This window comes from Hippoglossus hippoglossus, chromosome 8, assembly GCF_009819705.1.
Source record: "Hippoglossus hippoglossus isolate fHipHip1 chromosome 8, fHipHip1.pri, whole genome shotgun sequence".
Taxonomy (NCBI): Eukaryota; Metazoa; Chordata; class Actinopteri; order Pleuronectiformes; family Pleuronectidae; genus Hippoglossus; species Hippoglossus hippoglossus.
This window is the reverse complement of record NC_047158.1, coordinates 1496011-2072726: the sequence shown is the minus strand read 5'-3', so window position 1 is coordinate 2072726 and position 576716 is coordinate 1496011. Positions and strand designations below refer to the sequence as shown.

The window sequence follows — 576716 nt, the reverse complement described above, 5'->3', positions numbered from 1 at the left end:
ATGCCATGGACTGATATGATTCAGAAAAATGGTGTTCCATCCTTCCAGCATAGTTCAGACCTGCATGTGTTAAACATGCAGGTCGTTTAACCCCCTACCAACTGGTGGGGTGTTGGAGCTCCTTGAGTCAAGGTGTGTATAGCACCTTGCTATGGTGTGAGTCATTAGGGTTACACGCAATGTCAAGATATGCAAAGGGCCAGAGAGTTGAAATACCTGTAGCCTCCCACTACTAAGTTAGAACTTAAAGAGGATCTGGAAAGAGAAGTGACAGGTTTTCAAGAAACCAAAGCAAGCCTATGCACACCTGTGTGCAGAGGTTTGACACCGAGAAGTTTCATCTTGAGGTAGAAGACAATGGATGTCACTCACAAGGAGCAATTAAGGGTTCAATAGTGGAGAATGTGGGCATCGATCCCACTACCTCTCACATGCAAAGCGAGCGTTCTACCATTTGAGCTAATCCCCCTGTGTAAAAGTGGCTTCTGTGGCAAATCATCGCAACCTGTTCAGCATGGATGTGTTCTGTCCTAAAATGGATCACATTGCCGAGACAAATGAATGAAGTCTCTCATCACAGGCCCTTAGGGGAGACTGGCCAACAAAGTGATTTACAGAGATTTCTGTAGATAGGGAATTAGCTCAAATGGTAGAGCGCTTGTTTAGCATGTGAGAGGTAGTGGGATCGATGCCCACATTCTCCAGAACATTCTTAGTATCTTGATTTTACTCTGGTAGAGAATGTTTTGAAATTCAGTTTGACAAAGTCCCCTTCTAAAATAAGATGGATTCCTTGTTTTTATGCCATGGACTGATATGATTCAGAAAAATGGTGTTCCATCCTTCCAGCATAGTTCAGACCTGCATGTGTTAAACATGCAGGTCGTTTAACCCCCTACCAACTGGTGGGGTGTTGGAGCTCCTTGAGTCAAGGTGTGTATAGCACCTTGCTATGGTGTGAGTCATTAGGGTTACACGCAATGTCAAGATATGCAAAGGGCCAGAGAGTTGAAATACCTGTAGCCTCCCACTACTAAGTTAGAACTTAAAGAGGATCTGGAAAGAGAAGTGACAGGTTTTCAAGAAACCAAAGCAAGCCTATGCACACCTGTGTGCAGAGGTTTGACACCGAGAAGTTTCATCTTGAGGTAGAAGACAATGGATGTCACTCACAAGGAGCAATTAAGGGTTCAATAGTGGAGAATGTGGGCATCGATCCCACTACCTCTCACATGCAAAGCGAGCGTTCTACCATTTGAGCTAATCCCCCTGTGTAAAAGTGGCTTCTGTGGCAAATCATCGCAACCTGTTCAGCATGGATGTGTTCTGTCCTAAAATGGATCACATTGCCGAGACAAATGAATGAAGTCTCTCATCACAGGCCCTCAGGGGAGACTGGCCAACAAAGTGATTTACAGAGATTTCTGTAGATAGGGAATTAGCTCAAATGGTAGAGCGCTTGCTTAGCATGCGAGAGGTAGTGGCATCGATGCCCACATTCTCCAGAACATTCTTAGTATCTTGATTTTACTCTGGTAGAGAATGTTTTGAAATTCAGTTTGACAAAGTCCCCTTCTAAAATAAGATGGATTCCTTGTTTTTATGCCATGGACTGATATGATTCAGAAAAATGGTGTTCCATCCTTCCAGCATAGTTCAGACCTGCGTGTTTAACACATGCAGGTCGTTTAACCCCCTACCAACTGGTGGGGTGTTGGAGCTCCTTGAGTCAAGGTGTGTATAGCACCTTGCTATGGTGTGAGTCATTAGGGTTACACGCAATGTCAAGATATGCAAAGGGCCAGAGAGTTGAAATACCTGTAGCCTCCCACTACTAAGTTAGAACTTAAAGAGGATCTGGAAAGAGAAGTGACAGGTTTTCAAGAAACCAAAGCAAGCCTATGCACACCTGTGTGCAGAGGTTTGACACCGAGAAGTTTCATCTTGAGGTAGAAGACAATGGATGTCACTCACAAGGAGCAATTAAGGGTTCAATAGTGGAGAATGTGGGCATCGATCCCACTACCTCTCACATGCAAAGCGAGCGTTCTACCATTTGAGCTAATCCCCCTGTGTAAAAGTGGCTTCTGTGGCAAATCATCGCAACCTGTTCAGCATGGATGTGTTCTGTCCTAAAATGGATCACATTGCCGAGACAAATGAATGAAGTCTCTCATCACAGGCCCTCAGGGGAGACTGGCCAACAAAGTGATTTACAGAGATTTCTGTAGATAGGGAATTAGCTCAAATGGTAGAGCGCTTGCTTAGCATGCGAGAGGTAGTGGCATCGATGCCCACATTCTCCAGAACATTCTTAGTATCTTGATTTTACTCTGGTAGAGAATGTTTTGAAATTCAGTTTGACAAAGTCCCCTTCTAAAATAAGATGGATTCCTTGTTTTTATGCCATGGACTGATATGATTCAGAAAAATGGTGTTCCATCCTTCCAGCATAGTTCAGACCTGCATGTGTTAAACATGCAGGTCGTTTAACCCCCTACCAACTGGTGGGGTGTTGGAGCTCCTTGAGTCAAGGTGTGTATAGCACCTTGCTATGGTGTGAGTCATTAGGGTTACACGCAATGTCAAGATATGCAAAGGGCCAGAGAGTTGAAATACCTGTAGCCTCCCACTACTAAGTTAGAACTTAAAGAGGATCTGGAAAGAGAAGTGACAGGTTTTCAAGAAACCAAAGCAAGCCTATGCACACCTGTGTGCAGAGGTTTGACACCGAGAAGTTTCATCTTGAGGTAGAAGACAATGGATGTCACTCACAAGGATCAATTAAGGGTTCAATAGTGGAGAATGTGGGCATCGATCCCACTACCTCTCACATGCAAAGCGAGCGTTCTACCATTTGAGCTAATCCCCCTGTGTAAAAGTGGCTTCTGTGGCAAATCATCGCAACCTGTTCAGCATGGATGTGTTCTGTCCTAAAATGGATCACATTGCCGAGACAAATGAATGAAGTCTCTCATCACAGGCCCTCAGGGGAGACTGGCCAACAAAGTGATTTACAGAGATTTCTGTAGATAGGGAATTAGCTCAAATGGTAGAGCGCTTGCTTAGCATGCGAGAGGTAGTGGCATCGATGCCCACATTCTCCAGAACATTCTTAGTATCTTGATTTTACTCTGGTAGAGAATGTTTTGAAATTCAGTTTGACAAAGTCCCCTTCTAAAATAAGATGGATTCCTTGTTTTTATGCCATGGACTGATATGATTCAGAAAAATGGTGTTCCATCCTTCCAGCATAGTTCAGACCTGCATGTGTTAAACATGCAGGTCGTTTAACCCCCTACCAACTGGTGGGGTGTTGGAGCTCCTTGAGTCAAGGTGTGTATAGCACCTTGCTATGGTGTGAGTCATTAGGGTTACACGCAATGTCAAGATATGCAAAGGGCCAGAGAGTTGAAATACCTGTAGCCTCCCACTACTAAGTTAGAACTTAAAGAGGATCTGGAAAGAGAAGTGACAGGTTTTCAAGAAACCAAAGCAAGCCTATGCACACCTGTGTGCAGAGGTTTGACACCGAGAAGTTTCATCTTGAGGTAGAAGACAATGGATGTCACTCACAAGGAGCAATTAAGGGTTCAATAGTGGAGAATGTGGGCATCGATCCCACTACCTCTCACATGCAAAGCAAGCGTTCTACCATTTGAGCTAATCCCCCTGTGTAAAAGTGGCTTCTGTGGCAAATCATCGCAACCTGTTCAGCATGGATGTGTTCTGTCCTAAAATGGATCACATTGCCGAGACAAATGAATGAAGTCTCTCATCACAGGCCCTCAGGGGAGACTGGCCAACAAAGTGATTTACAGAGATTTCTGTAGATAGGGAATTAGCTCAAATGGTAGAGCGCTTGCTTAGCATGCGAGAGGTAGTGGGATCGATGCCCACATTCTCCAGAACATTCTTAGTATCTTGATTTTACTCTGGTAGAGAATGTTTTGAAATTCAGTTTGACAAAGTCCCCTTCTAAAATAAGATGGATTCCTTGTTTTTATGCCATGGACTGATATGATTCAGAAAAACGGTCTTCCATCCTTCCAGCATAGTTCAGAGAAATATTGAGCATTTTTCCTGACGGCACATGGTGGCCTATAACCTATAACCTTACTAAATGCTCATATTTTCTCCAATAATATGTTTCTTATCAGTCATTCAGAACAGGTTACTATGTTAAGCCACCTGGTTGATTGTCCTAGTAAGCGTTTTTGTCAGTACACGTGACAAGGATACTGCATTTGAGATAAAGATCTTAAGCAGTAGAGTAAGCTGATTCAGTCAATTGGAGTAGAAATTGGTATATTGTAAACTTCACTACGACGAGGATGGGATTTGAACCCACGCGTGCAGAGCACAATGGATTAGCAGTCCATCGCCTTAACCACTCGACCACCTCGTCCTATTCTGAGTTAATTTTATCTCCTGAAACTCAAACTGTTCCTGTTCTTAAGAGAGTTGTTACAATGGTGACAAGTGGCTGTGGACACAAGAAGAAGAAAAAAAACTATTGCTGAAAAAACAGGATTCTAACCCATGCGTGCAGACCACAGTGGGTTATCATTTCTTTACTGGGGAACAATTTAGGGGATTACCGGACTCTAACTAATGTTTTCTGGTATTGTACCTGCGTACATAGGTAACTGGACTTCCTTATGTTTCTTGAAGATGTGGTCGTCCAAGAGGCTTCTTTAGTTCTAAAAGACTTGTGGGAGGTTTCAGGTATTTAATCTCTCTCGGATCTTCACCTATCCTCAGAGTTGTTGTGTTAAACATGCAGGTCGTTTAACCCCCTACCAACTGGTGGGGTGTTGGAGCTCCTTGAGTCAAGGTGTGTATAGCACCTTGCTATGGTGTGAGTCATTAGGGTTACACGCAATGTCAAGATATGCAAAGGGCCAGAGAGTTGAAATACCTGTAGCCTCCCACTACTAAGTTAGAACTTAAAGAGGATCTGGAAAGATAAGTGACAGGTTTTCAAGAAACCAAAGCTAGCCTATGCACACCTGTGTGCAGAGGTTTGATACCGAGAAGTTTCATCTTGAGGTAGAAGACAATGGATGTCACTCACAAGGAGCAATTAAGGGTTCAATAGTGGAGAATGTGGGCATCGATCCCACTACCTCTCACATGCAAAGCGAGCGTTCTACCATTTGAGCTAATCCCCCTGTGTAAAAGTGGCTTCTGTGGCAAATCATCGCAACCTGTTCAGCATGGATGTGTTCTGTCCTAAAATGGATCACATTGCCGAGACAAATGAATGAAGTCTCTCATCACAGGCCCTCAGGGGAGACTGGCCAACAAAGTGATTTACAGAGATCTCTGTAGATGGGGAATTAGCTCAAATGGTAGAGCGCTTGCTTAGCATGCGAGAGGTAGTGGGATCGATGCCCACATTCTCCAGAACATTCTTAGTATCTTGATTTTACTCTGGTAGAGAATGTTTTGAAATTCAGTTTGACAAAGTCCCCTTCTAAAATAAGATGGATTCCTTGTTTTTATGCCATGGACTGATATGATTCAGAAAAATGGTCTTCCATCCTTCCAGCATAGTTCAGAGAATTATTGAGCATTTTTCCTGACGGCACATGGTGGCCTATAACCATTAACCTTACTAAATGCTCATATTTTCTCCAATAATATGTTTCTTATCAGTCATTCAGAACAGGTTACTATGTTAAGCCACCTGGTTGATTGTCCTAGTAAGCGTTTTTGTCAGTACACGTGACAAGGATACTGCATTTGAGATAAAGATCTTAAGCAGTAGAGTAAGCTGATTCAGTCAATTGGAGTAGAAATTGGTATATTGTAAACTTCACTACGACAAGGATGGGATTTGAACCCACGCGTGCAGAGCACAATGGATTAGCAGTCCATCGCCTTAACCACTCGACCACCTCATCCTATTCTGAGTTAATTTTATCTCCTGAAACTCAAACTGTTCCTGTTCTTAAGAGAGTTGTTACAATGGTGACAAGTGGCTGTGGACACAAGAAGAAGAAAAAAAACTATTGCTGAAAAAACAGGATTCTAACCCATGCGTGCAGACCACAGTGGGTTATCATTTCTTTACTGGGGAACAATTTAGGGGATTACCGGACTCTAACTAATGTTTTCTGGTATTGTACCTGCGTACATAGGTAACTGGACTTCCTTATGTTTCTTGAAGATGTGGTCGTCCAAGAGGCTTCTTTAGTTCTAAAAGACTTGTGGGAGGTTTCAGGTATTTAATCTCTCTCGGATCTTCACCTATCCTCAGAGTTGTTGTGTTAAACATGCAGGTCGTTTAACCCCCTACCAACTGGTGGGGTGTTGGAGCTCCTTGAGTCAAGGTGTGTATAGCACCTTGCTATGGTGTGAGTCATTAGGGTTACACGCAATGTCAAGATATGCAAAGGGCCAGAGAGTTGAAATACCTGTAGCCTCCCACTACTAAGTTAGAACTTAAAGAGGATCTGGAAAGAGAAGTGACAGGTTTTCAAGAAACCAAAGCAAGCCTATGCACACCTGTGTGCAGAGGTTTGACACCGAGAAGTTTCATCTTGAGGTAGAAGACAATGGATGTCACTCACAAGGAGCAATTAAGGGTTCAATAGTGGAGAATGTGGGCATCGATCCCACTACCTCTCACATGCAAAGCGAGCGCTCTACCATTTGAGCTAATCCCCCTGTGTAAAAGTGGCTTCTGTGGCAAATCATCGCAACCTGTTCAGCATGGATGTGTTCTGTCCTAAAATGGATCACATTGCCGAGACAAATGAATGAAGTCTCTCATCACAGGCCCTCAGGGGAGACTGGCCAACAAAGTGATTTACAGAGATCTCTGTAGATGGGGAATTAGCTCAAATGGTAGAGCGCTTGCTTAGCATGCGAGAGGTAGTGGGATCGATGCCCACATTCTCCAGAACATTCTTAGTATCTTGATTTTACTCTGGTAGAGAATGTTTTGAAATTCAGTTTGACAAAGTCCCCTTCTAAAATAAGATGGATTCCTTGTTTTTATGCCATGGACTGATATGATTCAGAAAAACGGTCTTCCATCCTACCAGCATAGTTCAGAGAATTATTGAGCATTTTTCCTGACGACACATGGTGGCCTATAACCTATAACCTTACTAAATGCTCATATTTTCTCCAATAATATGTTTCTTATCAGTCATTCAGAATAGGTTACTATGTTAAGCCACCTGGTTGATAGTCCTAGTAAGCGTTTTTGTCAGTACACGTGACAAGGATACTGCATTTGAGATAAAGATCTTAAGCAGTAGAGTAAGCTGATTCAGTCAATTGGAGTAGAAATTGGTATATTGTAAACTTCACTACGACGAGGATGGGATTCGAACCCACGCGTGCAGAGCACAATCGATTAGCAGTCCATCGCCTTAACCACTCGGCCACCTCGTCCTATTCTGAGTTAATTTTATCTCCTGAAACTCAAACTGTTCCTGTTCTTAAGAGAGTTGTTACAATGGTGACAAGTGGCTGTGGACACAAGAAGAAGAAAAAAAACTATTGCTGAAAAAACAGGATTCTAACCCATGCGTGCAGACCACAGTGGGTTATCATTTCTTTACTGGAGAACAATTTAGGGGATTACCGGACTCTAACTAATGTTTTCTGGTATTGTACCTACGTACATAGGTAACTGGACTTCCTTATGTTTCTTGAAGATGTGGTCGTCCAAGAGGCTTCTTTAGTTCTAAAAGACTTGTGGGAGGTTTCAGGTATTTAATCTCTCTCAGATCTTCACCTATCCTCAGAGTTGTTGTGTTAAACATGCAGGTCGTTTAACCCCCTACCAACTGGTGGGGTGTTGGAGCTCCTTGAGTCAAGGTGTGTATAGCACCTTGCTATGGTGTGAGTCATTAGGGTTACACGCAATGTCAAGATATGCAAAGGGCCAGAGAGTTGAAATACCTGTAGCCTCCCACTACTAAGTTAGAACTTAAAGAGGATCTGGAAAGAGAAGTGACAGGTTTTCAAGAAACCAAAGCAAGCCTATGCACACCTGTGTGCAGAGGTTTGATACCGAGAAGTTTCATCTTGAGGTAGAAGACAATGGATGTCACTCACAAGGAGCAATTAAGGGTTCAATAGTGGAGAATGTGGGCATCGATCCCACTAAATCTCACATGCAAAGCAAGCGCTCTACCATTTGAGCTAATCCCCCTGTGTAAAAGTGGCTTCTGTGGCAAATCATCGCAACCTGTTCAGCATGGATGTGTTCTGTCCTAAAATGGATCACATTGCCGAGACAAATGAATGAAGTCTCTCATCACAGGCCCTCAGGGGAGACTGGCCAACAAAGTGATTTACAGAGATTTCTGTAGATAGGGAATTAGCTCAAATGGTAGAGCGCTTGCTTAGCATGTGAGAGGTAGTGGGATTGATGCCCACATTCTCCAGAACATTCTTAGTATCTTGATTTTACTCTGGTAGAGAATGTTTTGAAATTCAGTTTGACAAAGTCCCCTTCTAAAATAAGATGGATTCCTTGTTTTTATGCCATGGACTGATATGATTCAGAAAAATGGTGTTCCATCCTTCCAGCATAGTTCAGACCTGCATGTGTTAAACATGCAGGTCGTTTAACCCCCTACCAACTGGTGGGGTGTTGGAGCTCCTTGAGTCAAGGTGTGTATAGCACCTTGCTATGGTGTGAGTCATTAGGGTTACACGCAATGTCAAGATATGCAAAGGGCCAAAGAGTTGAAATACCTGTAGCCTCGCACTACTAAGTTAGAACTTAAAGAGGATCTGGAAAGAGAAGTGACGGGTTTTCAAGAAACCAAAGCAAGCCTATGCACACCTGTGTGCAGAGGTTTGATACCGAGAAGTTTCATCTTGAGGTAGAAGACAATGGATTTCACTCACAAGGAGCAATAAAGGGTTCAATAGTGGAGAACGTGGGCATCGATCCCACTACCTCTCACATGCAAAGCGAGCGCTCTACTATTTTAGCTAATCCCCCTGTGTAAAAGTACTCAATTCTCATATTTTCTCCAATAATATGTTTCTTATCAGTCATTCAGAAGAGGTTACTATGTTAAGCCACCTGGTTGATAGTCCTAGTAAACGTTTTTGTCAGTACACGTGACAAGAATACTGCATTCGAGATAATGATCTTAAGCAGTAGAGTAAGCTGATTCAGTCAATTGGAGTAGAAATTGGTATATTGTAAACTTCACTACGACGAGGATGGGATTCGAACCCACGCGTGCAGAGCACAATGGATTAGCAGTCCATCGCCTTAACCACTCGGCCAAAAATGGGGCCAAAGTGACTGCCACGGTGGGGCGAAAGAAAGGAAAAGGAGGGCAAAAGGGGGGAAAGAAAAGGAGAGAGAGAAATGGACTCATGTCACACTTCTAATGCAGATAAAACTGATATAATCCAACATGTTTACACTAAATTATTCAGTGTTCATTGATATAATGCATAGAAATAATAAACTGACAGGTAAACTTCTTCTCAGAAGTCTTTAATTGTTAACTATAAACAAGGCATATAAAAAAGGCACGTAAAAAAGGCACATAACGGCATGTCAAAAAGGTACAGGGGTGGGTGGATGTACAAAAGGTGAATATATTCAAAAGGCACAGTGGTGGGTGTACAAAAGGTGGATGTACAAAAGGTGAATATATACAAAATGTACAGGGGTGGATGTACAAAAGGTGAATATATATACAAAAGGTACAGTGGTGGATGTACAAAAGGTACAGGGGGGATATACAATTTTTTAAATGTTTTTCAAGAGCATCTCCCCATTCTGAGATTGTCTGTCCAGATGCTGGACAATACCACTTTCCTCTTATCTGGGTGTGGCCAGTGCTTTTGTTTTTGGCCTGACCACACGTTTTGCACACGTAATGATAGTCCTCTTTGCAGTGCCTCTTTTTTTGTTGGTGCCCCCTTGCCACACGTTCCTGATCTTCAATAGCTGCCTTTTGTTGTCTCCACTTTCGGTGACGATTTAAATCTTCTGAAGATTGAGCTGAGGATGATGATGATGATGCTGCGGTTACTGTTGCTGTTTGTGTCGCTACTGGATATGGGGGTACAGCGTAGTGATGATACAGGGCTGAAGGGTAGTTTTGCTGAGGGGGGAGTGCTGGGTTTTGGAAGGTCCAGCCAGGGTATGGAGCTGATGATATATTACCTTGCTGGTATGAGGAAGGCCCTGCTGACTGGGGTGGCGGTACTTGGCCCTGCCCATATGTGGACCAGGTAGGTGACGGGGATGGCGGTGCTTGGTGCTGCCCATATGTTGACCAGGTAGGTGACGGGGATGGCGGTGCTTGGTGCTGCCCATATGTTGACCAGGTAGGTGACGGGGATGGCGGTGCTTGGTGCTGCCCATATGTGGACCAGGAAGGTGAGGGATGAGGTGGCAGTTGACCCTGCTGATATGAGGGTGGAGCAGAAGGACCAGGCCATGCATAGGATTCAGGAGGACAGAGCGGTGCTGAGCCAGCTCTGACACTATGGCGCCGGCGTATCACTGCCTCGCCCTCACGATTATCTGGCTCCTGAAACTCCATAGGTATATGTCCATGTTCCACATGTGCAGTGAGGAGCTCTCTTGCCTTGGGCAAGGAGTCCTGCGCCATAGAGACTGTCTGGGGAAGATGCACCCCTTGCAGTAAAGAGTCTCGATCAGTTCTTTTCTGCCTTTCATGCAACCTGGAAAAGATACACGTCAAAATGTTTACTATTTTACACAAGCGATTTTGCAAAAGCTGTAGCTACATCAAATCCTTCTAGCTTAAAATGTAATTTGTATTTGTAAAGTGCATGTCATAAATTGAATAAGAATAAGATTCCTTTATTAGCAATGCGGAAATTTACATAGAGAAGGTCAAAAAATGTATCTCACCAAGCAGATACTGTGGTGTTGTTGACAGTAACCAGCACCAAGGTGGTTTGGTCCTGAATCACCCGGCTGTCCTCTAGCAGTTGTTTGATGTGCTGGTATGTGTGAACAATTGACTGGGGAACTGGTAAGGTTTTACCCTTGCAGTCTTTTGGCCTATTTCGGGCACACTGATATTCTTTCAACAGCCTGAGGGAAACACACTCAGAGATTCTGTTGCTGTCAGGTCTCTGGGCAGCCTGGCCATGGGTCATGAACAGTCTAGGAAGGAAAAGACGACATGATCAATATTGCACAGCAGACAGTATATTCATTTAAAGAAAAGAAAAGGTGATGTATGAATCATTATATTAAGTATAACCCCACTTCACAGTTAAAACTAGTCTGTTACTGAACAGTCTAAAATGCTGTGAGGATATACAGAACAACATTAATTTTCTTGTGTGATACTGCTTTAATGTAACATGTCATTAAAAATAATTATCAGACTTGTGATTATGTGTGCATCCACTATAGTGCAGTTCACCTTTCAGCCGCTTGCTGACCAGGTGCAGAGCCACTGCGTTTCCTGGATGCTCTCCACGGCCCAGCTAAGGTCTTCCGCTTACATTTAAGGGTGTATTTTGTGACTGACTTGTCCATGGTGTGAAGACTTGTGTACAGCCGCACAATCTCTTCTGTCTCTGAGGCTGACAAAGCTGTTATTGTGCGGTTGAGGTTGACAAGATAGTCTGCCAATTTGTCAACCGCCTCCCATCCAGGAAAACCCCTTGCATCACATCGGCTTTCCTGAGAAATGAAGAACATTGAGAAATGATAAGGCAGTGTGTCCCATACATTGACTTATAGGACCAGTTTTTTAATACACCCCTCCCTCTCTGTATAAGTTGTCTTAATCAGAAGATGCTTGAGCACAGGAAGTAGGATTGTGTTGCTTTTTCCCGGCAAAGACGTCTGGTTGAATTCCTGAACAGAATCAATCCAGACTTCAATCTCTCACTCTGACAAGTAATTATATCTATATATGTCACACAAATTGACAAAATGCAACTGTAAAAATTGTTCAGTTATTTATTTGTCATAAAGTAAATGGCAAATATTTGCAGTGGAGCACCTTATATACAGTATAGCTACCACTAGGGGTCAGGGTTATATACAAATATAATCCAATTGTGTTGGACACACTAAGCGTTTAGTTAAATTACCTGAGATGAAGTGCTTGGTCCACTCGAGGAGTTGTCCTCACTAAGTACACTTCTGGCTGGACTGTCAGGACTTTGAGAGACACTGTGTAGATCAGAACTTGTTTCCTAGAAATTTGTAAGGGGGACAAAGTTCCGAAAACAAATCCTTGCATTTTAAAATTGCCTGTTTACAAAATTCCTTGGTATACAAGCACGCAACAGAAAGACAAATAGCGACAAATAATAAAATATCAAATTCATAGCATATGTAAATTACCTGAGGGGATGTGTAAGATGATGTGTTGGATAAATCACTATGGAGAAATGGTGGACTGTGAGGGGGGTGAAACGTCCAACTCTTCTGCACACTGGGGGGCTTCAGGTGGGCTCTGAGTTAGAATGTCCGCTGCGTCGCTTACTGTGACATCAAGACACTCCTCCTCCTGAACTTCGTCCAGCAAGTCAGGCAGAACGTTGCCAAGTTCACATTGCCGTTCTGAACCCAGCAAGTCTCCTCTGTCAGACTGCTCCAACAAATACTCCACAGCAATGCGCTCACCTAAAGAATCATAAAAAGAAAAAAAAAACATTTTGAATTCAGAGTAATAGACATATTTCCATTAGAATGGGGGGAAAGCAATAGGATAATTTGTTGAATGTGTAGTAGTAAAGTTGTGGTTGCAAGGAGAATGAGGTCTCTTGGAGTATCTTACCAGTGGGTCTCCCAGGGGGAATGAATTCTGGCAAGAGTGCATTACCGAGGACTTTGTTGCTGAGGTCATTTATGTTGGACATCAGGCGGATGTTATAAAGCTTGGTTTGTGATGCACCACTCATACCCACAGCTTCATGGGCTCGGTTCATGTTCCATCTGGAACTACCCTCAAGCATGTACATCTGAGTGTGCATTGCATTAGACCTCCAGCCTTAAAAGATACAAAATGTTTGAGATTATAGAAAATAAAATTATAATATAAGACATGTAAGGAGTATGAGTCATGCCAAAGATATACAACTTCTATTTACCCGGGATAAACGTGCACTGGTGGCGATGAAAACTTTCCACAGAAGATGACCCCCTGCCACATCTGAAGACATCCAGGACCTTGTCTCCCTTTTGTGACCCAGAGCGGACTTTGGTATAGAGTTCAACTCCAGGAGGATCTTGGATGCATGGCAAGTGCTTCTGTTGCATCTCCCACACATGTGTCATGCTCTCAGGGTTGATAAGTCGTAAACCTGTGGTGTCGGTCAGTTCCCACATGGACTTCAGCAAACCCTGGATCAGCCCCCGTGTTTCCTCAACCCCCCGAGTTCTCCTCTTACAATGTCTGGCCAGTTCACTGGAGCTGATGTTGGCCAGAACTTGAGCCTCTGTAGGAGCATGACCAGCATGCTTTTTCTGCAGCTCGGACTTCTTTGCCTCTTTGAGGCGACAAATGTCATCCTGGTCCCACTCAAAAATGCAGTGGGACAACTTTGAGCAGAAAGTGCCATAGATAGGGTGGTGTTCTGTTGTGAGTCCAGGAGTAAATCTCCTCATAAAGTGGAAAATATCTAATCTCACGAAGGTTTTCCACGGTCGAAGCCATGAAAGAACCGGGGATGTACCTGTACAAATGAAAAGTCAAGGGCAGAATTTATGCATAATGTTATAATTACAATTATCACTATATGACTCTCTCCAAAGTATGATATGACAAATATGACCTAATACAAGTAGCACTTGGGGGGTAACCTGTCATGTATGCTAAATTATTGCTCAAGTTTTTAAGGTTGTGCCTGCAACAAATAAAAAACAACTATATAAACATTTTGACGGTCACACACCTGTCCCACTGCAGCAATCTCTGTCAACATAAATGGCTTGTGGCTCTGGCTCTCCAGCATCCTTGTAGCGCTTCACGATCCCTTGGCACAACTCATCCAGTCCAGCTCCCTCACCAGTGGTGAGCACACAGTTGAGCACCTGCCCACATTCGTTGGTGACATTTGTCATCCACGTAGCTGAGTCTGCAATGTCACCTGCAAGCTTCTTTGTGATCTATTAAATACAGAAATAAAATTAGGATTAAGAGGAAAAACAAAGTTGCATGACAACATAATCAAGTGTAATCATGACCATCATTTGTCAGAGGTTTGCCTGCACCTTTTTCGTGGAGTCGAGCTTTAGGATCCTGCCGTATGTTGATGTGATGACACCCTTCATCTCATCCAGATGACCCAGGATTTCATTTGCATGGACCCTCTCAAACCACTGTGCAAGGGGTAGGGAGCGATAGGTTGGTGGCTGCCCATAGACTGCTGTCTCATACTGGGTTATTGCACTCCTCCTTTTGTGAAGCTCACAGTCCGACAGGTACTCAACTGTGCGCCTTGCCCACTCCTCACTGTGAATTTCCTCCAGTGCTTGCTGCAGGTAACTGGAGCTGTTCCCTACTGTTCTTGGTTTGAGGAAGGTAACACACTTCCTGTCCAGGGCAAGCTGTATGGTGAGAACAGCAGGGAACTTGTTTCTGTGGGCAGGATCCAACTGATCTAACACATCAGTGCTCCAAGGGCAGACAGGGATTTTGCACTTACTGCACCGAGGATAGTCTCCGCCGACCAAGTAATACCTGGAGTCAAGGTCAATTACTTCCCGTGCTTTTGTGTAAATCCCAGAGTGGTGCATCTTGGTTTTGCACTGCACACATTTAATTGGAATACCCCACATCCGCATCGGTGCCCACAGAAACATCCGCTGCCTGAAGTAGGTCATGGGGTCAGGGTGTACATTTGTCGGCTTTGGTGGATTAGGTGGATGGAACCAGTTTTGAGGAAACTGTTGCCGCAGCTGTCCTGTGGGGTCGTAAAGACACTGGGCAATCCACTCCTGATCGGCTGGGTTGATGACCCGCATGAACTGTTTGGGGAGAAAACTCACCCAATTCACCACCGGCGGCCTCAGGTGGACAACGTAAAGAGATGTGGCAGGAAAAGAAGGTGGTGGTGGAGGAGGAGGATGTTGTTGTTGGGATAGAGGAGGTTGTTGTTGTTGTTGTTGTTGTTGTGGTGGAGGGGGAGGGGGAGGTAGTTGTTGTGGTGGAGGAGGAAGTTGCAGCTGTGGTGGAGGAGGTCGCTGTTGTTGTAGTTGTGGTGGAGGAGGTCGCTGTTGTTGTAGTTGTGGTGGAGGAGGAAGTTGCAGCTGTGGTGGAGGAGGTCGCTGTTGTTGTAGTTGTGGTGGAGGAGGAAGTTGCAGCTTTGGTGGAGGAGGTCGTCGCTGCTGTGGAGGAGTAGGTTGTGGTTGATGTGAAGGGTTCCCACTTTCTCTGCTGACGACTGAATGACCTTCTTCAATATGTTGAAGCAGCCCAAATGCACCAATTAAATTTTTTCCACACTGCTCACAAGTTTGCACTGCGTGAAAGTCAGATAAATGTTCAGAAAAAAGCTCAGCATGTATGTCCTTGCTACAGAGAGCGCAGTGTATCTGCTCTTGCATCTGACAGCTTGAGATGCTCTGAGCTGGCTGACTAGCTTCACTTGGGATGCTCTGGGTGGTGCGGTCTGTCAGCTGACTAGCTTCACTTGGGATGCTCTGGGTGGTGCGGTCTGTCAGCTGACTAGCTTCACTTGGGATGCTCTGGGTGGTGCGGTCTGTCAGCTGACTAGCTTCACTTGGGATGCTCTGGGTGGTGTGGTCTTTCAGCTGACTAGCTTCACTTGGGATGCTCTGGGTGGTGCGGTCTGTCAGCTAACTAGCTTCACTTGGGATGCTCTGGGTGGTGCGGTCTGTCAGCTAACTAGCTTCACTTGGGATGCTCTGGGTGGTGCGGTCTGTCAGCTGACTAGTGTGGTGGCAGTTTCTGTAGAATAATGATACTCTATTGTATAATAATACACACATAACATTGTCTCTAGGAAAGTTCAACTAAAACACCTGCAGGTGGGCTCACCCCACACAGCCACCTAGTGTGACGTGTATAGAATGAGCACAGAGCACAGGAGAATCACTTCACTTATACAATCAGAAGCCCCTCCCCGCGAGGAGCCAAAAGGTATTCTTCAGCCTCTTGATGTCTGACCAGGTTGGGCAGAGTTCCTGTCTCAGATCTCCGTCTCAGACCCCTGGTGTGCCTTTCTGGTGTGAGACAATCTGTCTCCGAGATCCCCTATCTAGATTTACAACATCAAAAGACTCAAGTCCTGTATACAATGCAGAGTTCCCCTCACCCATCTCTATCAGACACACTAAGTAACCCCCCTGCAGTGAAGCATTTGCTAAGACACACATGTGGGGGCCATAAACACTTATAGTCCCCTTTGCAACTTTTGTAAGTCACAGAAACACATTTGTTATCTACTTCTTCTAAATACATATCTGTTCTTCTATTAAACATTACACAAATACAAAATCTGCCATTACAATTCCCCCTTTGAGCCTAAAAGGCTCAATATCCTTTATACATCTTGATACCATCTCATCATCCTGGAAGGGAAGCATCCAGGATAGATGAGTTTCAGGAAGTTGAACATATTGTCCAATCATAGACTTGATTAAGGAAATAATCATAGTCTTAAACTCAAAAGACAATACAACAGTTCAACAACACTAGTACACACATGAAAATCCAAATAGGTTTCAACAAACTTCAATAACATATTTTGCAATCATTCAAAAGTAGGCGTGACCATCAATTCCGCCCTTCAGGAATCTAAGTGTCCTTGTTCTTTCTCTGGACAATAGGTCATTTAAAATTTGAAACGATATGCATCATATTGTCAAAAATGTTCACTGTGTATGTGCCACAATTCGTCCTGATTATGTGACAAACACCTTCTTGGCTAGCATCTTTTCTCAAAGCCTTTCTGTGATGCAGAGTCATTCCTGACCCTAGACAGTGGGAGAAAGAGTTGAAAACCCAGCCCCCCTCTAAAGATGTTAATCTTCCATCTCCAGAGCAAACTCATCTGTTTGTGTGTGTTCTTCACAGTGCTCCCCCCCCGGGGGAAGTCCTCCAAAACCTTTCATCTGGAGACACTCACACTGTGGAACTCTTATCTCTTGATTACACACAATGAGTTGAATCTGTAAATGAGCTTGGGTCTCTGATATTTTCATGGTCTCAAACCATGCATTCTCCAGGCTTTGTCAGTTCATCAGGGAAGTCGAACATGAGTTCTCCTTTTGTTCTGACTTTGATGCTTAGGTTATATTTCGTGTTTTTCTTTCTGCCAAGGTTTCACATGCCATATTATTGGTGGCAGGACGACGATGACGGTGTTCATGAACAGGGAAACCATCTTTTCCCTCGAACTGCATCCCAGTCGTCCCATCAGGTGTCGTTGTTTTCCCCCTTCGGCGCTATTGTATCAGCAGTGCCCCTCGCCAACCCCCTCTTCAAAGTGTTGCCTCTTCTTGAGATCAGAGACGTGTGGCCCTAATCATTTCCACACCTCTCCTTGCTTGCAAACACGAAACAATTGAAGGCTGAAGGCTCGCACACTGACACAACGCACGCTCCGTCCTGTAGAATCCACTCGTGGCTCCGGAAATCCTCCTTCAATGGCTTGCATGTCTCCAGGTTGACCTTCACTTCCGTCTGTGTGGTGAGAGGCACTTGGTTTGCACTCGTTCCATCGACGTGCTCTCCTGGTTTCCTCATCACGTCCTTCACCACAATCCAGTCTCCTGGTCTCAGATCATGCAGTTCCCTTTCTATGGATTCCGGTAGGGAGTCCATCACCTGCCTGTGGATTTTAAAGAGTACAGGGGACAGGTTTACACAATATCTACCAGTTCGTTTTTTCAATGTGTTGTTGTCTCCTTCCACTGTTTGTTTCTTTCCACTGCCCGCCACTGGCGGGATGATAGGCACGATGTTGCCTCGTGTCGATACCCATACTCACCAGCATCCTTAAAGCTGTGCTTACAAATGGGGTACCATTATCAGTGGACATCTTTTCGGAATTTCCCAACGTGGAATGAATTCTCCGAGCAGTGTCTGCGCCACTGCTGAAGAATCCTGTCTAGATGTGGGGAAAGCTTCTACTGCATAGTATACATGTCAACAAGAACAAGACAGTATTTATTTATTTATCTAACTTACTTAATTCAATTTAATCTTTCTCAAATTCCTCTATAAATGATCAAACTGTTTGTTTGGTGGTGGATTGTTTACTTTGTGGAATCTGGATTTCTTTACCTATTTTAATTGTAATTCAATTACGCGACTCAGATAAAAAAGTTTTATTGAGTTTTGTTTAGAGTGTTGTTTTTGTACACCCAATACATCTATATTCCTCCCTTTTGACACACTGACTACAGTCATGTGTCAATTCAAACCAATGAAGAAACATACATAAGTTAAACAATATCATCCATGTGACCCACATCAAGTCTGTCAGCCACCAAACAAATTGTTATCCACCAACCAGTTTATTCCTTAAACTTAATAAATTAAATCTGTATTCTTACAAAAAAATTATTTAATTGCGATTGACCCTTGTTTATAGCTCCTATAACCTACATTAAGTTAATTATTTAAAATCTTTAAACGCACTCCTCATTTGCAGACTGCATACAGTTTGCATAATAACACAGCATCTATCAGCACACAGATGAAAGTGTGAAGTGAAATAGGTTCATGAATCTCCTATTCAATCAACTCAGCCAAACTCACATGCCACCCCCATGCAAACCTGCTATTAGTGTTGATCTTAACACTCTTGTCACTAGCGTATTTGCATTCTTCAGTCAATGCACAATAGTGTGATGGGAGTGGTTTAGCCTCTATTGTATCACACAGTCGTAAACCCACTTGGTTATCTCAGTTGCTGCATCCTTTGATGCTGAACTTATCACCAAACAACTATCACTTCTGCAAAATTAGCTGTTTATCTTTTAAATCTAAATCTAAACTAGGAGAAAAAAACTTTTTTCTCTTTAGTTAAGAAAAACTGCTACACAATCATTTGGCTATCCCTACTGATGTAGGGATAAGAGTCGCATAGTTAAAAACATTGCATCTCTAAATAGTGATGTCTATCATCTAAGGCAATACTGTCCCATATCTGAGCCACCTAGTTGTTAAAAGGTGGGAGGTATTTTGCTCAAGCAAAATCATCCTATCAGCATATTGGCACCAGTAAAGTCATATTTCACAGCGTCACATATCACACATCAAATATCACAGCTCTCTCAGCAGTTGTCGAAACTCTAAAACATTGTTTGAAGCTCTGCTTCCTTTGTTTTTCCTTACAGGAAAAAAGTAGTGTGTTAACAGACAATCTTTACATATTCCATACGAGGATTCAGATATTCTTTTCTATTTGGGTCTTATCCCTTGATCGGACCCAAAAGTGGTTTCTACCACTCACTGTGATTTGTGTGTTCGGGCATTAGTTTATACACATCATGTGAAAATATTTAGCATAAGGCACAATAGGCCTCTCTCTACTGATCTTCTGATCAAGCTCACAATGGTCAATAGCAATCTTAATCATCTGTTCTATGTCTAACATTAATTCACATGGTGTGTGTGTAACCGTGTTCTTACTTTAGTGACGTGCTTGAAACTCTCTCTCTCCATCTCAGTGTCCTCACCAGATGAATTCCTTCACTGTCCCCAGCTCACCGCTAATCAATCGCACTGTGTGCGCTGCTTTCCAGGGCATTCTCTTGCCCACCTCTTGGTGGAGCTGAGTCCAGATCAGAATCTAGTCGGAAACACTGAGACTGGAGATTATTTCAGTTCCTGCATATTCACTTCAGTTAAACAACATCCATACACTCTTCAATCCAGCACAAATATCCCTTTCATTTTTCCTTTTCCTTTGTCCTCTCTACTTCGTTCTTATTCTTTTTATTTCTCTCTTTTCACACGCAGTTTAGTTTTGAATTACCAAAGATAATTCAAACTCAAACTTCCCATGCTCGGAAAAGACACAGGCATCCTCTCTATTTTTAAACCTATTTTCTCAAATAGGTTGTCTCGGCAATTGTGAACCCGACTCTTATTTTATAAATTTAAACTCTGGTTTGTTCAGCAGAATACGAAATTTGGAAAATAAAGTTCTGCTTATATGGGAAAAGAACTTAAAAGTCTCTTAATTTAATTTTTTAACCAAATCGTTTCTATCTCTTAAAAAAATTTATTTTAAGATTTGTTAGAGGTTTTTTTTATTTTTCCTTTTACTATTAGCTTTTAAAACGCAATTATACCCCAAATATATTTAAACATATACTCACCTTTTTCTCCAGTTTCGAGGATTCTCAGATTCCTCTCTTTTTCTTTTCTCCTCTGCTTTCTCAGCTGAAATCCTCAGCTTAAATACTCAGTTTAGTTTCATCAAATTCTACATGTTTCTTCTTTCACAGTCACACATATCATCAACAAAATTTGTTAAGTTTTACTTTATTAGTGTTTTAGTGTTAGTAACCTTAAACCTTCAACCAACACCAAAATGCTTTAAACCTTCAACCAACCTTCAAAAAATGCTTTTGTAAGGAACAATAAAAACCATTTCCAATATAATGTTGTCAATTGTAATTACCTCTTGTAATTCCTGATCACTTGGCAAATTTCTCAATTATTGTTCCTACGTTTTTGATTCCTTAATACATTTTAAATACTCTGCCTGATATAATGCCTTAGAGAAATCTCATATTCACACTTCTCTTTAGCACCTCGCATGCAGGTATAAAATGTACTGGAATTACCAGATTTTCAACAGATTGCTGTACTGAGACGATCCGGACCTGGCCTTGGTCCTTCCGTCCCAGCTACACCTCTATTGCAAAATAATAATAATATTACTATATATTAATAATAACTACTAGTCATGAGCCCGACATCAGAGCCCAATCTTATTTATAATATTTTTGACCTTTTCCTAAAGATCGAAACGAAGCTTCATGGATCCTACACCGATTTCCAAAACCTAGCCATGCAGACACGTCTGTCCCTCAATACAATGAATGAGTGAATCTCTTTTTCCTGGACCTTTTCCTAAAGGTCATAACAAATGTGGATCTCTTCCTAATAGATCACAACATTGGACCTTTTCCTAAAGATCATAATGTTTTAATTTTACTTACCCGAGAGACAATGCTTGTTTTCCAAACCAGGTCCGTTGGATCACCTCAGTGAGTGCACTCCTGGCTCTCAAGCATTCGGCCCTCATTTTGTTGAGGTATGAGTCCCAGACTTTCCTCAGCATTGAGATCCAGAGTGTCTGCTCACACGAGTGATCCTGCCAACAACGCCAAAATTGTGGTGGCAGTTTCTGTAGAATAATGATACTCTATTGTATAATAATACACACATAACATTGTCTCTAGGAAAGTTCAACTAAAACACCTGCAGGTGGGCTCACCCCACACAGCCACCTAGTGTGACGTGTATAGAATGAGCACAGAGCACAGGAGAATCACTTCACTTATACAATCAGAAGCCCCTCCCCGCGAGGAGCCAAAAGGTATTCTTCAGCCTCTTGATGTCTGACCAGGTTGGGCAGAGTTCCTGTCTCAGATCTCCGTCTCAGACCCCTGGTGTGCCTTTCTGGTGTGAGACAATCTGTCTCCGAGATCCCCTATCTAGATTTACAACATCAAAAGACTCAAGTCCTGTATGCAATGCAGAGTTCCCCTCACCCATCTCTATCAGACACACTAAGTAACCCCCCTGCAGTGAAGCATTTGCTAAGACACACATGTGGGGGCCATAAACACTTATAGTCCCCTTTGCAACTTTTGTAAGTCACAGAAACACATTTGTTATCTACTTCTTCTAAATACATATCTGTTCTTCTATTAAACATTACACAAATACAAAATCTGCCATTACACTAGCTTCACTTGGGATGTTGTGAGCTGACTCCATCAGCAGCCTCCCTGACCTTGAGCCACTCTCAAGAGTTCAGTTTTTCCCTTTGTCTGAAGATAAGTTTATCTCATTACTAACAATTGTGAATCAATACAAGCAGAGCTAAGATGATAATACATTATCCAGTTTACATGCTATAAATATATCAATATAGCTACACATTGGTTTATGGTGAATACATCTTTAGAAAATATATCATTATTGCTTACCTTATGATATCTACATTTGCAGGGAATTTTGTTCCCGAAGATGTCATACTCGCGGATTGGTAGGTTGTATATAGGAGTCAATGGACAGGAGTTGATGAGCTGCATGACAGCCTTCCATTTCTTAGTCCCCGGCTTCTTACCTGTGGTAAACCGGTACTTTCCCTGGGCATACTGGTACATGATACCTTCCCAGTCTTAGTCATATCTGCAAATATGAAACATCTGCGTTAATATCAGATGAAACCGCAGGTTTAGTAAATGCATTAGGGTGACTTAGATTTGTTTGGCTCACTGTTAATATCCTCACACTGCATATATGTTCTTCCTGTCTTTACACGTGTACGTCTAGTTTAATTACATTCATACTGTACGTTCTTCCTGTCTTTACAGATGTACGTGTAGTTTAATTACATTCATACTGTACGTTCTTCCTGTCTTTACAGATGTACGTGTAGTTTAATTACATTCATACTGTATGTTCTTCCTGTCTTTACAGATGTACTGTACGTCTACTTTAATTGCATTCATACTGTACGTTCTTCCTGTCTTTACACTTGTACGTCTGCTTTAATTACATTCATACTGTATCCTTACACCTAAGTATTGCATGTTACTTATAACTTGCTAATGTCTTTTTTTTACTGTTGCCGCGGTAATACAGTAAATTTCCCCATTGTCGGACTAATAAAGTATTGTACATCTTATCGTAACGTTAGTAAACTGATTACACCGCTGATATTAACGGTAGAAAAAGTTCAGCGTCTGACGCAATTATTACACGACAGCAACAGCGACGTAAAGTTGTGTAATGGCCGCCCATAGTATAATGTTACTTACTGTTTTTTTTCCTCTCTATTTACTCTTGCGCCCGAAGAATCACTGCCATTGATTCTTCTGCAGAGACCGGTAGAGAAGGGGCGGGACTATTGATGATGCTCTCGTCACATGACCGTAACCTGACACGGGCGACCCAAGCCTCAGGTCCGACCCGCAGTCCGAACAGCGGTTAGGACTGCGGGTCGGACTTTCGTTTGATGTGTTAGGACTTCAGTTCGGACTTGGTCGATAAATTGTTAGGACTTGTTAGGACTTGTTAGGAATTGTTTCGGACTTAAGGTAGCGGCCTGTCGCTGGAGGGTACGGCCACCTCGTCCTATTCTGAGTGAAATTTATCTCCTGAAACTCAAACTGTTCCTGTTCTTAAGAGAGTTGTTACAATGGTGACAAGTGGCTGTGGACACAAGAAGAAGAAAAAAAACTATTGCTGAAAAAACAGGATTCTAACCCAAATGCGTGCAGACCACAGTGGGTTATCATTTCTTTACTGGGGAACAATTTAGGGGATTACAGGACTCTAACTAATGTTTTCTGGTATTGTACCTGCGTACATAGGTAACTGGACTTCCTTATGTTTCTTGAAGATGTGGTCGTCCAAGAGGCTGCTTTAGTTCTAAAAGACTTGTGGGAGGTTTCAGGTATTTAATCTCTCTAGGATCTTCACCTATACTCAGAGTTGTTGTGTTAAACATGCAGGTCGTTTAACCCCCCACCAACTGGTGGGGTGTTGGAGCTCCTTGAGTCAAGGTGTGTATAGCACCTTGCTATGGTGTGAGTCATTAGGGTTACACGCAATGTCAAGATATGCAAAGGGCCAGAGAGTTGAAATACCTGTAGCCTCCCACTACTAAGTTAGAACTTAAAGAGGATCTGGAAAGAGAAGTGACGGGTTTTCAAGAAACCAAAGCAAGCCTATGCACACCTGTGTACAGAGGTTTGATACTGAGAAGTTTCATCTTGAGGTAGAAGACAATGGATGTCACTCACAAGGAGCAATTAAGGGTTCTATAGTGGAGAATGTGGGCATCGATCCCACTACCTGTCACATGCAAAGCGAGCGCTCTACCATTTGAGCTATTCCCCCTGTGTAAAAGTGGCTTCTGTGGCAATACATCACAACCTGTTCAGCATGGATGTGTTCTGTCCTAAAATGGATCACATTGCCGAGACAAATGAATGAAGTCTCTCATCACAGGCCCTCAGGGGAGACTGGCCAACAAAGTGATTTACAGAGGTAGAGCGCTTGCTTAGCATGCGAGAGGTAGTGGGATTGATACCCACATTCTCCAGAACATTCTTAGTATCTTGATTTTACTCTGGTAGAGAAAGTTTTGAAATTCAGTTTGACAAAGTCCCCTTCTAAAATAAGATGGATTCCTTGTTTTTATACCATGGACTGATATAATTCAGAAAAATGGTGTTCCATCCTTCCAGCATGGTTCAGAGAATTATTGAGCTACCGCCAGGTAGGAAGGACATTTTTCCTGACAACACATGGTGGCCTATAACCTTACTTAGACACTCACTAAATGCTCATATTTTCTCCAATAATCTGTTTCTTATCAGTCATTTCAAGCTGGTAAGACATTCAGAACAGGTTACTATGTTAATCCACCTGGTTGATCGTCCTGGTAAGCGTTTTTGTCAGTACACGTGACAAGAATACTGCATTTGAGATAATGATCTTAAGCAGCAGAGTAAGCTGATTCAGTCAATTGGAGTAGAAATTGGTATATTGTAAACTTCACTACGACGAGGATGGGATTCAAACCCACGCGTGCAGAGCACAATGGATTAGCAGTCCATGGCCTTAACCACTCGGCCACCTCGTCCTATTCTGAGTAAAATTCGTCTCCTGAAACTCAAACTGTTCCTGTTCTTAAGAGAGTTGTTACAATGGTGACAAGTGGCTGTGGACACAAGAAGAAGAAAAAAAACTATTGCTGAAAAAACAGGATTCTAACCCAATGCGTGCAGACGACAGTGGTTTATCATTTCTTTACTGGGGAACAATTTGGGGGATTACAGGACTCTAACTAATGTTTTCTGGTATTGTACCTGCGTACATAGGCATAGATAACGAGAAGTTTCATCTTGAGGTAGAAGACAATGGATGTCACTCACAAGGAGCAATTAAGGGTTCAATAGTGGAGAATGTGGGCATCGATCCCACTACCTCTCACATGCAAAGCGAGCGCTCTACCATTTGAGCTAATCCCCCTGTGTAAAGGTGGCTTCTGTGGCAAATCATCGCAACCTGTTCAGCATGGATGTGTTCTGTCCTAAAATGGATCACATTGCCGAGACAAATGAATGAAGTCTCTCATCACAGGCCCTCAGCGGAGAGTGGCCAACAAAGTAATTTACAGAGATCTCTGTAAATGGGGAATTAGCTCAAATGGTAGAGCGCTTGCTTAGCATGCGAGAGGTAGTGGGATCGATGCCCAAATTCTCCAGAACATACTTAGTATCTTGATTTTAGTCTGGTAGAGAAAGTTTTGAAGTTCAGTTTGACAAAGTCCCCTTCTAAAATAAGATTGATCCCTGAGCCACCGCCAGGTAGGAAGGACATTTTCCCTGACAACACATGGTGGCCTATAACACTCACTAAATGCTCATATTTTCTCCAATAATATGTTTCTTATCAGTCATTCAGAAGAGGTCACTATGTTAAGCCACCTGGTTGATAGTCCTGGTAAGCGTTTTTGTCAGTACACGTGACAAGAATACTGCATTTGAGATAATGATCTTAAGCAGCAGAGTAAGCTGATTCAGTCAATTGGAGTACAAATTGGTATATTGTAAACTTCACTACGACAAGGATGGGATTCGAACCCACGCGTGCAGAGCACAATGGATTAGCACTCGGCCACCTTGTCCTATTCTGAGTGAACTTTATCTCCTGAAACTCAAACTGTTCCTGTTCTTAAGAGAGTTGTTACAATGGTGACAAGTGGCTGTGGACACAAGAAGAAGAAAAAAAACTATTGCTGAAAAAACAGGATTCTAACCCATGCGTGCAGACCACAGTGGGTTATCATTTCTTTACTGGGGAACAATTTAGGGGATTACAGGACTCTAACTAATGTTTTCTGGTATTGTACCTTCGTACATAGGCAACTGGACTTCCTTATGTTTCTTGAAGATGTGGTCGTCCAAGAGGCTTCTTTAGTTCTAAAAGACTTGTGGGAGGTTTCAGGTATTTAATCTCTCTCGGATCTTTAGTTTAGTTCAGGAGTTTGTTTTTGTAAAATGAGTAATTATTCTTGTAGGTTTTATTTTCATCCTTCAGATTTATAACTCTTAATTTTTCATTCAAGCATGACTTAAAACATACTTAAAGGGAAATTAGGAATGTTAAGAATGTAATCTAACAATACAATGAAACATTTTCAGGAAAAAAAAGAGAGAAACATGGGTTTTTATAAATGTATATGAATATAGACATATATATTTGGTGTAGATTAGAAAATGGTTATTTAAAGGGAAAACTCCCTCATCACCCCTATGCTGATGGAAGGATGGGTGAAGTGTTTGAGTCCACAAAACACTTCTTGGGTCTCATTTATAACCGGTGCATACGCACAAAACAGGGCCTGAAACGTACGTACACCACTTCTCACGCAAACGTTGGGATTTATAAAAACAAACTTGACGGGAAAATTTGCGCATTTCCACACAAACTCTGACCCATGCGTACGAATGTTTTGGAGACGGGAAAGTGGAGATGCAGAAGTGAGGTGGTGAACTGAAGCCAGATTATTGACCCACTTCATCATTTACATTAAAACCAACAGCTTTAGTTGTGCTCGCGCGACATATCTGTTCCACACAAACCTTTTAATGAAAAATATATAAAACAGATTCCATTAGAGAGCGGAGTTACAGAGCCAAGTCATTAACATTTGTTAGTAATATCTTCTAACACTGTGCATGTATCATCAAATCACTGCAGTGAACGTGACTGTGCCATCAGGCGCACAGAGCGCACAGAGCACTGGAGATCACTTGCAAGAAATGAAGAAAAACTATTCACTTTCCAAATAATACCCCAGAGTGGAGGTTAGGATCCACTGATGTGAGGTAATCGGTCCGATTGCTCTAAATAAATAAATACTGCCGTGACACTGGTGCATGATTCTGCGTGATGGATGCACGCGAATGGAAGCATGAGGAGGAAGCGAGGGTTCAGCGATGTCTGATCAGCTAATATAGATTCTATTGATCTGTGATCTTTTTGCTGAGCTGAGTCCAGTATCACACAGATTGACCGGCGGAAGCAAACCATCCCAGTACAAACACGAGCATATAATAATAATTCTGTTAAATTCTATAGATTGAGGACATCACAGCTGTCTCTGAATTTAATAATCCTGCAGTTTTGGATGATTAAAATACGAACATGAGATACAAAAAGTTCCCTCAAATTCTGAGTGTGTTTTTTTGCCTCCACCTTTGAATTGGATCTTTTTTTAACTTCAGGCTCCGTTCTTTCTATCGTCCTCACTCTCACTCAGTGTATTATCCACAGCAGCAGCAGAGTATCAGTGTATTTTCTTTATTATTGACATCACTGCTGTCCCATAAAATCGCTTTTCACCTCCACCTCACTAACAAACACCTCGATGTCAGTGTCAGAAAGTTTCGCTTCCTCTTCTCATCGCTTGATGCCGTGACTCTGTCATGACTCGCCGTGGGTGTGGGCCTCCACTCTTCCCTGAATGTGTACACAAACTGCACCAGGGTCAGCAGAGGGGCTGATGGCGCCACCCACAGGATAATGTGCTTAAGTGCAACGCTTGTGTTGCTGCAGTTTTGACTGTCCTTTCTGGCCCCGTCGACTGTTGGGACCTAGTATTTGTGAACAATAGTTGGGCCTACATGTGTAGCAAAAGCCAGCAACCACATGTCTTCTTTGTTTTGGACACAAAGGGGAGCCTCCAGAACTCAGTCTCCCAGGGTGCTTCAACTTCACACCTAGGTGTAAAAAATGCCCCTGGACACAACTTTCAACAACTATTGGTCACTATGTGCCCCATTACCCATTAGATCAGCAGGCAAATAAAAGCCCAGTTCCCCCTCTTTCCTTTGTCTTTTCTACTCAGTTTCCTGGCTGGAGGAGAGTCAGGTATCACTTTCTTATCCCCTCTCCCAGAGGAGTAGGTACCTCTCCTGCTCACCCTGCCAGGGAGACTTTCCATAACCAGGCTCTTCTAACCTCCAAGCAGGAGGAGCACACACACACACACGCACGCACGCACGCACGCACGCACGCACACACACACACACACACACACACACACACAGGCATACTCATATACATATCTGTATTATAGTAAGTACACCTTTAATTCGTTTATGTGTTCATACATTTAATATTTTCATAATAAATGTTTTTCTTTAACACACGTCCTCATTAATGTTGCATAAGTGTGAATTTTGCCAACCTCTACTCTGTCAAGAACTCCATATCCTTCAACTTTACTAGCTATTGATGTGATAATTTTGGTTAAAGTTATTAATTTAATTATTGATCAAAGTTCCAAATTTTTAGTTAGTACTTTCATGGGACTTAGTCAATAAATTGGCTATCTTTTCCCTTCCTTTGAAGGATGGTGCCCTGAGGTAGCTTCAATGTAAATTAAAGTTATTATTTAATATTCATATTTTTAATATTAATATCAAATATTTTTCTGACAGCCAAATTTATTGAATGCCCAAAGGCACACCATTTAATGGTGCCACACTTAAGGTATAATAATCACAACACTACAGTGCAATTCTCTTCTATCTATCGTCATTCTGTGTAAGTGCCTCTGTGCCTCTAACCCTAACCTCAAGCCTGTCTGACAGCTTTGAGAGGAACAGACTGTGAGCAATGCCCTTAATGTAAACATCATATGCCAGCAACAGTAGAGAGCTCAGTCGTTTCAGATTAAACGTCCTGAAAACACAGAGGAAAACCAGAGTCATCATGCCATATAGGATCCTGAAAGGGAATACATTACTTGATATATAATAGTTGATATATAAGAGGACTCCTGACAGTGTTGGTGTTGAAAAATGATCCACACACTTTAGTCAGACTGAGCTCATCAGGTGGGATCATCATTTGGCTTCTGGTCCAATCAAGAATGCACTATTCCTACTGCTCACCTTTAAAGCCCTTCATAACCTGGCTCCCCCATACCTGTTGAACTTTCTCCATCCATACACTCCTTCCCGTGCTCTACACTCTTCCTTGGCTGCTCCTCTCTCTGTCCCCACATTAAAACTCAGCACTATATGGGTGCAACAGCCATCAGATGCTCTGTGCCACGACTCTGGAACTCTCTGCCACGTCACATCTGCCAATTGGCCTCGATTTAACTGTTCAAATCACATCTGCTTAGATCAGTCTACCCTTACATCTTACCCATCCCTCACCAATCAGACTTTAACCTTTGGTTTTACTTTTAATCACTCTTGTGTTCACATATGATGCACTGTTAGGTGTCTATGCCTGATTTAACCTTGGTTTTACTTTAATTATTCATGTATTTTGATTTATCATATCTTGTAAGGTATCCTTGAGTGTTTTCGAAATGTGCAGTGTAATAAAAACAATTATTATTATTATCAGACTTAAACTGCTTTTCTCATCAGTTGTTTATGATTTTCAGTGACATTGAACCTGATCCAATATTTTAATGACAGTGACATGTGAAATACGCAAGGATACAAGACTGTTCAATGTCAGATGATGGATGCAGATGGCTTTAAGCCAAAAGCTACAATTGCATTATATGTATGAATTTTATTCATATTTATTAGAACCTTTTTGGGGTGTTGCTTGGTAAGAATCGAGATTTAATAATAGTAATGATTTGTATTATTATTATCATTATTTTAACTACTATTAGTATTATAATTGTTGATGCTCCGCCGTCCTCGGGTGGTCCTTCTCTTCCGCATCACTCACTGACCCTTTTTGCGCAGTGACGTAGTAGCGGAAGTGGCGTTCGCTGTTCCGGACACGTGGTGCACGGTGGGCGTGCCCAGGGCGCTGATGTAAACACAAAATACGCCTCATCCCCCCGGTCGGATAAATCACAGTGGACTGGATCGGCGAGATTAACCCAAATAGCCGTCGTTGGTCCGCGACAACGCTCCTTGTCTGTCGCGTGTAATATGCGTTAAATCGCAGACAGGCGACGCCATGGACTTCTACATCAACCTGAAGGTGAATTTCAGGGGAAATTCCAAGAATTTCCTCCTGTCGGGATCTGAGACCAAGAGCTGGGAGTCGATGGAGGCCATGGTAAGAGTCAGAGTCTGCCCGCTCACATACACTCTTTCCACGGTCGCTGCTCACTGTGGTTGTGCCTCAGCGGTGGCTGCTTCATAGCTGCTGTCACTGATGCACACAGATGCCGCTGAATCAGCCCTAGCGTTACCCAGCATGCAGCTCGTGCCCAGTGAGCTGCAAACATGGAAGCTGTGAAAATCCTCCCAGCACAGCGGAGACACCAGAGTCACAGAGGACAGGGAGGATACAGGTCCTTCCGGTGTTATTATAGCGACCTGTCGTCATGGACACACTGTGGTCAGTCTGAATCACACATCCACCATCTGAGGTGTGTGCTTGGCCTGTGAGCCTATCAGTCAACATAAAGCTGTTAATTACATAGCAGCAGCTACAGTCAGGAATATTTGGTTTTGACATGAATGAATAGGTGTAGGCCTAATACCACAATACATCCCTGCCATCCCTGTTTCATTTTTGGCAACTGGTATGAAATTGAACTAAGAACTTTACAACAAAGCGTAAACCGATAATATCACAATCCATCTTGTTATTCATGTATATGGATATTGTAACCTGAATTAAGTTTTAGTCTTAGAGGAATGAGCAGGTTTCTCGCCATAATACCTGTTCAAAGTCAGGGCCAATATACACGAGTGTTTCTGTTCAGCCTGACCGCATTTATTTCACCCACAACTGCAAACGAGCATCGACTGCCACTTTGGACAATGATGCAAAAATGTTTTAACACCCATCATAATAATAGTTAACAGATCTACTGTATAAATGGACATTTTGTGCCCTTTCTTCACAGTAGAGCTGTGTGCAGTCAGTGTTGTTTGCCCCGCTGTCACTCTCTCTCCCTCCCCAACTCTCACAAACACATTGGGCCTCATGCAAGAACTGCTTGTACTAACAGATTTGTGCTTAAGTTATGTATACAAGGGATTTTGGAGAATATGACAGATTCATACATTTTCTTCATTTTGATGTATGAACAGAACTGTGGTCCAGTGGTCCAAACCTGTCGTAGGGGTCACAGCAAATTAGGCGACTGTTATTCAAAGTTTTTCACTACTTAATTGTACATTTCATTAGTTTGAAACAATACATAATAAATAATAGTGAATTAAAATATTAATTCATCATTATTATCATCATTATCATTATCATTAACTTAAATTCTGAAGTCTGATTTATAACATTATCCTAAATATATTCATGTGCCTGCCAAATACTGCAATGTCCAGAGGAGCGCACAACTCCTTTGTGCTGCAAAATAATGCAGTAGGTATATGTCTTGCACAAGGTGCGCTTTGAGATGGCTTGCCTTTTAGTAAGTAACTTGACAATCGTTGATTATCACCATGTAAGCTATTTTCAAATCGTTTACCTACAATTTCTCCAGGTGAATTATGTTATGCTTAAAACTCCCTGGCTCATGAGTCAACCTGCAAACAAGATAGGAGACTAGTGTCATATATGCACTGCTATTATTTTAACATGCTGCACATTGTTTAGTAATGCAATGAACGAAGCTGATCCAGCACCAGCACAATACATACCAGTGTAACATAATTTTTTCAGCCATATCAGTGACAGAGGTAGAGTCTCTGACCTCCTCCTGTTGCAGTCATCAATCACTTTGCTGTGTAGAGATTTTTTCAAGCTATTTTAATTTCTGTTTTATTTCAGTGACAGTGTGACCCACAGGCGACACAGCAATAACAGCACTGCTTTAGTATGTCTCTTAATTTTCAGTTCTGACATTGCTAAAATGTCTAGACTTTCCTGTCTGAATATATGAAATCAGGACTCTAATCTCCAAACTCACAAACTGAGTTCTTCTACTTCGTTTTACTCTTTTTATCACATTTTTATGAACACTTCTGACATGGGGCAGGAAGTATAGCATTAAGTGGTACTATGGCTTGCTCAAATATGCACAGGTGGCATTTGTCATGTTTACGCACGTCATATACAAACACTTCTTAAGATAGAAGGGTTTGTTGAATCTGAGGTTCATGTTCTTACCAATAAATATAGGAGAAATTTAGGGTAAGGCAGGCAAAACTTAAATACATATACATTAGAGGAGCGGAAATTTATCGATTCTTAGATGCATTGAATGCAGACATGCAAGACTCTGCATCGATCAGAGCATAATCGATTCAGGTTTTCCGCTATGTTCATTGTTTTAGCGATGTCCTGCTGCTGAATAATTATAACACCGCTGCTTCAGGACAGACACTCATTAAAGGTCCGGTCGTCCTGTGTCAGAGTCTCTGTCGGAGTCTCTGTCGTAGTCTGCTTTCTCCTCACTCCTCCTCTGACCTCCGCTCACTTTACACTTTAACCATAAACATCATCACTGATCACAAGTTATTAGGACACAAACAGGACTGACGTTTACTTTGTCTTTGTTTTATTCTGTAGAGGTTATGAGACACATGTTTTAACTTTTGACACAACACGAGACGTAACGTGACGCACACAGTCAGTATATCAGGGTTAAAGTGACCGGAACAATCCGGAGTCATGATCCGACATCATCGATTAATAACTAAATACTGTACATGTGGTTATCAGTTCATGTGTGAAGAGCAACAGAGACTAGTCTGGTAACGGTCTGTTTACTGTGAGACCTGCAGTGGAGGATACCCACTCGTAGTGATGTGCCAGGAATGCAGAGATAGAGCCTTGCTATACTGGCCAGCCTTGGCAACTGTATCTTATTTAAAAAATATATTTTGGACGGATCGTATTAACAGGTCAAAATACTAATTGTCAGTTAAAAGCATTATATATATTTGCATCCATCCATCATGCAACATTAGGCATGAGTGTCACCGCAGTATTTATATATTTAGAGCAATCGGACCGATTACTTCACACATCAGTGGGAGAGTGAATACTTTTTCTTTATTTTTAGTGAGTGATCTCCAGTGCACTCTGTGCACCTGATGGCACGCTCACATTCACTGCAGAGATTTAACACACACTTGTCCTTGATGATACACACACAGTGTTAGAAGATATTATTAAAAACTATCAATGACTCAGCTCTGCAACTCTGCTGTTTAATGGTATCTGAACATAATTTGCTGTAAGTTGTTATATATCTTTTTAAAGCTTCTTATGGAACAGTTATGTCAAGCAAGCACAAATAACGCTGTTGGTTTTAATGGTAATGATGAAGTGCATCAATAATCTGGCTTCAAATCACCACCTCACGTCTGCATCGTCATTTTCCCATCTCCAAAATGTTCGTACGTATGGGTCAGAGTTAGCGCACAAGTGTGCACTTTCTCCCGTCAACTTTGTTTTTATAAATCCCAAAGTTTGTGTGAGAAGTGGCATCTTTCAGGCCCCATTTTGTTTGCGTAGGCAACGGTAATAAATGAGGCCCCAGGTCTTTCCTCTCCACTGAAAACCTAGAAAAGGTCCTCCATGTCTTTATTTCTTCCAGGCTTGACTACCGCAATGCACTTTATTCAGGCATAATTAAGAGAAACATTCAAAGACTGCAATTAATACAGAATGCTGCTCTCAGGCTTTTAACACGTACTAAGATAAGTGACCACAACAGAATATGTGAGTTTTAGGATTGATTTTACTGCTTGTTTTTAAAGCTTTGAATGGTCAGGCTCCAGCATATTTATGTGATTTATTTTATTGTGACCTGTGTATAACATTTTAAATAATGAAATGAACAGTTAATGTCTTTACTTCAATAATGTGACATTATTTGCGAGTATGTGGACAGGTTTTAGTTAGCCTACAAGAAGAATTCAAATGAAATCCAACAGATATAATGTGTTGCATGGCTTAGCAACAACAGTCTGATACATGAGATGGAGCCAGACTGTTCAACTCCAAACACACCTCCCTCTTTTGTGTTGTTAGGTCACGAGGAGAAGGATCAGAGTTAAGGGAATAAAACTGACCTCAACCACCTTCTTCTTTAAGTGTATACAAAGTTTTTGCCAGATTAATTCCAAACATACTCCTCCCTCTCTCGTCACTCGCTGTTGTCATCTCATGCCTAGACTACTGCAACTCCCTCCTGGCTGGTCTGCCTGTTAATGCCATCCGACCTCTGCAGTTCATCCAGAATGCAGCAGCTCGACTGGTCTTTAACCTACCTAAATTCACTCACACTACTCCGCTCCTCCGCTCCCTTCACTGGTTACCGGTGGCTGCCCGCATCCGTTTCAAAACATTAGTACTTGCATACCGTGCTGCGAACGGATCGGGTCCAGTCTACATCCAGGACATGGTCAAACGTTACACCCCAGCCCGTTCACTCCGCTCTGCTTCGGCCAATCGGCTTGTTGCTCCCTCACTGCGAGCTAAACACTCATTAAAATCGCGACTGTTTGCTGTCCTGGCTCCTAACTGGTGGAATGAGCTCCCCATTGACATCCGGACATCAGAAAGTTTACATATCTTCCGCCGCAAACTAAAAACACACCTCTTCCGACCATACCTTGAATAACATTTTTAAACTAACAATTTAGTAGCACTTAAATGGCACTTACTTATAGCACTTTGTAGTTTTGCTTTTTTGAAGAAATTGTACTTTCTCTATTCTTGTTGTTCTGGGTTTGTACCCTCATGGTTGAATGCACTTATTGTAAGTCGCTTTGGATACAAGCGTCAGCTAAATGAAATGTAATGTAATGTAAAATAGCAGGAAAACAAGTCATTGAGTTATTTCTCACAGTAAAATGTTTACACAGTATTTTCTTAGACAACAGCTTCTTGGTTCACATGATCACACTGTGTGTACAGTAAGAAAAGTGCCTGGTGATGAGGGATGAAGCCAGACAAAGTGTGTACGTGGACAACAGAACCAAACTGTCTGTCTCTGTGGCCGACATTCAAAATCATGTGGTCCCTGAGTTACCATAGATACAGGTCACTTTTTATGCAGCTGGACTGGTTAGAGCTGTAACAGAACCACTTAGGGGGCATAGGTCACAAAACAATTAAATGTGGAGATCAGAGGGATCGATGAACTGAATGAAACGTTTAATATCTATTTGTTGTCAAGGTTTGATGTAGCACTGTCACAGCTAGAAAGAGAGACTGTCATGCTTTTCTTTGTACATTCATTATGTCCACAATTATTGGAAGTCCCACATCACAATTTTACTACATGCAGTTTCAGCTTATCTCCTTCTAAACAGAAATCTATATTCTATGCCACAAGCACACCCATGTTCTGCCTGTCTCAGGCTATGTTCTCAGATGTCTTTGCTTAGCGTGTTGTTCCCACATGAAGTTACTTTGGATGAAAACTTATACTGGCTGCCTTTGTGTTTTGGAATCAATTTTAAACTATCACTCTTTTTATTGCTCAGCACAGCATGGTTTGGCACCAAGTTGCATTGCACAATCAGTCCTCACCAGCCTGTAGCTTGAGATTTTCAGATGAGGTCCTGTTAGCTATTCCTGAGTCTAGGCTGAAGACCAAGGGCAGGGCCTCTGCTGTCAGAGTCCCGACCCTCTGGAATAGTTTATGTGAGGAACTCACCCTAGAAACTGTAATGTCTGCTTTTAAGTCAGATCGCAAAACTTGCAACAGAATGGTTTTTACATAATTTTTACCCTGTGCGCTGGCGTAGGTAAAGTTAAACAAAAATATGGTTAAAAAACACAATTTCTTAGATTTCTTTGCAAATAATAGAGACAATCAAAATCTTATATTGATCAGAAAATGATTCCCCATTATATGTGACATATGATAATGCATTATTACAAAATCAAAGTGAGCAATGCTGAGTTTGAATTTCACTTTCTTTCATTATTACTTTGAGCTGCTTTTTGTCCTTTTAATTGATGTCTTAAATATTAATACTTTTTTTGCCTTTGTGAAGCACTATAGACTGATTTGATTGGTGCTATTTTTAATATTATTACATGCTTAACATGCAAAACTAAGCATATTGTTGACCAATGCATGCTCTTTCCCACATTTTTCCAACATATTTTCCACCATATGACCCCTATTGGGTATTCTACTAAACAATTGTTATCACTCCAGAGCAGTGGCCAAATGTAGTTCCAGGAACTCATCAGCAGGACCTGTGACCAGTGGCTACGGTTATGTGTGGTCAGGTTCCTGCAGTGGGAAAAGGCTAATGGTGAAGCAATGAGCTTAAATCAGCATGGAATTACTGAGAACCGTTATCTACCCTAATTCCACAAACGTCTTTCTGTCTCTCTGTCTCTCTGTCTCTCTGTCTGTCTGTATTACATGCTGTAAAACAACATCAAAGCAGAAAATGGCTCTCAACAAGAGAATACAATGAAGTGATAGTGGTTTTGGTTGGTTAGGAAGGACCCAGGATAATGCTTATCTCGTGAACAATTCATCTAATCGATTTCACACTTTCTATTATAAATTGCTTGAAGAAGTGGTGGAGGGGGCAGGTCAGTGTGCCGTCAGTCTGTCGACCGAGCTAAACATGTCTTCTACGCCCTTGAATAAACTACAGCAGCCGTTGACATCTGGAAGCATGTGGCCAATAACATCTGTCCTGCTGGGTCATTTACATAATTTGATTATTTTTATTTTCCCGATTCGGACTGACACCGACATTCAAGGGACTTTCTGGTGCTGATCTACAGAATCTCTTACTATTAAGAATTTTTCAAGGTAAAAGCACAACATTCGTTTTTTGTTGTAATGCTTTATATTGAGTTGAATTACTGAGCTTGGGTCTTAAGATTGTGTTGATTGCTTAACAGACCTGAAATACCTGACATTCAAATGTATGGAAAAACGAACAGTAAGAAAGCACAATCAGTTTCATTTTGTGAAAAGCATTGACTGAAAAATCCTCACTGCAGATGAACCAGGTAGAATGAACATAAAGTTGTCTAATTTCACTCTGCACCACAGACTTTATGATGAAGCTCTGCACGCAACAGCCAGAACACAATCAATAAAAAAGTGACAGTATATTGTAGGGCTGGGGCAACGCGTCAATGTAATCGACGTCATCGATTATGTAAATACGTCGACTCGCGAACGTGCCTCGTAAGGAAGGTGGCTGCGCACAGTCAAGGTATGGACTCACCTGAAGCTGAAGCGAAAAAAAACGCCCAAGATCATCTAGCATAGGTCGGACGCCGGTCTGGACCTGACCCAGAAGCCGTTCTATATGGACCTGTTATTAGATTATGACAGAGCGTTTCTATTTACACGGTAGAGTTTACTTCACTGAACCAGAGAAAGTGGGAACAAAGAGGAAAGTTAAAGGTGTTTAGTTGTTAATGTCTGTTGAGATTGTTTATAAGTAAAATGTAGTTATACATTAGAAAAAGAAGAAATGGGGAAAGTCAAACTACATCTTTTCTAAAATTAAGCACTTTATCTTAAGATGCCTTTTTCAAAAGCCCTTTTTTTAATGCTAACCTTATTTTACTTGAAATGAGAAAAGAACATTTATTTAATTAATAACACTCTTGAAATACTAGTTAATTATACTTTATTTTATTTTACAGTCAGTTTTTGACTTCATACAGACATTGATACAACTGGTAGGCTACTTCAAGATTAATATTTTGATAGACTGCTAAACTTGAATTTACACAGTGTTTATATTCCTCCAGAAGGTTACTTGAATTTTACTTTGGTTTTCATTTATTTTGTTGTTGGACAGCTTAATGTAGATTGATATATTCCTTTTACTTTAATGGAACAAACTCTTCCATTATTTTTGGAAAGATATGGGACTGTAAAAGCCAGATTAGCAGTTCAGACTGGGCTATTTGTTGTTGTGGAAAAATATGCCTTGCAGTGCATAGTTTGTTTTTGTCAGATTTGTTTGTATTAAGGAGAAGATTATTAAATAAATTTAAATGACACATGTTTTTATTTTTTTATTTTTTATAAATTCATTATTATATTCATCGATTAATAAAAATAATTGTTAGATGTAGCCCTAGTATATTGTAGAACTGTTTGAGTAGGACACTGAGTGCAATAATGAAAATAATAATTCTGAAGTAGGTTCTGGAGCATTAACACAGGACAAGCATCAGCACTCTGCTAGTTTAATAATTGACATTGTAAATGCCATTTGCCCTGGGATTTATGGTCCATCTCTCTGAGCCACAGCTGCCTGGAAGAGTTCATTTGTCTGAGTGCTGCTGAGTCACAGACGTCACACTTCACTTTGAGTTGTTGTTTTTTTTCATTTAAAGACGTGAGTGGGTTTGCTGCACAAGGATTAGCAGCATCTGTTTTTCATTTGTCATGATTTGGTGGATTATACACACTATAAGAGTCAGTAGCTGTCAGTCGCTCATGTTAAAGTCACACAGGGAGCCACAGTGGGAAGTGTGTTACCTGGATACAGTGTCCAGCTTTCAGCACGAGTGTAAGGGGAAGCCACTGAACACTGCCTCATCTGGCAGAGCAGGGATGAACACAGGCTACACACAGAAGACACACACACCTCAGGAAAATGAATCATGTCCAATTTTATATGAAAATATGTGTTTGCCAGTCATCCATGAACAGCTGACCCATAGTCCGCTGTCCTCGTCTCATCTGTCCGTGTGTTTGCTTTGTGTGCAGGTGAAGCGTTCCTTTGGCCTGTGCAGCCTTCAGCTGACCTATTTTGACGAGGAGAACGAGGAGGTGAGAGGCTTTTAACAGTTTGCTTCCCTGTCATTTAGTTTTTACACCCCTAAACTGTGGAACACACTGCCCCTGGATATTGGCTCTCCTCGTGTTTTCAAAAGGATATCTTTATTTAACCTATGTAACCTGTCTCCTTTCTTAATGTTAAATTGTAGTAATTTTAGTTTTATTTTGTAACGATTTATCAATTGTTTTCAATTTTTTTTTACCTAAATTCATTATTTTATTGGTTTGGGTGTTAAGCTGCCGTGAGCAGCACTACAATGGAATGAGATTTTATCAGTGTTGATGTTGTGGCCACAAACAAACCAACATATAGGTACGGAGAGGCATAGAAAGAGATTTGAATTATTTTGACACAGTAGTGGCTCAGTGATGTGAGCTGCATGGGCGGTCTGTCATATGTGGCTCAACATGAATTTTGTGTTCACACAGTGGAAAGAATCTGAATATGGTCTGAGCGATTAGATTTCAGAATGCATTGAGGACACATTTCGTGAACATTCAGACCTAAACTTAAGCTGCTTTCAGACATGCACTGAACTACAGATTTTCTGCAGACTTTCTCCACCTGGCCCCCTAGTATAAAGTCTGCAGAAAGTCGGGAGGAGCCCATGTGAGAACACAGCAGGAGATCCTCTGCAGGATTGACCGCGAGCACGGCTTTAGAGCTGACCAGTTTTGAGACGTTCACTCAGGATGGATGTTTAATACCAGGTCTGAATGGGGTCTATGTTTGTATGAATGGTGCAACATGGATAACGTTGAGATGAGTTATTTTCAAAGGGCTCTACAGCAGTTTAAAATTACACCATTAAATTCTTAAAACTGTATCACCAAATCAATAACCGACCTATTTACATGAGAATGATTCTCCTCTCTGCCTTCAGGTGTCCATCAACAGTCAGGGTAAGTAAACAGATATAGTCACATATAGTAGTATAATTTGCAAAACCAAACAATCTATTTAGCATTGCATGAATATTAATGTCATGTGAAAAATCTGTTTCTGCTTTTATTCCAGTGGAGTATGAGGAGGCATTGAAGGTAAGTTGATGACATGTTCAATTGCTATGCACGTTTATATACTTAAGGGAAACAATTAGGTAGTCTACACCATATTTTAGCTCAGCTCACATTGCCTGTTTGAAGCTTGACAGAGGTAACTGCATACTACTACTTGACAAAGCAGATTTTGAGACCTTAACATATGCAATACCAACAATTTTGGAAAGGTGAATTTTCATTCATTCATTTCCTGCTACTTACAGAGGTACACTGGAGGAGGTGATGACACAGTAAAAAAACTAGTTTAAGAGAATATGACCAATAAGACTTGAGGAATAAAGACTGGGTGGCTAGTCACATAGAATATAAGATGATCTGGCACAAGCAAAAGGGAGCAAAGAGGCGAAACGCACCAGGAGATGGGAGACAATGAGAAACAGGTTAAACACAGTAGGGCTGGGCAGACTATGACAGCAGCAAGAAACACCCGAGGGCAGGAAGCTGGAACTGAAAGGTGAGGGAACGTTAGTGACATCAACATTAAAAATGAAAAACTGCAAACAATGGAAATGAATGACGACCTGACAGATCAGCTTCAATTTTTTCGTGTCAAACATATATTCAAATGTAATTAGGGCTGTGTGATATAACATTATATGTCGTGTGACGATAGAATAATATCTGTTGTTTCTTGCTCTATTGTTAATATTGTTGTGCTGTAAATTTGGACAACACTGAACATGGCACCAAGTCATGACACAAGCAAAACTATGAGGACCATATACCTAAAGGAGCTGCCAGTGTACTTCTCTCCCATAGACGTAAAGTCTGGCACAATGCAGTAAACTGTACTTTGCAAATTACACTGCAGACTGGTGCACACAGCAGATTCAAAACACCACTAACCTCTCTTACCACCTACACAAAACTCATATCAAACAGAACTCAGAATGTTCAAAACAAACCCCAGGGTCAGACGCTGAACAAGGCTTTTACCTGAGACATACCTTATGACATGAAGATGGAGGGAGATAACAGCTGATGTTAAACACATGCACCCAATTTACATGGTGGAGAATATTGTAATGATATGTATCATTATCTGGATATAAAGTTGCCTCTAGTGGAATATGAAATAGAGATGAGTATATATCACAAAGTCTGCTAATTTAAGAAGACCTATTGGAAGTTTCTTTCTGCCTGGTTGAATAGTCCACACGTCCAGTGTGTTGCAAGCAGAGTAACCAATGTGTTGAAGTAACTTGGTAATATTATGGTCAGTCTTAAAACGTTGAAAAGTTGTTAATGATTTCAATAAGTCAAATCTTTCATCATGTGTGTTCTTTTGAGACCAAAACTATAAAAACTGACAAAGTTATATAATTGTATGTGATCCATTACCTAATTGTAATAGTAATAGTAATTCATTGTGGAACTACAGAGATAAAACAATGATTAAAAATGATAATCCTGTTGCCCCAGTGCCTGCAGGCGAGTTATCCTGTTATTGAGCTCCATGATAAAGATGATATAGTTCCATGACACCTGCATTAAGCCTCAACTATACTCCCTTGTGAACGCACACACGTACAACTGCAGACACAACAATTGTTCCTATTGTACAACTTTTCTACTCCAATTGGTGCACACCATGCACCCTCTGAATATGAAATACATGTCACTTATACCCTCACAGAGGTCAAAAGTATAACACTAGGCTTAGCTGGTTTATCTGCCATTTAGCACCTGTACAGCTGAACCTGCGCTTGTTTTCACACAGCACAAGTGTCTAGTTTAGCATGCGGCTGGACCTGTTCTTACCCACAGCTCAACGATAGACCATATCTCCCCCCCAAAAAATGCTGACTAACCCTGGTGTAACAAACAGCCAATGCAAAGACAATTGCTTAACCCAACAGGAGAAAACAGTGCAAAAGAAAATGGCAGCTCACACTTATAAGTATAAAGATTGTTACTCTATTTAAAAAATGTACACAGATACTTAGATACAGCAATGCCTCAGGGGACACCAGTCTCCTTCATGATATCTCCTCTGTTTGTTGTTATCTGTACAGAGACGCAGCTTAGTTGAGAAATTCATCCAAAAATTGCAGCAGTTGTGACTGACCCATTCACTTGTTTCCCAGAGTGCAGCGAGGCAGGGAAACCGACTGCACATGAACGTGTATGAGACTCGAGGTCAGTCCACGAGGGTCCCCGCCACCAAGGCCAGTGGAGCAGAGCCCAAGCGGGGCTTCAGACCCCCACAGCACTGCCCCACCCTGGCCCAGGTAGTCAGCCGCAAGGTCCAGGCTGCAGTGCCAGAACAGGGCATGGTAAGACCCCCTACAAACAGAAGCACATGTAGGGCACATGTTAGTGCGTGTCTTCTTCATTCATCAGGGATGATAACTCAGCTACCCCTGATAAGAGTTGGACAACCTGTATTGTTGCTGGTTCATATTTGTTTCATTGTATATGTTGCTAGCTGTAGCCTGGTAATCACATTGAATTTAGTCCACTTTATTCACTGAGGTTGACATCGTGTTCATCAGGGTGAAAGAAAATCTTCGTCTGAAATCACTACTCACCTTTCAAACAGTCAAGTGTTCAAGTCAGGCTGGCAATTTTCTTATAATTTTTATGCCCTCGTGCCAGCAACTGGAGGCATCTGGCACAAACAATCACTTGGATTCCGGAATGGCCTGATGAGAATTAAGAGTTCAAAGGTCATTGTGACCTCATGAAAGTCTTTTTACCTCATGAACGCGTTGTCTTAACACCGCCTTGAGGAATCCTCTTAAATTTGTTACAAATGTTCAATTGGACTCAAGCATGAACTGATTTTTCATTTCAGAGGTCAAAGGTCACAGTGACAAAATCCACCAGTTGACGGAGGCACACAACCGCAGTGCAGTAATTCTAGTTTTACTTTAAAACAACTGACAACCACTTTAACAACAGCGGCATCAGTTTCATCCCATTTTTTCTCAATTTTTCTATTAATTTTTTTCATTAATCTAGCAATGAAGCTAGCCAGGAAAATGATGCCCCATTTTATTCACTGCATATACCAAAAAGATAATTTCTCCAGGCACTGGAACCAGCTGCCAGTGAAGACAATGTCACACCTATTTGAATCACCTATTTGAATCAGACCATCTAATTTGTCAATGTCATGTTATCATCATGCTGTGGAGATAGAAAAAGATTAGTAGTTTGAGTTAAAGGTTAAAAAGATCTTTAAAAAGTATGTGGCTCATGATGTGAGCTATTCAAAGGGCTTTGACAGTTGTGGGCATGAGAGTAATTTCTACAGTTTTTCCTTGATGCTGTTAATCACCTTAGAAACCCATTGATCAACTGAGGCATTTCATATTCATTAGTTGCTTTGCACTGACTATTTATGGTTAATTGTGGGGAGTAGAGGGCAGATCACCATATGCACATTTCAAGATGAACTGTGATTTATAAATGGAATGTTGCGTTCAGGTGCCATTTCTGGCTTTTGTGTGCACATAATCTTTTAGTATAAAACCCACACACTGTTTTATAACTGAGGCCCCTGGAGACAAGTGGAGTGACACAGTTTCTTCTTACAACTAGAAACAACTAAGCTTTTTTGGCTAAAATATGCACAGACCTCTCTTTAAATTGGCAAGACATGATGATAATAACATCATGCCCAGTAAAATCTATTTTGATTTAGTATTTAGCTTTGAAAGTAATAGGAGAGTAGTGATGACTAATGCTTGAAGAAATGGGAGTTGGTTCTTTTCATAAATTGTCTTCCAGATAAATCAAGGCTGTGTCTGAAATCACCCACTCATTCACTAACCCCTACTTTACTATATAGGGTCTATGTAGAGGACTATATAGTGAGCTCATCGGCAAAAGAAATAATGCTTGTGGACACTATATGTAATTTAATAATAATGTAATTTTCTCAGGATTAAGATGTACAGGATTAAGACGTACAACAACGTCGGCCGGTGGAGAATCCGACAGTAAATTATAAATGTAAATTTTACAATTAGTATTAACACGTTACGGTAGAAAACATGTTCAATGACCATCTTTAAATGTAGAAATAAACTTGTTTGTGCTGTGATGCTCTGCTCTTACTTACATTTGTACGACAGGTCTGGCTGTTCCTGCTGCCCTCTCTCCTCTCTTCCCTCCGCCGCTAGCGCAATGCATGATGGTGTATATTGATCGGTTACTGACATGATCGGTTACAGATCGGTTCATGATGCATTGTGGGAAACAATGAGTGCACTTTATAGGGTAGAAAAATGTCACTAAACATTCGGACAGCACTACAAAATGGCGAACTCAATATATAGTATAGACTGATTCGTACACAGCTAGATTCAGTAATAATGATAAAACATGTGTGCCTTCTGTCTTCATCCTCACCATTATTCTAAGATTTGCGGTGTATGATCAGAATTAAAAAGCAGTGATCTTGTGTTTTCTGTTGAAATATATTCTGTGGAGTGAAAAGGCAGCCGCATGATGAAGGCCTGTTGGTTCTGAGATCACCTACTGGTTGCTCTACGCTTATAATACAAATTTTCCTTGTGAGTGGCAATACTTTATATTTACAATGATTACCAGTATGCACAGAGCTCTGAGGCCTATACTAGATTAAATGATCAGTATGTAATCAAACTTAAAGGTAGGTTGCACAGGTTGGCAATCAAGAAAACAGTGGTATCTAAAACTCTCAAGCTGAAGACACACACACAAGAAACAAAATAGAAAACAAACACTATAAACTCTACAATGACAACGCTGAGAAACTAAGAACAGACAATCTGACAAAGACAAAGGGAAACGCAGTGTCTATACACCAGGTTAACAAGACACATGTGAAACTAGTAAAGGCGAGGTAGATAATAGAGGGAAACCAGACAAAGACAATAAGTTAAGTGCACTGCAATGATAAACAGGGGTAGTAATAAAGTAATAAAATAAAACAGGAAGTGCAATTCAGAAAAAACATAACTCAAGCAGAGAAATGAATGCAAGGAAATAAACAAGGCTTAAGTCCATAAACTCAAAAAGTCCACAAAAAGATCCAAAAAGAAATAAGTCAAAGTCCTTTAAAAATTCAACAAAACCCCTGCTCCAGACAAGGGTAGAATCATAACAATCCTGATTACCGAAGCTGCTTATCAACTGTCTCAGTTAACTCTGGGTTTTCTATTCCAGTTATGATTGCATTTATGTGGAAAAAGTAGTCATTAATTAGATCATAAAGCAACATTTTTAGAACCGTGAACGTGAATAAGGTTCTGAATATAATATGAAAAGAAACACTGATACCGGCAGGTTGACTCGGTCACAGCGACGTTCAAAAGTTACATTTAACTAATTGATATGTAAATAACACAATCAAATAACTAGAATAGAAAAAAAACTACTAGAAACAATTTTGATATTTAAAGGATATACAGTAAATAAACAATACTGTCTAATGTGTAGCAAACTTTTGTTAATGGAGGCCTGGGTAATGCCAGGCTGTTGCTGGTGCCAAAGCAGAGAGAAGAGGAGAGGAGTCTCAAATGTTCATTCATAACAATAAGAATCATTCAACAGTGTGTGGATCATTCTTCTGATAGAAGACATCAAAGGGTTTAGTTTTTGATTCTTCTTATGATATTCTGAGCTTCTGAGAGTCATAGAATTAGAATGAACGCATCAATAGGAAATCGGCCTACGGCCCCTTACACACCTGGTATTAATATGTGTTTTTTTTGTGATCAATCACAAGCGGACAGGTCTAAATACAGGTGTGAACGCACTCAGATCGGATAGCGATCCGATCACACCAGAGCAGCCTCGAATTTGTTTGTAATCACCGCCACGATATCAACTTTGATCACCACATAATGATCGATAATTTCCTAACATTGGCAAAATCTTTCTGCACAGCGCAGCTGCGCGAGTTTCATTCAGCGACTGTCTCACCACACTCTCTCTCGCTCGCTCGCTCGCTCTCTCGCTCGCTCGCTCTCTCGCTCGCTCGCTTGTACAGACACACACACACACACACAAAGAGTGACATCGGACACACTTGTGTTCTCAGACTGGGTAAAAACAACATGGGTTGGTCTTCATTTACAAAAATAATGTACGTGTTTATTTGCCTATAGTGAGATCCGATCTGAGATCTGATCACGAGACTCATTTGGTTCCACATGTTATCACCAGGTGTGAATGCACATACTCAGAGCTGTCCACATGTGATCGGGTCACAAAAACCACATGTTAATACCAGGTGTGTATGTGGCCTACGACCCACTAGCCAGTGGGTCGGCATTTTGATCCTGGTCTCCCCCAGTCCAAGTGCCGAAGTTTCCTTGGGCAAGATACTGAACCCCAACTTACCCCTTACGACTGTGCCGGCAGTGTGTAAGTGATGAGTGGTAGAAAAAGTGCTGCATATAGATGCACTGTATGAATGTGTGTGTAAATGTGTGAATGGCAAAACTGTACTGTGAAGAGCTTTGATTGGTCATCAAGACTAGAAAAGTGCTACATAAATACAGACTATAAACCATTATATTTATAAGCCTATTATTGAATGTTTATTAGAAACTCTCTTTTAAAACCAGATTGGACACATGAAAAATCTGGAGCAGAGGAATTATTCCATTTATCTATCGGTCAAATGTTCAAACTTAACCTGCTCTCGAGCAGGTTAGCAGTTCATCGCAAGTTACCATGGTGTTTTGACATTGTAAGAAGTGAACCAACTTCATGGGACAGAAAACCCTGAATAACCTCAATAACCACAAATCTCTTGCTCCATATTTTCCTCAAAAGGTAGTCCGATATATAGGTTACTGTACATTTTTAGAGGGATGTTGATTAGACAGAAGATAAAGTTAAAGACAGCTATAGGAATACTTTAGTATGTACATTCAGTGGTGTGGATGATAAAATAGTTGGTGGCTGATGGTGAAAGTATAAAATCTGCCATTTTGGATCCGCCCCTGTGTCCAAATCTGTGCCAAAATGAATGGCTGTTTATTTGTCCATGTCCCATCCTTCCTCCAAGTTATATGGAAATCCGTTCACTAGTTTTTGCTTAATCCTGCTGGAAAACAAATAAAGCAAACAACACTAGCAGAGGTAATAGGCTGATAAAGATGTAAACATGCAGTTTTTACTGACTGAATATTCTCTTCTCCTGTTAATCAGGTTATCCTGAAAGAAGTGAAAGGCACCAAAGAAGAAGACAAGACTCCTCCAGCGTGGTTCACCTCCTACATGGAGAAGGTAAGAAGGTCACACCGTCGCTGGACACCGGAGAAGCCAAGACATGTATTCTTACACTCTTCTGATTTCATCCCTGCAGTTTAAGGACCAGGTGGTTCGGGAGGCGGTGGAGAAGATCTGCAGGGAGTTCTCTGGACAGTGCTGCATCCACAAGCCCCTGGGAGTGGGAGGGGCAGCAAGTGGAGCAGGGGGAAGTAGAGGGGAAGCAGTAGCTGGGGCAGAGGCACAGCAGGTTCCTGAGGTGTCGTCCACCCTGCCTGGAGCGCCATCCTCCTCCACTCCTCCCTGCTCCTCCTGCAGGGGACAGACCACTGGAGGAGGCTACCAGTGCAGGTATATGTTTTTAGCATCTTATTGGCCAGTCACAAGTCACTTTGAATGTGTGCATCACCTAAATGAGTGAAAAGTCACAAACAAAGTCCTGCTGTCATTGTCATAGTTAGTCATTATAAAGCTACTGTCAATGAAACATTTTCTGCAGTTTTATGGGCATATTCATTCGAGAGAGAGAGCGAGATGCAAGTAGCAGTGTCTGGACATCATTGTGGTTTTAGGAGTCTTTTCACAGCTATTAACTGAACAATAATACACTGATCAGGCCTTAATGAAGGCCACAGTGCCTGCATAGAAAATGTCTGTCCCGTGGCAAATGATCGCTGATTCAAAGGATTGCTTTTTACATTTTGATCTAGCATAGCTTACATATTAGTAATTATGTGTATGGTGTTTTATATGTTGACGTGAGGTCTTTTTAAAGTTCATCTTGTATAGCTTTTGTGAAAGCCAAATCTGTATTTTAAGAGAATAAAAGGGCAGGGAGCAGAGGAGCCTGCAGACAGTGTTCGACCTGCTATGTGGGATTCTGTTATGACTACCTTTAATAAAAGTAGGCGTATATACTCAACTAAATATCAGGACACTACGGTATGAAGCCATATATCTTCAGATCTTACAATAACAATAAAAACCAAGGCTAGAGTGCTTTTACTTTGAAACAGGTACAAGTTTTTCAACATTTATGTCGTGACATATTCAACAGATACACAGTGAAACTGTGGTCAAAGATTATTTTCAATGTCTATTTTGCTGTGAACCGGACATGATATGCATAGAAACTAGGCGGTACCCGACTCTCCCACGATTGGGACGTTGCTGAGACATGCGTCTCACACAGGCAGTGAATGAATTGCAAGACGTTCTGTGACGCACACGCACCACTCACGCATCCAGTGTGGCCCGGGCATCAATTCTTTCCCTGATATCTCAGACATTAGGATGGGACTGTTAACCTGAACAGTCTTACTCCAGCCACTCTGCTTTTTAACAATTGTATAGTAACAAACAGTCCTCTGTCATTGGATTCCAAGGTATAATTTGTCAATGTAGGTAGTGAAACTGTGTACTCATAGTCACAATGTCAGCTCTTTAGAATTACCCTTTCACTCCTCTGCTTTGCCCTCCCTTTTCTAACTGTCTCTCTACACTCTCTGTACCTCTCTCCTTGGCCTGCCCTTCTTCCCTCCATCTCTGTCTCTTATCAGTGTGTGTACGTCCTGTACTCTGTGCGAACCCTGCAGTTTCTCTCATGATCCCAGTCACAACCTGGTGAGAGCGAGGACTCCTCTGTCCATCCCGGAACACGGATCACCTGCCCCTGACCACAGCAAGTACGACACCTTTTTGTCTTGTCTTCAGTTCTTTAAATAATTTGTATTTTGACGTAAAGGGGAAGAAGCCTCTAGAACAGAGGTCTTCAACAGGGGGTCCGCGACCCCTAGGGGGTCCGCGGAGGTACTGCAAGGGGGTCGCGAAATTTGTGGTTGATTAGACAATTTATTATATTTTTTTAATTAGTAATTTTTTTTTATAACCAATTTTTTTCCCACAAATTTAAATGTCTTTAAATACACATTAACATGGTCAAGACTGCAGCCTGAGGCTGATATGACCCTCTGCCTGACAACCTCCATCCGTCCAAGGTTAGATAAGTTGTGTGCTACTCATCAGGGTCAGACATATCACTAATGTGGGAGTATGTGTACCATCCACAGATGGCTTGAGGATTCACTGTCCCTTCTACATGTATATTTAAAATAAAAACATGAATCTGTGAATTATTTTAATAGCTCAGTGTTGTATGCAAGATGTATGTTTATAAATGGCAGTGGCACCTTGCACATGTTTAAAATAAAAACATGAATATATGAACCTGTGTATTATTTGAATAGCTTAGTATTGAATGCACAATAACAGGGTAGCTATGTTTATACATGGCACCAGGCCCAGTTTAATATAAAACACAATTTTATACAATATATATAGTAGGGGGTCCCTGCTCCATCTCTCAATCAGTTTGGGGGTCCTTGGCCTGAAAAACGTTGAAGACCCCTGATCTAGAAGATATAAACAAATCATCACATTATTCAATGCAGACCCTTCCTCGCTCCATATGCAAATAAACATGTACATCATTTCTGCTCACAAAATGAAGTGAGAATTTACTCAGCAGAAAAAAGCAGTTGACTGAATAGGCAGGGCGAAGATGAGTGTATAAACATCAATAGTCTAATATTGCAGTTGTGTTACAACATGAACAGAGGCAGTCTCCTGTTATACAACATTTCTACCCAATAATTTTGCCTGGTTAAAGAAATACGATTCAAATGTTTTATATATCACTGTACACAATTTTATGGGAACGTTTTTTAAGGAAATGTCACTTTACACATATTACCTGGCTTAGGGGTCCTCTGCCAATTTGAGCGTGTGGGCCCCAGTTCATCCTCATTTTATGTTTTCCCTCTTCAGGTTCTACAGGCGAGGTGACCGCAGTTTCCGCAAGGCGGAGAAGCAGCGGCTCAAAGCAGAGAAACGCCTGCTTAAAGCTGAGGTCAAAGAGATCCGCAAACAGCTGAGGATGGAGAGGCGGGGCATACAGTGGAGCTCTTCCCACAGAGATGGAAGCTCCTCCCCCGTCCTTCTGCAGCCTCGAGCCACCCAGCACAACAGCCCAGAGTATGTCACCAAAAAAACAAGAGAAAAACATGTAAAATGATTCACATATAGATTTGTTTACATTTGCTGGGAGGTGCCACATATGATGAACACGGATGCTTTAACACTGATGGAAATAAAAAATCTTTAAACGAAAAACTTCAGGTAAATGCTGAATAAATAGATTTTATTTCTTGCCCAGGCGTCCAAAGCGTCCCTGTCCGCTGGTGGTTCCAACCATGACTGCTGCATTTCTGGACGAGAACCTTCCTGATGGAACCCGACTGCGTCCTGGGACTAAGTTTATTAAGTACTGGAAGATGAGGAACACTGGGACTATCAGCTGGAGTGCTGATACTAAGGTACAGTCCTCTACAGTACCCCTCTGCACTTTTCTCATTAGAGCTTATCCTTCTGGCATTATCGGTTTGGTTGGATTGGTTGGTCAATACGCTCTCATCTGACCCAATTGTCATTGGAGGGACAAGGTTATATTTCTTTTAGAAGGAAAAAAGAGCACTCTCCAATAATCAATTATTTTCAATAGCATTAACTTTGTGTTTAAAGCTGAAGGAGGCAAATGTGGCTCTAGTGGTAGAGCAGATTATCCACTAATCGGAAGGTCAGAGGTAAGAGCTCTGCCCTTACCCCATGCCTAGATAATGCACTTACTACCATAAAAACTTTTAACAGGGAAAAAAATTGGCAGAAACCTCAGAGAGTGACACAAGTGAGGGATCCCTGTCCCAGGATGGACAGAAATGCAATAGATGTTGCGTGTAAGAAAGCACATCAACCAAATAACATTTACAACATTGATGAGAAAAGACAGTGTTTAATAAAAATGAGAGGTGTATCAATGTGTAAAGTATTCATAAATAAGAAAAGTTCTGACAGATGAAGGGAGCAGTAATGATAGAGGTATTGCCTATTATATCATAGTATATGTGAGTAGGCATATTGTATATTTAAACAATCTAGTTGTAATTATAAATTCAAACGATAAAGCAGAGGGACTATGGGGAAGAATTCAAGTCAGTAACATGTATTGATGAGACATTAATGTTATGAAGGGGAAGAAGAGGAAAGAGAAGCTCCATGTGTCCCCTCCCATAATCTAGGCCTATAACAGCATAACTAAGAGCAGGTCCAAGACAGACCTGAACCAGCTCTAATATAAGCTTTATCGTAAGGAAGGTTTTAAGCCTACTCTTAAACGTAGAGAGGGTGTCTGCCTCCCAAACTGAATGCTGGGAGCGCAGTGCTCTAGTGGGGTGATATGGAACTATGAGCTCTTTAAGGTATGATGGTGACATTATCCAGGACATGGTTGCACCTTACACCCAAGCCCGTCCACTCTGTTCTGCATCTGCCAATCGGCTTGCTGCTCCCTCACTGCGAGGGACAACTAGCTACCCAACAAAAACACTTTGCTGTCCTGGCTCCTAAATGGTGGAACGAGCTCTCCATTGACATCTGGACAGCATAATGTCTACACATCTTCCCCCGCAGACTAAAGACACATCTCTTCTGACTATACCTTGAATAAAATAAATAAAATAAATAAAATAAATAAAATAAATAAAATAAATAAAATAAATAAAATAAAATAAACTTCAGTTTAGTTTCACTTATATGGCACTTACATGTAGCACTTGTAAGTGCCATATAAGCCTGATTTGGAGGTAACAAAGACATGGGCTCTTTTTTCTGCATCTTTTTGAGACAGAATGTACCTAATGTTTGCAATATTATGAAAAGGCAGTGTGTGAAATTTATTGCAAATGTAAATCAAAGGATAAATCTGGAAAACCCCTGGTTCCTGGTGGTTTCCCTGGAGGGAAGGGCGATTGCCATCTATAGTAGCTATATCATTAGATAATGCATCTCTGAGGGACCAAATATTACAACTTCTGTTTTGTGTGAGTTTGATATAAGAAAAGTGTTGCCTTTTAACACAATAGTATTGACTTGAAGTTGAATTTGTGTCCACCTGGTAATTGGATGTCTAGAATTCTATCTTAGCACTTTTTTTCATCTCCACCAGCTCCTGAGTGAGATATTTGGCTTTCTCTCCACTGTCCTCACCATTTGCTCTCTGACTGTGTCTGTCTGCTGTTTGGTAATGAGCAGGGAGTGGACAGTAGGTCTATCAGAGATCTTTCACTCAAATCAGCTGCCTGCTGCTGCTGATGAGGGTGGTGAGACTCAAACACTAAAGCTATTAAGACAAAATGGATACACTGAGTGGACAGCAGAATCTTTGATAATTCTGTGTGACACCATTACATACGGTTAGTGTTTAGTTTAGCATCACTGTTTGTTTCTTGCAGTTGAAGTTCATGTGGGGGAACCTAGCGGTGGGATCTGGGGACCGTTGGAGAGAAGTGTCTGTTCCCTTCCTTCAGCCAGGACAGGTGAGATATCAAGAGGGAAGTTTTCATTTTCAATTATCTTTAGAAAAGCATGCTATATTTTTCACCTAGATCATATTGGCTGCTTTCTCTATGTGGCACTGAATTAAATGGATCTCGTCAGCACATTACTGCCCCCTGACTCTTGCTTTGTATTTTATATCCTTGCTTTCCTGTTATGTCGCTGACCCACTTCATTTGTTCTGCATATTCAGGTCGGGATAGTGAGCGTGGCTCTGTGTGCTCCTTCTGTGGAGGGCTCCTACACCTCCCACTGGCGCCTGGCCCACGCTGGGGAGCAGTTTGGACCGAGGGTGTGGTGCAGTATTGTGGTCGACCCTCTGGCCCCTGCACCCATGATGGCTGATGGGATACTGGTGTCACCCTGTGTCACACCACAGGTAGAAGAAATAGGTGGATGAATGTTGAAGAAATTCATTGAAATTCAGCGATATAAATAAGAAATATACTAGATATAAACACTTTATATGTATTGGGGGTGTCCTCAATGTACTGGTATTGACGACAACCGTGATAAATGAAAAAAAATATATTGATATTATATCAATATATAATAAGACTATTATTAAATTTGGTATCATGATATTATTATGTGTTTTTTGCTACTCTCTCCAAATATGTATGTGGATAGTGTTTGATGAAATACACCCAGTGAGACATACAGTAAAATTCTATTGGAAAAAGTGAACTAATCTAACTGAAATGGTTGTCATTTCTTCATGCAGGGTAAAAACCCAGTGGCCAAGGATGGAAAAGCCTGTGCAGCTTCTAGAGAGCAGCCTCTAATGTCAGTGGACCAGGAAGAGTACTTCATCCCCTCTGTAGACCTGCTCACTGCGCAGGTAATAACAATCACAACACTGCTGTACACTTTGCATTAGGGCTCCAAGTCATTTACTTATACTTTTTTATAATTTATTTTCTACTCTTTCCACAAGCTGAACAGGGTAACTTAACCAATGCCAAGTACCAATCTGATATCAGCCCTCTGAAATAATCCTTAAATCAAGTCAAGTCAAGAAATCTTTATTATCCCAGAGGGGCAATTTCTAGTACAGCTAGCAATCAGTGCATGACAAAAACAGACAATCAATAAATAAAATGTGAATAAATACAATCTAAAAATCACATAGACTCCTTAAAAAGGCAGATGACAGCAGGGACAAATGAGCTTTTAAAAGGACCAGAGGGAAGCAACACAAACTCTTTAAAAAGTGGATGACTCGGAATACATGATTTGGACAAGACTGACTGAGCCCTCCTCTAAGACCTCATCTTATAAAGATGAGGATGGTGATTTTGCTGCACAATTTAACAATGCACTGTATTAGATTTTTTTTTTTAGAGACAATAACCCAAACCAACAGATAAAGGTAAACATGAGGACAGACTCGATAAAGCAAGAATAAAACATTTTCGTAAAGTTAAAATCAACATTACAACCACTGAGCTGCCAGAAAAAGCACATATGCACAAGCACAAGTGCTGTGCCTGTTCTAAACATTTCTGTTTCCTTGGCCTGTGTAAATGCTCTATAGCTATTTTTGAAAGATTTTCTTGTCATTAGTGAGACTCTAACAGTTCTACAAAATACTGTGACTTTTTTATTGTTTGTGTGCTAGATGTTGTATGCAGAGCTTTTTATAAACAGTGTATGGTGCAGAGTGAAGTTAGAAAACGTTTATGTTTATCCTACCTGGTTTATCTACAATTAATATTTTATTGTCAATGTTTTTCACATTCACTTCCTATATTTCCCTTAAGGCCGCTTCTTTAATTAGCTGTCTGATGTTGTTTATCTGTCAGGATCTTCTCTCCTTTGAGCTGCTAGACATCAACATCGTTCAAGAGTTGGAGAGTGTCCCAAACAACACCCCTGCTGGTAAGAATAGTTTTAGTGGTTCAAAGTGATTGGGTCCAGAGAGTGAGTGTGTTGTACTCCGAGTATGATGCTAATCCCACTGTTGATCGTATTAAGGACAGAGCTGTCATAATATCACATTTTCACTACACAATTATTGTGAACAAAAAAATTCACAATGACATTGTTATCAGGATATTTATAGAAAATATGATGTCAGTAATAATATATATCAGTATACAAAATATATAAATATCAGTCAAATTTATCTTAGACTCTGATTATAGTGTGTTTTGCCTCTTTTTGGCAAAATAATATATCACAAAATACCAGTAGTGGAGAGTTATATATATATATATATATAACCTTAAATCAATTTTACAGTGGCTTTTGACCTAAACACGTTGGCAATCCAGCGCATTGTAAACTATCACATTCGAGTCAATAATCTAGCTATGGACAGAGCAACTTCTGGGTCTGCACTAAAGTGCAGCCCGGGCCACAATTATCTGTCTGAACCTGATTAAGCCAGAGAGAATCAGCGGAGCCCTCCCTGATTTTGACAGGAATTCATTTTTTTGTGTCTGAACCCGACGGTAGCTACCCCCGATTTCAGGCACGTGCAGCATAAAAAAATCAAGTATATAGCCCAGCCAACGGGATCAAACACGAATATCATATAAAACATTAAGTCCAAAGCCAGGGCTCGGTCTGCATGCCGAAGTGTCCTTGTGCAAGACACTGAACCCTAAACTGCCCCTGGGGGCTGTGCCAGCAGTGTGTAAGTGAAGTGTGTCATAGAAAAGCGCAGCATAGAGAGGCTCCATATGAATGGGTAAATGTTTCTGTTGTGTAAAGCTCTTTGATGATCATTAAGACGGGAATAGCTCTATGTAATGTAACTTGGTCCATTCAAAACCATTTTAAGGGCTTGTCCAAGTTTCTGAAACAATGTCTACATCCACAAACACAAAAAGTGATAATTCAAAAACCTGATCATACCTGACTGTCTGTGCAAACACTAATTGTGTAAGTGTTCAAAAGCTGGTCCTGCTAAACCAGTATCAATGATGTTGTGCAATAATGCATTAAACGTGATACCATAAAATGGTGTGCATTCCGGCATTCAATAAATTTGGTTATCAAAATAAAATATAAAATAATATTTTATTATTAATATTAAATAATAACTTTAATTGATTAAAGTTACCTCGGGGCACCACCCTTCAAAGGAAGGGAAAAGATAGCCAATTTATTGATTAAGTCTCATAAAAGTACTAACTACAAATTTGGAACTCTGATTAACAATTAAATTAATAGCTATAACCAAAATTACCATATAGATAGTTAGCTAAGTTGAAGGATATGGAGTTCTTGACAGTGTAGAGGTTGGCGAAATTCACTTATGCAACATTAATGAAAAAACATTTGTGAAAGAAAAACATTTATTATGAATATAATAAAGTATAAAAACACAAATTACTAACGGTGTACTTACTAAACAAAGATAGGTATGACTATGCATGTGTGTGTGTCTGTGTGAGTCAGCGTGCTTTCAAAATGGCGGCTGGCCAAAGTGATAACACCCTTCCCCCCCCCCTACTGGAATGTTTACGACCTGTAGAGATAATTAGGTGAAGAGTTATGCGTGTGTCTGTGTGTGTGCCAAATTAGAGAAAGTTACTAGATGCATGCAAGGAAGGACTGAAGAGCATAACTAACATTAACTTTCAAAATAACTTGTAAGCACAATATCACAGCAACATAAATCTAACTTATAAACATCAAACAGAATCGAATAAACAGTCTTTGCTTAGCCTAGTATAATTATTAAGCCCAGTTGTGTTACCCGTCAGTGGAAAGGGGAAAAAGAGTTGCTGTGCAGTTCGCAGTTTTGTGAAGTCGTCTTGCTGGTTTGTGGCTCCTGACTTTGTGGGTCTGTTGAGCTGTGTAGCTCAGTTGCTGGTTGAAGTTTTCCTGCAGGATATCGCGTCACTGCTAGGAGGTTGGTAGAGCTTGGGTTGCGAGGAGGTTTCCTTGGTGAGATGAGCTGGAAGCTGCACCTTTGTGCTCCTCTCGAAGAGTTGGATGGAAAGAGAAGATGTGAGCTGGAGAAGCCAGGCTTCTTCCCTCGGCGATGCAGGGAAAGAGGCTGGACAGCCTTGTCCCTTGGAGGGATTGTAGAAAAGAGACAAAAGAGGGGAAGACCTGGCCTTATATTGGCCCGGTGACCTCACAGGTCATCGGGTCCAGAGTGACCAATGGGAGTTGAAACCTGTGTCCCTGGGGGGGGGTTTCACACCTCTGTGTGACGTTGCCGCACCCTGGGAGGCCTTGCTCTGGTTTTCTCCAGGACAAAGAACATGTGCTCAAGGCTTTTGACTACCCATGTAGGCCGAAGGGTATCCACAAATTCCATGTCCCAACAATGATGTAGTCCTACTGCAATTACAAATAAGGTAGCCTGTGCCAGACTGGAGTTGATGTAAATATTCCTCTCTCTCTGCTAATTTCCTCCATTCAGACATGACTCCCTGCATATCCCCTCTGCCTCAAGATGGCCACCTGCACGACAAGAGCAGTCCATCTTTGGGTCTGATCCAGGAAGAGGCAGAGGTCATCAACAGCATCATGGGTAATGGAGTTTTCTTCATCATACTTTTTTAACTCCTTGATGGAATTTTGTTGAGGTAAAGATAAGCTGCTCGTATACATGCACAGAACTCCGGAGATCCTCCACAGTTTCTCCGGAGGAGGTGTATGTGCTCTGACTGGTCCACTAGTATAAAATTTGTCGAAAGTCCAGTGGAGTTGATGTCAGAACACAGCAGGAGATCCTCTGCTGGATTCATCACGAGTGAGTAGGGGGTGTTGAAGCTTCTAACATGGGACAGATGCAAAAATGAAAAAAACTACAACTAAATAAATATCTCTGTGTGAAAAAGTGAAGTCACACGTAGAAATAACTGATTAAGATGTCAAGAGGATCTTTGGTAATAAGAGCAGACACCAATGTCGATGTGCTGTAAACAAAATGAAGTGATCTACAGTACGCAGCAGAGTTAATATGTGACATCCTGCCTCTGCCTGCTGCACCACCCCTCACCTGAATCCTGCTGAAAATTTGATTATGTTGTGAGCACGTCTGAGCGGAGAATCTCCTGCTGCGTTGCGCATGTGTGAAAGGCAAACTGCAGAGAACGTCTGAAGCCAATTCTCTGGGCATCCTCTGCTGGACATGTCTTAAAACTGCTATACTGTAGTGTCCTAGCAGGAATGCTTCTCAGCATACAGCAGGGCAACAGACTTGTGTACTGCTCTTTTGTATTTTGCATGTTCTTCTACAACATTTTCACTATTTACACTCTTAATTTGTGTCATACAATTAGTAATCAGGAGCGAGTTATGCCAGGAGGGACGTGTGAGCACACTTAGTCAAGCTTGGTTAAAATTATAGTGTTTCACTCTATAATGTGCCCATTTATTTGAATCTGCTCCAAAATTTAATTGGGTCTTCCTTGGGCCATGTCCCAACCCTTGACAAAATGTCATGGAATTTAACCAAAGTAAATAATAGAACATTTTTTGTTGAAGTTTCAGTATGACAGTCTCTATCTCTTTGAAATTAATTAGAACTAATGCAGTTGATTATTAATGGCAACTTCTCTGTATCAGTTTTGCAGAGATATGTGATGAAATAAGAGAATTAATGGCAAAATATTTTCAGAAATTAGTCCCCCCTTTTTACTAATGAAAACAGAAATGAAATCGTCAGAGACACTTTACTGTCTCATAATTACACTCACATGTTTTTCATGTTGTCATTTAGGAAAAGGTCTACATGTGTTTGGTTTGATGTTTGTCACTGATCAGCTAAGGACAAGCTGAAGATGACATTGTTGAATGCGACTGTGTGGGTAGAGTAGGACACACAGGGCTGGTCAATGAGTTCTCTCGTCTGTGCCTCAGAACACTTGTCCTCTTGTTACTGGTCCTCAGATGTCCCCCATGGGGCAGGATCTGGAGCTGAGGGGGGCGGAGTCCCGGCTCAGGAGGAGGGGGAGGATGATATCAGTGGCTCTCAGTTTGTTTGTGAAACTGTGATTCGCTCGATGACCCTGGAGGAGGCCCCCGACCACGCCCCTCTGAGAGGGTCCCGACCAGGGACAGGTAAAAGAAGCAGTTACTGGACAGAAGACAGGTCACTGGTCTGTAGCCGTCCATGGAAATTGTTTACTAGCCTGCAGGTTTTTAGATTGTCCTCCAATTTGAGTCTGTTGTTTTTGTTTCCCAGCCTACATACAGAGTAAGTTAAAAATAAGATGAATTAAAGATAAGAGTTGGTAAAAGAGTCATTATTTAAAAAATGGATCATTTTGGAACATTCAACAAAAACCAGGAACCCAGTCATACTACATATCAATAAGGCTACAGATTTCAGTCCCCCAGTGTGTCATGACATTTGTTTTGGGGAAGAATGTTGAAAATATTAATTCACTGGTTAGTCAGCGTCTTCCAATACAGGAACTTAACTACCTACAAGTTAATGTTCTCTCTTTTTCCGGCTTTTGATTTTGTCTCTGGACACTTTGTGGAAAAGTCCTGGAGCTAAACTTCAGCCAGGCCAAATTTCTCCCGCTCTCCTCCACTGCAAACTTTTCACTAAAGTTGATTCACGAAAAAGCTCCACCTTCCTATGTTGAAGCAGCTAAGCCCTCCGCTGGACAAAACCATAACACTTTTAACCCGTAAAAATTCTGCCCTCTTACAGGTGTAATGATATTTGATTGTATTGACAAGCTTGTCTGTAAAACTATAGAAGCACCACCAATCACAGAGCTCTCTGACATGTATTGTAGATTCTAGTCAAAGAAAGACCCACAGGGCTTTAGGCCTTAAAAAATCTTAAATCTGTTAAAATTGTACGTACTAGGTGTCAAATAAGTATGTCGTAATTATATCTACATGCAGCATGCGTAGTTTTTAAGGTAGGAATTGATCTCAGTAAACTCTGTTTGGCTATGCATATCTACTGTCTCTGTAGTTTAAGACATAACATGGTGCTTCGAGGGTTATTCTCTACTAGGCTACTTCACCTTGTCTTCAATTATGGGGAAGTGTAAGTAATTCTAGAACTCTGACTCTTTCATATCTGTCATACTTGACAAAAATCATAAATTTAATTTATTATGGTGTTTAAATCTTAAATTGAACTTAGTGAAACCTACAGAAATCCTGCTAATAGGACACAGGGATATTTGTTTTCTCTTTTTGTGCTTGACTTTTTTGAAATCTGACAAAGTGGTGTTGAGAGGGTTCTTTACTTTGACACATTTGTATTTTATGAAAATGGATTTGAGCATTATTCTGCAGCTTTACTGTTTTTGACTCCCTCAGCTCTCATCATTCTGTTCCTTTGGCAGACGTTAGTTGTTTTCAGTGAAACAGCTCTGATAAAGCCACTGTGCTCTGCCCACTCAGCTCCATGCTGTCATCTACATTAGCAGCTAGCTGATGAAATTGCTTTTTGTGGTATTCTCACGTCAAAATGACTGAGCCCTGTCTTAGATCCTGTTCTCACGTCAGCTATCTTACATTAGATTCCTCAAAACAACACTCACCCATATGGGTAGTTCAGCAGGTGTGCCAGGTTGGAATAGAGGAATATTTCTCTTGGTTATCTCTCTTTCTTTAAAGGTTCAGTGTGGTACTCAGAGTGGTGAATTGTCAGGTCAAATTAAAGAACCTCAGTGGTTCTTACTGAAATATATGAGTTTATTATACACAGATCTGTTGACAGATAAGATTCTTGGTACAGCTCATGTGCAGACAGCCACACTGTAAATCTTATAACACAAGCACTTTAGTATTAAACCTTATTGGAAGGGAAGAGGTGAGAGGATGAGGGTGAAGTGGAGTTGAGTGGAGTTGAGTTGAGTTAAGACTTAATTTCCAGAATGCTCTTCTGAAGTTTGTCTTGTGTCCAAAGACAAACATAGTTTCACTCAAAGCAAGTACATACACACACTGAATGCATCACACAATATGAATGTATTATACAAATGAAGAGAGCAACCAACAATGAAGATAATATTCTTAAAAGTTATATAGTATCCAACGGTAAAATCATTAAATTTTTTACACTTTTGTTTAAACTGTCTTTTGGGTACTTTTATCAAGAAATGGATCCCTGTCCGACAACAACAAACATAAATTTATTATATTATGTTCTATATATATATATATTTTTTTCTTTTCTTTAGAATATAGGACAAGATGTTGAATATGCCTGCATACAGCAGCCTTTTCTTCTCATTCGCTTCATCAACATTATACTGCCAGGGTACTGTCAGTTCTACGAAATAAATGACTCGCAGGGTGTTGGACCAGAGTATCAGGTCAGGTCTTAGGGTGGTCGTGATAATATGTGATGGGACTGTAAGCCACTGGCCCACATCCACCAACATCTCCCAGTCTCGGGCCTGCTCCAACTGACGACTCCTGGTCAGTGGAGGAGGCCCTGTCTGTCTCTGTTCCCCCTCACGGACAAATGTTGTCCTTTGAACTGCTTCTGATGTTTTGGATGGTAAGGCCTTGGTTCTCTTTGTATCTATTGTTTCTGCAAGGCGTTTGAGTACCTGGCTGTGTTTGCATGTGTACTTACCTTCGGAGAGACTTATTAAACAAAAAGTGAGGATGTGCCTGAGGGTAGCTGGAGTTGAGCATAGTGGGCAGGATGGATCTTCATTCAGCCATGGCTGTAGGTTTTGGGTGAGGGAAGGATGTCATAGGTTGCTAGAAGCAGGAAGCTAATCCTGCTTGCTTCCATTCCCCACAGGTCCTTCCAGCTGATCTTTATTTTTCTCTATGCTCTCCCATTTCATCCACTGTCTGGATTGAGTGACAGTCTTTGCACATCTTGCTGCCTACTCCTGACGCCGGATATCCAGAACTACCAGATCGGTGCTCTAAAGGAGTTGCCTTGTTCCACAAGGGTCTACTCAGACCTAGGCCCAAACCTCCTCTTCGTGTTGAACCTGGCCCACAATGTCAGCGTGCTGGAAAGCTGCTTTTGACTTGAGATAGGCAGCTCAAGGATGCCGTGTCCATACAGGCCGATGTTGCTCAGACATCTTGGGACTCCTAATGACTTTCTCACATAGGAGTTGATCATTCTCTTCATGTTCTCAACTCTTGTGATAAGAACTTCAACTACTGTAAGTTGCCACACCAGTCGGGGTAACAGGCCAAACTGTAAGCACCTTAGCTTGCCAGGAAGCATAGACTGGTTGATGTTCTTAAGGCCACTGTTGACATCCTGCTTCAGTTGCTGGACCTGCTCGCAGTCTTTGAGGCTTGCATCATAGCATCGTCCAAGGCTTTTTATAGGTTTCTCAGACACTGTTGGAATGGGTTCTCCATTAATGTAGAACCTATGGTCTCTTACCTATGCTTCTCGATTTTGATGGATTGATCCTCATTCAGGCCCATGTGATGTTTTCTTCAAGTTTCCCTAGCAACCGTCTGGTGCATGGTGCTGTTGTGGTCACGGTTGTCATGTCGTCCACGTGGGCCCTGATTAGTGTTAATCGGACCGCTGACTTTTTTCGCTCCCCACCTACTACCCATTTTGAAGCTCTAATAATCACCTCCATTGCCATGGTGAATGCTAGTGGGGAGATAGTGCAGCCAGCCATGATGCCTATTTCGAGATGCTGCCATATGGTGTAAAATCTGGTGTCGTGAAGCAGAATTGAAATTGAATAAGATCTTTGAAGTAGGCTTTAACCAAATGTATGAATGGCTCTGGTACTTTGAAGAAGTCGAAAGCAGCCCAGAGGACACTATGTGGTTCTGACCCAAATGGGTTAGGGTTAGGGTTAGATCAAGGAAGATCAATGAATCAATCAAATTTTATTTGTATAGCCCATATTCACAAATCACAATTTGTCTCATAGGGCTTTAACCAGGTGTGACATCCTTTGCCCCTAACCCTCAACAAGAGAAAGGAAAAACTACCAAAAAAAACAGGGGAAATAGAACATAGAAACCTCAGAGAGAGCCACATGTGAGGGATCCCTCTCCCAGGACATACAGAAGTGCAATAGATGCCACGTGTAATGGAGAACATCAGAAAGACAAGGGTAGTTACAGCATTGATTAGAATAAACAGTTTGTAGCATAATGGAAGGTAAATTAATTGATGGATTATTGTCAGTAATGGTCGAGTATGTGAGTAGACATATTGTATATCAAGCAGTCTTGTTGTAATCATATTCCACGGTCACCAGCCACCACGATCAGGATCCACCATCACGATCGGATGTCACCATAGTCCACAGTCAGGATCCACCATCAGCTGCCAACTCGATCGTGGTCCACCACTAATATCAGATGCCAACATGATATGATGACATGTAGATCTCTCTTCTCACTCTTGGCTGATTGGATTTGGTGCCAGATCATGCTAGTGTGTTCTAAACATCCAGAAAATTCCAGCTTTTTGGACCATTGTATTCACCAGCTTGTTTTTTACCAGATAGCTTGTCAGCCTTTGGGCTATGACGCCAAAGAAGATCTTGCTTTCTACATTGAGGAGTCTGATGGTCCGAAATTGGCTGATGTTTGAGGATTCCTCCTCTTTTGGTATCAGTACTCCTCCAGCTCTTAGCCAATCTTTTGGTATCATTTGTTTCACCCATGCTACTCTCATTAATTTCTACAAGAAGCTTAGAACATCAGGAGCGTTCTTGTATACCCTGTATAGGACACCGTTCGGGCTCATAGCGATCACTGTATGCATCCAGCTACAATCATTTAGAATATAGGACAAGATGTTGAATATCCCTTGTACGTTTGAAAGTCTTCTGCAAAATTTAAGTTACCAACCGCCAGTAGATGTTAGCAGGTGTTAGTAGCCACCAGCGGATGTTAGGGACATAACTTCAGTAGTGTCATCATGTGTTTTGGCCATCATTGATACAGGCCAATCTTGAGGGTACGCTGAGGCTAAAGGTAAATCTGACTGGGGACTGGCTTGTATGGCAGCACTATGAAAGCCATGTGGCCCGCTCAGTAGATCAGACATCATTACCTCTTTGCCTTTTTAAACTAAATACTTAATATTTTTTTTATATTATAATAAATCCTGTCTCATTGTTTACGTTGAGTTTGCGTTGTCTTTTATGGAAGATAACTTGCAATTAATCTTTAAAAAAAATGTCTTCCTTTTGACCATCTGGTGTTTCGGTATGTTTAACATTCTTCCCACAATCAGTAATAAATACCCAAAATGCCCTGGACTGAAATGTCACAAATCACTAATCAGTCTCAAGTACTTTTGCTGGTAAAAAAGTGATTGGTCAGTTGTCTGTAAACACAAAGCTTGAAAGTTGTGTTGACACAATGAGTGTGAAGTCTACTTTGGCATATTTTTTTGAAATTTTTTTGACTGAAAGAGAAAAGTGTCACAGTGTCTAACAGTTATCCTCCTGTTTACTCTCAGTGGCACGTCCAGCTGCTCAGGGTGGCTCTTCCTCCTCCTCCTCTTCCTCCTCCTGCATGAACAGCAAATCACTGAAAACAGAGGAGACTCCAGACAGTAACCCCAGCAGTTCCAACAACACCCTGAAACCACCTGCTACGCTGAAGGCTTCCCTCCCTTCCCCGCTGAAAGCATCCCTACCTGCTCCCACGTCTGTGGCTCTGACCCCGGGGCCAGGTCCCAACTCGGCACCAACCCTGCTTCCTGCTTCAGCCAGGGCCTCCACAGCCACAGGTGAGAGCAGGAGACACAGTGGTTGAGTTGTTTGGTCATGACATGCGAATCATGCATTTTCACTGGGTTTTTTGATCAAACTGCTTTTTATTCACAGTTCAATGGGAAATTTTTTATTATTTTTCACTCACTTTTTTCTTCACTCGAATTGATAAGAGGTTAAATGTATTGGTTTGTGGAAAATGACATTTTCTTGTAGTTGCCCAGCATATATTGTGCTCTTAGCTGATCAAACCTATTGATTCTGACGCAGACATAATTTCTAATTATACTTTGGTGAAAGCAGCTTTCATTTGTAAATGCCTTTAAAGATAACCCTTTGTTTTCTCTGCAAACCTGAGCAGCATGATGTTTATATGGCATGTCATGCTTCTGTCCATCAGTCCCATTCTGATGAAAACATTATGAGGGAATTTCTCCCTGTTTGGCGCTCTTTGAACCTTTAAGGATGAAATCAGAATTAGAGTTTGGTGGTCAAAGGTCAAAGTCACTGTGATCTAAAGTTGGTCCCATTATTGTGAACATGATATATCAGGAATGCATAGGAAAAAATTCATAACATCTGGCACAAACATTTACTTAGACTCAAGGAATAACTAGTAAGAATTGTTTTGGTCAAAGGTCAAGGTCACTTTAAACTGTCACAAAATGTTTTGGGCCATAACTCAAGAATTTATAAGCTTATTATGATGAAATACAATCTATACTTTTCATTAAATCCCTTCACAGTCTTCACTACATATTTCAAATGTTTGAATGTGCAGATGCCAGAACACAGCAGGCGATCCTCTGCAGGATTCACCGTGAGCGTGTGGGTGCGTTGATGATGTTTTTAACACGTGACAGACGTATATTTAAAAAATAAATAAAAAGAATACAAATATCTCAGGATGGAAATGCGGTGCCATATGTAACAGAGTTAGAAATGCACTTTATTTATTCTTATTTATAATTTGTATTTGTGAATTTTATTTGTTATTTTTATTAATTGTAATTTACTTTATTAACGTTTCCTGCGGAAATGACCTTGCTGTGCATCACCTTTTGTGTTCCTCCGAAAGTTCATACTTCCTGTCGACCCCTCCCCCCTCAGTGTTGTTTTGCATTGCTGAGGAACGGAGGTGCAGCAAGAGGAGAGAAATTAATCACAGCAAGACAATGTGTGTTGTTGTCTGCAGGAGCAAATAAAAAGCTGGAAAACAACCCCCTGAGTCGTTCGTACCTATGCCCAATCCACATCTGTTACACATACACGTAGAAGACACAGACAAAGATGTCAAGAGAGCTTTTAGTGATAAGGGCCCATGCCGGTGTCAATGTGCTGTAAACAAAAACATATGATCTTGGCAGCAGAATGTTTACATTATGTCCTGCCTCTGTCTGCTGCACCAGCCCTCGCCTGAACGCTCCGTAGATTTCTGTGTTGTGTTGAATACATTTGAGCAGAGATCTCCTGCTGCATTGTTCATGTGTGGAAGGCAATCTCCAGAGAAAGCCTGACAGAATTGTGCGGACATCCTCCCGAGTTCATGTCTCAAAACAGCTTTATTGCCTCACTCTCCTTCCAGTTTTGTGTGTTTTCCTCGAAACATCGAACCTTTTTTTCCCGATTCTAATGCAGATGAGGTTGAAGAGTCCCACATGGAGAGCATCTGTGTCAAGCCCAGGGTGAAGGAGAGGGAGAAGGAGCCAGGGGAGGAGAAGGTGAATGAAGGAGGGGAGAAGGGAGAAGAGAGAAGAAGTCGCTCCTCCTCCACCTCTTCAGAGGATTACATCATCATCCTCCCTGATTGCTTCGACACCAGCCGACCACTGGGGGAGTCCATGTACAGGTATGTGCCATGTCAGCACATGAGTAACAGAGCTGGTCACCATGTGTTGTCGTGGGAATATGTGGGTGAAGTGACTCCAACATGGCGGCTGGATGTTGTCTGCTGTGTATGTTGTTGCTGTCCCTTTAATCCCCAATTCCTTGTCCTGTTGCAGCTCTGCTCTGTCCCAGCCTGGTGACATCTCAGCCCAAACCCCCACAGACCTTGATACTCCGACTTCTGACCTTACTGACCACCCAGGCAGTACTGCTGAGGACGGGGGAGTAGCTGAGGCAAATGAAGCTTCAGGGACAGAGTTGTCGGGCACCAGCAGTGCCAACGACATGCTTTGTACATCTCAAACGCTGGATGATGAGCCACTGACACCTGAAGTGGTGGCCCCACCTAAAGCCATCGTCACACCAAGGTCAGTATTAATGACGAGATATAAGAAAGGCCATTATCTCCAATCCCTGTGTCATTTATTAGTTGAATTCAGTTTATTAGATAAACAGGGTCCATATACAACACAATCGTTAAGTATAGCTAACTTGCATCTGTGGTTCTTGAGCAGGAAAATATAAAAGAATCCATCCATCCATCCATTATCTCCACTGCTTATCCTTTGAGGGTTGCAGATGATTAGCTGGAGCCTATCCCAGAGCGAGAGCGAGGATATACAGTACACTGGACAAGTCACCAGTGTATTGCAGGGCTGACATACAGAGACAAACAACACGTTCACACTCACATCTGCATGTCTTTGGACTGCGGGAGCTGGAGTAAACAGAGAAAAACCCACACAGACACATACAGAACATACAAACTCCAGAAAGAAAGGCCCATATAAAAGACAATACCGTAAATCAGGCACATATCAGCTAAATTAACAAGTGGTGCTGAATACATCAAACTTTAAAATGATAGTACACTGATGGTGGCTCCAAAGATTGTTTGTAGAGAGTATATAATGGTTTAACGTAGTCACCCCTGAGACCAGCTTGTAGCACAATAAGGTAAATGCGAGAAAATCATTGAGTACATTAACAGTTTAGTAGCATTAACGGGGTGTATTTGTCTAATATGTCTAAAACTCTTTAACATAGATTGTATATATAGATGGACCATGCGTTTCTGGCCCCGCTTTTTCACCCTGAGATATCTGTTTTCTTTTAGTTGTTTTCATTTTTGCGTCTGTCGCGTGTTAGAAGCCCCTCCACTTGCTCACTGTGAATCCAGTGCAGGATCTCCTGCTCTGTTCTCACATTGTCTCACGACTTTCTGCAGACTTTGTAGTAGGGGGCCAGGTGGAGAAAGTCCGCAGAAACTCTGGAGGCCTTCACTCTGACATTTTCATTCACACATACACGTCCTCCAGAGAAACAGCAGAGGATCTCCAGAGTTAAGTGCATGTCTGAAAGCATTTTGACCTCTCTGTTGTGCTCTGTTTTTAATAGGCATACTGTTTTCATTCACTAATCAATTACAATATACATTTTTTTCTTTAAAAACAAAGCCCTCCGCAGACTCATAGTCTCTAACAATCTGAATTTTCACATGAATGGTTGAGCTTGTTTGATTATTGCTTGACTGAGATGCACAGAAGAAATGCAGAGTAGAAAATGTAAACAGTATTTATGTAATAAAAAGAGAGGAGCAGACTGGTTGGTTAGACATGATGTCAGTTTTGAAAAGAGTTGCTGACAGTATACCTGGTCTCAAACAGAAATGTAAACTTCAGTGCATGTCTTCTCAGAAAAACAACATCCCCAGTACTGATTAGGTATGGCTTCGTTACACATTCCACATTATGTTGATTTGTAGGCTATAGTTACCCTGCTGAGTTTCTTAGTGGGAGAAGCGACATTTTTGGTTCTGAACAAGAGCAGTGGCTTTTATTTTGTAAGATGTCAATGCAATTTCGAAGGCATTGGTGAAGAGTGCTGTCACTCAGGGAGCAACGAGAGCTGCTTTTTTTTTAGTTTATATGTGAAAATCTTGATTCACATGTGTATGTTGATCCAAACATACTGAGCACTGTGGTTGCTACAGCCCAAAACATAGCAGGCCCGTTTGTGCGAAGCTCCTGTGCCATGGTAATGGGTGATTAGCTATCAACAAGTTTGAGTATGAATTTCCCCTCATCGATGGAAGGGAGCACTTCCTTTGCTCTGGCGGATAAGTCCCCTTCTGTTGCAACATTGAACGGGTCTCTGGCAAAACCCATTACCTCTGTGGGCAGAGCAAGTCCATCCAATCGACCAGCAAAGTTCTCTTTCAACCTCGCAATGAAATCTGTCATCACATCCGTGATTTGTGCCGGGGATGAGATGCATTTGTGGAGCGTTTGAAAATGCAATGCAGTGCGTTGCATTCATGGTCTGTACTATTGTAGGAATTTTATTCTCCGCATTTCTTGCGGGACCACGGGCTGGGCCACTCAGTGGTTGCTTCTGGGCCGCATGTGGCCCGCATTCCACCATTTGAATAGGCCTGCATTAGAGAGTTCCTTCTCCAGTAGAATACATCCTTTGACCCTCCCAGTGCAATCTAGATTTAAAACTTGTTTTTGTTCTAAGGTTTTGGGCATGCCCGAAAGTTTTTTCCACTGATATGAATGCTGGAAAAATATCTTACCCTTGACTCTGCACAGTCCAGAGAGCAGTGGAGAAACAGATGCTGACACTGCTGCTGCTACTGCTGCTGCTGGGGAAGGAGCCGAGGGTTCTGAATTGTACCAAACTGAGGATGGTAAGCATATTTCCACCAGTTTGAGTCTGCAAACACTATATCACTCTCTGTCAGGTTGTACATAGGCTGTAGAGTTTAGTCTTTAGTATCTTGTCATCCATGCGGATACTGACAAATAGGTATGATTACTGACAGAGTTTTTGAAACTGGATCAATCTGTGATGGAGTCCAGAATGATGATGATACTGTGATATTTTGTTGTCCTGCAGCCTCTGGTTCTGAACAGACTCAGACAGATGACACTGGAGATACTGAGGGCACAGAAGACAACCCTGAGGACCCCAGGTCTCTCTCACACACGCACACACACACACACACACACACACACACACACACACACACACACACACACACACACACACACACACACACACACACACACACACACACACACACACACACACACACACACACACACACACACACACACTCACACACACAGAGAGAGATGAGTATTACAGGCTCCTACAATATTCTTAAGTCTTATCATTACTTGTGCAGAAACATGTCTGGGTCTATTTAAATACCGAGGCTTTTACATAATAGATGTCACACTTTTGATCTAACCCCTTATTGTCCCTCCTTAGGCACCCAGGCATCACCAGCGGCCTGGTGAAGGGAGCTCTGTCAGTAGCTGCTTCTGCTTACAAAGCTCTGTTCACTGGACAAGGCCCCACACAGGTCAGCAAGTAACTTACATTATATATATGTTATTTTATTTTGTACAATATATTTGATGACTGTGTCTTAAACACTTTGATATTTAAGGAAACCCTAAAGTACTAAAACCAGAGATACTACTATCAAGTTTTCTGGCCTTTATCCCAAGCTAATCCATCTAATGTTAGATATCTGCCAACACAAAGGCCGATCTGATACTTTACCCATTCAGTATAGTGCCGTGAAATAGTATTTGCCCCCGTCCTGATTTCTTCTATAATTGAACATTTGTCACGCTTAAATGTTTCATATCATCAAATTCATTTTAATATTAGACAAAGATAACCCAACTAAACACAAAATGCAGTTTTAAATTATTTCAATGTTCAAAGAACCTGTCTGGCATTGTGAAGAAGGCCAAAAGGCCTCAACAAATGATGCCGTTAACAAAGTAATTGAAATCTATCAAAAGCCATTGCTAAAGATCTGGGACTCCAGCAAACCACAGTTAGAGCCATTATCTACCAAAACAATTTGACAACTCATCCAGGAGGTCACAAAAAAAACCCAGATGAACATACATAGGTCCCATTATATCTGATGTTAAGCTATCACATATTACATTAATAAGAACATCGTACCATAAAGATTTTTTTTCACAAGATGCTTTCAGACATGCACTGAACTCTGTATAATCTCCTGACATTATCCGAAGGATCTGTATGTGAGAACACAAATGTCCAAGTAAGAGGCTCAGGAGTTACTCTTGAGTTTTAGTTTTTCTTGAGGATTCACAGCAAACAAGCAGGCATGTTGATAATGTTTCTAACATGCAACAGACCCAAAATAAAAAAATAAAGACTATAAATATCTCTGATTGAAAAAGCGGTGCCATACATGCAGAAGACACAGATGAAGATGAAAAGAGCGCTTGTGGTGATATGGGCCGATGCCGGTGTGGATGTGCTGTAAACCGAAACACATGATCTCCGCAGCAGAATTATATGATATTCTGCCACTAAATGCTAAATGCTATGCTCTGAATGCGTCTGACCGGAGAATCTTCTGCTGTGTCTCCATATGTGAAAGTGTGGTCATCCTCCGGAGTTCATGTCTGAAAATGGCTTTAGTAACATTTCATTGTCAGAGAAATACAAAGGGTGTCAAACCTGACGTGCCCATTCAGCTCCCGTTATCGTTTTGTTTGGGGTCGGGAATTAGCAAACAGTCCGTTTGTTAACTTCACCGTTGTTTTCAAATTATTTGTAGCAGGTTGCATGGACTGATCAGATCTTGTTTCCATGCAGCCTCCAGTGGACGCGTCCACCCAGGACACCATGATGGCCGTGCTGGTGGAGATGGGCTTTGGGGACCGGTCACTGAACCAGCGGCTGCTGAAGAAACACAACTACAACCTGCTGGACGTGGTTAACGAGCTTGTTCAGATGACCGACAATGACTGGTACTCCACACGCTACTGACAAAAGAGACGAAGATGTGCAGGAAGAAGGAGATGGAGATGAAACATAAGTAATGATGAATGAAGAAAGAGGAAGAAAGATGAGAAGAAAGAAAATCCATATCTGCTCATCTAACTTTTTACCTTCAGCTTTCAGCCTATCTCTCTTCTAACTGGTCCAGTTAAATGGAGAGCAATCTTGTCTTTATAACAACATATGGGGAAACATTCCAGCAAGCATCTCTGCAATCCTGCATTAGATCATCAATTACCCACTGTCCGTGGTATTATTGTCAGTGTAGGCCTTTATAGTGGAAGGGTGGTTCCTCTGCTGACCAATCTAATTGAGCTATGTGTAGCATAATCTTTTGATTGAAGCAAGTAAAGAAGTGGGTTTTAACTTCACAAAGCTAGCAAACATGACGTTGTGTTAGGTTCCAAAACTAACCAGGTCCAACAATCACATTTAATGTGACATTGAGGTAAATTCACCAACATCAATATAAAAACGATGGTAATTATTTGTTAGTATTGAAAAGTCACACACACCACCTTTCTACTGTCCTCTTTTGCCCAGGACTGTGATAAAGTACATATATCAAGTATTGCATCCGCACTAAGAACAATAGTCACTTTTGTCAGAGAATGTGTACACATGCTAGTCAGTCATAGAATGAAAATCCACATTAAGTTTATTGTTTACTGTATATCAAACTGCATAAAGTCTTAATATAATTGCTTTTATCAAGGCATCCTGGGTGCTTGATGGTTCCACTTGAGCGTCTGTCGTTTGTCCCTGATCAGCTGCCCTAACCTGATGGGCGTCGACATAGTTACACAAAAATCCAGTCCCACCAGAGTGTGGCTCACTTTTCTGCACATCCTTGTAAAAAATGGGTTAGTCACTGTTCAAAGGGATTTTTAATAAACTACTGTAGCTGGTAAACTAATGGCTAATGCTTTCACAACAACCCTCCTAGTTAATGGGAATAACAAATATATTTCAAAACTCAAATATGTGGACTCACGTTAAAGCTACACAAAATTTTATTTGACACAAACAATCTGACTATAAGCAAATCCAACGATTACATTTGCTCCATAAAAAATTATTGATTTCACTGCGGAAATCAGAAGTTTTGAATGCTGGTGTGATTGGGTGGGAAGGTTTTAGGCTTGGATCTGGTTCAGGTTTGGTCATTGTCAAATGTAATTTATTAGAAACTGTCTGTCTCACTGTGACGTCATTTGCATCCGTGCATCGTGTGTTACATGTTTTAGGCAGATACAGAATGCCCATAGAGGTGGAGTATGGTCACTGCCTTGCATAAGCCAGGCAAACCAATGGTTAGTAATAGTTCAAATAAGCAAAAATTTAGCTATTGTGCTTGGCTAGATTCACTAGGTTTCAGAGACGTGGACATGCAGATGATTTCTGTCTCTTATTTCTCACACACTGGAAGATGATGTAAATTTGTCATTAGTCAGCAGAGACTACTATACTGTTTATACATAAGCATAGATTCATTTTAATATATCTGGTTTTATTTGGCTGTTTATCAATGTTGCAAGTTAAGAAAGCAGGACTGCTTGGTTATAACCTTATCGCATATGAACAATGCCAAGAAGCAATTGCTGTATGTCATGAGCCCCGGAGCTTGGTACAAGGTGATTATCTGTTCTCATGTAGGTTCAAGTTATCTTAGATTGTGGCTGCTTTTTTATTTATATTATTTTTGTTTTGTACATTTTGTCAACATCACTAAAGAGTATATAGGGATGTAACGCACCTATTACTGGACTATATGCATAACCTGCTGTATGAGTAGATGACCACTGAAAGCAGAAGAACATTCCCCCAATGTGACTTTAGAGTATTTGCACTTAAAACTTAAAGGACACAGGGACCATTCATTATACGTACAACTAACTTTTTCCTCCAACTGACTTTCCCTTCTATCACACATTGTTGTCTTGACAGTCAAGCCTCTTCCCTGAGTTAGTTTGTTATTCTGAACATGTTGGCTGTTTCTCACAGTAAGGATTTTCTCCTCTGCTCAGAGCGAAGGTCTCAGAATGCTTCAAATGAACTGGTTCATTCAAGTCATCTGATGCAAGCGTTTCTACCTGCTCGGAGAGGCCACACTCAATGGTGGGGTATTAGTGTCTTACACTTTTGGACAGTCACCCCTTTGAATCATTCCTGGTGTTCAGCCCAATTGTTTATACAAAAAGGTTGTGTAAAGAATGAAAAAAACTAATTGTGCAAATTAACCTCTATATCTTGCTCTTGCCATAATTCTCACACTATTTTGTTAAGTCACAAAATTTGTCACATTCACAATTTTGCCATAGGAAAGGGCGTTATAGACAGTTTGTTTGGTTTGCTTATAGGCAGGTGTGAGAGACATTAACAAGCTCTGGCACAGACTTAACACATCATTGTGATTTCATAATAGATAAGGGTTCTCAGCATGAAGCAAATAGTTTGATTTCCATGGCAACACAGATGCATGTCAGGATGGGTGTTTGTGTATCAGATCAAAAAATGAAAAGAAATCAGACAGAAATGTGTTGAGTTCATGCCCCCATCAATGTACTTTTAAGTAGGCGACATGTAGCGACTGTAACATTGTGGTAAAAGGTGCCTCTTTTAGTGTACATCCTATTTCTAGCTGTTCATCGCCATTTAGATGGATCCCGCGGTGATGATGCAAGATCACCAACACTGTCCAATGAAAAAGTTACTTGTCGGTCTTTGTGATGTAATTTTTACAGCTTTTACTTTGCTTGTAACTACAGTACAGTACACAGAAATACAGGTGTGAAAGAGGTAGATGACTCAACAGTTCTTTGTTTGAAATATAGATGGGACTGAAGATAAAAATGAACACATCTCACTTTCGCTTTTTCTTCTTTTAACATCGGAGACGACTTAGAGAGGCTGCTCAAAGTAACTGTTTAGCTGAGTTAGAATGATTACATTTAATGACTTCAAACGGCTATGTTGAGTTGAATCCCCTATACAGTGTTCATATATGTTCATATTATTTTACACTCGTGTTTTGTGTGGTGTGCTAAGGTTCGGGGTTGATACTGCTCATCCTTTGTCAGAGCACTTTAAGAGTATGTACAGGATAGTCTTTCCAAACTTTAACTGGAATCAAACAGTGTGTAACAATGTGAAATGTTTTTTTTTTTTTTTTTTCACAAATGTATGAATATACAGAACCTAGTTGGAAGCATTGACTATCAGTTATCACTAGTTTAAGTTAAGAATTGAAATTTGTTTTTTCTTTGAATGCTTGAAGGCTGTTTGGAAATATAAAAAATCTGAGCTGTGGATGTTGTATTACCAGGCTTTTGTGTGGTGCTTGAATTTGCTCTGCTGGATGTGTGTGTTAGTGTTATACTTTGTAAGAAAAGTTACCAGATTGTTTTAAGGATTGTCTTTTAGTTTGCACGTGAGAGGACTTGAAGAATTTGTGGTTGGAGTTGGAACAAATCCTTTAATAAAACAGCACTTGTTGTAGGATTATGATCAAATGTGTGCTGGTACCAGTGTCAGTGCTAAAAAAGAAAAGCTGTAATTTCTCACATACTCAAAGGAATAGTTCAAAATTTTGAGAAGTATTCTAGTTTAGCTTCATCTAAAGTCACAATATACACCTACCAGCACCTCTAAAGCTTAGTAGAAAGCAGAAGTAACTTTGTGGAGCTGAGAAGTTGCCCAGAACATAATAATAATATTGATGATGTTGAGATCAGAGAAAATAGAAATATAAAAATAGATATTGGCCTAATCACAGTAGGTTTGATATCTGCTAATTGGAAAACTTTATTTTAGAGAACATATGCCAGAAAAGATGCGAGAGGTGATTTAACAATGGTGAAAATACATCAATAGATTAAATTAACACAAAGAGAAAATATGCTTTGTACCAAATTTAGCTACTAGTTTATTTCCACTTGTAGTCTCCTGCCCATGGACAGGTTAACAAACATCAAATCCTGGTGACAAATCCCTTCATCTCCACTACAAATGGACCAAAGGAAGACTACAAGATGATATATTTAATCGAGTACAGGTCAGGCTCTACTCCTAAGATTGCAGGACATGTAATGTAGCCATGATGCTCCTGCTAACATTGTTAATGGCTCTTTGTGTAGAATTTAGTGACATCTAGTGGTAAAGTTGCAAGTTGTAGCTGAATACCCCCTCACCTCACCCTCCCCTTCCAAACATGAAAGAGAACCTGTAGTAGCCTTCAGTTTTCATAAAAACTCAAAAGGTGTTTAGTTTGTCCAGTTTGGACTACTGTGAAAAACATGGAGGCCTTGAGAACCTGCTCGGGATGTAAATATAAAGTATTTAAATATAAACGGCCCATTCTAGGGCAGAGAGCCACAATTTGTACAATTTAGATAATTACACATTGTGAAAACATCACTAGAATTATTATATATTCAATATCTGCCAATAGATCCCTTTCACTTAAATCTTACACACTGAACCTTTAAAAACGGGTATATTAGTTCCCTAACTCTCAGCAGGAGTGGAGAGCGGATTCCTCTTAATTTTGAGCTTCACATTGGCTGTGAAACAGTGATGTAATGTCTTAGCAGCTCAGCCACAGACTTTCTATCTAAACTCCTGACTAACTTGACTTAGACAGACTAGTATGGATATGTGGTGAAGATTTTAATGGGACATTTTCCACTCAGCATGGCTCATTTTACGATACCCGAGTATAACTGCCATTGAGAATACATGAGTACAGTCTTACACAAAGGTTGAGTTCAATGTTGAGTTCACTCGGCCAATCTTTCCTGCATGATGTTAAGGGACTGTGAATGTGGTGTTACCAACAAAATGATGTAAAATAATCACAAAACATTGATGTAAACATGTTCTGGTGACAAGAATTTAAAAAGGAAACAGGGAATTTATGATATTTTGTCCTTATTTGGGGGTGTCCAATTGAGTTAATCTCCCCACTCATTATAAATTCCTGCAGTAAACTGTGTTAGTAGCTTCACATCATGAATACTGCAGTTTGTTCTACGTTTTGCATCACATTTGCTCAACTGAATCTCACCACAGCCCCCTTAAAAGACAGTATTCCTAAAGAAAGCCTGGTGCACATATCCAAACCAAACCCCTGTGTAGTGAAATGGAGTATGTGCACCTGATGTGGAGGGTTTTAGGCTTTAATTTAAGACAGGGCTGGTGAAATATTTTCATACTGGGTTAAAGAAACAAGTATTTAAGGAAGAAGATAAATGCTGGATTGTTCGAGCTTATTTTCTATATTGTACTGTATGAACATGGTGTACATATCTGTGTCCAATTAAAGTCAATGCACTTGAGGTTTCTTCATTTCCTTTTTACTAACATGGCTTCACAGCTGCACTTGGTGCTGTCCTCTTGTGATCACTCAGGATGAATGTTAGTATGAACAGGGTCATGAAGTCCATGTCTGCTCCAGGACAGAAAGCTTTTACAAAGGGAGAGGACCTTTAAAGTTTCAGTGTATAAGATTTAGGTGAAAGGGATATAGTGGCCAAAATTGAATATAAAATAATCCTAGTGATGTTTACACAAGTGTGTTTCATATAAATTGTATGAATTGTGGTTTTCTTTAGCCTAGAATGGGCCGTTTATATTTAAATACTTTATATTTACAACAGGAGCGGATCCTCTCTATGGAGGCCGCCATGTTTTTTACAGTGGTCCAAACTGGACAAACTAAACATCTTTTGAGTTTTTATGACGACTGAAGGCAGCCACAGGTTCTTTTTCATGTTTGGAAGGGGAGGGTGAGGTGAGGGGTGTGCAGCTGCAACATGCAACTCCACCACTAGATGTCATTAAATTATACACATTGAACCTTTAAATAAAGGTAGTTTCACTGATTTGAAGCACACTTACATTTTAATAGAATACACAAAGGTTCAGTGTGTAGAATTTAGGGACATCAAGAGGTGCATGTTGCAGCTGCTTACCCCTCACTTCACCCTCCCCTTCCAAACATGAAAGAGAACCTGTGGTGGCCTTCTGTTGTCATAAAAACTCTAAAGGTGTTTAGTATTTAAATATAAAGGGCCCATTCAAGGTTAAAGAAAACAATTCATACAATTTAGATGAAACACACTAGTGAAAACATTACTAGTATTACTTTATATTCGATTTCTGCCAATAGATCCCTTTCACCTAAATCTTACACACTGAACCTTTAATAACGTCAATGAGTCAAGGATTTTATTTTATAATAATAATTCAACCCTGAGACGTGTATTTTTGTTTTGGGGCTAAACTTCCACCAAAATATTTTCTTTATAGTAATGCAATAAAAATAAGAAACCAGAACTGTGTTGTAGCACAGGGTGTCCTAGTTGTAGAAGTATGAACTGTATGGGGGCAAGAGGAGGATTATCTTTATGGTTCATCTTGGAGGCACAACTTTAACTGGTAATACAAACAGGTTATCACGCTTCAAGTCTGTGAAGCTTTGCTCAGGCTGAAGTCCAATGAAAAGAGCTGACTAATAATGTTTTTTTTTTTTGTTTTTTTTTCAACTCTGTCAGAAATGGGATAAATCCTCAATAGATGAATTGAAACTTGGTATTTTCTTTATACATACTGGTCCAAAGCGGACAAAATGGCTGCAAGGTAATAAATAGGCTTTCATGTTCAAGCAAGTTAAATCTGGATGAATATTTTTTATTTTAGAGAAAAGAAAAAAATAAATCACCATCAGCTTGCATCTACTCTAAACTGATTTAAATAAGAGAGACAGTTTTACTGGGATATAAAATATGTACCCTGGCCATTTGCTACAGTGTTGTCCATAATAATAACTGCTCGTATGAAAACATGAATACTATACTGCCTGCTGGAGCGGACAGACTAAGAAGTGATATCAATGAAAGCTTTACTTTGAAAGCCGTCGCAGGAAGTGGTTGTGTGTGTTGTTCCGTGGGGCGTGACGGGGTCAGAACTGAGCTGTGTACCACTGCCCAAACACACACGCACAACACAAAACAAGACAACACAACAAGAATACAACACAAACCAACGCATGAAGATGGAGACGCTGTGAACAGTTTGAAGCTCATCTCTCAGGTAGGTGACGACATCGAGAGCAGCGGCTCTAAAGGGGAAAGGAGAATCCGACGTGCTTAAAAGACTTGTAGCAGAAACTGGACTTGAGTAAAGTGTTGTGCTCAGTGAAGGGTACGTGACGTGTTTCCTCCTGAAAACACTCTGTGAAGCTGAGTTTGTTTTTGTTGGCAGCTTCAATGACCCAGATAAAATAAAGTGCGTAGCTCAGGTGTCATATCGTATCTGCACTGCAGGTTATGTGTGCTCTATCGCCAGGTACAATTGTATTCAGTGACACAGTTTGTTGACGAGGAAATAAACATTTACACAGTTTAAGAATAAGTAAGGGCTGTTCTTAAACTCAAATCCAGGTTTTGGTTCCTACTGTCGTGTTCTTTTATCCTTAGGTATGAGAAGGGTCGGTCTTAGTTCAAAAAGTATTTATTTAGAAGCAATGAAAAGGTACAGCATAGCTATGGGCACTCAATGCACAGCCTCGGCTTTTAGTCCGTAGCTCGGGGTAGTCAAGAGTCGCCCCGAACGGACGGCGGGTGCAATATTTATAATAGTAGGTAGAAGGCGTGGTCCCAGCATCTTGGAACTGGAATCCACCAATGATGAGGAGCTGCTCCCAGGTTCGTCACTCCTTTGATAGTAGCTCAAATCTTCACATTCTGACAGTGTTAAGTTTTGTGTATTAAGAAAAAGCCTTTATCCGGCTGAAGCTTTGTGAGTCTTCAGTAGTTTTGCAGACACAGTGTTTTTGTTCATTGGAGTGTGAAACATTGTGTTTCTGCTTTATTGGCTGCATGTTCTGTGTGTGTAAGCATGCGTATTTATCAGACAAGACAACGCCTTTCCTATCTGGCCTTCAGAAGCTGAGGCAGCTTCTTGATTTCTTTCTAAGGCATAGGTCACAGTGTCTTAATGAGCACAGTGCATTCATGTATGTGTGATGTTGAATAAAGCTAAAGGAATACTGTAATATATATAAAGGTTTATGTATGAGAACAAGTTTAAGTACAGTGTATTGTATGCCATGGATTACAGTCCTAACACATAACAAAACATAAATTCTTTCTGTTAAGGTACAAACATGGTGCGTGTAAAATCGATCCTTTTCGGGGCTATAGTGTCTAATTATATTATTAAAATCCTAACACTACTTCAATTTTTACATCACCTTTCAAGGGCCACACTAAATCACTGATCACTTATAGCACTGTATTGATGATGCTTAGACCAAATATCTTCAAACAAAACTATTTTATAATAAACGCATTTATTCAAGCAACTGCTGCTCATAGCGTAGTTCTTTTATTCAGCCTTCGTCAACATCATCATCAGACAATGGTGCAGAAGATATTTCTTCATTGACTCTGGACCCAATTCTCCAGACGTTATCTGCAGGTCATGTCTGAAAACGGCTTTTGAGTGTTTCACACCTAAAAGTCCAAAAAGGTCTGAACCATGGTTGACATCTTTGTTACATTTGATCTGGTTAGTTCTGGTTTCACATAAAAATGAAGGGACTCATACTAATAACCGCTTGCTCACAAGGCGCTGGCTGCTTCCTAGGCCCCCCACGATACAGAAGTGGATAGATATAGTAAATTACATTTATGTTATGGAAAGGATTACTTTTTCCCTTCGTCTTCGGAAAACTGTGTTCATTCAATTATGGAACAAATGGGTGAGATACGTAAAACCCTTAAGGCCAGATTTTGTGGAGGTATTGAATGAATGACCCTGTAATGTTGCCTTAATTTAGCAAGCCTCATCGACCTCTATCCCATTCTCTCTCAAGTCACCCCCTAGCATGTTGTTGTTGTTTTTGTTTTTTTGGGTTGTTTTTATTCATTTATTTGTTTTTTCTCTTTTGATCTGTGCTTATTGTCTACCTGTACACACTATACCTCTCCCAAAATGTACAAAGTTACCCAATTTTGAAAAAGGTTGACAGCAGAAGAAAGAAAATTGCCCTTGGGCTGATGTATGTTTTTGAAAAACAACTGTCAAAAAATAAAGAATATAAAAAAATAAAACAAATGAAGGGACTGCACTAAAGACTTTTGTTTGACATACGACCCCTCATCATCACTGTTGTGCCATAATGCATTAAACTTGATACCATAAAATGGTGTGCCTTTCGGCATTCAATAAATTTGGTTATCAAAATAAAATATTAAATGTTAATATTTTATTATTAATATTAAATAATAACTTTAATTGATTAAAGTTACCTCGGCGCACCACCCTTCAAAGGAAGGGAAAAGATAGCCAATTTATTGATTAAGTCTCATAAAGGTTCTAACTACAAATTTGGAACTCTGATTAACAATTAAATTAATAACTATAACCAAAATTACCATATAGATAGTTAGCTAAGTTGAAGGATATGGAGTTCTTGACAGTGTAGAGGTTGGCAAAATTCACTTATGCAACATTAATGAAAAAACATTTGTGAAGGGAAATTGTGCTGAAACATTTATTATGAATATAATAAAGTATAAAAGCACAAAATTACTAACGGTGTACTTACTAAACAAAGATAGGTATGTGAGTATACATGTGTGTGTGTCTGTGTGAGTCAGCGTGCTTCCAAAATGGCTGCTGGCCACTTTGAAGATAACACCCTCCCCCCACTATTGTCTTTACGACATGTAGCAGGAGTCAGAGCTAATTAGGTGAAGGAATATGCATGTGTCTGTGTGTGTGCCAAATTAGACAAAATTACTAGATTGGATGCAACGAAAGACTGTGAAGAGCATAACAGACTAACATTACTTTCTCAATAACTTGTACCCAAAATATCACAACACCACAAATCAAACTTATAAACATCACACAGAATCGAATAAACAGTCTTGCTTAGCCTAGTATAATTATTAAGCCCAGTTGTGTTACTCGTCCGTGGAAAGGGGAAAAAGAGTTGCTGTGCAGTTCGCAGTTCTGTGAAGTCGTCTGGCTGGCCGTGTGGCTCCTGCCTTGGTGATTCTGTTGAGTTCTGCAGCTCAGTTGCTGGCTGAAGTTTTCCAGCAGGACATCGATTCGCTGCTTGAAGGGTTGGTAGAGCTTGGAGTACGAGGAGGTTTCCTTGGTGAGATGAGCTGGAAGCTGCACCTTTGTGCTCCTCTCGAAGAGTTGGATGGGAAGAGAAGATGTGAGCTGGAGAAGAGGCTCGACAGCCTTCCCTCCTGTGGAAGGATCGTAGAAAAAGGGCAGAAGAGACAGAAGAGGGGGAGACCTGGCCTTATATTGGCCCGGTGACCTCACAGGTCATGGGGTCCAGAGTTTGGGGAAAACAATGTATTATCATGATGACGTTGACTGGAGGCATTAAGGAGAGCCATAGTTAAGCCTTATATTTTGGGTTGTGAGCTCCACTAACTTCAGCCGGGAACACCAACAGCCAAAAATCATAGTGTCTTAGCTTTATTTTGTTCTCCACCAACTCCTGAGAAAAACAGCTGGCCCCTTAGCTGCTAAATAATCCACTGTGTTTGGCCAGTAGTTTGTAACTCTGTCTGTCTGCTGAACTGTAGGTTTATTTTCGTAGAAAAACACTTTTACTGGAAACCTGAACCAAAAGTAGTGGGCCATGAAACCAAAACAATAAGCTAAAAGAAGTTACTTTCTCACTATCTTCACCATGGTGGACAAATACTCTTAAGGTGTTTTATTATCAAACAATCAATCTATCAAATTTTATTTGTACAGTCCATATTCATAAATAACAATTTGTCTGATCGGGCTTAACAAGGTGCAACATCTTCTGCCCTAAACTGTCAAGAATAGTAAGGAAAAACTACAAAAATATAACGGGAAAAAAACGTAAACACCTCAGAGAGCCACATGTGAGGGATTCCTCTCCCAGGACGGACAGAAGTGCAGCACGTAGTTGAACACATCAACAAAATTACAATATTTACAACATTGATTATTATAAGTATTCAGTTCAGCATGACATACACAACATACATTATCTTAAGGCACTTTACATAGTTAGGTTGACACCTACAATATTCAAGGGGGGTCAAGTGGTTGTGGGGTCAAGTGGACTACAAATTATAGTACTGTAATTTTTAATTTTTAATATTTATATTTTTAATGTTTAGAGCCTCAATTTTATGAGAAACTTACCTTAAATCACAACTCTTCAAAAACAGCGTATGAGAATAAGATTACAATGCAATTCAATATTTATCTATAGTATATTTTGAGAACTAAATGTTGTATGTCATGAAATAACAAATTTACTTCCATATTTTTCCCTTGAAATACAGCTAATACAGCTTAATTTTAAAAATCCAACATTTCTTTCTGCCATGAGTTCACCCAGGTTTTGCCCTAGTACCTGAAACGTTCCTCTTTATTCAGGTATGGGGGCTGCTCCCAGCACGTCTAATGCAGGAACTGGAGGGAGCTGCCAAGACCATGACCAGCAACCAATAATTGAGAATGATGACATTAAGAGGCGGAACTCCAGCAGGAGATGCAGCTCAGGAGAGACGGTTCCCTGTCCGACCTGCCAGGGCACTGGACGTATACGCAGAGGTATTGAACAGTAGTGTGGACTGCATTGATATATAAAGTAATATTATTGAAATGGCTTGTGTCTTTTGACCACTGCTTTATACTAGGGTTAGTATAGACGTCCGCTCTTTCATCTTTGAGGTGGCATGAAACTTCTGCCCGGCTTTGCAGTTTTGTAGCTGTGGTTTATTCTTGAAATGCCTCAGAATGATGATACTGTCACATCACATCGAGAGGATAGATAATGTGTATGTAATGTGATGAATGAGACGATATAAACTGCTTCATAAAAATCAAGTTATTTAATTCGTTATTTTAAAACAACAAGTTATGTGCTCACATTGTCCCACACAGCATATGTACCTACCTACCTAACTACCCACCTACTTAGTTATACTTACTTACTTACTTACTTACTTACTAACTAACTTAATAACTAACTCCAGAAATCTGTATATGGAACGTATATCTTTAGAACCTATTATCGTATTAGCTTCACTCTTGGCATGTGCATGAAGCACAGTGTCGAATTTGGTTCTATATGAATAAACTTTGAATAATCAGGTGCCCCAGAAGCGACGACTGGGACTGGGGAAAAAAACCTCACTCTCCAATTCCTGGTCCTGGGTACTTTGAGCTTCACTGAACTTTGAACAAGCAGGAGAACAGCTCTTTGTGCAGCAGCAGGTCTTAACTTCAGGGTTCTGTGGACTGAGACCTGCAGCAGGTCTTTTCTTGCCGTGGCTCGATTACTGCAGGTCGCTTTTACAGTTTCAGAAAGAAAGCTGCAGCCAGCATTAGGGTTAGTCAACAGTCAGAGTAAACAGCCAATTCAAAACAGGAAGGTTTAGAAATAAGAAAGTGTGAGAGAGTGAGTATGTGAGAGTTTGAGTGTCAGCACATAGCCATAGCCATCAGGGATGCCACAGTGTGGAAATCTTCCCACCAGGTAATAAACATGTGACAATGCCGTTGTTAGCGATTACACAGGATACTTTACAAGACAAGACAGTATCTGTAAAGATCCCAATTTTAATCCTCAATCTTATGTTGCACATGACGGTGTGTGCAGTGTTCACCATATGTTACCTAGACTGTGGCGGCCTGGCATAGAGCTGCATGCAGAGACAAAGACAGATCTATTCCCCTTTTTTTAGTTGAATCTTGTGAAACCTTGATGCACGTTACAGGTCAGGAGAGCAAGCTGGTGGCTGTCATCCCCTGTAATGACCAGAGGCTGAAGCCTAGACACACGTAAGAAAGCAAATGCTTCACACAGCTGATTAACCTGAAAACATAAAACTTAATTGGACTTTATGAACTTGATATAGCTGATATTTCCTTCTATCCCAGGAAGTTATATGTTGCTGTGTCTGTTGGTGTGTGCCTGCTGGTCAGTGCCCTGGTGCTGTTCTTCTTCTTTCCTCGTGCTGTCCTGCTGTCTCCAGTAGCTGTCAAGTCATCCTTTGTTTACTTCACCAAGAACAACATCCTTATTAACATCACGGTAGGTAGAGATGTTAATAATTGCCCTGTTTCAATAAAAAGTACCTGGAACTTTTTTCAAGTTTCCTGCATTTCCAGTTCAGCCTAAAGACAAGTGGAGATTAGGCATGAGTATAATCGGCAGCTACGACAGGCTATTCCACTCCAGTCCACCAGGTTGTGGTAATGCAGAGGACCATATAAAACGCTATATAAATGGAGGAACACTTAAATGACAATAAACATGATCAACAATAACAATAACAATGTCAGTTGCTTTGATTCATCATAGTGTCTATCAGTCACAACTTTTTTCCCCCTTACAGCATGTGTTGAACATCACCAACAACAACTTTGCGACGGTGCAGACCTATAATCTGTCAGTGCAGGCCCTCACCTTTGACACGGTGGTGGGATCAGTGTCTATTAAGAACGTCACCTCTGTCAAACCTCTGTCCACCACAACGGTGAGATATCCCCACCTCACAGAAACAGCTAGCATCATGTAGCTGAAAAAGAATTATTGAGAATAGTGATCAAGAGTCATTAACATCCTTATCACAAACACTCTCATCATATTCTGCAAATCCACGTACTGCAGCATGCTGGTTAAATTGTGCTGGAAAGTTTGATGATAGTCTTGTTGCCAATAGAATTGAAATAGTGTGATGACCTCTGGTTCTTTCTCACCTCGCAGTACTCGTTCGTGATCCCCATCCAGCTCTCGGACCCTGGTTTGAAGTGAGTTGTCTGTGTTACAGTAAAATTCTCTCAAGCACATAAGGTTGTCAATCAGAGCCTTTTTCTCGATAAAGACTGGTTTGGTGTGAATATCGAGAAATCACTCCTGAGGTTTCCAATCTGCAAGTGTAATAGATTTCTCTTTGTGTTGACTTCCTGTACCCTGCCAATAAACCAATGTCTAAGACTCATGATCACGGGCTTTCTCCCATTCCCTTTTAAAAGCATTCCCCTCCCAAAAAAATGTTTTAAATGGTGGCAGCCTGACAGCATACATGTATGTAACAATGTTCATTATACAATTTCCTGCCACTGTCTTGATTATGACCCCAAAAATAACAGTGAAATACTCAAAAACTGACCTCAGGACAGATGTTTTGGGTGTAATGCTCTTCCCACTGCCACAAATTATCAATGCACCAATAATGGCATCATTTGAAATGTATTAATAATTATTTATTTATTAACAATACATTTATTATTGTTTATTAAATATAATACAAAGACAATTTGCAGTTGATTTGATGCAGTCATATTTTGATCTTTATCAAAATATTGAATATGCCTGAAGAAGTGGCTACAGTGTCCTTTGTGTGTACATGGAGGATTAAAACAACAAAATAAATTTAGCTGTCATGTCAAGCTCAACGCTTCTTATTTTGACAGAAATACTATTAATTATACTTTTATTGATTGACAATAATATGATAATAAACTTTATTTATATAGCCCCTTTCAAAACATAGTTTCATAGTGTTTACAAGTTAAACATGAAGAATTGAAGGCAAACCACTGGAAAAAAAATGAACGCTGTTTGAAGATCACACAAAATTAGACAAATAAGGGCAGTAATAAGAATAAAAGGGTTACAGAATAATTTACTCTGTTATCATTACTGGTGTATAAACACTGTTCTTGGCACTACTCTAACGTTACTCTGTTCTTCTCCGCAGTAACTACTGTAAGAAAGCTTCCCTGCCTGTCCACATCCTGTATCTGCATATGCAGTAAGTGCCAGTAACCAGCAAAAGTTGATTATAATTTGGTGGTCAAAGGTCTCTATAACTTCACAAAACATGGTTTTGAATATAACTCAATAATTAATGTGCTAATTATGATAGTTTCACCCAAATGTCTAATTGGATAAAATTGTCTAAAAACGACTGGACCAATGTTATATATTTTGTTGACTTGTGCTCTAACAAGCTATAACTTCAAGTAGTGATGCTAACGTGCACCCTGCGCATACCCTTGGGCGAGAGCTTGTGTGCGGTGTGTGCGAACGTGAACGCGGCTCCAGAGGACGATATCAGACATAAAAGCACGTTGTAAATGATGCCGTTTCAAGTCAAACTTGAATTTTCACATTTGAAGGACTTCAGGAAGTTACTTCAATTGGATTTGGCTGCAACACCGTTTACCCCTGAAACTCCTAAAGTGTGTTAGGGACTCAAACACTTCACCCACCCCTCCATCGGCATAGTGGTGAGCAGATAATGAGTGAATTTAGCTTTTTTGGTCTACTATCCCTTTAAGACAGAGCAGTGTTACACTGTACATGTGAAGCTACACTCTTGTGAAGTCATGTTTTCAACTTTTTGTCAGTATACGTTTATAATTCTTTTATGTAATGTGTTCGTTGTAGGATGTCGATGATAGTTTACTACCTGGCCCACTATGAGCAGCTCTCCCTGGAGACGTACGAGTACATCGACTGTGGAGCAAACAGTACCATACCACATCAGGTGCAGCGCCCTCCACCCTGATGGATGGAACACACGAACAAACACTGAGGACATCCTGTTTTTTTCCATGAACTCTGATGCTAAAATGTGTATTGTACCAGGATGTTGTTAGTGTTCATCCTGGATTGAAGAAGCCTGGAATCTGAGCAATGTTTTCAGGTCTAACCCTCTTTAGGTTGATTATACTTACAATGAAGTCTGGTGCCCAATTAGACCCTGGTGCGGATCAAACAACCACACTGAGACGGCGTGAAATGAGGATCAGAGTCTGGTGTTGGTCGTCTGTGGACTGAATGCAAATTGACCAATCTCAGTATGTTATGGTTTTAGCATGAATTTAAAAACTATACTGTTAATGAATCCATTTGCTGTTTATAAACTGTTGGGGAAGCAAACTCTGCTTACACAGATAAAATATGTTTATGTGAATAATTTGGTAATAACACATATGTGTGTAAACCATAGACTTCATATAAATATGGGTTACGTTAGCTCCCAAAAGTGAAGTCAAAATATCTGTATTGTCCCCTGGTGGCTGGCTCCAGCATACTGTAGGTCAAAACCCTGCCTGTTCAAGTGTTCATGTTTCTGATGAGTTTGGTTATTTGATGCTTTATGAATGGGATGAAATGTCACAATTGACAGCTGAGTCTGACTTGTTATCAGTCCAGTTTGTGTGTTGGCGATTTATAGCAGCGCTCCACGCCACAATCACAACTGCACGAACTCTGACTCCAAATGATGTCACCACTACAAGATGGAAGCACCATTATTGTTACAAGTTATTTTTTGATGAGCTGCGTGACACCAGCGTGACACCAGAAAGCAAACAGAAAGCCTTTCATTTTCCCATGTAAGTTCTGATGGTATAACTTCATATTTACTACTCTTTAAAAAGAGTCAGTGTAAACACAAACCAGACCGAAACTCTAATAAAACAATGTGCAGAAAATCAGCTGTGTGACAAACAAGTTAATGACGCTTTCATGTTTTGCCTTGTGAATATTACGTCACAGGAACATCTCAAGGGAGTTGCGGTTTTTCTAGTTTTTAATGAGGCTCTGCCTCTGAGCTTGTCCCTGGTTGTATTTAATGTGATAACCTCACCCTGTCAAAAAGTAGCATCATTGTGCTTTGTGTTCATTTACTCACCTATTAATCTGGTGGATAACTGAAAAAAAAACAGCCAGAGGATAGGAGTGTTCAGTGTTTTTCGTCCTTCGCCATACACACTTACTGTCCATGCATTACGTTTTTTCTAATGAGAGCATTTCTTCATACTATGTTTTTTACTTGTTCCTCTCAGTTAAAAGCTACTTGTGTGTTGTTTAGTCCAAACAGTGATCACTGTCTCCACTCAGAAGCCCCACAGCTTCACATAAAATGACAGAAAGACACATTAGTTTGTGTGGAGATGACACAGGTTTATTTATTATAGTGTCACGACATTAAACAAAACCTTATACTGAGCTGCTTTTCAGTCCGGTAATCAAGTGAGGTTATCAGACAACAGCAGCATTCCTCCTCTTCCTCACCACTGCTGGGCATACTGCAACGACTGGAAGACAAATGTGTTGATCCACTGAAAATACTCAAACATGTGTTTTGTTTCTACAGACCAGTTCTGTTAAATAGTCATCCTGTTAAATAGATATGAACACGTATGAACCTCTTCATCAGAGAGGTGCTGATACCTACTGAGTATCTGTTGGGGACCTTGGCACTGTGATGGACAGACGTCTTCAGGTCACCGTTACAGTGGGGACAGCGGCTTTCAGCTAAAAAAACACACGAATAGCAAGTTACATGCTAGGGTTGCTTTCTTTTGATTTTACTTATCAAATGTTCTTCATAATGTTGTATAGCCCATATTCACAAATCAAAGCATAACTTCTTAGTAGTAAATTACAAGGATATATATACATTTCAGAGCCTGTACTTTTATACTTTTACTTGAGTTAAGTTGTTGAAACAGTACCTGTACGATAGCCAAAGTACACACAAGATAGATAGATAGAGAGATATATTCCTAAAAATGTCTCTTAACTTCTACATAAGGCTCTATTTTTCTTAAGAACTCAAATATAACAAGGCTGGTACTTAAAACTGTAACACTGTCTATTTCCCTTATAATTGATACCAAGGTTCTTAAGCCTTTCTTGGAATTTTCCTGGTACTTACCAGCTTTTTTTTAAAGGGAAAATCTGCTGGAAAATACAGGACCCACAACAAATTCCCATTTTACCTAAAGATTACAATTTTACCTGATTTCCTTACTTAAACTTTGTCTCTGACAAATCAAAGCAAGTGACATTTAACGTGGCATGGATTTCTCTTGCTGAAATACAGTGATTGTGTAAAAAGTGTGAGTCATAGAGACCAACTCATTCCTCTACCATTTCTCTACTGAGCTACTTAGCCTCTTAAACTCATAATTTTCATTGGCCCCATAAATACCGCCCTACCAGAATAGTTTTTGCTGATGAAGCTGGTTTCCAGCAGGCAGCTGTTTTTACTGAAAAAAAGCCTTTGTCACTACTTGCTCAGCGGCAAACAGCAGACAGAAGCAGTTAAATGCAGCTTTGAATTCCAACAGAAAAAGCATAAAGGTAACTACGGTCAGGCAGAGCTCATAAAACCTTGTGGTAAGGGAGCAGATTGTCCACACAGGATGCATTTCAGCCACATTTTAAGGCCATCTTACCAACATCTGACAGTACAGATTATTTATTATTTTTCAAAATAATAGCTGCCAGTTACTTAGACTAGATGTTCTTAGCTGAGCTCTACCTAAAGATAAGGAAATCCACCAAACAGCACCAATAAAACTTGGCAGTGACGACATTTAATCTTGTGTCCTAATGATGCCATGTGGGTTTTATTGGGAGGTTGTGTGCTGGACTATTTCTTAATGAGAAGTGACTACCTGGTATCATGGTGGTACCATGAGGTTGTCAGTACTCACCAGCTCTGTGGCTGAGTTCATTCAGCGTTGAAGCTGGTGCTGCACTGTGTCCAAAATCACTCATTACTAACTATATAGTTATCTCACCATTTTGTAGTGCTGCCCGTATGTTTAGTGAGATTATTAAACCAGTATATTATGATGCACTGTGAAAAGTAATATCCAATGATCACCAACTGCACTATACCATCATGCATTGTGATCAAAATTGGCCAGCAGAGGAGAAGAGAATAAGAAAAGACTGAGAAAAAAAGTAAAGGATGAAAGTACAGTGCAAGATATTAAAAACCCTCATATATGACTTAATAAAAGAACATGAATATTTTGAGTTAATTCAGTTGGGAAAATATATTCAATAAAATATGTATTGATATGCTATGCATGTATTAATATATAGTTGTCTTCATACTAGACAGTGAGAAGGGAGGAGTGAATGAGAGAGTGACCCAGAACAGCTCAGTTCTCATAACTCTGGTCTTTATTGAATTCATAGCTAATTACTGCCACCTGCTGACATAATAAGGATATTACATGAGATGAGATTAACAACCTGATCATAAATCACAATATATGGATGGATTTCATGCTGGGAATCTGGCTGAGTTTTGTCCAATATATTTAATGGCCTGTCTGGAATCTCACTTATGGAAATCCATCATAGTGACAGAGAACGTTAAACCCCTTTATATCTTCCACAACAATAGCAATGTTAAGTAAATCCCTTGACATACTGGAAGCCAAACCCAGAGCAGAAAAACAAGAATCTTAACCACTGTAGTCCTCTGCACAGAGTGAGGCATGAACATGTAGCTGGGTTTATCCTGACACTTTGCTGTCATCAATCCATTCCAGGTTGTACCCAGTGCCAGGAAAGCAGTAAATCTGTGGTCAGTGATATGTGAGACAATGTTGAGCAGCCTGTGTGGCCCATCATGAATCATTCAGCAGCCCTCCTTCTAATGAGAACACTGTGGACCATGACGGCCTAGCTGCTGGTCATTCGTGTGTGTTTGTGTGTGTGTGGATTCTGGGTGATTAGTGTTTTTTTGTGGGACGGCTTTTAAACATCAAACCTGGCAAAATGCAAAACATTTTTAAACTTTATTTTACACTTAGTGCTTTAGGTAAAAAACACATTGATCTTTAAATGTAGAAATAAACTTGTTTGTCTCAGTTGGTGATGTGATGCTCTGCCTTGTATTAACATTTGTACGTGAGTGAATGGATGAATGGCAAAACTGTACTGTAACGCACTTTGAGTGGTCTTAATGACTAGAAAAGCGCTATATAAATACAGACCATTTACCATTTAGAACCAGGTCTGAACAGGGACCTTGTTGTTAATATGTTAACCATAGTTATACCTGTTTGCTCTTGTGTTGCGTTTGATTCGGTCGCATTGCCGATGGTGTCGGAGCCCCCGTGCAGCAGCTGTGAAGAGAGAGGTCAACTGAAATTAACATTGCTAATAGAAACAGACACAGTCATAGAAAAGAGCCCAGTTCAAAGGACATACTAAGTGGGAAGTCTCAGTTAGACACTAACAGTGTGTCTCAATTCACAGACTTCACAGAAATTACAGTTTGAGGAACAGAGCTATATGTAGGTGTGATATCAATGTTTTCCTGTGCGTATCTTTGAGGTCTAAAGGAGCATTGAGTGGATAATACATTTGAAGAGTCAACTTTTAAATATTTCATATCCTACATTGTTTATACTGCATCTATGCCAAGCCTTAGTTGGTGTATTGCTACATTTGTTTGTGTATGTTTTACTGCCACCAATCGATGATCGGCTGGGTACTGTGACTCCAGCAGCAGGACTATGCACCTCCTGCATTCTTGCATACATGTGCTATATAAATAAAATATGAAGTCATTCATAAAAATATTACATTACATAGTCTTACTAGTGCTCAAAAGTTGCATTACACAAGATAACGTCCATTCTGAAGATCCCATCTATCCCTCTAACCCTCACACCTCACAATTAGGGTAACTGAACGTCAGCTCCTTGTGTTCCAGTAACCCAGTCACACCAGCATCCTATTGCACCGCTTGTTAACTGTGAAGAGCCTAATTAATGACATTTTGCTCACAAGATGCCTCGAACAGGTTTGACCCCAGGGGTGTCGCATGTCCCTGCTCATTTTTTTCATTTTCAGCCCTGCTGTGGTTTAACAATAAAGCCGACCAGACAAAGTGTAACAGAAGTATCTATGGGAATCAAGCTTGGGAAGAAATGTCAAAAGAATTTTCTATTTAGCTTAACCTCGCTAGTAAACCACTGATCCCCAACACACAGTAACACAAAGTAAATGACATATAGTCTGTTTTATGTTCTTAAATGTCTGCTTACTTAAAAATCAATAACTATTTTATACAGCCTTAAACCAAATCATCATAGATAAGTAACTATTAAAAGCAATGCAACATGATTTCATTTTATAATCATCACACACCGTGGTTAAAATGAAGCTGGATGGACCTTTGGGTGATTCTACAGCAGCAGTGACTATGGAACAACTCTGACTGTAAATTAAACTAGATCTGTAAAAATCATTGGACAATGAGGACGAGTTTTAATAATAGGTTAATAACATTATGGTACTATACTCGAATACGATGACTGAGGATAATGTGTAACCTTTTTATAAACTGTTAGTTTAGGATTTGTTGACATAGTTTGATATATAATAATGCACCATTTTTTATCAGCTGATAATAAGTTTTTTATAGAAAATATTAACTTAAACTCCACCAGTCACACCCTGGAAACTGCATTATTAATTGTTCATAATTGATTAATAATGCATTAGTAAATTGTTTATTAAACATAAAAATCCATCAGTCAAATGATATAACCCCTTAATGAAGGGTTCCTTATCAGAAAGGGGTAGAAACCATCTTTTTACCCGCTGCTTGTCTCGGGCCATCCTGTGGTCCAGAGCACTCTGACGCCGTCTGGCCTCCCAGTGCATAGCAGACATCCTGGTGTACAGCAGCTAGAAGAGATATTAACAAGTCATTGCTCACTATGAAAGTCTCTGACAATGTTCAAATACTTTGTGGTGTGCTCGCACATTAAGTCAGGTTAAGAATAATAACATAAATATTAAAATATAATGAAAAACTATTAAAGATTGACTGCGAAAGAGGGTGGAGGTGTGGAGTTGGAAAGTATGGGCATTGAAGATCCTGTTACATAAAACAGCCCAGCTTGGATTCCAAACTGTTTCCAGTGTAAATGAAACAACGGTCATATGACAGATGCTGATTGATTTATGGTGCATAAAACTGCAGGATATAGTGTTAATGCTTCATGTCATAACAAATGGTTCCTCCAGTCCTTGGGCATGATGTCGAATCCCAAACTGCCCCTCATAGCTGTGCCATCAGTATGTATGGGTCAATGAGTCAGGTAGAAGTGCTCTCAAATACTAAACAGTCTGTGCTGTTTACGATGCTTTTGCACTCAGTAAACAAAACAACATGTATTTCTTATGTCTAGTTGACAAAAGAACATTTGTTCTGCTTTGTGTGCTGGATCAAAATCAAGTGGAAGTCGCAGCCACCAGTACACCACACCAGAGCCAGAGAAGGTGTGTTATTAAATTGCTGTTTCATATTCACAACTCAAAAGTTAGCGGGCAGCTTAATTAAAGGCAGCATGGGGCAAAACATTTAGATGGACACTTGTTCTCTGCTCTCTGTTGTATTTGTATTGTATTGTATTTGATCTGAAAGTAAAATTACGAAAACCAAAAATTCTATTGCACATGAACTGTATCCCTTTAAATTACGTAGATGAGAAGCATTACAGAAGGATAAAACATAATGTAACAGAGTTTTTGTGTTGTAGTATAGCAGAGAGATTTCTGAGAAATAGTAACCAAGCAGATAAGACTCACCTGACTTATGCCCTAGAGAGCGGGCGGCTGCAGCCTCAGTGGAGGACTGGTGACAGCTGTGGTTCCCTCGCTCGTGCCTCTGACCTTGTTAGGTGGAGTTTCCAGGCAACATAATGCTCTCCTGGGCTGAGAGAAACAGAGAGGTACAGTCGGGTGGATGAATCATTGCTGCACAACCTCCTGTGGCTCACTAACAATTGGTCCCAGCCCAGTGTGCATATAAGTTTCCCTGTGCGATTGTGTGTTTGTCGTCTTATCTTTTCACTCATTTGACTTCCCCATACAGTAACTCAAAAGCCTTCACCAGAATCACCAGGAGCTCAGGTTTTGTTTTAGGATAGAACATATTGTCAGGATGACTATGTGTTTATTCACAAGGAAAGAGTTTGCACATAGACCTTCATCAGACATCTAAGTCATGGTATTAAACATCTTTGTACTTGAGCTACAAGCTACATCAACCAATCAAAAACAGTGTCTATACACAGGAACCAAAAACAAATGCACACTCAGTGCAAATCAATGCCCCCTTAGCCTTCTTGCAACAGTATGGCTCCTGCACCAACTCCACTGGCATCCACCTGAATCTTAAAAGGTTTTTCATAGCAACAAAAGCAGTTTGAAACTGGGGAGGCCACAGGAATACAGCCTTTTTACTTAGAAGGTCAGTGGGGCTACCACAGAGGAAATATTTCGACAAAACCCCCGGTAATACCCCATCATACCCCCAAATCTACACAATCTTCAATATGTGGTATCGGGTAACAATCCAGCTTAGTGACAGCATTGACTCTCCTCATATCAGAAGCATCAGATTTGGGGACCAACAAACATGGTGAAGCCCAATTGAATGACGCTGGTTCTACGATACCATGTTCAATCCTATACTCAACCTTCATTTCAATGCATTTCCGGTTCTCCAGAGGGACACGATAGAAGCGCTGCTTAATTGGTTTTGCATCCCCAACATCAATGTTATGCTGTTACACCCTTTCTTCTGTCAGGTGTATGGACAATAAAGTCACTAAATTTAACTAAATTTAAAGTTAACTGAATATGGCCCGCTAAACTTTGCCTGGAAAGGAGAACCTAAAGTAGGCAACAAAGCCAACACTTGATCACCTGATTCAAACTGGTGATCAAAAAGACCCTTCATCTTTCCCTGGGCCGCTCCAAGCTTCCTTCGGGCAGTTCCACAGGTTGTATACAAACGGCAACTAAATTAATTCACATAACTCAAAACATTGTCAGGTGGATCAACACTTTTCCAGTGGTCACTTATAGGAGCCAAGGGACCACGGACAGTGTGACTAAAAACCAAATCATTAGGAGCAAATCCTGTACTTTTCTGACAAACCTCCCGCACAGCAAGCAACGGCCAGGGAAGACCTTCTTCCCAATCATGGGAAAGCTCAGTACAATAGGACCTTAACATTGAGCTCCTTGCAACTCTGGATAATCACTTGAGATGTTATGTTTCACCTAAAGCTGCTTTAGCACATGTGCAAAAGTACGAGAGATGAAGTTACTCCCCTGATCTGTTTGTATCACCTCTGGAAGGCCAAAAGTGGATATAGAAGTAGTTAGGGCTTTCAGGATAGGCTAGACTTTAATATAGCATAAAGGAAACGCTGCAGGGTACCTAGTACTCTTACACATTACAGTTAACAAGTAACTATAACCCTTTTTACTCTTTGGCAAAGTACCAACACAATCAACAAGCAAGTTCTAAAATGGGTTCTCCACTGCTGTAATTGGGCACAAAGGAGCTGGCTTGACCTTCTGATTGGGTTTTCCAGTCAGCTGACATATATGACACAACTTACAATATACTTAGACATCCCGCTTCAAGCGAGGCCAGAAGAAATAATGAAGCACCTGATCCAATGTTTTCTTCAACCCTAAGTGACAGAGTTTGGACAGGACCACTACCTGAGTTACCTGATCTATTGGCACATTGACAACCACACGCATCCACTTCCTAAGCAGCTCACCTTCCCAAAGGTAATAACTATTTTCTAACTCTTGTACCTTTGTCACTGGACAAACCATGTCTAACAACGGTTGGAGTTTCTCCTGCCTGTGCTGCATTCAGCTCCTTCTTACTGATAGATGGCAAAGGGCAAGGAGCCTGATCCTGAAAATGACGACTCCTGAAGTTTCTGATGTTCAGCGGCAAACGGCCGGTTGTAGCTGTATTTGGGAGCTGAGTTGGGGAGTGTGATGGAAATTCATCTTGAGATTTGAAATAATGAAATTCTCAGACCGGAGTTGCCTTTTAGTCTTTTTAATAGTTAGCTCTGCAGAGGTTACACAACAAGCACGGGTGCTCAAAGTGGAACTGGCCACAAGTTCACAAAAGCCAGAACTTATACAAAGAGGCGTTTCATAAAACATAATATGAAAAAAAGACATGAAATCATCATCTGTGTCTATCTGCTGTAGCAGTTGGAAGAAAACCTCACTGAATAAGGGTATACACCCTGTTTGTCAAGGTCACAGCATTGAGACACCGCCAAATAAGGGTTCCATCCTGTCAGGTAGACAGTATCACAGCAGTGAGACACCTGGTCAGTGGAATTTTCCACCACACTTCCCCCCTTGATCATCAATAAAAATATGATCACTAACGAAAAATTATCAAGAAACACCATAACAAACATCAATAACAAACATCAAATCATAGAAGAATATCAACGAGTCTTCAACCCACGCACTTTGCGTACGTACAGGGTCACATCCACCATGGAGAGGTTCTAGAACGTACGATGCATGGCGATGAGGTCACAATAGGTAGCCGCTGTTTTTGTGGAAAGAAAAAAAGTTATTTTCCTGTAATTGAGCAAGCATTTAAAATGAAAATGGAAGGAAATCAGGTCAAACAACATCATCATCTCATTAACCATTATCAAAATTTAACACACTGTATTGATTGGAAAAAGTAACTCATATTAAAATGTAATAAAACGTTAAATGTCAACAAATAGTATATCTAAGTTTGAAAATATCCAGTAAAAACCTTTTTAATTCTTGCTAGGAAGTCAAATTGATTAAGTATGTACAAACTTCATAAAGTAACTCACATCAACCTTAAAAATTCACAGAGATTTAAATTAAGGCATCATAAAATATGAAGTTGAAAGGATAATTGCAGTAGCTGTTTTTGTCTAGTGAAATCACTCAGAAACACATAAGCAATCTGGGGGGAGAAAATAATATAAAAAACCTAAAATTTAGTATCGTCATCAGAACCATCTGTGCTGTCAGTGTCCAGGTAGCGAGGGATGGGGAATAAGTTACGGATCAAGGGGACCTGAATCACTTCTCTTGTGTCTAGTCAAATTTGCATGTGCTGGATGGGTCTGAGAGGACACTGGAGGAAAAGAGGAGTTCGTTAGATCATCAGAGACTTTTATAGGAGTGCGTCTAGACAAAATAATGTGCAAAACAATAATCAAGGAGATCATGAGTAACACGCATAGCGAGCCTCTGAGGCCACACAACCCTGGATGTCGAAATGGATGCCATAGCCGTGGCCTGTCCATGGTCTCAGTTGTCAGGCAGATTTGTTCTGTGTTGTGGCAGAACGCTCGTGTGGTTAATCATACAACACTCTCGGTGCTTCTCAACCTGTGGAAGTATCAGTGTGTGTGCTTTCAGTTGAAGGCGTCAGCTGGTCAGATGGAGCTGGTACTCATTTGCAGTGGCTGGCGTGAGCGCCAGCTCGTTCTCCGGAAGTCTTTGATCACCACGAAGTCGCCTGGCTGGAGGTTGTGAAGCGGTTCAGTAGCTGGATGAGGAAGGGAGGATGCCACCTGTTTCCTGATGTCAGTAGCCAATTTGCATGCTTCCGTGAGTGCGATGAGCTCTGCTGCCTGTGCTGAGAGGTGATGAGGAAGAGAACTCGAGAGGAGAACTTCGTTGTCTGAACAAACAGAAAAACCAACACAGTTAGTACCAGAGACAGGGTCACGTGAGGTGGACCCATCGGCAAACAGAATCAAGTCAGAGTTAGAAAGAGGTTCGTCAGAGAGGTCAGGTCGTGGGGAACACTGGACTTGAAGTTCAGCCACACAGTTGTGTTCTTCCCTGTCATCCGGAATTGGAAGAAGTGTGGCTGGGTTCAAAGTTGAACAGCGTTTCACTGTGATGCTGGGCATGTCAAGAAGAACAGTGTGATACCTCAACCAGCGAGCAGCAGAGAGATGTGAGGTCTTCTGTTCTGTAAGAATGAGAGACACAGCATGAGGAACAAGGAGTGTCAAGTCAGAGTAACCTACTATGTCTCGTGAGGCAAGGACGGCTTTTTTCACAGGCGGCCACTGCACGCAAACAACGTGGAAGGCCAGCTGCCACCGGCTCAAGTTTGGCGGAGAAGTAGGCGACAGGGCGATATTTGTCACCATGAGACTGAAGGAGGACAGAAGTCATGCAGCAGTCTCTCTCATCCACAGCCTGAACAAAAGGTTTGTCAGGGTTAGGGAGAGCAAGAGTGGGAGATTGCTGCAGCGTCTTCCTCAGTGTGACAAATGCCTTGTCTGCCTCTGGAGTCCAAACGACATGTTCGTGAGGAGTGAGTGATTTGCCATGGTACAGAGCACCTAAAGGGGCTTCAAGAAGAGCAAAGTCAGGAATGAACATTCTACAGAAAGTGCATGTGCCGATGAATGACATGAGTCGTTTCTTCGTCAAGGGTTTAGGCATTTTAAGGATAGCTTCTACTCTCTTATCAGACAGGGATTTGCCATCTTTGGTGACGACATGACCCAGAAACCTGACAGTTTGTTGAACAAACTGTAGTTTGCTGAGGCTGACTTTATGGCCCTCACGAGCCAGATGTCTCAGCAAAGCGATCGTATCTGTTTCACATTGCTCCTGTGTGGGACTGGCAACTAGTAGATCATCAACATACTGCAAGAGAGCTGAACCCGGAGTGAGGATGAGGGGTTCAAGACTGTTCCTGAGAGCCTGATTGTATAATGATGGAGACTCACAGTAGCCTTGACACAGGCGTGTGAACGTGTAGGCCTTGTTTTCAAAATTAAAAGCAAACCAGTACTGGCTGTCCCTGTGGACAGGAACACTAAGAAAAGCATTGGATAAGTCTACAACCGAAAACCAAGCTGCATTAGGCGGAATTTGGGAAAGCAGCGTGTATGGGTCGGGAACAATATGCGATCGAGGAATTACAGCATCATTCACAGCCTTCAGATCTTGCACAAACCGCCACTCAGTAGGTTGACCTTTGTCTCTGATCTTCTTAACTGGAAACAGTGGAGTGCGGACCGGTGAATCAGGGCAGGGGACAATTACACCAGCCTGCAAAAAGGATTCAAAAACAGGACGTATCCCCTCCACTGCTTCCTGTCTGAGTAGATATTGTTGTTTACATGGCCTATAATCAGATTTTGGAGTGATTTTGACTGGATCACAGTTTCTGATGAGGCCCACATCCTATTTGTCCTTTGCCCACAGTGTTTCAGGCAGATCTGAAAGTAAAGGAGAAACATCAGAGGGGTTGGACAACATTGCATAAAAATAAAGGTGATTTTCAGTCACAACAAATGAGCGTGTGGCTGGAGAACAGAAGGTTGGAGACATTTTTAGATCAAATGCACTCAGACTGGGTGAATACATTACGCCAGGCGTGGTTGTGGGTTGCCAATCAACGGCAGCCTGGCATGATCTGACAAATGGGCCTAAGTCTTGCCACTGGTCATCATGGGACTTGGAAAGCGAGATGTGAGGGCTGGAATGCGAGACGCGAAACAGTGCCATCTGCTGGTCAGTGAGTGAGACGGCAGCTGCACGTCTGGAACCAGACCAAAAAATATTGGACACTGTGGAGGTGAGGGGGCTGGGAGAGCACCCTCACCTGCTATAGAGGTTCAATCAGCGCAGGTGAGAGCTGTTAGCTGATTGGTCCTCATGCTTAAAAGGCAGCGTCGGCGCTACCTCAGGACGAACTCAGGAAGGAACTCAGAGAGACTGAGGCTCCAGAGACTCCCAGACACTGAGGGGAGGACTGAGCTGCAAAGCCAGTCTACTTTATGTTTGTAGGTAGAGATTTATGTGTATTTGTTAATAAAGATGTTTAAGAGCAACGCGTGTGTCTCTGGCTGTGTGTGGGAGAGCCCCGTGGCAAGGACGATTGCCACAGACACTTTCAGAGAATCATCAGGAAAAGGCAAAAAACAGAGATTCATAAACGTGATCTGGTGTGTCTGTCACATGTGAGGTGCAGTGCAATGAATCAGTGTGCATAAAATCAGAAAAAGCGGTGACAAGAGAGTGTGACATGGAGAGCAGATCGGTGGAGGCATTTATAGGAAGATGCCACTGATATACAAACAGCTACTCATGTTTGGTTTGTGACATGATGAAGAAGAATTGTGCGTAACTGTCACTTCATCAGGGGAGGATACTAAATTGAGGCCTAACACAATCATCAAATCTCTTCCTAATAGATTAATTGGGCAACAGGGAGACAACAGAAAATCATGTTCAAACCTTATGGGATGTTTGTCAAACTGAGCGTCGCATTTGAGAGGTTTTGTGAAATTTTCTTTTACAGTGGCACCGCTGGCACCTTGAGAGAATATAAAGCGACCACTCATCTCAGGAGATGTGGGCAAATCTGACATCCTAACCACAGAATAACCTGCACCAGAGTCGACCATGAAATTAAGTTTGTGACCGTTAACACACAGTTCGAGTTGAGGCATTTTCTTAAAAGCATCACTATTGTACTTAACATAAGAACCACAAAGTTGTGTGTGTGTGCGGTTAGTAACGCAAGCTGTACCATTGCAGTGGCATGTATGTGTGTGTGTTTCACTTCCCTTTCTCTGATCCTCTGCGGGTAGGCTGGACGTCTCCTCCCCGTCTGCCCCCTCCTCACTTTCTGTATTTCAGTCGGCAGTGAAAGTTCTTGTCTCCCCGTCCTCTCGCTGCTGGGGGCAGTCCCTTGCCCAGTGTACAGAGAAGCCTCGCCCACGGCCACGTCCGCGCCCCTCTCTTCCTGGTACAGTGAAGTTGGCTCCGCTATCAGCGATATCTTGTCTGCATGGCCTTGACAGGGCTGACACAACCTGCATCATGGTTAGCTGTGCTTTTCTGAGTTTTGTCTTTGGTTTCTTTGTGTTGATGTTCAGCATGTTCAGAATGATATCTGACCTCTGTCAAGCGAGCATCCTCAAGCCCGATGCAGGTGTGGCCTACGTCTACCCGTAGTGGGGGGAGCAGACCATTCAGGAAGGCATATGTCAGGTATGGGGATGCCTCTGTGTTGATTAAACAGGATGGTCAGACGTGTGAGGAAATCTCCTACGGTTTCGCCTGGTTGTTATTTTGGACATGTCAATTTTATTGGGTAAGGCGGTCCTCAGGGCGTTGAGGAGTGTGTTGAGAGCGTTGACATATGCTGCATTAACCGCATCATCCCAGTCTGGTGAAGTCAGACGGAGGTCTCCCCCACAGTGCTGACGTATTTTTGCAAAGTCAGTGGGCCCTAATTTCTTCATTAGAAGTCGTCTGATTTCAGACACCGTTGGCATGAATTCACGGCAAAGTACTTCAAACTGGACGGCAAATGCTGTGCCAGAGTTCCATTTGCAATGGGCGAGAAGGAAGCGGAGCCTAAAGATGAGGAAGAGGTGACGTCATCATTCAGTCCTCCCGCTGCCCCGTCTCCATAGACTTGGAGAGTGCTGGGTGGAGTCTGAGATGGGCCTGATCGTTGATTGGTGGAGTCTGGTCTCTGCACATCATATGGAGGAGGGTTTTGTCGTTGGGGAGGAGGAAGGCAGGCGTCGAGGAGAGGACTGCCACACCCTGTAAGGGAGAACACAGAGATCTATATGATTTATTTTCAACTTTCTCAGTTTCCTTCTTATCAACCTTAGCCATCTGTTTAAATGTTTGTTTTCTGTCCCTACACTCTGCCTCTTTTTCCCACATTTCAAGACACTTCTTATTATCTTCTGTCTTCCCACATTGTGACCTTGATTTTGATTTTGATTTTGATTTTTTTCTCTCTCTCTTTTTTTTGTTGCTTTTTAATTCTTCCTCTTTCTCGAGGAGTTTATTTTTTATTTTTTGACACTGAATGACCCGTTATGAGGAAAAGCAAAGTCTCTGGACCATATTGGAAGAAATGTCCCACTTTCCAGTCCTCACTCTTGCAACCCTAAAGCCCACCATTTGGACTTTCTGGGTTCTGAAGTCCCTGACTTCCCTTGTTACCCATCCTTATCAATTAAGTGTATGAAATCGTGCACATCTACAATTTCCCTTGAACACTCAATTTAAGACGCGGACGTCTCCACGAATCCTTGTTTCTTTCTCCGGCAAAACAGGAAAAATGCATTTGATTTTGTATTTGAGAAATAACCTAAACGGTCTTTGGATCCCTGTGAAGAAGGTCCAGAACCCCAGTTATTTCGGCCCTTTCTTCTCTTCACTGTTGGAGGTAGAGGCACAAGATTTTCTCTCCCGGGTGATCAGCCACCGAAAATGTCTCAGGTCCAGACGATCTTTCAAGGGATCCTGTTCGTGACGCCAAGTTTGTGATGGAAATTCATCTTGAGATTTGAAATAATGAAATTCTCAGACTGGAGTTGCCTTTGAGTCTTTTTAATAGTTAGCTCTGCAGAGGTTACACAACAAGCACGGGTGCTCAAAGTGGAACTGGCCACAAGTTCACAAAAGCCAGAACTTATACAAAGAGGCGTTTCATAAAACATAATATGAAAAAAAGACATGAAATCATCATCTGTGTCTATCTGCTGTAGCAGTTGGAAGAAAACATCACCGAATAAGGGCATACACCCTGTTTGTCAAGGTCACAGCAGTGAGACACCGCCAAATAAGGGTTCCATCCTGTCAGGTAGACAGTATCACAGCAGTGAGACACCTGGTCAGTGGAATTTTCCACCACAGGATGTAAGTTGGATATGAGGTGGCCTTGTTAGTGTGTGTTTTTTTTGTTTTAAAACACCAACAAAGTCCCTCGCTCGTACATATGTAATTTTGCACAATTTAGCTGCACTTTCCTCCCGACTCCCATGCTTTTCTCCTTGTCAATGCGCCCTCTCAGCTCTACTTCTATGTCTCCTATACTGGCAATTTCCAGCTGCAGTGGCAGCTTTCCCCCTCCATTTAGCATTCTAACCTATGATTCTAACACTGGTCTGACAGTCAAGATTCTGGGCTTGGCTGTATTGGAGTAGTCAGAGAGTAATAAGAAGGTTCGCGTTCATTCTAGATAAGACGTTTGTCATGGTTGTTTAAAAAAAATGGTAAAAAAGGAAAAACAACTGTGACTTAGATATGTACATGCATTAAGGATTGGGTAATTGTGATTTACATGTGAATGTTTGACTAAAAACATTAATAAAAAATAAATAAATACAAAAAATGAAGTTAGCCTGTTTAACAAATGAGACTTGTTTAAACACTGGACTCAAAAACATGTACTGCATCTACAGTATATTGAAAAGGCTAATTTGCAGAAGTAAGCCTTGTTTAACTTGTCATAATTCTTTATCAAATGGTAGATGTGTAGATCTCAAAGTGCTTTACAGGCGATTAACACACCTTTTATGTTCACTTTACAGTTAGGCTGGTCTGGGGTGTGATCATGCATCATGGCTGCTGTTGCCTCCAGCTGACAACAGAGTGTGCTGTTACCCTGGGCATTGAGACTGTAGGCCTTAATGGCTGCACTGTTTGGTTTCGGCTTGCACTTCATCACTTCTGGATTACGACAGGAAGGAAGAGGGAGTTTAAATTGAGTCAAACAGGAGCATCAGATTCAGTCTCACTTGAAAATGTATTCTGTCTGTGACTTTCCAAACTTAACAAATACTGCTGGTGAGACACAAATGGGCGGAAGGCTTCAGTCTTGATGAACAGTGTCTTGGTAGTTTTTTTTTTAGATTAGAGCCTTGTTCTGAAATAGTTTGAAGCTACTGGTCCATTCGATTGACCATTTGGGTGCCCTAGGTGTTGCCCCCCCCATAAACTTCAGTCACCCATATACGAGACTAGATATAGACTATGTGAATAGAACAATTGAAATTGAATCATACATTCCTATAAATATGTCATTTTATTATTATTGTTGTTCTTAATTTGTACTGGTGTGGGAGAAACAATGATGGAATGTAACTAAGTACTTTTACTCAATTACAATCAAATCTGAGGGACTACATTTCTTGAGTGTTGCAATTTTATGTTACTTTATACATCTACTCCATAAGATCTCATAGGTTAAATACTTTTTACTCCACTATTATTTTCTATCTATAGTAGCTAGTTACTTTACAAAGTAAGATTTCTGCATAAAAAACACATTAGGAGTATAAACATAGTGCCCGGGACCTAAATATATGTAACATGATAACTACAAGGACATTTGACTCAAGTGTTGCAGCCTGTCTCACAAACGAACACACATATTAGACATGTATCAGAAGATTTTTTGATGCTGATATAGTTAGTTTCACACTGAATCTGCAGATCATGTCTGCTGTGTCATCCTATTATCAGGACCTTTACAGCCACCACTGGTCTTAATTTCAACAACAGGATAAAACATGCCACAAGGTGCTGCGAGGAATATTGTTGTATGTCGTCCATTTTTTTTTTGTCTAACTCACTGTTATAAATATTTTCTGTCCTCTCAAAACCCTTCTGTTAATATCACATGTAACCATTCTTCTCAACAAGCAGCCTGGCTCCAGTCAGTCCGTCAATAGGACATCACACACCCATCCTCCACTAGGCACCCACATTTGCATGCACCCACATCATTATCATAATGAGTACCGGGTAGCAAGGTAGGAACTGGCTAAACCGTTACCATGTAAATCAATACAGAGGAACCATTATGTCATAGATAGCTCATACTGACCAATGATGATCTCACAGCACTTAGAGGCCTTCTCATTCATTTGAATGGGGAAATGTTTTGGTATGCAGCGGGAGGGTCTCCAGTTTCTCCTCAGGGACTGTACGAAAGTGACAGACAGCCGATTTCAAGACATCACACCCGGACAAGCATCTGGTTCATTCAACTTCCGCAAATCAATACAGCCTCTCATTTAACAAGTCTGTCAATGGTCTCTGACACAATAAGTAAAAATTTAATTCATGATGTTAACAAAATTACTTCACAATTACTTTATGAGCATCCATAAAACTATATCTCTCATGAAAATGTACCAGAGCACCACTGCAAGCACTCATGATCTCCGCTATCGAAAAACGCATTTGTCTCTTCTGTTGAGCCGAGACACTTGGGCCAAAAAGCCCTAAAGCTTATTGGAAAAGGTTTATATATCATTTCAGCTAAAATATTGGATAGACGTTACAATGTTTTCAACAATATTATTGCATTTATTGAGTCATAAGCTACCTATTTATATGCTCACTAGTATCCCGATGATGTTTTGCACATGTAATCAGAAACAATATATGGATATATGGATATGGATAAAATGTCTTTTAGCATTTTTCAATGTTAATGGAAGTTGTGATTATTCAGATACTGAGACATAGATCTGTGTACTGTTAAACTTTATTTGTGCTGTTTGAGAAAGCAGTCAAAAGTTAAAAGGATGGTACACATCGGTTATTAACAATGTAGAAAGGGGCGATAAAACAGAGATCATTATTGGCATTTCATCTGACTAATAATTCTAGAAATCTCTGTCTGTCATGTGTAGAAAGGGTACATAAGAGGGGTGTCCTTATTACTTCACTTTCTTTTAACAATTGTATTTGTTTTTATTTATTTATATATTTTTTATATGACCCACATTTATAAGTATTGCACGTAATATTACTACTGTCTATTTTTGAATGACCTCTTGCTGCTGTAATGTAGCAAATGTCCGCACTGTGAACGAATAAATCTTATCTTATCTTATCCCTTGGGTACCAGACCCCCCGAAATGTCTGTGCACGGCCCTGATGTAGACATCAGTGTGGAAGAGAGGGGGCGCAGCAGCGCTGCCTGCCTGCAGGGACTGATCCTCCTCCTCCAGCAGCAGCCTCGGACTCTCCCTCCCTCCCTCCCTCCCTCCCGGCTACGTCAGTAGCGGGGGTTGGTCGTGTCTTCCTCCGCGCTGCCTCTCTGTCTCTCGCAGTCTTCAGTGGGACACCCGGCGGAGCTGACGCTGCTTCCCTCCGCGCTGCGGCTCTGAACACACGTCGGGATTATTTCGACGCTAATTATTGTTTTTTGGGGGATATAGTCTTGGTGGCGCGTAAACAATGTTGACCGGTGTAAGAAGCTCTGAAGCGGCGACAGGTGAGACACGTTTAAAACAGGTTTAAACACAAATGCAAAACCAGCTCTGTTTGTTGACTTTGTTGTAGCGACACCAGAACTCTTCCGCCGCGACGAGCGCAGAGAGGGACTATACTTTAACTCCCTGACTGAACTAGGTCTGTTTGTAACATAAACAAACAATTCAACATGTCTGAAAGCCTTCGTTGTGCTTTTTATTGAACATCGTGTTTTTTTCCCCCTTACCGGGCTGATTTTAAACGTGAACTGGTTCCTGACCAGTCAACGCTACCAAAGCCAGAGCAGCCATGGCAGCGTTTCTCCTGTTTTCTTTTCCGTCTTCTCTGCAGCTACAGACAACACAGCTGCTGCCAGTGGCTTCACTGTGCAGTCAGGACAGAAGCTCACCAGAAGTTTACAACACTTCTTCTTTTTAATGTTTAACCTGCTCTCCTTATGCAGAATTACAATTACGCCACATACAGGCGAGGATGTGAACTCATAATTTCTTCCTTTAACTAACTGTTTCACTGAAAGAATAAAGTGTATTCTCGGTTTACATAAATTTAGGTTGTTAAGTAAAACTTGGGTTTATTAGTGTCCTTTCATCGTGAGGCTGTACTCAAAAGTTAGCTGGTTTACTGACAGCCCAGTGCTTTGTTTAAAAAAAAAAGAAAAAGCTGACGCATGCTTTCCTCCCCCTCTCTTTTTAATCTCCAGGTCCTCAGTGACTGCAGCCGACTGACTGTCCCCTGCAAACCCCCCCCCCACCACACCAGTATCAGTCTTTGAAGTGAGACCTGGAGTGTGAACCGCTCCCCAGCCAAGAAGACTCCACCCTGTCCCTCCTGCCACCTTCAAAACCTCTGACACTCAACTTCTCTGAGGGACAAGGACACACAGTCACAGAGAGGAGGACTGAGGAAGACCAAGTGATTTTAAGGGACTAACCATCAACACATCTTTGGACGGATTATTGTACTTCACAGCAACTAAACATGGGGAACCAGTTAACAGAAATCGCCCCCAACACCACATTCCTCCCCAGCTTCCAGTCGCTGCATGTGGTGGTGATTGGTTTGGACTCTGCAGGGAAAACCTCCCTCCTCTACAGGCTCAAGCTGCAGGAGTTTGTTGAGACGATCCCCACCAAGGGCTTCAACATGGAGCGGATTAAGGTACCCATGGGAAGTGCCAAAAGCAACAGCACCACCTTCCAGGTGTGGGACGTTGGCGGACAAGAGAAACTGAGGCCCCTCTGGAAGTCGTACACCAGGAGGACTGAGGGGCTGGTATTCGTGGTGGATGCGGTCGAGGCTGAGCGCATGGAGGAGGCCAAAGTGGAGCTCCACAGGATTGCTCGTTCAGCGGAGAACCAGGGGGTGCCCGTACTGGTTCTGGCAAACAAACAGGATCTAGATGGAGCCATGTCAGCTTCAGAGGTGATTAATGTGACATTAGTACTTTGATATTGTTGTGTACAGTGGGTTCCAGCTTCTTTAATCTGAGGCTTCGGGTTAAGGGCTGTTGGTCCGACAAAACAAGCAATCTGTTCTTGTAGATGAAAGATCATTTTGAAATTGAACAATTCATTCCATGGGAGATAACAATTTTTATAATAAGACTGAAACCGTGATACAACACCCATAATCTTGTTTGGCGATACAATAGAACCATGATACCACAGCTGTACAAAACAAATTTTTCATCAACACGACAAAACATGTCATCAAATCACTAAATTCTATTCAGACCTAGGACAAGCTGTATTTTTTGTAAACACTACACATTAAATCTATTTTATAGTCACTGCATGTGTGACATGAACGTTTTGGTCCAATTATGATTGAGTGACCACGCCAGCAGTTTCATTAATTTAACTACTACTTATTTAATTACCTCAGGATAATCCCCCTGAAATTTCAGAACCAAGGGCACTTTCTAATCAGCAACAGGAACATTTTGGCCTCCAAACCATAGGCTTGACTTAAGTCATATATATATATATATATATATATAAATAAACCTCCTAAACATATCCAGTTCACTTTCGTGGAAGACTAAAAAGCTGAAAATATTGGGAATTCTGTCAGTCGACTACGTTTAAATTAATAGATGTAAAATATTTTATTTTAGTCATTGGCAATCCAGAAAAAACACATCGAATTATGTTTTAATATATTTTGTTGGAAAACTACAAAACCGGATATTTTTTACGTAGCTGAGAGTCAGCAGCCAGTCCTTCAAACACACAGCTTATTTCTTCAATGGTACAGGGTTGTGAGGGTGAATGAAAGTTAGGTGGTAACAGTCTCCTGTGTCTTGTGTTTCAGGTAGAGAAGGTGCTGGCCCTCCATGAGCTGAGCTCGTCCACACTGCACCACACGCAGGGCTGCTCGGCGCTGGATGGTCAGGGTCTGCAGCCTGGCCTCGAGAAACTCTATGAAATGATCCTGAAGAGGAAGAAGATGCTGCGGCACAGCAAGAAGAAGAGATGAGGGAGGGCGTGTGGAGTCCAGTGATATAGAGGTTACTTCCTGAGCCTCTGCTTGTCTGAGAAAATGCAGCTTCTGGGGGTGAAACCAAGGGAAGGCTGGCAGTCCTTCAGGAGAGTTGCATTGTTTCCAACCAATTTCACACTCTGAAGTCTGCACCCATTGTCAACACCTTCCTTCATCTGCTTGGACAGACCTGCTTCCTTTGGGATTGTTTGATGCTCTCAGGCACTTTTCCCCCTCCTCACCTCTCATCCGGAAATGAGCATGGTGGAGGCACACACAGCTCCAGAGGGAACAAAGGAGAGCAATCCAGTGCAATATATGATGAACACTAAGCCCACCATTGAAGGATATTTTTACCACTGTTTGTATAAACTTGTAGTTCCAACAGAAACCTGCAGGTGGTCTGAGCCTAGCTCCTGTTACTCCCACCACGTTTCAATGTTACTGTAAATCTTTATGTTGCATGATGTTCACCTGAATAACTTGCTCGGGAATAGTAAGCAACACTTTTGTAGATCAAAAGAGGGCTTGTAATTATTTTGGGTTGGCAACTGCCCACTGTTCATTTAGACGTGCCGCCAGAGATATTTACAGACACACACTGCGGCTGCTGAATCCAGCCACACGACTTTTCCCACTTGCTTGTCACAGTTTCAGTGTGTTTCAGGGTTGAATGGATGAATGGTTGATTGGTTAAGTTCAAACAAGAAATAGTTTTTACATTATGTACATATTGTTTTGTAAAATGTTAACAAACAAATAAATTATTGAGCAACTTTGGCATTATTTTGTGGAAACGTGTATCTTTGTATTAGGTGTCATATTCAGACCTAAGAGGCCAAAGAACAAGGTTTTACAATTAAATTGGGGCCAGCAGCTTGAAAAGCTAAACGGGTAAAAATGACTTGTTTCTTAATACATCCGTATCTTTTTCTCCAAACTATCAGTGTAGGTGTAACCCTTGTCCACTGAAGATATGGGCGGCACACAAATGTCTCACAGGTGCAATGATTCATTCAGGGTTGATAGAACATATCTTTCAAAAAGAATATCATAGTTGTATACAGTAGATTTACCATTAAAAACTACACACATGAGACATTTTGACAACCTAAGTGTCAGTCCACACAACAATGATGGTCCATTGACAGCTGTGCTGTATTCAGAGCTTAACAAGATAAATGCTGATGACATACGGTTACATTACCTGTAATAAACACCACGGCTATGGCTCTGACACTCCACAGAGCTCTGCTGGACCGTAGCTTCTAATGGCTGTTCACTCAAGCTGTCAGCTCTACATCTCAGTGGTCAGTCAGGGTTCACTGACACCCACCATGTCACATAATAATAAATTATTTATATAGCACCTTTAAAAGTGCTTTGACTGGAAAACTATGTCACATACAAACGATCACATGAAAGCAGTAGAGGGAAAACAAAAATAAGTCTATAAAAAATGGTGTCAAGAAGTTATTTAGAAGAAGTCACTGAGCCTTATCTCCTCAGTTTGGTCGTTCCAAAGAAAGGGGAGGGGCCCTGATGGTGAAAGCATGGTCGCCTTTTGTTTTCAGCCTCGACAACCAGCAGTGCTCCACCTGAGGATCTGTAAATAGGCACATAAGGGGTCAACATTTCTGGCCCTGGCATGCCTTGAAGGTGATCAGTAAAATCTTAAAGACAATTCTGAAACGGACATGGATTAATGAGACAAGCATGGATAGGGGTGATGTGATGTCTGTAAAACCCTGTAAGAAGCCTAGCTGCTGTGTGCTGATCTAGTTGGAGTGGGAGAATGACTTATGGCTTGTGCCTGAGAGGAGGACGTTTAAAGAAAACAAGTATGCAGATTACTTTTTCCAAGTCTGGTTGGGAAAGTGTAGGTTTGATTTTGGAGATGGTTCTGATTTGCAGGAAGCAGGACTGGACTACCTCTTTAATTTGTGCTTCAAAGTTAAGTGTTGTGTTAAACAGTACTCAAGGTTTCTGGCAACAGGCTTCACATTGATCGACCAGGGACCAATGGCCAATAAAAAAGACCCCTTTAATACCATGAACATGGCCAATGTAGTTTCTAGCAAATCAATCCTTCACAATAATACACTGTTCAACATCACTATAGCAAACATGCAATGATCCGCTGGTGAAAATAGGCCAAAACAAATACACAATGTCCTCCTGTATGAGGAACTGTTTGAGGACCATCGACCGGTGCTGATCCAACATTCACAGTATCCCTTCCTGTTTGGAAATTTGTCTCCAAAGTAAAAGCACAATGTTCTTTTTGTTGCTGCAATCCTTTTCATTGAGCGAAACTACATGGCTTTAATTCTAAAAGTTGTGAACATGGGTCTGAAGATTGTGTCACTTGCTCGCCTTACGGAAATAGCCGGCATGCCATCTATGAAAGAATAACACTAGTTAAGTAAATCAATCAAACTTATATACACTGCTCAAAACAATTAAGGGAACACTTAATCATCACAGTATAACACAAAGTCATTTAAACTTCAGGGATATCGATCTGTCCATTTAGGAAGCACAAGCTATTGTGAATCAATTTCACCTGCTGTGGTGCAAATAAAAGTGACTACAGGTGTAATGGAGAAGCAAAATCAAGACAACCCCCAAAAGGGAACAGTTTTGCATGTGCTGGCCACAGCTTTTACTTGGATTTTCTGGTGTGGATTTGAATCCAGCCCTCAATGGGTTGATGATTTTGGTTTCTGTCATTTTGTTCTCCACAAATTATACAATGTAAAGATTTTCATTTTCAATAATTCGTCCATCAAGATCTGATGTGGGATTTAAGTGTTCCCTTCATTTCTTTGAGCAGTGTATAAACCACACACATGAAAAGTAATAAAGCAAAGTCAGACTATTCAAAACAGGCACTGTTCTCATGAGAAAAATGACAAGAGGAAGATCATTTGCATTTTGAGAATAAAGTCTTAAAGAAAATGGTACTTTATTGATTCTTGTTGTTCTGGGTTTGTACCCTCATGGTTGAATGCACTTATTGTAAGTCGCTTTGGATAAAAGCTTCAGCTAAATGAAATGTAATGTAAAAGTCAAAATGTCAAGAAAAAGTAAGTACTTGAAGATATATCAAACTAACATGAGTGCATATGACTGCCTCTACACAATCGGGTTTAGTAACAAGGAGATTGAGTTTCAGGAGAAACTACTCAGACTTGGACGAGGTGCACCACAAACTAAAATACCTGCTAATGGACGAATGCAAAGGATATATATAAATTTGACTTTATTCTCAAAATGTTGTCGAATCTTACTCATTTTTATGCCTGACCCAAATTAAGCATTAAGAAATGCTAAATTTTTTGTCAATATCTCACTATGGAAAAAAAAAGATTTATTGTATTAACGTAGGACATCCATTAATTATTGAGGTGTTGCCCTCATTTAGTGGACCTCGTGAATTTAATTCTTAAAGATACATATCAGTGTAGTGAGTGAAACTCTGAAGCTTGTGCAGACGTGTTGACCTTGTGTTGCTGTATTCGTTGTCCTATGTGGATCAAACAGGTGTCATGTCAGTGTCCTCAGGCCAGATTTTCTTCATAAGATCTCCCACACACCTCTCTACTATTATTACTCATCTAACCTTCTGTGCCTCACCTTCTTTACTCTGCCATATAACAATATCAAGTGTTCAGACTCATATTACTGAACTGTTTCAGGTGGTTTTGCCCTGCAGAGTTCATTCAGCAGGAGATACAGATCAGCTTCCATGACGTCAGGAGCACTTCTCCTTTGTGTTGCTGATAGCAGGGATATATAAATCTGTTTAATCCAGATTTATTCCTATTTAAGGTGTTTATTTTCTCTGCTTTGATGCTGAAGTTAAGTGAACAACTCACAATATCTTAATTAATGTGCAATTTTACATCAAGACAATTGAAAGAGCTTTAAAAAATATAAATAATATATCAATTCCTGACTTGTTCTATTAACCTGTTCTATATAATGTCAATCAGCTAATATTCCTTCCTATAATGTGTTTTTCATCTTCACCTTGGAACTTACAGTGACACTGCCTGACTTGGGACCTCCAACACTTTGGTTAAAACTTGATACTAGAAAACCAAATGTGTGTTTTTATTTATATATTTTTGCTTGTTCCAAGAAGTGCACTATTTCTTGCTGTTTGACTAACATTTGCTTAAGAATTGTTTTTTTGGGGGAATTTACTGAACCCTTTTAAAGAATGAAGCTATAAATCTTTTGGATGTGAATTTAATGAAATAAAGATAACAGGAAACTAGAGGTGAGACTGATGTTCATCAAAGGTTTTCTTTGTTATTTCCTTTTTTCTGTTGGTTTCTTCTCTAAATCAGGCCTGTACTGTACATATTGCTGCACAGGGAATGAAGTTACCATTGTAAAATAAATACATTTGGTATGCATAACTGGGGTTGTCTCAGTGTTTGTGCCATAGCCGCTTAGGCCAACCTTACAGTTAGCTATCTGCTCACTCCCTAACAGAATTGTGAAAGTTGCTTGTTGGGTACCCAGACAGAAGCAGCGTTAACTTTTTCAAAAAGCAATTTTCCATGCAATTCATCCAGTTGTTTCAAACTGTAATAAGGCTGAGATTGGCCTTTTATATCACCGTCCTCAAGATTGGCTATTATGCACTACACTGCAGTTGTGAATATATGGTTCTGTGAATTTATTGTCTGTCTTGGCTTACAGCGGGCCCTTTGTTTTGAAGATGTTTTGACCCTCCCCACCTCTATTGGTCTATAAGTCACTGTTCAAACCCTCCCGTGCCCAGTTACTGCTCAGTCAATCCAATTATCCTGATTGGAGCCGCCCTCCTACTGTGATTCAGCTGTTGGAGCAATATGTAAGAAGCAGGATTAGTGAGTCAGCAGTATGGGGAGGAAACCCCACCACAAGGAGAGTCTTAAGACCAAGAGAGCCTTCTCATCCTGTTCTGCCATTAAATCTTTCTCTTTCTTTCTGTTGTGGTGTGTTCATCAGTCTGTTGGACATTTTTCTTTCCTCTTGGTCCTCTCTCTTTCATCTTGGCACTCGGCACCTAACTGTCTCTTTCCTCCACGCTGCTGTCAATGAAGCAGTTGTTCTCACCTCTGGCCTTTCATCTGTCAACCTTTAACTTTTTATTTCAAACTGAGGAGCCTTGCTCTGTCTGCCTCTGTGGTCATCTGCTTGTCTCAGGTTTATTTACCAGGCTGTCTCTCACCTCTGTTTTATCCACACTAATTAGTTTCTCTTTCAAACCAGTGCTTTAAAACTAAAACAATCTTCTTCCAGACTTATACACTGGCCATGTGTGTGCCGGTGTATAAGTCTGGAAGAAGATTGGAATTTCGCTTCATTTTTATTTGTACTAAAAGAACAACTTCTATCCTAGACTCCAACACACAAGTCAGAGCTTGTGCCACTAGGGCGGCTGTGGAACAGGAGGTAAAGCGGAGGAACATCACAGGATTTTGTTTACAGTACCCCGACATCATAATAAGCGATTATCACCGTCTAAAAAACTAGTTTTGTTTATCTCACAGCCACAACTTGAACACAATCTCATTTTATACAGTGAATGATTTGATTAACCTCTACCACATGGTCTGTCGTCTCCTCCATGGTCAATATTAAAATGAATTTTATCGTTATGCCCTTTTCACTTCTACTACTGCTTGATCCTCCTCAGCAAAAATACTCAGAAGTGCCTGAACTTTGTTGTCGGCACATCTGTCATAGGCTTTCTTCTGTGACTCCATAATGTTGATACAAGAGAACAGTATATATTCAGAGTACTCAAACAACCACTTTGTAAAGTACTACCCCCCACCCCTCCTCGTCCAGGGACTGTTTTTGGGGTAGAACTTTATTTAGACCCTGGTCCCTGCAGTGGAAATGCAAGGAGTTCCTGAAAGGGTCTTAGTTCAGAGGGAAGGTTTGGGGGATTGAAACGTGGCTTAATTGTGATTATTGTATCCCCCTCTCTTATTAACACAGAGATAAGTTGACTTGCTGCTTTCAGTTTCCTCTGCTCTCTGTCTGTCTACCTGAAGGCTATGTGTCCCTCCTCAGACCTGCACACAAATTGTAGGAATCTTTGTGGTTTTTGATGGGTATCTACATGTCTGCCAGTCAGGCCTCCATGGCTGAGGGGAGATGAGACATGCCTTCTACAATAGAACTGAGTTTACCTGGTGTTTTGTTTACGTTATTTTTTATAGGGTTACGTAACTAAAAGAACGCCAGAAACCTGCTAACCCTCCATGTAAGCACTGAAAACATATGTAATGCTATATGTAATTGTTATTTTGATTCTGATTGATTAGAAATTAGGTAGTGAAAGTTGAAAACATTTGAGTGTTTTATAGATACCTAGATCAGGAAACCGAGTGTTGCTCCCTCTGTAACTCATCACAATCACAGTCTGCTGAGTTACAGAGGGAGCAACACTCTCAGGGTTAGAACTGCTGTGAATTAGATGCATTTTGTAGGAGAATTGTTAACAACAAGGGTTCCTGATGTAATATGTCAAAATGTGCTTTCTCATTTCATCATTAACTGCAGGTTATTTTACTGTCTGCCGTCACGTTGTATGGAAACTGTTCCTCGAAAACACGGACAGAATTTATCCCTCTCTGTTTGATATCCTCTACACTGATTTGGGAGGATTATGGGGATTTGTTGGTTTGTATCTCTGTTTGACCAGATGACTAATCATCAAAGAAATTATTAACAAACATAAATCTTCACATTGTCCTTTTCTAATAAGGCACCACTTATAAAGGCTTTATAAGCAATGATGAATGGAGATTCTTTGCTTATGCGTTGTATTTAGACGCCATTTGTAAAGCTACTTTCAGACATGAAATCCAGGAGAAGATGTTGAGTGAACACAGCAGGGGATCCCCCGCTGGATTCACCATGAGCGAGTGTTGATGATGCTTCTAACACGTGACAGACACAAAAATGAAAAAAAAACAAAAAGAAAACAAATATGTCCCGGTGAAAAAGTGTTGTCAAACACGTAGAAAGATGTCAGGAGAGTTTGTGGTGATAACAGCTGACGACAGTGTTGTGGTCCCGTGATCTAAGCAGAAGAGTTAATATGTCACTTCCTGCCTTTGCCGGCTGCTCCTCCTCTCACTTGAATAATGCAGAGGATCTGTTGTGAACGCGTCTGTGCAGAGAACCTCCTGCTGCATGTGTGAAAGGCAAACTGCGGGTAAACTCTGTATCCAATTCTTCCGGATGTTACCCGCAGGTCATGTCTGAACTAGGCTTAAGCACACTTTTGGGTTGCCAGGTTGTGGAAAATCCTCCCTCATCACAACACTTGTTGTCACTTCTTGACAAATTAGACAAGGATGTAATAAATGTACGGACAGTAACACCAAACTCTGAGATGTAACAAAATTTAGTTATTCTTATTTCAGCACCGATTTTAGGTTGTATCTGTATGTAGAAGAACAACATGAAGACATCCCTTAGACATGTTGTGCATGTTTGGAAGAGTATTGTTATTTAAGTGTATTAATAGGTCTATGTGTGAGCAGTGGAATGTGTACGTACAATACACACCCCTGCCCAACATCAATAAAATGACTAAACTGTGCCATCCTTCAACAATAAAAGCATATCAACAATAATACAATGACTATTATTTGAAGTGGGAGTGTAGTGTAAGGTCGACTTGTTTTAACCGGTGACAAATTATTATTTCAGGGAAGGGTCTAATTGTTATGTGCTGGTATGTCAAGGACTTCAGCTATGTGCTGCTCTGACACACTTACAGATACTAATCAAACCACATTCCAGCTGTGAGGCATCTTGCTTATCTTACAAGGCCATTCATATACTGTTTGGTCTTAGCTTTATTTTCTCAGTGCCACATGGTTTAAACACATGGACACATGGCAAAGCCCCCTCTGCTGCTCTTTCTATTATTGCTGTAATGTTAAACATAAACCATTCTCTTGGCTCTAGTTTATTCTAAAGGGTTGGATTATGTGACTGCTTCCTTCTCACTCTCCCTAAAACAGAAGCATTTCAGTCTCATTTAAGGTTTTCTCAAGATATTTATTATTGCACTTTCAAAAAATCTAAGAGAAATGCAGCAGGAGAGGTGGAGACATGTTGATTTCTAGTGCCTAGTGTGAGTCGATCTTTAAAAACACAGGATCCTACATCTCCCACAATGCAGCCATTACAACCTTTTCTTTTCATTTCGATTTTTGTATGATTAAATAAATAAGACTCAACATTTTAATCAATGAGCTTTAGAAGTGTTGGTATGTGGATCCTGTTACATTGTAACAACGCCAGGTAGCTGGTTCCCCCTTGATTCAAGTCTTTGTCCTAAGCTAAGCTAACTGTAGCCTTATAATAATCTGTGATAGGCCTATAAGGTTGGGTAGCCTATTGTTTGGACGCTACATCTATACTTTTGAAATGGTACTGGTGCCTAAACAGTGCCAGAACCGATACTTTTATTTTTTCTAAATGACGGTAGACACCTCACGAAGTCCACACAGCTGTTGCTCTCGGGAACCTGTCGGAAGCCTTTCATACTAAATGCAGCCACGATTTCCTCTTTCACTTTTCTCCAGAGGCCTCACACACATTTCTGACTCTTGATTATTACACACAGGAAACTGGAGGATAGAGTGATCCAGTATTAGAAAAATGTTGCCTGTACTTTGACAAAACTATTTGTCAGTAAACACCCCTCTTTGTTACATTCCAATGGGCCTGAGTCGGAGCATACATACCTGAAAATCCAGCTGTATCAGGTTGGTCAGGTAACAGTAAGCTGGTATGACAACTCTGCTCTCTGTAGTTCATTTCATTCTCTATTGTCTTTTACTCCACTGAGCTTCAAACAGTTGATACGTCACAGAAGGCAGAGGAGCTGGACTGACGTCAAAGGGTTGCTCCAGTGTCCCACCCACCTATCAGCTGAATGCAGGTGATAGAAACAGGGTCTTGTAGGTATACAGTGGCATCCCTCCAGGCACGAGAGTAGAACAAACAGTGCAGATCAGTGTGTTTTTAGTTTCAGTGTGGATTCAGGTTGGCCTGGCTGACCTGTTGTGTAGAGATTAAATATTTATGGTCATGGTAAAACACACTTAGGTTCCAACACAGAAGAAATTCACATGTAACTTGGAGCTCAATCACTATTAGGGAAATTACTCTATCAGTTAATTCACAAAAAACACAATATGAACTTAGGAAGTGCTTGTATGTGTCACATGTGATCACAACATTTGTCGTCTTCTCAGAAAAAGAAAAAAAAACATGTCATTAAAATATGTGAATTAATAACATGAAGAAGCGAAACTGCCTGTTTCTGCGTCAGTACTGTGTTCCCCTTTTTGATTTTGTGCTAGGATAAACTATCAATGTATTTTTGTGAGATTACAAGGAGCTTGTATTTATACATGACTTCAAGAAACAATCTTTAAAAGTTTGATTTACAAAGTCAAAAATAATTAAATAATTCTAGTAATATAGTAAAATATGTATAATATCAATAAAGTGAAATGTAAATTTTGACTTTTATCTTGATCAAATCACTACAATTCCAAATAAAATGTTAAAACGAGTATTTCTGTTATTCATCATCGGTTTTTCCTGTTTTTTCATTCTGCTTGACGATTCTCTGTTAACTGAAAATGGCACTGGTGGATTTTGAGCTTCTGCTTTGTCCTGTTGTAGAAACCAGCCTCTTTTAACTTTCACCTTCTTTCATGATTCCAGGACACTTCCATCTTGAACTTGCTAATATTTAGTGGATTCCATTCTTTCCTCGTGTATGTGCAGTATTTCCTGTGCCACTGGCTGCTAAACAACTCCAAAGCACAACAATCCACTCTCATGATTTTAATCAAAATTATTCTCCAGACGCACATTTGGGGATTGTAGATCTTGGACTTGATGTGACTTACTGCCCAGCAGACCTGCAGCTTTTTGTACTTTTTAATCTTGTCTTGACATCCACAGGACCATTAACTGCTCACGTCCTTGTGCTTTATCGTTTGCAGCTCCTGGATTGCTGCTGTGGCCAAATTGAAGATCGTGATGGTGGATTGTGGTCATGGATCGTGACTGTGATGTTTTTTCCCCTCTGTTATGGGGTAAAGGGTGGTTTTTTCTTACTCTTGTTGAGGACTGAGACAAACTGTGATTTGTGAATATGGGCTATGCAAATAAAAAAAATTTGATTTGACGTTTCAGACAGCAGAATTTTTTAGCTGGTTGTGCTTTGATACCATTTTATCATCTCCCCTGCTTGAAGGCCTCGCCTTTATCTTCACATACCCAGTCAGTTGCTGAGTGTAACTATAAGGTTTGAAGGATTTGTCAACAGATAACTGTTCCTGGACCTGCTTTGCAATTCCTCATTATTACATTTAAGACTAATAATTTACTCTTTTACACGGGCCACAATTCCTTTTGAAGTCTTTTTCAGTTTTTCAAGTTTGTTAAATAAAAAATAACAATGCATAAATATTTAAAGAAAGTCTTGCTGTATTTACATCTTGTCACCAAAATATATAACTTACCCACAGATGTGCAAATGTTTAAATACAACTTTACATGCAGAGGATGAAATCTCGTATATAAAGCTAACTGTAGGATGAGCCAGGAGAGAAGCGCTTGAACAACACAGTGCTGTGAGCAGGATTTGAACCTATGTGAGGACTCCTCCATTGATTTCATGTCCAAAATCAAAGTAGAGTCTCACATGCCTTTCAAGTATGATACTCCTACTGCAGTAAGTCTTTCCCCTTTGTGCCAGACTTTTTACTGATGAAACATTAAATAATTCACAGCTTTCAAACACGTTCTCTTTTAGAATTATTAAAATCTTATTTGTAGTCACTTGCTGAATTCAATCTTCTTCATGATAAATCTTTATGCTGTTATATTTATATATTTAAATTGAAATGATTTTTTTTTCTTAATTGACAGAGTTTATAGTAAAGAGTGTGAATTACATTGTTGGTACCTCTTTCACACCAAAATTAGCAGGTAAACGCAAGTTTGTTTAACGCTGCTAAACCTACTAAAGGCAATTGACTCCTTTCCTATGTTGCCAATGGAGGAGTTTGCCACTGGTTTTCTTTTCCCCCCGTACATCATGTCGATAACCAATGTGCACCAAAAACTGAGTCACTCTTACTTTGCAGTCTTGCCAAAATAGCGCATTCATCTGGGTGTCTCATTTCCATGACTGCCATTAAAACCCGTGCACAGTGTCATTTGACCCGGGAATGATTACTCCCCATTGCAGACAAAAGCCTAATGTTACTGGGTGTTACTGGGTTTTTTGACCACTAGAAAAGGGACTTCACAGATCGACGTGGGCTACAGGGCAAATGTCCAATTCTTCTTACCACGGAGTTCATTCACTGCAGCCGAGTTTTTACAGATAACAGTGTGTTTGTGTTCGCCTGCAGCAGCAGCCTCTTCATCGCAGTCTCCTCTTCTCTCTTTTTCTTCAGTTTGTTCTGGTGTGAAAGGTTGTTTGTTCTTTAAAGGCTGCAGAACTATGGCTCATTGTCTCTGATCTGTACTAACCACCCCCACCTCTATAGCAAATAAATATCACACACATACACTCATACTTGAAGCCAGTTTGAATGCACAGTCTGGAACTTCTTATACCACATGTGCAAACCACAAACCTGAATAATCCTAACGAAAGTACACACTATAAAAATCATGTTACATCTCATATTGCTCATAAAATATCACATTGAATGATTATTAAAACATTTTCTTAGTCACAGTGATATTGTGAGAACTCGTTTCCTTTTGATAGCAGAATAATATCAGTTATGCTGGACGTTTGTGCTTCACAGCGGCAGAGAGAAATTTGTGGTGTGGATGCACATCTCTACTTTATCAGCTCATTGGAGGAGATCTGGTGGCCTCTCCATCACCCTGCCCCCTCCCCTCTCTTTGCCCTCTGGGGGAGAAGACACAGGCACGCAATGATTACCTAACAGTGGAGAGGAGTACCAGGATATGGAGGACTGTGGGTTGATGTCCAGTTACTTCAGTTTAACCAGGGCTAGAACAGAAGACAACTGTGGTCTTCATATAACCCTGCTTTTTGGGGTGGAAGCAGTGGGGCAACAAGAATACCAAATAATGTCTAGACTTTGAAATATTTAACAGTATGAAGGAAAAAAATCTTTGTAGGTAAAAATGTTTCTGCTCCTCTCTTCCTAAAGGTGTTACGGAAGGCTACAGTCTTGGATCCAGATTGGGATAAAGGACAGAATAGAAAAAAGACTTTACAGATTTCTGTTTGACTCTGGGGACTGACAGGGGCCCTGTGGGTGCAGTGAGGGGATCAGACACATTTAAAGGGGTAAAGCAATTTAAAATGTTCTATGTCATTAAAAGCACCTTAAAGTCCTGATGGTGTCATTCATGTGCAGGATTAATTTGATTGTTCCTTGGCCGTCAGACTATAAGAAATTAAAATAGTTATTTAAGGTTACTGTTGCTGACTATGTTGCGCTAATGGCCAGCATCTCATCTTTATCTGAATTTAGAGCCAAAACAACGTCCTCACATAAGTGTTCACCTTTGGAAGAGCCATGCATGGCTGACAAGCACAGGAAACCCTCCATAATATGAAACTCAGCAGTGATCCCGTGCAGAAAAAGCACTAGTTTGTCTATATTATATGTCTTTAGTTCCATCCCAGGTCGGACAGAAAAACTGGACATTTCTTGCAGTGTCCTTCAGGGATATGTCGGTATCTTGTTCCATATCACTAATCTGCTCTGGGAATTTTCTTTGACACAAATTCACACTTTTTACTTTGTCAGGTTCTAGCAGCTCCATTGCAGCAAACTGAGTGGCACTCAGAGGCCCCGTGCACACATTAAAGGGATAGTTCACCCAAAAATGAAAATTCACTCATTATCTACTCACCACTATGCTGATGGAGGCGTGGGGGAAGTGTTTGAGTCCACAAAACACTTCTGGAGTTTCAGGGGTAAACAGTGTTGCAGCCAAATCCAATACAATTGAAGTACTTAAGCTGGCCAAATGTGATCGGATCTCTCAGATCAGAAATTGTACACACTAATAAATATCAGTCACCTAAATATGCCAGATTTCTGTGGTAATCCATCCATCAGATTTTGCGTAATCCTGATAAATAAATAATAAGTTAGACATAACCTCCTTGTCGAAGGTAACAAGGATTCTTATCTATAATGCTCCTTCTGAATGAGAATTCAGCTCCTCAGTTAAATAAAACTGCTTATTGGACACTTAACACCATTGGAGAGCATTAACTTGATGAAAGAGGATTTGTCTTTACAACTCATTCATCACAGCTGCATGTTCCAGCTGTGATGATGACGAGATTGAACTTTTTCATCACTGCGACACACTGACTCGTCAATTACTTCAACTACAAAATAATCATTTGTTAGTTTCTCTTGGAAACTACAACATTCTGCATCTAATTTTCTTTTCTTGTTAGTTGCCGTGATGTCTGACATGTGTCTTGTATGTTTCCTTCACACTGACCATGACCTGACAGGAGAAACCATCCTAAACGTTTGTCTAACTTTTCTTTTATCACAAAAAAATGTTTGTCATAGACATTTTTGTGACTGAATTGCTTATTTTGTAGTTTGCCTTCATGGGCTGCATTGTCCCTGGAGGTCGGAGGTTTCCAGCCCCGGGTTCAGGCTTATAATGCAACGAAATTAACCCATTAAGACCTAAGGCGTAGATTAAAATCTCACTTGAAAACCTCAACATTAATTTAAAACAATGCCCCCTAAAAACTTTAATTTGGCAGCCTCTGAAGCAGGTAGAGACATTGGATATCTTAAACATTCGGCTTAAACATTTGTCTTTCATTGAAAATCATTGCAGTTTCCCTACTTGGCAAAGATTTTAACACCAAGGCCAGCAAACATTGTTTGAATCTTCTGTTACTTTAATCGTTCTTTTCATCAATTACATGAACAGTTACATGTTTCGAAAATGATGACATTACATAACATTACATTTTTTTAGCTGAGGCTTTTATCCAAAGCGACTTCCAATAAGTGCATTCAACCATGAGGGTACAAACCCAGAACAACAAGAATCGAGTAAGTACAATTTGCTTCGTAAAAGCCAAACTCCAAAGTGCTACATGTAAGTGCAATATATAAGTGCCACTAAATATGTATATATATATATATATATAATTTTTTTTTTGTACCCAAGGTATAGATCGGATGAGATGTGTCTTCAGTCTGCGGTGGAAGATGTGTAGACTTTCTGCTGTCCTGATGTCAATGGGGAGCTCGTTCCACCATTTAGGAGCCAGGACAGCAAACAGTCATGATTTTGATGAGCGTTTAGCTCGCAGTGAGGGAGCAGCAAGCCGATTGGCAGATGCAGAGCGGAGTGGACGGGCCGGGGTGTAAGGTTCGACAATTTCACATCCATTCATCCATTCACAAAATCCAATAGAATCAGAATCAGAATCAGAATTCTTTTTATTGCCAAGTATATTTACACATACAGGAAATTGCCTTGGTGTGGTTGGTGCCTTTGGACATAAAAACAACAAATCGGACATAAAAACAACAATATATACAGAAAAAACAATGGTTAAGTTATGGGCACGTGCGGTGCTAAGGTGCAGTGATTGGTTCCGGATAGTGCCAACAATATATAAGTTATAAGTTATAAGCAATACAGCCTGAATATCCATTAAAAGATTCAAACGTTACACTGTCTTGGTGTGGTCAATGCTAGTGAATTGTGATTTGTGAATAGGGCTGTACAAATTAAATTTGATTGATTGATAATTATTCTTGAATTTACAGAAACACACCAAGAAATATAAGAGTTTCTGGTCCAAAGCACTTCTGCTCTTCTCAATGTAGGACTTTATTATTCTTTTCTCTCCTCACATCAGTGTGTGGGGCAGTGAGGAAGAGGAAAGTGAGACGGACAGTAGTAAGGAAGGAGTGGGTGGGTTGGAGAGGAAGTGTATTATGTAACTGAAAGAATGACTGATAGGATGGAGAAAGTGGTGTAATAAAGACAGAGAGCGAAAGACTTGGAATTGGTGCTGTATAATTGGTGTCAGTTTGAATGTGTGGGGCCGACTGTCTGCAGGAAAACATCTTCCCTCTGCAGAATCTTCAGGGAGTAGCAAGATGCTGGCTCATCACTGCTGCTGGAGCATTTGTCAGGGACAGATGTACAAGACCGAGTCTCAGTCGTGTCAGCCTGCAAGTCATTTAAATCAAAACCATCATTTCTCAGGGATCTAGAGGATTAGTCTTTTAGCTAGACTGATTGTCTAATTTAGCCTGTGTATGTATTAAAAGCTCACCTCACTTGCTTATACAAAGGTTTGCAGGTTTGCGTAGGTTTTTTAAACGTGTGTAAACCTGCTAAAAACAGGCACTTAACTTCTTTCCCATTGCTACACTTACAAGTGTTTTTGAACTGTAAACTAAATTTTATGACTGTTCTTTGATATTAAAAATATTTATGACCAAATAAATAAATATAATATTTGAATTTTATTAGTTTACCTTGTCTCATAACGCCGTCTAGTGTTTCAAACCATCTTGGAGCTTACGAAGACTTAATCATTTGGGACATCACTGGTAACCCCCTGCCACCAGGTATTGCTCATGTGGACAGCTGGCAGCTGGAAAGCTGCGCTCATTTTCAAATGTATGCTCAAACTTAACCCCTAAACCTCCACATCTTCTACCATTCAGACACCTGTGCCAGGTGTCAGAGTTGCTTGAGACCACTTAAAAGAATGGTTCACCCAACGTTTACATCTGAAGATAAGTTTTCAATTCAATTCAATTTTATTTGTATAGCACCAAATCGAGATGGGGAGAGAGAGGAGAGGGAGAGCAGGAACACTTGTGCAGCATCAGGTATCAGCTCTGAGTAGTTATAATGAAAACAATAACAGTGTAAAGATGCTATTGATTATTAATGATAGCAGCAATAGCTCATATATTAATTAAGTAATAATAGGTGTTATTGATAATACTCCTACTACTACTACTACTACTAATAATAATAATAATAATAATAATAATAATAGTTACCCTGCAGCTCTGGAGTGGGAGATAAGTCCCTAATATCTTCAGTTGTATTGGATTTGGCTGCTACCTGGCTGCTACACTGTTTACCCCTGAAACTCCAGCAGTGTTTTGTGGACCCTAACACTCCACCCACCCCTCCATTGGCATAGGGGTGAGTAGATAATGAATGAATTATCATTTCCCGGTGAACTATTCCTTTAACTCCTCAGACACAGAAGCCCCGGCTGACTCGGCACCTGCTCCCTGTATTGGGGGGGAAGGAGGGTCTTCATATAGCTGAATATGATGAACAGGGAGTGTACAGGACTGCCTCTTCCAGCAAATGGTAAAGTTAAACTACACTCATCTCTGTTTACCAGCTGTCTGGAAAAAGATGTTCAGAGTCAAATAAGCGCGCACACACACACACACACACACACAGAGTCTGTATTTCTCATGTGGGAAACAGATGTTGAGGCCTCTATGATGTAATGATGTGTGTTTTTGTGTGTACTTGATTGTTCTGCCAGACAGACTGATGATTTGTTGTTCTGCTGTTAGCCCTGTGGCAGTGTGTGCACTTGTACTTCATGAGGAACAGTTTGAGTAACACACTATATGAAGAGAAGATATTTTGTCTGATGATTTTCACTGGGAGATATTTGTTTTGTTTTTGTTGTTTTTTTCATTTTTGCTTCTGTCTCTGTGTTAGAGGCATCGTCAACCCCCCACTCAGAATCATCTGCTGTTCACACATTGAATTCTGCTGGATTTCTCCAGACTTTATACTAGGAGTTCAGGCAGAGAAAGTCTGCAAAGCATGTGGAGCGTCTCACTCGGACATTTGCGTTCACACATGCACCTCCGCTGGAGAAAATACGGATGAAATGCACGGAGGAACTGCACGTCTGAAAGCAGCTTTACAAATAAAAAGTATTTATACAGATGTTCTGTGTTGTTGTTTCTGTATAACTTTGCACTTCCTTCCCTTTATACACTCTTGTGGAAATGTGTGTGTGCATTCATCTGCTAGTTAGATCAAGTGGTAAATATGTCAGTGACAGTCTAGACTGCTTGGACAATCGAGGCTCATTATCCACTCTACTGATGTAGAAACCAGACCAATGCTGAGCCAACAGGAAAAAGCCATCCACCTCCTTCAGACACATTACATTTTAGCATGAGTGACTCTTCTTTACCTCTCACTTTAACATGCCACATACCCAAATACTGGAAGAGGTGGTGAGCAGCAAACACTACAGCCCTTAATTCAAAGTCATAATAAACCGAACATTCTTAATGACCAAAATGTTTATTTTGTATAAAAACAAGCAACTCATTATGGGATATGAAGTAGAGATAACAAAAAAATAGAAGCAGTCGATGGTAGATGTAATGCAAAACGTGTTTACTTAGTAAATCTAACAGCTGAATGATTAGGGCATACACTACATAAGTGTATATGTACTCTCCCACCCCCATCTCTCTCTCTTTCTACTCCCTCTTTGCCACCCACCTCCACTCATCCCCATTTTCTCTGCTCACCCAAACCGGTCGAGGCAGATGGCCGCCCACACTGAGTCTGGTTCTGCCAGAGGTTTCTCCCAGTTAATGAGGGAGTTTTTTCTCTCCACAATCGCCACACCGCTTGCTCTTTGTGGGAACTGTTGGGTTTTCTCTACAAACGTAAGGTCTCCACCTTATTATGTTATGATTTGGCTCTTAAATTAAACTGAACAGAATATCTTTTATTACAATCGATTCTTCATTTTGCCATGGACTTTTGTGTGAAGCCCTTTGTAACCTCGTTTAGATAAGTGCTATACAAATAAAGATATTATTATTATTATTATTGGCTTGCTAGTTAGCGTTAGTGTACAATTAATTCAACACAATAACTGATAGTATCACTGATACTATTTACTATATATTTAGTGTTTGGGCAGATGTTAAAAGTTAAACAAATGTTGGGAGTACAGCAAATGCATATTCTATTATAATAAGATTATTTATAAAGTTATATTTTACAATTATATTGCTTTTATTAAAACTTTTATTTTATTATTAATTTGAACTATAAGTGTGATTTCGCTCGCACACACAGGAAACGCACACACACTGCACAAGCTTTTGCCCAAGGGCATGCGTGGGGTGCACGTTAGCATCCCTATATCTGCTAGCATTGCTACATCCGCTACAAATATGAATGTCGGGGCTTCCGGACACTTGAATGACACCACAGGAGCAGTATGTAGGCATGTTATGTTTTTTTTCCCCATTGTTTTATTACGTTTGAAAAATGTATCACCAGTACTTCAATTCTATTGAAATTTTGGTTGCAACACTGTTTATTCCTGAGACTCGTAAAGTGTTTTGTGGAGTCAAACACTTCACCCATCGGCATAGTGGTGAGTGGATAATGGGTGAATTTAAATTTTTCGGTGAACTATCCCTTTAAGCTCAAATGAAATGTGAGCTGGAGGAATAATGAATGAACAAATACTTTGGGCTCTAGACATGCAAGTGAACTAAATGTCCTTCTTTGACTGTTGCTGTGCAGATTCCACTGCATACTATTCTGGTGCTCCACTGAATGATTTATATCCACAGCCATCATGTCTCAGTGCATTATGTTGGACAGAAACTAAGCTACTGCTCAACTCTTTTTCTCATGCTTTGCACCAAACGGCTATTTGCAACTGAAAAACATCATAATTTTAGCATTTCTGATGGACTGAACTGGAAACTGAAGAAGCATCATACACTGCTGGATTAAGTCTTTAGATATAGGTTAGTATATCAGGGAAAATGCCATAGTGGCTAATAGTGCATCCTCTGGGAATCATGAATGTACATGATTTTTGTACACACGTTAAGATCAAGTGGATGTTTACCAACTTATGACATTTTCAAGGTCAGACGTTGTGGACACCACAAGACAGGGATGTTAACATTTTTTGTGAATGTTAAAAAAATGAACACGGTCAACAAGATCTTTTTTGAAGGCAGTTTATACCCAAAGATAATGCTGCACTGCTGCTTCAGTGTTTGTGTGTAGGAATATTTACACGTTTATTGTTCATGTGTGGGTTTGTAGATTATTACACCTCTGCTCCCACTTTTCTCTCTAGTGCTAAGTAGAGCTGTGTCACGTGGGAGGTGGATTCCCCGAGATTGCTCTTACCCGTGGAATCCTTTCAGCAAGACAGCCATTTGCAAAGCTGCTCGTGTGTGTGTGTGTGGGCGTGTGTTTGTACTCACAAGCACTGAAAATGCATTATACAGCATGTTGATGTGGCACAGCAATCACCCATCTGTGAGCTATTACAGATAATTGTAGGCATTGTATGAGGTTGCTCAACACCTCGTAAAATGTGTACATGTGCTCCTGCTGCGGAGGGGAGACAGACGGGCAGCAAAGACAAAGTGGGGGTGGAAGAAAGAAAGAAAGAAAGAAGACAGAAGAAAGAAAATTTGTATAATCAGGAAAACGTCTTGGGAGTATCACCAGTAAAAGTATTGATAGCATAGTAAAATGTTCCCACATAGTGTTTTAGTATCAATTAATTGATATTGCTGCTGCATTAAGGTATATGTTGCAATTTACTGCTGTAGATTGTTAAGGCTGGGTGCATTTGAACTACTTAATATGCTGTTAATCTACGGCAATTTATCATGGTCTATAAGATGATCATATGTTTGGTCCACGTGTCTCTGAAAAGTCAGAACAACAGAAACATTCACAACCACAATCGTCAAATTTAGATAACAGTGGATTTCACTACAGATGTATGAAAAACGAACAAGCACAATTGTCAAACCTTTGTCCTTGGTATTAACTGACATGCGGCTATACAATCTAATGTAATTAAATTGTAATTTTTTTGTATTTACTTGTTCTTTTATTAGTCTGTTGTTGTATATTGTTTGTATTCATGTTCAGTCTGTTTTTATTGTTGTGTATCTGTTTTTATTTTTATTATTTGTACATGTAAGGTGTCCTTGAGTGTCATGAAAGGCGCCTATAAATAAAATGTATTATTATTATTATTACTATAATTGTTTTACCATGAAGTGGATTTTATTCATTTACTCAGTGGAAACAGCTGAGGTGGATTAAATAGGAAATCAATATATGGCCACAAATAAATCAATATATGTTAAACACTAAATGCTACAACTCCAAAAGTACAAAAATATTATTGGATTCGTAGCGTCTCCTGTGTGTCTGTGAATGCTGTGGTGTTACTGGAGCCTCTTAGAGTATCTGACCTCACACACCTGACAAAGACAATACTACACATTACAGACAGTATGTGGGATAAATTAATCATGAATTACACATGTTGTCAGAGCTTTGTTTAACCTTGTTTTCCCTGTTTAGGAAGAATGGGAATCTGTAAACCTACTGTAGTATGGGAAGCAGCGACTGATCCAGAGATCATAAAATGCTACAGCTGCAGGGTTCCTGCTGGACTCAGACCAAAGTGTGACTATGCCAATGTGTCACTCTGCTCCACTCTGTCATTTTCTAGATTCAGCACTGAGACAACCAGTAGTTACATGGTGAAATATGATGACATTTCAAATCACAGAGCACAATGGAGTCTTTGTGAAGGATACTCGTGTTTTTTGTGGCCTCAACATGCTGCTATTTTAAACTGTGGCAGAGAAAAAGGGAAAAGGAAGGCAGCGTTCCAGAGGTCGGCGAGATTATGACTTTGTGACTGAATCGTTTGTTGCTTTGCAAAGTCATTATGAAGGTTATGTCATGTGACTGTTTTGGTTGAACGGTCCCATGAGATAAGTTTAATCCTGTGTCTATGTTAATAGTTCATTTATCTCTTGTTATAAAACCAATATCACAGTATCCTATTTTAACATCTAAATCTTGGTCTTTTCGCCTCCTGTAAAACTGTGTTTGATGACTTACTCTGCACTCACGTTTGTTTATATATTCTTCATCCAATCAGAAAGCTTTCTGGAATTATTAACTCCCTTCCTGTGACTATAAATTCTGCAAGTTAGCGACCGGCACACAGGGACTACGCTGTCAAATTCATTGGATAAGTCCACAGGCATACGGAAAAGGTTGTGAGGAAAATTCCTCGACAACAGAGAGGAGGCTGTCGTCACGACTTTCCCCGTTGAGTTGCTAGATACTGTCAACTCTGCTGTGGGGGCGGGATGCACATTCAGCACTATTGACTTGTGTGAATGCCTGTCAATAGCACAGACAATTCCCTCGATAGCTTTGTGTTTTTACAAGAAACACACAAATGTGCAGAATCAAACAGATCTCTTACATCTTCAAAGGGTCTTTACCACTTTTTCTCAAATACCCTCATTTTGATAAGATGCGTTTCTCTTAGTTTCTCCATGTGCCTCCATGTTCAGTTCCTGCCTTCATGTGTCTCCTGCTGCTTGATCATCTACGCCTGATTCCAATCAGCTCACCTGCCCCTGCTCTTCCCGTCAGTCCAGCCCACTCTCCTGTTTTCCTTGCCAGACAGGTGTGTGCATTGTTTGTGCTCAATGACTTTGCCCTGCTTTCTGTTTGTTGGGATTTGCATTGTCGCTGCCTGTTTGGGATTATTATTATTACACTGATCTCTGGTCTCTCTGGGAGTTCTTAGTCTCTTGTCTTCAGCAGTTTTAGGAAATAACAGAACCTTTAAAAAACAACTATATATTTGTGAGGCTTAAGCTGCCTTCAGACATGCACTGAACTCTGAATATTCTGAGTCAGTTGCTCCAGAAAGTCTCGTAAAATGTCCAGATAAAGTTTGAGTGAGCCCATGTGAGAATCGAGCTGGAAAATATCAGAGTGAGTGGACACATTGATGACATTTCTAACATGAAACAGACGCAAAATTGAAACAAAAGAATACTAATATCTCAGGATGAAAAAGAGGAGCCATACACAGAGAAAGAGCAGTGGAAGATTTCAACATGGAAAAATCACCACAAGCTATACGCCACCCCTCACTGTCATTAAACTGTTTAAAAATCATAGCATCTTATGAGATGCACCAGCACAGACCTGCAGTAAAAAGTGTTTCCATGGTGTATTTGTTATTTCACAGCAGAGACTGTCACTGTTTCTGTATCTTTCTGTTCTTGTCCGGCCTTGTTGTGTTACAGAGTCAGACCTGTCAACTCCTGCTTTGACTGGAGCACATCTTGTTTGTGGACACAGAGAGCCTGTTTCTAAATCAAACACTTAGTACGTACATGTACGGGGAAAAAGTCCTGCCTCGGTGGCACTGTTCACTTTTATTACCTTCATGTGGATACTGCAAAGTCAACTTAATGTAAACATTGATCTTGTGCTTTGGCCGAATATGGACTGTGAAGAAGCTTATCGTTAAATTGCATTGGGCAAGAGACAGGGTACACTCTGGATGCCAGCCCATCACAGGGCTAAAATACAGAGGCAAACAATCATTCACACGCACATTCACACCTAGCGTCAATTTAGAGTCTTCACTGAACCTAACTACAATCTGCATGTCTTTGGACTGTGGGAGGAAGTCAGAATACCCAGAGACACCCAGACACGGGGAGAACATGCAAACACGCAGCTAGCCTGTTCACAAACACGTATTAGAGGGAGGCAAGAGACAATGAACAGGTCCGTCTCTACAGGCTACAAACGAGAAGCAGCAAAGGCAAAAAGTAAGAGTTTAACTGTACAACAGCTGTTAGCAAAGACAACAGGATTATCCATGTTGCATTCACAGTAACAGAGGCTAATACCAGTTGTTTTCTTGCAGAAGGGGGTCATGTGGTAGGAGCCTGGCGAATTGAGACCAAAAAGACCCAATCAACAAGTTATTGTGAGTGTCTACATCATCATTTACAAAGATTTCTGTTTCTAGACTAAAAGGCTACACCAGAGTTTTCAAATGGGGCAAGCAGCGTTACCAAACCTATCAGTTTTTAGCAACTCTAAAACCTTGGAGTAGTGTGATGTGTTTGAAAATGGAAACATAGTGGATGTAGCCTCAGTGCTCTTCTTACTGTGGTCTACCCACTGTTGAAAGTGATCATCTGTGATACATTTAATGTCATTAATTTGGAACAGTTTGGGATGTGACAGAAGCAGGATTCAACTTTAATCTGCCTACATCTTGCAGTATTTGATTAAATTGTACTCTGAGTCTCTACCCATGTTTTTGTGCACAACACTACACATATAAATGTGGATACTTGGGGCAATATTTGGCAATGACACACTATGAAAAGGAAACATCACCTGATTCTGTAAATAAGATAGATAGATAGATAGATAGATAGATAGATAGATTATTATGAGGAGAGAATGAAAAAAGGCTCAACAGCAATATTCAATATGATCAATAATGCATTGTACCTCCACCTCCTAATTAATTTCTGTTTTCCTCCCCCTCCCCCCTCCTGTCCTGCACATGGATGGAACCTCCTGCTGAGTCTGCACTTACTGCAGGAGATTAAAGTAAGTTTGGGGTGAAGTGTGTAAAATGCACTCAAACAAAAAAAAAGGCCAGCAATCAGTGAAAAAATTGTTTTCAGGTAAAGAGGTCATTAGGGTTAGCGTTCTAATGTGTTCCTCAGTCCTCCATCTTTCCATTCCCCTCCTCCCTGTTTTTCCTGACAGAATAGAGACTAAACAAATCCCATAAAGAGTGTGCTCTCTTCCACACAGTGCGGGTGGAGAGCAGAGAGCAGCAGAGGAGGTGTTACCTCCTGTTACCAGTGAGGGGCTGTAAAATTGTGGCATCAGGGTCCCTCATTTTGTGACCTGTGGGATTTAAAGGAATTATAGGGGGCAGACCAGTGTATGTCTGTTTACAGGAAAAGGATTAATGTTACGTTTTCATCGATTCAAGACAATGTTGGTGTGTGTCTGTGTCTGTGTTTGATTAAGGGTTTTCCTGAGGTCACAGGAATCTCTTTAGAGGATGAATCCAGCCAGCGAAAACCCTTTGTCTGCTGTGATGTTTGTGGGCCTTGTTGTCTGTCTGTAAGGAAACCACACTAATTACTTCCTCGGGGGACAGGACGTCACACTTAGCAGCAGCAAAGCACAAGAGTGTTTGTTTGAGAACAGACCCAGAACAATGAGCCTGTCCAGAGACTCTGTACAGAGATTCGCGGTGAGTCCTACAGAGGATCTCTGAGTAGGAGCTTTTACAAGGGGTCTACCAGAACACACAGCTGAGTTAAATGCCTGAAAATGGCTTTATTGACATCTGCTTGCATATTGATTTGCTTTGTCCACATTGATGCTGTATCAAACTCCAGTCTTCCAACTGCTACAATTCAGAGTTTTGGAAATGCTGCTAGTCCTGTTTAAGTTTGAAAACTCCAGGGTTGTGTTTTAATCTGGACGGACAAAAATTATTTTCTTGACCACCCCCGTCATTGTGACGTTAGACACAAACAGAGTTGTGGCTCTTCCTCGCAGACCGGGACTGGTGACGGTTTGTTTGCTTATATAAAAAAAAAACACGGTGACATTCACTCACTCACTCACCTGCTTTACACCAAAATTATCGGGTTATTTAAATGTGGGTAAACCCACTAAATATAGACAACTGATTCCTTGCCCATTGCCAGTCGAGGACTTTGCCTTTCTGTCTTTTTCTCCTGGTGCGTCTTGCTCGATGAACACTGTCTCCCACACTGTCTTGCAAAATTAGCATGTTCGGCCAGGTGTCACATTTGTTCGTCATTTGACCCAGAAGTGAATGCAGATAGAATCCATTTCCATTACAGACAAAAGCCAGATGCAATTGGGTGTTTTGACCAGTGGAAATGGTGCTTCACTCACTCACTCACTCACTCACTCACTCACTCACTCACTCACAGACATTCAGGATGTAGCGATGGCCTGTGACCCATCCAGCTCTTCCACCTCTTGTAAACATACAATAATACCATGTGAATAATAAATAAATGATTGTGAATATATGTTACACATACACATTACTGCTTTTAAATCGTGGTTCAGTACAGAGACGATATAATTAGCTTGGACGCCTTCAGTGTGTCTCCTCTCTGTCTCCTTCCAGCGTCACGTCCTCCAGCGCAAGACAACGCAGCATTATGTTTGGACCGAGTGATGTGGTTCGGATTGAAGTCAAATATATGTTCATTGTCTTTTTAATTGCAAAACCTGCATGTGAAACAGAGTCTTGTGGTCCACTAGGGCTGGTTAAGCATTGGACTTGATCTTGACTTGATTTTGATGTGGAGGGAAGTTCCCTCCACAAATCCAAGTGCACTAGTGATGGTTTGGGGTTTAGTGTAAAAATAAATCTCTGTGGCACCAGAAACCTCATGGAATCATCTTAAATCAAAACAACTGTTCAACCAGCCACTTGCTGCAGATGTGTGTTGTGATAATAGCAAGAATACGACTTTACAATAGGCCTACTTTTTACTGAAACAGCCTGTATGCTAAATGATGAGAATGAAAACATTAACCAGCTTGTCATATACTGTATAAACCCACAGTAGTACTTTAAGTGTCCAGGGAATTGATGGACAATGTGTCCTTTGGCTCATACACATTGCTTTGGACACCTTTAGTGATGCTCACAACTGACTTTTGTTTACAAGAATGTAAACAAAAGTCAGTTGTGAGTGCTTCCTTCTGGTGACATCTTAAGAGAGAATGGTCAGGGAGCAACATACAGTCTGTCATATTTCTCAGCCACGACACAGCAAACATGTACTGCTCTATATTTGCCTAATCTGACACAATGACCATTTAACACACAAATAAAAAATGTTGACGTATTTAAATGTATCTCCGTGTGTGTGTGTGTGTGTGTGTGTGTGTGAGAATACTTATACCTTTTAAGCATGGACCTTAAAAAGTGAGGACATTTTGACCAGTCCTCACTTTTTCAATGGACTGTTGGAGGGTTAAGACTTGGGTTTAGGATTAAGGTTAAGTTTAGGTTAGGGTTAGGCATGTGTATGTGTGCTGTGAGCTCATCTATTTATGTGCATTTTACATAAATACAAAGTTGTTTCATCTGCTGTGTACAGAGTACATATATTACATCATTCATGTGAAAGGTAAATTAGTGTACACACACACAGGGCCACACGATTATCTGCTCAGTAGACAGAGTCTGTGCAACATATTTACTCAACTGAGACAGGCATGTGTAAAGAGAATATGGGAGCAGCTGTGAGCGAGGAGGCAGATCCTCAACTCCTGTCATGTCAGAGTGTCCCTGGGTAAGACCCTGAACCCCAAATTCTGTGCTGTGCTCTCAAGCTGTCGGCTTGTGGTTGGATCACAGGGTCAAAGACACACAACTTCCAGCTAAATCTACCTGCACAATCATAAAAAACACATCTCTGTCAGACAGTTTTAAGATGGATTGAAATATTGTTTATGCATGTTTAACTTAAATTATGGCTCAAAATTAGACAACTAAAGGACTTCATTATTATTATTTGAAATAAATGATCATTAATTGTTCCCATCTACTTCCTGGATTACAAACTAGGGCGAGAGTGAGGACAGATGCAACCCTTTTTGCATTTCTCTGTTACTCAGAAACCATTTAGAGAAGACGACCAAATTTTATATATATTCAACTTACATCTGTCTGTTAATTACCCACACCATAAATAAATGATTACATATGGCGTATCATTCACAATCTTTATTTGAATGGATTTGGTCGTATGTTGTAACTGACCCTGACCCATGGGGACAGTTGCAAAACAGATCTGAGATGGTTGGAACATGTTAGAAATACTACAAACTATCTAACTGTTGCTTTTTGTCTCAATAAGCATAATTAACTGAAAATATGTATGAATATTATTTTATATTTATACAGTTATTGAGTCTTGTTTGTTTATGCGTAAAACAGATGTCACAGATACTGTCCGTCTAAGACAGGAAGAATGGAACAATATGGTTTAACAAACCTTTATGAAACATTTATTGCATAAAACTGCAACTTTTGAAAATGATTTTTCAAAGTTCACATTTGTTTTATGTGGTTTGGGGACAGTTGTTCCAACCACCCTATTAGCCATGACAAAACATTGTGTGCTGGACACGCTGACCTTGACACATCAACCACACTAACGTCAGTTAAAAGTCAACAAAACATTGATTCAAACTGAGCAGGTTTTGACTAATTTATATACAAGGTCAGAGCCATGTGACAAAAATAGTGCTCATGAAAAAAAATTACTTTCTTGCCTCAATAACAAGTTTTTTTGATATACTGTCTTCTTGATGGGGGGGAGAGTCTAACTGAGCATATGCAGTATGAGTGTCATCACTCTAGCATGTTTCGGATTGGAGTGGAAAGACTCAAAGTGCAATTGACCCCACTCTCCCTACCAAACTTTCCACCTCAGTACTTTGAGTTCACACTACTTCCTGCTTTGGCAATAAATGTTGGCACAAAAAATATTGTGCTGCTGAATCATTCAGTATGAATAATTCCAATGAAACTGGAAATACTTGAAAAAATCTCAAGAAACGTTAAAATAATCTCTAGCGATTTTCTTTTAATTTTTGTGGTAGATTAGAGCCAAGACTCACCAACACGCACATTTTATACTTCAGGAAAAAAGCTGCTACAAGAAATTGTGACAGCTCAAATGGAGTATCTTATCTTCTCACTGACAGCAACTTTGCGACAAAAACACTTTATTATTCCAGGCTCATTAGAGCAGAAAAAACAGAGAGATCCAGAGATATGAGGGAGGGAGGGATGAAGGGTTGTGAGGTATGCAGACAAAAACACCAGCCGTGCTACATTCCCTGAATACCAGACACACTCCCTCCACCGCCTGCCTTCCACCTGCTGCTGCTCAGCAACAACTTCATACACTCAAGCTGCTCGAGTCTGCAGCGTTAGTTGCTCCATAAGTGTTTTGTTGACAGGATGCCTCCAACATCTTGTGGTGTTGAGTGCAAAACTGTGAGTAACTAATTTTTCACGCCTGGTAAACATCCACAGTGAATCGGCTGAGCCCACTGGCTCCAAGAATAATCAGAGAGAACTGAAAAAATAGAGATATGAATCGCCACATCTTCAATCTTCCATCTTCCTCATTCTGCGAATGCACGGCATGTTTCTTTGAAAAACATACATGAACATTTGAGAACATACTGTCTGTTCATGATTAAATGTGAATGTCCATATGGTGAAATAAAACTAATCAAAATATCACAATGATCTGACAGCGATTTAGACCGCAGTGGCTGCAGTTTATCTGAGGACTTGTTCAACTCGGTCCGTAGACTGAAGGCCAACTGCCCCACCCCCACTGGCTGCAACAGAGCACTCTTGATCCAGAGGATTTAGCTAATTATAGACCCATATCAAACCTGCCCTTCATTTCCGAAATCCTAGAAAAAGCTGTTGCTAACCAGCTGTGTCTGTTGGAAAACTTTCAGTCAGGATTTAGAATCCATCACAGCACAGAAACAGCACTTTTAAAAGTTACTAATGACCTTTTCCTGGCCTCAGATAATGGACTTGTCTCTATACTCGTACTTTTGGATCTTAGTGCAGCATTTGACACAATAGATCACAAGATTCTGTTACAGAGACTAGAACAACATGTAGGGATTAAAGGAACGGCATTAGACTGGTTTAAATCATATTTATCACATAGATTTCACTTAATCAAATTTTATTTGTATAGCCCATATTCACAAATCAGTATTTGTCTCATAGGGCTTTAACAAGGTGTGACATCCTCTGCCCTTAACCCTCAACGAGAGAAAGGAAAAACTACAAAAAAAAACAACCTTTTAACAGGGTAAAAAGAAGGTAGAAACCTCAGAGAGAGCCACATGTGAGGGATCCCTCTCCCAGGACGGACAGAAGTGCAATAGATGCCACGTGTAAAGGAGAACATCAGAAAGATAAGGGTATTTACAGCATTGATTAGAATAAACACTTTGTAGCATAATGGAAGGTCAATGAATTGATGGATTATTGTCAGTAATGGTAGAGTATCTACGGAGAGATATTGTATATCAAGCAGTCTTGTTGTAATCATAGTCCATGGTCAGCAGCCACCACGATCATGATCCACCATCAAGATCGGATGCCGTCATTGTCCACTGCCGCCATCAGGATCCACCATCAGCTGCCACCTCGATCGTGGTCCACCACCATTTATCAGATGCCAACACGATATAGGATCCGCCATTATTATCACAATCAGCCAGCACGATACAGAATCCGCCATACTGGATCCACCATTACGATCTCTGATACGCGATCCACAGATCATAATCCACGATGTGGATTATGATCAGTAACATGTATTGATGAGATATGAATTTCTTTGATGTGATAACGATTGAGAAGAGGAAGGAGAAGCTGGAAAGAGAAGCTCCATGTGTCATGTGTCCCCGACCTTCTAGACCTATAGCAGCATAACAAAGAGCAGGTCTAAGACAAGCCTGGACCGGCTCTAACTATAAGCTTTATCGTAAAGCAGTGGTCGCCAACCCGTCGATCTCGCAGTCTTCACTGTCGATCTCCGAACTCTCTGAACTCACTGTCTGTCATTGCGCCGCAGATCAGCTGTGTGTCGGTTGTCTGTTGTTCACACGGCAGCATGTCTGCTACTGGCGGCGGAGCTGCTGGTTTATCTACTGCTTTGCCTTCGAAACAAGTCGATTCATGTACTAAACTAAACACCAGGACTCTACGGTCTGAAGACGCGCACCTCCCGGTCTGTCGATAACAATCAAAGCCCCGTTAGAACAAATGTATGGATTCAGAAAGTGAAACGCTGGAGTGCTTTTACTTTGAAACGGGTTCGGAAAGTGTTGTAAATACAATTGAGTCATAGACAGATAAACATTGTGGTTTACAGCAGAATAAACAGAGAAAATGATATTTCACATGAGTTTAATGTTTATCTGTTGAAATTATGTCGTGCATTTTAAAATGTTAAAAACACTGTCTTTATGCGTTTCAAAATAAAAACACTCCAGCGTTTCTGTTGATGGAATCCATTCTTTTGTTTAAAAAGGAGATTTTATTGTGAAATACTTACAGGAGTGACAAGTAAGGAAGGTTTTAAGCCTACTCTTAAACGTACAGATGGTGTCTGCCTCCCGAACTGAAAGTGGGAGATGATTCCACAGGAGAGGAGCTTGATAGCTGGAAGCTCTGGCTCCTACTCTACTTTTAGAGACTTTAGGGACGACAAGTAAGCCTGAATTCTGGGAGCGCAGTGCTCTGGTGGGTTGATGTGGTACTATCAGCTCTTTAAGGTATGATGGAGCTATATTATTAAGGGCCTTGAAGGTGAGGAGGAGAATTTTAAATTCTATTCTAGATTTAACCGGAAGCCAGTGAAGTGAAGCTAATACTGGAGAAATGTGGTCTCTTTTATTGGTTCTTGTCTGATAATAAGGAATTACAATAATCAAGTCTGGATGTAACAAAGGCGTGGACTAGTTTTTCTGCATCTTTTTGAGAAAGGACATGTCTGAGTTTTAAGATATTATGCAAGTGAAAGAAGGCGGTCCTAGAAATTAGTTTTAAGTGAGAATTAAAGGACAAATCAGGATCGAAGATCACTCCCAAGTTCCTGACTGTTTCATTGGAAGCAAGGGCAATGTCTTCTAGCGCAGCTATATCATTAGATAATGTATCTCTAAGGTGTTTAGGGCCAAGTATTAGAACCTCTGTTTGATCTGAGTTTAATAAGAGAAAATTGCAGATCATCCAGGTTTTGATGTCCTTGAGACATGCTTGGAGTTTAGTTAATTGATTACACTGTTTTGGTTTGATTGACAAGTATAACTGGGTGTCATCCGCTTAGTGGAAATTTACCGAGTGTGTCCTGATAGTGTTTCCTAGTGGAAGCATAGAGCCCTGTGGAACACCGTGGTTAACTTAGGTGCGCACAGATGACTCATCATTAATTTGCACGAATAGGAGTTAAACCAGTTTAGGGCGGTTCCTTTAATGATAATTCACTTCTCACACTTCTGACAGTCTCTGTAATAACATGTGATAGTCAATAGTGTTGAATGCTGCACTAAGATCTAACAGAACGAGGACAGACACACATCCCTGATCTGAAGCTATTAGAAGGTCATTAGTGACTTTTGCCAAGGCTGTCTCCGTGCTGTGATTGGCTCTAAAACCTGACTGAAAGTCTTCATATAAATTACTTTCCTGGAGAAATTCACACAGCTGATTGGCTACAACCTTTTCAAGGATTTTAGACAGGAAAAGGCAGATGAAGATTTTAACTTGGAAGGAAAACGAGATTCAAGAGCTTTTTATGGGCCATTGCCGTTGTCGATTTGAAAAACAAAAGAACACATTATTTCCATAGTGGATGCAGTGAAATAGATATTGTAATAAGATATCTTTCTGTTTTTGTGATCACGTCTGACCCAGACAATGTCCTGCTGTGTTCTATATGTCAAAGGCAAACTTATGTCTGAAAACAGATTAAATGATAGCCCTGCGATACACTGGCAAGCTGTCCAGGGTGAACCCTTCGTCTTGTACAATTTAAGCTGGTTCATGCCCTCCTGCGACCCTTACAGGATAAGTGGTAGAAATACTGGATGAATGGATGACTTAAAATGATCATTTTTACATTTGACTGTACATAGATGAAACAAGAGTGGTACATTTTGTTACCCAGTGAGCTTTACAGATATTTTAGCCATGTTCACATGCTGAATCTTAAACTTCTCTCATTAGGTAAAGTTGAATTAAGTCAATTTATGCAAATGAGACTCAGCTGGATTTAGTGCTACACACAACTGACTGACATACAACTCTACATCTGTAATCTCACACCTGATCTTCCAAAACATGTATCACTGAGCTTATTCATCTGCATTAGACACTGACACACACTTATAAAGACTGTGGTTTTATCTCTGCACGTTGTCTCATCTCATCAAGACTGGAGCTTTTTGTTCTGCTCAGTCCGTCTGACTCACGGACAAACAGACCTGCTGTCTTCACCACACACACACACACACACACACACACACACACACACACACACACAGTTCTTTCACCCACCCCAACTCCAAAAGCTATTGGTGTTAGACAGCCGTGTGACTTCCAGAATCTGCACTCCTTTTCTCACCACACCAATGTCTCTACGTGTGTAAGGCTGCAGTTGCACAAAAGAACCACACACACTAATAACATGATTACAGGGATCTGGGAACATAATTAGTCCTGACTCTAGAGACTCTGGCAGGCTACACTAGAGGACAATGGAGCTTATGTGTGTAGATCTGAGTGCTGGTCGTCAATATTTGTGGTTTCACCTCCTCTTCTTGGGCGTCTTCTGCTCCAGGTGTTTCAAACAAAGAGCGCTCTGTAGAGTAGAGCATTAGGTCTGAGCAAGAAATCATAAGAAGCAGAGGGAGAGATAAAGAAGGAGACTGATATATTGCAAGTCAAGCCAATTTTATTTCTATAGTGTCAAATCATAACAGAGGTCATGTTCGGGCAGGTCAAGACTACACCAACATTCGTACCAGGAGCAAGCTCTTAGTGGCTCTTAGTGGCAGCAGGAGGTTTGCAATCACAGATCCAAACTCTGCAGCTCCAGAGACGAGACATACCTGCAGAGAGCAACAGGTAGAGAGAGAGGGACAAAAGAGAGAAGAACACAGCCTGGATGCTCATGTGCTTGAGGTAGCAAAGGAAGCGATAGAGATGCAGTGGTTTTCAGAAAGTTTGATATTATTCGCTGACACAAAGCAATGGTGGGCTAGGAAGGGTATTTAGGCATCAATCAAATTTGTATAGCCCATATTCACAAATTACAATTTGTCTCATAGGGCTTAACAAGGTGTGACATCCTCTGCCCTTAACCCTCAACAAGAGTAAGGTAAAACTATCAAGTTTAATGACAGCAAATGCTAAATTCCAGAACAATTATTGTGTTGGGAAGGTAAATGTGCTGATGGTTTCAAAACTAGTTTGCTTATTTTATTTTCCCACTCGAGACTCGTGTTCAGACATGAACAATTGGGTCCAGACTTTCTCCGATGTTCGCCTATATTCATGAACAACGCATATATTCAAAAGATGAACATTGAAACTGTGGTGAAAGATTGTTTTGACTGTCTATTCTGCTGTGAACTGTGCGTGGTACGCAGAAAAAATAGGCGAGACCTTGAATCTCTAGAAGAGCAGCACGGCTCCGTGTTCCGCAGCCAGTTTAGACCGGGCATAACATTATGTGTTTACAGGCACATAAGGAAGGTCTGTGAATAAATATATTATACCTTTCTCTGGAAGAAAATAATGACTAACTGTCGGCCCTTTTTCTCCCTCTGAGCTTTCTGTTGCCTCGGTTTTTGTTTTTGCTACTTCTTCAACGACGACATGTCAAATGTACTCACAGTTCAGCTTCTGTTCTGCTTTTAGCGCACCAACTGGAAAGCAAGCAACATGATTCTATGTATTGATGCAAGAATGAACATAATTTTGTTTATTTCATTTATACATTTTTAATTGATAAATTTATCATTTATATTACATTAACTAACTAACTAACTACTACTACTACTAATAATAATAATAATAATAATAATAGTGTTTTCTGAGGGCCCTCTGTTTGTGCTGGGCCCTTGGAATCGTCCTAACCTACAACATACAGCTGCCACTGATGATATTTGTAACTCCTCAACATGGAAAGTACAAGTACTGTGACTGGTCAGCACAGATTGCTTGTATTTTGCAAGTTTGTGATTCCAGTGGAGATTGTCTCCCAAATTAGCAAAGTGAATTTATTTTAGGATTTGTGGATGAACTTTGCTGTGCCACTGGGTCTATAGTGTGGCTGTGTGGGTCATTTGATCTCCTCCCCCACACAAACACAAAGGCAAACGCAGAGTTAATGCTACCTATTGAATATTCCAGTGACCTATTGTGTGCTTTTTGTTATACTGACTTCACAAAGGCTCATTTTCATTTAGAGTTATGCAGCCTGTGACAGCTGATGGAAGGTTCATTCTCAGATTCTAGCCAGTGAACATTTATACCATACTGAGTTACAATAGAGAAGTGGGGCTGTGGCTGAGGGGGGAGAGTGGTCCTCCTCTAACCAGAAAGTCGGCAGCTCAATCCCAGTCTTCCCCATCTGCATCCTGAAGTGTCTTTGGGCAAGACACTGAACTGCCCCTCATAGCCTATAGCTGCCCATAGATGCACTGTATGAATGTGTGAATGGGTGAATGGCAGCAAACTGTTCTGCAATGTACTTTGAGTGGTCATCAAGACCACTAAAGCTATATATAAATACAGACCATTTACCATATACAGATTACAATACTATGCAGTGATCAATGTGCAATGAGGAAAGGTTGGGTTGCTTATAGCTCCAAACAGGAGCACAGATAATGAAGTTTTAATGCATATTTTCTTGACAAGTTCTTCTCTCTGTGCAAGAAAATAAGTGCGGGGGAGGGAGAGTTGTAATTAGGAGAAGAGTCACATGCCAAAAATAGCCAATACAGCAATTAGGAAGAGGAAACGTTAAGAGGGGGAGGAGGTGAGTGGGAAGCAGGGAGAGAGAGAGAGAACAGGAAGGGAAAAGAAGTGAAACACACATTCAGCAGATCCAGTGATACAAGGAGAGAGGTTGCTGGGGAAGGGAGAAAACAAGTGCAGAGAGTGAGGGAAGGAAAACAGCAAAGGGACGGGGAGGAGAAGAGGCAGAGATGATATAAAGCTGAAGGACAGAAGGGAGGTGAAGAGAGGGAGGTGTGGAGGGAAGTGTGAGCCTGTTTTGGATGTGGTATAAACAGTGGAGCATGGAGAGGAGGAGCGTTCCACTGACCTGTGGCTGCGCCCACACTGATACTTATATATATTTAAGAACGACAACAATCTCAGTTCAAGATTAGCATTTTAGTTTCATATTATTAGTCCATACTAACACAACTGAAGTATATCACATGGACAGTGGTCGTGTGTGTGCCACTGTAAACAGGAAGCAGGTTTATCTGATCTACGTCACAGTTGGTTGCTTATGATCGTGGAACAGCAATGGTGAAAAGAGCAGGGATTTCTCAGACTGACGACAAGGTGGAAATGTTAATGTCGAGTTGTGACTGAACCAATGAAGAAATGACGTGGGTGTGTCTGTCTGTCCAGACTCAAACACAACCCAGTTTCCAAAAGTCTCAGTTTTAGGTGCTTGGAAACTCTGGAGTTGTGTGAATGGCATGAGTAGAAAAAATAGTAAAAGAGATTTGTGTTTTGAAACTAAAATATATTGGTGTGGATGTAGCCCATATTAGAAAAGTCCAGACAGAAAAATCAGATTGGACAAATATCCGTGGTGATTAGAATGTCAAGCTGCATTTGAAAATATTAGAGCAGTATAACCTACTGGTGAAGGTTTCACTCTGAAGTTGAACATGTTAGTCTCTATGAGACTAATGTTAGGGATGTACCTCATGTGGTGCAGTCCATGGTTAACACTAGCACAGAGTTTTCTTTTTATTAACAGATATAATCACCAAATATTTCCAGATACTAAGGAGAAAACTAAACTCTGAAACTTTTTACAGTCCTAGAAAAGACAGGGAATACATTCATCTAAAATGCTTTGTAAAATAACGTCTTGCAGTTTTTAGAATTTATGGTAAGGTTATTATATATGGTGAGGTTATATGGCCAAAAATCATATCAAGATCAAAAAGTTCAAATCAGTTGATCCCAATAATTATCATTAAAAATGTTTAATTATTATAAGTTTAAAGATTGATTTTAACTCCTTAGTGATGGTTGTTGTTTTTACACTTTTCTCATGGGGAGAGATGATAAACACTTGAGCAAAACATTTTTTAATTCTGAGGTAGATCGATGTAGTGCTGCAACCCCAGATAGGGGTGGAGGATGTTATTCTGCACTGAGAACTTGAAAAAAGGGAATACTGAAGAAGCGGATCCTTTGGCAGGAGTAAGTGAAAAAATTGGCATTTTATTAACAAAAATGTACTAGGACAGAAAGACTAAATGAATCCCAGGAAATCCAACAAAACTAAATCATACTAGGAACAAAACTAGAAAAATCTGCAGCCTCACAGCAAGCTGCCACCTCCTCTCTCCCCCTTTCACTACTGACATTTACCCACAGCCTCATCTGCCTGGAACCTATCACCTGCCCTGGTAAGTATAGAATGAGCTACAGAAAGACAAGTACAGAAACCACAATCAACACTACTAACACAAGACCAAGCTAGGACTCTGGGCTACTGCTGACCTCACAATTCGGTCTATCTGCAAAAATACAGAAGATAAATGCAACAACCTGACTGAAATGTAATCCAACGCAGCACACTCCTCCTATTCTCTGTCGACTTGAGTCTGCCCGGCCCCTCCTTTCCCTGAGACCTGATCATGCAAACCTGTTCTCACTCTCCCTGATCAACCTGCTGATCTGACCCCGCACCCCAAACAAAAACCAAACAGGAGATATACTGTACAACACATACTTGCTGTAAAACAATACAACACACAACTCAGAGAAGACTATTTACATAATCTGATTGATAGTCAAAATTCAAATAATAATCAAATGACCAAAAACTTTTAATGTAGGGAGACAGGGCCTAGTGAGGGCCTATTCAGGGCCTAGTACTAGGCCTAGTCAGGGCCTAGTATATATATATATATATATATTGCATTCCCATTGTCCCAGGACGTACATGTGGGTGTTGTTGAGGCTACAGCAATACCTATTGTGTGGATGTGACTGTGGCTGCAGCTGTGACCACTATTGCTACTCATAACACCTTGTAACCTTGGCTAAGAAAGCACAGAGAGGCTAGACACACCAGCCATGACTAGTTTAAATGTAAACACATGCAACACTCGCTGCATGAAAAAAATTAGTTTATGTAACATCTCCACTCTGTTACAGAAGAGTTATCTCAACTATGACAGAGGGGGAGGCAAGAGGAGGGAGAAGTGAATGTCCTATATAGTATCATTGCACATCAACCAAGCAAGCATAATCTCTAGAGTACTGTGTGTGTGGCCTGTATTGAGCTCATTCTTACCTTCATCCCTGACACACATGCTTAAAATAGCTGCCATTCCCTGCAGTGTTTAGTTTGGGGTGGGGAAGTCACCCTGTGATTAGACCACACCGAGGCTCCACTGCAGCAGGATAATAGCTGGGTGGAATCGGAGAGTGTGTTTGTGCGCCTCTGTGCATATTTCATCCCCCTGCCGTTAGACCTGCTGGCAGAGCAGATTACATTAGGGTAGCCTGAAGGAAAGTGAAACCAAGGTGTACAGATAGATGTAGTCGAGATACAGAGATAAAGTCAACGGGACAATAACAAAACAGCATGAAACAAAGACAACAGGATCATTTTACATGAAATTTTAGCAAAGTATGACTTGTGTACTTTGATCGCACATCTCTGGTGTCATGCTCTGCTGCATTATTTGCAGTTTTTCCTTTTCTGACTTTTCCCAACAAGTAATTCCAACACTGAGTTCAAGGAAAGTTGCTTTTTTAAACAAAATGGGAACTGGATTGTGGAAAATGTGTGATTTTAAAAGTAGTATAGACACTGAATAACTCAATCAGTAAGTCTAGCCTTTATATTTTTAGATTCAGATCAGGGTGAACTACAATTATGACTTCTGAGAACTTTGAGGGTTGTTGGTTAAAGGTTCAGTGTGTAGGATTAAGTGACATCTAGTGGTGAAGTTAGACATTGCAGCTGAATACCCCTCACCCTCCCCTTCCAAACATGAGAGAGAACCTGTGGTAAACTTCAGTTGTCATAAAAACCCCAAAAGTGTTTAGTTTGTCCATTTTGGACAATTGTAAAAAACATGGCGGCCTCCGTAGAGAGGACCCGCTCCCCATGTAAATATTAATTACAAAGGGCCCATTCTTGGGTAAATAAAACAACAATTTGAACAATTTAGGTAAAACACACTAGTGAAAACATCACAGGATTATTTTATATTCAATTTCTGCCAATAGATCCCTTTCACCTCAACCTTACACACTGGACCTTTACAGTATTCATCACTATACCTATACGTCTAACCTGTGGTTAATTGTTTGCCTGTGAAAAATTCTATTGAGCATCAGTATGGCAACCAGGGCCACTTAATAATAACAATAATAATTTTTATAATAATCATTTATACGGCGCTTTTCAATACAAGTAGCAAAGTGCTTTATAGCAAACAATATGAAACTCACAATCAGACGATAACATTTTATTTTTTCTTAAGAAGAGAGATAAAACAGGTAACAGATTCTGCTAGTCTATCCTCCTCTGGCCGATTGTTCCAAAGTGAAGGGGCCCTCACGGCAGAGGTTCTATCTCCTTTGGTTTTCAGCCCAGACTTTGGAAGGGTTAGCAACACCTTACCAGAGAATCTCAGACTGCGTCCTGGCTTGTAGTGAAATAAAAGGTCGGAAATATAGGGAGGGGCCTGCCCATGCCTAGCTTTAAAATTGATTAAAAGAATTTGGAAATGAATCCTGAAATAAACAGGCAGCCAGTGCCAGGATGCTAAAACAATGGTGATATGGTTCCATTTTTTGGGATTGTGTTAGAAGCAGAGTGGCAGAAATCTGGACTAACTGGACATAGTATTGATTTCCGAGTAAGACCACTAGAAAGGGAGTAAAAGTAGCCCATTCGAGAGGAAATGTATGTGAAATAAAAGACTTAGCCTTGTCTATGTTTCTTCAATGATAAAAACATGATTGCACAAACTTCTCAATGAGCGGTTTGAAGCACAGGTTTCGGTCAACAACCTTGGTTTTTACTTTTCAGTAACAAACTAAATGTCAAGTGTCTCTTATATGATGCATGTATAGTTAAAATTGAACATAAGAGGCAGGAGAAATTGGAGAGATATTTGTGTGAATGTAGTTGTTTTTCCCTACACATTCAGGAGAACTACTATTCCAATCATTTGCTTCACTTTGAATCAGTCTAAAATGCTATAGTTCCAGTGTATCATTTTGTGTGGTCTCCTGTGTACATCCCTGAACTGTGGTTTGTGGAGACAGACGCAGGAAGAAGACTCTCAGAGAGCCTCATGGGAAACACTGTGAAAAAAATTACTGTGTAATTGGACGATGATGTCATGCGTGGATGTCATTTTGTTTTTTCTCTCCAATACCTCATGGTGTTTCAAGAAGGATAAAAGTGACAAGCAAGCAAATATAGCAGTGGTTCAGTCTTTTCCTGCGCTGTTATGTCATCCTATGTCCTTTTGAGGTTTTTGAGGTTTATATGGATGAACCAGTTTCTTTCATTTGGAACAACATTTTAGATCTGTGGTAATTAGGCTGAATTAAGGTGCTCGTTAATGGAATACAGTGTTGCTACAGAGAGCATTACGAATAGCATGAAACTGCAATTTCAAAACTGACCACAACATTTCTATCGTTATTTTTGTGGAGGAAGTCCGGACCCAAATCTCAGGAGTTCCTTGTTATGACTGAGAAAGACCAGTGATACAGTCAACAGACAGACATAAGCTTTAATGTCTTTGTGTGAGAGGACACCAGCTGAGCCTAAATGCTATGCAGCAGTGGAGTAATTATGGGTGACATAAAAAACACAGAGGTTAAAGGGTACCATAATATTCCATCTTTGCACACACACACACACACACACACACTGCTCCTCTCACACACACACACACACACACACACACACACACACACACACACACTGCCATTCAGAGGCTCAAGGTCAGGCCTTTGTTGTCTTTAGTTGGTTCATTAATGCATGATGCCGTTTGACTCCTCTAACACTTGCACTCACACTCAGACACTCTGCCCTCATCCCACACTCCCACCACACCCTCACTCTTAAACCTTCTGTTCATCCTCTCTAAAATGCACAGCTTGGTCGGCCCCTGACCTCTACCACTCCCATTCACACACACACACACACACACACACACACACACACACACACACACATTCACTCACCCCCCCACACACAGTATGTGTCTGAGCCCCCCTACCCGTCACTCTGCCCTTTCCTCTCAGAAGTCCCCTTGGATTTCCATCCCTATATGGCAGCCACCTCCACTCCCTCACTGTGCTGGATGCACTAACCCTTTATTAAATTCCCCTGAAAAACTTTGCCTTTGTGTGATTATGCTGTTTGAAGACAGCGGTCAGGAAGAGGAAGTCCCTTTAAATCCAGTCAAATCTGCAGATGATCCATCTGATGTTTGACTGCAGTTTTTTTTTCACTGAGCGGAGGTCCACATCACACACACACACACACACACACACACACACACACACACACACACACACACACACACACACACACACACACACACACACACACACACACACACACACACACACACACACACACACACGACTTCATTCACTGGTTGCTTTCACACCAAGAGGACAACCTCTGCGACTCATCTTCTTATTTTTTATTCTTTTTTAACAGTTGTGACAGAAAATGGTTACAGAAAACATTTCATGCAGACTTTTTTTTTTGTTTGGATGTGGTAAACTGGAGCTCCCAGAGTGAATCCACACCCCTTCAGTAGAAGACACGTATATGCACGTCCTCATTTAAAGCAATAGCATTTCTACCGTTTAAAGAATCTGCTCAAAGAGGAGAAGAATCTGGACATTCTGCCGGGTTTTTTGGACATGTGGCTTTCCATAGAGGCGGCGATTCTTTTCTCGACCTCTGGTTCTTTTAGATAAATGGAAAGCAGCAGCGTTTCTGGGCAGTCCCACATCTTACACAGGTCCTTGAACACGGCCTTGTGGAGGACATTGATTATATCTGGGGACATGTCTAAGTCAATGTCTTGGACTTCGGCCCATGTTTTTTCAAACAGGTATTGAGTGAGGTGTATTGATTCGTCACACAAGTTCACTTTGGACTTTGCATACACTCGAGTGACGAACTGGTCAATGACGAGATTGACATACATCTTTTTGCGGGGCTCTGCCCGTTCCGTTGCACTGTTGATCTCTGAGACCGGAGATCCTACGATGGGCTCAATCTCCATTAAAGCGGAGGTCACCCTCTTGGTGTAGTCACCGGCCTCTTTTGAGAACCACCAGTTCATCAATGGCAGGAAATTGATCACTCTCTCCTTTATGTCTGCGTACATCTTTCTGTGGGACTTAGGAACAGACACTTTCGTCACTTCAGCTGGACTCCCCACTAAAATGTCAGTTGTGATGTACGTATAGAGGACATCGGTAAGGACGGGGGCGTTTGCAGGTGAAACTCTGTCCTTGGTCTCTGTCAGAAGCAGAGACTCCACACTATCCATCAGAGACTTGACTGACTCACTGCTCGGGACTTGGGTCTCCTTACTGAACTTCTTCCTGACTTGTGTCCCCATCTTGAGCATCGATGCTGTCGCCAAAAACTTTGCAAAAAGCTTCTTGATCCTCTTCCCCACTCCTTTCCAAAACTTCTTGTGGCTCTTTGAGGATTTGGAGCCTCTACTCGAATCAGATGATCTGACGCTCTCCTCTTCACTAATTATCTGATAGATTTCATCTGCAGCAGCTTTAAACTCCAGAGAAGATTCAGATATCAGCCCACTCAGGTCAGATTCTGACATTTCGTCCACAAGGGGCTCGATGATGTCGCTCACCTCCTTCCCGATGATTTCCTGGACGGCCTCACTTGTCCTATAGTCACTGCTGCGGACTGATGATTCTGAGGATGTTCGTCTGTCAGAGCAAGAACTGCGTGATGAAGAGTCAGTGCGTGAAGAGGTTGGTTTCCCCCTGGGGAACTCGTTTATCAGCTCAAATGTCTTTTGACTGCGTAGTTTTGGCTTGAACGAGCCCTCGATGTCGCCGGCAGATTTCTTCAACACTTTGCAAACACAATTGACCATTTTCTCAAGTTTGTTGGCTGTGGTCTGGTGACACTGTGGCAGTCTGGTGGAGCATCCGCTGGTGGAGCATCCGCTGGTGGAGCATCCGCTGGTGGAGCGCTCAGACCGGCGGGAATTGACCCTCTCTGTCATCTCCTCTGCAACCATCTCAGTGAGTTGATCCAAACTCACAGACTTTTTTAAGCTGCCCGGTGCTAAACTCTGACGGAGAGCGTCTCCCAGACTGGACTGGATACTCTCCGCAGTAAAGGGAAAGTCGTTGTGTCCATGTGCTGTGATCAGGTCTGAGGACACAGACAAAGTCATGTTCAGAAGAAGTTCTGCCAACAGAAACCTTGTGACGTTGTCTGCTGTTTCTGATTTTAACAGTTCCCACTGCTCCGCAGTCAACTTGGTATAAAGATCCTCAATCTGCATGTGAATAGTTTCAACTGTCATGCTGGGAAGCTCCAATGCATTAGATGTATCCATGGTGAATGTCTGTATTGCAGTCTCCTCCATATCTGGGTTTAGGTCTATTTGATCCGTTTCTTTCCACTTAGCGCTGCTGACCAAGGTAGTACAAAACGCCCTTGATATGGAACATGAAGGGTATCTTCTTCCAACCATAAGTCATATAGACATCAAAGAGATGATAAAGAACCAAAGACAATTTTAAAGATCTCAAATAATGTTGAAGATCAAAGCCACAAAAAGATTGTGACTCTAATAGAAAGCCCAGCCTCTTGTTCAAAGAGATTGTTATTTTAAGGGCGTTTTCAGTCATGAATTGCGGAGGATGTCCGAGCCTCTTCTTCTTCTCTGTTTGGTTTATTGGCGGGTAGCAACCAACGTCAAGGTGCATTACCGCCTTCCACTGTGTGTTGAACCCCCCCCCGCACAAAATATTTTATAGAAGAGTCAGTGGAGCATGTAATGCTTCACTTTAATAAGTGTGTTCGAGAACGAGAAAAGCTCAAGAGGAAAAGTGCAAAGCAGAGAGGAAGAACTAAGCTTGGAAATAGTAGTTACCTTTGGAATAGGGAGTATGTTCCATTAGCTGAGGGAGACAGGATTGGACAAACTGATTTAATATGAGCTAGATAACTCTGATATACACTCCAACACAGGAGGTTGTCACCCGCCACTCAACTGAACGAAGGAGAACCTATCAAATATCAAGGGTAATAAGAGATACGCTACCGAATGGGGAAGAAGAGGAAGTAGGATATTGAAACACACAGTAGAGGGCGGTAATGCACCTTGATGTTGGTTGTCACCTGCCAATAAACCGAATAAAGAATGAGAAGAAGACTTGGGACTGGACTTTCTCTGGCGATCGTCTTTCACACGTGAAGAACGCAGCAGGAGGTCCTGGGCTCAAACTCTTAAATTCAAGGAAGCACAACAACGAGAAACAGAAAGTAAATCTCGACGAGTTGTGTTTCATGGTGTACTTTTCTTAAAATAAAAATAAAAAATCAGATCAGAGATCAGGAAGTGTGTGTGTTGTTGTGATGGACACATGTTTGAGTAGAGTAGAGAAGCTGCTGTTAAAACAAACCCACATTTCTTCATGAGTACTGGCAGAGAGGTCTGTGGATGGAAAGCTACTGTTGACAATATTGACACTTACTTTACGTTTTTTCACTTAACAGTGGTTTAGACGACTGATTCCCAATCTGAGGTACCTCATTGGGAACTTCTGTATCAGCAGTGAGTATGTAGATATACATGTTTAACCTTTAAACAGTGCTTACAACATATATTTCATAGGACAACCCTCCCACCTACCTAATCACTACTTAAACACTTGAACAACTATTGGTGCCATTGAGCATGCAATCAAGAGCTGTCACTGTTAGCCTATTATAAAAATATAAAATGTATCCTTTCACTTCCCACTGCTGCCTGTGCTGAATAGTTTAGCAGTTAATACATTTGGTGGTTACACTGTGGTCGAGTCACAGGCCGAATTATGAGAAAATATTTCATTTTCATGTGTGAGTGATCCATCAGACCATGCTGACACTGTCTGGGAAACTTTGAAACAAATGTGCAATCTGAGAAGGACAGGCACATATGTTCCCTCGTACTCTGGGCAAATCTGTTTAAAGGCTTATTCAGGATGAGTTACTTCTATTAATCGTTATAATCAGTTTTCAGCCTTACCCACTGGAATTCAATGTTGTGGGTGTGTTGGTTGCTGAATAAGCTCTGCTGCCACAGTCATTGTCTCTATTAGTTGATTGAAGCAGCCATGGCAGACACATGATGAGAAGGTGAAGGGGCAGGGGTCAAGAACAATAGGACAGTCCAGAACAGGCAGACAGATCCAACAAGACACAGGAAGGAGCGTCTGGTGTGTTCAAGAAAAGAGACCAATATAAATAAACCAGAAGACTTTGGGCCCAAAAATCCAGATTCAGCGTATTTGCATGCAGAATATATTTATAGTGATGAATGTCAATTGACCTTTCTTTCAAAATTCTACCTGCCATTAAAGCCTGATGTGCTTTGTGCCTGACTATAGTTATTATACATGATACAAGCTATAATATATAATAAGACACCACTGTACACACTGTTTGTACAAAGAATATTAACAGACCAAACGTTTCAGCTAAAATCATTTAAGTATGGGCAAGATGATGCATATTTTCAGAGTCTATCCTGGGAAGCAGAAACAAGTGTAAAGAAGGAAAAAGAGAGCTAGAGACAGAAGTTCAGACCATGTTTGCTTTCTCATCTCTACACACCTGGTAAATCACAGTGAGCTGGCTGTGAGTGTTGGATTATCAATTTGGAAATGTTTACAGAAACAAGTCTGACTTCAGAAAGATAGAAATGTTGGTTCCGACGCTGTTTGACTATCATAGCAGTAGTTCTGTTGGAGAATCCTGGCACTGTCATTAAATTATGTTTGGACCACACTAAAAAATCTAAGTATATGCCCCCCCCCCCCCATGACCAAAATATCCTGTCTCCACTCCAAATGATGTCGCCAGCACAAAAATCTCATCATCATCTGTATCTGAGATATTTTGTCTTCATGTTTATACAATATGAGGAGGTGGAGACAAATGTCATACATTTTTATATAGTCACTGATTATCTTTATATAGTTCCGGAATTCAACATATTCTATCTCAATGTTATCTGGCAACAATTCCACCCCCCTTCATTAGCAAGGCCTCACATAAAAAATATGGCCACAGAATACAGGAAGGGTAGAGAAAGTGTCATTATGAACAGAGCAAGAACAAACCATCACACAACATAAACAGCAAGCGGTGACGAACAATGGGGTCCTGGGTTTAGCTCGGAGGGTCAGAACCAAACAGACAGGAGGAATCAAAAGGAAGACAATAAATCCACAGGAGCATGTACATGTGCGTGCACACACACACACCACCCAAAACAATAACCCTACAAATAAGAATACCCAATATACACACTTCCTTTAACATGTCCATCCTTGTTTAGCTTCTTACTTTGTGTGTCTGTGTTGCATACTTTGGGTGTTTGGCCCCTGTCTGGAGACAGACTAAAATTAACTACTTATGATTCATTGTATTTTTTCCTGTTTGTGTGTGTGGGTGTGTGTGTGTTTGCTTGTTTTTGTGACCTCTTCCCGTCATCCACCTCCTGACCACAGCTCCTCTCCCTGCTGTCAACAACAGCACTAATCACAGTTATTTGTCACAGTGTAAGAAGGACACATTTGACTTGTGACAGACACATTCCTTTGTATCCAACAAATAACAAAGCTTGTGCTGTTAGTGTATCACTGGCAGTTTGGCTTTAGAGCATATCAGCAAGTTTTGAAGTCACTGGAGAATAAATACATCAGAGTCATGTGAAATGTAACTTTTTAAAAGTTATGAGAAATGAGATGACTGGGACAGGGGAAAAGATGCAACAAATGTTTTCAGCCAAATTTAAACCATTTTACCATCAGGAAAAAAACTCACCAGCTCCTCCCCATGAATAGCACAGATACATTGTCTGGTACAGAAAGCAAAGAACCACCTGGAGCACCAGATTTATATTTAGACCCCTTTTCTTCGATTGATCTTTCTGAACTGACCTCACTAGTTTCGTCCTCTAAACCAACAACTTGTCTATTAGACTCTGTCCCAACTAGACTTTTAAATGTTGTCCTCCAATTGACGGTTCCCTATTAAATCAGATGAATATGTCTTTGTTAACCAGCTACGTACCACACGCTTTTAAGGAGGCTGTAATTAAACCTCTGCTTAAAAAGCCCACTCCTGATCCGGAGGTTTGAGATAATTATAGACCCATTGCAAACCTGCCCTTCATTTCCAAAATCTTTGAAAAGATGTTGCTAACCAGGTATGTGATTACTTAGTAGTAATGGTTTGTTGGAAGACAGAAACAGCACTATTAAAAGTTACTCATGACCTTTTCACGGCATCAGACAATGTACTTGTCTCTATAATTATCCTGCTGGATCTTAGTGCCGCATTTGACACCATAGTGCTTGCTCAAAGCGTCTTAAGATAATGTGTATTATGATTCGGCGCTATACAAATACAATTTAATTTAATTGAACAGCAGAACATAGTTAGTTTGGCGACTAAGCTCAGACTCCATCACTTCCCCAGATAAGATTACACTAATGTAAAGGGGAGTGATGAGCAAATATCTTTAACCCCCCCTGTCAGAGGGTGTAGGTGGATAGTGGGGTGGTGGAGGGGCTGAATCAATAGCTGGCAGAACCGATGCAGGGCAGCAGAGGCATTAACAAGCAAAGGGAGAGATGGGAAATCTTTGCAGCTTAAAGAGGCCAGCAAATTGGGATGGTGTGTATTAGAGAGGGTTGTGGAGAGTGACGCATGTCACATTAGAGCAGAACAGCTTGAGTTGGCTGCCTGAACAAGGTCGCATCGCCCTATTTACGGAGGATGCAACATCATCAGACCACATCTTTGATTTTCCTGTGTCAGATCGCGCTCTTACGTGCTCACAGCAGCTCTGTGGGTTTTCTTTTGTTTCTCAACATCAGTGCAATGCTTTGGGTAAAGGTTTGTCCGATAGATGAATTATTACTAAACAACAAGCTTTGAGGATAACCTTGACTGTGTTTTCTTCTACACTCTCAAAAGCAGTTTTCAGACATGAACTTCATATATGAAGAATGTAGCAGGAGACTCTCAGATGTGTTCACAACAACAGGAAAATCTCCAGAGTTTTCAGCTGAGGGGGGGTGTCTGCGTATAGCATGCAGGGGGTAGGATGTAACATATTCATTTGAAGGGATAATATGTTTTTGTTCACAGCATATGGACACTGGCTTCATCTCTTATCTCCAAAAGCTCTTGAATCTCTTTGTCTTTCCAGGTTGACATCTTCTTTGTGTATGGTACCTCTTTTTCATCCTGAGATATTTGTGTTCTTTTTTGTTGTTGTTGTTTTTGCGTCTGCACGTTTTAGTCTCTAATTTCAGGAGATTATCAACAGTTCAGTGCATGTCTGAAAGAAGCTTAAGTGTCCCTAACCATCGAACACAAACCACCTCTCCTTTTTAGAGAAACTGAACATACTGTAAAGCAAATTAAGTAACTTATTTCAATATCAGTTTTACACAGTAGATCAACATATAATAGCTTTGTGTAATCGTTAAGATGTTTTCTAACCACACCAGAAGAAAGAATGGAGATATCATATTCAGAGGAGACATGCTTTTAGTGTTCTTTATGCCCAAAAATTAAATTCTGCCTGAATTTGATCATCTTGGACAGGTCACTTTGTAATCTGGGACCGTTGTATTATGATTTAAAAAAAGCCCAATATAACCAATTCTTCAAAAGCATTATTAAAGTATGATTATTTTCTGACAAAACAATACTTTCTGCTAAACTGCAGCAGTGGAATAAAGCTTATTCACTAGTGGTTATGTCGAAAGAACAGCAATGATTGAGTTGTTTGTGGGGAAACCTGAGATCAGACAAAAGGTGTGGCACTGTCACATATCTTACATTTCTGTCCCCGTCTCATCATGTCTCTGATGAATCCTTTACTCAAAATGCATGACATTTTGAATGATTTCTCCTCCCTGTATTTATATGGAAAACACAATCACAAACTAGTAAAGCTCCTTTACAACTTCATGACATCCAACCTGTGTGGGCACACACGCACACACACACACACACGCACACACTAACACACACACACGCGCACGTATCTGGCTTGTCATGCATCTCCCTTAGAGCAAGGCTGCTATGCATAGACTTCAAGATGGCTGAATAGATTGTATTGAAAGTTCAAAAAAATAACAAAATAGTGTGTCTGTGACTGTATGTGTGTGTGTCTGTGTGTATAGTTGAGTGATTACTCAGATAAAGATATGCTTTTGTTTCCTAAGTGGAGTGTGTGAGACATGAACAGAGAAAGTAAAGAGAGGAAAGTCCTTTTTTCCCTTTAAGGTGTGATTTGGCAACATTCCTCATACCAGAACACAACCACGTTCCAACCTAATTATGTAACATTGAGGTGAGTTCTTGTTCCAACAAATGAATGATAGCATATTAGGAAATTACACAAATGTTCCATGGAGTGTTGTTCCACAGGTTAAGATAAGGCTCTTAATCTAAACTCATGCTCCTGTATCTAAGTCCACACACAGAAACAAATTGCAATAAAGCTAAGGACAAGCCTTAAAATCTTGGAGAGCAGTACTGTGATATTACCACATCCACTATAATGGGTGTACATTGGTACATAGCTGTGGTTAATTGTAACTGTAACCACACCCAGTAATGATGTCACAGTGACGAGGAGTACAGAACACACCCCGGGGGTGTTCAGCTACTCTTTGAAGAACTGGTTTGACATATTAGGATACACGCTATGTCCCTTTCCTGCTGAGAGTTAAATAAACCGACCGTATCATTTGCACAAAGGCTGGAAGCCGGAAGCAACCAACCCAACTTTATTAATGTAGCAATGCCATTTAATGATGACTCATCGTAACATAATTAATACCATATAATAAAGAAAGGTTAGTTAATATAATTAAGCTGTAGATCATGTCTCTAACCTTGTTGGTATCTATTATTTGTTGCGATATATTGGAAAATTTGGACTGTTGACCTGGATTTTTAACCTTCAAACAATCAGCTCCAAAAGTTGCCAAAAAACAAAACAAAACCCTGCCTGAGCAGCTATTTCTCCATTTTTTATTCCTGAGCTTATCTTTAAGTGTTCTAAGAAAATATCAAAATAAATGTACGTCAATGTGTTATTTCAGTTTTTTATTTTAATCAGAGATAATATAAGTAATGCTGAATGTACTGTAAACTGTGTGTGTCACATCTGTAGGATCAAATTTGACTGAGATACAATTTGATTTCTTTCTTTACTCCAATCGTGATCAGGCTGTGTGATAGACCGTGTCTGTGTGGTGCAGTTTGTATGTTCTCTTTCAGTATGTGTATTTAAACGTGTTGGTGCGAGTAGGAGGAATCTCTGGTATCTCCACTGGCCTCGCTCCAAATCACTGTGTGAATCATGCCAACATAATCCATCCATCTCTGTCCATCCCTCCCACCCACTGAGCTGCAGCTCACTGACACATGAGGACAACAAGTGCAACACTGATGTTATTGTGGGACTATTCTGCATGTCTCACCCGTGTTTTTTGTCTCCACCACTTCATCTAACAGATGATCCAGGATCATTCGGTCAAAAGAAGTATATAAAAACATAACCACCATAACATAGTTCATTTGGCCTCCATGCTGCTTTCTACTGTTAACTAACACTTGTTGTAACACACCAGTCTGTCATGTGATATGTGTAACCTGGGTCTTCCCCAAAGGTTGAATGTAACTTAGTAGATTTACTCAATTACAGTTCATATTACCACAGTATTTGCCTTTAACAAATCTTTATACCTCTACTCCGCTTTATGTTGAAACTAAATGTAAAAAGTTCTTTACACCACTATAAATGTGTTTGTCAACTTTAGTTAGTAGAAAATATAAATCAACTACGTAAATATATCATTATAGATCAAGCTACTCAGCAGTATATAAAGTAGTTAATGTAACCCAACTTTACCATCTGCAACATTAAAAGGATGCATATGTTTTACTAACCCTCACTATTTATAATCCAGTAATATTATATTTTGAAATGGGCCATTCTCCATACATCTGTACATTTAATTTTATTTATTTCATTAGTACTTTTAAGGATTTTAAAAGACATGCCTTGTAATTTTTAAGAATATTTATAAAATGTGGTAGTACTTGAACATTGGACATGCCATCCTCAGTAGACTTCTGAATGTGGTTGAAAGCTGATGAAACAAACAATAAACAATACGTACAAATGAATAATCAAACTGAATAATAAGGACAACAATAATAATAATTAAAGCTGAAATAATGATAATAATAATAATAAAATGAAAACTGTCTACTGGTCAGGGGGATCAGTGGAGGTGTAGACTGGCTCCTCAGCAGTGACTGGGGGTTCAGGAGGTGGTGGAGAAAGTTTAGGAGAAGGTTCTGGTCCTGAGCTGAGTGTTGACTGCTGTGCTGGTTCAGCCTGGCTGCTTGTCAACTCCTCCTGGACCTCAATGAATCATCAGCTGGGGGCAGGGAAGACACCAGAGCAGTCTTGTTCGGGCAAGACCGTTGGTGCTGAGAAGGGTTGGTGCTCACATCTGCCAGCTGGGTGCAGGCCATGTCTTTGTTTCTGTAAACAGGCACCTTTGTGGATGTCAGAGGCTGATGAATCATCAGTGACTCTTCAGCTGCAGAGCAGTGGAGCTTCTCCACCAGGACGTCTTGGGTATAGCCCTGTCTTGGAGTTTCCTGGATGGACAGGACCACATCATTTTGGGTGGAGCGGGTGAAGGGGATGTTTGTAGGAGGCAGCCAGAAGCCATGTAGGACCTTTAGCACCTAAGCTATTGGGAGTTGGGGTGCTGCTGCTCTCTCAGGCCCTTGGTGAATTGCTGGGCCTGGCTGATTAGCTTGGGATTTCCCAAAGTTTCAATCATTCAAAGTTTGAAGTAAAACCTCTTCACAGCAGCACAGAGACAGAACAACCGTTGCACTGTAATTGATAATCAAAAGCATTGGAGGAGCTATGCACACCCTACTTACATACCTGGAGGAGTATATATATATATATATACATACACACAACATAAAAGATCTCTTTGTACATTGTTGCTTAATTGTAGAGCAGCAGTTTTTCCCCTGCCGTTTCATCCTCTCTCTCTGTTTCTCGTACAGGGAGAAATAACCTCTCCAGACTGATAAGCTCCAAAAGTTATTCATCTGGAAATACCCCCTCAAATAATATTCTTAGCAGGTTTTGTGAAAATCCACCCATGCATTCCTGAGTTATTTACACATGCACACACCTACACACACTGTAACATACAAAACAAGTGTGCCAGATTGTTTTTCTCATTGTGTATCATCATACTGAACTTTATGCTCTCTCCTCCAGGTCTCATGCAACCTGACTCACTGTTTGACTATCACGCTCACCATCTTTTACTCACTCGGTTTTATCCAAATCTGTCTCTGTCTTCGTGACTGGACATTCTCTCTCTCTCTCTCTCTCTCTCTCTCTCTCTCTCTCTCTCTCTCTCAAATGTGAGTCACGCTTGTGGTTATATGCACAGAAAAAGAGAATTATATCCGATAATGCTTCAACATAATAACAGAAAAAATGTAAATCTCTCAGTCTTTCTCTGTCCCATTCTCTTCTGACACATTCACAGAATCTGGGCATCACATACACTCTATTCTATTCAAAGGCTTGTTTCAGTCACGTTCATGACATGACAAATGCTGCTGAAATATAGAGTGTCACAGCGGCGTCACAAGTTCTCGCCCAAGGGTGCGCGCGGGGTGCACAGTAGCATTGCTAGTTCCGGTAGCATCACTGCATAGCTGCAGTTACTTAAATGAAACATCCCTCAGAGGAAGAAGATGAGATATAACATTAGTCAACAATGTTACACTGGCAAGGGGTTGAAGTTTGTACAGGGCTGGATCATTAGAAAACAGCAGGAAGAGGTACTGTAAGTGATTTTCATGTTATACTCACATTTACCTGAACCCAATATGGAATGTAAGAAATGAGCTGAAGAATATATGGTGAGCTTTGTCAGTAATGATGTAAAGGAAATGTGTAGCCACGCGCTGAGCATCCCTGAGCATCCCACGTTTATAATTTTGTGCATTAATGTTTAATAACCTCTGCTGTAGCTCCTTACCATAAAAAGCCAGACTTTTCATCATCTCACATTTCATCAGCTCATGGTAAATCAAAATCTCATTAAATAGTATATTTAATGACCTTAATTTGGTCATGAACCTGAGCCTTTAATGTACTGTACATCCTAAAGTGAGTACTTAAGTACCTTTCCTTGAGGCCCAGCCTCAGTCACATGTGGACAAACCACCACAAGTAGGCCAAGGTCTCCATAATGGTCCTTGATCTAAAGTGTAAAAACCAAGCCCTAGAGGGAACTCGCTGTTAAAAGTACATTATGTTGAATATCAGTCTGCAGGCAGCATAATCCTAATTTACAGAATGAGATTTCAGCATCTTGTTATTCTTGGTCTCATCAAAAACGTGAAACAGAACAGAGCTGACACAAATAAAGAATAACTGACTCCTAGGAAATGTGTCTTCGTTGACACACATTTCTGTGCTCTCTGCCTAATGATGTGAGATATGTGTTTCTGTGTGCAGAGAAACTGAGGCTGGTTCAGGCCACGTCTGCCCTCCTGCAGACATATTTTTTTATGGATATTTTCCCCTCAATAGAAAAAAAAATCTCTATCCATATGTCCTTGGTTTTACAAAAGTGTATTATCAGTAGTGTAGACGAGGCTTAAGTTGTGTCTGTTAGGAGTGAGGGAACCTTGAAACCAGATAAGCTTTTCATCTTGTTGTGTGTAAAGCACATAACAAAGAATGTTACTAGTGAGTGGTTGTCTTGCCTTTTGTTGCGCAACCCACTGTTGCCCACACACATAATCACACACACACACACACACACACACACACACACACACATTTTTCACATCTGAGAAAAGGATTTTATACATGAAACTGCGGTAATCATTCTTCCGGTTAACTCCAGTCAGTGTTGAGTGAGGGATGGTCAGGATTGTTAGCAGAATCCTCCTCTGATGCAGAAGCCAATGTTCTCCTCTATATATACTTTATAGGATAAGAAATAGCTGTATATAAACTGGGGAAATCTGGTGCTCAGTGACGGGGCCCCCTTTTCTTCAATGTTGCTGATGAGGTGGGTTGCATTACACATTATCTTCACACTGCAGAAACTGTAATTAGCTGCAGTATCTATACCCTAAAGTACTACTAAAATACTAATATTTAGGCCAACACATTAATACTGTGGAAAGACTTCCTGTTAATGCTATCTCCCTCATTACCTGATGGAGTCTTGAATGAGTAATGAGTTCCATCTATGCAGCCAATCATATAAATCCTAAAACATATCACATTCATTGATTAGTGCTTCAAGTCTTGACGCTTTATACTGAATTAACTAAATATTTGTTAGAGTACCTGCAACTCTGGAATTCTTTGATGAGTGTTGTGGTTCTGTGACAAGGGAACTCCACAAAAGTACACAGCAAGTGTTTGAGTGCTACTCACTATTCAGACTGGATTACTGTAACTCTTTATCATCAGGATGTCCCAGTAAGTCTGTGAAAAGCCTCCAGTTGGTCCAAAATGCTGCAGCACGAGTGCTGACAGGATCTAGAAGGAGAGATGATATTACTCCTGTCTTAGCTTCTCTGCTTCTCGGCTCCCTGTAAAATTCAGAATATAATTCAAGATCCTGCTCCTCACATATAAAGCCCTTAACAATCAATAATCTGTATATAATGGGAGGTAGAGCCTTCAGCTACCAGGCTCCTCTCCTGTGGAACCAGCTCCCACTCTGGGTTCAGGAGGCAGACACCATCTCTACATTTAAGGTTAAACTTAAAAAGTTATTTTTTGATAAAGTCTATAGTTAAGGCTGGATCAGGTGAATCTTGAACCATCCGTTAGTCATGCTGCTATAGGTCTAGACAGCTGGGGGAACTCCCATCATGCACTGAGCACTTCTCCCCTTCTCTCTGTCTCTCTGCCCCCACATTCATTTATTTACATGTCACTAACTATGTGTCTTTTTCCTCCCATAGTCTCTCTCTGTCTCTCACTCTTTGCAGGTATTTCTGACTCCAGAGCTGCAGGAAAACAACAATTATTATTATTGTTATTAACTATGATACTTATTAATTAATTATATGAATTGTTGCTACTATTATTAATACCATCTTTACACTCTTGTTGTTTTCATTATAACTAGTCAGAGCTGAAACCTGATGCACAAGTGTTCCTGGTCTCTCTCTCCTATCTCTCATTATTCTCAATATTACAATGTCATAAATTTATATAAGAGAGAGAGAGAGAGAGAGAGAGAGAGAGAGAGAATGTCCGGTCACGAAGACAGAGACAGATTTGGAAAAACCGAGTGAGTAAAAGATGGCGAGCGAGAGAGAGAGAAACTTTATGTCCAGAAGCCTGAAAAGAAACTGTGTCAAGGAGATTGATACACAAACTCGGAGAACTACTCCAGAAACTCGTTCAACACAGAGTCCATCATGTCATAGTCCTGTCACCCTCTATCATACTTCATCCCTGGCTTCATTCTGTCTGTTCAGATTGCACTAAATAATTCCTTCCATAACCACACACACACACACACACTCACACAGATGAATTCAATTCACTGTGTAAGTCAATGAAGCACATCAGCAATTGCTTGTCAAGCTCCAATAAATATTGATGAATATAGAGGGAGAGAATTTGTGTGAGAGCACATTACCAGCACACCACGTTTCCTTTTTCCTCCATCCTCCCACATGTTCTTTTAAAACTGATTTAAATTGACATTTTTTTAACCAACTCAAATGCTCTAGAGAACGCTGATCGTAGACATACTGCCAAACCATTCAATAACAGTCATTTTTTATCACAGTACTTGTTGTATGTACCAGTTTTGTCTGAACAACATTCTGACAAAGAGATTGATATGTAGGCAAGTTTTGCCATCGTGAAGTGAATGTGATCTGGCTCTCGAAAGATGATATAAAATTGAAATGGCCTTTGAGAGGAAAAAGGTTCCGCACCCCTTGTACAGATGACACTGGTTGGAGGAAAGTGAAGTTGTTCTGATTTGGTTCGTCATTGCCTCAGGCCGTCACTCACTAACCTATTTAATCACTCATGCACTCCTTCAATCACTCTCCCTGTGACTCTCCATCTGTTTTTGTGTCTGTCCCTTCTCTCATCTCCTCCCCTCTCATCCGGGATGATGATCTGGTTTACTTCATCCTCCCATGGGGAAAGCTGCCTTACGTCATTTCCATCCTTCACTTAAACCATGTCACTCTTCAGTCTTTTACTAATTACATTTTTATTAATGTCTTTTTTTTTTTTTTTGCAAGCACACAGTAAAACATGTGGGACACCCCCCAAAACATTAAAGCTTTAAAGGGTTGCTTTACCGAAATAACTGTACTGACATTTCCCAGACACTTTGGTGAGGCACAGGCCATTGGTGAAGCTGGGGGCTGGGCTGGGCTGGGCTGGGCTAATAATAATAATAATAATAATAATAGTTTGTGTTGTTATTGAGTAGTGTCAGATATGGATCCTGCAGTTATAGCACTCCACTCTGGCCTACATTCATCTGATTGGAGCTGCTTAATAGTTACATCCACCAAGGAGTTTATGTTTTCATGGACATTTGTTTGTTTGTTTGTCTGTTATTTAGGCACTTATATAAAGAATTTATATAAACATATATTGAACAAAAAACTGGGTCACATCTTTAAAACATTATAAGTGTATAAATCATGTTCTTAAATAATTCAGAAACTGATAATTGATGACAAATTAAACATCACCTAAGCACGCCACTTGAGGATTTCTGCATCGGGACAATTTAAGCAACACTGCATTCGGTCATGAAAACATCGTTTTGTATATTGTTGGTTTCGTTTTGTAAAGATGGAATTAAGAAAAAAGTGGTTCCGTACATTTGAACTGGAAGCATTGTTACTAATATTAGATATATGATGTGCACCCTAAATATTAAGTTTCATCTTGTCATTGCATTGTACATCAAATATGAATCTTTGAGTAGTCACCGACGGCTGCATCTTTATGCACAACCTGCCCTCTGATCAAAACTAACACAAGATGGCCGTCTCATCGGTCCACTTATTAAACTGTTGAATTATAAATCTGTGGTGGTGTCATATTAGCAATCTCACAACTTCATTTTCTCTACACACACCAGTGCCGACTACGTAAACCATCCCTGATTGATCAGTTAGATACTTTTGCTGCATTCCCTTTGATGGAGGGGTTTACTAATTATGACCTGTCTAAACTTTTGGTTTATGGACCTGAGAAAAAAACAAACTTTACCTTTTGTTTTGAGAGTCACTTTTCTGATGCAACTGTCCCTCAACACTTTTATACAAGGAGGCTTTATGACATATTTACTGTATGTGGTTATGTTGCCCTCGTACCAAGTTAGTCTATATTTACATATCTATGTTTGCATGTCTTTCTTTTGTTGTATTTTCCATTGAGCCTTTTGTTCTCCTTACTTCATGGGAAGTAGGGAGAACTAACCCTAACCCTAACCCTAACCCTAACCCTCGCCAGACTCCAAGGAGACTTTTAGCTGTGCTGGATATATGCATTTGGCTTTTATGTTTTTCTGCTTTAATTGTTTGATGACCCCTCGCACCTGTGGTCTCTTTGTTTGTACCTCTGGGGAGTAGTCGTGGTCGAAATATATTAGTTATTCTTTGTAGAAAATCTGTTTTTGGTTCAATGCTTGTCTGAGGATCACGTCTTTCACAGAGTAATCCACAAATCTAACGATTAGCGATCTTGGAGTGGCAGTGGGGATTTTTGGTTTGGTTTGGTTGATTGATCAGCTCCTTGGTAACACCTTTACATATTTCCTCTCACTCCGCTCAGGCAAACGATATATTCTTAAGTTATTTCGTCTTGACCTGTTTTGCAAGTCTTCACAATTTAGCGTTAGATCCATCTTTCGGCGCAGCAGCTAGCGTATTGCTCTTTCATACCTTCTCCCATTGTCTTCTACAGCACTGATGCTATCTTCCGCCTCTGTGGTTCTTTTCTCTAGTTTTGTCATTTCAGCTTTCAGCTCTTCCATTGATGACTCCAGCTTTGTAAGCGATTGTTTAGTCTGGGTGTAGCCCTCTCGATTTTCTGTCCTTAGCTTCTCCAACTCCATGAGTATTTTGGATTCTGTGTCTCGAATCTTAGCATTAGCTTCATCACTGACAGAGGGTTGAATTTGTTTCAAGTTCTCATTCTTCTCCTTCAAGCTCTCCTGTTTATTTACGCCTTTGCTTCTGGTGGATGCTGCCATTGTAGATTTGTGTTATTTTGAGTTTTCAGTGTTTTCTCAGGATGGCAATATCAGGGCGGACGGAGCTTAACCTTTCGGGCTGCTGCCTTCAGCACGACATCACAGGAAATCATTTGTCTGTTATTTAGCAACAGAAAAACTACTGGACGGATAAACTTGCTGTAAGGATGCAGTATGGGTCAGGGAATTACATTTTCACATGTGTGTTTTTCAAGTTTTTCGTTGATTTCTCAGGGAATTAGCATCTTAGATGTGGCGGCCTGTCATATTCCACTTTGTCACGCCACAGTTTCATAATGAACCAAACATAATTTTTTACACTTCTTATAATAATCTAAATCTCTAATTGTGCTTGCTCACTGATGCTACTGTACATATAGATTTTACCACGTTATATTCATTTCACCATTCACCCATTCACACATACATTCATACAGTGCATTTCCTCTATCACACATCACTCATACACTGCCGTTAGGATGGGGGAGATGGGGATCGAACCACCCATCTTCTGGTAAGCAGACGACCCGCTCTCACTCTTGAGCCACAGCTGCCGAAGGTGTCCTGCCACAACCGACAGTAGAGCCAATCATTTAAGGGTAAACTAGAAGAGTGACACAGTTGTTTCTCATCTTGGGTTTTTATTCATAATTTAATTATTTCAATTACAAATTAGTTAATTTTGAAAATGTACAATTCTAACAAAGTGAAAGACTGCTGTGTTGAGTGCTATGTGTCCTGCTCCTCCTCTCTGGATGGTAAAGCAGATAATTAGCATTGATTCAAAGGAACAGAAACCTGCTCCTGGAAAACAGGATTAAATATGCATTAGGTTCCTTGTTGTCCTCACCCATATGGCCCACTGCACAGGAAACTAAAGGGATTATTCACTTTTTTCCAGGAAATTGTAATGAGCTTTGGTTTATGGGCTGTGAGATGAACTAATATCCTCTGGGACAGCTGATGACACAGTCTGTGTTTGTATGTGTGTGTGTGTGTGTGTGTGTGTGTGTGTGTGTGTGTGTGTGTGTGTGTGTGTGTGTGTGTGTGTGTGTGTGTGTGTGTGTGAAGAGCAAGTGGGTTAGAACAAAAGGGTTAGGAATATAGAAACCTAGCTGTGAGAAATCAGCAACAGAAGGCCTGTCCAAGAGTCAAGAAAAATGCATTTAATTATACAAATGAATAAATCATTACTAATAGTAACTAATATGTTTAATATTATTTGTATTCACAGTCTTGCATCACTAACCCACCCACAAAGAGATACTGTACCTTCATTTCTAAAGCAAAGCCAAACCTCTAAGCCAAACCTTGAAAACCATGAAGCTAAAAATCAAAACACAGCCATTAAGGGCCAACAGTAGTTGTAATAAAAACTAGTAATTGCTGTTTCTAAAGGTACCAGGCTGAAAGGTATGTTGTTATAGCAAAGCCCCAAATTGGCAGTAGTTTGGCTTCATTATGTTGAATTTAATTCAATTCTATCCTATTTTATTTGTATAGTACCAATCATAACATACATTATCTCAAGGCACTTTACATAGTAAGGTCGAGACTCTAAATATTATACAGATCCCAAAATGAGCAGGCAATTTGGCAACTTTGAAGAGAAAATAGGGATGAGTGAGTGCACAATTATCTGTAACTAAAATATCCGTATCCGTACTCGGACCTAAACTGGAAGTGGGTGGGACTTAAACCGGACGTTGATATTTTAAGCCTGACATGGAGATGGTTTGACCAGAGTTGCTATATTTATTGTTTATTAGAAAACTATTTACAGAACAGCCTTAGAATTGAGCTTCATATGTGGAGCGACGCTTGCGAGCTAGTTCAGGCAGCCAACTCGAGCTGCGCTGCTCCAATCATGTGACATACATCATGTGACATACATCATGTGACATACATCATGTGACATACCTCACTCTCCACAACCATCTATCATACACACCCACCTTATCAGGTGGTCTATTTAAGCAGAGAGAAATTTCCCATCAACCCCTTTGCTCACACTGCTGCTGCAGTATTGCTACCAGTTGCTTCAGCCCCTCCACCACCCCATCATCCACCTGTAGGATCCGACGGGGGGGTTACAAGTATTTGCTCATCACTCCCATCATTCCTGTGTAATCATATGGGGGAGTGATTAAGTTGGAGCCTAGACGCCAAACACTAAACCTGTTCTACTGCTGCAATAAATGTTGGAACGTGAGTTGTCTGACTGAACTATGTTTTTGATCACAAGAGTAAGAGAACTATTCAGAACAAGTTTTTTATAAACTTCAGTGAATCAATGAACACAACACATGCAGTATTAAGAAGTATTAAGTAAAATGCAGGTTTTCATAACATACTCAACTCAACAAGTTTTCAAACTCAACATTTTTTTGTATTGAATTTCTTTTTTTTTACTTTTTAAAAATTACATTTAAACAGTGTGACTGTTTCAAAAACATTGATGGAAACAGGGGTGACAGAGAGAGGGAGTGAGCGAGAGAGGGTGGGCATGATATTATGCTGAGTGTGTCAGACAGGGTCTGGGGACAAAGTGAAAGTTTAGAACCATAATACACACTGCATGATTCACAGGCTCACTTCTTCATATACAAATCACAATTGCTCTGTAAGTATTGGTAAAGTGGCAGGACTTGAGAGCTGAGACACAATGAGGAGTTAATACAAGAATTCAGAACAGATTTGACAAAGCGATTGTACTCACTGGAGCTGATTCTAATAGAGTTGGTCTAGCCAACAGAGAATAGTCCACGTCTAACTGAAACCATCCAGACTGAGGCATGCAAGCAGAGAGTTTTGCGGTCAGCGTGAGTTTAATAAGGAAGGCCTTCCCCCATTCAATCAATCTCAATTATCTCACTCTCTCTATGGTTATTAATCAGCCAATCATGCGGCTGCTGTCAAACTTTAAATCACTTCTCCTCCAGTCTTCAGCACAATCATCATCACCTTATCTGGATCCTCAACCACCACCAGTGTCTAGACCCCGGGTAGGGGGGATTCCTATCGTACGTTCTGCTCCACCCCTTTCTAATCCTGATGACATCACATCGGGGCCTAAAACGCCAAAAGACTAATATCATTCACATCACTTTCTCTGTGCGCATGTCAGTAAATGTTTGCTCTTGATGTCCTTGATGACCACTCAAAGCTTTACAGTACAGTTTTTGCCATTCACACATACATCCAATGCATCAATGTGCAGCACTGTGTAGATGTGTGCACACGTGCAGCACTTTCTCACCGCCCATATGCTTAGAGTACAGCCGCTCTAACCCTAGAGCCACAACCATTGGGTAAGGACAATGAGGAACCTGTTTAAGCACTATATTACCACTACACAAAGAAGACACATTGGACCTCATGCAAGACCTTTTCAAATGACAATATTTGTTCTCCATCATGTTACGACCACCAACAGAAAATGAAAACCTGGTTCAACTTTGTGGTCACAACATAAAATAAGGACACCAACCGAGTACTGAGTCGGAGTCTGGAGGTCTGGCCAACAATAACAAAGATGAGGAAGTCTGGGCCAGCCTACAGGTACCGTAGGACCCAGAGCTTCCTCCCCTAAACTAATACACCCGCAGGTAAACTAGAAATAAAGCCCGAAAACCAGACCTCCAGCCTCAAACAGAGAGAAACCAGTAGAAACAGAAACCACATTATTCAACATCAGCATGCTGCTGGGGGGGAGAGAGAGAGAGAGAGAGAGAGAGAGACTCCCCTGCACTCTCCCTTAAATACCAGGGCAGGGCCACAATGATCTGGTCCGCAACACCTGTGAGGAGAGCAGACCAAAGAGTAAAGGGGGAGGGAAGAAAAGGAAGGTGGTGACATTACTTTGTTTAACTCTGCAATTTGAAATGTAATATAATTGCAAATTTATCACCTGCTAAACGTCACGATATCCAGGGGAGTGCTCAACTCCTTTGTGATGCACAATCGTGCATTTCTTGCACAAGGTGTGCACAGAGATGGCTGGCTGGATTTGTCAATTGTAAAATGTGGTCATGGAAGCTGTTTCTCAGATCATTTACCTAAAATTCATCATTTTCCCCAGGAGATGTTATGCTTAAACTCGTGATACCTCTAGTCAACCAGTCGACAACACAGGAGCACTCATACAATGAGCATCATACACGCATTCTACACAACATTGTCAGCATGCAAATTATTTGAGAAAAATGCATATTGTATAGTATTACAATTAATTAAGGTATACTGATCCAGAACCAGCAGAAAACATGTTGTACATCAACATATAACCTAGTGACATTTAAGTTAAGGGATATTAAGGTAGATCACTCCACTTGACGATATGCACCAATTCTGTGGGTGCCCCTGGGTTTGAACACCCACATGTGCTAGAATACAGTCGATTTACATTTATTTGATATAAAATTTCATGGTTGGTGCTAGATTGGATCAACTGGACGACTGTGTCTGTGATTTTTTGATTATATCATTGTCAGTCACCTGCTACAAATCCTAACCACCATTCAGAGCAGTTGTTTGGTCTGTGAGCTAAGATTTACTGTGTAGGCTAAATGTTTTTTGTATAAGGTTTATTTTGGATGTTGAGATCGGATAGAACCTGACTCTTTTCGCACGATCGCTTTGAAGGTTTCGACAGAAATACTGCTCTTTCAGTTTAAATTTAGTTACAACAGGTCACGCTGAACGGCATTGTGGTTCTCTTGTGTTGTTTGCAATAGAAATTGAGAAGAGCTCAAATTTTACATTCACACAAACTGTAACACACCCTGAACACGTACTGTTTCTGCCAGAGGTCTGAACTGTTGTACACAGCAGCATTTAAACTCACATGTAATGTTTGAGGAGAATCCGTCCAGCTCAGCAGTCAGCCTGTTTGAGCCAAGATGGTTCAAGTCATTATTTTCAAAGGTGTATGTGCAGTTGGGAGCTGTGCTGCTGCCTTGAGGTTTGGCAGTGACCTCGTAGTCCGGCCACCACTTCAACAGCACTCTGTAATCACAAACCTCTGACTGAAAATATACCCAACCTCACTGGAAAGACCACTGCAGGGAGCTGGGTACTGAAGCATGCAAACATATGGACTGTAATTAAAAATAATCTCCAGAGAAGGCTTTCATTTGCCACGTAACTATTCATACTTCAGAGCAATACACTATAACATTCACAAAGACATGGGTTTTAGGCTAGTGCAGTGTAAAAATCAACTTTGTAAGAATAACAGACCCTGATTATATTGAAAAATTATACTCATACAGTACTATATACAAGAAAATGGTGTCAGCTCAATAAGAGCATCTACATTGAAATAAATGTAAGTCTGACACATAGAACACAATAGGCCTTGTGTTTTCAGGTCATTTGTACTTCCCATTCTTGAGAATATGACATCTCAGAGACACTGAGCGGGAAATTCTTTAAATTTGGCACTAAATTCCTAGCTTCACTTGGACTCAACGATGAACTGATTATATTTTGGTGGCCAGAGGTCAAAGGTCAAGGTTCTTGTGAACATGATATATTAGGAAAAGCCAGAGGGAATTTCATTAAATGTTGCATTAATGTGATCTTGCATTCGAAGATGAACTGATCCGATTTTTCTCGTCGAAGGTCAAAAGTCAAACATCTTTTAGCCATTACTCGAGAATTAAACTTAACAATCAAGATAATATTTCATGACATTACACAATGATGTGATAACATTTTATATCTAAAAGGTCAAAGGTTAGCGTCACACATGGTCATTATTCAACACCATAACTCAGTTTTCAACCCATCTCCTGTAACTTGACTAAATGGTGAAGACCATGATGTGGCCTCACACACCTTATTAAATGTAGAAACATAGCATCTCTGTTGAGGGATCCACTGTGAGATGTTAGTAGCACTCAGCATGGACTATGATGCAATATTGTAGGTGGGTTTAATGTGGGCCAGTTTGTGTTTTTTGTGTTCACCGTATGCATTCATGTTTATGGTTAGATAACAAGTCATCATGTTAAGACTCAGGAGAAAATCAAGACGAAGAAATGTGGTAAATGTATTCCCAGGGGATAAAACTATTATACAGATTTCTACTGTGGACTCTGGTACCACTGACGATCAGGCCGTCGCACAACCTACCTTGGAACTACAATGTATTTAATAGGTTACCTGATACCAGAGTTGACCTCAGCAGATGAAAAACAAAACTTATTTCTTGTGTAGTAAAATACTATGCAATGAGAGAGGAGATGTAATGGCAGGAAAAGGAAAGATGAACAACAATGTTTAAAGCCAATATTTTCACCTCATTTATAAATGATTGATAACATGACTGGTTACACTCCCATCACTGCACATTCAGGATCTCTGTCTCTCTGCATTTGGATCACCGATTGTCAACAAAAGCAGACACGTTATTGATAAAACACTAAGGGTGAAGTGATTAAAGCTGTAGTTATTGTAGCGTAGCGTTGATTAGAAATTCCCATAAGATGAGTGCAGAGCTAATGCAGTTAAATTACCCTAAAAGAGAAAATTCCGAAGGTGTCAACTTTGCAGTGGAGCATGTGGGCAAATGGAAAAATCATTAGATCTGCCCTGATGACATTTATTATGATTAACATTTCCTCTGTTTGTGTGTCACGGTACAGAAAGAACAAAGAGTCATTGCCAAGTGCATAACTGGCGTTCGACAGTTACACACTTAAAATACAAGATTTATATCTAAGATATGGAAATTTCTACCTTCCCACCATCTGTAAATGTTTAGTCTCCACACAGGATCTCTGGAGCTCAGACAGAGTGACCATCAGGTTCTTGGACACCTTTGTCACTGAGTTCCCAGTTTGACTGGGTTGCTCTCGGAAGAGTCCTGGTTGTTCCAAATGTCTTCCCTTCAAGAATTATGGAGGACGGAGTTCTCTTAGAAACCTTAACGCAGCAGGCTCAATACAATGTGGTCTCTTAGCTTAGCAGGCAGCTCCTTGGGTCTCATGGTTTGGTTTGTGCTCAGATATAGGCCTATATTATCAGCTGTGAGACCATGTATTGACCAAATCATGTCCAGGCAACTGCATTACCAGAGTTGGACTCAAGATGTAAAAGCATTTCTCTCCATTGAACTGGTCTCCAGCTAAGGCAACCTCAAAGGATCAACACAGAGCGATTAGTGATTAATGGGGTTAAAAAGAAACTCAGAGTAAGAGCTAAAGGCTTAAAGGAAACATCGGAGCTGGTTAACATCTGTGTTCACCTTACATAGTCCTTCCTGCCCATCACATCTACCATTGCACTTTAAACAAGTTGGTTCTAATAACAATACAACAAAATGCTCAGTGGTGCTGCAAACAGGCTGAGGTCAGAGAGAACTAAGAAAAGAAGGAGACTCTCAGGTTTGCTCCTTTTGTAGATCCCCCTCACTGCTGGTTGGACAATGCAAAAAATGTTTACAGCGGCCTTATGTGTTTTGACTTTGTGAAGCCATTTTGCACGCTAGATTAATTATGTCATAACACACACACACACACACACACACACACACACACACCCCCCCCACACACACACACACACACACACACACACACACACACACACACCCACACACACACACACACACACACACACACACACACACACACACACACACACACACAGACAGCCTGGAACTTAACAACCATACACAAATCACAGTGCATGGTTATATGGAGCATGGTTTCCATGGTAGGACACCACAGAGGAAGCTGCTGCTCTGAGCAGCTCAACACTGTTCTGGACTTCACAAGAAGTCATTTTCTACCTCTGCTACTTCCACAATGAAATATACAGTTGGTAGATTTACAGTATTTGAGCCTCTATTTACATCTTAATATTTAGTTTTACTTTTTTTTCTTTAATTTGATACCAGCATATAATGTTGGTCATATAATAATATATTATATATGTCATTAGTGTGATCTGCGCTCATAGAGCCTGAAAGGTGTGAAACACCCAGCACTCAATTAATCTACAGGCCTGTACTCTACAGAACATACACCCTAACCTCATGGCACTAGTTAATTGTGTCAACAGTGTTCTCATTGAAATGAATGACCAGCAGTGGTTTTTAATGCAGAATTAATGTCAGGCTGCACATGGCCTCAGCTGCAGCCATAATTTAACTACATGTAGCTTATCTTTAGAATATTCTTGCTGTGCTGATGGCTTGGCTGGCACAGCTGACTGCAGCTTCTCCTGGGAGGGAAGAACCACTTGAGTGCACTCAAAGAAGCCACAAAGAAGTCCCCCACAACGTGGCTTTTCATGCATAGAACAGTGTGCCAGAGGAGCAAGAGGAGCTCTTGCTTTGTTTCTTTGCCTGCACGTCCACCCAGCACTGAAAATAAGCTGCTCTGGATTTGGACACGAAGGCCTTGAAGAGTTTACCACAACTTTGAACTCTGTTAGTGATAAGCGTAGCTCGACTTGGAGTTTCGCTTTTTATACCAATTTAGATTTTGAGAAGCTGCCGTGTTTTATGGTGACCTCCACCCACACACATACCCACAAATATATACCCAAAATAAACACACTCACACATAGACACACAACTTTCTTTCTCATTCCATGTCGACAATTATGCACATGCACTGAGCGCCTCTACACAGGGATTGATGGCTGATGTTCACAATATGACAGACTGATTAATGCACTGAGGCTGAGGGAAAACTTGTGCATGGGTTTCTGTGTTGGCTTCCTGTAGGTGCAGCCCTGAGGAGATCCTTCACATCTGTTGATACTGTGTGTTCAGGATTCCATCAGTGTATGCCAGTGTACATCTTAGCTGAGGTGTGTATCTCCCACTTGTTGGCGCAGAGCCTCTCTGCACTCTGAGATCTTAAGGTGAAAATCCACAGATGCCTTCACACTTTATGGTCACATGACTCTGTATTTCCACTGCTCTCCAGGAAATGTTGCAGTGAAACTTACTACATTTTAGTTGAACCGACTTTGTCTATTTAAGTTATGGATTTTTTTTGTCAACAATGTATTACACACATTCTGCAGCTGCCTTTGTCCAAAACTTAAGAAGTGCAGGCTACACAGAAGTTAGAACAAGAGTTTTTGTGTGTGTACGATGTTTTTGTTTGTATTTAGTTGATTTTTTCAGGAAATTAGGCTGTGATGAGATGTGTTTTCAAGGCTATGTGTAAGCTGTGGGAAGGTCTATTAACATATAGATGATAGAGATTCTGTTTGTCAGATTAAGAGAGTTTATCGGTATGACAGTTATCTTTTTTAGATGGTAAAATGTTTTGACTAAATACAATCTGAACTCATAAACCAAAGAATTGATGGATTTAAATGTTGACCTGACAATGACCTCACAAGTTAGATGATCAAAGTCATTACAATTCATCCTGAATGGAACATGAATATCTGTGCCAAATTTCATGACAATCCATCCAAACGATCATCATAATTTTCACTCAAAACCACAAATGATCATCTGTGTCAGATTAAGTTTCCTGGGAACCATGAAGGTTTGTATCAAAGTTTATGCCAATCTATTGAGTGGATATTGCAATATAGACAACTTGTTGCTGGTGGCACTAAAAAGCTCAGTGTCAGTAGGATTAGTCCCCATGGGAATTAATATTTGTACAAAATGTCATTGCAATCCATCCAGTAGTTGTTGAGTGGATACTGACTGACCATCAAACAGAAGGATAGAGTATGAAAAACAGAGAAGGAGAAAGAGACAAACACTGGAAAAAAAATAGAGAGACTGCAGATGTATAAATAGACACAACTCAGGGATATTTGCTTATGTAATTCCAATGAGGCCATGTAAATGAACTGCAGACCTGTAAACCAGGAAACGGTGTCATCTCGTGCATAAACTAAGTGAAGGACAGGACATGAAAGCTGCTTTCAGACACGCACTTGGGCTCAACACACTCAGCTGTTTAGTAAAAAACTATAAGAATGAGCTGATGTGAGAACACAGCAGGAGAACCTCCGCAGGATTCACCGCAAGTGGGTAAATGGTAAATGGTAAATGGTCTGTATTTATATAATCCTTTTCTAGACTTGATGACCACTCAAAGCTCTTTACAGTACAGTTTTCCATTTACCCATTCACACACATTCATACAGTGCATCTATTAGCAGCACTTTTTTGTTCTATGAGGGGCAATTCGGGGCTCAGCATCTTGCCCAAGGACACTTCAGCATACAGATGGGGAAGACTGGGATCAAACTGCCGACCTTCTGGTTGGAGGATGAACGCTCTGCCCCTCAGCCCGATTTGTGTTGTAGTGAATGCATCTCTTGTTCATGTGTGAAAAGCAAACTCCAGAGAAATTCTTGACCCAATTGTTCGGACATCCTTCAGAGTTCATGTCTAAAAACAGCTAATTAGAGGTGAAGACCTGGAGCTGGATGTGAGCAAGAACACTAGAGAGAGAGATGAAGGCCGCTGAAGATTAATAGAGCACAGAAAAGAGAAACCTCCCTCCTTTAAATGTCTTTCATCATTATCAGGAAACAGGTCAGCTGCCTCTTACAATTCCTCTATCGATTGAGTTTACTCGCCTTGGTCCATGTCACCATCCAACTCGTTCATCTATCCAGCGATGGAAACGAAGGACTCCAGGACAAAGATAAATGCAAAGTGATGGTGGAAGAAAGGAACAAAAGAATAGAGATACTCAGAGGAAGACATGACATATATAGGCCAGGTAACACTACTGAAACCTTAACATGTTGATACACACACACGTTTGTACTTCTATCTTAGTGAGGACACTCATTGGCATAAAGCATTCCCTAGTCCCCTACCCTAACCATCCAAACTAAATGCCTCACCCTAACCTAAACCTAATTCTAACCCTAAAACCAAGTCTTAACCCCCAAACAGTCCATTAAAGGGGGGAGCACAAAGTGAGGACCGGCCAAAATGTCCTCACTTTCCCAAAATCTTCTCACTCCATAGGTTGTTGGCTCAAACTGGTGAACCACGATTTCTCTGCCTGCACATGCAGCTCTCTCTCATAGGTCTTGGGGGGATTGACAGTTTATCAGGAGGCGATGATTTTTGGTAATTTTAACACCCCCTCTCTTTCCCCTACCAATTGCCCACTGACAATTTAAAGTTACAATATGATACATATTACATTACATCTTTTTATAACGTGAAACATGTTATGTTTTAATAATAATTGATCACATTATAATGTAAGACATTATGCTTTTTGAGATATTAATCAGTTTTTTGCTTTTCCAGCATGGCAACAATACGCTTCCGTAAGAAAGTCAAGTTAAAGTCAACTTTACTGTCAATTCTGCTGTGTACAGGACATAGATGGGATTGAAATACCATTTCTCTCCGATCCGCGGTGTAAACATATAAGTAGAGAGAACATATAAGTACACAACATATTAAGTACTCAAAACATAGTACATAGTAGAATATAATATACAATCAAAAGGCACATGGTGGATAGGATGAGAGCACACCAAACCGGAATAGTGCAAAAATGGATTGAGAGTGCAAAAATACTTCATGGAAATTAATGTAATGTACATCCACAGGATGTAGTAAATAGCATTAAAGATAGCATCAGTTGTAGTAGATGAGCAGCATTTACAGTAAAAAAAAAGGTAAAATTGCCACAAAAAGTGACAGGTGCATGTTGGCATTCAGGACTTCAGGAAAGTACCAGGTCTGCTATTTATATGCCGATTGTGTTGTGTTCACTTGCTGTCTCTTTTGTGTTTTGGTCTTCTTGTGGTCTGTTTTATTCTAGAGGACCACCTTGGGCAACATTAGTAAAGCCTTCTGGCTTTATTTTGATTATCCTCTACCATATTATCCACCTTGTGTTATATGTAATGAGTATAATGCACTGTTAAATGTGCTTTTAATCATCAAGTAAATTCATGTATTCATTCATTTAACCATTACTTGCTTAGCACTGACCCTAACCTATACCTAACCATAAAATACAAAAATCAGCTTTCCCCCCAACTGGACAAGCAGTTTATCACAAACTGGGCAACAGGTCTGAAATTTGGGTGGTCAATGAAGGTCTATGTCTCAAACTGGTCCTCACAAAGTTAAAAGTACAAGTACACACAAACACATGGACTGTGTCCAGTTCGTGTTGGAGTTAAGATCATCAGCGACTCACTTTTAGATATGGTTTTCCTGATGTATCACTGTTACATCCTCACTCACTCAGATGCAACAAATGGACAGTGTTGGGTATTTTGGTCCCACCGCAATAAAAGGCCTCAAGACCATAACCTTTAATGCCACATCAGTATGCCCTTGTCAATCAATCAATCAATCAATCAAATTGTATGTGTATAGCCCATATTCACAAATCACAATTTGTCTCATAGGGATTAACAAAGTGTGACATCCTCTGCCCTTAACCCTCAACATGATGGCTCTTCTCCTTGTAACGGACTGCATCCCGAAACAACACAGATTGATGATTCAAAAACACAAGCAAAAAATGAAACAAAGCACTTTGAGTGGACATTTCATTACATGGTCATTTTGCCCCATAAGATCACATTGTGGCCACTGCTACATGTTGCGGTTTCCAGCAGAGGCAGATTTATTCCAAAAGTTATTGTAAATAAAATTAATTTACATACCCACTTTTATAAACTTAGAATATAATTCTATAAAGATAGAATTTCCCATTTTTCAGAAGGATGCCCCAAGAGGGCAGAATGTTGGTTAGGACATTATAGGGGATTTATTGGGATGTGTGCTCTGGTGTCACCATACTTATGAGGACTATGGTGGACTGCGATTGAGGTGGCAGCAGATGTTGGATCCTGATGGCGGCAGTGGATCATGACTGTGGACTGTGGTGACATCCGATTGTGATGGTAGATCCTGATTGTGGTGGCTGCTGGCCATGGACTATGATTACAACAAGACTGCTTGATATACAATATGTCTACTCAGATACTTTATTGACAATAATCCATCAATTCATTCATCTATTGCACTTCTGTCCGTCCTGGGAGAGGGATCCCTCACATGTGGCTCTCTCTGAGGTTTCTACCTTCTTTTTTCCCTGTTAAAAGGTTTTTTAGTAGTTTTTCCTTACTCTTGTTGAGGGTTAAGGGCAGAGGCTGTCACACCTTGTTAATCCCTATGAGACAAATTGTGATTTGTGAATATGGGCTATATAAATAAAAATTGATTGATTGATTGATTGATTGACTAAATGTTCTCACAACATTGGAAGAATAAAGAAAATCGTATTATTTTAAATATATTATTAAAACCATGTTTATTTTTCTTGTTGTTCTTAATTATAATAATTATCGTAATAATTGTGACCCACGCATTTCATTGCCAGCGACTGCTTAATGTAATTGTTGTGCATTTGACAAGAAACTCTTGAATCTTGAATCTTGAATCCACTTGGATCGACCTTGTATTGCAGTACCTCTAGGAACGGTTCACCAACTCTGTAGATGGCGGTAATCAGTCCAAAATACTCTGTTTAATCTATGACAATACCATGACACAAAGAAGTTTTTTTACAGTTATCTTCTGGGATCACATGATCAAAGTCCCTTTCCCAACATATTTTAAGGTCCTCCAACTTTGGAAATGTATATAAATATAATCATAGAATTTTCATAGAATACCCTCAAGTTCGGCCTGTATCATTGATCAGAAGGTCAAAACACTTGATGACGCTAAGGTGCACAACTGAAGTTATGTCCCTAACATCCGCTGGTGGCCCCTAACACCTGCTAACATCTAATGTTTTGTTTGTGGTAATTTGTGCAGAAGACCTTCAGACGTACAAGGGATATTCTACATCTTATCCTATATATTAAATCATATAAACTCTTGTTGCTTTTTACATAAGTGAGATATAAAAAATATGTTGCAGTTGTAATATTTCCATCTTCCTGCAGAAATTGAACTCCAAAATTGAATTAGTTGAGATCTCAAATTTCCTTCAAAATTAAGACAAACACAATCAAGTAACACTGTATCGATTTACGGTGATAGTCAGCAGCAACTGTGTCTTATTCTGAAAATATCTGACAGTTAGATGCTTACTATCGCTATTTGATCACCAGCCATAATGAGGTCACTCTACTCTGCCTTATACAGCTTGTTGGAGCTAAGTTCAGGTGAAGGTGCTGATGGCTGATGAATTAAAGGAAGAAACTAAACTTGCACCTGTGAAACAGTGAATTTTCAGCTTGTAAAACAGCAAAACTTTAGTCTCAGTGGAATAAATCCTGAGAACAAATTATTCGATTTTGAATCTTTTAATAATTGTTTTAAATATGGGAGGGAACCGGAGCACCTGGAGAAAAGCCACAACAAGAGAGCAAATAATTCCATTTCATACATTTTATTCATTATAAATGTGGGGATACCAGAGCACCTGGAGAAAACCCATCACAAAACTTTAGACTTAGTAAAAGGTAATTATAATCGAAGAATATTGATAATAAAAGAAAATGCTTCGCCCCTTCATTTCGTAGAACAGGTGATTAGGAGAGAGAAAAGAAAATCAAAAACCTCATCAGTCAAACAATGAAGGTTAGGGTTAGGCTTAGGGTTGTACCAGTACAGTAATGTCACAGCATGATAAATAACTTTTAGGTGCATCTACTGTGTTGGTGCACCGTTACTGTTCAGAAAATATTGAAATTTGAAAGTGAAGCTATCGGAATAACATCATCCACCTTTTATCTCCGGAAGAAGGAAGAGAACCTTGCTCTGAAAGAGGAGAAGAAGCCAGGCTTTTTGCACAGGCGTCTTTTCAAAGAGGAGCAAATTGATATCTCAAGTTCTGGATCTCTTAAAAGAAAGGAAACCATTAGCATCTCTTGACAAGGCCACTTCTTACACAACTCCTTGAAAATGACCTCGTCAATGATTGTTTTGGGGATGAAAGTTGAGTCAATGTCTTTGACCTCGGCCCATATTCTCTCCAGCAGATGATGACTTGTGTCTGTTATGTCGACATCAGTCCAGGTCACCTTTGCCTTATTATAGATTTGTGATATGAGCTGGTCCAAGAGAACACTGACATACATTTTATATCTGTCTGCTGCCAGCATCTTTGCAATCTCCTCCCTGGAGTTCCTGTGTGATGATGCTGAGTTCTCCTGATCTTTGCTGACCTCTGATGATGATGACTGCTTCGATCTTTTCTCCTCAATGCTGCTGACCTCTGATGATGTTGACTGCTTAGATCTTTTCTTCCCACTGCTGCTGACCTCTGATGATGAAGTCTGCTTGGATCTTTTCCCCTCAATGCTGCTGAACACTGCTGGTGTTGACCTGCTTCGATCTTTTATTCTCACTGCTGCTGACCTCTGATGATGAAGTCTGCTTCGATTCCTTTCCCCTCAATTCTGCTTGAACACTGCTGGTGTTGACTTCTTCGGTCTTTTCTTCCCTCCGCTGCTGACCTCTGATGATGATGACTGCTTCGATCTTTTCTCCTCAATGCTGCTGAACACTGCTGGTGTTGACCGCTTCGATCTTTTATTCTCACTGCTAGCTGACCTCTGATGATGAAGTCTGCTTCGATCCTTTCTCCTCAATGCTGTTGACCTCTAATGATGATGACTGCTTGTTTGTTTCCAGTGAGTCGATGGCCATAAAAGCCTCTGACACCCTTTTTGTGTGGCAGTTAACTTGGTTGTTCAGCCACCAGCTTATCAAGGACAGAAAACAAAACACCCTGGTCTGAATTTCTGCATATATGCCCCTGTGTGCCATAGGAACAGCCAACTTTTTCGCTGGACCTGAACTAATGTCTGAATTCCTTCCAGGTGCGATGTACGCATAGATGAGATCTGAAAGCTGTTCTGTGAATACAATAACCTTTTCAGATGGAAGCTTCTTCAGTGTTTGGAATGCAGAACTTTCATTTCCACCTCCCGGCTTCTCCTTCTCCAGAAGCACAGCGTCAATATTAGCCATCAATGACTGTATCGTCAGCCTCCTATTGACTTTGGTCTCCTCCTTGAATTTTTTCGCGACCCCTGTCAGTATTTGAAGCGTCCCTGCTGTGGCAAAAGTCTTTATGAAAAGACTATTGATCGTCCTCATTCCTTTACTGATTGAGAGGTTTGGCTGTGGAGATTCCTTTCCATTTTTGCTTTCCTTATTGATTGACTCAATAATTTCATCTAAAGCCATATCAATCTCTGGAGAAAACGATGAATTGAGAAAGAGGCTGTCATGGAACTCATCAAAGAAGTCTGTGATGTCAGTCAAACTATTGTTGATTGCTTCCTGGACAAGCATCTTCCCACTGTCCATACTGCTTGTTGTTGAACCTCCCTCTGAGGAACTACCTGACTTGTAGCTGACTCCTGAAGAGGGGGAGCTTGAAGAGGTCCTACACATCCGAATGGGATCATATGAAGCGTCCTGTTCCTCTGAGGAAATGGCCTGACTTCGCCTGCGCGATTGACACTCGAGCAAGAGTTTGATTTTTGCATCTTCCTTTAACGTCTCGCAGGCATAACAGATCATCTTCTGGACTTTAGCGGGGTTAATGAGGCGGGTTGGTATAGGCTTCTCAGAGCTCACACAGGTGGAGCTTGCAGACAAGGTGGAGTTGACAGTCTTCGTCACCTCCTCTACAACCAAGTCTGTGAGCTTATCCAAACTCGTAGACTTTGTTGTGCCTGGTGAAAGACTGTCGTTGAGAGTGTCGCCCAGAATGGACCGAACTTCTTCCTCAGACATGGGTGCAAGGGGACATCGCTTTGCAATGGCATTTGAAACGGTCGTCATTAACTTCAGCAGAAGATCTGCCAACATAAATGTTGTAGCTTCATCCGGTTTGCATGACTTCAACAGCTCCCACTGCTCTGCACTGATCTTCGTAAAAAAGGACTCGAAGTACGGGCGGACAGTCTCTACCTCTATATCCTATTTGTTTCACTCTCTGAGTGATCTCCATTGCGACTGTTGTTTGTTACAATGTGTTATTTTTTCACTGTTCAAGATGTGTTTTCCAAATTCTCATGAAAAATCTCTTATCTTCTTTGTTCTACCAATTCGCTGGTTAGTGCAGACTGACTCTTCACTAGTTAATTTTCTGAGATAAAGAGCATCTTTAAAGAATAGGAAGGGAAAAAGAAGCAAGGGAGTTTAAAGGAATTGAAGCAAGGGAGTTTAAAGGAATTGAAGCAAAGGGGGTTAAATGATTTGAAGCAAAGGGGGTTAAAGGAATTGAAGCAAAGGGGGTTAAAGGACTATGATGTGACTAATAGATCAAAGGAAACTCTGATGTAACAATAAGCCACACCCCTCGACTTTGACTGTAACATAGTTAGTTGGGAGGCAGACAAAAAGGTAATCATTCATTGAACTATTATATCCATTTTGTTTCTCAGACAATACACGTACACGCTTGCGCTTACCGACTACGGTGGAGCGAGTCAGCAGCTTCAGGTTCCTTGGGGTCCACATCAGTGATGACCTGACCTGGACCCACCACACAGACTCCATCAGGAAGAGGGCCAGACAGCGGCTCTTCTTCCTCCACAGGCTGCGGAGGCTCAACATGGATGCCAGGATTCTCTGCAATTTCTACAGGTGCACCATAGAGAGTATCCTGACTGGCTGCATCACCGCCTGGTATGGCAGCTGCACCGCCCTGAACCGTAAGGCTTTACAGAGGGTGGTGAAGTCTGCCCAACACATCACCAGGACGGAGCTACCATCCTATGGAGGACCTCTACACCCAGCGGTGTAGGAAGAAGGCCAACAGGATTATCACAGACCCCTATCACCCCAGCCATAAACTGTTTTGCCTGCTGCCGTCTGGCCGACGGTACCGCAGCATCCGGGCCCGCACCACCAGGCTCAGAGACAGTTTCATCCCCCAGGCCATAAGACTTTTAAACTCCTCCAATCTGCAATAACTCCACTAAACCAGCACCTTAGCATATTTGCACTATTGCACATAATTGCACTATTGTTTTTTTTCTTTAGGTGTATATATATTTAGATATATATATTTTATTTTCTATTTTAAATTTTTGATATTCTATTTTATATTATTTTATTCAATATTTTTTTGCTTGTAATATTCGGAGCATTGCTATAAGAGAGCCTGTGACCCACTCATTTCATTGCCAGCGACTGCTTAATGTAATTGTTGTGCATTTGACTATAAACTCTTGAATCTTGAATCTTGAATCCATTTGGATCGACCTTGTATTGCAGTACCTCTAGGAACGGTGCACCAACTCAGTAGATGGCGGTAATCAGTCCAAAATACTCTGTTTAATCTATGACCATACCATGACACAAAGAAGTTTTTTTACAGTTATCTTCTGGGATCACATGATCAAAGTCCCTTTCCCAACATATTTAAAGGTCCTCCAACTTTGGAAATGTATATAAATATAATCATAGAATTTTCATAGAATACCCTCAAGTTCGGCCTGTATCATTGATCAGAAGGTCAAAACACTTGATGACGCTAAGGTGCACAACTGAAGTTATGTCCCTAACATCCGCTGGTGGCCCCTAACACCTGCTAACATCTAATGTTTTGTTTGTGGTAATTTGTGCAGAAGACCTTCAGACGTACAAGGGATATTCTACATCTTATCCTATATATTAAATCATATAAACTCTTGTTGCTTTTTACATAAGTGAGATATAAAAAATATGTTGCAGTTGTAATATTTCCATCTTCCTGCAGAAATTTAACTCCAAAATTGAATTAGTTGAGATCTCAAATTTCCTTCAAAATTAAGACAAACACAATCAAGTAACACTGTATCGATTTACGGTGATAGTCAGCAGCAACTGTGTCTTATTCTGAAAATATCTGACAGTTAGATGCTTACTATCGCTATTTGATCACCAGCCATAATGAGGTCACTCTACTCTGCCTTATACAGCTTGTTGGAGCTAAGTTCAGGTGAAGGTGCTGATGGCTGATGAATTAAAGGAAGAAACTAAACTTGCACCTGTGAAACAGTGAATTTTCAGCTTGTAAAACAGCAAAACTTTAGTCTCAGTGGAATAAATCCTGAGAACAAATTATTCGATTTTGAATCTTTTAATAACTGTTTTAAATATGGGAGGGAACCGGAGCACCTGGAGGAAAAGCCACAACAAGAGAGCAAATAATTCCATTTCATACATTTTATTCATTATAAATGTGGGGATACCAGAGCACCTGGAGAAAACCCATCACAAAACTTTAGACTTAGTAAAAGGTAATTATAATCGAAGAATATTGATAATAAAAGAAAATGCTTCGCCCCTTCATTTCGTAGAACAGGTGATTAGGAGAGAGAAAAGAAAATCAAAAACCTCATCAGTCAAACAATGAAGGTTAGGGTTAGGCTTAGGGTTGTACCAGTACAGTAATGTCACAGCATGATAAATAACTTTTAGGTGCATCTACTGTGTTGGTGCACCGTTACTGTTCAGAAAATATTGAAATTTGAAAGTGAAGCTATCGGAATAACATCATCCACCTTTTATCTCCGGAAGAAGGAAGAGAACCTTGCTCTGAAAGAGGAGAAGAAGCCAGGCTTTTTGCACAGGCGTCTTTTCAAAGAGGAGCAAATTGATATCTCAAGTTCTGGATCTCTTAAAAGAAAGGAAACCATTAGCATCTCTTGACAAGGCCACTTCTTACACAACTCCTTGAAAATGACCTCGTCAATGATTGTTTTGGGGATGAAAGTTGAGTCAATGTCTTTGACCTCGGCCCATATTCTCTCCAGCAGATGATGACTTGTGTCTGTTATGTCGACATCAGTCCTGGTCACCTTTGCCTTATTATAGATTTGTGATATGAGCTGGTCCAAGAGAACACTGACATACATTTTATATCTGTCTGCTGCCAGCATCTTTGCAATCTCCACCCTGGAGTTCCTGTGTGATGATGCTGAGTTCTCCTGATCTTTGCTGACCTCTGATGATGATGACTGCTTCGATCTTTTCTCCTCAATGCTGCTGACCTCTGATGATGTTGACTGCTTAGATCTTTTCTTCCCACTGCTGCTGACCTCTGATGATGAAGTCTGCTTGGATCTTTTCCCCTCAATGCTGCTGAACACTGCTGGTGTTGACCGCTTCGATCTTTTATTCTCATTGCTGGTGACCTCTGATGATGAAGTCTGCTTCGTTCCTTTCTCCTCAATTCTGTTGAACACTGCTGGTGTTGACTTCTTCGGTCTTTTCTTCCCTCCGCTGCTGACCTCTGATGATGATGACTGCTTGGATCTTTTCCCCTCAATGCTGCTGAACACTGCTGGTGTTGACCGCTTCGATCTTTTATTCTCACTGCTGCTGACCTCTGATGATGAAGTCTGCTTCGATCCTTTCTCCTCAATGCTGTTGACCTCTAATGATGATGACTGCTTGTTTGTTTCCAGTGAGTCGATGGCCATAAAAGCCTCTGACACCCTTTTTGTGTGGCAGTTAACTTGGTTGTTCAGCCACCAGCTTATCAAGGACAGAAAACAAAACACCCTGGTCTGAATGTCTGCATATATGCCCCTGTGTGCCTTAGGAACAGCCAACTTTTTCGCTGGACCTGAACTAATGTCTGAATTCCTTACAGGTGCGATGTACGCATAGATGAGATCTGAAAGCTGTTCTGTGAATACAAGAACCTTTTCAGATGGAAGCTTCTTCAGTGTTTGGAATGCAGAACTTTCATTTCCACCTCCCGGCTTCTCCTTCTCCAGAAGCACAGCGTCAATATTAGCCATCAATGACTGTATCGTCAGCCTCCTATTGACTTTGGTCTCCTCCTTGAATTTTTTCGCGACCCCTGTCAGTATTTGAAGCGTCCCTGCTGTGGCAAAAGTCTTTATGAAAAGACTATTGATCGTCCTCATTCCTTTACTGATTGAGAGGTTTGGCTGTGGAGATTCCTTTCCATTTTTGCTTTCCTTATTGATTGACTCAATAATTTCATCTAAAGCCATATCAATCTCTGGAGAAAACGATGAATTGAGAAAGAGGCTGTCATGGAACTCATCAAAGAAGTCTGTGATGTCAGTCAAACTATTGTTGATTGCTTCCTGGACAAGCATCTTCCCACTGTCCATACTGCTTGTTGTTGAACCTCCCTCTGAGGAACTACCTGACTTGTAGCTGACTCCTGAAGAGGGGGAGCTTGAAGAGGTCCTACACATCCGAATGGGATCATATGAAGCGTCCTGTTCCTCTGAGGAAATGGCCTGACTTCGCCTGCGCGATTGACACTCGAGCAAGAGTTTGATTTTTGCATCTTCCTTTAACGTCTCGCAGGCATAACAGATCATCTTCTGGACTTTAGCGGGGTTAATGAGGCGGGTTGGTATAGGCTTCTCAGAGCTCACACAGGTGGAGCTTGCAGACAAGGTGGAGTTGACAGTCTTCGTCACCTCCTCTACAACCAAGTCTGTGAGCTTATCCAAACTCGTAGACTTTGTTGTGCCTGGTGAAAGACTGTCGTTGAGAGTGTCGCCCAGAATGGACCGAACTTCTTCCTCAGACATGGGTGCAAGGGGACATCGCTTTGCAATGGCATTTGAAACGGTCGTCATTAACTTCAGCAGAAGATCTGCCAACATAAATGTTGTAGTTTCATCCGGTTTGCATGACTTCAACAGCTCCCACTGCTCTGCACTGATCTTCGTAAAAAAGGAATCGAAGTACGGGCGGACAGTCTCTACCTCTATATCCATTTGTTTCACTCTCTGAGTGATCTCCATTGCGACTGTTGTTTGTTTCAATGTGTTATTTTTCGCTGTTCAAGATGTGTTTTCCAAATTCTCATGAAAAATCTCTTATCTTCTTTGTTCTACCAATTCGCTGGTTAGTGCAGACTGACTCTTCACTAGTTAATTTTCTGAGATAAAGAGCCTCTTTAAATAATAGGAAGGGAAAAAGAAGCAAGGGAGTTTAAAGGAATTGAAGCAAGGGAGTTTAAAGGAATTGAAGCAAAGGGGGTTAAATGATTTGAAGCAAAGGGGGTTAAAGGAATTGAAGCAAAGGGGGTTAAAGGACTATGATGTGACTAATAGATCAAAGGAAACTCTGATGTAACAATAAGCCACACCCCTCAACTTTGACTGTAACATAGTTAGTTGGTAGGCAGACAAAAAGGTAATCATTCATTGAACTATTATATCCATTTTGTTTCTCAGACAATACACGTACACGCTTGCGCTTACCGACTACGGTGGAGCGAGTCAGCAGCTTCAGGTTCCTTGGGGTCCACATCAGTGATGACCTGACCTGGACCCACCACACAGACTCCATCAGGAAGAGGGCCAGACAGCGGCTCTTCTTCCTCCGCAGGCTGCGGAGGCTCAACATGGATGCCAGGATTCTCTGCAATTTCTACAGGTGCACCATAGAGAGTATCCTGACTGGCTGCATCACCGCCTGGTATGGCAGCTGCACCGCCCTGAACCGTAAGGCTTTACAGAGGGTGGTGAAGTCTGCCCAACACATCACCAGGACGGAGCTACCATCCATGGAGGACCTCTACACCCAGCGGTGTAGGAAGAAGGCCAACAGGATTATCACAGACCCCTATCACCCCAGCCATAAACTGTTTTGCCTGCTGCCGTCTGGCCGACGGTACCGCAGCATCCGGGCCCGCACCACCAGGCTCAGAGACAGTTTCATCCCCCAGGCCATAAGACTTTTAAACTCCTCCAATCTGCAATAACTCCACTAAACCAGCACCTTAGCATATTTGCACTATTGCACATAATTGCACTATTGTTTTTTTTCTTTAGGTGTATATATATTTAGATATATATATTTTATTTTCTATTTAAATTTTTGATATTCTATTTTATATTATTTTATTCAATATTTTTTTGCTTGTAATATTCGGAGCATTGCTATAAGAGAGCCTGTGACCCACGCATTTCATTGCCAGCGACTGCTTAATGTAATTGTTGTGCATTTGACAATAAACTCTTGAATCTTGAATCTTGAATCCACTTGGATCGACCTTGTATTGCAGTACCTCTAGGAACGGTTCACCAACTCAGTAGATGGCGGTAATCAGTCCAAAATACTCTGTTTAATCTATGACAATACCATGACACAAAGAAGTTTTTTTACAGTTATCTTCTGGGATCACATGATCAAAGTCCCTTTCCCAACATATTTTAAGGTCCTCCAACTTTGGAAATGTATATAAATATAATCATAGAATTTTCATAGAATACCCTCAAGTTCGGCCTGTATCATTGATCAGAAGGTCAAAACACTTGATGACGCTAAGGTGCACAACTGAAGTTATGTCCCTAACATCCGCTGGTGGCCCCTAACACCTGCTAACATCTAATGTTTTGTTTGTGGTAATTTGTGCAGAAGACCTTCAGACGTACAAGGGATATTCTACATCTTATCCTATATATTAAATCATATAAACTCTTGTTGCTTTTTACATAAGTGAGATATAAAAAATATGTTGCAGTTGTAATATTTCCATCTTCCTGCAGAAATTTAACTCCAAAATTGAATTAGTTGAGATCTCAAATTTCCTTCAAAATTAAGACAAACACAATCAAGTAACACTGTATCGATTTACGGTGATAGTCAGCAGCAACTGTGTCTTATTCTGAAAATATCTGACAGTTAGATGCTTACTATCGCTATTTGATCACCAGCCATAATGAGGTCACTCTACTCTGCCTTATACAGCTTGTTGGAGCTAAGTTCAGGTGAAGGTGCTGATGGCTGATGAATTAAAGGAAGAAACTAAACTTGCACCTGTGAAACAGTGAATTTTCAGCTTGTAAAACAGCAAAACTTTAGTCTCAGTGGAATAAATCCTGAGAACAAATTATTCGATTTTGAATCTTTTAATAATTGTTTTAAATATGGGAGGGAACCGGAGCACCTGGAGAAAAGCCACAACAAGAGAGCAAATAATTCCATTTCATACATTTTATTCATTATAAATGTGGGGATACCAGAGCACCTGGAGAAAACCCATCACAAAACTTTAGACTTAGTAAAAGGTAATTATAATCGAAGAATATTGATAATAAAAGAAAATGCTTTGCCCCTTCATTTCGTAGAACAGGTGATTAGGAGAGAGAAAAGAAAATCAAAAACCTCATCAGTCAAACAATGAAGGTTAGGGTTAGGCTTAGGGTTGTACCAGTACAGTAATGTCACAGCATGATAAATAACTTTTAGGTGCATCTACTGTGTTGGTGCACCGTTACTGTTCAGAAAATATTTAAATTTGAAAGTGAAGCTATCGGAATAACATCATCCACCTTTTATCTCCAGGAAGAAGGAAGAGAACCTTGCTCTGAAAGAGGAGAAGAAGCCAGGCTTTTTGCACAGGCGTCTTTTCAAAGAGGAGCAAATTGATATCTCAAGTTCTGGATCTCTTAAAAGAAAGGAAACCATTAGCATCTCTTGACAAGGCCACTTCTTACACAACTCCTTGAAAATGACCTCGTCAATGATTGTTTTGGGGATGAAAGTTGAGTCAATGTCTTTGACCTCGGCCCATATTCTCTCCAGCAGATGATGACTTGTGTCTGTTATGTCGACATCAGTCCAGGTCACCTTTGCCTTATTATAGATTTGTGATATGAGCTGGTCCAAGAGAACACTGACATACATTTTATATCTGTCTGCTACCAGCATCTTTGCAATCTCCTCCCTGGAGTTCCTGTCTGATGATGCTGAGTTCTCCTGATCTTTGCTGACCTCTGATGATGATGACTGCTTAGATCTTTTCTTCCTCACTGCTGCTGACCTCTGATGATGAAGTCTGCTTGGATCTTTTCCCCTCAATGCTGCTGAACACTGCTGGTGTTGACCGCTTCGATCTTTTATTCTCATTGCTGGTGACTTCTGATGATGAAGTCTGCTTCGTTCCTTTCTCCTCAATTCTGTTGAACACTGCTGGTGTTGACTTCTTCGGTCTTTTCTTCCCTCCGCTGCTGACCTCTGATGATGATGACTGCTTCGATCTTTTCCCCTCAATGCTGCTGAACACTGCTGGTGTTGACTTCTTCGGTCTTTTCTTCCCTCCGCTGCTGACCTCTGATGATGATGACTGCTTGGATCTTTTCCCCTCAATGCTGCTGAACACTGCTGGTGTTGACCGCTTCGATCTTTTATTCTCACTGCTGCTGACCTCTGATGATGAAGTCTGCTTCGATCTTTTCTCCTCAATGCTGTTGACCTCTAATGATGATGACTGCTTGTTTGTTTCCAGTGAGTCGATGGCCATAAAAGCCTCTGACACCCTTTTTGTGTGGCGGTTAACTTGGTTGTTCAGCCACCAGCTTATCAAGGACAGAAAACAAAACACCCTGGTCTGAATTTCTGCATATATGCCCCTGTGTGCCATAGGAACAGCCAACTTTTTCGCTGGACCTGAACTAATGTCTGAATTCCTTCCAGGTGCGATGTACGCATAGATGAGATCTGAAAGCTGTTCTGTGAATACAAGAACCTTTTCAGATGGAAGCTTCTTCAGTGTTTGGAATGCAGAACTTTCATTTCCACCTCCCGGCTTCTCCTTCTCCAGAAGCACAGCGTCAATACTAGCCATCAATGACTGTATCGTCAGCCTCCTATTGACTTTGGTCTCCTCCTTGAATTTTTTCGCGACCCCTGTCAGTATTTGAAGCGTCCCTGCTGTGGCAAAAGTCTTTATGAAAAGACTATTGATCGTCCTCATTCCTTTACTGATTGAGAGGTTTGGCTGTGGAGATTCCTTTCCATTTTTGCTTTCCTTATTGATTGACTCAATAATTTCATCTAAAGCCATATCAATCTCTGGAGAAAACGATGAATTGAGAAAGAGGCTGTCATGGAACTCATGAAAGAAGTCTGTGATGTCAGTCAAACTATTGTTGATTGCTTCCTGGACAAGCATCTTCCCACTGTCCATACTGCTTGTTGTTGAACCTCCCTCTGAGGAACTACCTGACTTGTAGCTGACTCCTGAAGAGGGGGAGCTTGAAGAGGTCCTACACATCCGAATGGGATCATATGAAGCGTCCTGTTCCTCTGAGGAAATAGCCCGACTTCGCCTGCGCGATTGACACTCGAGCAAGAGTTTGATTTTTGCATCTTCCTTTAACGTCTCGCAGGCATAACAGATCATCTTCTGGACTTTAGCGGGGTTAATGAGGCGGATTGGTATAGGCTTCTCAGAGCTCACACAGGTGGAGCTTGCAGACAAGGTGGAGTTGACAGTCTTCGTCACCTCCTCTACAACCAAGTCTGTGAGCTTATCCAAACTCGTAGACTTTGTTGTGCCTGGTGAAAGACTGTCGTTGAGAGTGTCGCCCAGAATGGACCGAACTTCTTCCTCAGACATGGGTGCAAGGGGACATCGCTTTGCAATGGCATTTGAAACGGTCGTCATTAACTTCAGCAGAAGATCTGCCAACATAAATGTTGTAGTTTCATCCGGTTTGCATGACTTCAACAGCTCCCACTGCTCTGCACTGATCTTCGTAAAAAAGGACTCGAAGTACGGGCGGACAGTCTCTACCTCTATATCCATTTGTTTCACTCTCTGAGTGATCTCCATTGCGACTGTTGTTTGTTTCAATGTGTTATTTTCGCTGTTCAAGATGTGTTTTCCAAATTCTCATGAAAAATCTCTTATCTTCTTTGTTCTACCAATTCGCTGGTTAGTGCAGACTGACTCTTCACTAGTTAATTTTCTGAGATAAAGAGCCTCTTTAAATAATAGGAAGGGAAAAAGAAGCAAGGGAGTTTAAAGGAATTGAAGCAAGGAGTTTAAAGGAATTGAAGCAAAGGGGGTTAAATGATTTGAAGCAAAGGGGGTTAAAGGAATTGAAGCAAAGGGGGTTAAAGGACTATGATGTGACTAATAGATCAAAGGAAACTCTGATGTAACAATAAGCCACACCCCTCGAACTTTGACTGTAACATAGTTAGTTGGTAGGCAGACAAAAAGGTAATCATTCATTGAACTATTATATCCATTTTGTTTCTCAGACAATACACGTACACGCTTGCGCTTACCGACTACGGTGGAGCGAGTCAGCAGCTTCAGGTTCCTTGGGGTCCACATCAGTGATGACCTGACCTGGACCCACCACACAGACTCCATCAGGAAGACGGCCAGACAGCGGCTCTTCTTCCTCCGCAGGCTGCGGAGGCTCAACATGGATGCCAGGATTCTCTGCAATTTCTACAGGTGCACCATAGAGAGTATCCTGACTGGCTGCATCACCGCCTGGTATGGCAGCTGCACCGCCCTGAACCGTAAGGCTTTACAGAGGGTGGTGAAGTCTGCCCAACACATCACCAGGACGGAGCTACCATCCATGGAGGACCTCTACACCCAGCGGTGTAGGAAGAAGGCCAACAGGATTATCACAGACCCCTATCACCCCAGCCATAAACTGTTTTGCCTGCTGCCGTCTGGCCGACGGTACCGCAGCATCCGGGCCCGCACCACCAGGCTCAGAGACAGTTTCATCCCCCAGGCCATAAGACTTTTAAACTCCTCCAATCTGCAATAACTCCACTAAACCAGCACCTTAGCATATTTGCACTATTGCACATAATTGCACTATTGTTTTTTTCTTTAGGTGTATATATATTTAGATATATATATTTTATTTTCTATTTAAATTTTTGATATTCTATTTTATATTATTTTATTCAATATTTTTTTGCTTGTAATATTCGGAGCATTGCTATAAGAGAGCCTGTGACCCACTCATTTCATTGCCAGCGACTGCTTAATGTAATTGTTGTGCATTTGACTATAAACTCTTGAATCTTGAATCTTGAATCCACTTTGGATCGACCTTGTATTGCAGTACCTCTAGGAACGGTGCACCAACTCAGTAGATGGCGGTAATCAGTCCAAAATACTCTGTTTAATCTATGACCATACCATGACTCAAAGAAGTTTTTTTACAGTTATCTTCTGGGATCACATGATCAAAGTCCCTTTCCCAACATATTTTAAGGTCCTCCAACTTTGGAAATGTATATAAATATAATCATAGAATTTTCATAGAATACCCTCAAGTTCGGCCTGTATCATTGATCAGAAGGTCAAAACACTTGATGACGCTAAGGTGCACAACTGAAGTTATGTCCCTAACATCCGCTGGTGGCCCCTAACACCTGCTAACATCTAATGTTTTTTTTGTGGTAATTTGTGCAGAAGACCTTCAGACGTACAAGGGATATTCTACATCTTATCCTATATATTAAATCATATAAACTCTTGTTGCTTTTTACATAAGTGAGATATAAAAAATATGTTGCAGTTGTAATATTTCCATCTTCCTGCAGAAATTGAACTCCAAAATTGAATTAGTTGAGATCTCAAATTTCCTTCAAAATTAAGACAAACACAATCAAGTAACACTGTATCGATTTACGGTGATAGTCAGCAGCAACTGTGTCTTATTCTGAAAATATCTGACAGTTAGATGCTTACTATCGCTATTTGATCACCAGCCATAATGAGGTCACTCTACTCTGCCTTATACAGCTTGTTGGAGCTAAGTTCAGGTGAAGGTGCTGATGGCTGATGAATTAAAGGAAGAAACTAAACTTGCACCTGTGAAACAGTGAATTTTCAGCTTGTAAAACAGCAAAACTTTAGTCTCAGTGGAATAAATCCTGAGAACAAATTATTCGATTTTGAATCTTTTAATAATTGTTTTAAATATGGGAGGGATCCGGAGCACCTGGAGAAAAGCCACAACAAGAGAGCAAATAATTCCATTTCATACATTTTATTCATTATAAATGTGGGGATACCAGAGCACCTGGAGAAAACCCATCACAAAACTTTAGACTTAGTAAAAGGTAATTATAATCGAAGAATATTGATAATAAAAGAAAATGCTTCGCCCCTTCATTTCGTAGAACAGGTGATTAGGAGAGAGAAAAGAAAATCAAAAACCTCATCAGTCAAACAATGAAGGTTAGGGTTAGGCTTAGGGTTGTACCAGTACAGTAATGTCACAGCATGATAAATAACTTTTAGGTGCATCTACTGTGTTGGTGCACCGTTACTGTTCAGAAAATATTGAAATTTGAAAGTGAAGCTATCGGAATAACATCATCCACCTTTTATCTCCGGAAGAAGGAAGAGAACCTTGCTCTGAAAGAGGAGAAGAAGCCAGGCTTTTTGCACAGGCGTCTTTTCAAAGAGGAGCAAATTGATATCTCAAGTTCTGGATCTCTTAAAAGAAAGGAAACCATTAGCATCTCTTGACAAGGCCACTTCTTACACAACTCCTTGAAAATGACCTCGTCAATGATTGTTTTGGGGATGAAAGTTGAGTCAATGTCTTTGACCTCGGCCCATATTCTCTCCAGCAGATGATGACTTGTGTCTGTTATGTCGACATCAGTCCATGGTCACCTTTGCCTTATTATAGATTTGTGATATGAGCTGGTCCAAAAGAACACTGACATACATTTTATATCTGTTTGCTGCCAGCATCTTTGCAATCTCCTCCCTGGAGTTCCTGTCTGATGATGTTGAGTTCTCCTGATCTTTGCTGACCTCTGATGATGATGACTGCTTCGATCTTTTCTCCTCAATGCTGCTGACCACTGCTGGTGTTGACTGCTTCGATGTTTTCTCCTCAATGCTGTTGGACTCTGATGACGATGACTGCTCAGATCTTTTCTTCCCTCCGCTGCTGACCTCTGATGATGATGACTGCTTCGATCTTTTCCCCTCAATGCTGCTGACCACTGCTGGTGTTGACTGCTTCGATCTTTTATTATCACTGCTGCTGACCTCTGATGATGAAGTCTGCTTCGATCTTTTCCCCTCACTGCTGCTGACCACTGCTGGTGTTGACTTCTTCTGTCTTTTCTTCCCTCCGCTGCTTACCTCTGATGATGATGACTGCTTAGATCTTTTCTTCCCTCCGCTGCTGACCTCTGATGATGAAGTCTGCTTCGATCCTTTCTCCTCAATGCTGTTGACCTCTAATGAGGATGACTGCTTGTTTGTTTCCAGTGAGTCGATGGCCATGAAAGCCTCTGACACCCTTTTTGTGTGGCAGGTTAACTTGGTTGTTCAGCCACCAGCTTATCAAGGACAGAAAACAAAACACCCTGGTCTGAATTTCTGCATATATGCCCCTGTGTGCCATAGGAACAGCCAACTTTTTCGCTGGACCTGAACTAATGTCTGAATTCCTTCCAGGTACGATGTACGCATAGATGAGATCTGAAAGCTGTTCTGTGAATACAAGAACCTTTTCAGATGGAAGCTTCTTCAGTGTTTGGAATGCAGAACTTTCATTTCCACCTCCCTGGCTTCTCCTTCTCCAGAAGCACAGCGTCAATATTAGCCATCAATGACTGTATCGTCAGCCTCCTATTGACTTTGGTCTCCTCCTTGAATTTTTTCGCGACCCCTGTCAGTATTTGAAGCGTCCCTGCTGTGGCAAAAGTCTTTATGAAAAGACTATTGATCGTCCTCATTCCTTTACTGATTGAGAGGTTTGGCTGTGGAGATTCCTTTCCATTTTTGCTTTCCTTATTGATTGACTCAATAATTTCATCTAAAGCCATATCAATCTCTGGAGAAAACGATGAATTGAGAAAGAGGCTGTCATGGAACTCATCAAAGAAGTCTGTGATGTCAGTCAAACTATTGTTGATTGCTTCCTGGACAAGCATCTTCCCACTGTCCATACTGCTTGTTGTTGAACCTCCCTCTGAGGAACTACCTGACTTGTAGCTGACTCCTGAAGAGGGGGAGCTTGAAGAGGTCCTACACATCCGAATGGGATCATATGAAGCGTCCTGTTCCTCTGAGGAATTGGCCTGACTTCGCCTGCGCGATTGACACTCGAGCAAGAGTTTGATTTTTGCATCTTCCTTTAACGTCTCGCAGGCATAACAGATCATCTTCTGGACTTTAGCGGGGTTAATGAGGCGGATTGGTATAGGCTTCTCAGAGCTCACACAGGTGGAGCTTGCAGACAAGGTGGAGTTGACAGTCTTCGTCACCTCCTCTACAACCAAGTCTGTGAGCTTATCCAAACTCGTAGACTTTGTTGTGCCTGGTGAAAGACTGTCGTTGAGAGTGTCGCCCAGAATGGACCGAACTTCTTCCTCAGACATGGGTGCAAGGGGACATCGCTTTGCAATGGCATTTGAAACGGTCGTCATTAACTTCAGCAGAAGATCTGCCAACATAAATGTTGTAGTTTCATCCGGTTTGCATGACTTCAACAGCTCCCACTGCTCTGCACTGATCTTCGTAAAAAAGGAATCGAAGTACGGGCGGACAGTCTCTACCTCTATATCCATTTGTTTCACTCTCTGAGTGCTCTCCATTGCGACTGTTGTTTGTTTCAATGTGTTATTTTCAGCTGTTCAAGATGTGTTTTCCAAATTCTCATGAAAAATCTCTTATCTTCTTTGTTCTACCAATTCGCTGGTTAGTGCAGACTGACTCTTCACTAGTTAATTTTCTGAGATAAAGAGCATCTTTAAAGAATAGGAAGGGAAAAAGAAGCAAGGGAGTTTAAAGGAATTGAAGCAAAGGAGTTTAAAGGAATTGAAGCAAAGGGGGTTAAATGATTTGAAGCAAAGGGGGTTAAAGGAATTGAAGCAAAGGGGGTTAAAGGACTATGAGGTGACTAATAGATCAAAGGAAACTCTGATGTAACAATAAGCCACACCCCTCGACTTTGACTGTAACATAACTAGTTGGGAGGCAGACAAAAAGGTAATCATTCATTGAACTATTATATCCATTTTGTTTCTCAGACAATACACGTACACGCTTGCGCTTACCGACTACGGTGGAGCGAGTCAGCAGCTTCAGGTTCCTTGGGGTCCACATCAGTGATGACCTGACCTGGACCCACCACACAGACTCCATCAGGAAGACGGCCAGACAGCGGCTCTTCTTCCTCCGCAGGCTGCGGAGGCTCAACATGGATGCCAGGATTCTCTGCAATTTCTACAGGTGCACCATAGAGAGTATCCTGACTGGCTGCATCACCGCCTGGTATGGCAGCTGCACCGCCCTGAACCGTAAGGCTTTACAGAGGGTGGTGAAGTCTGCCCAACACATCACCAGGACGGAGCTACCATCCATGGAGGACCTCTACACCCAGCGGTGTAGGAAGAAGGCCAACAGGATTATCACAGACCCCTATCACCCCAGCCATAAACTGTTTTGCCTGCTGCCGTCTGGCCGACGGTACCGCAGCATCCGGGCCCGCACCACCAGGCTCAGAGACAGTTTCATCCCCCAGGCCATAAGACTTTTAAACTCCTCCAATCTGCAATAACTCCACTAAACCAGCACCTTAGCATATTTGCACTATTGCACATAATTGCACTATTGTTTTTTTTCTTTAGGTGTATATATATATATATATATATATTTTATTTTCTATTTTAAATTTTTGATATTCTATTTTATATTATTTTATTCAATATTTTTTTGCTTGTAATATTCGGAGCATTGCTATAAGAGAGCCTGTGACCCACGCATTTCATTGCCAGCGACTGCTTAATGTAATTGTTGTGCATTTGACAATAAACTCTTGAATCTTGAATCTTGAATCCACTTGGATCGACCTTGTATTGCAGTACCTCTAGGAACGGTTCACCAACTCAGTAGATGGCGGTAATCAGTCCAAAATACTCTGTTTAATCTATGACAATACCATGACACAAAGAAGTTTTTTTACAGTTATCTTCTGGGATCACATGATCAAACTCCCTTTCCCAACATATTTTAAGGTCCTCCAACTTTGAAAATGTATATAAATATAATCATAGAATTTTCATAGAATACCCTCAAGTTCGGCCTGTATCATTGATCAGAAGGTCAAAACACTTGATGACGCTAAGGTGCACAACTGAAGTTATGTCCCTAACATCCGCTGGTGGCCCCTAACACCTGCTAACATCTAATGTTTTGTTTGTGGTAATTTGTGCAGAAGACCTTCAGACGTACAAGGGATATTCTACATCTTATCCTATATATTAAATCATATAAACTCTTGTTGCTTTTTACATAAGTGAGATATAAAAAATATGTTGCAGTTGTAATATTTCCATCTTCCTGCAGAAATTGAACTACAAAATTGAATTAGTTGAGATCTCAAATTTCCTTCAAAATGAAGACAAACACAATCAAGTAACACTGTATCGATTTACGGTGATAGTCAGCAGCAACTGTGTCTTATTCTGAAAATATCTGACAGTTAGATGCTTACTATCGCTATTTGATCACCAGCCATAATGAGGTCACTCTACTCTGCCTTATACAGCTTGTTGGAGCTAAGTTCAGGTGAAGGTGCTGATGGCTGATGAATTAAAGGAAGAAACTAAACTTGCACCTGTGAAACAGTGAATTTTCAGCTTGTAAAACAGCAAAACTTTAGTCTCAGTGGAATAAATCCTGAGAACAAATTATTCGATTTTGAATCTTTTAATAACTTGTTTTAAATATGGGAGGGAACCGGAGCACCTGGAGAAAGCCACAACAAGAGAGCAAATAATTCCATTTCATACATTTTATTCATTATAAATGTGGGGATACCAGAGCACCTGGAGAAAACCCATCACAAAACTTTAGACTTAGTAAAAGGTAATTATAATCGAAGAATATTGATAATAAAAGAAAATGCTTCGCCCCTTCATTTCGTAGAACAGGTGATTAGGAGAGAGAAAAGAAAATCAAAAACCTCATCAGTCAAACAATGAAGGTTAGGGTTAGGCTTAGGGTTGTACCAGTACAGTAATGTCACAGCATGATAAATAACTTTTAGGTGCATCTACTGTGTTGGTGCACCGTTACTGTTCAGAAAATATTTAAATTTGAAAGTGAAGCTATCGGAATAACATCATCCACCTTTTATCTCCGGAAGAAGGAAGAGAACCTTGCTCTGAAAGAGGAGAAGAAGCCAGGCTTTTTGCACAGGCGTCTTTTCAAAGAGGAGCAAATTGATATCTCAAGTTCTGGATCTCTTAAAAGAAAGGAAACCATTAGCATCTCTTGACAAGGCCACTTCTTACACAACTCCTTGAAAATGACCTCGTCAATGATTGTTTTGGGGATGAAAGTTGAGTCAATGTCTTTGACCTCGGCCCATATTCTCTCCAGCAGATGATGACTTGTGTCTGTTATGTCGACATCAGTCCAGGTCACCTTTGCCTTATTATAGATTTGTGATATGAGCTGGTCCAAGAGAACACTGAGATACATTTTATATCTGTCTGCTGCCAGCATCTTTGCAATCTCCTCCCTGGAGTTCCTGTGTGATGATGCTGAGTTCTCCTGATCTTTGCTGACCTCTGATGATGATGACTGCTTCGATCTTTTCTCCTCAATGCTGCTGACCTCTGATGATGTTGACTGCTTAGATCTTTTCTTCCCACTGCTGCTGACCTCTGATGATGAAGTCTGCCTGGATCTTTTCCCCTCAATGCTGCTGAACACTGCTGGTGTTGACTTCTTTGGTCTTTTCTTCCCTCCGCTGCTGACCTCTGATGATGATGACTGCTTGGATCTTTTCCCCTCAATGCTGCTGAACACTGCTGGTGTTGACCGCTTCGATCTTTTATTCTCACTGCTGCTGACCTCTGATGATGAAGTCTGCTTCGATCCTTTCTCCTCAATGCTGTTGACCTCTAATGATGATGACTGCTTGTTTGTTTCCAGTGAGTCGATGGCCATAAAAGCCTCTGACACCGTTTTTGTGTGGCAGTTAACTTGGTTGTTCAGCCACCAGCTTATCAAGGACAGAAAACAAAACACCCTGGTCTGAATGTCTGCATATATGCCCCTGTGTGCCATAGGAACAGACAACTTTTTCGCTGGACCTGAACTAATGTCTGAATTCCTTCCAGGTGCGATGTACGCATGGATGAGATCTGAAAGCTGTTCTGTGAATACAAGAACCTTTTCAGATGGAAGCTTCTTCAGTGTTTGGAATGCAGAACTTTCATTTCCACCTCCCGGCTTCTCCTTCTCCAGAAGCACAGCGTCAATATTAGCCATCAATGACTGTATCGTCAGCCTCCTATTGACTTTGGTCTCCTCCTTGAATTTTTTCGCGACCCCTGTCAGTATTTGAAGCGTCCCTGCTGTGGCAAAAGTCTTTATGAAAAGACTATTGATCGTCCTCATTCCTTTACTGATTGAGAGGTTTGGCTGTGGAGATTCCTTTCCATTTTTGCTTTCCTTATTGATTGACTCAATAATTTCATCTAAAGCCATATCAATCTCTGGAGAAAACGATGAATTGAGAAAGAGGCTGTCATGGAACTCATCAAAGAAGTCTGTGATGTCAGTCAAACTATTGTTGATTGCTTCCTGGACAAGCATCTTCCCACTGTCCATACTGCTTGTTGTTGAACCTCCCTCTGAGGAACTACCTGACTTGTAGCTGACTCCTGAAGAGGGGGAGCTTGAAGAGGTCCTACACATCCGAATGGGATCATATGAAGCGTCCTGTTCCTCTGAGGAAATGGCCCTGACTTCGCCTGCGCGATTGACACTCGAGCAAGAGTTTGATTTTTGCATCTTCCTTTAACGTCTCGCAGGCATAACAGATCATCTTCTGGACTTTAGCGGGGTTAATGAGGCGGGTTGGTATAGGCTTCTCAGAGCTCACACAGGTGGAGCTTGCAGACAAGGTGGAGTTGACAGTCTTCGTCACCTCCTCTACAACCAAGTCTGTGAGCTTATCCAAACTCGTAGACTTTGTTGTGCCTGGTGAAAGACTGTCGTTGAGAGTGTCGCCCAGAATGGACCGAACTTCTTCCTCAGACATGGGTGCAAGGGGACATCGCTTTGCAATGGCATTTGAAACGGTCGTCATTAACTTCAGCAGAAGATCTGCCAACATAAATGTTGTAGTTTCATCCGGTTTGCATGACTTCAACAGCTCCCACTGCTCTGCACTGATCTTCGTAAAAAAGGAATCGAAGTACGGGCGGACAGTCTCTACCTCTATATCCATTTGTTTCACTCTCTGAGTGATCTCCATTGCGACTGTTGTTTGTTTCAATGTGTTATTTTCGCTGTTCAAGATGTGTTTTCCAAATTCTCATGAAAAATCTCTTATCTTCTTTGTTCTACCAATTCGCTGGTTAGTGCAGACTGACTCTTCACTAGTTAATTTTCTGAGATAAAGAGCCTCTTTAAATAATAGGAAGGGAAAAAGAAGCAAGGGAGTTTAAAGGAATTGAAGCAAGGAGTTTAAAGGAATTGAAGCAAAGGGGGTTAAATGATTTGAAGCAAAGGGGGTTAAAGGAATTGAAGCAAAGGGGGTTAAAGGACTATGATGTGACTAATAGATCAAAGGAAACTCTGATGTAACAATAAGCCACACCCCTCAACTTTGACTGTAACATAGTTAGTTGGTAGGCAGACAAAAAGGTAATCATTCATTGAACTATTATATCCATTTTGTTTCTCAGACAATACACGTACACGCTTGCGCTTACCGACTACGGTGGAGCGAGTCAGCAGCTTCAGGTTCCTTGGGGTCCACATCATTGATGACCTGACCTGGACCCACCACACAGACTCCATCAGGAAGACGGCCAGACAGCGGCTCTTCTTCCTCCGCAGGCTGCGGAGGCTCAACATGGATGCCAGGATTCTCTGCAATTTCTACAGGTGCACCATAGAGAGTATCCTGACTGGCTGCATCACCGCCTGGTATGGCAGCTGCACCGCCCTGAACCGTAAGGCTTTACAGAGGGTGGTGAAGTCTGCCCAACACATCACCAGGACGGAGCTACCATCCATGGAGGACCTCTACACCCAGCGGTGTAGGAAGAAGGCCAACAGGATTATCACAGACCCCTATCACCCCAGCCATAAACTGTTTTGCCTGCTGCCGTCTGGCCGACGGTACCGCAGCATCCGGGCCCGCACCACCAGGCTCAGAGACAGTTTCATCCCCCAGGCCATAAGACTTTTAAACTCCTCCAATCTGCAATAACTCCACTAAACCAGCACCTTAGCATATTTGCACTATTGCACATAATTGCACTATTGTTTTATATATATATATATATATATATATATATATATATATATATATTATTTTCTATTTTAAATTTTTGATATTCTATTTTATATTATTTTATTCAATATTTTTTTGCTTGTAATATTCGGAGCATTGCTATAAGAGAGCCTGTGACCCACGCATTTCATTGCCAGCGACTGCTTAATGTAATTGTTGTGCATTTGACAATAAACTCTTGAATCTTGAATCTTGAATCCACTTGGATCGACCTTGTATTGCAGTACCTCTAGGAACGGTTCACCAACTCAGTAGATTGCGGTAATCAGTCCAAAATACTCTGTTTAATCTATGACAATACCATGACACAAAGAAGTTTTTTTACAGTTATCTTCTGGGATCACATGATCAAAGTCCCTTTCCCAACATATTTTAAGGTCCTCCAACTTTGGAAATGTATATAAATATAATCATAGAATTTTCATAGAATACCCTCAAGTTCGGCCTGTATCATTGATCAGAAGGTCAAAACACTTGATGACGCTAAGGTGCACAACTGAAGTTATGTCCCTAACATCCGCTGGTGGCCCCTAACACCTGCTAACATCTAATGTTTTGTTTGTGGTAATTTGTGCAGAAGACCTTCAGACGTACAAGGGATATTCTACATCTTATCCTATATATTAAATCATATAAACTCTTGTTGCTTTTTACATAAGTGAGATATAAAAAATATGTTGCAGTTGTAATATTTCCATCTTCCTGCAGAAATTGAACTCCAAAATTGAATTAGTTGAGATCTCAAATTTCCTTCAAAATTAAGACAAACACAATCAAGTAACACTGTATCGATTTACGGTGATAGTCAGCAGCAACTGTGTCTTATTCTGAAAATATCTGACAGTTAGATGCTTACTATCGCTATTTGATCACCAGCCATAATGAGGTCACTCTACTCTGCCTTATACAGCTTGTTGGAGCTAAGTTCAGGTGAAGGTGCTGATGGCTGATGAATTAAAGGAAGAAACTAAACTTGCACCTGTGAAACAGTGAATTTTCAGCTTGTAAAACAGCAAAACTTTAGTCTCAGTGGAATAAATCCTGAGAACAAATTATTCGATTTTGAATCTTTTAATAACTGTTTTAAATATGGGAGGGAACCGGAGCACCTGGAGGAAAGCCACAACAAGAGAGCAAATAATTCCATTTCATACATTTTATTCATTATAAATGTGGGGATACCAGAGCACCTGGAGAAAACCCATCACAAAACTTTAGACTTAGTAAAAGGTAATTATAATCGAAGAATATTGATAATAAAAGAAAATGCTTCGCCCCTTCATTTCGTAGAACAGGTGATTAGGAGAGAGAAAAGAAAATCAAAAACCTCATCAGTCAAACAATGAAGGTTAGGGTTAGGCTTAGGGTTGTACCAAGTACAGTAATGTCACAGCATGATAAATAACTTTTAGGTGCATCTACTGTGTTGGTGCACCGTTACTGTTCAGAAAATATTTAAATTTGAAAGTGAAGCTATCGGAATAACATCATCCACCTTTTATCTCCGGAAGAAGGAAGAGAACCTTGCTCTGAAAGAGGAGAAGAAGCCAGGCTTTTTGCACAGGCGTCTTTTCAAAGAGGAGCAAATTGATATCTCAAGTTCTGGATCTCTTAAAAGAAAGGAAACCATTAGCATCTCTTGACAAGGCCACTTCTTACACAACTCCTTGAAAATGACCTCGTCAATGATTGTTTTGGGGATGAAAGTTGAGTCAATGTCTTTGACCTCGGCCCATATTCTCTCCAGCAGATGATGACTTGTGTCTGTTATGTCGACATCAGTCCAGGTCACCTTTGCCTTATTATAGATTTGTGATATGAGCTGGTCCAAGAGAACACTGACATACATTTTATATCTGTCTGCTGCCAGCATCTTTGCAATCTCCTCCCTGGAGTTCCTGTGTGATGATGCTGAGTTCTCCTGATCTTTGCTGACCTCTGATGATGATGACTGCTTCGATCTTTTCTCCTCAATGCTGCTGACCTCTGATGATGTTGACTGCTTAGATCTTTTCTTCCCACTGCTGCTGACCTCTGATGATGAAGTCTGCTTGGATCTTTTCCCCTCAATGCTGCTGAACACTGCTGGTGTTGACCGCTTCGATCTTTTATTCTCATTGCTGGTGACCTCTGATGATGAAGTCTGCTTCAATCCTTTCTCCTCAATGCTGCTGAACACTGCTGGTGTTGACTTCTTCGGTCTTTTCTTCCCTCCGCTGCTGACCTCTGATGATGATGACTGCTTGGATCTTTTCCCCTCAATGCTGCTGAACACTGCTGGTGTTGACCGCTTCGATCTTTTATTCTCACTGCTGCTGACCTCTGATGATGAAGTCTGCTTCGATCCTTTCTCCTCAATGCTGTTGACCTCTAATGATGATGACTGCTTGTTTGTTTCCAGTGAGTCGATGGCCATAAAAGCCTCTGACACCCTTTTTGTGTGGCAGTTAACTTGGTTGTTCAGCCACCAGCTTATCAAGGACAGAAAACAAAACACCCTGGTCTGAATTTCTGCATATATGCCCCTGTGTGCCATAGGAACAGCCAACTTTTTCGCTGGACCTGAACTAATGTCTGAATTCCTTCCAGGTGCGATGTACGCATAGATGAGATCTGAAAGCTGTTCTGTGAATACAAGAACCTTTTCAGATGGAAGCTTCTTCAGTGTTTGGAATGCAGAACTTTCATTTCCACCTCCTGGCTTCTCCTTCTCCAGAAGCACAGCGTCAATATTAGCCATCAATGACTGTATCGTCAGCCTCCTATTGACTTTGGTCTCCTCCTTGAATTTTTTCGCGACCCCTGTCAGTATTTGAAGCGTCCCTGCTGTGGCAAAAGTCTTTATGAAAAGACTATTGATCGTCCTCATTCCTTTACTGATTGAGAGGTTTGGCTGTGGAGATTCCTTTCCATTTTTGCTTTCCTTATTGATTGACTCAATAATTTCATCTAAAGCCATATCAATCTCTGGAGAAAACGATGAATTGAGAAAGAGGCTGTCATGGAACTCATCAAAGAAGTCTGTGATGTCAGTCAAACTATTGTTGATTGCTTCCTGGACGAGCATCTTCCCACTGTCCATACTGCTTGTTGTTGAACCTCCCTCTGAGGAACTACCTGACTTGTAGCTGACTCCTGAAGAGGGGGAGCTTGAAGAGGTCCTACACATCCGAATGGGATCATATGAAGCGTCCTGTTCCTCTGAGGAAATGGCCCTGACTTCGCCTGCGCGATTGACACTCGAGCAAGAGTTGGATTTTTGCATCTTCCTTTAACGTCTCGCAGGCATAACAGATCATCTTCTGGACTTTAGCGGGGTTAATGAGGCGGGATTGGTATAGGCTTCTCAGAGCTCACACAGGTGGAGCTTGCAGACAAGGTGGAGTTGACAGTCTTCGTCACCTCCTCTACAACCAAGTCTGTGAGCTTATCCAAACTCGTAGACTTTGTTGTGCCTGGTGAAAGACTGTCGTTGAGAGTGTCGCCCAGAATGGACCGAACTTCTTCCTCAGACATGGGTGCAAGGGGACATCGCTTTGCAATGGCATTTGAAACGGTCGTCATTAACTTCAGCAGAAGATCTGCCAACATAAATGTTGTAGTTTCATCCGGTTTGCATGACTTCAACAGCTCCCACTGCTCTGCACTGATCTTCGTAAAAAAGGAATCGAAGTACGGGCGGACAGTCTCTACCTCTATATCCATTTGTTTCACTCTCTGAGTGATCTCCATTGCGACTGTTGTTTGTTCATGTGTTACGAATTGTTATTTTCGCTGTTCAAGATGTGTTTTCCAAATTCTCATGAAAATTCTCTTATCTTCTTTGTTCTACCAATTCGCTGGTTAGTGCAGACTGACTCTTCACTAGTTAATTTTCTGAGATAAAGAGCATCTTTAAAGAATAGGAAGGGAAAAAGAAGCAAGGGAGTTTAAAGGAATTGAAGCAAAGGAGTTTAAAGGAATTGAAGCAAAGGGGGTTTAAGAAATTCAAACAAAGGGGGTTAAAGGACTATGATGTGACTAATAGATCAAAGGAAACTCTGATGTAACAATAAGCCACACCCCTCGACTTTGACTGTAACATAGTTAGTTGGGAGGCAGACAAAAAGGTAATCATTCATTGAACTATTATATCCATTTTGTTTCTCAGACAATACACGTACACGCTTGCGCTTACCGACTACGGTGGAGCGAGTCAGCAGCTTCAGGTTCCTTGGGGTCCACATCAGTGATGACCTGACCTGGACCCACCACACAGACTCCATCAGGAAGAGGGCCAGACAGCGGCTCTTCTTCCTCCGCAGGCTGCGGAGGCTCAACATGGATGCCAGGATTCTCTGCAATTTCTACAGGTGCACCATAGAGAGTATCCTGACTGGCTGCATCACCGCCTGGTATGGCAGCTGCACCGCCCTGAACCGTAAGGCTTTACAGAGGGTGGTGAAGTCTGCCCAACACATCACCAGGACGGAGCTACCATCCATGGAGGACCTCTACACCCAGCGGTGTAGGAAGAAGGCCAACAGGATTATCACAGACCCCTATCACCCCAGCCATAAACTGTTTTGCCTGCTGCCGTCTGGCCGACGGTACCGCAGCATCCGGGCCCGCACCACCAGGCTCAGAGACAGTTTCATCCCCCAGGCCATAAGACTTTTAAACTCCTCCAATCTGCAATAACTCCACTAAACCAGCACCTTAGCATATTTGCACTATTGCACATAATTGCACTATTGTTTTTTTTCTTTAGGTGTATATATATATCTAAATATATATTTTATTTTCTATTTTAAATTTTTGATATTCTATTTTATATTATTTTATTCAATATTTTTTTGCTTGTAATATTCGGAGCATTGCTATAAGAGAGCCTGTGACCCACTCATTTCATTGCCAGCGACTGCTTAATGTAATTGTTGTGCATTTGACTATAAACTCTTGAATCTTGAATCTTGAATCCATTTGGATCGACCTTGTATTGCAGTACCTCTAGGAACGGTGCACCAACTCAGTAGATGGCGGTAATCAGTCCAAAATACTCTGTTTAATCTATGACCATACCATGACTACAAAGAAGTTTTTTTACAGTTATCTTCTGGGATCACATGATCAAAGTCCCTTTCCCAACATATTTTAAGGTCCTCCAACTTTGGAAATGTATATAAATATAATCATAGAATTTTCATAGAATACCCTCAAGTTCGGCCTGTATCATTGATCAGAAGGTCAAAACACTTGATGACGCTAAGGTGCACAACTGAAGTTATGTCCCTAACATCCGCTGGTGGCCCCTAACACCTGCTAAGATCTAATGTTTTGTTTGTGGTAATTTGTGCAGAAGACCTTCAGACGTACAAGGGATATTCTACATCTTATCCTATATATTAAATCATATAAACTCTTGTTGCTTTTTACATAAGTGAGATATAAAAAATATGTTGCAGTTGTAATATTTCCATCTTCCTGCAGAAATTGAACTCCAAAATTGAATTAGTTGAGATCTCAAATTTCCTTCAAAATTAAGACAAACACAATCAAGTAACACTGTATCGATTTACGGTGATAGTCAGCAGCAACTGTGTCTTATTCTGAAAATATCTGACAGTTAGATGCTTACTATCGCTATTTGATCACCAGCCATAATGAGGTCACTCTACTCTGCCTTATACAGCTTGTTGGAGCTAAGTTCAGGTGAAGGTGCTGATGGCTGATGAATTAAAGGAAGAAACTAAACTTGCACCTGTGAAACAGTGAATTTTCAGCTTGTAAAACAGCAAAACTTTAGTCTCAGTGGAATAAATCCTGAGAACAAATTATTCGATTTTGAATCTTTTAATAATTGTTTTAAATATGGGAGGGAACCGGAGCACCTGGAGGAAAGCCACAACAAGAGAGCAAATAATTCCATTTCATACATTTTATTCATTATAAATGTGGGGATACCAGAGCACCTGGAGAAAACCCATCACAAAACTTTAGACTTAGTAAAAGGTAATTATAATCGAAGAATATTGATAATAAAAGAAAATGCTTTGCCCCTTCATTTCGTAGAACAGGTGATTAGGAGAGAGAAAAGAAAATCAAAAACCTCATCAGTCAAACAATGAAGGTTAGGGTTAGGCTTAGGGTTGTACCAGTACAGTAATGTCACAGCATGATAAATAACTTTTAGGTGCATCTACTGTGTTGGTGCACCGTTACTGTTCAGAAAATATTGAAATTTGAAAGTGAAGCTATCGGAATAACATCATCCACCTTTTATCTCCGGAAGAAGGAAGAGAACCTTGCTCTGAAAGAGGAGAAGAAGCCAGGCTTTTTGCACAGGCGTCTTTTCAAAGAGGAGCAAATTGATATCTCAAGTTCTGGATCTCTTAAAAGAAAGGAAACCATTAGCATCTCTTGACAAGGCCACTTCTTACACAACTCCTTGAAAATGACCTCGTCAATGATTGTTTTGGGGATGAAAGTTGAGTCAATGTCTTTGACCTCGGCCCATATTCTCTCCAGCAGATGATGACTTGTGTCTGTTATGTCGACATCAGTCCAGGTCACCTTTGCCTTATTATAGATTTGTGATATGAGCTGGTCCAAGAGAACACTGACATACATTTTATATCTGTCTGCTGCCAGCATCTTTGCAATCTCCTCCCTGGAGTTCCTGTCTGATGATGCTGAGTTCTCCTGATCTTTGCTGACCTCTGATGATGATGACTGCTTCGATCTTTTCTTCCCTCCGCTGCTGACCTCTGATGATGATGACTGCTTGGATCTTTTCCCCTCAATGCTGCTGAACACTGCTGGTGTTGACCGCTTCGATCTTTTATTCTCACTGCTGCTGACCTCTGATGATGAAGTCTGCTTCGATCCTTTCTCCTCAATGCTGTTGACCTCTAATGATGATGACTGCTTGTTTGTTTCCAGTGAGTCGATGGCCATAAAAGCCTCTGACACCCTTTTTGTGTGGCGGTTAACTTGGTTGTTCAGCCACCAGCTTATCAAGGACAGAAAACAAAACACCCTGGTCTGAATGTCTGCATATATGCCCCTGTGTGCCATAGGAACAGCCAACTTTTTCGCTGGACCTGAACTAATGTCTGAATTCCTTCCAGGTGTGATGTACGCATAGATGAGATCTGAAAGCTGTTCTGTGAATACAAGAACCTTTTCAGATGGAAGCTTCTTCAGTGTTTGGAATGCAGAACTTTCATTTCCACCTCCCGGCTTCTCCTTCTCCAGAAGCACAGCGTCAATATTAGCCATCAATGACTGTATCGTCAGCCTCCTATTGACTTTGGTCACCTCCTTGAATTTTTTCGCGACCCCTGTCAGTATTTGAAGTGTCCCTGCTGTGGCAAAAGTCTTTATGAAAAGACTATTGATCGTCCTCATTCCTTTACTGATTGAGAGGTTTGGCTGTGGAGATTCCTTTCCATTTTTGTTTTCCTTATTGATTGACTCAATAATTTCATCCAAAGCCATATCAATCTCTGGAGAAAACGATGAATTGAGAAAGAGGCTGTCATGGAACTCATCAAAGAAGTCTGTGATGTCAGTCAAACTATTGTTGATTGCTTCCTGGACAAGCATCTTCCCACTGTCCATACTGCTTGTTGTTGAACCTCCCTCTGAGGAACTACCTGACTTGTAGCTGACTCCTGAAGAGGGGGAGCTTGAAGAGGTCCTACACATCCGAATGGGATCATATGAAGCGTCCTGTTCCTCTGAGGAAATGGCCTGACTTCGCCTGCGCGATTGACACTCAAGCAAGAGTTTGATTTTTGCATCTTCCTTTAACGTCTCGCAGGCATAACAGATCATCTTCTGGACTTTAGCGGTGTAATCATTTTATCAATAATACCAGTAGGTTACATTACAAGACAGTACATTTATAGAATGGTTACTAATATATATATATATATATATATATATATATATATATAGTTATGAGAGTAAGTATTGGTTAGAAATACAGACTCAGTTAAATTGACAGTAAGTGTGCCTGTGCTCAAAGTTTCAGTCTCGAATGTTCCACTGACTCCAATGACTTTGACTCTGCTCATTTGGCAGTTATGTAAGAATATCTCTCTCTCTCTCTCTCTCTCTCTCTCTCTCTCTCTCTCTCTCTCTCTCTCTCTCTCTCTCTCACACTCTGTGGCCCTGTAATGGAGTCAGTGATGCGTACTGAGGACACACCATGGACCTGTCTGGGAGGGTTACTGATGTCGGTTCCAACAGGGACAAGAGGAAACAACTTCTCTTTTGTGCTCTCGGGAACGTTAATCCAAGAATGAAAGTGGTGGAGAAAGTAATAACATGTGTAACTACATATTTGAGATATTGCGTGCTTTGTCCTGTTGTTTCATTCATGTTTTGGTGTTATTGTCTGTAAAATTGAAGTGCATGAAAGGATTTTTTGCTGTTTGCTTTGCAAGTTTGTTAATACAGCCCACACTACACTGGTGACCTTCACCCCAGGACTACAGATGAAACTGAGCTTTTATCTACGTCTGGTCACAGTGAAATGCCAGTAGGAGCATCTTTTCCTTCAATCATGTTATGTTTTTCTGAGTCACTGGGCAGGGTAATTGAGAAAAAGTTCAGATATTTGATCACTTAAAAGCTAACATGGGCAAATACACACCACCAAGTGTTACCCCAAGTCACATACATTTGAATATTTTGTGGTAAAAGGAATTTGACACATGGTGTAAGTATAAAGTATTAAGCCAAAAATAATATATGAAAAAATGGTTATTTTAGTAAATTCTGAAAAGCATACAAATTAATTAACAATGGGATTATTAAAGTAATGATCAAAACCCATCAATATGAATTGTCATTCCATCATTTATTGATTTCCATGACTACAATGGCACTCAGAGAGCACATACCTCCACCAAGGTATACGCACCGTCCCCTTATGAAAACACATTTTAATTCACAAGATCCAGATTTGAATCTGGATCTTCACCAAAATGCAAATCCCCCTTAACATGGCTGATTGTTTTCATCAAGATCCATGATTCACTCTCTTAGAAATATACAAGAGTGTTGAAGAAAAAAGGGGGACAATTCCTGTATCCATTCCCTGATCTGGTGAAGGTGCAGCTCTGTAAAAGAAAGGAACAAAATACACCAGAAATATAACAAAGAGCCCCAGGACACAAAACTTTTTTGTTGACCAATGAAACTGGGTTCAATTCATTGAAAAGATGGAGTAAAACAGGCACGTCACACCAACAGGAAACATCTTCCCAGCACCAACTCCAATCACAACATGCATTATACATTACACATAGTAAGCTTAGACCTCACAACAATATAGAGGGAAACCCAACAGGGGGGCATCTGGTTTTGGGATGAGAGGAGTGAAATGCAGGAGAGAAGAGAGATAGTGCGTTGAACAGAGACGCTGTGGAATGAGCTCAGAGAGTCATTCTGATCAGACATCCTGAGGCGAAGCAACTCTGTCGGAAGAACGATCAAAAACTCATCCTGAACATTGTGCAGCTCTGATCTATTGCTGCTGGAAGAGCTGGATTGAAGTTTGATTAGTTATTTTTCCACGAGCACCATGAATGTTCCATAGGTGTGTTCATTAAAGTCAGTTAGCATATAGCACATTGTGTGTTTTTTCTATACTTACTGACTTACAGATTTTAAGACCAGCCTGTAGGTCTGAGGATGGCTCACAAACTCTCTTTAAATATAGCGGTGTCAGTTATAGCCTTCATGGGCCATCTGAGAGTTTGACTCATCCTTAGAGTTGAGTCTCTTCGTGACTCAGTCCATGGCCTTCACGCTGCATTAGCTTCAGCATCAAAGGCGGGTTCCGGAAAAGGAGAGTGGCTTTTCTTTCTTTCTTATTTCATTGGCCTTGAGAAGAAAAGCACATCTGACACTGGTGGAAAGCACTGAGGATATTCTTCATTAATGAATGAGTGGAGCACACGCACCCACACACACACACACACACACACACACACACACATATACTCAGTTGGCCTTATTTGTATAAGACCAGTAAATTACTTTTTAGGTCAAATTGGGATTCTTGGTTGTTTCCTGCTTCGTACAATAGCATGGCTAGCTAACATAATAACATGGCTACTGTGTTAGACATGTTGTTAACACTAAAAGTATCCAGAAGTAAACAGGCTGTGTTTACATTTGCACGACAGGTCGGACTGTTCCGGCTGCTCTTTCTCCTCTCATCTCTCCACCGTGAGCGCAATACACCATGGTAGATATTGTCCGGTGAGTGACCATCGGTTGTACACAATTGTTCATGATGCATTATGGGAAACAATGAGTGTACTACACAGGGTATAAAAAACTTCACTAAACATTCGGACAGCCCTACAAAATGGCGAACTAACTATATAGTGGACTATATAGTGATTAGTGAGTGATTTCAGACACAGTCAGACACCTTTTTTACAGCAGCCATTTTAACATGAAATAGTAGTTAACACATGTGTTACTAGTCCCATTGTGGATGTGGGGGAGGCTCAGAGAGAACCTTCACCTGCAGCAGGGGAGCTGTTATCTGATGACTCCTCAGGTTTAAAAGGCTGCTGCCACAGGGAAGACAAACAACCGAAGAGGAGACAGACACCCAGAGGCTGAGCTGAGCCATGGGAAAGGTTTTTGTTTTGGACAATTTAGGTTTAGAAAATGTATGTTTGTTCCTTTGCACTTAAATAAACATGATAGGTGGTGACTGCTTGTTGTCTGGCTGTGTCTGGGAGACCAGCGTCTCCTGCCACGCACATCAATTAAGGTTGTGCTCTATTTAGATTGAGCCTTAATTAATGTCATTCGTAACACCTGTGTTTACCTACTATTTCAAAATGGCTGCCGTGAAAAAGGGTCTATCTATCACACATTTTCTGGTGGTGAAATGTACTGTGCTCTGTTCTGATCAAGGAGCTGATGAAATAGAAAGTAATCTGATCTCTTTAAGTCAGCTCCAACATCAGATCCACTTTGAAACACTAAGGGGAAAAGAAAATCTGTATTTCCACTTTAACTACAAAACTACAGCAGTGGCCAAAAGTTTTGAGAATGACACAAATATTAATTTTCACAAAGTCTGTTGCCTCAGTTTTTATGATGGCAATTTGCATATACTCCAGAATGTTATGAAGAGTGATCAGATGAATTGCAATTAATTGCAAAGTCCCTCTTTGCCATGAAAATGAACTTAATCCCCCCAAAAAACATTTCCACTGCATTTCAGCCCTGCCACAAAAGGACCAGCTGACATCATGTCAGTGATTCTCTTGTTAACACAGGTGAGAGTGTTGATGAGGACAAGGCTGGAGATCACTCTGTCATGCTGATTCAGTCAGAATAGCAGACTGGAAGCTTTAAAAGGAGGGTGGTGCTTGAAATTATTGTTCTTCCTCTGTTAACCATGGTTACCTGCAAGGAAACACGTGCAGTCATCATTGCTTTGCACAAAAAGGGCTTCACAGGCAAGGATATTGCTGCTAGTAAGATTGCACCTAAATCTACCATTTATCGGATCATCAAGAACTTCAAGGAGAGAGGTTCAATTGTTGTGAAGAAGGCTTCAGGGCGCCCAAGAAAGTTCAGCAAGCGCCAGGACCGTCTCCTAAAGCTGATTCAGCTGCGGGATCGGGGCACCACCAGTGCAGAGCTTGCTCAGGAATGGCAGCAGGCAGGTGTGAGTGCATCTGCACGCACAGTGTGGCGAAGACTTTTGGAGGATGGCCTGGTGTCAAGAAGGGCAGCAAAGAAGCCACTTCTCTCCAGGAAAAACATCAGGGACAGACTGATATTCTGCAAAAGGTACAGGGATTGGACTGCTGAGGACTGGGGTAAAGGGGATTCTCTGATGAATCCCCTTTCCGATAGTTTGGGGCATCCGGAAAAAAGCTTGTCCGGAGAAGAAAAGGTGAGCGCTACCATCAGTCCTGTGTCATGCCAACAGTAAAGCATCCTGAGACCAGTCATTTGTGGGGTTGCTTCTCAGCCAAGGGAGTGGGCTCACTCACAATTTTGCCTAAGAACACAGCCATGAATAAAGAATGGTACCAAAACATCCTCCGAGAGCAACTTCTCCCAACCATCCAAGAACAGTTTGGTGACGAACAATGCCTTTTCCAGCATGATGGAGCACCTTGCCATAAGGCAAAAGTGATAACTAAGTGGCTCGGGGAACAAAACATCGACATTTTGGGTCCATGGCCAGGAAACTCCCCAGACCTTAATCCCATTGAGAGCTTGTGGTCAATCCTCATGAGGCGGGTGGACAAACAAAAACCCAAAAATTCTGACAAACTCCAAGCATTGATTATGCAAGAATGGGCTGCCATCAGTCAGGATGTGGCCCAGAAGTTAATTGACAGCATGCCAGGGCGAATTGCAGAGGTCTTGAAAAAGAAGGGTCAACACTGCAAATATTGACTCTTTGCATAAACTTAATGTAATTGTCAATAAAAGCCTTTGACATTTATGAAATGCTTGTAATTATACTTCAGTATACCATAGTAACATCTGACAAGCTGAAGCAGCAAACTTTGTGAAAACCAATACTTGTGTCATTCTCAAAACTTTTGGCCACAGCTGTACATACAAACACAAAACAGAAGACAACTTAATAACAAATGAAATATGTCATTAAATATTAATTTGCACATTGACCTGCTACAGTCACAGAAGTGGTGGACATTGCTGGATTGTGTCCACCATCTGGATACAGGTGACAATAGCCTTAATGAGCTCCAGTGCAGCTTCCTGATGCTGGAGTTAACACTCACCTTACTGTAACAGGGAAGAGGATATAGTGAAGGTTGTATTTTTATTTGAATTACATAAAAGACTGACCTTCCTTCCCAGTGAATATATTCTTGTGAATTATTAGAAATCATTTAAAAACACATAAGCTGCTTTCAGACATGCACTGAACGGACATTCACCGGAGGAGCTGTATGGGAGAATGCAAATGACTGAGTAAAATTCCAGAAAATGTCCAAATGAGCCCATGTGAGAAAACAGCAGGGGATCCTCCAGAGGAATCACAGAGAGTAAGTGGGTGTGTACAAAAATAATACAAATATATTAGGATAAAAAAGAGGTACGCTACACATAAAGACACAGATGTCAACAGAGCTTTAAGAGCCGACCACGGTGTTTACACAAAAACACTAACCAATTCCCAATCCTCCAGACATTCTCCGGACGTCATGTCTGAAAATGGCTTTAGTGTAATAACAGTATCAAAAGGAGGAAATTAATGGAGAATAAAATGAAACCAACACAAAAATTGTACGCTGTACTCAAGACAATTATTTTACTTTTTGTAATCATTCCATATACCTAACAGATCCTTGGATCTTAAACTATATTCTGAACTCCATTTCATTCTTCATACTACAACTGCAGAACCAAATCGAGGCAGTGGCACACCAGCAACTCCCTTGTTCTGTCAGGTAAACTGCAGTTGTAGTATGAAGAATCATTAATAAATAAATATCCATTCTCAAACAACTATTTTCAAAAATCATATTCTGAATAAACTCTCAGTTGTCTGCATGACAAAGCAGGAGGAAACTCATGGACCATTTCAGAAACAGGACGAAAACACCGTGGACATACAGAGACCTCTAGTGTTTGATCACAGTTATTACACTTAACTGAGTCAGGAACATGACTCTCCAACTCTTACACATATCATGCTCAAACTATTCGGCATGACAACAGAGTGTTCCCCTGAGAGCAGTGTAAACGTATAAAACAGGGGTTTTACTCCCAGTTACATTTGACTCAATAGAGTCTGGTCACTTTGATGTAATGTTTCTGGTTAAACAAAAAGGATCTCACTCTTGAACAAAAATGTCTATCTCTGTAGGAATCCTACAATGAGTAAGGAGAGAAAAGGGGGAAATTAGTGAGAGGGTGAAAAGGAAAGGACAGGAGAATACCTGATGAGGAGAGGAAGCAGTAAAGGGGAGGAGTGAGATGATGAGGAAAGTGAGAAAGGATTGGAAATCTGAAGTTAAGAGAGGAGAAAAGATAAAGAAGAAAAGAGTGAAGAACAGAGGCACCAGAAGCAGATAAGAGAATAATATTTAAAAGAATATTCTTTGCAGATGTAAGTTCATGACCAGTATACCTTTTAATCGATATATTTTCTTCTTTCAGTGGCTATGAGTAATTGTTCTGGATCATAGAAATAGTATTTATTCTGAACAGTGACTTCAACCAGCTGCTGACTGAATCTGAGTGAGTTTATAACACTTCTGAAGACATTTCAGTTGACACTGATAGTGATTGTAAAAATTTTATTTCAAATTAAATCTTTGTTTGCAGTAAAATAAAATCCTGCTCATACGAATCATCGAAACAAAATTGGCAGTAGCTATAGGTGCTATTGGCTTAAGGCTGCGGCACACTAGAGGATAACAGGGATGCAGGGGCGTTCCCGACTGAAGGTCAGTCAGTTCAGGTCAGCTCCGACAGAAAAGCGCAATAGCCAATGAGAGCTAGCTGACCGGGAAGCGTCACCAACCGGATGTTGTGGCTGCAACTAAAAACAATGCCTTTCCAACTCACCTCCAGCACGCGCTGTAAAATGTATCAGCCTTGTAAGCCATGATTTCATTCATATTTTTCAACCATTATTTTAGTTTTTCACTGCAAAAAAGAACCCACGATGTCGATCCTCCTCCATGTTTGTTTTCTCTTCTGAAGTCACATTCAACCACGCAGGTTTTCCACACTGCAGTTCAGAAGGTGGCGGAAATGCGCCTAAAAGTTGTTGGCCTGGAATTTCAAGTCTCTGGAAATCGCCACTGTGAAATAATTTCCTAGAAATGGCAAGAGTGTGGTCCTACGTTCTACGTTCAATCAATCTAGTGGGTGCGTTCTGAATTATTATGATTATGATTAGAAGAGAGTTAAAATCTTCTAGTGTGCACCAGGCTTTAGCACCAGATCTTGTCAACTACTAGATCAGCCCCTGCAGCAAAAAGCCTGCAGGATAGGCTCACGCAGTTGCACGGAGAACAGGAACAACATGCAGACTCAGAAGGAGAGAGTGCAGCTGCTTTTGCTGCAAGGAGAGCTGATGGACAAAACCAGGGAGCTGAAGGAGATTTGACTGTGGGTGGTGACCCCTCAGCAATTGGAGTTGCTCAGACCACAGGGGAAGCAGGAAATGAATCTATGTACAACAAGCTGCAATATAAGTCCCAGTTTGACCACCAGAGTGAAGAACATTCTCATATGCAGGAGAAGAGGAGGATTCACGATGAGGTGCCGCTCACTCGCCTGGATAAGGACAGGGAGCTGAGGAAATGAAGCATTGCGTTAGTTCATGCAGGACATGGAGTCATGTGCTCAGCTGTCATAAGCTGCCAGCTACTGATAGTAGCTACTGTATCTTGCCTGCTACACCCACCGGGGGGTTCTGCACATGTTCCCTGTTTATCTTTAGCCATCCGCGCCAAGCATAACTGTATTCCCATTGTGCAATAAATGGGTAAATCAGGACAAAGTCTTCCTGACTGATCTCACATTACTTAATATTTAGGCACCAAACGAGGACTGCCCTAAATCTATGATAGATATTCTTACTGTATTTAGTAAATATAATACAGATTTCTGAATTACTTGATGAAAATGTGGTGTGAATTCTGAGCTGCTCCACTTTGTTTGGTCTATTAGAGAAGAGATTCTCAAGGTGCATTACCGCCATCTAATGTGTTAGATCTACAGTTATAAGAGTGTGATAGTGTGATATAAGTGTGATACATTCCTTTTATATTTGCATTGTGACATCATTACGTGTCTTTGATCTTGGCAGTGTAACATATTCCTTTGATCAATAATACATTTTCTTCTTGATTGAGCAAAACATTTCAGCAGGTCAGTTTTCACAGCACAAGTTTACTGAAGGACCATCAAACATTTTCCTCTTGACTGAGGAAAGCTTTTCAGCAGAGGTGAGATGACCTTGTTTGCCCTTGGCCAGTTGGCACCTCTGGGACCTCTGGGCAAGTTTGAGCTGCAGAAGATGCTTATTCATGAGAGGATGAATTACAAAAATCTCATGACCGACTATCAAATACAGAAGGCTGAACACAAAAGCCTGCAGGATAAGTTCACGCAGTTGCACGGAGAACAGGAACGCCTGCTGAGCAACAGACAGACTCAGAAGGAGAGAGTGCAGCTGCTATTGGTGCAAGGAGAGCTGATGGACAAAACTAGGGAGCTTAAGGAGCTCCGACCGTGGGTGGTGACCCCTCAGCAATTGGAGTTGCTCAGAACTCAGGTGAAGCAAGAAATGAATGCTCCAGTTCAAGAGAAATTCAACAAACAAGAGGAGACAGAGAAGTACAAATCTATGTACAACAAGCTGCAATATAAGAATACCTTCATCAAGTCCCCGTTTGACCACCAGAGCGAAGAACATTCTCATATGCTGGAGAAGAGGAGGAGTCACTATGAGGTGCCGCTCACTTGCCTGGAGAAGGACAGGGAGCACCTGGTGGCTCAGTACCAGGGTTCGGACCCACTGTGTGATGGGAAAGGAGATGAGGCTCAGCTGAGGGAGAAATCCCTGCTCAAATTTGAGCTGAAGAAGCTGGAGAAGGAGGTGGCTGACCTGCAAGCCCAGAAAGACAACTTGGATCAGCAGGCTGAGAACAGGCAGAGTGTCCAGATCAGACAGCTATCAGAGTATCAGGCGGCAGTGAAGTTACTGGAGGCAGAGCGTCAGTCCCTGCGACTACAAGTGGAGCAGATGGAGAGTGAGCTTCATCTGAGCCTTGAGCAGAATAAGCAGCTCACAAAGCAACTGCACGAAGCTGAGAGAGAAAGCAACTCTACCTGCGAGGTTGAAAGTCTGGAGAAGAATTCACATAAACCAGAGATTGCCAGTGTCAAACTAGAGTGTATCCCCTCGAAAGGAGATGTGGAGAGGGAGAGACACACAATGCAGGGGCCGATGGATGATCTACAGGCAGGTATGGAGGTGCTAAAAGCTGCAATGCAGCAGCAAAGACACATTCTGGAGAAGAAGAGGGAGATGGTCAGAAGGGTGGAAGCGGCCCATGGGGAGGAGTTCTGCAAAACTGTGACCCTGCACAAGGAAAAATTGGAGTTGGACAACCCCTTCACCACATTAGAACAGCAGAGGGTGCAGCAGGATCTTGCAGATCACGCACAGAAGGAAGAGTTGGAGGAACATCTTCGTAGTGCCCAGCAAGGTGAGGAGTCAGCCTGCAGAGAAGTGCAGAGCCTTAGAACCACACTTCAGCAGCAAAGCTCAAAGCTTGAGGAGCTGGAGGGACAGAAAGCAGAGATTGTTGAGCTACAGCAACTGAGGACACTGTCGTACTCTGAAAAGGACTTGATAGAGACAAACCAGCCTCTCAGAGAAATCCTGGACAGGAACTGGAATGAGGACCAGGTGGCTCAGTATCAGGGTTTGGACAAACTGTGTGATGTGAAACGAGTGGAGGTTCTGCTGAGGGAGAGAGTCCAGCTCCTTGCCCAGCTGAAGGGGCTGGAGGCGGAGGTGGCAGACCTGAGGGCCCAGAATGAAAACTTGGGTCAACAAGCTGAGAACATGCAGCATGTCCAGCTCAGAGAGCTCTTAAAGTCTCCGGCTTCAGTGAAGTCACAAGAGGCGCTGAATCAGTCTCTACGACTGCAGCTTGAGCAGATGGAGAGCAAGTTTGATCTGAACCAGGAGCAGAATAGCCAGCTCACAGTGCAACTGCACAAAACTGAGAAAGAGGTCAACTCCCTCTCCTGCTCTAAAGGAGAGGGAGAGAGGGAGAGAGACACATTGCAGGCAGATATGAAAGTGCTAAAAGCTGCAGAGGAGCAACTCAAAAACATCCTGGTAGAGAAGGAGAGGGAGACAGTCAGGAGGGTGCAGGCTGCCAGTGGGGAAGAGAGCTGCCAAACGGTTGCTCTGCACAAGGAAAAGTTGGAGATGGAGAACCGTCTCGCTGCATTGGAACAGCAGATGGCGCTGCAGGATACGGCAGATCATGCTCAGAAGGAGGAGTTGGAGGAACATCTTCGTGGTGCCCAGCAAGGTGAAGAGTCAGCCTGCAGAGAAGTGCAGAAACTGAGTACCAGACTTCAGAAGCAAAGCTCAAAGCTTAAGGAGCTAAGAGACACCCTGGACAGAGTCAAGGAGGAGCTGAGGAAAACCCGAGTTCAGGCTGACGAGGCTGAGTGGTTGGAGGAGAAACACAACCTGCTTCAGAAATATTCTCATATCAGAGAGAAACTGCAGAGGGCAGCAGAGGCCCAAAAGAAGAGGAAGACGCTGACAGAAAACAAAGAGAAGAGTCTGCAGGATAAGATCCAGCTGCTGCAGGCACAGATAGAAGAACTGGAACTGGAAGTAGCTGCAGCCAAGAAACGTTCCTCTTCAGGGAAAGAGGCCAAACTCAACAAACAGCTAAAGGAGCTTCAGCAGCGACACAACAAGTTTCGACAGATCATCCTGGACAGCCAGGCTCCTTTCAGTGGTCAAACTGGTCTCCTTGAAGGTGACCAGTACTCCTCGCTGCTGTGCATACATGCCAGTTACCACGAACACCACTTCTTGGAGAAGAAAGAAACATAAAACCACTGGAGATGAGGGTTTCACGGTTGCCTTAGTGAGGCTGATGATGAAAATGACAACATCTGTTTATTTATGTTGATAAAAGTGATAAAAGTGATAAAAGGTAGAAAAAGATGCTTCCTTCTGGGTGATGATGCTGTGAATCTCTTCTTTTATACTGGTCTCTCATGTGTCTTTACCTCTGTCCAGGCTTCTGTACATCCGAGCAGGCTCTTAAGTAGTCAGTTGTATGGAACTGCCCTGCACAGACACACATCAGTAGGAGAAGCCTCTTTGCAAAGGGGTCAATCATTGCAGCGTTGTCAGGTGTACTGCAGTTAACTCTTCTCATTTGTGATGACAGTGGTCTTTATAACTGCATCAGGGTCCAACAGTTGATCTCCTGGTCCTTAGACACCACCCCTACATCCACTCATGGGAATACTGTAACACTCAGTCTATCTATATTTTTTAATAGTAGTCTATGTGAAACAGGAATCGCTTTGATCATTTTATCAAACTGAACATGTGTGCAAACTATGTCATATTTGGAGCAAAAGCTTTTGTAACACAGCCAGTATGCCTAATCATTAAGTAGATGGGTTACTGACCAGATATTTCAATCCATACAATGCTTTAAGAAGATAGATTTGCCATTGCACAGCAGCACATATCAGTTTTTTAAAAAATATCTGTTTATTGTTTTTGGCAATAATACAAACAAGCAAAAAAAAAACACACAGACACAGCACATCTTAGGTAATAACAGTAGCCACAGTCATAGTCAAATTAATGAAAAGCAGTTTTTGTTAAAGTATTAAGGTGTATGTATATACATGTATAAAAATTCAAGGATACTACTACACAGCAAGGTGCTTTACATCGGACATAACCTACAAGACCACGCCCTGAAAAAATGTCAGTACGGGGTCCCATATCTTATCAAACACCCCTCCTCTCTGTTCATTATAAAATATCAGTCTATCCAGGTGTAATGTGTTTCACATCTCTTTCAATCATAAATCATACTAGGGTACAGAGTCCATTTTCCACAATTGCAAGATTAATTCCCAACGCTTCCCAAAAGCCTCTGAGAAACAATGAAAAATGCTTTTCCAGTATGTGTAAAGTTTACTGCATGAACAGAAAGAATGTGTTAAGTTACAGATGAAAGACTTACATCTATTACAAATAGGTGAAACATCAGTAAAAAAAGCTGTGTAACTTTCTACTGGAATAATAGTCTGTGTAGGGTCAGGTCGGGCGGCAGCCTAGAGGTCAGCCTAGAATGATTCAACATGCACAAAAGCAGAGATGATACTTTGAAGAATTCAATGCTAAAGCCATCTGGTCCTGCAGTCTTATTATTGGGAAAGGAGGAGATACATTTTTTGATCTCATCCAGATTAATATCAGTATCTAATGTATCAGTTGAATCCATTGACAGCTTGAGGAAATTCAGATTTTCAAAAAACGTTTCCATGGTTTCGAGAGCCGGGTTGACCTACGTTCTTAAAGGAGCACACAAAACTACACTGTTTTAATACTTCTCCCCCCACTTGTGATTGTGTATTTTCATTCACTGGGGCATTCCACATGTGTGTGTGTCGGGGCGAGGAGTGCTGGCACAGGAAAACCTCCAAGGAAATCAGGTTGACCATTGAAAGGAGCCTGGCCGTCCAGGAGGATCTGTTGAAACATGTTGTGTCGTCGCTGTAACTCCTTCAGCCGTTTGCCATTTTGAGCTTCTAAGAATGATGTTCCTTGGCTAAAAGTAACTTCCAGTTCCAGTTCTTCTATCTTTGCCTGCAACAACTGGATCTTATCCTGCAGCCTCTTCTCTTTGTTTTCTGTCAGCATCTTGCTCTTCTTCTTGGCCTCTGCAGTTTCTCTTTGATATGAGAATATTTCTGCTGCAGGTTGTGTTTCTCCTTCTCAGCCTCGTCAGCCTGAACTCGGGTTGTCCTCAGCTCCTCCCTGACTCTGTCCAGGGTTTTTCTGAGCTCCTCAAACTGTGAGCTTTGCTGCAGAAGTCTGTGTTTCGCCCATATATGGAAGGCCATTTCCGCCACTGTGATGAAGAAAATAAAAATCTGTATCTCATAATTATGACTTAGTATCTCATAATTATGACTTAGTATCTCATAATTATGACTTACTATCTCATAATTATGACTTACTATCTCATTATTATGAGATACTATCTGGAGCCTATCAAAAAGTATTCAGTCTGTTTCTAAAGCTGGATATATCATATTCCTCTCAGCCACAGAGCTCGACTGTTGTCCAGAAACTACACTTATACACTAGGCGACATGTTCAGTCATGTTGAAATAACATTTGCTTAAGACTACAGCTCCCAGAAGCATTAGAAACCTACGGAACCTTTTTTTAAAAGATCTTCAGTTGGAACCTAAAGGCCTGTGCCAGAAAATATAGATTTTTTTGTTATCAAAAAGAAATTAACCAAACAAATTCTAAAAGTAAAAGGAAAACAATAAATGAAGGAATCAGAGATCCAGTTTGTGCAAATGTAATCCTCAGTATACCTGCCTTATTCTTAACACAATCATATTTGAAAGCACAGATTTGTCGTGTTTTGCAGTGCACACATGAATGGCTCTTGCATGCTTACAGCAGTGTGCTGACGTGATTCCCACTGTGACAGTTATGTGCCTTACTCCACAGGGGGAATCTTACTCATATAACTGGTGATCAATGAGCAGATCATTTCCTCCTTGGGGTGCAGCTTCAACACTCAAAAGTTTTCTTCCCCAGCAAAAAAATTCTAATAAATTTACAAATCTGCAAAAAGCAGGCAGAATATACTGAGACCCCCCCCCCCCCCTGTTAAATGGAGTTTTTCCCTCCAGTGTATCCAAGTGTTTGGTCATTGTGGGATCTGTTGGGTTGCTTAGTATAATATTTGAAGGTCTCGACCTTACCCATGCAGAGTGGAGTGGCCCTGAAACCTCAACACACTACAACTTATGAGAACACATGCAAACGGACAAAACACAATTCAGACAGCAACTTCAACAAATTTAAATGGTAAATGGTTTTGGATTTATATAGCGCTTTTCTAGTCTACAATACAATACATATGCTGCAAATATTCTGAATGCAATCACAACTGTCAAATGCATTTGTCCATTTTCGATGTGTTTATCATCGTGAAGATGTTCTCTGAATTTGCTTGTGTTTTCTTGTTATGAAGCATTGCTTTACAAATTGTTGATTGTTGAATCGTCTCTTGGACATGTTTGTTGTCAAATTGTAAAGTTTGAAGTTGTGTGAAAATGAGGTACATGTATAAATCAAAGTCAGGTTCATCACTTTTTGTATGTTTATGTATATGTACATGAAGAAACATCTAAAAGGCAAAAAACAGTTTTTTGTCATTTGTCAACTTGTATCACAAATGTAAAAGAAAATTCGACAAATATTGGGCTGTTATAAGATTGTTTCACAACACAAAACTTCCACCCACTCTACAGCATTTACTTACCCACGATCACAAACACTGTCATGTTATTAATTGAAACCATCCAAGTACAAAAAAACACAAAAATAAGTTGATTACAGAACAATATGCTTCATGTAAAGCAGCTTACATAAAGACGTAAAATGTATGGTGTGCAAAAGGAGGATACACATTAGGTTTTTGTCCTTGTTTTGTAAAACATTTGTGTTTTAATTACAGGTTAACAAGAGAGTGCAAGATATTTTTGCTGAAGTCCTTCTTTCATCATTGTCCTAATATCGAATAGACAGGCCATCATATGTTAAAATCATTCTTTTAAGGCATAAATCACACAGAATTTATCTTTGAACCCAAAACAAAGGCCTAAATCTGCCATGACTAACTCATCAGCCTGCTTTTTACCAGGTAACATACGTCTTCTGTACACTGCAGGTATAGGTTGTGTTTCAAATCAGTTCCTGTATGGCTTGAGTGACTTGACCAAAGACCAGTCCATCCTGGTGATGGTGACATTATCTCCGATTTCCTCCCCCTCAGAACACTGTGCACTTCCTGCCTCGCTTTTTGACCGGCGGGGGGCAAAGCACAGCTCGGATGGCCTCGTCAAAGACTGTCTTCAGCCCTCGCTGCGTCAGAGCAGAGCACTCCAGGTACTTGACTGCACCTAGCACAGCCAAAGAGATGAGGACATGGAGTCAAAAAAGCATGAAAAGTTCACCTACACCACCAAGTATTCCCAAAACATGTTTTTATCTGATCTTACTTATCATTTTATATTTCCTCCATTCCAATGTACATGAGATAAGTAATCCATCAATTATCTATACCAATCATACTTTAAGCAGATGGAGCAAATCCCAGCTGACATTGGTGAGACCCTGGGCAGGTCAGCAGCAGATGGCAGGGCTGACATATAAGCAGCTTTCAAACATGCACTGAACTCCAGAGATCCTCTGGACTTTCCTCGCAGGGGATGCATGTGCGAACGCAAATGTCCAAGTGAGGGCCTCCGGAGCTTCTGCAGACTTTCTCCGGCCAGCCACCTAGTATTAAGTCCACAGAAACACAGCAGGAGATCCTCCGTAGGATTCACCGTCAGCGAGAGGTGTTGATGACGCTTCCAACGCACAAAAACCCCAAAACTAAATAAAACAAATATTTTAGGATTAAAAAGCTGAGTCATACATCTGAGCGGAGAATCTCCTGTTGCGTTGTTCTTGTGTGAAAGGCCACCTCAAACCACTCAACCACTTTCAATCACACACCATTTCACACACTGTCGGCACAGCCGTCAGGGGCAGCTGGGGGTTCAGTATCTTGTCCAAGGACACTTCGGAATGCTGACTAAAGGAGCTAGGGGTCGAACCACCAACCTACTGAGGCACAGCTACCCGACAAACAACCAATCTCACTCACATGTACACCTACAGTATAGACAATTAGTTAACTTTTGCTGCATGGGTTTGGACTGTGGGAGAAAGCTGGAGTACCTGGAGAAAATCCACACACACACACAGGGAGAACATGCAATGTCCAACCTAACCTGCTAAACACTGTGCCACCGTGCCATCCCAGTGAGTAAGCCATTTTGACAGACCTTTGGTTGGCAGTGTGTCAGAGTTAGGAGGTTTTATTGAACATGTATACTGAATGCACCTGTATAGGTAGTGTTGAATAAAGAGCTGAAAACTAACTAAACTACTGCCTTTTCCCCTGATTCACTTTTGAACAGTCAAAAGATTTGTGTGAAATATTTTACGCTTCTTCAAACAGTAGCCATCTTAGCAAAGTAACAGAATTGAGAGGAAAACCAAAATACTTTCCTGTGAAAAGAATCTTTAGAAATGGTACAGTACATATTGTGAAAACTATACATCATCTTCTATAATTTACACCCACAAACACACACATTCTGTACACACCGATCTCCCTGGCCATGGCCAGACCCTGTGGGTAGATAATGGGAGAGAGCTTTTTGTCTCTCAGTCGTTCTATGGCGTCCTTGTCGTCCCGCAGATCCAGCTTGGTGCCCACCAGGATAATGGGTGTGTTTGGGCAGTGGTGACGAACCTCTGGATACCACTGCAAAGAACGACGCAGAGGTCAAAGTTCAAACCAAAGACACACCTCACTCCATGGACCTCATATCACACAGAGAATGGTCACAGAGAAATCATCACAAAGCACCATTAAAGTCAAATATGACCCATGTTGATGACTGATCCCCAGAACTGATCCCCTGGCAAAACAGTGATAGCCCATGAGGGACGCTGTAAGAAATAATGTGATTGTGCTGGTCACAATATACTTCATACCTGGTATTTTACTGGTTAAGTAATTATGATGGGGTTATTTCACAAGAATCCACAAGCAACAGCCAAAATCTGGGAGTAGTGTGAGGGTAAGGAGGACTTAAACTGAAACACAGAGGTTTGTGCAGCCACAGTTTTTCAGAGCGCAGACAAACAGTTTAGTGCAAGAGCAGAGGAAATCTACTAAAGAGCAGGAGTTATAAGAGAGAAATAGCAGAGGGTTTGAGGGGAGGCATTAGAGTATCTAAAGAAATGATGCTCTCAATATGAAAGGCCATGCTCTTGAATTATGAATCACTATGAGGCAAAGAACTGCAAGCAATCTATTAACATGTGACTACAACTCATGCGATTCAAGACACCGTCACATTTTGTTATTGGGCCTGAAAATCAGCACCAAGTTCACAGTTCACCGTCACCAACAGTGAAACTGGAGGGAAATTGAGGATTCTGTGTTTTTCATTGTGAGCGGTACAGCATATCACTTGTGTACAGTGAGTGGAATTTCTTCATATTGAAAATGAGTCGACAGATCATCACCTTAGCTCGGACGTTCTCAAAGGAGGCAGGGCTCACCAGAGAGAAGCATATCAGGAACACATCCTGTACAGAGAGGACACAGAGTTACAGCGACAAGGACAACCCACATTTAAACATAAAACCTTCACAAGTGACATTCGAGTGGAGGCATTTTTAAAACATGATTTGAACACACGTTTATGACATGTAGATTTAAAAGAGATGCTTGTGAGTAACAAACTCACACTTTATTTCAGACATTTGTTTATGTGTGTGTGTGTGTGTGTGTGTGTTCCTGTACTTATATCTTTGTGAGGACTATTTTTTAAACATAGACCATAAATTTCTTTCAATGCGCTGTTTGAGGGTTAAAGGGAAAGTTCACAGAAATAATAGACTAATTGTACTGCACAGTCCAGGCTCTAGTTTTTACTTACAACATATTGCACAATCCCTCCCCTGCTGCTTAGAGTATTTTTCATATTTCATTTTTGTTTCCTATTTTAATAGTTTTTTATATTTATACTTGCACAAATACACCGCAGCTAATTCCTTGTATGTGTAAACCTGCTTGGCAATGAAACCTGATTCTGATTATGGTTAGGCATTTGATTTGGGTGGTTCAGGTTAGGGTAAGGGGCTAGGGAATGTATTATGTCCTCACTAAGATAGGAGTACAACCGTGTGTGTGTGTGTGTACCGTCTGAGGGTAGGACAGGGGGCGGAGCCTATCATAGTCCTCTTGCCCCGCTGTATCCCAGAGGCCCAGATTGACAGGTTTACCATCCACCATCACATTTGCTGAGTAGTTGTCAAAGCTTAGAGATTTAAGACAAAGCAGCTTGGTATGTAAGTTATTGTATGTACACATATACACACCTTTTTCATGAATTAAGTTTCTGAATGAGAAGGTGCAGCTGTACTCACACAGTGGGGATGTACTCTCCAGGGAAGGCATTTGTGGTGTAGCTGATGAGCAGACATGTCTTACCCACCGCACTGGAAAAAGCAGAGGATAATAACACACGGTGATACATACAGCATCATTACAGCAGAATCTGGAGTGCTGCGACAGTTATCCACTGATTCTATCCACATGGCATTAGTCAACACTTTGAGGAGACAGAAGTCAGAAGATGAAATACTTAATAATGTAAATGATGCCTGTATTTAATGTTACTACTACTGAGAAAAACAGGTGTTTTTCCAAACTCCCTTTGTTTTCAGAGTATATTGGACTCTGTATACTATAACTCTCCCTGGTTGTACCAGATGTTGATAAATCCATCACTGAATGCAACATTGAAACAGAAGAAAGTTCTTTCATGATGTGCAAATCTGTAGGAAACATCATTAGCTCTGTCCAATCAAGCAATCAGCAAAGTTAGTAAAGAGGAAGTTGCTGTTTGCATGCATAAAATATAGGTTTTAACATTATTTTGTCATATGACCCCATTATAACATTCCATCATTTGAGTGAAATGAAATGTGATTTTAATTCTCCAACTGCAATAATAATATATCCTTCTGTATTCACATCCCCACAACAAAACAGCCACACCTGCTAGAAACTGCCAATAAACATTTAGTTTCTAAGTGTAACCTGATACTTCCACTAGTGGTGAGTTTGCAGATTGCAACCAACTGAATAGACCTCGCTTAATCCTATGGACCTGAGAGACATCTCACACGTCATGTAAAAACAACGTGTGAGATGTTTCTTTATCAAGTGACACACACAAAATAAGAGGGAAGTCCAGGGAAGACAGAGGAAAAGAGTGCACTCCGCTGATAATGCCATGCTAAGATTTGGCATTAGCAGATAAGGATGAGACAAGTTTATCTCTGTGGAAGCAGCAAATTCATATTGTTCAACATAAGGCTTAAAATATCCCAAGGATGACATTTAAAAAACAAAAAGGAGGATGCATGGATGGTTAAAACTGTTTCAGAAGAACATTTCTGCTTTCCTATTAATTCAAACTCATTGTCCTTACACATTTTGTCCCCATTGGTTATGGAGGGGAAAGTTTTAAAAATCTAGTTGAAAGTTTGATATATCTACTACTACAGACTCGCAGAAAGATGGAAAATAATACTGCAGTAGTGTAATTTATGTGAACTGCAGTGGTGGAGTGTTACTCTGTATTTAAAGTACTGTCATTTTTAGGTATTTGTTCTATACTTGAATATTTAGATTATATGCTGCTATATTCTTCTCCTCCACTAAATTTCAGCAGGAAACATTGAACGTTTTAATCCAACAGAGAGCTGTAGTTCCTATGTATTGGTTTCATCAATGTCCTGAGGTATAGAGCCCCAATAACATACATGTTCACTCTTTAAATGATTATACAGACAGTTTGAAGCTAATAACTTTGGTGATATTTCTGCTGAAGGTAATTGTAAATTGCAAGTCAGCACGGTCTGAGGAAATGGAAGAGAGGTCTAGAGGATGACCAAGCTCATCCACGGTTGTGAATCTCTCAGGATCTGCCTCAAAGTTGTCCAGATTGCCCCTTAGTTTAGGCTGACAGCTTGGTTGCCATTTGGAGTCTGCCTGAGATACCCAGCACTGTGGCAATGTAGCCTTTGGTTATTCATCCATCTGTCAAGAACCGGCCTACGGTCTCCTGCGTGCTGATGGTGACTGGGCCTTCCAGGATGGAGGTCATCGAGCCCTCTGTCGTGTTTGAAGTGAGCATCTCACAACGTCGCCACGCCCTCATGGACCTCCTTGTGTGAGGAGCCCTGGAGCCCAAGGTAGCAGATGACTGCACATAGGCCGACATTGACAGTGACAGCAGTATTCAAACTTTTTAAAAAACATTGTCAACTTCCACATCTGGTGACTTGTAAATAAGTCCAAACCATAGACTGTACATAAAGGTCCAAACATGTAAAAACCTTTCGATGCTACATCAGAAAAATGAAACAGGGTGTTTCTGGTGGATTTATATGGGCCTGACAGTGTAGACAGGTTCCAACACTGCAGCAGCATGATCAGTGTATCTGCTGAGTAGGTGTGACAACATGACATCATTGGAGAAAACAGACAGCATGCAGCTCCACACACACACACACACACACACTGCAGATGATCAATGAAGTATAATGAACATACACCATTTAAAATCATTACTTCTGCATTAAACCTCACGTGTTGATCGATCCCAGTTCATCATCATCACTTCATGTCAGATTTGTACGCCCCCTCACCCACCCACCCCTCAGGGTGGAGAACAGTGAACGCCGACTCATGCCTCCTGTCGGTTCGCTCATGAGATGGACTCACCCGTCGCCCACCACCACGCATTTGATGGCCTGCATGTCGACTCAGAGAGATAAGGTGCCGCCACCTGCTTCTTCTGCTGCTGCTTCACTTACAGTCATCAGTGGATCTGCTGCCACTGGACGAGTGGAGGGGCTGGAGCACGAAAGGTTCCGGAAACCAACGAACGCTTTTAAAGGGCCAGTCAGCTGTGCGATCTGCTCCAGAGGGGAACTGACCGACCGACCGACCGACCGACTGACATGCAGTGAACAGACGTTCTCCTGGGGGGCTGGAGTTTGCCTCACATGCTGACACAGAAGGAGATTCTCCACTCAGACAGGTTCACAACACACATATCTCTGGAGCGTTGGCAGGCAGAGGTAACTTAAGTGTTTTTGTTTACAGGATGTCAACAGTGGTGTCGGCTCTTATTGATTGAGTCTCATTATCTGATCACAGACGTGCAGTTATAACTAAGACTTTCGAATAAATGCACCAAAGTAAAAAGTACATTTTCCTCTGAACTGCAGCCGAGGAAGCAGAAAGGAAAGGAAATATGTATGGAAAGTACAAACCCCTCAGAAACGGATCAAACCTGGGTGCACTGAAGGATATGAGCCTCAAGATTATGCAATAGTAAGTACACAGACACACGTTGAAAACACTGATCTTTTTATTGCTTGACCTGCTGTGAGGAAGTCCTACAGAGAAACACAGGAACATTAAAGAGCAGTCACTCCAATCACTCTAAGGAAGGCATACAAACTGTAAAAAAAATCACTGGTCCTCTGAGACGGCAGACTGCTGCATGTGTTTCACTAAGCACAGCGCAGTGTTACCTATGTGTGAAAACAGCACTCAGTGACAAATACTCAAAGTGTAATGATTAAAATAAATAATACAGTACCAAAGTCAAGATGACACCATACCGTACACATGGCCAACGAGTGCAATGCTAGTGAACAAGAACAGATTGGAGAGGTTCAACACTCTGGATGCACATTTATCACAAAAACACATCAAACTAAATAAATGTCAAGGCAAAAACTAACCATGACCTGCACTGGCTGCAGTAATGACCTCTGAGGGAATGTAAGAAAACACTGGATAAGAAGATGTAACAGAACAAAACAGAGTGACAAGGATCAGTGGAGAGCATAAGGCAAGTTTACTGGTGGAGCTCAGTTTGTGTTAAAATCATCTGGAATGTGTCCACTGCGCAGAGTCTGTCCCAAACAAGACATCCAACCTCTTCTTCACTTATTCTGTGGTCATGTAATGAAGTTCAGCCAAACCTTCCTGTATGGCTGTATCTGTACCTTTGTAGACTTTTGAAAAAATGTCTGAATATATATATATTTATATATATTATGATAACGACAATTATCTTTTTAATCCGTCTCTCACAAGTCTCCCAACTTTAGGTAAATGCACAACTAACTCACTGGGATCCTTATTCAAAAGTCCATTGTTTCAACTAATTCATGCTAATTTATACGGTTACATTTAACAGCCTAAAACGTGAGTTCATCATAACTGATACGTATGATCACAAAGCCAATTAACGTCTTTGGAACCCACTTTCAGTTGCTGATACAAAGTTTTAGTTTTTAGTTTTTTTAAACTGAACAAATCAAAACCTCCACAGCATCGTCTCTTTAGGTCTAATTTGGAACTCAGTTATATTTGGAACATAGCTATGATGGTGTCTTCCATGTAAAATGGTTGACACTGACAGATACATGTATCACCCACAGCTCTCATCTAAATGGCAGTCAAAAGAGACCAACCTTTTGTTTTAAGTTTTGTTGTTGGTGTTGTTGTCTGTAAGTATTGACCTACATTCTCTTTAAATGATGGGATAAGACGCACACAAACCCTGAACTTACCAGCATATAAACATTTTCTTTCCCATAATATAGTTTTGTGTATCACAAAATGTGCAAAAATATAGTTATTTACTCCTATATATGTGTAGCAGAGGGCTAAATAGAACAACTGTGATCAGGTCAGTGGAGTTAAAGGGATATTTGCAGAATCATTTAGCAGAAACTGATAAGTAAATATGGAGCATTGTACATGAGGGGATCACATTTGAAGAGCAGAAAGAAAACAAAGATAAGATGTACTTGAAAATGTCCTCACTCTTATTCACCCTATTATTAATTAAATAATGATGCAAAATTGCTCAGTGAAATGTAAGAACCTGTGTGTTACACACAAAATGATGAAATCAAAGCTACATTTCCAATTAGCAATGAGTAATGAAAACCATGAGACAGAATGATAAATGACCGAAGTGGTTAAGCTAAATCTGAAGCTTAATCTGAATATAATTGTGCATTTTCTCATTTAAAAAATGGTTTAAAAAACCCATACTGTGGGTGTACCGCTGGTACTTCTGTCAAACTCTTAGACTAGATGCAGGAAAAGTGAGAATGTCAGTGTCAAGGCAACTCCGAAAAGTGTGTCTATAAGGTAAATCAACAACATATAAAAATAGATATAAAAAAACTAAAAACTACAAACCCAGGCCTTAAGTGTCTGCAGCTATGCTAGTGAGGCGAATGACAACATGCTAATATGTTGACAGTGGCAATGTTACAGGTGTGCAGCAGGTATCATGTTTAGCATGTTCACCAAATTACCTTGAACATTTTGACCTGATGATGGCGGTAGATGAAAGTCAGAAGATGACCAGTTACTAAAGTTCATCCAGAGGGGCACCCGGATAACGAATGTTACAGAGAATGTGTCTGACATTTTAGAGTCTGGACCAATGCGGTTGTCTAACTGACCCAACACTGCCACCCCCCAAACCCTTCTGCTAACGTGACAAAGTATCGGGACAAACGGATAAGAGCAGCAGCACAAAAAAAGCTTAAAAAACATGAAGCCTCCTCATTTAGCATGAAACCATCAGTCACTGTATCTTATTGAAGTCTTAAGATGTGCACAGCAAGCCGACTGACTGCATTCACACTTTCACGTGTTTGACTCAATGCTGCAAAGCCAATCATAACATTTGTTGTTATGCTCATCACACTGTGGAAGTTTTACTGTGACAATACAACAGTTCATATTTTGTATTGATTATTTGCGGATTTTTATATGAATATTCTCATTGTAACTGTCTAAATGTTTTACACTTCAGCCTGTTTTAATATGTGTTCTATAAATACACTGACCTGACAGCATTTTTAAATGACCAGTCTTTATCGGCTCAAAGTTACCTTGGATCAACTGGTGACTGATCTCTGAGCTCAGTGTGAACACAGTCAGTAGATGCAGGAAAAGTCCACCATTATTTCATTTCAGTTTTATGTTCTACGTGTATGCACACACCTATTTGGTATTGGGATTTCAGCTTCAACAACGCAGTCTATCTTCTGATTACAAAGGAAAAACCTACAATAAATAGGAAGTGATCATGAGGGTGTGGTTACATATGAGAGAGTAGCAGATGTTTGCTGATGGACCCTGCATCAGACGAGATCAGACCGAGAGGGAAACGAAGCTGTTGTACTGCTCGATGTTTCTCTTCAGGATGTCAGAGCAGGGACCCAGGACTCGCTCGAACCTCGGCCGGTCCAGTTTCACACACTTGAGGGGTCCACACGCAACAACAGTGGCCGCGCGGGGCCGGTTCATCAGCAAGGCGATCTCACCTGGAAAACACAGAAAGAACACCTTCTAATCAGATCACACAGGCATATCAGACTGCTGATGGTGTCCACATTTATATTTATGGTATTTTTTTGTCAGTTTTAAATCCACACCATGCATCTAATTTCAAAGATAATGTAAGCATGCGTATACTGTGCTGCTCTACATGGCAGAGTACAGTGACTGAAGAAGCACTGATGCTGATGCTAATCAGGGATTTAAGGTTAACAGATGGGAGCAGCAAACTGTAAAACAGATACAAGTCCATTCCAAATAGATCATTTTACTCTTGATGGTTAAAAATTAATAATCAGTTAATGAGCATCAGTTATCTCCAGTCACTTGCTGAAAGCAACTTCTTTGCAAACAGAAATGATTTACATGTATATTTGCATATAGCACAGAGAAGTGAGACCTGATCCCAAGTGGTCACAGGAGATACATTCTAATGTCGGGGGTGAGCTGACAAACTAAAGCTGCTGTCAGACATGCACTGATCCTCCAAACATTCTCCTGTGTGAACGCAAATGTCCGAGTGACAGCCTCTGGACTTTCTCCAGCCAGCCCCCCCAGTATAAAGTCCGCAAAAAGTCCATATGAGCCCATGCGAGAACATAGTAAGAGATCCTCCGCAGGATTCACAGCGAGCGAGTGGGTGTGTTGATTACGTGGCAGATGCAAAAATGAAAAAAACTACAACAAAGCAATCATCTCAGGATGAAGAGCGGTGCCATACACGTAGAAAACACAGACAAAGATGTGAAGAGAGCTTTTGGTGATAAGAACCAACGTTGCTGTGTCGATATGCTGTAAACAAAAACTTGTGATGTCCGCACTGAATTAATGTTTTACATCCCGCCTCTGCCTGCAAATTCAAAAAACAGCTTTCCCTGTGGCATATTTTTTTTAATATATATTGAGCGAAAGAGATGTTGGACAGTTAGACCAGGGCTTAAGAGTCTGTTTTGATCAAACATGTAGTTAATGCGTATGACTTTGCCTGACTTACCAAAGTAATCTGACGGACCAAGTCTGCCAACCTCCACAAACTCCTCATCCACTGACCGTCTCTGAAGCACCGCTGCCGTCCCCTGAAAACACAACAAAGACATCTTGAACTATATATCCCAGAAATCAACGGGATTTTTCAGTCGTTTCCAATCTTTTTGTGTGTAAATCTAATGAGAGAGTTGGACTATCTTTGTTTCACATGGTGAACCAAACAACCTCCACCGACCGGTTTGGGACAAACTAGATACTGTTACAGTAGACAGAGACACTTAAGATAAAGAACATTATTAATACTCTGTACCTCCAGGATGATAAAGAACTCATCACCAGGTTCTCCCTGCACCACTATTTTCTGGCTGTCCACAAACTGCACCTTCTCCAAGGAATCAGCCACCGTCAGACGCTCCCACTTATCCAGAGACTCTGCCCAGGAACAACACTCAGGTCAATGCATTCTCTCATTTGGATTCATTAGCCAAAGACAGCGAATGTGAGGAAGACAAAACCAAAGAGCTAAGTTCTCACCTAAGATTGACACCTTGCTGAGGAACTCCTCGTACATCTTGCGCTTTCTCAAAGTGCTCCCCTAAAAGGAAAATTATTGTGACAGTTTATATCTCAACATTTCAAAATCAAACTCATTCTTTTATGACATAGTTAGTTTAGTTTTTGTCACTTTGCAGCACTGCACAGCTTACCATCAGTATTCTCCTGTAGCTGTCTCTGTCGATGGCCCATAGCTTGACATTGGACTTGGCCCGGACTGTGGCTGCTCGGGGGGTCCCGTAGATCAGAGCCAGCTCCCCAAAACTACCTCCCTCACCAATACCGGTCACCAACTCACTGTTCACATATACCTGTAAGAAGACAGGGAGCAGAGAGGTGCTGCTCTTTCTAGTGACATAGCAGGGACAAATGTTGTATTTACAATATGATGGTCGGAATAATACTAGTGTGAGCGTCAAGACTGTTCTTCAAGGCTACATATTAACAAAACATTCATATGCCAGTTAAATGAGCAGCTTTTTCTTCACTTCTCTCTTAATCATTTGTCCAAATGTGACTCTTGACAGTTGTCAAACAAATATTTTAAGAACAAAATCTTTGTGAGGTATTTCTATTAAAATAATTTGACGACAATGACATTTTCCCCTTAAAAGATTAAAATCACATGGTGAAACTATTTTCATTACACAGCATACCAGACAAACAATGGAAGCCAAAACAAGTACATGCTGTTTAATGAAGTTAAAGCTGCATTTATCATATTTTGGGCTTCAGAATAAGCTCAGGCTGTAACTAGAATGAAAATATTGATGGTTGTAGTCTTGTTAATTATGCTTTAATGTTTTCCCTTTCTGAACTACTAAAGTACATCTAGCTAAACAGCAAGAGATGACGATCCCTATAAAACATGAAAGAGAAAGGGTTCTTACGTCCATCTCTCCCTGGTCAATAACGTAGAAGTTGTCTCCCTCATCACCTGCAACAGGAGAAAATAAGAGTTCCATGAATGAATGAAAATAAGAGAAACACAAGAATCTCATAACACTTGAGATTCCATAAACTCACCTTGAAGGATCACCATTTCTCCGGCAATGTAGCTGACAGAAAACATTGCGTCGAAAATGTCACTGCAAGAGTAGTAAGGGAAAATGAGATGATTAGCTGGAGACTGTCAGAAAGTTTATTAACACACTACTGGAGTGCTTGCTCCCATTACCTTCTCTCATTGTCGTCCAAGTGAGCAAATAGCACATTCTTCTCCATGGCTTTGGACAGGGAAGCCATGCTCTTGTAGTCTTTTGGGATGACCTTAGGTAAAAAAAAAAAACACCGCCTCTTAATTCAAACCAACCAATACAAAACCAAAATAATACTCTCAATGGCCATTTGTGTCCTCACATGTCACACTTCTGATGTTGAACAACAATGTTGCATTAGATACTGTAGCATACTAGTGAACCGACCATTTATGTCACTATGAAGAAGTTTAAATGTTTAAAGGTAACTAGTAAACGAAAATAGGCCATTTTTTTAGGGATGAAGACATTGATTAACTTACAGTTTGAATGACTGAAACTTGATGTGAACAGTCCCTACAACGTGTTGAGTACCAAAAAAACCTCAGTTTGTACAAAGTTTACAACCCCTTCAATAAAACCTTTAGGTAATTAACTTAAATATGTACAATCTGGTATCTGTTCTTTACAGCAATTATTGGTTGAGAGGCACCAATTCCAATTTTTATGCGCACGCACGCACACACACACACACACACACACACACACACACACACACACACACACACACACACACACACACACACACACACACACACACACACACACACACACACACACACACAGACACACACACACACACACACACACACACACACACACACACACGGTAGAATTGTGATTTTCTAGCGTTACCTGGCTGAGTTTGTACTGCAAACCTTACAATAGCAACTAATTTCACAACACCACTCACAACTTATTGCTACATGGTAGTAATGTCTAAATGCTTTTTATAATGGTGGTTTGCAAACAGCTCTTGGGGCAATAACACCGGAATCTGGCCCTTGTAATGCATTATTTTCTACAAGTTGCAAGTAAAAACATGAGACTAATATTTTTTTAATGCCAAGATGATTAAAATATATATTTTTTAATTATTTAATGCTTTTCGAAAAACCATGACCCAACCCTATTTGACAAGGGTAGATTCTCCATAGAGCTGCTAATCATTCTCTGTGGATGCACCTCTGTAAACAACCTGTTTCATGTTGCACATGTCTTCAATAGATTAATATAAAATCTAACTGACTTGTGGAGCTTTGATGACCGACAGTGTGTGAATGCAACATTTGACACACGACTGACCTTTCTGACATAGGAGGCTGCGTCTTCCTCAGTGTACACCTCAGCACTGATGGCTCCTCTCCGGCTCCGACCCCTCACCACAGGGTTCATGGGTGGAGAAACCTCATCTTCACGGGAGTCTGACCATGAGCTAGACTTCTGCTGTGAAGCAATCTGTTTGGCCTCCTCCTGCTTGTCAACAAACACACAAAACCACACCTGAGTGACTGTGTATACTATACTGTGAATGGTTAAGCTGTGATGACAAAACAAAGACTGAAAAACACAACACATGGAACTTTATTCCGCAACGAGACCTTCAATTTTGAATTGATAAATATTTTCTTATTTGCACTAAACAAATGACTGTAATGGGGTTTCAGGGCCTTAGCTGTCATACAGTATGTATCCGTACTCACCTTCTCGAGTTTTTCAAAGTAGTCTCTCAGAAAGGCCATGGGCTGCTCGGGCCGCGCCGTGCACAGCTGGATGATGCAGTCTTTAAGCAGCTGCTGAATGTTGTGCTTCTGCACATACTGCTCACACTCTCTGAGGCTCTGCTCTTCCTCACTGCTTGTACTGCTTGAAGCCATCTTTGTCTTGTGGCCTAGAAAAAGAGGAGAGGACAACACACTGAAGAACCAGGAAGCTGTTGATGCAAATTGATGCAACATGCGCACTGACAGGATACAGAAAAAACAAAATCCTACTCCTCCTAACATACAAAACCTTCATTGACCAAACTCCATACAGTAAATGCATATATACATGTAAGCAGCTAATTCAAGTCATAAAGGCAGGGTGAGGGAGGAAAAAGAAAGCCAAAACTCATTCATGCTAATACATTCAGTCTATTTATATAAGGTTAATCTATGACTTTGGTTAAAGAACTGTTTAGAGTAAACTGCTTTTAATGCTGGTACATAAAATTAGAAAAAACATGTGTTTTTATGCTGTCATACGGGTATACGGGTTGGCAGTGGCATAATTTTGAGGTCGGTTTTTTGGGCTGGTTTTGTCCACACAGACCTGGCAACCCTGCTGAGCTTTCATTTCATAAACAAACTTCAAATTATGAATGTAAAACAGTGGTGTTCCGTTGTACATCTGTAAAGTACAGTCAAGTGCAATACTTAACCTTGCGTTTAAATCAAGTAGTTAGCTACCCAACTAGCTACAAGGTGCGAGGACCATCGTCATTGTTAGTAGTAGAGTCCTGTATGCTAGAGTACTGAGCAGGTTAGCAAAGCTACGGAATACTTAGCCAACTTTAGTAAGCCACTTTCGACTAGCTAACATTTTGTTTGTGTAACGTTACCAGGGACAAAAACCAACAAATACCCGCACATTGACTACGAATTAAAGTTTGAATCAAAACAACACAAGTTCTGCAAAGTTAATACGCTATTAAAGGCGAGGATTTCAGTAAATATGCTGTCTTGAATACCAACCACGTAATAGTTAGCTTAGCGCGCTAACTGTTAGCCAGCCACAGTCCCGTATGTAAATGTTGTGAAAACACAGCTTACAGACACACGAAGTGACGAGGTGCTAAACGTGTCCGTAAGTGTGTGACGAATAAACATCCACACTGTGAAAACAAAGAGCTTGAACAAACAAAGACCTTGAATAAAACCCCTCACCGAGAAACAAACAGCGCGACGTCCTGAGACTTTTACTTCTGACAGAAGAGAGTCCCACTTCCGTATGACTCCTTTCAAAATAAGAGTACACACAGACACACAGAACTGGAAAAAACCCGGAAATAAAAACATAACACATAAACAACAAACTGCTCATTCACCCTCTGCACGGTCATGACAGACGATCCGATTTATTCGACATACTGAATCTGAAAATTAATTTATCGAAGGAAAATGTATCCGTTTTTTTTTAATGATCAATCTCTAAGTTATTTCACAGTGCCAATGTACCAATCATGGTCGCAGCTTAGAATATGTAAAGAGATATTGTTGTTAAATTAATTTAATACCATCCTAAGTTTGAATGAGACTCTTGATTGGACAAAAACAATATGTAGAAGTTCCAAGCTCTGTAAAGTTAAACTGGACATTTGTCACACTTTTATAGACAAAAAAAATGTATAATGACAATGGTAGGTATTAGAAGATAAGTGGAGGAATATAACATTTTTTGACACAACAATCCATTGTTTTTTTAATGGCACCCTTCAATGATAAATGTAACACCTAATCATGGTTGTTTATCTAGTGTTTTATTTTTAGCACCAAAATAACCCTAACCCAAACAATCAATTAATGTAACTCATAGAAAGTTTAAAAAGCATTATATATGTGTGTGCGTGTGTGTGTGTGTGTGTGTGTGTATATATATACACCTGATCCAGACAAGATTCTTGCTCAACAGCTATGAGCAGACACACCCACCTTTCTTTCACTGCCCTCAGTAATACCACAGTCACTTCCTTCACCAAGTCAGACTGCACAGCTCCATTCGTGTCGACTGCCCAGAGTCCACGAATACAGCCCTGCACCTTCCACCACCGCCATCAGTTCCGCCAGACCAAACATACACAACCAACGTAAGTGATCTCTGCTCTCAGTGTTTTTATTGCATCTAATCATCGTGTTCTCTTTCTGTTTGCTGTAAAACTGGTTTATGTTTTTTCCATTTGCCCCGTACAGCAAGAGTATAGTATTACTCCATTCCAAACATTCAGGCTGTCTTATGTAATATATGTTGCTTCTAAATCTTTCTTCTTGTGTCTGTTTTAATATGAAAAGGTAAAATACAAAGACACTAACAAAAATATTGCTTTGGGTGTATACCATTCGGTTGGAGGGAGTGTCTATTGAGACAGAAATCCTGTCTAAATAGTAAGTTCTCTGCTTTATGAAAATAATGTAAAACTATTAAAAGGTGACACCTCTGAATTAGAACATCTAAGGTTTGTGTTTTCCCACCATGGCCAGTTTACTGTTCGAGCAAAAAGAAAAGTACATAAAATACAGTACAATACGTAACAGTTACAGCGTGTTTGCTCACAGTGCACCACAACTGATAAGGTGTAGTTATCTGACGCTCATTACTCACATAGCAAACAACATGTGCCCCTATTGTAAGTCTGCCCATGAAGTGAATTCATCCACTTTAAACATCAGAATTATATCAAGTTAGTCTTGGGGTGATAAAAGGAAAGATTCAAAACATTTAAATATAAAATGATTTAGTAAATGCAATACTTCAGACTGTTTATCTCACTAGCCGCATCATTTCTCAACCCATATATTGGAAACTGGCTGTGCTTTAAAAACCTTGTCTCTCAACAAAATGTCTCCCTGTGTTAATCTCTAATCTCATCCTGGGACCTGCAGCTGCAGGTCTCCTGACATTCCAGCAGCCTCCTCTGCCTCTGTTCAGACATGTCGCTCTACAGTTTTGGCCTGGAGCCGATCTCCTGCCACACCTGGAACAAAGACAGGACCCGTGGGTGAAACTGCATACATCACCAGCCTGCATTTCCACATAGAGTAATACACACATGTAGAATCCTATGTGCAGATATAAATAAGTGAAATAGGTGGCCATAGACATCACATGCCTGTATTCTTTCTCATAAATGGTGGTCTAAACTTGCGCTGCAGCCTGCTGATACATTTTCTCCCTCCTCTAATTGCATAATGTTGCCTGGAGAACCACAGGGAATCAGATTATCAATACAGGAAGTGGACTCAAAGAGCTTTACCACATACATCCAACTGTACTACGTCTATTGCTGCCTGGGTATTTGACATTTTAGCTTAACCCAGGATCAGTACTACTGTGTGTCAATAAATACATTTTGTGAAACTTCATTGTAAAAGCTAAAGCATTATGCAGTAGTTGAATTGAATGTGGTGCCCTATCTTGCATCCGATGCGAAAGATTCGAGTTTAGATTAGCATGACACAAGTGTCTGCGCAAGTTTCAGACTGACAATCCCATTCAGCACCCACTTCATTTGAATAACAAATGCACTTGTCCCCATTTGAGCACTGTACTGGAAAAATTAACTAAGTATGGTTGAAACCTATGTTGTAGTTGAAAAGTAAGTTTTATGACCTGTATCTACATACATATACAACCTGTCCAAATACTTTATGCCTGAGCTGTTTTATGGTCTGAACTGTGTTGACCTGAAAACTGTCAGACCCTTTTTATCACTTATTTACTCTCCAAAGAACTGAATGTATGTCTGCTTATCTCCAAAGGAAACATATGTAAATCAGTTGTCTGTGTTTAGATTCCTCTCTCAACCTGCGCCTACAGAACCAGTCTGAACTGGTTCTGAGAGACAGCCTTAGTCCTCCTATATAAGATCCTTGTATTTGACTGTCCTGTATCTTCACTCTGAGATCCTTGTGACTCTCTGTGTTGATCCTTTCTGCAGAAAGCCCCTATTAAAATACACGTAGATAACTTTGGTGTTTCCAGCCTCTTGTATTTCCAGATTTCCATCACAGCACCCGTGGGCCATAAAATGAGGTGTGGTCAGGTGCATTGTTAGTGAATTGCTATCTTGAGGCAACACAAAGACACTGACCCACAAAAACTGGGTTTGAAGTCAGTGGCTCAGTATTCTCGATTACTGGGATCAATGGGAGATCACACAACCACGATTAGTTATGAGATTACATAAAAGTTCATGCTTCACAGCGGATCTCTCCCATGAGTTCCCCCCCATAACCTACAAACTTGTGGCAACTGTTATCGACGGTATCTTCAAAAGACAGTATCTGACAATTTTTTTCGTACAATATACAACTGACTGTTTCCCCAGTCATGATCAACGGAACCTTTCTGAGTGTGAAGATTTAGTGATCTCGGCACATTACTATGGCAGTTTTAAATGGTTACAGTGCCTATCTTTTGAACTTATATTTCTTCACAGAGATTGCAGTAAGCCCTAACAACAACGTGGTGGACATCTATGAGAGGAAAGGCAAAGACTGGATCAAGATTCATGAGCTCAGTGAGCACAGTGGACATATTACAGGTACTGTAACTTCCTGCCAACTGTGACTGCAGATTTGCAAATGACTTGTTCGACAACATACCTTCTGGGGCCCACACACAGCTTAACCTGCACTATTTCTGGGTGTAGAAACATGTTTTGCATCACACATTTAATAATGACTGTTCCCAGTCCAAGTACATTTAACCCTCCTATTTTCCTTTTCATTGAATTGGACCTCATTTAATGTTTAATATCTCTTAATAAATGATTCAAATTAGTTTTTACTTCAGATTTGATGACTTTTCCTAATTTAATAGGGACAACTTTAAATATATTCCTTCTGCTTTGGGGTCCACAGCAACTCTCTAAACCATTTCTCTTGGCGCTCTGTGTGCTTTCTCTTCATGCTCACTATCTCATTGAAAATAACATCTAAGAAAAGGTTTTCTGCCAGTGAGGTTTTGTCACAGCTATTTGACAGTAAAAGGGACATTGAGGAGAATATGTCTGAGACAAAGGATAATGTTGAGGACTCTCGTCATGAAGCAGCCTCCTCTGATCCCAATAAGAAGCTCAATGCTGATCTTCCTGTTGTCTCTCAATCAGCAGCAGACGCCTTATCTTCTATATGACTTAGTGCTGCTAATGTAATTGAAACGATTCCAGACCCACCAGATATGATGTCATCCATGTCCAAGGCATAAAATGAGCATTTGAGCTCTTCATTACACCATCAATTGAGAAGGAGTTAGAGAAGAGGCACATGCATGGGTACAGTTAGAAAGACTTGGTGAAGGAATATGCCATTATCTTTTTGGTGGTGCTTGTAAGGTGCAGTTTTGTCCGTATGATTTTTTCCTGATGAAAAATTTGAACTCAACCCTCTGGTTATCCTCAAATTTACTAACTAAACTTTCCAAAAATTATCATATGTCCACGTTTATGTTTCAGGTACTTTATGTTTCTTTGTTGACTACTTAAATAGTAGTTTTCACATCACCCCCCCACCCCATAATACATCCAGAATACTGATTATCCGACTATGGGAATATATGCAAATCACCATAAAATCTCACCAATTGACCAAAAGTCGGAGAGAGAGATCTTTTGTGGGGCTTTAAATGATCTCTGTTATTTCTAAGAACTGTTTTCTGTTATCTTCTAAGATTCTTAGAAGACTAGCCGTTATGGATGCATTATTATACCTTTGATACCCCCTCATAATTATGTCCACAGGCATTGACTGGGCACCAGAGTCCAACCGCATTGTGACATGTGCCTCGGACCGCAACGCCTATGTGTGGACTCTGAAGGATGGTGTGTGGAAACCCACACTGGTGCTGGTGCGCATCAACCGAGCAGCCACGTGTGTGAAGTGGTCACCTCTGGAAAACAAGTTTGCCCTGGGCAGCGGAGCTCGTCTCATCTCTGTCTGCTACTTTGAGAAGGAAAATGACTGGTGAGCAATAATATGATCTAATTGAATTGTTTGGGGACAATTTTGTCAGATTTGAAAGTCAAACACCACAGTCCAGAACATTTATTTATGTATAGAGTATATATAGCAGCGTCCACCAAAACTCTGACTGGACCTGATCTTAACTTAGCAAATGTTCTATTTCTTTCATTCTCCCTTCATTTCAGGTGGCTGAGTAAGCACATCAAAAAGGCCCTTAAATCCACAGTCCTGAGTCTGGACTGGCATCCCAACAACATCCTACTGGCTGCTGGCTCTGCAGACTTTCACTGCAGGTAGGAGCTCACAAACAAAATTGAGATATAGACAAAGCAAAGCAGATCAGAGTCCCAGTTCTACAAACACAAATCCAGAGTAAAGCTTTGAATAAGATGCCAAGAAGTTGAAATAAAGTCAGTCCAGGACTGAGTTGTATTAGTGAGGAGGAAGAGGGGAATTGTGGGAAATTTGGGACCACCATCGAGGGCTAAGACATAATCAAGGAGTGAATCTTAACATTATGGTATCATTCTGTATTTTTCTTGCAGTCAACAAATTCAATGGACAGATGAATGCATCCTGCTACTGCTGTCTGTTAAAACATATTGAAATATATTATTCCTCACACACACACACACACACACACACACACACACACACACACACACACACACACACACACACACACACACACACACACACACACACACACACACACACAGTTGTGTCTCAATGACTTCAGGGGACATTACATTGACAAACATTAATTTCCTGGAGACTAACCCATAACCTTGACCTAAACCAAAACCGAAACCTAAACCTAACCTTCAACAACTCTTTGCATCAAAATGAAATGATTTACTTCTGGGGACTTGGTTTTGGCCCCCGTAAAGAAGAAAAGTCTACATAATGGGACTGTGTAAATAGATTTAGCCCCCCACAACAAGACAGGTAAGGAAGGTATAACATAACATGACAGACAAACATAGTGTTTTTATGGGATTATTTGACTACAACATAGTTATAGAATAATGCTAGGATTGAGTGTGTAATACCACTTGTGTGTAAGAACTTTCTTTTGAAGAGGAAGCTTCAAAATCATTACATGTATATAAAGATCCATTCAAAGACTTTTTTTCTTTTCAATCATAGTGTCAAACAAAGTCAGTATATCAGTTTAAGCAGCAAGCCCAACAAGCTCTAAATAAGCAAACCAATATCGGCTACTGACGCCCAAAATTTATATCAGATCTCTGTACTTCTCAGGGTTTTCTCTGCCTACATCAAGGACATCGAGGACAAGCCTGGACCCACCGCCTGGGGCGCCAAGATGCCTTTTGGTGAGGTCCTGCTTGAGCATAAGGACTGTGGAGGCTGGGTGCACAGTGTCTCCTTCTCCCCAAGCGGAGATCAGCTGGCATGGGTGGCCCACAACAGTAGCATCAGTGTGGCTGATGCTGCCCAGAAGAAGGAGTGAGTACTGCAGCTAAGCAACTTAATCCATCAGTGTGGCCAGTGGGAACAGTCAATTTATTTCTATAGCACCAAATCATAACATACATTATGTCAAGGCCCTTTACATAGAATGTCAAAAATGGAGACTAAAGACAGAGTCTTTCAGCAGTCCCTCAATATCTCAGATTCCTGAGCATCAATAACTTATATTATCTGTCTAAGTTTAGTTTCTGGCTGAAACTTCAGTTCTATAAGTGTTCCTCTGTCTGTTCAGGATAACCCTGCTGACCACTGACCGTTTGCCCCTGACAAGCGTTCTCTTTGTCAGCCCCACTGAGATGGTTGCTGCGGTAACTACCACCTGCTCTATGTTTATGTGTGTATGTGTGGAATGCATGTAAACAATGTGAGTATGTGTCCAGCAACTCCATGTATGAGTTAGAACCTGTTCATAACTGGCATTAACATGTCTCGGATGATCCAATCACAAGTGGACAGTTCTAAGTACAGGTGTGAGTGCACCAAGATGGACTGAGAATGCATTAAGGCCACATTCTTTTAGCAGTGTATACGCTTATGTGTCCTGGGCTGCACTTAAGAACTCAGCTGACGTCCTCTTGTTAACAGAAGTACATACTCATTCAGCTGGCTCTCAAATCAAAGTATATATGCCACTACAGCCGCAGCATTAAGATAAAGGACAAACGTGGAGGTAGATTAAGGACATTGACCTTCCATATATGGTCAGGGTTGTAGGCACAGGAAGAAAGAAAGTAAAAACACATTTCATTTAAAAACACAGACATGACATGAAAGTGTGTATTATATTAAAGAAAGTGATATGAAATCATACACAATGCCATAATAATGTAGACCAGAACATCTACAAATGTGGTCTGAGCCAGGAGATCTATGTTTGTTTTGGGTGTGTACTTATCACTTCTTAGAGCTGTGCACCTGTGATCTGATCGCCAGTGCAATTAGTCCAAGGTCTGACCAAAGTCTTTGATTCTTGTGAGTTGAAGAGTTGACCACTAAATGTACTTACTCAAGTATGAACCAATCATGAATCCTGAGGACAAACTCATTCAACTCTATGGATCGTTGTAGTATATTTTAGGTCTTTGTTTTAATGTTGATCCCCAAAACTCCTTGACCATGTTTCAGCAGCAGTAGGCATCTGTTTTCACAAACAAAACAGAAAATGGTTGGGTAGCAGTAAGAGAACCACTACTGACTCAGATCCAAACAGGTCTGACCTCTTCGAATTTGGGTCCTTGATTTTGAACTGTTGTAGTTATTTGGGTCTATTAACCACATATATGCTTGTAACAAAGATTACAATAGCTATACGTATTTGTACTTATATTTCTAATGTGTATCACTCTCAGGGTCATAACTGTTGCCCATACCTGTTCACCTACACTGGTCCTGGTGCCCTGGAGTTTGTGAAGAAGCTGGACATCCCCAAGCAGACGTCTAAGGGCAGCATGTCAGCGATGCAACACTTCCGCAACCTGGACATGAGGGCGACTGAGGACGACAGCAACGAGCTAGACACCCTTCATCAGAACAGCATCACGTAAGAGACACTGCTGTTTCCCTAACATCCACCAAGGAGGGTTACAGATTAAATTGCTGTTTAATACTGGTACATATGAAATTGTGAAATTGCATTGTTAGTAAGGCATATTTGTAGCATCTAGCACACATGTACATACGTTAATATAAGACTGTGCTCTCTCCAACAGTCATAAATCAGTTATTTGTCTGCTCAACAATCCATCATAGTGATCAAAAATTTAGTTTTTAATGGGGTAGCTTGGGCTGCTGGGAGGCTCTGATGTTGTTATCTCCCCCGACAAGGTTTATTACCACAAGTTTTGACTGAAGGATGTGGTATGGCAGGGAAGAACCCATAGCGAGATTGCACTTTTTTCAATATTTTCGTTGATTTCTGAGAGAATAATACATGGATCTTGAAAAAACAAATCAAGCATTAGTAGAGGACTGATATTTGAGAGTAGAGTATAAGTGTGTTCAATTTGGAGCAGATCCCCAAAAACCTCTAGATCTAGTGAATTTAAATGTGGTTTCAAAATGAGACTGTTGGGCCTTATGCCAGTTGCATTAAACAGTATAAGCTACACAGTTCACACGTTTGTAAAAGCCTTGTATTGTTTTGTGTTGGGTCCTGCAGGCAGCTGTGTATTGTATCAGGGGAGAAAGCCAGAGTGGAGAAGTACAGTAGTGTGGGTCTGGATGGAGCCATGGTGATCTGGGAATTTAAGGTACATGTGTCAGACTTTTCTTCTTGTCTTCAATACAAAAGTGAACCTGTGATTAAGATTTTGAAATGTGTGGTTATTTACTGTATAATATAGAATATAGAATATAGAATATAGAATATAGAATATAGAATATGAATAGAATAGAATATAGCTTTTGATAATTATGGAAATTGTTCATTTGCAAATATGGCATCATAATCATCGACAGTGAATTTGAATCTCATCAATCCCCCAAAACAGATGACTTGTAAAAAAACAGAACAGGAAAGGTTAGCATTGAGCAAATGATAGTTGTGTGAAATGTGTTTTATGAATCATTAAAATCTAGAGACCTATGATAGTTAAAATGTTCCCAAAGAGAGTTTTTCATGGTGATAACAACTGATCAAATGTTCAGCAGTAAATGGCTGCTCCCAGTATCAGCTGTCAGCTGAAATGCAAACACATTGCTGAGTGACTTGTATCTGTTAGCACAGAGATATAGGATCAATTCTAACATGTTACTACTCTCATTTCACAGCATTGAACCAAAACGAATACAAGGATGGCAGACATACTGAGGAATATATCTGCCAGTAAACCCATCTGCTTATATATGTGTGTGTGTATATGGAGATATGCAATAGCTTTTAAGTAAGTTGAAAAGATTGTGTGCACATGTGCTTTATGCTCTTAATGTGAATAGGGGGTTATAAAGCATCTTTCAAATAAAGAGGCATGACAATGCAGTGTAATAGTGTGTCCTTTGCATTGCTGTGTTGTGTAATTACTGTACTGACCTTTTCACATTTCTTAAACTGTGACATTACCAACTGCATATATTTGATATAATGATGTGGGATGTTTATTTGTGTGTAACTATTTTTCTACCTCTACTGTTGCTATTGAATGACTTAAACTCTTGGTGAACTCCCCTCCTATAAAAGATGTCAGTATCATGATATGGGGTAGGGGCATTCAGCCACTATATTATTTCCTCAAAGTTTCAGAAAATGACCCTGATGGTTTTCATTTTAACTAGCCTATGCTAAATATAACAACTAAAAGAGCAATTGACTGAAATGTTGGAACTACCACAGGAAACCAAGTTAAGCAAAATTCCAGTCCTTGGAATGTTTTTTAATCATAAAAAAGGCGATATTATGATATCAGGCTGTGATTGTGATGATCAAGAATTGCTAATTGACAATAGACAGTATTGTACACAGCATTAACTTACATCTCCAGGGGTGAAGTGGGTCATAGCTTGTTGTCAAAATCCATTCTGACCCTTGGATTGCCTGACGGCAGTATTCAGTCTTCAGGTTTTGGAGCTTCAGTCTCGCCCTTCTCTCTACAGCTCTGAGAATAACAGCGAGAGAAAGCCAACAACGGAAAAGGTGTCATTATTGGAATATGAGGATTGGATGCCTGCAAGGTTTGGGACCCCTGGACTTCTTCAACGCAGGATAACACATAGATTTAATTAAAGCGCTAGTAGTAATCACTTTATTGTAAAAGAGAAAGTCTTTCATTTGATGTTAATGTAATACGTTTACAGAGAATCCTGTTCAAAACTTAATTTAGAAACGTTAGATATTTATAGAAGCCAGGTATGTACACAGATGTGTATACACGAATTGCATGAAAAGATATGGTCCAGAATCAATGGGCTCTTCTGATATATTCGGCTTATAGGTAGCCAGCAGTCGGCGCTCTAACTTTATGAAAATGTTAAATTAGTGGTGCACGTCACTGTTCCTACAGCGCTCCCTGTGGTTTGTTTTGATGCAAATAATGAACGACTCAGTTATCTCCTGACATTTATCTAAAACTTAAGTTATGGAAAGTGCACAGGCGAAGACCTGTGTGAGCATTTTACAGACTTTGACTGTGTTTTTAACGACAGGAAATAAAAGATAAAGTTGTATTTTTTCTGAACAGAGTCAGGTTGTACATATTTTACTACATCACATGAAAAGAGGGACACAAACAAAGGCCACTCCACCAATAATAACACGCTACTGAACACTTCACCAATCAAAACAGGAGCCAGCGACAACATAGGCTCACCGTCAGCCAATCATAGGAGGCGGCGGCGTGACGTAGCGTCGTCAGCTGTTCTTGTTTTGCTTCTTGTTCCTCTTCTTCTCCTGCAGGAGAACGGAGCCGTGACACCGCCGCCCTGAAACACCGTTTTACCTCAGACCCGCGGCTCTGCGACGAGCTCTCACCCGCACACGAGCCGCGACACATTTCTTCCACATTGGAGTCGTCTCCCGCCGACATCGAGCGAAGAGGTGCAGCCGATCCCAGGCCTCCAATCCAGGGCGGAGGGAGGGAAGGAGGACGCTGGGTATCGGGATGGAGACCGCGGAGGGAGCTGCTGGGCCTGGTGGACCGGACGGACCCGGGCTCCGGTTTGGCTGCGCCTCTTTCAACCAGGACTCCACGTAAGCACGCAGACGGATAACAAGCGGCAGAGCCACCAACACACTGATCCTGTTCGATTTCTCCCTGACATTAGACTAATGCCTCTGGCTCTGCCCTCAAACTATGTTATTCAAAACAATGGTGTGTGGGGAAAACCACACCACCTTACATTAACAAGGTTAAAGGGGCACTCCATCAGTTTTACTCATGAAACCATATGGGGAGAACGATCAGCCCGTAAAAACAGACTTATACCGTCTGTAATATCCATGATGACGCCACAGTGATGCCACTACAATTGCTTTGGCTCAGACATCGAAGACATCAAACCTTTCACAGAAAATTTGAGCTTAAATAAACTGGTGGTATGGAGATTGAAAGATGTGGGTGTCTATGGTGAATACTGGTCTGTGTGTGTGTGTGTGTGTGTGCGTGTGCGTGCGCGTGCGTGTGTGTGTGTGCATTATGGGAAATCTAGGTCCACAGTGTTTGAGTGCAGAGGTGAAAGGATTCTGATGTTCAGTGTTTCAGGGCTTGACTCAAGTTGGAGTTTCAGCAGTAAACAGTGACCACTTCTTCAAACATGTGTGGTGTCATCCAAGTGTCAGTAAGCCCAGACATTAAAATTCCACTTGAAAAAGCTTAATTTTCACCATGTTTTTAACCTAAAAGTCAACTGATATCCTCCTCTGGAGCTGCGTTCACGTTCGCGCGCACACACTGCACACTTGCTCTGGTCCAAGGGTGCATGCGGGGCGCGGGGTAGCATCGCTAGTTCCAGATAGTGGACATTTCCAGATAGTGGACATTTAGGCTAGAAACATGTTGTAAATTACCTTGTTTCGAGTCGAATATGAATGTTGGGGCTTACGGACACTTGGATGACACCACAGGAGCAGTAAGTGTTTTGTGGACTCAAACACTTCACCCACCCTCCATCTGCATAGTGGTCAGTAGATAATGAGTTAATTTTTATGTTTTTGGTGACCTATCCCTTTAAGGTCAGGATATTTCAGCCCCTGGTGGACAAAAACTCCACATGTCCTTACGGAGCTTCATGGAATAGGGTTGCTGGAGAAGCCCTACAATCACGGCTCTGCTGAATGATGATGATGGCTGTAGAAACCCAACTGTTGCAACAGAGGCATTCTCAGTGCCCTGAAGAGATCTAGGGTTCCAAGGGTTTAACTCATATCACTTGTGTTACATCACAGGCAAAAGGAGAGTGCTGAACACATTTAGTTAAAGGGACAGTTCATAATTTACTCACCACTATGACGATAGAGGGGTAGATGAAGTGTTTGAGTCCAGAAAACACTTCTGGAGTCTCGGGGAGTAAACTTTGTTGCTGCCGAAGCCAATAAAATTGAAGTAATCGGTGACCTATCCTTCAGACATAATAAAACACCCGAAAAAACATAACATGCCCCCATACTGCTCGTGTGGTGTCATCAAAGTGTCCGAAAGCCCCGACATTCATATTCGACTTGAAACTGCTCATTTACACCGTGTTTTAAGCCCAAATGTCCTCTGACATCTTCCTACGAGGTACATTCACGGACCCTCGGACACACCGTCGTGTGGCTACGTCCGTTAGCTTAGCCACTTACAGTCAATTGTATTGGATTAGGCTGCAACAAAGTTTACCCCTGAGACTCCAGAAGAGTTGTATGGACTCAAACACTTCACCAACCCCTGAGTAGATGATTTGTAAATTGAATACGCTACACACTGCACATTAAACAGGACGTCACACAGAGGCCTGCCTGATTTTGCTCATTATTCATACATACATATAATTTAGCTGAGGCTTTTATCCAAAACGACTTACAGTTATTTCATTAACATACTCATTAATCCAAAGATCAGAGCGGGATATTTGACATGTTTTTCAACATGTTCTCTCTGTATGGGTGAAACCTGCTCTCACCTCACATAATAATCTCCAGCCCATGTGGCAGTAACAGTTTTCAGACGGCAGAAGAATGCACACTCATGATTTTTACGCTTTGCCTCCAGCGTGTAATTAACTCGTTCCCCCTGTTTATTGTCTAATTTCTTCCTCCTAAAATAGCGATCAACTCTTTGTTTAAAAGAAAGGCCAGAGAGCAGAGAGAACGCTGTGTGTTACACAGTCTATTTACTCTGCAGAGCCAGTGAAAATTCTCTGTATTTCCTGAGTAGTTCTGTAGGTTCCCTCCTGTTAGGACACAGGATGAGACAGGACAGGAATGTACAGATCTTACAGCAGCGAATGAAAATACAGGTGGTCATTGAGAAAATGACTTTTGTAAAAAAACAAAACGAAATGGCATCTCAAACACATACGAGCAGGGAAGAGACATGGCGAGTCAGAACGTTGATTATCTTGTTTGACAAGACGTCAAATGTGTGGTCCTGAGGACTGTGATAACAGGTTGATGCTAACCTATGTCTCACCTTCTATGTAAATATTCAGTTCAGGATCACTGTGTGGATCACATGTTTTTGTTGTGACATTTTTAAATCATAGATTATAAGAAAAAACATCAGTTTAGAGAGGAGAGAGAGACCAGGACCAGTTGTAACCTCTGTATTTAGGCTCTGTCAGACTAGTTGTTATAACAACGATAATAATAGTGATACCTAGTGTAACTTATAGGTTATTAATGATAAGAGAGAGTCCAGTCCTATAGCAGCATGACTAAGGGATGGTTCAGGACTCACCTGATCCAGCCCTAACTATAGACTTTATCAAAAAGGAACGTTTTAAGTTTAACCTTAAATGTAGAGATGGTGTCTGCCTCCTGAACCCAGAGTGGGAGCTGGTTCCACAGGAGAGGAGTCTGGTAGCTGAGGGATACCAGCCTGTATTTTGGGAGCGAGTGATCTATTTGGACAATATGGTTTTATGAGCTCTTTGATATATGATGGTGCTTGATTGTTAAGAGCTTTATATGTGAGGAGCAGGATCTTGAATTCTAATCTGAAGTTTACAGGGAGCGAAGCTAAGACGGGGCTGATGTGATTTCCCTTCTAGTTCCTGTTAGGGCCAGTGTTCGAGCAGTTGGAGGCTTTTCACAGATTTAGTGGGACATCCTGATAATAAAGAGTTACAGTAATTCTAATTTTCTAAATTTTAATCAAATTTTCATGATATTGCGCAGGTTGAAGAAGATATCTGTCACAATTTATCATGCAACATGATGTCAAACAATATCAGGCAACATCACAAAGAGTCACATTATATCACATCAAGTGATATGACGTGACGCGATGATACATCACATACGACACCACATCACGCTGCGTCATGTCATCACATCCCGTGTGTCACAGAGTACATCATCTCATGCCGTCATGTCAAGTCACATCACATTATGTCTTGTTGCATTGCTCCATCTCATGTCAGGTCAACTCACCGCCCCTGTGCTGAAATGTAAAATGGGAAATACAGAAAATCAATAAAAAGACCAGAACCAGAATCTTCTGGCTGCCTTTAACAGTCATATACAGTAATGTGTTGTGCTATCAGACTAGCAGGTTGACTGTCACATAAGGCTCTGGCTTCTACGTTTCCCATAGTGCAAAAGTATCATCTTCCATTGCTTCCTGGTTACCCTCTTCTTTCAAACATTATTCCACACTTAATAAATTCTCTTTAAATTATGTGAAGGTTGAGATGACTCTGATGAGGAGGCTCTTCAAAGGCTGAGCAGTACTCTGTGGAATGCTCCTTTAAGTTACAACGCGCATCATTTTTTAATGTCATCTCTTGTTGTTCCTCACCTGACAGTTTTCCTCTACCTGCTACCTTGTGACTGAATTTCTTCATTTGCATTTCCATTACCATCCGAAAGAAAACTAATTAGTGGAGCAAGTTGGGATTTTTTTTTCAACCGACTTCAACTTGTTTTGAAAGCTTTGAAAGTTTTGTTTGATTCCTACACTTAGGTGTAGGACACATTCCCCCACTAGGTGGCTCCCTAAAGAAAGAAACAGGGAAGACAGTGTGATGATGTGCAACTCTTGTCAGGTCAAATTGTCCCTGTATTTCCAGCCTGAGTGCAGCGATGTGGATTAATTCCATCTCTGCTGAGAATGTTTGCCGTTGAAATACTGAGAGAAACTCAAGCTTCACAGAGGCCTTCCAGTTGCACTGATGGTTGATATACTGTGTTTGTGTGTGTACATGTGTTACAGGTCACTGGCTTTGGGAACAAAGATTGGCTACAAACTGTTTTCTCTGACCATGGTGGAAAAACTGGACTGCATCCATGAGAGTGGTAAGTATGGATCTGTGATTCTACACTTTGCATCGATGTGGGCTAGGCTGTTCCAACATTGCTCTCCTCTGATACTTGGACGTTGTAGGGCTGATACAGAGTATTGATCGGATACCAGTGCATTTAAAAAAATAACTTGTATAACGTATTTTGAAATATAAATACACACAGAGAATGAATGTCATAAAATGTCTTTTATTATCTACTGTCATAACTATGGAAAAATACAAATTAATAAATCGAGGAAGACACTAAAATCAGCACAAGTGCAACCCCACAACATTGAAGTCTTGCATACGGCACACCTCACCATTGTACTTGTGGAACATTCCAGTGTGAAATATTCCCTAATTGCTGACATTTTAGCTAGCTCTGCTAATGCTACACTACCAGAAATCACATTTTCTTCAGTGCTCTAAAAACAGTACTTGCCAGTGGCAGTGCAGTGTAGCTGCTGTTTTTGCACATCAATGAAGAAGTGATTTCTGGGAAAAGAAAACTGCAGTTTTATCTTGGGGAAACTAATACACTTTTAAAATGTTGGGTCGGTACATAGATTTGCGTACTCACCGATGTCCCACCCAGCATTTTGGATGTATTGGAGGCATTTGAATTGGTGGTATCGGTATCGGAACATCTCTGGGTGTTTAACTAACAATACATTTGAGTGTAAACATTATTAAACAGATGCTGGTAATGGTTTGCTGAGATTATTCTTGTCTGCTTAATTGTCAAATGATGGCAGCATGAGCATCAGAATCACTATCTCTGGTAGATCATTGACTTTCATTCATTCTGGTTCCCGTGACATTCTGCTTTTGTGTTAACCGAGCTGATGTAACAGCTTATCTGTCCACCACGTCACGTCTCCTCAGGTTTCCCTACAAGGAAGTGATAATGGGAGAGTACGTCAAACACTGGTCACAGTGTATAATCAGTTTCATGCATGAATAGCTCTTCTTAAATGTCAAATGTATGAGATTTTAAACTTTAATACAACAGCCAACCACTTCTTTCTATGTAACAATATAGTGGAATAATGCTGTCCTGAGCAGACCTAGAATTAAGTCCCACTCCATATGTGTGTGTTGTAATACAAGCTTCTCTGTTTTTTGTTTTGGTAGCGTGTTAGTGCACGTGAGTCCCTCCCTGTGAAACTGTTGGCCCTCTACACTTTTATAAAGCAAGATGGCTACTGCTCCATTTATAAGTATTGGAAAGCGGCGCCCGGATGGAAACTGATTTTCCGCCCTTTTCTGTGCTTTGACATCTTTCAGACGCACAAACCAACACATTGAAGCTGTAGTCACACTGATATGTTTTATTTTTTAAGATCACTTTTGCTACAGTGCTGTGAAAAAGAATTTGCCCTCTTCCCATTTTCACATTGAAATGTTACACATCCTCAAGCTAATGTTTATGTTAGACAAGTGTGTTCGACAACATGTGTTATCTTTGTTAGACAAAGCACAGAATGTAGTTTTCAGTTTTTCAGAAAAGGCTTTCCAAACCCACCTGGCTCAATGTGAAAAAGGAATTTCCCCTCAGTCTCCAAATTAAGGTGGAGAAACACAAAATTATAGGTTTGGGCTAAAATGCACCCCAGTTAAAATCAGGCCAATTTTAAAATGGGGTCCACAGAGCCATTGTGCAGGTTTCATAAATATTTAATTTTTTTGTGAATTAATTGTTTTTGTTTTCCCTTTGAGGTATGATATCCTAAAGGTGAGTTTTGGTTTGTCATTTACTGAGGCTTGTCGACCTTATCAACATGGGAAGAGATTCATCAAATTAGATTAACCTTTTTGTAATCAAATTCTTTCAAACACTAACAAACTAGGCGACAGTTGCTCAGGTTGTCCACTAAACACAACTGGCTACCCCCAGTCCACATGCCGTTCTGATGGCTGCTGTATGAATTTATATTTCAATGGATGAATGTGACTTGAATAAAAGTGCTTTGAGTGGTCGATAAGTCTAAAAGCGCAGTTTTCAAAGAAGTAATGTCAAATATCTGGGAGAAACCCAGAAACTGGACGGCAGCGGGATAAATGCTTAAAGTTTGTAAAAGAAAAGTGGACAATTCCTCCACAGCGACATGAAAGACTCATTGCAAGTTTTAAAGTTATCTCGTTTTGGTTGTTGCTGCCGAGGGTTGTTAGTTAACTCTATGGGTTTGTCTGGACAGGCAGACACTGGGTTTTAAAAGCAAAACATATTAGTGTGGATTTATCACACTATGACTCAGACACTGACAGGAGCACCAGTCGGCTGCATTGTTGTCTTGTTGGCTTTCCTTTTCACAGGGTAATTTCCTTCGTTTGTACTTTTACTTGTGTGTTTCGGGGCCCTTTAGGGTTCTTTTCATAATCTTGCCATCTTGTTACACATCTTGTAAATGTTCCTAAACGGTCCTATACACAGCTACAGTCACCAGTTTAATGTGGGAGGAAGCCTGACATCTCAACCAAGTTTCTGCTAAATCACAGTGTAACCGTATCAGAATAGGAGAATAATTATGATGAATATATGCTGACACAATAGCTGTGTGAGGAAAGGAATTCTCTGTGCATGTAAACAGAAGCAGTTATTATCTCGGCAGTTAGACCACCAAAAGGCCAACGTCTCCACATCACAACGTTCACTGTGTTTGTCGGAAGGTTTCAGTGGCTGGATGCTCAGACAAGGCCGTGCTTGCAGTAATAACACGGTGCTCGTGTCTGTTGGCAGAATCCTCCCATGGTTTTCTAAGAATGGGTGTGTGTATGATCTGTAGCCTGCAGATTACTAGAGACCTGGTTATGTCAATAGGACAATTAGAATGAAGGACATAGGCCTATTAGAGCCCAACAGATCTTGGATAAGGTAGCTGTAAATATAATAAAATATCGAATTACCTTATTTTTGGGCTTTTGTGTAAAAAATACAGGAAACCTTGTCAGGTATCCCGAACTTGGTCTAATGAAGCATGGATATGGCATTGAACAGGTGTCGCGGTGTCCTGATCACACTTTGAGCTTTTATATTGAGTACTATAATCTGCCAACCCAATTCAATACTGTATTTGTTGATTTTATCCTTCATATTACAGCTCTACAGCAATCTGAGACGACAATAACATTTCATCACCATGTACAGTATATACAGCTTTTTGAATCTGAACAGTACAATAGCTCTTGAAAAATATACAATCTGCATTTCAGCTTTTCTTTGGTTTCTTATAATATGCATTTGGTATAATATGTGTGTGTCATTGTGGGTTATCTGTGGTAGGAAGCTTCTAGCAGGAGTAGAGTCAGCCTCTTTTTCATTTCCAACCTCAACTTAATATTGAAGTTCTGAGCAACCAGCAGAATGTTATGGAAATGCAGAACATCTAAACCTCACAGCTGTGACCTCTCTCTGTGTTTTACAATCCATGTGATGCGATATTGGCGGCTTTAGACCAAAAAGGGAAATTTGGTCAATCACCCAATACTGGAACTTGAATAACTGAAAACTAATCAGATAACAACACAAGTGCTGTACATTTGCATCACTGTAAAAGTCGATTTATTGTAAGAACTGGATACTGGACTCAAAGATGGAGCCCACTCACTTCAGTAAAAACAACTGGCTGAGCACAAAGGCCAAAGAAGGTCTTCTAGTTTCTGGGTTAACTCTGGCGTGCGGCCCACTGTACATACTGGCATTCATTTTCCGGCAGGCCTCTCGTGTTGTTTGAATTACTAATTTAAGAGGTGGAGGTGTCCTGTAAACAGTTTTACAGACATCTCTTATATGATGGTGGTTGAAAAAATTGCTTTTTGGCTACAAAACCATGCGTGGCAACTGGGACAAACTGGCAGCGCAGCTCAGTGGTGCCATCGTATCAGCTCTATTAGTGAATCCATGGTTTTCATCCACCCTGTCAAATGATCATTTTGAGACAGGGGCCCAAAGATGTGTCCCAATGACTGTGTGAAAATGGACAACACTGTGTGTTATGGAAGTTTTCTGGAAGCTGGTGAAAAGAGAAACTAGACAGCAGCTGATGTTTAATGTAGACATGATGCATCGAGGAGACCAAAAGGTGGAACAATATAACAACGCCAACAGAGTAACATGAGCAATTGTCACCCCCAAGTCTCCTCATGTCTCCCACAGCATCCCAGTATATCTCCCTCTACTTGCGTCACCCACTCTAACAGCACATCATCCATGAATGACTAGAATTGCTGTCACTCTCTATGTTACATGTAGGTGTTTTCATCTTATTGGATAGTTAAGCCTGAAATATGCATTCCTAAATCACATTGTGTCCTCACGTCTTGCCACTGGTGTAATACTCAAAAGAGTTGAAGGTGGTGCTTCTCTGTCTGGGACATCTGAGTTAGATATGAAAGTCCATGAGTATAGACACTACAGTGTACTGGTAGTTGGCCCTTTATCTATAACCTGACCTTGGTACTGCTTGAAGAGAGAAGGGAGTATCTGTGGAATTAGACACTATTCTCCTATTGGTGTACAGATGTAATGTGTGAGGATGGTCAAAAAACCTCAACACTGCACAAATAAAACCACAATATCCTGCATACTAATGCTGCCATATTATGCTGCTGATGTCATGTAGAGCCTGGACAGTTGTGATTGGAGGGTGTACCAAGGTCCCATTGATAAACCCACCCAAACAATCATGAGTCAGTGTCACCTGTCAATCATGAAGTCTCAGCCCATTTTCATAGTATCAAATAACTACGTAAAACCAAACGTATCAGACACATAAACACTTGAACATACATCGGTGTGATGCATTGGGAGATGTTTTGGCTTCACTTTTTGTTGCTGTTATGTCCGCCATCTTTATACACGGTTATTAAACTGTTTCAATCACTGACTGTTTGCCCCTGTTCTTCACCAGTAGAGACTCCAGATGTCTACATTGTGGAACGTCTCTTCTCCAGCAGTCTGGTAGTCGTGGTGAGCATCGCCATGCCGCAGCGAATGAACATCTATCACTTCAAGAAGGGGACAGAGATCTGCAACTACAGTTACCCCAACAACATCCTTTCTGTCAAGCTCAACAGACAGGTGAGCAACCCTGTCTCACAGCATCTTTACCAGTTGCTGACCCATTAAAAGACATGGAATTGAAGAAAAAACACTGTACATTTTTCTTTATAACATAATAAGTTTGGCTGCTAAGCTTACATACTTGGACAAGCAAGACAAATGTTGGTGTTCTGCTTTACTGTTCCAGCAGGCTTATAAGCAAGAGTATTCATTCAAATGTTAATGTAACAAGTGTTACATGTTACTGTTGTGAAAACGTCTCTGCAGGAGCAGTTCAGAGCAGCTCATATTTACCCAACTCTGCCAAAGTAATGTCCAGGACTGGCTCCCACACAGTGGGGGGATATTCCACAGTAAATAGAAAGTAGTGTGTGGCTGTTACTCAAGAGCAGATAAACACTGTTCAATCCATCCCATGAGCTTTAGTTTTTGGAAAAGCTTAATCAGAAGACAAGGTCATCTAAACACTTAGACGCTGAGTATAATAAAGCCGCATTGACACCTGTGGTGGCAATTTTCTGTGAATCAAGCACAAAGTCAAACAGTTGTCTTTTGGTAAGTTTAATTCTACATCTGCAGATGGACTCAAAATACACATCACCTGGTGTGACATCTACAATGAGCAAAGAACAGGCATGAGAGTTGTGTTCTTATAACGCATAGCCCCCTCCCACAAGGGAAAAGAAGGTATCCATTACCTTCTTTGATGTTTCATTAGGGTGGGGGACATCCTGGCTTAATTTCTAGCCCTGACCCCTGGAGTGACCCCTTTTGTGAAATCCCAAAACCATTTGCTCAGAGACACCCTGAAGTTTCAGGCTTCAAGAAGCCAAAGCCAAAGTTAAAGTCCCTGAGCAAATAATCGTAAAGTTAACTCACAGTTGACCTTTAAGATAAACAAGTCTGTTTTTGCAATCTTCTACATTCACGTCTGTTCATATAATAATCATTACACAAATGCAGAATTTCCATTACACACCTATGGGTGTTTGAGGGTGTATTACAGTCCCAGCTACATGCTGCTTTTCTCCAAAGAAGAAACAATTAATCATCAGCATTAGTGACTTGTCCTCTTTGTTTCCAACAGAGGAGATGATTCATTTTAGGCACTTCACCACCAATGGGAACATGTAAACAACGCTGCCCAGTGACATTACAGGCAGATGGTTCCACTCAGGAAGCAGAGGACATGATGTTCCGAATATTTTTCAAATGTTTATCAAAGTAGATGACCAAACAAACACATTGCTCAACTGTAAACAGAATCCAGCTTGTAATGACCTTGTGGTTTGGCTGGAGTTAAGGCAAGAGAGCTCAGTCCTGCAGCAGCCTGAGTGAATGTGACCTTCATCTCAATGCATCTCAACCATGATCTCGATAAACTGCATTTTGTGGGATTGTTGTTTTTTATTGACAATAATACTGAAGGTTCATGTATATTTGAATACTACTGTTATTAGCAAATTATGGCATGAAGCCACACTAAACTACGATGGTGAAGATGGTAAAAATCTCATCTTGTCACCTGATAGTCACTGTGAAGATTTTGCCATGCTGACATCAAGCACTTGGAAAAGTGGGCGACAGACAGACATTTATTTGTCAACACTGTATGAAGGGACCTAAAAAAAAGGACCTAATCAAAAGCTACATTATTGCATAATTCTATGTCCCCACCTCGTAGAATTAAAATCTACTTTTAATGTCTGTGATATTTCACAGTCACCTCAGGTGTTAAGATTCTTTTCCATCCACATTACCATCAGTAAGCATGTGCTCAGTCCCAGATTCATTTTACAGCAGGACAATGAGCCCAAACATACAGCAACTGATGGTCCAGCCCCCACAGACTCTGATCTCAACATCCTGGAGTCACAGTGGGATCACGTGAAGGAACAGACTCTGAGACAGGCTAAATTTCAGACTAATTTACACACTATCTGGCCATCATAGAGCATATGGATCCCATCTATGTTGAAGTTCCTGTTTTATAGATCCACAGAAAGTGATCCACATGAGCCATGTCTTTGTGGACCCTCTTGGGTGACAAACCCAAAGGTGCTGACTTGCAATTTTCAATGACCAGAAACAGAAATACCACAAAAGGTTATAAGTAGCAAAGATTAGGTTTTTTTTAACAAGAGCTGTTTTTGAGAGAACACAGTTTTCAGGCACCTCCGCATTGGCAGACCTAGACTTTATGTCCATTTTTATATACAGTCTAAGTGTACAACAAAGAACCTGTTAGCTCTGTCAGGACACAACAGTCTCTTGACAAAAATGTATCTTTGAAACATTGGCAGTTGGTCAATAGAGGTACATGTGTGGTGCCCCATGCCGCCACCACAAAGCTGAATTCATCTGAAAACATATTTTTATTCATTAGCTTTTTAAAGTGCCTAAATTGTTGTGTTGTTTAGTATTATGATCATTGTAATCACAGCTTATCACTTTTTTTGTAAAGCACTTTGGATCAACAATGTTATATAAATAAAGTTGAGGTTGAAGAGAAAGTAGAATTAAGAAATGAATATCAAATATTTAAATGAGAAAATGCTTTAGTTTTTCTTGTTTTTGTATGCTCTTCAAAAAATTGATGCCTTCTCTAACCCAAGTTAATGTGACGGTGCAGGAGTCATGTGTGGAAGTGACAGTGAACAGTTTCAATGTTGTTGATACATACAGTATGAGGGGGGGACACTGACTGCAGGACAGTACAATGAGCTGAGGGCTGCTGTGTCTTGCAGAGACTCGTGGTGTGCCTTGAAGAGTCCATTTATATCCACAACATCAAAGACATGAAGCTGCTCAAGACTCTGCTTAACACTCCGTCCAACCCCTCAGGTGAGCAAGCACATTGTTCACTCACACACACACACACACACACACACACACACACACACACACACACACACACACACACACACACACACACACACACACACCTTTTCTGTGGTTCAGAGTCTGAAATTATGTCTGACAGGATAAATCCAGTTTAGTACAACAGTTGAACTGTTGATCAACATCCTTCTGTGAACTAATAACATTGTACCTTAAGTTAATTGCATCCTAAAAATAAGTCAGGACAATAAACATGAGCAGACAGCTGGTAAACAAAGGCTTTCAAATGAACCAGTTTGAGCGAGGGAGAGCGAGGCATAGATGAGGCGAGGCTTTTAAGGGCAGGGCACACCGGGCCCAGACGGGCACTGATGCAGCTGACGTCACCTCCACCTTCAGCTCGGAGGAATGAAGCACAGGGACACCTAGTGTCCAGGTGAGGGTGGAGGGGGTCGTCACCGTTATAAGAGAAAAAAATCCCTTTAATACTGTTTGGGGACACAACCGTATCATGGCAGGTGTATTGCTCAGGGTTCAAACACAGTTCAGTGTCGAGTGTGAATGTTGAGTTGTGTGAATAATGCTCTCTATACAGCCGCAAGCTGGATTAACACAGCTCAGCCTCTACAGCCTCACATTCCAACAAATCTAGTTAATTTGAATGATTTTATTTCTACAATCGATTTTTTCACACTCTGTCACATTCAACCATCAAAAAGAGTCAGCATTTCTTTTGCAGAGTGGTCCACTTGTGTTGAGATCACCCAGGATAGTTATTCTGTCTCTTTGATAAACTTAAATCTTCAATCCTCCCACAGGTCTCTGTGCTCTCTCTATCAATCATACCAACTCCTACCTGGCGTACCCTGGCAGTGCCACCATTGGGGAGATTATAGTGTATGATGCCAACAATTTGGTAAGTAACATGTAATCACAGAACACCTAAGTAATTTAGAATGGTGTCAGCTGACTCATCTACAGGGAAGTTTATATATAACTTTTTCTGTTGACTAACAGTCAAGTTCTGTACTCGCTGTACTTTCAAGAATCCACCATAGTTTGAATCCAAGTGCAGTGCATTGTACATATGTACATATAGAAGCATGCCCACACTTATGATACATAGCCCTTAACATTAGTCAGAATTTCATTTAAAACAAACATCATGTCATGAGGGGACAAGGTGCCACAATGTGCTTTTTTTTTTATTCAGATTTTTTTCTAATAACTGAAGACTGTGTTACGCAAATCTAATGCTTTGAGACTTTTTATAATTCATTTATCTATGTAAATTTGTTGTAATAATAACATATCATTTTGTTATATATCCCAGTACTAGCTTTCCAATATGCAATACCCACATATCTGTGAGAAACAACATACTCACTTATTTTAGTAAAACCTATCAAAAGAAAATCTCTCTTATTACATGAAAAGAGATTCAATACATCATTATAACATCACAAAGATCCAGTCATTGGGTAAATAATGTGGTTTGTTAGTCAAATTTACATTGGCTGTTGTACATGACTTAGATGAGGCCCAGTAGAGTTTCACCTCGCTTGAAACAAGTAAAATTGGTCATAGTTTGAAGGCTGTTTACAAATGTACGAGTTGATACATTTCCAGGTTTAATATGTACCGTCACTGTTCTGTAGTTGGTGTCATAAAGGTTCACTAGGTTTTACATATATTTACATATAGTGTAGGTTCACAAATTACATAGTGTCATGTTTTACATACTCGACCATTAAAAAAGTTTTAGAATACCCAACAGTTACAGTTTTTATTGAATTACCACTGAATATGTTTAAATGATACTCAAGTAAGTGTTAAAATGACGAAGTAATAAAATAGAAAGTTAACCCCCAGAACTCAGAATATAATGTAAACTTGATATGAAGCAGTGGAAGTAAATTACTGGAGTCCTGGCTTTAAATAATTTCTCACAAACCCCCTGTCTTGATTTAAAAAAAACTGATTTCAGTTTTAATAAATAATTTAAATATAAATTCAAATGTGACAAAACTCATTCATGTTTGTCTGTAATTTTAAACTGAAGGGAACTCACACCTCAAAGTGAACTTTCTGCTAAACACAGGTTGACTCCAAGGTTCTGTTTTTGCTGAAGCAGTTTAATCTCAGGTCGTCTTCTCTTCACTCAGTCTTCTGACACAGGTCACTCTGATGGTTCCTTACCTGGTGTCTATTTGTATGACGCCTGACACACATTTTTTCTGTGACCTGAAAGCCTTTTGGTCTTGGGAAAGGTTTGTATGATGTTGAAGAACCGATGCTGACTGAGGTCTCACGATGTCCTAAAAGATACAGTACAGTGCAAGATTGATCTGGGATGAACTTGAGGGATATGGGCGGGCACTATTGAACACACACCAGGAAGGGTATCTCTCTCTGAGATTGTCTGGTGACTCATATGGACTCAAGGTCTGTCAATTGTATGGCTTAGTAGTTGTGATACTGTAAACTAGGGCATGCGATACAAGGAAATATTGATCTTTTAAAACTTGGAAAAGCAACCAGCTCATTCTGTTCCTCATTGACAGGTCAAACCATATCGTCTCTTTCACTTTGTTAACATGTTCAGACAACCTGAGGTTTATTTTGACCTGGAAATACATCAGCTGACCTCAGCCACATGCTGACTGTTCAAATGAACTCAGATAGTGTGTGAACAAACATTCAGGATCAACAAACTTGTAGCTAAACTATATAAAGTAAAACAACATCTCACGTTCAAAAGACCGTACCGCTCCTCCATCTCAAGGAGAAACATTAATATTATTATATTATATATATATATATATATATAGAGAGATTATATTAGTAAATGGTAAGATCAAATAATTATTTATAATTCTAAATCCATTAAACAATAATCAATGTTCAATGAAAGCAAAAAATGGCTCCAATGATGTTGAGAGTTCAATCCACTCAAGTTACCTTTTTGTCCTTTCACCCTCAGACAAACAAGTATGTTGTTTGTTCAGAACAGAACCACATAGTAGACTTACAGTATGACAACATTATAGATTGTAAACCATCTGGAAGGATGATACTTCTGATACTACTGATTCATTAAGACTGAGACTGACCTGCTGCTGGTAGAATGGTAACTGGTACAACCCTACTGCTGACTTCAGTTGACTTCTTTATAATTATGGGCACTTACAGAAGTCTTTGTTAGTGCAAAGAGCACATATGGCAGATATAAGATAAAGTTGACATTGACATTGACATTAAGACATCAAGTCCAAATGGCTTCTTCCAGCATTAAGAATGGACCATGTCACAAAGAAAAGGTCAAACAACTACCTCTGCATCCACTTGTGCAAGCAACAAACATTATTAATGTGGAAACACACTCTTTCTTCTCCTCTTTTTCATTTCAGAACACAGTGACAATGATCCCAGCACACGACAGTCCTGTGGCAGCTCTCACCTTCAACGCCTCAGCCACCAAACTTGCCAGTGCCTCAGAGAGAGTAAGAACTGCACCACCCTTATGACGTCTCAGAGAGAAGAGAGAGAGAGAGAATTAATCCTGGTTATTGTGATGACCTCCTAACTTTACCTTTTACACCACCGGGCCATCTCTTTCTCTTTTACCAGCACTTCCATCCATTTCAAGGGGTTTAATAAACTAAGGCTGACTATCCATTCAGTTTGTTCTGGATATTCACTGTCCCCATGAATCTCTTTGTGACTTTTCCTTCATACTCACTTTTACAAGGAAAGTTCCACCATCTGATGGGCAGATAATCATGAAAACACCTTTATGCTTGTCATTTTGTTAATTTCCATTCTGGGCACATTCGGGGTCCTGATGGCCTCAATACTTCATTTTAATAATAAGTATTCAGCTGTTGTAAACCAATGTAACGATAACACCTGACTGTCCAACTGTCTCTGCAGGGCACTGTCATCCGAGTGTTCTCCGTCCCCGAGGGCTTGCGTCTGTTTGAGTTCCGCCGGGGCATGAAGAGGTCAGATTTCCACACACTGTCTAATGTGCACACCTCGTGCTTGTTGTTTGGCCTTGTCTCTCCCTGTTGGCTCAGTGTCAGGGCCAGCACTTGTTGATGCAGGCGAAGGACTGCTGCAGTCTTCAAGCTTTTCCTGTGGTCTGCCTCATATGGGGGAATTTTCATGGCGTTTGAAGTAAAGCCATTAACTGTCGTGGCTGAGGAGTTCGAAGCAGTGGCACAGTCAGCTGTGTTTTTTTTATTTTGGGGGGGTAAAAATATTACTTTCCTTCATAGCGAATGAAGATCAAAACAACTTTTTCCAACAGATGGATTTAGACCTTCTTAGAGCGCTGCATTGCAGACACGACATTAGCGTGCATGCATGAGACTTTATTACACCCTGTAACAGTTATTAAATAGCACATGTTTTTGTTGGTGCAGATCCTTAAGAGCTGAGTAGCCTGATTAAGTCAGATGAATCAGCTAATAGCTCAGTTAGGGGCAAAGTAAATTTTTCGCTTGAAATCATTGGTTATTCCGCAAGTGTTAGTGCCAGTTTGTGTGTGTGTGTGTTTATATTTGTCTTGTTTGTCTACAGGTATGTCAGTATAAGGTCTTTATCCTTTAGCCCTGACGGCCAGTTCCTCTGTGCTTCCAGCAACACAGAGACGGTGCATATCTTTAAAATGGAACAACTGGGTCACAGGTACACGCGTGCACACATAGATCTCAGGTTTTATTACTAAACATAATTAATTAACCTTCATGTACGTCTGGCCCCTGCTTCTGCCAGCTTTAATAACATTGCACTCGTAATTAGGTAAATCAGGTCATTTGTACTTAAGGAAGCTTGTTCTCGTGTCTACAGTGGAGGGGACGAGGCTGCCACTTGGACAGCCTACATGGGGAAGATGTTCTCAGCAGCCAGCAGCTACCTCCCTGCTCAGGTATCTGGCATGATGAGCCAGGACCGGGCCTTCGCTACTGTTCACCTCCTCTTGTCTGACCAGAGCAACATCTGCACCTTGGCTATGTGAGCGCCTCTGTTCTTTAGAAATCAGGGGTTGTACTTTTGCAGTAGATTTCTATAATTCTTTCTGACTGTGTGTAAGAAAGAATGTCAGAGGCAGTTACATGTAGGCCTTGAAAGGGATCAATATTAATATCATTCACCAATTAACATGTCAACACAAAAATCTATTCTAAACGAAAAGTCAAAAAATCTGTCCTCAGTCAGGGCTCTGCAGTCAATGACATCTTTTAAATCACTCATCATAACAAATCTTTTTTACGTAACCCTTTTATTTATTTGTTAGCACAAAATCTTATTGCAGATTTTTCTTATTTCTGTTTCATTGTTGGTGGTTTTATTGAATTTTATGTATTCTCTGTATTTTAGTAGTTTTATTTTATTGAATCCACTTGTTTTATCCTGTTTGAACAAATAATGTTTCTTATTATTATTATTATTATTTATATGATCTTTCAGGATCCAGAAGCTTCCACGGCTGTTGGTGGCCACGGCCAACGGCCACTTGTTCATCTATAACGTGGATCCAGTGGACGGAGGCGAGTGCATGTTAGCCCACAAACACAGGTGAGGGTTGGGTCAATGTTGAGCACTAGGCTTGATGAGATGGAGCTCTGCTCTCTGATTTACTCTTCATTCATCGATCAATGTTTCTACACATGTGGTCTTCATTCAAGATAAATTCACAAATCACTAAAAGATGCTCATCCAATGAGCAAGATTTTCTCTTTATAAACTTACTTATCAACATGAAGGTAGTAGGCCTCGTTTTTCAATGAAGTCTTCTAATGGAGAGTTGTAACACAACCCATTATTTAACTAGAATATCTCTCATTAGAGCACAAACTCTGCCATGGCCCAACAGTCTGCCATCATTTCAAACAAGCTGCACCGAAGTTAAGACACTGATGATATCAGTCTCCTAAAGATGCCTGATTTCTTTCATCTAGACCAATTATTGGATCTCGCAATGTTAAAGAAAGTGGAAAAACAGATGTATCTTTCCACTGGTGTGGATCCACACCGAAATTTAAAGAGTTTCCTTATACCATATCCATTAAGTTTTATTGTAATCTGTTCAGTTGTTTTTGTGTAATCTTGTTAACAAACAAACATACAAACAAATGAACATGAGTGAAAACATAACCTCATTAAGGGGAGGTAATAAAATAACTTATTAAGAGTTGAGGTTGAAATGCTTTTTTGGGGGATTAAATCTTCCAAACCTCTCCATCTTATTAGAAGAAGTTTAATGCTTCGGCCTGTGATTGGATCTTATGTATTTAAGATGACATGCAGTGAGAGAGGGAGGGTCTTCTACTATCTCTTTCTAGTCCTTAACACCAAATCTGGGCTGTGTTATGAAAAAGTGTGCCAAATTTGGATCCATGTAAATAGAATCAAGTAATACAATTACAAAAGAATACACTAATGCATGACAGTCAAGATTGGATAGATAGAAACCCTATGGTAACATATTATTCTTGGTTACCTAATTATTTCAGGGATAACTCCTGGACAGAACTGTAATATTGGGACTACGTATTAGGGAAGAGCAGATGGTGACGCAGATCCCCCTGCTGATACATCTGAAGGGGTATCTACTAATAAAACAAATTTCACTCATACTAATCCAATTAATTCATTCCTAATGCCAGTCAGTAAAAAAACAATAATGTGAAAATATGAATGGAGCTTTTTTTATTTATTTATTTGTTATTACCAGGAAGCTTTTTTTGCAAATTATTAGAAAATGATAACTAGTAATAGATCAGATGTGAAACTCCAAAATATTAAAGTTATAGAAAAGGTCTTAGGACATCACTAAACAAAGCTTAGCATGTCCAAGAAGCATCTGCTTTTTTTATTGCCATTTTTCTTTCCTTTTGTCTACGAAGAGTCATTTCTTGCATTTTAAATCCTACTTAAATAAAAGAATGCAAGTATTATCAGATAAAAGGCATTTTAAGAATCAACAGTGAAAGTACTGGTTATGCAGAATGGACCCTGTCAGTGTGGTGGTGAGATTATATTAAAAAAAATCCACCAGCCTGATTCTTCTCATTATAGTGTGTTTGACTGACATCTCCCTCACACCTCTGTTTGTGTGAATTTACTGTAGCTGTCAGGGCAGGACAGCCTTTCCACCTCTCATTGTCATTAGTAAATAAGTTCAGCTTCATCATATAATCATAATCATATGCTTCCTTTAAAAAGGAATTTCTCAGCGCTTGTTCTTAAGGTGTGGGTTGTCTTATTCACGGTGTGCTTGGTATTAAAGTGGTTAAGTCATAAGAAGACCACTGCTGAGCGACAGCAGCATTGACACAAATAATAGGTTACTGTCACAGGTGCTTACAGGTGGCAGGAAGGTAACGTTATGCAGCAAATACAAAGACATAATGACAGAGGGCAATGATTGGGTGGTTAGGAATATCGGCAGTTTCCTCAGTTGTTCAATCACATTCCAAAGAAAAAAAATCATACAACCAAAATGACAAAATATGAACTTAACATCCAATGATCAAAGGAAAAAAAGAGGTTTGATGTCCTCTGACATTACAACTTGTGAACTCCGATCTTTCAGAAACATCCTGAGGTCTGAGGTCATGAAAAGAGGTGGTGTTCATGTAGATTTTTCTCCTGAATGGTAAACACTATCTGATTTGAATGGAGAAATAGCTCCATCAACTTCAAAATAACCAGAGGTCCAATCAGCCAGAGTCAAGTCAAAATTATGAAATGTAGTGAAGTTAGAAGTATAAGAATGCATAAGATTTAAATACTTAATTAAAATACAAGTACACTATTTGAATAAATGTACTTACATTTCACCACTGACATTTGTAATACTACAGGGAATCAGTACATAAATAGAAGAACACTTCATGAAGTTTACATTGAAGTCTGAAGATTCGACACCCCACTTTATAGCGCAAATCCAGTGTTTTTCATCCTGGGTCCTTATTTTTATAACTTTGCTCATCTAGACTATGAGCACTGCTAACTTCAGTTCCCACCTCTGATGAACGAAAAGCACTCGGACTAATATTTGTTGTGGGCAGGCAGTGCAAGCCCCTTTCTACATAGACAAAACAAATTCTTTTAACCTTTGTTTCTCAACAAAAAATTGCCCTTTGTAGCTAATCCACTGGATTAGGATGCAGAGGATATAGGATCTACTTCTGGGCAACTTACCTGACAAAGTGAGGGTTAGGGTGACATCTGCTGCGCTCATGCCATGTTCACATCATACAGGACAGTTGTTAGAAGATTCCTGTGTTAATTAATGTTCTCATCATCAGTACAGTTGATCATGTAATGATTAACATTCTGTGTGTTGGCATTATAAACAGGACACTTCATGTGTGGTGTTCGCATTTGTTTGAATTTCAGGCTCAGATAGATCAAAGCTTTCCAAATGTAGTAATTAAAACTTAAACATTGACGTGAATGTGGGAAACTTTTGATTACAATCTGGGCCAAGGAAATGTTGACATGTTTGACAGGGGGAGCTTGGGAATCGAACCACTGCTCCTGCAATTAATAGATGATCAGCTATAACATCTGAACCATGACCAACCCGTAACCAGGTGTAAAGGTCTTTGATTAGATGTAATCTTCCAAAGATTGTATTGAGGCAGAGTTTGGATTTTAGTACCAGGTGGAAATGTTGTCCTCTGCCTCTGCTCCTGAATCCAAAAGCTGCCGCTGAAATATACACCACCTCTTGTGTTGGGCATCAAACTCAAACACTTGCAGGTGGCAGCTGAACACTTTGATCCATTAGAGGATTAGGGAAAGTTGTGAGACTCAAAATGTTGCTCCTTCACAAATATTCAATGTTTCACTGTTCTTTGAAAAAATCAATAAAAGTCAAATGTTAAGTGCTTTTCCTCCTATGTCCTTGCCTCACTCTTGTTTTTTGGCTCGTAGGCTCTTTGGCAGTGATGATGACCAGGGTGAAGGAACAGAGTCAGAGGGGTCAGAGGTCACAGGGCCAGCACAGGCCTGTCCTTCCTATGCTGCGACAGCTGCCTTACCAGCTTCTGGACCTGTCACTGCTACCCTCACTGGTTAGTGATCACAGACACGACTCTGTTTGTGAGTCTGTGTGTAACATGAAGGCTTTGACTTATCTCTCACCTGACCTCATTTAGGTTGAGGGTTTTTCGCAAAGTTTATTTCCTGGTATTTAATTAAGGTCATATAGTAGATTTATAACAACTAACAACTATTCTCTATGGAAGCTCAGCGTGGAGTAATGGAGTCACAATGAAGTTCTGATCCAAGCTTCTCTGTTCTTTGTTTTGTTGGCATGTGCATGTTTGTGTATGTACCCCTTTTCCACCAAAGTGAACAGAGTGCTGGTGCTGGTTCCAAGCTGGGACAACTTGCAATCTTTTAAGAACCAGTTTGCTTTTCAATGGGCTAGAGTTGCCTTAGACCTATGACGTATGGTCATTACCTTACCATACGTCTACATCTGGCTCGGAACCAGTCCTTGAACTTCCTTGATGGAAAAGGGGCATCTGTGAAATAATTGGCCCTGCCGAATTTGATAATACAAGATGGGTCCAGCTCAGCAGTGATATAAACATGACACCCTGGGAGGACACATTCATTTTCATGCTGTTTTGGTCTTTTATGAGATTTGTGTGTCAATAGGAAAAGAGTCATAAAATGTCTGTCCTTGTCCTTAAATATTGTCTTCACTATCCACACCTTAGGCATCAGAACCTATAGAAGAAAGCAGTCTGTCTGGTATCTTGACCCATAAATATACTATAACTCCATTATGGCAACTATAAAATCTCTCCTGGAGATTAAGCATGGAGGTTTCTTCAGGAGTTGTACATAGGCATTTGGACTTGCTTGTGTTTCTAATGATCTTGGTCGCCTCCCTTGTCTGTTTCTACCCAGGCTACTCTGAAGATGGTGGGGCAAAGAAAGGCGAAGTCATTCCAGAACATGAGTTTGCTGCTGGACCTGTGTGTCTGGATGACGAGAACGAGTTTCCTCCTGTGAGCATCCAGAAGTGCTAATTGTCAGTTAGCTAGCTAGCTATCTCTACAAGCTCAACAAGTGTGTAGGCATGACAAAATATTCATGCAAACTTAAAAGAATGACACTGAAGCTAACTGCTTCTCTGGCACACTTCAGAAAAGATGGTCCCAAATTATTAATAAGGTGCTCAGAAGTATAACCATTGAACTTGTAGCTGAAGACAGTCGTCTGAACAAAATCGACATCATCAATAAATCGTTGTCTCAGTTGCCAGTTCATCAGGCACACCAAGCTTAAATGACAGCTGCCATATACAGAGAACAGTAAATTATCGCTTCATGAAGATTTTAAGGTTGTAATTTGGTTCGGGTGGTTGCAATCTGTACCTTCACCACTTGATGGCACTAAATCTTAAATAATATGGTAAATACCATCAACAAAATACTCGTCGGCAGCTACAATGGACATTTTTGGTGAAACTGGCTGTTCCAAATTGGTAGATAATGTGGAAAATGCGAAAAGGTTACCTGTCTCTGACAGTGTCACATTGTCTTTGATTATTCAGCATTTTTCTCTCTCTTCAAAATCCATCACCAAACCCTTCTCAGACATTCACCCCTTTACAGCACAAAGTAAGTAGCCTGGTCCCTAACATTTCAACAGGTCACTTGTGAAACAACTTCATATCACTTTCAACATGGTTCACATCTGAACTGAATGCCGTCAGATTCATTTAAAGACTACAGCAGCACACAGCAGAGATACTGTGTACTCACTCAGAGGTAAAATGTGTGTGCTGTCAGTGGTTAAGTGCAGTAATAATTGATCACACCATCTGTTCTCCAGCTGTTTCCACTCATGCACAAGATGGCAAATAACAGCAATGTATGAATCAAGCTGTAAGGAACATATTTGTAATAAACAGCTGTTGTATGTTTGAATGATAGAAACTTTACACTTTAAAGGAAAGATGATCATGCCGCTGCTTTTAACACTCCACTGTGTTATCGATGGAAATTAGCAGATAATTCTACATGTGTGCCTTAACTTTCAATTCAATGTAGGTTAAAGGAAAATTCCGGTATTCTTTATCCTGCTTCTTCCTCTGAAAATTGTAGCCGTTCTGTCTGTGGGTCACCCTAGATTAACACCCACCACCTCCAATCTGAGGAATCTGAGGAATCTGTGTGTGTGTGTGTGTGTGTGTGTGTGTGTGTGTGTGTGTGTGTGTGTGTGTGTGTGTGTGTGTGTGTGTGTGTGTGTGTGTGTGTGTGTGTGTGTGTGTGTGTGTGTGTGTGTGTGTGTGTGTGTGTGTGTGTGAGAGAGAACCCCTAATGATATCAACAAACTTGAGTTATTCAGAGTCCAGTCTTTTAAACCAGACTGGAGGTTTAGTGAGTGACTGAGCAGCTCTGACTAATACAAACCATTCAGTAGTTTCATGATTTGCCTCTGGGCCTGGGGCAGCTCGACATCATTTTGGGACTACATGAATTCCTAAGTTTATCAGTGTATATTACAGGATAATGTAAGGATGGCTGTTCACCAGCTGAAGATTAGGAGACGTTGAGTGAGGCAGTAATGACCAAAGAAATCCAATTAAATCCACTAAAGAGTGACTTCAGTCAAAGAAAATCCACCTGTTGGACAGATCCATTCAGAGCCCAGGCATAAAGCTGCTTTTGAGGAGTTGTACCGGAATTTCCCTTTAGCTGTGTGACAGAAACTGGGACGTGAGCTTTGACAAACTCTGTAGACAAAACTAACAGGTCTGTTCATGTGTTTTGGTAGATTAATTGGTGCCGCGACGGGACTGGAGGTGGCCCGGGGAGGCGCTCGTAAGTGGGTAGAAGGACAGATGGACAGACAGACAGGCACCAGCACAAAGGCTTTCTGGTGCCACGTTATTTTTTCCTTTCGAGAGAAAATAACATTGATTAACATAAACATTCAAATTGGCCTGGGAAACAAAACACCGACCAAGAAGGAGAAGTCAAGTAGTAATTTCAGGACCACAATTATGTTCTCCTGTTCTGCAATGATTGAGTTAAAGCAACGCTTTGGATTTTACACCAACAAACTTCCTCAGAGCTTATGGTTGAATTTCAGAATAGGAACTGTGACCTTGGAGGATATTTCTCAGTTTTAGATGCTATTTGCTACTTCAAAAAAAAAATCAGGCTCTTGATGAAAATATGCGGTGCATGCTGGAGCATAAATATAACCACAATTTTCATAGCTTTATTACTTGACAAATATTTTTTTTAAGTTACGTTATTGTACCAACATTTTTATTATATTGCCAATAATATTTTTAGTTTACAAATTGTTTTTCTTTTCATTACGTATTTTATTTTACTGTAATGACATGTATGAAATGTTTCTGTTTGCCTCCTGGATACATTTCAGAGTATGTACTGTATGTTTGTACCTATTATCATTTGTACAAGAGCAAAGTATTTTGCTAATTGCACAAGACCAAAACAAGTCAAAGAAACAATAATAAAATACTACTAATAATGCTAATAACAATGAAATAAACAGTGAAGTAAAGATGAAACTATGCAAAGAATGTGTCTTGATTTGTTATGTCATTTATTTGAACTCAGATAAAGGAGCTTCTAGATAAGGTATTTATGATTGTCATAAATGACAGTGGTCTCTTCCATATTCACTAAAGCAGCTGCAGGCTATGGACCTGGAATGAATGTGTTTAAATGTGTTTTAATCAAGTAAAATTGTCATTCATGGGGCTCAGGATGTAGAAGACAGAAAAGTATTTTCTGAAGACTACATTTATTAAACCATAAGTGTCAGAAGTGACACAGTAATGAAAGAGCCAACATGGTGCCCTATGCCTCAGTGTGCTTCAACAGCCGATTTTGGTTTGATTTGGAAATGGGATATGTTCAATATTAATTAAATTTAAATAAACAGTCGACCAGTAATCTAACAGTCAGTCTGTGGGGCAAGTTGAACATCTGATAAACTACAACAGTTGTTGGTAACTGGGTCAAAATTGGGGTCAAAACCATCGCCAAATCCTTTTGATCATTTGATCATTTTCATTTCACCATATCGGACTGACACAGACTTTCTTGGGTGTAGCAGGTGTTGATCTACGTCATGACAACAGCATTAATAGAATCACTTCCTGTTTTGCAATTTGTCTGCAAAGTAAAACTCTTGTTACAAAAAGTACTCTGTTGAACAGTAATGAAGCACATTCACATTCATTATATGAAAAACCTTGACTAGAACATTGGTGCAAAAAAACATAATCTGATTGATCATAGGTCACTTTTACAGTTTCAAAAAGAAAACTGCAACCAGCCTCACCACAGACCAAGTAAACATCCCAAACAGGCAGGTTTAGAACGAGCACTGCACTAGTATAGGAAACAAGGGAAGTTATGACTCCAATCTAATATGCGTCAACTATGCTAACAATGGAAGTGGAAATGTGGAACAACAATCTTTGCTGACAGTACATATATATCATATGTATCGTATTAAGCTGCAGAGCTGTAAACTCACCACCTCAGAGGGTGACCAGGCAGCTGCCTCCACCGCACTCCGACTTCCCCCTCTACATCTGGGTTCACATAGCTGACTGTACATGTCACAGCAAAATGATTTTTGCTCCACAGAACAGCATGAAAGCTTACCTGGAGACACGTTGGGGACCTGATAGTCCCTCGATGTGCAACACTGACTTGAAGTATCTTCTGGATAATCCCTTGGTCACCAGGACAGCACATGAGTTTGTATTCTTGGTTAATCCTCCGGTAAGAAAGAATATGAGACTAACCCTAAGGACTCCATGGTCACACTGGCTTACAATGATTACATCAGGGTATTCATGTGTTGGACTGTTGCAAACTGTTTGCAGTATGTTGCTATTAGATTGAGACTTATTGTCCTTTCATTCTTCAACCACTCTTAAATCCACCAGCCTGACACTTTTATGACAAGCATGCTGTCATTTCTTTTAACTGCAAACTGCTACGTCCTCATTCATCCTGACAAACATTACCTCTCACAGTTAATCTGGAAAAGACCACAGGGGAAACAAATATCTCAGTTACAGGTTATTGTCCTGTAGCTAGTCTGTACATTGTGTATTTCCTTTATCCGTGTGGTGGTTGCTGAACATTACGCAATTGAGGTCTTTACAAAAACCATTATAAGCAGCAGTAAACTTACACCCATTAGGACAACGTAGTGCTGAGAGGTGACAAAGAAATGAACCCGCAGGGGAAGGAGAAGAAGAGAGGAAGTAACAGACTAACAATAGAAAACAATCTCTGACAGTTAAATGAATGTAAAGGGTAGAAGAATAGAGCTGAGCTCTCTAAGGTGATGAGCAAGTGTATGAAACCAAATAGTTTCTATTCCATACAAGAATGTCTATTCATTTTTGGGCACGTCACTCTGGCATCTTCTCTATGAATTTGATCACTGAGACAAATTTCTGGCAGGTATCTCATTTGTCAGACAAAACTATTTATTTGGTGATCTCTGAGGAAGCATCAGGGTGAGTGAAGTTTAAGAAATTAGAAAAAATTCCAAATCTCATTTTCACAAACTGACAAAGCTGACAGTCAGTCAGTCGCTGACACATAGACTAACTGGAATTATGTCTGTTCTGTAATCAATGCTGCTTGGACTTTGTTTTTTTGTTTTTTTGGACTTGGGACTTATCTTACATCATTATATTATCAGTGAGTGTATAGTCAACCAGTGGCAAAGCACAGAGTGAACACACTATCATGTAGCATAAAGGTTTTACAGACTTATTATTCAGTAAGTTTGAGCTTTTTTTAACATAAATGCCAAGCTTCTGGCATGAAACATTTAAAAAGTGACTGGAACAAATTGTGTAAGAACCGGAAGCGCACTAGCGAAGGAAAACAGGAAACCCTACCTTGCAGTAACATTTAAAGTGATTTTATAGAATTGACCCAGACATTGACCTCATCCAACACTCTTCTTACATGTTACTTAATCACTCCACAGGTTACTGGGCTGGACCTGAGGCTGGCCACCCCTTAGACACACCCCTGCATCACACTGAAAAGTACCAGGGCAGTTCTGAATCATTCACAGCTTACAGACAGGTGAGCCCTTTGAAAGTAAATTATACACACTGAATACTGACTAAACTGATCATGTAATTCATCAACATGCAGGATTAAAGGCATATTGAAATTGAATCATTCTGTGTATTTTACTTTGAAAAGGTCATACAGTAGTTCAACTGAGAACCGCTTCAGCCATGACATTAAAACAGGAAGTGTTGCTGGAGGTGTGAACTTTTTTTTACACTTTAATACTATGACAAGGCTGCCACAGTGAATATGGAGATAGACTCATGACAGCTTCATTATTCTCTGAAAGCTTTCATGAGTCAGGTTGTTCAAATTTTACTCAGGCAATGGAGGCAATCTAAGGATTGCAGCAGTAAATTGAATTGCTGATTGAAACAATGTTAGAAACGAGTTCTCACATATTTCACTCATTCACCGTAAACCAGTTCCACAATTTCTGGGAAACAAGGGAGCTTTATTATGGCTCGGTTAGTGTGATTCAAACGCTTGCTTGAACAGCTGATGGTGAGCAGAGCAGCCATGTTGTCTCATAACATGTGGTTCAGTTTGATAAAGGGTAGCCTGGTTTCTGAACCCGTCCAGAGCCTGCCCCACCAAATGTGGTGATGTAGGTAGCTGTAAGTCTGAGCTGCTGACCAGGACTATGGTTAGCGTAACATCACCAGTCAGACGGAGAATCATGTGATCTATTTCCATTATGTTGTAGAGAGTGGTACATTAAATGAAAGAACACAGCTATTCTGACACATCACCCTGTTCTATTGACTTCTATTTCTTCTTTGTCTTCGGAGTTCTAGCCAGTTCAAACATGTCAGACTTACTCCCACACTTGTCATTGTGTATTGGAGCAAATGAAAAAAACAAGCAGAGGTTTGTTTGCTTGATGAGCAGAGGTGTGGCTGCAGGCCAGAGTCTGAGGGGTGGCTGGACACATAGTTTACATCCAGAGAGTGAGTCACATCACAAGTCACGTTCAAGGCCTGGAAGGAAAGAAATCTGTAATTTTGAACAGATTTGATTTAATTCCACAAGTGTCTGTCTGTCTATCTGTCTGTCTGTAAAACGCCTATCTGGAGAACTGTTCATGTTATTCATCCCACATTTGGCAAGTGTATTGCTAATGGCCCAGGGAAGTGCAGCATTGCATCAGGTGTGATTTGGACACGCGATACGTTCAATATTAATACAATTGGAATGAACAGGCGACCAGCTCTCTGTAGCAGTCAGTGAGGTCGGGGCAGTGTGTGATATGCAATGTATGAAAAAATAATGTAACCCACTTACTGGCCAGGTTACGATCTTCTAGGTCCGATGAGGAGCTGAGGGACCTAGACTGTAATAACCATAAATTAAAGTACACACAATACACAAACAATTAAATGCAAAGTGTAACTTTACTAACTTAAAGTGGCAGGTGATAATTCACAAGCATTTGGAAAAAACATTTGTATGAAAATAAAATTGGGCCCTTTAAAATAAATCAGTCGTTTTTAAGTCAGTCGTCTTTAAAGTCTGTTTCCTGTGACCAGTCTTGATGTGTTTTGTCACTCCACTGGTTAATGCAGTGGTTCTCAAACTTCTTCTGTCATGCCCCACTTTGGAGCTAGAATATTCTTCATGCCCCACCCGCTCCCCTGCCCCAACAAAATTATGACAAAATGGGCCAAGTTTAACATGTGTATTTACATAACATACACATGAACATTAAATTCACATTACTTTCAGGAATTTCTGATGTGCAAATAAAAAACCTTTTTCAAACAACTTTTTGTGACATTTGCCACTTTTTTCAAAGAATAGTGCAATAACTTAATAGCTTAAATTCAACTTAATTGAAGTACTTTTGGTGACATTTATCACTACATTCCTCCATCAGTCTGTACTTTTTCAAAAATAGAGAAAAAATGAATTAAATTATAATCACTTTGTTACAACGATGATGAAGCTCAACCAAAAAGAACACATGCATGTGACTGGGGTGTAATGTTTCTAAGTGTCTTCTTAATTTGTTGGGTCTCATACTGTCAGCTGCCAGAGTTTTCAGACCTAAAAGACATGTCCTCATGTCCTCCTTCATTCACTGTGAACCCAAGATCAAGACAGGCTTCATCGTACTTTCTGTTTGTCACTGACCTGCTGCTTCACGTGAACGAGCTCTGATCTCACTGTGTCTCTCAAGCGAATGAGTGGGGGCGGGGGGGGGGGGGGGCGGAGCCCCGGGGCCTGTGTGTGTGTGCGCGCTGTCTGGGGGCACACACACACATTCGCCCGCTCCTGGTATTTCATGCTGGCCTGATACGATGATGATTTAACAAATTAACGTGAACGTGAGTTCACTGTTCGCGAAAAATATGCGCGACATGCACAACACTGTACAGGGAGCCGCTGCAGAGCCGCTGCAGAGCCGCGGGATGCGACCCCTGGCTACGGCGAAAGAACGATTTGTTTACTGTTCCACCGTTAGAGAAATGCGGACGTCAAAACATTAGTTCCGCCTCACATTTCCCCTTCCCGGTCGCGCGCCCCACCAGTGGGGCGCGCCACACAGTTTGAGAATCACTGGGTTAATGACAGTGACTGTTCCTGTGACGATTCCTTAAAAGAGTGTGGGCCCTTTATTAGTGTATGTCGCAGTCCGGGTGTCTAGCACCACCCTACCACCATCTGGAAGAAGAGATGGAATCACTTCTTCCAGATGGAATCACGGTGGGAGGCTCGCCATCAATCCGAAAGGATCTTCAAGTTGTTCTCACTCTGTCCATAAGACCTGACCGAGATCAATGAAAAGAAGCTGGACCCTCCGGGTTCTGGCCGTTCCGCCCCAGACACCCTCTGTCTCTCAGTCAGCTGCACTCAAAGCTCCACCAACTTTAACAAACTTCCAGTGACTTGTCTCAACTCCACTCCCTGTTCTGATCGCTCCCACACGAGCACGTTTCTTCTTTCTCTCACACACACCATCGATCATGCAGGTGCGGAGTGATCTGTCAATCATGTTGAGCTGGAGGCGGGACATAACTAAACTATCAACTCTGAATGGCTGAAACTCTCACTACCTGCTGAATCTGCTAATCACGTTAAGCTGGAGGCGGGACATGATCAAACTATCACTTCTGAGTGGCTGAGCTCACTCTACCTATCGAGGCGTGATCCTTGATGTACATTTTATTGTAACTGGGTTACAATAACACAAGTTCAGTTAATCATTTAAACTTATATATAAACAACACACGTGAACAGTAATGAAGCAAATTCAGTTTAATTTGATTAAAAACTTTGACTAGAACGTTGGTGGAAACACACACACACACCCTGCAGACTGGAACGCCATACTGCCTCCTGACTGGAATAAACCTGTTCATCCCATCCGCGTGCCCGGTGTACTGTGCGTTGTAGCGCGCGCCAGGAAGCACGGGAGCTGTATTCCTGTCAGAGATCAAATGCGTATATATATATATATATATATATATTTACATATAATTTACATTATATATAATGTGAATTTTTGTTTAGATTTTTTATATAATGTGAATTTTTTTTTTTTACTTTATAGACTATCACGAAACAGACTAGAGACTGATTTAAAAAAAGACTTCACTTTGTTGGAGAACCGATTGAATATCGCCACCCTCTTAAATTAATGGCCCAAGTAATTTTTTCAGGTTTTTCAGAAAACACAAAAAAATTAACCAAATATTGAATATATGATATTTATTAATAATTGATGACTATTGACATACTAATAACAATCTCTGTCAATTATGTAACATAAGAGGAATAAATGACTTAGGCAATTTTTTTAACATGCCTTTGTGACTTAAGCTATTTTAAACCTTCAACTCTGTCAACAATAAAGCATAACTAACTAAGTAACTAAACATAATGCTGAGGAGGCATGTGCATCTCCTCAGTTCTCCTTCCAGCTCTTCTTTTCTGGGTTCTTGACTGATGCCTATTAATGTGGCTAATTGTCAAAGAAGTGATGACACTTAACGGGCATGACGTGTTTCATTGACTGGAGGTCCTGGAACTGACTCTCCTTGATTGGCAGAGCACATGGAAACATTCTTATCCATGCTATCGGCTCATTTGGCACCTGTACCCTCTGTGGCAGTGCTTCCCACGCAGAGTCCTCCTAGAAGGACAGCTTGAAATGGACCTTGCCTTCACTGCTAAACTAAAGAGCCCGCAAGTGATGCACAGTCGAATCTCCAGCTTTTTTGCATGGTCTGATGCTAATGAAGTAAGATCCATTCATTTTCAGGAACTCATCATGCTTGAGCACCTTCACATGGTAAGGTGATGGCCTGATTCTTGCAGTCTGGAGTATGATGACGTAGTCTCTCGGGGTGAAGATATCCGTAACTATTTTGCGTTCAATAGTACTATGCATGCTGTCACACTCCATTAGTACCCCATATTTCCTTGCAAGCTCAGAGAATGCATTCGCCACACATGCATTGCGGTTCTGATAAACGCAACCGTCGCTCCACACTTTAATCTCCTTGAGTTCTGGATGGTCTTTGATCACACCTTCAAAGGACTCGTCACAGGATGGGGTATAGTCTGGATCGCTTATGACATCATCATTATCAGATATGTCCTCTTCATGGTGTGGATGTGTCTGCTTGGCATCTTCAACAACATCAAGTGTTTAAGGTATTGTCTGCTCCATCTAAAACAGAGTCTTGGCCTGGTACATGCTGCTTCATCTCTTCAACGACGGTCTCATTGTCATTTTCAGTGGATGAGGCCTGATCAGTGTCAGAATTGTAAATTGCATCTCCTACCAAAAAGGAAAAACATTTCAACCTTTTGAGGTGTACAGTCACAAATGTGTGATCATTCTGAAAAACAGTCATTGCCTTGTGGTCACTTGTATTAAGCTACATCAGGGATTCCCAAAGTGGTGTGCATGCACCCCTAGGGGTGCACAAGCTGCCCCTAGACACTGCACAACAGGCATACTATAATAGTATGTCAAATGATGTTATGATTACTAATATTATGTTCAAGTGAGATTTTCATTAAATAAAAACACAAAAGTTAAGAGATCCTTTGTCATTTTTTAGTTATACACATAATTTCTAGCTGTTAGATTACAATACGGTATTCAAATCTTTCTTAATTAGATCATGTAATGTGGAAAAAATTTGACAACAACTGTAGATGAAATATTGTTTGAAAAGACAGAAAAGAGTTAACAGAAAGCCTTTCACTTGTAACAGCCACAGATTCTGGAGCCTTTCCACTCTTTGCTAAATGCTAGCTTCATGGACTTAGCTATTTTGCTGACTAAAAAGACTGAATAAAAAGACTGAATAACTATGCAATATTTATAGCCTAGCCTATATTATAGTAAACCTCATCACTTACCAATAGGGGACAAGCCCTGAAATAACTTCAGCGGCTAGGTAGATTTTCATTCTTCTTGATGCAGCCGCCATCTTGAAAAGCTTGTAAAACGGCCTAAGTCACACTCTTGACATTGGCCATTGTTCTACAGAGGATGTAGAGGTGGCCAGCATCATGAGGAGATGATTTAGGCAACAAAAAAAATCATTTTTGTCAAAAAATGACTGAGGCCATTATTTTAGGAAGGTGACGATATGTAAAAAAAATGTTTAAAAAAAAATCACATTATATAAAAGTTTTTTTTTTTTTTTTTATATATAATGTGAATTTTTTTTTTTTTCCTTTATAGACTAGAGACTGAATAACAAAAAAACTTGTTGGAAAACCGATTGAATATGCAGCCCACGATCACACGTATCCTGTATTAATAACATCTCACCTCTATGGTTTTTATGTTTCCTTTCGAGCAGCGTGTGCGTGTTTGTGAGAGACAGAGAGAGAGAGAGAGAGAGAGAGAGAGAGAGAGAGAGAGCGAGGGAGAGAGAGAGAGAGAGAGAGCGGATGAGAGCGAGAGATATCAAGAGCGAGGGAGAGAGAGAGAGAGAGAGAGAGAGAGAGAGAGAGAGAGAGAGAGAGAGAGAGAGAGAGAGAGAGGTAGAGATCGATAGAGAGAGAGGCTCTGCGCGTTCATGAAGCCGGGTGGTTGTGCGCGTCCTCGTCAGAGTACTGGCTGGAGCCGGTAGAGAGCTGACAGAGCAGGAGTCAGTGAGACAGAGATGCTGCGGACTGACAGTGAGCTCAGTAACATCCGCTCATAGAACATCTGTTCTTCGGCTTAGAAGCTAAGAATACAAAGAGATTCATTTTGTTTTCTACTTGAATCCTCGCTGCCTCCACTCTGTTCAGACGTGTCTAGAGGTGGACGACACGGGGAAACCGGCTCATTTCCACCAGAGGACGGTTGTTGTCTTATCGTCATCTCCTCCGGTGAGTCACACGGAGCAGCTTCGGCCTCAGTGTGGGGATCAGCTGCTCCGGGGGTTTCCTGCTCTGTCTGACCACTGTCCTCCATCGATAGGAGTGTTCTTGTGATTATTATTCACCGCAGTCAGTCTGACACTCCTCGTGAATGAGAGCAAGGCATCAAACCTGCGGACTGCGGCACACTGAGCTCATCCCTCATGACCGCACTGCGGCTCCGCAACCGTCCACACGCGCCATCAGTGCTGAGTCTGTACATTGAGTCTATACATTGAGTCTGTACATTGAGTCTGTACATTGAGTCTGTCTTCGTGTTGGCGATGCGCCCTCCTCTGTCCTCACCCATTTGTCTCCCCTCACCCAGCGGGTAGAGGCAGGCGGCCGCCCACAGTGAGTCTGCTTCTGCTGGTTCCATCCGGTTACAAGGGAGACTTCTCTCTCCGCAATAATATGTTGCGTGGAGTGTTTGCTCGTTCCGGGAACTGTTGGGTTTCTCTTTTTCAGGTCTCGACCTTACTATGTCAAGTGCCTTGAAATAACAATGATCTAATACTAATAATAATGATAATGTTTGTTGTGACTTGTCTCTATAACTAAGTAAATTGATTTGGATTATCATATCTTGGGGTGTTTTAAATAATGCGAAGTCATAGAGTCATTAATCCCAACAGCTGGTGTCTGAGGCATTCTTAGATCAATCCGATTTGATTTGTATAGCCAATATTCACAAATCACTCAACAATTGTTGTAGTTGAGGGGCGACATCCTCTGCCCTTAACCCTCAGCGAGAGTGAGGACAAACTACCAACAAATACTTTTAGCAGGAAACAACCCGTAGAAACCTTATAGAGGGCCTCATGTGAGGGGTCCCTCTCCAGGGACCAACAGAAGTGCAACAGATGAGCGCAAACACAAAATAACAATAACTACTGCATTCCCGGCGGAGACTGATAAGGAAAAGTTAAAACAACCAAAGACAACTGCACTGGCAGACTGTTACACTGCCTGTGGGGACCTCTAATGGTCAAATGGGAGAGTATTACTGGGCAGATATAACATCATATAATATTGAATGATATATAGAGAATATGTTTTGAAATAGCTATACATTGAAGAAATTATTATAAATATTCAAATTAGTTATAGGCTTGGAGTTTATTTATCTTAAATGGTCACCTCTAGCATTGGACTTTTATTAAGTTGGAGTGAGAAACAGATTAAAAAAAAATAATACAGTCCAACTCAATGATGCCATTAGGTCTGACGGGTTATTTTCTGAGTGGACTGTCCCTTAAAATTTACAACAGAATTGGTCCATTCTGTGTTTTAGACCATTTTACAAAACCATTGAGGGAAGTTTTGATATACTTATATTGAACTAACATGACAAATGAATAAATGAGAAGACAAAGAGTTAGAAATGCAGTGTATAATCAATTAGTCGTGCCTAATCTGTCATGAGCAGTGATTTGAAAGGCACGACAGATTTTTGATCCAGGGTCTAGTAACTTTCAGGTTTTATCCATTCAATTCAATTTTATTTGTATAGCACCAAATCACCACATACGTTAGGTTGAGGAATCTTTGACCATCCTCACACATTATATCTGTACAGGAGAATAGTGCCTGTCTAATTCTACAGATACTCCCTTCTCTCTCCAAGCAGTACCAAGGTCAGGTTATAGATAAAGGGCCAACTACCAGTACACTGTAGTGTCTATACTCAGGGACTTTCATATCTTATTCAGATGTCCCAGACAGAGAGGCACCATCTCCAGCGTATTACACCAGCAGCAAGACGTAAGGACACAATGTGATTTAGGAATGCATACTTTAGGCTTAACTATCCAATAGGATACAACACCTACATGTAACATAGAGAGTGTCAGCAATTCTAGCATTTCTGTGGAATATGCTGTTGGAATAGGTGACACCAGTAGAGGGAGATATACTGGGAGGCTGTGTGAGACATCAGGAGACATGGGGGGTGACAATTGCTCATGTTACTCTGTGGGTACACAACGGTACACAAAAATCACAGTTCGGTATGTACCTCGGTTTTGAGGTCACGGTTTGGTGCGTTTTCAGAACAGAAAACATTAAACTGATTTTTTTTATTTTTTTATTCAACCCTGGTTAACTATGGCTGTGTATTTTTTACAAAAGTAAACTATCAAACTAAACACTGTCATAAAGAAATAAAAATAAAAAAGTAAAATAAATATCCATTAAGGTGCTAAACTGCACCGTTATTGTATGGTATGATTATCATGATTAAACAGAAGTATTTTCATTCGGCGGCCCTGCATGTACTAACAGTGTCTCCGCTGTGGAGAACACTCACACTAGGGACTGAGGTTTATAAAGGGCTGGTGTAACTTGCTGTCTAAAATGCGGACGTGAGGGACCTTCCTCATTATAGTGACTATGAAACTGCTTCAACCTGTCACACTGCTGTCTTCACACTCCGGTTTGTCTGCGGTCGCCATGACCACGAGCCTACAGCACATCCAGTCCTCCTCCTCCTCCTCCTCCTTCTTCTCCTTCTTCTTCTTCTTCTTCTTCTTCTTCTTCTTCTTCTTCTTCTTCTGGGGTTCATTGGTGATTGGTAAACCACCTTATAGGCGCATTACCGCCACCTTCTGGACTGGAGTGTGGGGCAGTAGATCAGCAGCAAACACTTATTAAACTTGTTCAATTATTTTCTTAAGTCCTGTTTCCCTTAAAGAGTTAATTAGTTCACTGTTTACAGGCTCACATAGCCTTGTGTGTTTGTGTTTTTCACGACATAGTGGTAAGCAGTTCATTTCATTATTGGGTGACTTATCCCTTTAAAATTGCTTTTTTATTCGAGGCTTATAAAGTTACATGATTGTCCAAATGATAATTCAAAGTTCTTTTGCTCCCAAAAAAGGAAATTGTATTGTACACTAACTAAGTCACTTACTTACTTGTACTGCCAGACAGAGGATTTAATATACTGAATTTTGGAACAAAATATCTGACAGCTTTCTGAAGACAACATTAGTCAAGTTTCTGCAGGGTGGCAACAGATGTTTTTGTAACTTTTCTTGTGGCTTCTCAGCAGCTGCATATAAGCAGCCGCCGAAACGTTAGCACTGCTTCACATCCTGCTGTTGTTATGGTTGTGGTGCTGCACAGCATCATCACATCATTAGATCCTAGTGGAACACAGTCATGGCTTTTTGTTATCATCATCAATCCTCTGGTCAATGATAACAGACAAAGAAAGAAATTGGACACAATTGGAAGATGAATCGTTTAATGTAAGGAAGCTCATCGCCTGCACTGCTCAGCCTGTAAAGTCTGACAGTGCGAGTGTCTGTGTGTGTTGAAACCACATTCACCACACCTTCTTTTACACACATGGTGAATCATTAAACGTGTGTTTGCTCTTTTCACTGCTCGCTCCCCCACACTGTTTGTCACAGTCACCTTTATTAAATTAAATGATTATAGACGGACGGATGATAATCAACCAAATAGTTTAACAAAGTGGAACAGACATGATTTGGACATGACATCAAATGTCTGATTTTAAGATCTTTGCCTAATATGTGAGGAGAGTCAGAGTTTTCTTGTGGGAGTATGAAACTGTCTATATGGTGACTCATCACTTCCAGAGCTCCATTAATGAGTGTTTTATATTAACAAAGAATTCATTGACAAATGCAGCTCTGACCAGGACTTCTTCATCACTGATGTCGTCTCTGTCTGTTTCATCAGGAGGCTTGCTGTTGCCATGACGGCTCCCAACTCCAAGGGTTGTTTGGGTCCTAAGGTTTACCCAGAAGTGCCTGATGGCGGTTGGGGCTGGGCTGTGGCAGGGGCCTTCTTCTTTGTGGAGATCTGCACCTATGGGACCCTCAAGTGCCTGGGTGTCTTCCTCCAGGACCTGATGGAGGAGTTTGGGGAGAGCAACAGCCGAGTGTCATGGGTCATCTCCATTTGCGTCTTCATCTTTACCTTCACTGGTCAGTCATGTGTTCTACTTTTCTTGTGCTACTCTAGTATTTCCCTTCTAATAACTAAGATATGTTAGATTTAGTTTGAACAGTCAGCTTTGCAGACTGTTGGTGTTGTCTTAATGTATGACATCAGAAAGTTCTTGCCCATTTACAAAACATATTTGTCTTTGTTCACATTAGGGCTGGGCATTATGACGAGTGTATTGTTTATCAGCAGTCGTCGGAGGTCCGTTGGGGCAATTTGTCATTGTATTTTGCTGATATAATGGTCCGTCTGTCAGTTTCAACTGTAGAAATGAACCTACAAAGTGGCACTATTTATAGATAATGTTATATTACATGTATTAATTCATTTGTTCAGTCCATCCTAATTCTGCTTGCTCACTTCTCTCTCTCTCTCTCTCTCTCTCTCTCTCTCTCTCTCTCTCTCTCTCTCTCTCTCTCTCTCTCTCTCTCTCTCTCTCTCTCTCTCTCTGTCTTGCACTGTCACACAGTAACAAACCGACAAAGCTAATGTCTCTGACCTACTAGTTTAAACATAGATTTTTTTGCATTCACGGCCACAATATCAACACTGACCACTATATAATGATCAATACTTTTCTTAAATTAGCAACATTTTTTTCATAGCTCTCTCTCTCTCTCTCTCGTGCTGACACGCAGACACGCAGACACACAAACACTGTGACAGACTGAGAAAAACAACATCATTTGGTCCTCATGAACACAAACACAAACACAGAGTGATGAATTTACATCCAATCAGAAGAGGAACATATCGTCAATCAGTGGTTCTAAGGCTAACGGTGGCTGATTGAACAATGTTAGCATGTCGGCCAACCCTAGTTCAAATGGATTTTCCATCATTTTAGTTAAGTCAAGTTAAATAACGTAATGCAACATGAATTATCATACAGCACAACATGACTGTCCCATTAACATTGCATGTCATTCGCAATGTGTGAGCTCCTTGAATGTCCAGTGAGCAGAGTGTTACCACACAGTGGTAATGTCAGTCAGCTCAGTCATAGGTTCTGATGATCACCTGTCAGAGGTTTCATCCCTCAGCTTCTATAAACACAATAATCTGGCTTCAGTTAAATTCACTATCATGTTCACACAGATCTGCTGGTTGGTTTTATTGTAGTTACAGAGTGTAACACCCATCAACATGACTTCACGCACACAAACATGGACACAGTTCAACTCAATGTCACAAACAGACACAGCACCACCCTCACACATGGTGCATCACGATGACTGAGGATGTGATGATTCAGTTTGTATATCTTTCATGCATTATTACTGTGGTCACGAAATCCATCTTGAAGAATCAGATGAACTGCGACTCACCGAGCTCTTCATTTAATTGGCAGAGGTTAAAGTTTGAACCACAGCAGAAGCTGAAACGGGACTAACATAAACAAACCTAATAAGAAAAAAAACAGCTGGTAGCAAGTGTGCATCATGAGTTTGTATGTCAAGTGACTTGGTTTGTCAAAGAAAACAAATCCTGAACAGTTGTCATGCAGTTCAAACTTGAACCAGTTGAAAATATTTTAATGAAATGACTGCCCCCCCCACCTCTCAAATCCTCAGCCCCCCTGTCCACGCTGCTGAGCAACCGCTTCGGCTATCGTCCGGTGGTGATGATCGGAGGCTTCCTCATCAGCCTGGGAACCATCTCCTCCGCCTTCACCAATTCCATCAACGAGATGTACATCACTATTGGCATTGTCTCAGGTACTTTTTAAAGTCACTCCATCTGTCTGTCTGTCTGTTTGTCTGTCTGTGTCCACAGTTTTTGTTGTAAAACAGGTCTCGATGTTCACTCCTGGCATTCAAACAACTTCAGAGTTTTCCAGTCTCTAAAACTGAGACCTTTGGAAACGGTGACACAGTCTCCCATGTTCTCGTGCTGATATTATCAGAGTCTTATTATTATACTCTTTTCAGTCACAGGACTCAACGGCCAGTGGTGAATGCAAAGCGTTGCTAACACCTTCTGTCAGTGACAGTTCCACCTCATCCTCGCTTCAAGAAAAGAAATCCCTGCTCTTACTTTTTTCCTGTTTGTAGTATTTTCATCAACTAAGCAACCAACTGCAGAGTAGACAATCTGCTTGTTGTTTACATCACATGATCAGTGTACATGTTTAGTCATGTGACATGTGTTTTCAGGTATGCTAGTATGACGGAGATTATTTCTATAACGGAGCGAAGCTAAACTTTTTTAGCTTAGATTTCTCTTTTGTTTTAGAATAAAAACTTCATAGTGGACGTAGCCTTTGTGTGTCATTGCAGAATGTCAGTGACGGATTGACTGTTTTACTCCTGCAGATGTGTATGCCTTGTTTATCACCCTGTCATGAACTGAAGGGACTCCTAGCAGTGTCCACAACAAAGTCTGCCCCAGTCTGTTTCTTGCAGAACTGTCCAATGAGAGAGAGGTGGACAGCCTCCTGTAAACAGCAGACAGTGAGGTTGACTCTGTTCTCATAACTCTCTAGGAAGGACTGAGCTGAAAAACTGGAGCAGCAGTCATCCTCTTCTAAATTAACTTTCAGATCGGGACTGATGGAACAGGAAGTGTCTCGGGAGGAAGGAATAAATTGACTGAATTGATTGGATAATGAGCAAATTGGTGGAATGTGTTTTGCATCAGAGCACATTAACTTGTTTTTTCCTTGGACAGAAAGCACTGCTAGCCCTCCCACCGTGAATACCATGTCTGACTCTGAAAAAGGACCACAGCTAACCTGACCATTTCTAAACTCTCCCCCTGTCTCTCTCTTTTTTGTCTTTACATGCCCTTTGTCTTTAAGCAGAAGCTGTGGCAAAGCTCAGTCATCTCAAGCAGCCGGCCACCTTTGAAAAAGGAGTGACCTGACACCTTGATCTTTGACCCATGCAGTGTTCCTACCATGCGGCAGGTGGCTGTCATGTCCCCTTTTTCTTTTCTCCTATTTGTCCACAGGCCTCGGATACTGCCTCACCTTCCTCCCAACGGTCACCATCTTAGCCCAGTACTTCTCCAGACGGCGAGCTCTCGTCACCTCCGCTGCTTCCTCAGGAGAATCCCTCGCCATATTTGCATTTGCTCCAGGTGAGTGTACATTCAAACAGGGCCTTTTATCATGACTCATCAAGCCATAATGAATAGAATCATGTGTTAAATTACTCCAATATTGACCTAGCTTTTTCTGAGGCTTTCAACCACATCTCACAGTCTGATTCAGTGGATGAAGTTTGCTCACTTACAGTCCCACAGCTGTTACTCAGTGCTTATTTGGTCACATGATAATGTGACATCAGCGCAGCATGTAAAGTTGTTTTCTTGCTGAGGAGTTTTAATTATTCTCCCTTCTGGATTTGAATTTGAATTTTTAATTACAACACAGATAAATCTGAGCCAATCAGGAAGTGAATGTGAATTGTGAATATCACAATAAAGGCCATTCTGTGTTTCACCACTCAAAGTCTTTTAATGTGGAGCAGCAGCAGCATAAATGTTGTGTTAGCATTAGCAGTAGCTTAATCCAAACCTTATGACAACTGTCAACAAAAACCTTTTAACAGGGTAAAAAGAATGTAGAAACCTCAGAGAGAGCCACATGTGAGGGATCCCTCTCCCAGGACGGACAGAAGTGCAATAGATGCCACGTGTAAAGGAGAACATCAGAATCAATCAATGTAGAGACAGGGTTGAAAAGTGGACCTTGAGTGAGAATAAATAAGAGAACAACAATAAAAGTTACCTGTACTGTCTTCTCCATCTCTCCACAGCCTTAACTACACTGAAAGTACACATTGGCTGGCGCTACTGTTTGGTTGTCCTCGGCATCTTTCAGGCTTCTGTGATTGGCTGTGGACTTCTCCTTTGTCCAATCATTATTGAGCCGAAACTTGTAAAGGAGGACAATGAATCGGACAAAGACTCGCTCTCTCTGAAGCAGCTGCAGTCATCTTACGAGCTGGAGAACGAACAAACCAGAACCTCCATCAGTTCCGGAGTTTCGGATGACTCAGGCGTCACCTCTCTCTCTGCCTCAAACGTAGACTTGAGGACAGCAGGAGCAGAAAAAAAGGCCCCGGTGGAGATGGAGGTGCAGGACAAAGAGGGTCAGGAGCTGTCACCTCCCACACCAGTCAAGGAGAAGGACGAGGTGGAGCGGGCAGAGGTGGAGGCAGGTCCTCTCAAGCCCTCCAGCCCCAATCTCCTGGACTTCTCTATGCTTAAAGATGGTGGATTTATCTGGTACTCCTTGTTTGGCCTGTTTGCCACGCTGGGCTTCTTCGCCCCACAGCTCTACATCATTGAACTGAGCAAGAGCCGCGGCGTGGAGCCCAGCATGGCCTCTTACATGCTCTCTGTGATGGCAGTGGCTGAGATATTTGGTCGCCTGTCCATTGGGGTGGTGTTGAACAAAGTCAGCTGCAGGAAGACCCTGGTGTTGTTGGGGTGTGTGATTTGTTTGTGCCTGGTTCTTGTGGCCTTTGCTAATGTGTGGGAGTTCTGGGGCTTGGTGGTCTGCTGCGCCCTCTATGGCTACTTCATGGGCACCGTGGCATCCACACACATCCCCATGCTGGCAGAGGAGGATGTGGTGGGCATCCAGAAGATGCCGGCATCTATAGGAGTGTATGTTTTCATCCAGAGCTTTGCTGGGCTGGCCGGACCGCCGCTAGGAGGTAAAAACTACTACTTATTTGACTTCTGTGTGTTTTCACTCATATGAAAAGACTGTAGATTCTGACAGCTGTCTCATCTGTTCTCCAGGTGTGTTGGTGGATATCACACAGAACTACGGCGCTGCCTTCTACTCCTGTGCTGTGGGCATAGGGCTCAGTGCCATCTGCTTGGCTCTAGTTGGCCCGGCCAAATCCGGCATGTGCCGATCAAAGAGCAGAAACAACAGCAAGAGCATGGAGGACGAGGAGGACCGAATGTCACAGGACAACAACCAGGTTGACTTTTTGGACATGGACCTGGCCTCCGAGGACAGTCTCCTGAGAAGGTCTGAGGATCAGGACAACAGCTCAGTAATATGAACCCAAGCTCAGCAAGACATCCCCTCATACCTAAGGACAAGAATGTCACCAGGCTAATACAGATACACTTGGAGAGGCTACAGACTTCCCAGCTGCTGTTGGATCTGAATCTCAGGTGTACACTCTTACTCTCTGACAAGCTTGAAGTTCACTCCTTCACAGGAAGGGGGCAGTCTCTCCTCTGAGACCAAAGACAGCCATGTGGAGCACAGGGTGTCACACCTCACCTTTTTAACAATCACACACACATTTCTGCTCCAGCAAAACCAAAATTATTAAAAGCTTTTCACGTTCCTCTTTGTATTATTAGTTTTAGCTGAGTTTAGGTTGCAGTACTACTCAGGACAGAAGTATTGTTGTCATGGTAACTGAGGCATCGTGAGCATTACAGGTACCTCATTTACACCTGGTGATAATATATGTTTCTTATCTCGGTTGTATCTAGATATGAGTACATTTACACCTGGTATTAATGTGTCTCCAGTTTGAGATGGGATGTGTCAGGTCACATCACCCCCTCCCCTCATTGCACAGGTCCACAAAAACAACAACAATAGATAGAAGATTCTAACCATCTGTGATTGGTTTCGTCTTCACTCCATCCACAGGTGACTCGAATAACATGAGGACTGAGAGAATGACTTCCTGTGTTTAATGGCTGCTAGCTGCTGCTAGCCTTAGTAGTTGTGATTAATATTTCCATCCATGTCGTTGTTGTGCTTGGATTGACAACGCAACAGCATTTACACTTGTGTTCAATGTGGTCAGGCCAGGTGTAAATGGGGTATTATGTATCAGGAGCCTCTGTTCTATGACGCTTGTTGATTCCTCATGTGTCAGTACTGCATCTTGACTTGATTCCTGCTGAAACACACAACTCTCAGCTTTAAAATGTCACCCGCTCCTCACAACATGAACAGTAGACAATCTGCTGCACACTCCTGCTGACGCTGGACAAGACAATCTGGTCATGCAACCTGTACATACAGTCCTGTTTGTCTTATACATGTTCATGGATTGATATTTAATTTCGAATAGTATGGCAACAATAGCAGTAGCTACTGCAGCAGTATGGACTGATGGTTGAGGATGAATTCAGGAGCTCCAGTTTGCGCTCTGTGTTCTGTGATTCTATGAAATCGGACATTTTATTCACTTTACATCCTTCATCCTGTGCTGCTTTGGGTAAAAGCATTGCCTGTATATTTACACTGTTATCACGATCCTGTTGATGTACTGTAGAATAACCTGCTGTAGTGTAATGGCACACAGACTGAAAAGCAGTGATGATACGTGAGTAGAACTTTGGGGGTTTACAGTGATATTTTTCCCAATGCCATTTCTAGAGAAACACAATATATGCGCATGTCAAAGTGTAGACGTAGACATGATCATTTTTCAGTTTTTGAATGAAAAGGTGTGATGGAGAGATTTGACAGGAGCGAGTCCCTCCACCTCACAAACCTTTCCTTAATCAAGGTGTCACCTTTATTTAAACTCTTTCTAAGTATGATTTGATGTTCTTTTTTTATTTTTATTTTCATTTGCTTTTAGATAATCAAGTGCTGGGCAGAACCTGCCAGTTAAAATGCTGTACTGCATTCATGATGGATTTTCTAAATAAATTTTTCTCCAAACTCTGATTCCTTTTTCCTGAACATGTCAACGTAAGGGAAATGTGCTCAAGATAAATTGGTGTAAGAAAATGTATATTATTCACAGAGATGTCATTAATTAATATTAACATATAAAAGTAATATTATTTTCATAAAGACATTTTAAAATAATCAAAACATTCTATTAAAGGTTAATCACATTTAAAAAAAATTCTATTAAAATTCAATCAACAGCAAGCAACAATAAAACATCATTCATTCAGTATCCATCATTCGTCATTGAAGGTGAGAGACCATCATCCTGCCATCGATGTAAAGTGCCTTGAGATAATGTATATTTTGATTTGGTGCTATACAAATAAACTTAATTGAATAGAATCATCGACCAGCCCATTGTCTTCTCCACATGTTTGGTGGCTGCAGACCAGGACAGACTCTTCTGTGCTTTTTGGATCATCTCTGTCATAGAAAACTAACTGATAGGTTAGTTTTGACAGACAGGGACAGACTGTATTTACAATGAACTCCTGTCTGACAACTGCAGATCATATTCTACATCTCTTTGGTTTGTCTTTTTTTTACTTCAGGAACTCCCTAAAAGCATATTTCCCCATCTAGAGCACTTAGATGTCCCAGATTACCCAAAGCATGTTGTCCCATATTATCAATCATGTTTGAAGAGTGGGACAGATACAAAATGTTTGAAAAAATTAACAAAATTAAAACCCATTTTAAACAACTGAATGCATATTTTGTTGCTTGAATACATCACAAACATAGTTTGAAAACAATTAGGAACATTGTCTTATTTATGACAGATTTATATCCTCAACATTAATCTTATGTCACTGACCTTGTCAGGGGTGGGCCTCTGATTGACATTTACCCCGCCCCTTTCTGGGACATCACCCCATGAATTCATTTGATTTCAGTCACATGATATCCATGCTAACTTAACTTAATAAACAGACTGAAGCTTAGATGTCCCAGATGACCCAAAGTCACCCTATATATCAAATTGTATGTACACATAACCACCCATGAACCCTCTGCGTTCACTATAAATATTCTTTGAGACAATACTTGACAGAAAAACCGTACAAACTGCAGGTATGGTGTTGGAAAGATGACTTTTACAAGAAGGGAAGGTCTGCATGAACCTGCCCCACTGACTCAGGTTGATGTTAGCTCTCGGAGCAGTGAGCATGTTTAGGCTTACTGAAGCCGGAATCAGGTTTATGTGACATTCTAACAGAAAACTGATAATTCATCGATTTGCTTTAGATTATTTCACATGGAAATTTGAGGACTCAGTATTTTTCAGGCTGAATTCCACTGACAGACTCTACAGAGCTGCGTTACATGACATTTACTCATTGCTATTACAAGCAGTGCACCAGCACCCCCTACTGGCTGAACAGCAGTCATGTCTCACCACTGTCAACGTGTGTATTACCCTGACTAATGTTCAGTAAATAAAACTATGACTATGAAAATAATTACTTTGAATTAAATATTTGATGAAAACATACAATGTCAGAGTCTAAACATGATGCAGGTGATAATGTGTATAAATGTCAGTATGAAGTGTAAATATGAAAAGATCCAGGTCAGCTCATCATTTATACTCAACAGCAGTAATCCTCCGTTATCAGCTCTTACAGTCTTTTAAAGGCAGAGTGCATGACAGTGGACATGCAGTGGATATGAACTGTTTTCACTAATGGTTGTTTGAATTGTTTACTGTGTGAATTCACTGTCTTCTGCAACATCTGCTGCAGATGTTGTTACATGCTTAAAACTCTTCCTCCACTGATACTGCCGCAGGTACATAACTCACTGTTTGATTTCTCACATCTTTAAATTGGCAGAAATAGTTTCTAATAGAATAAAACGGAGGTGAATGTCCTGCTACATTGAGCAGGAGCACTGTGGGGTAGCAGAGACTTGAGTGACCCGTGTTATTGAGGTTGAAGCTGATTGGTTGAGGTGGTCACCAACATGTCACAGTGTTTCCTGTGGTGCTGTAAACTGACCTGCTGCAGCTGATGCTGTCACTAATGTGCCCTAATCACATCAGGGCTCATGTGAGGACAAAGAACATGGAAAGGCTGATGACTTTTCCCCTCACTCTAGTCGAGGGTTAAGGACAGACATGAAACACATTGTAGAGATTGTTAAGCCCTATGAGGCAAATTACCAATCAAAGTTTTATTTTAAATGTAACTTTTAAATATTTTGTAACAATTATGGCTACATTACACTATTTCTAATTGTTTTTCAACTTCTTGTGACCCCTCGCCTCAATGCCTTTCCTCCACTGTGCAGTTTACTCCAAAAAGCTCATACATACCTTCAGTGCACCATTCCTGCCAAGAAAGCATCATGACTCCTTTTTGACCAGGAAGTCTTCCTGTTCCAGGTGCACTGGTATTAATACAACACTGGGATGTGATGGTGAGTGTGTGCAGTCTACTGTCAAAGGAACATACACTCCCATTTCCTGAGCTGCCACAGCAGCCGAACATACACACTGTCTACACTTGTCCATCTGATCTCCACCCCCTGGTTTAATTGGAGATTTCTTCCTGTTTAAAGGAAGTTGTATTTCCTCTCCCTCTGCTCACTATAGAAACAGTTGAGTTTTAAAAAAGTAGAAATTTACCACATAGAACTTTGTAAAGTGCCTTGACATGTGTGTTGTGATTTGTCACTATACACATCAAGGACAAGATAGAAATCATTCATTCATTGCATTTTATGCTCGACTGGGTAACTGCTGCATGTGTTACATGAAAAAGGAGCAAACAAGCACAAACCCCCGGATGTTGAGATGATACCACTGCAAAGCAGAAGAACAGCAGAGACGGTGTTTAAAAAAACAGCTGGATTTATTTAGGAGAGTAGAAGGGTAAGACAGTATAAGTTAGACTGTACATATCTGAAAATACCAAAACTGGGAAGGAAATGGTTCTTGTGAGTTATTTAGTATGTGGACATCAGACTGCTTGTATGGCATAATAAAAAAAAAAAACACTATATAAAACCATTGTCAACATGATTGGACAGTAGAGGCAGAGTTGGAAGAGGAGGCACAAAACATCAGTATATTTGGCAGATCATATTTCTATAAAACACTGGCATTAAGGGAATCGTCAGTCAGTGAGCTCATGATTAATTGTAACACATCAGAAGATCAACTCACTGTGGACCAGTGCTGTTGCATAGTTTGGACAATGTTGGTGACACTGCTCAGTGGAAATGTTTGATTGATCGTGTTCCAGTCCGAGCGCTGATGTCAGACACAGGCTGCAGTGTAGAAAACCAGTATCACAGAAAAGGTTAAAAGGCAAAGTCAAAGGCAGTTTTAGAAAAGTGAGACACTGCTCAGCGTGGAGCTTTTGGAGCAGAACTCCAACAAGGCCTCCGGGTTAAAGGCAGATCTTTAATGTTCCTGGATTAGAAATAACGATGCCCATCAGAACCCTCGGTGTGACCGCACAGCACTGAGGGCCAGCAAACCCAAAGCCGCTCCACCTCAGGACCTATTGACAAATCTCAGGGTTAGGGTTAGGACATCCGTCTCAAGTGATGTGATCACAAGTTAATACCAGGTCTGAACATGCTCTATGTGGGAAGCTGGAAGGTACATGGTGAACATGAGACTATGCTGCCCCCCCCCATCACAAAGCCTGGACCACAATCCAACAGATAACACACAGTACAGCCCCTGAGCACGAAGGGGACTAACTGGCCTGTCCTGTTGAGCTGAGGGTTCAGTTTGGTTTAGGCTTCAGGGTCTGCCAGAGCCCGTCTGTGAGAAAGGCTGTCAGATTATAAATCGGACTTTACAGTGACTGGTCCAGTGACTGGTCCAGTGACTGGTCCAGTGACTGGAGGAGCAGATGGAGGCAGCGGCTACACTTTTCTCTCCAGCTATTTAAATCCATTCTTCCTTCACATGACTGCTTCTATCATTTCTCAAGTCAAAAGCACCAAGAATGCATTCAAGGTGACTCCAATTTATCTGGTTCATGGTGTCGAGATGACAAAGACATGCAAAAGGCACAGAGATCTTGGAGGTTTAAAGACGTGTGGTGGACACGCTGCCTTCCGCAGTGGACATTCACAACACAACACATTGTACACGCTTGTTTGTTTAAAGCATACCAATCCCTTCAAGGAGCTACAACACAACAGCAAGACAGTCGTTTACAGCACAGCCACCATTGTTTGCAAGAGAAAAAAGAGAAAGAGTTCTGAGATTCTGAATTTAATGTCAGAATTTGTCAAAACATTGAGTGGACATTGAGCTTGTGTTAGTCTCTGTCCAAACTGACCTAAAGAAATGAAATTCAGTGCTTTCATCTAGGAGGCTTCTTTATTTATCACCAAATTCTTCTAATCCCAGAATAGTGTTTTCTTTTCTCCTCGGTAAAATCCAGATCCCTTTCTCAACCCATCAGATGGTGGGAGGCAATTGAAAAACCTAAGTGCTTTGGAAGGATGCGCCTCCTCTTTGGTGCAGGCCACAGGTCAACTGATCGGCTGTGGAGCCACGACATCTTGTTATTGGAAAACGAGACGTCACAGAGGAGCAGAGACAGTGTAACATCATGTGCTCACCCATCTGCACCTGTGTGACACTTCACTGTCTGCGGATCGAAACCCAGTTTGTTGAGCACAGAGGCTGTATCAGGGTACAGGCCTGTTCTGCTGTGACTTCATGAGTGTGTGTGTGTGTGTGTTCACGCATGTCTGTCTATAGTTAACAGGACCAATTTTGTTTCAATACCATCATTGTGAGGACATTTTGGACTGTCGTCACAAATTCAAGACTTGGTTTTAAGCTTAGGGTTAGAATTAGGGTTAGGCATTTAGTTGTGATAGTTAAGGTTAGGGTAAGGAGCTAGGGAATGCCAACTAGTGTCCTCACAACTATAGAAAGACTTGCATGTGTGAGTGTGTGTGAGTGAGTGTGTGTGTCACTACAGGCTTTCTTCTGTCCTTAAGTGATGACATGACACAGCGGTCTGAATCCAGACAAAGAGGCCTCTGCTGGGTTCGAGCTTTCTGCTGTCCGAGAAGCAGCAGACAGGAGACAGTGTGTTTGTGACACACACACACACAGAAGCTGTTTCACCCGGTCGCAGACAGGCTGACGGAGGGAGAACCATGCTGACTGGCACTGCAAAGCTTGGGGAATTCACTGAGTTTTGGTAGCCAGTTCTGTTGGTCAACGTCCTCTGTTTAAGTTGGGAACACGGTTTAAATCAGCCACGTGACTTGCTATATGCTAGCACACATGCTGAGTGGCAACAGGCACCTTGTTGACCCTCCATGTCACTGATTAAGGCAATTGTTAACTCCAAGCTAAATTGTGAGAGTGTGAGGAGAAAAGAGAAACAAACGATGAATGTGCTTTAAACAGAAATAAATCTGAAACGTGTGACCCAAAGAAGAGAAGACTAATCATCTGTGACGTCAGCTGCTTCTACAAACTGCTGAAGCAGCAACTGTTGTTAGATTTGGTAGATTTGACACATGCTCCTTGATGCCTGTTGATGCCATTTGTAGTCTGAGACTAAATTACAAATTAGACTACAATTCCTATTGGCTTCCATTCATTTTTACACAGTATCAAAATCTAAATACACATTTCAACTGTGTAATCCAATGACTATTGATGGAAGACATGACAGCTCCCTTAAGCGCGGTGATAAACCCTGCTTCCACCATGTTAGCAGATGGGACATGGATCAAACTAAGACAAAGTAAATGTAAAATAAAAGATGGTTTCTGTTATTTAAGGGAGTTCTCATCATACTTTTTATTACTGTTTCTGATAAGTTTGGTTTGAATTCATTATTTGATGCTATAAAAACGAGAAATACCGCACAGTGCAGTTACCATCTACGCTATTTTTCTTCCAGAATTGTTTAAATATAACTGTGACCTTTGACCACCAAAATATAATCATGTCATCCTTGAGTCCAGGTGAATGTTCGTACAAATTGGAAAACATTCCCTCCAGGCTTTGTTGAGATATTGCATTCGCAAATAATGGGACGGATGTACAACCCAAAAACATGATGTCTCTACTGCCTGTTGCCGGCGCAGAGGCATAAAAACCAAATGAGATTTTTGGCTGATACATGTTCAGAGTATGTAGACATGGGTTAACGACTGTGGAAGTATATTTAAAAAAACAAAAAGGTAAAATGTGCAGCTACACTGGTTGCTTGGGTCTTTAAAAACACTAAATCCACTTTCCTTGAGTTACAGAAACATAACTACAGAGCCAAGCATTATGTACACTCCCCGATGGCCATGTTGAATTCATATATCAGAGTTAAACTCTTGATTATGGTTAGAATTTGAAAAACAATCAAGGGCATGTAATCGACAGTAGTTGGGTCATAACTCAGCCACTAAAAAGACATGAATAAAACCTTGTTTCATGTTGGTGCAGCTCAACAAACTGGTTTTGCCTCACGTCCTCTTAAAGGCTCACTATGCTCCACAAGTTAAACGAGTCAAACTCAAGCTGTTACGACCCTGTGCAAAATCAAACTGAGACAGAAGACTAAAGGGGGCCGAGACACATCCAGTGTAGACACGGGGTAAGATACCATGAGCAACCACCTGCCAGAGGAGGTGGGAATGTCCGTGTCTGTGGGGTCACAGGGGCATGTTACAGGAAAAACAGGGCGTCATTCAGTCTTTTCAGTGATTAGCTGCCATTTGTAACTACAGCTATCAAGAGTGAAGAATAGCGACGTAGCTGTGCTGGTTCATATGGAACGACGTGGTTTCCACAGAAACACAAGACTGTGACCTTAATCAATAAAAACACTTCTGTTGAAGGGGGAGACGCAACAGCTCAACCACAGGCCAACTTCACGACATTAGAGGCTTGTGTAACACCTTATTATCCTCCATTAACTCCTGCTGAAGTGTTAGCATGAACCAGTGGAACCAGCTACCTGGAGGTGTTCATGCTCTCGACACAACTGGAGGAGCCAGATTAATGGGGCATTAACACGAGCCACCAGATGTCTGTTTTAGTTTTAAATAAACACCATCCGTAAATAAAAAAAATTAAAAAAAACACTCATACTTAGACATCTATGTGGAGGGGTTACATCAACTCTTCCAAATGAGAGTGAGGTTGGTGTGAGAGATGCATTACAGCGAATTAGACATTAGAAAATTAGCTAAGAGGACAATGTGAACTTTACATAACCTGTATACTACAGTGAGAGCAGCCAGAAACATACCGGCTGGTTTTATCCCTTTTCTTTTTAGGTCAGGATGTGTGAAGGGGAAAGACAGACAGGATCTACAGGTACCTTCTGAGCCAGCAAAACAGAGGTCGAGCCACCTCCTCACTTCTTGTATTATACGCTCAAGGTGGTAAGATAAAGTGGAGAGATAAGAACTGCAGGCTTGGAGGTGAGATTCCACAGAGCTGCAGAATAAATATGACCATTTTCAACCTCAATCACATCCTCCGTCACCACCCATGGAGAAACCATTCACTAAATGGTCAAAGCAACTCAACAGCTCCAACATTATGCTTGACGTTTTTAAGCCTAAATCTTGTGCATCATTTACCCCAAAGAGGAAAAAAAGAATTTTCCAATGAAAGCACAACAGACGCAGTGTAACCCTGGTATTAGCATGAGATCTGTTTATGTTACGTGTATGACGAATAGATTTAGAAATGCTGCCAGTCTACTTTCCTAGATTCTCTAACCCAGGTTATGCTGGGTGATGCTCTAATTAGCAACTGGAAAATATTGATTATCATCATTATCGATTAATGAAAGCTGATGTCATCACATGTCTTGTTTTCTTCATACAAAGAATATTCAGTTCACTAAATTAAATTAGGACACACAAGTCCCCACATTTTAAACCCTAAAATGTTGACATCTTTGGTTGAAAATTCTTAACAAATTATCAAAGACAAATCAAAGGAATGTGGGTAGCAAAATGACTTATTAACATCAGATGTAAATGTGTATGGTCAGCCACGTACAGATCACAAGTTAACACCAGGAGGAAAGTGGGTCACCGGCGTCTTACAGTCCAGAGCCTGATGGTAAAATGTGTTCCAGGTTGAAGATGGCCACAGTTTCTTGGACCAGTCTTTTCTGCTGATATACAGTGAAAAGACCCTGTAATAGTTGACTTGTGGAGGGGCAGAGGCAGGAGAGCTCTGGCTTCATATCACAGACAAGTGGTTCACAATGTGCCCTGAGAAAAACTTAAATACGATGCGTCATGATGAACCCTATCTAGCCTGATGGCACGGTGGTTTATTTTACAAGTGGTCTATATGTGTTTGTTTGTGCTCTCTCAACCCCCAAGCTGAGACCACAGAGTCCACCAGCAGGCACCCATCCACAATGTGGAAACCCTAATCAAATATAAGTTAAAGGAAAATGCATAGGTACATACAGTATATTCATAGACTAGAAAAAGAAAGTAAAGGATTAGAAAACTAGTGGACTTCCTATCTGTGTGTGTGTGTGTGTGTGTGTGTGTGTGTGTGTGTGTGTGTGTGTGTGTGTGTGTGTGTGTGTGTGTGTGTGTGTGTGTGTGTGTGTGTGTGTGTGTGTGTGTGTGTGTTCTGTTCTTTCCTGTTCCACTGCTCTCAGAAGAAAACCCCACCCGCCCTGGTGATGTCATCATTAAGCTCCGGTGGAAAGCAGATGTAAACCCAACAAAACAAAAGGGCTGTTTTGCAAAAGGAAGGCGACATCTGGCAACAGAGCTGCTGACATCGGCGTCGCCCCCAGATGGCTTTAACCGCTACTCAGCGACGCCAATTTCAAACAAGCCCCACCCAATCCCCATCAACAGTGGTCAGAGCAGCAGCGAATAAAGGGACAGTGTAAGGATGTTAATCAGAGCAAAACATACAGGGAGGATATGACAAGGTGTCAGCAAAGTCCAGGGGGCAGAGGTCATTTACAGTGGTTTTAAGGGTCAGAGGGTGGTCGCAGCTCTGAGTCAAAAGCAGCCATTATAAGTCACAGTGAACAAGCTCAGTAAGGCAGAGAGCAAGCGTGGTGGGTGGATGGGGGGAATGGCGGTAGTAGTGGTGGCTTTAATACACAGTCAAAGTTCAAAAGTGACACTGCCTGGTCCGTTAACAGGCCGGCGGTGGGGGGAGGGTAAGGAAAAAGGCACCTTGACTTCCACTCTTCATTTGCCTCCACCCCTCCCTCCCTCCCTCCTCCTGGTCAGTCCCCTCACTGCAGCATCAGCTGCTTGAGGTTGTCGTGAAGGATGGTGTCCTTGACGTCACGGAACACCAGACGGATATTCTCAGTGTTGATGGCCGTGGTGAAGTGGTGGTAGAGCGGCTTTTGCAGCTGCTCGCGGCGTTTTTTGCGAAAGCATTCCACCAGGAAGCGCTGGACGTCTGCCAGGCTTGTGGGGTCGCCCGAGAACTCGCGGAAGTAGTCTTTGATGGACACCTGCTTCACCTTCTCCTCCAGCAGGTCTGTCTTGTTCAGGAACAGGATGATGGAGACGTTGCTGAAAACTCGGTTGTTGACGATGGTCTCAAAAATGTTGAGGGACTCGCTCAGCCGGTTGGTCTGTCGGTCCTCCATCAGCACCTGGAGGTGTCAGAATGCAGACATGTCATGTATGCTGGGGTCAAAGGTGAAGTGACAAAATGTGACTGATACGAGCAGCAGATTTGTTTGTCTGCACAAAGGAGACAAGTAAGGATTTGCCAAAAATCAACGATGGTAAAGTCGTACAGAAACTTTACCTGCATTTCCCACCAGAGGAAAAAGGTCAGAATGTAAGGTGTTGGGGCGTCGTTCCTACCCCCCAAGAAAGTTTATCAAACAACATCGATTTTTATTGACTTATTACCCTATTTTTGCTCTTTCAAATGCAGTGGAAACACAAGGAGGAACACACAAAAGGGACGTTACAGCCCTTTTGCACTGCAGGGACTTAAGGAATGTGATGTAGCGTGTGGCCTTTGTTACAGGTTCTGCTCAGGTTTCCACTGTTCTCCGTCTGAGTTCATAGAGTTAAATTTCAACAACATGCAATAATGATTGGTTGAGCCGATGTAACAGCAGATCCTATCAGAGAGTCCTTCACCTACTAACCAGCACACGACTGATGAACCTTCTATGCCAATCAACAGAACATCAAAGCTTGTGAAATGAAGTGGAAACGAAGGGAGGAACCTTGTACCGAAGCATCACATGTTTTCACAAGTTCAGCTTTTAGGTTGTTGACTTTCTGAACGAGAAAAGGGGCACAACTGGTTTCTCTAATGAATTCATTAAACTGATGAACTTTAATTCCTGGGACAATTGGGTCAAAATGTGTATGTGTGTTTTAGTCGTTGTTTGTTATAGTCATTATGATGGAATGCAAAACCTCACTGTAATTTCTAAACATCGAATATTCAAATGTTCATAGCCCACTGCCAGTTCATATTTTTTATCATCTGGGAAACCTTCATGTGGGTAGGTTGAGGGACACTGAGGTTTTTAATACAAGAAAACTTGATCCCATACCGAAGTGTCCATGGGCAGGATACTGAACCCCAAATTCCCCTGACGGCTGATGGGTGAATGGCAAAACTGTACTATAAAGAACTCTGAGTGGACAACAAGACTAAAAAGAAACTAATGGTATTCATACAGACAATTTACCATCTTGTTTAATCGTTGTCATGTGAAACTACAGTCAGTGTCAATTCAACAACTTTCAGGGATTCCAGTCATAGGTGTTTGTGTGCCCTCAGCACCCTGCGGGGCTTCCAACAGACTCACCTGATCATATTCTGAGGAGGAGACAAGGAAGAGGATGGAAGTGACCGAGTCAAAGCATTCAAACCAGCGCCGCCTCTCAGAGCGTTGACCACCCACGTCCACCATCTTGAAGGGCACGTTCTTGATCTCAAAGTCGTACTCGTGGATGCCCTTGGTGGGTTTTCTGGCCAGGAGGATGTCCTGCTGGCTAGGGAGGTAGTCCTGCCAACACATTATTACACATATTAGGTAGGCTTCTGCAGGTTTTAACAGGTCCCATCAAAATCCAATCAACAAATATTGTGCATATTCACGCTGCGTTTATACATATGAAGGTTCAAATATGAAATATTTGTCATGGTTCTTTATTTACAAGACAAACAATCTCTAACCACTTACACACAATCTTTACAATCAGTGCAAATTAAGAGCTAGAGAAAGAAATGCTTTTGTTGCAGTGCGCACACTTTTCATGCCAGTGCATGATTTGGAGACATCCCTGTTTAACACAGTGCATTCCTTCAATACAAGCACACATAAACAAATGAGACTGTCTGTGTGTGTGTGTGTGTGTGTGTGTGTGTGTGTGTGTGTGTGTGTGTGTGTGTGTGTGTGTGTGTGTGTGTGTGTGTGTGTGTGTGTTTTCCTCCCCAATGACACAGCTTTGACAATTAAGCCAAGACAAATAAAACAAGTGACTCTTTGACTACATGAAACCAAATATGATGTAATATTATTCGCGGTCATGTTTTGACTGTGTGTGTCAGTATGCTGCAAGATAGATGCACATTCCTAACATTCCAGAGGTGATGAGTCATCGTTGGCACGCCGCCGCCACACACACACACACACACACACCCCCCCCCTTCACACAGGACTTCCAGTGCACTTGTTTGTTCACGCAGAAGAAAAGAACAACAACTACAGAAAGACTATAAGGTAGAAATCGGGCACTGATAAACTTAAGTGATGTCTGAGTCACATTCATCAACAGCCTTGTCTAATTACTTCATTTTAGCCTTTTTTAGACATGTACTCGAGAGGATGTCTACACAATTCTGTCCTGACTTTCTCCAGAGTTTGCCTTTCACACATGAACAAAGCATCAGGAGATTCTCCCCTTAACGACAAAAACAAAAACTCTTGAATCTCATCATCTTCCAACTTTGTCAGTGTTTCCTACGTGCACCTCTTTTCATCCAGAGATATTTGTATTATTTTTATTTGATTAATTTACATAATATAATGTTGTGAATAATATTGACATTATATTAGAGATTTTTGTATCACAATTATAGTGACCAAAATGATTCGTTATCACAAACTAGTAATTTCAGCAAATTCGATATATTCATAATTTATTTTTGAATAAAAAAATATTTATCGAAGGTTGACAACTTTTTCGTTAAGTGCAGACGCCGAGCTCAAATGTCAAGAGTCAGGACAAAAGGTCAGCGTTTGTTAACCACAAGCTATTTGGCGACAGTGGATGTTATCAAGTGTTAGCCATGGCCAGAGATTACCAACAGTTCTCCTGCGGTTGCAGCCCCTACCTACCAGTAGCTGCGGCGGCCATGATTTTATAACACACAACAAATGCTGCACTTGCTGCGCCTGCATCTTGGAGACTTGCTGACTTTGGTTGATGCAAATCATCACGGTGATTAAAGATTACACAGTACAAATAACCAATGGGAATTTTACCATGGTATCATTTCATCCCTACATTATATCAATAATTAATTTTTTTAAAAATATGATTATCAACCATATCACAATATCATGACAGGCCTGGCAGGAAGCAGAGATAACTCAAAAGTGTCTTTTGTGAAGTATAGCACAGGTATTATATCATAAATGATTAAAAAGACAAAACACAATTATTATAAACTTATGTCACTTGATCAGATCACAAAAACAAATCCTGTGGCTAACCTGGCTTCCTATCATACCACAAGCAAATCCCCCGGGTGTCTTCTTGGACTGGGGCAGACTTTTCTTTTCAAATGGTTTTGGGCTGGTTGTTTGGTCTGACAGTGTTCACACCAACTTAAACAAAACAGACCTAATGTGCCAAGGTTTCTTTCTGTAGTTGTGTAGCTGGACTCTAATGGCCTTCTCATCAAATAAAAAACGGATTTTCAGGCATTGTCCACTGATAACATGTGTGAGAAAGCAGTGAACCACATGTAGCTGTATATTCTCACATACTCCACATGACTGTGAAAGATGTACTGAAAACTACTTCTTAGAGTAATTTATTAGTCAAGGCACTGACTGACCAATAGGAACCTGGGTGGAGGAATCATACAGAGCGAAGGGGAAACGTGTGATGGTTTTCTGTTTGTCCTTTTAGAAGGTCACATGACCACATCTCCACGTTAACAGCTCAGCTAGGCTAGTAGCAGTCTTTAACATATCATTTCCTGTCTCTGATGATGAAGCTGTCTGAGTCCAGCAGTCTGCTAGATGAAGTGAAATGTGTGTAATTATTGTTCTGAGTAAGAGTATTTTTCAGGTGTGAGTATTTGCTGCTGTGCTGACAGGCAGACACATGGAGGAACAGTGAGTGTGGAGACACGACTGGGGACAGGAAGGCACAAGTTTCACATCTCTTTTTAGCACACAAGCAACAAACTTTTCAACAAACTGCTATCACACCCATCTGCCCCATCAGTCCATCATTCTGCCTGCTGGTGGTCTGTGATTCGTGTAGCCTTTGCAGTGTGGGCCGAACTTACCGACTGTGCGAGCTTTTCCAAATTGTCCAGGAAATACTTGACGGACTCCCCCTGAGAAAAAGAGAAGAGAGATAGTGACTTCATCTTAAGAATTCTGAGTTGAATATGACACATGGCTTTAGCTCTCTTCCACTTCAACACTGATTAATGTCACTTGTTAAGTGATACCACCCCACCACCACAGCTGAGTGACAAACTCACTGGGGCTGCTCTAAATTTGTAGAGCTGATACATAGTGTATGCAGCTGGACTCCAGGGAAGTTAAGTTACACTGAAAGTCTGCATGCAAAGAGATCTGATCTAAAACAAGATGCAGCCTGCTCACATCTCAAAGGAGATTCTGTTTGTTTGTATAATCCCAGTGTGTGTGTGTGTGTGTGTGTGTGTGTGTGTGTGTGTGTGTGTGTGTGTGTGTGTGTGTGTGTGTGTGTGTGTGTGTGTGTGTGTGTGTGTGTGTGTGAGAGAGAGAGAGAGCAGGGTCTACAATAAGGCAATGGCACAGAAACACTACAGATGTTATGATTATTATGAAGGTTTTAGAGGTTTTTATCAATTTAAGTCTTTATTCCACATGCTCATGTGTGAAATAAATAACACAGGGCTCTCATGCGCTCATGTACTGAGCCCAAGTGGCAGGTAAAAGAGAGAGGGTGGTGATGCCAAGATCTAACTTGCAGGAAAGCACAAAGCTAAAGCAGAAACTATACAATGGTAAAACTAATTCCGTATGGAAGTCTTTCAGACATGCACTGAACTCCGCAGATACGTATTTTCTCCGGAGAAGTGCATTTCTCCCCCCTCCGATGTGAGAACACAGCAGGGGAACCTCCGCTAGACTCCCTGCGAGTGAGTGAGGGGGTTGAAGATGCCTCTAACACGCGACTGACGCAAAAAGAAAAGAAAAGAAAATCTCCAGGTGAAAAAGCGGAGTCACACGTAGACGTCACCGACAAAGATGTCAAAGAGTTTGTGCTGACAAGAAAATCATGTGATCTACGCAGCAGTATTACTTCCTGCCTCAGACTGCTGTGCCTGGCTGCTCCACGTCTCACCTGAATAATGCAGAGGATTTGATGCTGTTGTGAACGTGTCTGTGCAGAGAACCTCCTGTTGCGTTGTGCATGTGTGAAAGTCTGACTACCAAGTCAATTCAGGAGTCAATTCTCCAGATTTTACCCGCATGCCATTTCTGAAAACTGCGTTTGAAAAGAGGGTCAAAGAGTACTGCACACAGCTCCAAAGGAACGCTGCAGAAGCTGCAATACCAATACACTGTGCCCATTTGTAATTGTTATGGGTGCCTAGCGGTGCGGGAACCACTATGCGCAATGCATTGCACTTATATTCTTATTCTGTGGCGTATATTATACTTATTCTTCTTCCGTAAATTTTTGGCGCGCTACTCCTCCCGGAAATTGTGTCGCACATACACGAGACCTATAATAAAACATGCGGAATTACGTTGAATGGTGTGCTATGCCTTTTCTAAGAATTTCGTTAAACGGTTTGCTAAAAGATTGTGATAAAATGGCCAAAAACGTACAATGGGAGTCAAGGTCTCTCGCCCAAAAGAGCGAGAGTCCAAAAAAGACTGTTTTTAAGCCATTTTCCTTCACTGAAACTACCCTAAAATCCTCAAATGGAGGTTGTCATACATGATTTTTATATCAAAACGAAGTAGGAATTGTTTGCTCCGCAGAAATCTCTCAGAGCTATACTTTGGGCTTGATCCATTTTTTGAAAAATGATGTCCTCCACAACTCTCCATTGGGTCTAATGTTAATTTTGAGAGAAATTTCTGGAAAGAGCAAACAGGGGAAAAAAATCCTAACTCGGTCCCACGGTCACATTTCTTAACTCTCCCCAATAAAAAAGCTATCTGGTTGTTTGGCAAAGTCTTGGTATTCTCACAGGGTTTTCGTTTTAAAGATAGAATTTATAGTTTTTGAGAAACAAGCAGTTGTTTGAGGACTGCGCTAGAGTGTAGAACTTGTTCTTCCCCATTGGGTCTAGTGTTCATTTTGAGAGGACATTTTCTTAAGGAGAAGTACTTTTCTAACTCGGTCGCACGGTCCCATCTTTTTACTTTAACCAATAAAATAGATATCTGCTTGTTCTGCAAAGTCTTGTGATTCTCACGGTGTTTATATTTTACAGATAGGAGTTATAGATTTTGAATGACAGCTATTAGTGTGTATGCAGTGATAGCGCCACTTAATGATCAAATCTCTCTCCACACCGGTCTGGTTTTATGAGAGTTCATCCCACTGAAACTGCACTGCTGCCACTACGGTCAGCTGGAGGGGACATCTAGTCATCAGTTATCCTCCTGCTGGAACTGTCGGCAGCCTTTGACACTGAGCACACTGGTGGCCTGTTCTGTGATGTGACAGCTCTGCTCTTTATCCCTTAAGCTTCAAATTATTAAACTTTTGGTGAAATTCTTTTTTTTTTTTACAAATTTGGTGTAAACTTAGATTTTTTTTGTTTGGCCCATGTCTCATTTGCTAACATGGAGGAGGCAGGTTTTATGACCTATACTACAGCCAGCTTCCAGGGGGCAATCCAGATGTTTGGGTTTTTTTCCTACTTTTGGGAGGTATCCTGTCGTCCATTTTTATATACAGTAATAGCAGTACAACTGTGATGCATATCTGCAAAATCCTGATATGATACATTTATACCATTAAATATATAGTACTACTACTAATAGTACTGTCAAGAACTGATATCGACAAGCCCTAATGTGAATTTATGCGGGCAGACTGACAGCTGTGTTGGGAAGGAAACCATGGTGACATCAGTGCATTTCTCTTACAGACCATAACCATAAGCATCACAAATCAATAATGATAATATCTAACACAGCAGAGTATCATTAGAATAATAGACTAACACACTATGAGCTAATTGCTCTTTCAATCTACTCCACACAGATGCTTGGGAAGCCAATGTCCCTGCAGGACAGTTTAAAATCATTTCCATGGAAGCAAGACCATGTTAGACCACAACTTCAACTTGTGGAAAGCAGTTAGTGAGACATGGAGGAAGGAAGGGCGTGGGGAAGCAGGGGGACAGAGAGCAGAGAGAGAAGCAGCCCTTCATTGGCTTGTCTGTGTCTGTCTGTGTGTGCTCAGCAGCTGCAGGTCTGCACGGTCAACTGTGAGGAAGAGCCTTTATCTTTGACTGTCAATACCCGTCTGTAATCTAAAAGCTCCCTCAGCCTACTCACAAGTAATCATTGAACTTCCCACAGTCACATACAGAGAGGGTTAAAAATAAGTCTAATGGATGTTAACTTAAACAACACAGGGCAAAGACTGAAGCAGCAATTAGATGGATCAGATGTTTTTGGTCTCAGGTTGGGCAGCTGGTATAACTCACAGCAGTGAACACCATGTTACAGTTTACCTCGGGAAGGGAAGACAAAAGGCTGAAGACCTCGGCTGTGTGGGAACACTTTAAATTGAGTGATGACAAGACAAAGGCAGTGTTCCAAACATGCAGTTAGAAACTGGCCTTCCTCAGTGGAACATCAAGCATGAAAACTCCCTGTATGTAGTCAGTACTATTGCTTGATGATGTAAAAATCCAATATATACTAGCTAACAAACGTCTTTTATTCCGTAGCCATAATGAACTTGCTTTTATCCGCTGTTTAAATGTTACACGTGATCAAAACACACACTTTCCACAAGAGCTAGGACAATACACTCACCTCCCGATAATTGAGTACCGGTTTATCATATATTGTGATTCTACAAGTTATGCAATTCAAAATTACAATTTATGGCAATTTCAGATTACTACTTTAACACAAGGCCACATCACATTATTCTGCCCGGCAATTGCATGGTGACTAACGTGTTCCTGTGAAATTGTGGACCTCAGGTAGGACTTAATCAGAATCTGAAATACTTTATTGCTTCAGCTCGGAGAAGCTCCTCTCTGCTTCAGCTACAGTCTGTTTTTATAATTATAATATTCTTAAAGTAATAATAGAGAGAAAAGTGAGAGTGGTATACTTGCCAATGCTTACAGGCTAACCAGCTAGTTCCCAGGCTAATTGCTTGCTGTTAGCTGTTATTACAGTAGCTCAGTATAAATAGTTAAAAATCGATTCAGGAATTACTGTGGGAATTACTAAAAACTCTGAAAGAATTCCAATACTTATGCGAGTTGATTTCCCCCCACCCATACTGTCTACTGCTTTAGAATGAGAGAATTCTTTAAAACGAATGTCTTTATTATCTGGCAGTGCATTCATTTGTCAACAAAGCTTTAAAAATGCATACTTTTGATCACTGCCAAAGCTCCATAACCCAAAAATCGTTCCTCACAATATAGACACTGGATAACACTATTTACTCACCAGCTGGAACTCCCTGCGGCGGTCATAGGCATTCTGGATGCCCTGGTCGGCCCACAGGGCGCAGATGGATGGCAAGTAGTGCTGAAAAATTTTGGGCTCCACCATGCCGTGACCGTGAGACATCGCTGACCGGGTGTCAAACGCCATCATGGTGTCACCGTGCCTCCGGTTAGATGGGTTACCCCATGGGATGTGTAGCTTCTCTCTAGCATCCACCAACACTCGGATACCTGAAGGGGGAGAGAAAACAACATTAGGATTTTGTTCTTGGTCAAGATTATACATTACTGCCTACATTTCTATAATATTTTCAGGTCTCCACCTTACAATGTAAAGTGCCTTAAGATAATGTATGTTGTGATTTTGTGCTATACAAATAAACTTCAATTGAAATAGAAGCGTGCAGAAAGGCTAAACAGTATACATGCTTGCTAACCAACCAGAGGCTAAAACTGCCTCTTACAGGAGTACTGCAGAGTCCCTATAATCTTTTCTGACCCATTAGCCCATTTTTAGGTTACCATATTCTCTCAACTCCAGCAACATGACTGTTGTCTAGTAATCATGTGAAGAACTTGATTGTCACATAACAGCTCATGTCACATGGGGAATTTAAACAAACAATATATAAAAGTAATTTGTTTCCTATTTGTTTGTAAATTGATAAACAAATGAATGCATATTAAAATAAAAGGATCACAACTCTGTCAACAATGAAAGTCAACCTAATTTTACATCTGCAACACAGAATAGTGCGAGCTGTCTTTGTGTATGTGGTGTTACTTGAGACAATGATTTACGTAAAAGAAACCTGAGCAATCAAATACAACTACCACAGTCAGTTCAAATAAAATGTTGGTTAAGAGTAAAAAGAGACACAAATGCAAAAAGCTAAATCAGGCTAAATTTATAAATATATAATGTTCATTTGTGACAATTGCCGTTGACCACACTAGTTCTTATTAAGCTCTCTATTAGGGCTGGGCAATTAACCCAAAATGTATAGAAACCGACATTTATAACCTCTAACAGACATCATTTTGCTCATGTCAGTTAATTTGGTTAAAACCTTCCCCAATGCGTGCATTCACAAACTGTCGAGTCCCCACTACATTTGCTTTGCAGCGGTGGTACCGGGTACCTTGTACCCTTGTACCGTGCTGTATTACCGCATGTCCTCACTCCTCATCCCCCCCCTGACCTGCACTCACTTTACACATTGACGTGAAACATATTGATCAGAGGTTACTAAGACACGTACAGTCCTTGAAGTCTACTTTGTGTATATTTGATTTGCTCTAGAGCAGTGGTCACCAACCTTTTCGAGCCCAAGATCACTTTTTAATTCCAAACGTAAGCTGAGATCTACCACCCTGATATCTTCCAAGAAACCCACTTAGGAGGGTCATATTTATTAATTTTTGCAATTTCTGTAAAGGCTGAATGTACGAGCATAAATATACACAAAGAAAGGCAGTTGTTTAACTTTATCTATTCAATGCACAATATTCACATTAATATCATGAATATGGCCATAAATATGACTATTTCCTTGTATGAAAGAAGTCCCTTGTACTCAAATTAATACCAGTACTATACAGTATGAAGATGTGCATCTTCTGCTCCTGTAAATATTTCACAATAAAATCTCCTTTTTAAACAAAAGAATGGATTCTGTCAACAGAAAGTGGTTTTAACATTTTAAAATGCATGTTTGTGACATAATTTCAAAAGATAAACATTAAACTTATGTGAAAGATCATCTTCTCCGTTTATTCTGCTGTGAACCACAATATGTATCTGTCTATGACACAATTGTATTTACAACACTTTCCGAACCCATTTCAAAGTAAAAGCACTCCAGCGTTTCACTTTCAAAATCCACTCATTTGTTCTAACGGGGCTTTGAACAGATCGGAAGATGCGTGTCTTCTTACCGTAGAGTCCTGGTGTTTAGTTTAGTACATGAATCGACTTGTTTCGAAGGCAATGCAGTAGATAAACCCGCAGCTCCGCCGCCAGCAGCGGACACTCTGCCGTGTGAACAACCGACACAGCTGAACAGTGAGTTCAGAGAGTTCGGAGATCGACCGGTAGATCGCGATCGACGGGTTGGCGACCACTGCTCTAGAGTTTGAGATACGTATTTAAATGTTTTGTTCACCTGACAGACGTAATGTGACGTGCACAGACAGGATATCAGGGTTAAAGTAACCACAACTATCAATTTATTGCTATTCCTACAAATAAAAATACTTGAATTAATCAAACTACTGTGGTGAATAGTATACTTAGGTTAAAGTTTGGAATGATTCCTTAAACCATAGATTTTGTGCTTAAGTATGAAAATAATGGATAGATCAATTAATAAAAGAAAATATCATTAGCCTTAAAGATAATTCAGAATTCTGGTGATCCTACATGCCAACAAGGAAATGGTAGAATCCAGAGTGATAAGAAAAGTGCTGGCCTTTCTAAAAACATCCTTTTTCCTGAGAAAAGAGGTGTTACCATCAGGCTCCACTGGATCGTATCATCTTTACCTCTACGACAAACTGTGTTGAGCCACTATTGTAATGATAGAAATGTAGGATCCTTCACATCCCATGATGCAACTAAAGAGCGTGTTTCATTGGATCCTCCCCACCTGGTAAATGTCCATGACTGTAAAACTCTATTTCTCCAGTCTTTCATTTATAAATATCAAGACTCTACTGATAACATCATAGGTTATTCTTTCAGACTTTGAAAAAGCCCAGAGCCACAGAAGACATTGTACAAATGGAAGAGCACCGTTTCCCAGGATGCAAAACTTTTTTTATGCAACTTTATTGGACTGATCCTTTATCGTGTTGGCATCAGATACTGGTGGTGGACCACGACCGAGGTGGCAGCTGATGATGGATCCTAATGGCGGCAGTGGACAATGACTGTGGACTATAGTGGCATCCGATCTTGATGGTGGATCATGATCTTGCTGGCTGCTGACCATGGACTATGATTGCAGCAGGACTGCTCGATACATAGTATTTCTCCTCAGACACTTGACCATTAATCCACCAATTCACTGACCTTCAGTTATACTTCAAAATGTTTACCCTTATCAATGCTGCTAAAACCTTTATCTTGATGTTCTCCTTTACACTTGACATCCATTGCACTTCTGTCCGTCCTGGGAGAGGGATCCCTCACATGTGGCTCTCTCTGAGGTTTCTACCTTCTTTATCCTGTTAAAAGGGTTTTTAAGTAGTTTTTCCTTACTCTTGTTGAGGGTTAAGGGCAGAGGATGTCACACCATGTTAAAGCCCTATGAGACAAATTGTGATTTGTGAATATGGGCTATACAAATAAAATTTGATTGATTGATTGATTGACTGTCCCTTTAGGCCTCAGTGATACTCCCTTGTGAACGTGCACACAGACAGCAGACACCACAGACTGAGCTTAGCTTATTAAGCTAGTGTTACATTTTACTGCAAACAACTGAGGGTCCAGGCGACAAGTGCAGACTTCGTTGGAGCCTCCAACTTGTGCTGTTCATGCAGAAATATCCAACAGTTTACACTTTCAAGTCTACTGAATGAGCAGTTGGTGCCTTTTAGCAAAGTTGCCACTTTATAAGAAATGCACATGTCATCATCCATTAAAAAACACATTCTGATACCACAGGGTTGACCATGACGGATCAGCTCCAAATTGTATTCACGTAGAAATACCCTGTCAAGTAATATTCCCACTAGGGCTGCACGATATATATCGAAAATGTATTGTCAACGCGATATCAACATGTGCAATATACGTATCGCAAATGTTGAGCTTGAACTGCGATAAACGGTGTTCCATGTGCCATGCATTCACGCTCTGCACGTCAATATATTTGGCCAATCAGATAGAGCCCTGCTACCCTAGATAATAAATTATCTCCTCCCAACTAAATTCTATTCTTGAGGAACCTGATGTTTAAGTTTATGTCTTGACTTGATGAATCACAAAACTGTATTATAATGATGCTCACAAGCCCCAGGTGCAGCTCGGTCAGATATCAATCATATCTGTGGAAACATTGGTATGGGTGCCTTTTAAGACTCTCATGAATAAGAGTATGTTTGTATGTGTTTATGTATCTGTTTTCTTTTTTCTTTATGGTGTATGTCTTGCTATTGGGTCTAGAGCCTGTAATAAAGTGTATCTATCTATCTAAGTGAAAACTTCTAGTGATCACGTTTATCCCGAGTCAAATTTATCACTATGAGCAGTTGTTTATATAAAAGAATTGCTGGAGGAGAGGGCGGGGCGTGCTCGGTTTGGCTCGATGGGGTTGGTGCAGTGCGTAGCACGAATAATAGAGACACAGAGAAGAGCAATAAATTACTGACAGAGTGGCTAAAAACTGTAAAACACAACTTTTCACGGTCCAAACATGCATGAAGAGACCCTTTGTGGAGCTGTGCATGGCTCCCTGGGTGTCTGCCCCGTACTTGGTGGTGCTGTGACCGGGCTGTGCGCCTTCTACCTCGGGCTGTGGAGTTGTCCGTGGTCCCTGGGTCTGTAGCCAGGTGGAATTTGTTCAATCAAATGATGTTGTTGGAATAGAAATAATGCTTTCAATAATTGTGTGTGTCTGCATAGACCACTTACTGTAGGGAGTCTATGTTAGCAGTGAAACCAAAGCAGAAAGACTTAACATCGCATACTAAAGCATTTGTATATTTATCGCAAGTCATATCGTCATTGCAATATTCAAAAACGTTATAGCATATCGCATGTTTTCTTAATATTGTGCAGCCCTAATTCCCACCAGGTCAAGTGAAAATCATAGTCATATGTGTTGTTGAGTTATAGTATGTGTGTTTGATTCAGCTGTAGGTAACAGCCTTTTCAAGGCAGGAATGTTGCTTTTATTCCTCCTCGTTGTTCTTTAGAAAAAGGTACAAACAGTCTGCAGAAGCTAGTTTCCAACTGACTCATATTTGTGGAAAGGGGACAGACGGTGTGGTGACACAGACAGTGACAATGTTGTGTTACATCCCCAAACCTCTGAATATGGAACACTGGCACAATGTCTATAATCAACCTCAGGGGTGGCACTACAGATGTAACTGGTTTCACTTTAAACCATGGAAGAATTCAAGAGAACAATCATTGCTGCCACAAATCTGATTCCGTGAAACAACAACACAATTTAATTTTGGTTGAGCACAATCTACTGACGGCAGCAGTCTACTGAGCAGAGATGAGGTGCTGAGTTTACCTTAATGCTCTGTGAACTCTGTTTCACCCTTTCACACCAGCCTGCTCTGACAGTGTGTTCTGTTTGATCCAGCTTTCTGCAGTGTGTCCGTGTGTGGGGGGGTGTGCGGACAGCTCAAGGGTGAGTGTGTTGTGTCTGTCTACATATCTTTAGTTCCTGTGGTGAGATGCAGCTTTCATGCACTTTTCCGTCTCTGCCCAGGAAACAACACAGACACAGTAAAACTAGCTTTGGCTTTTTTAGTTGGAGACAGAAAATAAGACACCAGAACAAACCTGTACTTTGAACTGACATGTAGATACTTTAACTGTTTAAACTCCTTTTTTAAAGAGTACATTAAAGAACATTAAACTCAGAACTCTCCTGAGAAATTCAGAGTATGATGGTGCTGTTCCCCATGGGGAGGGTGCAAAGTGCGACACCGGGGGGAGGCCCGTCGGGGGGGTTGCCCCTCCCTCCGGAGGGTAGCTCTAGCATTTTGGCTTTTTCAAATATAAATGGAAATCATTTCCTGCAACTTCAGCCTTAAATCTTACCTGAAATTACAAACTAAGAAGACATAAAAAAAAAATCCAGTCCAAGATCCTTTTATATTAAATTTCACCAACCTGCTTCGAGAAACAAACCCAATAACAGCATTGTTTCATTTTGGTTTGTTATCAAATTTAGAATTGGCGTTAGCAACAGCTAATATGACCTGCTGGTAACAGCAGCAGTCAATTGTGGTTAAGGTTACAATCTGCTATCTGAATAGTTTGTGAACTGAGCTTTGCAGATACAAGAGTGAGATGTGAGGAGTGATTTGTACTGGTGGGCATAAAATATTTGACACATCCACAAACTAGAAAGTTTCTTTCACTGTAGTGACTCCAGAGATGAGTTTTGGGTTTAAGATGGGAGAAACATATGGATAGAACTGTTTAAAAAAAAAAAAAAACAGTCATTCATTTATTCAATGATTTTTTTAATCATTATATATTTCAGATGATTTATTTTCTTTTAGATGCTTTATTCACCAGAATAATTTTATCAACTTTAACACAGGGTTCAGATAAATAATGTAAATCTTAGTAGGCTTCACCAAAGTTTGAATATTTGTATATAAGTATATAAGATGAAGCAGGCCAATTATCAAGTCAACAATGGTGAAGTTACAGTCAATGTTTAAAAAATGTTTATTAAGGATAATTTTCATACAGACATGAGGCCTGTATCAGTATAAGCTGGTGTATTTGTCTCCCTATTTCACCAGTTATGTACATGTGTAAATGTGTGTCTGGGTATGTGAATGAGTAAAACACGTCAATACAGACGTCAGTGAGTAAGAATCAATTCTCAGCTATAAATAGAGAGTGCAGTTCCCTGCATTGTGTGCCAAACTGTTTACTCATGTCATTGGTCCATTGAATTGCAAGCTAAGAGTAGGTATGGGGTAGTTTTAGTTTCTTCTCCTTTGTGTTTAAGTCTGTGATCATACCTGGTATGATGTCTAGTTCCAATCATAAGACAGCATTAAGTTTGTCTATAAAGTTGTCCTGAATGTGTCTCCTGTGACCACTTATGATCAGATTGAACTCTCTCACTCTATATACAAATACAAACATATGTCATATCCAGTTTCTCAAGTCTGAGTTTACAGAGAGAGAGAGAGAGAGAGAGTCATTATCTGTCAGTCAGTGTTGATATTGTTGACACAAACAAATCAGCATATGGGCATTGGGAAGCACAAAAATAGGTTGGGTTCATAATGAAACTGTATAGTGTCGGACAGCTGAGCAGGTGGTCCTTCATACGTGGCCCAGGACTGAGTTGCATTCAGAGGGCAAAAATAATTTGGCCATATGCGTCCGATACCACCTCCGGATGTGGTCCGAGTGATCAGATCTCACTTCAAACATGAACTTTGAGCTGACCACTTGTGACCAGATCCCACAAGACAGATGTTAATACCAGGTCTGTGACGTGCAGTCTAATCGGTCAGCCAGCAGCAGTGCGTCTGTTCCTGGAAACAGACACCTGTTGCTTCTACCATTCAGTGTCAGTGACTTATCAACGTACTACAGCATCGATAATAATCATTAACAGATCAGTCGCGAACATTTTCAGCTGCAGCTTAACAAATGTTCAGCTTCATAACATTAGCTGTAATTAATCAAACTTTGCTAGTGTCAGTTTGTATGTCTCTGCATGCCACTGTGGATCTGGTCACATCATTGTCAGGAATGCCATAACCTTTATATATATCATAAATGGAATTTCAGTGTTTCACCTTGGAGTTTTTTAGCAGTGGGTTCAGCTAGTCTGCCTCTCCTGGAGTACATGCACTGATTACAATCAATCACACTGATCTTTATAATAACCATGTGAATTAATATTTTTGTGTTCCTTGATAAGTTGGGTAACGCTTCTTCTGCAACAATGAAGTTAAAGGGAACACTGCGTTATAATCACATTATAAACATGTGTAATAATCTGTCGGAAGAAATTTCCTCTCTCTGACAATCATGTTTATTTAGATATTAATCGATGGTGGCGGACGATGAATCGAGATCGTTACGGTCACTTTAACCATGATGTTCTGGCTGCGCATCTCGTGTGTGACAGGTGAACTGTGCGACTTTTTAAATGTGTTTATGGATAATTTGGGCCTCATAAATTACAGAGATAATCAAACAAACTTGAAGTAATCCCTTCAGTACAGTACAGATCTAATTGTTAAAGTGCAATGTGAGTGAAGACCAGCGGGCGAGAGGAGACATTCCGGCAGGATACTCCGGCACAGAAAAAGACAACCGGCCTAATGTGTGTCTGTCCTAATCCTAAAGCAGTGGCAGCAACAATTTTGCAGCAGCAAGCCGCTGCTACAGAGGGCTGGCTGTCTTCAGGACTGTGTATGTTGAGCTGCTAGCTACTGTCAACTCTGCCACAGGGGTGTAGGGGTGTAATGTACATTCAGTAATTCAAAATGTCCAACCATAGCCTCCTGTTTTTACTGGACACGTGTAAATATGAGAAATGCTGATATTTGCTTATATATAAAGAGTGCTCTGAAATCAATTTCACAGGGTATTTTAACTGTAAAGTTGTTGAAAATGCCAAAGCAATGTTCCTGCATGACAACATCTGTTGTGAACAAAGCAGGTCCTTGTTATTCTAAACAATAGAGCACACAGAAATCTACAGACCCGCTCTACATCCTGAGCCGAAGCCAGCCATTATTAATCAGTACAAGAGACCAGTGATTACAAACAGAAAATATGATTTACTATATTTAAAATTTATATATATAAATTTCTATCACTAACAGTGAATTGATAGTATCAATAAGGTACCAAACAGACACAGTATCAAATGGTGGAAAGGATAAAACCCTTGTTGTGTTACCCTTATTAACAAAGCTCAGTGAACACAACAAGTGTCAGATTTTCATTTTTAGTCCGTCATCCCTCACTGATAAAAATGACAACAGCAACTAATATTAGTTGTCATCAATAAAAACAGGTTGAGAAACCTTCAGTAGGACAACCTTCACTGGGAGTGGCCAGACAGGAGCCTCTCCAGAGTGGCAGACACATGGAAGTAGGTAAAGGACTGTCACACTGTGAGAAAGAACACTCTCTGGTCTGGTCAAACCAAAGGATCCTCTGGTCATGTATGGAGGACATAGACATGACGCTTGGAATTGGTTGTAATGGTTTTGGTAATGGTTTTGTATTTATATAGCGCTTTTCTAGTCTTGATGACCACTCAAAGCTCTTTACAGTACAGTTTTACATTCACCCATTCACACACACATTCATACAGTGCATCTATTAGCAGCACTTTCTTGTTCTATGAGGGGCAATTCAGGGTTCAGCATCTTGCCCAAGGACACTTCGGCATGCAGATGGGGAAGGCTGGGGACCGAACTGCCGACCTTCAGGTTGGAGGACGACCACTCTACCCCTCAGCCACAGCCGTTGTGCTTTGGAAAGTTTCTCCGTCTCCACACAGGATCTCTGGTGCTCCGACTGAGTGACCATCAGGTTCTCCGTCACCTTTTCATGGAGTTCCTTCTCCCCTGAATCTCAACTCAGTCCAGTCTCTGAGCTCTGCAGGCAGCTCCATGGACCTCATGGTTTGGTTTGTGCTCTGACTTACACTATCAGACCAAAATCATGCCCAGTCAACTGAATTTATCATTGGTAGATTCAGTGACACACTAATGGTGGATGGTCCAAGGTGGCAGCTGATGATGGATCCTAATGGCGGCAGTGGACAATGACTGTGGACTATAGTGGCATCCGATCTTGATGGTGGATCATGATCTTGCTGGCTGCTGACCATGGACTATGATTGCAGCAGGACTGCTCGATACATAGTATTTCTCCTCAGACACTTGACCATTAATGACATTAATCCACCAATTCACTGACCTTCAGTTATACTTCAAAATGTTTACCCTAATCAATGCTGCTAAAACCTTTATCTTGATGTTCTCCTTTACACTTGACATCCATTGCACTTCTGTCCGTCCTGGGAGAGGGATCCCTCACATGTGGCTCTCTCTGAGGTTTCTACCTTCTTTTTTTCCCTGTTAAAAGGGTTTTTAAGTAGTTTTTCCTTACTCTTGTTGAGGGTTAAGGGCAGAGGATGTCACACCATGTTAAAGCCCTATGAGACAAATTGTGATTTGTGAATATGGGCTATACAAATAAAATTTGATTGATTGATTGATTGGTCTCAGCACTACAAATCCAGAGTTGGCATTGACATCATTTAACTTTTTATAACAACACAAAATTAACATGTGTAATCTGCGTGTGTAAACAGTGCGTCAGACAAACACTCATCTGCAGCGTCACACCTAGGGTTGCAAAGGGGCGAAAAATTTACGGTAAATTTCCGGAAACTTTCCATGGGAAGTTAAGCTCGGGAATTTGGAAAATGTTGACACTTTTTTTTGCAAAAGTTAGCCTATAACAGGGAACTTAAATGTAGTTGAAAACAACACTAGGCAAGCCTAGCTCAGCTGGACCCTGGATGCAGCTAGTTGGGAACGTTGTCTGCCAGAAACGTAAACCTATGACTTTCTGTTGTTTTTGAACGTCTTTGTCATTACCTAGCATATTGATTACTTGTTACACTGAAGCCATGTTCATTTTAATACCAAGTTTATTTGTATACAATAGGCTAACTTTTTACAGCAGTGAGAATACGATGTATGTAGGTCCACACAAAAGTACACCATCACCTCGATTACTCGCGGCTGTTGGGGTCCATCAAAAAAGCGCGAGTTGGGCAACTTATCGAAAATAAAAGTAATTACGGCAAATTAAAGGCTGAGCAATAAAAAACTTCATTCAAAACTATATTTTAAACGCTTTGTTTCTTTGCAAAGGATGTTGTAAACCAAATTGACAGAATTAATTGATTTTTGTGAAGAAAGCATTGAGACCTGAAAGGATTCAGAGGAAAAACGCTAAAACCCGAGGCTTGAGAAGCTTGACTAAATGCTTTCATTTTACATTTAGAATGGGACTTTTTTTTGGGGGGGGGGGGGGGGCGTCATAGGGAATACATTTATTTTATTCAACATTCATGTTTTTTGTTGTTCAATGAAAGATCCATTAAAGTTCTACTCACAAATGGGTTAAGTCAAAAATGTCATTTTAAAATTTTTTATTAGAAATGTTTGCATGCATGTCTGCTTATGACAAAACAAAATGTTTATATTTATGTCTGTATATGACAAGGTAAATACAGTTAGTATAAATTACCCCAAAATTTCCATATTGGAATATTGCAACCCTAGTCATACCATGTAAACCCCCCGCCCCCCCCACACACACCTTGACTGATGTAACTTTTATCCTGAAATGACACCGAAACAAGTGGTTTCCTTTTTGCCTTAACCACGTCAAGCATCAGTTACTTCCCCCTGACTGACGCTGAGCAAGCCTTTCCAGCCTGACTCATCACACTTCCCCGTTCGCACTTATCCACAGTTCAAATATACTGCCCCCCCAATCAACCACTATAAACCAGCTTTCAGATTTGCACTTAACTTCATAGATCCTTCGGACATTCTATGTAGGGGATGTATGCGTGAACGCAAATGTCTGAGATCCGCTGCAGGCTTCACTGCCAGCGAGTGAGTGTGGTGACGACATTTCTAACACAACAGACACAAAAATGAAAAAATAAATAAAAAAAGAATAGAAATATCTCAGAATAAAATGCATTGCGACACGCGTAGAAGACACTGACGAAGTTTGTGGTGACAAGAGCTGATGCTTGTGTTGAAGTGCTGTAAACAAAAACATGTGACCGGATTAATATGTTACCTCCTGCTTCTGCCTGCTGCACCACCCCTCGCCAGAACACTTCGGAGGTTTCTGCTTTTTTGTAAACATGTCTGAGCGGAGAACCTCCTGCTGCGTGGTGCATGTGAAAGGCAACATCAAGGCAAAGTCTGTGCCCGATTCTCCGGACATCCTCCAGAGGTCATGTCTGAAAACAGCTTAACTTGATAGGTGTCTGTCGCTGATGGGTCATTGGCTCGTTGTTATTTGCATCGAACGGGACAGAGCCTATCACCTCTGATTTCAGTTCAAAGAGTTGAGGGCTCCAGACTCAACATTTTAAAACTCAGCCTGACTGCAAGCCCTATTTAAGACTCAAAGGCCAATTCTGCAACGCCATAATGAAGTAGTGAGAGTGAAAATCTGATTTGTTGTCACTTCCATAATATAATACACATATAAAAACAGAGACACATACTAAAGACAGGAAAAAAATGAAAGATATAGAAATGTGCTGCTGCTCTAATAAGTGCGATGATAATAACATTAGTGCAATGGTAACTTATTCCTCGTGAACTGAAGAAATAAAAAGTGTTGGTACAAAAAGTGCTTGCCAGTAAAACATGCCTACTGCCCAGTTACGCTACGTTTATTCATAGAAACCAGGGGCTCCACAGGTTACCTCTCCTGCATGGCTACTGACAGTAAACTGAATGATAGCAGAGGAGGACGTGGTGCCAGTGCTTGGCTCAAACTTACTGTAGCCAACCTTTCCAACAATTAGCACAGAAGCTGTAAACAGCATAGAGGAAGAAACAACCCAGACCAGCTGAGTAAAATGAGGAGATTCAAGGCTGCTTCTCAACTTATCATTTAAATCAGAGACATTTCAGGGACAGCCATCCCAAATGCACATATTTCATTGCCATTCAGACCTGGTGTTATCATCTGCCCTGAGTGATCTGATCACCAGAGGTCAGCTCTAAGTTAATACAAGTTAATACACCCAGGACACATTTCGGTAATCTATATGTAGCCACCATCTCAATTTTAACATTGACCAAAACATGACAATTATCTATTTTTCTTAAATGGGTTAAAATGGATTTCATTGTGCAGTTCTCTCTCTCTCTCTCTCTCTCTCTCTCTCTCTCTCTCTCTCTCTCTCTCTCTCTCTCTCTCTCTCTCTCTCTCTCTCTCTCTCTCTCTCTCTCTCTCGCTCTTTGTGTCTGCGGCACACTTCAGTGGACACATGATGTCATGAAGAGTAAACCCCTTCATCTGGTTAAAGAGTAAGACTATAATTATATTTAGTGACAGTGATATGACAAAACAGTAATAAAGTGGTATGCTAGAAATGTTTAATGTCCGGCCATATGGCTGACAAATGATGCTAATGGAAAAACTTTTACCAGTTCGCAACCATCATACAATCGAGTCAAGTCAAAAGACAAAAACTCTGGAAAGAGCACAGCCACCCGGGGTCGTGGTGTTTTTGTTTTGGCATCCATGCTTGTCAAAAAAACAACAACTAATATGTCCAATATTAGTTATCAAGACGTCTGATGCTGCAGATAAACTTACAGTGAAAGTGTCTGCTCCATGCACCACAGCAAAGTCACATCACAGAAATGTGTCTTATAACGTGATGGGAGGAGAGTTGCCAGAGAAGGATGATGAAGATTTGGTGCTAAAGGACTGTAAAAACGTTTGAGATGTTTTGAGAGAGCAAGCAAACAAGTGAGAGCGAAGCAGAGTGATGCATGCAATCAGGACAAATTGGACGACCGCCACAGTCTGAGTAATAAATGGGAAACGTTGCACACACCTTCAAGAGCACCATAAGAATCAGGCTGCCTGCAGCTAAATTCATCTCAGTAAGCACTCTGCAGATTCAGAGCAGACACACGGTTTTTTCTGGTAAAAATATCCAGTGTAATCAGTAACACAGGTGCCATACAAATGGTGGCAGGGTCCAGTTCTAACATGCTGTCCCCTAACAAACTGTCCCCTCCAACTCACTTTGAGCAATCATTTTGCTCATTTCACCACGTGTTGTGTGACATATTAAAAGTTAGTCCACTGAAAAAGCTTAGTTGAAGTCATTAATAGCTGTGGTGTAACAACTGATGTAGAATAATATACCAAAGACTATTTTAAATTAAGGGTGGAAGCATCCTGGGCAAGAACAAAGAAACAAAAGAGCATGATTAGACATATTGACAGACATTAGCTTGTTGTTCATAAAAAACTCCTTTGTGGTTTAGATTTTACAGTAAAAGCTTTCCTATGAACAAATCTATCTTCTACTGTCATGTAGCAACAGGAAGCTGTCAGTAACACAATTTATCATCAGTTTTACAACATGAATTGGACAGATGAGCAGCAGCATGCACTTACTGCTGAAGAAAAAGAAATAAGCTATGATGTTTGTTATGCTGCAAGAAGGATAGGTCCGTGTTGTCGATTCATACAAGCAGCGGGAGACGGACACATCGTATTCTCAAAGTCAACGCCAAAAGAAAACAAACAACACAACATTTGATGAAGTCATTTCTCTGACATACCTCAACAAGCTAACGAGGCAAAACAGTGTTGGACAGGCTGCACAATCAGATTCAACAGTACTAGAATGACCTATTTAAACTAATCTAAATCATTTCCTAGATTTACTTGTATATTATTTGGTATCTGTCATTGACCTCAATAGCTCAGTGTCCCTGTATCGAAGCCTTCACAACGACTGTCTATATGGAAAACCAATATTCCAATGTTAACCTGATTAAAGCAATAGTGTGAATAGTGCACTGCCCTGTAAAGAGCATTTTCTGATTACTTTAACCACAATAGGGTCATACTCGGACTAGGCAATAATCATATTACGATATGTGGAGAAGTCCGACTGTAGTCGTATCCTGAAAACATGTCTGATGTCAGAATAAGGACAGTAGTCGGGTGTATTGGAGGCCATGTGAATGTAATCATTGACACGGGTTGATACCAAATGTAGATAATGCAACACGTGCATCATTTTGGACAGATCACGAAGCTGTGCCCTCTTGAAGCGAGGCTCTGGGGCTGGTTTAGAGATTCTGTAACTCTGAGGTGACAGCTGACATCACCGAGCAGCACGGTCCTCTGCTCCCTGACGACAAGTCCCTCTTTTCAAACACTCTCAGAAACCAGACCATTCAACAAGCGCTAGCGTTTCATATTCCCGCAAAATGTACGGCTAACAAAGAGCAAAGACAGTAACATATGTTTAAAAGGGATGCTTTGTAAAATGGCGCATGTCTTTAGCAGTACAGTTCGTACCAGGTTGCAGTTTGATTCACCAACGTGTCAGCTCTCGGGGGCCACCCGGTTGACAGGCGTGCAGCTGGAGAGAGGGGCTGCCCCTGGCCTCAGATGATGCTGGGGAAGTTTACAGTCAACACGCACACTCGGTGCCCTGCTTTCTGTGGAAGTGGCATGTTTCTGTGATAACCGCAGCCATGAGGAAGTGTGTGATCAAACCACGGCGAGCAGCGTGTGTGACCCAACATGAAGTAAGAACATGTCGGACACCTGGAGCTTTGGATAAACAACAACATTGACGGCGCTGCCGCTCCCTCCACTCGCACCGTGCACACAAACACTAATAACATGGGCGTTTCTTGGTAGCTGAGGCAGCTAACCCACATTAGCTCGGTCGAACACAGTGAAGTGCTGCAGTAGGTTCAGATGCAGCTAGCATGCTACCACCTTCCCACTCTTCGCCCCCTGGAACAGGCAGCCGACACACGGGCCACAACATGAACCCCAGCGGGTGCTCGGTGGCGTCTTACCTTTAATAACATTACTATAAATCGTGGCTCTGAACTCCTCCTTGGCCTTCTGATCGAAGTCCTTCCCATGGATAATGCGCATCTGCTTGAGGAAAGTGGACTTGCCGCTCTCGCCCGCTCCGAGTAGTAGGATCTTCACCAGCCGTTTTACATAGGTCTTATCTCGATAAATACACTTATCTATCTCCTTAGACTTCCGCAGCTGCTCTACCTCGCCGCTCGTGAGGAGACAGTTGGGGAAACATACAGATAAAAGGGAGCGGGACGGCAGGAAATCCGCCATCTTTGAAACAACTTCATCGATACAGACAGAGAGGAGGACTAGAGGCTGCTCTGCCCTGCCCGCTGTTGCGTTCACGTGCCGTAGGAATCCACACCAACACAACGTTCACCTAAACCTTCACCCCTCCAGCTGAGCTCAAGCTCAACTTTTACACAAACTTGGTTTTTAAGAAACATTTTCTCATTTTTCAATCAACTAAATTCTGGCTTCACAAAAGCATTAATATAATTTTAAAAAATCCAAATTGTCATAGGCCCTGTTACCACGCCAATTACATCTTCCTGGAGTTTTGATGTGTGATTTAGTTTATTCAACATTTTAAACATGTCAATCGAACAATATGTGTTTAACATATAAAGGTCGAGATTACAAAGTTACAAAGGAACCTCTTTTTGTTGTTGCATTTATTGTTACAGGGGCAGTTTATCTGCTCCAAAATACAAGTGTGGTTTATCCAACACACGTGAATCCAGCACAAGTCAGAGGTACAGTGGTGATCGAGGCGCGCTCACGATGGACTACATGAGCGCGCCCGCGCTTTAACCCATCATTTCATGGTCATATTTGCCTGTTACTATTAGAGAAGGTCTGCAACTCCACTCAAACCACTTTAGAGTGTTTCAATATAGTATATCATAATTATCAGATAGAAATACAGTATGTTTTACAGTTATAATTTCAAAAAACACCTTTTACTTCACAGGTTAGTTAGTGAGTAATATAAGTTATTCTTTGTTACCAATTTAGATATTTTTAATAGTTTAAATTTATTCAATAACTGGAGTTTGACATTTTGGGAAATATGGCCAAGCTACTCTCTTATCTGCTAGCAAGAAATATCACTGCATTCAAATGGAATCATGTTCATGAGAATAGTTAATTTATTGGTATTCATCACCTCGGATCTAATCAATTTCTGAAAGCTCTGAGTTGTGATGCGTTTGCATACGTTTTCAGAAAGGTTGAAGGCAATGGATGTTAATTTCTCTTTGGATAATAAGTCAATATATTCTAATTTGTCATAGAGGTTTTTTATTTGTAATTTATAATACGTTTGAGGAAAATGTTGATGTTCCCAATGGCTTAATCTTTGCCCCTGGCCATTATGCCTTTCCATATTGTAATAATGAGCTCATGAGTTCCATTTAAAGGCAGAATATGAAACTACTGTCTTTGCTTGGCATTTACACATGGGGAAAAAGCCTGGCACTGTCCAAAGGTAACACAATCAACTTACACCATTTCTAAAGCCCACTGAGTGTCACATTATATATTCTAAATTAATACTGAAATATAAAAATGACATATTAAGTTTATAAGGTTTTGTAGGTTCTAGGAGGTTAATGCACTCAGCCAAGACGCCTGACACATAACCCATAAAAAAGAGTAGATGTCGTTACCTTTGGAGAGAGTCAGGTTAGCACTTTCCCACTGTTGTGGAAAGATAATCTAATCTAATCTGCTGCATGTAGTTTCACATTTAAAATAAATGAGAGCGGTATTCTCAAGAATAAGAATAATTTCCAATGTAGCCTACAACTGTTTTACTTTCTTACCCACTTGTCTTTTAATATTGCCCCATTTAAAATCATAACAATAGTAAGTGAATGAATTTTATTCTAAAATATCAATTTATCAAACAACCTTCAAAGTCTTTGGGGATTGCAACACATTCTAGCCTCCATACTCAGCCACCTGAACTAAATGTTCCAGCTCTGACACCGACTCACTTCTCACAAGTTAATTTAAGAACCACCCAGACCGGCTTTTCTCTGTAATTACTGGGGGATAAGAGCAGAAGTTCCCTGCAGCCGATTGGTGGATAAATCCATCCTTCACATCCTGTCTTACAATCCTCTCACAGTGTGTGCACAGAGTGCATGCATGCACACACCTTTCTGTGAGCACCTTTCTTTATTAGAACTGGAATATTTCAAACTGGGATATATTTATTATTTTTTAACATTTGATTTGGATTTTATTAGTCTGCAAATATGACAATCCGAACAGCCCGTCCTGACCGGGTGCAACATTTCCCTCCCCGTATGCACTGTCTCAAAAAGGTGGGTGGGTAGTATCATTATTATAGTTATTGGTCAGAATTTATTGACTGCTCCAGCTCTATAAATTGTTTTTTTCCCTTCATATTCACTATCCTTAATTTAATATTTGTATGTGTGTATTATTATTACTTTAGATTTCTGCAGCATATTGATGTAAAAATAAAATTAACCTTTCTGGCAGTTAAGTTTGTTCTACTCAATTTTTTCAGAAACAATAACTTTTCTTTACAATAACGTTACATGTAGGATCTCCTTAAGTACATTTGTATGATATTTACACATGATTTGAAGAGCAGAGGATTGTTAAAGATCATCTTTAACTCCAGCATAAAGCCAATTAGCTTTGCTGCTCTGCTGCTGAAATATGCTGAACAGTTTAGCAGTAGAACCTGACCTCACCTGGTAAAAGGACGAAAAGACAGTACAGTACGTACATAACAAAAAAAACATGAAAGGATTAACAACTTCATCCTCTACAACTCACAAAGATCATAGTGTGTAGTTTAGCCTCCATACTGAAAAGTGTTGTCATATGTTGCTGTCATTATGAGAATTCTCTTCATATTTTTGAATGTATATGCCTACATGACTACTGTGCAGTAGATATCCATTCTGTATGTCTATAAGCTGTATGTGAGATGGGCCCTCAGGGTAATGTGACTCGGTCACTTATTTACTTATTTATGCAAAAAAAAAAAGCAAACAGCACTGTTAAGGACAGTGCAAAAAATGTATTTAGATAAAGTTGATTTAAAGTAACAAAGTGACAAAGACATCTGCAGCACAGCTGAGCACAGCAGGAGGAGCTCTGGAGAATAATTGTCACCACCTACATTACCACTCATTGGGCCTCTGTATCCTATTTAAGACTCCTGGACATGTCAGGAATCAAATCTCTAACCCACCCAAGCTACTAGAATACAAAACTATAAGACAGAAGGTTTTTAATTGGATATAGTCAGGGGCAACCCCATAGCTGAGTGGGTAGGGAGGATATCACATGGGAGAAAATGCCCTGAGTAGCTACCCCCTGCTGGCCGGACCACTTACTGCTTGTTACCTATATATTACCTGTCAGTTTTAACTGTCTCTATCGATTAAATTCCCCAAAAAATAATATTAAAACTTGAGTGAGAAGTGTTTTCCTGTGAGGAAGAAAGGGATCTTATCAAAATCACTGATATATTATAACAATTATCTACATGTAAATCATGTGCCAGGACTGCCTCGCAGTGGTGGAATAAATACATGTTTTACTGAGGTAAAAGTGGCAAAAGCACAATTTAAAATGTGTCTACTACAAGTAAGACATTCAAAATGTGTCTCAAATGAAAATACAAAAGTATTATCAGCAATAGGCACTTTAGTGTTAAAGTAAAATTATTTGTTATGTATGTAGGATGGCCCTTGTAATTGTTGCATTATGCATGTAATGGTATTGGATTATTACTACTGAGGTCATAATGTGTAAGCAGTTGAAAAGTACCATAGTTCTCTCTGAGATGTTAAGAAGTAGAAGTTTGAAGTAGCACAACAGCATGGAAATACTCAAGTTAAGTATAAGTACCTCAGAGAACATGTGACTGCACCACATACAGTGTTGTTCCTTTCCTGATGAGATGCAGTCATTCGTATTCAAGTATTCAGCATTCTGTCAATGTTCTGAGCCAATATAGCAAAGTGTTGTTACATTGCATTAAACTATAGGTTTAAGTGTCTTGTCTCCCCCATGTAACATGACGAATACGTCAAACATCTTGTACAGTATTTTGCTACCGCAAAAGCTTTTTATCTAGAAACATAATTGAAGAGATACAGTTTCTAAATATAATGATGGCACAACCTGATGGTCCCAGGGCTGGATACCAACCAGGCAAGAGATCTGTCCAGGGGCTGCAGACTCCCAGGGACCACACATGGCCAAAGTTTGCTGTGTGACAATGTTGTGGTGCAATGTTTCTGTAACTGTCAATGTGTTTGGAAATATGTGTGACCACATCAATAGCTACTTAAATGAAAATGAACTTAAAGCTGTTCCCTCACTTAAAAAAAATAGAGGGCCTGTCATAAAAGGGTGCTTATTCCGAAGCAAATTATCAAATGACCGGGACGGCTGTGGCCCAGGGGATAGATCGGGTCCCACTCTAACCAGAGGTGGTTCGATCCCAGCGGTTCGGTCTTTGGGCTGTTCTCATAAAAAAAAAGTGCTGATCATATGAATGTGTGTGTGTGTGAATGCATGAATGGCAAAAACAGTATTTGTAAAGAGTGGTCACCAAGACCAGAAAAGCACCATACAAACCATTTAAAATACAGAATGTAACTGACACACAGAAAAACTGGGGCCACATATACCGGCTAGTTTCTGTAGGCTCTCTCCGGGCTACCTATGGAGCTGCTACATTCACTGCTTTTGATGAGGACTTAAAGCTTACAGGTGTAGAAGAAATGAGGAGTCAATACAGACCCACAGCAGATTTTTGCTCAAGGGCCCTTTAACAGGTTGGATTTTCCCACCTTACTTAATACTCGGACATGCCAAGGCACCTATAAATCCCTCCATGCCCTAGCCCCACCATATACAAATTCAAGCTATTATCATGCCACATGGATCCATTGGATTCCGAATGGAAAATTAATGACATTGTGGTATTTTATTTATCTGATCTTGCTTACAAACAAACATACAAACCAACCAACAAAAAACAGACAGGGGTGAAACATATCCCCTCCTTGTTTGGTGATGCTCTAACCCTCAACTGGGAGCGATGTATTTGATTCAAGCAGCTGGAATGATCCATTGAGTTGTGATAACGTTTGAAACATGGATATCTGAGATAAATATTTGTGAAGATATTCTTGAATATTCCATTGTGGCTAATGGAAATGAATCCTGTTTCCAGCTGGAGGCCATGGTGGTGGAGATGCAGGACCTGGCAAATGGAGTGAAAGGCTCGGAGCAGAAACTCAATGTCACTACCATCCCACATGTCATCGCTGGTAAGACTGAAAAAATGCTGCTGCTACAAAATTATGTCAGATATCTTTAAAGAAGCAAATATCTATATTTTCTATATTAACATTTATCAATTTGACCCACTGAAAATGATCTTCCACAAATAGTGAATGTTGGACGTACATTTATTATATGGACAAAACCACAATGAAAAATGAAGTATACATTTGCTCTGTGTCTGCTGGGTGTGTAAATGTGCGGTTGACTGCAGCTTTATGTGTCATGCTTTGTTTTCAGCTTGTTGTGCTGCTCCAAGTGGCCAAAAACATAAAGCACATGGCTTTAAATTTGTGCTGCAGTGCACAAAAGAGTTTATTACTGTTTTTATGCATATATCTAAGATGTAATGTTTGTTTTTAAAAGAGTCTTCTGTCATCAGAATACTTTTATTTATATAACATCGTAATCTTTTCTTTATTTGCTGCAAAGTTTACTTGTGTCAGATGATTAAATGCTGTAAGACTGATGTGGATCAATAGAACAACAAATAATAAAAAAAGAATTGGAATCCCTCCAGTGGCTCTAATTGGATTCAACTGATTACTAATGAAGCTCCTGTTCACTGAGCTTTAATTCTAGGTTTTGTTCTAATATTATTGTCAACTCCTATATAAAGACAAAAGTGGACAGTGCATCTACTGATCCAACATAAAATCAGTATAATTTCTCTTGACATCAGTGACAACACACTGTCGGTGAATTATTTAAAGCACAGACTGTGAGAAGCCTCTGACAGGCTGCCTTGACTGTCTAAGCTGCTAACACAGGCTAAATAAAGTAAACCACAATTGGATGAGATCTGGACAGTGCTTTAGGAGCCAAGGTGGCTTTTTAATCTGCGGTAAGACCAGCAAGGGAAAGGTCAGAACAGATGTATATGGGTCAAACCCACCATGTGATAGTCTGAGTAATGTAGAAGCACCACCTGTGAATAACAGATTACAGAATGAACAGTTAGAGCAGAAAATTGTTTTTTGTGATTCACCCAAAATAACTTCATAGCACAATCATTTGTGCTATTAAGTCTCTTGCTGCTGTTGCCTGACCTCTATCATCCCAACAATCAACTTTAAGATAAGATAAGATAACAGAAGAACTTTTCAGAACACGTTTTTAGAGATTTACCACCTAAACAGAGATGAGGGGTTTATGGGAGAAGCTAAGAGCCACTAACCAGAACCCAGATGTAATATGGGAGCTGGAGCTCCTTGCCTGCAAAAGGTAAACCCTGTCGGACTTAGATCTGTGATGGGTGCTCAGTGCCAAACATTTTTTGGCCAAGCCTTGACCCATGGAGCCTATTTGGGCTCAGCTTGAGACAATAATATGGAGCCACCACCCCGTGGGCCCACCGCTTGCGGCATTGGAGTAAAGTGCTGTACAGGTCAGGTGGCATCTAAAGGCAGGCACCTCAGCAGGCTGAATCCTGGTTCGGCATACTGGATCTTCAGAGGTGTAATGTCACCTCTCTGGTGGAAAGGGAGTGGGAACTAGAGTTGGAGGTTAGGGGTACCAACTAGATACCTCCAGGATCACTGTGGCTCAGGAAGTAGATGGCTGTTCTGTCAGTATATGAATGATATGTGATAGAAAAGTGTTGCGTATAGACATGAATGTGTGTGTGAATGTGACCTTTTGAGTGGTCCTTAGAGAAGCATTATATAAATGCCATTTACTCTATGCAAAGCATGGGTTATGAAACCAAACTCGTGGAGAGGGGCTGGGCTCTTAGCTTTTCCAGGAGTTTTTCCAGGAGAATCAGAAGGTCCCCTCTGTATGAAAACTATCTGTTGTATGTGCCTAAGCGTCGAAGACCACTTCAGAAAACCCAGCCTTCTTGGAGTCCATGAATGGGATCCTAGGAAGGATTCTGCCTAGGGAGTCTACTGGGGGACTTCAACAATCACATGGGCAACGATGGAGAGACCTCCAGGGGAGTGATTAGAGGAATGGCCGATCTGATCCGAACCTGAGCGATGCCTTGTTATTAGACCTCTGTGCTAGTCATTGATTGGCCATTACTAAGAACATGTTCAAATTGTTGCTAAGTATACCTAGTACCTTCAAAACCTCAGGCCAATAATCAGTGATCATTGGTCTATCATCATCAGATCTAGCATGGTAGTCTGTTTGATTAACGGTGTGTATACAGTGTGTGCAGCATCTCAGTTCTTAACTGTGCTTCCACAGGTAAGGACATCATCGCATGGATTGCCAACAAGATGACGACTCCAACTGAAGGTAGAGTCTGTTTACTGCAAAAATCAAAGACTACAACATGGCATCTCCAAACATGTCAGTCATTGACGTAAGGACTTCCTCCTATTCACCCTCCTGCCTCCTGTCTGTGTCGTTCCAGAGGCTCTTGTCTTTTGCACCATGTTAGTGGCCTATGGCTACATCTATCCCCTGCAGAACCACAAGAAGCTGGTCATGTGCAATGATACTAGCCTCTACCGCTTCCAGGTAAAACTGAGCACTCACTTCTTCTTTGCTGCCTATGTTGTCACACTTTATTATAACAGAGGAACATAATTTGGACAGGGTTTAAGTTCATTAAGGATATACCCACTGAATGTGGCCCAGAAAGTGTAAACAAAAGCCATGAGGTGGAAATGTCACTCTATTATTGGTCATTCAATCAGGCGGGTAAAAATAAAACAATCCCACCTCAATTTCTATCAATATATGGTACATCATGGAGCACCGCCAGGTTCTGTTTACGCTGGTTTTGATCTGGAGTGCATATAATCAGACATTAGAGAACAGCGCATACGAACATCTGATTAGACAGCGGGTACTAAATAATTAAAATCAGCCGACATCAGCCTCTGTAACTGTGGCTATCAACGGCAGAAGACAATGATTTGGTGCATGTTCCTCAGGGGTTTCACAGGGGGTCTTAAATTAAGAATCCTGTTGAGGTCATCATACCACACAAATTTGTCCTTAACATCTGCAGAGCTGGAATGCACTCTCAAAATATTTTAAATACCTCTCTGTTCGTATGCACCTTCTCTAGTAATTTTGATATGTTCTCTTCAGCCGAAATATCCAGGAGGCATCTCACTTCGTCCTGAGTTTGAGTTTGTCCTGTGCTAGTCCACATTTTGGTCGCAATCGGTGTGATAGCGATAGTCATCAAAACAGGATGAGAAAACCTTTTCAAACCAATGAAATGACAGATATACTACTTCCTGTTATTGGTTTGAAGGGTGTTCACACCAGAAATGACCTGCTCCAGAGTTCAGAGAAAGTGGTCAGAGACCACCTCTTCAAAGCGGACCAGAGTGCGGTCGTGTTGTTTGCACTCTGGTCCGGTGTTCACACCATCCAAACGAACCGCACCAAAGGTGTAAAAGCTCCAGGGTTCGATTTAACCGGACTAAACTAGGCTGCTGTGAACCCGCCCTAAGAGACATCTCATTATTTTTAGAGACAGAGTTGGTTATAGGTTCTCTTATCTGTTATCTGTTGTTTTGTTGATTATGTTGTTTTTTGTTTATGTTTATACACTGATGGAACATCAATAACACTGTTGTCAATCTCAACCTATTCAGACACCATACTTCTGGCCTACACAGAAATGGGTTGCAGAAGACTCTGACTATGGTGGGTACAGTATGTCATAGGAGGCGGGGTCAAGGGGCTTCAGTGACTCTTTACAATGAAACCTGCAGACTCTTCAATCACAGGGATGATGATAAAAAAATAGATAGATAGATTCATTGATTCATTGATTCAACAAACAAATTAGGTATTTTTAATGACATACAACTGTATGTAATGACATTCTAGTATATGTGAAACAAACCCTTTTTTTGCAGCCATTTACCTGGCAAAGAGGAACATCCGCAAGAAAGGCATGCTCGAGCCCTATGAACAGGTACATGTTCAAGCAAAGAAAACGTTTGTGTCTATGTGTGCATGTATGTGTAAAACAAAAGTCCACTGCTTTCATTTTATCTGACACTGACAGAGCTGGAGACCAGATTTGCCTTTAGTCACACACAGTGCGTCTGGATGCAGACATAAGATGTAATGCGGCAACAAGCACTCAGCCCAAAATAGGCTTTAGATGAAAACAGATGTGTCTAGAAAACCAATAATCATGCTTAAACTGTTGCTGTTCGTCTTTGTTGTACTTTTTTTATAAATTCATCTCAGCTCTTTGTTTATGTCAGAACAATTTTTTGTGTTAATGTGATAATCAGGGAGTATATCATCTTTTGGTTTAGACTATTTAGGATATAAGTGTTTTTACTGGCACAAACCATTTAAGTCGCTATTTTTATCCCCATTCTGATGGTTAGTGACATAGTTAGTTGTGAAAGAACAAATTCGTAGAGATGGTGGAATAATATATAGTAGAAAGGAATTCAAGACATGGCTGTATAAAGATATTTTAGCAGCTTTAGCCATTGAAACTCAAAATTGTATTTCTTATATTCAGGGGCTTTTCTATGACAAAGCACCTGGAAGGCCACACAATGTACTGTACAACTGTTTTCATAGACTGAGTGCTACTCTTCCTGACAGATAAGCCACTTCACAATCAAAGGCCCCATGAAATGAAAAATACATATTCCCAGTTTCAATCCTGTATGCCAGTGTTATTCATTCATCCCTTCTTATAAAATCAGTCAGTATTTTTACATCCAAATCTCAGTTTAACATTTTTTTTCGTTATCATTCTTTCATTCTCAATGTTCTCATTCTGTGTCCAATGATAATGCAGCTAGTTACTGTCAACACTGCGGCCGGGCCGTGACACAAATTCAACTGTTCCCTCCATTGCTTCACCTTTTTTGTGTTTGTGTTTTAAACAGGCACATTACGACCACCTCCATAAATGGCTGAACCACAAGTGGGACTTCATTGTGATGCAGGCCACTGAACAATACAAGTATGTGAAATAATCAGAGTCTAAACCTCAGTATGTTCTCAAAATGTAGTTAGTGTTTGAAAGTTTGCAGTGAAGGTAAATAGGAAATGTGGTGAAATATCGTGAGGGGATGACATCGGAGGTTCCTACCTGGACATCGTGACTGATAGTTCAAGAGTCCATCTTCCCCCCAGAACTGACACATGGTCTTACAAGTGGAGTTCCATGCAGGTCATTTCTATTCAACCTAATCTAAAAAAAGCAGTGAGAGCAGGCTACAATATGCAACCTATTCATTCCACCCTGTTCCATCGGCCCTCTTGTCAAAGCTACGCCCCCCGAAACACACAAACGTGCACAGCCTGACAACGACTAGAAGCGGACTTTTCTGTGACACACGCTAACTTCTGGCAATCGTCGTGGCTTTAAGCACCTATATGGAACAAAGTGGAATTGTCTCGACTGGCAAAGCAAAGTTGTAATAAACAAGATTATGAATCTGACAAGATGTTTGATATACCAACTTTTAATACTGAGGGTTCAATAGCCAGACTTAAAAGAGTACAAAAAACTTTCATGTGTACAGTAATGTAGGTATATACTGTATGTGGACATAAATACATAATATGTTTTAAGTCAGACAGTTTTGAAAACCGACCCCTACTTGAAATATCATTGTTTGTGTGTGTGTGCGTGTGTGTGTGTGCGTGTGTGTGTGTGTGTGTGTATGTGTGTGTGTGTGTGTGTGTGTGTGTGTGTGTGTGTGTGTGTGTGTGTGTGTGTGTGTGTGTGTGTGTGTTTCAGGGCTGGTAAGGAGAGGAAGAAGCCGGATCGTGTGGTGTTTGACTGCCAGGAAAGGGCTTACTGGATATTGAACAGGCCTCCGGTCAGTGTGTGTGTGTGTGTGTGTGTGTGTGTGTGTGTGTGTGTGTGTGTGTGTGTGTGTGTGTGTGTGTGTGTGTGTGTGTGTGTGTGTGTGTTTATATATACTGTAGATCTCATTATAATGTGATTACTGTACTTGCTGTACATTTGTCATGATCCTCCTGTGTTTGTACAGCGTCGTACTCACAGTGCTATTGACTGCAGTCCAGAGCATCTATTTGATCCCAACACAGATGAGGTAACAGGTCAGTACGTACGTACACACACACACACACACCCACACACACACACACACTGGCTGAGGTCAGCTGGTCTTGTAAGAAACTTACTGGAGCTTAAGATGCAGAGTAGTAGTGCAGAGCTGATCTCTATGGACATATCCACTTATAGACTGGAACCCTCCTGACTCTCCCTGTGGCTCACTCTCTCTATCACTCCTTTCCCCTCTTCCTCTTCCATCCCATCCCCCTTTCCCATCCTTTCCTGTTCGGATAAAAACCTGGTAGAGCTACTTTGCTGTTATATTAATGGTGGATGACAATAAATGTTTTCATTGAATCCATTTAATTCACATTTCATTTCGGGCAAAACGATCACACTGGTCAGAGAGGTCCCCCTGTTTCAGTTGAAGATAACTGAGGTTATTGTTCAAAGTGAAACGGGAAAAGCTGCAAGAACGTGACTATTTCAAGCTGCTCTGGTATCTGCTAATGCTTGCTGTTTCTCATAACTAGTAAGGAGCTTAAGTTGAATCTCGTCTCCAGAAAGAGTTCTATGGTTATTTGTTTGCAGAGGACAAAGTCACAGCACTCTTTACTTTTACTCTACTGTAAACACTGTGATACATAGAACATCATCCATCATTGGCTGCAAACCGGAGTCTTTTGAAGTGGGGGTGAAGAGGAGGGCACTGAACAAACTGTTATCCATCATGGACATTCACAAGCACCCTCTCCACCACCTAGTGGACAGACAGCGGAGCACTTTCTCCGACAGACTGGTTCAGCTCTGATTGCCGCAGGGTCAGATCCAAGAAATCTTTCCTGCCCAGAGCATTAACACTGTACAACTCCTCACCTCGGGCAAAAGGGGGGACTCTCCCAACCCTGAGCCGTATAGTTTCTGTCTACACCAAAACTCTCTGCTTACTCCTGCAATAACTGTGAATTTGCACGTTATGTTCATATATTAGTTTAGTGCGTATTATTCTTACCTACCTCATTACATTGTCTTTAAATGCAAACAACTACTGCAACTTTGCACACTTGTCTCTTGTTTATAGTTTGTCATCTCTTGTATTTAGTCTGTTGTTTATAGGCATATTCCTTGTTATTATATTTAGTAGTTTACTGTGTATTCTAGTACTTTATTATGTATCATTTACTTAGGGAGTATGTACAGTTTTCTAGTAGATTTTATGTTTATTACATTCTATTTTGCGCTAATTCAATTTTACAACACCTAGTACTGTTCTTCCAGTGGATCTTGGGAAGTCCCCCTGATTGTTATCAGCTAGATTAGAACCATATACTTCATCCTCAATAGACAAACAAGACATTCATTTTCTTACAACTTCAACTACATGCACTTTACCTTTGGCTTTTTGCAGTTCTACATTTAGTTACTTTACACAAAACATAAAAAAAAAACATATTATTACAAAAATTTATTAATGAAGAAGTATATATACTGTGAAAGAGTTTAGAAAATAATCCAATGAAATAATATATGATGTCCCATGAGGCCTAATATTTCCTCATTGTGATCAGGGATGAAAGAATTAACCATGCAGTTGAGTGGCATGATTCATTATCTTTTTTTCATTGAGACGTTGCCTGTAAAGAGAATATCTTTCAGATTTGTCCGTCAGACAATATGTGATGCTATGCTTAAGTGAATGCCACAAAATCAAAGCTGTACATCTCGAGCACTATACTGCTGCTCCAGGACAATCTTTGTTTGGTGTTTTGAATTTTATAAGAATGGGTTTAATTTGGTTTTCATCATCAGGATAAACGTCACTTTTCTTAACACGTACAAGATGACGGTCACCAGAAACTGGTTATTCACTGCATCGTTCCTTCTCCTGTCTTTTTCTCCTTTCTAACAGATTTCCATACACTGATGAAGAGAGACAAATCTAATACAATAAGTGTTTTACCCAGACTTACATCTTGTGTTGTCCTTAGTCAATCTCTCCAGGAAATGGTGATGATGTGATTGTAGTTATTCATGTAAAATGAACAGTTTTGTCAAATTCCTGCAGTTGGGAACATGGGGAAATTATTGGAATTTTTTTTTTTTACCACACTTTCCTTCATAAAATAAATCTATACAAATATTATCAGTTTAAAAGAACTAATGGCTACAGGCAGACTAATCTTTCAGAAATGCATTTTGCTCTAATAATTAAAAAAACAACTTGCAAGCTTAAGTCACCTTTGCCCTGAGAGTCTGTTTAGTAATGTGTTTTTTGTTGTTGTTGTTATTTTCCACCCTTCTGTTAGCTGTCTGTAGATAACACTAAGCATCAGAATATTCCTCTGCATGCTATCAAACTAGATATACTTCAAACAGTGATGAGAGTCAACTGCACCTAATAAACTGTTTCCATCAAAACAAACTTTTCTTTTCTTGTTGTGTTCAGAAAATCAGCTTTGACCAGTACAGACGCATGGTAAGTCATAATCTGTAATTAGTAATCATTCATCTTATTTTATTTTAGTAATGGATGAAATGTCCTCTCAGTTCACTGTTGGTGGCTTGACGCTGCAAACTGAGTTTTAAAAACATCACAGAAGTCGATAGTTTTGTTTAAAAACCTTTTACAAAATTACAGTTGGAAAACTACAATTGTGAATTACATTTTATGTTCTTCTATTCCAGAACATTTTCTATCAACAAGCCATCATGAGGTCAAAGGTCAAATCTAGTGTTTCCCTCGGAGCGTAAGTTTGTCTAGTACCTTACATGTAAAAGCCTTGTTACCCTAAGATAAACTTTATTTCATTTTTTTCCTGTCATAATAACTTTAAGGAGGATATTTCAACCTGGGCCCTATGTTGATAAATGTGAGAGTGTAAATGAATGGTGCTTACAGTAACTTTTTGAATCTGTCCAGTAGATCTCCTCTGCCAGCAGCCATAACATGCTGGCAGAGGCTACCCTGTGGGGCAACTATATGACAGTCCTCAAAATGTCCACTTAAACTTCCTTTTTTCACCAATAAAAGACTCAAATTTATTTTTGGTTCATAAAGAAGTCTCCAGCACAGCCCTGATGATCAGAGATAAACATCGGGCCCAGGTTGGAAAAGACCAGAATTCCCCTTCAGAATCTTGTTCTGATACAAACTATTTCATGAATGAGATTTTTTGCATCCTAAATATAACCAAATGATTTTAACAAAATAAAATATTTCTTTATGATGAGAACAGGATATTTCTGATTATGACTGAGTAGTGACCCGTCAAAACATTGACTAGCCCAGTTTGTAAACTTGGAGGCTCTGTGGATTCCATTGGTCTCATGATAGTTGCATCTCCACAGACTCGTCAAGTACATCACAACGTACAAAACCCACGACCCATTTCTGGCTCCATGTCTACCCAGTAACCCCTGGCAAACAGACAATGACTCGTACTGGAGTCTCAACACGAGGAGGTGAGGGCCGCCCCGTTCATTACTTTCTGTCTGTTTTCATCGTCAATGTACATAAAGGTGTCAGTCTCAGATAAAGAAGTTATCATATTCATTGTGTTACTTTAATCAAACTAAACCCAAAGGTCATCAGCCTCTTCAGCCCTCAACGTGTTTACAATATGAGCTTTTGTTTTAACATTGGTTGGAGGGTGGGTGTGTCAGTAGGTTTGTTGGTAGATTGGTTGTTTGGTTGGTTGGTTTGTAGGTAGGTTGGTAGATAGGTAGGTAGGTAGGTTGGTAGGTAGGTAGGTAGGTAGGTAGGTAGGTTGGTAGATAGGTAGGTAGGTAGGTAGGTTGGTAGGTAGGTAGGTAGGTAGGTAGGTAGGTAGGTAGGTAGGTAGGTTGGTTGGGAGGTAGGTTGGTAGGTAGGTAGGTAGGTAGGTAGGTAGGTAGGTAGGTAGGTAGGTTGGTAGGTAGGTAGGTAGGTAGGTAGGTAGGTAGGTAGGTAGGTTGGTTGGTTGGTTGGTTGGTTGGGAGGTAGGTAGGTAGGTAGGTTGGTAGGTAGGTAGGTAGGTAGGTTGGTAGGTAGGTAGGTAGGTTGGTAGGTAGGTAGGTAGGTAGGTAGGTTGGTAGGTAGGTAGGTAGGTAGGTAGGTAGGTAGGTAGGTAGGTAGGTAGGTAGGTAGGTAGGTTGGTTGGGAGGTAGGTTGGTTGGTTGGTTGGTGGTTGGTTGGTTAGTTGAATGGTTGGTGGTTGGTTGGTTGTTGTGTTGGTTGGTGGGTGAATTGGTTAGTTGTTTGGCTGGTTGGTCAGTCCTGTGATGGGTTGGCGACCTGTCTAGGTTGTACTTGCCTGAAGGCAGCTGGGATTGGCTCCAGCCCAGTGATCCTTACAGGTTATAAAGGATATAGATAATTAAAGGGTATAGATAATGAATGGATGAATGTCTGACAAATGAATAGATTTCATAAAATACTACAAATACAAGTTATTAAAAGTTACTACAATTTCTATGACCCAAACACAGATCCATAATGTTGTCTCTGCACAATAATTGTATCATATGTAATCCAAACTGTTAGTTAGTACTGTATTTCTGTAAAAGTATAACATGGATATCCTGTCGTGAATGAGAGTTTCCCTGAGTTACTGAGCCTGTGTTTGTGTTCAGAGTGGATCCACCCACTAAGATGAGAGTGGAGCGCTGGTCATTCAGCTTGTTCGAGCTGCTGACTGACCTGCGAGGCCGAGACGACTTCAAGGTCTTCCTCAAGAAGGAGTTCAGCGGTATGTTACCTAACTTTATTTAAAAACATTCCAATTTGGATTATACTGTATATCTATGGTGAATTTCTGAGGTGGTTGGGAGATGGTGTGAGTTTACAGCTCAAAATAAGTGAACATGTGTGAGTTCACTGAAGTTGAGTGACCTCCCCAGTCAGCAGTTGTAAATCAAGCAGAAGCCAGTAGTGATGTGGTAGAGCAGGAGATTGGCAGAATTAATGTGAAGCTGACATATCTGCAGAGATGTTGTGATGAATCATATCAACATGGAGCAGAATGTAAAAGGAAAGTTTCCAACATCTTGTAGAATCAATGAAAAGAAGAACTGAGGCTGTGTAGTGTTTCTAATAAAGTGCTCAGTGAGTGTATTGGAACATTAAAACCAGAGTTTCCTTTGTGACATGTCATCTGCCTTTCAAATGAGACTGTCTACTGCCTTGCTCTGAGGTTGTGGTAACATGAACATCAGCCTGCTAACATGCTAGTGTGTGTGTGTGTGTGTGTGTGTGTGTGTGTGTGTGTGTGTGTGTCCCAGGGGAGAACTTGGCTTTTTGGGAAGCTGCTGAAGAATTGAAGTGGGGCACTGCGTCCTCCATGTCATCAAAGGCTGAGACCATCTTTAAGTAAGTGTGTGTGTGTGTGTGTGTGTGTGTGTGTGTGTGTGTGTGTGTGTGTGTACACTTTGCGTACAATTGTTTTTTTCTTTTGGTTGATGTTAAGAAGAATGTCCATTTGAAATATAAACACAGTATCCACATGTCTAGTACTAACATGCCGCTTATCGTGCTCTTTTACACTTTGCTATATTTATTTTATGTTATGGTTTTTTATCCCCATATTGAATGTACAACAGGGTCCTGGTTTGTTTGTGGGTTTTTTCACTCACAATACGTCCTGCGTTAGGGCTTCTCCCTAATGCAGGATTTACAGTAGAGCTGATGTGGAGTGTCTGTGTTCAGAACCTTCCTGGCCCCTGGTGCTCCTCGTTGGATCAACATTGATGGCAGGACAATGGGTCTGACAGTGAAAGGCCTGGACCATCCTCACCGCTACGTGCTGGAAGCAGCGCAGACACACGTCTTCCTACTCATGAAAAAGGTGTGTCTATGGCCATGTAGCTAATAAAGACTATAATTCATCTGTAAGGGTGATTGATTAGCACCAACAAGTGATTAGTGATTATTTCAAAGATCTAAAATGAGCTGTTGTATGATGGGACAGGAAGGCTGAAGGGTCAGAGCAGACGGCGGCTTGGTACCAAGAGTAACCAGGTCTTTCCATTAGGTCCCACAGGAACAACCTCCCTGATGAGATCTGTCTGGAGAGCTCCTTATTCTCTTTTAAATACCCCTTAAAGACATTTTTATTTTTAATTAATGTTCTTTCTCAGGGCTTTGGGTCTTTTTAAAACTTAAGTATAAAAAAAATAAATAAAAAAAAAAGTCCTTGCCCTGATCACACTGACTATTTTAATCATATCAAGACGGTTTTGCTTTATTTTATCTTTTCTCATCTTTAATACTTTCATATTCCTGCTTGAAAGTTGTGTGCTCTTCAAACTGCCTTTAATTCAATGTAATTATTTTTCTTTTGTTTGCCCTCACGTCATTTTTTCTTGTAAAACACTTTACAACTGTGTTTTGATAGGTACTACTTAAGTAAAATTATTATTATTATTATTATTAGTAATAGTATCCTTATTATTATCACCAGCAGTCTCATGTGTTTTCGTTGGTACAGGATACTTTCTTCCGTTACCTCAAGTCACCCGTGTACAAAGACATCCAGAAGAAAGCACTGAGCCCTGAGGGTCATAACTTCAGGTTAGTTGCTAAAATTATTTCATTTAAATGTTTTGTGTTTTTCCTTTTGCACACGAACACATGTTGACCACACGTGTTCAATATGGTCCTCTAGGCATCCTAATAATATTTACTAGCAAGAATTTCCATCTCACGTTTATTTGCCTTTGTATAACAGTCAGTATGGAAACAGGGAACAGAGTCACCATCTCCCCTTCGGTTCCTGACTTATGGTGCTGAATAACAAGTGTTTTTGCAGAATATCATAATTTCAAGATTAAGGTGACGTTCTACCTTTTGGATATAATAGGCTTGGGCAATATGGCCCAAAATGATATCAAGATAAATACTTTCATATCAGTTGATATCGATAATTATCATGATAAATGTCACATCATTTTTTCTTGAAAGTTTAAAGACAGATTGTTGCTCCTGCTGGTTGTGGTGTTGACACTGAGCATAGTGTGACTTCAGGCAGGTCATGGAATCAAGCTCAGCCACAATCCAGCACATCAGCTGACAGCAGCAGGTCTTTAGAGGTGCTTTCACACGTGCACTGAACTCTGGACATCCCACAGACATTCTCCGGAGGAACTTTGTGTGTGAACGCAAATGCCACAGTGAGAACCTCTGGACTTTCTGTGGACTTTCTCCAGCCTGTCCCTCAGTAAAAAGTCCTCAGAACATCCGGAGGAGCCAATATGTGTAAACACACTAGAGGATCCCCTGCAGGATTCACAGCGAGCAAGCTGATATGTCGATGACATTTCAAACACGTGACAGATGCAAAAGGAAAAAGAAAAAGCAAAAAACAAACATCTCAGGATGAAAAAGCGATGCCACGCACATAGACGACGCAACTGAAAATGTCAAGAGAGTTATTGGTGATAATTGCCAAGCCAGTGTCGCTGGGCTTTAAACAGAAACACATGATCTCTGCAGCGGTATTAATACATTACATCCTGCCTCTGCCTCCTGCTCCACCCCTCACCTGGATGCTCTGGGGATTTCTGTGTTGTTGTGAAAGCGTCTGAGCAAAGGACCTCCTGATGCATTATAAAAGGCAAACTCAGGAGAAAGTGTGCGTACCCAATACTCTGGACTTCCTCCGGAGGTCTGAAAACAGTTTATGCCAGCCCGCATCAGCTGATCCTCTTCTATGCATTCAGCTGGCAAAGCTACTTTGTCTGCCATCTGTTCCTGCTTCCATTGCAAGCCACTTTTCAAGCCACATCCACCCCAGCACTTCCTTTACATATCTGACCTAATCCTTGTAGTCATTGATACCTGTTCTGTTCTGTGCCAGGGTCTTTTAGCTGCCGCTCTCCCTGCCTCACTTTCCATGAAGGCTCATGGTCAGGTAGTGGGGTGGCACGTATGCTTTGCACGTATGCATGAGGAAAGGCAGGGGGTCCGAGGACAGAGCCATACACTGCCAAATATAACTTATTGCTATATTTGAAATCTAATTCATTTTGATAAAAGTGGTCCTGACACTTGCCAAACGGCAAGACATTTTATAAATCCGAGTAAGATCAATTATGTGTAATACCTGCTCATTGTGCGTGCACAATGCATGAGCAGTGATATACAGTATACTGGACTTTTGTTATATTGCTATTGATGAAAATTATTTTGCAATAATCATTTCTATTGTTTTATTACCCAGCCCTGTTATGTAGATCATCTCTTCACCCTTTTTGAAATTTGTAAGACAATGTGAGTTCAGTTTCATCTTGAGTTTGCTTTTCCTCCCTAGTCCGGCCCAGCTGGAGCAAAACGCTCAGAACCGGAGCCTCGGCATCCATCCCATCATCCTCTGGAAGGAGGAGGAGGAGGAGAAGGCTAAGGCGGCCGCTGCCTCCGCTCCTGTCGATGTCAAGGCCATGATGAGCAAAATAGACAGGAAGAAGTAGAGCCATGCACTGAAGATTTACATGACATGTGACACACAGTAACACATAGGTACCAGCCAGGAGAGGCTTTGTTTTAGAAACAGCAGTACAGCTCACCACAAAAGCTGCCCTGTTCTTTCAGCATGTATAGAATATGACAGTATGTTAAGTCACACTAATGACACAATTTGTATCTAATCAAATATATCATAATAAATATTTAAATATACAGTACATCAAAAATAAAACCTTTATTATTATTATCAATACATTAGATGCTGAAGCCAAATCTATTGTTAAATGTCTGAAGTTTGACTAGAGCCAATGAACCTGCTTTTTGTTATTGCTGACCCTGTGATAGTTGTGTTTTCCATGCATATTGCTCCATACAAGTAAGAGAGTAAAGTAACAGTCAGGGCACAGATATTGTAGCTTCTGTTGCTGCAATATAAATACAAAATAAATGATAAATGTTGTTGTACATACGGGACAGATTTAAGTCTGATTTGATTAAACTGTCTCTACTGTCGGCTGCAAACTATTCACTTCCATATGGATATTTCTACTGTTTGTACATCTGGTTACTTGCCTGAAATGAATAATGAGATCAAGTTAAAGTGGAGTTCAGTGTGTATGTGTGTTTGTTCAGTTAAAGCTAAAGGATCCAACCAGTGGCTTTAAACTCATTTCCTCAGTGTTTGGAGTTTTTGTTTGTTTGTTTTTGTATGTTCCAAGGCAGCGTATACAAATGGCATATTAACCACCAATCAGTTCCAACGTTGATGAAGTCATAATGTAACAAACAATACTAACTACTATAAGTTCACAACACACTTTAGGAGTTTCAGGGGTAAACAGCGTTTTAGCCCAGGCAAATCTTCTTCAGACGTGATAAAACAACAGAAGAAAACACAACATGCCTCCATGCTGTTGTGTGGTGTCATGAACTGATGCCGTTTCGAGTCGAAAAGGGATGTCGGGGCTTCCAAACACTCGGATGACACCAATAGAGCAGTATGGAGGCATGTTGTGTTTTTTCTGTTTTTATATATCGTCTGAAGTATCGGTCACCGGTTACTTGAACTGTATCCGATTCAGCTGCAACACGGTTTATCCCTGAGACTCCAGAAGTGCTTGACAGTAGTTTTTGCCAGTCACCCATTTACACAAACATTCCTGCTGTGCATCTATAGGCAGCACATTATCAGGTGCAATTTAGGGTTCAGTATCTTGCCCAAGGACACTTCGGCATGCAAAATGGGAAGGACTGAGATTGGACCACCTGAACTCTGGTTAGAGGATGACCCTCTCCCCCCCGAGCCACATCCGTCTAAGTAGAGTCCAGTGAGATCCTGTGGATAAACACTATCTTGATAGTTTGTAGCAGGTCAACCAATATAACTATTATCCTGTGTATATTTATAGGATCCAACTGACTGTCATCCATGGATTCATGTCATCTTGAAGTCAAACTGATCGGACAAGGCTCCTCTGTTGCTCTTTCTGCTTCATCTAGATAGCACCACCCCAGAGTGTACCCATGTTTGTGTAGCAGCCACAAGTGTTCAAAGAGGAGGAGTCTACCCTGATCTTCCTACTGCTTCACATACTTTCCCACGTGCTCCTTCAGAAACACACAGTGCACAGGGATGTACTGCTGCTCATCTATGTAACATCAATCAATCAATCAAATTTTATTTGTATAGCCCATATTCACAAATCACAATTTGTCTCATAGGGCTTTAACATGGTGTGACATCCTCTGCCCTTAACCCTCAACAAGAGTAAGGAAAAACTACTTAAAAACCCTTTTAACAGGGAAAAAAGAACGTAGAAACCTCAGAGAGAGCCACATGTGAGGGATCCCTCTCCCAGGACGGACAGAAGTGCAATGGATGTCAAGTGTAAAGGAGAACATCAAGATAAAGGTTTTAGCAGCATTGATTAGGGTAAACATTTTGAAGTATAACTGAAGGTCAGTGAATTGGTGGATTAATGTCATTAATGGTCAAGTGTCTGAGGAGAAATACTATGTATCGAGCAGTCCTGCTGCAATCATAGTCCATGGTCAGCAGCCAGCAAGATCATGATCCACCATCAAGATCGGATGCCACTATAGTCCACAGTTATTGTCCACTGCCGCCATTAGGATCCATCATCAGCTGCCACCTCGGTCGTGGTCCACTACCAGTATCTGATGCCAACACGATAAAGGATCTGCCTTTGTTATCACGATCAGCCAGCACGATGCAGAATCCGCCATACTGGATCCACCATTACGACCTCTGATACGCGATCCACAGATCCTAATCCATGATGTGGCCACAGCCGCGGCCCTGGATCTGCGGACGATAAGGCAAAGGGACTCCGGGGAAGAAGTCAAGTCAGTAACATGTATTGATGGGATATGAATTACTTTGATGTGATAAAGATTGAGAAGAGGAAGGAGAAGCTGGAAAGAGAAGCTCCGTGTGTCATGTGTCCCCCGACCTTCTAAACCTATAGCAGCCTAACTAAGAGCAGGTCTAGGACAAGCCTGGACCAGCTCTAACTATAAGCTTTATCAAAAAGGAAGGTTTTAAGCCTACTCTTAAACGTACAGATGGTGTCTGCCTCCCGAACTGAAAGTGGGAGATGATTCCACAGGAGAGGAGCTTGATAGCTGAAAGCTCTGGCTCCTACTCTACTTTTAGAGACTTTAGGGACGACAAGTAAGCCTGAATTCTGGGAGCGCAGTGCTCTAGTGGGTTGATAAGGTACTAACAGCTCTTTAAGATATAATGGTGCCATATTGTTAAGGGCCTTGAAGGTGAGGAGGAGAATTTTAAATTCTATTCTAGATTTAACCGGAAGCCAGTGTAGCGAAGCTAATACTGGAGAAATGTGCTCTCTTTTCTTGGTTCTTGTCAGGACACGTGCTGCGGCATTTTGGACAAGCTGCAGAGTCTTTAACGACTTACTGCTGGAGCCTGATAATAAGGAATTACAATAATCCAGTCTGGATGTAACAAAGGCGTGGATTAGTTTTTCTGCATCCTTTTGAGAAAGGACATGTCTGATTTTGGAGATATTACGCAAGTGAAAAAAGGCTGTCCTAGAAATTAGTTTTAAGTGAGAATTAAAGGATAAATCAGGATCGAAGATCACTCCCAAGTTCCTGACTGTTTCATTGGAAGCAAGGGCAATGTCGTCTAGCGCAGCTATATCGTTAGATAATGTATCTCTAAGGTGTTTAGGGCCAAGTATTAGAACCTCTGTTTTATCTGAGTTTAATAAGAGAAAATTGCGGGTCATCCAGGTTTTTATGTCCTTGAGACATGCTTGGAGTTTAGTTATTTGATTACTTTGTTCAGGTTTTATTGACAAGTATAACTGGGTGTCATCCGCATAGCAGTGGAAATTTACAGAGTGTGTCCTGATAATGTTTCCAAGTGGAAGCATATATAATGAGAATAAAATTGGGCCGAGCACAGAGCCTTGTGGAACACCATGGTTAACTTTGGTGCGCACAGATGACTCATCATTAATTTGCACGAATTGGGAGCGGTCTGAAAAATAGGATTTAAACCATTTTAGGGCGGTTCCTTTAATGCTAATTAACTGTTCTAGTCTCTGTAATAAAATATTATGGTCAATTGTGTCAAATGCTGCACTAAGATCTAACAGAACGAGGACAGACACAAACCCCTGATCTGAAGCTATTAGAAGATCATTAGTGACTTTTGCCAAGGCTGTCTCTGTGCTGTGATTGGCTCTAAACCCTGACTGAAAGTCTTCATATATATTATTTTCCTGGAGAAACTCACACAGCTGATTGGCTACAACTTTTTCTAGGATTTTAGACAGGAAGGGGAGATTAGATATCGGACGATAATTGGCTAAAACCTCTGGGTCTAAGGTGGGTTTTTTGAGGAGGGGTTTGATTACAGCTATTTTAAAAGACTGTGGTACATATCCTGATGATAATGACAGATGTATTGTGTTCACACGTAACACACGTGCTACCTGAATCACACTACACCCATTTCCACAGAGGTGCTTCTTTTTACTCACAGTTGCATGAATTCATTAAATCACAGAGGGGGTAAGTTTCAAAAGACAAAAATTATATTTATTATACATATTTATGTTTACAAAGCCTCTGGCAACTAAAGAGTCTCGAGTGATGTGGGGTTATTTGGCCATGCCAGACAGCCAGCTGAGTTTGAATAAAGAGGGAGCGGCTGTGTCTTCGTCCTGATCAGCGAGCTGTCTGAAGAGACTGCCCGGCCTGAAGCTGTCATTGCTGTCCGCTGTGGAGGATGGAGGAGCCTGATGGAGGAGAGAGAGCACTTTAGGTTCACTGAGGTTTTAAGAAGATTGTCTTGTTGGTAACAGTTAAGAACAAACAACACCACACTTTCAGTTTATCGGTTTTCTTCACCAGTGTCACGTATTTCTCCAACATGGATTTTGCAATATTGTAATTAACAACCGCAAAAACGTGCACACACGCACACACACAGACACAGAGGGGAGAACTGCTTCCCACAGCACCTGATGATCTATGTGACACCCACAGGTTACGTAGGGAAAATAGGCTCATTCAGTTAATGCAGTGCTGACTTACCATGATGCATTCTGGACCTGAAACAATGCATGCAGATACAAAATAATCCCTAACTTTTGCAAATCACAATTGTAGATTAGTGAGAACAGAGCAGAACAGTTTCCAGCCACCAGACCACAACAATCATTTAAATCAATTAATGAAGCACTCTCACACTGCAACTGCACCAAAGGTAGACCAAGTCACTACTACCGATACAACCTAAACACACACACACACACACACACACACACACACACACACACACACACACACACACACACACACACACACACACACACACACACACACACACACACACACACACACACACACACACACACACACACACACACACACACTGATTGACTTGCCTGGGTCTCTGGCACTCAGAAATGCTGGGAGGGCAGAGGGTGTGACAGATAACATTTACACCGAGTGGAACAAAACAATGAAACAGAGAAAGGAAGAAACACTGTGGATGCCAGTGAATGAAACAACAAAACAAATGCAAACAAACAAAACTCAGAGCAGCTTCAGTGACCAGATCCCAGCTGAGTTACTCACCAGCTTCTTTGGAGCGTCAGAATTCCTGGAGACAAACATGGATTTGCGCACATTGGACATGCTGAGGGGCAGCAGTCCGAACCTGCAGAGCACAGAACGCACATGGCTGGCATTAGGTCGACATAATAAGGATATCTGATCAGAAATCCAGTAAATTGTTGAATACCGTCTTGAACTGCATGAAATGTATCTGAAAGAAACACGTCCCATATACTGAGCAGCAAGTATCAAATTTCTTCAAGTTGCACCTGAAGAAAATAACCTGGGTTACTTACATAGTCAACCACTGTGCCACCCACCACAAGTATTGGTGTTTCTCCATGTGGGAAACACTGTAATGTCTGATAATTAAGCAGTTTTTTTAGACATGACCTGCGGGTAAAGACGGAGAATTGGGTCCGGGGTTTACCCAGAGTTTGCCTTTCACACAAGCAGCAGGAGGTTCTCTGCACAGACGTGTTCACAACAGCGACAAATCCTCCACATTATTCAGGAAAGAGGTGGAGCAGCCAGGTGCGGCTGACAACATCCCGCTCATTGTGCATGTGTGAAAGGAAAACTGTCGATAAACTCTGAACCCAATTCTCTGGACTTCATCTGCAGGTCATGTCTGAAAACGGCAGCAGTGATGCTGTGGTTGGTTTCTGCTGATTATACAGATGTCACTAATTTCACGTGTTCATTAATGAGTCACTAATGTCCGACAGGAGCTAGCGTTGACCTCTGACCTGATCTGGCTGCTGGCCAGTGGCAGGATGTTGTACGGCTCCTGGGAGTTGACGCCGCTGCTCCGTGAGGAAAACTGCTTCTCTGAGCCCGTCAACAGCCCCAGCAGCACCTGAAACACAGCGTCACAGCAGATGGCTCACAACATGACCTGACATCTCTCATCTCACACCTACAGTGAATGGAAGTCTGCTGATGTTTCCATGCTCGTCACGCTACAGGTAGACAGTTTTTTGCACGTGTGGTTTGATGGTAAAGGAATGAAAGTACCGATGTCCTCTGCGACAGGCGGTTCAGGTTGGCGTTCAGCGGAGGTGTGAACACGTCCAGGTCAAAGGGGTCGATGAAGCTCTCCAGCCAATCACAGACCTCGTGAAATCTGAAAGACACATAACTACAAATCAGGTATACTTTTCTCAACTACCGTTTTTAAAATCAACCTATTCCTTCATCATTTAGCTTTACTAATTATCCTTTAGGGATCAATGGAGCCAATCCCAGCTGACACTGGGTAAGAGGCAGGGTGCACTTATCACAGTGCCGACATATGGAGACAAAACTTTACCAGGAATACAATATTACCTGCACACTTATGATTCTTAGACTGTGTTCGTCTGTGTTAAAGATTAATGTAACAAAGCAACTGTGACACATGAAAGTCTGACCTTGAAACGCTAAAACTTAGCATCGGCAGAAATTTCTTTCACTTACTTTTATGTCACAGTCCACATTTACATAGGAGCTGAGCAGCAGAATTTTTTGTTTAAGTATAAAAAAGGCAGAGAATAAAATCTGTTATATAAATATGCATATGCAAATAATAGGGGTCTAGATTTTGACACAGGAACCCTGCAACAGGAGCCGCCATGAGGCCCTTATGTTTGTTACTGTATTATTGTGACTATTATTGTGCATAATCCAAAGTTTATCGACACGTCCAAACACTTACTCCCTGGATTGGCACATTGCTGTATTGTGCGCTAAGGAACATTCTGGCATATTTCACATTTCCCATCAACGTGGCTCCTGGGTTTGGCCCATGCTAACTTCACACTTGTCATTTCTGTTGCAGAGATAGGAGCAAAACGATAACTCGCACCAATCTGCTCCGAGGAAAAATACCTGCATGAACCTCCGATTTTTAGAAGGTGTGCAATTGTGTGTCTGTGTGCTGGAGAGTATCATACATACTGAAACGAAACCTAACTAATCCCAATAGAAAACTGCAGCGGCTACATCGGCGTGGGTGGTGGCGTGAAGGTTAGAGAGCCACTAAAGGGTTCGATCTATACAAACGGCAGCCAGCAGTTGTCTCCTCCCACTCTTTATTACCACTGAGGTGAGCAAGGTTCTTAACCCCCCCTACTCAGACCCAGATTAAACGAGGCAGAAAAAAAAAAGCTATATTCTTTTTGGAAATATGACTCATAACATAGTCTCTAGAAATACGTATGCAAGAAATCATTCTAAAGAGTGATGTACTTTGACCTGAAGCTTTCATGTCCCATAGAGCAGGATGTCACCTTGTGGGTTCTCCAGCCAGATAACACACCAAAACAGCTGCATGTGAGAACTAACTAATAAAAATGTAATGAAGATTGATACCTGGGGTCTTGATGTGATCGGGGGCTCTTGCTCTCCTCCAGCCTGCTGCCCAGTGTGGTGTTGAGGTAATGAAGGTCAAATAACAGCTGCAAGGCTCTGTTCTGAGTCATGGGCAATACACCCTCCTGGAGGATGGAGGCGCAGAAGAAAACAAAGCAGAGAAATGAGTGCAGAAACAGGTAAACGTCTTTATCCACCAGCCTTCCCTACTCATTTCCTTGATAGGATATCCACCTTCTCTTTGCCCTCCCGGTCTCTTCTCATTCACTAATCCTCAATGTCTTACTTACTTGCAGATATCCCTAAAAACCTAAATCACATTTATTTGCAAATATCATAAGATTATTCTTGCCCCAGTATGTTTCCCACTTTGCAGAATCAGAAAAACATTCAACCTTGAAGAGAACGGGGCTTTAAAATCATGTCGACACCACCCAGCCTCACTTTTTCACTTTCTTTAGAATTGCGTTTTTTCTGAATTCGAGGACGCCAGTCAGACATGTCGGTTCAGTAAACATCCCTTCAGCATTCGATGGGAGACAGATGAAACATTAATGACCTGGCTTAGTTAAATCTATAACTACAAGGTTTTGTGTGTGTGTGTGTTACCGTGGTGCGGGCCTGCTGTGAGAGGCTGTGGTAGTGACCAAGGACTTCATTCAGACAGGCCTGCAGCAGCTCCTGCAGCGTGGGCCGGGGCAGGGCATGACCCCCCACCCTGTTCACCTCCACACACAGCTGGAACAGCAGCGACTGGACAAACCAAGATGGCTGCAGAAGACACAACGTTTCAAATCAGATCTCTAAGTGGAGCCAGAAATCCCAGTGTGTGTTGGAGGAGGGGCTGAGCGGCAGACCTGCACTGGAAGACGGATTTTGGACGTGACACTGCTCCCCGACTCGGCCTCTTCTTGGATCTCCAGGTCCTCCCAGTTTGTGGCTGTTGTCAGGATGGCACCAGCAGACTGTGCATGCAGCACTGTGCCAAACTTACCCAGCAACACCTGTCAATACACAACACAGTGTAACTACACAGGCACTGCAACAACTCCAATATTATTTAAAGCTGCATTCATATATATGTTTGGGCTACTCAGATGCATACAAAGATACAGATAAACTGGACTTTAGCTGATGAGTCATTTGTTAGAAAAATAATGTGTTTATTCTTTCAATATTCTGATAATAATTTTAGTAATTTCTTTAAAAAATAAATTAAAAGATCCCTCCATCTGAGACTTTTCTCCTTTATTCCTACTGTTATTAAGTGACGTCAGCAAGAACTAGATTAATGGATTGGTCTGCATATTAATTGATAATGAAAGTATTAGATTGTTGCAGCCCTACATGCTAACTTTGTTGTAGTAAACCTAGGTAGAGCTGAGAAGAACAGCAGATTTGGTGAAAACACTTGTGGGTTTGTAACTAAAACTGGATCCATTGTTTCACACTCTAAGACATTTGAAATTGTTCGCATGAAAACACATCCTCACAGTCGACACCCTTTTGTTACAGACTGAATGTAAGTTATTTCTGTGTATTGAACAAACAGATTATACTCAATATGTTAAGTGCAGCAAAAGGAACTAAGTAGATTTAAGCTTCGGTTATTTAGTTAGATTGGCCCTTTTCAGACCTGGTATCCGTCTGCAGTGATCCAATCACAAGTGGACAGCTCGGAGCTTGTCACTTCATGGCTGACATGACAGATCTGACTTCCCCGATCAATATCCAAATAAACATGCATGTCATTTCTGTTCACAAAGACCAAATGATGTTTTTAACCGGTCTGACTTTAACAGACCTGTCTGTTGTCAATGGGATGATAAGAACCAATCAAGAAGCACATGTGGGTGATGCGTCATCTGTTTTAGCTCATCTATATTACAACGCAGAGTTTTAAAACTGTGATGGATCAACAGTGTTTCCAAACGTATCCGTTTTTGGTGCTCAGAACCTCCGGAATAGTGTGTACGGCAGGTCAAAACCTAGAAGGAGTGATGCGTTTTGAAACTAAAATGTAGTAGTGAGGACGTAGCCAGGGAAAAAAAGAAAGAGAGAAAGAGAGAGAAATAGAGATAGTGGGGGGCTGAGAGACTCAATGATCTGCTCTCAAGATTTTACTTATTTGAAACAGGAAAAAAAACTAAAACAATGTATTGTTGTGTATAAATACTTTGGGTTAATTATGAGACGCTAGCGGGTCAGAAGACGTCAGCTGCTGAGTAGACTGTCCTTGTGTGAGGCCCAGGACACATTAGCTGTGCTCATGCAGCTAAAACAATGTGACCACACGTGTCCCAGAACCACATCTGAATATGAGGGATCAGATCTCAATGATCTGAATGTATCTTAGGTGTGTTCACAGACCTGAACTTGGAGCGGACCACCCCTGATCAGATCATACAGGATGGATTTAATGACCAGACCAGAACATAAACTGTTTGAAAAGAATCAACTTTGCTCAAATTCTCCTGCTCATGACCCCTCTGACCCTACATTATGTTATTACATTTATATGCTCCTCAACACATCAGCCTCTATGCTCCATGCAGCAAATACAGTTTTACAGATATACATCTTGATTTCTGACTGTGTCTGACCTTGGCGAGGGCGGAGCTCCAGATGCGGTAGGCTTCCATGCTGCAGTTGAGAAGCTCTTCCTTCAGACCTGCCCACTTGGCCTGGGCGGGGCTGACCTCTGTGGCGGACCTGGCTCTGCCCAGCTTCTTCGCCTGCCTGGGGGTCCCCTTGGCCGTGGTTTCGGCACCGCTCTGTTTCCCCAGAATGCAATGCTTCAGGTTAGGGCAGAGCTCACCCATGGACTGGCATAGCCTGGCCATGAAAAGGACTGAACTGAGGCGGGTGGGGCTGGGGTCAGGTGAGACTGCAGCCAGTTCAGAGTGGATGGAGGACAGGATGTGGCGAACACAGGCCAGGGAGCCTTCACGTAAAGCCTCCTCCACTGCCGGCGAGTCCATGAAGCGGTTAAATGAAGATGCTGAAGAGGCCTCAGTAGGTCCAGAGGAGGAGACAGTGACTGAGATGGAGTCAGACCCTGCAAAGCATGAGATCAACATTAAGCACTATTTAGTACTATTCACTATCTAAAACAAACACTTTCACTTTCCCAAATCATTAGGCTACATTATTTTTAAACCACATGTGTATAAGTACAGATAGAAGTAACCGTAACAAACTAGTGTCACCCGACAAAGAGGACAAATACATTTCATCATTTTCCTGACCACTACTCTCAACATTTTCCATCACCAACAATTTTGTCCATGACAAGATGTTTGGAAACCGACAGCTGGATATTATTGGAGACTTTCATGGTGCCCAGAGGGTGAGCTGTCTCCTCCTGCCAGGCAAAACAACTGAATCTAAAAGGGCAGATGGATATTTCATTTTACTATTCATGCTCTTCAGAGGATGGATTTTTATTTTCTAAAATGTATTAAAATGCTGTAGCACTACCTTTAGACACGGTGAATAATTGTCACCAAAAATAGGCTGTTCTTAGTCTAGAGTTTATGTTTTCATCAGTGTTTGTTTGTTAATTAACAGGATTAGCCAAAATCTACACAACTGATTTCCATTTAACCTAGTGGAAGGATGTGGTATGGGTTAGGATAATTAGGGAATTTTGTTATTTCCTGTGAACTATCCCTTTAAGGGAGATGCAATTAGTCAAAGTCACAGAGTCCTCCCAAACAGGTCAAGCTTTGTTAGTCCAAATCTCCCTTAATTAGGATCCCAGACACATAAACATTTGGTTCCATATGTTTCTCATGTGACCAAACAGCATGCCAAATTTCATTTTTATCTGTGATAGTTCAGCCAGTAGTCAGCCAAACTATCCCAAAAGTGGGATGATTTGACAAATGCTGACCCCTCACCTCCTCTGGTCTTTATCATGGTGGAAACGCAGACAAACAACTATCTGCAGGAACCTTTTAGCTCCTTGAAAAAGGTTCCTTGGACTAAAAGCTCTAGGAACTTTTTGGTCAAAATGCAGCATTATGTTTTATACAAGTCTGGGTTAGGACTGACAATACGCCTGTGTGAACGTTGCACTGGCTTGAACAGACTGGCACACGCCAGCGCAGTCTGAACTGCACCCACCTGTATCCTGGGAGGGAAGGTAGTGCTGGAGGTCATCCAGCCTGGCCTTCAGCTTTGCATCCATGGAAGAGCAGAAGTTCTGAACACAAGGTGTCAGGGCCTGGGTCTTCATGGCCAGGCCACTCCTCTGATGCTGCTGCCCCCGCTGGGTCACATTGATCCAACCTGCATCACTCAGCAGGTCTCCTGGAGACTCTGACCACAGGAAGGATGCCACGTCTACCTCGTACTGTGCCCGGCGGACAGAGCCAGGGTTGGTGCCCACAGAGGTTTGGGTGGTCTGGCCCTCCAGGTCCCTCACAGCTGAGGTAAGGAGCTGGACAGAACTCGTTGAGATGGCCTCAGTTTCTTCTTTGGTGATGGCCTTGAGAAATGAGAGGAAGGAATCACTGGAGTGATTAAATATGTACCTTTTTTACCACGTCAGCAGGCAGGCTGTCAGTGTGGCAAGACTGATTAAAACAAAAGGGCCGAAATATGAGACTGGACAAGCACCAACCTGCAGGCGCTGAAGGAAGAGCAGTTGGAGGAAGTCCTCCCAGACAGCCAGGGGGCGCTCCAGAAGCCGCTGGCACACAGTGCTCCAGTGCTGACTGATTGATTCGGTGGACAGGAGGTCCCACACAGCGTCTCTGATGGCCGCCAGCCCCTTCAGGCTCTTGACATAGACAAGTAGGCTGCCAACGCCATGGCAAATGTCCTCCTTACACCTGAGAACAGAGGAGGCATTGATCAGCTATCAACAGAGAATTAATCAGAGACAGTTGAGATAATTAGTTTAGGGTTTAAGTAATTTTTTCCCCACATTTGAACAAGCCTTATTCAATCAATAAACAAAACCTAAATATTTGCCAAATTTTCTAAACTGTCAGATAAAAGCACAGACAAATCAATGTCAGGTTAAAACAAACACTGGGCGGATTAAATGACCTTTACTACACTGCGGAGGTGTATGTGTGAACGCAAATGCTCGATTGAGAACCTCTTTCCAGACTTTCTCCGCCTGGACCCCTAGCATAAAGTTCGCAGATAGAACAGCAGGAGATCATCCGATGGATTCACCGCAAGCGAGTGCGGTTGATGGCACTTCAAACACGCAATGGACAAATGAAAAAAAAAACTTAAAGAAAAGAAATATCTCCAAGTGAAAAATCCTGGCTCTGCCCACTGTACCACCCCTCTCCTGAATGCTGCGGAGAATGTGTTGCTGTTGTGAAAGCTTCTGAGCAGAGAACCCCTCCTGGGTTATGCATTTGTAAAAAAAGTGCGGAAAGAGTCTGGACCCAATTCTCCGGAGACGTATTTTTACACTTGACAAGCTTAAAATGTTGTTATTTTGTTGTTAAGCTATGCTCATTTATTAAGTATGCCCAGGGTATGTCCCCACTGTCAGTGACAGAGGTGAAGCTGACTTGTGAGGGAGAGCATGATTTCCACAATCTGCAGCAACTTTCTCTTTCTCTCTCTTTGCTTAACACACCGTATCCACATACAGCAAGTAGGTCAACAGTAAATGATAGCAATGCTAGGGCGGCTACAGTAGATTCTGGGCCTCTGCTCCTTCTGTGCTGTCTCTCCCTCTTTTTGCTCCCTCGTGTTGACACAAAATGAAAGTGTCCGTGAAGGAAGGTGTGCCGTGTTCTCAGCGCCTCCTGAAACTACAACAATGACGGTAACAGACACTTTCCACAGTGTTGTCATCAGTGTGTTTGTAAAACCCCTGAAACCTCTGTGCAGGATGTGTTGAGGTTTATGAACAACAGCTTAAGAGTGGTAATTATTGAAAGTCATTTTTGAACGAATGATTAGTTATGACACGGCTCTGATGCACTGATGGAATGACTCTACGTTATACTGAGTTTATCAACAGTTGAACATAAATGAAGTGGTGAGTTTGCATTAACCTGAGAACGGAGGACAAGTGGAGTAAAGATCTGCTTCTCTATGCTGCTGAGTTTAATAAAGGCTATTGCATGTGAATGTAAAGTCATCACAGAGGCTGCGAATGAATCTGCGAAGCTGCATAAGAGAGACAGCGATCGAAAACTGAAAGTTGTATCCTATTCATTGCCTTCGTTAACGATGCATGTATGTCAGAACAGGCTGGAGCAGGCGTCTGACTGATGCTTCCTGCGTGATGAGGAAAACAACTGTCCTCAGTGTCTCTGTGGGATTCTGTGCGACATGCATGTCAAACACCTGAGACACAGGAAGCAGCTGATATAAAGAAAGACAAGCAGCTTCCTTACGTATTGATCCACTGCTGCAGTGTGTCCCGGAGCTGCTCTCTCTGGATTGGCTGGGCCAGGGTGCGGAGGGCGGGCTGGAAATCAGTGATGGAGGGAGGCAGGTACTTGAACCAGCTGCCAGTACTCGTCTCTTCCTGCAGCACCTTCCTGACTTTAGCTGAGCGGCGAGAGGAGATCAACAGAGGAGACTTTGTATCAGAAGCCTTGAAAACACATTTTTCTTTAACTACAGATTTTTATGCTTCATATATAAAACTATGAATAATAATATTAACAAGCTTTACTTGTACAGCGCTTTTCTTAACAAAGTTACGAAGTGCTTCACAAAAGGATAAAACAACAATAAAAAGAGATTTGAAAACAGTTACAGATGTAGCAAATCCAATCTCAGCAGGATTCTAACGTTGAATGATGGTTTGTGAGCATCACCAACAATTTGAAATAAAACTGTATTTGTGTTTGTTATGTTCCAATACCATTTGGAAAGTCCACGTGTTGAAGTGTCTCAGCTGCTTGCATGGCAGCTCTGCCGTCTTGGTGAATAAGGCCAACCATAAAGTGCTTTGTTTGTTAAGCTACAGCGATGAGCACAGTCTGTTAACCATATACAGGCATTATTAATAATTGAATTATCCTGAACATAACAATATATATGTTATGGCTAAGACGAGTACTGCCTATGACAAAAGCTCGAAAATACAGGAAGAAGAAGAGCTAAAACAGTCTCGATCGAAATGGACCACTCCAGTCTGATGTGGTTACTCTTACTCTTCTCACTCTGAGTAAGGAAATAACTAAAACATTTCCAAGCATCCAGGAAGTCCATGCTATTTACCTGCAGGGCTGGTTGAGGTAACGTTCTCCAGGATAGAGAAGAGCATGCCACAGCTCAGGGCTCCGTCCCCTGGCCTGGGGTTTCCCTCTGGGGGCAGGTAGAAGACGGCGTAGGCCTGGAACAGAGTGGTGACCAGCAGCTCCACCAAGCTGCACACCTGGGCCTTGATCCCCGCACCTGGACAGAAATACACATGGTCATGAACTGATTCACATTTACATTTACTGCATATTGCAAATGGTAGAATACCATGCTGTGGTTGGTTGAGCAGTTGATGGATAGAGGCTTTCCGGGCCAGCAAGAAGTCCGCCAGGGCCTGGCGTGGTGAGCTGTCCTCCAGCAGCATGGTAGACACCAGGGCCTCAGCGATCGCTTGGTCTGACACCACCCGGCCCCGCAGCAGAGACCTGCTGTCCAGCAGAATGGTGGACCTGCAGGAAGACGAGCTGCTTACTGAAACTATGACGTCACTTTCACATGTGGAGATTCTTCTTCAGAACCACAAATCCCTGAACATGTGTCTTCCCAAAGACACGAGTAAGAAGACATCCGGTACCTGAAGTGTCCGGTGGTGGCCACCTGCCGCACCAGAATGGGGAAGCGGGCCAGGACAGGGCTGTAGTGGCCCGCTGTCGCAGTCTCCAGCTGCAGCAGGCTGTGCAGGTGGCAACACAGCAGGTAGAGCTGAGTGGCCTGGAGGTACTGGGACGCCTCCATGGCGCTCCAGATGCGCTCTGGGATCTCCAAGAGGAGCTTTATCTGGGAGGACATGATGTAGAACTTCTCCTGCCACAGCCACTGCTTCTGGCTCTACAACACACACACATATTTATATAGCAGACTACAACGACTTTAGATAACGTGTGTGTCTTGAATTAAAGATGACAGATTAGCAGTGACATAATTGCACACACAAGACAACATAGTGATGTACAGTTTTATAATAATGCATTTGATGAGTGAATTTCAGGTCAGATTAAATGGTCTGTATTTATGCATCACTTCTCTAGTCTTGAAATGTGACTTTTCTAAATGGGGTCTGGTGATCCTCTCTGTGCTTTGAATCAGATCAAGTTATTCCAGTTAAGTGTTCACCTCCTGTCTGCAGCTGCTCACATCGGCGGTGCCTTGCTTCAGGCTGTGGCAGTACCGGTGCATGTCCTGGACGGACCGGACCACGCTCTCCGAGCACTCCCTCATCTCTCCGATGGTGTCGGCGGCGTCGATCAGGTCCCGGTAGCGCTCCCCGACCATCTGCCTCAGCTCCTCCTTCTTCTGCTCGATCTCCCCGCGGACCTTGCGCTCGATGCGGCGGATCTCCTCGGTGTTGTAGCGCTCGAACAGACCCGCCGGGTGTGTGATCTCCGACACCCGGAGGGACAGCGCAGGATCCTCGGACATCGCTCCGCCGCCGCAACAACAACAACAAGAGCCGCTGCAGGGACTCCAACAACCCGGAAGACCGAGAGGAAGTTCCCTTCCTGCTTCCACGTAGGTAAAAGTGTGACGACAGCGGAGTATGATGTGTTCATTAGTTACCACAGCTGTCAGTCAGCGAGCGTTTCCGCACAGGCCTGGTGCCGCCCACCCACACTGCTGAGCCAATCAAATGATTCCAAGCCGTAGAGGCATAACATGACGTCATTCAGATTTATTTTATTTTTTTATTTTAAAGAAACATAATATGAAAGGTCAACGTCACAAGTGCTCAGGGGAAATAATGCACAACCAAATTAATCTTTCACGTTCTAAACTCAAAGAAACATACAACATGAGAAAGACCAAAGTAAAAACAACAATATAAGAACACACACTTCTGTATCAGGTGTAGTGTTTAGGAGTTTACAGGAATACGACTTATAAACAAGGTCAATGCAAGAGAACAAACCAGCCGACTGTTCATCAAGCCACATATTTAGTTGACTTAAAAATATTTAAAGATGTTTTTATTCCTATGAAACGATGAGGATAGAAGTCTGATTTCATCCATATGCACCGCATTAAGGCAGATGTGTATTTCTGTTTATCGAGTGAAACTGTGGAATTATCTGAACAATGATTAAAATGTTGCTTGAATATTGTTATATTGAAAATATTTATAAAATATATTAAACAAATATATAAAACATATTTAATAATTAATTTGTTGTTTATGAAAAGAAAGGAAATCAATTTGTTATATTACTTATATGGACAGGACAGGGTTTTTACTTCATGGAATGTGTATATGTGTAAAAACAAAAAAACTAAACCATACACTTATATTTACTATAAAAGTTGGAATGTTTGATTTATAGGAAATTGACTGACAGCTTAAAATAATCAGATAATAGTTCTGTAGTAGTGCTTGTTCTGACCATCAGTCCACATCTGGACCACATCAGTCCACATCTGATCCACATCTCGACCACATCTGGTCCACATCTGGTCCACATCTGGTCCACACCAGTCACCATGACAGCGAACAGAGAATCAGCTCGCAGGTAAACAACAGGTGAGTCAGATCGTACCCGGAAGATAAAGGACTAACACAAGCTGCGCCACTCTCAGGTAGGCACCTGTTCTTCTGAATAACGACAAAGTAACGCACCGTATTGTAAACCAACAACTTTGAAATCTGCCGTAGCCGATATGAAAATGTATGTGTTCACATTCTATCTGTATAAACATGACTGGTGTCTAATTGTAGTTGTTCCGAAAGATTCCGCCCAGTTACCTGTCAACACAAACTGAAGTGCGTTGATTTCTCCAGGAAGTAGACGCATACGTGTGTGCGCGATGTAAGAAGATCAATGTGTATGTTCTGTTTTCACTGTGTCCTGTGTTGTGTTGCAGTGTTTCAACAATGGTTGACATGTACAACAACACACTGAGCAACTCGCAGTACATTCTAATAAATGTGTCGCACAGTTCACAGTGAGACAAGTGGCAGCAGTGTCTAGATATCCTGCTCAGTGTGTAATGACATGCAGGTTTCTCTGTTTGTGATCTTTACATTCATGACATGTTTATGGTCTCCCTTTTTTACCGTTCCACCGAATACTCACAACACCAGCAAATAAATAGAATACTCGCAACATGAGCAAATACTTGCCATATCACAAGAAAAAATACTCGCAAAAAAATACTCCAGACAACATGTCAAAAATCCTGACAACACGACCAAATACTCACCACACGACCAAATACTCACCACATGACCAAATACTCACCACACGACCAAATACTCACCACACGACCAAATACTCACCACATGACCAAATACTCACCACACGACCAAATACTCACCACACGACCAAATACTCACCACACGACCAAATACTCACCTCATGACCAAATACTCACCACACGACCAAATACTCACCACACGACCAAATACTCACCACACGACCAAATACTCACCACACGACCAAATACTCACCACACGACCAAATACTCACCTCATGACCAAATACTCACCACACGACCAAATACTCACCACACGACCAAATACTCACCTCATGACCAAATACTCACCACACGACCAAATACTCACCACACGACCAAATACTCACAACACAACACAAATACTCACATTATTGTGAGCATTTGCTGCGCATGTCTTTTCTCTATTTGCATGTGATTTGTCTATTTGTGTGTGTTTTGTGAAGTTGCATTGTGTTGAGCTCTCAGGGCCACCACACATTTCCTCACAGCAGACACTAACACCGGAGCTGCTTGCTGTCAACATTAAAAGCTTTGAGAGTGTCACAGAGGAAAATGAAGCTGAAGAAGATCAAAATAATTCTGCAAATGACTGTTGTTACTATTTACACGTGTGTTCTTCTCCTGCTTGGACGTCAAAATGTCGGCTGTGATATCGATTGATTATGTTTGGCTCTGAAGGATTCATATCTACACCTATCCTCAGTCTACACACAGCACAAAAACACGCTTCCTAATAAAACACACATTTCACCTAAAATAAATTGTAGGAAAAATATGTATCTTTACAAAGATTTGGTTGCCCTCCTGACATTTTGTAGTTGGTCAAGTTCAAAACACTGTTAAAAAAAATGAATATAAGCAGTTTGCAAATTTATTTAACGAATGAGACTTAATGACATTGTTTCCGGAGTCAAAAATATGTATTACATCTAAAATGAAAATACTTTTTTAAAATTCCTTTTTAGAAGCTTTATTTGTCATTGACCCATATCACATGTATTATTTAAAAAAACATAAAGCTCACACTGACATTCTTAAAACAGTAATCAGGTGTCCACATGTAAATGGATATATATACCTTTACAGTAAAACCAATACAAATACAATCTAATGGTAACACTCTTCTTTTTATTTATAATCAACATCTGTGATAATCAGTGGTCCTTTACATTACTGTTCATTCAGATATTCATTCAAACATAATCAAATGTCAACACTCACACGTTCTTGTTCTGTAGTTTGTGGTGATTATGGTGCTTGGGCCATGTGTCTGCAGTGTTTCAGTCCAGCCCAACACGGCTCCTGCTCCTGCTCCTGCTCCTGCTCCTGCTCCTGCTCCTGCTCCGCTCTGCCGGTGCTGCTGATCATGGGTGAATGAATCTATGCAGACACTTGAACTAAGAAGCTTGTTGAATTGTAACGTGCAGACACAGCGATGGATCAGAGGAACATCCAGAAGGAGTTTGAGGAACAGTTCAACGATGTGGTTTCCAGACTTCAGGCCAAGCAGCTGTTCCAGTCTGACTGGGACATCGCTTCTTTTGCAGTCTTCTTCATCTTCATCGGTGAGTGGAAGTGAATGAAATGGTTTAGAGTAGAAAAACCTGAAAACATGTTGGGTTTTATTCTTGTACAAACCTCCTTCAGCTCTCAGAACATGGGGATGAATCAGCACAACACTTGAGTTGGCTTCTCATCGTTCACTCTCACATTTAAGCCTTGTGTCGAAAGTCCATAAATATTTACAAAGTTGTAAGTGTCTAAGGCAAATCTCTCCATGCATGTATGTGAGTGTGAATTGGAAACGGTTGTGTAAATGCCCCCATTTCATCTACGTCACATCTGTCAAGTCCAGTTTATTTCCACAGCACATTTAAAGTTCACAGTTCACAAACTAACGGGTGATGTCATGGTAGGTTGCCACTTGCGGAGCTGTACAAGCAAAATAAAAAAGTTTCCAAAAGAAGATAAAATAAGAAAAGCAATAAGAAAATAACAACACTAAAGCAACTGTCTGAGCAATTGTCCTTTTTACACCAAATTGCTGCATATGCGTACGTAGGTAAACTCACTAAAAACACAACAGGCCCTTTCATATTACCAGTCGATCGATTCCCAGTCCATTCACTTGTTTACATCACTGCCGATCAGACAGTGGTAGTAGAGCAACAGTCACCAGGGGGCGCTGTGCTGTTCTCAGACAGAGCCACCAATATTGGACTAGTTCACCTGTTGTTCAACTTTTTAAATACAAACATAAGACCTGAACCTACACACGTGTTCATGTGTAATCATTCCACTGTGTCTTATGTGATTCTTATGTGTATCTGTGGCTTTGTATCTGAGTGTTGCATCTGTTGCATCTGTTGTTGTGATGTTTGACGTCTATAATGGTTTTCTTTAGTTTTCTCTTATCATGCTTGGTGTTTTAGTCACTGGTTTGTTGTATTATTGATTTATTATTGATGTATTATTCATATACATTTGTAATAGATCCATATAGATAGATCATTTTATCTTATTTCAGGTAGCCTTGTAAGAACTTGCTAGGTACAACAAAGGAAAATTCCCTATGCAGCCAACTCCCGCTCATTTGCAGTATGTTGTCAGAGTCAGTCCCGACATGGATCTAACTCTCTAAGAACTTGGTGTCACACCCTGAAGGTTTCCTGAACCTGGGTTTGACGTGACACTCTGACTGCAGATGAGGGAGAGCTTCCACTCTGAACACTGAGAACTGGGCTCTGACCTCTCCCTGTGTGTGCTGTGTGTTGTCAGGCATGGTTCTGCTGCTGGTCCTCCTGGTCATCATCCGCTGCTGCTGCTGCTGCTGCTGTGACGATCAGAAGGTAAACACACACACACACACACACACACACACACACACACACACACACACACACACACACACACACACACACACACACACACACACACACACACACACACACACATGCACCTGTCAGATGTGAAGGAAAACACACCTGAGATGTCAGTGAGGACACAAAGTGAAAAACAAACACTCATTGTGTAGACTGTGATTTGTGTTTATAAATGGAGATCATTTAGTTCTGTGGCGACTCTCCATAGCTGCTATGCACTAACCCCAGGTCCCCTGCTCAAGTGACGACAAAGGCTCCCCGCAGAATACTCTTTAAAAGGTAAAGCTCAGAGTCACATGACTTCCCAAGTGTATCAGTGTATCTAACAGGATACTGTCAGGGTGGCTGTTCACCAGCTAAAGATTTAGATGGACTACAGAGTGAGTTGACACAAACCTGTTGAGAGACATCCAGCCAGATGTCTGCTTCATCATGATATGAAGCAGTTCTGAAGAAGAAGGACCTATGGGAGGCAGGAGTTCTGAATTCCATGGTGCACCTTGGGAATTTTGGGGAATCGTGGGAATATTTAGGGGCCTGTCCTCAGAGACAGAACAAGTCCTTACCACACAGCTCAGAAGACAATTGAACAATCAATGCAGACCTTAGACAAATCAGTGTGTCTCAGTGAAATGGACTGAAAGTGAGCCCAGATCATTAGGTGTTACTGTTTGTATTGTGTGTGATAACGGTTGCTAATGTTTCCACCACAGCCCAGAAGACGGAAGGTTGGCATAGAGAACATGGCTCTGGAGCCCTGACAGCTGAGCTGCACTGATCAAGTATTGTGAAGACGACTGATGAAGAAGTAGAGCCTCGTAGTTTGATTCCTGTGCCAAAGCTCTATCAGTTTTTAACAGAGTTTAATCAAGTGTGAATAATTGTTCACTAGCACGTCTTAACCCAGCAATGAAAATGTAACACGCCTGATCCTGTTGACTGTCACTGCTGTGTGGGGCTGATTGCTAGGTTACAGCAGAGGGGCTGGAAACGTTCTGCTGTCTCTGTGTCTCTGTAGATTTGAAGATGTCTTCCTCTGACTTTGTCTGTTGGAAGGATGGTCATGTTTTAATTTGAAGGTTTTATTTAGCAATAAAAATATAAAAGGAGGAAAAAAGTCACCTTTGCTCAATGTTCATTTAGTGGTGTGTTCACTCTCTTAATACCATGTTCATTTACAGAGCACAGACACAAAAACATTTACAGAGGACAAAGTACATAAAATGGCTGTGGCCCAAAAGGTAGAGCTGGTCGTTCTCTAAACAGGAGGCCGTTCAATCCCTCCCTCCCCTCTTCCACGTGCCGAAGTGTCCTTGGGCAAGATTCTGGACCCCAAATTGCCCCTGACGGCTGTGCCAACGGTGTATGAGTGATGGGGTGAAAGGGTTGCACATAGATGCACTGTATGAGTGGGTGAATGGCAAAACTGTCCTGTAAAGTGCTTTGAGTGTTCACCAGGACAAGAAAAAGCTCAATATAAATACAAACCTTTTACCATTTACCATAAAAGCACACAGATCCAGAAACCGACAGAGGTTGTGTTGTTGTGAGAAGAGGTTTTGTGCTCCTGAACAAACTGCAGCGTTCTCTCAGGGTCATTGTGCTGAAAGTAGAACCATCGCCTCAATCTCAAGTCATGTGAGCGTCTCTGTATTTGGCTGCAGTGACCTTCATCGGTTTATCATTAAATGTGCAACACAGTACAGTGTGCAGGAAGTGAAGGGGACTGAAGCCAACAGTATAGTTCAAACTAGCCCCACTGGGATCAGCTACATCGATGCATCAATATTTATAATCATTAATGATTTTTGATAACAGAGGCAATTCTGCTGCATAGTAGTACTATGTACAAATAACTTTTACTTTTGATACTTGGGTAAGTTACTACATGTAGATGCAATGCCAGTGGTAGGATGTAGGAACTATTTTGTACAAATGTCTCCTTTTCAGAACAAAGTAAATATGACCTCGCTGCCTCAGCCGCAGCTTTCTATGCTAATATACAAGTTGTCTGGCTGGTGATGTAGAAGCATAAAAGATTTTATATTTGTACTGTTCAGACAGTATTTGAAGTAGATTTATTTTCAGGTACTTTTCATTTTTACTGAACTGCATATCTTATCAAAAAGCTACTTTCTTTACCACTACGCACTGAGTTACATGTTCACATAGTTTTTTACAATCAGTAACGAGAAGGGAATTTGTCAACTCATCAAATCAGAGCGATCAGGTAACATAAGACCCTCAATGAGAGCAAAGCGCCCCAGCAGCAGCAGCAGCAGTGAAATGAAATGAATTCAGAGGAGGCCACCACTGAGTGGTTTAGTCAGCCATAATGATGCAGTAGACATTAGGGTAAAGGCTACACTTGGGAAGTACTTTTACTTTGCTTTTTCAGCTTTAAAGTTTCAGGTGAAAGGGATCCAGTGGCAGACATTTAATATAAAATAATCCTGTTTTTTACAGTGGTCCAAACTGGACAAACTAAACACCTTTAGATTTTTTTATGACAACTGAAGGTTACCACAGGTTCTCTTTCATGTTTGGAAGGGGAGGGTGAGGTGAGGGGTATTCAGCTGCAACATGAAACTTCACCACTAGATGTCACTAAATTCTACACACTGAACCTTTAAGTACATTTAAAATATTTAATTATAAAAGTTACTGTGATACTTGAGTACATTTTATTCTATTTATATGTACTTTTACTTCAGTAAAATGTTTGAGTATTGGTACTCACCTGTGATCAAGGCTGTAGTCAGAGACTGTCTGATGGGTTTAACAAGCATGTGACTGAGTTACAACTTACGTACATCGGTATGATCTTGACCATCTCTACATTATGAGCAGGACTCGTGAGAATGCTTAAAATTGTGAAATAATTTCAAACTGGCGCTTGGTAGAGCACATATATCTGCCAAGGTCCAGAAGTCCCCTTCGATAAAATCAATCTTGTCCAGATCTATGCATTATTTCTATTCACAAAAATACACGCACTATCTTGCAATGTTAAGGAAAGTGAAAACACAAATCATCAGTAGGATTGTTGTTTACTGTAAGGAAAACATAACCTCATAGGTGGAGGGACTGAAAAGCATGAGGCTGACTTTGATATTATAATAATCCATCCATTATCCATACCGCTTATCCTTTGAGGGTTGCAGGGGGAGCTGGAGCCAAGCCCAGCTGACAGTGGTGGGGTAGACCCTGGACAGGTCACCAGCGTCACACAGGGCCAACATACGGACACACACTTTTCAGATTGATTTGAGATTCAGATTCAGAGATGACTTTCATCTCGTTGGTTACCAAGGTTAATAAATTATTAAACTATATGACATTATTTTCTGACTTAGTACTTATTCTTATGACATCATATGATAGGAAATAATTTGATGATGAAAACAAGCTTTTTCTGTCTATTACTGACACAGACGTGTGGGGAAATGTATTTTTCTGACCACATTTTGTTGTCTTTAAACTTTGAGTTTAAGTCAGGTCAGCTCAAAACATTGATCATCTCAGAGATAACCTCATAACTATACGAGTTACTTTATCCTCACACTCACACGGGTGATTTTACTTTACCCTGCTCACATGGTAACAAATGAATGAATGAATGCATTTGATCACTGAATGCTCAAACACAATGAAGTGGAGAACACCGGGAGTTTAATAGCGACCTCTTTACATGTGGCTTCACAGTAGCTGGAGCAAAGAGCCAGACAGAACAGACATATTAGTGTTTAGAATATTTTATTGCACAGAAAAATCATTTAATATTTGATATGATAGGCAACTTTTCAAAATAGAGAATAACACTTACTGGAATGAAGTCATTTGCTCATAATTAGATTAGAGTTTGGTTTACAGGGAATCAACAAAGTGTGCAAAATATGTAAAATAAATATGAACACAGAACAGACAAACACTTGAAATCACAGACATGACTGGTAGCTTAACAGTGACTGTAAAGGACTGATTTTAATCCCGTCAGCGCTCATAATGGGAAATGTTTTCACAATACTTTTGTGTCTCCTCACAGAATTACTTTATTTTGTCTTCACAATTTTTTAGGATCCAATGACACACCCTGCATTGATAATTGAACAACTTATTGAACTCTACTTTGAACTCTGTCTCAAATGTCCTGATTAGTGAAAGTGACAAAAAATCCACAGTCAAGTTGTCAATCCCTGCTAAAATAGCTCAATAGTTAAAGGCATGAGAGTAGTATCAAACTGAACTAACTCCAGGATTTCCCAAAATGTTGAAGTGTTCCTTTAAGTGGATCACTACAGTGTATTGACCATGACCAGTGCCCGGGCTCAATTTGTACACATTGATATTCTATCAATGTAGTTTTCCAGAAAGTTTCAAAATGCATCATTGTTGCTACGTTTACGTCTGACGTCCAAACTACTCCAGAGTTTTTGAAGTTAAAGCGGAAACATTTGTTAACGATGATTCTCTCGACTGTGTTCTCCTCCTGATTGGTCCTTACCACGGGGCTTCTGCTAAAGTTACATTTCAGACTTTTTAAGACAATAATGAATGAAGTATGACAGATATGAAGGAATATCAGAGTACCACAATTACTTACACTGCCTCATAACTGAAGATAATGTAAAGTATTGGAGTAGAGAATAACCCTGGAAACACCAGGATGTCTCTCAAACCACAGACAGAGACAGTATTATCAGTATCCACAGTCATTCCCACAGACAAGCTGAGAGTACTGAGATCCATTCTGACCAGGGTGTTTGTGGACTATCAGGTATTACTTCCACGTTTGTTTTGTTTGTAGTTTTATTACACTGTGTTAATATCTGTAAGAACTACAACACATCCCACCAAAACATTTTCTTAAAAAAATAAAAGTGTGATGGAAGTGGTGTTAAATGAATATTAACAGAATTAAGACCTACCTAAACCTGTTTAAGACCTAGTACATAATATATTGACATATTTAAGTTTTCTTATAGCCAGAAATTCAGGTTATTAAATATTAGACTTTTTTAGACTTTTAAGACCTGGTGGGGTTTGTTAGTGGTGGGAACATGATCCAACTGACCTTACTGCCAACTTTGAGCTAATTGGCTTCTGTAGCCAGATCTGCTTTGCATTCTGGGATGTGGCAAAGCACACACACACACTGCAGCAGCTGGTCTCAGAGAAGAAATTCAAGTCTCGTTTGGCCTAATAATATACCTTCTATCCATATTTACATTCTTGCTCCCGCCCTAGATACATATGACCAATAAGAGGAGTGGAAATTGTCACGTGGTTTGTAGTGATGCATTTTGGTTCACTTGGAGTTTTCTGTGTGAAAAGAAACTCTGTGCATTTGGAAACTCATTAAATAATTCTGACCAGAGCAAACACATTATAGGTGTGAAAACACCCAGAGAAGCTGATTGAGTAAATATGTTTGGAGCATCTTTATGTCATCTTTATGACCATGTGTCTCACAGGGGAGTGTGAAAATGTTGGGGGGAAATGAGGGAAATAATAAACATTTCAAGAACAAAACTCCCGCTGTGAGCTCTAACTTCTTACTCTTCTAAGTTTTCCAACCCTGAGTACACACATTAGTTTTCCAAACAACAGTTCACATGAAAACTTTGGGATAAATACTTAGTATTAAATAGCTTGAATGTAACAAAAAAATTCTACTGATAAATCAACAACAATAACATTCGTTCTTTCAGGAGTTCAAGTCAGGGCTGTAAGATGCAATGTGGGAAATGGCAAATATTGATATCTGTTAAGATTTGATTGGCTCCTTCGCCTATTCATGCAACACCTTAGAGTGAATGAGAGGGTGAACAACATATAAAAAATAAAACCTTCACAGGATGTCCCTTACACTTGTGTGGTTAGTTTGGAGGATTAGAAAGGTCTGTAGTTCCAGAAACTAGAGAAGACTGATATCTGCAAAGAAAGGAGGACAGAGGAGCTTAGTGTGGCGTTAGTCAAGTTACGCTTTTACAATTATACACCAGCAAATTAATATTTACTGAGCAAGTGGCCCAAAAAAACTTATTTAGCATCAATAGTTAATTCCAATGTTTTTCAAACAGCGGCCCTTTATTTATAAATGTGTGTGTGTAAATGAATGGAACTTCCCTTTGAATCTATCCAGTAGATCGTCACAACGCAACAGCAGTGGCTACAATGTTATCTTATGAGGCAACAGCGGCAGTCCACAACGTGTCCTCTAAAAGTTTTTTTAGAGGACACTTTAAAGTCTCACTCTCAAGTCCTGTGACACTTGGGTGGCTGTGGCTCCCAAGACCAGAAGGTCAACGGCTCGATCCCAGTCAAAGTGTCCTTGGGCAAGACACTGAACCCCAAATTGCCCCTTCACATAACAGTCCTGCACTTAGATGCACTGTATGAATGCCTGTGTCAATGCGTGAATGTAAAACTGTACTGTAAAGCACTTTGAGTGGTCATCAAGACTTAATACAGACCGTTTACTTGGGTTACTACAGAAAGGCGGAGGTAGAATTGTGAGAGAGTTGGAGAATTTATTGAGAGAAACTATTATGTCTGAATCTTTTTCTGATGTGTTGATGAAATTTTAGATTTTGATGGTCATCCCTACTTGTTTGAGCCGGAGTATACAGTCAACGAGTTCCTTTAAATTGAAGAGCGAACGAAGCGGCAACAAGTAGAGGAGGGACAATGAACTGCTGCAGGATTCAGACTGAGACGTCTCATGAGCCAGACATGTGTTATGTTGCCAAAGACTTAGACCCAAAAGACCCAAAAGCCCCAAAATAACAATTTGAGCCTTTGATTGATGGAAAATAACACTTTAGTGGACCTGTCGTGGACTGTCACAGTTGCCCCATACGATCAAACTGTAGCCATTACCGCTGTGTTGCTGCTGCCAGCGAAGATGATCTACTTGACTGATTCCAAAAGGTTTTGTAAGTACCATTCATTTACACACCCACATTTTTAAACATAGGCCTAGGTTTACAAATATTGGAATTCTCCTTTAAAGGATAGGTTTGGACTTGGTCGGGTTCATCTCAACACATGCCATGTGAAATATGAATGCTGTAGTCATCTGTTCATTGGTGATGGAATACTACAAAAGATGTATGTCATGCATAATTTCACCTGAAGCAGATATAAGACGTTAGCAGTCAAATCAAGTGTGAATTCCTTCTGATGTCACATGTGTGTTGTTTTAAAATGGACCTATATTTGAACTGTGACAGAGTCATCTTCCAGGAGAGACATGTACCTTGTCCTTAAGCTGCTGACAGAGCTGCAGGGAGATGGTGAAGAACACCAGCGTGTCGTTGAGCCAAGGCACCACGCACTCCACCTTGTGAACATGGCTCACCTCGAAACGGTTGTTGTTGAGCTCACTGTCGGGGGAAGTGTTCACAGCAATTAAAGAGACGAATGGGAAGATACACCTCCACTCCACAAATGTGTTGAAGTCCTTAATAGATTGTCATCAATAACTACTGTTCCTTTTCACTTGCTATATATTTATTTAAGGTAATCATTGTATGCATTATTTACACATCTACATGTGTTCAGAACAGAAAGAATAGAAAAGAAACAGGACTTACAACATTGCTCCAGGGTTGTGCAACACTGAACTTCCAGCTGGTTTGAAATTCTATTGAGATGACAGAGTTACAAAAACATCCACACGGCACTGAGTGTAGCTTTATATAGTGATGCAGTGAGTCACAAGTTCAAACCTTGGTGGTGTTGGGGGGCAGCACATGAAGTTGGTAGACCGTCAGACACAGTTTGCTCAAGTTGATGTAAAAGTTCACCATCACATCTCCAGGCATGGGGGGAGTGAACATTTTCTGGACATGAAAGAGAAAGAAAGGAACATGGAGCAATAGTGGACAGTGCAAGGCTTCATGATAAATAAACCCAAGAAAGGTTTATTCAAGTACAACTGGACTCGACTGGTGAGGCAACACGGTCGTTTCACCTCTGTGGGGTTGTTGATGTGAAGAACCTCAGAGCTATGTTTGACCAGGACATTTGACCCACATATAAAACAAGTCTCTAGGACAGCTTTCCTCCACCAGCGCAATATTAGGAAATTAGGAACATCCTTTCTCAGAAGGATGTTAAGAAACTAGTCCATGCATTTGTTACCTCTAGACTGGATTACTGTAACTCTTTATTATCAGGATGTCCCAGTAAGTCTGTGAAAAGCCTCCAGTTGGTCCAAAATGCTGCAGCACGAGTGCTGACAGGAACTAGAAGGAGAGATGATATTACTCCTGTCTTAGCTTCTCTGCTTCTCGGCTCCCTGTAAAATTCAGAATAGAATTCAAGATCCTACTCCTCACATATAAAGCCCTTAACAATCAAGCACCATCATATATTAAAGAGCTCATTACACTCTATTGTCCAAATAGATCACTTCACTCCCAAAACACAGGCTCCCTTGTTGTTCCAAGAATCTGTATATAATGGGAGGTAGAGCCTTCAGCTCCCAATCTGTGTTCGGGAGGCAGAAACCATCTCTACTTTTAGGATCAGACTTAAAACATAGTTCTGGTTCTGCTAGAAATGTCTTCCAGTTAATGAGGGAGTCTTTCTCTCCACAATTCCCTTGCCAAATTATTATGGGAACTGTTAGGTTTCTCTTATGTTTTGTAAGGTCTCAACCTTAACATGTGAAGTGTCCTGAGTTAACGTATGTTATGATTTGACGCTATACAAATAACATTTTATTGAAATCAATCAGTGTGCTGCACTCAACTGTACGATGGAATACACAAATTGTAAAAAAAAGAAAATCAATGAGTGTTGGTCAGTGTTATTATTGTGTCGGTGTTTAAAAGAACAGGACTTACATCATGTGGCCATGTGAGTATCAGACCACTTCCCAAAGCTGTCTGACTGATCAGATTGCATATGTGTCCTCAATGTGTCTCGGGGGCTTTTACAACTAAGAGCTGACCACTTGTGATCAGATCACCTGAGAGGGATGTTAACACCCGGTCTGAACCGGGCCTTTGTCTTTAGGGTCGTGATGTAGTTTGTTCAAGATAAACAGTTTGATTCTTTATGTATAAAATCTTGGAAAAAAAACTTCAGTGAAAATGATGTTGAGTGATAGGGCCTAGTTCACAGCGGGTGGTCCACTTCATTCCAAAGCTGATAGATGGGTTGAGGTCGGGGCTCAATTTTCTGAAATTTGTCTAATCAAAAATTTTTACTCATGAATTCCTGGATAATGTTTCATCTCCAAGCCCATTAAAGATATCAAGATGAAACCATTTGAAGGTTTGGTATTCATGAGTCACAAACCAGAGAACGGCAAGAAAACAGAGAGATTTTCTCTTCATTGGAACTAGTGGAATCAGACGAAACCAGGAGGAACAGCCTAAGTAGACCCGAGGACAGAGACGGACACATTTGTTTTGCTATGTACATGTGCTCGTAGATATATTGGTGTCTTCAAAAACCCATCGTCTATAAAGCTGCTTTCAGACATGCACTGAACTCTGCAGTTCCTCTGTATTTTCTCTGGAGAAGGTGCATGTGTGAACGCAAATGTCCAAGTGAGACGCTCTGCAGTTTCTGTGGCCTTTCTCTGCCTGGCCTCCTAGTATAATGTACGTAGAAATCCAGGAGAAGTCGATGTGTATATCCCGCTGGATTCACCATGAGCTACAGACGCAAAAATAAAAAAAACTAATGTCTCCTAGTGAAAAAGCCGTGTCATACACGTAGAAGACACAGACGAAGATGGCAAGAGAGTTTTTTGTGATAAGAGCCGACAACGGTGTCGGGGTGCTGTAAACATGATCACGTGCAAAGGAGTTGATACATCACTTCCTGTCTGTCTGCTTCCTGTTGTGAGCGCGTCTGTGCAATGTCTGTGTGTGTGCAGTGTGTGTGTGTGTGCGTGTGTGCGTGTGTGCGTGTGTGTGTGTGTGTGTAATGTGTAATGTGTAATGTGTGTTTGTGTGTAATGTGTGTGTCTGCAAGCCTGTACCATCAGACCACTGGTGGCCAGCTCAGGGAGAGTCATGGAGGCCGGGGTGGTGAGGCGGTTTCGTGCTCGTGTCAGCTGCAGCATCACTGCATCCATGAGCTACAGAACAACCAGATACATGAAGTAAGTACAAGTGACCCCTGTAAGGCTGGGATATCATCCATGTTTGGAACAGGGCTCTGTGGCCCAGAGGAGGGTCCGACCTTATTGACTTCAGCCCCCGTCTGGAAGTGGTAGCTCTCATCACGGCTGTTCAGCAGCTGCAGAGCCTGGTTCACATGGTTCCTGGCATCCTGGATCTGATTGAGGAGTGGAGGCAAGAGGGAGATGAAGTGGTGAGAGGGATGAGTGAGGCAGGATTTCCACTTTACTTTGATCTCAAAATTCCTACAGCTACAGCTGTGGTTCTCCATGTCCGTGGTACCATTATACACTGACCTGCTGCAGCTTCCACTGCTTGTCGTCTCTGAACTGAAAGTGCAGCACCTGGCTACTTTTTGCAACCTTCAGATTTATGTCCTGTCGAGAAAAGCAAAACATTTAGCTAAATCAAAGTTTTATGTCCTTATTAAAAGGAAGATAGCTTTGATTGAGAATAATTCAAACTCACGGCCTGAGTCAGAGCCTCTCCCTGCAGAGTTAGCACCCCCTTCACCTGATCCATGCTGCAAAACAACATCACGGCAAGGAAAATGTTTACCGAGAGTAAGAAGTATATCTGATCAGAAAGATTATAACATGAAGTAAATTGTTGTAAATAATAATTGTAAATTTGTTTGTTTATTGGATGGGTGGGAGGCTGTATGCTTCAGTGCACAGAGAAAACAGTTTATGCCAAATTCTGTCTGCCTGCTGAGGATGGTACATAAATACTTTATGGATGGCGTATGATGGACTTTTAATGGGCCACCTACGCAGGAGGAATTTCTCCCAGTGCTGCCGATGGAAGAGCGAGTGACAATGAAGCAATAATACAATAAAAAAAACACGTCAGAGATCTTTTATGTTGTGTAATAAAAAATGTCACTCTGAAACTGTGGCGGGACAAATTAGATTATGGTGGTCCGCCACAGTCTATGAAATGAAATGCTGTTACCTGTTGGTGTTACTCAAACATAATAAAACGTTGTATTTCAAAGTCAAATCTAGAATAACCCCACTGCGGTTGAATGCCTCTTCCAACCAGTGCAGTTTCCGTTTACATATTTCTACATACTTTTTCCCCCAGATTCATATAAGGTCACAGTGACCTTTGACCTTTGACCACTGAAACATTATCACTGTATCTATAAATCTTAGTCCAAGTTACAACTGATCAAAGATGGAAGAAATTCCCTCAAGCACTCTTGAGATATCACATTTAAGAGGTCAAAAACATGTTTTTGGAGTGACCTTGACCTTGACCACTGAAATCTAATCAGTTAATCAGTGAGTCCAAGCAAATTGTACAAGATGTAATGAAAATCCTAACTGGCAGTCCTGATATGTCATATCACAGGGATACAAGGTCACTGTGACCTTTGACCTGCAGGCACCTAAATCTAATCAGTTCATCTTTGAGTTCAAGTTCAAGTTTGTACCAAATGTGAAGACATTCCCTCAAGCTGATCTTAAGATATCACGCTCAAGAAAAACAAACATACTTGGTGAGGCCACTGTGACCTTGATATTTGCCCTTTGGCTACCAAAGAAATCTGTTGTAACAACAGAGAATTGTAATCCCTGCAGCCTCTTTGATCAAGACAAGACACTGCTATGTAACAGACATAGGGCCTTACTGTGTTTCAGTCGACCCAACCATTGTAACTGTACAGTAACTGTTGCACCTTGAAATGAAATGCTTAGAGATATGATGTATTACGTTGAGCTGCCGAGGATGAAGTTTTCCTGCTTGAGCTGACTCTCCAGACCTGGTGTCGGCGTAGAGAAACGTCTTGATGCCTCCTGTCGACAACAGCAGAGCAAAATGTCACTTACACAAAATGAAAACTTTGGAGCCTTTGAGTTGACACAGTAGATTATTCACTGCTTTCAGGTAATCTTGAGACTTTTTGCTGAATTATTCTGATCCATTATGCTACGTCTGGGCTCCAATCCAATTACAATTTGCTTTGCAATTTATTACACAAGCTACTGAAAACACATTACAGCTATGACTGGGTGATAATGCAATATAATCATTCATTGACTTTGGCTGGTATCGAATGGTGATGATATGATCATAATCTTTTTGATAATGTTTCTTACTTGATTTTGACAAATCAAGGATTCTGAGCACAGTGTAAATAAAAAATAAACATGTGTTGAGCTTTGTCAAAATGCACAGCAGTGGGGCAGTAATATAAGCATAAAGGAATGCAGCAGAAGCTCATATATAATGACTTGTCGCCCTTGTGCATGTAAAGCTCAATCAAAGTCGAAGACTACATTTCCTATGATGCATGTTAATAGCACCTCTTTGTTATACCATCCCTGTCTGGAAAAAAAAATCTAACATTTGAAACTCGCTGCCACCATTTTGTAATGCAGGCTGTATTTGGTTGTATTTGTGTATTTGCAGCATTTGAAATCTCAGGTCTTCCTTCATTTTTCTTTAAAAGCTTCAAACTTTCTTAAGAGCCATGAAGGACATTATACAACAGGCCAGGACAAGCAAACAGATCTTCATGTATAGTGGTGCAAAGGCCCTTCAAATATGTGACAATGAGTTCAGTGACATAACTTCAAACATTTTACCTTGAGGACATCCTGGAGCTGCTTCAGGACAGCGTGGACTTCCTCTTTAAGCAGCCAGTTGAATTCCTCCTCCTACATGACAGATCAAATGAAGATGTGACTGATCCATGATAACTAAAAACAAACAGGAATATGTTGTGTACAATTAAGCAACATGGACAGGTCTGAGGAGCTGTTCCAGGGGAACTAGATTCTGTATCAGAGGAGAATGCTGCTGAAGTCATAAACCCTGTAACACAGTTTAACATTGTTTTCCATTTACATGCCTGTAAAGTGCAATAACATATAGGAGCACCCTTCTTACTTAGCTTGTAAATTGTACCCTGCACTTTCACTCATGTGCTGCACCATCATTTGTACATTGTACACCTTTTTACTCAGAACTGTATGAGTGGATTGCATGTGCTTGAATGAAGTGTGTGCTAATTTGCTTTGCATTTGTGCTAACTTGACTTTTACCTCTGGCAAGGAGGTTATGTTTCTGCTTCTGTTTGTTTGTTACTTAGCAGGATTACGTAAAAACTACTGGGCAGATTACAACAAAACACGGGGGAAGGGTGTGGTGGAGCAATTTTGTCACTTTCTTTAACATTGTGAGATATGGTGTTTTTCAACTTCTTTGTTGATTTCTCAGAGAACAACTCACAATAACAGTAATTTCATGCTGATCCAAATAAAAATCTGAATGTGGTGAATTTAAAAGTAGTTTCATATTTTTCAGCTGCTATGTTAACAAATAGGGTTAGAAACCTGTAACTACCACCAACATACAGCTGAGACACAATGTGGCCATAAGGCTTGTTTTACTTTAAGGGCAGAGGTATGTGCTCTACTTAGTGATATTCTAGTTCGAAAACATGGCAGCCCTATGTGGTAGACATTATTATATAGAAACCCCTCTCAGTGCAATTTATGTACATATTTGCTATGTAGCAGCAACACAATCCTCATCAAATTTTATTGTTTTGTGATAGAAACTGCTAAAGTAAACAACGTTACAGTAAAAAAGACCTATGTTGAAATTAAATGTCATATTCTAAAACCACAATACAGGACAATGGAACTGCAATACCACAACCTACTGCTGCTGCGGGTTGTTGAGCTTATGTGCAAAACACATTTTTCATTAATACGATTTTCATTATTTATATTCTCTATTTTAATAACTGACGGCACCAGGCAGAGACAAGAGAACTAAGAATCTCATTGCATTGATAACTTGTTTATTTCTGCATATGATAATAAAGCCTTTGAACTTTGAAAACAACAAAACTGTAATTCTAAATATAAAATTTGTGTAAGTCGTTTATTTCCTTTTATCTATTTAATTGTGTTCCAACTACATTTGTCATGCCTGCAGTGTATATCAGTTTGTGAAGGCTTGGAATGTGTTTAGGTTCCAGCACAGTGAACATAGTGCTTGCTTTAGTGTAGTTGAAGTTACATTACCGCTGTGTACATAGTTACACATGCAAACAACATCAACAGCCAAACAATGACAGTGATGAAAAGAACTGCTTGCTGAGGTAAATTGTTGAGTAAATTGCCAGTTATGCTAATTTTCTAAGTTACTGTGGTTAGTTTATCTGGTGTTATCAGGCGTGACACACACACACACAGACACACACACACACACACACAGGTTTGACTTCTATTCATTGATAGGAGCCTAAAAAAAACATTATCCCTAACCATGACCAATTCATTCCTACCTCTAACCTAAACACAATTCACATCTGACCACTGCAGTGTTTAACTGGACCTCAGGATTTAGTGTTTTGCCTCATTAGAACTGAGCTTTGGTCCCCATGAGGTCACCTGGTCCTGACAGTCAGTGTCACATGCTTGTATTTCTATCTTAGTGAGGACACTCATTGACATGACACATTCTCTCTGCACTATATGGTAAATGGTCTGTATTTATATAGCACTCTTCTAGTCTTGAGGACAACTCAGAGTAACCTAACCTTAACCTTTCAAACTAAATGTGGAACCCAAAACCTAAACCTAACCTTGACTTAAACCTGATTCCATCCATAACTGTCAAACCAAGTCTTAGCCCTCAAACACACCTTCGATGGCGGGTCAGATATCAAATATCCTCACTCTGTAAGGTCTGACAGTCATCACTCATGCACGCATACGCATACGCATACGCACACACACACACACACACACACACACACACACGCACACGCACACGCACACACAGAGGGAGAGAGAAAGAGGGAGAGACACAAACACGTCTCTGTATAGTTGTGAGGACACTCATTGGCATAATGTGTTCCCTAGCCCCTAACCATCACAACTAAATGCCTAACCTTAACCCTGACCTAAACCTGACTCTAACCCTAAAACCAAGTCTTATCGCCCAAACAGCCCAGTGAATTTGTGAGGACCAGACTCACATTGATGGTATTGAACCAAAATAGGCCCTCATAACTATAGATAGACATGTGCGCGCGCGCGCATACACACACACACACACACACATACACACACACAGGCCCACAACAACAACATCCCGACAGAATGACTGACAGCTCGAGCTGTCTGTAGCACCTGCAGGGTAGCGCGCGGGTGTAACTGCTCCTGGCTGCACGAGCGAACAAACATAACTCCATCATTTAGAAAATAAACCTGACATTTATCTCAGCGTGTTCAAACCGAACCTGTGTGGTCCAGCTACACACACACACACAGACACACACACACACACACACACACACACAGACAGACTCAGTGTCTCACCAGTACGGCTCTCTCCACCTGACTGGCCGCGGACATCTTGGGCAGCTCGGACAGAGACCTCTGCGTGTTCAGCATGGTGAGCAGCGGACTGATAACAACACCTTCTTCTTCTTCTTCTTCTTCTTCTTCTTCTTCTGTCCTCTGCTGGGGATGAAGGAGCCTCACTAGCTTAGAGGATCTGATGCCTTCAGGTGTTGTCGGAAATTTGAGCGCCCAAGTGAGCGCTGAATAAAATAGAAAACAAAAATACATCCATGATCCCCAGCACCTGACGTAATAGAGGCACAACGATAAATATCTATGTATATACAATAAACACAAATACATTTTTAGTCCTTAATTTCAGATTGGATTGTACTGAAGGTGACGATTTACGTCTTATTTCTCACACATGGTTACAAATGTTTGTCTTTTGAAAAGAAACATCCATAAATGAAGCGTGTTCAGGCTGACGGATGCATTTACTTATTCATTCCTACCGAACCACCAAGGTGGAAATGTGTTTTGGTCTTTACGAGATGCTCATGAACGCAGCATTAGGCCGGTCACACGTTCACTATTAAAGTAGACCCGCCCACCAGTTCTTATCAGACGTTTTATTTTGGAATAACTTCCGCTCACGGACAATGTTAAGACGCCCTGTTGAATAGATATTTAACAGTAGGGTTATGATACCCTGGGACTCTGGGTATATATATGCATATATATATATGTATATATATGTATATATATATACATATATATATACATCGTCTCACTTTTCCTGCTGCTATTCCTGTGTGAAGCTTGATAGAACCGGATGTCTTCACTGTGCCCTGAGGATTAAACAAAGCTGGTAAACTATGACCTTCCTGACACATTCATATAACCACACCCATGCCTCACATCTGATAGGATGCTCTTCTCAGCAAATGTTTGCTTAATTCTCCAGACAGGCCTCAGGGGATTGTAGATCTGAACTTCATCTGTCCCAGCCCCTGAGGCTTATTCAGATGTTGCTCTGCAGACTCCACATGTTTAGTTGTGATGTTGCAGGGAAGGTTTGCTCCTCTGTGTATCTGAGTATCAGCTCTGCACAGTGGACCCGTGCAGACATGCGGGGGCTTGGATTTGCTGAGCAGACTTGCAGTTTTATTCAGACAGAGCACATGTCCATCTTGAAGTTCTTTGACATCTTTTATAGATCTGACATTATCAGGATTATTTTCTCACATCATTTATGTGAGCAACAATTGCTCTTATGTGCTTATATATATATATATGGATACATTATCCATATTTGATTATTGACAAGTCTGGATTTAATGGTTCTTTGAAGCTGGTTTCAATCACCTGAAGCATGGTGTTAGAGCAACAAGACATAAACATGAAAAAGTGCTGCTTTATTGTCAGTTAGTTACATCATGATTCATGACAATGATCATTTTAGTGTGAATACCACACATGAACTCATTTTCTGGTCCCAACGACTCTTCCTTTGAGATATGAGAGAATGTTGCTATAAATACTGTGCTCTGTTGGTTTAGAGCTTTGAAGAACCAACAAGTCCAGACCAGTCAATTTGGAGCCCAAGGGCATGCACCACAAACGTGGCTCAGTTAATCACCAGGGTAACAGGTACTAGATTGTGAAACACAGGAGAAAACCCAGGTATCTGAGCCAGTTTAGTTTATATCCAGCACCACGATACAGGTCACACAGGGTGACTGATGTTAGGTTCAATATCCACCTACCCACCCACAGGGGAGAAGGCCTCATCTCATAACGGCTGATGGAATATTGAGGCTTTGTTCCATTTCATGGGCTATATTTAACCAGTACATCATAATGAGCTGACACGTCCTCAGCCTCAGTAGGTATAAGTCAGAAGATTTGATATAGTGTGTGTATCACAGAACATTTACTGTATCTTGTATTTTGCATGGCATTGTCCAAAAACCTATGAAAGACACAATTGTGAGCCTCACTGTTCCTTCATTAACTCACACACTGGTTTATTATGAGTCAGTCCCACACACACCATCCTTCAGTTGGAAATACTCACTAGAGAATAATCCACTGCTGAAATTAGTCACCAGCAAATGCTGCGTCCTCCAGTTTGAGTAAAGTTTGTTCAAAACAACAGTGATCAACTGTTTAAGGTCAGAAATATAAAAATATGCCTGTTTTGTAAAACTGTTGTTTTGGAAGGTTTTGTGTGGCATTGAAGGGCAAATATTATAGATCAGATATAATCTCCAGAGCAAGATCAAACTCAGTCAGTTCTTAAACATGCAAATGTCAGTAATCAGGAGAGAATTTATTAAACAGCACAAAAGTCTTGATATCTCCACATGTACACAAAATCATCCATTTCCCCAAAACCAAAGTTACACCCCCCTTTCTTCAACAGGATTCAAGTAATTGTCATTTCATTGCAATAATCAGCCAGATTAATAATAAGCCACATATGAATAAACCAATTACACTTTAACAATCTACAGTATTAAGCCAGAAAGATGTTAGTCGCTCTGTAGAGTCAAAACCAAAAAGAAGTTGCTTTCATTAATCCCAGTTATTGTAGATATAAAAGAAACCCTACTTAAACTAACGCTATTTACATCCATCTTCTAAAAACACTTCTTTACACTGAGCCTAAATGAAAAACCTTAAATATCACTCGTTTGGCAAAACAGGTTTCTGGATTTAAGTAAAACAAAACAATGATTCTGCTGAGAGAAACTATAAGAAAGTTATTTACAGTTTCAACTTGTTAAGAGTAAAGGAACAAAACACTGAGGTCTTTTTCTCCTGCAGGGGGCAGTTACAGTTTGGGTCCTCTAACTGGGCAAACGCCTCACACTGTCTTCATGTCAGTGGAAGAGCAGCAGGGCTACAGCTAGCTCCTGTTTAGAATCACTCAGTGACCAACCCCACATTGACAGTGGGGTCGAACACTGATGTGCATTCCTCTTCTTTTTATTTGTATTTGACAGATTTGCAGTGGTATCATGATAGTGTGATAGACCCAGTCCTGATCTACTTCCTGACACCACGCGGGGCAGATTAGATCTGAGGTGGAGTTGGCCAAATTGACGAGATAAACAAAACAAGGAACAAGGGGCAACACCCCAAACTCACTCTGCAAGTATTCCAACACATACCTTGAGTTACTGAACTCTTTCCTGCAGAGATAGAACACCTCTGGCAGAGCATGCACAACATGTTTCTCTGCATATGTTGGACATTGTCATGTGCATCTGCAGACTTATCTAGGGCATGATTCATGCGTCAGCGTAGAGGTCTTCACAGGTCCACAATTTTGAATCCTTTCCAAAACAGGCCACCACAGAAAATTTGTTGAATGTAAATTACATTTTTAAAGTAAATTACTTGAGGAAAATTGCATGAACTCTGAAAGTTGTGGTTAGACTAACTATTATTATCAGAACAGCCTGCTTGGATCTACTGGGATGTGACACATACTGACAGAGAGCCGAGAGCTTGAAGAACACAACATGCTCCAACCTGATCAAACTCAAAATAAAATGGAGTCAAGTAGAGCACATCGGTATCGGTCTTTAGAGTTCAGATCTCAACATAAACATTTGAGTTCATAAAATAGATCTGCTCATATTGGCTTCTGAACATGCAACAGATTTCTTAAATAACAATTGAGTACATTTGTGTTGCGATAACCCCTTTAGAGTATTTTGCATATATTAGTACAAAGATCACGTAGAGTCAGTAACAGTGACCTCTAACACACCTTTAGTATTTCTTTACTGACATGGGTTGATTTAATCAATCTGTAATGAGCCTTTATCAGCTGATAATACTGCTGATGTATCTATCAGTCAGGTTCCGGAACTGAATCAGGTCTTGTATGTTAAGAACCCAGTGGACTTGTGAGGACCTCTACTGTGTGGTCAAGATGGACCCTCTCTGTCATGTGATCAGCAACGGGCCCTCTCTGTACTTCACCTGAAGTGTTTTGGAGGGCGATGTAAGAAAGAAGTGATAAAAGTAACAATATGGAAATGGAACAAACAGTTAAGTTAAAGTGTTGTTTGTCTGTGTGTGTGCTAGAGTGATAAAACAGCTCCTCAATAAAAAGTCCCAAGTGAACTGAGGATGTTTTATTTATTCCAGTGCCAGTCTTTAAGACTAATGAAACATTCCCACCACTGAACCACATCAAACTGTTTCATTAGTTGGTCTTTTAATCTGAGATTTTTGCCCCTTGATGCTCTAATCTTGGCCTTCAGAATTTAGCCATTTATACTTATAACTTAGCAGAAACAACAACATGACACTTGGGCTTAATCATGAACTTCAGTTAAAATGCAACTCAAGAAGTGGATTCATCTCGTTACAGGTTAATATATTAAAAAAAAAAACTGTAGAACTGAGAACTCTTCCAAACAAAACAATGAAGGGGTTCTAATGTGGGAACCTCAAGTCTTGAGTCATTTCAATTATTACTGCATTTTAAGGCCTCAACACATCTGTTGCTCTGTCCTTTACCGCTTCAAGAAAGAGTAATCAATAACACCAACGTAAAAGCATACATCATGTGGTCAAACACAGAAACAAGCCATGAAGATACTGCACCAAGAAGACCTGGAAAAAAGCACAAATAAATACATCTATCATTGAAAGACTTGAGGGGTTACAATATTAAGGCAATGCAGTGGCATGTTCTTGGTGTTTTCTCTCATGGAATTCTGGACGATTAAAAAGAAAAGCAAATATTACACTCAATTAAATAAACTCTTCATTTGCACATTAACAAAAAAAATCTTTAGGGTTTCTGTATCCACTCTACCTGACAGCATTGTCTCTGGACCGAGTCTGACACGCTGCTCTTCACAGTAGCAATGCCCCGACCACCTCACCCAACACCCTGCGTTACTTCTACCACTTTCCTTTTTTTGAGTTGTCAGAAACCAGACAAACTGCTCCCACAGCAGTAGTACAACCTCGTTTGGAGCAATCTCATGGTGTGTTCAGATCAAAATAGTTTCCCCATGCTGTGATTTCATTCTAAATCAAAGCAGTGAGGCAAATTTGTGCCGGTTCACATGAACATGTGTATGCTGAAATTGAAACATTTTCAATTTGAGCAAAAGAAATGGACAAACTTATTGTCATCGTCTGTGGACAGTGAGTTCTATTATAAATCTGTACTTTATAGAAACAGTAAGAGTAGGAGGACCAGGTTAAATCTGAAAATACGAATGTGAATACAGCCATCATTTTTTCTTTACTACAAACAAAGTCAGCACAACCCTTCTCTGCCGTCTCCAGTTACTCCACAAACAGTCCAGGGGCCAAACTCACATTTGGCCAAAATCCACTTTGTGTTTGTTCTGAACACACCATTACAGGGTATATTCCCCCAGTACAGTCAGTACAATGCTCAAGGTTTCCTCTAAAAAATTAATTACAAATCGATGACTTGTGGGCAAGTAACATGGCTGCCATTGGGGCTAAATGAAAGAAAACAACTAGAATTGAAAATAAAACTCAGTAAATAATGAGGGAGAAATAAGAAGGGATTAAAGACTGGTCCAGGGGATAGGTCACACCACACTCTAGTGAATGTAGGCTCGGTAGACTGCAGAAATATCATTGTCTGACTGGTCCAGTGCCTTAGCCCTCTTGTAAACCTGCACAGGGACAGAAAGCAAAACAATAGTTTCAGTTGCATTGCAGAGTGTTATTAAAATGTTGCAGGTTTCATAACTTTGAGAGAGGGACTGTGCTTGAGCAGTCTTCCATATAGATGACTGGGATACTGATACCCTCCAGACCCATTAGAACCCTAGAAAACTAACCGAGCCCGAACCGAACCCAATGCAGTTAATATGAGCCTCACCGAGTTGTGTTACCCCGTCCCTCACAAGTCTCCCACCCAGCTCATTTAATCTACGAAATTACAATGTTTCCTAATAAATTCACTGATTCTTCAGCAGCCAGTGGAATCTACCTGATAAATTTCAACTATACAAACAAATATCCATGTGTATTTAAAGGAGACAGGCTGTCTTTTCTCACCAGCTCAGAATAAAGAAGAAAAGTTGTTTTGTTGTAAAGAAATAATTCTAAGACATTAAGAAAGCGATGCACCTAAAATTGATAATAAATATAAGAACAGAGTGGTACCTCATTGGCAGCCGCAGCCATTGGGGTTGGATGGTTGGCCATGTCGCCCATGGAGATGGCCAGCCTCAGATCCTTCTGAATATGTTTCAAATAGTAGTCTGGTTTAAAGTTGCCCTGTAAAATATCTGGAAATTGCAGGAAGAAATGTTATTATATGACTACCTTCAAAAATACGTCACAATAGTTTTTGTTTAGTCAATGGCCTCAAACTCTCAATCTTAACATTGAAATGAGAAAATGAACAAATAATGAAAAAAAACAATAAAAACTTGTGTCCAGGGTTCAGGCCAGTCATGCCAAATTACTTACTTTGGCATTTCTGGTCCACAAAGGTGCTCGCCATCTGGCCCTGGCACAGGATGTCCAGGAAGGTCTGCTGTGATTGGCCAGTGGCCTGGGCCAGAGTAAGCCCCTCTGCAATGGTGGCCATGAAGCTGCCCTGCACCATGTTGAGGATCAGCATCATCCTCGCTGCATTCCCTGCTTCACCTTCATTTTAAAAAACACACATTTTCACACATAAAAGGAAAAGAGAAATATGGAACAGTCTCAACCCAAAAAATGAATATACATAACCTACCTAGGAAGAAGGAGGTCTTGCCCATGGCCTGGAAGCAGCTGCTGCAGTCCTCATAGACTGTCCTGTCACCAGCTGCCACGATGACCAGCATCCCATCATTGGAGAGCTGCTGGCTTCCTGCCACTGGAGCCTCCAGGAAACGGCCGCCCCGCAACGTGATCACCTCAAATTCAAACATTAAAAAGGAACTTAATACAGAAATGCTTTTTATCTTATCATTTGGATTTTGTGTGTGTTGGTGTATACCTGTGAGAGTTCTGTGATGGTCTCTGGGTCAACAGTGGACATCTCCACATAGCATTTCCCTGGCCTGATTCCCTGCAGCACCCCACTGGGTCCGAGCACCAACTGCAGAGCAACAAATACAGGCGTAGAAATGTTTTTACCCATAATCCAGCAATTCACACCTCAGCAGTAATCCATTTTGTGTTGTTGAGATGATACTTACATCCCGGGCAGCCTTTGGGTCAGAGACGCAGGAAAAGGTGATGTCACACGTGGAAGCCACCTCTGCAGGAGTCCGGCCTAACCTGGCGCCCTCCTGAATGAACAGGTCACACTGGAACACAGCGGGCAAGGGTCGTTAGCAGCAGAAACATTGAATTGACATGATTGTTCAACAGGTTCACGAATAAGCAGCCTCATTCTTTTTCTCTGCCTTTGGCTGCATCTACAGTGATTGACATTTTAAGTGTAAAACTAAAACAACCACTTCTCTGGAATGTTCAGGTGAGAGGTGGCCCAGCAGGCAGACAGGAAGTAACCGATCAATTCTGGTGCTGAGATCATATGTTTATGTGCTATTCTGGTGCTGAGATCATATGTTTATGTGCTGCCGAGATCACAGTGAGATTTTTGTTTACTCCACAATCTACACTAGCGTTGGCCCTCATCACAAACACTCTTTTCACTTCTTTGCCGATGTCTTCTACGTGTGTCGCATTGCTCATTCATCCAAAGATATTTGTAGTCTTTGTTTATTTCATTTCTGTGCTTGTGTTAGACACATCATCATTCTACGGAGCTTTTAGTAGGGGGGGGGGGGGGGGGGGCGACCCTAACCCTTAATTTGAATCTGTTACCACAATAATATGAATCTTATGCATTTCACCCTTTAGTCTCTCAGCCTTTGTGAATGAGTGGTCTTGAGTTTCACTTGAGTCTGTTTGAATCCAGTGTTCCCCCTACATGCATTTAGCAGTGGCGGAACATACATTTCATAAAAACAAGCACCAAGGAGGCCTCTCGTGAGAATTATCGACTAATCATACGACAAATGAACTTGATAACTTTGGTGACCTCGATAAATTGCACATTGTGTTTACATAAGAATGTCACAGACATTTAGTGAGTTATGTCTATTCTCTCTGTCACACACACACACGATGATTTTGCATCAAGGAAGACAAGTACGGTCATAAATGTAGTTGCACATAATATGCAATACTGTTTTTGCTCTATTTGTGTATTTTCTGTGATACACAAGGAGGATTTTTGCAATTTATTTTTATTTGTGTGTTGTCTTTGCTAGCAGTATGTTGTAATGTATAGCCAATAATTTGACTATTTTATATGTATCTATATACTAGTTTTTCACTTAATCTTTTGTATTTATGATTGTAATGACTGTAGATTAAATTGTCATTACACAGTACAGGCACGATCCAATGAAATTAGGTGGGTCTAACCAGAAGTGCAATCAGCAATTAGATACATATATGATATATATAACAGTATATACAGGGGTGCAATGGAATGGGTTGGATATGGGAACAATGTTTTGATAGTAAATAATGCTTCTATAATATAGACATTGTTCCAGATTTCTTTACCGTCACTGCTACAACTCAATCCTGGGGGGAAACACTGATCTTTATAATATAATAATATAGTCATTTTAAAATGTGAAATGTGACAGAGATAATTAACACTGCAACAAATCAAAGATGTTAATCAGTGATGGTGACGTTTCCTATGTGACAGTGACTGTACGCACCTTTTCTGCTGTGCGATTCCACACGGTGACCACGTGACCCATCTTCAGCAGGTTGGAAACTATACCACTACCCATCAGCCCCAGACCCAGGAACCCTATCCTGGAGGGAAAAATCAAAAAGAAAACCATTAAAACACAGCAAACAAATAATAAAATGAAATACTCATTTACACTCACTGAGTAATTTATTAGGTACACCTATATATCTGCCTAACTTTGCACTCAGCCAATAATATGGCAGCAGTGCAGGATATAAAACCCTGCAGATATAGGCTATAGGCTTGCGTAGGTCAGTCACATGTGAAGACCATCATCATTTCCCCCCGAACCACTACACTGAACGGATTACAAAGTAGCAGAAGAAGCAGATTTGCGGGCTGACAGGATCCTGACCGGAGAAATGCGCTTCCGGTGAAAACAGCCCGGCGGCTGCTCGCACAAGAATATTCGCTTTGCGGCTCTTCCGCCTCCGGTGTGTCCCTGGCGTAGCCGGGCTGGAGGCACTCCGACTCGGCCAGTGGAGTTCATGCGAAGCGCCTGGCCCTACAGTCGATTTTTTTTTTTGCTCAATGCAGTTCACTCATGATTATTTGTGAGAGAATTACGGACATTCGTACGTCACTCATATATTACCCCCCCCACGAAAAAAATCGAATTACACAAGTCACCTAAATTGATGTTAAAAAAGCGGGAGTCGCCAAAAAGCGACTAATTTCTATGCCTGTGTGCTGCTGACAAATATGCAGAAATGTTGTGATGCAGTCATGTCAACATGGCGCAGAATGTAAAAGGAAAGTTTCCAACATCTTGTGGAATCAATGACAAGAAGAACTGTTGAGATCAAAGGAAGGATCTACCTATAGTGTTAGTCCTAATTGTTATGGACGTTTTCTGGAAGCTGGTGAAAGGAGAACTCAGGCAGCAGCTGATGTCTTATGCAAAAGAGTTTAATGTAGACTTGATGCATCAACTTTCTCTGACTCATTTTCATATACAAAAGTTATTATTAAGAGGAAGTTTCTCATTATAATGATTAGGGGATCATTTTTTCTCTCATCACGTTTGCAGACATGGCTTTCCAGCTAAATTTAGTAAGTCATTTTAATAATGGTGTTTAGTAATGCTGCAGTGAGCATGTGTTAATACCTTTTATCTGTGGGTGTGATGCTGCCATTGATGGCTGTGCTGTCGGCTGCTTGGATAGATGTTGACCCTGTGTCCTGCACAAACACATAAGAGAAATAAAACTGTCAATATCATACTCAACGGGACAAAGTCGTATCATGTGTTGCGACACATTATGCATAAAATAATGTGAAATTGTTTCGAAGAGTACAGTTGAAATGTAAAGCAAATCAACTTGTACAAGTAAACAGATGGTTCAAGTAAATCACTAAAAGTTTAAACATTTTACCGGGTACTGTAACAACAAATTATTAAAGTTTAAACATTTTACCGGGTACTCTAACAACAAATTATTAAAGTTTAAACATTTTACAAGTTACTGTAACAAAAAATGATTTTACTTTACCTCTTCAATGATCTTCAGGCGCTTGCTGATGGGTTCCATTGATGAGGCTGGCTGTGGGCAGGGAGGAAACAAAACATTCAATTGAGATGTGGATCAGGTTAGTTGTCTAATCACTTTCATCAACAATGTTAGACATTTTTATTAATTTCTCAGGAAATAATGCGTGGATATGAACAGAAAAGTCTGATATATTTATGGTGTGAACATCTATGAGTTTGTGCATTTTGCTGGAGACGACTCCTTTTTCCATTATAAAAGCGACACAAGTATAGGATTGTTTGGCTTTGGTGGAGATGTGCCCTCTAATGAATGCTTTTTTGACTTCTGTTCTTTATGTTTATTATTATTTATCCACATTGTTTGACTTTATTTTCTTGCCTTATGCCTGTCCTTTGCAAAGCACTTAGTAACCACTAGTTTGTGGTACGTGCTATATAAATAAACGTTGTTACAACTGTGCCAGTGTTGTGTATTGAGTGCCGATTGTGCAAATCCCCTGTAAGCTGAAAAAGGAGGACGATTTATCACTTTAGCTGCAGGCTGTTTCGGTTTAACTGTTCCAGGCCTACATTGGGGGCGAGTTTCTGGTGGGGGTTCACACTGCTGCTGCTATTGGCATGCAGTTGGGTGTGTCTAGATAGAAGAGACCAAGATAACATTACGTACTACATTAACCTCCCTACTGATCGAATCAGAGTCAAGCTGACAAATTCAGAGCCAAACTCGAGCCCACAGAATGTCAGAGACCCCCGCTCAGATCTGGTATTAAAATCCACCCTGAGCGATCTGATCCCAAGTGGTCAGCGCCAAGTTCAGCTCACGCTCAAATGCATCCCGAGATCTGATCCCTCAGTCCACTTTCAGAGGTGGTGTGGGACGTGGCCACATTCTTTTAGAATTCTTCCTGGTCCACATTAAAGGGCCTTCTTCTCGGCTGATGTCATCTGCCTCCTAGATTTTAAACATTTTTACGCTTCTCAGAGTCCATACGCCGATTTGTTTTCTAGCCCCAATATCAAAACTGATCACCACATATTGTCTGATACTTTTCTTAAATTGGTCAGTTGCACAAGATCCAAGGAAAATAATCTTCATGTTCAGGTTGAGACAACAACCCCTCCCTCTAACTGAAAGAAAATGTGTAGAAGTGACAGTGTTGGGCAGCATGTTTCCTCGTACCTTCTCAGACTGGCTCAGAAGGAAGTGATGGAAATGTGGGTCGTCCTTTACAGGCTGCAACAGAACAAGAGTTCAGTGGGACAGTGTTCTCTTTGGATAGAAACCCCGTGAGCTTGCATTGCACAGTGCTGACATGTCAGGGCTCTTTTTACAGTGTGCCATGTTTTCCTACACGTCTTCCCTCCCTTCTTCCCAGAGCATGGTTTTTAATTTTAAGAGCATCATTTCTTCATTTCATGTTCTGACATTCTAACGTTTGCCCTAAAAACCTTGCCCTCTTTTAGACACCTTCTGCTCATGTGCAAATGTTCTCTGCTCCTGCTCATAACTGTTTGTCTGCACTATGGCCCTGTTCACACCAGGCATTCACATGTGTCTCGGGTGATGCGATTAAAGTGGATGGGTAAATTCCCCTAAGACACATTGAGATCCGATCACTCAGACCACATTCTTTTGCAGAGTAAAGGCTGTGTCCTCGGACTAAGGTGACGCATTCAACCCAGTTGTCTGGACATTTCCAGCTGGTGCTGTTGGGAGAGATCAGAGTTTTGGCGAAAGCCTGTGAATATCTGAATGTGAAATGAAGAAACAATATTCTCCACTTTAAACTACTCTACCCTTGAATACAGATGGGTAAGAAAACGCCATACAGTTTCTGGTAAGCAGTTCAATCAAAGATCTAAAAATGGGACTAAGCCCTGAGGTGTTGATCATGAAAGACCATTTAAAACTCTCTATCTACAGTAAACAGAAACACTAATGAGAAATGTGTGTGTTCACAATTCATTCAGGTAAATAAAAAAAGTCTATTTGCATTGGCTGAATATCGAGTCTCACACCAAGGTAAACAAACAGTTTTCTATTCAAAAGAGCCAGAGCTTCAACTAACAAAGTTCTTCAACTGACAACTGTGTTAATAAATAACTGACGTTTGAAGTTGCCTTCACCGGTAATGTCCACAAATTCTGTTTTAACATCAGTTCATTCCAGTTCTACACTGATCTGATACTCTTCCAGCCAAACTGTGAAAAGGAATTAAAAATAAAAAAAAGGTGTATACAGTGAAACCAATCAACTTTGATTCCAGTAACTTCAGATACACTGCACCTCTACTTAAAATGACCCATTCAACCAACACAGCCAGCCATTATCTGCTTCTTCCCATGCAAGTGGAAACTGGTTAGGTTTGAATGACTCCTAAATACACAATTACATGCTTTCACAGTTCCACTAAACACTTAATTAAGTGGATTTGAATGTGCTAAGCAGCCAAAAACGAATTTCCCGGTATGTTTCATTATTGTAGAGGAAATGGTTATGTTTTACATGGGCTGATACAATTCAAAAGCCCATGAAGCAGGATGAGAGCAGCAGTAGCTGACAGTACAAGCTCTACTTGTTGACTGAGTTGTATTGAATGACGCAAAAACTACATTCAAAAGGGTTTACAGCAGGGGGGCTGCACTGTTTCCAGTAGGAACAATAACTACTTATAATAGGTCTGTCCACGAATATTGTAAATTCAATATGGAATTTGTAAAACAACATTAGGTTATAACAATGAATATTCAACTGTGGAGAAAAGGAGCACTAGTGCAGCTGTCTGCCTCACAACTTCTAGCCTGCAGAGAATGATTTGCACTGCCATCTAAAAACTCCTGCTTGGAAAAACTCTGGTCAGAAGACAGCAGAACTGTGTGAACCCCAAGACAATGTTGCACACAAGCTATGTTCAGTACATTATGCCACCACAAAAATGTGCAGCCATGAGTGTGGCCTGATGTCCAAAACTCTTACACTACATTTACCACAGTCTAACTCAGTCTGTCAACATATTCATTCTTTGCGTCTGGTTTTGAATGCCCTTCCAGGGCTAGTCACACAGTCCTACCAGACCTTACCCCAACACACCTTTCTGAGCCACATTTCGGTTCCTGAGCTATGACTGAAAAGGTTTCCTGCTTACTGGCAACACAAACAGCGCCGCACATATCTAATGTACATTACACTCAACTCTGGTGACAACACACTCTCTACATGATAAACTCAATGAAGCACCTGGAATCGCATAGATACATTTGAAAGCAGAGGGATGCTCCGTGTTTGACTGCTTATGTGACCTCATGACGAGCCAATCAGACAGCAGTTGTCTGCTGATGACGAGTTTGGACTATTTTGCTGTATTGAGGTCTGACACGCTTAATTATTGTATTTGGTTTAGGGTTTATTAATTATGTGATTTAGTTATGTAGAGATTTGCACTTTTATTTTTATATTTAAGTTAAGTAAACATTTAACTGCCAATTTGTCTTAGCATAAAAAAGCAGTTCCTATTGTCAAGGGTTTTTAAAAAAAAGAGGATTATAATTATATATTATTTATAATGCTAAACATTTAGACCTTTTGGACTTGTTAAGTTCTATGCAGTTTTTGTGCTGCAAGTGAAACAGCAAACTGACCATTTTTGATGTTTGTGTGAAAATGCTTCCACTGACATTAAGAAGACCGGTTAATGACTCATGTATTTGCAGTTGCAATGTTTCTTTACATGCACGTACACAAACCTGGTGGTCATACAATTCAGAACAGTTTATCCAGGAATGGTCATCAACCCTGGTCCTGAGGAGCAGGCTGCTAATAGAAGGCAGGAGGCTAACCTGGAAATCAGGTCAACTCAACCAAACCTCAGCCTGCTTTTGGGTCTCCACATACAGAGTTGGTGACCATCTCAAAAGCACATGTCAAATAGACAGTTGTTGAGTTGTCCAGAGTGTGCACCCAACAGGTCAGAAGGGAAAGGTCAGCAGTTGTTGGTGAGTAAAGCCAAAGGTTAAAGTTCAGGTAGAAGAACAGCAAGGCAAGGCAGGCTTTGTGGGAGAGGGGGGGGGGGGGGTTCACCTACACTGCTTTCCCATTTGAATCCTGAGCCAGGTCCAGCCCCCAGCCTCTCAATAGCGGATGGCTCGGGGTCAGAGTCAGTCAAGTCCTTAAGGAGGAGAGAGACACATATTCACCTTCGAAATCAAAGGGTGAATTTGTTGCTGGTCTACTGTAGTGGGGGACTTTTCACTTGTACGGAGGAGACAATGTTGAGTGGATTCCATTCACCTCCACTGTTTAGGGCAGAGGCAGAAATCCCTGGACACACAACACCCCACTGATCTGCACGGATAGATACCACTATAGACAGGGGAGAAAACCCTTTAGGCGTGGTTACTGATGTCAGGTGGCTGTTGTTCTGGCAACATTAGCCCTGCAGCCCCTGCTGCTGTGATACTGCAGGTATCACGCTGGTTGACAATCCTGTTAAGTGAAGATGACTGAGGAATTAAAAAACTGGATTATGAAAACATATTGTGAGGATGACAGCTGATGACAATTCTAATGCAGGAACAACAGAATGCAAAGAAAAGATAACTGATGAAACCTGACAAATATGTACTTCAGCCTCTGTCTTTTCTGTGTATTTTAACAGTCTAGAAATGATTTAACATCATATCAGCTTTTACACTACATTTCACTAGTATATAACAATACATTCCTAATTACTTTATTAATAGGTTTGTTGTTGAATTTTATTGAAATAAACAATAGATTCATGTCAGCAAGATGGACGTTGCAGCTTTAGAGCACTGTGGTTAGTGTACCTTAGCACATGAATTATATATCCACATTCACTTTATAGGTGACAGCCTGCAACCTCAAAGTTAACTTTATTTTAAGTAAAATCAATGACCACAACAGTGAGGAGAAAATGTTTATGAAATTAATTTTTTATTTTATTATTTTATTTTTTAATTTTAGTCTTTAAGACCTGCAGACACTGTTTAAAAAGTGGAACAAAACTCTGCAGGACCAGTCTCGTGGTATGGCTAAAGAAATCGACGCCAGGACAGAACTGAAGAGGGGGCAATGCTATTTAAATCTTGTTAATTTCCCCTGCACTGTGAGGCTGTGTGTTCTATTCCCACTTCTGCCTGACATTGACAAATCTCCTCTCTGTAAACACTAATGAGGCCTGGAAGCACAGACTGTCCTATGGTCTGTACTTCGAAGCCGGAACTGTAGTAATAGTGGTACTGTTAGGTTTAAGTATTGAGTTTTCAGTCCTATGAAGCTGGTGCACTTTATGCTAATCTGCTAATAAGAGCAGGTTAAGTTTGAAATAATAATTAAAAAAAAATCAATCAGTTCACTGGAAAACTAGAGTCAGTGCAGCTCAGAACAACTAAAATCTCTGATGTCAGACTGAGCTCATTGCACATTAATTACTCCTCTCCTCTGACATCACCTAAGCTTCTGTTTATGATTGTTTGTTCATCAAACAAAAAGACATACAAAAAAACTCAGCAGGGATAAACTTATAGAGATAAAATCCCTATGCTCATTTACAGTGCATCATTGGGCAGACTTTAAAAATCTATAATTATTTGAGTTGGTTTTCTATTGTAGTTATTTGATCGTGTTATTTACATTGGTTTAAATGTCACTTTTGGATATCACTGTGACCAAGTCAGCCTGCTGGTATCTGTGTTTCTTTTCATATCATATTCAGAACTTACTTCACTTTTCTGATGATCATGCTTATAACAAACAACTCTGCTCCCTCCACATAAATGAGCTTGTAGCTGGATAAGAAAACCCTGGGTTAAGTCAGACAGCTGATAAACAGCTCCATAATACAGGTTAACCTAGACAGTGTCAATGTTTGGTTCAGTGAAGCCAGAAAACAGACCGACATGCTGGGTATGTTGAACTGTCTTGCAGTACTGGTCCCTGGTCAGCAGAGACGTCTTGTGTATAAAAATAATGGTTCCTGTTGTTAAGTTTGTTGACGTCATTCCTTGCTGTGAGCTTACATTCGCTTGACAAAACAAATTTAACAGCAATGTTGGTAACCTCTGACAGTGGTTAGTGGCTAATTGGAATTAAGTATCATCATCTGAGCGGTGCAAAAGTTGAGTTCCATGAACATTCCTGGAAGTGGGAAAATGGCTTATTTATTCATTTTTAACATCGTTCTTTTAGTGGAGACTGGATGATTCGACCACAGATTTTTGGGAATCAGACCATTGTCTATCTTGTTTTAAAGGTGAATAGAGCTATAGGTCACATATATCATTCTCACAAGAGGATCTTAGGATGGCTAAATGCTGAAAAAGGATGGGGCTCAGAACTGACAAAATCTAAATCTATTCAGTGAGTCACCCTCTCTTTTAAATGCCAAATATTGAGAAACTCTTCAACTTATGTTGACAGATATTTTTTTTATTATCTCTTCAGTGTCCAACTGACCTTCTCAGAAGGGTCCTTCAGTGCACTAAGATCCTCATCATCCTCCTCCAGTATTTTCAGTGGCTTGTTAGGGGTCTTCTTTCCCTTTGAATCTCCTTTACCCTCTGAGTTCTGTCAAAAAACACACTATTGGTTAGTGCTACCTTTTCAGCATGGAAAGAGTTGTGAGTCGTTATGATCTTGTGAATGTGGCAAGGCTTTCAATAAGGCCTGATTGAGCAGGTCCGGCTACACTGAACGTAAGAGAAAAGAGCTGGTGAATGCAGGGGACATTTGTCCACCTGAATAAACATTGGCTGAGACTGAATGTGATCCTGACGAGAATTCCATGACTGAGTAGGAGTCACTGAGATGAGTCTCACTTAACTGCCCCTTCATTTTCAGCCCCAGTTTCCATACTTATTGATTGGACAAAAATCTAAGAGTTATGTTGATTACTGATCAATTGTTTCCGGTACTTTGAAATGAAGGGAAGTATTCAGCAGATTGATCGACAGTGAAGATAATGAGCAAACATGTTCCCTATACGTATTTATTATTTCAATGAATTGTCATGTTTACCTTGGTAACAAAATAACTTCTTCTTTAACACATCAGGCACCAGATGCGCCCACTCTAATCCATCAGAATTTACTGAACATTGTCAGCTGTTAGGAATACTTTTAGGGATTTGTTTTCTAAAAGAGAAAATCTAAATAAAAAGAGATTGTGTTTCATTTATCTAGTGAAAATTAGCTGATCAATACATTAAGTAAGACCATAAAACTTTTTGTTGTCTCATCCACAATGCAGATGACACGTATGTTATTCATGATGGAGGTGTGTAATGGAGCCAGGGCTACATGCAAACAGATGATGATGCTGATACAGTTCACTCTGTTAGCTACTCAACCGATATTTTCAATTATCATCAAGAATGTGCAGATTGCAGATCCCCATCAGGATAATCAAATCTAAAATTCTCTGACAAATTACGTCTCATAAAAATGTGAAAATCGTGCCTTGCAAGAGGTATTTTGTGTCATACTGTACATTTTCTTTAGAGTACAGCCACTGTACTTCAAGCTGCATGTCCATAAAGTACAGTATGCCTTCAACATACACCAGTCAGAAATTTGTGTATTATGCAAATATGTATTTGAACCAGTAATCTATATTGAAAGCAGAATCCATTTCAATTGAATGTCTCACCTGTTCTTTTCCCTTTGCTTTCTTTAGGAAGTCTTCCACTGCATCAACCGCCTGCTGGAAGCGCTTTCCTTTATTTATCTTGATCATCTCCTCTTTGTGAGCGTGATAGGGCTTCAGCTGTTCTACTTTAATCCAGGCACTGCACAGACAAACAACTTTTAGACATTTGCTTGAGAAGACACTGCAGTCTCAATCAGAACAAGAAGGTTACAATTCAAACTTACTGGTCTTCAGTTCCAAAGAATTTCACAAAATGGCATTTTTTACCCCTGGGCTTTTTCAGGTCCTTTGGAGGGCTTACTACCTGAAACGTGAATAAAGGTTTTAGTGCAATATCAGCATAAGTGTCATGTAAATTGTAGTATTGATTTGAACCAGCTAGTGTGACATGTCTTTGGTCCTTACCTTTCCTGGCCATGGTGGGTAACGCCCGAGCTTCCCCCTAAAATAAGAGAGATACATTTAGCCATGGTAAATGTCTTGCGTTTATTGCTGGCACCACAGAACCTATTTGGTACAAACATATTTTTGTTCATAATACAGTTTCTGATGAAATAAAAAATGTGCTGGTTTTAGAAGGTGAAGTTCTGGTACAGCTGCTCGTGTTTGGACGACATTTGACTTCAGACCTTTGAAGCCAAAGGTCTGAAGACTTTTCTTTAAAATGTGTTTTAAAGAAAAGTCCATATTGTTTTGAATGTGTACCAATGTACATTATCAGCACATGTATTACAGGTTTCTCCTGGTTGTCACAACATGAGACAAATACTGGGCAAAACAAGCAGAACAGCAAAACTGTTCAACTGTATTTCGCAACTAGAATACAGAGAAGAGACTGAATGGGAAAAAACACAAGGGGGGAGCAGTGCTGGCTTAAATAAACAGTGAGGCACATGTTGTTAGTGTGTTTATCCCATGGTGCTTTTCATTCGGTGTTGTTTGCCTTTGTGTGCTCATAACAAGCATCTCCTGTTGACATGTTTGTAACAGGCACGTGTTAAGTTGAATACTGTTCTGAAACAGCCAAGTGCGAAATTAGATTAAATTCTGACAGTTGATGTTGCCAATAACAGGAGCAATACAAGCCGCTTTACTTGCTGGTGCTGTGGAGCTTTGTGATCATATAAACATTGTGATTTTACATCGGGTTATTTATTAGATTTTTACCTAAAAGGATCACGTGGTCATTTTCATCATCGATGGGAGGAATATTACGGTTTAAAGAAACTGATAAGCACTAATAAGAAGTCCTTTATTAGTCCCGCAATGGGGACATGTGCAATGTCTCGGGGACGTGGGACGCCACCACACAGGACAACCTGCCCCTCTCTCCCCCCCTGGTGATACCAGCGCCATGAAGCTCATCTCCCGCACAGATGAGCCTCGTCTGCGGGTTAAACCTCAGCTCGGAGAAGCGGCTGCTCCACTTCACCCGGAAGCCGAGCAGAGCTACAGAGGAGGTCCGCTGCAGCTACGCAGCTAGCAAAGCCCACAACACGTCCACAACACGACACAGTACGGAGTGTTTGACGGAAATAAACAAATGCACACGCCGTCGAAAGAAAAATAACGACAACAAACGAGGCTGTGTTCGGATTAAACGGTTTCCTTCAGTTATAAAGCCTCCGGGTCGCCTGGCCGCTTGCTAGCAGCTAACGACGGCTGCTGCTGGCTGAGTCAGCTCGGTTAGCAATTTGTTTGGGTTGACTATCATCTGACCAAGTGCGCGTACGCGTCCGCGAACTACGCCTGTTCGAAGCCCACCGACACAAGCATTAGCGCTGAGCTGCCGAGTGCGATACACGGAGTCATTTCACAGTGTTTCAATGTGATCTCACCACACTAGGTCCCCGATCCTCAGATGCACCGTCGCCATCTTACAACTTTAATAAAAACGTCGCACTGAATGAGGAGGAAGACAACACACACCCACTAATCACATGCGACGACAAGCCGTCCCTCCCCACGTCACTTCCGCTCCGCTCTTGTGTCAATCAGGAATTTGACTTTCACCACTGTATCGATGGACGTGTACCTTGTTAGAGGAAGAGCAAAGAACAACAACAACAACAACAACAACAACAACAACAACAACAACACAAACAATCTAATGTAAAAAAACGGCCGAATGTTTTTGTTTCACTTTCTGTTTTAATGGTTCCTAATTTTCCACCTCTGCGTATTTGTAATTCTTTGGTGATGAATGCAAAATAAGAAATGTAACATTTCACTGCACAATTCAAAAACATTGAGAGAAGCTCAGATTAAACCAATACATTTGTTAATGTCCCTGACTGTCGATGTCTGGAATAGCTGCTTTTAAATGTCATAATTGTTTTCAATCACTTTAAAACATATATCAATTTATTATAACATTTACATTCTTGAAGAGGTGCAGTAATGACATTTGTAGTTACCGGTGTTATGGACAGGCTTGTGTGGACCACAATATAAAGGCACCGTGATCAATACATTTAATCAGGTACAAATATCTGAACAGCTGACCTAAGCTGACACCACGACTTATTATTTATTCATCATTATTTAAGACTTGGAAGCTATACAGTATATGCCTGGAAGACAGGTGATCTCATTTTATTTTGATTTGTATTTAATGCGATTATTCTTGTTATGTGTTTTTATTTCTGAATGCAATAAAAGTGTAACTCTCAGCTTTGAAACTGCTTTCTGCATAATATTTACACTGGCTGTCATCAAAAGAAGCAGTTCTTCTTCCTTCCACTCCACCACATTTTAGAGGAACATATACTTTCATCTCTACTTTGAAGTTGAAGAAACTACATAATGGCTTTTATTACATGAAATAATATTTCATGAAAAGCTTTTAAGATACTTCACATCTTTAATGGTTAAATCATTTAATGGCGTGTGATGTTTTATAAATCTATGACTTCTTAACACATCTGTCAAAGTTTTCTCTCTGAACTTCTTATGTGGTTTCATTTCAATAAATCATCCAATTAATACGAATCTCACCTTACCAGTGATGGAGCCCGGCTGTCGAAGCATGATTGGGTGTTATCAGGGAATTTGTGACTTGTACACACTCTAATGCCTAACCTAAAATGATGTATGACTTATATTATATCTGACTTGACCTATGTTTCACAGATGGTTGACCTGAGAAGTCTGAAAGCCTTAGCAGTAGAACTTTAGATTGGATTTGTTTATGTTAGGAGATGGGATCCTGTCTCTGGTGTTGCGATAAGGTGAACATCGAGAGTCTGTATCTCATGAGGATAAAGCGCATCACGTCATGATGCAGACTGCTGTCGGTTCCTTCCCAATTGGTATAACACTGAAATGCATGTTTTTTGGTTGTGGTGGACAACGTATTCAGATCCTTTACTTAAGCTATGTGAGAATATCCACTTCATGATATGTAAAAATACACTGAAGTCCTGTATGAAAAATCATATTTGAGCATAAGAACATACATTTTGGTAGAAAAAGTGAAGTTTGGAATATTAAAGTAAAAATACTGGTTTGATTCCTTAAGACTGAATATTCAATATGACATTAGTAGATAATTAATACTGCAGCGTTTAAGTAACATTTCACTGCTGTAGTAGCTGATGGAGTTAGCCTGAACTGTATAGTTTTATAGACAGGGCTGCCACTTTCCCTACAAGGGCCTTATAGCTTCCTGGATGTGTGGCCCTTGATGCCAGCTGTTACTACTTGGGGGGTCTCTCTCGTGGCTGTGAAGGGGTAGTGTTGTCCGATTCCTCTATGTGATGTAGGGCTGATGGCTATCCAGTCATTCAAATACCCCTTCAACCATAGTGTATTCAGGACCCCCCAAAAAAGAAGGGGTAGACGGAAATTACTGAATGCTTTACAATTGGACGAAGCGAATCAACATGGCGACCGCTGTAGGTAAAATGCCTATAAATGTTAGTATGAAATCTTGCAAAATAACCATGAACATTTTTTTAGTCCAGTAGCAAATGAAAATGTAATTGAATCACTGTGACAAGAATTTCAGAAAAAACTCAATTCACTTGGCCAAAACAAGCACGTAAATGTGAGTGACAGTACTTCGTTACTCCCATGTAGCGTATATGAAGTTTGATAAATAGTCAAGCCTCAGATTTTGAAACTTTCCCGCTCATGTTAAAACATTTTCAGTGCGGGGCAGAAGCTTCTATGGACAGGATTAACGTTACATTGAAATAACCAGTCTAACACACTGACTAACTGTGTATTGATCAACAGATCAATCTGTAACGTCTGTCCTGCAGTTGTCAGACGTGTCACTATTGTCATGTTTGGTTGATAACGGTTGTTAATATAATAACGTTAGTTGATATTGTTTGTCACTGTAATAACATTACTTGGCTGCTGATGACGTAGCGAGTGGTGTAACAATTTCTAGGGAAGATTTTCTAGATGAAATTGGAACTGGGCTTCAATCCTCAGTCTTCCCCATCTGCTTAAGTAAAATGTGGATAATAGAGATTATGGACATCAGTGGCAGGATCCCACTGATGTTGTTGCAGAGTGTGTGTGCTCTAAAATGTGTCAAAGCTAGGACATTTTTGTGTCGACCTAGATGTCATGTTAACATCACTGCTCATTGGAGCTGTAGCCATCTTGCTTTGTAGACTTAGGTGGAGGGTAAACAGTTTCACAGGGAGGGACTCACGTGCACTAACATGCACACACATGCACTAAGATGAACATGTGAAGGGAGTGTGACTTCATTCTCTGGCCAGCAGGCCATTACTCCACTATATCTTCATATTGAAAATAGTTGTTGGCTGCTGTACATATAACCTTTAAGAGTATTTACTATAGAGTAAATACTGCACCTGTATATTTACCTATGCTATTATACAGTAGACAATTTACTATTTTATGCAGACCTTGTGGGTTTTCTTGCATATTATATAAATATAATGTGTACAACTACTATAAATATATAGCATATATAGCTAGAAAAGAAAAAGGAATGTAGTTCTATGGAAATGTATGTACTGTGCTATTGTTGACGAAAAATTTGAATTATTACAGTATACATTTCATTAGTTTGATTCAAATTTTATTGAAGCTTGCAGAGATCACATCAGACAAACTGGGGAAGACCCCACAATAAATGAAACATTTAGTATCCTTGAGAATTTTAACGACAATATCAAATCAAAGTTATGTTGTTGACCCTCGTACCCAGTCTGAGAAATAAAAGCGCTGCTGAGCTTTTCCTACCACAGTGTCATTTATTTAGCTGTAACAATATTAATATCAATCCATATATTGATGCCAGTACCACAAAACTGAATATGCATAAGCAAATAAATACATAGTGCAATGAAGAATCATGGATAAAGAAGAAAATAATGCCAGCTCACCATAATAATAAAGTAGAAGTACAATAAAAAGCAGAGACTTCTTAACAACAGAGACAAAACAGATCAAAGCTCTTAGAATTTTGCCAATTACTTGGTCTTGCCCGACACCATTACACCAAACTCCTGGATAGAGATTTCTTTATTTATGTACTGCTGAACTTGTTGATTTGTGATGTGCCCAAGACGCAACGCATCTTCGATGGAGAACTTTTGCCCAGATTTTCTGTCGTGAAGAACTGAGGATTCCCCCTTAGGACCTTTGACTGAGATCTCCTCCCAGTCACACTCCTGGCTCTGCAGGTTGACAAACATCTTCCAGTCGATCAGGCCTAGCTTGAAGGCCTCCTCTGGTCTCATCTCTTTTCCTGAATCTGGATCAATGATGACAATAGACCTGCGGAGATGGCTCTCCCTCTGCTCCCTCTTCATTCTCACTGCTGCCAGGTTCTTTTGTAGCCTTTCGATTTCGTCATCCTTTATGGTGGTTACGCCCCTGAGTTCTGTGAGTTCTCTCTGCAGTGAATCAAGCCTCAACTCCAGGTTCTTTCCGTCTTCCCTTGGTGCAGACTCAGTAATAAGTCGAGTCTCTTTACTGGTAATCTCAATCTCAGACCGGACCTTGCGTATCTCATTCTGCAGCCTTTGGTTTTCTTGCTGCACACGGTTACTTTCATCACGGATGTAGTCCAGTTCTTTAGTAGACTTGGTGTTAGAGAACTCCATATCTGAGAGTCTGGAAGTGAGAGTGGACATCTCCTGGTCGAGTTCTCGTCTTCTCCTTTTCTCTTCTTCCAGAGTCCTCTTCAGGTTTTCAATCTCAATCTCAGCTTCTGGGTCCCTTTCAACTTGGACTTTCTCGGTGCGGACAACTCTTTCCTTCACGTCAATCTTCTCCAGGGTGATTTGCTGCTGGATGAGGGCATTTAACTCTTTCTCAAGCAGGGTGCGTTTGTGCTTCTCTTCATCAAGCTGTAGTCTGAGGATGGAGTGCTCCTTTTCCTGCTGGGGATCCTGCTGCAGGACTACCTTCTGTTTGACCGTCACCTTCTCACGGTTCTCCTTGTCGCGGAGCTCCAGTTCATTAAGTCTGATCCGAAGCCTCTGAATCTCCAATTCTGCATCACGCCTCGCCTTGCGCTCACGCTCTAGTTCCTCCAATTGCAGATCCAGGTCAGTCTTCTTTCTCTGCAGCTGGTAGAGCTCCGTTTTCAGGCTCTCCTTTTGTCTCTGTTCATTGTTGATGTTGTGTGAGAAGGTGTCGCACTCTGATCTGAGGAGAGGGTCTTCTTCCATCTTGACCACTTCATGCTGAACAATCTTCTCGCGAACCTGAGAAAGATCTATTTTCCTCAGTCTAATCTTATCTTCTTGGTTTGATCGTTCTGCCTCAAGGTCGAGGCGTTTCTTCTGTTCATCAGCCAGCTTCCTTTTAAGAGTCTCAATCTCCTCCTTGGTCTTGGGATCTTCTCTGTACTGCAGCACTTCATTTACCACCTCCCTTGTCTGTACTTGGGGTTTGGTGTTCTTCCATCTTTGAATTTCATCGTTCAGCTGGCGGATTTCCATCTCAGATTTCTCAGTCTCGTGGGTTTTATCAACAATTTCATTGCGAAGTCTCTCCAGTTCTCTTTCAGTCTGTGGATCTGTCTTATATTTGATGACTTCTTTGATGAGCTCTTTGATTTCCACTTGAGGCCCTCTGTTCCTCAGCATGTTCAGCTCATCCTGCAGGGATCTAAGATGGAGCTCTGCATCTTTATAGCGTCTCTGATGCTCCACAAGTTCAAGCCGGAGATTGGCCACCTCATTCTCAGCCTTGGGGTCAGGACGGACAATCTCCCGCACTTTCTCCTGAATAACAACCTTAGACTTTTCCTCCTCTAGACTGGTAATTTTCCTCTGCATGTCAGCCTTTTCCCGCTGTGATGATCTTCTTTTGGTCTTCTCATCTTCATACTGTCTCCTGATGTTTTCAACCTCCCTTTCAAAGGTAACATCTTTCTCTACTTTCACCACCTCCTTGATGGAAATCTTCTCCTCTGCCATTGCCTTCTCCTTCTCCAGCCTTCGTAGCTTCTCCTGAAGAAATTTCAGTTCATCCTCCAGCTGTGTCCTGCCATCTGTTTCCTTCTGCCTCCGGTCAAGGAGAAATCGATATTCTGTTTCAAGTTGGGGGTCATTCTGAACTTTGATCACCTCTTCTTCAATTATTACCTCTTGTTCCCTGCTCTTCTCCTCAGCCAGAAGTGTCACCTGCTTTTGAAACGATATCAGATCATTGTCTTTGAGCAACTTCTGCCTTCTTAACTCATCCAGGTCCTCCCGAAGCTTGCGCACCTCCTCCTCCTGACCCCGGTCTCTTTCTATTCGCAGGACCTCTTTCACAGTGTATTGCTGTGCCCCTTCTTTTACCTCTGTCTCAAAGCCACGCAGCTTTAACTTCAGCACTTCAAGGTCATTCTCAAAGACATGAGTAGTGCGGCGTTCTTCTGAGAGTTTCTGCTGGACTTTATGAATCTCCTCATCCAGCTGGGGGTCAGGAACCTTTTTAATTAGCTCCTTTTTGACAATTGTATCCTGGGGCCTCTGTCCTTCAAGGACATAGATGTCAGTCTGCATGATCTCAATTTCTTTTTCTAGCTGCTCTCTCCTCTGGACCTCATCATCCAGCTGCTTCTTGATTCTCCAAGGCTCCTCTCCTTGGGCAGCATGAACTGACTTGACATTTGTCGACTGGACCATGTGAATCTCAGGTTGCTATAGAGGGACAATTATTAATATTATTATTTTAATTTATCATTGCTTCTGATGTTGCTGTTATTGTTGTTAATATTATTATGAGTAAATGTTTCACCTGTTTGAGAAGACTGTCTGCAAACTCCAGATTCTGCAACCTTTGACTGTTCACAGCATTTACCTCAGTAAACTTAGATTCAATTGCAGCTTCCTGCAAACATTGAAATAACATATTATGAATAGCACATAAAGTAAATCCTGCCAAAGTTCCTACATTGGTTTATACGCATTTTTAACTTTCAATATTATTCAACAGCACCACAAACAAACTGCAGCCTCCAAATTGTCTATTAAGCTGCTCAAGTAAAGAACTGAAACTACTAATAACCAGATGACTGAGAATCTTCACAGATGTGTCCATAAAGTTGAGTCTACACATCCCTGAACAATTTAACAAAAACAGAACATTATAACCTTAAGAAAGCAGGATTTATTGCAGGACTGCTGTGTTAGAAAGAATTAGTTTTAACAAGCAAGTTGACCAAAAATAAATTTTCCCTTCTTTGTTTTGTTAGTAGTTTTTAAAATTATAAAAATAGGGAAAATATCTGATATTGGATGACTGAAAAACAGCCCAGAGTGCTACTAACTGCTTTGTATCCTGGGTGGATGATTCTTTTTTGAAAGATATATGACGTCGCAATCTCGCGCGGGTGTGACTGAGGGGGTAGAGTGGTTGTCCTCCAACGAGAAGGTGAGCGGTTCAATCCTCAGTCTTCCCCATCTGCATGTGGAAGTGTCCTTGGGCAAGATACTGAACCCCTAAATGGCCCCTTATAGATGTGGAATACACTAATTGTAAGTCGCTTTGGATAAAAGTGTCCGCCAAACACATGTAATGTAATGTTTATCATACAATGTTTTCACATCATGAGGAGTATTACTAAACTTTTTTTTTAAAATTTGGGTTGAAGACTAAATCTTTAAAAGAAGGCTGTGTTATAAACTGGAGGTGTCTTTGTATTATGGGGAATGTAGGATCCAGGGGTTCTGTGGGGTTAGGATATCTCAGCCTCTAATGCTTTATATTTGTCATTATTTATGACATGGTAAATGGTAATTGGACTGCTTTTAAGTGGCGCTTTTCACATTCACACACATTCAAACAGCACTCCTCTATGCAGCACTTTTTCTAGCACACACCATTCACACATTGCTGGCACAGCCGTTAGGAGCAATTTAGGGTTCAGAGTCTTGCCCAAGGACACTTTGGCATGTGGACTGAAGGAGCCAGGGATCAAACCTTTAAATTTCTCATTAGTGGACGACCCGCTCTACCTCCTGAGAGCTGAGCCACAGCTGCTGCTGGCTGACATCGATGAAAAGGTCATTAAAGCTTGATAGTTGTGCCTCACCTCTGCCTTGACTGTATTTGCAGGTGATTCCAATCTGCTCCTCTTGTATGTCTGAGGCACAAGTCCATCCTCCAGATCAAGAATAGATCTGAACTTCTCTGTTTCGATCTCGTAGTCCTACAAAAAAGATATACCATTATATGTGCACATTAAAAGTCAGGATTGGGTGGCAAAAAATCGATATAAAATATCTTACTTTGACAGCTTGTTGGTAAAGTTGGGCATTTTTGGAGATGTTGTTCAAGTCAGACTCCTTTCTTGCAATATCAGAGAGCAAGTTCTGTAGAAAATGGAAAAGTTGTTATAAGCATTTTTCTACAGACCAATTGGTAGAGCAATCTGCTACACCACGAAACTCTGCAGAGCATGTATTGCCCTGTTGCTTTTACACTCTCACCCTCTGATTCTTCAGTTTGGTCTCCAATTGTCTGGTGTCATCACTTTCTTTAGCCTCGTAGTTTGGGACACGAGACAGCCAACTGTTCAGATTGTCATAATCATTGCGATAATTGTTGTACGCCATCTTGGATCTCTGCAAGCTTTGAGACCTGCAACACACAGCAAAACGGATCAACATGCAGATCTTATGTTTAAGTCTATGTGGTACGTGTGTTTGTAGTGAAATGTTCAGTTACTTTTTTCCAATAACTACAGATGTACAACTCTCAGATAATGTTCCCGCTTTGCCCTGACCCTCTCACCTGGTGTCGATCTGCCTGTTGAGGTTGTTGAAGCGCTTGTTGAGCTTCTGGACATCACCTTCCTGCCTCTCAATGTCGGGGCAGTGCTCTTGGAATTTGGTAGCCATGTTGTCACAGCTGCCTTTGGCCAAGCGCAGGTTCTGCTCTGTGTCAGAGACCACTGACCTCTTGGACCTCAGGTCAGAGCCAATATCCTAAGGGTAGCGAATTAGACAAATTTAATTGGATACCATAATGTGTTCTGTTCAAATTCAGAGAATTCAATGATAGAATAAGCTTGTGGAGGATTTCTTAATTCTAACACTTCCATTTGTGCAATTAATTCACTGCATATTTGCTAATAAAGTCACCATCTTTTCACTTGTTAGTGACAAACTTGTTGATGACCCTCCATCAGTTTCTTGGCCTGAGTTTTATGAGCCAATAAATGTTCCCTTCCTTCCTTTCTTCCCTCCCTCCCTTCCTTCCTTGCCTTCCTTGTTTCTGGATCTCTGAGTTTCTTCCAAGAAAATTGGTGCCCTCACCCTCTGCTACTTCAGAGCCATGAGTTTATATGATCATTTACTCTGTCCATTGTGTGATACTGAGTGTATTACATAGTTGCACACTATATATATTATATCATATGTATATTCCTTCCACCAAATTAACGTGTTAGATGCATTTTCTGCTACATACAACATCTATAAAGCTGATTGTTGTTCTGGTTTGCAAGCTGGCTGTCTTCTTTGTTTCTCGATGCAGCACCACCAAATGTTGTTCATTTTAATATTTCAATCGCGTAAAATGGGGACCTGCTGATTACAACGCTGCTCCATAGAACTTCAACTGGTCAAAAACTTTATTGTCCAAATTAGTTGCATGTCCTGGTGTCAGTTAGTGTAGTGCATCATTCCAATGTGTGCCAATGAATATAAGAACTTACTGCAAGCTCCCGCTGTGTTTTGTCCAGTGAGGAGAGGTCAGCTGGAGCAACCTCCTCCCTGGCCAGCTTATTCTCGTAGGTAGAAAGAAACGTCTTTCCATTCTGAAGGGACGTCTCCAGCTGGTTGGAATTCTTCAGTCTAAAACAAAGTTTAAGTGCAGTTATTAGATGTAAAAACTATTCAGAAACAGAAAAACCTGAGGAATACAGCTCCACTACAACCAAAAACTATGAAATCCTGAGATGCATATCAATCCCTTACTTCTCCTGAGAGCACTGAAGAAGCTCTTCGATCTTGGCGTATTTGTTGTTGGCCTCATCCACCTTGCTGTGAAGCTGAGGAGAACTGTTACAATTCGGGTTGGCGACCAAGAAGCTTTTTGCCTCCTGTGCTTTAGAGGATTTCTCTGGTTCAATCTTACTGACAGCTGCAGCAATGTCCTGAAACGTAAATTATCACATTAACACTGTACCTCCGTTTTTTGGGCTGAATTGTGAGACGAGCAATCAAACAGAATCACTGCAACTGAATCTCATACCCTCATGTCCTGCAAGCGGTCAGCGCTGTCCTGCAGTGGCCTGTTCTGCTCCAACGGAGGGCGCACTCGTGCATGAATGGCCTTCTCCTGTTTGTCCAGGTCACTGACAACCTTGTCTAGACTGGCCATCAGCTGGCGGCACTGCTGCTCCTCCTTGTCTGTGGTCACATACAATCACACACACAGCATGATGAACTGTGTACTTTGGATTGATCTGCTCACTTCAGTGGCACAGGATGAGGTAACGAAACATGTTCAACAGGACAACAACAAATAATTTCATCTGAAATATTTGTTGAATACTGTGGTTTTGTTTCATGCCAAATTACACCAGAGTTCAAGCAATCCTTTCACAGCTGAATAACAACACTGTACGTTTATGTAGATACTGTAAACACCTATTATAGCAAAAGGCAGTGCATCATTTGTTAATAATTTAAAGGATGGTTCCAGTTTAGTACTTTTCATATTTTCATAGTTTTGCCAACTAATCATTTTTGGTTGTGATAACATTGTACAACATACATGTAATACTGAAAGGTAAACTTTCTGTAAACTGTGATGGATGTTTACAACTGTTAGTTTGACTAATCATTTTACAGTTAAAATCCTGTGTGACCATCTCACTACTCCTGTTTCTTCATCCACTGGACTTTGATCTTCTTAGCAGGTAAACTGCTGTAACTGTGACTAATATATCGAATGGTTTTCGTTTTGCATCTCTCTTGGTTAAAACGACTGACCTTACTGAATTATAAGACATCACATTATAAAAACATTAACTACCTACTGCAGATACTCATCACCCTTGTTAGCTTGTGATAATTTAGCTTTCATAATGAAACATTATCTATAAGTGAGTGTCCCCCATTGTTATTATTATTATAATAAAAATAACATATTGTAATGTGAATAAACAATCATTTATTAAGGCATATATCGGTTAAAATGATAACAGGCCTGGAGACAGGACCTGGAGTTATGTAGTGAGGACCCACCTTAAGGTTCTTATCATTTCCTTAGGAAATTAGCAGCAAATGAAGCAGCCATAAATCAAGTGACACATTGTCACCAGGGCTTTTGGAGTGCTGGGGCCCTCATAGCCAATCCTGCCCTGACAAAAGTGAGCTCTGAAATCACACTAGTTGCCTCCTCTGTTATATTCTAAAATATCACCTAGTTTTCTGTAAGCAACACCTAAATTAAGTTTTCTAAAAGTTGTGATGTGTTCTGTACCAGTCCCACTGTCCTTCTTCAGCACATCGTAGCGTTTCAGCAGAGTTGACTTGCTGCCTGCCATCTTCTGTTTGACAGCCTTTTGTTGGCTGGCCAGACTGCAATCACAACAACATAACACACAGTTACAGCCTACAACTAGAATACCATGTTGGAGTTCATCCAGTACATGTCTTTGTACACACACGTGTGGATTTGTGCACACTCACTTGTCAGTGATGGCCACAGCCTCAGGGTCAGTGGGGGGGGTCATGAAGCAGACGGCTGGTGCGGTGAGTTTACGTCCGGCTGCGTCCTTCACATCCCATTTGGCCCCATTGTTCCGGAGCAGAGTGTACCTCTCCCCACGCAAAATCTGCCCCTACATATGTCCAACATCACAATCTGTTAACTTTCTATACCAATTCATCTTTTGTGCAATACTTAATAAGTGCCATAACTAGAAAACATTTTTATTTTTATATTATTTATTGTAATATTTATTGTTTGTGTCTTCTTTAAACTGTCTGTTGTAACTTGTCAATTTTGTATAAGTCACATACAGCCCACCAGATCATTTCAAGAGATTATCCATTCAATGTATGCATATATCAGTATTTGCGTATGTGTAACCCTTTCTGTAAGCTGGCCCCTGTTCTTATTAACATTGTGTGTAACGTTTAATTGGTGAGGAGTGTAATGTTCCTTTTCCATATAAAACAACTTCAAAAATAACATTTATTTAGTAATGGCAGCGACAATCCGAAGATGTTTGTACTCCAAAAACACATGACGTACCTCATCTGTGTCAAACTCACACAGAGCTTCAACGGGCAGCAGCTTCTGGGGTGTTTCTCTGCGGTACTTCAGAGGTAACACCTGCTGGCTGCGCTTCTGAAGAGCCTTGACCCGCTCATCAAAGTGGTCCATGGCCTTGGATTGGTCCTACATACACACACACACACACAGCATATTTCCTCTGTTGTAAAAGGATTCAATGCCACTTGGTTGTCACCCATCTAATCCATGTTGAGATAAATAAATGCTCACATCCAGCTCCCTGATGAGACCTTCCATCTGATACACATCTTTGAACTCTGGGTTGTACTTCTGGTTAACCTCTGTATCCAGCCGCTTCAGCAGGTCCTGAGTGTCACGAGACTCCTTCTGGAACTAGACCAACACACACACACACACATTTAACAGGGAAAAGCTCATCAGTGAGTGTGTGTGTATTTGTGTCGTGTGTCCTTGTGTGCATGTGTACATGTGTACATGTGTACATGTGTCTAACCTTGTGGTACTCGTCCATGTGTTTCAGGTGGTTTTCCTCACAGATGAGCAGGTTCAGGTACTCCTTCCAGTCAGCATGGACCGCCTCCGTATGAGCCTGTCAACAGTGTGTGTGCGAAACAGGAAGTGAAGCCACTTTACAAGTAAGGCACATTCAGAATAACACAAGCGGACCATAGTGCTGCAGTGACAAATAGATTTTGTAACTCTATTACAATTCTAAACTGGGTTAGTTTAGCACTTATTTCCGCTCTCTTCCCTTTCACTAAGTACTACTGAAGCTTATTCACACAATCTCACATCAGGAGAGACTCACTTCCCACAAATCACATACACACAGGTGCTCTGTGTTTGTTCACCTCCATAGTCAGAGAGGGGACATAATGGAAGATCAGCCGGAAAAAGGGAAGAGGAGAGAGAGAAAGATGAGACAAACTTAAGGAAACTCTGGATGGGACTCAGATTGGCCTTAAATTCCCCCAAAAATGTTGGCATACTTCAAATGTTACGTTTCAATTGCCAAATACTCTTAATGAATCTATCCATCATCAGGTACTAATTTTAGAAATCGTCTGGAGCTGGAGAAAACTGAATCTAACTTGGCTGGATCCTTGGGAAATCCCACAGGAACTGGTATTGTTATGGTGAGCCAGATATTTCTGTACATGCAGCAAGGAAAGAGTCAAACGACAAATGAGTCTGTACCTCAATGACATTTTTCCCTGGATGATCCGCGGCCATCAGCTTCTCTCCATCATCATTCAGCTTGGTAACGGTGGCCTCCTTGGACTCCAGACATTTGCTGATGAAGTTCTGTTAAAAGTTAAATAAACATGCTAAGTTTTTCCATGTTATCTAAATGCAGCTTGTTTTTATGTGCTGTGTGATCGCCCCTACCTCATACTGCCTCTGGCGGGCGGGGTAGTCGAGGTTGGCGTCGCTCCAGTCGTAGTTGATCCTCTCATCCGCCTGTTGGTCCATCCAGTAGAGCTCATTGGTGCAGCGCTGCATGTAGTCCCGCAGACTCAGCAGGTTGCGCTGACGAGCGCTGGAACTGGCCTAAACAAGGGAGAAAGAGATTAGATGTCATTAACAGTTACACCTTGTTTCCAAACCTTCAGGCACTTGAAAACTCTGATGCATTTTAAAACAAAAAAAAAATAGTAGAGTGAATGTTGCCTGAGTTATCCCTTCACAGATCCATCAGCCACAGTGTTATTTTTGACATTACGACAGGAAGTTCAGCTTCATTATTTTCCCCATGCAATGCTGAAGCAGTGTACATTACATTTTTAAAATGCTTTTGAAGTAAAATGTGCTAAAAAGGTTTTAAAATGTAGTAACATTTGTGATGTTTAAATAGGGTTCTCAGCTGGAAGCAGCTACAAAGTAGCAATTAACAAAGAAGCAGTGACAATCCAGCAGCACTGTACCTGAACAATAAACCTAACGGCCAATACTGTAAAAAAAAGGTTTTGGCTAATTATGGAACTGCGGCAGGACAAATCAGTCTAGATAATTCATGGGAAACACTGCTTTGTCATGGCGAGGTAGGGCATTAGCCTTGGTGGAGGTATGCCCTCTCAGAGCGCCCTCTAGTTTTCTTTTTGTCAACAAATCCAATGAAAAGACCAAAACAAACAACATGTCTGTCTGTCTGTGGCTCTCAGTTCCAAGATCACTGGTTTCTGTGAATGCAAATCCACAGAGCTCATGAATACTAACAATAATCCACATTTGGCAGCCAGACAGTGTATGCAGGACTGGATCTAAATAAACAACAGTATGTGTGTTTGTGTTGATGGTGATGAGAGAACATGTTGCCCAGTGCAACAGTATAGCTCATGTGATGTGTGTTCATTACCAGCAGTTTGCTGTACTTCGTCTGGAGGCCACTGATGTATTCCTGAAGAAACAACAGACACAGAGATTAAAGACAATCGTTTAAGAAGTTCAGTTTTGTGGTTGTTTAACACGTTCAACTGATGCTATTTAGCTGATGTGACAGAATGTTGTCATTGTGAGTCTTATTAGTGACAACATAAAATGTACCATCAGTTAACACAGTTTCACTACTGCTATGATCACTGATAAATCCTGATGTCATTCATTCCTTGTGGTTTGCTGTTTGTACCTTGTTACCGCTGGTGGAGAGGTGAGGAGCCAGAGCCTCCACCTCACTGTGGAAGATGTTGTGTTCCTCCACCTCGTTCTCCACAGATGGCAGGTCCTGTCCAAAGCCCTTGTTTTTCAGGTTGTCCTGGGCAGGGAGACAAAACAACACATTTCAGTCCCCTCCACTTAACAGTGTGAAACAGTTTGGACTTTACTTGGTCTGGCAGCTATTAAAATTACCTTTAAACCATGTATATTACATTTCAATAAATATAAACAGAGGGACAATCAAATATAAATTTTAGTGTTGCACTGAACTGGTGCTGAATTTGTGTATTTCATCTTATATCATTTAGAATAATTGTCCTACTCTAAAACATATATTACACTAGTTTGTCATCTGGTTTCTTTTGCAGAATTACTGCTTGTCAGTGGCATTGATTTTGTACGTGATCAGTTTTTTTTTATTTACTATGGATCCAAGTTAATCTTAACTGTTGTACAATACTGTAAGTGTGTGTGCTTAATACTTTCAATGAAAATATATTAACATCAGGAAAGTGAGTTAACCAGATACTGTTAATCAAGATCTATTGTTTTATTTGCTTTACCCATATCAGTCAAGAACCACCCCATCACCATCATGTGGAAAGTGCTCTGGCTGGATTATGGAGGATCCCAGAGGTTAATGACGGTGCCACAGTGGCAAGTACAGTGAGTGAAGGGACATGTAGGTTTCCTACCATTTTCTCATCCATCATGTTGCCCCAGTTGATGCTGGGCATCCCCTCAGTGCGAACCAGGTGGTAGATACGGTCATGGTCCTCTCTCAGCTTCATCACCCTCTCCCGCAGTTGCCTCATGCTGAATAAATACACATTAATCACAATCAATACCTAATGTTCATTAAATTCAGTATTATATTTAAACAAGCTGTGTATACAAATTATGCACATATTTTTAACCAGAGATTTTATAATAGAATATAAGGTTGTGTTAAAATAACAAGTGACAGGAAGAGAAAAAAAGTCTCTCTCTGTGTGATTCTCTAACATTGATCAGCAGCACTGTGCATGCTGTAGGCGGTTAGAAGTACTTTCACCCCCTCAATGTTTTTTCTTACCAAGCCTTTACATGTTTGTGCAAGTCACACCACAGCCATTAGTTAAGACTCATGATTTGAACACTGGCATTTGCTGTATATGATAATTTACAGTCACTTTTCATTCACATCTATTGTTTGACATTATTTCTACTGCTGTTAAACGAGACTGGTGCCGTCAATGGAACATCGGTTTTTCAAATTAAATGCTAGAAAACAGTGGGTGAAAAACATGTAAATCCTTTTCTTCTTTATTTTCTTTTTCATCTGAGAAAAAGGGGGATTTTTTTTACCTGCCTGCCTAAACAGATAGTGCCTTAGGGAAAATGTCCTCACTCTTGATCAGGAAGTGTTTGATGTTGTCACACTCAGACAAGATACAAGGGGCTGTAGTGCACCACTATGGTAAAGTTTTAAGTTGAGGTAAGACTAATTCATTAACTGACCATTCATGTTTTCTTTGGTGATAATGCTTAATTTCTCCTTTCATTCTAAACACAGGTTACATATTTTGTGTATTAGTAAGCTATATATCATTACTGTCATATTTCTTTTGAATAGAAATTTATTTTATTTTCAATGTGTGAAAGGTTTTCTGCCACAGAGGATTTAGGAAGTCAGGTGAGGGAATAAAAAGAGACTGCATACAAAGCATGGTGGTGTCATTCAGAAAATTGGGCAGCTGAGTACTACTTACTCCTGCTCTATCATCTCAGCCTGTGGATGCTGGAGACGTTTGGCGTTCACGGCGTCCTCGTCCAAGCCAATGAGCAGCTCCAGAGAGTTGAGGATTCTCTTGTTGGTGTCATCCTGATAGAGCGGTTGCTTCCCCTCATTGATCTTACTCACATCCTGCAGCAGAAGCACAGAGGATGTAACAGAGTCAGTCAGGTGCGGTCAGAGAAACGCTGCTGGCTACAATTTCATGTCAAAGCAAACACGAGCCGCAGCAGAATAAACACAGGAGATGAGTTAAGATCTTAGTCTGAAATTGCCACAGAGTTAAGTTGCTCTTTTAACCCTCATAAAACTGTGTCACTAGAGTAATAATGACAACAGACAGAAAACCTGCAATACAAACTGAGGGTGTAGATTTAGTTGTGGCCATTTACTGAACCCTGTGCTTCCATAAGGGGACTGTTGGGCCTTTCTAGTTGTTGCTGCTTAAATTTTCACCTTTTTTAATATGTAGATATTCTTTCAACTTGACTTTCAAAACGTTTGAATAAATATAGGAAGTGAAACACAAGCCTTTAAAAATGAAACTGAGGCTAATTACATTTTTCCACCTGAACAACAACTGCAGTGTTGTTTAAATGACTAGATATGAATCCTGACTGTGAACATGAAATAAAATACCATGACACCAATTTAATAAAACTGTGGCCTGTGAGTCCAGGACTCATGTGGCTGATTGGAATCATGGGAGGAGGTTGAGGATGAATACAACTGGGTGTTTGCTCCAGTTAAAAGCTTCCAGCCTGCTTTGAGGCTTTACTTAATTAAGATTACGTAATTAAGATATAAATGTATATTATATAACACAGCTGAAGCTGTGACTTCGTTTAACCTCTGATTGGTCTAAATCTAAAAAAAATGTTACACTTGATCAGTAAATAAAAACAAAGTTTTATTTTGTCAAATCACTTTTTTTATTTGTATCTGATTACATATATAAAATTGTGTGTATGAAAAGATGTTGGAGGCTGTTTGGAGACACTGTAATTAGACTGTACCTTGTTGAGGTTCTGCTCCACATCATAGATGTTCTTCTCCACTTTATCTGCATTCCTCTGCAGCTTCTCGATCAGGGCACTCAGCTCTGTGGAGGGAGCCCTGAAAGACAATCACAGGAAGTGAGACGCTGCGTGTTACAACCACAAGTTGTCACTGTTTCCCACCTAAAGTTTCCACAAGAGACACGGATACTGCAGCTTTTTGCAGCACAGTGACACTTACTGTGTTTACCAATCAGAAAGTCTATGGAAACTTTCCAGTCAAATATTCTTTGTAGCTTGAAGGCCTAAGTGGATATGCATTATGAGTATGTTCTCTAAAACACACACTGGCACCAAAACACTATCGTTAAAACAATTACATTTAACTGATAAGTTGTTCAAAGGAGGATTCGTTGATAATAAATAAAATAAATGAGTACATGGAACACGAAGTGGATCGAGCTTCTCAGAGGTGTGGATTTTCTCTGTGTCATATCGCATATATAAAATAAACATCAGTGGGTTTTTGGACTTCTGGTTGAATAAAACAGTTTTAAAGTTGTGGCCAAGATGCAACGAGAGAAGCAACCGTAAGACTTTACCGGGAGTGCAGCAAATACCTTTAATAATCTACACAGTCAACAGCATATTAGGCTTCAGAAACAAACCATATGCTTTAATTTGGTTCCAAATGACTTTGAGCTATCTCTGTGATATGTATTGTCACTGTGCACATCAACTGTCATAATGTTTTTATAGCCATTAATGACTTGATGAGGCACAGTTGCACTCCTTCTATTCACCGCTTTATCTCCTCCAGGATCTAAATACCAAGCAGATGACTCACTTCTTTTTTTCTGAGAATCAAACATGAGACACAAGAGCCGACATACTGTCAATACACAACCATCAGTTGCAAATTTGCAAAGTTGTCTCACTAATTGTTGTGTTGTACATGATAAATGAACTTTGGGGTCAGCAAAGACAGTGAGGAGACACAAGTAGCTTTATAACACACACAGCTGACATCACTCCTTTAAGTCAAGCAAACTGGCCCAGCAGGTTTTCTCCTGATATATCGTGCAGCAGACACACCCCGACCAATCAGAGTGACAGCTATCACCCACATGCAGGGTGTGTCTGAGTGCACGTTCAAGTGCCTCAGCTCATAGTTCTAACATGGAACTGGATCGAAACATCTGCGACATCACTTCTGACCTCAGAAGCAGATTGACACCAGAGCCTGGATGATATATTAGCTCAGCTGATCTTAGCTTTTCAAAGACACTGTCTGCATGTATGATAAGTAACATGAAAATGCAGTAATGTCATTTGAAATTGAAATGACGTCATAGCATATTGTTGTTCGGTTAACAAATGTAAGAGACTCATTGTGAGTAAATTCAGACCAATACTTGTGAGGCCGATAATGATATATTGATAATGTCTCAAAAACAAACGTGTGTGATGAGGAAGACACTTGTCAGTGGTCTGTGGTGGACAAAACCAACAGATCAGTGCATGTACTGAAATGTATCTCCCTACCTCTTTGATTAGTTGAAAGAAAAAGCAATTATTGTTATCTAATTTAATTAAGTCTCTAAATGAATTTAAGCATCAGCATCAAACCACAGTATCAGGTAACAGCAGCTGTTAAGAGAGTACGTGACAGCAGTAAATGTAAGCGAGAAACAAACTACAACAAAACAATCCAAGCTGTGTGTGTGTGTGTGTGAGACTGTCCATGTCCATCACTTCAAACCCACCACCTATCACATCACACACACTGACTTTAATTGCAGAAGCCTCTGCTGCTTTTGATATGAAACAAGTTTGAACAAGTATATCCTGCAGAACTCTGCACAAGTGGCAGGGAGTTTGTCTATTGAGGCTCATCCAGATGAAAAACACCCTTGAGGAGGTTTCAGTGAACACACTCGGGATAGCAAACACGCACTGTTCCCTTTTCTCACTGAAAACCTCAAACCAACAGGTCCTTGTGTAAACACACCACTCCTTTAAAGACAACGAGTCTCCTAAACCACACGTCTTTGGATTACTGTACAGGACTCACCGATAAACAGCACTGGTTTCTGCAGAACATGTGCAGGAAAATTCATGGTTTCAAATTCAGAACAGATGATAACTAACCCAGCCCAGTCTTTAGAACGAGTGGTCCGACTGAGAGTGTTCAAAGGTGTGTTCAAAGGGAATATATTACATAACAAGAAACAGCATTTTGTCTTGATTCCCAGAATACAGAAGTGAAGCGTCTGAAAACAATGCTATTCTGTGCTCAAAACTGTTGTCAATCGTTTCCACAGAGACACACTGGCTCTAATTCAATGTTTTGACCAAGATTGTGTTGGTTCTGAGAAGAAACTGGCACTGGAGCACTAGCTTGAGAAACACAGCTCACATGTTTCCACAGGGAGAGGGTCAAATTAGAACCAGAAGACTCCAGCACTAAGTCATAGTGGGTGTGGAGGGGTGCTGCTGTCTGTGGGCGTCACAGCAAACCCTGAGCTCTGCTCTGTCTCCGCAGCCATCAACTCTGTGTCCCGAAATCATCCCTGTCTAGATAAGGAGAGGAAAAATACCCCAAAACATACAGTGCCTCCTCACTGTCTGTCTGTCTTATTCACTTTCTCTGACAGACATTTGAAGATTAAATCTTTGTGACAGGCTTAAACTAGCATATCAACAATTATTTTTTGGAATGTGAAGGCAGGAACTAATCCCCTGCTCCAAGGTGATTAGGGATAAAGTCATCTTTGGCTCTCGTGCTTCGTCCTGGAGCTGTCATTGGCCTGGTTCAAACTAACAGCTTGACAGTAACCTGAGATCAAAGCTTTTTCCCCCTACACATACCAACTACAACCTGAATAAGAGGAGTAGCATGAAGAGACTGAAGAGAGCGGAGCTGCATTGTTAGGATTCCATTACTGTCAGTTATCTGGGTTATGTGGGAGTTGTTCAGCAGTGATTACATTTATCTTCACAATGGCATCCTCACTGTCATTTGATAAGAAGAACCAAACAATAATGAATTCTATTTTTCTCGATCAGTGGATTTTTTTGGTCCTGCTATGTGACTTTAAGTAATTGTGATGCCACTGCACAGAAACAGGAGTCCTCTGGGGGAGTATTTCTTTAGTCTGTGTGGCAGGTGTGACAGTGGGAGGAACACACCTCACACTTGAGGATCATTATCTGAAAAACAGCTTCGCTGATCTTTTGCTATTTGACACTGGAGGGTGTAATTCATGAGGCCCCGGCCCTCTTAGCCCCTGCTGAGTGACAGAGAGCATTATCACCCTTTAAAGACATCCACACAGAGAGCAGAGTAGAGGCAAGACATTTGGGTGAAATGAAAATGCGTAAAGGCTCCAGGGACAATGAGTTAATAAGGCAACGTCAGCTCTAAAATATTTATCATTTTTCTTTTCTAGGGCAGAAACTGTCCAAAAGGCAGTGTGAGGAGTGTTAGTGATATGGACAGGGCTTGGCGCAGCATTACTGTGGGAGAGGCTGTAAGCAGTTCCTCAGGAGGACAGGACTAATACTTATCAAACCAGTTACTACAACTTCACTACACTGCCTATCAGCCACACCCTCAGCTCAGTTGGAGCCACATTATGCAATCCCATTAACAACTCTCTGTCCTACAGGCAGAGCATACAGATGGTTTCTCTGAATGCATTGTATCTCTGTTAAATCATGCAGGAGACTGGCTCGGCAACTAGTCATCCTATACTAGTTAAATGAGGTAAGTCCTCTGAAGGAGACGCCCAGCTCTCTGGTTGCATGTTCAGCACCGACACCGTACTCCATTAACGAAGCCTGAATAACAAGTGGTTTTGTCCCAGCGTTTGACAAAAACCGTGGTTTATATCAAACTTGATGTTTTCTTAAATAAATACCAAATAATCTTTAATTCGGCAAGAATGTATTCCACCTAGCATCCGTTTCTTATGGTAAAATCCTCTTTGTCATTAGATTTCAACACTTCCAGGAGTACATTAGAGGAATGCTGTCGCTCCAGTGATAAAAGTGAACTGAAGACAGGCTGGAGGTTTAGTTCACAAGTGGTTTTCTTCACCAGGAGGAAAAGGTTGCTTTACACAGGACATTTCTGAACGGGGTTTGGCATTGAGAGAACGTGAAGCAGAACGTCTCCGTCGGGCTGGAGACAGCTCCACGGTTCCCACAGGTGGACAGAGAGGACAGGTGTCAAATCAAATGGGCTACTTACGTTGGTTTCGGCTGCGTTATGACGGACTTCTTCTTCTTAAACATGGTGACAGGTCACCTGTCAGCGGCTTCCGACACGAAGACTATCCCAGCAGGACGGGGCGAAGCTCGGCTGTGCGTGTGTCCTCCGCTCGGTGTGAGTGTGTCCTGTGTCAAAGTGTCCACACACCCACAGTGTCTCAGTGTCACAGTCCCCTCCCACACACACACACACACACACACACTCGCACACACACACACACACACGCACGCACGCACACACACACACACACACAGGCGCGCGCAGGTGCACGTTCACTTTTAGTTTCACCCTCCACCTGTGGACCTGTCAGTCAACACGGGGGGCGGGGTGACAAAGCGAGACCACGCCCCATTCCATGGAACTTTGAACATGTGTACACACAAACACACGCGCACCCACACATTCCTACACTTGTCTCTGTATAGCTGTGAGAACACTCTTTGACATAATGCATTCCTAGCCCCCGACCCTAACTCTAACCCTAAAACCAAGTCTTAACCCTCAAATAGCCCTATGAATATTTGAGGACCAGTCAAAATGTCCTCACAATGATGGTATTGAACCAAAATGAGCCCTGATAGCTAAAGAAAGACATGCGCGCACACAGGGAGAGAGAGACAGATCTGTACAGCTATCCTTACTAAGACTTTGCATTGACTTTCACCTTAGCCATGACCAATTCATAGCTAACCCTAATCCCTAACCACTGCTACACACACACACACACACACACACAGCTCATGTGAAGACCCCAGCTGAGAGCTAAAAGCTCAGTGTGTGGTCGCTCTAAAGTAAATTGCACAATGTCACAAACAAATGCATGATAATGTAAAACAGAGTGTGGGAAAACAGTTTGGGTTTTGAGAACAATTCTTATTTTATTGCGCTTAGAAAATGTGTGACATAATGATATACTGTATATTCTTTAATATAGATCAAGTATAAAACTTATTAACACACATGGACACACCCAGCATGTGTATGTAGGTGTGATGTGTGAGCAGGTGAATTACTTAGTAGGTGGGGGGTGAGATGGTGAGGACTGCACTGGCTCAACCAGTCAGACTTGATAGTGTTCTTCTACCATGTTATCTCTCTTGCTCTCTCTCTCTCTCTCTCTCTCTCTCTCTCTCTTTCTCTCTCTCTCTCTCTCTTAGTGTGTCTCTCTGTCTCTCTCGCTGTCTCTCCCTCTGTCTCTTTCTCTGTCTGTCTCAATATCTGTGTGTGTCTCTCTCTCTCTCTCTCTCTCTCTCTCTCTCTCTCTCTCTCTCGCTCTGGATTAGGGTTAGAAATGAATTGTTCTTGGTTAAGGTTAGGGATACGGTATTGTTTAGAGGGAATTCCAGGTGAACTATAAACCAGCTCATCCACAGCAGGTGAAGACAGAAAAGCTTCTCACCCAACACCACATCATTATTTGAGTTTAAGTTTGCCCTGATTTGAAAAGCGTTACACTCGAAACACTTGAGTTGCAGTTTAGTCCTTATTGAAGGGCTGAAAGGATCTGTGTCTGGGCTTCATCTTCAGGTTGTTATATTTCTGTCTCAGTTCGGTGTATTTTGCCCTCTGTCTCCAGCTCTCCATCCTCTCCTACCAGACGTCATCAAACTTCCCACATCACCTGACTGCTTGATGCACCTGATCACCTGTCTTCCATCCCCAATCACTTTAGTGTCCACTCATAAACTTGTCCCCTGTTCCTACATAATCCAAGAAAGCACTCGATCCAGTCATTTCCGTCCACTCCTTGTCAGATTGTCTATTTATGTGTTTTCTGCTATACCTGCTTACCTTTTCATCCATCAATAAAACTGTTGCCTGTACTACGAAGCAAGTTCAGCATACTCAGGATATCTCTACATTATCTAGCGTCACTGAACCGTCCTGAAAAACATGTCCTGCGAAGCTGATTATCAAAGCTGATACCTGCAGGTTAGTTCAACATCCAGAATAATAGCAATAAAAGACTGAGATCATCTGCAGCAAGTCTATTAGAGGTTCCCAACAACAGTTAACAGAAAAGCAGATTGTGTAAACTTCGCTCCAAAGTTGTGGAACAGACTGCCGCTAGATATCAAAGAAACTGGTTCAGTAAACTTCTTTAAAAGAAAACCTTACTTCAAGCCTTTAACTAGATCTTGCACTTGCCCACACTCCTGCGGTTCTATAATTTGTCATCACTTTCTTTCTTAACTGTTTTTTTGCATTTTTTTAATTTAAATTTGATTTCTTTTCTTTTGAATGTCATTGTTCTTATGTTACTTAAAATCTGTTGCCTTATATGAATTTCCTTTTAACATGTTTTTTTGTTTATTCATATTAACACATGTTATCTTTATCTATATTGCATGTAAAGCACTTTGAGCTGCCTTTCTTGTATGAAAGGTGCTATACAGATAAAGTTTATCCTCATTATTATTATTAAAGTTAGCCAAGGACATGCTGTCGGCTAAATAACCACAGGTATTATAAAGTTTATTATTAAATACTATTGCTGTTGTGTCTGATGATGAACAAACTACTATGAATGGAAATGTTATGTGGATCAAATTTGTCTAATGAGGTCAATCTGAATTGTTCATTCCTAATCATGTGAACTATTTTATGTGTTAAGATATTTCAGTACATTGTCCCACAGTCTCCTCGTGTTATTCTGAGCTGCAGTGACAGAATTAGACAGTAAAAGCATCAACACAGTCAGGAATTCTGTCAGGAATCGACTCATCTTTGAGTTAAAATGAAGCTATAACATTTATTAGCCTGTGTATTTATTTATAGCAATTAGCCCTGCCTCTGTTTATTAGAAGCTCGGTTTTTAACCAGAATGGTCACATTAAAAGTCTGGAATTATCATTCAAAAATTATTCCACTCAAAAAAATACATTGATTTTCTTCACATTACACTAAACGTCCTGTTCCTGTCATGATCCTGTTGTATCTTCTAGTCTATTTTTCCCATTTGCGTTTAGGTTAAATACGTGCAAGTATATATTGTGCTATGATTCTCTGATTCTAAATGGATTATGAAAAAGCGAAAATAAGCAAACACATACACATTTGTTTTACAATTACACCATATACAGACAAACACCATGTTAAATACCTTGTCATTCATCTTAATGAGACCACAGCTCTGGCACTGGCTGGTAAAGAAGGAGCTTATTCTGCAGTCATGTTGACTGTGGCTCTGTGACTGTGGTGAACTCTTGTCTTATAATCCACTGAATTTGATTTAACTTTATATATAATCTTTTGTCTTGTACCTATAGCAACACATCTACACCAGTGCAGCTGCTGTAGGGCTTCTTACAGTCTTAACTCAGCTTTGTGTCATTATAAATTCATGACATTAAAAACACTTCAATCCTGACCTGGGTTTTGTAAACACAGTGAGTTTATACATTTACATACATGGCCTTGACCTCTCTACTAGGAAAGAAAGACTGTTATCAGCTGGAAGGAGGAGCTGGAAGAGCCATCCACGGACATGATCACAGGAAATAGGGTGTGTTTGTGTTTCCATGCTCCCATGTTCTGTAGTTTAGAAGAACAACAGTAAAATGGTAACTAACCCACAGTTATCAAGAGTAAGTAGTACTATAGGTGTGAAAGTGTTTCAGTGTACTCTGTTGGTGAAATATAATCCAGCTCGGGTTTCAATTTTATTCAAATAATTCCACAGGGAAATCATATATAAGTGTTTGGGTGAGTAGCCTGTGAGTCAGTATTTTCATTGCTCACTCTCATCATGGTTTGTTCCTATGTTAGTATGTAAGCGGCACCAGAGTTCATGATATGTTGACCTTTGACATCTCTCTGCGACGCACACAGCAAATGATATTACAGCTCCACTATCTGAAATCGTTGGAGCAGCCGTGCACCCGCTTCCGATAGTATTATAACAAGTCGCCAGCGAAATGGAAGGTCGTGGTCAGAAGAAAAGGATAGGTGGAGCAGAGAGGGAGAGAATTAAGAACAGTAAAGCTCTTGCCTCAGATGCAGCTAAATACTGCAAAATAAGCAACATGTTCACCAGGGAGGGACCAGGTCAGTCAAGTGACAATGTGCAGCAGTACAGGACTGCAGTCAAACCAGCCTCCACTCCCAAACACAGGGTCAAACTAGCCCCCACTCATTTCACGGTGCGCATTGTTTCTAAGCATTAAGTTAATAGTGTGTTAGAGTGATTTCAAAATAAAAGCGACTTTCCTGTAAATGGGACGTCACATTTGTTCAGTCTGTGAATGCATTAATGAATTAATTGATTAATTAATTAAATTATAAAAAATGATTGAACAGAATAAAGCAATGATACATAATACATACAATTTATGATAAAAAAATTATAACTGCCTTTGAAACTTACAGAAGAAATCGAGACTTAGAAAATGAATGATTTCTCATTACCACTGTGTGAATAATTAGTCAAACTTTATAATGAAGAAAAACTTAAATTCAAGCTACAAAATATGTAGTGTCATTGAGAAACTACCTGTTTCCACAGATTCATTTCACTTCACAATGACACTTCACCACCTCAGTGTCTCACTCTGACAATGTCAGGACGATCTGATGTAAAATGTCAAAGTAAATGCCCCTTGAAATATCATATTCTCACTGTTTTGGTTGTGGCAACAGAGAAAGAGATTCTTCTGGCACTTGACAAAGATGATGTGATTGAAAAGATGGCAGAGGGCAGTGAGTTACTAATACTTGTTTACTAGTCTGGTAACCATCACATCAACAAACAGAGTTAGCCTGTAAAATTAGAGGTCTGGTGCTTTGTGTGAAAGGGTGGCCTGGAATTACTGGCCTGTATTATTGTCCCAGCCCGCCCCTACCTGGGACCCACACGGATACAGATTCACTGTGCACTACATCATAAAGTAGAATACTAATATCTATGATTACCTGATTTCTCTTAGTTCCCTTCAGAAACATGGTACATTACATTGTATTTTCTAGTCTTGATGACCACTCAAAGCGTTATATGGTACAGTTTTTTGCGATTCACACACACATTCATACAGTGCATCTAGAGCACCTTTTCTATGGGAACGCTACAGCCAAAGGGGGAAATTCTGGGTTCAGTATCGTGCCCAAGGGCATTTGGATGGTTGAGGACTCAAACTGCCGACCTTCTGGTTAGATGACAACCTGTTCTACCTCCTGAGCCAGATCCGCCCAACATGTAGGCATGTACTGTAGAAACAGTGGCACAGGTTTTTTTCCCTGCAGTTTATGATCCTAACTGTACCAGAGAAGATAAGACTAGAAAATGCATTTCCTGCACTGTGAATGTTGAATTGCTGAAATGCACTGAAAATGTTTACCCATTGTTGACAGAAGAGAAAAAATAATTGCAGGAATGTCATGACATGACTTACAACATCATTAGGTCCATTTCAAGGCACACTGTATAATATGATGGCCCCAATAATATGTGAACTTAATGTTTCTTATGTATCCCTTCTCTTTAACACCAATAATCATGCAACAAGTTTTTATATTAAAGAACATTTATTTGACAGATATCCCTTGTCTTGACTAATGGGGAGTTTTGTCCCAATTGTCATTTAACTCATGTCTGTAAGTAAGAAAAAAAGGGATGGGAGGGGTGACAGATGGCAACAGAGGAGTTGTCTTCATTTTGGGGTAAGACAGAACAGTTACCATAAAATGGTAATAATATTGAGGCCTGGTGCTGTGCTTACTCATAATCCCAGAGAGGATAATGATGAGATTTGGTCAAAATGAAACAAACAAACATACTACTGCCAAACCTGATTCAATGCTTGGTTTAGTCTCATCAGGGTAATGCAACGATTCACTACATTCTGGATGGATACGGATAAAATTGTATTCTTTAGATTACATGTGAAAATAACCCAAGCCTAACCTGCAGAGGCATGGCCTGAGGACTTCACTGCAGTGAATGGATAAGAGCAGAATTGCAGAAGAAGCAAGCAATAATGTCTGCTGAGTGAAGTATATATGCAGGTAAAATGTTTGCAATTTGGGAATCAGTGCGTAGTGCAGTCATTTAGAGATAGTTCATTCCTAAAGACGTCTCAAGCACAGTTCAAAGAGTAAACATGTCCGATTTGAAATAAGCAGCAAGGAACAGAAGAGATCAATCTGAGGGACAAACACACCCTCAGGGTTAAAGAGAAATGATCTCAAATCCTAATTGAATTTTGTGGTGTTAAGGCCCATATCTGATATCCGACCACGCTGTACTTATCTCATGTCATCATACACTAACAGTGATGTCACACAGTGGTGATAGCCCCCCCAATAACCCCTTCAACTCTGCATTCCTCTGCTGATACCAGGGGGAGAGTCGATGGATGTGACGCATCAATGAAGAGTACAGGCTGTTTCTTGTTTAAACATTAACAGCATATACCCAACCCTATTGCAAACATACAAGCAGCTCAAATTACAACCTGAAAGTAAGCTTGGTGTTGAATGAAAAAGAAAAAAATGCTTTGACCAGTGGATTGATTTATTAGTGAAGTCAATTTATCTAAATATAACAACGTTAGACCAGTAAATCTGTCATTTCAATAAATCTGTCCCCTGTCTCAACAAGGGAACAGAATCCCTTCATTCTCTTCACATTTCCCTTTAACGCTTGATATAACCTAAATGTTAAATCCGAACGATTGATATGTCAACAAAATGTTTTTTGTACATTTTTCTTATTCTGTTGAAAGGGACTTTATTATTCCCTTGTACCCTTGTAGGAATGTTGGCATAAAAAAACAAGATCTGCAATGGCCTTACTTTATAACCAGAGATTAACAAAAAGAAAAAAGTAAAGTGAAAAATAAGCATTCATTTAATTATGTGATTCAACTGAATTACGGATAGATGGAATTAATGCAGGTTATAGTAACAAAAGCAACCGAGAATACATACCAAAAAGGGAAATAAATACATTATGAAAATACAGCAAAGAATCACGTGTGACAGAGGACGCCTGCCTTTGTGAGAAGAGGTGAAGCATTCCAGTGGGGTGTAGCCTGGGAGGCTGGTCCAGGTGCTGTACCATGACTGGAATGTCTGGTTGGTCTGTTGAACTGGTACAGCTGCATTCCTATCATGAGGCATGGGCATGATTTGATAGTCAGGTGAGGCTGAACAGAGACACTGACGGGGCTAATGAAGATGCTGATGAAGAAGAAAACCTCCAGACATGTTCAGCAAGTGTATATTTAATGATTAACTGCAGCCACAGGGCAGGAGAGAAGAGTGGTGTTTGAGTGATCATCAGTTTAATGGATCACAATCAGCTCAGAGAAGCTGTTCTGCTCCTGACTATGACCTCTACGAGGAAGGAGGTTACAAAAAATTCCACCCAGTAACATTCCCTATCATGACGCTCATCTGGGACAAGCAAATCAGTCCAGACATCGTCTTCTGCCCCAACTTCCTCCTGCCACTGTGGGTGTGATGACAGATGGAGTCTGTCAAGTTCACCCTCCCGGCCAGGCTGAGTGATGGAGCACAGGTCTTCCTCAGGGGTTCCTCCCAGTCAGTTGTGTTTGATTACTCTGCTGGGAGGAACAGTCTCACCAGAGCACCTCACCCCACAGCTGAACTATGTAAAGAGAAGAGTAGATGAGTGAAACTACACACAACACGGAAAAGAAGGAGTAGAAGGAGTCAAATAATTAGAAGCTTGGTAGAGGTGGAGGTAGAAGTAGACGCACTGCAGCAGTAGCAATAGAAGTAGCAGCATAGCATTCAAGCACAGAAAAGTATTGAGTTAGGATAAAAGTATCACCTGCTTTCCTCACATATCAATCAATCAATCAATCAATCAATCACATTTTATTTGTATAGCCCATATTCACAAATCACAATTTGTCTCATAGGGCTTTAACAAGGTGTGACATCCTCTGCCCTTAACCCTCAACAAGAGTAAGGAAAAACTACTAAAAACCCTTTTAACAGGGTAAAAAGAAGGTAGAAACCTCAGAGAGAGCCACATGTGAGGGATCCCTCTCCCAGGACGGACAGAAGTGCAATAGATGCCACGTGTAATGGAGAACATCACCAAGATGAGGGTATTAGCAGCATTGATTAGAATAAACACTTTGTAGCATAATGGAAGGTCAATGAAGGTCAACCCTCCAGCTGTGGGACATGACAAACCAAACATACCTCTACATTTTGTACCTACATTCTGCACCTTAGCACCGCACGTGCCCATAACATAACCTATTGTTTTTTTCTGTATATATTGTTGTTTTATGTCCGATTGTTGTTTTTATGTCCAAAGGCACCAACCACACCAAGGCAATTTCCTGTATGTGTAAATATACTTGGCAATAAAAAGAATTCTGATTCTGATTCTGATTCTGATTTTGATGATATGATTGGTCTTTAACATCCTACAGCAAACACCAGTGATTGGCCTTCAGCATGTTGATGCTGTGTGGACTGTCTTATCTCTGACAGGGTTAATGCTGGACCATGTCCACATCCTGGACAAAAACCACATTGTTCTCCCTGAATCTGATCATTCCCCTCAGCTCCCTGGCTCAGTCTCTTCCCCAGCCACTTTTTGTGAATCGTATGCGTGTGACTTAAATTAACAGTGGACATTTATTCAGAGCAACGTTTTTCATGTTCATAGCAACACAGCCAGGGGAGTGACATGCCGAAGACATAGGCCGATGTTTACAGGGCAGGTATGACATGGGGAAACAGAAATGCATTCTGCTTGGCCTGCAGTCCACATTCCCCAGAGAGGTGTGACCTGGGTAACTAGGTGTGTCCGGCTGTCACCAGAGTTTTATTATCTGGCGGAGGTGGGCTCACTGCTGGTATGACAGGTATGACACCTGCGGAGCTTTGGACACATTGTTTCCCGGGGTGGTGCCATGGTGGAGTTTTTCAAGGTGACTACTGAGGTTGTTTTGTTGAGTTGTGTATCATTGCTTTTCAGGAAGGTTCATTTTTACTCCCGGATATCCTGCATGTGTGTATTCTATCATTTACCTTTCTATGCTTTCCCTTCATACTACCCCCTGTAGCTTATAAGTTACAATATAATATATTATTGACTGGAAACTATGAGGCCTGGATTTAAAAACATTGTTCTGTATATATGAGCTCTTCCGCACAGGAAATCAAACAGGGTTACAACAGCACTGTGTCAAGCCAGCATGTGTACTGGAACACGCGTGAAGCTGCACACACATGTTGAATTGAACAGGGTGTGGATGTCATTCCAGGCTCAAAGCTCAGGTGTGGCAATAGTGTATAGAGTGACTCTATACTGATACAGACTGAAGTGAGACAGCAGCAGAATAAAAACATGCTGATGGAGTCACAGTTTGGGTATTTGTTTAATCAGTAGCAGACTTCTCAGGCACAAGCAAAACAAAACTGTACTGTAGTGCATACTTGTTTACTCCCACAAATTGTATTCACACTACTGACATTGCCAGATTTAATGCAATCATTAAGAAAATAAGGCTTTTTTGTTTATTATTTTGTATTTTACATGAATCAATTCATTGTCGATATTAAACACTGTCTCAGGAAAATGTTGCAGGGCGGCTCAGGAGGGACAGCGGCTCATCCACTAACCAGAAGGTTCGAACAAAGTCCCCCCCAGCTTGCGTGCCCGAGTGTCCCTGGGTGGGACACTGAGCCCCTGATGGCTGTGCTGACAGTGTGTGAGTGATGTGTGATAGAGAAAGTCCTGCACATGTAGATGCACTGAATAAGTGAAAAACTGTAATCGCTTTGCGTGGTCATCAAGACTAGAAATGTGCCAAAGAAATACAGACCATTTACCACTTGTACACTACTAATCATAATGAGGAACATTGTTAATCAACTCTATGTGCGGAGCTGCAAAAAAATGTCTTTCTAATTAATATTAGAAGTTAAATTCACAGTGTTCTTCATTTCTCTCCCTTCAGTATCTACTTGGGACAGTTAAAGCAGGATTAACATGTCAATTTTAGTCAAGTCAAGGGACTGGGTTAAAGTTAAATGACAGTTTGTCATCTTTGTTGAAAAGTGAAAAGGTCAAAGTTGAAGTGAGAGGGACAGGGTGTGTACCACTCCAGTTATTTAACCTAACCACAATCCTTTCATAATAGCAGCTGTGCACTTCCTGCACTGGAAAAACCACATTGCAAGTTAACATAATCCTCACAGAAATTACATTTCTGCCAATACATATTACACTAAGACCTACAGTGGCCCTGAGGGTCAAAACACAAAAACATCTCATAAAACACCACAGCATTTCATATTTCGGAAAGGGAGGGACAGCACTTCTTGTTCGAGATAGGGCAGGAAGTCCCTGCCGGCAGTTCATTGTAATTTCCTGTTTCTGTTCCTTGCTTGAATTTTAAACTGAGTTTGAATGAATGGATGAGGATTTTGAAATCATAAGGGAGTATTATTTTTTTAATTTAAAGGACATTCATATGATGTAATACTTAATATGTTTTCCACATATTATGTCATCAAAATATCCTGTGGCGACTGGCGAGCGGCTATGATTCCACAAGTTCCATCCGAAGGTCTTATCTCACTGTCTTATCTTATCTGAGCTGTGTGGACCAGGGGCCTGTACCAGCAGAATCTGTGGAATCAGGTTTAACTTGCTTCATGTATCTTGTTGTATATCCTTCGGCCGACTTTGAAAATCTAAATTATTTTTTAGTGGTTCTTCTCTATTCTAATTATTTGATCATATTATTTACATTGATGAATGCCACTCATGGATGTTGCTGTAACCAAAGCTACCTGCATCTACCAGGCTCAGTAGGCCCCCAGGTAAGGGATGGTAAGACTTTAAACGTTCCTTTTTGATAAAGCTTATAGATCTCTCTCTCTCTCTCTCTCTCTCTCTCCCTCTCGCTCTCTCTCTCTCTCTCTCTCTCTCTCTCTCTCTCTCTCTCTCTCTCTCTCTCTCCCTCTCGCTCTCTCTCTCTCTCTCTCTCTCTCTCAATCTGCAGGTATCTCTATGACTTCTGAGCTGCAGAATCCAGATCTTATTACTATTATTATTTTCACAGTCATTGTGGGAATTGTTGAGTTTTGGTATCATTTTAAGGTCCAGACCTTACTGTATAAAGTGCCTTAAGATGATGTATGTTATGATTTGGCGCTATACAAATAAAATTGAATTGAATTCCATGTAACATTGTTTCTTCTCAGATATGTTGCAAGTAAAGACTCTGCCTTTTTACATCATGAACATGTTCATAGCCATGTCGGTAAAACCATATTCAACTGAGACGGCTGATAACAGCTTCATACAGGTTATGCAGGACGGATGATGTTAGGTTCAGTGTTCAGGGTTCATATCCTGGATATGTTAAACTTTCTTTCCTTACCTTTACCTGTTTCTATAGGACAGGGTTGACCCTATGACCAGGTAAACCCTCTGACAATTCACAGTGTTGAGTGTGGATTATAACTGAGAGCAACTGGGAGATTCATCTTAAAGACAAGTTACTGCTGAGTTTTGAAAATGTCATTTTAATACACAAATGATTTTAAAATCTCCCGGACTGAGTGAGTAAATAATTCTGAAATGTTGGCGAACTGAGCCTTTAAAGCAGCAGCAGTATTCTTTAGGCACTGTTGTATCAGGGTGAAGGGCGTATGCAGCAACAACCTCTCAATGACAGGAGTGTCCCACTCTTCAGGTTTAAAACAAACACGTCTCTCCCATGAAGTATGTATCACACACAAATCAGTGCAGGCATTCCACTCACACCAGCACACAACAAAACTCTCTGCCAAGCCCTTTGCTGCTTAGCAAGCAAGCAAAAGATTCTGTTGGCAACGATGCAGCTCCACCCTGCACTAAAATATGTGATCCACTCATTAAACACTCCTGCAATCCACAAGGCCTGCTGAACTACTTGATTCACCCAATGATCTGTGCTCAGGTGGGAACACACTATCACTCACTGATACAGCATACAACAGCTCCACTGTAAACATCGTCTTCTTCTGCAGGTGCAGAGAGGTTTCTTGTAAATGGTTGGAAAAGTCAGTTTTTTGTTATGTTTTGGTTTGGCAGACACAGATACACATGTGAAAGTTAGTGTTGCATTTATTATATAACTGAGGTTGGACGGTTGATCGCCAGAGAAGCAGAGGAGGGGGGGGGGGGGGCAGGCAGGCATGGAGCCGCAGATATTCGACGCCAATGGATGTGGCATGGCGGAGGCAGAGCGGCTGGTGAGCTGTCTGATTGTGACTGGGGTGGAGAGCAAGGAAACAAAGGGTTCGCTGGTTCACTGGTAACACGATACACATCAGATATAGAGTGATGTAGTTGAGATACTGCTAGAAAAGCACGAAAGCATTTAGCTGCCACTGTAATCTAGCCTGCAATCTGGTGATCAGTGGCTGGACGGCTGATGTACTTCAACTAAAGGTGATGAGATGATTGAGCGCACACACACACACACACACACACACACACACACACACACACACACACACACACACACACACACACACAGAAAGATGAGGAAAGACAGGGAGAAACACAAACACAAAATGTGCAGAGCCAAACTCACATTAAATGTATCATACAAATGTGTGAATTAAATTGTTTTATTTGTCTGAGCCACAGAGCTCCGTTCTTCCATCAGACCCACATTGTTGCACTGGGTGACACCTTCCTGTGTCATGGTCACACACTTGTATTTTGACTCAATTCCACACACTCAACATCTTGCTGCCCGTAGTTATCAATAGAAGAACCAAATGAGGATTAATCCACTGCTGAAAAAGGTCCCCAACAAATGCACAACTACCTCCTATTTGACCAAGGTTTGTTAATTACTTTGATACTGTAGTGAGCTATGCATTTCTACTAACCCTTCTCAAACAATCAATCAATCAATCAAATTGTATTTGTATAGCCCATATTCACAAATCATAAGTTTCTCATAGGGCTTTAACAAGGTGTGACATCTGCCCTTAACCCTCAACAAGAGTAAGGACAAACTACTAAAAAAAACCCTTTTAACAGGGTAAAAAGAAGGTAGAAACCTCAGAGAGCCACATGTGAGGGATCCCTCTCCCAGGACGGACAGAAGTGCAATAGATGCCACGTGTAAAGGAGAACATCAGAAAGATAAGGGTATTTACAGCATTGATTAGAATAATCAGTTTGTAGCATAATGGAAGGTCAATGAATTGATTATTGTCAGTAATGGTCGAGTATCTGAGGAGACATATTGTATATCAAGCAGTCTTGTTGTAATCATAGTCTATGGTCAGCAGCCACCATGATAATGATCCACCATCAAGATCGGATGTCACCACAGTCCACAATCATGATCCACTGCCGCCATCAGGATCCACCATCAGCTGCCACCTCAATCGTGGTCCACCACTAATATCAGATGCCAGCACGATACAGGATCCGCCATTATTATCACAATCAGCCAGCACGATGCAGGATCTGCCATTACGATCACGATTTGCCATCCACCATCATGATCCACGATGTGGCCGCAGCCATGGCCCTTGATCTGCGGACGATAAGGCAAAGGGACTCTGGAGAAGAAGTCAAGTCAAGTCAGGGGGGGTTGTTGTATCTTTTTAATTTGTGAAAATAAAGCCTGAAACATCCAAAGTCTGATTGAAAGGTGTATTGGCATTCATTAGTAACATTAGAGAGCTGTCAGTAGTTTCCTGGATGCCTTTCCTCTGACACAACGTGTGTAAGAATGATCTAAATGTATCTCTTTGTCCTGCAGCAGGAGGAGCATTGGTGGGTTGGTTTGAGTGAAACTCAAACTTCCCAAAACAAAAGAGCAAACATTTTAATTCAAAGCACAAGATTGTGATATGCAATGACAAAGCTAAATAGTCTGCTTGTTTACTACGTGTGTGTATGTGTGTGTGTGTGTGTGTGTGTGTGTGTGTGTGTGTAATGGTGCATGCTTTTGTACTAGCAGTATCTAAAGCTCCCAAAACCCCAGCAAAGTCGCTCTGATAGGAAACTGCTGCTCTGTGTGTCCAGACTGCTAAGCCATACAGAGGAGACAGTCTGTGACCAAAGCACCACACATACACACACACACACACACACACACACACACACACACACACACACACACACACACACACACACACACACACACACACACACACACACACACACACACACACACACACACACACAGGTTGCTGTGGCTCTGGAGGTAGAAGATGGCCCTCTTACCAGAAGGTCGGTGATTCGATACCCTGGGATTTCTGGAGATCCTCTATTCCCTGTGTCCTTGAGCAAGACACTGAACCCAGAACTGACCCTAACTGTCCATTGTAAACAACTTACAGACCCATGACGTTTTGTAATGGCACTCAAGGAAGAGGGAAGGGGTATTACTAAATTACTTTCACTTTCAGGTTCACCTCCGAAATGAAATGGTTTACCACTGACCAGTTTGTGTGTGACATTTTAGGATTCAAGGCAGGCGCTCACGTGTGTTTCCTCTGCCGATCTTCGGAATCAAACCACGTCAGATCACAGTGTTCTGAATAAAGTGAGGAAGTCACCTCATGTCACATTCCTTCACGTCCCATCCCTGTCTCTGTACACCTGAAACCTGACAGTGTGAGCAAGCCACACCTCATACAGTGTGTGTCTGTGTGTGCATACTCAACCTGCTTGTGTGAACCTGCTGGGTCAGATGTAGACATTTTTCAGAGAGGGCAGGACACTTTCTCTGTCAGTCAAACCCCTTCTGAATCCACAGGAGACTGACTGTCACTTTGCAGTCTTCTCAACAAAATAGCGAGTGAGTGTGAGTGCTGCTACTCGTTGAACTAGTCTCCAGTGCAGAACTATGAACTATGAAACTTGAGGCAGAGGTCAAAAGGCCATTTGAAAGTGAGGAGTGGAGCAATCGGAGGGAAAGAAGATGTGAAAATGAATCCTAAACACGCGTAAATCTATTCATTGGCCAGTATCTCCTTCCTTACCGTCTTTTTATTCTTTCCAAGAGTAGTTCACCTTTTACCTTACTAACTATCTGTTAGATTGGTATTAAGACTAGTGATTGTGTAAACCTTTCCTGCAGCACCACCATGAGGCAAAGTTTTGAAGTTGCACAAAAGAAAAATCATAATCTTGCCAAATCTCATAATATCACAGTGTCCAATGTAATGCAGACTGAGGACAGCCATGTTGTATAATTAATATAAATCTGTCATAAATAAGAAAATGTTCCTAATTGTTATCAAATTATGTTTGTGATGTATTCAAGTAACAAAATATGCATTGAGTTGTTGAAAATGTGTTTTAGTTTTTTTTGTAAATGCTTTTATCCATCCCACTTTAAGAAATATGATAGATAATATGGGACAACATGCTTTGGGTAATCTGTGACATCTAAGTTCTCTAGATGGGAAATATGCTTTTAGGGAGTTCCTGAAGTAAAAAAAAAGACAAGCCAAAGAGATGTAGAACATGATCTGCAGTTGTCAGACAGGAGTTCATTGTAAATACAGTCTGTCCCTCTCTGTTTTAACTAACGAGCACATGATCAGTTAGTTCTCTAAAACAGAGATGATCCAAAAAGCACAGAAGAGTCTGTCCTGTGGTCTGCAGCCACTGGTTTCACCAAACATGTGGAGAAGACAATGGGCTGATCGATGATGATGGTCTCTCACCTGCAAGGACTGTTTGCTCCCTGAGTCGCCCAAATAGAATGGTAGGTTATTAATAATTATTAATGAACAATCTAGTATTATTATTGTTGCTTGCTGTTGATCGAATTTTAATTGATGTTTTAAGGATGTGATTAACCTTTAATAGAATGTTTGAAATTAATTGTATAGACTCTTTTTTTAGGCTAGGGCCATGTTAATATAACTTTATGAGATTTCTATGAATAATATACATTTTCTTTTTTCAGTGATTTTTGCATTATGCTTTTTAAAAATTGTTAATAATGAGCTTAACATGAATAAAGCGAGGTGATTTTGTCTTTTTTTTTAAAGCCTAATAGGAATGTCCCAGATTTCAAAGTGACCTGTACAAGATGATCAAATTCAGGCCAAATTTTCTTTTTTTGGCACAGAGAGCACTAAAAGCTGTGTCATATCTCCTCTGAGTATAATATCTCCATTCTTTATTCTGGTGTGCATGGTTAGAAAACATCTTAAGGATTACACAAAGGTATAATATGTTGATCTAATATGTAAAACAGATATTAGAATAAATCGTGGAAGTAAAAATTGTATAAAAAAAAAAGAAAACGTCCCAGATTAACTGACTTCCCCCTATGGCACTTCTGTCCATCCTGGGAGAGGGATCCCTCACATGTGGCGCTCTCTGAGGTTAGGTTAGGGTTAGGGTCCTGAGCCACAGCGGCCTATGTTTAAAATGTCATCCTCTCAGGGAGCACAGTGTATAGGGAAGACTGGTTTTCTTTTACACAAGGACACAGCTCTTCTTTGGACTTCTATGTTTTAGTCTAGCATGTGATCTGATTGTCGTCTGACTGAAGTCATTGTATTTTGTGAATTTAAGCAATATAACATGTGGTGCATCATGACAGCAGCTGTCTGCTGTGGATGAATAACAGTTATATTGTCCAGAAGAGGGCGATACATCACCGGCTGCCTGTCTGCCTGGGCTGATTTCACCACCATGTCCATTCACCAAGAAGCATGTGTGAAGCATTTAGCTGCTGAGCTCCAAAGAATTAGCTCCAGGAGCCTGCACACTGACCTGATGAACTCATAGAGGTGTGGGAACAGTCACTAAATGTCCAGGTAACATTAAAAACCTTCGAACTGTGATGAAGCACCAGAGAGTGTTCTGAAGAACCATCTAACAACCATTCTTTTTATGAGAGTACCACATCAAATTATTATTACATTTCATTTAGCGGACTAGTGGAAGTTGCTTTGGAAAAACCACAGAAATAATAAACCACATACCAAACACAGTATACACTATATACCACATACCAAACACATTATACATTATATAACACATACCACACACATTATACACTATATACCACATACCAAACACATTATACATTATATACCACATACCACACACATTATACATTATATACCACATACCAAACACATTATACATTATATACCACATACCAAACACATTATACATTATATACCACATACCACACACATTATACATTATATACCACATACCAAACACATTATACACTATATACCACATACCAAACACATTATACATTATATACCACATACCAAACACATTATACACTATATACCACATACCAAACACATTATACACTATATACCACATACCACACACATTATACATTATATACCACATACCAAACACATTATACATTATATACCACATACCACACACATTATACATTATATACCACATACCAAACACATTATACATTATATACCACATACCAAACACATTATACATAATATACCACAGACCACACTATACCACTAGACAAATACAATTGAATTGTCTGAAATTAAGTAGATATAAATATTGGATCATCAGACAGAACATTAGGAAGCTACTGTCTCTTTGGTGAAAGAAACAACTCAGACATCTGAAATGTGACAAAAGGCCAGAAACTACACACAGATCTAAAAAGACTGGAAATCATGAAATGAATACATACATAATTAATACCTCAACATTGTATAAGTAGAGCACTTGAGGAAATGTATTTAGTTTTTGTCTCTCCAGACAACACCTTGATGTGTGTTTATAAGCTTGGCATTCATTTTAACATAAAGTTAAAGACATGCATTGTGTGGTCACAGCTTGTTTTGTGTGCTGCATTTTAAAACAATTTGATGGATAATACCAGTTGATGAATTGTCTCTTGCTTCCATTAAAATGGATTTCATCACCCAGTCTAATGTGCCTCAGGCTGGCACAGTGCTACCAAGATTTTATTCAGTTCATCTTACCACCTGCAAACACAGTAAGGCTTTTAGAGAAACTGCCTGAACTGAAAGGAGATATATATACTTCTAGACTTTCTGGAGAAAATGACATCTGACTCTGCTTGATGACTGATAGATACCTGATTAATAAAAGTCAAGTGTATTAGTTTAAGGTTGGAGCCAGTTCATCAGTTCATATCAGTTTCTATATTTTTTGAAAAGCTGGAAATATAGATAACTGTCTTAAACCCTATTAAATCAGCTAACACCCTTCAGGCTCAAGCTGATTATATGTAACCGTGCTGAATATGTATGAGCACTCGGGTTCATGAGGTTTCTGTAGTTCATGACACTCACTGTAGCTTCATATACGGCTGCTGATAGTGACTGGAATCCTAAACACTGAAATTATATTCATTTTGTCATATCATATTTACAGTTCTTCTCGATTGCTTAAGCACGATTTTGAAAACAGGGCCCGTAGTTTCAAAACACTACACACAATTAGCAGAACACCTCAGATCCTTTACAAAATGAAACACTCTTGTAAAAACTATACACTAATTTATCAAAACCATATTTTGTTACCATATGAAACACACATGTTTCATATGCCTTAATTCTGTTTGAACCAGTTACACACTGCTGTTGCTAACCTAAAACACTTTTAGCAATTCTACTTCTCAGTGATTAGAGTACTGTAAGTGAAGTACACAGAGAAAGTGCAAATATACAATAAATTCACCAAACACTACACAAGACCAATGCTGCAGACTGATGAAAATATAATTTATTTCTCTCCATATTCCCAAATCAGTCAACATGTCAACATGGAGAATCACAAGAAAACATGTCCCAGTTTTCTTGCTACTACAGTAGTGTGCATAACACTATAAGCTCAGCAATTATCAGACAAACAGAAAATTCTGTATCCAGTACAGGTTACAATGACAGTAAAAAAAAAGAACAAAAAAAAGGATCTGAAACAAACTGAAAATACGTTACAGAAAATACTAGACATTATCTCGTCGCCTAGCTGGATCTGGCCAGAGAATTTCATCAACATCACAGGCGATAACCTCATTGGCAAGACAACGTGGGAAGAATCGTCTTGAATGTCGAATCCATCCTGGCACAGCTGCGGCGTCGATTTGGTCACAGGCCTCCTCCATGGCCTGAATGAGGGGTACCTGAGCCTGGGGCCAGAGACCGTAAACCCTCCACCGCCATGCTGAGAAAAATTCTTCGATTGGGTTTAGAAAAGGAGAGTATGGTGGAAGGCAGGGGTCTTCAACGTTTTTCAGGCCAAGGACCCCCAAACTGATGGAGAGATGGAGCAGGGACCCCCTACTATATATATTGTTTAAAATTATGTTTTATATTAAACTGGGCCTAGTGCTATGTATAAACATAGCTACCCTGTTATTGTGCATTCAATACTAAGCTATTCAAATAATACACAGGTTCATATATTCATGTTTTTATTTTAAACATGTGCAAGGTACAGGGTGGCCGTGCCACTACCATTTATAAACATGCATCTTGCATACAACACTGAGCTATTCAAATAATTCACAAATTCATGTTAATGTGTATTTAAAGACATTTAAATTGTGGAAAAAAAAAATTTTAAATTAAAAAAATATAAAAAATTGTCTAATCAACCAAAAATTTCGCGATCCCCTGTTGAAGACCTCTGGTGTAAGGTATGGTACTGTAAACTGTGGATGGTGTTGAAACCAGTTCTGGACCAGAGCAGAGCGGTGGAATGACACATTGTCCCAGATGACAATGTGTTGCATCTGGTGCCTGTGGTTTACTGCTGTGAAGATGTTGTGCAATCGGTCCAAAAATGTGAGAATGTGAGGTGTGTTGTAAGGGCCCATATTGGCGTGACGGAGGAGGTGTGTGCAACATCACAGTGCTAAAGTGAACAATACATACCTCCACATACTCATGCCTCAGCCGTTTGACCCTCTCTGAATTCCGCTCAAAAGGCACTCGATAAAGTTGTTTCATTTGAACCTGATGTCTTTTCAGGATGCTTGCCAGTGTTGACTGAGAGACCTGATGGACATTATTGAAAATGGCATGGTCACCGATAATGTTGGCTTGAATTTCTCTGAGCCTGATAGCATTATTGGCCAAAACCATGTTTATGATCTCTCTCTCTTGTTCTTGCGTGAATATGGGCCCCCTTCCTCCTTGTCGTTCTCGACCCTCAATCCTATGTTGAACAAAATACATGTAACCTACTGTAAAATGTCACAGGAAGGGGTTTCAAAAGTGCTGATATGGTGCATACAATAAGCAGCTGATTACTGTAACTGTAGACAGATTTGACCTGTTTCCTTGTCGAAATGTCCTTATGACAGATTTCACTGTATATCTGCTAAGATTTGGCTGAACTCTTAGTCCAGCCTCCCTCAGCCTCAATCCGTGGTTCACGACATGGTCAACTAGTGTTTGCGCGAATTTCATTTGACAAATTTGGTCTCTCTCCTTCTATGAGCGCGTTCTCCTCCTGCTTCAGGTCTTCCTCTTCCTCTACCTCCACCTCCGCCTCTTCCTCTTCCTCCTTCTCCTCCTCCGTGGACTCCTCCCTCACCCTCACTCTTCTTCCTCTTCTGACTCCTTCCATTTTGGTTGAAGACCGGTGAACTCACCTGCTGCATTTGTATAGTGCTTAAACCTGATTGGTGTGTCTACAATTAAGCAGTCATGTGTTTGCGCACCTGATGGCTGTGTTGAACCAATTGGCTCATCGGGGGGTCATTTGACAGTCAGTGCTTTGGAATTGCAAGGAAGTGACATCATGATATACTTCTGTGTCTAATGTATACAAGTGTGTTTAGTGTTTTGCAAATCACTGTGTGTATTGTTTTGCAAAAAGTGTGAGGATGACATTGTGCTTAATATTCTGCTCATTGAGTGTAAGGTTTTGATAATTGGGTAATAGTTTTGATTTTAGTGTTTATGCAATCGAAAAAAACTGTAATAATAGCAGTGTATGTGTGTGTGTGTGTGTGTGTGTGTGTGTGTGGTTGTGTGTGTGTGTGTGTGTGTGTGTGTGTGTGTGTGTGTGTGTGTGTGTGTGTGTGTGTGTGTGTGTGCATGCCAATCCCCCTGTTACCTTAATCCCACAGTGTAGCTCTGAGGTTACCAGGCCTCGGGCCAGGCATCAGCGACCTGACTCCCTGACTTGTGTACGGCTGCAGATGGGATTGGGGACAGGGCGCTGTGATCGTACATCTGCTATTAAAGGAACCCTAGACCAGCTAATCCAGTCAAATCCAACATGTCACCGCCTCAAACTCATCAGACAGGCTATAACTGTTAACCCTAAAACCATGCAGACAGCCTCAGTCACAGCAGTTTGACATAGATTCCATATATCAACAAGAAAGAATGCTCCTTGTTTTACAGTTTTACAGTTCATGTGTTGACTAATGAGGCCTTATTACCTTATTTCCATGTAAGCATGTTCTAGAACAAGAAAAAAAATGATGAAATGAATGTGATGAAAAAAACTGATAAACCACTTTTGATATGGAAAAGTTATTATCACTTTTGTGAGTATTTTTACTTAAACTGTAATACATTTACGTTTGTGTGCCCAAAATAATTTAATTAATAATGTAATAACTTAAAGCTCATATTGAAATAAATTGGTTGAAACCCCCCCCCCAATAGGAAGAAAAACAGATGCTAATGAGCTTGTACTCCATTTCCAATAGACAATAAATAAAGTGTTTCAATGATCTTCTGTAGCACAGGGTAGTCTATTCAAATACTGTACACACAATCTACGGCTTCAACGTCATATTACTAAAGTTTTTTTTACTAAATTGGCCAGAATTTTCAGCCCACGTTAATAGAATCATTTTCTTGAGATCATGAAATACAAACTTCTAAAATACTGAGATACAATATACATTTATAAAGCCTAAATCATAGCAGGAACTACTGCATTCTCTGTAGCAATGTCAGATGTCAAGGCCTGACAGTTCCAAGTCAATTTCTTTCACCTAGTACACATTAAAAACATAAATGCATTACTTTGCATAATATGATGCCATTTAGTTATAGGTGCATTGAAGCATCTATCATAACCTTTTGTAGATTTATGTAAGCTTTGCAGTAAACACACAATATATGTGTTGTTTTTCCTTGTTGTACTGTATGTAGGCTACATATGCAGGTTAATAGCTAAAGATCAGTGTATTCCCTTATCATGTCTCACATATGATGAGGTCTGTATTGCTTTTAGGACAATATCACATCCTCTGTTTGGCTCATATCCATCACCCATAAACACAGTCAGGAACTCAGAGCTGAGTTCTGAGAAAGTGATTGAGTTACATGCCAGGTCCAGTGGCCGAGAGGTTCATTAATCTGTGTGTCATGGGAAACATTCAGATAATGTTGCATCATTATGAAGAAAAATAATGATAACTGAATATCTGCAAGAGCCTGTCTAAGAACAGAGCGCTTGCAGAGCATTGAGGCTGCATAGTATCATAGGAGCAGCATTTCAGAATCACCAAAAACTTTATTGTCATTAAAAACAAACCTATAAATAAATTAAACAGAACACAGAATAAAATAAATAATATAACATACATATATATACGACACAAGTTGTATAAAACTTAATATATTGTGGTTTGGATTTGGAAAAAAGACTGAATAGGCTTAATAACGAGTTGTAATGAGTTGTTATCCTCATTACAACTCGTTATTAAAGTGGGATAAAGATTTTCCTACTATATATTCTGAAATTGAAATGAATGTTTTTTGATAAAATAAAGTCAGAATTCTGAGATTTAGGTTGGGATTCTACTCAACTCAGAAATAAACTCTGAAATGTGAGTTTAAAGTCAGAATAGAATTAGAGTCGAATCTCAGAAGTATGACTGTGTCTCTAGATGGTACTCTGCTGGTTATTCCTGATTGGGCCGTGAATGCAGCCCATCCAGGAATCAGCTGGATTCAAAGTCCAATAAGGAGGAACCAGTGGAACACTATCTGCAGACAGTCTTCTGATTCAGTTCAGAGATGAAGAGTTCACATCCTGATTACCTTTCCAGAGTTTCAGAATTCAACCTCAGATTTTGATAAGAATGGAATCGGAATTGAACCAGAATGTAAACTCTGGATTGGGACTGTGTACATGCACAGTGTTCCTGTGTTTTTTTTATCTAATTGGACATTGACTACAGCGTCACTGATGGAGGAAGGAGCTGCACGGTAAACTCAAGCCTCACCTCTCCTGACACAGAGCGCGCGCACACACACACCCCCCCACACACACACACACACACAGCCGTGGGTGGAGGGACGACACGGACAGTACCAACAGGCGCGTGTTAAGGTCGGTCAGCAGTAAACAGCCCCACGTGTCGGCCGGAGCAGCAGCGGGCAGACAGAGCGTCCTGGTGCCGCGGAGCACGCTCTGTGGTGTGAGCGGGGATGAGTCCTGACACATCCGCGGAGTCAGCCTCTGCGCGCGGGGCGCTTCTGGGACGGGGCCGCTCCGATTCCGGTCGTGTGGGAAGTGTCGAGCAGCAGCAGCAGCAGCAGCAGAGTCTGAACACCTGGGACACATCTGGATAACATGTCTCTGCTCAAACAGCGGGGGAGGGAGCTCGAGCGGTTCGACGGACTGTCGCTCATCTACTGGTACGTGGAAAGTTGTGGCTGGAGACGCGGCGCTGGCTAAACTTCCGTCATAGATCCGTGAGATAGAATGTGATCATTAACACGACTGAGGAACCTCCGCGGACCCTCCGCTGCTTCGGGTGGGAGGGAGGTGGACTCATCAAACCATGGAGCTTTGCCTATTCTCGTTGCCAGTTTACGCAAAGCTGACGTGATGTGTTTTTCCTTGTTCAAGCGTTTTTCCCTTCCATCTGATGGAGGATGTGTGTGTGTGTGTGTGTGTGTGTGTGTGTGTGTGTGTGTGTGTTTGAGTTACATACTCAAACACAATTGAGTATGTAATTGTGGATTATTTCGGATACTGGCTCACATAAACAATTTAGAATGCGCTGTTATTTCATTTTTATTTGCCTGATTAAAAAAGAAATACTTAAAGATAAAATAACACTTCAAAAACATCTTCAAATATTTCTTGCAGAAAGGAAAACTCTAGTTTTATCAGAGCTCAGAGTGCATGTGCTGCAGTGATCGCAGCATCTGTTTCAATTACTATGTAAAACCCTGTGAAAATACACAGTTGGATTCAGTGGCATTTTTAAAGTACATTGTTAAAATAAGGTAATAATACAGTGAAAATTACAGATATATGATTATTATTGTTATTTTGTTATTACCTTCATCACACAAACACCATGATCTGAAATGCCAGATAGTAGATATACATTTAGTATCTGCTAATCAGCAGCCATGCTAATTGCTTCTGGTCGAGGAGAACACTGTGAGTTTTCCAGAAAATAATTGATGAAAAAAGGATGGGCTGTATCGCTGCAGTGGGGTGGAGGCAGTTTGGAGAGGACATGTTCATTTAGTGCTTGTGTTGTCTGTCCAGAGGGGAGGAGTCAGTCAGATAATGTAGGTGCTGAGTGGACCGTTGAGGCCGGGTCAGGTGGGATCACTTAAAGACGAGCTGAGGTGGTTCGACTCTCCCCATTTTTTCCTCCAGCTGTCTCTCACACAAACAGCACCACCCTCAAAGTTTCCCTCATGATTCTCTCCTCCCAGAAGTTACCCGAGCTCTGGGACTACTTTCTGATTTACGTCTCAGGAGCCCTAGAGTTCAACCCTGACTGCAGAGACATAGACCTGGGACTGTTTCCTCTCAGAATGAACCCCACCATTAAAAGCAGGTAGGTGTGACTCAGGGACCCACAAGGAGCAGAGGTTTGGAGAAGAGCTGAACAATCTTGTGAGAAAGGGGCCGCTGACAGGAGAGAGTTCGGCTTGTGTGGGGTGACAGCTGTGTTTTGTCAGAGTCATCTGAAATCTGTCTTTTATATGATTTTGATCAAGCATCCGTAAACTTGAGTGATATTGTGAAACGTGACAATAAGTCATTTGTGCCGAGCGCAAACGGACTCTTCTCAGACTGAGATGGAACTCTTTCAACAAAAGTTTCTTTTTTCTATAACACAAGTCTAGTTTTCTAGTATGTTGTAGTTCTGACAGAATATATTTTAAATCTATTCAGTAAATGAAAAGATGATAGACTCAAGCATCACTCATCTGTGTAAATGAGCTTAACAAAACAAATGATTTAAGTTATGTAGTCTGAAACGTTCTACTGAAACGGGTGTTTATTCTGAAGTTCCTGAGTGGCTAAGACGTTCTTTTGTTTGTGAACAGAACTTTAATAAGTTAGGGATTTGCAAATGGTGGGTAAGAAGTGACTGATAGGCTTGGAAATCACTCATTGTCAGCTTGACGTATTTCAGAATTTTTTATGATGTAATGTGTAAATGTCATCGCATACGATTGAATAATTGTTGATACTGAAGAGACCATTATTTATATAAATTTAGATTTTTTTTTATAGACATACATTTTTGCCGTCGTAATTCATCATTACAGCAAGGGTTCATTTTGTGGGGTCTAGGGTTTCCTGACTCCCATATAAGTTTTACCATGGTGTCCAAATGATTATCACTGATTTACAGACCACATATTCATGATCAGCAGTTGTATTTGAATTCATGCTAAAATCACAAATCTGCTATTATCCCGTCCTGTGACTGGTCTGCATCCAAGTATGGATGTCATCATCTTTGACCGCGCCCCACTGGTTTGGTTTGACAGCACCCTGAGTATCAAAGTGGTTAAAGGGTGCTGGGTCTGAATATGCGAGGCTATAAAAAGAGAGTTGTAATGATGCCCTCTTTATTTCCACTACGCCCCTGGTGTACAGAGTAAAGTGCTCGCAGCAACTCAGCAGATTATTGATGTCATTTCAGTTGAGGGTTTCCAGCTGCTGTGTGTGCGTGTGTGTGTGTGTGTGTGTGTGTGTGTGTGTGTGTGTGTTTAAGATTTGTAGAAATGACGACAGATCATCCACTAACCAGACGGTTTTTAATCACTCATATTTGCCATCCTGTTGCACTGCTCTGCCCAAACTGTATATATTCTGTTAACATTGTATGTGCAAATTCTATTTTACATCTTAATTGATCTTATCTTATCTTATTAACCATGACTGAGTACTCAAGTAGTAATGTAGTTGTGACTACTGGCTTGACATGTCTAAATGTTGTCGGGCATCGCGGCTGCAAGATGTAGTTTCATTTAACGTAATTTGGTTCTTGTTTCATTATTCGTCCTATTAAGTATGAAGAGTGATTCGTGGAGCATGAATCTCACCGTGCGTCTGCCAGCCCAGATCGAACAGGATGTTCCGGTAGTGAGACAGATGGTGCACCGTTGAGTGTGAACACCGTTCTTCTTCTGTCTCTGTCTCTTCCACTTCTATTTTACATTTTGCTTATGGTACTTGATGCTTGGCTTTTATTTAAGTTCAAACATGCTCAGCTATAACACGTTGAAAAGAGTGACTACAGTGTGCTGTTATTTTTCTATCAGGTGACTTAACGTGTGTAATATGTGTGTTGTGGGAGGACTTTTCAGTCAGACAAAAAAATCCCCTGCAGAAGTGTACTTGCATGCCTTCACTGAAATCCGGTGGGTTGAGGGGGGCAGTAACGATAGGGCTGTTACAGCTTGCATTGCTAATGGGCTAAGAGCAGCAGTCCACAAAGCTGACCTATGTAACTGTCACTGTCCTAATCAGCAGTGCAGACAAGCAGCCTCCCCTCTTCTCTGCTGCCAGGATCATCTCTGAAAAAAGAGAAGAAAGTAACTATTTCCTGAATGAGATGTCAGTCACACACCTCTAAATCTTTCAGGGAGAGAACTTGATGATCCAACATCTTCATGTGGGCCACCATGTATCACCACATTTCCAACTGAGCAAAAAGAAGACAGGGTGAGAGGGTTCTGTTGCCTCCTTAAAGTGTGGTATGGTCTGAAATGCATAATCAGACAGAGGGATGCAGGGCTGGAAGTGATAGAAAGAACACCACATAGAAAATGCATAGTTACCAAATAGCCAAGAACACATGTTGGACATCCTGTTTATTTATTTCCTGGTTATTGGTTGACAACATTGGTGGTAGTGATTACACAGGATATTTGACTAAATCTGTACAGCGCTCACTTCGTCTTTAATGTTACACTTCTCTGCAGACAGCCTCTCTCTTGTGCTGTTGGTAGATTGTAGATTAGAAATGCTTCCTCCAGATGCTGCCTCCTTCACCACACTAAACGTTACATGAGAATGTAATGAAATGTAATATATCCTCATTGATATGATCAGGTTCCCTTCTGGCATTTGGGTTAAATATGAAATTTGCCACACAGGCGCTTTTGCTTTTCATTTTGACACCAAATCCCAGTCCTGAACAATAATTCTCTGCAAAAAATCTTAATCTTAACATTGGATTGAATGATCATATCAGCCATGTGATGATCTATATTTGTCCATACTGGTTATACTGTAGTATTTTTCTTTTAGTATCTCTAGGTATATTAGACCATGTAGGGGGAAGTTAGAAATCATTGAGCAGGCTGTGGTTACACAGGATTCTATATGATGTTTGCATCACTGTGACATTGATTAGGATTGTCAGGAATGTTTTTGTCTCATCATTATTATTTACCTATCTGGTTCTTATTTGTAAGAGGATTTGTAAGAAAATTGATTTTATGTTGGATGTCAGAGCTTAAAAGACGACTGTCAATTGATTATATTTTACTTGACAACAATATTGATTGTTGTGCTGAATAAAGTAAAACATTTTTTAATTTACTGATGATCAGATACCAGTTTCTCGATGTGAATATTTCTGTATCACAGTTAACTGTATGTCTCTGGGTTTTGGGTTTTTGGTTAGAAAACACAAGACAATTGAGGACATTAAATACAATTCCAGGAACTTGTAATTTAAAGTTTTCACTACTACTAGTTTAAAGGGTTTATTGAGTTATCTAAGGAAAAAAATCAATAAATTATGAAAATAAAAAAATTAATGCAATCCTTGTCCACACTGTCTTACTATGCTGTAACTTTTATAGCACTTTCTAAAACAAAGCTAATCAAATAACTAAACTCCAAGCATGTCTCAAGGACATAAAAACCTGGATCACCCGCAATTTTCTCTTATTAAACTCAGATCAAACAGAGGTTCTAATACTTGGCCCTAAACACCTTAGAGATACATTATCTAATGATATAGCTGCGCTAGACGACATTGCCCTTGCTTCCAATGAAACAGTCAGGAACTTGGGAGTGATCTTCGATCCTGATTTGTCCTTTAATTCTCACTTAAAACTAATTTCTAGGACTGCCTTCTTCCACTTGCGTAACATCTTAAAACTCAGACATGTCCTTTCTCAAAAAGATGCTGAAAAACTAGTCCATGCCTTTGTTACATCCAGACTTGATTATTGTAATTCCTTATTATCAGGCTCCAGCAGTAAGTCGTTAAAGACTCTGCAGCTTGTCCAAAATGCTGCAGCACGTGTCCTGACAAGAACCAAGAAAAGAGACCACATTTCTCCAGTATTAGCTTCGCTACACTGGCTTCCAGTTAAATCTAGAATAGAATTTAAAATTCTCCTTCTCACCTTCAAGGCCCTTAATAATATGGCACCATTATACCTCAAAGAGCTGATAGTACCTTATCAACCCACTAGAGCACTGCGCTCCCAGAATTCAGGCTCACTTGTCGTCCCTAAAGTCTCTAAAAGTAGAGTAGGAGCCAGAGCTTTCAGCTATCAAGCTCCTCTCCTGTGGAATCATCTCCCACTTTCAGTTCAGGAGGCAGACACCATCTGTACGTTTAAGAGTAGGCTTAAAACCTTCCTTTACGATAAAGCTTATAGTTAGAGCTGGTTCAGGCTTGTCTTAGACCTGCTCTTAGTTATGCTGCTATAGCTCTAGAATGTCGGGGGACACATGACACATGGAGCTTCTTTTCCCAGCTTCTCCTTCCTCTTCTCCCTCCTTATCACATCAAAGAAATTAATATCTCATCAATACATGTTACTGATTTGACTTCTTCCGCAGAGTCCTTTTGCCTTATCGTCCGCAGATCCAGGGCCGCGGCTGCGGCCACATCGTGGATTATGATCTGTGGGTCGCGTATCAGAGATCGTGATCGTAATGGTGGATCCAGTATCGTGCTGGAGGGATCCCTCACATGTGGCTCTCTGAGGTTTCTACGTTCCTTTTACCCTGTTAAAAGATTTTAATCAATCAAATTTTATTTGTATAGCCCATATGGGCATAATTTGATTGATTGATTGATTGAAACAAAAGGAAACCAGTAGTTTTCTGGAAGATAGTGGAAAAACATATTGTCATCCTTTCTCTAAAACACTCAGGTAGCACATTGCTTATTTAACGTGGTGTCCTTGACACTGTGAAACTGACCACAGGCTGCGACAGGGGCAGGTGTGACTGGATGCACTCTGACAGGTTATTTACTCCACTCCTGTCCTGTGGACATCAGGCCCCTGGTGGCAACAAATATCACTTTAGTTCTGCTGTGACAGAGGAAAACAATGTGCTCTTGTTAAGTCACGTAGCCTTAGCATCTCTCACCTCCTTATCTGGGACACTGTTATGTCAGTATTGAATAAATCTAATAATATGCATTTTAATTTGAAAATGCTCTCTCTCTCTACCTCCTCCAATTTGGGGCTGTCTGGCCGACAGTATGGGAGTCCCGAGGCTTAGGAAAGTCTTCAAGGTGGGGAAGTTAACCAGTTCTGGCTAGTTCAGGTGAATTTTCATGTGAATCATCTTCTTCGTCTTTTGCTATTATTCAAAGACATTACAGGCTCTTAACTGTTTCCGCCGTTTCCTGTGAGCACACACTTAAGCTGCTTTCAGACACACGTAAATGTCCCAATGAGAGCATACAGACGTTCTCTGGAGTTTCTCCTGCCAATCCTCCAGTAAAAACCTGCACGCTAGTGGGCGTGTTGTTGACGTTTCTATCACAGGATAGATGGAGAATGATACAAAAACATAAAAGAGTACAAATATCTAACGATGAAAAAGCATTGCCATACATGTAGAAGACACTGCCAAAGATACTCCAGAGATTTATGTGTGTTTTGTTGCTTGTGTGGTTTTGCCAATATTTTTGAGCATGGCTAGAAGGGACCCTGTGACCCAAGCATTTCATTGCCAAGAAATGAATCCTTAGCTCCCACTCTTTGATTAAACTGAATGTAGTTTGTGCTGGGTTCAGTTTGGGCCCAGGTTCAGGTCTCTCTTACTAGACGACCCACATTTTAGTGTAATTGTAGTGTAGTGTTCCTTTGATTCTCGTGAAAAACGAGTCAAAACCTATTGACAAATATAAGCTTTGTTCAAACAATGATTTGGACAGTTGGCTCAAAATATTAGTGGCATTTCCAGTAAAAAAAAACAAATTGACAGAACTGTAGTTAAAGCTAGGGTTGGTAATCCTAGAAAAGCTAGCAAGAGAAGGCAAAGCTGAACGCCCAATGCACTGACTGACAATTGAAGCTGACTTTTCTGTGACTCGCTCGCTGATAGTGGTTTACGTCTTCCAGGCTGAAGACTCCTGTCATGCGCAGTGAGAGCACGGGCAGGGGGCACGTAGGCAGGCAGGCTGGTTAATACAGTCAGGTATGCTGGCAGTCTTGTTTATTACAGGTCGAACAAGAGCCACAGACAGATTTTTTCAGACAACTTTATTTATTGATGGCTATTGGGGGCATCAAGAGGAAATTAAAAAATACCATAAAAATTGCCTCAGAAACAAATTACTTACCCTACCTTTAATAGAAAGTATTTACTAGAGCAGCACACATGTATGAATGACCTTAATCCACTGTGAATACTGTGGCAAACGTTAACCTATGATGGCAAAGAGATTTGTTTTCATGTTTATCTGCAATTTCTATTAATCTAAAAGACAGCGTATCATTGAAGATGTAAATGATTACACCTTGCGACCTCTACCTGTTGTGCACACCTGGAAAAACATAGTCTGTCCAATTCTGATCCTCTTTATCCTCTGTCAGACTGGATTAGGATCAGTGATGAACTTTTATCTTTAGGTCACTCCAGATTGTCAGAGGGGTTCAAGTCCGGGCTTTGGCTGGGGCCACTCGGTGACATCCGGGATCCTGTCCTAAAGCCGCTCGGTTGGGTGCCTTCGTTCACCCTGTGGAAAGGTTGAAACTATTTTTAAGTGGTGTCCTTGGGAGTGCTTTTCTTCCTTTAGGGATGTCTCTGTATTTGACTGCAATCGTTTTATATAATCCGGACCAGACCTGCTGCTAGAAATGGGATGCTTCAACCATAGAGTAATATGATGTAAGGGATCAGCACTATCTTTTTATAAACGTCTGCTGGATGGAATGGTCTTATCTCTTTAGTAGATTCACCCATATCTGTAAAGGAATTTTCATGTTCGTTTTCACACATTGATTTACAGTGGCTTCAAAAATAATTTAGAAATTTGCACTTTTTGGCCATGACTCTATACCCAATAAGTGATTATGACAGTGAATGAAGTAAATGCCGAAGGGAATGTTTTCGCAAAGGTAAAAAAATCAATAGCTGAAATCTCTTTTTTTGAGATTAAGATACTTACATGAGTAATTTGTAGAAGCCACTTTGGGAGCAGTTACACTTCCAGTCTCCCTGGGTAAGTCTCTCCAACGTTTACGCACCTGGATTTAGGCAGTTTATCCCATTCCTCCTGGCAGATCCTCTCAAGCTCCATCAGCTTGAATTGGAAGTGTCTGTGAATGTGACGTCTGTAGGTCTCTTCACAGATATTTTATGTAGTGTTGTTCTGAGCTTTGATTGGGCCACTCAAGGACAAAGTCTGTCCTGTTGGCACTGCAGTGTTGTCTTGGTTGCTTTTATCAGTTCATTGTCCTACTGAAAGGTAATGGTTTGGTAATGGTTTTGTATTTATATAGCGCTTTTCTAGTCTTGATGACCACTCAAAGCTCTTTACAGTACAGTTTTACATTCACCCATTCACACACACATTCATACAGTGCTATCTATTAGCAGCACTTTGTTGTTCTATGAGGGACAATTCAGGGTTCAGCATCTTGCCCAAGGACACTTCGGCATGCAGATGGGGAAGACTGGGGATCGAACTGCCGACCTTCAGGTTGGAGGACGACCACTCTACCCCTCAGCCACAGCCGAAAGGTAGCCCCAGTCTCAAGCCATGTTCAGTCAGGTATTCTTTAAGAACGTATCTGTGTTTTCTTCTTGCCCTACATTACAGTAACAGAAGAACAGCTCACTGTTCATATATAAAAATAAAATCAAGCTGGTCTGAGTGACTGAAGATGACAGTCTGTGGTACTTATTCATTAGTGCTGTGTAAGTGATGCATATGTTGCTTTAGTCAAGGTATTGGATTCTTCATTACCTTCTTGACAAAGGCCAGTCATGCTAGATCCAATCATTTTGGATCTAGCACGATGGATTCCAACCTTGGGAGTCTTCAGTGCTTTATAATTTGTTCATGTTTCCTCAGGTATTTGCTTCAATACAGGGAGTCCAAAGTCTTAGGCTGCAAAACTTGATTCTTTCTGACATGCACTGTGAGCCTGATGATCACACTTATGTCATGATGAATCAGCACAGGTCATTTCCATGACGACCAAAGGGATATGTTGATTTAAGAGTTATTCAGTTAGACTTGTTGTAATAACTGAGGTCCTTTTTCATGATAATGTTTAATGGAAACAGCCAGATAGCTAGCTACCTATAGAAGTTGTAATTGCACCAATAAAGCACTAATTGGTCAATTGTTTCACTAAACAGGGGGAAAAGTCATAATTGAGAACAACACAAGACGTTTATGACATACAGTAACCATACCAATAAAGTACCTGGCTAATATATCAGTCTCCACAACATACTGGAAAAATATGCATTTGTAAGGCCATCTCAAATATTTTCTCACCAGCTCATTGAGCATGGCTGCCTTTTGTTCCCAGGTCTGTTTTTAAATCCAGACTGCTGGAGGGAAATGTTTCACGATGCACCTCAGCTCTGGCCTGTAACCCTCTAAACTCCTGTATTATAATCTCCTTCTGTGGTTGTCTCTTAGATTTAATAGACACCCTGAGACTCAGCTCCATTCTTCCTTGTCAGGTAAAATCAATGATCAGTAATGGGATTTCAATTCACCCCTTATCGACCACCCATGTCCCCATTCCCTCTGGTGATGATCGATTTGCTGCAAATGACTTCATTGGGTTTGATTTTCTCTCCACATCCTGAAGCAGAGTGCTGACTGGTTTTGCCTCCAGGGAAGTTTGCTAGTTGCTGATTTTTTCTCCTCTCCATCTCAAACTATTGATGTTTCTTTACTTAGCTGATAGGCCTGCTGTGTCTGTTTAGGAGTGTCGGAGGTGTCAGACACTTTTCTGTTTCTTCATTACAAGTGAGACGATGTTAGTGGGCTGCTGGTGTGTGCCCTAACAGTTGTAATTAGCTGAGATTGGCTCAGTGCCTTTCATGCAACTGAAGGCTAATTACGTGATTATGGAAGTCCTGGCTCATGAATTTCAGTGTCCATTTCGTCCAATGGTTGGGGACAATTCTTTTTAACTTTTTCTAGTTCCTTTATATTTAGACGTCACCTCTTTCCATAAACTTGGAATGATTACTCAAGATAAAAGTACTGAAAAAAGAGACATATTTCCAACACAGTGCTCCGAGGATACAATATTTTGTAAAGTCCTGATCTTGAGACTTTAACTTTAATCAGTTCAAGAAAAAAAACTTGATTCACAGTAACTGCCTGTGTTCTCCCTGTCTCTGTGGTTTTTTTTCTGGGACTCCAGCTTTTTCAAATCGTCCAAAGACATGCAGCTTGGGATTATGAACGTGTGAATGGTTGTTTGTTTGTATAGCTGCTGTAGACATGCACTGAACTTTGCAGATTCTCCGTATTTTCTCTGGAGAAGGTGCATGTGTGAACACAAATATCCGAGTGAGAGGCTTTGCAGTTTCTGCAGATCTTCTCTACCTGGCCTCCTTGTATAAAGAATCCGATGTGAGAACACAGCAGGAGTTGGGGGTTGATTGTGCTTCTTCATAGGTTACTGTCGCAGATATTTTTTTCAAAAATGAAAAGACACCCAAAAAGAAAACAATATCTCCAAGTGAAAAAGCGATGACACACACATAGAAAACACAGACGAAGATTTCAAGAGAGTTTGTGGCGATAAGAGCCGACACCGGTGTCTGTGAGTTATAAATACATGACTTTCACAGTTCTGCCATACAAGCCAAAAGCCAGTCAGATTTACCTTCAGCCTCAGTGTACCCTCAGGTTCGGCATTTAACGTTATTGCGATTTAAAGGCTGAAAAACCTAGGGTGTAACCAGCCTCCTGCCCAATGTCAGCTGGGATGACCCCATTGACTCTGTGATCCTTAAAGAATAAGCAGTATAGGTAATGAATGGATGGATTGAATATCAATCATCATTTTCACCATGTCTGCCGTCTCATAAAATAATTATCAGGTGTGTTATTAAACATCACTTAGTAGGGCGTGCTTATAACAACGATGGCTGAAACAAGTCTTCATGTTTGACTATGAAAAAGAGGGAATTTAATTAAACACATAACATTTGTGTAACTGTTTTGTGACAAAAAAGCCATAATTAAAGGAAATTTTCCATCATCTGATCGCGTGGTGATACAACACCACAAACACCTGAGTGGACGATGGTTATTAGATATCATCTTCTTAACCAAGGTGTAGTCAGAAGAGATGTGAAGTCTGCGGTGGAAGATGTGTATACTTTCTGCTGTCCTGATGTCAATGGGGAGCTCGTTCCACCAGGACAGCAGACAGTCGTGATTTTGTTGAGTGGTTAGTGTTGGGCCATGGTTTTGTGTGAAACCACACTTCAGCCTACATGTGCCATCAAAGCCTGAAGCAGCATGTCCCTCCAGGACTCCGTCTCCCAGGGGCCATTAAAAACCAGAGCAAGGAACTCAATGTCCCAGAGGGCATCAACTTCACACAGAGGGGTGGAAACCCCCCCCAGGGACACAGGTTTCAACTCCCATTGGTCACTCTGGACCCCATGACCTGTGAGGTCACCAGGCCAATATAAGCTAGGTTCTCCAGCTTCTTCTCTTTTTTTCTACCCTCCCTCCAAGGAGAGAAGGCTGTCGAGCCAGTTCCTGCCTCTTCCTACAATCCTTCTACAGGAGGGAAGGCTGTCGAGCCTCTTCTCCAGCTCACATCTTCTCTTCCCATCCAACTCTTCGAGAGGAGCACAAAGGTGCAGCTTCCAGCTCATCTCACCAAGGAAACCTCCTCGCCCTCCAAGCTCTACCAACGTCCTAGCAGCGACTCGATGTCCTGCTTGCAAACTTCAGCCAACAACTGAGCTACACCGCTCAACCAAAACCAGCAAGACGACACAAAACTGCGAACTGCACAGCAACTTCCTTTTTCCCCTTTCCACGGACTGGTAACACAACTGGGCTTAATAATTATACTAGGCTAAGCAAGACTGTTTATTCGATTCTGTGTGAGGTTTATAAGTTTGATTTGTGGTGTTGTGATATTTTGGGTACAAGTTATTGAGAAAGTAATGTTAGTCTGTTATGCTCTTCACAGTCTTTCGTTGCATCCAATCTAGTAACTTCCTCTAATTTGGCACAGACACAGACACACGCATAACTCTTCACCTCATTATCTCTACAGGTCGTAAACATTCCAATAGGTGGGGGAAGGGTGTTATCTCTTTGGCCAGCGACCATCTTGAAAGCACGCTGACTCACACAGACACACACACATGTATACACACATACCTATCTTTGTTTAGCAATTATACCGTTAGTAATTTGTGTTTTTATACTTTATTATATTCATAATAAATGTTTTTCTTTCACAAATGTTTTCTTATTAATGTTGCATAAGTGAATTTCGCCAACCTCTACACTGTCAAGAACCCCATATCTTTCAACTTAGCTAACTATCTATATGGTAATTTTGGTTATAGTTATTAATTTAATTGTTAATCAGAGTTCCAAATTTGTAGTTAGAACCTTAATCAATGAGACTTAATCAATAAATTGGCTATCTTTTCCCTTCCTTTGAAGGGTGGTGCCCGAGGTAACTTTAATCAATTAAAGTTATTATTTAATATTAATAATAAAATATTAATATTTAATATTTTATTTTGATAACCAAATTTATTGAATGCCGAAAGGCACACCATTTTATGGTATCATGTTTGGTGCATTATGGCACAACATTAGCTTGCATTGAGGGAGCAACAAGACGATTGGCCGATGCAGAGCGGAGTAGACAGGCTGGGGTGTAAGGTTTAACCATGTCCTCGATATAGACTGGGCCCGCTTCGTTTACAGCACGGTACGCAAGTACTAGTGTTTTGAAACGGATGCAGGCAGCCACTGGTAACCAGTGAAGGGAGAGGAGGAGCAGTGTAGTGTGAGTGAATTTAGGTAGGTTAAAGACCAGTCGAGCTGCTGCATTCTGGATGAGCTGCAGAGGTCGGATGGCACTAGCAGGTAGACCTGCCAGGAGGGAGTTGCAATAGTCTTGGCGTGAGATGACCAGAGCCTGGACCAGAACCTGCGCCGCCTTCTGAGTGAGAAGGGGACATATTCTTCTGATGTTGTGCAGCATGTATCTACACATTCGGGTTGTTACAGCAATCTTGGTGGTAAGGGAGAGTTGACTATCGAGTGTTACACCCAGGTTCCTTGCCGTCTGGGTGGGGGCTACGACAGAGTTGTCCATGGTGACAGTAAGGTAATGGTTGGGAGAGCGCTTTCCTGGAAGGAAAATTAGCTAGGTCTTGTCAGGATTGATTTTCAGGTGGTGTGTGGACATCCACTTAGAGATGTCAGTCAGACAGGTAGAGATTCGTGCTGCTACCTGTGTTTCAGATTGGGGAAAAGAGAGACTTAGTTGGGTGTCATCTGCATATAGCTGTGGTATGAAAAGCCATGTGAGTGAATGACAAAGCCGAGAGAGTTGGTGTACAGAGAGAAAAGGAGGGGACCCAGGACGGAACCTTGAGGGACCCCAGTATTGAGTGGACAAGGTTTGGACACAGATCCCCTCCAAGTTACCCGGTAAGTGCGGTCGTTGAGGAAGGATGAGAGCAGGGAGAGAGCAGAGCCTGAAACACCCAGGTCCTGAAGGGAGGAAATAAGAGTCTGTTTGATTCACCATGTCAAATGCAGCAGAAAGGCCTAGAAGGATGACCACAGGGGAGAGAGAGGCTGCTCTAGCAGTGTGAAGTTGCTCAGTGACAGCAAGGAGGGCAGTCTCAGTTGAGAGTTGCCCAAACTTACATAGGCAGCTATACATTAATGTCTATCTTCATGTGCTTTCATGTAAAAGTTGTTCTGCATTAAACATCAACAAAGCTCTTCGGGTGTTGCTTTTCCGTTTATCACATTGCTTCTCCTGCTGATCCGCTTACGTGTCACTTTAAAAAATGTGCAGGTACTCACTCGAAATTAAATAGAGCAGACACAATCTAATGCATGTTACCTCCTCTTATCCTGTCCCGCTGGCTGTTTTACTTTTTCACTGTTAAACATTTTCTAAACATCCTTTTGGAGGAAAACAACATAAATGTTCTGTGTATTTATATTTCTTCTACTCTTGTCCATCATGAGACAAACGTTTTAGCTCCAGAACCACGGTGTTGGTTGTCATCATTTTTTCTTCGTCATGCAAAGGTTTTTGTTGTCCTTTGATAGCATATTCACATCATATACACATAATAACCCTTTCAGCTTGGAGACTGGTGTGGAAATAAGTTGGTTCGTTCTTTAATGCTAAAAGGTACATGAAAGCAAAGTTCTGATGTTAATATAATGTTGTCATCAGATTTTTACTTCAAATGCCAGAATGCCCAAACAATAAAACAAGATATATCTACTGAAGAAATGAAGACAGGCAGGAAAAACTCTGGATAAGTAATCTCAAGTAAAACTTCAATCAGCTCTATAGCAACAAAATGGTGATGCAATATAATCCTTGAAAAGGGCAAAAGTTAAGAGACTTGTTAGAAGCCTTTATCATTTTTCACCACAGGTTTCATTATTTTTGTTTGTTAAGATCACAGCTACATGAGTGTACATCGTCATGATAGAAAGCTGCAACCTATGAAGGAAGCCATAACATAAAAACGTTGCAGTTTTAGTATATACAGTGTGGGCCACAAGTCTGAGACCATGTACAAAGAACAGCATTAAACTGTTCCCTCAGGCGAAACAATCATGATCCATTAAGAGTGACCAATGCAAACAGTGGAATGAAAAAAACATCTGACGGGAACATACTATAGGTTCCAGGGCAAACAATGTATGAGAAAGGAAAAACACACTGCTAGCCAGAGACAGACAAAGCCATTGGTAAAGCGGATATGACCCAATTAAAAGGTGACCAAAAGGGTTAGGGGTTAGGGTTATTGGTGTTTGTCTGGGTTTCAACATTGTTAGAAACATTGTGGATAATACAAGTCAACAAAATATATTACAGTGGTCTAGTAAATTTTTGAAGTTTGATAAAAATGTGTTAAATATGATATACCTACTACTACAAACGTTCTACAAACGTCTGTCTGTCTATTTGTCGGTCCATATGTGGAACACTGATTTTGGACACAGATCAACTTTACACTTTTCAACTCTTGACTGATTTTAAAACGTGGGAGACCACGGACTAGTGGATTTAGCCAGCATGTAAGACCACGCACTTAACGATTTCCCAGTGGCGATTCCAGAGTCCCACTGAAACTTTTAGGTGAATTACCGCCACCTTCTGAACTGGAGTGTGGGAAACATGCATGATTGAATGTGACTTCAGAAGAAAAACAAAGATGGAAGAGCATCCATTTTGCCGCAAAAAACAAAAGAAGAAATGAATGGATGAAATCATGGCTTAGAAGGCTTATACATCTTGCAGCGCAAGCTGGAGGTGAGTTAGAAATGTATTTTAGTTTTTAGTCGCGACATCCGGTTGGTGACGCTCCCTGGTCAGCTCGTTCTCCTTGGCTATTGCAGGTTTCTGCCGGAGCCGATTATCATAAATATCAATCATGTTATCGACTCAATCGGTAGCATTAAGATAAAACCCCTCACACTTCAGGATTATTTGGGCAGATACTCAGGACAGACTGACCTTCAGTTTAATTCACAACAGCAGCTTACAGTTTACCCCACCATACAATCATGCCATTGACCACTCACATATTGTCACATGTCAGAGACAGTATGTCCTATACCAGGACTACCATACTATGAGTGGATGTTAATAGCAAATGGTTTATTAGAACTCGCACTATCACTATGTAATGTTCCCCCTCGGTAATGACAACACAAATAATAGGCCTAGTTGAGTTTTTACAGAGTAAAAAAATCTTTAGATTCCCTAAACTACAGGCATTCTTAATTGGGGCTTTTGATAGGTTACTCAGCCAATCACTCATAATCCCATTAGCTGTGTGACCTCGTCAGCCAAACTGAAATGAGACAGTATGGTCTTTTTATTGCATCACCAGCTAGTCCTGGCCTTACAGTTATCGCCTAGCAACAAAGCTACGGATGAAAAAGTTCTTCAGTTAAAACCTTAAAAATATGTTTTTTAACAGCTGAACCATTAGCTGTTTGGTTGAGTACTTACATTTAAAAATAGCCTTTTGCTTCCATTACCCCAGTAGGTGCATTCGACTTGATGCGCTGACTTAATGTGTTGCATGACTTCATCTAATGCTGCAAAGCAACACCTGGTCATGTGACCTTAAGACAAACCTGGAGCGAGCCGGCTGCAGTCAAACCGTGCAGTTATTCTCCTACAGCTGCAGCAGCTTGGGGCTGCTTCTGTCACAACTCTACTCTGATTGGCTGAAGGCTTCAGTTTTGAGAATTCCGATGTGTTTTCTGCTCTGTATTTCCAAAAATGTAAGGTGTTAAAAGCCAAACCCTCCCTTCGTACCTAAAAAAGGTTATATACAGGAGTAATATCTAGCTCGTAATATCTACCTTGTAATTAAAATATATGTAATTATATATACATATATGATTGTGTCAATATATAATATTCAATTAATATATAACCATATAAACTGTGCATATATGTTGGTTTCTCTTTGTTTCTCTTATGTTATTTCATGTGTGCCTTGTTTTGTATTTTGATAAAGAAAAAAGAAAAAAGTTCTCAGTATTTATCTCCCAAGATGATGTGATGAATTATAATCTCCTTCTGACATGGTCAATATACTACAGTTTAAATTTTCAGCTGAAAGAAAGTTCTCAGTCAACTTTGTTTGACGCGACAGTCTAGTCGCGCCGTTGTGATGCAATCGATCTTGAAATGCAGCTTCCGAAGGATGCTGTCCCTAAATTGAGACACAACTCTTGTCTTATTGATTTTAGGGCTCTGTCTTCTACACCCTTTTTACATGCATTCCCTGATTAGGTTCACTAATGAAATAGTCTGTACTGATGGCTCGAGGAAAGAAAATACAAGATAGTTTATTTCATTCTTTCATTTTAAATTATATTAAAACCCATAAATATTCATTTAAAATATATATATATTAAGCTTTCTGACACTTTCTGGGCCCAGCACAGGTGAAGATGAGCATAGGGCTACAACATAATGTGAACAAAGATGAGTCTGAAGACTTTCTCAATGTCCACCACAGTCGGACAGAGCTTTCAGTGTTTGTCTGCTGCTCACTGAGGCTGCAGCTGGTCTTCTCATCTATAGAGGGCAGCCTTGTAACTGGAAACACTTTTGATCTCCCATCTCTGTAGTTTTTATCTTCTCTCTGTATTTATTTCTAACACACACACAAACACACACACACACACATAGACATTAGCATTATGCATGCGCATGTACATGTGCGAGAAGTCAAACAAGCCCGGACTCAAACACAGTGTGTGTGTGTGTGTGTGTGTGTGTGTGTGTGTGTGTGTGTGTGTGTGTGTGTGTGTGTGTGTGTGTGTGTGTGTGTGTGTGTGTGTGTGTGTGTGTGTGATTGAGTGCGGGCCTGTTTGATTTCTCAGTGTGGATTGGATAATCCCATAATCTGATAATGACCCACTGTGCAGATTTAGTGATTAAAGTTCTGAGGCAAATGGTTGTTGCCATGGCTGCCAGATAGAAGAAGAGAATAAATCTGTGTGCATGTGTGTGTGTGTGTGCGTGTGTGTGTTAGGTGAAAGTGTGTGTGGTTGGGGGGAATGTGAGTGAATGAACAATGGCTGTTGTAGCACAGAGTGGTACTGCAATGTGTACGTGCCATCACATATACAGCACACGCACTTATGTGGGAAACATATATTCTGAACACATATTCCTCTGTGTAAATAGGTGAATGTATTTCAGTCAGACAACTCAAGTTCAAATGTTTATTGCAACAGTAGAACAGGTTTAGTGTTGGCGTCTAGGCTGTGACTTAGTCACTCCCCCCTATATGATTACATAGATATGATGGGAGTGATGAGCAAATACTTGTAACCCCCCCCGTCGGAGCCTAGGTGGATGCTGGGGGGGTGGAGGGGCTGAAGCAACTGGCAGCTATACTGACACAGCATGTTCTCTGCTTAAAAAGACTGCGTAATAAGGTGGGTGTGTATTATAGATGGTTGTGGAGAGTGAGGTATGTCACGTGGTGTATGTCACATGGTGTATGTCACATGATTGGAGCAGTGCAGCTCGAGTTGGCTGCCTGAACTAGCTCGCAGGCGTCGCTCCCTATTTGCATGTTGATAATCGTTTCAATGATCATACAAGGATTCTCTTCCTTTCAGGTAGCTGCTTTGTTCAAAGACACTCCGACACTCCAGATTTAGGACGTTTGTCATGCAGAAAAGCAACTGAAGTTTTTCATGATGTGGACATGTTTGCGTCGTAATTGTCTTCTGCGATGAAGGTGTTAATCTTTCCACCATAAGATCCAAACTGCGTGCATGCAGGTGATTCACTGAGTAGGTGCTTAAAGTGCATTTGCTGCCCTGCACAGTGGTCGTCAATTTCAACCTTTTATCAATCTGAGAATTAGAGCCGAAATCTCTCTTAGTTACAATGATTTCACATAGTTCTTTTTATCACAACACATCATTCTCTTGGAATGATTTTAACCTTTGCTGTGAAACCAGAGCACAAAAGGTTAATAGATAGATGAACACACAAATATCCAGCCCAATGCTTTAGATATAGTGTGTGAGCAAAAGCAATTAAAGCAGTGAAAAGAGAGTCTAACCACAACATCTTCGTATTGTATTGACAATACACATCTTCCTCTCGTGCACCAGCAGGCAAATACTCAACAAGCATTAGGCTCCATAAGGATTTGTAAATAAATCTTTGAAGAATTAGGTCTGTCTGAATGAGAAAAGTCACCTGAACAGCTCGATGAAAGCATCAATGTTACGTGCTCCATGTCTTAAAAGGCTACAGACTCAGGTTTAGAATTACTTTACACCCTCTATTCTCTATATTTTCCGTCTTGCATTTGTCCCAAGTTCTATTTTAATAGGTAAATAGGTAGATGATTTTGCCTTTGGTCATTTTCTATCCTTTGTGGCTGCACACTACACTAGCTTGTCTGTTAAAGCTCTCATTGAGGCATTAAGCCTTAAAGAAATGTGTGATCAACCTCTTCCTCATGGTTGTCCATGTGAATTATTAACAGATCTACATTCCCCTCAGCTTTTTAACTTCTTTTAGCTCATTTGTTTGGTTCTCTGCCCCCAAAAAAGGAGACCAACATCTTACATAACTTTGTTTGTAACATCAAAAACAGCAAGCGTGTTGTAAGTGTTTTTACGGAAAAAGCTCAAATAAATAAAATGTACATTACCCGCTCAGCAGCACACAGCAGGCACACTGAGTTAGAGAGCAGCCGGTGAACACAGTGGAGCATTTAGCAGCTAAATAACCAGAATTGTTTGTTTCCCAGGAGTTGGGGGAGACCAAAGTAGAGCTAAAAGAGTTGTAAACAAACACCACTCAAAGTAAATAATAATAATGCTGTGTTTTGCTGGATATGTTAATATAGGCAATTTGTCATTTACACATTCATCATATCAACTTTAAAATGTTATAAGTGTGAATGTTATGTTTTCATCTTGTTCTGCTGCACCCAGGCAGCCCAAACAAACAGTGCAGCTGAATCACTCATTTTGTACCATCATCCTTGAAAATAAGAGGGAATAAAATATGTTAAGTCTCTGGCAGCCAAAAGCATATACCAAAAAACTGAATGCTCGACCTTCACAGTAAAGTTGAAATGGCAACACCCTGCAGCCTTCTGCCTTTTTGATTCAAGTTTAAAGCACCCTTCAGTTCTTCAAAGCTTCTTTGCAAGATGCTTTGAAGAACTGCTAAGCTTCTCTAGGTATTAGACTTTAAAAAAATACAGGATTTCATATATTATGTAATCCATTGCCTGATCAAAGTAAACACAAGGCACCCAAATAAAATGCTCATTGAATGAATTGAGGTGGCTTTCCCCAAGCATTTTATTGCGAAAAACACACACACACACACACACACACACACACACACACACACACACACACACACACACACACACACACACACACACACACACACACACAGTAATGTATTTCGGAGTTCCCACAGAACGGGGCACTCTCCTGTCAGGACAGATAGAAATACAGTGTGGAGAGCTTTAGACACGCTATGCTAGTCACCGCTACCATAAAGTTAACCATCAGAGAAAGGCTTGCTATGTTTCACTAGCTTGCATGACAGCTTGTAGCTAACTTTTGTTTCGGATTATTGTATGGTCGACTGCTCTGTAAAAATATTCTGCCTGGTGATTTAGTTGGAAGACAATTTTGGTGATTTTTTTTCTTCATTGCACAGATGACAAGTTTGTAGCAGTTTGCATACCTTGTATAAAAATGTCTCTTGATGTTGTATTTCTTGAACACAGTGATAATCTCTTGGCATTTTATACTTACTGCCTTTGAACCGGCACTCTTTCTAGCCCTGATTCCTTCATCACAACCACTAATGTCATCATGTTAACGTGTCACTTGAGCTGAGAGTGAGATCTTCAGTCGACTTCACCTTCTGTTTGAATTGAGCTAAATAGCAGTCTCATTGTTATTCACCTTGAGATTCATTAACATAATGCTGCCCTTTATTGATTTTGTTTTGGGGGGGGTCTATTTTTTCTCTATGAGGACGTTGTGGGCAGAGCTGGTTAGAAAGGCACAAAGTCTTGTTCTGGAGGAGGGTGGATTTTGACAAGAGACTTTTAGAAAATGACCTTAACAAAGGTCTTCTAATCTTGACAAAGCAGGCTACGTATTGTAACCCAAACTATAATATTTCCCTAACCAAGATGTCTTTGTGCCTAAAGCCAAACAAACCTTTACCAGAGCATTGTCACTTCATACACCAGTACATTTTGGGGTTCTAGTTTGGTTTATCTGTGGTGTATCTCTTGTCACCAGAGTGGACAATAATTCAGGAAACACCTATGGATGGAGAAGTTTAGTTTTTGTCCAAGGACTTGTAGCTAGAATCAAAAACAACCCTGGTGTCTGCACCAGCTTAGTAGAAGGAGTTCCTCTGGCTGTCTGTGATGTACGGTCAGATGTCAGGATGTGTCAGTGAGCTGCTGGGGGAGTTACCTGTCTTCTATTATTCATTCTGTCCTGGTGTTATTATTTCATGGAAGGACGGTTGGTGTGAAATTGTTACATTACTAAGATGATGAAATTCTGTTGTAAAATCTGTCAGTCTACATAGACACATGCACGACTAGCTGTTCGTGTTTGATGAGTGTGGGAAGTAATCACTAGTGGTGGTGTAAAGGATGTGAAGGGTCCTGATGACATTTTGTTCCTCTATTCCCAGACTTTCATTCCATACATCAGGTTTCCATGCAGTTTTCACAAACCACGTCCTTGTTGTGGTACATTTTCATGTACTCTATGCATTACCAATGAGACGACAGCAGTCACAACAATTTGGTAGCCAAGTTCACATCTGTGTTCTCAAAGCCTGTCTCTGGAGTCGGTACAAGATCTCGGTGTTAGGCAAGAGGCTGGACCGCCTCCAGCTTCTTCTAATCTCAACAACTGGGTAAACATCAGAAGGCTTGGCCTGGCTCAGATTAAGTATTTGTGTGTAGGTGGAAATTATTAAAAACAGCTTCAGCAGAACTGTAAATAATGGCTCATTTCATTTGAGAGATCCAAACAGGGTTGTTTCAGGAGTTTGAGATCTGAGTCAAGATTCAGCCGAGATATTTCTGAAAACCTCAGTGAAAATAACTTCCTGCTGCTTCTGGAAACCATGAGAGAGGAGCTGTGAGCTAAAACAATGAGGTAAAAGAGGCAAAAAAGTGTGTGTGTGATTGTCACTGTGTCCAACACCTTTTTTACATTACACATACTCATTAGGGAAGGTGAAAATGAATAAAAGAAGATCAAGTATCGTTTTTTCTCAAGCATTATGGCAATCACTTCATGCCATAAGTTTTACCGCCTGAAGAGATGACTTCAGTTATTGTACTTTCCCTTCAGCAAACACTGCATCTCCACATTGTACCGCCCCGTGTACACTGGATTGTACCGTGGTGCACTTTTCAATATTTTGTATAACAGTGGTACAGTGATGAGCAGTGTTTCAAGTAACAGTGGGTGATGTCAAAGCTGTCGCTCCTGATTTAGATGAACTTACAGAGAAGCATCACCAACTCTGCTGTTCCTCTCAGCTGTACAGACCATCTCATCTTCTTTGAGATCATTGCCTTGTTTCATAACCCTCAAATCTACTATTTCTATTCCAGAAAACAAAACTAACTGCAAAGTCCACAGTCCTATCAGATCCCACCTAAAATGAACTGAAACAGCATTATGGAATGTAATTTAATCTGATTCTGTTTTTATTAGCATAATGAGAATATGCTTTTCATTTACATATTTGACAAGTTGTAAATCAGTTTTTCTGAACATATGGGTTGAATCAGACCTGATAGCTTCTAGCTCTGGAAACCAAAGCAAACCACCATCTCTGTGTAAACGTACAGGCTGAGCAAAAATGTTAAATAGTAATAATACACTAAAATGTGCCTGCACGGTTCCAGTAATGTAGTATAATCTGTGCTTAGTGTTTGGAGTAATTGAGTAGCCCTCTTATTCAGGCCTATATTTAGCACATCGTTGTGCCATATGGATTTGTGTGTATTATCCTCCGGCCATAAGCTTATCATCTCTTCATCAATGGGCACTCCTCATATCTGCTTGGCAGTCGCTGTGCATCATGACAGGGAATATGCAGGGCCATTGTTAACAAGGAGAATCAGGCATTCAAGCTTTTCCACACAGACAGAGACATGTTCCAAAGGTTGAAAGTGCCTCTAGGTTTTGCCAGGTATGTTTCCAACTGCTTCACAGCCACTTAGGTCATATGTACTCATGGATGTTTCCTGTGCCAGCATGAAGGGGATTATTAGACTACGTTGAGCTGGTGCAGCCTGGTATTCTAGGATATTTTCAAATATACTAAGCTTGGCAGTAAAAATATTGTTTAGTTGTGTTTGTACCAAATTATTGTTATTGTTCATGGACCTACTCTTTCATCCAGAGTTATTGCTCCTTTGCATTGAAGCTTCCAGTCGTTGACATTTTCAGTTTTTTCAGTAACTTTGAAATTCTACATTTGTCACTGTTTCTCACCAGCAGCTAATATTTATTCAACCAAAGAACACCTTCGAAGACTGAAATCCCACCGACTCTTCATCCAGCATACTAAGCCTAAATGAATTATGAATAAATGGGAACATTTTGTATTGTAGGTATATGCAGCTATCACTGTTGAAAAAATTTTTTTTGACGTGTTCCAAAATGAAACATTACATTTCATTTAGCTGACGCTTTTATCCAAAGCGACTTACAATAAGTACATTCAACCATGAGGGTACAAACCCAGAACAGCAAGAATCAAGAAAGTACAATTTCTTCAAAAAAGCAAAACTACAAAGTGCTATAAGTAAGTGCCATTTAAGTGCTACTAAATTCCTCAAGTGATACAGTAAACACAGAGTTTATTGAACATCCTAATACGGACACTTTATTTGACTGTTTTTAGATGATGTGACATGTTGAGCTGTTGAGCTGTGATATGAACTGGGGGGATACCCAGCCCAAGGTTGGGAACCTGCTTTTAAGTAGTTTGTTGAATCGTTTTATGGGATCATGATAACTCCAGCAATTTGACTGAACTCCCCTGAATCAAAGAAAAACATGATGAAGAGACTAAGCCAAATTTTGCAAAATAAAAAAATCATTGCCACTCACCTCTATGGGAACATGTCTACCTTTTAAAAATGGCTCCAGTAATAACATTACGTTTATCAAAAAGAATCAGTAGATTGTTTGACAATGACACATTATTTGCCAGTCTCAGCCGGAAGCATCAGCGATGAAACAGATGCTCACAGGCTTGAGCGACAAATGACAGTATTAATGGATGACAACTGAGGATTAAATTGCTGTTTCTAAATGGAGAGTGGGGCACTTATGCATTCATGTGTTTAAATGCATCTAAGCCCTTCCTGCTCTCTTTCACTTATCTGTGGCTCAACAAGCAGCTGTTAGTGTAGTGGCATACAAATATTTCATCCCACCTATTTCTGTTGTGTGTAAATGTCATTTACTTTCATAATTGTGAGTTCAGTCAGACAACTCACGTTCCAACATTTATTGCAGCAGTAGATCAGGTTTAGTGTTTGGCGTCCAGGCTCCAACTTAATCACTCCCCCATATGATTACACAGGAATGATGGGAGTGATGAGCAGATACTTGTAACCCCCCCCGTCGGAGCCTACAGGTGGATGATGGGGTGGTGGAGGGGCTGAAGCAACTGGTAGCAATACTGCAGCAGCAGTGTGAGCAAAGGGGATGATGGGAAATGTCTCTCTGCTTAAATAGACCACCTGATAAGGTGGGTGTGTATGATAGATGGTTGTGGAGAGTGAGGTATGTCACATGATGTATGTCACATGATTGGAGCAGCGCAGCTCGAGTTGGCTGCCTGAACTAGCTCGCAGGCATCGCTCCATTTGTTATTTATAAACTGTAGACGATAATATTAAAACAGTGCAGTTTGGATTAGAAAATCCCTGCAATGCATAATATGTTTACAAGTCAGCAGAATATTCCACATATTCACTGTTAATGAGGAAATAAAGGAGATAATAATCAGTTACAATGAGGGTGTAAACTGGACAGCTCTGTTGAGAATAAAACATTTTCTGCTTTTGCCACTTCTGCTCTTATGGAAGACATTTTCTGTCAGTGAAAGATTTTTTTTATTTTTTATTTTTTATTTTGAGATAAAAAAAGACTATGATAAAGTAAATCATAATTCTCAGTAAATCAGAATGAGATAATCCAAATTAGGAAATTATGAGATAGTCTGAAAATAATGTGAGAATTTATAATTGAATTTATGAGGTATATATATATATATATATATATCAGTAAATGATCAGATTGTGAGTCGAAATTATGAGATAATAAGAAATTGAGATACCAAGTCAGTATTTTGTGAAATGTTCTCACTATAATGACTTTTTTTCCAAAGTTGCGGAAAGGCGCTTCAACAAGCTCTTGATCAAACAACAGCTCCATGTTTGTGGTCCAACAGGCTGCTGCAGATGTGCGCAGATGTGCGCAGATGTGCGCGGATGGAATCACTGGCACTCTTGCTGAGCCTTTTTGAATGTTTCGGGACGGTGGTTATGTAAGAGATTAAACGTGCGGCTGAAGGTGGAGACGCGAGGAGCGGACTGTCTGCTGCTGGTGGAATTAGAGGCTGCACACACTCACCATCATGTGGCTGAGCGCTGACGGCTGAAGGCTGCGGGAGCTCCAACAGACCCACCGTCTCCTCGGAGAAGCTCCATGCGTCAAAATGCCAACATTCTCCGTCATGTATAGAGGAGCCGTCATCATCAGCAGGTAACACGGCGGGGCTGGAGCAGGGGGTTGTGGGAGAGAGCCGGTTCAAGCTCCAGGCGACTTCTGCCCTGTGTTCAGAGTGTTTGGTGTTGTCCCTCTGTCTGTTGGAGGGGACACGGACACGTTAGGTTCGGTTCATGCACGGTAACTGTTTGTGGAGCAAAATAACGGTTTCAGCTATTTCAGCGCGCTGAGCAGGAGCCGCAACATGGTGCTGCAGTTATGTTGTGATTGAAAACGAAGATGCTCTGTGGTTAGAAGAACTAGTTCTCCTTTGTGTGTGCGTGTGTTTGTGTGTGGGTGGGTGGGTGCGTGTGTGTTGGGGACAAACCTCTCCATTTGTCGTTTATCGCGCTCGTGCGCTAAGACGCCTCCTGTGTTTGAATTGTTTGTACAATCGAGGCCATTCTGTAGTCGAAAGTGTTTCCTGTATTTGCCTCACTGCTCCTTCAGAAAAGTTATTGTGACGATGGACTTCCTCAGATGAAGGGTTGTGTTGTTGAAAAGTCAGAAGTCATCAAAAGTTCTCGTCACCATGAGGTCAATTCTCTGACATCCCTCCCCCTGAGGTTTAATGTCTTTAATGGGATTCAAAGCAGGGCCCACTCTTTATTCATTCTAGATTAATGGTTGTCTGTAAATGCATTATTTAAATATTTTGTACCACCAGAAAGTGTGTAAACATTCTGTTTTCTATAGTATAATAATTATTTGTGTACAGATGAACAAAATGATTTTGTTATCATTTCCTCCCCCTACAAACATGAAGTCAACTCACTCAGTCTCAGTTGTCAATAATGATGTCTCAGCCCTTTTTTATAGCTTTAACCAATTATCTTGCATATACTTTACATTTTTAGTTTGGTCCTTGTCCCATCTGCTAACAGGGCTGAGGCAAAGTTTATGACCTATGCTGCAGCCAGCCATCAGAGGGCGATCAAGATGTTTTGGCTTCACTTGTTGGAGCTGCCATGTCCCTCGTTATAAACAGTTAATTGAGTAGATCAACACAAAATGTATTTTTTCTGAAAGTTCAGGCTTCTAAATGAAGATTTGAACCTGCCCTGCTTAAATGGTTCGTAGTAACACCAGTGCACAAAGAGAACATATGAGTTGTAACTGCTTCATGGCTGTTTCCATTGAGCTTTTCGAGGAAGCTCTGCAGAAGTTTTTTGTTTAAGAATTAAGGATGAAACCTTGGCTGCTCTTTGTGTTAACAAAAAATCATCTCCCCATGAACGACTCGAACCCCTGGGTGAGGGCATAGAGACTTTTAAACACACAAAATACCATTATTTTATACAATCAAAAGGTTTTTAAAAGTTTAAGAATTAAACTCAAACTGTGTAAGTCATATTCACTATTATATTGTGTGTGTGTGTGTGTGTGTAGTGTAGCCTCCTTGTTTCAGTGACAGGAAGGAAGCGTCAGGTTGTTACTGGTGAACCCTCGGCAGTTGAAATATTGATAACCCTCCATGTCATTCAGGTGGCAAGGAAACAGGGAACTGTAGGTGTCATTGCTGGGAGGACATTGGTCCGAATTCCCCACATGAATACAACAGTCTCCCACATTTACTAAAAAGTGTTGTCAACATGTAACTTAGTGCTGGTTTATCCTTTTCATCTTCTCTGTTTTATATGATATTTAATAGTGTTCAGTAGGAGCAAATGGATTTTCTTGAATTGCTACTTGAGCCAATGTTAGATTAGGAAAACTGGGCAAGATCAGAGTTGTCGGATCTTGAGCAGTACTGTTACATAAGACTACAGTCATTTCTGCCAACCTCATCTAATAACTGTACAGTCAAAAAGCTTTTTATTCGTTAATAAATTTAAAAAAAACATTTATTCTCATTTAACTGTTGTTGACTGCCTGTAGCACATATTGCTTAAAGTCTAGCACACTGTACATGGCATATATGTAGAATTGTAGGCACACAACATCAAAGCAGTTAGTAGCTTTAATGTTGTGCCTGATCAGTGTATACAAAGGCAGCCCTCCGTCATTTAATCCTCTTGCATGCACGGTGTAACAGCCTGAAGATTAAAGCTCAGCTCAGACTCTGTGCAGAGGAGGTCACGATGACGAAGACGTCAAGCCAGGACTTAACAAGTCCTCTTACCTAAATGACAAAACAATTTAATTGTCATTGCTTTCCAAAACAACCCTATTTGCTGATCGGATCCTGTGTCTGCGTAAGGAGCCAGACAGTGCCTGTCAGTGCACTTCAGACAAATGGTTACAATGGTCCCTTTAAAATAACATTCACAAGCATGTTTTCAGTAGCTAAAACAGCACAGATCTTTGATATAAGTTTTATCTTGTGAATTAATGAAATGACTACATTTGACAACTATCTCTGGGGAAGGATTTATTACTGTTCTCTTGGATTAGACTTCATTAGTTCCAAATAAAGCACCCAGGAAAATATACAAAATACAATGTTCATACAGTATGAAATATATGTCACAAAAACACACACACAGCAGCAGCAGCAGCAGCAGCAGCACAAAACTGAATATATTTTCTCAAGTCAGAGCTCAGTGCTGGGTTGCTCTTATGTTAAAAATGTACATGGAACAGTGACATACTTTGGATGTTTCTCCTTAAGTCTTCCATCTAGAGGTGTATATTTACAACTGCCAGCCAGTGATGGCAGAGAGTGTCAACAAACAGACTCACAGTATCAGTCCAGGGAATATGAAAACTGTCGAGGATTGTTACTTATGTCTTTCTGCGACAGTAGGCTCTTGTTTCCATGTGTTTGACTGATCTGTTTTTTGAACCAGTGTTTGATATTTGTGCAAAACTAAATGACCACATATATTTATGACTAAAATGTTACATGCCTTACCCCAAGATTTCTAACGCCAGCTGTCTGCACAAAAAGAGAAAAAGGAAAAATCCTCAGCATGTTTTTGTAGCTGACTTGGCACACTCATGAGTGTGATAACAGTATTCAGTCTAGGATCAAAATGTTTCTATGGCCTTGCATAGTCTTTCACGTAAGACTCTGATTTGCACAAACAAATGTCTGCAGTTCTATCCTGGTGTTCCATGATTGGCATATGGAAATGTTCTGAAGTGTGAGGCTGCAGGAGAAAGCATGTGGGGCGGACACAAGGCTCAGTATTCATCATCATGTTTGTCTCTCCTTTAATGGGTCATAGCTTTTTTGTGCATGTAAAAGTTCTGCTAAATTACAAAGGCCAAAGACGGTATTCTCTGCCACAGTAAACTGAGGAGCCTGGAACACCTCATTTGCATTCCTACCTTAGAGCCTGTTCAGACCTGGTGTAACATCTGTCCTGAGAGATCCGATCTCTAGTGGACAGGGCTCATCAGATCTCACCTCTGCCCTCTATATGCTAATAATCATGCATGGTAGGCCTGTTCATTAAGACAAATAATGTTGGTTTTACCCAGTCTAAGTTTACAGATGTGTCTGTTATTGTGTGTGTGTGTGTTTGCGTCAATGTGAGCGAGATAGAGAAGATGATGAGCTGTGTCAGGAGGGACTGAATGAAAGCATATGTGTTGTTCAGTGTTGATATTGTTGGCTGCTAACAGACCAACATATGGACACTGACAAGAGTTAATATACATATAAGCTGTAGCAGGTCAGAGATGTTCTGCTAGATGTTTCTTCCAGTTAACAAAGTATTTTTTTCTCTCCACGGTCACCATAGTGCTTGCTCATTGTAGGAACTGTTGGGTTTCTCTATACATTTTAAAGTCTTGACCTATGTAAAGTGCCTTGAGATAATGTATATTATGATTTGGCGCTATACAAATAAAATTGAATTGAATAGAATGTTAGCTGAGTAGGCAATTCCTTCATATGTGGCTCAGGACACAGGTTCACTCAGCGAAAAGATGCTGGCCCTGTTCGTCCCAGACCTCATTTAAATGTCTGAGTGATCAGATGTCAGGACGCATTCAGACCTCTACTTAGTGCTGACCGCTTGTGATCCCAAGTGATGGATGTTTATACCATGTCTGAACAGGGTCTTATTTTCTGTAAGACATCTATGTCCTCATGTAAGACGTTAACATATCTACCTACCAACTAGTTTGGCACCATTTTTACAACAGAACCCTTGTTACCATGGCTATAGCTGCATTTACAACTGATCAGGACATCAGGACATCAGAAAGTTTACACATCTTCCGCCGCAAACTAAAAACACACCTCTTCCGACTATACCTTGAATAAAGTTTAAACTAACAATTTAGTAGCACTTAAATGGCACTTACTTATAGCACTTTGTAGTTTTGCTTTCTTGAAGAAAATTGTACTTTCTCTATTCTTGTTGTTCTGGGTTTGTACCCTCATGGTTGAATGAACGTATTGTAAGTCGCTTTGGATAAAAGCGTCAGCTAAATGAAATGTAATGTAATGTAATGTAATATTGAAGCCAGAGAGTCTTGGCCTTTTGGAAGGCAGAGCCAAGGGCTAAAACTGAGCATTTCAGACAGAAAGGGAAGAATGAAAACCTGTTATTGAAGATCCCAAATTAAAAAAGATGAACCTGTAAAATGTTGGCACGTAATGTTTTCCTACACACTAAGTAGAAGAGTCTGACAATAGCTTTAAGACCAGAGGGCTAAGTCTGTTAACTGTCTGTTTGTGTTGTACTTAATTTTCTTCTCTTTTTCTCTCTCCCTTCCTCTCCTCTCCAACTCCTTCATCCCTCCATCCCTCTAATAGGACACTCATGGGTCCATATGGAGTAGACCGAGCTGTTCATTCCATGGAGTTTACAGACTGTGAGAATGGCCTGGGTAAGTCATGTTGTTTACATGGTTTGAAAGGTCTGATTTGTTCTGCCTCTTTTGCCTCACCTACCTCTTACAGAAAACATGCAGAAGCCTCTGTTCCTGTAAACACTGTGTCCTCTCCATCTCTTACACAATCTTTGCTCTATAACTTTCTATGCAATTGTAAATTTTCTGTCACACTAAAGGCGCACACATGGGCCCTCACATCGTCCCCCTGTCCACAAAGGTCTGTGCAGACCCTTGGACCAAATCTCTGTGGCCATGTGGACTGTGTGCAAATGTGCATGTGCCAGAAAAGCAAACTGGAATCTTGTTTTGCCTTTATTTTTCTTTAAGCAGTCACACATTTAGGATTCTTTTGATGTTCAGTCAAACACAACAAAGGATCCCCTTGCCCCATGGCGTTTAATTAGTCTCAAAAGTTGTGCACATAGAAACCAGGGGCATGCATGTGATACAAGCACACAAATCAGTATCTGTGAGCAAAAAGGATTTCTGCTTCACATGCATAACTGTGTTCCCTCAAAGCTGGGACTGCGTTTGATGAGCCCTCGTTTAACCCTCTTCACATGCTTACTACTGCTGGCCACTCACTTGTTATAAAATTTGGGACTTTGAAGGCGGGGGCTTTTGATTGGGCCCTTGGTCAACAGGAACTTTTTTTTAAACTCTTCTCAGCAATTGTGGACCTCACCCTGGCATATTTACTCTAGTCCCAAAATTCAAAGTGTTTCTTTCCTATTAAATATTGAAACAGCCACTTACACTGTTTAAAGATGTTCATGTCTCTACACTGGTGACACACAGTGGCCTAAAACTCCTTCCATGAGATCATCCCACTAATTTCTTCAAATATCGTACAAATGATCAGTTGGACTCTGGGGTGAAATGATTAGAATTTAGTGCTCAAAGGTCAAGGTGGCTGTGACCTCAAAAAGCAATTTTCTTTTTATGATATCTTGAGGGAATCCTTTCAATTTCACTAAATTCAGTTTTGCACGCAGAGCAGAAATGCCCTGTCACAAAGATACTGTTTATCACATACACACTTGTGGGTTTTTTTATGCAGCAGATTTTGAGACTAATTTGTGATCTCGCATTTGCACTTTTTGTTGCCCACTTGCACGTCTGCAGCTGTAGGCATCCATGTTCATACTGAAGTATGATAAAAGCTTCACACACATACACTCCAGTTACCCAGAGGAAACCCACACAGTCTCTGTGCCAGTGCTGTTTGCTGCTGGACAGGTGGGAAGTGGCTTTATCGGAGCTAATACCTGCAACAAGATTGATGGAGCTGAGAGACAAAATCATAAACATAAAGCTGTTAAAATCAAAATGTTGAGTTGAAATGTGCTAAACGGCTCTGTACAGCAGCTATGGTTCAGGAGGTAGAGTGGGTTGTCCACTAACCAGAAGGTAGACGTTTCAAACCCAGTGTCCTTGGGCAAGATACTGCCCAGTGTATGAGTCTAAGTGTATAATAGAGAGAGAATGCTGCACACACATGCACTGTATGAATGTGTGTGTGAATGAGTAAATGCTATAAAGCTATATCAATGCAAACCATTTACCATTGACAACTGCAGAATTGGTGGCAATTAGTTGTGGGCCCATCACTACAGGTGACACCTTTTACATTACACAGTCATATGACCCATTTTAATGCTAAATATTATTTAATGAAGCTGTAGTAAGTCCAGACCACAATCGGTCCAGCTCCTTTAATGTTGTCTGCTTTTATTCTAAAAGAGGGAAGCACGTAACTGTTTGGAGAATGAATCTAGAAACTGAAGTGCAGTTACTTTCTGTCTGCTATTATTGTGTCATAAAACTATATTTTGTTGTTGTTTGGGACAATAGATGGATCATTGTGGTTCACAATGGACTTTTCTTTTGCCCTTGTGTTGTTTATAGCAGCTAATTTAGTTTGCGATAAGGGATCATGAAAAAAAGTGATGCCACCCATCTGGCATATCCTTTGTAGACAAGTTTAATATATAAATTCAATCAGCTAAAAAGTTCATTTTTGTTACATGTGCAAATCATGGACAAATCCTATTGCTCAGCTCAAAGTGACACCATGATGCATAGCCTTACAGCATCATTCTATCTGGCAATGGAGCCTGATTTTGAATAGCTAACACAACATAAGTCCTACTTTTAAAGGGATTTTCTCTGCATAGGAGGTATCCTTGCTAAGTATCAGTGTTTTTGCCTGGGAGAGGAAGTGGGTCATGTGGCAAAGCCCTAACCCACTTAACACAGCTGGGTTAAGAATGCTGGAGCTGCTGTTGTTTTATCTGTGCTTCTCTTCCACGCCACCACTCTGCTGGAGCATGTGCCTACGCAAGGACAAACAGCTCATATGCATGAATGTAATGGAAGTCACACTGCTGAAGTAGAGGTCTACACTGTGCACTGCAAATGCAAAATACTGCATTTAACTTCATTTATACTATTTTTTGAACTTGTATTTGCTTATTTACGAGTTTCATTGAATAATGTGTATGAGTTTTTCTGAGTTCCTAAGCTGGGCTTCCCAGCATTCACCGAGGCAAAGATGTGTTCTGAATCATCTCAGATACAGTTGTTGTGAAAGAATGCATTCCATTCCATGATTTGTTGTGGACTGTGACTGAGGAGATAAAGTGGGTCTACCAACCAGAAGGTCGGTGGTTTAAGTTTTCTTGACAAGATACTTAACCCTAAATTGCCCCTTACGGTCGTGCTGGTCCGGTGGGAGTGATGTGTGATAAAGAAAGTGCTGCACATAGATGCACTGTATGAATGTGTGGTGTAGATGGATGAATGGTAAAACTGCTCTGTAAAGAGCTTTGAGCAGTCATCAAGACTAGACAAGGGTTATATAAATACAGACTATTTACATTGTAGTTATGTGCACTGTCAGTACCATCCTTCTGGTACTGGTGTGAGGACAGGACCAGTTGTTCCTGTTCGTACACTCTCTTGTGAAGTAGTCCCTCAGCTGGAGTTCTTACCTTGATAGACCCAGAGGATGCTCTAGTATATTTGTTAAATTATACATACAATTTGACACTTTCTTAAAATTACTCACTTTCCTTACAGGCACAGTAATGTGCGTGTGTGTGTGTGTGTGTGTGCGTGTGTGTGTGTGTGTGTGTGTGTGTGTGTGTGTGTGTGTGTGTGTGTGTGTGTGCATGCGTGTTTGTGTGTGCATGCGTGTTTGTACAAGTGCTCACACAACAAATGATTGTGTGAGCACTGATATTAATCATTCTCCATATTCTTCTATAATCTTGATCATAGGTATATCATTTAATCCAGCTGCACAAGATGCATTTTAACACACTTCTCATAGTATTTAACTTTTTTTAACCTTTTACTGTATATGTCTGAGGCTGAACAGCTCTGCACTAACACAATATAGCCCACATCAAAGTTTTTAAAATGAATTAATCCTGTATAATGTGTCTTTTTTAATATATTTTTATGACCAACTATTTCCTCAAGCTCTGGGTAAAGTTTGAATCTCAAACATTAGGTGGAACTGTGAGTAGAGGCAGAGCCAACATTTTCAGTTAGTCTGTATTCTACTGATTTGACCATATTCTTTGGAAATAGTAGGAGGATTGGACACAACTGCAAATTTTTTCATATAATGTGCGAGATTAGTTGAACTTTCAATAATGAGGTCCTCCATGATTTATTATTGTACTGGTTGGGCGACTTGCCAGACACAGATTAAACATTGAATGGTCCAAATTGAAAGCTCTGGCACGTACTAATACAGGAAAGCCTGAAATTACAAACACCATCATCATAAAAACACTAGCCAAAGTGTGTGGTTCAAGGTAATTAAACCAACATTTCATACATGTAATGCACTATACTGCCAACGTACAGTATATTTAAAGCTTAACACAACCAATTTTTCACTCATGCATCTGCATTGACTTCACATATAGTTTGCAATTGTGGAATTGTAGTGAGTGGGCCTTTTGACTATGGTGCAAACATAGGTACACTTTAAAAGGAGTAAAGTACTCTTTGAAGTGAAGACAAATAGATAGATAGAAAGACAGATGTACTTTATTAAATACAAATTGGGAAATGATTGTGTTACAGCAGCATGTCAAGGCCATTGCACATAAAGCTAAGAACAAGAGAGGTGAATGAAGAAAGAATGTGATCGCTGTGAAGAGATAAGATAATTGTTATGTTTTAGATTTAAATTCTAAAAACTCAATGACTGTAACTGTGTTGACGGAGTTGTATACCCTGTTTAAACCCTGTATTCAAATGCATTTTGGGTAACAGGTTTGCAATTGGATACTACTTGACCAAATGACAGTAAAGGTGTCAATGCACCCAAGATGCACTGAGGACAGATTGTGATCAGATTGGCCACACTCCCTCTGGAGGTGATCCGGGATGTGTTGTGACCACATTGAAAACAAGTTTTCAGTCCACATACAATATCTTGGGGGGAATATTAATCACATGTGACTGTCCAAACCAACAAGGCTAGCAGCTATAGGCAGCTAAAAACATCAGCCAGTTAACACAGGAACCCCTCAGTGTATGTTATTTAAGAAACCTGTGGGTGGAGTGAAGACGAGAACAATCCAATAGCAAGAAAAAACAATATCATAGCTTCACCATAATATTTTCTTCAATCTCTTTTTTGTTGTTGTTTTCGTGGATGGACGATGTAACATGAGCTGGACAGAGATCAGTTCTCAATCAGAACGAGTGCTGATTGACAAATAAGATACCATATTAATTAACAGGATTTTGTGCAGATTGAAATGTGGATATCATCAAATGTAAAGTAAGAGGCTGTATGGACCTAATTGTGTTGATAGTGCCAAAAAAATATCTTCACAATGAGCTAATGCAGGTGATCAGTGTGCAGTGCTGAACATTTGAAACATTTGGGTATTCATTGAAATGTCCCTAGATTTAGAAGAGTGAGTTTAAAATAAATGCTGGGGATCTCAATTTGATTCTTTCTAAAACTATATTAATTAAAGTTTAACAGTATAAGGAAACAAGTAAAAAGCCATATGTCTTATGCATACTGCATCGTTTGCCACAGTAGCGTTGAAACACCAATACACAGCAAGATAGATATAAAAAAGGACAACGCCACATAAAGTTACTCACAAAAACGTTGAACTTTGAATTAATGTATCCAGGAATCTGAGCTGAACAGTGTGAAATCACATTTGCATCACAGTAACGTCTGAACTATGACAATGTAGACCGGACAGCTGTGGCTGAAGTCGGTGGTTTGATCCCCAGCACCTCCAGTCTGCATTCCAAAGTGTCCTTTGGCTGAGTGTCGCTTGTGTATGAATGGTGTGTGATAGAAAAAGTGCTGCATATAGACACAGTGTATGAAGGTGTGTGTGAATTGAATTGGTGAATGGTACTTGTATTGTAAAGTGCTTTGAGTGATCGATAAGACTGGAAAGGTGCCATATAAATATAGTCCACTTACCATTCAGCCACCATTTACACAATGTAGTACAAGGAGCGATGAGACGTAGTGACAGTGTGTGTGTGTGCGTGCGTGTGCGCTTGTGTGTTAGTCTAAAGCAGCAGGTGACACAGGAGAGAAGCAAATCAGCTTATTGTCGTCCAACTTGAGCATGTTCAAGTGTACACACTGTTCTGATACATAAAGTCTAAAGACCCCCCAGTACATCTTAAGCCTTCACAGCTTTGGGAGGGGGGTGTCTGCTGTGCGCACTGGAGCTAACACTCCTCCTGCCTGTCCTACAACGAGGACAGCGCATGCTAATCTCTTTGTTATTGCAGCTGAAAGCTGTACCACCTCAGCGTGTGGGCAGGAGGTTTTCATGGTGAAAATCATCTCCGTCACAGTTTTTTTTGCCGACATGTTGGTAGAATTTCAGTCCTCACAAGTCCAGAAATGGCTCTGTGTTGTTGTTCTGTCATTATTTAGTGACTGATCTTCTATCGTCTGGTTTGCAATAAACCATTTTTAGAAGATACTGTGCCTTCCATCATTTAGAATTTTATCTTTACAAGGTCTGTTGGAATATTTAATCCTTGGGCAGCATACATGCCCTTGACGCATTACGAGCAGGAAATAATCTGGGAAACAAAATGTGGAGCTGAATAAGAGGAGGAGAGGCATGTCTTTTTATATTTGCTCCAGCTGCTTATGCGTTAGAACAATGTTTTTCTTATCTGATGGCGGGGGGAGGAGAACGCTTTGAGGCTGAACAAAAGAACAAGACACTGTTTTCCTCAGAGAAGAGCAAGAAGGGAGGAAGGACTGAGATGAGGAACTTTGTAACCCCATTTTTCCAACAGGCGATAATTAACATGCACCCCTTCGCTGCAGACCCAATTAGTGTTGCCATTTTGTCTCTGTGGTAACAGGCCAACGGCATCCTGAAGCTGAAGAAGCCCTTATCTAATAGTTACAAAATGTAGACCAGCGATGCTCCAGTGATTTCATCGGGTTCACCTCAACAACAGTGATGGAAAATGTCTGAACGACTGCAGAGATGTAGAGCAGATCAACCAATAGACCTGAACATAACATTAATAAAAGTAGGATAGTTGACCTAGTAAACAGACAGCTGAGTGTATTTTCTTATATGCAGATCTATTCAACAAAATGTGCACGAGTAAAGCTGCATGAAGCCACTGTAACTGTGCTGTAACCCCTAATGCACAGCGAACACACTTACCCTTAAGGTGCAACACTACAGCCAAAAAGCTATTTGGAGATCTTGGGCTGTTTTGCTTCGATGTCGCGTTTTATTTCAGACTAATGGAAAGAAAAAATTCAGACATATTTTTCTTAAAAAATAATGTTGTCCTCATCCTGAACCAGGAATTTCTCTCCAGTTAAATTGTTAAATATTTTGAAAGGACATTTGCTCATATGACATCCACAGCTGAATTGATAGAGTTTAGTTTATAAAAACCATGGTGACTTTTTTATGACTGTTGTTAAAGAGAGATATACAAAAAATGTCTACAGGATGAATCATTTCTCCAATGAACAGATGTCTGTTCTGGACATGTATGCAAATTAGCAGATATTGAATAAGATGATACCTTTTTAAAATATTTAAAATCCATTCACACATCCATTATCTATTATTATCTAAGTACCGCAGGGGCTGCAGCCAATCCCAGCTGACAACAGGCGAGAGGCGGGGTACACCCTGGACAGGTTGCCAGCCTCGGCTGTAAGCAGGAGAATATTGAGTAGCTGGAGAACTGTGTAGTTAACATGAAGTGTGATCATCTCCAGAGAAAATCCTTCTTTATTCTGTCAGTTATCAGATGTAGCTGGAGTCACAAGTCATGTATTGTTATTTCAGAATCGTCTATCGAGCAAAATGCAAAGCCCAGTAATATCGTTTAGCAGAAACATGTTGACCTGGTAAGTGTTTTTCATCCCATTCTTATAAATCTATACTTCCAAACTTCCTCAATCACAGAGGACTAAAGGTCGTTTCTAGAGAATGAGCACGGGGACTTGTATGACCCTCCCAAACCTCTTCTGTCAGCAATACACCAATAAGATGGCAGCTGCTGCCGAGTGACCTTCCCCTCCTTTCTCTGACATCACAATATTCAAAATCCCATCTGTACCAAGTTATTATTATTCATTTATGTGCACTAATTAGCATTTGTTCCATTCCAACTTTTTGCTGTGGAAATACTGTCTGAAATTATGAAAAGGTCATGTGACCTACAGGTGAAATAACTAACTTCCTGTATCATAGAATAAGTAAGAGCTCAGTGAAACCTGCTTTCTCAGATGACTTCATTCTATCATCTCCTGATATTTGTGCAAAGTTACCATGTTAGTAAATTGACCATTGTACATGTTTCTTGCGTCCTTGTGGCTGAATGTAGGGAGAGTTTTATTATCGAATGAAATCTTGACAATGAGATCCAAATGTCGTTTCAATGAGCATTAAGCAAGAAAACTAAACTGAAAGTGATTTTTCTTCTCTCAACAGGAATTAAAGTGATCGGTGGAGTGAAGGAGGTCACTGGGGAGGAGTTTGGAGTCTACGTCAAACGGATTTTACCAGGTGGTGTTGCTTCAAGTGATGGTAAAAACTGAACCCTATACCTCCTCTTATCAGTGTCACAGGTTTGCTTGTGTTACTTCAAGTTTTATTTTACTATCTAAACAAGAAGATGCATTCGGTCAAAATATTGTAACAAAACCAAAATGATTGTTATGAAATAATATGAAATAAGATTATCTGGGATCAGGTCGCGGTGGCAGCAGGTCAGGCAAAGGAGTCCAGAGGTTCCTCTCTCGAAAAAGGTTTTCCAGGTCCTTCTTATGGATCCTGAGAGTTCCCCAGACCAGATGAGTTGTAGAATCTCTCCTGTTTGCTCTGATTCTACCCGGGTCTCCTTCAGGCCTCCAATGGAAGGTGCAGAAGAGGCATTTTACACACATGCAAATCAGTTTCCTCTTAAAAAAGGTCATCAATCCAAATCATGCTCTGTCTTCAATAAATCTTCTTTTGGTCTTTTTAACTTTTATTCCACTTATTCTGTGCTCTTTAAAATGTCAGTAGATAAGACCATGGGGTGAATTAAAAAAAATGTGAACAATATAAATGTAAAGCCTCAGAAAATATAAGGTCTCCAAAGTCTGATGCTGATGCCCAAGAAAGTAGAAGAGGGAGACAGAATGTAAAGTGACACAGTTCAGACTTACCTGGCTTTAACATCTGTCCTGAGTGATCAGGTCACACGTGGTCACCTCTAAGTAAAAGTCTCAACACATTCAAAGCATCATCAATGTGTCTCGAGAGCCAATCACTCTGGCCACATAGGGAGGTGATCTGACTACATTCATTTCAATGTGTGAGCACAAATGTGTCCTGGGACATTAAAAGACTTAACTCTGACTCTGACTCTGACACACACAGAGACCTTACCATTTATCTGTAAACTCAGACTGGCTAAAACATAATCATTGGTCTTCGCAGGAAAAAAGGATGTATGTGTTTACACATACCTGCTGAATTCATCCACAATGTAATTTCAGTGTCAATTGCTTTAAGACATTGACTGAGTTCTCAGTTTTCTCAACACCGTCATCTGTTGCAACCATGTGCCATTAGCAGTGCTTGTCACGTCATTTTAAGCTTGCTGATTGGATGATTTTTGTCAGAATACTTGTGCCTTTGATGATTTATCAAATGACCAAATATTTTCTACACAGTTCTTAATCTTTTGCTCTGAGGATTGAACTGGGAGAGGTGCTGGTTTAAGCTGGAGAATGGCTCAAGCTGTGACTCATGTTACTATTGTCTGTTGGAAAAATGCAGGGGACCGTGAGTTAAAGTCCCTGGTGTGTCTGACTTGGTGGATGGATGCACAGTAATGCAGTTTGGTGCTTACATCGTATTTAGTTTCATATCACAGCAGAGCTCTTGGCAGTCCTCAGCCAGAAACCTGGCAACATAAGCCCTTTTAACCATCTGCATATATCAGCACATATATTTATGTGGGATAAAGCAAATTAAGCTGTTGCCGTGTGTTCACATTTGACCTTAACTGAGCAGTTTCATTTCAAAGTGTAGTGAACATCAATGTCATATTGCTAAATACTCTAAAATAGTATGTGTTGTATAGTATTTAATGTGTGTCAATGATGTGCATGCCGTCAGAGTGAACAATATGATCAACACACATTAGTCCTCAGCCAGAAACTAGGCTACATTAGCATAACTTTTTTACCCAAGTGCATTACTCTATTGGTCAAAGCCAAGGGGTATGGGTCCTATCATTAATGCATCAGTCACACTGGAGCCCTGACAGCTTTAATATCTCATATTTATGTTTATGACAATTTCTATTTTATATGGACTTGAGCTGTGTTTGACCTCTGACAGGAAACCTGATGCCAGGGGACCAGATCTTGGAGGTGAATGGAGACAGTTTAGTAGGAGTCACAAGCGAAAGGTAATCCTATAAAATCTCTCTGCTTAAATCTTTGTTTGAAGCCCATGATTGACTGAGGTGATGCTGTTACAAATATGTAAATGTATGTTTTGTCTCTGTTTGTTTCACAGAGCTGTGGATGTCCTGAGAGCAGCCTCCGCATCCAGTCACATGCGCCTTCTCATAGCCAGAGATGAGGAGGCAAAGTAAGCAGATGTCTGAAACTGTACTCAAAATCCATATATGATTGTCAGGTTTGTTGTAGAGCTGGACCTAAATGCAGACGCAAGGCACAAGACAAGACAGGCTGTGCAAAATAGAGTATTTAATACTAAACAGGCTTGTGGCTGATTGGCAGGAATAAAGAAACTTTGGGAATCTGATGCTAAAAACTCCATAGGTGGAACCTGCTGCAGGATTATGACGTTGGCCGGTGGACAATCCAAAAATACATTTTAAATGTTTACTTTACACTTAGTATTATTACTTTTTGGTAAAAAGCACATTGAATGAATATTTTTAAATGTAGAAATATACTTTTTTGCTACAGTTTGGGATGTGATGCGTTGCTCTGCTCTCATTACATACACTACACTACATACCACTACAGCTCAGGTTTGTCTCATGTCGGTTATCAGAAAAAACTAACCATGCCATCAGAAATATTAGGGACGTACGCTAAACAGACTATTTAAAAATGGTTTGTGAAAATGCCAGCAGATATAAACCTGTCTGTCTCCTCCTAACCTCAGGATGGCTGTTCCTCCTCTTGTCATTTTTTTTTTCGGACAAAGACAGATCCAAAAATGTTAAAAGTCCCCACAAGGAGATTGTGAGTCCATAAATCAAGTCCAAAAAGTCTTGTCCAAATGTAATAAGTCTCTCAAAATTGTGAGTGGAAAATGTGATTAATTATCTCCAAACTATAAAACTGAGTTTGCAGATGTTATAAACTATTAATACATATATTAACCCCCTAATCTTTATACAGAATACTTATATATATATATTTGAGTATTTGAAGTGCTTATTATCACCCGGGCATAATTAGTAAAGGGACAGGATTTACTATTCGACTGCTAGTATTAGTGTTCAATCCGCTTTTTAATTGTACTATAACCAGTGTGGGTTAAAATAAGGTCAGTGTCAGCTGTCAGCATCACAGATCCCATCTTCTCTCCAAATCCATTTCAGACAACATGAACCTCAACTCTGAGCTAATGACGACAAAGGTAGTGGTGGATTTGCATGTACGTATTCAAATGAGCAAGAGTGTTGCAAATGACCGTGTCAGGTTCTGCCTGTAAATCCTCAGTGAGGAGTCTGTGACACAGGCAGGATTTACACTTCAGCTGTTAGCAACTTCTCATTTCTGACATGTATCCTCTCTAACGGTAACAGCATTGTGAGACAGCCTGGATTTACTGGGTAGATCCCAGTGTGACTGTGGAGAAGTGCACACATGTGAGGGAAGTGGATGTCATGTGTTGTGTAGTTTTAAGGTGATCATTATTCCTGTGTAGTGCTGGATTCTCACAAAGTGGTGTCAGTGGTGAGGTATCCAACCCCGCCCCCTCCTCTTGACTTTGTGTTGCATGCAAAGGGAGAGACAGCAGACCCAGGGAGGGAGCTTAACCCAGTGCAGAGCTCCTGACAAGATGAGCCATGTGTGTTAATCTGTGCTCTGTGCTTTAACTACCCTGCAGCCGGGAGTAGAGGAGGAGGGGGCGGCTGCCGGGGGGGGGGGGGGGGGGGCTGCCGGGGGGGGGGGGGGGGGGGGGGGGGGGGGGGGTGAGGCCTGTCTGTCTGTAAATGCAAAACAAAACTAGTTAAGCTCAAATGTTATAATAAATGAATAATTATTGGTTCATCATGACCTCAGGTTGCTTATGACTATTTGGAAATGTTAAAGATGGATATCTGGCATGGCATTTTTGGCTTTAAAGAATATAATTTGTTTTGCTTAAAGCAATTTTCCGTGCACTCTAAATGCCCCAATGCCCACTCAAATATGACACAGATAGAAATGAATACAATAAAATTACAGTGTCTTTGTTTATTTTCAAATTAAATATATAAAACATGGTGAGGATATTGTTGATGAAATGGTTCAGGGATTTGATTGCTCAAACGTGTGCATGATGACTTAGCAGCCGGTCTCTGGGGAGTGGTATAGTGGGGGATACCACCTGCACTCCCTCGCCTATGTTGTTTTCAGGAGGCCAATGAATACATTTCACCTCATGTCTTTTTTAGAAATGAAAGTTTATACCAAGTGCCTCCCAAACCGCCACATGTGGCCGCAACAAACCACGAGCTAATGAGACCATGAGCAGCTTATGGGTGGTATGAATGAGATGTTCCAAATCACACTATAAAAAAACACCAAATTCAAGATAAGTCATTGAAATATTTTGATATCACAGAAGGAGAAACATAATTTGATGACACATATTTGACCACATATTCCAACAAGTGGCAAAATAATTGAAGTTAAAACAGAAATGTATTTTTTTTATCTTAATTGGATCATGTTGATGTCAGCTAGGAGTTGTTTTTCTTTACAAACTCCTTTAGGCTGGATTTCATGTTCTGCCTGGCAGGCTCCTGCCAAAGGACCTAACATGCTATGAATGTAGGATGATAGTCTGTGTCACATGATCCTCATATAACTGAGCTATAGAATTAAATCAAAAAAAGGTGCTGATTGTGAAAATAACATTCACGTCAGTAAGAAATGAGTGGACCTGCCCTGATAGTGGCACCTCTAAAACAGTCATCTGTTGCTGCTGGTTACGAAAGAGCTGCAGCTCGTCTTTTTATGCTGTCCAAGAACAATTTGTGCTCTTATTTACCATAGAGCCAATGTGACCGCTTATCATAATCTGCTTAGAAACAGCAAATTCAAATCAGCATGCACAGGGGATGTCATATTGTTGTGTTGTTGATAATAATATTTGAGTAAGTCATTTTGTACTATTTTTTAAAAATGTTTCTATTTCTAATTTATTTACAGAGTTTAACGTCTTCAGAATGTTATTAATGTAAATACCATTATTTAATCATTTTTCATTCTAAACCTCTGCTCTTCTAAACCTGCATGTTTGAAAGGGGCTCTTTGCTTTGCCCGTTGTAATGTTGCTTGTAGCGTTCTTTCTCAAACTGTTAAAGTGACTTTAATAAGTAATTGAGCCGTGGCAAATAAAGACCTCCTGCAGTACCCAAGTCACAGGCCCAGAACGAGACTGGAATTCCCTTGCACAATAACTTGTGATGTTCAGAATCTTCACACAGGAAATTGAGAGACAATCGCACAAAGTTCAGAATCCATATTCTTGTCCAGTTCCCTTAAAAATGGTCCTGATATCTTGTTAACTTTTCCCCTAGAGTGAGTTAGGGAAAGTCAGATTTCCAACTCTTCGAATAACCTGTACATAGATCGTACAGGGCAGCAAAAGAAAACAGGCCTTTACATCAACAACATTCTTAACGTTTGTCCTTTTTTTTTGAAAAGGAGAGAATTTGCTGAGCTGCTGGAGAAATATGGATCCAATGGTAGCACAGGCTCAACACGCAACTCCCCTATCCAGCAAGGTAGGAAACCGCTGCCGAGTTCCTCCACACTCACTCCTCTTTCCACCAGCACTCACTGGGATGTAAGGTGGGCAGATCTGCTGTTCATTCAAATGTGTATAACTACAATCTGCACAATATACAACACTTTCTCTAATAAATGGAAGAAGCCTCAGAAAGTGCATCAGAATAGGGATGAAGAAAACGTGCCATTTACAGTGTGATGTATTAAGGATGACAAAAAATGTGTGAAGAATATGATCTGGGAGGACATCAAGCAACTATCTGGTGCTTCCAAATTACCTTTCTGGATTTGATGGAGCACTAAGCCTACAGGGTAGATGGAGTAAGTCGGCCTTTAAAAATGGCTTATGACAGTGCACTTGTCCATTACACAATTACCAACATCTGTTTCAGTCAGGAAGGAGGCAGCCAGCTGGTACAGATTTGTCGACACAGGGTTTGTGCACGTGAGCCCACTTGTGTGCTCTGTGCAGTTGATGGTGTTGATACATCAGACCTGAACTTCAAAATGAGGAGACATAGATTTAAAAAACGTATATGATGATATATGAAATAAAGCTAATACGTTATGTTCCCTGAATGCTCAAACTAAAACTGGCAGAGTTACTCTCTGTGGCTCTGCATGCACCAATATAAAGATGGCACAGTGAAGAAATGTACTGTAAGTTTGTCTTCTCTTTGAAGCTCGATCTCTGTGTAATCACTCACAATATGAGGCCTTTTCAACTCGTTTTATTTTAGAGTCCATGACATCCCTGTTTATTGCTGAACAGCAGCATGAGTAACTCCCCCACTCTGAGACTTACCTTTGATTCTGAGGACAGGAAAGATCAGATGTCACGGCAGTGGATAAAAAAGAAAAAAAAACAGGTCTGGGGTATATTTGGGCTGCTCGGCAGTTGTTTTGGTCAGCACACTGAGTATTATTCAGTGCTTAAAGCTGCGCAGACTTAAGAAATGTTTGACAGGACATGTTTTTCAGTAGAGCGACTCTGTGCCGCTGGAGCCATCTGTGGCAGCACAACTGATGAGAGCTTCTATTTTAACATGTCTGAGATGAGCACTACTCCTCCTGTAGAAGAAAGTGGGGCGGCAGTGGCAGAGGGGTAGAGCGGTTCGATCCCAGTCTTCCCCATCTGCATGCTGAAGTGTCCTTGGGCAAGATGCTGAACCCGGAATTGCCCCTCATAGAAAAAATATCTTTTATCTTTATATAACCCTGCTCACACTTTGACATCCTCTGGCAGGGGCCTATTAAATGTTCCAGCTTCTCAGCTAAAGAGCTCCCAGACTCTGGAAGAGCCTGTCTGAGGAAATACAAATACAACATTAGTAAAAAAAAACTAATAACGTACCACATTCTCTTATTTTACATATTTCTAGTTTTTATTATTGTCATGCATGGCCATGCTTTAATATTTCGATCACGCATTTTATTCTTTTATTATTGTGTTGGTATGTTATTTTTTTTTATTTGTGATGCATTCAGTAAATTTGTTTGTGTGTCGCTGCTGTTTGACTTGGTTATGGCTCAAGAATGCGGTGTGTCACTCCACTTCCATTGACATGTACCTCTCTCAATTGCTTATCTCTATAGTTTACTGGCAGATAGTGTGTAAAACCTACAGGTAATGTAACATTGCAGATAAGAGACATATGAAATTAAAGCAAGAGCCCTTCACCACTGGTATGTCAGTGGACATAGGTATCTGCCAGGAAAAGGAGTGATGCGTCATTTGGAAGTCGCACACAGCATCAGTATATCATAATCAGCAGCGGCATATGTCACTATGAATTGGTAGATGCTGGTAAAACAGTCACGGCCCACTAAAAACCAGTGGGGTAACAGCTATGAACCCGCAAATGCCACGAGAACAAGAGCAGCATACCATCAGCCACTTGTCAATCTCCATTTGGCACAATATCTTTACTTTCTCTTTTGTGTTTCATGTTCTGTGCCACTCCAAAGGCAATCGTTTCCTGGAAAGTACGTCATCCGGTTCCTCGTCTCGCTCTCAGAGTCCTTTGCTGTTGAGCCCAGCCGGCTCTCAGAACATGTTCAACAACAGTGGGCCCATGCTGCGCTCGCTCAGGTGAGAGCGACCAAAGGATTGACATGAACCATCACACTGCTCTCCTCTTGTTAAGAACAGATTTACAAACTGTTTAGTGGATTTGCACATGTACTGCTCTCACCAACTGGGCTGCTTACAATGCTATTTAAAATCATCCACAGCTAGACGCTCTACCCAGCTCAAGCAGGACATGTGGACACAGCAAATAAAATACTTCCACGATCATTTGGAACAATGGAAAGTTTTAAAAAAAGAGTTCTGTTCATTGCATTCGTTTTGTGCTAGAATAAGAGCCAAACTACCAGTGAAGACCTCACTTTGGAATGAGATACATATTCTGATGTCTTAGAAAAACTTGACTTACAGTTATTTGAACATTATTAACGCTTGTAGTTTTGTGTGGGGGTTTTACATAAGAAAACACCAAATGGATTGAGTGATATTAAGGGAGGATGTCTCTTCATGTGGTACTACTTCCTGATGAGGCCCATACTGATCAACGCATATAAAGATTGACAGCTTCCTTATTTACTATCAATGAGTAGTAATTAGAAGCTTATTGGGACACATCTCTTGGTTAATGACCCAGTGGTTGTAGAATATGGCCGTGCAGAATGCAACATTAATGAGTGCTTTATAATGTTTAATAAAGATCCAAAATGCTCCTGACATTCATTCTAATAAACAATGAATAAGTGTACCTTTATATAAAGTGTTACACAAACTGGTATGTTCTTCCTATTAGCTGGTAAACAGTATGTACTAATATCAATGTATCTGTGATATCGGCCAATCACTTAAACTCTGTTCATTAGAGTGCACTAGAGGGCAGTAAGATGAATGGGTCTCACCCTTTTCTGTGCTTGAGAGTTTGATGTCTGTGTCTGTGTGTCGTCAGTCACCCAGGTGAAGGAGTGATTCAGCTGCTTTCAGTGGCACGATCCAGCAGTTTAGGCATCACCATCGGAGGGGGCTCCAACCGGCCTGATGGCCCCGCTGTCTTCATCCAGGAGGTCCTGTCTGGAGGAGACTGTCACCGGGTAAGAAACGAGGCCGACAGCTTCAACTACACAAAGTGAAATTAAAATCTAAAACTGCAGATTTTGAAATGACAAGGATGTTTAAAAGGGAGTAATGTTTCCGCGAGTGGTGTAAATAAATAAACCTTTACAAATGCAGGCAAGTTGTAAAATATCCGCAGTGATCGTGCACAAAAAGTTGGAATGTAGTGCTGCATTTATTAACTTTTTACTAATCTGAAATTTTATTTTTCAAACTGCATCAATTGTTTTTGAGCATCGGGGGGGGGACACACAATCGTCACTGATTTACATCCATTATATATTTTACGATGTTGGCCAACAGTTGCCTGATTTGATCTCATGTCTGAGTTATTGACGTCTCTATGTTTTGGCAATGTTTCCATTGCAGCAGTCTCATTTCTGATTGGAGGAACTGCTTAAGATTTTTAGCAGAATTTTAGAAGCAAACATGATGTCTCAAAACTCATCAAGCTTGATGTCCACAGTCTACAATCACTTCCAGCTAACAGTAACAGATCCTCCATCGTATGGGAACAACAGCATGAATCATACTGTTACACTGTGGCCCCAGAGCCCTGACTGGAGGACCCCGAGAATAAAACATAACTGAGATGGATGCAGTGCAGCAGCAAGGGACTGTCTGTAGGGAGGTGGAGCAAACATGGTGGAGGAGGCTAGTGCAGGGACAGAGGGATGAAGAGGGAGTGAAGAAGTGCATGTGCAGCTTTGGCCACAGATTAGTGTAAAATACTGCTGAGCCATGCTGAGCCATGCAATCTTGATCCTGATTCTGTGACTAGCTCTCTGACCTGGAGTCACAGTAACAGCCAACACACACACACACACACTGTGGTCACACACTCAAACATCACACATACTGTAGGGCCGCTGTGGTTCAGGGGGTAGAGCAGGTTCTTCACTAATGGGGAGGTCACTGTTTTAACTCCCAGCACTTCCAGTCCACATGTCAAAGTGTGCTTGGACTAGACAGTAAAATGGTTGACTTTATATAAATGCAGTTCATATACAAGTACAGGGACATGCCTGGGGGACCCTAACCCTAACCCTGAGCAAAATATAAAATATGTATCTTATAATGTTTTCTTAATTTATATCAGAAACTGAAAGTAACATTAATGAAAATTGACTACAGCAGTAATGTAGCGTCAGCTGTGTGTTATGTTAACTGAACATCAGGTTCATTTGAGCAGACCTTTTGCTCGCCTACATTTCTTACTTTTATTTCAGCTATTTTGTTGCTGCTTCTAGTCACTTTTCATTCAGTTTTCTTTTTGTAAAAAAGAGCTGTGGTGAAATCCACAGTGTATTTCACCATCATGTATGGTGATACAATTTACATGACAATAATGAGAATAATGGAAATTCCACATTTTTCATATAATAAGGTACATGAGATATGAGACTATAGTCTTTAGTTGCTATTCTGATTCTAATCTTATGCATCACCCACTGCTGACATTGGAGATGAGGAAATATTTCCTGATAATTCTTGTACACATTATTCAACATTCACATTTTAAGATCAATAACAGTCTTATTAAAGCAACATTAAAATGGGTTATTAACCCCTCCAGTATTGTATGTACCGGAGGGGGTTGTATGTATATTATTTTATTTATTATATTGTCCAGCCCCACAGTTTTGACCTTTGCATCAGAGACATTGTTGAAAGAAAAGACAGTGAGCCAAGGCGTCCCCTCAGTAAAGTGAGGGGTGGATACCTCAGCTAATCTCACTGTTAGTCTCAGCGACACAGGGATCTGTTACTGCTTCTGAAATGGTGTTAAAGGGGAATTGATTTAGGGGAGTGCTGCAGGTTGCCAGCACTTAGTAGGTTTATAATATTAGGAGCACAGGTACAGTAGAGTAGAGCCATTTGAGCTTCTCTCTATCAGTTAAAGATGTATTTAGTGATATTTATATATGTGATAACTCAAGGTCAACTCACCAAGTTGTACTGAAGCTTTTGAATATCTATACATGGTCTTCATCATTGAGTTTTATCAGGACTATGTGATGATGTTAGAAATGCAGAACAGTAAGTTTGCTTTAAGTTCTGACTGTGTTGTCAATATAGCTAAAACCTCCTATGTCCTTTTTAAGACATGAACTCCGGAGGATGTCCGCAGAATTGGGTCTGTACTATCTCCGGAGGTTGCCTTTCACACATGAAAAAAACACAACGATAGATTTTCTGCTCAGACGCGTTCACAACAACACAGAAACTGTTTTTGTTTACAGCAAATCAACACCAGCGTCTGCCCTTACCACAAAAAGCTCTTTTGACATCTTCGCCAGTGTTTTCTATGTATGTGGCACCAGTTTGTCATCCTGAGACATTTGTTTGATTTTTGCATCTTACACATTTAAGAAATGTCATTCACTCGTGGTGAATCCTATTGAGGATCTCCTACTGTGTTCTCACATGGGCTCCTTTGGACATTCTATGCACTATTTACTTGGGGACTGGATGGAGAAACTCAGGAGAAACTCTAGAAGCTCTCAGTCTGACATTATTGTTCACACACCTCTGGAGAATGTCTGGAGGTTCTCCAGAGTTCAGTGCATGTCTGAAAGCAGCTGTAGTCCAAACAACAGGCAACTGGTGTCATAATAATAATACTCATAAACTTGATTTATATACAGTTCCTTTCAAAATAAAGTTACAGAGTGCACACACATTGCAGACAGAAGTAGTTCTCAAGGTGCAGTATGCAACTGACCTGGGGAGAGAAGTCACTGGAGCACTAGCACACAGCGACACAGAAAGTGTCATTTCACCTGCATGTCATCACCAAGATTCTGCTAGTGTGCTTCTTAAACTGGACTTTAAGAATACCAAGAAGAACCCAATCTGAAGATTTGCGGCTGCACTCTGGCTCATAGGGGAGCTGCATTTTAGAGAGTGAAGCCAGAAGTCAGACCATGATGTTCTTTATATGTACTTATTACAATTTTAGAATTAGCAAAACATGTAACTGGTAACCAACACGACCAAATGTGATATCACTGCTGCAGATTATTCCCTATGCAAGTGTTTTTCGGGTTACTTGTCCATCTGTCCTGATGTAGTACGTCCATTCTTGTGAACGCGCCTTGAGTGAATCTCTTCAAATTTGGTACAAACATTCATTTGCACTCAAGGATGAACTGATTAGATTTCAGTGCCCAAAGGAAGGTCACAATGACCTTATGTGAATCTGGAAAAAAATATTCTGTTGACGGAAACTGCACTGTTTGGCGGAGGCATACAACCACACTGTGGTATTTCTAGTCTTTGAAATCAACACATGCATGAATTTAAAAATGTTCAATAATGTGGATGAAAATCTCGAAGTTTAGCACTTTCTCATATTTTTAACAATGCATAAAATGTGTTAAACAAGATAGGTGACACACAAGAGGTAGGACGTTTTTTTTCAAAGGCTGGTCTACATTCAGGCAGATACAGTACACAGCAATGCCTACAACTGTTGGAGTAAATCTGCACAATCATAATGTAAAATCCTTTCAACAGTAAACCAGCTATAGTGCATTGATCTTACATATACACTCATTAACTGTACATATACATAGAGTACACACTGTGTGCTGTCAGGCTAATACTGGAATAGTCAGCAGGACCTTGAGAACCTTTCTGGTGATAGTTTTAGCACAAAATGACTCGACTTGATACAGGCTTCAGATGCAATCGAACAATCTTGTGTTGTTTTGCCGAAAATTGTGGAACTGTGTAAAAATTGCAATTGTTGTCATAATGTATAATTATTCCTAGTAAAGCGAATGAAAGATAAGGTGAAGAAAGTTGGAGTATTAGAAAAAAGTTTTATTTCGGTCAAGGTTGAGTAATTTCTCCAATGGTGCAGCCAATACTATACGCGATATACAAGTACACAATACAATTCTGTATCAATACCACAATACACCACATTACAAACACCACTATGCCAAAGTATTTACAGAATTTCTCTTTTATCTGTAGCGTCACCTCGACTTGCCTGAAGGAAATTTACATCAAATGACAAACACAATCCTGTCAGTTCATTAAATCCTGTTGAATATTTAGGAATACACACTGAATCAGAGAATATCCAGCACTGCTTGAATATTTTTGGTGTTGCTTTGGTGTCAGTGCTGCTCCAATAGCGAATTCCCAGAGTCCCACAACAGACACGCTGCACCGAGTGTGAAGGTCAGCCATCAAGCTAGGACTCTGCTTAGGGCATCATCCTGCTGCTCAACTAACCCCCACCCCACCCCCTGGCACACCTACACACACACACACACACACACACACACACACACACACACACACACACAGAGAGAGAGAGAGAATTAGTGGTCAGAATTGGGATACAGCGACCTTCTCTGACATGCTACTTAATCTGTACATGCCACAGGAGCAGCAGCAGAACCTGCAGTTCTGATCTTGTGTGTGTCATTCAACCCTCACTCCTTCAGCACCTTCTCAAGACATGATAAATGAACAAATTCATGGTATTTTTAAACATGGCTGAGATTCTGCTAAATTACCACTGTGGTTTTTATTGAAAAGAAACACAAGGTGGATTAATCCACATTTAGTGCTCTAGTTAGTATTTGTGGCAGAAGGATGTTCTTTATGAGATTGAGTCATAATAAATGTGTTTTTATGGTAATGAATGATTGTATCATTAAATTCTTAATAGGTTTTAGTTTACAATGGAGCTCTATGGAACAGAGGGATAAGATACATTAATCTTTTGTCCACAAAAGGAAACAATAAAGAATGAAAGAAGGAATAACACCGTATCATTACACATCCACTTTTTATGTCCTGAGGGCAGCTGGCTCTTAGCCTGACAGACCCAGTACAAACCTGATATTTACATTCCTCCTGAGTGATCCGATCACAGGTGGTTAGCGCTAAGTTCCGGGCTGAAAGCACCCAAATGCGTCCTGAGATCCCATCACTTGTACCACATAGGAAGGTGGTCTGGGACGCATGTGGTCATATTCCTTTTCTGTGTGAACACAAATGTGTCCTGGGCCACATATGAAGGACCACCTACTCAGCTGACGTCACTGACCTGCTCCAGTTTCTCAATGAAACAAATGTATTTTTACACTTCTCGGTGTCAATACACTGATTTGTATGTGGTCACCTTCACTGTATCAACAGTGATCACCACATCATGATTGAAACCTTTCTTTAAATGGTACAATTTGTCTTTCCAGCTCAGCTGGATTAGATTCATTAAGCCCCTCCTGACTCCTTCATGGGGTGGGTTAAGGGTTAGAGAAACAAAAACAGTAAAAAAGCTCCATATATCCTGACAGGAAGCTGCTGGTAAAACAGGTTGGATGAGCTGAGCACCCTGGACGTCAGAGGGAACGTTCAGCCTTTTACCGAAGCAAGGCAGCATGTGTCGGTTAGTGCTCCTTCATGACCTCACTGGAGGCCTTCATGACTGCTCAGTCTGACGGATGAGCAAAGGAATGCTACTTGGTAATGAAGGCTGCATCAGGATATTATGTTTGAGTTTACCAAACTGACATAACCCTGTGAAATGCTGACTATGCATCAGCCTTCAGATTAGAAAAGGCTGAAACACACTTTAACTGTTGCCCTGTTAAAGGATAGTTCTGGCATTCCGGCAACAAAGCATTTGTTCAGGCAGCGCACTGAAGACCTGCGTGCATTCACTGATCTGCATCAGCTGTTTGATTCACGCTTCACCATCACTGGCTCGTTCATATTAAATTAACTCTAAGCCTTAAGGCGGCTGCAGTGACTAACTGACTGGTAGATGAACAAGACATCCATATATGTGTTTGTTGGATTGAGATTTCCCTTAAAGTCACTCTTTGCTGTATCTTGCTCTAAATGGTAAATTCTTTAACCCATCTTTTTCTCACTGAACTATCACTAATATTGATATTGTTCACACTTGACCCAATGTCATGGGAATTATGTGCATATTTAAAGATTTGGCAAGGAGCTCAAGATAAACATGTTGATCGATTGGAGTACTCAAAGTACTTTACATATATCTATTTTTTATTATAAATAGAAATTGAGAATATAAACTTAAAGGGGACATAGCATGCAAATTCCACTTTGTTAGTGCTTCTACAGGTTAATGTGGGTATCTGGCATGTCTACCAACCCAAAAACTCTGGGGAAAAAACACTCGCGCGTTTTGTTATGGTTCCTCTAAGTCAGAAACGTCATGCTTGAGCGACTCGATTGCGCTTCCTGGGTATTGTTTCGTAACAAGGAACTGGAAGTCTCCCTACATGGTCTTGCCCCCCCCCGTCCCCCCACACTCGTTACTTCCGGGTTTACACCGGAGGCAGCGAGGCTGCGAGGCAGCGCAGCGCCGTTCCCAAGCACGCAGCCGGGCTGTTCACACGGGACGAGCATTTCTCCGCTGGTCAGCCCGCGATTCACTCACATGTGGCATTTGTCTGGATCGTTGGGACTGGGAGGCTGCAGCAGCTGCTCGGGAGCGACCGCTCGCTCTCCCGTGCGTGAGCTGGAATTTGTGTCAGCGCCACACAGCCAGCAGTGTGGAAGACTTCCGCAGTGTTCAGCGCTACTGTAACCCCCGAACCCCGACATTCAACGGGTACAACAACAAGCGGAGAAAGCAGAATCGCGGGCTGACCTTATATATACAGTCTATGGGGCTGACCAGCGGAGAAATGCTCGTCCCGTGTGAACAGCCAGGCGGCTGCGCGCTGGAGAACGGTGCTGCGCTGCCTCGCAGCGGTCTTCCACACTGCCAGCTGTGTGGAAGACTTCCGCAGTGTTCAGCTCTACTGTACGCCGGGTTACAGTAGTTACGCCGGGTTACAGTAGTTACGCCGGGGTACAGTAGTTACGCCGGGGTACAGTAGTTACGCAGTAGTTGCGAGGCAGCGCAGCGCCGTTCTCCAGCGCGCAGCCGCCTGGCTGTTCACACGGGACGAGCATTTCTCCGCTGGTCAGCCCCATAGACTGTATATATAAGGTCAGCCCGCGATTCTGCTTTCTCCGCTTGTTGTTGTACCCGTTGAATGTCGGGGTTCGGGGGTAAATGATGGTCTTCATAGCCCCCCCCCCCACGCCTCTCTTTCTCTCTCTGTCTGTCTGCTTGTGTGCTTGTAGTGGATGGGCAGAGGGGGACATTTAATTATGTGATTGGGAAAATTAAAACTCCAGGACAACAGAAGGGGAATACAAAGTATGGGATGCATATTTGATAATTTATATCATATAAAATATGTAATTTATATCGTTTAAAATCATGGGGGGAGAGGGGGGAGGGGGGAGCTGGCTCATTAGCATTTAAAGGAACAGGCACTCAAAACAGGTCGCTCTGTGGAGGGCTGTTTTATACAGGGTAAAAAGGGTGCTGTTTTATATGATCCTTGTGGTATTTTGACCAAAGTATGTTACAGACATTTCATTAAGACCCCAAGGAACCATATCAACTTGTGGTAAAATGGGCATGCTATGTCCCCTTTAAAGCCTCTACAATTAACTTTTCATGTATGTTGATTTTTCCAATGTCTCCTGTTGTGAAAATCTCAGTAAAGCCAGCATGTGCGTTTGTTTTGGAAGGAGTGAAAAAAAGATAGTCTGCGGTTTGCAGGATGTATAGCCATGAATAATTTTTAATGACGTATGGGCATGACCAGTTTGAGATCTGCATGATTGAAGCCCCCTGCTACAATGATCACACCGTCTGGGTGAGCCGTCAGCTGTTTGTTGATGATGTCATTCAGGTTTTCAAGCGCTACCTGAGCCTTAGCTTGTGGGAGAATGTATACACCATAATTGTCTTCCCTAGTCTGCATGCCGAAGTGTCTTTGTCAAGATACTGAACCCCAAATTGAGTCCTCTCATAGAGAAACGTTGCAAATGTATGAATGTGTGTGTGAATGGGTGAATGTAAAACTGTACTGTAAAGAGCTTTGAGTGGTCGTCAGGACTAGAACAGTGCCATATAAATACAGACCATTTACCAACTGCTATAATTGTGAATCCCCTTGGAAAAAATAATGGCCTGCACCTACCATGAGGAGCTCTAGGTCTAGACAGCCTTGTTCATCAACAATGTCCACGGCTGTGCACCAGCTGTTGTTCACGTAAAGACATGCACTTCCTCCTCTGCTCCTCCTGGAGTCCCTCATTCGGAAGCCATACTTTGATCTCTGTGTCAGGGATGTTGTTGTTCAGCCAGCTCTCTGTGATGAATGTCACACAATGAGGCGGAACTAAATCTCAAATCATCACACATCACACATCACACATCACACATCTGATGAATCAATTATCATAACTTTGGAGTAAAATCTTTATTTTGTGCACAGTCGTTTTATTCCTGCTCTGATCACATTATTCCCTACACAGACGTCAGTAATTCAGTACACTGTTGTGCTTTCTGTTTTTGATTTTGCAGGTATTACAGCAGTGTACAGTAGGCCATGTTATGGTGTTAATGTGTTACCGGGTTAACTTATAACCATTTAGTTTGTAACAATCACTTTGCCATGCACGCAGCAGCAGAATGCATATAAGGAAACACTGATGTGTATCTTATATATGTATATATTAGGGTCCTTTTCTGACAAAGCTAAGTAACAATAACTGCTGACTCCTCCACATTCATTAAATGAAGTGTTTCACAGGCTTTTTTAGAATGATTGTGTATGGGAAAACATTTTTGCATATTACTTTGGATACTATTATGGTATCAAAAACAACAGAAAGGATGGACAAAACTACAAACATAGTACTCCAGTTCTATTTAAATGAAATTAGCCAAACAGTTGTATATGCTCCTCCTGTTTGCACATATCCCTGGCTTTCTTCTTGTCCTCCTGCATCCCCTCCTTCCCTCTCCCCAATCCCATCCTCCTCGCCTCGCTGTTCACCCACTCACTGTCAACTGTGGACAACATGACAAGCAAGGAAAGATGGAGTATAAAGGGGGGTGGCAGAGAATGGAGGAATCTGTGATTGTGCTTTTATGCATGAAGGAAGCTGTTTCTACAAGATTAGAAATTCAAGATACCAGTGAGTACCACTGACTCACAGAGACCACTTGAGGCTAGCAGTGCCTCAGGGCTAAGAATATATCCCATGATCCCTGTCTATGTGCAGAGGCTTGTACTTTTAGTTTTTTTATCAGTAAAGTGACATGCTGCTCCTAATAAAAGGATGAATTTGGTCAGTAACATCTTACAGCTGTGGAACATGTTCCTCTCTCTTCACAAAGACAAAATGCTGTCAGTATTATTTGCGTTTAGTGAGAACCTTAAGACTGAAACTTGCATCTTTTTATTTCACCAGGAAGGTTGTTTTCATTGCTGTTTTTCTTTTAGCAGGAATATGCAAAAACCTATTAAACCAATTTATTTAAATTTGGTGGAATGGTGGGTTAACTTATAGAGCAGTGGAAGGTGCTTTAAACCTCAGGTCACAATCACCCACAAACACACACACTCACTGATGGTTCATCGTGGGGCCCAGGGGTCTTTCCCAAGGATTCGACATGTGTACGGGGGGGACAGAGGATAAAACCTTTCAATTAGTGGACAACCTCCTCAACTACTCCCACTACCAGAGGTTTGGCAATCTGTCAAATTTCATCACTGCACTACCGCCAAGTGGCCCCAAAAAAGGAAAACAAATGTTAATACAGTACTTCTGCTGCCAAAACGTCCACATGTTCATTTAGTAAGTAAGATTTTGAATGTAGTAGTTTCACATGTCAGAGCCAAAGTTAATATTTAGCTTGTGTTATGTAGATGTTTGTTTAGGCTGTAGATATTTAATTCTAATAAAAACACAATGCTTGTATAAAGTTCTGGCTTGAATACATGTCATTATAAGTTGAATAGCTGTCTCTCTGAATCAATCCAGCATCAGTGCTTTTTCACTGATTTACACTCTGAAAATCCCCACTAACAGATTGTGAATGGCACAGATAAGTAAGACGCATGCATCTGTGTTTGAAACAGGGCATGATAAAGCAAAGCTGTATGTCTATACTGTCACGAAGTGTCTTTAACGCTGTACGCTAAAGCCTGGCTTTGTCCCAACAGCAACTGACACTGACCCGCTCTGTTTCTCAGTCTTCTGCTTATAGAAGCAGTTTGTTCATTTCCCCCAAATCCCAACTCTTAATCCCTTGTGTCATAGGAAGCAGGCTAGCATTTCATGCACTGTCATTTGCTGTATGGGATGAGTCAGCAGGGGATTATGCAGCCGTGCATTTATCAGGACAGTGGTAGCTCTAAGGTGGCTAAACGCCATAGACAGAAAGGAGAGATTTGTATGTAAATTAGTGAAGGGGATAGTCTTCAGCTGCTGCATTTACCAGTCAAGATCATCAGTGTACTACACTATGTGATATTTTCTTCTGGATCTTACTTTTGTTCTGTTTTGTGTTGGCTTTAATTGTTTATTATTGGTTTCTGTCACTGTGTCACATTTGTCAGTTGAACTGTGCCCTTTATCTCAGTTTGACCTCGGGTTTGAGAAATCAGGTGTGACTCCAGTTTGAAACAGTTTTTGACAAACAGCTCTTCTAGCTGTCAGTCCATCATCAAGTTTTAACCTATGCCATGACAACATGTAGCGTGTCCTATGAACATGAAACATGAGGCCTCCCATTACCTGAACCTTTAATAACCTTATGAGGCTCTATAGCACTGAGTCTTGTAAACTGGAATTGTTAAGACATATTTCAATGGAAATAAATACAAAACAATTAGACTACATGAGCTATAGTGCCTTGCATAAGTATTCACCCCCTTTGGACTTTTCTACATTTTGTCATGGTATAACCACAGATTAAAATTTATTTCATCGTGAGTTTATGTAATGGACCAACACAAAATAGTGCATCATTTGGAAGTGGGGGGAAATATTACATGGATTTCACAATTATTTACAAATAAAAATCTGAAAAGTGTTGAGTGCATATGTATTCACCCCCTTTACTGTGAAACCCCTAACAAAGATCTGGTGCGACCAATTGCATTCACAAGTCACATTTGCAAGTCACATAATTAGTAAATAGGGTCCACCTGTCTGCAATTTAATCTCAGTATAAATACACCTGTTCTGTGACGGACTCAGAGTTTGTTGGAGATCATTACTGAACAAACAGCATCATGAAGACCAAGGAGCTCACCAAACAGGTCAGGGATAAAGTTGTGGAGAAATATGAAGCAGGGTTAGGTTATAAAAAAATATCCAGAGCTTTGAACATCTCTCTGAGCACCATAAAATCCATCATAAGAAAATGGAAAGAATATGGCACAACCGCAAACCTACCAAGAGGAGGCCGTCCACCCAAACTGAAGAGTCGGACAAGGAGAAAATTCATCAGAGAAGCAACCAGGAGGCCCATGGTTACTCTGGAGGAGTTGCAGAGATCCACAGCTGAGGTGGGAGAATCTGTCCACAGGACAACTATTAGTCGTCTACTCCACAAATCTGGCCTTTATGGAAGAGTGGCAAGTAGATAGCCATTGTTGAAAGGGATCCATAAAAAATCCCGTTTGGAGTTTGCCAGAAGCCATGTGGGAGACACAGCAAACATGTGGAAGAAGGTGCTCTGGTCAGATGAGACCAAAATTGAACTTTTTGGCCTCAAAGCAAAACGCTATGTGTGGCGAAAACCCAACACTGCCCATCACCCTGAGCACACCATCCCAACAGTGAAATATGGTGGTGGTAGCATCATGCTGTGGGGATGCTTCTCTTCAGCAGGTACAGGGAAACTGGTCAGAATAGAGGGAAAGATGGATGGAGCCAAATACAGGGAAATCCTTGAAGAAAATCTGATGCAGTCTGCAAAAGACTTGAGACTGGGGCGGAGGTTCATCTTCCAGCAGGACAATGACCCTAAACATACAGCCAGAGCTACAAAGGAATGGTTTGGATTAAAGAATGTTAATGTCTTAAAATGGCCCAGTCAAAGCCCAGACCTCAATCCTATAGAGAATCTATGGCAAGACTTGAAGATTGCGGTTCACAGACGGTCTCCATCCAATCTGACTGAGCTTCATCTTTTTTGCCAAGAAGAATGGACAAACCTTTCCATCTCTAGATGTGCAAAGCTGGTAGAGACATACCCCAAAAGACTTGCAGCTGTAATTGCAGCGAAAGGGGGTTCTACCAAGTATTGACACAGGGGGGTGAATACTTATGCACCCAACAGATGTCAACTGTTTTGTTCTCATTATTGTTTGTGTCACAATAAAATTTATTTTGCACCTCCAAAGTACTATGCATGTTTTGTTGATCAAACGGGAAAAAGTTTATTTAAGTCTATTTGAATTCCAGTTAGTAACAGTACATAATGGGAAAAAGTCCAAGGGGGGTGAATACTTATGCAAGGCACTGTATGTCATGTTTACAGGCTGCTTGTTAGGCCATTGAATGAAGTGGTTCTGGGTGGTGTTGGTTAGGCAGCATGGGTGAGGGAAAGAATGTGAGCCCTATGAAAGGACCTGGTTTTCCGCATTATTTGGTTATAAAATATTACCTCATCTTCATCTAAGTCACAACTCCAGACAAACACAATGTGTTGAAGCTAATTAAGCACAAGCTATTATAATCTTTGGTGCCTTCATTGAACACTCCCATTAAACATTCATGCTGCTGGCTACATGTTACATTGAAATTCCTGAAGAGGAAAATAATTCATCGTGGCTGTACTTGGATTGGTGCTAAAATTCTTGGCAGTGGCCTATATACTCTTATCATAGGAAAGATCCCATTAACACTGACGGAGAAACCATTAGGGGCAATGTGGGGTTCAGTATCTTTTCCGAGGACACATCTCATGGCTTTAATAGAACCACAACCTCCAGATTAAAGCTGTGTGTCTCACTTTTGTCTAGGATGGACGTTTGAGGCCTGGAGACCAGCTCATTGCCATTAACAAAGAGTCCTTGATAGGTGTGACCCATGATGAGGCCAAAGGCATGCTGAACAAAGTCAAACTCAGGTGGGTGCTGCTTGTATTGGTTAGAAATTCCACGGGAGTCTATGAATCTCTGGAGTAACATTGAATACAGTGTGTCGTGTGTACATACTCATGTCTTTGTATTTGTCTCTTTGTGTGTCCAGCCAAGACACTGCAGTGGAGATAGCCTTCATCCCAGGTAAAGGACTTTTCCCAAGCAGCACATCTCTCCACAACGGAGTCCAGCGAGCTGCAGGGAACAGCCACAGCTCTGGACGTTTAAAGGTCCACATCAGATCACCTGAGGTCAGCTTCACACTATAACACAGCTCCAGACTTTCTGCATGGACTTGTATTACTACTGATTTATTAGTGCTGAAAAAAGCTAAAAAAGCAGTAAATGAATGAAAAGTGGAATGAAAATGTATCTGGATTTGGTTTCCAAACACACCTATAGGCTCCTGTATCAGTTTACTGATGCACCATATGTATACTGTATATAATTTACTGCTTTTGGAAAATCAGCAAATCAATAGTAGCTATCATCTCTGGATCCCTGGATTAAATATCATCAAAATGACATTTTTTATTATATATTTTTTCCACAATCAAATACTGTATATGTGTGTGTGTGTGTTTTCTGTGCAGATCTGTACAGAGGAGGTAGCCCAAGTGTCCTCTCCTTCTCCTGACATCTGCCCACCAGATATTCACATTTCAGGTAGAACACCTCACTACACACCCTGTGAGATACAGGGACTTGTTTGATTCATATGATTAAATGGAACTTTAAAGGATAACTCTATAGCGATATTTAGTTTTCCTTAACAGAGATTGAATGTATTCTACTAACAAATTCTGTGTCGTCAGGATAAAAAAACGGTGTCATACACGTGGAGATAAGAGCTGACGCCAGGGTCGATGTGCTGTAAACAAAACATGTGATCTCTGTAGTGGAATTAATAAGTTACAAAGTCTCCTGTTTACTGTTAACAACACAGATTACTGTACATAAAAGACTAATAGGATGCTTTTCACTACCAGATTTGCACTGATATGTATTTGTAGTTGTTTTTAAGGAGGTATGATTTAAATTTACTTGTCCAGATATGTATAAGCTATATGTGTGTATATATATACATACAGTATATATAGAGATATGCTTTATGTGCTTAGATGGTTAATACTTTGGTTAACACAAAAACACTGGTTATAATGCCATGTTTATCCTGATTACTTATATAATGTGGTTTGACAAAGCGGCTCGAACTGATAAAGTACCATTACACTGCTGCCAAATCAGAGTTGAGATTTTCAGCTATTTGTCCTTGAAGTCCCTCAACTCAGACACATTTTAGAAAAAGCCAACTGATCTGAGAACGAAAAATGGGGAACAATTTCTCCTTTACAGGGACTGAGGATTTGGTGCAGAGGAAATTGAATTTAAATTGGGATTTAAACGAAACCACAGCACAGTAGGGGACCTCCGAGTGCACAGGAATGTGAGGGCTACTGTAAAAGTCCCTTCTTAGCCATTTGTTTTTAGAAACTACAGAATTAAAGACAGAATAAATTATAGAGAAAAAAAATGAACGGAGGGAGAAGTAGACAATGTGGTGATTCCATCCTTCATCTGCAGAGTAGAGGATGATAACCAGTAAACATTTCTGACCTCAAGCCTACAGCTCATAGATTGAGATTAACCCGAGTTTCAGGGGATTTCTCTACATGATCCACAAGGACTCATTGGTTTGAAAACATTATGCAGTTGGTACTATCATCATTGATGGTTGAAAAGGAAATTATCTTTTTAATATTGAGGTTTTAGTGATGTGATACCTATATTGCACTTTTCTAGTCTCAAAGCATGTTATAGTGCAGTTTGCCAATAAACCCATTCACACAGACATTCATGCAGAACATCTATGTGCAGCACTTTCTCTATCATACACACATACACCCAGCCAGGGGCCATATGGGGTTCAGTATCTTGCCTAAGGACACTCCAGCATGCAGGATGGAGGAGCTGGGGATCGAACCACCGACCTGGACTGTTCCTACTCTTGTGCCAGGGTTCATTCATTCTTTCATGCCCCGCCCCTCCTCAAAATGCCATGTTAATCAGTTAAGTAGTTTTTGCATAATCCTACTAACAAAACAAACACAGACTAAAACATAACGCCCTTGCCGGAGGTAATTATGAAACTGTAAACGGCTAAAATATGGACACTTTAATCAAAGAGGTGTTTAATGGGTGTCCAACCAGTGGACATGAAAACAAACTATTTTTACATATTTTCCTTAAAACTGAAAAGAGCATAAAACAGAATGTAAAAGTGCTTATTAATTAAACAGAAAGATTTAAAACAGACCAGCAACCCTAATGTCAAAGGACGCCTGTACACTCCAGCTCAAAGCCACTCAATCGCCTGTCCCAATCCTATTGGCCTGGATTAGCCCAGCTCAGGTCATTACCTATAGGTGCTGTGACCACTTAGCTCACCTCCAGGCTCCCATTGATAAAGCCACATGGTAGCTTGGATAGTTTGTGGTGAAGTCAGGAGTCACACAATGGACACACAATGGACAGATATCATAGTCATTTCTGTATGTTTAAAGAATTATCTTTAAGGTAATGTCCAAGCTATAGTGCAGTCTCACAGAGTCACTGTCACTTTAAAACTGTGTAGAGTTGCTCTAAATCACCAAATACATTATGTCAAGACACTTTACATCGTGAGATCAAGACCTGAATATATTAAAGAGAAATCGAGAATGAGCACTGGAGAGGAAAGCTTCTACAGAACCAGTCACAAGAACATTTCCTACACCTGCTCACGCCACTGATGAGTCTGGGTCACACATACGCACGCTCTCCTCTTTGAGTCAGCTGACCTCACTGACAACATGACCTTTTGTCCTGTCTGCCTCGGCCTAAAGCCCAGCAGGGGCACAGGCCAGGGAAGGTGTTCAATCCTGTTAGGGAGATAAACTGACTTGTGACGATATGTGTAAGACCCTGTTTGCATGCAACTGTGATTACCAGGGGTCCAGATCCGTTTCAAACAGCACTAATCTTCACTGTAGAAACAGTCATTTCCAAAACCACATTCAGTACAAGAACGTTGATTGGTGAGAACCTTAGTGAGATTGTTTTTAAGCTCTTCTTTTACTGCCGAAAGTGAACCAAAAGTTAGTCCTATACTTGAAGTGTGTTTGTGTGTGTGTGTGTGTGTGTGTGTGTGTGTGTGTGTGTGTGTGTGTGTACATATTCAACGTCACCACTGAGTGCCCAACTTTTATTGTGACTCTCTCAAATGTATTTTACGACCACAAATATTTTGTACATACTGATGAAGTTGGATTTCACAGGTTTCACAGGATATTTCATGCTAGAACAACAACAGTGTATGATGTGGAGTGGTATCAGGGTTTAAAGCACAACACAACAGCAGGTCTGGGGGGGGGGGGCAGTGTAAATCCTTTGGTGAGGGCAAGGAGGAGGTGGAGGTTAGTGACTTCAATAAGCTCATACCCCCTAGCAACAGGGGGTGTGCAGACGCACACACTCGGAGGTCAGCGTGCCATAGCGAGCAGACATACGAATCTGGGACAGACAAACTCATCAAATTAATATTGGGATCTGGCTGTCTGCCCTCCCCTCTCGCACAGTTTTCCCTCACTCTCATCTATGTAATCATCCACCTTTCCCCCACTCCTCTCTTTTTAATCATCTGCTTTTCACCCCCACCCCATCCCTCACCCGAATACACCTCCCCTACCGCCACAGCTACCCTCTTCCACCAAATCCACAGAGAATATCTGTCCATCCACTCTGATATTACAGATTATCCAATGATATTTCTCCTTCTGTTGTTTACTTGGTGCACTGTGGCCTCACATACACTACCCTCCCTCTGTTGATAGACCAATAGCTCCTGCTGTGTTGTCATCGCCTTACTGTGTTTTCTACGTATTTTTTCCACATGGGAACGTTGTTGATACAGGTGGTGGCTGTGGCTCAAGGGATACAGGTGGTCGTCCACTAACCACAAAGTTGGTGGTTCAATCCCCGGCTCTTCCAATCTGCCTTCTGAAGTGTCCTTGGGGCAGATACTGAACCATAAATTGCAGTGTATGAATCATGTGATAGAAAAAGCCCTGTGTAAAGAAGTGTTGTATGGCTTGTACTGTAGAGCACTTTGAGTGGTTGGAAGCTCTTAATACATTTGGTCCATTTAACCCCTGTTTTTTGCCTTTCCCCATGTAGTCGTTGAGAATGATCTTTTTCACTCCTTTTGTCTTCATCTTCTTCCTCTTTTATCCACTTGTTCCTTTTTGCCTTTCTCTAGGTTCAACAAGCCAGAGGTCACCAACAGCAACCAAACCTAAGATCACACTGGACCCCCACATACGCCTCAAATCAGACAAGTTAGACTTGGTGAGTGCTGTGCTCTGGTCAGACAAGTTGTTAAACTTATTTCTCCTTGGGTGGGATGCTAAACATGTTCTCCCATTTGCACTGGTCAGTGCTACAAAGCTGGGTTTGTCAATCCTGATGTGGGTGTGTTTGAATATTCCACCTGCTATGTTTGACTGGTGCATCACTTGCTGTGTGATGACTCCAGTGTTGTAAGTGGCTGAAGAGGTGGCCTCCTCTATTGTCGACCACGGACATCAAGGTTGGACGTGTCGTTCATCCACAGTCAAACTACAGAGTGTTTATCTGAGTTACCAGAGCCTTTCAGTCAGCTTCCCCTCTCTCATCAACACAGACCTGCTGCTCACTGGATGGTTTCTCTGAGTAAAAACTAGAATGTTGTGTGTGAAAAACTCAGATCATCAATTTCACAAAGACTCAAATAAAAAATCTTGAGTCACAGTCAAAGTCCCTGGGATCACATGTTCTCATCATTGGGATGTTTGATGGGAACATGAACGGAGGCTTCTGACCTGTTTGTTTGGTCATGTGGTGTCAGAATTATCAGAACAACGAGTTACTGACTGGGAAAATTCACAGGGATCTCAAATGAGAACAACTCGGAAAACAACTCGAAAATGTGGGTACACGAGTTGCCAAGTGTCTGACATCATCACTTATAGACTCACATAATTTCACAATCTGCTCTACATAGTTTCTAATGTCAACTTGTTAAATGTTAAACTTTTTTTCACTTGCATACTGTTTGTCCATCTCTCACTAGCACCTAACAGCAGACTGTTAAGCCAGTACAGACGTTTTTTATCATGAACATGCACGTTCTAAATGATCTAGATGCCTGTCACACCTGATCCCTTTCCTTCGCTCCTCATTATCACACACATATTGGAAAAAAGATGTCATGGTGTTGTTTAAATTCTCTAAACACATAAATACAACACATGTTGTTTACAGCGTCAATGTTTTTTCCATATTCTGACCTTATATCACATGAACACACCGAAGTCTGAACAAGGACTTCACAACTCAGGACACGGGCGCTTCTGAGGAGCACGTGTGTCTGCAGGATTGTATACACTGCACTGCTGCCACATGATTGGCTGATTGGATAATAGGGAAGGGTACAGGTGTTTCTGTACTCAGTTTGCTTGTCTGGTCACAGATCATACATGTAACCTAAGCTACAGTAAGTATGTAACCAGCTGTCATATAGAATCCTGAAGTGCTTTTCTATTCTATTCTATTTAAAAGGTCATACCATAATTGTATTTTAATCTATTTTTATTTCATTGCTCTACAATGTTCTATCTATTTAATCACATTATTTTTCCCTTTCAACTTATCTTTTTTTTTTCATTTCTTTATCATTCTTATACCTCTTTCATACTACTAATCTTTTATTGCATAAACATTTTTTTGAACAGTGCTTTCTGATTTTAAATTATTTTCTTTTAATTGTGCCTTTGTATTGTTTCGGTCCTGTACAGCACCTTGACTCTACCTCTGTGCTCATAAGTAAAATGTCTTTGCCTAAGTCTATAAAACTAACGGTAAAAGTGTATAAAATGGTTTAAAAATAAACTGATGATGTAGTTAATATTTATGTATTTGGGTTTGTACCCTCATGGTTGAATGCACTTATTGTAAGTCGCTTTGGATAAAAGCACTTCAGCTAAATGAAATGTAACGATGCTGGTGTAGAGAGCAGTCTAACATAGTGTTCATCAGATCATTCAGTGAACCTTATGTTCCCTTTATAGTACTCTATTACTTCTGTATCTACACCAAAAAATGAAGTAAATTAACACTACGGATTTTGTTCAAAATTGTTCACATTTCACCTCCCTCCTGTTTTTCCTCTGCCCTCTGCACATATTTATTACCATTATTCAGCTTTGATTTGAGTTTTGTCCGGATCCTGCCCAGCTGTAGGTTGACCCTAATCTACCAATTCATTATTGGGATTAGTGAGACAGAGAGAGAGTTTAAATGTTGAATACAGGCACAATTCTCTTTTGATCTGTTGGCTCCTTTTTAAAATGCAAAATAGAGAGGGAGAGAAGGATTATGGGTATTTTTAGCCTTGAGAGATACTGTATTAGGTGAGGAAAAGTCACAAGGAGTAAAAAACTGATGAAAAAGGAACGGAGAGCAACAGACAGAACTTAATACAAAACCGATATGTCAGGCTCACACCTTGTGTAAGGATCAGACAGCTGAAGCTATTCATTCTACAAACTCTTGTCAATCGTTCACTACTTCCAATCTACTCTTTGAATAATTATTGAATATGCACTTGCTGCGTGACCTCAGTACATTGACACTAAATCCTGTTGTTCTTCTCAAGTGGTGGTATAAAAATATCTGCATGTGCCTCTGTGATTTCATCCCCTTCACCGTTCTGTCTCTGTCAGGCTCTGTCCTTCCTCGGGCTGGATGTCAACGAAGAGAAGAGGAAGAAGTTGAGACAGAATCTGACCACAGACCCACAAGGCACTGTGGCCTATGGAGGTTAGGAGCACACACACACACACACACACACACACACACACACACACACACACACACACACACACACACACACACACACACACACACACACACACACACATCCAGTTGCGTCAACAGCAAGGTGAAAGATCTGTGTTGAAGTCCTGTCAAGTCACAGGCTGCATGTCACTTACCGGTTGTGTCACGTTGTGTACGGTGTCACGTTGTGTAACCATGAGGCAGCTCTGTCTCTCTTTGTACCCGGGCTGCTGGTCACGGTGCAGCATGTCATTGACTACATGCTCAAAGCACCTGTCTTTGCCTGAAGATGTCATTTACAACATGAATCAATGTTTATGCACAAAAAGCTGCCAAAACATATGAATTCTATTTTGAATAAAAGTGACATTCTAATGAAGAACAATGTGAACACTGTGCTTAAAAAGATATGTAGAAGCTAAAGAGTGCCAGTGGATATGTATTACACCACTGTGTGTAGGTAATGATGTATTTATTCAATTCTTATTTTACTAATGATCTCTGAGATTTCCCCCCTGTCTGTTTGGCCATGTTGACTCTGGTTTTTCTGTCGTCAACATTTTCTCATTTGTGTTTGTCTGTAACACTCAGACTTTGTGGAGGCCACAAGGAGCGTCTTTCAGGAGAACCTGGAGGAGCTGGGTTTAGGGGCGGGTCCCTTCATGTTCTCCTATCATGAGGCAGCCAGTCTGATGGACACATCGGCCTTCCATTCACCTGTAAGCAGCTCTCACAGCCCCTCATAGGCCTGCAACATCCCAAAGCCTGTGACTGTGACCCTGGTTCAAAACCACACAATATACAAAAACTGTGTGTGTGTGTGTGTGTGTGTGTGTGTGTGTGTGTGTGTGTGTGTGTGTGTGTGTGTGTGTGTGTGTGTGTTTGCAGACGTATGAATCTGAATGCAGCTACAGCAGTGAGGAGATGGAGCAGTTTCAGACGGAGGTGAAGCAGCTGCAGACCCAGATGAAGCAGCTGAAGGTGAACACACACACACACACACACACACAGTAATGGTCGATAGATAAAGCTTATGTGAATGTCACAATACAATTACTGCTTATAAAACTGTTATCTGTAACTTACTGAACTATTTGTTAAAGATCCTCTTGGCACATTGAGCCCTGTAAGGGACAGGAAGTCCTGCAGGAGTTGTCGGACCATGTGAACTGAGCAGGAATAAAACTGGTGCTGAACACATTTTATGTGATGTGACAGACAACATCTGTCGATGAGCTCACTGTTACTGTCACACGTCATTATTGACTGTCTTCTGTCTTATTTGTTGACAGAACATGAGCAATGAATCCTCTCTGCCCACACTTTGTTTGGCTTCTGTAAACAGAGACACCAGTTGCTCTTCTGCAGGGGCGGCCCAAACCTTTATGGGGCCTGAAGCAGAATGTGATTTGAATATTGTGCCACCAATAATGTTGCCTATCATCAGTGCTTGACCATTAACACACCTACTGTAAATCTAAGACGCCAGGTGGGAATCTTTAGGCACCTCACTATTCCATTTGATTCTGATTCAGAGGGCTACGATTGGATGACAAAACAATTATGCATCTCGATGCATCAAAGAATTTTATTTCGATACATGATTAATTTTTGTATCACCTTGTCACTAGAGGTGTGCATCTTCACAAGCCTCATGATTTGTGCTTTAAAAAAGTATTTAAGACTGTTGGTTTTATTACACGTGTGCTGTAATTTAAAAAATAAGGTTAGTCTATAACGGTGGTCAGTACTCTCCACATTGATTTGACATTCATTCAGTTTAGACTTCTGTGCTGCAGCTTTAGCCTTTACTGTATCAGCCCCCCCCCCCCCCCCCCCCCCCCCCTGGGCTGCATGGAGACTCATTACTCCGCTCTGCTCCTCTGCCTTTTTCTAATTACTCACACGATGGTGTCAGAGCAAGAATCGGGATCATTCCGGTCACTTTAACCCTGATGTCCTGGCTGTGCGCGTCACAGTAAACACTTTAAATACGTGCCTCATAAACTCTAAAGCGAAACAACAAACACAAAGTAAATGTTGTGACTGTTCAGGTCCTAATAACTTCTGATTAGTGTTGGTGTTTATTGTTTAAGGCTAAAGTGAGCACAGGTCAGCGAGGGAGTGGAGGGAGGACACTCAGACAGAGTAAAAGACGACCGGACCTTTAATGTGCGTCTCTGTCCTGATCCTGAAGCAGCGCTGATTAGAATTTTGCAGCGGTGGGACATCACTTAAAGAAAGAACATAGTGGAATGAAACTTGAATCGATTATGTTCAGTCGATGCAGAGTCGTCCACGTCCGCATCGTGATGCATCTAAGAATCGCGAAATTTCCACACCTCTATAAGACACTCAGTATCTGTCTGATTATTTACCTCTGCCAGGGAGCTTGTGTTTTCACCCCTGTGTGTCTGTTGGTTTGTAGGTTTGTTTGTTTCTAAGCAAGATTACACAAAATCTACTGGAAGGATTACCAGTAAACTGGGTGGAAGGATTTGGTATGGGTCAGGGATCTGGATCAGGGGATGGATCGAATAAATTATGTACGCTGTGTTGCTCTGACAGAGGCTGTGGGAACTGATACAACCAGGAGTAAATAACCTTCTTAAAAATAACACAAAAAAAACGTCGGCAGCGATCACAGCAGTAGTGTTAAGCTTGGAGTGCAACGTCATTTCATAATTAGTTAACATGTATATTTGATATGTCAAAAAACAACAACATTTCAAGTGCTCTAAGCAGGAGTTCAGTTTGCATATGTCTGGGGCCGACTCTGCTCCTCTGTTGTATTTCTGAAGAAGTAGGTGTGTTTGCAGCCTGTATGTTTAAAACTGCTGTGCTGGTAGTTCATCTGCTGCCTCTCTTGGCAGGTGATGCTGAAGGACATGGAACACAGCAAGAAGACCATAGAGGAGGAGCTGCAGAAGACGTCAGAGGTGATAGACGGGCCAGGAGAGCGTGTTTCGAGTGGCACACTGAGCATGCTGACTTATCTTACATGACTACTTTAAATATTGAAATAGTTCAATTAATTGCCAGCAAGGTTTATAATAATGAGACATATTTATTATTACCATTTACCCAGGAAACTTCTGTTGTCTTTTGCAGAAAGCATGTTTGACTGTGGAGGAAAACACGCGTCTGAAGAGTCGCCTGCAGGCAGCGGAGGCTGAGGGGGGGCCGCGGCAGGGCAGCAGCGCCGAGCAGGACTACGAGGAGGTCATCCAGCTGCTGGAGGCTGAGATCCGAGACCTGAAGAACCAGTTGGCTAGCAAAAGACAAGCACAAGGAGGGGAGGCCCCCAAGGTGAACTCCAAACAGGTACTGAACCATTTCTACTTTTATACCATATTACATCTCAGAGTTACAAGTTACTGTAGATTCAGATTTTACATACAAAATATCAATAAATAAAAAATATACTCATCTTAAGTATTTTATATAACAAAATAATATAAAATATATTATAATATACAACAATATAACACCGATACTATTACTTTTGATGTTAGTATATATATAATGTAATATATTATTTATATGTATTACTGCTTTAAGTAACAGATGGAGTACTTCTCTCAGTGCTGGACAGTAGTTTTACATTAAGACACCATGTCCATTGTTTGGTCACAGTCATCTGGTTGATTACAGTCCTCCAGTTGGTCACAGTCATCTGGTTGTTGGTTACAGTCCTCTGGTTGGTTACAGTCCTCTGGTTGTTGGTTACAGTCCTCTGGTTGGTTACAGTCCTCTGGTTGGTTACAGTCCTCTGGTTGTTGGTTACAGTCCTCTGGTTGGTTACAGTCCTCTGGTTGGTTACAGTCCTCTGGTTGTTGGTTACAGTCCTCTGGTTGGTTACAGTCCTCTGGTTGGTTACAGTCCTCTGGTTGGTTACAGTCCTCTGGTTGTTGGTTACAGTCCTCTGGTTGTTGGTTACAGTCCTCTGGTTGGTTACAGTCCTCTGGTTGTTGGTTACAGTCCTCTGGTTGGTTACAGTCCTCTGGTTGGTTACAGTCCTCTGGTTGTTGGTTACAGTCCTCTGGTTGGTCACAGTCCTCTGGTTGTTGGTTACAGTCCTTTGGTTGGTCACAGTCCTCTGGTTGGTTACAGTCCTCTGGTTGTTGGTTACAGTCCTCTGGTTGGTTACAGTCCTCTGGTTGGTCACAGTCCTCTGGTTGTTGGTTACAGTCCTTTGGTTGGTCACAGTCCTCTGGTTGGTCACAGTCCTCTGGTTGTTGGTTACAGTCCTTTGGTTGGTCACAGTCCTCTGGTTGGTTACAGTCCTCTGGTTGTTGGTTACAGTCCTCTGGTTGGTTACAGTCCTCTGGTTGTTGGTTACAGTCCTTTGGTTGGTCACAGTCCTCTGGTTGGTTACAGTCCTCTGGTTGTTGGTTACAGTCCTCTGGTTGGTTACAGTCCTCTGGTTGTTGGTTACAGTCCTCTGGTTGGTCACAGTCCTCTGGTTGTTGGTTACAGTCCTTTGGTTGGTCACAGTCCTCTGGTTGGTTACAGTCCTCTGGTTGTTGGTTACAGTCCTCTGGTTGGTTACAGTCCTCTGGTTGTTGGTTACAGTCCTTTGGTTGGTCACAGTCCTCTGGTTGGTTACAGTCCTCTGGTTGTTAGTTACAGTCCTCTGGTTGGTTACAGTCCTCTGGTTGTTGGTTACAGTCCTCTGGTTGGTTACAGTCCTCTGGTTGTTGGTTACAGTCCTCTGGTTGGTCACAGTCCTCTGGTTGTTGGTTACAGTCCTCTGGTTGGTTACAGTCCTCTGGTTGGTTACAGTCCTCTGGTTGTTGGTTACAGTCCTCTGGTTGGTCACAGTCATCTGGTTGATTACAGTCCTCCAGTTGGTCACAGTCCTCTGGTTGGTCACAGTCATCTGGTTGGTTACAGTCCTCTGGTTGGTTACAGTCCTCTGGTTGGTTACAGTCCTCTGGTTGTTGGTTACAGTCCTTTGGTTGGTCACAGTCCCCTGGTTGATTACAGTCCTCCAGTTGGTCACAGTCATCTGGTTGTTGGTCACAGTCCTCTGGTTGTTGGTCACAGTCCTCCAGTTGGTCACAGTCATCTGGTTGTTGGTCACAGTCCTCCAGTTGGTCACAGTCATCTGGTTGTTGGTCACAGTCCTCTGGTTGTTGGTCACAGTCCTCCAGTTGGTCACAGTCATCTGGTTGTTGGTCACAGTCCTCCAGTTGGTCACAGTCATCTGGTTGTTGGTTACAGTCGTCTCGTAGATTTGTATAGTGTAGCTCTTGATTGACAATGATCACCTGCAGACGGGAGCTAAACCATGTAAAAACAATTCCAGCTGCTTGTGCAGGATCAAGCCCAGAGCCAACAACTGGCCATGTGATTTCATTTGGAGTTAAAAATAAATAAGTGAAACTTGCTTTTCCTCTCCTCTGTGCTCAATCCATCCTCCATCACAAGCTGGAGGCCCTGCTGTCAGCCGCCTGCTTTTGTAGCCTCGTCTCTGTGAAACATATCAAGCTACATTTCCATCAGCTCCACTGACTGAGCCACTGATCTCTGCCTCTGTTCTCACTATCAGCCTGCTCTGATGAACACAAGACTTTACGTTGATTTCCTCTGCCTCACTACCTGTGGCCCGCCCTTCAGATGGTAAATCCTCAGGCCGCACACGGTGCCTCATAGAGATCGACTCTGAGACAAAGCAGAGTCCAGTAACACGTAAGATAAGAGAATAAGAGAGAACAGGGAATGCTCTTCACCATCCTCCTCTGACTGCTGCTGCAACTCAGGCTCACCGTGTTTAGATGAGTTTTAACATCTGATGAGTCTGATCAACCACTCCCCTCTTCCCAACCCTCTTCACTCTGCTTTCATTTGTTCGTTTCTTCCGTATTCCTTATCTTTTCCTCTTCCTCTCCTCTTTCATTCAGTGTGTTTCCATTCACCTGGTTTTTACGCACATTTTAATAAACACAAAATGGATTGACAAAACATTCTTGGAAAAAAGTGTTTATGTTTGTCGCAGGTGGAAACGTTGGAATTGATAAACAAAATGTGACGAAGTCCAATAGAAACAGACTCAGTGAATAAATAAAGACATTCATGAAGTATGGAACTTAAACGCCTCTTTAACGTGGAGCGATAAGGAGACTGGAGCCTTCCTCACAATAATTAAACAAACAGAAACGACTGCAGCTCTTTTCATTATCTCCTTGTGACCTCTTCTTCTGCAAATATTTAATGGTTATTGTGTGCAAGAAAAGATTTAGGATATTGTTTTCACAGAACTTAAGCTGGCTCAAATATTAAGCAATGAAGGTGTATTGCTGCTGTCTTTGGAAAACAATGGTCTTTTTTCTTGTTTGAGAAAATCAGCTGTGTTATAATACAGCACCTCTGAAAAAGGCTTTACAAAGTGCTTTAACAGACAAAGCAGACACAGGATACTGTGTTCAAAATTCACAAATAAACTCAATAAGAAGACGTAAAAGCAGTAATTATAACATAAAAAGAATAAATGTAGCATAGAAAGAAAGATCACATAAAGGCAAGTCAGTAAAAATGGGTTTTAAAGGTCTAGTGTGTGAAAGGGATCTATTGGCAGAAATTGAATATAAAATAATCCTAGTGATGTTTTCACTAGTGTGTACAAGTGCACACTAATTCTGTGTGTGTGTGTGTATGTGTGTGTGTGTGTGTGTGTGTGTGTGTGTGTGTGTGTCTGTGTGTGTGTGTGTGTGTGTCTGTGTGTGTGCCAGGAGGACATGCTGGAGCTGAACAGGAGGCTGGTGACCGTTGACTGCCAGCTGAAGAAGTCTGAGCTGAGCAGGAGACACCTGGAGATCTCCAACAAGAAACTACTGGGCTTTGCTCAGGTACATTCACCTCCTGTTACTTTGTATCCATGTGGTCTTGTTAGATGTCATGTTCACAGCTCACAGAGGTATATACTGTATGTTCAACGAAAAGACCACAATGTGTGTCACCAACAAGTACTGTGTGTGTATCTGTGCCAGATATAACAAATCCCTCTGTACTCCAGCGCTCCATTGATGTGTCACAACCACTAAAAACCCACATCAATGAGCCACACACATTGATGACATGTTCTATGGAGCTTTTTTCCTATCTTCATTCAAGAGCGTGGTCTTTCAGTTGGAGCGTATAAATGTATGTGCAGATTGTGTATGACTTTCCATCCAAACCCTGCCCTTGCACTCAAATAGCCCCTGTTTGCACTTAAACTTGCTCTGCTTCTGCTCAAACTGTGTGCTTGCCCTCAGATATATTGCTGCTCACACGGATTTCCTTTGCTCAATGCTTCAGCCCTTCTCCGCACTCGGGCTGCGTTCTGCGCGCTCGTGAATCGTCTGCTCTCAGATTTCTCCTCTGCTCTTGGATTTTTTTTTGTGGAACAACCCTATCAAAATTCCCAAACCAATAGAAGGCCAGGTGAAGTGTTGACCACTGGTCCACCAATGAAATGAATGATATGATCGCTGCCTCGTTGCGGGCACGTTCGCTTTACTTTAGAGCGTCCCCTGCGGGCAGCTACTCTTTCATCCACTCCCGCCCTCCATGGCTTTCTTATATGGATTTCTCCTTGCTTTCTCTATGACTTTTGTAATAAAAAGAAAGTTATTGTATATACCGCAATATACAGCAAGGGGAAGTCCATATAATAAAGCCGTGGAGGGCGGGAGTGGATGAACCTGGTTAAAGAGTAACCGCCCGAAAGGGACGCAGCTGAATTTAAATTGAACGCGCCCACAACAAGGCAGGGATTCTATTGGTTGGGGAATTTTGATAAGGTTGTTTGATAAGTCACGACGTGTTGAGAGATGACTGTCAGGCCTTTTTATGTTGAAGAAAAGTCAAATACAGACTAACACCAGGCTTATACTTTGATACCTCTGTGCTATTATGCAATGACTATTGAGATGATTCAGAATCACTCCTGAATTCATGAATAGATGATAAAGGTCTGATGTCTCTGACATGATTTCTGTAACATTTTAGAGGGAGTGGGAGAGTTTTAGTTTTACATGTAAGATTTACAGTTTGCTGGACTAAAGATGTGATAGGAGATACATGGTCTGTATTTATCAAGTGCTTTACTAGCCTTGATGACCACTTAAAGCACTTTCCTGTACAGATAAGTGTTATATTTGTTAGGATCCCTCGTTACTGCCACTAGAGTTTGATCAAACCTATGAAATACTGAATAGGCACTGCGTGTGGTCTCGTACAGTGGATTGAGCGGACAGCACTCTGCTGAGCCAATCGAATCCTCTAGGACATTTGTTAAACTTGTGTTAGTCCCCCTAAGTATGACAGAGCCAGTCTGCCCCCCAGTGGCAGAAGGACACACTGCAGCTCTGCACACAGATTGATAAACACGTCCTTCTTCCCTGACCTGTCTTGTAAAAATCCATTTGTTCAGTTAATGAGGTTGAGGTTGTAACGTCCTTCACGAGTCATAGTAAATGACAGATTTCTCTCTAACCTCTCTAATGTGATGGCTGGAATCAAACATTTCACCCCCTCCTCCAAATGAAATAACAGTAATTCCACCCACACCAATATTTAGTTGGGTGGTAAAATTGAACATTTCTTGTCGGTTCCACTCTCAAGAACGCAATATCTCAGAAAGGCTGAGGACATTTGTCTAAAAGGTTCACTCGGACGTACGGATGAGCTGATTAGATTAAAGGTGACTGTGATCACACAACTTAATACCTTTAATTTAATTCCTTTAAATTCCCACTACATATATTAATATTAATAATTATATTTCAACATCTTATCGATCAAATAACTTTATCACATAACCTCACATGAATGTTTACATGATCTCTTTCTTTAGAACGTCCACAAAGTGCTGACAACACCTAGCCTGTTTGGAGGAGAAGTCGGGTAAGAGACCCTCATCATCACTTTATTAGTCCCCTCACATTTATGTTTTCAGGTAAAAGCATGTTAATGAACACAGACTGTAAATGTGTGTGTGTGTGTGTGTGTGTGTATCAGGAGCAACAGGTCGTCCCCAGCCACTGACAGCCCCGACACACCGTCACCACTTCCTGATCCCGCCTTCCAGCTGGCTGTGGAGGCCAAAGAGCTGGTGGAAGGAGTCACTGCTGATGGCGAAGGTACAGAGAGCAGACTGGAATAAGATCAGGACCTTAGTCCTCAACTGTGCACCACACTACAGCTGACAAGTTTGATGGGGGATTCATTCATTTTCCAATCAAAAGCATTTCATTGGTTTCACTCAAATATTTGCTTTGTTTTCTGAGAAAAGAAAGTGAATATATTTGGGTTTTGAAATGAAAGTCAGACAAACAAGCTTCAACTTAGGACATGGTAAATTATTAATAAGGGGATAAAAGCAAGATAGATGAAACAAAGGTTACGCAATGAAATAACAAATAAATCAGAACAGCACAAAAAAGGTCAAGAACAAATGGATCTTTATTAAAATAATTAACAGGTCTAACAAAAACAAATGTATATTTTGTATATATGTAAATGTGCATAAATACTGTGTATATACGTCCACACAGTCACGGAGAGGCATATACATATGGGTCCAGACGTTTAGAGTCAAGGTGCAGAAACATCTCAAAGGTGATCTTGAGAAATGGAAGGAACCCGAGCTGAACTCCTCAAAGCAAAGTGATTGAATACTTATGTCAATGAGATATTTTCAGTTGCTCAAAATTTACTAGAGTTTGTACAGGGGCCTGGGTATTGTTTGATGCAACATGAATGTGAAAAAGTGAAAGGGTCTGAATTCTTTGTGAATGCATTGTACATGTTATCAAAGAAGCAGAACAGAGGCCTTAAAGAAGTAAATGCAAAATGTTGATACAAATTGATGGCTGCTCTTTTATTCTCAAAGTATTTTTCTTTCCATCTGTGATGAACCTGCAGCATCGGACCGCGTGTCAGAAGCGGCGCCGGTGCCAGACATCAGCCCGCATCATGTGTGAGGGACCAAGAGCCACAGAGGACAGTGGGGGGAGGGGGGGGGGGAGAACCCACACAGACCACAACACATCAACAGCCAGACACGAGTACAACTTCATCACTTCAATCAATTCTAATCCTCAGTTCACGCTGACAGGTTGAACACAGCACAGCCAATGTTTTAATGCCAAAGCTTGCTCGCACACGTCAAATTAGTGTCTTCCTTTGAAATATTCGACAGTCTTTCCGGAGGGTTCAGCAGCGGAGAGCGTGTTGAACTCAGCCGTGACCCGAGGACTCTCTTCCTTCAACCAATCACATGTACAGAAGTTTCTATGAGAAGTGCTCTGCCAAATAAAAACATCTGCTGGAATTCTCTTTTGTGTTAGTCGAACAGCAGGTGGTGTTGGAGGGGCTGCATGACCGAGTCCAACACACACACACACAGATACACACACAGATACACACACAGAGATACACCCACAGCTGTAGACCTTGTTAATACTCCTCCCTGACCTCTTTTCTAACCACACACATAGATTGACTCCATGAACTGCATGTGGAGGATGACGTGTTTGCTTGGACAGGACAATCCTGAGCTGGTCTTCCTCGCTGCCATCTGCCTCCCTCACACACCGTCACTTGTTTGCTCTGCCACAGAGGAAGTCTTTAAATAACACTACAGTGTACCTTTTTCCATCTTGCTAACTTACAGAAGAGAACCAGGGCCATGTGAAGTGTTTTTTGGAAAAAGAATAAAACATCAATTTTGACTTTAAACTCATAAACCTGGAATTCATTTTCAAAAAATATATTTTTTTACATGGCCCAAATCCTTTTCTGTAATAACTCTCCTTGTGCCCTTACTCATGGATGAAAGGCAAATAATGAGGTTTCTAAAAGAGACTGGACTTGAGCAGTGTGTCGTCTGCAGCTTCATATCACTGCATGGTTCATCCAGGAGTGGCTGTACGTCGCCGTAGCTCCAGATGTGTAAACTTGTGTTTAGTAGTCACACTGTCAGTCATAGGCTACATGTGGAATATTGAGTTTATTTATACAGACGGCTGCAAATGCTTTTGAACGTTCTGACATGTCTTGTAGTGGAATCAGTTTGCATCTTTGGTGTGGCCTCATATACGTTCTGTTACTATTTTATATTAAAGCAATAACTGACAACTGCACCTGATGTCCTGTTTACTTGCACATTTTATTTCCACCACTGACAGATCATGAATAAAGTGTGTGTGTGTGTGTCACAGTCACTTTCCCACAGAATCCAAAAGAGTCACTGTGCTGTTCACAATACAAGCACTACAAACCTGATCCATGACGGTGCACAAACTACACAACTGAGCTCTGGATATGTACAAAGAGAATGATCTCAATATTCAAATGAAACAGGTGAAACATCACTATTGGGCGGCTGAGGCACAAAAACATTTACAAAAGCCCAAAGGAAGGTTGTGGTTGAGTCAAGAAACCAGAATTTATTTTTGTGCATAGAAATAATATAATAAAATAAACAAATAAAAACATCATTCCCTATTTCTCTTTCACTTCTTTACTTATATATCAGGACCATTTACCATTCTACTGAAGTTAGCATGCTAACCAGCAAGCCCCAGCCCTCCTCACTTCCTGAAAGTGACTCATTTTAGCTTTCAGTCAAAGCTGAGAACGTCACCACCCAGTGAGATGTTCATGATGTTCAGCTGGAGAGAGCTAACTCACAGGTAGCCCCTTAAAAACAACACACACACACAAATGGAGGAACGCCCAACTGAAAATGAATAAACAAACAATACAAGAAGACTAAACTAAAAAACAATTCTTACAAAGAATCAAAGAACAATTTCTAATTCATGATCAAATTTATTCAAGTCTGTCCTAAAACAATATTTACATGCTTGTATGTACACTGAGGACGCAGTTGACAGCAGAGAGACGTCCCTACTTAGACTAAAACCACTGCTGCCACTGATAAGTTGAACCAAAGCTTCAGCAGAAGAAGATGTGTCTCACTCAGACTGCTCACACCTCACAGTACAAACACTACGGCCATGTGAGTGCTGGTAGTTTAGACAGAATGTGACAGTATCCTCACCATCAGCTCCATCTCCACCCTCCAGTCGGTGCCGAGCAGCTCCACCTGCTCGCTCTTATTGGTTATTTCTCTTCATCTCCAAGATGCTGAGGCCACAGATGCATTCTGTGAAAATAATGTGTCAGCGTTGGTGCAGCTTACTGTGGGCTGAACTGACAAGTGTTCACGTGATGGGCCGAGGGTGTGTTCCATTGCAGACCTTTTTACAGTCATGTTGTGTCTTCTGCACCAGGCTACAGTAAAACTTCAAAAATATATTAAGAAAAATATAATCTGATCATCAGGAACTCTCCTAGCACAGTGGTTATGCATGTGCCAACATGGCGTTTTACTTATATAAATCATGTGGAAGAAAAGTCAGGAAGGTTTGGGTCAGACTGTTGCATAAATCCTTTAAAGTGAGACTCTATTAACTAGGAGGAGTATTCTTGTGTAAACAGAGTTCAGTCACATCTCTTCAACTGGGACTGGCTCATGTGTTCTTCACTGTGTGTTTGACTCTTTTTGAATTCAATATAACATCACGTACAGTCTGTGGAGTCAAGAAAACGTCCGACCCCAAATGATCTGAGTGAAAATTTGGATTCACAGAGCAGAGAGAAAACCGTATTGGTCCATTAGAACGTCCTGGACCATGATGAGGGCCTAGAATGGTTTCTGGAAGGAGAAGGGGGGTGAGCCCACGCTGCTCGGGCTGCGGAGGTTTGAGTCGTAGGAGCTGGGAGTCATTCCCACAATGCCATCGGCCTGCGGTGTCTCCCCGCACAGGAAGTCATCCTCGTCCTCCCCGGAGCCCTGACAGACACAGAATGAACAGCCAGGTCCAGGTGAGGTTTAAGTGACTGGGAGGAACATAAAGTCCAAATCCAACAGACCAGATGACAAATGTTCACATAACACTTTCTCATTTCTTCACAATCAAAGAAACCTTTCCAGTTTGAATTTGATTTCAGCTGACCAGTGAGACCAAGACTTACACTACACCAGTTTCACAATAACTTAAATAATCATTAGTTGTAGGGCAAATTTCTTTCCACATCTGCCTCTCCCAAGTTCCCCAGTTCATGAGGCAGTGCAGGGAGGTCCTGCAGTATTTACTGAACATGATGAACTTTCTGGCACCTCACCTGTTGTGCCGTTTTGCCAGGAAGCAGCTCCATGTCTGCCGGTTCCTCCCAGACCTGGTAGAGTGGCTCAATCAGCTGACTGGACCTGTATACACGTGCAAACTCCTGATTAGCAGGTTACTCTGTTTGTATTGAACACTGTCATTCCAACACTTCCTTTGCAACAGGACACTGTAGATATATGATTTGAGAAGTGGTCGTGACAGTAATGATAGAGTCTCAAGAGAAAAGTTGGACGTTCAGTGTATTTGCCCCCAAACCGTTTGATCTCAGAGAATAATGGGTGGATGTACCTCTTGAGCAGGTAAGGGTCGAAGGGGAAGAAGCTGTCCAGAGGGTTGGTGTTGGTGGTCACACAGTCTCCTCCTGCAGAGCTGCGGACCACCGGCAGCATGTGGCGGTTGTTCCTTTCTATGATGGTGTAGCAGAACACCACTTGGTACTTCCTGCAACAAAAGCACAGAGTCGATTACTTTACACTTTGATTTATGTCATGATTAACCAGTTTACAAAGTGTTTAACACGTTGGCCTTTGTTTGCATTAGAATTCATGTGGGATGCCCATTTGACAGCAATGTTTCACTTTTATGTAAAAAACAAAAACATAATAAGAATATAAAATACAACACATTGGAGGGAGTTTGGTTAGACTAGCATTTTCTAACCTTTTGGACTTGGGTCTAGTTTAAGCCCCTTGTCACATCTCAGATGACTGAGTTGTTAGCAGCTCCACCAAAGAGACATTTCACTTCTAAACATTTATCATGGTTTCAGTTTTTTCCGGTGTGCGTGTGTACCTGGTGATAGCAGCAAACATGTTGCTGACTGAAGGAAGGCAGACTTTTAGAGGGTTCAGCTGACACATCACCACCCGCTCCAGGTTCAAACTCTGCAGGTACTCCAGACCTGACACACACACACAAACACTGCTGTTATTACCATACTTGTCAAATAAAATATATTTGCTGTGTATTTGCTGCCATGTTCTCCATTTTGGGCATTAGGTGTGTAATGTACCTTTCTTCATGTTGCCCTCCAGCATTGCTCTGTGTCTGAAGATGAGTGTGTAGAAGACGGCCTGGCAGGCTGAGTAGAAGGGCCCATGCAGGCTGATGTCACAGCAGGCCTGTCTGCCGCTGTTGTCCTGACTGTCGATGTAGCGATGGATCCAGGAGAGCAGCAGGTCCAGACAGGCCCGCACAGTGCTGGGGGAGGGGTTAGATTAACTGGATTAACAGCTGGATAATGATGGACACTAGAGCTGTTTTCAGACATGCACTGAACTCTGGAGATCCTCCGCTGTTTCTCCAGAGGAGGTGTGTGTGTGAACGCAAATGTCCGAGTGAGAGTTCCTCCCCCTGCCCCCTCGTATAAAGTCTATTGAGAGTCTGGAGGAGACGATATGAGAACACAGTAGGAGATCCTTTGCAGGATTCACCACTAGTGAGGTTAATGACGCTTTAAACAAGGGACAGACCAATAAAAAGAAAACAAATATCTCAGGATGAAAAAGTGGTGAAACACGTTGAAGCCAAGAAGGAGGATGTCAATAGAGTTTGTGGTGATAAGAGCTGATGCCGGTGTCGATGTGCTGTAAACAAAAACACATGATCTCCGAAGTGGAATTAATATGTAAAGTCCTGCCTCTGCCTGCTGCACCACCCCTCGCCTGAATCCGGTGGAGGAGGTTTTTGCTGTTGTGAACCTCGTGCTGCATTGTTCATGTGTGAAAGGCAAACTGCAGAGAAAGTCCAGACCCAATCCTCTGGAGTTCCTCCGCAGGTCATGTCTAACAACGGTTTAGGACTACGAGGAATAAACTCCTGGCTTTTACTTTTCTTAAGCAGAAACTTGATGTAAACTCACGGCACAGGGACGAACTTGGCTCGGGCCAGGAAGCTTCCCAGGTATCCAGCAGCAGCCTGGCGGAGGACAGCAGGCTGAGAGGGGCTCTGGAGGATCTTCCACAGGTGGTCCAGGAAGGCCTCTGCCAGGGCCTGGGAAGATGTTACATACATAATATTACTTTTCCCCCTTTTGACTACTGATTTTTCTCCAAGCAAACAAGGGAGTAGTCATTTTTAAAGCAGATGTGTCTGCTATAGAATGGTAACATCTCATTTCAGTTATTCAGCAGCAATAATTGATGTTTGGCCAGCTTGTGGCATTGGAACAGTCTGAAGACCAGACTGAGGGCTAAATGCTACATATTGCTATTTCCTATCACTACACAGTGAGTGTAGGGAGTACTGACCAGTCTGAAGCTGCAGAGGTAAAAGATTGTGTACTGGACGTGACAGGAAGCGTGCGTTGGCAGAATAAGTTTGTCAAACACATTCAACAAATCTTTGTACAGCTCCTTCGTCCTCTCCACATGAAGAGAGCCTAAGAGAGAGAACAAAGCACTGAACACCACTGATGACAAATGAAACAGCTTAAAACGATCCCTTAACAAGGATGCATCCAAGTAAACAAAGTACATTGCATATTTTCTCACACTCAAAATGTCTTGTTATATCTTCAGATCGGTTTAACTTTGTCAGGACCTGTTTAAAGCCCACTCCCCGATACTGGTCAGTCTGAGAAATGTGATCCTCAGTGTAAAAGCTGTGTTATCCATCTACCGTTTATAAGGCAGATGTCCCTGATGTAGGACATCATCACAGCCATGAGAGTGTCCAGCCGCTCAGCCACTGGATGGGCCATCGCAGTGGAGCCGGGGGGCTGATCTGCTGCCACGTCCTCATCCTGAGACACACAGATGGAGAGAGCCAGGGCGGGAGGAGAGAGTGAAGAAGAGGACTAACTCAGAAAAACATATCACGGTTCATTATAGCACTAACAGTAAGACATATACACACAACTTTATTTGTACAGATCCCTTTCGGTATTTAATTGTGTTATACTAATATTTAGTTTCCTCTGGCAGAAGGGCATATTTAATTCATTTTGTCTCACTGTGTAAAGCTAGTTGAACACAATGCACATGTGCTAATATGTTTTATGTTTAATCATTTAGTCACCTGACCGCCAGATGGTAAATGCACGGTATTTTCCTATTAGTGCAAATCACATTTGACCATTTACACACACATTCATACAGCCCTTCTATACACAGTGCTGTTACTATCAGACACAGATAAATAGTTTGATACCAACAAGTTTTCACTTCTTCTTTTGTCACACTTCTGTCACTGTTGATGAGTTTCAGCTCCTTTTACCACTGAGACATTGCTTTTGTGCTTTAACTCTGTCTTCCACTCCTTTCATATTCTTTCATACAACTACACTCAGCATTACATTGAGACTTTCAGCTCTGGCATTTCAACTTATTTAACTACTTCTGCTTCAATTACACCTTAAAATGTGCTTAGCAATTTCAACTACAGCTCTATTCCATTTAAAGTTTTAATTCAGCTATAGTGCCATACAGAATATACAGTATATTTCAAAAAGTCGAAGAATTCACAATGTTACAAGTGTTCTAGAGCTGGAGTGTAAAACAAGTTATCTTACATTCACGCTTTTGCCAAACAAGTTCATCCACTTAATACTTTGCTATGGTTTAAACTGCAGAATGAAGTATGCTTCATGCCATTTTTTTTTCATTAACTATTTTTTCTTTGACGAACCTAACCCTAAATAGTATTTAATGCTGTTTCAGCGACCCTGTTACTTAAGACAAACATTTCGCACCGAATCCGTACCAGAGGAAAACCCAGACCCCTGCTGTTTGTTACCATGTCAAAGAGCCCCTCCTCAGCCGGCTCCTCTGCCTTCTGGCTCTGCACTGCATTCTCCTCTGCCTCCTCAATGTGTGAGCGGGATGCATTCACCTGAAATAAACCACACACAGTTTTACAGACCAGAGGAGACACACAGGAGACATCATCTAGGTTTACCAAGATTTTTGTTGATCAAAGAGTGCAAAATCAATTAGCTACTGAAAAAGAACATTCCAAATTAAAACCAATAGAGACATGCTCATTACACTTCATTCTAGGGATCCCACGGTGTGAACATTTTCCCACCGGGTGATAAACTCTCGACAACACTAGTGTTACCGATTGCACCGGACATTCAACAAGGAAAGACGCTGGCTCAGATTCTGTTCAGTGTTGAAACTGAATGAGATCTGTAACATAAAATTTCACTGCGGGTTGTCTCACTCTTCTGCTGCACAGTGTTGAATTACCCAAAGAACATAGAAGATCTTTAAGAAGTTTGTGTCATTGTTTCATTGCAAAGTGAACAGCACTCTGCAGTCTGCACGGCTCTCTCTGTCTCTCTCTGACACTTTGACCTGTCCGTCAGTGAGACAGTAGACCCTAAAAATATCCGTCTGCCACGCTCCACGCTAGTGTATTCATTCTAATCACTCACATGTAGATCTGATATATATATATAACAACCTCTTGAAATAATATTTATGTGTTCCTGGATCAGCGGAGCGTTGCTTCTTCTGCACCAATGAGGAAAAAGGAAGGAACACTGTGGTATGTGATAATCTGCAGGAAGAGCTTCTCTCCTGTCTGCAGTTTGTGTGTAAATGTGTGTGTCTGCTCATCTCTGTCGCTCTTCAGACATAAACTGAATTATTTCCAGATTTATTTAGTTATTAATCAATGGTGTTGATTGCAAATCTGGATCATTCAGGTCCACTTCAGCCTTGATGTATATAGCATTTATGTCTATACAAAATGAAACAGACGGTGTGGTGGGAGGGCAATTGATACAATCGGTATGTAACACCGGTACCACCGACAACCGCGGCAACCGTCTTTCATTCTGCTACAAATAACCTACAGGTCTGAGACAACCTTTGCAGATATTTTCATTACTGTAGGTAGGAGATGACAGGCCTCCAGAGAAACCGCATCCCCCTTCCACAGAGTCTCTGTAACTTTCAAAATATATATAAAAAGTGTGACTTTTCCTCCTTTCTTCCATAAAGCACTTTGATTTAGAGGTGAAACACTCACATCCAGTTTGAGCATCTTTTCAAAGATCATCTCCAGTACGTCTCGTCGAATAGACGGTATGTACACTGTCACTCTCAGGATGTTGTGGACATAACACTCCTGTAAAGAACAACAAGATATCCATTACCCAAACACAAGGATGCACATCAGAGTTTTGGCAGAGCCAAACTCTGTTTAGTACAATGTGTTGAGAGGAGCTAGGGCATACAAAACAATGTTATTGACATATCATATCTTACAGTACTCATATAAATATCATGTGTATCCGGTTGCAACAACAAAGCAAGTTTTTCAGATGAAAATTATGCATTTTTAGACGGTGAAGTGACCGAGTCATCGTTTTATCACAGCTTGTTTGAACCTTCGGATTATTGTACAGATTATTGCCGAGATAAAACTAATGGCTGTACATAAAGCTTAAACCATCCTTGGCAAAAAAAAATTATTTGACCGTTTAAGTTGGTGATGCTCTCATTAAGTGTCTGAGGTCACCACATAGCCCATATTCACGTTACAATTTGCCTTCGAGGGCTTAACAACGTGCGACATGCTCTGTTCTTAACCCTCAACTAGAGTAAGGAAAACTGCCCAAAATAATTTATTAGATCCATTTGATTCCATCGACAGCATCAATAACTCTCACCAGGGTTCTGGAGGATTTCTGTATGAAAGGGAAGTTCTCTTGCACAATGGGCATCAGAAAGCGACTTGTGCTGAAAGCAGAGGGGAAAATTTACAATTCAATACATTTGAAAGTCGTCATTACATTTTTGCATGTGTTTACAGAGATGAAGTAATAAGTAATTTGGTTTATTGGAGAAAACATCCGATTTATTGGTAAAAACATAAAAAACAAAGCAGGAAGAGAGAAACGTCTTCGTAAAGTGACTTACGCTGGAACGTATTTGGTGATGAGCTGTAATGCCTGGTGACACCGATCAAAGTTTCTGGGGAGGTCTTACAAAATAAAAGAAACAGTGCAGGAATTAATCATTTGCATTTAACTAATAGACTTGGGGTGAGGAGATCAGCTATGCTCTAACATTGCCCTGCTCAACATTCACATCTCGCAACTCTCACTGTCCTCCCCTCTCAACCCCTACAGACCAACACAACAATTACAGTCCTGATCAAACATTTAAAATGCTCATAAGTCCTGAAATATAGTTCTAATGTTAAACACAACCACTTAATACATGAAAAGAGCAATAGAAATGAGAAAGATGACACTCACTCTCATCTTCATCATCTGAATCAGAGATATCCACTCCCCCTTCACAGATGGTCAATCGCTCTGAAAACAAACACAGTATTTCTCCATGAGTCACCTGTAGTGGAACAAAGTTAGGCCTGTGCATAAAATCGGTCTCAGATGATCTGATCATAAGTGGACAGCTCTCAGTGCAGGTGTGAACTTACCCAAGACACAGGGTTTGTCATCACATTGATTTATCTGTGGCCACAATATTAACACTGACCACATGTTTATTTTTATCTTAAAATGAGTAAAATCGAGCTTCATTGTAAAGCCAAGGGCTGAGCAATGAATCCCTAAACCCCTCCTTGACACATTGAGTCAGAGAGAGACACTCTCTCACTAAAGCTGCTTTCAGACATGCACTAAACTCCAGAGATACTCCACAGTTTCTCTGGAGGACGTGTATGTGTGAACACAAATATCCAAGTGAGCGCCTGTGGAGGAGACGATGTGAGAACACAGCAGGAGATCCACCGCTGGATTTACCGCGAGCGAGTTGATAACGTTTCTAACACGCGACAAACGCAAAGATGAAAAACAAAAAGAAAACAAATATCTCCGCAGAATGAATAAGTTACTTCCTGCCTCTGCCTGCTGCACTACACCTCGCCTGAATTCTGCAGAGGATTTGTTGCTGTTGTGAACGCGTCTGAGTGGATTATCTCCTGCTGCATTGTGCATGAGTGAAAGGCAGACTGCAGAGAAGGTCCCGAGCCAATCCTCGGCAGTTCCTCCACAGGACATGTCCGACTCACTCAACAACAGACCATTATCACAGTATGACCGGTTAAAAAGAAATGGGTCTTTGTGAACATATAGGGGTTTCTACAGGCTGCAAAAATTTGTATTTAAGACCTTTTAGGACCCTTTTAAAGACCATAGTGAATCAAATGAACTAAAACCAATGTCAAGTACGAATGATTATCGTAGAGTTACTTACACTTCCTTAGAGAATAACCCTCGAAATTACACATTCTCTCACAAACTACAGGCAGAGACTCTAGGTATTCAGTCTTTCCCACAGACAAGCTGAGTGTTTTGAGATCAATTTTGATTGGGATGTTTGTAGAATCAGTTATCAGTTCCACAATTGTATTTTTAGTTACACCGTGCTAATATCTGTGCTCCTAGGAAGGAACTTCAACACACACGAATGTCGCCAAAACATTTCTCTTAAAAAAGAATTAGAGCTCAATTGAAGCAGCGTTGAATTAACATGCCATGAGATTTAAATGCCACAGTGATGTAATATAGCTAATGTTCACCCTTTGCCTTTTGAAGTAAACACAAAAAAATGAAAATGTACAATAATGACAATGAGGAGTCAACAGAAAGCAAACATTACCTCACAACTTTGACATCACTCTGAGCGTTTGAATTTAGAATTTAATTTGTGAAACATTGGATTATTTATCAGGGGAACATACTGGGAGTGAAATGGGAGACCACCATCTTGAGGCAGGAACACAGGTAGACAGTCTGCGCTGAGACCAGGTTACTGAGGAAGGTCATGTACTCCTCCACCACAGCATGGCTCCGGCCCACCCATGGAAGCCTCTAAAAACACACACACAGAGAAGAGTCTCAGCATGGAAACTTTTGTCAATGAAGACAAAATCTGCATGGTCCATTCACATCTGAGTCTTGGTGCCTGATGGAGGTTGGGATGAATGACAGTTTGAGGTGAGTTGCACTGTGGGACTCTGGGCTAATGTCTCTTAGTAGCCTTCATGTACAATACGGAGCAGCTGTGATTTAAGCTGCTCAGAAAACAAAATCAAACTTCCCATATCTGATAGTTAGTCTGACGATTTATCCCCTGGACATCCAACATATGAATGCATATGATCCAGGGTTAAAACATTTTTTGTGATTAGCTTAACAGACTGAATTGTTATATTAAAACTCTCTCTCATCACGGTGTAGAAAATGCAATTTCATTATATAAAATACCAAAGAAAATATGCGAACCCTGTGGAATGACCTGGTCTTCTGCACTAACTGTTCCTAAAATGTCATCTTAACATTGTCTATGTCACGAGTAGGTTTGGATCATTCCTCCTTCACAGCTGCTTCAGCTCAGATGTTTTCTTAAAATGCGTTGTGTAAAAATCTCTCTGAGCTCATGCCACAGCATCTCTGTTGGGCTTTGTTGCAGAGTTTCACGCTGCTCTTTGGCACAGTGATGTTTGTTTTGGAGCAGCTTTTTCTGCAGTGGCCTACCATGGACACCAAGAGCACATACCTCTGCCAAGGCACGCGGTCTTACCATGTAAAAGTTCTCCCTCAAATGAGAATCCTCAGGTTTCAAATAGAAGATCGGGGGAGATCAGCGGATTCTGATCATCTCTAATATCCCGATGCTGACTGGGTTTTAAGATTGTATGAGGAGGGTGGTGCTTACACAGAGTAACACCCGAACAAAAACAGCTCAGAGCAGTTTTAAGTTGCAGCCTAAGTTTCCATGGTAATATACCTCGAGTTAAATCGAAACAACTTTCGTAGTACCAGTTAACGATTAAGTTACTCCCTACATCACAAAGTTACCCTGTTAAATCTGTAACCTGGTTTCGAAGTACAGGCCCTTTGAACTAGTAACAGATTAAAATAAGTAAAAATTCCATTATTTCTCTGTTGATCAATTAATCAACTATTGCAGCTCTAAAATGTACCTCCTGTAATCTTTAGGCCCAGGTGATGTCTTTGTGTTGTTCACTGTATCTGACCAGTCATACACGAAAAATCAGCTAATTGATAGATTTAAGAATCTGGAAGCAGCATATTTTGCCATCAGCTGCTGATGGTACAAGTCTCATGATGGACACTCACCAGGATAGTATAGATGAGCTGTTCATGGTCCTTGGTTAGCTGAGTCACACAACTCCGAAATTCTTGCAGCCAGCTGATGATCTGAGCATCCTGTGAAAGGAGAGAGCTCATTGAGAACAGAACTACGAGAACTGTGATGACTCTGAGACACAGACACACACAGACACACACAGACACACACACACACAGCTATACCTTTATCTCAGGATCAGCCAGCTGATGCTTCAGCAGCTCATAATCACTTGAGTCTCCCTTCAAACAAGAGACACATCAAATCAGATACAGACAGATGACCAATGACGACGTTGTTAATTTTAATTACAGCAACAATGAACTTGTATATATTCCTGACAGACCAGAGTTCAGATACTGACAGCTGACAATCAATCAATCAAATTGTATTTGTATAGCCCATATTCACAAATCACAGTTCAGTCAGACAACTCACGTTCCAACATTTATTGCAGCAGTAGAACAGGTTTAGTGTTTGGCGTCTAGGCTCCAACTTAATCACTCCCCCATGTGATTACACAGGAATGATGGGAGTGATGAGCAAATACTTGTAAAGTTTTTAGCAGCATTGATAAGGGTAAGACAAGAGTTGGGTAGTAATAAGCAACACTTACTAGGTTTAGACCTGACGTGGGGTGATTGTTTAGGGTAAAATAAACATTAGACTTATTACGACACAACACGAGCAACAGTTTAGAGTCTCAGCTGCTCTGGTGTAAAACACCGAGAGACAGCACGTCAACACTCACCTTTTTGTATTTCCTTAACGTGTCCGCCACACTGCCTCCAAACCTGACCGTCTTCACAGGAGGACTGTTGAAAAAGTCCAGACTGTCCATCTCCATTTAAGAAAAGTAGCGCAGCTAAGCTAACATTAGCTAAAAGGTCGGGCTGAAGAGGAAAGACTGAACTAATTTCACTTATATCACATAAATCAGTATGACAGCTGAGTGTTTGTGGTAAATAGAGATGAATTTAGAAAGTGAATCCCTGCTGTAAACAATCCTGGAGCATGTGTGCGCTCTTCTCACCAGCGGAAGTAAACCGCATGTTTACGGAAGTGAATACGGAACACTGGCGTCACATTCAGAATGTTCCCCCAGGTTCCGTCTCACAGGGTTATGGGTTCCTGTCCGCTTTCAGACTGCCAGGAGAACCTGTAGGCATCCAGTGGTTATATAGAACAGAACAGAATAAATAAAGGATACATAAACAACTGTTAGGTACACCGATAAAAACGAGCTAAAAGATGAAGAATGTGAGCTGTAAATTAATTTGTGGAATAACTCCTCAGTTAATTTGTCATTGCTGCTCCCTTCATCTCTATCAGACATTTTCTTATGTATAAATACTTTAATCATAGACACACATTTTCATTATGATAAAAACTGTTTCTTCTCATCAATGTTGTAAATACTGTTATTTTGTTGATGTGTTCAGTTACACGTGGCATCTATTGCACTTCTGTCCGTCCTGGGAGAGGGATCCCTCACATGTGGCTCTCTCTGAGGTTTCCAAGTTCTTTTTCAAATATAATTTAACTGAAAATTAACATTATGTCAGTGCTTCATGGATAAGATGAATAGTGTTGAAACTTTATATATATATACCTCCAAGATGCACTTCTTCTGAAGACAATCCTTTGGAATTCACTATCAAAAAGACGGCTAGTATAAGTGACACTGAACTAATGCAAAGTGGCACAAAACGGTAGAAATGTAAGGCTTAAGGCATATTTTGGGAATTTATATTCAGTCCTGTTACACATTAAGGACCTGTTGTTACATTAGCATGTAATCAAAATTGTTTACACAGGCTCTACAGTGTACAAGCGTGTTCATTAAGGTTTAGAGAGGATTCACCCTGAAAAATGTAACCTACTCTCTTCCGGCCCTAAGTGCCTTGTGGTTTGAAGAGTTATTGCACATATTTCATAAAACTTACTTTTATGAAATGTGAAATTAGGATTTTTGCATTTTGAAGACAATAATTGAGTTGCTATTATAAAATATCATAAAACCAAATTTAGAGAATTTTCTGAATTAGAGACCTCGTTAACAGATAAGATCAGGGTAGTAAAATTAGTTTATAGGTTACCTTTGTGCCGATGTCTTTTTTGACACTACCACTAGAAGTCGCCAAAGTGACATTTTCTAATCTTGCACGAGAACATTTCAAAATACACGAGGAGAGTTGGAGGAGACATTCATTGACTCTATTCTCTGAGAGTGTCAGTCATGCAAAATGGTAACATTTTCAAATTTTGTTTTCATACAACCGGAGGTAAGCCAAGATCGTGACTGTAGTGGACAAGATAGGAGAAGGCAGCCTATTCGGTTGTCCTTTCATTTTAATCAGTGTATGGAACTATTCAAGTAGCTAGGTCACTGATCTTGGTCTTCTTTGGGATATGATCTGGTGACATAGGTCATAGTGTAATGATTCACATCATTTTTATACTCAACAATATTCTAGGTGAGCCCTGTGACCAAATACGTACCTGTAAGACTGCACATAGACGAATAGTACTGGATGTTAATGGTTGATGGACTGCATTTATTTAGTCTTATAGAGACCAATCAAAGCATTTAACACTTGGTGGCTTATTATGCTTATTATGCTATCATGATGTATTATGCAAGTCTGTAACTAGCATATGTCAAGTTTATAGCATAAAAGAGATATTGATAGCACTGGCATATATAACACTGGCTATGCAGTCATGATGGCAAGAAAACAATTTAGCAATGATGTCATATGTATCATGGTTGTGAGCTTTTTAAGATTTCTTGGTATGTGGGGTTTAATAAAACAATAAAATGATTATAAATGTATTATATATTTTGGGTTTGACCCCTATTATGATATAAATTTGACTTCTTTTTTTTTATTGAAATGATCATTAAGAAGAGCTACCGTTACTTAAAACACATTAAAATTATATCAATTAAGATCAAATAAATATAAATGTTTATCTAAAGCAAGTGAAGATTGTATTTTTACAGGGAAATATTTGGGTCAGAGGTAACTTTTCTTTATTTGTTTTCTTTGAGACAAATGGACCATAACAAGGAGCAGTGTGATACTGACATTGTCTTGTACAAGGATGAGTAAATAAAAGTCATCACATTTATTAAAATTAGATTTTAAGTTGATGACACTGAGAGAACGACATAGCTTTTTCTCCGTATGTAGGCCATAGTATTTTTATTTTTGGAAGTCAGACAGGAGTTGTGCGTCAGCTTTTTGCTCTGGTATTCAGTGCATTACCATATCTCAGCTATTTACTTTTCTCTTTGTGCCACTGATATGATGTCACATTTTCTGTGCTATTCTCTCAGAGGGCTAGCTTAAGTAAATGAACTATTCTTTAAGAGTCTGGAGCAAATCATATAAATTGTCACAGTAAATATGCTAATCCCACCTTCAACATGGTGGTTGAACAGACCTCTTTGCAGTGTACTTGATCATAGAAGTGAGTGATAGTGATGAGTGGGTGGGAACTATGTATATGGAGCAGTTAGAGGAAAAGGCTGTATAATAAAGACAGCTGGTTCCAAAGGTTAGACACTGAGGCTTGTTATCAACATGGGTGGGAACAAGGAGGCCTGTCGCCAACTGCACCTTTTTTTTTCACCGCAGTAGTCTGCTCACTGAAACCAACAGTCACCAGGTCACACTTGTTCTTATTTGTCTTATTTTCTTATTTTGTAAGAAATAAGCTAACATGAGAAAAATCAGCTAACATGAGAAAAATCATTAGGATAGTGTCTGAAAAGGGTCACAGCATACACCTGAATCCACGAGTTGAACTGGTTCCTCATCCAAACCCATTTACTGCTGTTATCAACTGCTACCTGAAGACTGGGTGAACTCTGTATGCTGCTTACTATAAACCCTGCACATACATCTTCTAAGCAGCTCATTAGTTTGGAAGAGAAACATCAGGTGGATGAAAAGTAACACGATTCTGTACTTTCACTCTGACTCAGTGGATCAAGAGCTGGAGTTTGATACTTAAATATAAGCCCGAAAGAAGTGTGTTACACTATTGTGACCAGGAAGTTATAAAAGCTGAAGGAAATGTTTCTGTTGACATTCACATGAAGAAAGTTTGGGTCGATCCATTTCTCTCTAGATTTCCTGAATGCAGTCGGGATGAACCATTAGTCTTATCTCATCATCAGGATTAAAATAAGGGGAAAACTGTATAAAGGCTGTATAAAATGTTAGGGAATATTTCTCTGGAGAATTGTGGGGAAGATTAATGTGATTGTGCTGTCGTAAATTTGCTAGAATGTGACTAGGGCCTGTACCTCCGCCAATGATACATCTCTCAATTTGTGTTAAAAAATGTTCCTTTCTCATCAATGTTGTATATATTGTTATTTTGCGGCATCTGTTGCACTTCTGCCCGTCCTGGGAGAGGGATCCCTCACATGTGACCCCCTCTGAGGTGTGTAGGTTTTTTTCCTGCTAAAAAAGTATTTTTTGTTTTTTCCTTTCTCTTGTCGAGGGTTAACGGCAGAAGATGTTGCACCTTGTTAAGCCCTATGAGGAAAATTTAGATTTGTGAATATAGAACTATACTTTTACTTTAATACATATAAAAATAGTTTGATTGATATCAGTTCCCTTGATGTGTCAGATTTTTTTTCCATCAAGATAGATGAATTATTCCCTGGGAAATAGTGAAAATGTAAAAAAAAAAGGGATAAAAAGCCCCATCTCGCAATGTATAAGAAATTTAAAAAAAATCCTGAATCCGCCCCCTGATCCGACCCATACTTAATTCTTCCACCACGTGTCATGGTAATCCATTTGGTTATTTTTTCCAAAATCTTGCTAACAAATAAACAAATCAACCAATAAAAAGAAAGGGGGAAAACATAACCTCCTCAATGGAGGTAAAAACCGTTGTGGAAAGGATTGAACCTTGGGTATGGTGGCACTGAGAGCTCAGTGCAGTGCAACTTAAGAAAATAGACTCAAATAGACAAAGAACAGCAAGTTAGTAAAAAAATTATCACTTTTATCAATGCTACAAATACACACAACACAACCAAATACAGAAACACACTGCACAAACAGAAGAGTTTCAAGACGACAAAAAAAAAAAAGCTGTTATGCTCCACTTTAGATTATCTGAAGGACATTCTGCCACACTAACAACTTCTTTGACATGTCGTCATAGTTGGAAGCAGAATCTAAGTAAACGTTCAGTCAAGGTTGAATAAGTTAAACATGCCAGTCTCCATTAGGTTGGGCCAGTTCAAATATATCAAAAATAACACAGTCAACAGAAGACTGCAGTCAAGGATTATCATTCAATAACAAATAGGATGTTTTGAACTCGTGCTGCAGTGATGTATTGTTAGTGAGTTGGGCTTTATTTTATCAGGAAGTGTGTTAACAAAACAGACGTGAGAACACATACTGGATACAACATCATAATAAGACAATTCAATCACACGCTTTAATCAAAACTGTTCCAAAAATGATTACAAATATCAGTGACTAGACTTTTACTGTCTAAATTCATTCACTTTCAGTTCATATCTGTAGTCGTGTGTTACAGTGTGTCCTCTTCCACTCAACAACAGCTAACAATTCTTTTAGATATTCGGATCACTGAGGAGTAATTTTTCATTAAACACACAACAGTAAAAGAGTTGAATGTCAACAGCTTCATGCAACGCAGGGCAGCCTCTCCTCCGACCAGTGCTGGAAGGAACTCATGATGAGTCATTCTCTGCGGGGAAGAAATTGAATGAAACCTTGTTATTAAAGCTTGACTGGAGATGAGTTTAATCTTTGAGTTGACCCGTTGTGAGCAGGAAGTTATTGCTATGCCAACTTCACATCAATCTGGGGCGCAAATGTTTTCAGGAGGTTCTGGGTAGGCCATCTATTGTTTAAGCTTAGGGCTCGTCTTTCAGTGAGCAGTGAACTGTGGTTAATGATTGTCCAGTGATAAGAGATTGTTACTGCTCTGACCGCAGGTTGTCCCTTTAGTTCCACATTTAGTTCCACATCAAACTGAAAGAAAATAAAGGAAGGAGCACGATCATTGACATCGTTCTTCTGTTCTGGAATTTTGTTTGTAATAGGATATATAAGATCATGTATATTTATGCTATGGTGTTTAGCATAGTAAGACACTTTTGTTGGATAAATGTAAACATTTGCTTTTAAAAAATAGAGAAGAATAAGGATCACAGTACCACTGAAGACACTGCATAGTTCCGGACCCTTTCTGCCAACATGTGACAGAATACACACAGATGACACCTGATTCTATTGTCTGATTCTCCTATTTTTACTTATTTTAACGTTTAAAGTTTTAAAATGGATAACCTAATAATAATAAAGAAAGAGTTATTCACATGGACTTGCTGTAGTTCTAACTGCTGTGTATCTGAGCCCCCCCAGTGTGTAGCAGGCCTCACCTGTGGGCCTCGGTCATGTAGCTGAAGTCTCGGTAGAGGTGTTCGGCATCTCTACGTCACCGCCCCCCACAGAGGAGACAGCGGCGCGCGAGCTGTTCTCCTGGGGGCTCCTCGTTGCCATAGCAATGGTCACCTGCTCCGTACGTGGGGCCACCGCAGTCTGGGGGCGCGCACGGGCATCGGACTCTCTCCCGCTCGAGCGGAACGAGCTCCGGATGCCGCCGGACACGCGGCTGGAGATGCGCCTCACCGCCCCGCCGAGGCCGCTTAGACGGCCCCGGTCCTTCTTCAGGAGCCCGACATCATCCTCCAGCTCCGCCGGGGGGACCTCGATGTTCCCCGAGTACCAGAAGACCCACCAGATGAGGCTGAGGAAGATGATGATGGCGCCCGCATAGATGAGCAGGTCGTAGAAGAACACGTTGGCAAACACCCCGATGAGAAGCACGGCCAGTCCCAATATGTCAAAGGCTACCGCGAGCCAGAAACAGCACACACAGCGACCCAGACCCCGGTACACCGGCTCCATGTCCTCACACAGCGGCTGAGCTCAGGTCAGACTGTCCCCGCGTACTCCCCGCTGCCTCCGCACCGCGCCATTGTGTTTCAGAGCGGCTGGAAGGTGAGTCAGGTGAGACAGGTGAGACAGGTGAGGGAGGAGAGACAGGAGAGACAGGTGAGAGAGGAGAGACAGGTGAGAGAGGAGATTGAGGAGAGACAGAGACAGGTGAGACAGGAGAGACAGGTGAGAGAGGAGATTGAGGAGAGACAGAGACAGGTGCGAGAGGAGAGACAGGTGAGAGAGGTGAGACAGGAGACTGAGGAGAGACAGAGACAGGTGAGACTCAGTCCGCTCAGGTCTCACAGTGAAGGGGCGTGGTGTTTACTGGAGGAGGGGCTCTACCTGTGGTAGTTTTTTTCCACTGATGATATACAGTATTTATCCCATATAGTTTATGACAGATAATCTCAGCCCAAAAAATAAAATAAGATCATACATACGCGTGATATATATATATATATATATACTTTGTACAAATATAAGATACCAAAACATTTCCTTTTAATCCTAATTGAAAATTCAAAAAGGGCTTTAGTGGTTTCCTTGTGCTGGATTACTTGATCTCATTCATAATCACTACCCTTCATACTATCATACTATAAATTAATCAATCAAGTTTTATTTGTATAGCCCATATTCACAAATCACAATTGTCTAATATAGGACTTAACAAGGTGTGACATCCTCTGTGTGTATTCTATGTCTATATGGGTTCACTGCTCCTTCTGTAGCCTGCATGTCCACAGTACTGTGTAAAGGTTTTAAGTTATTTAGATGTTCTACAAAAACATTTGTCTGAGGCAGTTATTTCAAATCTTCATTACTATGTTATAGGGAAAATCGTTTTTTTGATTTCCCAATATATCCCTTTCGCAAATAGTGCAATAAATATTTCACTCAGATTTTGTTTGCTGTAAAAGAAAGACTCATATATTTTTTATTTGTAAGCCTATAGCCCAGTATGATTAAAAAGGATTGTCCTCAGAGCGATGCTCCACTCTCGCTGCATACAGTCTTAAATATTCAATATGTGACACACTGTTCAAATGTTTGAGTAAAAGATTTAACCTTCGAGCACAGGTAAACATTATTGATTCACATAATGAGGAAAAACTTGACAGTTATAAGAGAGATGCAGGCCAGCAAAATAATACATTCTAATACATTTATATTGAATTCATATCTAATAATACAATAATAATAATAATAATACATTGATAATGCCACTGTAAAATGAGATTAGACCTGATGAACATATTTATTTTGAAGGCATATTAGATAAGAATATATTAAACAGTATGGATTTAATATCATCATCTCTTGATGGGTGTTGGTGTTGAGGGTCTGCAATAGTCAAAGCCTAAGAGGAACCATCTTTTTTATTTTGAATTTCAATCCATTCAAGTGAGGGACACATGGCTGAGACAGACGGAGATGAGAGTGAGAGATGGTCACCAGGCTTCATCTACAGACGTGCGTCCATGTTTGCATCAGTGTTTTTGTACTGGGGATGTTATCGTGTTATCTAACAGGATATTTTCTGGTTTATTTGCATAGTGCACATAGACAGATGGACATGCAGATCAGTTCATGCTTGTCTTTGGCCTGCAGCCACAACAAAACCAAAGTGTGTGTTCCAAGAATTAATCATGTTGTGGGGACCCAAACAGTCCACACAGTCACAAAACGTAAATCATTACAATTTAAGGGGACTTTTTAAGGTGTGTGATTGTGTGGGTGTGTGTTTATGTGTGTGTGTGTGTGTGTGTGTGTGTGTGTGTGTGTGTGTGTGTGTGTGTGTGTATACACTCTTGGAGGTCTGGAACCAGTGGCCAACAGAGATGGATATTTCCAGTAATATTTCTGTGCCTCAGTAATCCTGCTTTAAATGATTACACAGTCCAACAGAGGCCACAATGGGCAGAGAAGCTTATAAATAAATGACAGTGAACAACAAGAACACACAGCAGCCTTTGTGGATCACACTGAGACAGATGGAGCCGCAAAAAACATCTGTGTATGTGACTGGATGTGACAGACAAACAGAATTCCAATCATTTTTACTACAAAACATGACAAGTTTATCATCTAAAATAGAGAACACACACGCATTCACATTGAAACATGCATGGTCTCAATATGTCGAGAGGTTTATAGCCCCATTTATCACCTGTCTCACAGGGAAGCACTGTCATTCGTGTAAAATATCAAGTTAATTACAGTATTACTTTTATTTTTAAAGGCTGTGGCTCAGAAAGTAGAGTGGCTCGTCTATCAATGAGAAGGTTGTGTTTTTTTATGTTGAAGTGTCCTTGGGCAAGGCACTGAACCCTCATGTGGCGCATGATATAGAAGCAGAATATGAATGTGTTTGTGAATGGGTGAATGTGACTCATGTATAAGGTGCTTTGAGTATAAATATAATCCATTAACATGTTGCATGTTTTAGCCCGTTTGGTTACAAGCAGTTACAGTATAGTTACTGCAGTTACACATAAATAAACCCCCTGATTTCAAAGCTCTGAATCACTGTCCACATCTTATTTTCTTTCAAGGTCGAGTGATGTGCTCCATCACTTTTACTATAAATGGATAACATTGCCATTTTACTCATGAAACACTTAAACACTTAGTAATCCAAAATGGTCAGGTGCAAACAGGTCTTTAGGAACTTTTGGAAATTAATTCAACATCAAAAACTAAAATGTAAATTTACAAAACTATTAAGTCCCTTAAATCAGTAATTTCTAGAAGCTCTTTTGGCAGCAGTTATGTTTCGAGTCTTGTCGGGTAAGTTTCTACAAGCTTTGTACACCTAGATTTGAGCAGATTGCTCCATTCCTCCTGGTGGATCCTCTCAATCTCAGACTGGATGGGAAGTATCTTTGAACCTACATCCTCAGGCTCACAAGAAATTGTCTTTGGAGTTCTGCACACTTTGACCTCAGGTCTCATCAGACCAGAGAGTCTTTCCATCATGCTCTCTTCATCATGCTGTGCGTAGCACAACTCAAAGGCGGCAGGCACTGATCTTACCGATCCCAGAGCCCTGAATTCCAGCTACTCAGCTGTTTGGTATCCTGCAACACATCTTCACAACTTGAGTCTGTCAGGGGAAAGGATACATTTGCTGTGGAAAACATTCCTCTTGGCACCAGTATCCAATAGTGCCACCCCATCTGCACCAAGTGACCTCAGACCGCTTGCACGTATATCACACATCAGGAGGGTACTTGAGAGACTGGTTCTGGCCCACAGGTGAGATCTGCTCTTCAGTTTACTTCCAGCCCAATGTGGGGGTGGACGATGCTGTACTCAGTCTACAGAACCTGAAGTAAAGACAGGCAGTACTCAGTCTACAGAACCTGAAGTAAAGACCGGCTGCAGGACTCAGTCCACAGAACCTGAAGTTAAGACAGGCTGCTGGACTCAGGCCACAGAACCTGAAGTAAAGACAGGTTATTGGACTCAGGCCACAGAACCTGAAGTAAAGACCGGATGCTGGACTCAAGCCACAGAACCTGAAGTAAAGACCGGCTGCAGGACTCAGTCCACAGAACCTGAAGTAAAGACCGGCTGCAGGACTCAGTCCACAGAACCTGAAGTAAAGACCGGCTGCAGTACTCAGTCTACAGAACCTGAAGTTAAGACAGGCTGCTGGACTCAGGCCACAGAACCTGAAGTAAAGACAGGTTATTGGACTCAGGCCACAGAACCTGAAGTAAAGACCGGCTGCTGGACTCAGTCTACAGAACCTGAAGTAAAGACCGGATGCTGGACTCAAGCCACAGAACCTGAAGTAAAGACCGGATGCTGGACTCAAGCCACAGAACCTGAAGTAAAGACAGGCTGCTGGACTCAGGCCACAGCACCTGAAGTAAAGGCCGGATGCTGGACTCAGTCTACAGAACCTGAAGTAAAGACCGGTTGCTGGACTCAGTCTACAGAACCTGAAGTAAAGACAGGCTGCTGGACTCAGTCTACAGAACCTGAAGTAAAGACCGGTTGCTGGACTCAGTCTACAGAACCTGAAGTAAAGACAGGCTGCTGGACTCAGTCTACAGAACCTGAAGTAAAGACAGGCTGCTGGACTCAGTCTACAGAACCTGAAGTAAAGACCGGTTGCTGGACTCAGTCTACAGAACCTGAAGTAAGGACAGGATGCTGGACTCAGTCTACAGAACCTGAAGTAAAGACCGGTTGCTGGACTCAGGCCACAGAACCTGAAGTAAGGACAGGCTGCTGGACTCAGTCTACAGAACCTGAAGTAAAGACAGGCTGCTGGACTCAGGCCACATAGGCAGGCAGGTATTAAGCTAAATATGAAGTTACATATTGATTGGTGCAAGTGGGTGTGGTCTATCATGTCCTTTCTCATAACTCTAGATGCCTTTTAGCAACTGATGACACTGACTTTAGACTCACACACAGTTTCCCTCACATATGAAGAAGGGGAGACAATGAATGAATTGTTACACATACTTTATCTGAGTGTGTGATCGCTCTTACTCAGTCTTTTGACAGAATATAACTTGTTGAAGTGACTGTGTTCAGCTCTCTCAAGCCTGAATCTCGCTCAGTGCCGCTTGATGACCTGCAGATTGCCGCAAATTACACATATACAGAAATAATAATCATATCTACATATTTATGCCCATGAAATACATATATATTATGCTCATCAGGTCTTACAATCTCATTTTATAGTGGTTTTATCAATGGGTCATTATTTTGCAGCTTTGCTGGCTGAAATTGACATTGACAGGATGGATAGAACAAACAAACAAAAAAGTTTTTTCAGTTTTGATGCTAGACAAAGTTCCAAAAACACTGTATCCAATATGTCCCATGATGCAACCATGTCTGGTCATTTAAATCAAGCCACTGTCCCAACCTGTGACTGTCCACTGCTATTCACTTTCAGTTTTGATGGTTTTTGGGTCCTGGTGCTTTCAGCCTGAGTTCTCCATCAGTGGTGTTTGTGCTCCACTTCTCCACTCCACTTGGTTGACCGTGGTAAAAGACCTGTGCTCCAGGCTCTGTTTTAGAATGGACAACCACACCAGGCCAGTGACCAGGAACATCAGACCCATAGAGAGGAATAGGGGTCCCAGCAGGTAGGGGACATTACCCACCTGGGTGAAGAAGAGCAAAGACAGTGCTGTGCCAGATCCAAACAGCAGCATGCCAACGCTGATGACCACCATGGCCTTACAGTTGAGGGACCAGCCGGATGGAGCCACAGCATCCTGATAGGGAGGTGAGTCCCCGTCCTGGAGAGGGATGAGTAGGGTGGATGCTTCCGACTCCTCCCTGTCCTGAGAGGAAGGATCGCTGGTGTATGTGGTGACCTCTGTGGAAAGCATTGTGACACTGGATGGCACTGCTGGGGTGAGATGCCACAGATAACAACACAGGTTAAGATACAAGAGACAATAAAGTCTTTATCCTATCTGCACAACGCTCACTACAGATGTAAATCTTGCTAATTGCAGTCCACCACTTTGGTGTTTATAGTGAAATATCTTAACAACTAATGTCCATAAAATTGTATCCACAAATTTAGATTCCCCTCAAGATGAAGTCTACTGAATTATAAATTAAAACCGAATTTTAACCAATGTTTTGGTTAATGGCAAAATCCTTGCAACTCTGATAACATTCTCATCAGCCTCACTTATACTCTGGGTCAACAACAAAAATACAGCTTAACTCATGTAGATACTAAGAACTAAGTTCAGATGCAGTGAGAAATTATAACTTTAACTCCATTAAGCTGTTTGTTTTTTTTCATTAGGTTTGTTGGCAGTAAGAAAAATATATAAATCACAGTGAAACATACTGTACTTTTAAATGCTAAAAAACAGTTTTCCTCTCTTGAAAAATATTAAGCTTATAGGTAAAGTTTCTGCAAAATGAAACAATATGTACAAGAATCTTCAATTTAATTTTCACTTTATGCAACAGCAAATTCCCTATGAATATTCTGCATCGTCTCAGTCTGACAGGCAAGGAACAGATTTTTGTCTGGATCTAGTCTGTGAATTAATCTGGATGCTCAGTTCAGAACCTCTCTCTCTGAATCAGTGGAATTACATAAAATATAATATACATGGATGAAAATTCTAAATAAAGTGGTCTCCATCTTACCTAATGCCTTTCTGTGTATCTCCCTGTTTGACGCTGGCCGCAGACTGACTGGACAGCTGCTCACATTGAAGCCATGCCCCCACCACTGAGCTCACCCTCCACCCATTGTCCTCATCCCATCACCCATCACCCTCCACCCATTACCCATCATCCATCCTGCTGCATTCACCTTCATTTTAATTAAACTGAATTCCTCGTATTATTTACACTTGCTTCTCAGTGGCTAAAATCCTTTTGTATTAGTTTTATTTGAATCAGTTTAGAAGCCATAAACACAGTAATGTTGGTCTGTGAGCTGGAAGTGAGAGGTGAACACGTATGCTTCATACTCAACTGGGAACTGGGTTGAGTTTCAATACATCAGTGGTGGGAGTGCTTTTGGAACTTATAGATGAGGAAGAACACCTGATTATAATGATTACAGTAACTGAGCAAACCCATTTCATTAGTTACTGCAGTGCAGGGATTAGACACCACCTGCTGGTGGATTCTCTCTTTATGATGGAATTAATCTGGGGCAAATGAGTGATACCTGAACTCAGAAATATCATCAGAAAGTTAACTTTCAGTACAGTCACATATTCAGAAGTCTCCATTTATCTTGAATGTTCAGCCTGATGCAAAACTAGCATCACATGATGTAAGTACAGCCACAGTGGCACACCAGTACTGGAGCTTGATACTGAACGTTTAAAAAAAAGTTGTGAGGTGGATATTGAGTGGGTGGGACACAATGATCCCTGACAGACAAACTGTAATAATGACATGGTTTCTAAATGACAGTCATTGTTGAACATGCGTGTGAATGGGTGAATGTAAAACTACCGGACTAGAAAAGGGCATATAAATACAAACCATTTACAGAAACTGAATAAATGTCTGACTGTTTAGCTGCAGCGATGAGAATAAGTGTCAAAGCATCAATACTGTCACTCTTTTGTCCCTGACAGGATCCTGCAGACTGATTTCTCTGGTTTTCCAGTGATCTGATTGGTCAGGAGTTAATAATAATAATAACTTGAATTTATATATCGTTTATCAAGAGACCCAAGGATGCTCTACATGTGTCACGAGGGACCAAGAGAAAAGAAAATAATCCACACAAAACAGGACAGAAATAAACAGCACTAATGACAGAGTGGAGCATTAACTGAGGCCAAATGCCTTAGTGAACAGGTGGTGTTTGAGTTTTTTGAAGATGTCCAGAGCAGCACTGCGGATTTCGCCTGGGAGAGAGTTCCAGAGAGTGGGTCTGCGACACAGAAGGCTCTGTCCCCAAAGGTTAGCAGTTTGGTGTAGGGGATGGAGAGCAAACCTGTGTCTGAGGACCGCAGCTTTCAGGACAGAGTGTATGGGAGGAGGAAGTCAGTTAGATAGGGTGGCACTAGGGCATGTGGATATGGCATGTGGGATGTGGGATGTGCATATTGAACAACTGTCAATAACAAGATCACCAACCTTCCAGAGCACAGCCTTGGGGGCCATAACCATGAGCTCAGTCTTGTTACTGTTGAATTTGAGAAGGTTAGATGACATCCAGATGTTTATGTCGTGCAGGCAGTAGACTAGTGACTGGGGGAGGGCTGAGTGGATGGATGAGTGCTTAGATAGAACTGGGTGTCGTAAGTGTAGGAGTGGAAGTTAAGATTTAGTTACGGATGATATGACCAAGCGGGAGCATGTAGATGGTGAAAAGAAGGGGGTCAAGCACCGAGCGATGATGTGTTATCTCAAACTTAACCTGAGTGAACCAGCTTTGTAGGACTGAAAATCCAAAGTTAAACCTGAGGTTACCTTAAAGGGGACATATCATGCAAATTCCACTTTGTTAGTGCTTCTACAGGTTAATGTGGGTATCTGGCATGTCTACCAACCCAAAAACTCTGGGAAAAAAACACTTGGGCGTTTTGTTATGGTTCCTCTAAGTCAGAAACGTCATGCTTGAGTGACTCGAATGAGCTTCCTGTGTATTGTGTCGTCACAATACACTGGAAGTCTCCCTACATGGCCTTGGCCCCCCCCCCGCCCCCCCACACTCGTTACGCCGGGTTAACACCGGACGCAGCGAGGCTGCGAAGCGCCGTTCTCAAGCACGCAGCCGCCTGGCTGTTCACACGGGACGAGCATTTCTCCGCTGGTCAGCCCGCGATTCACTCACATGTGGCATTTGTCTGGATCGTTGGGACTGGGAGGCTGCAGCAGTTGCTCGGGCGCGACCGCTCGCTCTCCCATGCGTGAGCTGGAATTTGTGTCAACGCCACACAGCCAGCAGTGTGGAAGACTTCCGCAGTGTTCAGCACTACTGTAACACTGGCACACAAACACACACAGAGCCCCCCCACTCGTTATGCCGGGTTTACACCGGACACAGCAAGGCTGCGAGGCAGCGCAGCGCCGTTCTCCAGCACGCAGCCGCCTGGCTGTTCACACGGGACGTGCATTTCTCCGCTGGTCAGCCCCATAGACTGTATATATAAGGTCAGCCCGCGATTCTGCTTTCTCCGCTTGTTGTTGTACCCGTTGAATGTCGGGGTTCGGGGGTAAATGATGGTCTTCATAGCCCCCCCCCCACCTCTCTTTCTCTCTCTGTCTGTCTGCTTGTGTGCTTGTAGTGGATGGGCAGAGGGGGACATTTAATTATGTGATTGGGAAAATTAAAACTCCAGGACAACAGAAGGGGAATACAAAGTATGGGATGCATATTTGATAATTTATATCATATAAAATATGTAATTTATATCGTTTAAAATCATGGGGGGAGAGGGGGGAGGGGGGAGCTGGCTCATTAGCATTTAAAGGAACAGGCACTCAAAACAGGTCACTCTGTGGAGGGCTGTTTTATACAGGGTAAAAAGGGTGCTGTTTTAAATGATCCTTGTGGTATTTTGACCAAAGTATGTTACAGACATTTCATTAAGACCCCAAGGAACCATATCAACTTGTGGTAAAATGGGCATGCTATGTCCCCTTTAAGAGTCACAGATGCTGCTATGTAGTACAGGTACAACACTTAACAATTTCTGGTGTTTTGTTTGTATCATATGGTGAATCCTCTGAGGTTCCAGCCATGAACTTTTCTTTTGCTCTCTGACGAGGAAACATGTCTGTCTCCATCCTGGAGAATCTTCTCCACTTGTTGTGCAGTCACACTGGACCTTTTCTTCACCAAACTCATTTCCTCCTCACCCTCAGTCGACCGGCTCATTCCAGATTTCAAAGTTTTCCTTTAGAAAGCAACCAACTGTTAACGTTGGCAAACAAACCACCTTTGATATCGTGAACAGAATTTTTTGAGCATCATTATCTTCTACCCTTGTATGGTCACCTCTTTATTCCTCATATTGACAGAAAACTCCACCTCAATCTGATGAGCTGTTTTCAACTAACATTAAAAAGAAACAAATCCAGCTGCTGGAGAAATATTTCATATTATTGTCCTATTATGGCTATAACTGAACCATTGCACTCTGGGCAGTAAGTGTTAAATGGCTGCCTCTACCACACACTTCTTTCTATATTGATGCAAACCTGCTCAGATTAACACAGACTTGACACCTTGATGTAGTAACCATTATTTTATTTCATACTTAATGTGCTGAGGCTCAGGGGCTGAAGAACAGAAAAATATGTAATGATCCAAATACTTAAAGGTTTCTTGTAGAAATACTGTTAGAAATACATCCATTAGACCCCATCTAAAAACTGAATAATACGGCCAACTTTGTTTTCCCAATTTATTATTTTATTGTCATAGTTGTTTGTTTTTAGAACATTTGAACACGCTCAAGCACACTGCCTGAACGCCACGAGAAACCAAGAACTGGGTAAAAGCAAAGGGAAACATGTACACCCAAGATAAACATTTGGTTTCAACTGGGTAGGTTCTCTCAATCAATGGATTTTGCAGTTTATTTCTGAAAATCATTGTTATACTCCAAGCAAAAATCCTGGTCCACATCTGTTTACAGATATAACTTCTGCCATCTGTCATTTATGAAAGAAGAAAAAAAAAATTTGAAGAAAAATATGTAATGATGTGTAGACCAGAGTGGGGGTGGGAGAGGTGGAGGGAGGTGCTAACCCAGAAATGGCATAGCTGAGCTCTCAATATGAGAAAGCCGACTCGTGTGGACTTCATCTTGGTTTGCTTTAAAAAAAACAGGTTTTCTTTGTCAAGTTTTTTTTGTTTTCTGAAGCTGATCTTCGGCACGCAGAAAGGGGGGCGTGACAGGGAGGTGTCCTCGCCGCTGACAACAGTGTGGGCGGGTTTTGACCAAGCTCTGCCCATTCCCTTCTCATCAGGACTCTCGGATATCTCCGTCCTCTTCAGTCCCGCTCAGCGACCAGCTTCAGCACCTTACCGATGGCGATGGTCTTACCTGAGAAGCAAACACATAACACATCACATTTCTGTTCTTAAATCAAGAACTAATTTTGAATCCCCTTTAACTAAAGTGAAAATACCTCCAACTCACTAATCAGCTCTGACAGTTTTTAAGTGAACTGTTCACAAAATGTAGGATGAATCTGACACTGAGTGAACATCTGTAGGCCTCTGTACTGACTAAACACTGACGCTTCTGGTTCCCAACCATTTCAAATGTTTCACTGGGAGATTCTTGGATTGATCATCTCATCATTTCTCTAAAGGTGATGCTGAACTACAACAACAGAGGTTTTTCCATTCCGAGACACAGAACATTAATTTATTTGAACACTGCTGCCACTGACATCTGCCATGTCTGTGACAGGATGTAAATAAGAAACTGCATCCTGAACATTTTGTATGTTGCAAATAAATAGAGGAGACAAAGGGGGTCAGTGAATACAGTGGTTAACATCTCAACTCAATATGTCTGGGCTGGATCTTATCTACAACATGCTATCAGAAGTTACACATTGCTCATAATTAACTGCTCTATTTCAATTGTTTCAACATTCAACAAGTGAGACGCACCGTTGTGTACTTCAATATTGATTGTGTTAAAGTCCCATTATCAGCTAAAGTGTAAATACATTTCCACTGAAGAACCAAGGATTGTTTTTACCAGGCTAACGCAAAAACAATCAAACCTCCTTCTGAAAGGACTCAGTATGAAATGTTGATGTATCATGGTTTGTATCAGAGGGCTGAGTGATTGGAGATTTTCACCTTGTCTGCTGAATATGCAGAAAGAATACTGCTGCTAACTAGGCGGGGTAAAATATATATTTTGTTTATTTATCCTATTCTATAGAACACTACACCATAGAAACACCGAGGACTCATACAAAGCTCCGCAAAAGATGAGTTTGTGTGCAAGAGTAATAATAGTAGTGTGTGTATCAGTTCTTCTTGGACATTTTCAGATATTGAAACAATACTGATCACCAGGATAACTATGCTCACTATGATCGTGATGCGTTCCTTCTCTAACTGTCAGTAGCAGATGCTTCTAACTAAGCCGTCTAACGGATTCATCTGTTGGCTGATATGCAGACAGCTGTTCACTGGAGTTTCGCTCCAGAAGGGACTGACTGAAATAAATAGAATCCGCTTCCACATGTTGTAGACAGAGATAACCCCAGATCAGTGTGAAGTAGGGTTGGCCATCATTTAGGTTTTTCTGATAGCGCTGCAGACACGTACAGATATGTTTATGTTGCCCGTAATCAAAAATACAGGCAAAATAGTGAATATTTATATATTAAGCTCTAGACAAAATAAATGACACCAGTTACACTGGATATTTTCTTCACTGGTTGCAATTTGAACACTAATCAACGCACATTCAAATGTACCTCCCTATTTTTTATTTTCTCTGTTGATTTTATCTCATTTAAAAAGTAGATTTTACTGTGCATGTATTTTTAGTATATTTACACAATGTAAGGCTTTTTTAACTTTCCAGTATGTGGGATAGATCATAGTTATTTGTTATTAGTTTATTTTACCATTTTGAAGAAATTAACATTTAGCACAGAGGTTAGGTGAACCTTTAGAGACTGGTATAAATCACATTAATGATAATGAGCCCAATGGTGTAAAGATGGTGCTGTTTATTATTGGTTATTAGCGTTTCATTCCTTTCTGGAGGAAACTGAATTGTATACTTTGTAAAACTTGCAGTTAAACCATAGCAGCAGCAGCAGAAGAGAAAAGGCGGCCTGTTAACACCTGATGCCACACCAGATTTCAAACCAGCCAGATAAAGTCAAAATTTAATCCCACTCACAAAATCACCCCCACCCCCCCTGTGTGCACAAGTGTAAAGTACCTTCGTCCCGTAAGGTAAACCGTCCCATCTGAGGAAAGTCTTTAAAGGTCTCGAGGCAAATGGTTCCTGCTGTGCGCAGACGGGCAATGCAGACCTGGTCCTGTTTGACGAATCGTGGTCGTGTTTTACTCTTCTCTCCTGACTTCTTGTCCACCATACAGATTAAGGCCTGCAGGGGGGCAAAGAGTTCCAGGATGCCATCACATAATGGACACGAGTAGGATTAAATAACACATTGAATTAGTGGTAACCACAGCTACATGTGTTATGAAATGACAGCCTTCTCAATCTACTGCATATATTATGTATGAAACAGAAACAAACAATGAAGCTAAACTTTTGTTCAAGCACTGTTCCTCAAGAAAATCACCATCTTTAATAGTAATGTTGGGCTGCATCCACACTAGCAGGTTTTCATTTTTAAATTAAAACCATCTCCAAGAGTTTTAACTCCGTATCAGGAAATCTTAATCTATACAAACACCAGTCACATGACAGCAAAGTATTCGTTTCTGCTCCTCCAGACTAAAAACACAATTCATGAGTTTTCAACTGAAAAAGGGACAAGCAACATTTCCAAAAGCCTCTGGTTTAGAGGCTCAGAGTCTCTGGAGTAGTGTGGAGGCCAGGTGTAAATGTAGCAGAAATTAGGCTTTAAAAAACTAAACCCTATCAGTGGTGGATGCAGCCAGACACTTAGATCTTACCGTGATTTGCACTTCTTCAATGCAGGTGTGAATGTGAAGGACTGCGTTGTAACCTGGACAGATGATGGATTTGTGTTCAATGATGACGATCTGAAGAGAAAAGAAAGTGTGATGAGAAGAAATCCAAAAACAACATGTTGCTTTAATGAGCACGTCACTATACCAGCCAGCTCACTGTGTGCCCTGATGGCCACTGAGGTTCACTGCAGGTATTATCACAGAGGCATTGTGGGCAGGATGAAGAGGGTGTGCTCAAACATACAACATGAACTTCTCAGTGAAGAGACAAGTTGTTTCCCAGTTGAATTGTTGAAATTAAATTGCTCATATTCATAGATTCCTGGTAGATGTAATTATTGGAGGAGTGAACAACATGCTGACTAGCTTGACATGGATTTTGCTGTTTTTATTCGGTTTTCAGGATGTTAGAAATTAATAAATACAGAGGGTTGTGATGAGCCCTCAGGGTTACATGGGCACACTCAATGAGCTATCAGCTGTACTCGCACCCAAATGCACATTTGGCAATACAGGTCAAGAGAAAAGTTCTCATTTGGCGGGACTTAGTCACAGCCCTCAGATGAAATTGCCTAACAAGCTTTTTAGACCCTACACCTTAGCTTAACCTAAGCAAAAACAGTGCAGAAATAAGGCCAGGTGATGTTACCAGGTATCTGTTCTCTGCTTGGCTGAGGATGGGATTCAAGAACGCTTTAAAGTTGAACAGGGTGAGAGTGGTCATTTTGATATTTGAAAGCCTGGATCATGGTAATATTAGTAGCATTTTAGCATGAAAAATGATGTAACAGATAAATTGGTTATCAAAATAGATGTAGATGACTTTTCTGTCAATGACCTTATTGCTTAATCTCATAATTATTGCCAATTAGTGTGGATCAGTGAGAGCGGAGCTGCTATGTAGACTGACCTGGGCGTCAAAGGTGCGCCCTGAGTGGCAGAGGTTCTCAGCATTACATAGGATAAAGCCCGGCAGGATCTCCTCCTCCTCAATGCCCTTCAGCCGCAACTTGAGGTTTTCCCCTGGATCAGCATCGTCCGTTTCCACATCATCCGACAGGAGACTCAATACCTCCACCACATGCTGCAGGAGCAGAGACAACAGGTGTAGAAACATGGGATAAGACTTAGAGATAATTTATTTAATCAGAGCAGAAAGAGCAAGAGTTTAGTAGAGAACAACCAGACAGACTAATCACTTCATTGCAGTGTGCAAGCATTATTTGCAGTAACAGTGACGACAGACCAATGTTCTCACTCAACATGTGTGGAGAGTAGACCAGAAAAAAAACCTAGTAGCCAATTATATTGATGCAGTATATGGTATCAGTTATCTTATTATGAAAAAAGTAACTTGTGACAGTAACCAATTACTCATTTTCAGTAACTTTCACAACACTGGTTGTCAGCAATTACATTTACTCAGTTTTAGTTTAATAGTGTGGTCCAAAAGTTTTGGACATTCACTGTGCGCATTTAGTAACGATTGGATTAATATCTGGACACACGAATGAAGCAGTGACAAGAGAAATCATTCTAAATAGAAAATCTGCTTGTTTTATCTCTCAGTGAGAGTTATCTTCCTTCTGATGGTTTCTATAAAGTTTCCGTTAACACTCTTCCAGCAGATGGAAGAAAAGGATTGTGGTATATCTTACCCTGTTTGGCATCATGACCAGCTGCTGTGCTTTACTGATGCAGCCTGACTCTAGTTTGCCCAGAATCACTGTGCCCATGTCCTGGTGAGACAGAGCGACAAAGAGCAGGTGAGAGGAACAATCGATAACATGGTTACACCTCAGGCTCCAGTTGACATTTCCACTGCAAATAAAACTCATTTTGCTTCATGTCTGCACCTTACTAGAACAACATGGTAGGAAATTACTGAAGTAAATGAACATACTTCACTCATTGTGAACTATGTTCTGTGGGTGCAATAGTTCATATCACCTATACCCAGGCATTTAAATCCTTTCTAACCACTGGTTTCAGAATCTACAGTTAACCAGATCTCTACTCTTTTTAATGCAGACTTTCATTTAGACAACACTGCAACTACAGAGGGGTTAACTACAGATTCTTACCTTGTATTTGTCTACAATGGGCAATCTGATAGGGCCATCGCTGGATCTTTTGAAATGTGGCAAACTGTCCAAGTGTGAAATGAATGGTAAACCTCTGCAATGACATTAAATATGGACAGTAGTTAGTGGGGAAGCAGTATAAGAGCATTGGTTTGACTATACGGTTCTCACAGTGGCAGCAGAGACCTGCTGAGATCAAGCAATGGGACTTACGTGTACCAGTCGCACATATCAGTGGGCTCCTTCAGGTTGGCTCCTGTCAGCCCGGAGCACGGCATGAAGTGAATGTCTTTCTTAGGGTTGAAGCCCACCTTCTTCAAAAATGGCACCAGTTTCTCCTTGCACTCTTCATACCTGAGGGTACAGACAACAGGGGAGACGTCAACATCACTGGAGGCAGCACAAACATTCAGACAGACTTCAGACACATCAAATATTAGATGAAGCAGAAGTTAGTATTTAATAGATATGGGAAAGCGTTAATTGTGTGGTAGTGACAGGAAGTGTCTTTACATGAACAGAAACAGAAGTTTGATCAGATCATAAAACAGTGTGATACCAGTATATGATCTGTCAGCCCTCTTTGCTAACTTCAGCCCACCTCCCCTTCTTTTGCTCACCCACTTTAACACAATCTTATCGAACTCCCAATCATCCAGTATTCAAAGGCCAAAATATAGGTTTTAGGATAGCGTTATTAATTAATGGGAAACACTGTAAAACAGTTCATTTGTGTCCTGATAAGGCCAACTGGTGGTTACGGCAGCAGTGAGGCTACAATGATTCATGTGCGATAAATATAATTTCTCCTCACCTGTCAAGGCTCCAGTTGACTGTAGGGTCATCCATTTTATTCACCAGAACTATCAGGTGCTTGACGCCAGCCGTTTTGGCCAGCATGGCATGCTCTCGTGTTTGGCCACCTTTCTCAAAACCAGTTTCAAACTCCCCTTTCCTAGCAGAGATCACCTGAGGTAGAGCACATTCATTCAGACTGTGATTTACTTTAAAAACATATAATGTTCAAAGACGTGATTCTCTGCTGTTGAAAAAAATGTGTCAGAGAAAAGGTCATATTGGAAAAACAGAAAAGCATGTTTCTTAACAAATAAAGATGTTATAGGTTACACAAAGAAAACGGTTTGTGGATATTTAGTTTAATGGTAAAAAAGAAAAAGTGCTTTTCATGCTTTTTTGTTCACAGGAACCATTAACCCTATCTGCATTTCCATCTCCCAACTTCTAGTTTTCATTCTTGGGCTGTGGCACTTAGCCAAGTGGTTGAGAAAGTATCAATATAGAGAAAGTTCAGTATTGATGCTGAATGATGTTTGAGCTCACATGATACTGTTGTTATTGGTATAAATATGAAGGAATTACTTTCTAACATCAGTTATGGAGCTGAGTTGACATTCTGCCATTGTAAGTGAGAGGAAACTTTATAGTTCAAGTGATACGATAACAGATTTTTGAACCAGATACTACTGTTGATATTTGGGACAAATGGCCAATATTTATCTTCAACATAAAACACTGATACAGATCCCTTACAGATTTTTACAGAACATGGATCCAGAAACACTTCCAACATCTCTGTAATGCAACCTCTTGTTACTTATTGTCTCAAATACACCAGTTACTGTGTGTCCAAAAAAGTATATACAGCCTAGCTGACTTTTTGTTTCTACGGCTACTAGTTCAGTGTTGAACTGATGTTCCACTGTAACTCAACAACATGGCTGTTTATATGGTAAACTCACCAGAACAGCCAGGTCTGCTTGTGATGCACCTCCAATCATGTTAGGCACAAAGCTTTTGTGGCCAGGAGCGTCTAGGATAGTAAAGTGCTTTTTGTCCGTCTCAAAGTATGCTCGGCCCACCTCAACCGTCTTGCCTTTGTCTCTCTCCTCTTGATTGGTGTCCAAAGCCCAGGACAAATACCTGAGACAAAAAAAATGTTTTCAGTCTATAGTCTCTTTGGTCATTCATGGGAAATACACAGACACAAATGTTTCCTGGCAAAAAACAACAACAAAACTCTCACAGATTTAGTGTTTGGCCATCATACATTAATATTAACTTTATTTATGCAGCACTTTTCTTAAACTATAGTTACAATGAACAAAACTATTTTCAATTAAATCTATACATTTAGTACAGTAATACGTCCACTCACCAGGTTTCTCGGTTCTTTTCCTTGGCTTCTCTCTCGTACTTTTCTAAGGTTCTCTTGTCTACCATGCCTGTTAGATACCTGTTGGAGTGGAAGGGAAAATGCATATCAGCAGGTCAAAGGTCTGATGCAGTTAATATCACCTCTCTCATGAGAAAATTCAGAGAGCACAAAAACACTCACATGATTTGTCCGCCAATGGTGGACTTGCCAGCATCTGGGGAGGAAGCACACAGAGATTGTATTTTAGCCAGAACCACAACATCACCGTGTGCCTCCAGGGGGATACTGACCGCTTTGAGTAGCCAGCCAAAAAACGACTGATCATAAAGACTGGAGCTTAAGGTAGCTAGTAGCCTAGTTTATGTTCAGCGTCAGATACAGAGTGGGGAAGTCAATCAAACATATTGGTAGATATTTAGTAACAAATATATAGAACATCAACCAGCCTTATTCTTTCATTTTTTAGGTCACAATATTCCACACTTAATGTAATATGTGTTATCAACATCATTTTGAGTACACAGCTACATATGGATTTCTTTAAAATCCCTCCTGTAAACACAATTATCCACTCACTGAACTACAATAGACAGATGTTTGCACTCACCTACGTGTCCGATGAATACAACATTGATGTGTTCCCTTTTGGGGGCATCTGGCTGTGTAGGTGGAGCCTTGGGCACTGGCATTTCCTCTTCCTCCTCCGTCATCTCTGGAGCCGTCTCCTCCGTTGTTGCTGCCACTGCTGGTCCCCGGTCGCCGCCTCCTGGCTCTTCATCATTTTGGTCAGCCTCTTTTTGGTCCCATCGCTCCTCTATGGTCATCTTTGTGTCACCGTTCTCCACTGGAGCTGCACAATCACAAACACAGGCACACATTTACCATTTTTGCCTTCATATTATACATACATTACAGCAAGTTAACTGGGTTCAAATACGCACAGGGTTTATTATACTTTCATCCCTCTTAATAACCCAGACCCAGCATTAAAGTGTGTTTTGGGGAATCGGACTATACATATGCCAATATTTTTTGAGAGTGCATGATGTGCAGTTTGTTTGGGTGCCTTTCTGGCACTGGTACTGCATTAGCCAATGAAGTAGAACTTAGTTTTTCTTTACTAGCTAATCGGACTCTCCCTATCCTCACTGTCCCTGGCAGGACGTTCATCAGCTGTGCACATGCGCAGTGCAGATGATTGAATATATGATGCAATTCATACAGCATTGCAGTTTGGTTTCAAAGATTAAGCAGTCTATGGCTTAATATTTTAAAGTATAGTGACAAACTCAGTGCTGTACGCCTAAAATGCAAGCCAGGCTTCCAGAGGAAACTCCACCACATGAATCCTAAAGACGTTTTCAATAAGCTTCATCATATCACATCAAGCTACATCATAACCATTAGGTACTCAAAGGACGCCACAACAAAATAGATGTAGACATAAAGCCTCCTACACGGCTTAGCAGCACTGCCGAGAACAGGTTCCGGTTCAGACTGAAACTAGTGTGTTCTTTCCAAAGCTTTTCGATTTGATATGAAAAAACGAAGTTAACTAATTCCATTTGCAGACATCATTCAATACGCCAATGTATCGATACATGACGGGAAAAATACATGCCAACATTGTGTGACATCTAGAGTGCAGAAAATATCCCCTATCCAAAGCTGGGAGCTCGGGAAACACTTTGTTGGAAGATGCACAAACAGCCTTTACACTACGTTGATTTGATCACTTTAGAGTTTGCTGTGCCTGATCTGTCTTTTACTGAACACAGACACTGGGCTGCAACAGTTCATGTTTTCTCTTTGGTAGAAAATGTGCTGTCAAAGAGTTGCAGCTCACTGGTCCAAACTAAAATCTGATAAGGTCAAATCTTATAAAGAGCCTTTGGTTGAATTTTTAGGATTGTTGTCCTGCTAAATAATGAGATGTTCTCCATTGAGTTTTGATGCATTTGAGCGAATCTGAGCACAAAATGCTCCTGTTTACCTCGGCATTCATCCTGCTGCAATCCCAGTGTGCCAGTTCCATTGGAGCCACAACTATTAACATGTTTGACAGATGCAGCGGTGTCAGCATTGGGTCATTAACCCTTCCTCTTCTAATCCATACTTTCCTTTTTCCATCATTTTGATGGAGGTTGATTTTCAGTCCTAAAAACTTTGTTCAGAACTTCACTGGTTTCCATTATTGTGATTTTTGTTAACTGCAGCATGGATCCCGTTTGTGGGCTTTAGTTTATGTCTTGTGGCTAATCCTCTGAGGTTCTGGACATGAACTTTTCTCTTGATCACTGACGAGGAAGTCTTCTCAACTTGCTGCACAGTCAAACAGTACTTTATCTACACCATACAATGATTTTCTGTGCACCCACAAGACTTGTGCTCCAAAATTGAAGTAATTCAGCTCCTCCAGAAATGCTTGGAGGAAAAGTGTCCAATTACTTTTGAAGAATTGCAAATTGAATTAAATTACAAAAATTTGGCAATGTAATATCTATTATCTTATTTCAAATTGAATGTGCTGAACCCCAGGGGCCTAAAAACTAAAATATGTAACAGACCAAATACTTTACGATTTTCTATCACGACATTAACAAGGGTCTGATTCAATACATCATTGATTCAGATTGGGACACCTCAGTTACAATACTAATTTGTTTGGATATGAAAGATTCTCAGACATATTGCTGAAAGTTGTACAAGGAGTCATCTAACCTGGTGACTTATTAAAATATTAATGTTTATATTAAGAACTGACCCAAAAGCACTTTACATTTTATTCAATATGACCAATAAGTGCTTTCTTTGGTGAAGAGGTTGCCGAGATAGCGAAACTGTGCAAAGTCAACAACCTTGAATAGGTAAACAAACCTAATATGTGAACCATGTGAACACACATAGTAGTGTGTTATAAACAACAACTTGAACTTTTACATGGAATCAGCAGGCAGATAATGTGAATTGGACAAACTGGACAGATTGTAATCGTCACTAAAACACACTAAACTGTGATTGCGCAGCTATAGTGGTTGGGATACACAAAAAAAAAGCATGTATTAAACAAAAACACAACAGCTTGAGAAACCGTGATTCATAAGAATACCTGTTTGGCTTTAGTTTATTAATGAGACCAAAAGCCTCATTTTCAACAAAACTTCACACGTGTTTGCATATGAAATTTAAAAAGACTCAGTTTTTGGGAAGAAAATTGGATTGTGATTTCTATGGCTGAACCAAAGCTTTGAGGCTTCAGCTGTTGCCATGGTAATCAATGTCCCATTCCTAACTTTTTTACCCTTCAAATTGGGGACACAGCTTTTGTCAATTGGAAAAGCTGTCCCTAGTTAACAGGTTTTTAGTCTGGCAACCCATGGCTGCCAGAATCAAGGAAATGTTCTACAGAGCAACTTCAGGGTCTTCACTGGGTCTGTCACCTTTTCCTACATTGGAACAAAATTGATGAGACACAATTCATTCATATGCCAAGAACCTACTTAGAAATAAACCCTGATTCAGATTCAAAAGGTAGCACATGACAGAAACAAACAACTGCCATTGATGATGCATCATTGGTGTGTGTGAGAGGTGCTCTGTACACAACATGCTCTGTATGAATGTGTGTGTATGGGAAAGTGTGAGCTGTAAAGTGGTTGTTAAAAAAGAGCTGCTCATGTTTAACATTTACAATATTTCTATAAAAAGTTAAACATTAGAAAAACAATATCAGGAAAAGATTAAAACATTCATAAAGCAGAATTGTTTGGTTTCCTATTGCATTGATTATCTCACAAAATGGCATGTGCTGGCCTGCAGGTGTAATACTACTCTCCTAAAATTACACTGATATAGTAATATAATTGTGATGTACATCTTGTATTGTTCTTAATGTTACAGTCCACTTTTGTCTGCCCATATCTTACAGGCATCACAAACCGTTGGTGAATCAACCAGACGTCTGCTTCCTCCATCACATACAGCTTTTTTTTTTATCCAACATCCACGCGTATGTGGGGGTTGATCACTCCAAGTCTTTTACGGATTGCAGGTATTCAGGAATGACCAAGGTATTACTACAGTGAGGTGTTGACTTTTTACCAGCTGACACATGAAACCTTTGCATTACACTCTGTCGATTTGAACAAGGCTTTTAGAAAGATTTTACCACCTTTAAGTAGTTACACAACTAAATGTTGTTGAAATTATCACTATACAGTCTTTTACAGAAACCTGCCCGATGTGTGCATAGTCAACAAACTCTACGACCCCGACAAGGTGGCCACGCCTCAACTGAAGTGGTCGTCAGCTGTAAACATCCAACCACATCTCTGTGCTTCCTTTTCTACTTTCATATGTTTCCACATAACAAGTGTCAAACCAAGACTACAGCCATTTGTCCTGGTATTTCTATTTAAATAAATGACCAAATAAGTTGCAACTAGCAGAATTGCTGTATGTATTGCTACACTTAATGGCACATGTTATTACTGTTTAATATTTTACTGTTGGGTGCACACAAGATATCTTAAGAGTAAGAAGCATAACCATAGCTCATAATCACCAGTTCAGAACTCAGCTGAACATTGTTTATTTTAGTGCTATCTCCCACTGAAATAATGCCATGTCTGTTTCAAGTGATAATGAAACACTGTCCCTGTGTATGTGACAGAGCAACACCCACACAACCTGGGACTAAACAGAGGACAGACTGATGCTGATCTATAACAAAATTCACTATTCAGTTAGTTTGTGGCCACACACTGCGAACTCAGTTTTAAGAGGCACCCTGTGGCATAGGTAGATGCACAAAGCCAATACTACAAGTCAACACAGAGAGCTTCAGCAACCCATGATGCGAGAGCCACTTTGGGCTTTGTTAAACTTCTCTGTTCAGTGTGAGCCTGCACGAGTCAGGACAATGAGGTGAGCAGTAACAGCATGCGTGTGTGATCCATGGCACAGAGAGAACCCAGCTAGAACACAGACTCCATACATACCAATGCTTTCAGACACCTCCATGGTGGATATTTTCTCCACAGCAACTGGAAAAGAGAATGGCTGAGTTTAACTTCATTTGCATTAAGTCTGACCATTTGCTCAAACATGCTCATTTCTGCCTAAATTAAGTGGGAATCTATAAACCGACTGCGGAAACAAATCTGAAAGTCGATTTTATTTATGTCTCATAAACTGGTGTCCTTCTTCAGACTTCAGATGCTACTTTAAGTCAAGAATTGAGAGATTGTATGGAAACATCAGAGTCTCTTACACATGTCCAGGAGTTCACTACTTTGTTTCTGTCAAGCACCTCTACACTGTACTAAGTTCCATTAGGAGATACTGTAGTGGAAACTCGAGTAACCAGTGGTGTGCTGAGTAAGAGCAGCGCAGTGTTAGTGGATCGATAAAAACGATAATAGTTTCCAAAGGTGACACAACAGCCAACCTCGTGCAGGTCACCGGTCCACCCTCACCCGCAGTTGGATGACACACTTCGCTCCACTCTTGACTAACAGTGCGTCAGAAGATCCACGTCACGCACTGACGGCCCCTCTAATTTCCACCAAACTCAGGGTCAGCTTGAATCACCGGGTTGAGTTCGTTTGTTTATAAGCCACCACATGGATGTTTGCAGTATATCATATCATTTACTGTTTTGGGGGGGGGGGGGGGGGGGGAAACAATAGTTCTACATTATGACCCATCACCTGAGCACCGCACCACTCACGAACATGCTAGGTGGCTACCGGCTCTTACAAGCTAACGCCGGGTGTGTTGACTTTTTGCACAGTTATGACAGTCTCAACAAGGCAAAATAACACCAGTCTATTTCAGAAATATTAAGTAACATTGGCCGGAGGTGCGGGTTCTAGTTAGAGATACTCAACATCTGACGCACTGTGTCAACTACTGCTACAGGAAACATCAGCTAGCCGCTAGTTTGTCGCGCTTCAAGGAACGCGTGTCTGTAAAGTAGCTAGTAAGCTAGCAAGTACCCAGCCCAAGCGGCACTTAGCGGCTAGCTAGCTGCTAGCTAACGTAGCCCCCCAACGTGACTGGGAACTTACCGGCGGAATCGAGGTTTTCCGAGTGAGCTTTCACGGTGAATGTCGGGACAAACTCGGCGGCGTTTATATTGGGCACAAACGGCTTCGCATTCACATTTAAATTTGTGAGGGCGTCTTCAAGTTGCCTGTCGATCGTGGCCTCCACATCGTCCTCTTGTTCCCAGGAATCAGGGGCAGTGTCTCTCGGGTCCATCGTGGGTCTTGGATTTTCACTTCTCTGTGAGATTTGAGCGCCGCAGTTGATGGCGTACGTTGCTGTCCGCCCGGAGCCCGTCGCTACGCCTAAACCTCGGAGTGATCGAGAGCCTCCAACCCTCGCTGTGGTGTTCTCGGTCGGTCTCAGGTGACGCGGGGCCACCGGCTTCTATCGCCACGGACGCCAAAGAGGATCTTCGACTCAGCACTCCCAGAGACGGTCCGCGTGAGCTAAAGCGCCCCGTCAGTAGACGTGCTCGCCGCGCTGACCTCTGGGATATGAAGTCCAACTCAAAGGTGGCGAGCGTTAGCTTTGGAAGAGTTTCGGGGCAGGAACACTACAACTCCCTACGACTGGTGGATAGCGCTTTACGTTAGTAGTTCTTTTCAGGAACCGCAGATTCCATTCAGTTTTTTTAAGCAAATGTAGAACGACTTTCATATGTTTATTGATACAACTCAATTCACTCACTATTACAGTTTGAACTATGCTTTGTTGAAAACACGCATTATATTTAGCCACCACATTGTAAATCTTATTTGGGGTTTGCAAAATTCATCTGAAAAGTCTGAGCATTTGTTTAAAAAGTTTGAGTTAGAACTTAGAAGAGCAATCATAGCCTTATTTTAATTTGCCCTGTTGTCCACATTAATGGGGAAACGGTGAGAATAAAACGGCAACTTACTTAGTTCATGATTCATCAAAGATGCTGTGTGTGTGTGTGTGTGTGTGTGTGTGTGTGTGTGTTTTGTGGTTGTGAAAATGCCCTTAGGCTTTAAAGTGGTCAACCAGAGAAAGTGACTATTAATTCAAAAGACACAATAAGTCATCTCAGCATTTAGATTATTAGTTGAGCAGTTTACAAGTGTGTTGTGTTTATTATAAGCTATATTAACAGACTCACAATATGTGCATTCATACTGAAATGGACCTACAAGTCTGAACTAAAGCGTAACTAAGTAACTAACTAAAAAAACATCACAGACCCAGCAGCCCCCAAAAATCCAATCATGCTGCACCAAAATTTCACACACTCATAGAGATCAGTCTTCTGAATATGCCTGAACCTGCCTGTGTCTGCTTTTCATTCATCAAGGTCCATTAATTATTTCCTGGCAATCCCCTTTAGAAAAACACAATATTTTGCAATGTTAAAGAAAGTGAAAATTTGCTGGATTCACACCTTTGTCCAAATCCGGCCTGATGTGGTTAGAATAATGGGTTCTTCCTATACCCATGTGCCATGTAACAACACCATCATTTACAACTTCTGATCTTGTTGTTGTGCTGATTAATTGTTTGATTAGTATCTCTCATATTGATATAAAGTGATTCAAATGAAAATAAAACTAATTTCTGTTACACATCGTTTTTATGAGGATATGAAGTCATTCTAAGTCCAATGGCTGCAGTCTGCTCATGACTCGTTTTGATTTGACTGCTGTTTTATCCTCTTTTACTGATGTTTTCAAAGCCTCAGACTGCACAGATGCTAAAGGTAGGTTGTAAACACACTGTACTGTCAGTTTAGTTTGAGTCACAACATCATTTCAAGCCCACTGCTGCCACAAGGCCAAAACACCACGACGCTAACGTGCACAACTGAAGTTGTGTCCCTAACATCCACTGGTGGCCACTAACACCTGCTAACATCTACTGGTAGTTGGAAACCTAAATTCTGCAGAAGACCTTCAAACGTACAAGGGATATTAAACATCCTGTCCTGTATTCTAAAAAAAAACATGACCACTGCTGCCTCAAACTGGATGTCTTTTACTTTACATTTCTACAGATGACCCTAAAAGCTTATTTGGACCTGCTCCAATCTCCATTACAGATATGATGTAAAATTACCCATTTCATTCTCAAGATTCAAAGCACTTTTCCGTGATGTAATGATCTCATTTTGTTTGGCATTGTTTTTGATTTACTCTTTGGTTTTCATCTATTGCTGTTGTCACACATCTGGGACTCAAGTACAATTACAACTAGGATGGTACTCTGAGAACATACTTCTGTCAAGGCCCACCAGCCCCCTTAAATTCAATCAATGTTGCAAACTTGCAGATATCCGTCCCCTAAATAGGCCTGATTGTTTTCAAAAAGATCTCTGCATTACTTGTTTAGAAAGTCATTAAAATGTGAAACAACCATCCTATATTGCAATGTTAAAGAAAGCAGAAAAATTTATTCCTGGATCTAACCACTTAATCAAATCCACTTCAAAAGTTACTGGGTTCTTCGTTGGTCCATCAAGTTTCAAGTTGGAGACATACAACTGCAAGTACAGAAAACCAAGACCCAACTATAAGATTAGAAAAAATTAGAATTTAATCTTTTGACAGACAGAATTTACACTGATGTAATGAAATCATTCAGACAGAAGCAGGACGGTCCAGGACATTTCATATCAAATCAAAAGTTCTTCATCAATATCTACATCTTCAAAGGTTTGGAACTTATTGATATAGATTTTCATTATGATCAAATGGCAAAAATCATCATAGAAGAGACTTTGCTTCATTTACACCATATAAGTAAGCTTCTCCTTCCTCTTCTCATCCTTATCACATCAAATAAATTAATATCTCATCAGTACATGTTACTGACTTGTCTTCTTCCCCGGAGTCCCTATGCCTTATCGTCCGCAGATCCAGGGCCGCGGCTGCGGCCACATCCTGGATTATGATGGTGGATCACGAATCAAAGTTTGTGATCGTAATGGCGGATCCTGTATCGTGCTGGCATCTGATAGTAGTGGTGGACCATGATCGAGGTGGCAGCTGATGGCGGCAGTGGATCATGACTGTGGATTGTGGACTATCGTGGCATCCGATCGTGATGGTGGATCCTGATCATGGTGGTTGCTGACCATGGACTATGATTACAACAAGACTGCTTGATATACAATATGTCTACTCAGATACTTTATTGTCAATAATTCATCAATTCATTTAGTTATTCGGGGCATAGTTATTTATTCATCCATTAGGCTACAAACTGGTTATTCCAACCAATGCTGTAAATACCCTTATCTTTCTGATGTTTCACGTTACACGTGGCATCTATTGCACTTCTGTGCGTCCTGGGAGAGGGATCCCTCCCATGTGGCTCTCTCTGAGGTTTCTACGTTCTTTTTCCTCACTCTTATTGAGGGTTAAGGACAGAGGATGTCACACGTTGTTAAAGCCCGATGAGACAAATTGTGATTTGTGAATATGGGCTATACGAATAAAATTTGATTGATTGATTGAAATAAAGAACAGTAGTAAAGTTGAGAGGGCAAGTGCAATAAAGCTGAAATCTTTTGTAATCTTCATCGCCACTGTGTTCCTTCCGGTAAATGTTCCACTTAGACCTGACAGACAAGTCTTGAAGCTTTCATTCTTAAACATCGCACATTTTACATTCAGGCATCAACTACTTAGGCTCATTCGACCCCATTCAATTACAAATGGTATATAAAACAACAATGATCCCCCTTTGATCCTGTTTGCATGTTTTGCAAGTTCCAATCCCAGTTTCTTATTATACAGCCCAATAAAAGTCAGCAGATATGAGCCCGTCACACACAAAAGTATCAGCTTGTTTGCTGATACACACCAATATGAAAACTTATTTACACTTATAACACAATAAACAATACAGAAAATGTTTTTTTTTTTGTTTCATATAAAATATGTTTATTTTCTTAATAATGTACGGTGTTAAGTACTGTAATAATAATAATAATAATGGGGGGGCAGTATGACTGCTTACAGACTGTGCAGTATGATATCAGTCTTGAGAGCATGTCTACAGGAAGTTTAAATTATTACAGTTTTGCATGACTTCATACTATATTCTGAATGGCTGCTTTGTAGATGCACTCATTACATTGTCTTTGGTTTCCAAACTCAAATCAAGGTTTAGTGGACGACCATTTGAATTCACAACCACCATGTTTCACATATGACTGACTGATCTTATGATCTGTGATCTTATCCTGGTGTGATAGACACATGAAAAGGTTATCAACAGTCATGTTGAACAGAATCGGTTTTAAATAACATTAATAAAGTGCACATAGCATTCTCACAATCGGCCTGTGCTGCCCATGATTTATTATATCATACAAACAAGAGCTAAAGATGGGCCATCAGTGTCGGACGGGAGAATTTCAAAGACAAACATAATCAACTGAGTTGTTCCAAAAATGTGAGAAAAAGAGAAAACTGGTTTGGCCCTCTAATGTGGCACTTAAAAACATCCCAACAGGAAGTGGTTTGGCCCATGTCTGTCAGGATGTTTTTGGCAAAAAAAGAAAACTTCCACATACAGTAAATACATGCCAAGCAATGCTCCTCTGTGGCACAAGGCCACATTTTACTCAGGTAGCATTACTGGCAAAAACAACAAAACATTCACATCCAAATGAAAATCTGGGTGTGTAATCTGATTCTGATTTACAAAGATGTTCTGACTTCTCACAGAATTTGGACTGAATTTGGACATTTCTTCTCTCTCAAGCAGTGCCTCTGATAGTCCATCGTCGTGTTGTGGGGCAGTGCACACATGAGGGGAGAGTTTGGAAGCAGCTGACGGCTGTTAGTAGTCATTTAGATTAAATAGATGATGTTTTCTTCCTCATATACAGATTGATTTGATCATAACTTATTTTATTGTAGTAGAGTAGTTATGTATGATATATATATATATATATATATATAGCAGGTATATTATTTACAGTTAGGACTCTAAAAATTGTAATTGCAGTGACACTCATAGCTTTAATTTTGAGCTGCTTTAATTCTAGATTAGTGCTCAAGTGAATTGAATATTAAGTTTTCATATTTCTCTTAAAATCTAAACAAAAATTTAAATAAAATCAGTTTGCACTATGACTAATTCTTTTACTGTCTTTTACTGTTTTTAGCACACCTAAATCCCCTTATCTACTTCAGTTGTTAATTATCTCTTATCCCTTTTTTTATGATTCAACTTAAGTTTCCAGTATGTATATATATTTAAATGTTTCTATTTTTTTATGATTGTTTCCAACCTTTTTATTTACATTTTTATTTTAATAACTGACGGCACCAGGCAGAGACAAGAGAACTAAGAATTTGATTGCTTTGATTGCATATGACAATAAAGCCTTTGAACCTTTGAACCTTTGAACCTTTGAACCTTTGAATAAAAGGTCTCTACTTTATATATTATAAATTTACACTTTTATACTTTTTTAGAGTATTATCAGATAAGTACATTAATAGTGCTTACGTGTTTCTCTGGCTGGTAAGGAGGGTCGTTGAAGCTATGGATCTTCATTCACAGCTCTCCTCCATCATGGAGGCAAACGGCCAGTCAGATCGTCAATTTGGTAGACGAACACATGGCGTCGCTGTGAGCCAAGGTGTCCCGGCTAACGGAGGAGGTAAAACAGCTGAAGGGCGAGTTGAACACAGTTAGAAGTTCAGATGCTCAGACTGTCCGCCACAGAGATGGATATCCTCAGGGTAGCTGTCATTTTACATTAGCTCAGGTTGGGTTCTTGTACCATGTCAAAAGTGATCCTCCGCCAGGAAGTGATTGATATTTAGTAGAAAACTGACTTATAAAGGTTGTATTGCATCTTAAGTACATTTAAACTTCAGGGCATGGACTCATATGGACACTTGCTTTATTTAATTAAATGAATAAATGTGTATAACCAATCATGCTGATTACACACACACTGCAGCTTTAGATGATAAGTCAGTGTTTGTTTGTTTTTGTATTTGTATGCAACAGAACATGAAGTTCAGAATGGCAGTTTGAAACGTCACATCCGCGTCCACAGTGGAGAGAAACCCTACAGCTGCAGCTTTTGTGACAAGAGGTTCACCAAGTATTTCAGTCTGACACGTCACATCGGCATCCACGCAGGAGAGAAACCGATCCACTGAGATAATTATGGGAAGGCATTCCTTTAGTAATGATTGGTTTAGTATCTGGACACACGTGAACGAAGCAGTGACAAATAAATCATTGTTAATAGAAAATCGGCTTGTTTTAGCTCTCAGTATGTGGCATTTATGCCTTGTCGTTCGCTGCAGTCACATTGTAGATCATGATGGTGGACTGCGAATCAGAGATCGTGATCGCAATGGCGCATACTGTATCGTGCTGGCATCTGATAGTGGTGGTGTACCATGATCGAGGTGGCAGCTGACCGTGGACAATGATTACAACAAGACTGCTTGATATACAATATGTCTACTCAGATACTCGACCATTACTGACAATAATCCATCAATTCATTTAGGTTCAGTGGTAGAATTCTCGCCTGCCACGCGGGAGGCCTGGGTTCGATTCCCGGCTAATGCATTAGACTAACTTTGGCCCAAATACTTGTATCGCGAAGGGTGAGTATAACGGTCGTTATTTCCTTCTGGAATTAGTGTCCTTGTGTAATAGAAAGTGAATATGAAAAGATAGGAAAGTGTGCCGTTTCATCTTTTGAAAGATTTGAAATCTTAATCTTTTATGTGGCAACGACTTTGACTTGAAATTGAGAGCAGGCACTGCAAGAAAGAACTGTTCATCAATAGGCAACATAAAGACACCACACAGCTTTCTGTTTACAGGGAATGGGTATGAAGGTATGTCTAAGAAGCTCATAGGATCAAAAGCCTGGGCCCTTCAGGTCTAAATCACTTTTGTATTGGGGCTGTTGTTTGTGGCAGGCCAGCTGGGCTTTTAGCCCCACCCTGCCCCAGGTGTGAGTTGTTTGGCCATCAAGAGGACTATTGTTATTGTGGTAAAATACTCAAAGTTAACTAGGAAGGGATTCTGAGTTTTACATGGACTACATACTTCCACTACTAGCAATAATTGTTTCAAAATGACTTCACAAGCGTGGATATGTCATCACCTGGTAACTTTTGTTCCGGATTATTGAAAGTTTTGACAGTAACACTTGTCCTGACCCAATGGCTTTGTAAATAACATTTGGACTATTTGGACACAGTACTGGAGATCAATGTTCTAGAATCCACACATGTAACTAAAATGTTCAGACATTTGACACGTATGGGTATGTGACGGACAAGTAGTCTTTCATATTTCTATTTGTTTTACACAACTCTTTTGTCCACATTTGTGTAGAAAATAGGCCTCGTTGGCGCAGTAGGCAGCGCGTCAGTCTCATAATCTGAAGGTCGTGAGTTCAACCCTCACACGGGGCATGTGTCATATTATCTTATATAATCTTCTTATTCCAATAAGATTCCAGTGTTATATCAACAAGACAAGAGGATGCTCTTTGAAAAGACTCTTAAGTGGATTGACTCGTGT

General features: G+C 41.0%; 21 protein-coding genes and 9 non-coding genes across 49 annotated transcripts; 13 read left to right on the top strand and 17 right to left on the bottom strand.

The window, feature by feature from the left end:
* Positions 1-4326: 4326 nt before the first annotated feature.
* Positions 4327-4408, bottom strand: trnas-gcu. The gene has a single exon. It is a non-coding gene; the product is annotated as a tRNA-Ser (tRNA).
* Positions 4409-5336: 928 nt separating this feature from the next.
* On the top strand, positions 5337-5409 carry trnaa-agc. The gene has a single exon. It is a non-coding gene; the product is annotated as a tRNA-Ala (tRNA).
* Positions 5410-5827: 418 nt separating this feature from the next.
* trnas-gcu lies at positions 5828-5909 on the bottom strand. Its single transcript has one exon. It is a non-coding gene; the product is annotated as a tRNA-Ser (tRNA).
* Positions 5910-6602: 693 nt separating this feature from the next.
* Positions 6603-6675, bottom strand: trnaa-ugc. The gene has a single exon. It is a non-coding gene; the product is annotated as a tRNA-Ala (tRNA).
* Positions 6676-6837: 162 nt separating this feature from the next.
* On the top strand, positions 6838-6910 carry trnaa-agc. Its single transcript has one exon. It is a non-coding gene; the product is annotated as a tRNA-Ala (tRNA).
* Positions 6911-7328: 418 nt separating this feature from the next.
* On the bottom strand, positions 7329-7410 carry trnas-gcu. Its single transcript has one exon. It is a non-coding gene; the product is annotated as a tRNA-Ser (tRNA).
* A 17318-nt stretch (positions 7411-24728) lies between these two features.
* On the bottom strand, positions 24729-24810 carry trnas-gcu. Its single transcript has one exon. It is a non-coding gene; the product is annotated as a tRNA-Ser (tRNA).
* A 316-nt stretch (positions 24811-25126) lies between these two features.
* On the bottom strand, positions 25127-25199 carry trnaa-ugc. The gene has a single exon. It is a non-coding gene; the product is annotated as a tRNA-Ala (tRNA).
* A 4806-nt stretch (positions 25200-30005) lies between these two features.
* Positions 30006-73209, top strand: nbr1b (NBR1 autophagy cargo receptor b). Of its 4 annotated transcripts, XM_034592352.1 has the most exons (23): positions 30007-30278; positions 38857-38919; positions 39813-39831; positions 39947-39969; positions 42078-42266; positions 47143-47220; positions 47300-47553; positions 48762-48887; positions 50029-50235; positions 50417-50576; positions 52548-52631; positions 52844-53029; positions 53375-53491; positions 54456-54531; positions 57035-57145; positions 58510-58680; positions 64016-64288; positions 65910-66120; positions 66275-66526; positions 68753-68850; positions 69060-69135; positions 69438-69531; positions 70818-73209. In XM_034592352.1, the coding sequence occupies exons 1-23, from the start codon at positions 30177-30179 to the stop codon at positions 70989-70991; spliced, it is 3144 nt and encodes a 1047-aa protein (XP_034448243.1). In that variant the 5' UTR covers positions 30007-30176; the 3' UTR covers positions 70992-73209. The 4 variants fall into 4 exon arrangements, with proteins under 4 accessions (XP_034448244.1, XP_034448245.1, XP_034448246.1 ...); XM_034592353.1 differs by lacking the exon at positions 69438-69531 and having other exon boundaries at positions 30006-30278; positions 70818-70996; XM_034592354.1 differs by lacking the exons at positions 69060-69135; positions 69438-69531; positions 70818-73209 and adding an exon at positions 68918-69038 and having other exon boundaries at positions 30006-30278; positions 68753-68879.
* A 4726-nt stretch (positions 73210-77935) lies between these two features.
* On the top strand, positions 77936-87702 carry LOC117765829 (transmembrane protein 106B-like). Its single transcript, XM_034592356.1, has 8 exons — positions 77936-78095; positions 82455-82631; positions 83801-83864; positions 83964-84117; positions 84422-84562; positions 84793-84836; positions 85790-85843; positions 86482-87702. Exons 2-8 carry the CDS (start codon positions 82457-82459, stop codon positions 86600-86602), a joined length of 753 nt encoding a protein of 250 aa, XP_034448247.1. The 5' UTR covers positions 77936-78095; positions 82455-82456; the 3' UTR covers positions 86603-87702.
* Positions 87703-105597: 17895 nt separating this feature from the next.
* Positions 105598-109037, top strand: LOC117765830 (ADP-ribosylation factor-like protein 4D). The gene is made up of 3 exons (XM_034592357.1): positions 105598-105772; positions 106472-107193; positions 108085-109037. Exons 2-3 carry the CDS (start codon positions 106750-106752, stop codon positions 108247-108249), a joined length of 609 nt encoding a protein of 202 aa, XP_034448248.1. The 5' UTR covers positions 105598-105772; positions 106472-106749; the 3' UTR covers positions 108250-109037.
* Positions 109038-218780: 109743 nt separating this feature from the next.
* Positions 218781-221420, top strand: LOC117765948 (centrosomal protein of 83 kDa-like). The gene is made up of 2 exons (XM_034592596.1): positions 218781-220214; positions 220965-221420. Exons 1-2 carry the CDS (start codon positions 218781-218783, stop codon positions 221418-221420), a joined length of 1890 nt encoding a protein of 629 aa, XP_034448487.1.
* A 3078-nt stretch (positions 221421-224498) lies between these two features.
* rac3a (Rac family small GTPase 3a) lies at positions 224499-231170 on the bottom strand. Of its 2 annotated transcripts, XR_004614627.1 has the most exons (7): positions 231010-231170; positions 228642-228713; positions 228415-228532; positions 227736-227798; positions 226806-226965; positions 225298-225547; positions 224499-225265 (listed from the first exon to the last, which is right to left on the bottom strand). XR_004614627.1 is itself a non-coding variant. In XM_034592349.1 (6 exons), exons 1-6 carry the CDS (start codon positions 231042-231044, stop codon positions 225417-225419), a joined length of 579 nt encoding a protein of 192 aa, XP_034448240.1. In that variant the 5' UTR covers positions 231045-231170; the 3' UTR covers positions 224499-225416. The 2 variants fall into 2 exon arrangements, 1 of the variants encoding a protein (XP_034448240.1); XM_034592349.1 differs by having other exon boundaries at positions 224499-225547.
* Positions 231171-232377: 1207 nt separating this feature from the next.
* prkar1aa (protein kinase, cAMP-dependent, regulatory, type I, alpha (tissue specific extinguisher 1) a) lies at positions 232378-240273 on the bottom strand. 3 transcript variants are annotated; one of them, XM_034592340.1, is made up of 11 exons: positions 240176-240273; positions 238952-239139; positions 238554-238724; positions 237389-237480; positions 237238-237299; positions 237102-237148; positions 236364-236522; positions 236191-236251; positions 235967-236088; positions 235664-235745; positions 232378-234656 (listed from the first exon to the last, which is right to left on the bottom strand). In XM_034592340.1, the coding sequence occupies exons 2-11, from the start codon at positions 239123-239125 to the stop codon at positions 234484-234486; spliced, it is 1143 nt and encodes a 380-aa protein (XP_034448231.1). In that variant the 5' UTR covers positions 239126-239139; positions 240176-240273; the 3' UTR covers positions 232378-234483. The 3 variants fall into 3 exon arrangements, with proteins under 3 accessions (XP_034448231.1, XP_034448233.1, XP_034448232.1); XM_034592342.1 differs by having other exon boundaries at positions 238554-238721; XM_034592341.1 differs by lacking the exon at positions 240176-240273 and adding an exon at positions 239984-240138.
* Positions 240274-240939: 666 nt separating this feature from the next.
* Positions 240940-249446, top strand: zgc:86896 (uncharacterized protein LOC415190 homolog). 3 transcript variants are annotated; one of them, XM_034592344.1, is made up of 10 exons: positions 240940-241095; positions 241889-242000; positions 243445-243549; positions 244747-244969; positions 245155-245262; positions 246233-246439; positions 246696-246771; positions 247813-248003; positions 248622-248712; positions 249233-249446. In XM_034592344.1, exons 2-10 carry the CDS (start codon positions 241937-241939, stop codon positions 249236-249238), a joined length of 1071 nt encoding a protein of 356 aa, XP_034448235.1. In that variant the 5' UTR covers positions 240940-241095; positions 241889-241936; the 3' UTR covers positions 249239-249446. The 3 variants fall into 3 exon arrangements, with proteins under 3 accessions (XP_034448235.1, XP_034448236.1, XP_034448238.1); XM_034592345.1 differs by having other exon boundaries at positions 240952-241095; positions 241856-242000; XM_034592347.1 differs by lacking the exons at positions 240940-241095; positions 241889-242000 and adding an exon at positions 243324-243333 and having other exon boundaries at positions 243377-243549.
* Positions 249447-250797: 1351 nt separating this feature from the next.
* On the top strand, positions 250798-275874 carry wipi1 (WD repeat domain, phosphoinositide interacting 1). 2 transcript variants are annotated; one of them, XM_034592339.1, is made up of 13 exons: positions 250798-251144; positions 255307-255389; positions 260293-260459; positions 263189-263285; positions 264101-264198; positions 266693-266785; positions 267216-267286; positions 267867-267974; positions 268137-268301; positions 268758-268865; positions 272235-272374; positions 273222-273322; positions 275097-275874. In XM_034592339.1, the coding sequence occupies exons 1-13, from the start codon at positions 251056-251058 to the stop codon at positions 275145-275147; spliced, it is 1371 nt and encodes a 456-aa protein (XP_034448230.1). In that variant the 5' UTR covers positions 250798-251055; the 3' UTR covers positions 275148-275874. The 2 variants fall into 2 exon arrangements, with proteins under 2 accessions (XP_034448230.1, XP_034448229.1); XM_034592338.1 differs by having other exon boundaries at positions 260290-260459.
* Positions 275875-284470: 8596 nt separating this feature from the next.
* Positions 284471-295430, top strand: slc16a6b (solute carrier family 16 member 6b). Its single transcript, XM_034592331.1, has 6 exons — positions 284471-284758; positions 288500-288747; positions 290341-290484; positions 291719-291847; positions 292528-293433; positions 293522-295430. The coding sequence occupies exons 2-6, from the start codon at positions 288516-288518 to the stop codon at positions 293791-293793; spliced, it is 1683 nt and encodes a 560-aa protein (XP_034448222.1). The 5' UTR covers positions 284471-284758; positions 288500-288515; the 3' UTR covers positions 293794-295430.
* Positions 295431-302905: 7475 nt separating this feature from the next.
* On the bottom strand, positions 302906-329028 carry gna13b (guanine nucleotide binding protein (G protein), alpha 13b). Of its 2 annotated transcripts, XR_004614626.1 has the most exons (6): positions 328684-328966; positions 313322-313551; positions 308950-309000; positions 306230-306430; positions 303607-305044; positions 302906-303552 (listed from the first exon to the last, which is right to left on the bottom strand). XR_004614626.1 is itself a non-coding variant. In XM_034592343.1 (5 exons), the coding sequence occupies exons 1-5, from the start codon at positions 328964-328966 to the stop codon at positions 304673-304675; spliced, it is 1137 nt and encodes a 378-aa protein (XP_034448234.1). In that variant the 5' UTR covers positions 328967-329028; the 3' UTR covers positions 302906-304672. The 2 variants fall into 2 exon arrangements, 1 of the variants encoding a protein (XP_034448234.1); XM_034592343.1 differs by having other exon boundaries at positions 302906-305044; positions 328684-329028.
* Positions 329029-330846: 1818 nt separating this feature from the next.
* Positions 330847-349567, top strand: rgs9a (regulator of G protein signaling 9a). The gene is made up of 18 exons (XM_034592336.1): positions 330847-331029; positions 333933-334029; positions 336236-336286; positions 336405-336511; positions 337606-337657; positions 337873-337931; positions 338875-338951; positions 339735-339816; positions 339991-340053; positions 342463-342492; positions 342702-342763; positions 343365-343478; positions 344628-344743; positions 345276-345363; positions 345700-345838; positions 346481-346563; positions 348302-348540; positions 348722-349567. The coding sequence occupies exons 1-17, from the start codon at positions 330961-330963 to the stop codon at positions 348456-348458; spliced, it is 1446 nt and encodes a 481-aa protein (XP_034448227.1). The 5' UTR covers positions 330847-330960; the 3' UTR covers positions 348459-348540; positions 348722-349567.
* Positions 349568-352525: 2958 nt separating this feature from the next.
* Positions 352526-364625, bottom strand: cog1 (component of oligomeric golgi complex 1). 4 transcript variants are annotated; one of them, XM_034592330.1, is made up of 16 exons: positions 364231-364625; positions 363692-363945; positions 363385-363566; positions 363136-363312; positions 362301-362457; positions 360551-360761; positions 360052-360415; positions 358527-358990; positions 356781-356927; positions 356533-356694; positions 355924-356048; positions 354589-354697; positions 354321-354430; positions 353593-353674; positions 353388-353423; positions 352527-353303 (listed from the first exon to the last, which is right to left on the bottom strand). In XM_034592330.1, exons 1-15 carry the CDS (start codon positions 364534-364536, stop codon positions 353415-353417), a joined length of 2859 nt encoding a protein of 952 aa, XP_034448221.1. In that variant the 5' UTR covers positions 364537-364625; the 3' UTR covers positions 352527-353303; positions 353388-353414. The 4 variants fall into 4 exon arrangements, with proteins under 4 accessions (XP_034448218.1, XP_034448219.1, XP_034448221.1 ...); XM_034592329.1 differs by having other exon boundaries at positions 352609-352748; positions 353400-353423; XM_034592327.1 differs by lacking the exon at positions 353388-353423 and having other exon boundaries at positions 352526-352748; positions 364231-364624.
* An 869-nt stretch (positions 364626-365494) lies between these two features.
* smim22 (small integral membrane protein 22) lies at positions 365495-370524 on the top strand. 2 transcript variants are annotated; one of them, XM_034592351.1, is made up of 4 exons: positions 365495-365629; positions 367770-367907; positions 369121-369191; positions 369938-370524. In XM_034592351.1, exons 2-4 carry the CDS (start codon positions 367778-367780, stop codon positions 369983-369985), a joined length of 249 nt encoding a protein of 82 aa, XP_034448242.1. In that variant the 5' UTR covers positions 365495-365629; positions 367770-367777; the 3' UTR covers positions 369986-370524. The 2 variants fall into 2 exon arrangements, with proteins under 2 accessions (XP_034448242.1, XP_034448241.1); XM_034592350.1 differs by having other exon boundaries at positions 365566-365685; positions 369938-370523.
* Positions 370525-374316: 3792 nt separating this feature from the next.
* rogdi (rogdi atypical leucine zipper) lies at positions 374317-384905 on the bottom strand. Its single transcript, XM_034592348.1, has 11 exons — positions 384715-384905; positions 381964-382035; positions 381089-381171; positions 379838-379892; positions 379666-379746; positions 379431-379526; positions 379228-379326; positions 376958-377071; positions 376823-376872; positions 376486-376612; positions 374317-375158 (listed from the first exon to the last, which is right to left on the bottom strand). Exons 1-11 carry the CDS (start codon positions 384787-384789, stop codon positions 375117-375119), a joined length of 894 nt encoding a protein of 297 aa, XP_034448239.1. The 5' UTR covers positions 384790-384905; the 3' UTR covers positions 374317-375116.
* A 3912-nt stretch (positions 384906-388817) lies between these two features.
* glyr1 (glyoxylate reductase 1 homolog (Arabidopsis)) lies at positions 388818-404604 on the bottom strand. 4 transcript variants are annotated; one of them, XM_034592332.1, is made up of 16 exons: positions 404472-404593; positions 403039-403075; positions 402858-402937; positions 402634-402772; positions 401443-401553; positions 399050-399133; positions 396148-396201; positions 394969-395019; positions 394584-394657; positions 393438-393537; positions 391890-392000; positions 391688-391789; positions 391442-391604; positions 391171-391350; positions 390862-390986; positions 388818-390365 (listed from the first exon to the last, which is right to left on the bottom strand). In XM_034592332.1, the coding sequence occupies exons 1-16, from the start codon at positions 404507-404509 to the stop codon at positions 390291-390293; spliced, it is 1524 nt and encodes a 507-aa protein (XP_034448223.1). In that variant the 5' UTR covers positions 404510-404593; the 3' UTR covers positions 388818-390290. The 4 variants fall into 4 exon arrangements, with proteins under 4 accessions (XP_034448223.1, XP_034448225.1, XP_034448224.1 ...); XM_034592334.1 differs by lacking the exon at positions 399050-399133; XM_034592333.1 differs by lacking the exon at positions 396148-396201 and having other exon boundaries at positions 404472-404589.
* A 3079-nt stretch (positions 404605-407683) lies between these two features.
* On the bottom strand, positions 407684-426292 carry ppl (periplakin). Its single transcript, XM_034592326.1, has 22 exons — positions 426020-426292; positions 421783-421882; positions 420744-420898; positions 419688-419808; positions 418964-419089; positions 418694-418735; positions 417727-417888; positions 417535-417642; positions 416831-416926; positions 416587-416709; positions 416335-416481; positions 415767-415918; positions 415558-415655; positions 414322-414479; positions 414045-414223; positions 413783-413921; positions 412858-413051; positions 412554-412704; positions 412353-412436; positions 412157-412273; positions 410860-410952; positions 407684-410762 (listed from the first exon to the last, which is right to left on the bottom strand). Exons 1-22 carry the CDS (start codon positions 426061-426063, stop codon positions 408093-408095), a joined length of 5259 nt encoding a protein of 1752 aa, XP_034448217.1. The 5' UTR covers positions 426064-426292; the 3' UTR covers positions 407684-408092.
* A 22985-nt stretch (positions 426293-449277) lies between these two features.
* On the top strand, positions 449278-527598 carry si:dkeyp-72e1.9 (syntaxin-binding protein 4). Of its 3 annotated transcripts, none has more exons than XM_034593264.1 (21): positions 449278-449656; positions 479783-479856; positions 487857-487952; positions 489759-489828; positions 489939-490013; positions 493322-493401; positions 495374-495497; positions 496378-496519; positions 509432-509538; positions 509661-509802; positions 510145-510217; positions 513849-513937; positions 516352-516448; positions 517058-517185; positions 517355-517447; positions 519352-519405; positions 519578-519790; positions 523201-523317; positions 525309-525358; positions 525473-525594; positions 526379-527598. In XM_034593264.1, the coding sequence occupies exons 1-21, from the start codon at positions 449592-449594 to the stop codon at positions 526435-526437; spliced, it is 2070 nt and encodes a 689-aa protein (XP_034449155.1). In that variant the 5' UTR covers positions 449278-449591; the 3' UTR covers positions 526438-527598. The 3 variants fall into 3 exon arrangements, with proteins under 3 accessions (XP_034449155.1, XP_034449154.1, XP_034449157.1); XM_034593263.1 differs by having other exon boundaries at positions 519340-519405; XM_034593266.1 differs by lacking the exon at positions 449278-449656 and adding an exon at positions 474790-475068 and having other exon boundaries at positions 519340-519405.
* Positions 527599-528207: 609 nt separating this feature from the next.
* Positions 528208-539822, bottom strand: rrn3 (RRN3 homolog, RNA polymerase I transcription factor). Its single transcript, XM_034593267.1, has 17 exons — positions 539479-539822; positions 538913-538969; positions 538718-538807; positions 537316-537445; positions 535865-535924; positions 535524-535587; positions 535274-535343; positions 534631-534729; positions 533389-533484; positions 532273-532396; positions 531903-532033; positions 531515-531645; positions 530666-530853; positions 530446-530554; positions 529942-530094; positions 529649-529733; positions 528208-529316 (listed from the first exon to the last, which is right to left on the bottom strand). Exons 1-17 carry the CDS (start codon positions 539572-539574, stop codon positions 529167-529169), a joined length of 1833 nt encoding a protein of 610 aa, XP_034449158.1. The 5' UTR covers positions 539575-539822; the 3' UTR covers positions 528208-529166.
* Positions 539823-544186: 4364 nt separating this feature from the next.
* Positions 544187-545893, bottom strand: si:dkeyp-72e1.6 (transmembrane protein 238). The gene is made up of 2 exons (XM_034593268.1): positions 545179-545893; positions 544187-544481 (listed from the first exon to the last, which is right to left on the bottom strand). Exon 1 carries the CDS (start codon positions 545705-545707, stop codon positions 545192-545194), a length of 516 nt encoding a protein of 171 aa, XP_034449159.1. The 5' UTR covers positions 545708-545893; the 3' UTR covers positions 544187-544481; positions 545179-545191.
* A 4109-nt stretch (positions 545894-550002) lies between these two features.
* Positions 550003-552910, bottom strand: LOC117766338 (phosphoinositide-interacting protein-like). The gene has a single exon (XM_034593269.1). The coding sequence runs from the start codon at positions 551104-551106 to the stop codon at positions 550693-550695; it is 414 nt and encodes a 137-aa protein (XP_034449160.1). The 5' UTR covers positions 551107-552910; the 3' UTR covers positions 550003-550692.
* A 2704-nt stretch (positions 552911-555614) lies between these two features.
* gspt1l (G1 to S phase transition 1, like) lies at positions 555615-569644 on the bottom strand. The gene is made up of 14 exons (XM_034593600.1): positions 569204-569644; positions 568133-568177; positions 563740-563982; positions 563313-563346; positions 563133-563210; positions 562717-562897; positions 561771-561925; positions 561170-561310; positions 560957-561050; positions 560531-560611; positions 559783-559956; positions 558855-558944; positions 558148-558316; positions 555615-556269 (listed from the first exon to the last, which is right to left on the bottom strand). The coding sequence occupies exons 1-14, from the start codon at positions 569394-569396 to the stop codon at positions 556217-556219; spliced, it is 1731 nt and encodes a 576-aa protein (XP_034449491.1). The 5' UTR covers positions 569397-569644; the 3' UTR covers positions 555615-556216.
* Positions 569645-576534: 6890 nt separating this feature from the next.
* Positions 576535-576607, top strand: trnam-cau. Its single transcript has one exon. It is a non-coding gene; the product is annotated as a tRNA-Met (tRNA).
* The last annotated feature ends 109 nt before the right edge of the window (positions 576608-576716 follow it).

Excerpts from the sequence above, each read along its gene's own strand:
- nbr1b (XM_034592352.1), top strand. The coding sequence starts at position 30,177 with ATGGACTTCTACATCAACCTGAAGGTGAATTTCAGGGGAAATTCCAAG. Across the intron at positions 39,970-42,077 it reads AGTATGAGGAGGCATTGAAG|AGTGCAGCGAGGCAGGGAAA; the intron begins GTAAGTTGATGA and ends CTTGTTTCCCAG. Across the intron at positions 68,851-69,059 it reads ATTGTACCAAACTGAGGATG|CCTCTGGTTCTGAACAGACT; the intron begins GTAAGCATATTT and ends GTTGTCCTGCAG.
- LOC117765829 (XM_034592356.1), top strand. The coding sequence starts at position 82,457 with ATGGGGGCTGCTCCCAGCACGTCTAATGCAGGAACTGGAGGGAGCTGC. Across the intron at positions 84,118-84,421 it reads ACATCCTTATTAACATCACG|CATGTGTTGAACATCACCAA; the intron begins GTAGGTAGAGAT and ends TCCCCCTTACAG. Across the intron at positions 85,844-86,481 it reads ATCCTGTATCTGCATATGCA|GATGTCGATGATAGTTTACT; the intron begins GTAAGTGCCAGT and ends TGTTCGTTGTAG.
- LOC117765830 (XM_034592357.1), top strand. The coding sequence starts at position 106,750 with ATGGGGAACCAGTTAACAGAAATCGCCCCCAACACCACATTCCTCCCC. Across the intron at positions 107,194-108,084 it reads GAGCCATGTCAGCTTCAGAG|GTAGAGAAGGTGCTGGCCCT; the intron begins GTGATTAATGTG and ends CTTGTGTTTCAG.
- LOC117765948 (XM_034592596.1), top strand. The coding sequence starts at position 218,781 with ATGACCTTGTTTGCCCTTGGCCAGTTGGCACCTCTGGGACCTCTGGGC. Across the intron at positions 220,215-220,964 it reads CAAACCAGCCTCTCAGAGAA|ACCCTGGACAGAGTCAAGGA; the intron begins ATCCTGGACAGG and ends GAGCTAAGAGAC.
- rac3a (XM_034592349.1), bottom strand. The coding sequence starts at position 231,044 with ATGCAGGCCATCAAATGCGTGGTGGTGGGCGACGG. Across the intron at positions 227,799-228,414 it reads CCCTGTCCTACCCTCAGACG|GATGTGTTCCTGATATGCTT; the intron begins GTACACACACAC and ends CTCTCTGTACAG. Across the intron at positions 225,548-226,805 it reads GGCCATGGCCAGGGAGATCG|GTGCAGTCAAGTACCTGGAG; the intron begins GTGTGTACAGAA and ends TGGCTGTGCTAG.
- prkar1aa (XM_034592340.1), bottom strand. The coding sequence starts at position 239,125 with ATGGCTTCAAGCAGTACAAGCAGTGAGGAAGAGCAGAGCCTCAGAGAG. Across the intron at positions 237,481-238,553 it reads CAGCCTCCTATGTCAGAAAG|GTCATCCCAAAAGACTACAA; the intron begins GTCAGTCGTGTG and ends TTTTTACCTAAG. Across the intron at positions 234,657-235,663 it reads TGGTCCGTCAGATTACTTTG|GTGAGATCGCCTTGCTGATG; the intron begins GTAAGTCAGGCA and ends TGTGTTTTCCAG.
- zgc:86896 (XM_034592344.1), top strand. The coding sequence starts at position 241,937 with ATGTCGCTCTACAGTTTTGGCCTGGAGCCGATCTCCTGCCACACCTGG. Across the intron at positions 242,001-243,444 it reads CTGGAACAAAGACAGGACCC|AGATTGCAGTAAGCCCTAAC; the intron begins GTGGGTGAAACT and ends ATTTCTTCACAG. Across the intron at positions 244,970-245,154 it reads TTTGAGAAGGAAAATGACTG|GTGGCTGAGTAAGCACATCA; the intron begins GTGAGCAATAAT and ends CCTTCATTTCAG.
- wipi1 (XM_034592338.1), top strand. The coding sequence starts at position 251,056 with ATGGAGACCGCGGAGGGAGCTGCTGGGCCTGGTGGACCGGACGGACCC. Across the intron at positions 266,786-267,215 it reads TTGCCAGTGCCTCAGAGAGA|GGCACTGTCATCCGAGTGTT; the intron begins GTAAGAACTGCA and ends CTGTCTCTGCAG. Across the intron at positions 267,287-267,866 it reads TTCCGCCGGGGCATGAAGAG|GTATGTCAGTATAAGGTCTT; the intron begins GTCAGATTTCCA and ends GTTTGTCTACAG.
- slc16a6b (XM_034592331.1), top strand. The coding sequence starts at position 288,516 with ATGACGGCTCCCAACTCCAAGGGTTGTTTGGGTCCTAAGGTTTACCCA. Across the intron at positions 290,485-291,718 it reads CACTATTGGCATTGTCTCAG|GCCTCGGATACTGCCTCACC; the intron begins GTACTTTTTAAA and ends ATTTGTCCACAG. Across the intron at positions 291,848-292,527 it reads CATATTTGCATTTGCTCCAG|CCTTAACTACACTGAAAGTA; the intron begins GTGAGTGTACAT and ends ATCTCTCCACAG.
- gna13b (XM_034592343.1), bottom strand. The coding sequence starts at position 328,966 with ATGGCGGATTTCCTGCCGTCCCGCTCCCTTTTATCTGTATGTTTCCCC. Across the intron at positions 309,001-313,321 it reads GCCGCAGGGAGTTCCAGCTG|GGGGAGTCCGTCAAGTATTT; the intron begins GTGAGTAAATAG and ends TCTTTTTCTCAG. Across the intron at positions 306,431-308,949 it reads TGGAAAAGCTCGCACAGTCG|GACTACCTCCCTAGCCAGCA; the intron begins GTAAGTTCGGCC and ends ATGTGTTGGCAG.
- rgs9a (XM_034592336.1), top strand. The coding sequence starts at position 330,961 with ATGACAATCCGAACAGCCCGTCCTGACCGGGTGCAACATTTCCCTCCC. Across the intron at positions 339,817-339,990 it reads GGATATTGAACAGGCCTCCG|CGTCGTACTCACAGTGCTAT; the intron begins GTCAGTGTGTGT and ends GTGTTTGTACAG. Across the intron at positions 346,564-348,301 it reads CCTGAGGGTCATAACTTCAG|TCCGGCCCAGCTGGAGCAAA; the intron begins GTTAGTTGCTAA and ends TTTCCTCCCTAG.
- cog1 (XM_034592327.1), bottom strand. The coding sequence starts at position 364,536 with ATGTCCGAGGATCCTGCGCTGTCCCTCCGGGTGTCGGAGATCACACAC. Across the intron at positions 363,567-363,691 it reads GCCACCACCGGACACTTCAG|GTCCACCATTCTGCTGGACA; the intron begins GTACCGGATGTC and ends GTCTTCCTGCAG. Across the intron at positions 356,928-358,526 it reads GGAGCTCCGCCCTCGCCAAG|GTGTTGCTGGGTAAGTTTGG; the intron begins GTCAGACACAGT and ends GTGTATTGACAG.
- smim22 (XM_034592351.1), top strand. The coding sequence starts at position 367,778 with ATGGATCAGAGGAACATCCAGAAGGAGTTTGAGGAACAGTTCAACGAT. Across the intron at positions 367,908-369,120 it reads AGTCTTCTTCATCTTCATCG|GCATGGTTCTGCTGCTGGTC; the intron begins GTGAGTGGAAGT and ends GTGTGTTGTCAG. Across the intron at positions 369,192-369,937 it reads GCTGCTGTGACGATCAGAAG|CCCAGAAGACGGAAGGTTGG; the intron begins GTAAACACACAC and ends TTTCCACCACAG.
- rogdi (XM_034592348.1), bottom strand. The coding sequence starts at position 384,789 with ATGCTGAACACGCAGAGGTCTCTGTCCGAGCTGCCCAAGATGTCCGCG. Across the intron at positions 381,172-381,963 it reads AGCTCCAGGATGTCCTCAAG|GAGGCATCAAGACGTTTCTC; the intron begins GTAAAATGTTTG and ends TGTTGTCGACAG. Across the intron at positions 375,159-376,485 it reads GTCAGCAGCTTAAGGACAAG|ATATCAGTCTTCTCTAGTTT; the intron begins GTACATGTCTCT and ends CTTTCTTTGCAG.
- glyr1 (XM_034592332.1), bottom strand. The coding sequence starts at position 404,509 with ATGGCGACGGTGCATCTGAGGATCGGGGACCTAGTGTG. Across the intron at positions 393,538-394,583 it reads ATCACACCCACAGATAAAAG|GATAGGGTTCCTGGGTCTGG; the intron begins GTATTAACACAT and ends TTTTCCCTCCAG. Across the intron at positions 390,366-390,861 it reads TGGCTGCGGCTGCCAATGAG|GTTTACAAGAGGGCTAAGGC; the intron begins GTACCACTCTGT and ends GTCCCTGTGCAG.
- ppl (XM_034592326.1), bottom strand. The coding sequence starts at position 426,063 with ATGTTTAAGAAGAAGAAGTCCGTCATAACGCAGCCGAAACCAAC. Across the intron at positions 415,656-415,766 it reads GCTGTGGCCATCACTGACAA|TCTGGCCAGCCAACAAAAGG; the intron begins GTGAGTGTGCAC and ends TTGTGATTGCAG. Across the intron at positions 412,274-412,352 it reads TTTACCAACAAGCTGTCAAA|GACTACGAGATCGAAACAGA; the intron begins GTAAGATATTTT and ends TCTTTTTTGTAG.
- si:dkeyp-72e1.9 (XM_034593263.1), top strand. The coding sequence starts at position 449,592 with ATGTCTCTGCTCAAACAGCGGGGGAGGGAGCTCGAGCGGTTCGACGGA. Across the intron at positions 517,186-517,354 it reads CATCGGCCTTCCATTCACCT|ACGTATGAATCTGAATGCAG; the intron begins GTAAGCAGCTCT and ends GTGTGTTTGCAG. Across the intron at positions 525,595-526,378 it reads AGTCACTGCTGATGGCGAAG|CATCGGACCGCGTGTCAGAA; the intron begins GTACAGAGAGCA and ends ATGAACCTGCAG.
- rrn3 (XM_034593267.1), bottom strand. The coding sequence starts at position 539,574 with ATGGAGATGGACAGTCTGGACTTTTTCAACAGTCCTCCTGTGAAGACG. Across the intron at positions 533,485-534,630 it reads AAAAGATGCTCAAACTGGAT|GTGAATGCATCCCGCTCACA; the intron begins GTGAGTGTTTCA and ends GGTTTATTTCAG. Across the intron at positions 530,555-530,665 it reads GGAGGGCAACATGAAGAAAG|GTCTGGAGTACCTGCAGAGT; the intron begins GTACATTACACA and ends TGTGTGTGTCAG.
- si:dkeyp-72e1.6 (XM_034593268.1), bottom strand. The coding sequence starts at position 545,707 with ATGGAGCCGGTGTACCGGGGTCTGGGTCGCTGTGTGTGCTGTTTCTGG.
- LOC117766338 (XM_034593269.1), bottom strand. The coding sequence starts at position 551,106 with ATGCTTTCCACAGAGGTCACCACATACACCAGCGATCCTTCCTCTCAG.
- gspt1l (XM_034593600.1), bottom strand. The coding sequence starts at position 569,396 with ATGGACCCGAGAGACACTGCCCCTGATTCCTGGGAACAAGAGGACGAT. Across the intron at positions 562,898-563,132 it reads GAAAAGAACCGAGAAACCTG|GTATTTGTCCTGGGCTTTGG; the intron begins GTGAGTGGACGT and ends TTTTTGTCTCAG. Across the intron at positions 561,311-561,770 it reads GTCAACTGGAGCCTTGACAG|GTATGAAGAGTGCAAGGAGA; the intron begins GTGAGGAGAAAT and ends CTGTACCCTCAG.